The sequence below is a fragment of the Mobula hypostoma genome, chromosome 13 (assembly GCF_963921235.1).
Source record: "Mobula hypostoma chromosome 13, sMobHyp1.1, whole genome shotgun sequence".
Taxonomy (NCBI): domain Eukaryota; kingdom Metazoa; phylum Chordata; class Chondrichthyes; order Myliobatiformes; family Myliobatidae; genus Mobula; species Mobula hypostoma.
Window position 1 is genome coordinate 19,372,105 of NC_086109.1, and position 576,716 is coordinate 19,948,820.

A 576,716-nucleotide genomic window follows, 5' to 3' on the forward strand; every position below is an offset into this window, starting at 1 on the left:
GTTGAACCAGGTTGCTGGTACTATAAAGCGTTGAGCTAGCAAGTAGGCTACTGTGCCGTATCTTTGCAAATTTCCATCGCTAACCTCAATCAGAATTATTTTTTCTCCCTTAAGATAGCCTTTGATGGACTTCTTGTATAGTTCTGGATCACCGTTCTTGAATGCAACAGATCTAGCCTCAGCAGACAACAAAGCACCTGGCGCATCCTTAGTTTTTGGTTTGGGTATGTCAGGTATGTTCTTGAAAGGACACTCTTAACTTCACATGTATTGATTAATTTGGTGACAACTGTGGCACATTCATTCTGATACAAAGATGAATCCCTGAATATTGTCTAGTCCACCAACTCAAAGCAGTCCTGTAAGTGCTCCTCCATCTGCCTTGTCCATACCTTCTTGGTCCTCACCACTGGTGCTGTGGTCTTTAGTCTCTGGCTATACACTGAGAGCAGAAGTACAGCCAGGTGACCAGACTTGGGATGGCACAGTAAGCATTCTTGAAAGTTGTGCAACAGCGGTCAAGAAAGTTGCCTCTTCTCGTTCCACAGGTAATAATTTGGTGCTAGTTGTTAAGCCACTTCTTCACGCTGGAAATCCCCCACAATAATGAAGATGCCATCAGAGTGCACAGTCTCATGACTGATTAAAGGTCTCAGCTCCTCCAGGTCCTGCCTGACATTTATTGAGGTCGAATATACATTGCTACCTGGATGATGGCGGAAAACTCCCTCACTCCCCACTGAACATATAGAACATATAGAATAGTACAGCACAGTACAGGCCCTTCGGCCCACAATGTTGTGCCGATCCTCAAACCCTGCCTCCCATATAAGCCCCCACCTTAGATTCCTCCATATACCTGTCTAGTAGTTTCTTAAACTTCACTAGTGTATCTGCCTCCACCACTGGCTCAGGCAGTGCATTCCACGCACCAACCACTCTCTGAGTAAAAAACCTTCCTCTAATATCCCCCTTGAACTTCCCACCCCTTACCTTAAAGCCATGTCCTCTTGTATTGAGCAGTGGTGCCCTGGGTAAGAGGCGCTGGCTATCCACTCTATCTATTCCTCTTATTATCTTGTACACCTCTATCATGTCTCCTCTCATCCTCCTTCTCTCCAAAGAGTAAAGCCCTAGCTCCCTTAATCTCTGATCATAATGCATACTCTCTAAACCAGGCAGCATCCTGGTAAATCTCCTCTGTACCCTTTCCAATGCTTCCACATCCTTCCTATATGAGGTGACCAGAACTGGACACAGTACTCCAAGTGTGGCCTAACCAGAGTTTTATAGAGCTGCATCATTACATCGCGACTCTTAAACACTATCCCTCGACTTATGAAAGCTAACACCCCATAAGCTTTCTTAACTACCCTATCCACTTGTGAGGCAACTTTCAGGGATCTGTGGACATGTACCCCGAGATCCCTCTGCTCCTCCACACTACCAAGTATCCTGCCATTTACTTTGTACTCTGCCTTGGAGTTTGTCCTTCCAAAGTGTACCACCTCACACTTCTCCGGGTTGAACTCCATCTGCCACTTCTCAGCCCACTTCTGCATCCTATCAATGTCTCTCTGCAATCTTTGACAATCCTCTACACTATCTACAACACCACCAACCTTGGTGTCGTCTGCAAACTTGCCAACCCACCCTTCTACCCCCACATCCAGGTCGTTAATAAAAATCACAAAAAGTAGAGGTCCCAGAACAGATCTTTGTGGGACACGACTAGTCACAATCCTCCAATCTGAATGTACTCCCTCCACCACTACCCTCTGCCTTCTGCAGGCAAGCCAATTCTGAATCCACCTGGCCAAACTTCCCTGGATCCCATGCCTTCTAACTTTCTGAATAAGCCTACCGTGTGGAACCTTGTCAAATGCCTTACTAAAATCCATATAGATCACATCCACTGCACTACCCTCATCTATATGCCTGGTCACCTCCTCAAAGAACTCTATCAGGCTTGTTAGACATGATCTGCCCTTCACAAAGCCATGCTGACTGTCCCTGATCAGACCATGATTCTCTAAATGCCTATAGATCCTATCTCTAAGAATCTTTTCCAACAGCTTTCCCACCACAGACGTAAGGCTCAGTGGTCTATAATTACACGGACTATCCCTACTACCTTTTTTGAACAGGAGAACAACATTCACCTCCCTCCAATCCTCCGGTACCATTTCCGTGGACAACGAGGACATAAAGATCCTAGCCAGAGGCTCAGCAATCTCTTCTCTCGCCTCGTGGAGCAGCCTGGGGAATATTCCGTCAGGCCCTGGGGACTTATCTGTCCTAATGTATTTTAACAGCTCCAACCTCCTTTCCCTTAATATCAGCATGCTCCAGAACATCAACCTCACTCATATTGTCCTCACCATCATCAAGTTCCCTCTCATTGGTGAATACCGAAGAGAAGTATTCAATGAGGACCTCGCTCACTTCCACAGCCTCCAGGCACATCTTCCCACCTTTATCTCTAATCGGTCCTACCTTCACTTCTGTCATCCTTTTGTTCTTCACATAATTGAAGAATGCCTTGGGGTTTTCCTTTACCCTACTCGCCAAGGCCTTCTCATGTCCCCTCTTGCTATTCTCAGCCCCTTCTTAAGCTCCTTTCTTGCTTCCCTATATTCCTCTTTAGACCCATCTGATCCTTGCTTCCTAAACCTCATGTATGCTGCCTTCTTCCTCCTGACTAGATTTTCCACCTCACTTGTCACCCATGGTTCCCTCACTGCACCTCATTATCCATAATTTTCTTGGTTATGGTTGGAAAAGCTAGTTAAATAAAGATTCATTTGTGAGTGCAAACCTTTTTATCGACTGTAATGTCCTGGTTTGTACACAATAGAATCTTGTGATTAGAGTAAAATGCAGGCACAATACTGGCAACTTCATCCTCCCTAAATACGCCCTTTTCACCAGAAAATGATCACTGCATTGACACCACCTGGTGCTTCACAAACTGTAGTGTAGCAGTGACTGTAACATTATTACAGTGCCAGCAACCCCGGTTCAATTCTGATGCTGTCTGTGAGGGGTTTGCATGTTCCCCCATCATCTTGTGGGTTTCCTCCCGTTTCTTCAGTTTCCTCCACATTCTAACGTTGTACGGATAGGGCTGTTCATTCGTCACAGGTGCTTAACTGGACGGTGCCGACTCGTTGGGCCAGAAAGACCTTTTACCCTGCCCGTTTCTCTAAAAAAAAGTAAATAAAGAGTCGGAAAGGTAAAATATGACAAGTGTTAATCTCCATCTCATTTCCTTTGCAGATTACATTAAAGGAATGTAATCTCTTGATACTTCACCACTCCAGTCAACTGAAGTGACACATTATATTTATTTATAGTTATTTCAAGACAACAGATCAGAGAGATTTTTGTGCATTTTCTTGAGAAGCATACTACGTTCACTAACATAAACTCATAGTTTAATCAATGAGGGCACGACACCACCTATCAGCTGCTCGCAATGTAGTCCAAACATCTTTACCCCGGTGTCTCCACAACAGTTCACACCTTCATTCATGCAAAAATAAGACTAATGACCCTCCCATTAACTCTACAACTCCTAATGACCCTCATGTGATTGCTCTCACTTTAAACAACAGAGTTTATAAACCAGAAAACTACCTACCATGGATTAGAACTGAAGAAGCCTCTCAGATGAGTGGTGAAATGCCTTTTAGACAACACAGCAAGTCCAGTTGGCTTGATTTACTAATGCTTGATATACAATGACTGGGATGACTGAGAACCTTCATAGACATATTCCTTCCCTCTTTTCTTTCTTACATCGCCTTCTGTGCTCTCTTATCAGATTCCCCCTTTTCCAGCCCTGTATCTCTTTCACTAATCATCTTCCCAGCTCTTTACTTCTCTCCCCCCCCCCCCACCCCCTGTTCCGGTTTCACCTGCCACCATGTGCTTCTTCCTCCCCTCCCTCACCTTCTTACTCTGACTACTCATCTTCTTTTTCCAGCCCTGGTGAAGGGACTCAGCCTGAAACTTCGACTGTGCTCTTTTCCATAGATGCTGCCTGGCCTACTGAGTTCCTCCAGCATTTTGTATACACATATACAATATATATGTCTTCAAACTCAGGATGGATCCCAGCACAGAGGATTGCTATCACATGTTGAATTGGAAGATGCACCGCAGCAACGTCACCACAGAACTGAGCCAATCGGCAAACATGAATTCAAACCACACTTCCACAACTCACAGATGGTGTAAAGACAATAGCCTCATCTTGTACATGGGCAAATCAAGTTCAAACCTCGCCTCAGGGCATATTGACCCTGGCTGCCACAATCAGAGAGAAAATCATAGCTAAACTGATGACTGTCAATCAACAATCAAGGCTCCCCAGACTTAGTGATAAAATTCCATCAGACTGCATGCTAGAAGCAGCCAGTGAAGTACTAATCACAATTGCAATCTTCAACATAGCTGAGACCGATAACCTGATGTATCCATTGGCAGCAGCAACTCTAGAAATGCTGGGCTACAAAATGAAATTCAGTGGAGAGTACTGTCATAATACCTCCTGGAGACAACGATTGGAAGCCAAGATGAAATCCATAAGGGTGGAGGTCAGCAGACTAACTGAGCTGCGGAAAGGTGTGAAGATCAAAGACTCATCTTGGCTACAAAGGAATTACAGAGGTGTGTCCATAGCCAAACACTGGAAAGTGCCCAGCAACAGTTAACAGCTCTGGCTACCAGACTACAGAGGTACACTAAGGACACAGAGGCCATGCGAATAAATGCCCTCTTCTCCAAAGAACCAGGAAAAGTATTAGCACAGTTCCAGAGTAACAACATGCCAGTACCTGAACCAACCAAAATAGCAACTGAGGCGTACTTGTAGAGTATATGGGAGAAAGAAACATCACATTACACCAGTGCCCAATGGCTGAAAGACCTACAAGCAAGCTGCTGCAACCTCACCATTACATCAGTAGATGTCCAGCAACAGGTAGCAAATATGAAGAACTGGACATCACCAGGGCCTGACATGATTCACACCTATTGATTAAAGAAACTGACAGTATTATATACACAGCTAGCAGCACAAATGAACCAGCTGCTTGAAGAAGGCTCCCATCCTGACTGGCTAACTCAAGGAAGGACAGTACTCATAAAGAAGGATCCCCACAAAAGAGCAACACCATCAAACTACCAGCCTATAACCTGCCAGTCAACAACATGGAAGCTCCTATCAGGCATCATAGCCACCAAGCTGAAGAAACGTGTGTAAATTCCTGAGCCCTGCTCAGAGGGGGATTGGTAATGGAACCAGTGGCTCCAAGCACCAACTACTGATAGACAAACCAGTCATGCGAGACTCCCAAGACCAGGCAAACCAACTGAAACAGAGCCTGGATCGACTACCAGAAAGCATAAGACTCAAAGCCTCACTTATGGATCCTGGAATGCCCGTCTCTGCACAAGGTCAACAAGACACTAAGGACCTTCATCAAGAACTCAGTGGGCTGTCGGAGGACAATGCTAGAAGTTAACTCAAAGCCAATAACACAAGTATCCATCAGATGTGGAACATACCAGGGTGATGCATCATCCCCACTGCTGATCTGCATAGGCGTGAACCTCCTCAGCCATATCATCTCAAAGAGTGGATATGGGTACAGGTTCAAGAGTGGAGTGACCATCAGTCACCTTCTGCACATAGATGACATCAAGCTGTATGCCAGAAATGAAAGAGACTTTGACTCACTAAACCACCTGACAAGGGTATACAGCAGAGACATTGGGATGCCATTTGGACTGGAAAAATCAAGCCAGATGGTAGTGAAAAGAAGCAATCTCATCAAGATTGAAGGAGACGAGTTACCTGAAGGTCAGATACTGGATATCTTGGACAATTACAAATATCTGGGTATCCTGCAGGTGCATGGAAGCCAGGATGAGGACATGGGGGTCTGCAGCATTCAAGTATCTCCAAAGAGTGAGGTAGGTCCTAAAAAGCCAGCTAAATGGGAAGAATAAGTTCAGAGCCATCAACACATTCACACTACCAGTCATCAGATACCCAGCTGCAATAGTGTGCTGGCCAAGAAACAAACAGGAAGCCACTGACATCAAGACCCAGAAGCTCCTAACAATACCTGGAAGATTCCATCCAACGTCCAATATTGAGCGACTCTACACCCACTGGAATAAAGGAGGACAGGGACCTGGAAGTGTCCAGGCCACAGTCCTGGAAGAAATGCAAAACATCCATGAGTATGTCAGGAAGATGGTCCCTAAGGATGACCTGCTAGGAGAATACCACAGGCAGCAGGCAGGAGATATGGAAATGGAAGTGGGTGAACCAGAGGTCATGGCAAGACAAGCCACTGCAGAGGTTGTACCATCACCAGATATCAGGGGCGGCTGACATAAGAAAGTCCCACCAATGGCTGGAAATTGCAGGGCTGAAGGACAGCACAGAGGCATTGCTCATAGATGCATAAGAACCGGAGCTGAGCACAAAAGCAATAGAAGCAGGGTTCTATCACACCAGACAAGACCCAAGATGCAGACTGTGCAAGGAATCCACTGAAACCATCCAGCACGTAGTAGCCGGGTGCAAGATGCAGGCAGGGGTAGCATTCACTGAATGGCACAACCAAGCTGCAGGAATTATGTACAGGAACATCTACGCTGGGTATGGATCGGACACTCCCAAGTCCAAATGGGAAACAGCCGAAACGCTAGTGGAGAATGACAGAGCTGAGATCCTGTGGGACTTCCACATACAGACTGATGATCAGGTACTGGCCAACCAACCAGACATAGTCATACTGAACAATGAATAGAAGAAAGCAATTGTCATAGATGTGGCAACCTCGAATGACAGTAACATCAGGAAGAAAGAATATTAGAAGCTGGAGAAATACCAGTAGTGCAAAAAGAGAAAAAATGTCGTGAGGTAGTGTTCATGGGTTCAAAGTCCATTCAGAAATCTGATGGCAGAGGGGAAGAAGCTATTCCTGAATCACTGAGTCTTCACGCTCCTGTACCTTTTCCCTGATGGTAGCAATGAGAAGAGGGCATGTCCTGGGTGATGGGGGTCCTTAATGATGGAACTGAAATGCGTACTGTCCAAAACAATTCACAGATTCAGCCTTGCCTGCTAAATTCCTCCAGCAGTTTACATCTTAGCCACACCAAAACAATTCACAGATTCAGCCTTGCCTGCTAAATTCCTCCAGCAGTTTACATCTTAGCCACAATCAGGGCAGGTTTACATGGTTGAATGAACTCCCCCATCTTAAATTTCATTACTTATATTAAGATGGATCAAAGCAAACAGCTTAAAATAAGAATCAGTTCTGAATGATTAACACTGATCCTGACATCTATGGTCCATGGTCTGTTTCTGCTCCCGTGGGCTTGAAGTGCAAGTGACAGGCAGGCAGGCAGGTGGAATATTTAATCCAGTCTTGTATGTTCACTTTTTGTTTCACTGCCATCCTCATGAATTAGTCAGCATCCTTCCGAGCTCGCTGCCTTATCAGCACGATTGAACAATAACCACTTGCCATAGCTTTGTAATCTACTGACTGAAATAGATTCACTGTGCTAAAAATAGTTCTTCCAGTTTCTCTTTGTCTGGGCTGAATATAAAAGCTGTTAAGGAGCTTCTAAAGAAACTGGCTTTTCCTTGCAGCAGAAGTCAATGCAAAAGCACAGCATTTCTGATGACCCCCAACATGCCCCTTCACAATGCACACTAAACCTTAATGAGACTCAGGGCATTCACTGAATTGGGCAGGGTCAACTGAAGGGAAACAGGACCCTCAGCATATCCACTCCAATCCAGTGTTTATTCTTCAGTGAATCTCCTTCCTTCTCTCTTTATCTCTCCACCTCAGCGTATCCCTCTGTCGCTTTCTGCCTTGCCTACTTCTCAAATATTCTTAGTGCTTTGCCTTGACAACTCCAGGTCATGGTGACTTCTATATTTACTCCAGTCCATTTCCATAGACTTGCGGCCCGTTAACTTATGGCAGGGAATTCAGATAGTTTTTTAAAGAATGTGGCAAACATTGGGGAAAATGGGAAAACAAGACATTGCAGATGCTGGAATCTGGTGCAATACAGAGCAATGTTCCTGGAAATCAATAGGTTAGAGATCATGTAAAGAGGGAAGAATTTTACATTTAATGACGAGACTGCTCATCTGGACTGAAGAACAGAACAGAGGTAGACCGTATGAAACAGTAGAGGAGCAAAGGCTGGCAGGTGATAGGTGGATCCAGATGAAGGAGGAGGGTGATGGGTTATTGATCATTGCTCAATCGCACTGATAAGGCAGCGAGCTCAGAAGGATGCTGACTGTATCATGAGGATGGCAGTGAAACAAAAAGTGAACATACAAGACTGGATTATATATTTCACCTGCCTGCCTGTCACTGCACTTTAAGCTCACGGGAGCAGAAACAGACCATGGACCATAGATGTCAGGATCAGTGTTAATCATTCAGAACTGGTTGTTATTTTGAGCTTCTCATTGTTACCGTCAAGAAGGAGGTACAGAAACCTGAAAGCACACACTCAGCGATTCAGAAACAGCTTCTTCCCCTCTGCCATCCAATTCCTAAACGGACATTGAACCCATGAACACTACCTTACATATTAAAAAAATATATATTATTCTTGTTTTTGAACTATTTTTAATCTATTCAATATTGTAATTGATTTATTTCTCCATTTATTTTTCTTCTCTTTCTATATTATCTTGTATTGCGTTTTACTGCTGCTGCTAAGTTAATAAATTTCACGATATATTTTGGTGATAATAAACTTGATTCTGATATGGATAGGTGGAGTGCCTAATGACTGAAGATGCACTCCTTTCCTCTCCACTCCCCTCTCCCATCCTCACCTCCCTGGTTTAATTCATTGGCACATGAATGCGGATGGCAGAGGGGAGAGGTGAGGAAAGGGGGCAAGTGGGAGGTAGGTATGGTGATGGAGATGGACGTAGACATTAAGAAAAAAATAGCTTCACACATCTCTGTAGGGAAAAAAATGCAGAGTTAATACTCTCAAATAGAATCCAAATTTATGCTTTAAAAGGGTAATACTGTAGTGCGGAAGAGGACAAGAAAATTGGAACTAATACCCTACCTTTCAAAGAGTTGTCACAGATACCATGGGCTAAAAGCTCTTCTTATGTACGATAAGATTCTGTGATTCTATATTGGGCAGAAGTGATCCGTCGCACAGCCAGAAGAGGAAGACAGAGGAGAATGTAGATCTTTGACTTGATTTTACCCTTCACCTCTTTGAACTTGTTCCTTCGTCTGACTCAATCTTATCCAGCCTCTTGTGAAGTTCGACTACTGTGTTTTTTTTTTGCACTGGGTCAGTGCATGGTACAGAAAATAAATAATTATTCAAATATTGGGATTGAAATTGCTCTTTGTCAGTATTGCAGAATAAATGACAATGATCCAACAGCTCATTTTACACCCAACCCAATGTGTTTTTACAAGTGAAGCTGAATGAACAGGCAGAATGTACAATTGGCTGCTGTTTCTGTATTTGGCTTTTGTGTAAACCAGTCTCATCTGCGTTTGCTTTTGATGGCTTTGTTTGAGTGCAGAACACTGGACAAGACACAGAATAACTCCCTGCTCATCTACCATTAAGTATAAATTGAATCTTATATTTCAATTTATAGCTTTATCTCAAGGACACAAAAGAGAGAAAAGATGTTTTACATTGCATAGAAGCTTATTCTCGGTCCCTTCTGTTTTCCGTCTTGGAACCATACTTCAGAAAGGAGATCACAAACACAATAAATTCTCCAGATGCTGGGAATTGAGCAACACAAAGTGCTACAGCTGCTGAGTTCATCTAGAACTTTGTGCGTTGCTCAAGAGGTTATGTTGCAACTTTATAAAACTTTGGTCAGGCCACATCTGGAGTATTGCAGCCAATTCTGGTTGCCCCACTATAGGAAGGACGTTGAGGCTTTGGAGAGGGTGTAGCACAGATTTACCAGGATGCAGCCCAGTTTAGAAGGCCTGTGCTATCACGAGAGGCTGCATAAACTTGGATTGTTTTCTCTGGAGCGACGGGGGTTTACAAGATTATGAGAGGCATTGATAGGGTGGACAGAGAGAATCTGTTTCGCAGGGTTGAAATGTCTAATACCAGAGGGCATGCATTGAAGGTGAGAGGGTGGTAGGTTCAAGGGTGATATGAGGGGTAAGTTCTTTACTCAGAGAGTGGTGGATGCCTGGGATGCTCTGCCTGGTACGGTGTTAGAGGCAAATGCATTAGAGGCTTTTAAGAGACGTTTGGATAGGCACATGTATGTAAGGGAGATGAAGGGATATGGACATGGTTTAGGTAGAAGGGATTAATGTTTAGATGTTTTTAATTTGGTCTTAAGCTGGTTCAGCACAACATCGTGGGACAAATGGCCTGTTCCTGTGCTGTACTGTGCTATGTCTAAAAAGATGTTGGCCAGTGAAGGAGGACAGCATGATGCTGGGGTTTGGAATATAGGGTCATATATGGAGCAAAGGCAGGTAATTGGAGTTGAGATATGGACGAACTGAGAGTGGAGCAAGGTGGTTGCATGTCTTTGCTAAATCACTGACCCCTCTATACTTTATGACAATGTAAAGCTACTCAATCACCACCATTGATCCACTGGTGAAATTCATTCCATCCTATAGAGTAGGCAAGGAGTATTTACTCTATACATGGTTTGCAGTTGAGGAATTCCTTCTACAGCAACACACTAATATGGCAAGTCATTCCTTGGCCCTCAGGTGGAAACGTATGTCAATTTCTAGACACTATTCTTGTAGGAAGTGTGTCAAAGCTGCAGAGAGTACAGAGGAAGATGATTCAAATGGTTCCGTTAATTATCAGAGAATGTATCCAGTATACAACCTGAAATACTTGTCTTTTCAGACATCCACAAAGAACAGAAGAACCCCAAATAAATGAACAACAAAAAAGTGTTAGAACCACTGAACCTGTTAATAGAGTCCATAACCTCATAATCTTTGAACAGGATAGTGCAAGGGATGTGTTTGGTTGTATGAAGAGTTTGCAACCGCTGAAATTGTTCTCTTTACAACAATAAGGTCACAGAGTTTCCTAACAAAGGTGTTCAAAGTGGTAAGAGATTATATATAATAGTGATATTTCCTCTGACCAGTCGATCAGTTGTTTCTTCTTCAACTTTTCCTATCCATATACTTCTCTGATAGTTGTTATTTCACCTGTCTCAATCACATCCTCTGGCAGCTCATTTTACAAACAGCAGCATATGTGTCACCTTCTGTGTAAAAAAGTTGCTCCTAATGGTCCTATTAAATCTTTCCCTTCTTACCTTAAATTTTTCATTCTTGATCCCCCGACCCTGAGGAAAAGATAGACTGGTGGGCGTGTTCAAGGACATCTTCAATCTCTCAATGCTGCAGTCAGAGTTTCCAACCTGCTTCACATAGGCGGCAATCATACCCATGTCCAAGAAAAGCAGGGTAAGCTGTGTCAACGATCATCACCGAATGGCACTCTACTGTGCTGAAGTGCTTCGAGAGGTTGATCATGGCCTGGATCAACCCGTGCATAAGCAAGGGTCTGGGCCCACTGCAATTTGCCTATCACCACAAGAGGTCTACAGTGGATGCAAACTCACTGGCTCTGCACTCGCCCTTGGATCACCAGAACGATAATAATACCTATATCAGGCTGCTATTTATTGATTACAACTCAGCATTCAACACCATCATACTCTCAGTTGTAATCAATTAGCTCCAGAATCTGGCCCTCTGTACTTCCCTTTGCAACTAGATCCTTGATTTCCTCTCTGGGAGACCACAGTCTATACAGATCAGAAATAACATCCGCTCCTCCCTGTCAAACAACAGTGACATATCTCAAAGATGTGTCCGTAGCTCACTACACTAAGCTCTCAACACCCACAACTGTATAGCTTGGCATGGCTCAAATGTCTTCTATAAATTTGCCGATGACACAACTATTGTTTGCAGAATTTCAGATGGTGGCAAGGAGGCATACGGGAGCAAGACAGATCAGCTGGTTGAGTGGTGTCGCAGCAATTCAATGTCAGTAAAGTCAAGAAATTAACTGTGGACTTCAAGAAGGGTAAGATGAGGAAACATTCACTAGATCTCATTGAGGAACCAGAAGTGGAAAGTGTGAGCAGTTTCATGTTGCTGCGTGTCAACATCTCTGAGAATCTATCCTGGACCCAAACTATTGATGCAATTACCAAGAAGGCACAACAGTGACTATAGTTCATTAGGAGTTTGAGGAGGCTTGATATGCAATGGGAAGCATTTAAAGATCGCATGGATGAACTACAACAATTGTTCATCCCAGTTTGGCAAAAGAATAAACCAGGGAAGGTAGTACATCCATGGCTGACAAGGGAAATTAAGGATAGTATCAATTCCAAAGAAGAAACATACAAATTAGCCAGAAAAAGTGGCACACCTGAGGACTGGGAGAAATTCAGAGTCCAGCAGAGGAGGACAAAGGGCTTAATTAGAAAAGGGAAAAAAGATACTTTATACTTTATTGTCGCCAGACAATTGGTACTACAATGTACAATCATCACAGTGATATTTGATTCTGCGCTTCACACTCCCTGGATTACAAATATTAAATATTAAAGATATTTAAAATAGTTAAAATTAGTAAATATTAAAAATTTAAATTATAAATCATAAATAGAAAATAGAAAAATGGGAAGTAAGGTAGTGCAAAAAAACCAAGAGGCAGGTCCGGATATTTGGGGGGTATGGCCCAGATCCAGGTCAGGATCCGTTCAGCAGTCTTATCAGAGTTGGAAAGAAGCTGTTCCCAAAACTGGCCGTACTAGTCTTCAAGCTCCTGAACCTTCTCCCGGAGGGAAGAGGGACAAATAGTGTGTTGGTTGGGTGGGTCATGTCCTTGATTATCCCGGCAGCACTGCTCCGACAGCGTGCAGTGTAAAGTGAGTCCACAGACGGAAGATTGGTTTGTGTGATGTGCTGCACCGTGTTCACTATCTTCTGCAGCTTCTTTCGGTCTTGGACAGGACAACTTCCATACCAGGTTGTGATGCACCCTAGAAGAATGCTTTCTACGGTGCATCTATAAAAATTAGTGAGGGTTTTAGGGGACAGGCCAAATTTCTTTAGTTTTCTCAGGAAGTAAAGGCGCTGGTGGGCCTTCTTGGCAGTGAACTCTGCTTGGTTGGACTAAGGCAGGTCATTTGTGATATTGACCATGAGGAACATAAAGCTTTTGACCTGTTCCACTTGAGCACCACCGATGTAAATTGTGTCGTGTGGTCCGCTACTCCTTCTGAATTCAACCACCAATTCCTTCGTCTTGCTGACGTTGAGGGATAGGTTATTGTCTTCGCACCATGCCACCAGGTTCTTAATTTCCTCTCTGTACTCAAACTCACCATTACCTGAGATACGGCCTACAATTGTTGTATTATGAGAGAAAACTGGCAGGGAATATAAAAACTGACTGTAAAAGCTTTTATAGATATGTGAAAAGAAAAAGACTGGTGAAGCCAAATGTAGGTCCCTTACATTCAGAAACAGGTGAATTGATCATGGGGAACAAGGACATAGCAGACCAATTGAATAACTACAACTGTTCTGTCTTCACTAAGGAGGACATAAATAATCTTCCGGAAATAGTAGGGGACCGAGGGTCTAGTGAGATGGAGGAACTGAGGGAAATATATGCCAGTAGGGAAATGGTGTTAGGTAAATTGAAGGGATTAAAGGCAGATAAATCTCCAGGGCCAGATGGTCTGCATCCCAGAGTGCTTAAGGAAGTAGCCCAAGAAATAGTGGATGTATTAGTGATAAATTTTCAAAACTCTTTAGATTCTGGACTAGTTCCTGAGGATGGGAGGGTGGCTTTAAAAAAGGAGGGAGAGAGAAACCAGGGAATTATAGACTGTCTAGCCTGACATTGGTGGTGGGGAAACTGCTAGAGTCAGTTATCAAAGATGTGATAACAGAACATTTGGAAAGCAGTGAAATCATCGGACAAAGTCAGCATGGATTTGTGAAAGGAAACTCATGTCTGATGAATCTCATAGAATTTTTTGAGGACGTAACTAGTAGAGTGGATAAGGGAGAACCAGTGGATGTGGTATATTTGGATTTTCAAAAGGCTTTTGACAAGGTACCACACAGGAGATTAGTGTGCACACTTAAAGCACACAGTATTGGGGCTATGGTATTGCTGTGGATAGAGAATTGGTTGGCAGACGGGAAGCAAAGAGTGGGAATAAACGGACCTTTTCAGAATGGCAGGCAGTGACTAGTTGGGTACCGCAAGGCTCAGTGCTGGGACCCCAGTTGTTTACAATATATATTAATGACTTAGACAAGGGAATTAAATGCAGCATCTCCAAGTTTGTGGATGATACGAAGCTGGGCGGCAGTATTAGCTGTGAGGAGGATACTAAGAGGACGCAGGGTGACCTGGATAGGTTATGTGAGTGGGCAAATTCATGACAGATGCAATTTAATGTGGATAAATGTGAGGTTATCCACTTTGGTGGCAAGAACAGGAAAATAGATTATTATCTGAATGGTGTCCAATTAGGAAAAGGGGAGGTGCAACGAGACCTGGGTGTCATTATACACCAGTCATTGAAAGTGGGCATGCAGGTACAGCAGGCGGTGAAAAAGGCAAATGGTATGCTGGCATTCATAGCGAGAGGATTCGAGTACAGGAGCAGGGAGGTACTACTGCAGTTGTACAAGGCCTTGGTGAGACCACACCTGGAGTATTGTGTGCAGCTTTGGTCCCCTAATCTGAGGAAAGATATTCTCGCCATAGAGGGAGTACAAAGAAGGTTCACCAGATTGATTCCTGGGATGGCAGGACTTTCATATGATGAAAGACTGGATCGGCTAGGCTTATATTCACTGGAATTTAGAAGACTGAGGAGGGATCTTATTGAAACGTATAAAATTCTAAAAGGATTGGACAGGCTAGATGCAGGAAGATTGTTCCCGATGTTGGGGAAGTCCAGAACGAGGGTCACAGTTTTAGGATAAAGGGGAAACCTTTTAGGACCAAGATGAGGAAAAACTTCTTCACACAGAGAGTGGTGAATCTGTGGAATTCTCTGCCACAGGAAACAGTTGGGGCCAGTTCATTGGCTATATTTAAGAGGGAGTTAGATATGGCCCTTGTGGCTAAAGGGATCGGGGGTATGGAAAGAAAGCAGTTACAGGGTTCTGTCGACGTTTCAGGCCGAGACCCTTCGTCAGGACTAACTGAAGGAAGAGTGAGTAAGGGATTTGAAAGTTGGAGGGGGAGGGGGAGATCCAAAATGATAGGAGAAGACAGGCGGGGGAGGGATAGAGCCGAGAGCTGGACAGGTGATAGGCGAAAGGGGATATGAGAGGATCATGGGACAGGAGGTCCGGGAGGAAAGACAAGGGGGGGGTGACCCAGAGGATGGGCAAGAGGTAAATTCAGAGGGACAGAGGGAGAAAAAGGAGAGTGAGAGAAAGAATGTGTGCATAAAAATGAGTAACAGATGGGGTACGAGGGGGAGGTGGGGCCTTAGCGGAAGTTAGAGAAGTCGATGTTCATGCCATCAAGTTGGAGGCTACCCAGATGGAATATAAGGTGTTGTTCCTCCAACCTGAGTGTGGCTTCATCTCCACAGTAGAGGAGAAACGGGAAGTGCGGGGTGTGGGAACTATAAGGTTGGTAGCAGTGGATGGGAGATCCCCTGAGCGGATAAAGTCGGTGATGGTGTGGGAGACAATGGCCTGGTGCTCCTTAGTGGGGTCACGATCGAGGGGTAAATAAGAGGAGGTATCCGCGAGTTGTCGCTGTGCCTCGGCAAGGTAGAGGTCAGTACGCCAGACTACAACAGCACCCCCCTTATTGGCGGGTTTAATAATAAGGTTAGGATTAGTGCGGAGGGAGTGGAGAGCAGAGCGTTCCGAAGGAGCGAGGTTGGAATCGGGACAAGGTGCGGTGAAGTCGAGACGGTTGATGTCCCGTCGGCAGTTAGCAATAAAGAGATCAGAGCAGGCAGAAGACCAGAGCGGGGTGTCCATGAAGAAGAGGAGGGTTGAAGACGGGAGAAAGGGTCATCGGTGGGGGTGGAAGAGTCCTTGCCGAAGAAGTAGGCTCGGAGACGGAGACGGCCGTGGCGAACACGGAACTCGCTGAGGTGTGGGCGAAGGGGGATAAAGGTGAGGCCCTTACTGAGAACAGAGCGTTCTGCCTCCGACAGTTGAAGGTCGGAAGGGATGGTAAAGACCCGGCACGGATGACAGCTGGGATCAGAGGGGGGAGAGGGGAGGCTGGGGGTGTCAATGGAGAGGGGAGGGTTGCGGTGAGAGGAAGATGGAGCCTCTGAGGGCCCAGGAGTTGAGGGTGGGATCTGAGGAAGACGGGGCTGCGGAGTGGTGGTGGGGGAAGGGGAGACGGGAGTCACAACAGCAGCACATAAAGACCCGGCCTGGAGTTCAAGGCTGGAGACGCAGTTGGTGGTTGCACAATCGCTGTGAAGGTGTCCATGGTCGTTGCTGGAGTCCGGGTTTTGAATATGTCCTGAGGTGTTGGAGCCGCCGAGATCAATGGCAGGGGCCGCAATTTGAAGTTCATGCCTGCTAGCGTCGGGGCCGGCAGGCTCTGGAGTCCGTAGATGTAGGATCTTGCGATCTTTGCCTAACATGACAAAGTCAAAAAAACGGCGATTGCAGGCGTGAATCCGACGGAGGATGAAATAACGGGTAGGACCATTATGGACGGCGAAGAAAGTGTCCCGAAGGTGTGGAAGGGTCTGGGATAGGGACATCAAGTACCTCCTCATGGCGGAGAGAGTCGCCTTCAGAGCTTGACGGGAGAAGCGGCGAGAGGCAGAGTCAGTAAAATGTGAGTACCTGGGATCCTCAGAAGGTCCAAATTGAGAGGCTTGGAAACGAATCCTAAAGCCAACTGGAGTAAGTTGGCGACGGAGGCACGTTCCAAGAAAGGATATATGCTTCTCCCGTCAAGCTCTGAAGGCGACTCTCTCCGCCACGAGGAGGTACTTGGTGTCCCTATCCCAGACCCTTCCACACCTTCGGGACACTTTCTTCGCCGTCTCCATTGACACCCCCAGCCTCCCCCCTCTGATCCCAGCTCTCATCCGTGCCGGGTCTTTACCATCCCTTCCGACCTTCAACTGTCGGAGGCAGAACGCTCTGTTCTCAGTAAGGGCCTCACGTTTGTCCCCCTTAGCCCACACCTCAGCGAGTTCCGTGTTCGCCACGATGCGGAACTTTTCTTCCGCCGTCTCCGTCTCCGAGCCTCCTTCTTCGGCAAGGACTCTTCCACCCCCACCGATGACCCCTTCTCCCGTCTTCAACCCTCCTCTTCTTCATGGACACCCCGCTCTGGTCTTCTGCCTGCTCTGGATCTCTTTATTGCTAACTGCCGACGGGACATCAACCGTCTCGACTTCACCGCACCTTGTGCCCATTCCAACCTCACTCCTTCGGAACGCTCTGCTCTCCACTCCCTCCGCACTAATCCTAACCTTATTATTAAACCCGCCGATAAGGGGGGTGCTGTTGTAGTCTGGCGTGCTGACCTCTACCTTGCCGAGGCACAGCGACAACTCGCGGATACCTCCTCTTATTTACCCCTCGATCGTGACCCCACTAAGAGCACCAGGCCATTGTCTCCCACACCATCACCGACTTTATCCGCTCAGGGGATCTCCCATCCACTGCTACCAACCTTATAGTTCCCACACCCCGCACTTCCCGTTTCTCCTCTACTGTGGAGATGAAGCCACACTCAGGTTGGAGGAACAACACCTTATATTCCGTCTGGGTAGCCTCCAACCTGATGGCATGAACATCGACTTCTCTAACTTCCGCTAAGGCCCCACCTCCCCCTCGTACCCCATCTGTTACTCATTTTTATGCACATATTCTTTCTCTCACTCTCCTTTTTCTCCCTCTGTCCCTCTGAATATACCTCTTGCCCATCCTTTGGGTCACCCCCCCCTTGTCTTTCTTCCCGGACCTCCTGTCCCATGATCCTCTCGTATCCCCTTTTGCCTATCACCTGTCCAGCTCTCGGCTCTATCCCTCCCCCTCCTGTCTTCTCCTATCATTTTGGATCTCCCCCTCCCCCTCCAACTTTCAAATCCCTTACTCACTCTTCCTTCAGTTAGCCCTGACGAAGGGTGTCGGCCTGAAACGTCGACTGCACCTCTTCCTATAGATGCTGCTTGGCCTGCTGCGTTCACCAGCAACTTTGATGTGTGTTGCTTGAATTTCCAGCATCTGCAGAATTCCTGTTGTTTACAGGGTTCTGAGTTGGATGAACAGCCATGATCATACCGAATGGCGGTGCAGACTTGAAGGGCCGAATGGCCTACTCCTGCACCTATTTTCTATGTTTCTATGTTTCTATATGTCAGCAAGGATCTTGCAAATTTGTACAGATGTACTATGTAGACTCTATATACATCTGGTATGGACGGGCCATTACACAGGAATGGGAAAATCTGCAGACAGTTGTAGACTCAGACAGCTCCATCATGGGCACTAGCATCCCCAGCATCCAGGACATCTTCAAAAGGTCATGTCTCAAAAAGGTGGCATCTATCATTAAGGACACTCAGATTTCCAGGACATGCCCCCTTCTCATTGTTACCATCAAGGAAGGTGTACCAGAGCCTAAAGATGCACATAACATTTCAGGTACAACTTCTTCTCCTCCACCATCAGATTCTGAATGGACAATGAACCCATGAACACTTACTCCATATGTTTCCCTCTCTTTTTGCACTTCTTGCTTATTTTATTATTTTACCTGCATATACAGTGCCTCTCATGTTTTATTATTTTACAACATTGAATCACAGTCAATTTAATTTGGGTTTTTTGACACTGATAAAAAGACTCTTTCATGTCAAAGTGAAAATAGACCTCTACAAAGTGATCTAAATTAATTAAAATATAAAACACAAACTAATTTTTTGCATAAGTACTCCCCCCCCGCCTTTAATACAACACACCAAATCAACACTGATGCAACCAGTTGGTTTTAGAAGTCAGATAATTAGTTAAATAGAGATCTGTTTTTGGAGACCTGTGTGCAATCAAGGTGTTTCAATTGATTGTAATAGAAATACGTCTGCTCTGGAAGGTCCAACTGCTGGTGAGTCAGTATCCTGGCAAAAACTACACCATAAAGACAAAAGAACGCTCCAAGCAACTTCACAAAAAGGTAATTGAAAAGCACAAATCAGGAGATGGATACAAGAAAATTTCCAAGTCACTGAATATCCCTTGGAGACAGATAAGTCAATCATCAAGAAATGAAAAGCTGTAAATCTGCCCAGAGCAGGCCACCTTCAAAAACTGAGTGATCTTGCAAGAAGGGGTCTAGTGAGGAAGGCCACCAAGTGACCTATGACAACCCTGGAGGTGTTACTAGCTTCAGTGGCTGAGATGGGAGAGATTGTGCATACAACAACTGTTGCCTGGGTGCTTCATCAGTTGTAGCTTTATGGGAGAATGGAAAAGAGAAAGCCACTGTTGAAAAGAAAAACTCACCTGAACTCTCAGCTAGAGTTTGCCAGAAAGCATGAAGTCAGCTGGAAGAGAGTTCTGTGGTCTGATGAAACCAAAATTGAGCTTTTTGGCCATCAGACTAAATTCAATGCACATCATCAAAAACACACCATCCCTACCGTGAAGCATGGTGGTGGCTGATCACACTATGGGGATGCTGCAGCAGGTCCTGGCGTGCTTGTGAAGGCAGAGGGTAAAATGAATGCAGCAAAATACAGTGAAATCCTAGAGGAAAATCTAATGTAGTCTGCAAGACAACTGTGACTTAGGAGATTTGTTTTCCAGCAAGACAATCACTCCAAAGATAAAGCCAAAGCTACACGGGAATGACATAAAAACAACAAAGTTCATGAGAATTTGTGGCTGGAAATGAATCGCACTGTTCACTCACAATCCTCATGCAATCTGACAGAGCTTGAACAGTTTTGTAAAGAAGAATGGGGAATAATTGCAGTGTCCAGATGTGCAAAGCTGATAGAGACCTATCCACACAGACTCAAGGCTGTAATTGCTGCTAAAGGTTTGCTTAAATTGCCACTAAGTACTGACTTGAAGGGAGTGAATACTTATGTAATCAATTATGTTGTGTTTTATATTTGTAATTAATTTGGATCACTTTGTAGAGATCTGTTTTCACTTTGACATGAAAGACTTTTTTGTTGATCAGTGTCAAAGAAGCCAAATTAAATCCACTGTGATTTAAGACCGAGACTCCTGACGATTTAATTCCTGACGAAGGGTCTCGGTCTGAAACGTCGACTGTACCTCTTCCTAGAGATGCTGCCTGGCCTGCTGCGTTCACCAGCAACTTTGATGTGTGTTGCTTGAAATTCCAGCATCTGCAGATTTCCTCATGTTTGTGGTTTCACAACGCATGCCATTGATTCTGATACTGGGTGCATTCACCCTTTCTATGCCCATCATGATTTTATGAGATCACCTCTCAGTCTCCTATGCTCTATTGAAAAACATCCTAGCCCGTCCAATCTCTCCCTATTAATCAGCCCCTCAAGTCCTGGCAAAAAACTTGAAAATCTCTTGTGCACTGATTTCAGTTCAGTAACATCTTTCCTAAATCAGGGTGACCAAAACTGTGTGGCTTCACCAGTGCCTTGTACAACTGCACCATACCTCCCAACCTCTCTATTCAGTGCCCTCACTGATGGAAGCCAACCTTCTTCAACGCCCTTCTTCAGCATATTGAATGCTGAAACATGTCAAGTGGCCTATGCTTACTCCTACTTTCTATGCTTCTATATTTCTCCTTATGGTTGATATTGGTCTAGAGGACAAATATAATTTTCAGGTGATTCATATCAAGATTAGTAGAGTTGGTCCTGCAAATTGTGAATTAGGCACTTTGCCAAATGTCTGTCCAAGATTACCTTAGCATGTATAAGGTGATTGCATTTTTACATCCATGTGTCAAACATCTGTCATGGACTAAGTGGTCTTTTCCTTCCTCTCCACCCAACTTTTTAGTCTGGCTTCTTCCCCTTCCTTTTCCATCCTGATGAAGGGTTGTGGCCCAAAACATCAACTGTTTATTCCCCTTCATACACGTTGTCTGACCTGCTGAGTTCCTCCAGTATTGTGTGTGTTTTGCATTGGACTTCAGTGCTGCCAACAAACCACAGGAGAGTAAGGATTTGTCATGGACTTAAAATAATAGCTGATAAAAAAGCAGAAAAAAAGTGAAGGAGATTTTTCTTCTCATGGGGAATGGAGTTTTTGAAAAGTGAGAAACTCAAGCAAAAGCAATTTAGCATGGCCTTGTGAGGGACTGGTTTGCAAAAGTATGGGGAAGGGCCAAAGCTTGAGAGTAAATAAGATGATTTTTTTCCCCAAAAGAAAACTCAGTGCAAATATGATGGGCTGAATGGCCTCCTACCAAACTGGAAAGTTTTGTGGGGCAGATACTCTCACAGCCGAATATTGGGAGATGTCAACTGATACTGTCAAGCTGCTTAGGGTCAGTGAGCCCAAGGTAAATTTCTCCTACCATTCTTCTATATAAAGATAGAGTTGCACCCGTAAGATCCAATTACACAAAGGTAGACCATCAGTGAGTTATTGCAAATTGATTGTCTGCTTTGATTTACAGAAGGATATTCTGCCTGTTGCACCCGCACAAAGGAAATGTTTATTACTTATTCTTTGTCCTGTGCTGATGTCTAATTGTTAATTTGACCTTCACCACATAAAAGTGACAATGATTTGCTTCCAAAGTGCTGACGTTTAAAATAATTGCATGCATATTAAGCACGGAGAACGGAGATTCCCAAGGTATCCTGCAAACCATCTGTAATCAGCAGTCTCTTTACAACATTTGAAATCCCTGGAGGACCAAAAATTAAGGCTGATCAGTCACAAATTGTTTAGTTATAGTTTACATGGTGTACTAAAACTCTCTACTAATTTGACACAGTCACAATCTGAAGGGCTGAATATTTTTGGTTTCAATGGTTTTGAAAAGTGAGCAAACATTCCAGAGACGCAATTAGTCTTTCACCAATAAGCCACTGTGTTAGCAATAAATTTGAATTATTCAAAACTTCCACCTCCAAATGTTTTGCATTAGTGTTGCATGTGGCCATCAAGATGCACACATGGATGACCAAGCAATCCTTCGCGATTGTTTGATGTGCTGGTCTGCGTCCTGGTTATGGTGACCAGGTGGATGGTTGTTACCCTTACCAATTTCAGATTAGTTATCCATTATGAAAACTGAAAGGCAATGTATTTTCTGGTTGTGGGTGCGTTTTCTCTGTAATTATTTCTTCTAAGCCAATAAAATTTGAAAATAAAATTCACCTCAACATGAAGCAAGATTGAGAATGTGAATTTAAGTTCTACACATGTGGCAGGGTGGAGACTTAGGTGGTGGGTGATTTGGAATGAGCTTCATTTGAGAGGTAGGTTAGAGGAAAATTTCGTGTCACATTTTCCATCCAGATCCCAGATTTTTCTTTGAGTTCTTACTACACAAGCCATTCAGTTCCATGGGGTTGTGAGGATGTTCTTATTATACACAAGTCTTCTTCTTGATTGACTGCCACCGAGGACACGTTACGAGTTGCCCAGTGGGTGAAGCTATTGGTACATACTACAACTTCCTTCTCTTAATGCAACTCCAAGCAACATATTGTTCATTAAACCTTCACAATAAATAGAGTTTGGAAGGGGGTTATCACCCATCTCTTGTTGGATTGAGAAAGTGGCAGTGGGCCTTTCTGAGGAGCCAATAGCAATGCAATGCAACTGATTGGCTTGTTACGCCATTTAAAGGGTAGCTGAGAATCAACCACTTTGGAAAGTAAGTCACTGGAGTCACATGTAGGCAAGACCAGATAAAGACCAAAGGCCCCCTTCCTTGCACGAGTGAACCAGTTTGGTTTGCTGATGATGTTAGTTACTGAAACCACCTCTTATTTCCAGACTTCAACATTGCAAATCATTTTGAAAGGATTAAAATAAAAACAGAAAATGCTGGAAACACTCAGGTAAGTTGAACATTCTGACAAAAGGTCACAGTTTGAAAGCATTAAGTGTTTCTCTTCCTCCAGGTGCTGTCTGAGCTATATTTACAACATTTTCTGTGTTTGTATTATCACTTTCCAGCTTCTGATGTTTTGTTTTTGATGGTACGTGGAAAGATCTGAGTTTGCACTTCTCGATTACTAGTCATGAACATTACATTACATGAGCATAAATCTGCATTCATGTACTGCAGTGATAAAGGAAAGTTAGGTTTAAAAGTAACAAAGGGGCTGCAGAGAGGCTCAAGCTGGTGGTACATCAGCATCATTGAAAAGACAATCTCCAGGATTTGTTCACCATCCACTTTGCAAACACATAATTTATCAAAAACTTCTGCCAATGAAAAAGACGAATGAGCAAGGTGCAAGGTGGTTGCAGGGAGATTACTTGAGCTTGGTTACCTTTTCCTAAATTCTCTGAAGCTTTAAGTTCTACAAGATCAGAAAAAAAAGCTGCAGAAAGTTGTAAGCTCAGCCAGCTCCATCAAGAGCACTAGTCTCCCCAACATCCAGGACACCTTCAGAAGGTGATGCCTCAAAAAGTTGACATCCATCATGAAGAACCCCCATCACACAAAACATGCCCTCTGCTCATTGCTGCCACCAAGAAGGAGATACAGGAGGCTGAAGACACCATTTTAGCCTTTCAGGAACAGCTTCTTCCCGTTTGCCATCAGATTTCTGAATAGGCACGGAACACATTTACACTTTTTCAGGATTTTTTTCCCTCTCTTTTTGCACTACATCTTCAATTTTATATACATATATCTTATTGTAAGTTATAACTTTTATCACTTTGTGTTGCAATGTTTTGCTATTGCCAAAGAATAAATTTCATGATATATGCTAGAGATATTAAACTTGATTCTAATTCTGATTCTGTAACTATTTCACAAGTCTGACCATGAGCTGGTTCATTTTGGCATGGGAATACAGTTCGCTAGAAGTCTAGATCTTTTATCTGTGCCTCTAGAAACCAAATGTTGTCTACCAGCCTTAGGCAGAATTCCACCACAGAAACAAGCCACTCAGTCCCACAAGCTTGTGCTGACGTCCATATTCTAAACGAGCCAACTCTCATCCAAAACCATCTCATCGTATCAATATATCATTCTAATACTCTCATACAGTCCTATCACTAATTCATTAATCCGTTGATAAATTTATACACTTTTTCTTACACATCTGTTTTCCAACCTCTAACTTTATTTTTTATATAATGATTTATTCTTTACAATAAGACCATAAGACATAGGAGTAGAATTTATACATTTGGCCCATTGAGTCCTGGCAGATTTATTATCTCTCTCAACCCCATTCTCCTGCCTTCTCCCTGTAACTTTCCTATGCCCTGACTGATCAAGAACCTATCAACCTCTGCTTAAAATATACTCAATGACGTAACCTCCACAGCCATCTGTGGCAATCAATTCCACAGATTCACTACTTTTTGGCTAAAGAAAGTTCTCCTCATCTCTGTTCTAAAGGGATGTCTTTCTGTTCTACAGTTGTGCCCTTTGGTTCTAGATTCACCCACTATAGCAAACATCCTTTCCACTTCCACTCTATGTAGACCTTTCAATATTCGACGTTTCAATGAGATCCCTCCCTCATTCTTCTAAACTCCATTGGGTGCAGGCCTAGAGCCATCAAACACTGCTCTTATGTTAACCCTTTTATTCCCAGATACATTCATGTGGACATTCTCTGAACCTTCCCCAATGCCTGCACATCTTTTCTTGGATAAGGATCCCAAAACTGCTCACAATACTCCAAGTGCAGTCTGTCCAATGCCTTAATAAGCCTCAGCACTACATCCTTGCTTTTATATTTTAGTCCTCTCGAAATGAGTGCTGAAATTGCATTTGCCTTTCTTACCACCTGAAAGTTAACCATTAAGGACTCCTGAACAAGGATTCCCAAGTCCCTACGCACTACTAATTTCTGTATTTTCTCCCCATTTTCAAAATAGTCTATGTCTTTATTCCTTCTACCGAAGTACATAACCATACAGTTCACTACACTAAAATCTTCGAAGGGTTCCGGCCTGAAACGTCGACCGATCTTTTCCACTGCTGCTGCCCAACCTGTTGAGTTCCTCCAGCGTGTTGTGAGTGTTGCTTTGACCCCAGCATCTGCAGATTATTTTGTGTCCTACTTTATCATTTGCCTGCAAGTACCCCAAAACTTCATCCTTAATAACGGACTCCAAAATCTTCCCAACCACTGAAGTCAGCCTAACTGATGTATAATTTCCTTCCTTCTGCCTCCCTCCATTCTCAAAGAGTGGAGTGACATTTGCAGTTTTCCAGGTCTCTGGAACCATTCCAGAACCTAGTGACTTGTGATAAATCATTACTATCACAAGTGTCACAGTCTTAAATCCTTGGAGACGAAGATTTAAGACCAGCCTCCTCAGTGTCTTCAGCTACCTCTTTCAGAACCCTGGGGTGTAGTCCATCTGGTCCAGGTGACTTTCCTACCTTCAGACTTTTCAGTTTTCCAAGTATATTCTCCTTAGTAATTGAAACTACACTCACTTCTGCCTCTGACATTCTCGAATTTCTGGCATACAGCTAGTATCTTCCACAGTGAGGACTGACAAAAAATATTTATTGAGTTCATCTGCCATTTCTTTGCAATCTATTATTACCTCTCCAGTGTCATTTTCCAGTGGTCCGATATCCACTCATGCCTTTCTTGTACCTATTCTTTATATATCAGAAAATTCTTTTGGATATCCTTTTTTATACTGTTGGATAGCTTACCATCGTATTTAATTTTTTTCACTCCTTATGGCTTTTTAGTTGCTTTCTGTTGGTATTTAAAAGCTTCCCAATCCACTAACTTCCTACTCATTTTTGCTATATTATGTGCCTTATCTTTTGATTTTATGCTGTCTTTGACTTCGCTTGTCAGGCACTGTTGCCTCATTCGCCCTTAGATATACTTCTTCATCTTGAGCTGTATCTATCCTGCATCCTCTGAATTGTCTCAGAAAATCCAGCCACTGCTGCTCTGCTGTAATCCGTGATGATGCCCCTTTCCAATCACCTTTGGTCAGCCTCTCTCATGTCTCTGTAATTCCCTTTTATCCACTGTAATACTGATACATCTGACTTCATCTTCTCCCTCCTACACTGCAGGATGAATTCTGTCACATTATGACCACAGCCTCCCAAGGGTTTCTTTTCCCTTAGCTCCCTAATCAAATTTGGTGTATTACACAACACCTAATCCAGAATTGTCTTTCCACTCGTGGCCTCAACCACAAGCTGTTCTAAATAGCCATCTCATAGTCATTCTACAAAGTCTCTCTCGAGATCCAGCACCAACATGATTTTCACAACCTACCTGCAAATTGATATTCCCCATGACTATCATAACATTGCCCTTTTTATATGTCTTTCTATTTCTTGTTGTAATTTGTGTCCCACTTTCTAGCTGCTCTTTGGAGGGCTGTACATAACTCACATAAGGGTCTTTTTACCCTTACAATTCCGTAACTCTACATATAAGGATACTACATCTTCTGATCCTTTGTCATCTCGTTCTAAGGAGTTGATTTAATCTTTTTTTACCAACAGAGCCACCCTACCCCCTTTGCCTACCCACCTGTCCTGTTAATACAATGTGTGTACATGGGTGTTAAGCACCCAATTACGATCTTCTGTCAGCCACAACTCAGTCATGCCCACAATGTCATACCTCCCAATCTCTAACTATGCTATCATCTACCTTATTCTGTATACTGCGTGCATTCAAATATAACACCTTTAGGACTGTATTGTCACCCTTTTTGATTTCCTCCCCTTGTTACACATCAACTCATCCCACTGACTGCAATTTTGCCCCATCATCTGCATACCCTTCCTAACTACATATTGTATTATCTTCAGTTCCCATTCCCCTGCCACATTTAGTTTAAACCCTCCCCAACAGCTCTAGCAAACCTGCCCACAATGATTTTGCCCCCTACCACCACCTCAGAGTCAGGTGTAACCCATCCTTTTTGAATAGATCATACCTTCCCCAGAAGAGAATCCTATACAGTAATCCGGAAATCTGAAATCCTGCCCCCTGCACCACTTCCTCAGACACTCGTTCATCTATACTATCATCCTATTCCTGCTCTGTCCAGCACATGGGAATATTCCAGAGGTTAATACCTTGGGGGTGGGGGTATCCAGAACTAGAGGGCATAGCCACAAAATTGAGGGGCGACCCTATAGGACAGAAGTAAGGAGGAATTTCTTTTAGCTGGAAATAAGAAAACCTGTGGAATGCTTAGCTACAGACTGTGGTGGAAGCCAAGTTCATGTGTATATTTTGGCGAGAGGAGAGAGAAGCAGCCCTCCGCGCGTGCGCAGCCTTCCGGTGAAAAATGATATCGTATCCGTTAAATAGGGGCCATGGACAATTCTGATTTGATGGAGATGGACATGAAAGCACGGAGGAACATCTGGAAAAATTTCTGAAACGCTCATTCGCTGCTGTCGTTACTGCGCGGTCAGGAATCTTTCGGAGGGTAGGCTTCAAAATCCCCGGCTTTACCTGCTGTTGGCGACCGAGGCGGAGGTCAAATCGTTCAGATAGAGATGGCGCTCAGTACTTGGTGTCGGAGAGCTGATCAGAGCTCGAAGTTTTCGGATGACTCAGAGTCGGACCGTGGTCAGGTATGGCAGGGAGAGTTTTTCTTCCTTCTCCTGTCTACGTGAGATGTGGGACATTTGAGAGACTTTGAACTTTTACTGTGCTCACGGACTTCTTCATCAAGTTATGGTATTGTTGCACTGTTGTAACTATATGTTATAATTATGTGGTTTTGTTAGTTTTTTTCAGTCTTGGTCTGTCCTGTGTTTTGTGATATCACACCAGAGGAAATATCGTATCATTTCTTAATGCATGCATTACTAAATGACAATAAAAGAGGACTGTGTGTCTTCATAATCTAATCTAATATCTAAGGCGGAAGGTGGTCATTTCCTGATTGGTCAGGGCATCAAAAGATATGGTGAGAAGGCAGGTGTATGGGGTTGAGTGGGTTCTGGGATCAGCCATGATGGAATGGCAGAGCAAACTCAATGGGCTGAATGGCCTAATCCTGCTCCTATATCTTGTGGTTCCCAAATCCTTACACTGACTGTGTAGGACCTCTTCCCCTTTCCTACCTACATCATTACATCATTGGTTCCTCTGGCTGTTCACCTGTCCTCTTGAGAATATTCTGCAGCCACTCTGAGACTTCCTGGCCCCTAGCACCTGGGAGGCAACACGCCACCTTTTTTGCAGCATCAGAATCTCTTGTCTATCCCCCTAACTATCGAGCTTCCTATCACTATCACTCTGCTAGACTTTACCCTCCTCAGCTGAGCCTCACAGCATCCACAGAGTCACAGACCTGGCTGCAGCTGCTGTACCTTCAAAGGCCATTCCTTCCAGCAGTATCCAAACGGGTATACTTTTTGCTGAGAGGATTGGCACAGGGCAACTCTGCACTGACTGCTTACTCTCTTTACTTCTCCTGGTGGTCACCCATCTACTATCTGAAGCTTGCATTCTGGGTATGACAACCTCAGTAAAGAATCATCTACGAAGTTTTCAACCTCCCAGATGGTCCAGAGTACATCTAACTCCAGCTCCTTGATCTTTTTACTCAGGAGCTGCAGTCGGATGCACTTGCTGCAGAGAGATTGTCAAGAATTCTGAAATCCCACAACTCATAGAAGTAACATTCTACTCCCTGAACTGCCATCCTGCCTACGTTTGTTATATCTCAAGCACCTCAAGCTCAACTTCTAAGCTGCGCCTGTTCTCGCCCAAGCTTGTTGAGCCAAAGCCCGACTACTCTAATACTGGCCCACTCCAACAATGGCCACTCCCACAGTGGCTACTCTGCTTACACTGTTCGAATTAAGTTTTGAATGTTGCTGTTTTTTGTTGACCAACACACCATAACAAATTCCTAATACATGTGAATGTAAATGGAGAACTAAGTTCCTTCTTGATCCTTAGTGTTATTCACGACATCCGCACTTTGTGATAGTCAGTTCCAGATTCTAACCTCTCATAGAAGTTCCTCTTGAAATGCTTCCTAGTCACTACATTATGGATTAGTACTAGAAATCAGCTTGCGCAGGAATTAATGTTAGATTACAAAACATGTACACATTGAAGCAGTCAAAATTGTAATCTTTGGATGTTCAGTTTAAGGCATCTGATAGACTACAGTTAGGGAAGCATTATTTTCTGCCTGTCCATGAAATGAGTTGCTTGGGCATGTTTGTGGCTGAGTGTTGATGCAAAAAGCAGGGAGGTTAGTTTTCAGTGTTATCATACCTCACATTTGTCCTCACAAAAGATTACAAGGTATCTTCCTATAACTAAAAATTAGCTTTTCTACCTCGACCAACAAATATTTTTTTCCTTTATGGATGATCACTCATCAAAGCAATAGGATAGACAAAACAGATTTGGATCAATATAGATTCTCGCTGCGTCTGCTCAGTAGTTTGTAAATTATAAGGGAATAATTTAAACAAGAATCAACAAATATAAACATGAAATGCATTCCAGCAAAGGATTTTTATTTATTTATTTATCTATTTACTGAGATACAGTGTGGAATAGGCCCTTGCAGTCCTTCGAGCCATGTAGCCCAGCAACTCAGATTTAACGCTAGCCTAATCACAGGACAATTTACAATGACCAAGCGGTACACCTTTGGACTGTGGGAGGAAACCACAGCACCTGGAGGAAACCCACCTGGTCACAAGGAGAACGTACAAACTCCTTACAGACAGCTGCGGGAAATGAATCCGGGTCACTTTTTGGCACTTCAGCCTGAAATTAGCATTGTTGGAAGTGATTATAGATAGCTAAATAATTTCTATCTAAGAATATACTTCGATGAAATTCTTCCCCCTTCAGAGGATATTGGCTAAGAACACATCTAGATAGAAAGGAGAAAATGTCTATGGTAATAATTCAAACTGGGTCTGGAGAATTGAACCAGAAGATGATTTTTGGTAAGGCGAATGATGAACTGTTTAACCTAGAAGGCAGCAAAATTTATTTATTATTCCAAATATTTCATGCTTCATTTTCTTTGTAGCTCCTTGGTGTGTGATGTGCATTCATTCCAAAGTGATTCCATTCACCCTAATAGAAGTGACACTTTCTACTGGTCTGACAAGCAGCCAGAATAAAACTGCAGAAGGTTTTCAGGTGATTGAGCTTAAAATTGCTCCCCAGACAAGGGGTTATATCTGGCTACTGTTTCTTACTAAATAGTATCATATTTTCTTCAGTAGAACAAATATAAATACAGCCTTTTTTCCCTAAAGATTTCCTTTCCTCTACCCTTCATTCTCCAACAGTAGCCTTTGCTGTTCCAGCTTCAGTGGGACCTGGAACAGTGGCCAAAAAAATGCTTCACGGCCTCTTTTTTTTTGGAGGTTGAACAGCAGACAATCAGAGTTCAGGATGCTTTAGCAGGGTCAAATAAAAATAAGGCGGGGCAAGCAAAGTGGCCACTGTTGGAGTGGGACAGTGTTAGAGTGGGGAGACTTTTAGCTTTGGCTCACAGTCTTGGGTGATAACAGGCGTGGGTAATGTAAGTACCTGGTAAGCATTTTCTTGCTCATATTCATCTGTAAGTGTATAGTTAGGGCAGTAAGAATGGTTCCAGAGGCTGTGTTTTGTTCTATGTGTGAGATGTGGGAATTCTGGGAGGTCTCCAGCCTCCCAGATAACCACACCTGTACCAGGGGTACCAAGCTGCAGCTTCTCGGAGAGCATGCTAAAGAACTGGTGCTGCAACTTGATGACCTTCAGCTCCTAAAAGAAACTGAGGTGGTAGGTGAACTGAAATAGAGAGAACCTACAGGGAGGCGGTCACTCCTAGGCTGCAGGAGGCAGATAACTGGATGACTGTCAGGGGAGGGAATGGAAATAAGTAGCTGATACAGAGTACCCCTGCGACCGTTCCGCTCAATAACAAGTACACTGTTTTGGATACTGTTGCGGGGGGCGGGGGCGGAGGGGGTTGGTGGCAGCACATGCCAGGGAGAGCTACAGCAACCAGTTCTCCGATGCTGAGTTTGGCACTGTGGCTCAGAAGGGAAGGGAGCAGAGGAGGAATGCAGTGTTGATCGGCGATCCCATCACTAGAGGAGTAGACAGGAGGGTCTGTAGACATGACAGAACGTGATGTGTTGGTATGTTGCCTCTCAGGTGCCAAGGACATGGATGTTTCGGATTGTGTCCACAGCATTCTAAAAGGGGAGGGTGAGCAGCCAGATGTTTTGGTATATATTGGTACCAATGACATAGAAAGGAAAAGAGGAGATCCTACAGAGAGAGTTCAGAGAGCTAGGTAGAAAGCTGAGAAGCAGGACTTCCAGGGTAACAAGCTCTGGAGTGTGCTGCCTGTGCTGTGTGCCTCTGGGGGCAAGAGAGGGATGATTTGCCAGTTGAATGCCTGGCTTAGGGAACTGGTTCAGGGGCCAGGGTTTCAGATTTATGGATCATTGAGATCTCTTCTGGGGAAAAGGGATGGGCTGCACCTGAACCTGAGGGTGACCAGTATCTTTGTGGGCAGGTTTGCTAGAGCTTTTGGGAAGTGTTTAAACTAATTTGGCAGGAGGATGGGAACCAGAGTGATGGAGATGTTGGTTTGCAAGCAGAGGTAGGGTGCTGTGAGACTGCCAGGAAGGACAGGCAGATGATAGGACAAAATTTTAGTCAGTGGGATGGGTTGCAATGTAAAAGGGGAACAAAGTTGAAAAGGATTACAAATACAAGTCTGAAGGTGTTTTATTCGGATTCATGCAGTGTACAGAACAAGGCTGGTGATCCTGCAGCGCAGTTAAAGATTGGCAGGTATGATGTTGTGGGTATCACTGAGTCATCTGAAAGCTGTTTGTAGCTGGAAGTTCAATATCCAAGGAAACACAACCTATTGAGAGGACAGGCAGATAGATAGAAGAGAAGTGGTTCTGCTGGTAAAACATGAAATCAAATCTTTAGAAAGAGGTGACATAGGATTGGAAGATATAGAATCCTTGTGGGTAGAGTTAAAAAAAACTACAGGGGTAAGAAGACCCTAATGGAAGTTATCTACACGCCTCCGAACAGAAGCCAGGATGTGGTCTACAAATTACAGAGGGAGACAGAAAAAGCATGTCAAAATGCAATCTACATTAGTCATGGGGGATTTCAATATGCAGATAGATTGGAAAAATCAAATTGATCCTGGATCTCAAGAGAGAGAAATTGTGGAATGCCTTCTGGATGTCTTTTTGGAGCAGTCTGTGGCTGATCCTACTAGACGATCAGCTATTCTGGACTGGGTATTACCTAATGAACTGGATATGATTAGGGAGCTTAAGGTTATGGAACCCTTAGGTAACAGTGATCATAATATGATGGACTTCACCCTGCAATTTGAGAGGGAGAAGCTAAAGTCAGATGTATCAGTATTATAGTGGAGTAAAGGAAATTACAGAGACATGATGGTGGAGCTGGCCAAAGCTGACTGGGAGGGGACGCCAGCAGGGATGACAGCAGAGCCGCTGTCATCATCATGGCTGGAGTTTCTGGGAGCAAACTGGAAGGCATAGGATAGATACAACTCAAAGAAGAAAAACTATTCTAAAGGCAGGACGATGCAACTGTGGCTGACAAGGGAAGTCAAAATCAACATGAAGGGAAAAGAGAGGGCATATAATAGAGTGAAATTAATGAGAAGTTAGAGGATTGGGAATGTTTTTGAAACCAACAAAAGGCAACTGAAAAAAAAGCCATAAGGGAGGAAAAGATGAAATATGAAGGTAAGCTAACCAGTAATATCAAAAATGATATCAAAAGTTTTTTCAGTTATATAAAAAGTAAAAGAGAGGCGAGAGTAAATATTGGACCACAGGAGAATGACGATGGAAAGATAATAATCAGGGACAAGGAAATGACAAATGAACTGAATAAGTATTTTGCATCTGTCTTCACTATAGAAGATACTAGCATGCAGGAAGTTTGAGAATGTCAAGGGGCAGAAGTGAGTGCAGCTGCTATTATTAGTAGAGACATGCTTGGGAAAGATCTGAAGGTAGGTAAGTCATCTGGACCTGATAGACTACACCCCAGGTTTCTGAAAGATGTAGCTGAAGAGATCGTGGAGTCATTAGTAATGATCCTGCAAGAATCAATAGGGTCTGGCATAGTTCCAGACAACTGGAAGATTGCAAATGTCACTTCACTCTTCAAGAAGGGATGGAGGCAGAAAAAGAAAATTATAGGTCAGTTAGCCTGACCTCAGTGATTGGGACAATGTGGAGGCGATTGTTAAGGATGTGGTTTTGGGGTACTTGGAGGCACATAACAAAATATGCCAAAGTCAGCATGGTTGTCTTAAAGGAAAATCTTGCCTGACCAATCTGTTGGAATTCTTTGAAGAAATAACAAGCAGAATAGACAAAAGAGAGTTGGTGGCTGTTGTGTACTTGGATTTTCAGAAGGTTGCACATGAGGCTGCAAAACAGACCCTAGGGAATTACAGAATAGATACTAGCATGGGTAAAGTATTGGCTGATTGGTGGGAGGCAAAGAGTGGGATTAAAGGGATTTTTTTTCGGATTAGCTGCTGGTGACTATTCGTGTTCCACAAGGGCCTGTGTTGGAACCACTTCTTTTTCCCAGTGATTTGGATGATGAAATTGATGGTTTACAGATGGATTTGTAGATAGGTGGAAGGGTAGAGTGTTGAAGAAACAGACAGGCTGCAAAATGACTTAGACTGATTAGGGGAATGGGCAAACAGGTAGCACATAGAATACAGTGTCTAGAAGTGTATGATCATGCACTTTCGTGGAAGGAATAGAAGTATAGACTATTTTGTAAATGGGGAGAAAATTCAAAATTTTAAGGTGCAAAGGGCTTTGGGAGTCCTTGTGCAGGATTCCCTAAAGATTAATTTGCAGGTTGAATTGGTGTTGAGGAAGGCGAATGCAATGTTAGCATTCATTTTGAGAGGATTAGAATATAAAAGCAAGGATGTAATGCTGAAACTGTAAAAGGCACGTGTGAGGCTTCACTTGCTGTATTGTGAACAGTTTTGGGCCCCTTATTTCAGAAGGGATGTGCTATAATTGGAAAGGGTTCAGAGGAGGTTCACGAGAAACTTTCTGGGAATGAAACGGTGAACAGCTCTCGGCCTGTACATGCTGGAATTTAGAAGAATGAAGGGGGGATCTCATTGAAACCTGTCGAATGTAGCATGGCCTAGAAGCACTCGATGTGAAGTGGATGCTTCCTTTGATGGCGGAATCTTGGACTAGGGGACACAGCCTCAAAATAGAGGGACGTCCATTTAGAACAGAGACGAGGAGGAATTTCTTTAGCCAGAGGGTGGTAAATTTGTGGAATTTATTGCCACAGGTGGCTGTGGAGGCCAGGTCATTGGGTGGATTTAAGGCAAGAGGTTGATAGGTTTTGATTAGTCAGAGTGTGAAAGGTTATGGGGAGAAAGCAGGAGATTGGTGTTCAAAGGAAAATGGATCAGCCATGATGAAACGGTAGAGTAGACGGGATGGGCCAAATAGCCCAATTCTGCTCCTATGTTGGAATCTGAAAGGAAAACAGAAATGCTGGGAAAAGAGGCCAGTTAACATTTCAGATCAAGGACTCTTCATTAGCCCTGGTTTGCCTTCTATAGACGCTGCTTGACTGGCTGATTTCCTAGAGCATTTCTGTTTTAACAATTTTTTTCTGTGTCTCAATCTGTTTCAGTTCCATTGATCTATCTGATGTGGATTTAATGTGATATAGAATGATGGAATATTCAGGCATCCATGCTGACTGCAGCCTTTCAGCTGAATCAGGATGTCAAAGTTCAAAGCTCAAAATAGATTTGTTATCTAAGTATATATACATAAGCAAACTTAAGATTTATTTTCTTGCAGGCACCCACAGAACAGTTGTGCTGAAAGGAAGAGATGAAGAGGGATGGCCCTGGATTCTACGTAAGTCAAAGAATTGCTCTTGTTCTTCTGCTCTGTCACCTGGAAATGGGAGTTCTGATACAGAAACCCTCTGGAATTCAGGTTCCACCGTAAATAACCTTGATTCATTTTCTTGCAGGCACCCACAGGGCAACCAAGAAATGCAATGGAATCCATGAAAACCCAGACATAACAAGGACTGACACAGTGCAAAAGAGGACAAACCGTGAAAATAATTAAAAAGGAAATCAATAATACATAGAAGATGAGCTGCAGATTCCCCAAAGGTGAGTCCACAGGCTACGGAGGCAGCTCGACGATGAGGCAAGTGAAGCCAGTCCAGCAGCCTGATAGCTGCAGGGCAGCAACTGCACTCCCTTGACTCCACTGACCCTTACTCAGTTTCTACCAATGTTGCAGAAAGGGCACAGCTTCCCAGCAGATTTGGATTAAGATTTAGATTTACTTATTCATGAACTTTGAAATGGACAGAGAAATGCGGCGTTCGCACCAACAACCAACACACCAAAAGTCGAGCCGGGGGCAGCCTGCAGGGGTTGCCACGCATTCTGGCGCCAACGTAACACAGGCATAATGCTCAGCAGGGCAACACAGAGCACAACAAAACCCAACAACACTTGCAGAATTGCAGGTATCACTTGTATTTATTGTGTTCTTTATGCTGCATCGGATCCAGGAGTAACAAGCATTTTGTTCTCCTTTACACTCCTGTACTGAAGAATGACAATAAACAATTTTGAATATCTGTCCCTCAAACAGCAAGGTTAAACATGGACAATATCACATTTTTATCCATGGGAGCTTGCTGTGCCTAAATTAGTTTCTACATTTCAAAATGACTCCATTGGCTACACGAGGAATTCTGCAGGTGCCATTGGCTACAAATCATTTGGGACATGCTAAGGTCATGAAGGGAACTATAAAAAAAGATTTTCAGAAGATTTTGACATAGCCTCTATGTTTTTGTGAGGAAATGCTTCATGGACTAGCAAGGATTAGTTTTGCCCAGTTGAGACTCCTATATTAGAAATGGATCTTAGTGATTTGCTGTCCCTCAGTGATCCAGCAGTCGGCAGGAGGATAAGTGCCCTCCGAATTCAACACTCCTTTAGACAGTGGGTGATCTTGGTATTGTGATGCCCATGCAAGTTAGAAGTGGCAGTGTGCTGGGCATCATGATTTCAGATTTCATATCTATTTATCACATGTACATCAAATCCTACAGTGAAAAGCATCATTTGTATTAATTACCAACACACCCAAGTACGTGCTGGGGGCAGCCCACATGTGTCGCCCTCATTCTGCTGCCAATACACCACAATATTCAGCAGAACAGCAAAACAGCACAGAACAACAAGGCGAAAACAGGAAAACAAGCCCCTTTCCCACCACACATACACACACATACACACACACGCACACGCACACGCGCGACAGGACAGCCCACCTCTGGGCCTCCAGTCCTTGGCCCCAGATTCTCAGACTGCAGACGTCAGGCCTAGCAAACTCAACTTTCGGGCCCCTACGTCTAGATGTGTCAACTTCAGTCTTTGAACTTTGGGCTTTCTACCTCCGCACTTTTTGACTTATGGACTTTGAATCTCAGCTTTGCACTCCAGACTTCACTGACCTCCGGGTATCAACCCCAAGCCCGACAGTTACGAGTTTGATCTTGAGGCCTCAACCCCAGGATTTGCTGATCACCCAGGTTTGATCTTCAGGTCTCGACTTCCAGACTTGCCCTCATATCAATAATTAGAATATCTCTCTGTCTGAAAATCCATTGTGTCTGCCAATGAGTTGCCTTGTGAGACAAAACTGAGGCAGCACTAACAAGACTTACTGCATATTTAAGCTGCTTAGAAAACAGTCACTATTTAAACAGTGCATTACTTTCTGTGTAGTTTCTTAATAAGCAATAAAACTAAGACATTGAAGTTAATCAGTATGTCAGACATCACCTGTGAAAACAAAAAATCAATCAATGTTTCAGAGTTATAGCTGGTTGTGGACTGCAGAAGGAATGGAGACAGGCTAGCTCCTATTGCTATCAGTGGATCTGGGGTTGAGAGGGTGAACAGCTTTATGTTCCTGGGCATAAACATCACCAAGGATCTCACATGGTCTCTACATACCGGCTGTGTGGTGAAAAAGGCACAACAGCGCCTCTTTCACCTCAGGCGATTGAAGAAGTTTGGTATGGGCCCCAAATCACAAGAACCTTCTATAGGGGCACAACTGAGAGCATCCTGACTGGCTGCATCACTGCCTGTTATGGGAACTGTACTTCCCTCAATTGCTGGACTCTGCAGAGAGTGGTGCGGACAGCCCAGCGCATCTGTAGATGTGAACTTCCCACTATTCAGGACATCTACAAAGACAGGTGCGTAAAAAGTGCCCAAAGCATTACTGGGGACCCGAGTCACCCCAACCACAAACTGTTCCAGCTGCTACCATCCGGGAAACGGTACCGCAGCATAAAAGCCAGGACCAACAGGCTCTGGGACAGCTTCTTCTACCAGGCCATCAGACTGATTAACTCATGCTGACACAACTGTATTTCTATGTTATATTGACTGTCCTGTTGTACATACTGTTATTATAAATTACTATAAATTGCACATTGCACATTTAAATGGAGATGTAACTTGAAGATTTTTACCTCTCATGTGTATGCAGGATGTAAGAAATAAAGTCTATTCAATTCAATGTCGGGTGCTGGTGAGACCACACCCGGAATATAGTGTATGGTTCTGGTAACCATTATATAGGAAGGATGAGATTAAGCTGGAGAGGATGCCATGAAGATTCACAAGGATGTTGCAGGGATTGGAGAGTATAATTTATAAGGAAAGTCTAGATAAACTCGGTTTTTCCTAGAGAGAGGGAGGCTAAGCAGTCACTTGTACACACTGGACATTCAGCAGTTGTTGGAAATTTTAAGCAACATGCCTAAAATGCTGGAGGAACTCAGCAAGCCAGGCAACATCGATGGAGGGGAAGAAACTGCTGAGTTCCTCCAGCATTTTGTGTGTGTTGATTGAGGGGTAACTTATTGAGATTTATAAATTCATGAGTGACATGGATGAGGTAGATGGTCATAGACAGTTTCCCTCAAGAACTCTAAAACTTGGTTTAAGGGAGGGAGGAGATATTTAAATGGTAAATGATAGACAGGTTTTTGATGCAGAGGGGGTGGGTATATCAAACAAGCTGAAGGAGGAAATAGTAAAGATGGGTACAACAAATTTCTAAAAGACAGGTTTGTGGATAGAAAGGATATGGATTAAACACAGTAAATAGGAACTGCCTTGGTAAGCTTGGACTTAGGCCGAAAAGCCTGCTTCTGTGCTATACAACTCGATAACTCAGTAAGATTGAAACAGCAGTTTCCACTAGAGATTCTTTATCCAAACTTGGAAACAGAGTGTGCAGTGAGCATTTCCACCACTTTCTGTCTGCATTTTATATTTCCAGCACCCGCAATTATTGGGTTTTCATTTATTTGAAAAGAATGTCTGTGAACTAAAGCAAACTAGCTTCATGAATAAAGTGCAGCAGCATTTCGCAATGAAAACAGAGCAAATTCGCCAGCAAAGTGCCTTGTCCGTAGATTATTTAAGTAATACAAATCATGCTTACAAAATCAATTTCTTTCATTCACAACAGTAGTCAATAGGAGTGATTGGCAGAAGAATTGTCCAATTATCTACAATAGCAATGTCATTATATAACCCTGAATCTCTGCCTGTACAACATTTACATCCTTTCAAATAGACAAAGCATTGTGTGCCTTTGTGAAAAGCAGGTTTTTAAGTATCCTCTATAAATCCATACATTGAATCTTTGAACTAAATGAATGTAGGATGAAAGGATGCTATTTTTAGCTCTGTGCTGCTATTTTTACATCCAGTGCAGTCCACAGTATGTTACATCTAGGAGATTTTCTGTGAAGCAAGAACACATGAGATGTGAAGAGCTCAAGGGGACTTTGGTCGTCACAGAAAAAAATTGCTTTAAAAAATCAATCTGCATACTAAAATACAATCTGCCATTTGTGTAGGGATTATGGAAAGCATAACAGAGGTATAATTTGAAATATTTCTTTCCCTCCTCTGACAAAAGACAACCTTTAATGCTCTAGAGAGGGAGCATCAATTTTATAAAACCTAAAATTATAGGTTTTGTACGGCACCAGTTTTAACCCTTGTCACAAAAGCTTCCTCCGTTCCCACCACGGATGATGAATATGGACAAGGAGTAGTGGGGAGGGGAGGGGCAAGGGACGTTAGCTAGTGGGATGGGGAGAATGCTTACTTCAGCCAGGTCACCTGATGCAACGTTTGTAAAGGTCAGCATACTTCACAGGCTTCATTAAACTTACAAAGTTGGAAGGAGTCATTTAGATGCAGCATGGCTGAGGAGCAGTTAATATTGCTCCTGAGACCTATGTTTGATCATGCATTTGGTTACAATCTATATGGAGTCTGGATGTTCTTTCCTTGATCATATGGATTTCACTGGTGCTCTGGGTTCTGCCTACATCTTTGAGATTTGCTGCTGGGTTACTTGGATACTGTAAATTACCCCTTCGTCTAGGAATAGTACCTGGCAGAAAAAACGAAGAGGTGCTAATGGGTCTGTTGGAAAACAGGTATTTCAGGTCTAGAAGGAATGATAGAACTGGTCTATAGGGAGCTGGTATGGGGCCAATTAGCTTTATTGCCCCTTTCTGTACTGTAAATGTAAGGCCAACATTACCATAGTTTAATGGTCATTTTATTTTTATTTAATGATACAGAGTGCAACAAGCCCTTCCTTTGAGCAGTGTTGACCAGCAACCCACTAATTTAGTCCTAGCCTAATCACAGGAATAATTTACAATGACAATTAACCTATTAACCAGTATGTCTTTGGACTGTGGGAGGAAACCAAAGCACCCGGAGTAAACCCACATGCTCACAGGAAGGAACAAACTTGCCTGCAGTATTGAACTCCGAACTCTGACACCCCGAGCTGCAATAATAGCATGGAGCTAACCGCTATGCTACTGTGGCGCCCAGATAGAGAATTAGTTTTTAAAGTTACAGATGCGAAAATTTTAAATAGAAGTCTGCTGAAAATATTCAGCAGTCAGGCCACACATGGGGGAAGAAACTGAGCCAAGGTTTCGGGTCTGAGAGCCTTCATCCGAACTGGGAAGGAGAGTGAAAAAGCTTATTCAGCTGTGAGGAGGATGGGGAAGGAGGATGTATTTTGCACTACCTTACTTCCCCTTTTCTATTTTCTATTTATGATTTATAATTTAAATTTTTAATATTTACTATCGATTTGTACTCCAGGGAGTGTGAAGCGCAGAATCAAATATCACTGTGATGATTATATACTCTAGTATCAATTGTTTGGCAACAATTAAGTAAAGTATTTGATTGGGTAAAACAAGACTGAAATATCAGAACATCTCCCTTATGATGCTTCCTGCAAATAAACATTTTTTTATTCCTTTCCAGTTCTACAAGGGGTCCTCAAACTAAAAGTTTTGCTCTGTTTCTTTTCCTATAGATGCAGCCTGAACTGACCTGCTGAGTATTCTCAGGATTTTCAGTTTATTTTTTTAATAGTGAATAGTTTTACCATATTGCTTTGACATCCTGCCAAGCAATTTGCTCCTCTTATCTCTAACAGGATTCGTGCACTACCAGTGGGTGAGAATTCATGCCAGGGTCTCTGCCCTCTATCACATCACAATTGCATTGGCAAATCCACATCTTACTACCCAAAAAGATTGCCTATAATTGGGAAGACCTGCTAATGAGGGAAGAGGAAAGGGCCACAGCATAAAGACAGCAAAGCAACCCCAAACATTTGAGTTTAGATTCCCGATGTGATCAAATAACAGATTGTGCAGATTAGGCTACACTTCAAATTATTTGCATAACCATGTGTGAAGCTTCGCATGAACCAGCACAAATGGCCAGTGAAAAGAATGTAACTACCTCTTTGTTTAATCCTATTATTAAAATTCATTCCATTAGGTTATTAGGAATGGTCATCTGGTAATTTTTTATTATGACAGCTGAAACCAGCAAAAATAATCAAGTTTCCACCTGTGAATAACAATTTAATATCACTGAAAATTATTTTAAAATCTACACTGAACTTTTGAATGGGTTCATTATTTAGTTCTGCGGCAAATTAAATATTCAAAAATATGATTTTTTAATGGTCATTCAATCAAATTAGTCCCAATCCCAAGCTCTTAACCCACAGCTGTGCAAACATTTTCCTTTCAAGCCCTATATCCAGCTCCTTTGTGAAAGTTGTTATTAAATCTGTTGCCCACTTTACGTCAATGTGTAGTGGGATACAGCAACTTGCTGTGAAATATTCCTCTTGTATCTGTTCTGGTTTCTTTTTTACTTACTTTTTTTTTCCCTGCTGCAGGCACCTTTATGGGATGTAAAACTAAAATAGTCAGGAACTTCAGCTATTCCACAGATGGAGTTGGCTCCTGTAGGCTCTAAATAATGAATTACATGACACTTTCATACAGGTTGGATTATTATTAAATCTTTCATCATATTCTTTCAAATCTTCATTTCTCTGAATCATAATCATCTTTACCTGTCAGTTATATAAAGCTCTGCGCAGATCTCCACTTAAAATATTGTGATCTTTTCCAGGTTACCCAACTCAAAAAGGGAATTTTAAGCTTGGAGCAAAGGCAGTGAGCAATAATATTGGGAATAAAACTTAATAATATGTCTCCTTTACTTTCCAACTCAGCTGGCTTCACTTATCACCTTCTAGCTATTGTCCTTCCCCTCCCCCCATGTTTTTATTCTGACATCTTGCTCCTTCCTTTCCAGTCCTAAAGAAGGATCTCGGCCTGAAACGTTGACTGTTTATTTATTTCTATAGATGCTGCCTGACCGATTGAGTTCCTCCAGCATTTTGTGTGTGTTGCTTTGGACTTCCAGGTCTGCAGAATTTCTCGTGTTTGGATGGATTGGGATAAACCAGGATGGGAAATCAGTTCGAGAGCTGTTCAATGTTTCTTCCTGACTGAAGGATTTTGCTACCCATTTTTTTCTCAGTGTTGAAAAGCCTATTGTAGAGAAATTAAACAAATGCCAGTACTTTGTTTATGGTTTCGTTAGGGATGCTCCAATAAGTCATGTTTATGATATCAATGACCCCAGATGTCTTAATTCATTAAGTCATTTGAACAAATAAAAGTGATGATCTAAATGAAATATAGTCAGTGTCACTTTTTAGATACACTTGTAATCTGCTCATTTATGCAAATATTTAAACAGCCAATCATGTGACAGAAATTCAACGCCTAAAATCATGCAGACATGGTCAAGAGGTTCAGTGTTGTTCAGATCAAACAGCAGCATGAGTAATAAAAGTGATCTATGTGACTTAGGCAATGGAATGATTGCTGGTGCCAGATGGGGTGGTTTGAATATTTCAGCAAATGTTGATCTCCTGGGATTTTCTCACAAGACATTCTCTAGAGTTTAGGAATGGTGCGGAAAACCAAAAAAACATGCAGTCAGCGCGGTTCGGTATGCAAAAGCACCTTGTTAATGAAGGCAATCAGAGGAGAGTGGCCAGACTGGTTCAGGCTGACACGAAAGAAACAGTAATTTAAATAACCCCATGTTACAACAGCGGTGTGCAGAAGAGCATCTCTGAACACACAAGTCATTGAACCTTGAAATAGATGGGCTACGGCAGCAGAAGACCATGAACTTACGCTCAGTGGCCACTTTGTTAGATACAGAAGATACCAGATAAAGTGGTAAATGATCGTATGCAGGATCATTAAAGGATCATTGATGAGGTGAACTGAGAGAATGCACTTTTAGTATTGAGAGACAGCAGAAGAAGGGGATTAAATAGCCTTAGAACAGTATGCCATGAAGCATTTTTCCTTTTAAATAATGGCAAAATGTAATGAAGAGAATTTAAGTTAAAAGTTTATTTAGAGATTGAAGAGTTTTTGCGAACCAAAAGTGTTCAGTGTTGAAAAGAACCAGCTGTGGGAAAAGTTAAGTACAAGGCAAATAAAGTGAAAATTTTATTTGAATATTGGTACATGAGGGGTCCGGAGTCTTATATCACTGCAACCTAGGAGGCTAACAGTCACAGAGTAGACAACTTGTCTCAATTGTTCCCAGCTATTCCATTAGCATTAGATCAGGAAGTAAACACATTGGCTGATGTAAACTTCATTCTGGAGCCAGCACCTGGAATTGTAATAAGGCATATTAATCAGGGATCTGAGGTGTGCAAAGAGGATTTATAAGCAAGCTTCCCATCATCAGTTCCATCATGATTCATGTATAGTTTCTGTTGAACACTGAAAGTTAAATAAGCAAATGCTTGAGGTTCTGGTTGGGATGTCCTGGTTGCTAACAATGTATTTTGTCAGTTATTCATCATCTCAGTGGCAGGCACATTGATGGCATTGCTTCATCATTATCCTTAAACATAATACCACTACCGATAATCTTCTTGAATCAGAATCTAATTTATTTTCACTGACATGTCATAAAATTTGTTTTACAAATCTGCTGTACAGTACAATGCAAGACATAAAAAAATCTACTATAAGTTATAATAAAAATAGTGTAAATGAGGAATAGTGAGAGAGTGGTCATGGGTTCCTGTACCATTCTGAAATCTGATGGTAGAGAGGTAGAAGCTTTTCCTAAAACATTAAGCTTGCATCTTCAGGCTCCTGTACCTCCTCCTTGATGGTAGTACTAAGAAGAGGGCATGTCCCAGATGATGAGGTTTCTTAATGATTTAGCCTTCTTGAGCCACTACCTTTTGAAGATATTCTCGATAGTGGGGAGGTTTGTGATTGTGATGGAGCTGATTGGGTCTACAACCCATTGCAACTTCTTGTGATCCTGTCCATTGGAAACTCTGTGTTGGGCAGTGATGCAACCAATCAGAATACTCTCCTTTGAACATCTGTAGAAATTTGCTAGAGCCGTCAGTGACATACCAAAACCTTATCTACAATTTCCTACAGCTTCAATATCCCAATTTGATAATATGAAGATCAGATTAGTCAAAAAAAAACTTTTGAATTAAACCCTTGTATTTTGTTTGTAGTTAGTTAGGGCTGTTCCACTGAGTCCTTTTTAAATCTGTATTCCAAGATCATTTTATGCTTCTACCCCACTCAGGACCATACCTTCCAAGGGATGTGAATTCTTTCCCTATCATATTAAAATCAAACAACCTGTTTTATTAAAAATTAATTTGCCCTTTCACCGCTCGTTCTGCAAGTCCTGTTCATTATCTTCTGCAGTCCGGTATAGTCCACGTTATTTGCTACCCTCCAGTCCTTCGTTTCGCCAAAGGAACCGGATATTGTCAGAGTATTTTGCCACCATCTCTCCAGTCTTTCAGCCCAAATCATTTTTCATTTCAATTAACAGTGATCTTTTTATGGATCACTGTAGATATTACTTTCCACTCTCTATCAGCCTGATAAATTCCCCTTAAAAGCTCTTCTCAAATTGACAGATATATTTAACTTCATTCTGAATAAAACAACTGGAAAATTTTGGAAACAGTCAACAGGTTAGGCAACATCTGAGAAAAGAGAGAACAGTTAATGCTTCAATTCTGAGGCCCTTCATCATTTCTCTTTTGACAGATGTTGTGCCTGCTGAGTGTTTCCAGATTTTTGTTTTTCAGATTGGCAGCATCTGTAGTTTTGATGTTTTATTTAATTTTATTCTACTGCCTGACCATTGATTTGTTACACCCATCTCTCCATGGGGATACATTCTCAGCCTTTCCATTATACACTACCATATTCCTAATCTACTCCATTCCCCTCTCCTTTCCCTCACCAAACCTCCACATCCTTCCCTTCCTCTCCCCCTTCTACCTGTATATCTCCCTTTCATTCCCATCTTTCTCGATCCTGTCCTTTCTTCGATATTCTTCTTCTGGTTCCACAAGCTAATATCCTCTGCCCCCACTTGCTTCATTTTTTTCACTTCCTTTTACCCCTCTGCTCTTCCCTAACCCCTCCCCTTCTTCCCTCTCCCTTATCTTCCCCATTATTCTACCCCCTTCTCTTTTCTCCTGTTTTTGTTTCTCTTTCTCTCTCTTCTCCCTCTCCTTTCCTCCCCTCCACCTTTCCCCTCTCTCCTCATGCCACTTACTACCCCCCCACACACACACACCATCTCTCCCTTCAGTCTCTGAAAATTGAACACCAGAACGCCAGATATCTTATTAATGCAGACTGCCTCCAGTCTAGTCTGGAAGTCTGGTTTTATTAGTTTGCTAAACAGAGCAGCACAGGGTCCTTTAGGTAAGATTAGTTCAGGGCAGTGTGATTGCCCGGGGTTACCTGTTACACAGCCAATGTGGCACCTTGACCAGCCAGTGCCCAGTTTGAAAATTCATGACATGTTCTTGATCAGTTATTCTGTCCCATTCGCAGACATCTATCATTGTGCACAATGTTACTGTTTTATTCTCAGACATTTTACCAGGCAGCTCACAGTGAGGAAAGCCTTTAACACATCCTGTACGATTCACACACCTGTTCAGATTTAACTCTGTTATTAGATTAATGCGAATCACATTATTTTTTAAAGATATGTAAAACGGAGAAATGTGGCACTCATGCAAGCTGAAAGAATTCCTTACCGCTAACAACAAACGAACCGAGTTCAGTTTGACTCAATTGTGGTCAGACAAAAACGGCTTTATCAAAGCAACTCTGATTGAAATATCATTTGTTCAGTGAAAGTAGAACTGCAGACCATTCTCCAGTGAGTTGTAAGACTTGCCCCATTCCCCCAGCCTCGTTTTGTCTAGAAGGTGCAGTTTGTGTTCAGTATGGGTTACTAACAATCACCGGCCTTTCAGATTCCCTCCGCACTTGACAATGCGAAATCACCCCTCTTGATTATCATTTGCCTTGCCATCGCGTTTGTAATGAATTGCTTATTAACGAGTTTGGTAACCATTGAAGAGCTTTGCAAAAAGAGAAGAGGGGAGAAGGGAACGGAAGATATAACTGCATCACGGTGTAAAGACTGTCGCGTTAATCCACCCGTACCCGGGGCTGACATTTAGAAAAGGAATTTATTGACAGAGAGGGTTTGACTCCACCGAATGCAAACTGCGCCATCTGGCTTTGTTCAAGATATTGCGCAAAGTTTATCCCTTTCAATATAAAGTCAATCATTCAATCCGCATCAAAATCCCTTTTTAAAAAAAGCGCGCACAATCTGTGTTTCCAAAGTACTTTTTAATGATGCATCGACCTTGCGCCTATAGAATCAAGTTTAAATTCGGGAAAGATCAGGAAATACGTGTCTATGAGGAATCCATCCCAAACTTTCGCAAATCCCTTCCATTCCAAGATCCCGGATAACCTGCCCATTTCTACCCTTTTGCCTCAGATTTACAACATGAATAATTTTCACACCTGTAGTTTCTTATTTTAAAAGCGATGTGCCTGTTTTAGCTATCCTCTCCTATACATCTGCTGCAATATCCGGAGATATTATCCGAAACAAACGTAAAACACCCGGGACGGTAGAAATCTGAACTAGTTGTTTGAGACAGTGTTCGAAGGTTTCTGCTGTAACATCGCACCGGGCCGGATTACCTACTAATTGATTGCAAGCACCTTTCTCCTGATGCACACAGATAGCCGTCTAATATTGACAGCTCCACAAACACTAATAAACGAGGAGAAAGAAATCAGTGTAACAATTTGCCGTCTAACTCTGGACCCAGCTTGAGAGATAGAACCAGGGAGCTCTCTGCACACAGGAGTAGAAGTCTTGTAATGAAACAGGGACCGGGAGAGCGATTCCAATTAAAAGACATTATGAGTTATTAGAACTGTAGAGGGCACCGCTAACATTAGTATGGAATAAGTTGGACATTACTGCATTTATTCAAGGATTTTTCATGGCATGTACAGCGTTTAATATAAAGTAAAAGACTTATGCCAGACATTCATTAGTAATATCAGTCATTTACGCGCATGCATTTATTTCTTAACCTAGTGATAAAAGTATAGGTGAGTTAGAGTATAAACAACCCCTCCCCTCCTTTTAATTTTACAACTAATGGTACATTACCCCAGAAACCCCGTCATGAAGGGAACGATGATCCTTGGCGCAGAGGGATGTCTCCACTGCTTTGCAAGGTCCTGCGAAGGTGAGTTCAGAGTCGCGCTCTCAGAAACCCCACCCTCCTGTGCGTCCGAGGGGATGTGTTCCCTTAGGGACTTTGGTTGGTATTTATTGATTAGAGTCTATTGATGTACGCAGGAGAGGGGTGGTTTGGATCGATAAATGATAATCATAGCTCAGTGTCTATGATCCAAGCCTCGCTTATACTCAAGCTTATACTCAAACAGGTTGAGCACTTCTAGCTCTGTGCCACACGCCTCTCTCTCTCTCTCTTTCTCTCTGCTTTTTCTCGCTTCCTTCCCCCTTCCCTCTTCTCTGTCTGCTGCGCGTCTCTATGGGAGGGTACTGTGGCTAACAGGCACTACCAGAGCCGGGGGGGTGGGGGAAGAGAGAGCACTGTCTATCAACCCAGGCTAGACATGCCATCACAACGCTGACCCGCCTATCGCATCCGTGCCATTTAAAGTAGAGAACGCCAGAGAGCGAACGAGCGGCAGAGCGAGGTAATAAGTCAAACATCAAGAAATAACTATAAAACACAAGCCTATTACGTTACCCTGCAAGCAAACTGAGGGAAAACGACCCGTGACGGGCAAGTACAAATAGGCAAAGTCACGTCGGTGCTGTCGGAGAGACTGAGTCCGTGCTCTCCCACTTCGCGCTCCACTGACTGTATCTACGCTGAGTACCTCGCTGCAGCGGGATTTACCTTTCTATTTAAGAGTTTCTGATTTTGTTTGCTTACGGTTCCTTTGCCCTTTGGAATAGAGAAAGGATTGTCCTTGTCAGACCAGACTTGGTTTCCTTCCCTCCGAAGGTAAGCTCCATCAGGATGTTTCTTTTTGTATCCAACCTACTTTCCTCCGAAGTTTCCTGCTCACCTTTTGCAGAGATCTTGTTGTTGATTGACTTTAACCCTGATGTTTCTTTCTCTTTGTACGAGAAACAACATGTATAAACAAGATGATAGGTCGGTTGAGTCATTTATTATACAAACTTACCGAATCACCACATTTTATTTTGGGGAGGGTAAGGTTCTGGGATGGAGATATTTCAGTTTGGCTTTGGCGTTGGGGGTGGGGGAGTTAATGGGAGTCATATCGCCTGGGTCATCTCCCATTAGATTCTCTCCTCGTTTTCCCATCGGCAAGATGACTGCCCTTCACCGTAGCGAGCCAGATTCAATAACAGGACATCAACGAGTTGGGAATAGAAAGGATTGTCTCAAAATATCCCGTGCATGAGTTAAAAAAAAGGTTGAGAATATTTAATTAACTGGAAACCTGTTTGAAATGCAAATCTAAAGTCCAAATCAATGATTCAGGGTTGAGTTATTCGCAGTGTTATCGTCTTATACTTCGGTTGCATGGAAAATTGTCAGCTAAAGCAGTGACCGAATGTCATTACATTGTGATAACTTTGTCGCGCCAACGTTGATGAAGACTGATCTTGAGAAGGAAATTGGTTTCTGCTCTCATTCCCAGATGATGCCTGATCGTCCTCGGAGGAGGCTGTCGCTGTAGCCGCTCTGTTGCCTTCTAATAAGTTGGGTGTCGCGATGGCGGCCGGAGTAGCAGCGTGGCTACCCTTCGCCCGGGCAGCTGCCATAGGATGGATGCCCGTGGCTAACTGCCCCATGCCTCTTGCCCCAGGCGACAAGAACAAGAAGCAAGACGAGCTTGTCATCCTCAACGTGAGTGGCAGGCGCTTCCAAACTTGGAAGAACACCTTGGAGCGATTCCCGGATACGTTACTGGGCAGCACCGAGAAGGAGTTCTTCTTTCACGAAGAAAGCAAGGAGTATTTCTTTGACCGGGATCCTGACATCTTCAGAAATGTGCTGAATTTTTACAGGACGGGCAAGTTGCACTATCCACGGCACGAGTGCATATCTGCCTACGACGAAGAGTTGGCTTTCTTTGGCATCATCCCGGAGATCATCGGGGACTGTTGTTACGAAGAATACAAAGACAGAAAGAGGGAGAACGCAGAGAGGTTGATGGATGACAGTGACTCTGAAAACAAGGTGGAAGGTAACCTGCCATCGCGCACCTGCCGCCAGACTATGTGGAGGGCCTTTGAGAACCCGCACACCAGCACCTTGGCCTTAGTCTTTTACTATGTCACTGGCTTCTTCATAGCAGTGTCAGTCATCACCAATGTGGTCGAGACGGTGCCCTGCGGAATTGGCCCGAGCGACGTCAAGGACTTGCCATGCGGAGAAAGATACGTGGTGGCTTTCTTCTGCTTGGACACCGCGTGTGTCATGATCTTCACTATCGAATACCTTCTGCGGCTTTTTGCAGCCCCGAGCCGCTACAGGTTCATGAGAAGTGTGATGAGCATCATCGATGTAGTGGCCATCATGCCTTATTACATTGGCCTGGTTATGACCAACAACGAGGACGTGAGTGGAGCCTTTGTGACTCTTCGTGTCTTCAGAGTCTTCCGGATTTTCAAGTTTTCTCGCCATTCCCAAGGACTGAGGATCCTCGGTTACACCCTGAAGAGCTGCGCGTCTGAACTGGGATTCCTCCTGTTTTCCCTCACCATGGCCATCATAATCTTTGCCACAGTGATGTTCTATGCTGAGAAGGGCTCGACGCATAGCAAGTTTACAAGCATTCCCGCGTCCTTTTGGTACACAATCGTCACCATGACAACTCTGGGGTAAGTCCTAGGTTTTTTTTCTATTTATTTCCACTTAGTTCTTTTTGTGTTAAATGTGTTTCACACCTTACCTGTTTGCACGTACTCCGTACGTTGAGTCACTCGGCTCCTGCAACAGGTGCCTAGAAAGTTCCGATGGCACGATAAAGAAAATAATGTTATCTTCATTTTACAAGGAGTTATTTGCATCTAAAAATTACTGTTTATAAAAAGATAAGAAATGTTGGTTTTTTATTTGATCACCTAAGGCATTGAAAGTACAAGAAAAAAAGGTTATTGTTTACCGCCTCGGCTACGCGCGGTGTAATATCTTAATTGATGAATTGTCTGGGCATTCTGTCATTACGTTTCCAGCAATAACGTTGACTAATCTCCTTTTCTAAGAAGTACCAGACGTTAACAATAGCTGTTGGATATTCTTCTGAGAATTAAAAGGCAGTACTAAACATTAATCTTTGTCAGGCTGGAGATTTGAAAGTTTACCTAAGGATGGGGATGAGGGTTGGGACGAGGGTGGGAATGAGTTAAAATTGGCAGCTAACTGTCACTATATCGAGCCCTTGGTTAAATCGTTCCCTTGGTTACTATACTCTTCCAGCACATGTTAAAGCAACACATTTTCTAACTTTTATTGATTTTAACCCGACTATTGCAACTACTTCAATCAAGAGGAATTACAGGAAATGCGGCATTGTGTAGCCTCTATTCTTCATATGACTGCACATTGCAACATAACGCGAGGTTTTCTTACAAAACGGCTGATTCGGTTTCAAAAAGCAATGGGCTGTCTATTAAATTCATAAACGGTTCATCGATAAATAATGTCATATTCGCACACATACAAAAAAGAAATGCTTTGTTAGGCGTCTCGAACTAATAACCTTGAGGTTTATTTGAAACCTTGTGACAACAGTAATTAAAGTTTTCACAATAGAACTTGGCCCGGCGCTGAATGTTGATTAAGATTGCTGTCCGTGGTCCTGAACCTCATTTCATTTACTTCGGATAGTGAGTGTGGCTATTTCAGATTCTTCCCTATTGACTTAATCCTATAGATTGCGGTCTTTTGTTTGTCAATAAATTACCTGGAGTCAATAAATTTCCGCTCTTGTAAATGGTTTCTAACCTTATCGCTTTGTTAAACATGAATCACAAGGTAGCAAACACTCAGCGTTGAATCCATAAGACCATAAGGCATAGGAGTAGAATAAGGCCATTTGTCCCATTCATTCTGCTCCTTCATTCCATCGTTACTGATTTACTTTCCCTCCACTCTCAACACTCCTCAAAATTCCTCCTCATCTCTGTTCTAAAGTGATGTTCCTCCATTCTGAGGATGTGTCCTTCAGGTCTAGACTTTCCCACTATAAGAAGCATTTTCTCTACATCAACCCTATCTAGGCCTTTCAATATTCAGTAAATTTCAATAAGATCCCCACCCCCTCCCCAACCCCCTTATTCTTCTAAACTACATTGAGTAATTCTCAGAGCCAGCAAAAACTCCTCATGCATCCACCTTTTCATTCCTGGGATAATTCGCATGGGCTTCCTCAGGACCCTCTCCATTGCCAGCCCATCCATTCTTAGAGGTTTGGCTGAAAACTGCTCACTATACTCCAAGTGTTTTCTGGCCAATGCCTTATAAAGCCTCAGCATTCCTTTCTTGTCCCCTTGAAATGAATGCCAACATTGATTTACCTTCCTCACCACCAACTCAACCTGCTAATTAACCTTTGGGGAATCTTGCACTAGGGCTTCCAAGTCCCTTGGCACTTCTGATTTTTGAAGTAGCTCACCATTTAGAAAATAATCTACACCTTTATTTTTTCTACCAAGCTACAAGAGCATCCACCTATCATTGAACAGTCTGCAAACTTGGCCACAAAGCCATCAATTCCATCCTCCTGATAATTAATATAAAACATGAAAAGTAGCAGTCCCAACTCCAACCCCTACAGATAACCACTAGATACCAGCAGCCAATCAGAAAAGGCCCCGTTATTCCACTCTTTGCTTTCTGCCAGTCATCCAATATTCTATCCATGCTAGTATCTTTCCTGGGTTCTTATCTCATGTAGCAGTCTCATATACAGTACCTTTTCAAAACCCTTCTGAAAATCTAAATAAACAACATCCACTGACTCTTATTTGTCTATCCTGCCTGTTATTACATTAAAGGAGTCAGAAATATGTGGATTTGAATCTCACTTGCTGGGTTCCAATGCTTCCCTAATCCAGTCCAAAAAACATGCTACTGAGTACAGTACTTGCAGCATTTTCTACTTATATTTCAGTTTCCAGAATCTGCTTTCTTCTGTATTGTTTGACAATCCTCTTGAAGTTGTAATATACTAGAAGATAAAGATCCAAACAATTGGTTTTAGAATATGGAATATTACAGCACAATACAGACTCTTCAGTTCATAATGTTATGTTGACCAAGGTTTTGTTTCTTGACATCTGATCATCAACCATAAAGTACATTTGAACAAGAGTATGTCATTCGGCTCCCCGACTCTGCTTTGACCTTTAAGGCAAATGATACTCCATTTCTATAGGAACTTGTTGTGTGCAATTTGGTGATCGTGTTTATGGTATTACAGTGACTACTTCAAAGGTGCTTCATGGGATATGGTGCTTTAAGACAAAGAACAAGTTGAAATGGAGTTCTTCCTTTGAAAACCTCTGTACAGCACCTGACTGTATAATCAGTAACATGCACACACAAAATGCTTTAGGAACTCAACATGTCAAGCGGCATTTATGAAGGGGAATAAACCATAGATGCTGCCTGACTTGCTGAGTTCCTTCATTTTGTGGGTGTTAACTCAAGATACCCAGCATCTGCAGAATCTCTTGTATTAAATAACATGTCTTTGTTGGTGGCAAACAAATATGATGACTATGACAATTCTCTTTTCTGAAACTATCTTTTGTGTTAGAGTCACATGGGACTAACCTTCTGGAACTGGAGATGTTTACTGTTGCATTTTAATGCAAGGTATAATGGGTTGTTACATATTACATTTAAATGGTTAGAAATTTATAAGAAAATAAGGAAAAAAGACATCAGTTAGGTTCTTAAGAAGATAAACTTCTGCTTGATAAGTCTGTTATACATGGGAATCTATTTCATTTACCTATTAAGATTCTTTTGAGTACCAATAATCTCTGTAGATTAGACATAATGATGAATGTCTTGCATGCATCACTGAAAATGGTGTATTACTTTTGATAACCATCTGAATTCCGAGGAAAACACTGAAAATTATGTTCTCATTTAAATACATATGACATTACTTAAAAAAACATTTTTGCTCAAGTGGAGCCATTTAATATTCTTCTTCCTTTGTCTAAATAGGACTTGTTACAAAAGGCATATGAATATAGAAACAAGAAAAACATTATGCCAAACCACTATTGATACATCTGTCCCAACACTGTAACTTGTCGCCATAATTTTTCATCTTTTCTTTCTCCAGAAATCTTGCCTTATTTACATTACTTCAATAATTTTCACAGGTAGCTTATTTCATGCTGCCATTAGTTACCTTTTTGCTGTGAAATCCCACACAATTGGAGAGGTCCTCTTGCTACTTAAGACAAAATACCAAGGAAAAAAATACATGATGGTGAATTTACTTGCATCATGTTTGAAAATGATTTGTGATATTCTAGTAAATAATGAATACAGTTCACAGTAAAGGTAATGAAGTAGAAAGGTTCCAAAGCCTAGTCCCACCATTTATCATTTGAAATCTAGTAGAATTTTCTTTTTACATCATCTTCTAAACTCCTGGATGCAGACTTACCTTTCAGCTAAGAGACAGTCTGCTGCCTGACATTTACTTTTCAGAACACATGGCAAGTGATATAGAGAAGGTCCAAGCAACTGGCTTGTCTCTTTGTCTGTCTCTTTGGCATACGTTCCTCAGTTGTTTGGCACAATTGGACAGGAGAAGGTCATTCAGTTTCACAATCTCAATCTGATCTTCAACTGCATCAGGCTGATATGTATCTGAAACTCATTTACCTGTCTTTGCTCCATTCTCATCGATAACCTTGCCCAACTAAATATATCTCCCTCAGACTCAAAACAATTTTCATAACCTAGGATCCACACAGCCTATTGAGAAAGAGAGAGAGAGATTTCCTGATTGTGTCTACTTTTTTTGTGAAGAGGTATCTTGGATTAAAGTTCTGTATACATTTGCTTTAATTTTAAAATTATCACCTATAAACTCCCCATTCTGTTTTGTCTAGCAGACAAACCCATTGGTTATCCATCACCAATTGTATCTGTTCCATTAAACCCCTTTATAAATTTTAAACACTTAAATTGCATTGCTTCTCAATTTTCTGTCCTTAAGAGATCAAATAATCCATCCTCATAACTTAACCTTTTAACCGATAGTACCATTTCTTTAATTCCGCATTTCACTTTCTCCAAGGCAAATTTATCCTTCCTTAATGCAGTAACGGACAGTGACATAACCAAGCTAAGATTTTATAATATGGAAAGTGACATGTATAAACGTGAACATTATTGCACCACTATGAACTAACATATTGTGCCGCGATTGTGATTCACGACTTAAAAACTGTTTGTTAACACAAATTTACACATGCTCTACCGAAGCTGTTCTTTCCAAGTGCACTGGTAGCTGCTTCTTATTTAACAGCAATCAGATGTAAGGATACAAGGCTGTAAATGGATGCTTGACAAAAAAATGTGCATAATAGCTAAGCAATAATGCCAAGAGTTTGAATAATAAGCAGCCACTCATGGTTAGAGTATAGAAGCTGAGGAATGAATGGTTAAACCTACATACTCAAGTGGACTGCTTTTTAGATCTATTCATTGAAGTCTGAAATTTCAATTGAAATAAGCGAGTTCTGACATTTCACTTTGACTTTGAGCTTAGTGCGACCTTTTATCATTTTAATTCCCTACTGACCATTAAGTTGGTGAATGTTAATAATTGTTACAATTAGTAATAGCTAGATTCTAGTTTCAAAACTGGGATCCTGAAAGTCCTGCAAAATTCACATTTAATTGGATGTCATTACTTTTTAAATTAAAATTGCACCATTTCACAGTATTATCCCCAATTTCCAATTTTAAAGCACATGACAGGATTCTTATTTTTTGAGGCTTGGCACTTGATGGCTGAGTGGTTAAGATGTAGGACTTAAGATCCAATGAATGAATGTTCATGTGGGTTCAAACCCCACTCCTACTAATTGATTGCTGGTTTTGCGCCAAGCTTTTTGGCACAAATGCTCAGCGTGTCCTTTCTAGGTATGCATTTGGTCTTATTAGTAAAGGTATCAAATGTTTCAGGGAGAATACAGGAGTATTGGGTTGAGAGGGATTATAAATTAGCCATGATGAAATGGTGGAGCAGATGCAATGGGCAGAATGACCTAACTCTGTTGAAATGTCTTTTGGTCTTCTGATGAAATACGTAAAATCATTTCAACTCATCAGGCATGATTGATTATTTTTTGGCCTAAGGTAGAAGGAGATGAGTTATTAACTTCAAACTTTCTGCATAATCACTCAAAGAGTTGAACTGCATGTGCACGTAACGAGAGCTGTATAACTCGTCTCCTTCTACCTTAGGCCACGAACTTATCAATCACCTCTGCTGTGGACACTTTCTGGAGGTCCAAGATCCGTATGCTCCACGACCGCTGGACTAAGTGTGTAAACGTAGGAGGGGACTATGTTGAAAAATAAATGTGCTAGGTTTTCTAAAATTGACTCCTTCTACCTTAGGCCATGAACTTATCAATCACCCCTCGTATTAACAAGGCTTTTTCATCCACAGAACAGCCACTCACTGGATTTTTTCTTTTGTTTTTTCTGCACCATTCTCTGCAGACTCTAGAGACTGCTGTGTGTGAAAATCCCAAGAAAGCAGCAAGTCCTGTTTGGCACCGACAATTGATTCACAGTCAAAGTCACTCAGATTACATTTCTTCCCCATTCTGATGTTTGGTCTGAACAACAAGTGAATATTTTGAGAATGTCTGCATGTTATAATGCATTGAGTTGCTGTCACATGTAGACCTAATAAAATGGCCACTGAGTGTATTTCCAAATAAAAGTAAGAATTGGTGTTCAACTATTCACCTTGAAAAAAGTATTTTGAGATTTACAATTTCCTCAAAGTCATTGAATCAAATCTTAAATTTTGCATAAACTTGCAATCATCTCACTGGAAAATATTAATGCTTTGAAATGGAACATATTGCCACATTTTAGAAGCAATAATAACAAATCCTAGGCTGATCATTAACATCAGATAATGGAGGAGTGAGATCTATCTCTGAGCTTGCAATGTACTTAATTTCCACCCCCGAAAGGCTGCTGACTACCAACAAAAGTAGCAATCCTGAATGGAGCTGACAATTTAGTACCAATTAGTGCCAAGTTAGAGACACTTTTGTGCTATGACTTAAATTGTCCAGAAACAGAGTCAAGAATGCCCAATACAACATTTGCTTTAATGAAAATTCTCATGTGGCATAAAATCCCACAGGTAGCAGATTCAAGGTAGTAAAGAGATGATTTATGTTAGTTCAGAAGTTCAAAGTTCAGAGTAAGTTACTATCAAAGTACGTATATTTCACCATATACAACCCTGAGATTTATTTACTTGTGGGCATGCACAGTAGGATCAAAGAGAAACAGCAGGCAACAGGATGGACAACCAACCAATATGCAAAGGACATCAAACTGCAAACACTAAAGAGAAAGAAAGAAGAAAAGAAAGGGAAAAAGAAAAGAAAGAAAGAGATTGACAAATAAGTAAATAAATAAATATTGAGAACCTGAGATGAAGAGTCCTTGAAAGTGGCACTGCTGTGCTTTCTTCATAATTGCACTTATGTGCTGGGCCCAGGACATTTCCTCGGAAATGATAACACTCAGCAGTTTAAAGTTGCTGCCCTTCTCCACCTCTGATTCCCCTAATTAGGACTGGTTCATGAACTTCCAGTTTCCTCCTCCTGAAGTCAATAATCAGCTCATTCATCTTGCTGACATTGAGTGAAAGGTCCGTGTTGTGCCACCACTCGGCCAGATTTTCAACCTCCCTTCTATATGCTGATTCATCACCACCATTGATTCAGCCAACAACAGTGATGTCACTGGCAAACTTGCATGTGGAATTGGAGCTGTGCTTAGGCTCACAGTCATAAGTATAAAGCAAGTAGATTGGGGGCTAAGCACACAGTCTTGTGGTGCACCTGTGTGGGTGGAGATTGTAGAGGAGGTACTGTTGCCAATCTGAACTGACTGGGGACTATAAGCAAGAAAATCAAGGATCCATTTGCACAAGGAGCAATTGAGGCCAAGATCTTAAAACCTATTGATTAGATTTGAGGGATTGATAGTATTGAATGCTGAGCAATAGTCAATAAAGAGCATCCTGATCTATGCATCTTTGCTGTCCAGATGTTCCAGGGTTGAGCAAAGAGCTGATGAAATGGTATCTGTTGTGGACATGTTGTGTCGGTAGGCAAATTAGAGTGGATCCAAGTAATTTCTAGGTCAGGAGTTGATGTGTTTCATCACCAACTTCTCAAAGCACTTAATTACAGTGGATCTAAGTGCTACTGGACAACGCTCATTGAGGCAAGTTACCAAATTTTTCTTAGGCACTGGTATAATTGAATCCTTTTTGAAGAAGGTAGCAGGTGGGTACCTCACACTGCTGAAGTGAGGGGGTAGAGATATCGCTGAACACTCCAGCCAGTTGATTACGACAGGTCTTTAGTACTTAGGCAGGTACCCCATATGGTTCAAATGCTTTCCCCCTGAATGCATTCATCCTCCTGAAGGATGCTCTCATGTCGGCCTCAGAGACTGAAATCACAGAGTCATTGGGAGCTGTGAGAGTTTCTGATATTTCCTCCATGTTTTGATGGTCAAAGTGAGCATAGAATGTATTAAGCTCCTCTGGGAGTGAAGCATTGTTGTTGCCTATGTCACTTGGCTTCATGTTGTAAGAGGTAATAGCATTTAAGCGCTACTGCAACTGCTGAGAAACCTTCAGTGACTCAGGTTTGGTCCAGAATTACCACTTTGCACTGAGATGGCTTTTCAGAGATCGTACCTGGATTTCTTGTATTTTACTTGGTCGCCAGACCTGAATGCCATTGATCTGGCCCTCAGCAGATAGTGGATCTCATGATTTATCTAGAGCTTCTGGTTTGGGAAGTTTCCGCATGATTTTCTGGGGACACATTCATTTAAGACTGTTAGTATAAAGACCGTGCAACTGTGGTGTAGTCATTCAGATCCTCTGATAAGGCCTTGAACACAGCCAAGTCCACCAACTCAGAGCAATCCCATAGCCACTCCTGCAATCATCTTGTTGTTGTCCTTATGTGTGGAGCCTTGTTCTTTAACCCCTGATTGTATACAGGTAGGAGAAGGACAGCCAAGTGATCAGAATTCCCAAGATGCAGCCTAGGCATGGATTGGTAGGCATTCTTATTCATAGTATAGTAGTGACTGAGTGTGTTGAGACCCCTGGTGCTGCAGGTTATATGCTGATGATAATTAGGCAGCTATTTCTTCAAAGAAGCCTGACTGTAGTCTCTGACTATGATTTGAAATGCGTTGGGTTGGGCAGTTTCTTATTTGCTGATGGCAGGAATTAATATCTGCTTAGTGCCTGATTAACGCTGACTTTTTGGGTAATGTAACCTGTGGTCTGGATCATGGACGAGAGCACTCTTGGTAAGTAGAAAGCTCAGCACTTAATCATTAGAAGTTAGATGTTATCTACCACTTTTAGTGAAGTCAAAACATAACCTCACAGAATTGTATTATGAGTTTGCTGGGAAAATCATATTAATAAAATTTTCACTGCTATGTGGTTCATACACAACTGTCAATCACTTCAACCTCCAAAATCACAATTCATCATCTCTTATACAATCATAAAAGCACCTTTATCTCTCCATTAGTCAATCTGTATTCACATTTTGGACAACCTGGAGGGTAAAGGAGAAGCATTCCGACTACTGGCCTTCTCAAAATCTAATTACCTTATAGCCATCAGTACTCCAGACTGCTACAGAATTCAATTAAAACAGCTTTCAAAGAGGAAGTATTTTAACAGAAAACAAAAAAAAACAGAATTCACTGTACATTGAAAAGACTGTGAGTGAATATCACAAGCAAGTGGATGATAAGTATTTATAGAGAATAACAGAGAATGCAAATCACGAGGAACACACACAAAATGCTGGATAATCTCAGCAAGCCAGGCAGCGTCTGTGGAGAGGAATAAACCGTTGACGTTCCAAGCCGAGACCCTTCATGAAGAATCAGCACAGATTGTGATGGACCGTTCAGTCTCAATTTGTTGGGTAAATTTCTGTGTGGTGCACATGAAAATAACTTGACTCTATTACATTCTTCAGGTGCGCATCGCTGTTCTGAAACTAGTGTTTTAATATGTAGAGTTGGTACAAATTGGGATTGAATGAGGAATGCCACCAGCTTCTTGTAGTTAACTGACTGACAATGCATTTGGGGAATTTGAACTTAGTGAGAAACAGTTTGTTGATGAACAAAGACTTTGTGCAACATTTCCTTGGTCCTGAATTTTAGTCTGCAATTCCAGCTGTTTCTTGTTTCCCAGCCAAAATGGTGGAATGGGGAAGACGGCATGGGTTAGAGGTGGGGGAAGGTGCTGAAGGTTGGGGTTGAAGGAGAGATGGTGTGGGTTAGGTGCGGGGATGTGGTGTGGGTTGGAGTTCAAGGGAGAGGTGTCTTGGGTTGAGCTGATAGCAAGGAAGGCAATTCATTTCAAGAGGACTGGAATGTAAAAGCAATGATGTAGTGCTGAGTCTTATAAGCCATTTGTCAAAGCACATTAGGAGTATTGCGACAAGTCTGGGGCTTCATATGTAAGAAAGGATATGCTGATATTGGAAAGGGTCCAAAGGAGGTTTACAAGAATGATTCCAGAATAGAAAGGGTTAATGTATGTGGAGCATTTAGTGGCTGTGGGACTGTACTTACTGGAATTTAGAAGGAGAAAGTGGACCTTATTGAAATCTATCAAATATTGAAAAACCTAGGTACAGTGGACGTGGCGAGTACGTTTCAAAAAGTGCGATTTTATAGCACTGAAGGGCACAGCTTCGGAAAGACCTTTGTTTAGAACAGAGACCTGGAGGATTTTCTTAGCCAGAGGGTGGTACGTCTGAGTAATTTATTGCCACAGACAGCTGTGGAGGCCGTGTCGCTGGGTATATTTAAAGCAGAGGTTGAAATGTTCTTGATTAATAAGGGTGACAAAGGTTACTGCAGGAGAATGGGATTGAGAGGGAAAATAAGTCAGCCAAAATCGAACGCTGGAGCAGACTCAAAAGGCTGAATGGCCTCATTGTTATCCTGCGTCCTTTGAACTGGAGGTGGGCAGGACATGGTAGAGGTCAGAGGGGAGGGGCAGGTGATGTGTGTTGGAGGTTGGAGGGTGTGACGTGCTTTCAGGTTGGGGGAAGCACTGTGAAGTGCACTTGAAAATAAAATCACTCTTCCCTCCACTTCCTCGAATTCCATTCAGATATTTTGCCTTTTATATCCAATAGAAAACCAAGAGAAACATGGAATCACAGAGCAGTTAGAGCAAGGAAGGAGACCGTTCAGCCCATTTGATCCATTTCAGCCCTTGGGAAGAGCATTTCAGCTAGTTATGCTCCTCTGCCCACATGGTAAAGCAAAGAAAGATTAAAGATTAGCTTTATCTGTCGAAACATACAGTGAAATGTATCAGTGAGGATTGTGCCAGGTAGCCCGTGAATATCATCATGATTTTGGCGCCAATGTAGCATGACCGCAACTCAATAACACTAACTCTTTGGTATGTGGGAGAAAACCCACATGGTCACAGGGAAAATGTATCAACTCCTTATAGGGACTGTCGGGAATTGAATCCTAATCAGTAATTCCTGGCACTGCAGTAGTGTTACACCAACTGCTCTGAAATACAAAGGAGGCTATTTGGTCCCTCCATACATAAAATTAGAAGCTGTCAAGTATAGATGTGGCCATTTTGAACCACCTCACCCTTGCCAACCATAATACCGATCTGCACTAATCCCATTTCCCACATTAGGCGCAGATCCCTCAACAACTTTCTTCATGATACACCTGTCCAGGTACCTTTAAAGCATTGCAACTATAACTGCCTCCCCCACCTCCCGTGGCACTTGTTACAGATACTCATCATCCTCCCTATGAAGACAAAAATTAGGAGATAAAGATTAGCTTTATCTGTTACATGTTCATCAACACTTGAAGTGAAATACGTTGTTTTTGATCAATAGACAACATAGTCTGAGGATTAGACAGGGTCAGCAATGCTTCCGGCACTAACATACATTACCCACAGCTCACTAACCCTAACCATACATCTTTGGAATGTGGGAGGAAACCAGATCACCCAGAGGAAACCCACAGGGTCATGGGGAGAATGTACAAACTCCATGCAGGCAGCAGTGGGAATTGAATCCCAGTTGGTGATCACTGGCATTGCAATAGTGTTATGCAAAATACTGCAAACTACATAATGTCATTGAGCTATACAGTATAGAAGTGGCACTTTTGACCTATGCCAACCATAATACCTATGGATCTGTACTAATCCCATTCCCAATGTTAGACCCTGATCCCTCAAAATCTTTCCTATTGAAGCACCTTCCAAATAGTTTTTAAGCATTGCAACTATAAATGCCTCCCCCATCTCCAGCAGCAGCATGTTCCAGATATCCATTGCCCTCTCTGTGAAAAGCATACCGATCCCACCTTAGTTCTAGACTCCCATGCCCTGGGTAAAATTCCTTATTCATGCCCATCATAACTTTATGAACCTCCATAAGTTCATCCCTCTTGCATTCCAATGAGAATAAACTCAGTCCATGCAATCTCTCTCTTTTTTAACTGCAGCCACCAACACTGGGCAAAGTTCTTGTGAATTGTTTCTGCATTCTCTCTTTGCTACCACGTCCTTTCTGCAGTAAGGCAACGGGAACAATGCACAACACTCCTAATGTAGTCATGCTGCAGTTCTGTACAACAAAACTTTTAAGAGACTCCTGGATAGGTACATGGAGCTTAGAAAAATAGAGGGCTATGGGTAAGCCTAGGTAGTTCTAAGGTAAGGATATGTTTGGCACAGCTCTGTGGGCTGAAGGGCCTGTATTGTGCTGTAGGTTTTCTGTGTTTCTATGTTTCTAACAGCAACTCATTCCCGTTGTCTCAGCCTCTAAAGGAAGCACACCACATGCCTTTTCACTACCTTAGCCACTTTCAGAGAGCTATGGATTTGCAGCCCGAGTTCCTTTCCCTCCATCAGCACTCCTAAGGTCCCTTATTCTGTATGTCCTACCGGAATCTGATCTCCCCAAGTGCATTAACTCAAATATGTTAGGAATAATTTCCATCTGCCGCTGCCCTTTCCAAGATCCCAACTGAGCTATGCTCTGTTATCCTTAAATAACTTCTTCATAGTCTACAACTCCATCATTTTTTATATTATTTGAAAACATGAATCATACCACCTACATTCTTAATCAATTCACTTATGTATATTAGAGACAGTAAAGGTTCCAGCACTGATTCTTGCAGTACTTCGTCAGTTACAGATTCCCAGTCAATTAGACACCCATTCACTGTTACTTTGTCTCCTATCATTATACCAGTTTTCAATTCAGTTTGCTTTTATACCTCGAGTCTCTTGTACCTTAACCTTCTGGACCAGCCTACTGTGTTGGACCTCGTCAACATTTACTGCAATCTATGTGTGCTATACAAACTCACTGTGTCTTCATCGATTTACTTAATTACCTCCTCAAAAATGTCAATCAGATTTGATCTCTCATGTCCAAAACCATAAGGACTTCTTCTAATCAGCCCCTATTTTTCCAAGTGGACATAAATCCTGTCCCTCATAATTTTTTAACTTCCCTACCACCGATGAATGATGCACTGGCTGGTAGTTTCCAGGCTTATTCCTACTGTTCTTTTCGAAGGAGGGGACGACATTACTTCTGATAATGCTCCCTTGTCTAATAAAGATGCAGAACCCTCTGTAATAGCATCTTTATTATTCCATTGAAGTGACAAGTCCTCTGGGCTCTACTGACAATCATCCACCCACTTCTCCAATACTACCCAAGCCATTCCCCAACAAAGCTCTGTGAAAATAAGTGTCTGTGCAAACAAGCCTGGAGCTGTTCCTGTTATTTACATTCAGTGTGCCTGCTTTAGAGCATCAAACTGACTGTGGCAATTCTGTTTTGGAAGCCCTCCAACGCTAAGTCAACACAGGAGAATATCTAGGTCATGTTTATATTACCATTCTGGCTTCCACGTAACGTCTTGATGAGAAGACCTTGGCTTTAGAGAAATTAAGTCTTGGCAAAGTGTAGAAATTATGCGATGTTCTGGATAACTTCTGGTAGTCTACAGGCTTGCCAGAGGAACAGTTTCTTCTTTGCATCAATGACCCGCTGGGTTCCGTTAGCAGATTATTTGTTTCTCCAGATTCCAGCATCTGCGAAGTCTTCTGTCAACAGTCTCAGTGATATTGGAGGCTGAAGTCACCAAAGGGGAGGGTCATGTCACCTTTGGGAAGCTGGAGGATACCTCTTTCATTAAATAATCATGTCGCGCTTGACATTAATAATAGCCACTCACATTTATGGAACTCTGCCAATGTAGCAGGAACACTATCTGACAAAAATAATTGATGGACAGCAATTCAAGAGTTATTAGAGCAGATGAAAAAATGTTTGCAAGGAGGAAAGAGCAGCAGAGATGCTAGGAAGAGAATTCCAAATTCAAGGATAGGATCATTCAAAATGTAGTAATGGAGAACTGCACTGAACAAACACTGGAGCCACTGCAGTATGCCAGCACTGCATTGGAGCAGTTAGACTACAGTGAAATAGTTTTGCGAATTAATTCAATGGGACTGCACTCTTACGACAGCACTCAATATTCAAAAGATTAGCCTTATTGTCGCAGGTACATCAAAACATAGAGTGAAATAAGCCAATTCCATCAAATCAAATTAGCAAGGATTTTGACGCGGGTAGCCTGCAAGTGTCGCCATGCTCCTGGTGCCAACATAGCGTGCCCACAAATCATGAACCCTAAACCTAACTGTAATCAGTTGGAATATGCCAGGAAACTGTAGCACTGGGTGGAAACCCACATCATGAGATTAGAGAAAGAAGCTATCAAAACAAAGTCAATAAGTTAAAGTCTCAAATGGTGCTTGCTCTTGCAAAAAGTTCCATAAAGTTCTACTAGTCACTGTCCTGGTCACCTCTTTATAGAAAGGAGGGAGAAGTTTTAGAGAGGATGCGGGAGAGATTTACTGGGATGCCGCCTGGATTAGAAAGCATGATTTATGAGGATAGTTTGAGTGGGCTAGGTCTTTTCTCTTTAGATCTAAGGAGTATGAGAGTTGATTTGATAGAGGTGAACAAAACAGTAAGAGGCATAAATTGAATGGATAACCAGAGACTTTTTCCTAGGGCAGAAATGGCTACGACCAGGGACATAATTTTAAGGTGATTGGACGAAAGTATAGAGGGAATGTCAGAGGTAAGTTTTTCACACAGAGAACGGAGAGTGCATTGAACACCCTGCCAATAATAGTGGTAAAGGGGCATTTAAGAATCCCTTGGATGGGCACATTGTTGTTCTTTTCTCTGCCTTGTGGTGCACTGGTCAGCAGGCTTGCCACTTCTTCAGCATTTTTGTCTGTCATTACGAGGCCGAGTTGCTAGATTGACATTGTGGATGGAAAGTACGCAAAGAGCTGGCCGGGTTTGAACCCGGAACAACTCGCCCCAAAGTCCGGTGTGGATGCCACGACACCACCAGCTGGCAAGATAGATAGGCGTGTGTGTGATAAAAAAAATGGAGGGCTAAGTAGGAGGGCAGGTCTCGACTGAGCTCAGAGTGGGCTAAAAGGTCAGCACAGCATTGTGGGGTGAAGAGCCTGTACCGTGCACAATGTTCTATGTTCTATTTTCTCTGTTCACCTTCAAAGTGGTAGTCGGAACATCCCAGTACGGGACTGGCATCACTGCTCTGTGCTGGCATTACTGCAGCCACCTTTAGTACCGCTCCCCTGCATGGCTATGGTGAAAAAATATCTTCGCTGTTAGATCCACTCTTTGTCAGCCACTGTCAGAAAAGGCAGTGAACTCTTCCGTAGCAATGAGAAAAAGTATGTTGCACAGTCGTGGGCACGCAGCGATCTGCAGCTGTGTGCAGGCATGCGGACTAGCATGAATGTGCATGCCTGGTCCCAGCGTGGTGCAGAGGCAGCAGTACATTCTGTGGCACCAGTGCTTCATCACCTCTCAACAGGAACCAGTCTCAAACCAACAGTACCATTAATGAATTATGCTAATTGGATGTGACATGCTTTTGCAAATTAAGATAATGAGAAATTGTTATTGTTATCTGGTGACTTTATATAATTACTTCTCCAGCAGCCAAGATTTGTGCACACAATACATGTTGGAAAATTGGGTATGGAGTCAAGAATTCCCAATTTTTTCTCATTTTTAGTGGAGGAGACAAGTGGCTGGCTCCCCGAAGAACTGAAGTCTCACACTGACATGAGTCAGTTGAAAATTTCCCAATAAGAGCCATCCCATGTTATCAGCCAGTGAGCCTGAATAGATATGCTCCTTCTTCATAGACTCAATCATCACAGCATCTGCTGTCTATTCTCTCACTCATGTCTTCTGATTCTGTCTTCTTTTGCTCACTTCCCCTCTCAATCCCTCCTCTCCCCTGTTATTGGTGCACAATCAGTTCATGGTTGAGCCTTTTTGTATTTCAGTGTCAGATTTTCTCAAACCTTTTTTACCCCCCCCCGCCCCCGATTCTATCTTCTGATTCTCATCTTTTAACAAAAGTCTTCCGTACCCCATGAACTCCAATTACTGTCTGAGTAAAATAGCTCCTTTCTTTCCTTCAACCTTCATTGATAATCTATGGCCTCTTGTTTTAGATTCTCCAGGTGGTGACCCTGTCCCAGTATCTGCTGTGTGCAATGAATCTTAAATTTCCGAGATCTCCCACAGCTCTTTTTCTGCCAAGAAGAAAAGACTTGAGCAATTTCATTGTTTCCAATAGCTGTTATCCCTCAGTATTAGCACTGTGTTTGCAGTCTACCTCCATGAATTTTCTATGGTGTTTTCTCTATCTCTTGTTATAGTACAGATGCCACAACTGTGCCCACTTCTCCAAGCACAGACTGGAAAAGGTCCTGTGCAAGTCAGAATCAGAATCAGATTTAGTATCACTGACATATGAAATTAAACTTTGCTGTTTCACAGAAACAGTACAGCGCAAAACATAAAAACTATAAAGTAAAATATAACTAAATAGTGTAAATAAGGAGGATTCAGATTCACATTGAAACATACAGTCAAATGTGCTGTTTTCTTGAACAACCAACACAACTGAAAGGATGCGCTGGGGGTAGACTGCGAGTGTCATCACACATTCCAGCACCTGCATAGCTTGACCATAATGTTCATAAGGGCAACACACCAGGAACAGTAAAACAAGGCCCTCCCCCACCCCCCCCACGCATCAACCCCAGGGCAGGCCTCGTCCAAACTTCCAGACTCCAGGCTCGTGGACAAGCAGGTATCAGGACTCTGACTTCCTCACTGGACTCACAGACTCTCAGAATCTGAATCAGGCTTAGTATCACCAGTATATGTCATGAAATTTGATGTCTTTGTGGCAGCAGTACAATGCAATACAAAATAATATAAAAAATGTCAATTACAGTAAGTGTATGCGTATATAAAATAGATAAATTAAATAAGTAGTGCAAATATAAAAATAAAGAAAAGTACTGAGGGAGTGTTCGTGGGCTCAATGTCCATTCAGAAATTGGATGGTAGAGGGGAAAAAGCTGTTCCTGAATCGATCCAGGGCTTTGGCAATCAGACCTCAACTTCAGGACTCGCTGACTTCTTTCTGCAACGTTTGAGCTTCAGTCATTGGTACCGGCTCCTGGACTTGCCAATGATGGGATCCCAAACTCCAAACCTTGAACTCCAGACTTGCTGACGTCCCCATACTAAGGGCTCCTGGCCATCATGCCTCCTGCTCACATGGATCTCTGATGCCAGGACCCACCGAAAGAAAAAGGAAGTCGCGTTCATGCGTTCATGAACCATTCAGAAATCTAATGGTCAAAGGGGAAAAAAAGTTCCTAAATCATTGAGTGTGGTTTGACAGGTTCCTGTGCTGAATAGTAATGAAAAGAAAGCACGTTCCGATGGTGACGGTGCTTAGTGATGGATGCTGCCTTCTTGAGCCACAGCCTCTTGAAGATGTCCTATAACCTTGTTAGTTTTGAACTCTGTACCCTTAGAAATAAATCCTGATGCTTGGTTAGGATTTTCAGTTCCTTCGCTGGACTGTGATACCGTTTATCATGATTTGCTCTTTGTGTCCAGAGATCTCTCTGTTCTTGCAGCCATACAAATTCTTCTTGTCTAGAGTGCTGTCTGGAAAGTCACAATAAAATACAATTTACTGAATCCTGACCATTTTCTCAACATAATACAGTGTTCAAATAATTCTTACTGCTGGTCCAATGTGAGATATTACAACTTGATTACTTTAAATATATTGCCTGTGAAAGTCATCCTTGGGCACCGACAATAAGCATTTGCAAATGTATTGCCCATTTGTTGTGGTCATCTCCACATTCAGTCCTCCTTACTTGCTACAATACAGGAGGCCACTTAGTCTATCAGAACTATTCTAGCTCCCAGCAGAGGAACCCCATCAGGCCCATTTCTCCATTCTTTGTAACCCATGCCCACCAACTGCATGATTCTTGTTGTCAGGGGATTCTCTCGCTAGGGGATCTTTTACATTAGCAGTAACTAACTGACCTTTGGTAGATTGGAGGAAAGCAGGGCAAACTAAAGAAACCCATACAATATATCAGCACATAAGCTCCACACAGACAGTTACCATGTTCAACCTTGAACTCAGATTCCTTGAGTTGAGAGGCAAAGGTTCAAAGCCTCATTTTATTATCAAAGTACATATGCAAACTACAACTCTGAGATTTGTCTTCTCCAGACAGCCATAAAGTACAGAAAACCACAGTAGTTTAGAGAAAAACATCAATCCCCCCACCCATACAAAAAAAAGAGAAAGAAACAAAAACTCACATACCCCAAACCCCTAACCCCTCCTTTCAACCCCTCCCAAAACTAACAGATTACCCACATGGAGAAACAACAACAGGAGCATCAAACTCCAAACCCGGCGGTAGGAGAGAGAGCAGTGCGCCATGTGTGCGCAGCCCTCTGGTGAAAAGTGATATCATATCCGTTAAATAGGGGCCGTGGACAATTATGATTTGATGGAGACGGACGTGAAAGCACAGAGGAACATCTGGAGAAATTTCTGAAACATTCGTTCGCTGCTTTCGTTACTGCGCAGTCAGTAATCTTCAGGAGGGTAGGCCTCAAAATCCCCAGCTTTGCCTGCTGTTGGCGACCAAGATTGAGGTCGAATCGTTCGGACAGAGATGGCGCTCAGTACTTAGTGTCGGAGAGCTGATTCGGAGGCTCGAAGTTTTCGGATGACTCAGAGACGGATTATGGTCGGGCATGGCAGGGAGAGTTTTTCTTCCTTCTCCTGTCTGTGTAAGATGTGGGACATTTGAGAGACTTTGAACTTTTTACTGTGCTCATGGACTCCTTCATCAAGTTATGGTATTGTTGCACTCTTGTAACTATATGTTATAATTATGTGGTTTTGTCAGTTTTTTCAGTCTTTGTCTGTCCTGTGTTTTGTGATATCACACCGGAGGAAATATTGTATCATTTCTTAATGCATGCATTACTAAATGACAATAAAAGAGGACTGTATGTCTTCATAATCTAAAAAAAATCCATCCCGCCAATGAGCAACAAGGAAGAATGAGCGAGAACTCAAAAAGAAACATAGAACTGAAGGAAGCCAATATGAACTACAGTCCAATCCATTAATCTCAGAGTTTTGATAACATCTCCAAGAGCACCGGGACCTCTTGGCCTCTGAGAGAGCAGTGACTTGAACCAGCACATTACTAGCTCCCCCACCATGCAGCCATTATTCTCCCTCAATAAACTGTTATCTTTCAGAAATATCCCTGAGGAAATCATCTCCCTGAACCAGCTAGGTCTGTCCTCATTGCTACAATGCTGGTTTATTTGGCATTGTATGGTTTTGTAAGAGGACAAGATTTACAGCTCTCTATTTAGAATAACGAATATCTATTATCGCAATGCTACAATGGCTGTGTTGACAGAATTCTTCCTGCCAGATTTGAATATTTTGGGTCGAAGCTCCACCTTCAGTTTAAATGTAGCACAGATTAATACCTATGCGGAAGTGTGGTCCATAAATTACTTGTCCAGAAATTACATCTTTCAGGTCAGATAATAAATTAGCATTTTTTTTATATTTAAGGAAGAGCAGTACATTTTCTGTTGGTCCTTGCCAACAGTGAAATGTAGGTTGTGAATTGCCTTTCATAAATGTAAGAGATTCCATTAAGTGCTGGAAATCTAGAGTAACACACACAAAATGCTGGAAGAACTCAGCAGACTAGGCAGCATCAATGGAGGGAATAACCAGTAAACTGATGAAGGGTCTTAGTGCGAATTTCCTTTCCATAGATGCTGCCTGACCTGCTGAGTTCCTGCAGCACTTTGTGTGTGTTAACCTAGAACAGGGGTTCCCAGCCTAGGGTCTATGGACCCCTTGATTAATGGCATAGAAGAGGTTGGAGCCCATGCTCTCGGGAATTGCCTTTGTTGTCCTAGTCAGAACATCAGTGTACCCTATGTGAGCATATGAGCAAGAAATGGAAAAGAGAGAGGGATGGAAGTGAAGTGTTTTGTATTTTTATTTTTTTGGATAAGTGAAATAACTTGCATTTGCATTGTACAATTATAACTTGTGTCCCATTATCGTTCTCAACTACCTGTTCATCAGAAGTGAACTGAATTGCAGTAAATACAAAATAAAGCAAAGAAATGCAAGAAATGTTCAACAGGTCAGTCAGCGCATGTGGAAAGAGTAACAAAATAGTTAACATTGTAATTTGATTCCTTTCTTTAGAACTCATAAAAATATAGTTTCATTGTGACAATCTTTAAGCAAAGATCACCGGAGGATGGCCAGACATTTCTTTAGAACTAAGGCTTGAGGAGGGAGGTGTTGTGGACAAGGTTGGTATTCATTGTTGACTGTGAAGGAGTTGCTGGTAAACTTTTTTTTTAACTGCTGTTATCCATGTATTGACAACCATCTTATAATGTTATTAAGTGATGAAGTCCAGGATATTGACAAAGCAATTATGAAAGAGGAGCTTATATTTGTCTAAATCAGGTTAAGTTGTGTTATCCTAAGGCCACCTGGAGATGATTATGTGTGTCCCTGAACACCCACTGTTCTTATCCTTCTGGGTGTCAGAGGAAGTGCTGAAGGAGATTTTGTGTATTTCTATCGAGCCACCGCTACTAATGAACAGACAACCTACAAAATGTCGGTGACAGAGAGGATTGTGCTTGTGTCTAGGGGTATTGTTTAACTCTGGACGGTATCATGTGATAGAAACAGAAAAGCACTCGGCTCCCCCAGTACTGGTGTGGCACTGTCACGGGTATTAACAGCAGTGCAGGCTGTCAACTCACGTGACATGAGATGAACCTTGACCTCCAGCGCTGTCTGTGTGGGGTATGCATGTTGAACTATGGGATGCAGAGGCAAATGTTTCTCACCTTTCCATATCAATAAGGTCGACATGGAATTATCCTTTTAATAGTTCTGCCTCATTTCCCATGAGTTTGTGCATAGATGTCATTGAAACCCCTACACCCCTACAAGGGAGAGGAAGTGTTGGAGTTGTTAAAATACATTAGGACGGATAAGTCCCCGGGGCCTGACGGAATATTCCCCAGGCTGCTCCATGAGGCGAGGGAAGAGATTGCTGAGCCTCTGGCTAGGATCTTTATGTCCTCGTTGTCCACGGGAATGGTACTGGAGGATTGGAGGGAGGCGAATGTTGTCCCCTTGTTCAAAAAAGGTAGTAGGGATAGTCCGGGTAATTATAGACCAGTGAGCCTTATGTCTGTGGTGGGAAAGCCGTTGGAAAAGATTCTTAGAGATAGGATCCCTGAGCATTTAGAGAATCATAGTCTGATCAGGGACAGTCAGAATGGCTTTGTGAAGGGCAGATCATGTCTAACAAGCCTGATAGAGTTCTTTGAGGAGGTGACCAGGCATATAGATGAGGGTAGTGCAGTGGATGTAATCTATATGGATTTTAGTAAGGCATTTGACAAGGTTCCACATGGTAGGTTTATTCAGAAAGTCAGAAGGCATGGGATCCAGTGAAGTTTGGCCAGGTGGATTCAGAATTGGCTTGCCTGCAGAAGGCAGAGGGTCGTAGTGGAGGAAGTACATTCAGATTGGAGGATTGTGACTACTAGTATCCCACAAGGGTTGTTCTGGGACCTCTACTTTTTGTGATTTTTATTAACGACCTGGATGTGAGGGTAGAAGGGTGGGTTGGCAAGTTTGCAGACGACACAAATGTTGGTGCTGTTGTAGATAGTGTAGAGAATTGTCAAAGATTGCAGAGAGACATTGATAGGATGCAGAAGTGGGCTGAGAAGTGGCAGATGGAGTGCAACCCGGAGAAGTGTGAGATGGTATACTTTGGAAGGACAAACTCCAAGGCAGAGTACAAAGTAAATGGCAGGATACTTGGTAGTGTGGAGGAGCAGAGGGATCTGGGGGTACATGTCCACAGATCCCTGAAAGTTGCCTCACAGGTGGATAGGGTAGTTAAGAAAGCTTATAGGGTGTTAGCTTTCATAAGTCGAGGGATAGAGTTTAAGAGTCGCGATGTAATGATGCAGCTCTATAAAACTCTGGTTAGGCCACACTTGGAGTACTGTGTCCAGTTCTGGTCGCCTCACTATAGGAAGGATGTGGAAGCATTGGAAAGGGTACAGAGGAGATTTACCAGGATGCTGCCTGGTTTAGAGAGTATGCTTTATGATCAGAGATTAAGGGAGCTAGGGCTTTACTCTTTGGAGAGAAGGAGGATGAGAGGAGACATGATAGAGCTATACAAGATAATAAGAGGAATAGATAGAGTGGACAGCCAGCGGCTCTTCCCCAGGGCACCACTGCTCAATACAAGAGGGCATGGCTTTAAGATAAGGGGTGGGAAGTTCAAGGGGGATATTAGAGGAAGGTTTTTTACTCAGAGAGTGGTTGGTGCATGGAATGCACTGCCTGAGTCTGTGGTGGAGGCAGATACACTAGTGAAGTTTAAGAGACTACTAGACAGGTATATGGAGGAATTTAAGGTGGGGGCTTATTTGGGAGGCAGGGTTTGAGGGTCGGCACAACATTGTGGGCCGAAAGGCCTGTACTGTGCTGTACTATTCTATGTTCTATGTTCTATATATTTATTGCTGAGAGCGAAAGTGAAGCTCCCTACAATGTTACAATATTGGAACCATTCAGGATCTTGAGAAGACCATAAGACTATAAGACTTAGGAGCATGATTAGGCCATTCAGCTCATTGAGTCTGATCTGTCATTTGATCATAGTTGATTTAATTTTCCTCTCAACTCCATTTTCCTGCCTTATTCCCAAAACCTATAACACCTTTACTAATCAAGAACTTATCAAACTCCGGTTTAAATATACCCAATGACTTGGCCTCCACAGCCATCTGTGGCAGTGAATTCTCTCCGGAAAAAGAAATTCTCTGTCACCTCCATTCTGAAGAGATATCCTTCTGTTCAGAGACTGTGCCCTCTAATCCTAAACTCTCCCACTGTTAGAATGATGCTCTCCACATCCACTCCATCTAGGCCTTTCAATATGGGGTGCAGTTCAGTGAGGTCCCACCTCATTTTTCTAAACTCCAGTGGTCCAGAGCCATCAAATGCTCCTCATACATTAACCCTTTCATTCCAGGGATCATTTTTGGAAACCGCCTCTTAGATCCTCTCTGATCACATCACATCCTTTCTTGGATATGGGGCCCAAAACTGCTCACAGTATTGCAAATATGGTTGACCAATGCCTTATAACTCAGCATTAACCTTAAGGAATCCTGTATTTGGACTGCCAAATCCCTTTGCAACTCCAATTTCTGAATTCGCTCCACATCCAGAAGATAGACCATGCCTTTATTTCTTCTAACAAAGTGCATGTGTCTCCCTCTGGATTTTCCTTGGAGGAAGCAGTTCTCTCCTGCATCCCAGACAGGTGTAGGTCTCCATGTTAACTGGCCACTGTAAATTGTTCGAAGTCTATAGATTAAAACTGGGAGGCATTGATGGGAATGTGGGGAGTATAAGTTACCTGGAAAGTTGGTGGGATGGTAGTGTTCTTTGAATTGGCATATCCTCAATGGTCTGAAATGACCTCTGTTCATATCATGTGGTAAATTTGTATGTAGTGTCATAGAGTAATACAGCACAGCAAGAGACCTTTGGGCCTATCATGCACACGCTGCCCTTTCTATCTACTTATATTAATCCTTAAGTGTAGCCTTCTATGCTTTGGCGTTTTAGGTACCTGGCTATATGTTTCTTAAATGTCTAGAGGGTCCAATTACTTATTATGAAAAAATGCCCCCTCTAAAGCTCCTACCTCTAACTGTAAGTCTGTGACTTTGACGTCTACCATGGGAAATAGATTCTTACTGTGTCCCCTGTCTATCTCCTCATAAGCTTATATATCTTTATCATATCACCCTTCAGCCTTCTCCACTCCAGGGGAAACCGAACCCAGCTTATCCAGTGTCTCTCTATAACAGTAATACTCCAATTGAGGAAATCTCCTCTGCACCCTCTCCAAATACTTCCTAGGGGGTGGCAACCAGAATTGCACATAATATTCCAAGTAAGCCCTGCTCCCATCAATATCAGCCCACTACAATCTACATGAAGAAGCAAGTAATCTGTGATTAAGTTGGGAGTAAAAAACGTGGTCTAATGTTCTTTCCATCTGGCTCACTTGAGGGACCTCTGTCATTTATCTAACTGGCTTCAGCCCAATTGGCACTGGCCTGATTTCATTCTGGGGAAAACGATGTATAGCTCAGCTCAACTACGATGTGTTTTTCCTTTAGACGACATAAAATTAAAAGAGTATAGAGAAAATTTAAAAGGATGTTGCTAGGACTAGAGGATCTGAGTTGTAGGCAAAGGTTCACTAGGTTAGGACTTTTTTCCCTGGAGCACAGGGAAATAAGGAGAGATTATATAAAGGAATACTGTACAAATTATGAGTGGTGTAGAAAAGGAGGTGGGTGGAGATATATCTCTACCAAGGGAGGTGTGAGGTGCTCCTTCCATCCGCCAGCCTGCAGATCACCCTTGGGAAAGGTGTAGCACCTGCTTAGCCTCCCTGATCAGGGTGACTTGAAGCCATGGGAGCAGATGGTGGATGGGAATATGAGCAGCTGGTGTATATCACAAGTTTAGGTTATGCATCCACTGATGACCAGCAGACAATCTCTGAAGAGTATTGATAATGACTGGGGTCAACCCGTCTTGTAAAGAAACTGCCCAGAAGAAGGTAAGGGGAAACCACTTCTGGAGAAAAATTCACCAAAAACAATCATAGTCATGTAACGGCCATGATCGCGCATGCCATACAACACAGCACATAACGAACAATAGGGTTAATGCAAGCAAGCTTTTTCTTCTGAGTTTGGGAGAAACTAGAACTAGAGGTCATAGTTTAAGGGTGAAAGGTGAAATAGTTAAGGGGGAACTGAGGGGGAAATTCTTCACTCGGAGAGTGGTGCGAGTGTGGAATAAGCTGCAGATGAAGTGTTGGATGTGGGTTTGATAGCAACACTTAAGAGAAGTTTGGATAAGTACATGGGCAGGTGGCATATACAAAGTTCAAGATTATTTAATGTCATTGCCTCTACATAATGGTAAGGAGAATGAAATGCAGATCCAATGCAGCACAAAAAAATCACAAAAAGATGAAGAGCACAATAATTATAACAAAACAAACACAATAAATATAAGTACATAAGATAGCTTCTATGCATGCATTGATTGTATGTGCATGAAGTGACACTAGGCTGTACATCCGCTGACTGAAGGGAAATAACAAAGTAGTGGTGGAGTTAGTGGGCGGAGCTGATGGTCAACCTTAATGCTTGGGGAAAAGTGACTGATTTTAACTCTGGTGGTCCTAGCATGGATACCACGTACCTTCCTCCCTGACGGGATCGGGGCAAACAGTCCATGAGCAGGGAGTGTTGGCTCCGTCATGATGTTAATGGACCTTCTCCGGCACCTTTCTGTATTTATGTCTTTGATGGCAGTATGCTGTTGCCAGTGATGTGTTGGGCAGTTTTGATTTGCAGAGCCTTCCTGTCGGCTGCAGTACACTTACCATACCAAGCGGTTATGCAGTATGTTAGTACGCTCTCTACTGCACAACTGTAGAACGATGTGAGTATCAAAGGTTATGGTGAGAAGACAGGTGTATGGGATTGAGTGGGATTGGGAATCAGCCATGATGGAATGGTGGAGCAGAACTGATAGGCTGAATGGCCCGATTCTGCTCCTATTTCTAATGGTCTAATGGTCTTATAGAAGTATAAAGTCCAGCTCTCTTCAGCCTCTTTAGAAAGTAGAGGTATTGGTGAGTATTCTTGACTGTGTTGGATGTGTTATGGGACCATGAGAGGTTGAGTGTGGTGTGCTCACCCAGGAGCATGAAACTGCTTGCAGTTTACACTGCTGTGTCACTGACGTAAAGCAGGATGTGAGTGCTACAAGTTCTCCTGAAGTTTTAACCATCCCCTTTGCCTTGTTGAGATTAAGGAAGAGATCATTTGCCTGGCACCAGTCCTCATAAACTTCCTATCTGTAGGCCATCTCATCATCATTGGCGATGAGCCCCACCACTGTTGTGTCTTCGGTGAACTTGACAATGTGATTGCTTGGTCTCTGGCCATGCAATCATGTATGAGTAACATGGGCTCAGCATACAGCATGGGGGGTGGGGGGCAAGCGTATTGAGGATGATGGGGAGGGAGGAGCAGTTGTGTATCCTGACTACCTGAGTTTTGTTAGGAAACCAAGTTGCACAGTGGTGTACTTAGACTGAGGAGTAGGAGTTTGTTCACCAGGGTCTGTGGAACAATAATATTGAATGCCAAACTGAAATCCAGAAAGAGCATTCTGATATGAGTGCCCTTGTTTTCTAGCTCTGTCAAGGCCAGGTGCATGACAGATGCTATGGCATCTGTCGTGGAGCAGTTCAAGTTGGTAAGCATATTGATGAGTGTCTAATGTGGCAGGAATGAAGATTTTAATATATGCCATTATCAGCCATTCAAAGCAATTAATAATGTTTTGCGTCAGTGCCATTTGGCGGTTGTCAGATGCTTTTGAAGGTGTAGAGTTCTTTGGTACAAGGATGATGGTGGCTGATTTGAAGGCTGTGGGGACAGCAGCCTGGATGAGTGAAGTGTTGAAGATGTCCGTGAAGACATGAGTGAGCTGGTATGCGCAGTCCCTGTGCATTTCGCCTGGGATGTTGTCAGGCCCGGCTACGTTACAGGGTTTGACTCGTACAGCTGGAACTGCTTTTCCTTGCATAGTCATTAATGCCCTTGATGTGCAATCACAGATACTGGTGATTGGCTATCAGATAGGTGTTCCTAATTTTTTTATTGTGCATAGGTGATCGCTGCCCTCTTGATGCTTCTCCTGACTGTTCCGCGAGTTGTTCCATCACCAGATTTGAAGGCAGTTTGCTGGGATTTTAGTGGGTAGTCCACCTCTGTGTTCAGCCGGGGTATCTGGTTGTGCCGTAAGATAACCATTCTTGAGGTACCAGCATTGTCTACTCATGTACTGCTGAAGCCAGTGACAGACGAGACATATTCCTTGAGATTTGTATCTACATCGTTTGTGGCAGCCTTCTTCAATATCTGCCAGTTGGTCCATTCAGAACAGTCCTGAAGCATAGATACTGCTTCTTTACGCCATACAGTGGTCTTCACTGGTTTCTCTATTTTCAGCAGTAGTTAGTATACTGCGATTAACCTTATGGAGATGTGGTCAGAGATTTGAGGACAAGTGTGTGGGATGACTTTGTAAGTATCATGTCTGTTTGTATAAACATGGTCCAGGCTGTCTGTTTCCCTAGAAGCCATGGTGATGTGTTGGTTGAATTTGGGTAAAATGTCCTGCAGGTTAACACGGTTGAAGTCTCCTACAATTATGTAGAGGCCGTCCAGGTGCTTGTTTTGTAGAAAGTAATAAAACTGCAAAGCTCTCCCAGTTCATTCTCAATGTTCATACTCAGGTGATATAGACAGCAGTGATGAGCAAAACAGTAAGCTCCCTTAATAGTTAATTCCAGCATTTAATTGTAAAATGCTCAATTTCCTCAGATCAGTGACTGCTAACTACAGATAAGCTTGTGCACCAACCATTATTAATGAATATTCAGATTCCATCTCCTTTGGATTTCCCTGACAGAGAGTCCCTATCTGTGTGGAACAAAGTCTAGTTGAGATACTGAAACAGGCATGTTGCTGCTCAGCCATGTTTCAGTAAAAACTAGAATGCAGCAATTTCTCATCTCTTTCTGTGCGTTCATTCTCAGGCTGTGGTTAAGTTGCGGGTTGATGGGACTAGGCAGAATAACAGTCCGCACAGACTAGATGGGCCGAAGGATGTCAGTTACTGCACTGTCGTGCTCCGTCACACTTTATCCATGTGGTTTTGTACAAACCTGCATGTTTCAGCAACAAGACCATGTCAATCTCTATGCATAGTCACGTAAAGTTTTGGAGAGATTGTTTAGTTCATTTGCACTGTTCTACAGGGTTAAATTATTGTTAATATTATTACTGCCTGTTACACCGCTGGCACTTAGGGTAGCAATGAAGGTCCTCCATCCTTGGTAGTGTTCAGGGCTTCCTTCATTGTGTCAATAGCTTCTGCTCAGTTTTCACTACTGTCAGTCATGCAAGTCCTGGGTAGAGACTCAGGAATACTGTCACACTCAGATGTAGAAGGATTCTTCATTGCTGTTTCTGTAACAATTGTTTTTTGACTAGTCAGCATTGTTATCCCTGAGCAAAATCCCTAAACCCTGAGGATCAGTGGACCATTCTTAGTCTATCCTCTACCCATTGACCTGTTTGGCATGGGTAACCCTACCATAAGCCAAAGCATAAAACCCCGACTTCAGTAAACATTGCTCTCCGGGTCATTCAGGCATGCAAACCTCCAAACCCTATCACAAAGTTGTGGTCCTGTTGGAGGACACAGTTAAATAGTATAGGCAAGCTTTCTTTTCCAATTTAACTGTGTTACATTTAAATGATGATAATTCTTTTAGAGGTATAATCAAGTACTAAATCTGCTTTGTGGAGTGTTTAACAAGATTCCTGTACAGGTACCCACTCATATGCATTTCATTCATTTACTCTGTTATGTTATTATGTTATGTTGTTGTCTTGTGTGTGGTTGTTAATTAATTCTATTGTGTTTCTTTGTATTTAATACTCAACCATCAGGCTCTTGAATTAAAGGGGATGACTTCATTCAACTTCATTTGCCCCATCATTGAAATGTTCCCTCAACTTATGGACTCGCTTTCAAGGATGCTTCATCTCATGTTCTCAATATTTATTGATTATTTATTTATTGTTATTATTACTTCTTTCTTTTTGTATTTGCACATTTCGTTGTCTTTTGCACACTGGTTGGCGTGGTCTTCCGTTGATTCGATTATTGTTATTATTCTATTTTGGATTTATTGATCATGCCCACAAGAAAATGAACCTCGGGGTTGTGTATGGTACCATATATGTGCATAGATCATTAATTTACTTTGATCTTTGAACTTTGATGTTCTGCTTCTACACTGATGCTCAGCAGAGAGATTTTTGCCTTTGTTATTAACCCAGAGCACATATAAACTTTAAAATGGATTTAACAACCCATTAGCAGTGCAGGCTAGCTGAAAATAATCCACATCAGCTCCCTGGCTGATTTGTGCCATGGCATTATTTGAAAGCTTGACTTAAAAAGCTTTTGCTTGGAATTCAGCAAACTAGTAAACCGTAAAGACGTTGCCCAGAATGGAAGGATAATGATCAGGGTGGATTTGTTGCTGTGCTCTCAACATGCAGGTTCTGAAATGAAAACAGAAAGAGAGAGAGCCTCTGCCCAAGTGCAAGCATAAGGACATAGAGAGACCACTCAATGAAATTGCATTTAATTACTACCATAATTGCACTTATCCGCCTTACTGGCACAATACATAATGCCCCGATCTATAAAGCCCTTTCACCCTTATCTTTCTTTGTGACTCTCAAATGAGCCCCAAACCCAATGGCTTTAGTGAGAGAAAGAATTCCAGATTTTCACCAGCACAGTATTCCAGAAATTAACCCTAAATGGCCAGGATCGATTTTCAAGCCTATGATATCTGGACACGCCTACAAAATCCAATGGTTTCACTTTCTACTGAATGAAATTAATTCATCATTATTAACGTGTATTAATTAACTTAACTCATGATGTCCTATAGTTCTATACCAACAGACAGGAAAGATATTAGCGGATTTCCCCTACTAGATCACTAAGAAAGTAAGAAGATGGAGGGAAAAGCCATACACCTTGAGCCTACTTCACTATCCAATAAGGTTATGGCATCTCTGTCAAGTCCTCACTTCCACTTTCCTGCCTAATCTCTTTAATCCCTGATTCCTCTGTAGTCCATAGTCTGTCTGGCTCTGACTTGAATATAGATCAGTGACCCAGCTTCTGCAGCTCTGCAGGTTAGAGCTTCCAAAGATTTGTAATCTACTGAGAGAAGAACTTCGTCCTCATCTTCACCTGAAAGAACCAATGACTCATACTGAAGATTGCCTGACCTAGGGTTGAAGGACTGTGTATGTGAGTGGTTGGGTGAAAGGAACAGGACATGCTGTGCTGTTGTTCTTTATTTTTCTTGTTGGGTTCTATGCTGTTCTGCTGAGCATTGTGTTTATGCTATGTTAGTGTCAACACTTGCAGGCTGCTCCCCAGCGCAATCAGGGGGGTGCATTGGTTGTTAAAGCAAATGATGCATTTCACTGTATGTTTCGATATACACGTGGTAAATAAACTTGAATCTTGAATCTTGAGACAATGCACCCTGCTTCCTGATTGCTCACGAGGACAAATATCAGCTCACCACCTATCCTCGGAAGCTTGTATATTTCAGAGCACACGCTCCAGCAGTGATGCAGAGGCTCGCAGGCTGAGAAAGTGATTGATCTAGTCTTTTGTAGTGTTATCTGATCTCAGCCAAGGCAATGGGTGCTGGTTGTTCATCAATGTCATCAATGCCTCAAGTCTTTCATTTCTCTTCACCGTACAATAGCATCAACTGGAAAGTGAGTCTTGTGTAACAATAACCCGTCATCCCTCAAAGAGCCAAACTTGCATTCAACATGCACAATCTAGGGTACAATTGGGATATTGGTCCAGGATATAGGATAGACGATCACAATTTGCAATGCTGTGCCTAATTCGTAAATTTTGGACCTGCGGTAATTTTTGAAAGAGAAAATATACAAGGAAGTATACAGTGAAAAGCGTCACTTGTGTCAAATCAAATAAATAAGGATTATGCTAGGAAGCCCACATTTGTGGTGATGTTTCCTGCATCAATATAACATGCCACAACTTACTAAGTAAGCTATAAGACATACTGACTACATCATATGTTAGTAAGATGTACTAACCCTCACCCGTATATCTTTGGAATGTGGGAGGAAACTGGAGCACCTGGAGAAAACCTTCATGGTCACAGGGAGAAACCTCTTACAGGAAGAGGTGGGGATTGAACCGCAATCTTACCACTCGCATGCTGTAAAACATTGCCTTAACTGTTACACTACTATGCTGAACACTTGCTACTGTTCAGTGGCAAGTACAAATCTACAGCTTGTCCTCAAGATCATGCGAGGAAGGTTTGATGGCTCTGGGTCTGTACTCGCTGGAATTCAGAAGGATGAAGGGGTATCTCATTGAAATCTTTCGAATGTTGAAAGGCCTTTCCTTTACAGAAGGGATTAATAGCAATAATTTATGGTATAATTATGAAATTACAGCCAGATATATCTGATGAAATCAAAAATGAATGGGAAAGGGAACTTCAACTTTCCCTACCTATAGAGAAATGGGAAAAAAAATTTCAATTAGTTAGTATTTCTTCTATATGTGCTAAACATACATTAATATAATTTAAAGTAGTACACAGAGCTCATCTGTCCAAAGATAAACTAGCCCGTTTTTATTCCCATATAAACCCTACTTGTGATAGATGTCACTCTGAAGTGGCTTCTTTAACTCATATGTTTTGGTCCTGTCCTCTTTTGGAAGAATATTGGAAAGACCTTTTTGATATTATTTCAACAGTTCTATGCTTTGATTTAAAACCCCATCCTATTACGGCAATCTTTGGATTGCCAATGGTAGAACATAGATCTTTGTCTTCTTCAGCCTGTCGAATAATAGCTTTTGTTACTTTAATGGCGAGAAGATCTATTTTGTTGAACTGGAAGGAAACTAATCCTCCAACAACATTCCAATGGTTTTCTCAAACCATATTAAGTTTAAATTTAGAAAAAATTAGAAGTGATATTTCTGACCCTTCGGTTAAATTTGAAGAAACTTGGAAACCTTTTATGCAGCGTTTTCATATGATGTAATCTGACCTTTCCGAATTTTTTTTCTAAACTTAAAATATATGATGAGAGGAGCGGAGTTAACAACATTATTGAACATGTCTGATACAAGCTGTTGGTCTAGCCTTGTTTTGCTTTTTTTGGTTTTTTTTTCTCTTTTTCTTTTGGGGTTTTTTTAATATATTTTTTTTCTTTTTATTTCTTTTTTTAATGATTAATCTCATTATGAGTTTGGAAGTCTTTTATATCTATGTTACTTAAAATTCATTTTATATATGCTGATGAACATTTTTCCAATCTCTTTGTACCAACTTTGTTATTGAGTTTATAATTTTGAAAAATTAATATAAAGATTTAAAAAAGAAAAAGAAAAAAGAAAGGCCTAGACAGAGTAGATGTAGAAAGGATGCTTCCCATGGTGGGAGAGTCTAGGACAAGAGGACGTAGCCTCAGTATAGAGAGGCGCCCTTTCAAAACAGAGATGCAGAGAAATTTCTTTAGCCAAAGGGTGGTGAATTTGTGGAATTTGTTGCCACATGCATCTGTAGAGACCAGGTCGTATTTAAGGCAGTGATTGGTAGGTTCTTGATTGGACATGGCATCAAAGGTTATGGGGAGAAGGCCAAGACCTGGGGTTAAGGAGGAGAAAAAAAAGGATCAGCCATGATTGAATGGCGGAGCAGACTCGATGGGCCAGGTGGCCTAATTCTGCTCCTATGTTTTATGGTCCTATGGTCTAAGATTTGGTCCAAATAGTTGAAGCCAGAATTATCTGAAGCAAAACAAGGTGAAGAGCCACTAAAATGTAACAAGGGGAAGAGTGAGCCATACAAACCATTCCCTTTAGGTCCACAGTGCGGGTTAGAGAGAATTATCATAATTTCTAAACCATAGACTGTTTCCCCCTTAGAAGTCCATCAATGCTCGTTTAAGTGCATTTAGGTTTCACCCACCATAGCTGGTTATGAAAGGACATTATCATCGCATTGGATCAGATTGGCATTGAGACTGCTTTGGAGATAGCTCTGGTCCTGTGCTATCTATCCCCTCTCCCAAGGAAAAAATAGCAGATAAACAAGATAGAGTCCTTGCCTGGTGTACCAGGCCAATAGATAACCCTCAATCAACATCACTAAGATGGATTATCTGATTAATATCACACTGCTGTTTCCAGGTACTTTCTGGATGCAAGTTATTTGACTTGCTTTCTTCATTACAGTAAGTGACTATGCTTCAAAGAGTACTTAATTGACTATGGAACACTTTTGGGGACATTATAAATTCATGAAAGTTACCAGCTCTCTGTATTTCACTCTTTCTCCTTCTGATCCTCTCACCAACGATTCAGATTCAGAAACCCAAATACAAAGGCTTTTAGTAACTGATGGACACAGTTCAACGAAATAAAGTAGCCCTTAATCACTAATTGACAGCATGGTTTCCATTGCCCCATAAAAGATGAAGGCCTCAGACAGCATTTTGGAAATGAGAAAGAGGAAGTTTTCTTTAATGGGCATGTGAACGTAAATATCTTTACAACATGCACTTAATTTGCTGACAGCTGTTGGTTCTAACAGCATTTATTTTGAAACAGGCCAGAATCACTAAATGGTTGAAAATCCCAGGCTCCTCATGTCTATGTGCTGCACTGCTCTTTACTTCATCCACTTTAACCTGGCAGACAGCTCTTCAAAACCTGCAGGGAGGTCTTTCACTATTTCCAATCTGTCATAGTTCTTGTCATACATAGGCGGAAAAATAGGCTTCACTGGGACTGCAACATTCAGTTTTCAGGAGACAATTGCAATCAGTGGAAAATATGAAGAACTCCCTCCCTCCCATTATCTCATTCTGGATTCTGTCCCTTTCCTTTCCAGTCCTGATAGAGGGTCTCATGAACTGTTTATTTCCCTCCACAGATGCTGCCTGACCAGCTGAGTTCCACCAACTTTTTGTGTGTGTTGCTCAAGATTCCAGCATCTGCACAATCTCTTGTGTATTGACATCTCAACTGCTTTGTACTTCAATTTGGCCCAAGCCTACAGGACAAAGTAGACCATTTGGTCCAACTGATCTATATTGGTGTTGATGCTCCACAACCAGCCCCCTATCCTTTCTTATTAAATTCATTTAAGTATATCCTGATATCCCTTCTTCCTTACAAACCTCTAGCTTCACCTTATTTGCTAGTGTGTCATTTCTCTAACCTACATGTGGAGCGAGTTTCACTCACCAGTGGGTCTCTGGGAAAGACATTCTTTGTGAATCTATCATTAGACTCATTATGGAGTAAGCTACCAAAAGGCATGATTAAAGCAGGTACGTTAACAACTTGGAGAGGTACATGCATATGAAAGGTTTCAAAGGGATGTCACGTATGCACGGAGAAAGAGCGACAGCGGAGTAGCACAAACGTATCGGAACGATGGTGGTAATGTGACAAGTGTGCATGCAGCTGATTAATCCAATATGTTTCAAGGGACACAGGCCAAGTGTGGGAAAATAGAATCAGCTTGGCCGGTATGGGTCAGTTGGGCTAAGGGCATGTTTCTCTGCAGTATGACTCTGAGCATCCGTGAACTTTAGTTCTGGTTTCCTCACAAAGAGAAATATTTTCTGTCGGCTTATTAAACATTCCTTATTTTCCAAAACATTATTGACTTCCTTGTTAATCATTTATTTCCAGATTTAAAAAACCCAGCCATTACATTCCCTCGATTTTACTTGAGAATATTTCCTTTTTGTTTCATTCTCGTAGACCTGTAAACTCAGTCAGAGCCATCATGGGCATTAGTCGATGTAGTATCCAGGGCATCTTCAAGGAGCGGTGCCTCTGAAAGGTTGCATCCATCATCAAGGACCCCAGTCACCCAGATCACTCCATCTTCTCATTGCTACCATCAGGGAGGAGGTACAGAAGCCTGAAGGCACACACTCAATGATTCAAGAACAGCTTTTTCCTCTCTTCCATCCAACTTCTGAATGGACATTGAACCCATGAACACTACCTCACTACATTTTTTTAAAATTTTTGCTACTTATTTAAATGAACTATTTAAATAATTACAGTATATACAGATATACAGTATATACTTACTGTAACTCAGTTTTTTTTCTCTATCATTACATACTGCTGCCACAAAGACAACAAATTTCACTACATATGCCTATGATATTAAACTCGATTGTGATTCTAATTCTTAGGGAAACAGAAATATAGTGGTTGAATTTCTAGACTATTGATTTGAGGATGCGTGTTGGATCCCACCACAATAGCTGCCTGAGGGTCTTAGCTCCAAATAGTTGAATGAACGTGGGATGGAAACAGTCTAGTCTTGGTAAAGATGACTGGGCCTCACTGGATTTATACTAGCAATGCATGGAAATGATGGGAGCTGCAGGGACTGTGGGGTGAACTTCAGGTCACTGAGGGTGAAAAACTGATTTGGCATAATGTAATTTTGGAGCTCTCTGTGCACCTAATCCCAGCTCACAGTCTGCCACAAGTTTCTGTCTGCTATTTTACCGAGGAATTAGGGAAACGAGTGTGCAGGAGCTCAGAGTGACAGAGAGCTCCAGGGAAATACTGTATCAAATTGATACAATGCTGTATTCTTGTCATATAGCTTTTGATGCTGATTATTTTAAAAGCTTTAGCTCTTCGCACTAAATACGGCCAAGTACTTCAGAAACATACGCTCTGGGCACCTGAACACCTCCTCATTAATGCAAAGATCTAATCAGCCAATCCTATTGGCAGCAACTCAATGCACAAAAGCATGCGGACACGGTCAAGAGGTTCAGTTGTTGTTCAGACCAAACATCAGAATGTGGAAGAAATATGATCCAAGTGACTTTGACCATGGAGTAATTGCTGGTGCCAGACAGGGTGCTTTGAGTATCTCCGAAACTGCTGATCTCTTGGGATTTTCAAGTCTCTAGAGTTTACAAAGAACAGTGCGAAAAACCAAAGGAAGAGATCCAATGAGCAGCCGTTCTGTTGGTGAAAATGTCTTGTTGATGAGAGAGGTCAGCGGAGAATGGCCAGACTGGCTCAAGCTGACAGGGAGGTGACAGTAACTCAGCTAGCCATGCCTTACAACAGTTGTGTGCAGAAGAGCATCTCTGAATGCATAACATGTCGAACCTTAAAATGGATGGGTTACAGCTGCAGAAGAGCACGAACATACACTCAGTGGCCACTTTATTAGGAATAGGAGGTATCTAATAAGGTATTCTCTGAGTGTATACAGAAGATGTGAACTCCAAGCAAGAAATCGGTGAGCAGAAGGAGTCTCACTGAACACAAGACCTCACTAACATGACAGTGACAGTGGAAATCCAAAAGTGACAGCCTACCCTCAGAACAATACAATTCTCCTGATAAGGAGGGGTGAAAGTAACCATGGCAACATCCTACATTATTATGGTAAATCACAGAAGAGGAGTCTAGCTCTTCAAGCCAATGAAAACAATGGTTTACTTAAAACTACTGTTTTTTTATCTCTCTTTTTTAGTTCTGATGAAGATTCATTAACCTGAAGTATTAATCCTTTTTGTGTCTCCATAGATGCTGCCTGACCTTCTGAGTGTTGCTGTCATTTTCTGTTTTTTTTTTCATTTCAGATTTCTAGCATCTGAAGCTTTGTTTTGATTTTCAAAATGATTCACTTACAGTTTTTGGTGGCTGGAATCAGGAGCTATTCATCTGGACTACATCAAACAAGCACTGCTTGGCTTTTTGAACTTCGCGAATTATTAAAAATTTGAAGTAGATTAATTGATGTACAAATTCGCTTGGTAGTTGGACCACAGAGTACCCAGATCTAGTAATACTTCAGTGCAAAGGCTATGAAGATTTCAGACCCAACCTGTTGTTAACAGTCACCTCAAGGAATATTCCAATCCTGTTCTATATGCTGGAAGTAACGACTTAACTCTCTGTTAGGCACAGAATAAAAATTCCATTTCATCAAAGGTCACTTTGAACAGCTAGACAGAGTTAAGTCCATTTGGATTTATTTGGAAGTCTGAATTAATTCTGATAGATTCTTGGATTCAGTGACTTGGGCATAAGTTTAGTTCACTGCAGTATGCCTCATTTGGACTAATTAGAGATAAGACTTCACTGAAAGGCTTGGACTGTTGTGATCCCACAATGCAAGAATGTGGTTGTCAGTGAGACAATGAGAGCAAGAAGTTGACCAATGCATATTAAGCAAGGGGTCCATGGACCCTAGATTGGGAGCCCCTGCTCTAGAGTTTACAGAAATGGTGCAAAAACCAAACAAAAAAATCCAGTGAGCAGCTGTTTGCTGGAAATGGCTTGTTATGAGAGAGGTCAGAGGAGAATGCCCAGACTGGTGACTGACTCCTTATGGTTGTCCACTGCGCCCTGAAGTATGTGTATGCTCCTGATTGCATGAGTGTATGTGTATTGGTATTGGTATTAATTTATTACTTGCATATGCACCAAGATACAGGAGTGTATAGCTTGTCTTGCACACCACTTATACAGACCAAATCGTTACACAGTGCATTGAGCTGGGAAAAGGTAGAACAATAACAATGAATAAAATACAAAAGTAGCCCAAAAAAATGCAATACAAGTCAACGATGAAGAACAAGGTCACAGCAAGATAGATTGTAAGGCCAAGAATCCATCTTAACACACAAGATGTCTGTTCAAGAGTCTGAGATCAGTGGAATAGAAGCTGTCCTTGAGTCTGGTGGTATCTGTATACGTAAGAGTGCTCATAAGTGTGAGAATGGATGCATGAAGAAATGCGTATTTGATGGTGTCAGGAAATAAACTCTGATGGTTTTGGGTTTTCTGACCATGAAGTTCTAAACTCAAACGAAGATCTTAAGTGCTATGTGATTATAGATAGCTCCTGGTACCCTCAGTAAAGGGAGGTTATACTGTAGCTACCTACTCTTCAAAGACTAGTTCATTTCCCTGTTTATCCTCCACAGTGAGTTTAGCTGCCAATGCCCACTATTCCTCCCTACCAAGGAAGAAATACTTCCAGCTAACAAAATAGATTAAAGTTAATTTAATTTAGTGATAAAGTCAAAATTCTTAAAACACATTTAAAACTCACAGAAGTTTTCAATCTTATAAAAGATTTCCAAATTATAAATGATTTCTACAACACAAAGGATTTCCAAAACACAAGTACAATTCCTATAAGCTAAAAAGACCTATCAATGAGTTGCAAGTGAACAAATCATCCATTGCAGAAAGTGAAGGCAGAAGAATGGATTTAGCTGCCTGTCTTTTTGTCATTCTTCTTGCTGTTCTGTGAGTACTCCTAAAAAGCCTGACTGCTCTCTAACATTTACACTGTTTTTTTTTGCCACATGGGTGACTTCACATATACATGAAATCTCTCAAGAATCCTGATGAAGGGTCTCAGCCCAAAACATTGACTGTTTATTCATATCCATAGATGCTGCCTGACCTGCTGAGTTCCTCCAGCATTTTGTGTGTGCTGCTTCACATGCATGTGATATTTTTTCAGATACCCTTTTACACAAATAGTCTAAAAGCTTCTGGCGACAGTGCTCCCAGATGCCCACAATTAATGCTGTGAATCTGATTGTCTGAGCACACAAATCTTCCAACTATTGATAGATCAGGTATTTGGTGTGCAAGCTTCCTTGAATTAAATAATTTAGCCAGCATTATCTGGTTTGAAACAAGCCAATTAACATAACCCCATAGTCTTACACTGCATCTCTTGAACAGTTAGCCCAGGTGATGTGATGTCTGTGTTCTATAGATAGTGCTGTTTGTTTGAAAAGCTCTCCATTTAACTTCAGACTGATTATTGCTTGGCATTTACAATAGGAATTGAAGACTGGCTACCATTTATGACAAGGAGTTGAACAAAGAATATTGCTTGGAAGTTTAACTTACTCAGAAATAACTCTTTGATCTCTACAAGTGTCAGCTGCTATGTTAGAAAGCTGAGCTTGGCAAAAAAACAAAAGCTCCATGGACCTGGACAGTGAATATCCATCACAAAACTTGGGAGGGCAGTTTACTAGAATGTGCTGCTGGTGAGCTGGAGGCAAGGTTTGCACTAATGGACCAATTAACCACCCCTTTTCAACATCTTTCTCTTTGTCAGTTTTCCTTATAGGAGTGGTCATTTCCAAGACAGTTCCTGACCATTTCTGCCCCAACCCTGTCTGGGGCTATTCTGTAGGTGGCAAGTACTGGAGTCAGTTCTGTTGACAGGAACCTAAGTGCAGTCAGAATATTGCGACATTAAGTTCCAGCTGAGAATCCTGGACTCATATATTATCTCGCACTCTACATTCCAGCACGTATCTTCTGAAATTTTCCCTTCCCCCATCCCTGCCACATTCTCTATTCTGCCACCAGACTGTAAGTACCAGAACTGTTCATTGCTACTGTAAGAGACCTTCCATCATGTGGACGATGATCTGTAAGTACAGAATATGTCACTGAGTTGTGCTGACACTCAAGTGAATGCAGAGGTGACTACTCCTTACACTCATAATAATTTACTTATTTATTGAGATATAGCATGGAATAGGTTCTCTTGGCCCTTCAAGCCACACTGCTCAGCAATTCCCCAATTTAATCCTAGCCTAATCACAGAACAGTTTACAATGACCCATTTAACTTACCAACCAGTATGTCTTTGGACTGTTGGAGGAAACCGGAGCACCCAGAGGAAATCCACGCGGTCACGTGGAGAACTTACAAACTCCAATATTCAATTCACTCAATATCTATTTGCTGTATTACTCAGAGAACCATCATGGAGATAGTTCCTACATTCGACTTGCCTGAAGCTTCATTTGTAAGGATTTTAAAAAATGTTCTCTTGATTTTGACGGGTCATGTTTATTTGGCCTGCAATCCTACTGGATGATGTTTCATCTCTGACATTCTCCTACCACACAGATCATTTATAAGCTATGGTGATTTGGACTATGAGACAATTCTGTTGAAAAGCACACTTGGTTTCAAGATTCACACACTCGCTGAATTACCCAGTCAACCCTTTCTACTGAAGGTACTGCCTAGGGTCTGATCATAATCTAAATTAGAGGAAATAGGTTTAGGATAAGGGGTAAGAGGTTTTAGATAGGACTTTTCTAGAAGGCCGTTGGAAATTGGAATGTACCTCTTGAGTAGGTGGTAAAGGTAGGTACTCTCCCTCTGTTCAATTAGATGAGCACCTGAGTTGCCAAGGTTTGGACCAAGTGCTGAAAAATGGGATTAGTATAAGATAAAATAAGATCAGTTTCATTTGTCACGTGCTCATTGAAACGCTGAAGCACCCAGTGGAATGCATCATTTGGATCATTGACCAAAACAGAATGAATATGTGTGTGGGGAGGGGGGGTAGCCAGCAAGTGTCGTCATGCTTCTGGTGCCAACGTAGCAATGTAACTTACTAATCATAACCCGTACTTCTTTAGAATGTGGGAGGAAGCCAGAGCACCCGGAGGAAACCCACGTGGTCGCAGGGAGAGCACGTAAGCCCTTTGGATGCAGCAGTGGGTATTGAACGCCAGTCGCTGGCACTGTTAAACATGACACTAACCACTGTGCCACCCTAAATGGAGATACAAGAGTTCCATGGGCATATTGGACTGAAGGGAATATATCTCTGCTCTCTGATCCAATGACTTGGACTCTATACCTTCCTACTGTTATACAGAGCCTTGGAGAATCCAGACCCGGAGGGTTGGTCTTGCTAACTACTTGCCATAGTATGGGTGCAGCTCACCAGACTAATTCCTGGATAGCAAGACCACTGTAAGTGAAGACGATGAGATGACTAGACTTGTTCAGAAGTAAAGGCATCCATTAGTCTTGCGAGACCATGGATCTGCACCTGGAAAGTCTTCACAGGGCGCAGGCCTGGGCAAGGTTGTATGGAAGACCAGCAGTTGCCCATGCTGCAAGTCTCCCCTCTCCACGACACCGATGTTGTCCAAGGGAAGGGCATTAGGACCCATACAGCTTGGCACCAGTGTCGTCGCAGAGCAATGTGTGATTAAGTACCTTGCTCAAGAACACAATACGTTGCCTCGGCTGGGGCTTGAATTCACAACCTTCGGGTCGCTAGTCCAATGTCTTAACCACGTGCCCACAGAAGAATGAAAGGGAATCCCATTGAGGTGTGCATAATTCTGACAGACTGGATATGAGGAGAATGTTTCTGATGGCTGGAGTGTCTAGAATGAGGGATCACAACATTAGGTTACAAGGGCAAGAGATACAAGACTTTGATGAGGAGAAATTTCCTTTCAAAGAAAATGGTAATCCTATGGAATTTGGTACCACAGACCCAAGCTGCTGAATCCACACCTCTGCAAATGGAGACCGAAACAAAATAACCTTGAAAATAAAAGTAAGAGCTGGAATCACAAACCTACTTTATAAACCAGCGCCAAAAACTCAGTCCAGATGAAACAACTCAAGCTGAAATGTCAATCCATTTCCCTTCACAAATGCAGCTTGATTTGTGAGCTCCTCCAGTTTCTTGATTTGTCGATCCAGGTTCCAGCGTTTGTATTCTCTCGTGACTCTGCTTTGAAAACATATTTTGCTCATTCTTGCCCTTTTAAGGAAGGAATCCTGAGAAGCCCACCCATCCCAGGCTGATGTGTAACTATGGCTGAGTCATACCTGGTTCCCAAAGTGGAACTGAGTTGTACCAGTGTATTGAGTAGGAGCAGTAGAGCATGAGTAACTTCACCACACAGCCTGCAGTGGTTCAAGAAGGCAGCACACTACCACCTTCCCAAAGCACATTTAGAGACAGATATAATTGCTAGCTTGCCACCAAAGCCCACATCCCGGGAGAGAATAAAAAGAAAGTCACAAGCTTCTAGCTTGCGAGACGCTGCCCATTCATTCAGGCTTCAGCAATGAAAAGCACTTTTAATGCCGGCAGAGTCTGGACAGTTAAATAACTGCCTTCTGCTCCCGCGATGAGAAGACAATCAGTGCAGGGCGCAGAGACAGGCAGTTTAGAGATACACAATTAACCTGCATGGCGCGTTGAAAGTACTAAACTAGGACAAACCTCTATGCAGCTCAGCCTGACCTTCCTGAATCATTGATTCACCATTTTCATGAAAAATTCTGATGCTTAGAGCCCTCTTGTGATTTCCTGTCACAGGCTGAAAGGAATTGTAATGCTGCCAAGGCAATAAGAAACGTGGGGTTGGCTAGATTCCACTTTCAATTACTTCTCCTTCCCCGGTTATACTTTCTCATGATTGCTGTTTTGGTTCTTCTCTCACAAGTTTAACAGTTTGGAGATCTGGTCCCACTCTCTGCTTAGAGCAGGGGTTCCCAATGTTCTTTAATGCCATGGACCAATACCACTGAGCAAGGGTTCCATGGACCTCCAGGTTGGGGACCCCTAGTTTAAAGTGACTGGGTAGCCCTTCCTTCTATCTATTCTGTGCAAACCATTTACTGCTTTATCCCATGGACCTACACCCAGACCATATCCATTAACACCCCTACTATCCATGTACCTATCCAGATTCTTATGTTTTATTTATTTGTCTATCTATCTAACGATTGGTTAAAATACGGGGTGGAATAGGCCTTTGCAGCCTAATCACAGGACAACTTACCAACCGGCAGGTTTTTGGACTTTTGGACTGCAGGAGGAAACGGGAACGCCCAGAGGAAACCCGCACGGTCACGGGGAGAACGTACAAACTCCTGACAGTAGCGGGAATTGAACGTGGGTCACCGGCACTGTAAAGGGTTGTGCTAATCACTATATTACCATACCACCCCTGGGAACCCCTGCTCTAATTTGAACATGGGTGGAGGATAACGGTATGACGGACAGCAGTAGATGAGAAAAGGGTATTTTGGTGGAAGGTTGCACCAAATGATAACAAGAATGGAGGACAATTGGAAACAGCAGAAGTGCAAACAGCAATATTTGAAATTCTTACCACGTGTTCTTGGGACGGAAGCAAAATGAGCATTTTAGTTCAATCATCAGTGAGAAGGAGCTGAGAAAGGGAGCGTTCTTTAGACTTGACAGGAGAAATGACAGTGTCAGATGGTAATATTTCCTTTGCGCTGTGTACTGTAAATATGCTTGATATGCAATAGACATATCAGACAGAAATATGTCACATTGTGAACTTAGAAGCTGATATTTACATTGTCAGACTGAATCGTCTCTAACTGTACATTGCACTTATCTGTGGACTGACGCAAATATACAATGTCAGGCTGTAACATCTCTCAATGTATATTGTACAGGTATGAACTGATATAGAGAGGCAGCATCAGACCCTGATGAATATACCATGTGTGAATAGCTGCCACAACATTATATCAGACGGCAAAGTTTCCCCTTGTGTTCTGGATGTGCATAAGAGTTAATGCAGAGAAATAACCATGGATTACAATCTTTTCCTTTACGTGGTGTACATGCCCAAGAGCTAACACAGACTCTCAGCAATACTTCCTATTGTGGCTGACTGTCACACAATATCTTGACAGCAATGTTCCCCCATTGCGTTGTGTACATGTCAAGGAGCTAGTACAGGGGACCAGTATCAGACAACTGTGTTTTCTATTATGTACTGTACACAGCCAGGAGTTGACACAGAGACACCACATTATTAGATTGCACTATCTCCAAATGTGTACTACAGATGTGCAAGAGCCAACACAGAAATACACAAGATCAAACAACACTGTTTCCCACTGTGTACTGTACATGCGGAGGAGCTGATACAGAGAAACACAATACCATATGGGTATGTTTTCAATCCATACTGTGCACGTACATGAGCTGATACAGAGACTCACAATACCATGTGGGAGTGTTTCCCATTGTGTACTGAAGATCATCTCTGCTTGAATAGCAGTCATGATGCATTTGCTTTCTCTGCAGAAGAACACAGCTCCCTAGCCACCCAAAACAAAACGTGAAAAATCTCTCTAAACTGGATTGAGATGAAAATACAGCAAGAGTCTTTTCCAAAATAAATACCCGATATGACAGGAATATGAGAGCTTTTGGGTGTTATCACAGTAAAGGAATCAGAGGAGTCAGATTTAAGAAGATATTCTTTCACTTTTTTTCTTATGACTTGAGCAACATTGCAGCCAGCACACATGGCTTTTAAATGTTAGATCTAGCGCTATAATTTCAAAGGACATGCAGCGATAGCTTTTTTTTTAATTTTTGGAGATTTTTACACAGACGATCATTAATTCCAAACACTGAATCCTTGTGAGAAGCCGGGTGGCATTTTCATTTCAGAATTAAAGAACTCAATGTGTTAGTATGAATCTGTGGGAGTGAGCTATTAATATTTGTGTTTATTCCTTTTTATCTTTGACAAGGATTGATTCCTGAAATGAAAGTAATGTCCCATTAGTGGAAGAGAGTAAAGGGAGATTGATTAGAATGGCTGTTTGTTTTCTGGCGTTCAGAAGAATGCTAGGAGATCTCATTGAAACATACAAAATACTTTGGCAGGGAGGATGCTGACAAACTATACCCCCTGAACGGAGAGTGCAGAACCAAAGGTCACAGACATCTGGTAAGCATCAGCTACTTACGATTATTTTTTCCATAAGAGACGGACAGCTCCACCTCAGAGGGCCTTGGCTGTTCAGTCATATTATATTCAAGCCTGAGAGTGACAGACATTTGGGCAAAGTAGGAGATTGGATTAGGGGAGTGAGGTGCTATTTCACAGAGATACTAATCATACTGGAAGTTGAAGCTTGATAAAGGAATTATACAATCACACTTAATAACTTCTCTTTTGGCTCTTCCCACTTTCTTCAGACCGAGGGTGTAGCTATGGGCACTCGCATGGGCCTCAGCTATGCCTGCCTCTTTGTTGGTTATGTGGAACAGTCTATGCTCCAAACTTATACTGGTACTGCTCCCCAACTTTTCCTTCGCTACATTGACGACTACATTGGTGCTGCTTCCTACACCCATGCTGAGCTCGTCAATTTCATCAACTTTACTTCAAACTTCCACCCAGCCCTCAAATTCACTTGGTCCATCTCGGACATTTCTCTCTCCTTTCTCGATCTCTTGGTCTCCATCTCTGGAGACAGACTGTCCACTGACATCTTTTATAAGCCCACTGACTCTCATAACTACCTCAACTATACCTCTTCCCACCCTGCAACATGCAAAAATGCCATTCCCTATTCCCTGTTCCTCCGTCTCCGCCGCATCTGCTCCCAGGATGAGGCTTTCCGTTTCAGGACATCTCAAATGTCCTCTTTCTTTAAGGATCATTGTTTCCCTTCTGCTGTCATCAATGATGCCCTCACCCGCATCTCCTCCATTTCCTGCATTTCAGCCCTCACCCCATCCTCCCGCCACCCCGAAAGGGACAGAGTTCCCCTTGTCCTCACCTACCACCCCACCAGCCTCCGGATCCAGCACATTATCCTCCTTCAACAGGACCCCACCACTAAACACATATTTCCCTCTCCAATTTCCGCAGGGATCGTTCCCTCCGCGAGTCCCTGGTCCACATGTCCCTCCCCATGGATCTCCCACCTGGCACTTATCCCTGTAAGGGTAAGTGTTACACCTGTCCCTACACCTCCTCTCTTGCCACCATTCAGGGCCCCAAACAGTCCTTCCAGGTGAGGCAACACTTCACTTGTGAGTCTGTTGGGGTCATCTATGCATCCGGTGCTCGCAGTGCAGCCTCCTCTACATCGGTGAAACCCGACGCAGATTGGGGGACCGCTTCGTCGAGCACCTCCGCTCCGTCCACCACAACAGACAGGATCTCCCGGTTGCCACTCACTTCAACTCTGCTTCACATTCCGCTTCGGATATGTCCATACATGGCCTCCTCTACTGCCATGATGAGGCTAAACTCAGGTTGGAGGAGCAACACTTCATATGCCATCTGGGTAGTCTCCAGCCCCTTGGTATGAACACTGAATTCTCCAACTTCCAGTAATTCCCTCCACCTCCCTTCCCCCATCCGTGTTTCACACTGCCTCCTCCCCCAGCTGCCTACCACCTCCCTCATGGTTCCGCCTCCTTCTACTACCCATTGTGTTTTCCCCTATTCCTTCTTCACTTTTCCTGCCTATCCCCTCCCTGCTTCCCCTCCCCCACCCCTTGATCTTTCCCCTTACTGGTTTTTCACCTGGCACCTACCAGCCTTCTTCCCACCCTCCCCCTACCTTTTTTATAGGGCCTCTGCTCCTTCCCTCTTCAGTCCTGACGAAGGGTTCCAGCCTGAAATGTTGACTGTTCTTTTCCACGGATGCCGCCCGACCTGCTGAGCTCCTCCAGTGTGCTGCGAGTGTTGCATTATGCAACCTCCTCTTGACCCTTCTCCTTGTACTCCAACGTGCTGATCTTGTTCTTTGAGTTCTGCTCTATTACAATATCCACTTTCTTTCCCGACTTTCAAACCATAAGCAATCACCTGGCCAATACTCAGATTTATCAAGGCAAATTTTGCTATCGATACGTGGTCAAGTCAAATGACACTCCCCTGTGAACTTGGGCTAAAAAGTGTTGTGATAGTATGTAACCATCCAAAGTTACTGTCCGAGTTTCATTGCTCAAAGTTTCAAATAAAGTTTATGATCGAAGTATGTACACTGTATGTCACTATATACCACCTTGAGATTCATTTTCTTGTGGGCATACTCACCAAATCTAAAGAATAGTAATGAATGATCAACCAGAATGCAGAAGACTACAAACTGTGCAAATGCAGATATAAATAAATAGCAATAAATAACGAGAACATGGGATAATGAAACAGAGTCCTTGAAAGTGGGGACATTTCAATGAAGGGGCAAGTGAAATTGAGTGTAGTTATCCCCTTTTATTCAAGAGCCTGATGGTTGAAGAGTAGTAACTGTCCTTGAACCTGGTTTTGTGAATTCTGAGGCTCCTATACTTTCAACCTAATGGCAACAGTGAGAAAAGAGCATGACCTGGGTGGTGGGGAAGGCTTCATCAGTGATGTACTGAGCCAAATCCACTAACTTTTGTAGGATTTTCCATTCAAGGCATTAGTGTTTCCATATCAGGCTGTGATGCAGCCAATGAATTTCCTCTGCACTTCATATCTATAGAAGTTTTTTAAAGTTTTGGATGTCATGCTAAATCTCAGCAACTCCTGAGGAAGTAGAGGAACTGCTGTGCTTTCTTTGCAATTGGACTTACATGATTGGTCTAAGACAGGTCATCTGAAACAGTAACACTCAGGAATTTAAAGTTGCTAGTCCTCTCCTCCTGTGATCCTCCATTGAGGACTGGGTCATGGACCTCTGGATTCCCTCTCCTCAAGTCTATAATCAATTCCTTGGCCTTGCTGACATTAAGTGAGAGGTTGTTCTTATGACACCACTCAGCCAGATTTTTCAAACTTTCACCTATATGCTGACTCATCACCATCTATGATTTGGCCTTCAACAGTGGCGTCATCAGTAAACTTGAATATGGCATTGGAGCTTTGCTTCACCACACGGGCATAAGTGTAAAGCAGGTAGAACATGGGCTTACCACACAGCCTTGTGATGCACCAGTACTGATGGAGATCATGGATGAGATGTTGTTGCCAATGAGGAATCCAGGATTGATTGCACAAGGAGGTATTGAGGCCTAGATCTTGGAGCTTATAGATTAGTTTTGAGAAGTTGGTGGTATTGAATGCTAAGCTGTAGTCAATAAGGAGTATCCTGATATATGCATCTTTGCTGTCCAGATCTTCCAGGATTGAGTGAAGGGCCAATAAGAGAGCATCAACTGTGGACCTGGTGGGGCAACGTGGAGAGGATCCAAGTCACCTCTCCGTCAGGAGTTAATATGTTTCATTACTAACCTCTCAAAGCACTTCATCACTGTGGATGTAAGTGCACCTTGGTGATAGTCATCGAGGCAGGTCACCACGCTCTTCTTGGGCTCCGCTATAATTGAAGCCTGCTTGAAGCAGGTGGGTACCACACACTCCCAAACTGAGAGGTTAAAGAATTCAGTAAACACACCAGCCAGCTGGTCAGCACAGGTCTTTAGTACGTGGCCAGTTACTCATCCAGTCCAGGTGCTTTCCATGAATTCTCCTTCCTGAAGGCAGCACACGCATCATCTTCAGAGACTGAGATCAGAGGATCATCAGGGCATGTGGGGGTTTGTGATGGTTTCTCCATTTTATGACGGCCAAAGGAGCATACGAGGCATTGAGCTCATCTGGAAGTGAAGCTCTGCTGTCTCACATGTCATTTCATCTAATTTTATCAGAGGTGAAAGAATTCAAGCCCTAGCACAGCAGCCAAGCATCCTTTGTTGATTCAAGTTTGGTCCAAAATTTCCACCTCATCCGTGAAATTGCTTTCCGGAAATCATACCTGCAACTCTTGTAGCTTTCTTGATCTCCAGACTTGAATGGCTCTATCATTCACTTTGTGAAAACCTTCTTTCACCCTGAGCTTTCCAATTTGTTTAGGCAGTGCTGCAGATATCCATTGGCCATTAGTTATTGTAATTGAGTAATGGCATAATAAGTGCTTATTACCCTCAATCTATATCTTTGGCAACAAAAAAAATCAAATTCAGCAGTTCATGTCATCAGGTTTAAACTCACTTCAAAATATAATTTTTTTTGTTATTTTCCTTTATTTCTGTCTTTCTCACCCTCTTAGTTAATATAATTTTTCTTTTCTATTTTTATTTCTATTTCAATTCTGATTTGGTATTGAATTTGGTATTAAATGAGTAAGAATTCAGTCTTACTCCCACATTTCCCTGCAGCAAATTACAACTCCAGAAAACTGGTGATTTATAGAATTTCCTTGTTGCATCTATCACCAATGTGCTTCAATCCTACAGACCCCTCCTTTGTACTGTTATATATTGGCAAACTTTCTGTCCCTCTCAACCCTGAGGCAGAGTCTTGATTCAAAATGTTGATTTACATCTTTTGCCTCCACAGATGCTGCTTGACCCACTGAGTTCTTCCATTGTTCTGTTTTGTTTCGTTCTACCCTCTGTTTCCCTGCCTCTTGGTACTAGCTTATACTTCCTTTGTAGAAGCCAAGAATCAATAAATAGGAGACCCAAGCTAGTATCAGAATCATTGTGGAAAATGACATTAATTATCTAAAAGTAAGATTCCATTCATTGCATTGGTCTGGGAGTGCTACGTACTGTACGCCAGCCAGGTATAGAGTCTTCACTATGGTTCACTACATGCTAACAACTTAGTCAATCAAAGACAGCACCAGCCTGTGATGAAGGGAGTGTAGTGGAGGGACTTAGAGCCTGTGAACAATTGACAGAATTTGAACAGAAGCAAGAGCAGGAGGAACAGTGTGGTTTCCTAGCAGAAGAGACATGCATTATCCACATCAGATATATTGGGCTTCTTATGACAAGCCTACGTTGTCATGGTTCCCAAAGCAAAATAAGTGATCCTCTTCATGGCCCAATAGTTACTAGCAGCATAGTGCAGATGATCCTTTCATTATGGCCATTCATTATGGCAGATGTTCACCCACACAGAAGTTATAAATTACTTCCCGTAAGTTTGAGATATGGAATAAGATCCATTCAAATGGAAATTAAATGATTCAATGAAAATAAATAAACAGAAAATTTATATGTTTGAATTCACATTACTTGTTGTAGGTGCAGATGATGGGGGTTCCTATAATGAAAAATGGGAATATATACCATTTATTAGTAATGCAAACCTCCCCATTACAAGGGCCCACCTGTACAACAGTAACGTGGCAGGGAGCTTAAGTGGCATCAGAACTATCGCACAATGACAAATGAATCCTTTATCCAATTGTTGAAATGGTTTATCACAGCTTTTCCATGAGCTATGGCTCACCATGATTTTTTTTTGTAAGGAAGTAGGATTTATTTATAAATTGCTTCGTTGAGCGGAGTTTCTTGAACAGTCACTTCCCATCACACACTGTGTTCCTGATAGCCCTCATCTGTCCCATACCAATGCAAAGCATACAGGACCGCCCTCCTGGTACTCTTCTCACTGATGACGATGTTGTTTCACTAAACGTGGGAGCTTTGTCCCTGTAGCTTCTTTCTCCTCTGTGACAGGCACAGTATGGAAATGATCAGACTCGCTTGGGAAAATATCCCTCTAATGAAGGGGTTCCCAACCTTCTTTATGCCATGGAGCCCTACCATTCACTAAAACATCTGTGGACCCCAGGTTGGGAACCCCTGCTCTAAGGGCTGACTTTCATCTGAGACTGGTGTGAATTAAGGTGTCTAAAAGTACACTGAACTGAACGTAATCCCATTAGGAACTGTACAGTCCCATTTTGGAGCACATTTCTCAGGGTAAGATACCCTAATGTTCTTTAATGAGCCCTGGTGAGAGGAGGCAGTCTGAAGCACTTACTGTTTATTCCTTTCCATAGATGCTGCCTGACCTGCTGAGTTCCTCCAGCATTTCATGTGTGTTCCTCAAGATTTCCAGCATTTCCAGAATCCCTTGTGTTTTTGGACAACTCATTGATATTTTTTGCCACATGATATGGCATTAGTGCACATGCTATGATGAATTGTTTTAATGAAAAATGGGTAACAACAAAGTACTTGGCCAATTGCCTCAGATGGTATCTATCTGTTTTCTCCAGAAGTTCATGCTTTTGAGAACTTTGTGTGCAACATTTTTTTCTTTGATTCGGCGGGTGTGATGATATCTATCTAATAATTGTCTAATATCCTGCCACAGCAGACACTTGGCCGGCATATTCTCTCCTTCAAACCCTATCCTGTCATTTCTTCTGCCCTTTATCTTGGGGTTTATCTCACATAAACGTTGAGAAGAAGGAACTAGGTCCCTTTTGCAATTAATATATGTGATGTATATAGAGATCATGGAGTCTCAACAGCACAAAAGGATCTTGTTTGGCCCAGCAAGATGCCGCTGGTTGTCTGTCGAGCAATCCAGTCAGTCCCTTTGCCCACTCTGTCCCCGTCACCCTGCAGGTATAACTCCTTCAGAGTTTATTAAACATCTCTACTTCCAATGCAATTGTAGATCCAGATCAGATCCAGATTAAGCAAATACATCAGGATGCAATGAAATTCCTCGCTTGCTATTCCTCGCTGTCCCCAAGTACAAAATCTCTTGCCAAACACTGAAATCTGTGTTCTCTTACATTTGTACTATCACCTAATGTAGACAATCTTTTCTTTCTCTACCTGATCTCAGCCAGTCATGATATTGAAGTTCCTCAATCAAATTTCCATTCATGGCCCTTAGGAGACCAATTTCACATTCTCCAACTTAATATTACAACTAACATCTCTCATTGCTGGAACTATTCTCTGAAGTATTTCATAAATACTTCATAGAATAATACGAGAGTCAGAATCAGAAATCAGGTTTAATATCTTCAGTATATGTCATGAAATCTGTTAACTTAGCGGTTGTAGTACAATGCAATGCATGATAATATAGAAAAATAATAAGTAAGTAAATCAATTACAGTAAGTGCACTGTATATGTATATTAAACAATTAAATTGAAAATAGTACAAAAACAGAAATAATATATATTTAAAAAGTGAGGCAGTGTTCATGGGTTCAATGTCCATTTAGGAATCGGATGGCAGAAGGGAAAAAGCTGTTTCTGATTCACTAAGTGTGTGCCTTCAGGCTTCTGTACCTCCTTCCAGAAGGTAACAATGAGAAGAGGGCATGTTCTGGGTATAAACGTTGGATATAATGTTTCTCAAGTAGCCACATAAATCTTGCTGCAGTCACCTGCACAACAGTGTCCAGATTCAAGCCAATTAATTAAATTTGTAACACACAAAGAAGGTGATAGAGAGAAACAAACGGCTCTTTCTTTACTCGTGTATTGGTTCTTTCTGTGTCATTATCTACCCGCTTACATTGCCACCTCTACCCCTTCCTTTTTCATTATCTCTCTCCTCTTTGACAATGTCTCCTTCCCTTTCAGTAATCTCTACTGCCTAATGAAAATATCATGAAGAGAACAAGAGTTTGATTATGGATTTTCCTGCAGAGTAAAGTGCTTGAGAGGGTTAGATAGATAGATAGTTAGACAGACAGGCAGAAAGAGAAATAGGGTGGGAGCAAGGAAGAAAAAGTGAGAGAGCCCTCTTACCTTTCTATCCTTTATCATGAATGAGTATTGAAGAAATCTGCTCTGCCAGAGAACAAGCTATAGTCATTCAGCCGATGAGTTGTATATATGTTTACAAGAGAGTGCTTAAAATCATTAATGTGTCAAGGAAATGTGAACAAATAAGAAATAAAAGGGAAACAAGAAACAAATATAAATCTTATTGTGGACTGATAAAACTCAAGAGATTACCCATAATTATTGTCTAAAGATCAGCATTGAGCTAATGTCTATTTTTAGACAGAAACCATGGAAACGCTGTAGTTAAACATCAAAGTCTGTTAGCTATCTTTTCATTATAGCAAAAAAAGCATCTGCTTATGCAAATGTTTTGTTTTGTTTGGATGCAAATAGCAAGCAAACGGACGAGCTGTAAAAACGCTGAATACAACAGCAAAACAACGAGGATGCTGGAAATCTGAAATAAAACTGAAAATGTTGAAAACTCTCAGCAAGTCAGGCAGTAACTATTGAAAGAGAAAAAATGGTTAATGCTTCAGGTTGCTGACCTTCCATTATAAAAGGTCATTGACCTGCTAAGTTAATTCATGGTGTGGGCAAGTGTCTCAGTAGAAAGTGTAGAGATTGTTGTCTCTACATACTGAACCCAGTTATTATGTCCAGAGTAGTTATTGGCAATACTGAGTCACTAGTGAATTGCAGGTGGGCGGGGCATATGACTCACAGCAAAGAGTTTTAAGGTTCACAAAGAAAGTCAATTCACTTGGTGAACAAAGAGTACTTAAATCACAGAAGAAGTAAACTACAGCAACTTCTCCCAGTAAAATTGAAGCACTTTCTCCAGGAAGCTGCATCGAGTTTAGAATGATTGCATTTAATTATGTGCACGAAGCTACAGTATTATCAATCAGTTATGGCAGAGGAATTACCGAATTACAGAGTCATGAACACTATGCTTTCCAATTAATCTGGTTCCCTCACATCTTTCCCATAGCTCTGTAGTTATTTACTCCTTTTCAAATGTTTATCCAGTTCCCCTTTCCATGTATGTTGGTTATTAAGTTGCTATCAACTGCAATCTATTAGTGAATTCTATCTTTTTAAATATCTATCTCTCCTTTTGCTTTGATGTTCTTTCTTGTGTGAAGGCTCCTTCTTACCTGTCTCCAGTTTCAAGATTTCAAAGTTCCAGCAACTGCTGTGTTCTCGTGTCTCAGAGTGCCGGCATGCTTTTCTTGTACTCTGTCGCTCTACTCCTCTCGTTCATCTGCCCCTATTTACATTTCTCCAGCCACCTCAGCTTCCTCTCCGAGAAGGCACCATTAACCCAGCCTTGGTTGAGACACTAAGGTTGCCAGCTGTGTTTTTATTCAATCCAAAGATGACCTCTGTCATGGTTCACCCACGGATCCTGAAGTAACTCAGTAACCCTATCCCTGAACCAAGTAACCAGCCGACACAAGACAGGGCGTGGATGCTGAAAGGTCTGCTTCCACAGGTGTTATAAAGCCTACAGTCACTTTCATGAGGAAGGATTGTCCAATTGACTTGGATTTCCACCCCATCCCACAGCCATCCCCATTCCTCTCAACATCCTAACCTTTCTAACTTCTACAGGTGCACAAGGGAGAATATCATGGCTTGGTTTGGGAAGACCAAGAACTGAAAAGCCTACAGAAAATAGTGGACACAGCCCAGTACATCACACAAGAAGACCTCCCCATTGTTGAGCACTTCCTTACCGAGTGCTGTCATAAGAAAGCAGCCTCATCGTCAAGGACATTCACCATCCAGGCCATGCTGTCTTCTCATTGGCATGGAGGTACTTAGGTCCCACACCCCAGGCTCAGGAACATACAACCATCAGGCTCCTCAAACAATGTGCAACTTCATTCACCTCAACTCTGAAATGATTCCGCAACCTATGGAATCAATTTCAAGGACTTACACTCATTATTTATTATTCATTATTATTTATTTACTTGTTTTTATTTTTTCTCAGATCAAGCTGGTAAAACCTGAGGTACAGGCATAGCAACATAAGCACACTCATTTCTCAATTGCTAGAAACTTCTGGACTATTCTAGTGGTGTTTAGTATTGTGGCTTTCTGGAGATTTACACAGATATTGCTGTGTAGGCCTAATTGTTTAATGCTATTGTGTAATTGACTTTGGGATGATACCAGTTGTAGATATTACTATTGGGAAAATACATACCCTGTTCATGTTCCAAAGTCTTTCAATTTCCTCTTTTAATTCAGCATATTTCTGGTGTTTTTCACCTAATGATTTCTATATGTTATGTGTGTTTGGAATAGCTAAATCTATTAAGTAAGTTGTTCTTCCTTGCTTTTCCTGTAATATTATATCAGGACGGTTATTATGGATTGTTCTATCTGTAATAACGGTTCAGTCATGATAAAATTTGTAGGACTCTGACTCTAAAACTGGATCAGGCTTGTATCTAAATATCTTGTGTGTAAGACCAGAGGACACAGCCTCGGAATAGACAGCCGTCCTTTTAGAAAGGAGATGAAGAGGAATTTCTTTAGTCAGAAAGTGGTGAATCTATGGAATTCATTGCCACAGACAGCTGTGGAGGTCAAGTCTGTATGAATATTTAAGGCAGGGGTTGATAGATTCTTGATTGTTAGGGCATGAAGGGAATGGAGGAGAAGGCAGGGGATTGAGGCTGAGAAGAAAATTGGATCAGCCATGATGAAATGGTGGAGCAGACTCAATGGGCCAGATGGCCTAATTCTGCCTCTATATCTTTTGGTCTTATGGGCTTATGGTATGGTGCTTTTTATGAGTTTATATTTTAAAGCAAGATTTTGATGAATAATGTTTGCCACTTGATTGTGCCTGTGGAAGTAATCAGATTGAATTAAACTGCTGCAAGATCCTGTAATGTGTTTGGATTGTTTCTTGGCATTTTCTGCATTTATCATCTTGGATTTCCTATTATGTATTTTTGATCATTTTTTGTATTAACCACTTGGTCCTGTGTTGCCACGAGAAACCCCCTTTTTTTCTGGAAAGATCTCCAACGTTGAGCCAGGTGTCCAACACTTCCTTGTCCACATCTAGTCTGCTCAGATTGTGGGGATGTCTTCCAAGGAGGGCCATGCTCTTCCATTGGTTAACTTTTTCTTCATTTTTCTTGGTTGTGCTTTAATTTAATTTAGTACTGAGTTCTTACCAGAATTGCATATGCACATGTGGAGTGCTGAACTCTGTTTTCATCGATGAAAATATATCTTCAGAAGTTTTATCTGACTCTTGTGAAAGTGTTTTATGTCTGTTATTCCTCTTCCTTGGTCTGTCCTAGGTAATGTTAATCTGTGCGTTTGAGTGTACATAGTGCTTTCTAATATTTGTTATTTCAGTTCTTATTTTTCTTTGTAAAATTTTCCGATCAGTTTCAGACTAAAATATTACACAAAGAGAATATGTTAATATGGATATGGCAAACATGTTTATTGCCCTTGTTAAAGTTTTACTATTGAACTCTATTTGGCAGATTTTCTTAAGCACTTATTCTACATAAGAACATAGAAAACCTACAGCACAATACAGGCCCTTCGGCCCTCAAAGCTGTGCCGAACATATCCTTACCTTAGAAATTATCTAGGGTTACCCATAGCCCTCTATTTTTCTGAGCTCCATGTCTCTTAAAAGACCCTATCGTATCTGCCTTCACCACCGTCATCGGCAGCCCATTCCACGCACTCACCACTCTGCGTAAAAAACTTACCCCTGACATCTCCTCTGTACCTACTTCTAAACACCTTAAAACTGTACCCTTTCATGTGTTAGCCATTTCAGCCCTGGGGGAAAGCCTCTGACTATCCACACGATCAATGCCTCTCATCATCGTATACACATCTATCAGGTCACCTCTCATCCTCCATCGCTCCAAGGAAAAAAGGCCAAGTTCACTCAACCTATTCTCATAAGGCATGCTCCCCAATCCAGGCAAAATCCTTGTAAATGTCCTCTGCACCCTTTCTATAGTTTCCACACCCTTCCTGTAGTGAGGCGACCAGAACTGAGCACAGTACTCCGAGTGGGGTCTGACCAGGGTCCTGTATAGCTGTAACATTACCTCTCCGCTCTTGAACTCAGTCCCAAGGTTGATGAAGGCCAATGCACCATATGCTTTCTTAACCACACAGTCAACCTGCACAGCAACTTTGAGTGCTATATTATTCTGATGAAAGTTTTCTCTTTATCACATTATGATCTATTTTCTTTCCTTGTTGCTGTCCAAATACTTATAGGTTTCATATTCATCCTTTGGTTGTTTTGTATCCTGCTGCTCTGTTTTATATTCTACTAGCTCTATTGCACCATTCTTTATGTTTAATGTTCTGCACTTATCTAATCCAAAGTTCATGCTTATATCTTTAGAAAATAGTTCTGCTATTTGAATTAATTGCTTTAGCTTTACTGATGAAGGAATATATAACTTCAAGTTGTCCGTTTATAGAAGGTATATCAAGATAGAATTTGCTTGTTTCTAATTTGATACCCTATTTTCATCTGATATAGTAAATTAGAGAGTGAGTTTAAATCTAGACAAAACCATAGTGGGCTAAGAGAGTCGTCCTGGAAAATACTTCAGTTTATTTTGATAATGGTGGTTGTTCTTTTTTGGTTGTTAATAGATAAGGTGATAAAAGTTTACCAATCCTTCAACAGATGTTGTAGGAATTTCACAATTTTGGGTGTAGGTTTAAGAACTACATTAATTAGAATCTTTTATTAATCATAAGTGTGAGACAGAATGAAATGCTTTTTGGTAGTCAGTGTAACAACATGAAAGACTTCTGCTTTTCTACTGGGCTTGATGTAGAATTACAGAATCTATTATAACTTGTTCGTTACATCCTTTCATATCCTTCCAGCATCCTTTCTGCTCTTCTGTAAGTATATTGTGGTTATCTAAGTGAGCAGTGATTTGTTGCGAGATACATGATGTTACAATTTTATATGTAGTTTGTAAACAAGTAATAGGACAATATTTTGATGGGTCATTTATGATTCTTCCTTTAGGTGAGAGATATGTCTTACTTTCTATCAAAAATTTGGGTACATTTTCAGGATTTTTAAAAAAAAATTGTTGCTATGTATTGATAGGTATGGATGAACGCAAATAAATATTTTACACCATAATTCTGAATATTATCACTGCCAATACTTTTCTAGTTGTAGGCATTTTTTATGACTGCTTTTAGTATATCCATTGTAACTTCAGGTGCTTGCATGTCTTCAATTGTGCGAGTGTGTTTATTTTCCTCTGTAATCCAGCTTGCTTCTTGATTGTGTGTGGCCCTGTTTGACCAGATATTAGACCAAAAGTTCATTATGTCTGTGTTTGTTGCTAATTCTGTACTTGGGTTGGTGACATTTTGGTGCATTGAATTTAGTTTTAATGTCCTGTATAAACCTTTTTCATTGTTCCTGTAGTGATAATTCTGTTTTCTTTGTCTAGCACATTTCACTTACCTATTTAGTCTGGCTTTATACTCACCAAGCTCTTGTTTTAGTGTGCCCATAAATTCTACAATGCTTTTGCTAGGCTAATTCTATCTTGTATTATTATTATTAATATTATTATTAGTAGTAGTTTTTTTGTATTTTCACAGCTTGCCTTATTTTGCACATTGTTTTTTTTGTCACTCTGTGTGTAGTTTTTCATTGATTCCATTGTATTTTTTTTGTTCCACTATGAATACCAGCAAGAAAATGATTCTCAGAGTCGTATATGGTGACATATACGTACTATGATAATAAATTTATCTTTAGTTTTGAACTTCAAGGACTTAGCATTTCTCTTCAAAGCAGCTCCCAGTTCTGGCATGGCTAAGATCGGTTCCAGTCATAACTAGTTCTACCTGATACTAAAAAATATCATCTGTGTCCTTAAAGCATTGCCCTTGACACCTCAGAGGTGGGGTCGTAAAGCAGCAAAACAGGCCTTTCGGCGCAGCAAATCCTTGGTGAATATCAAGCACCCATTTACATTAGCTTCATTAATCCAATTTTGTTTCCCCTTATTCAGTACCCACTAGATTCTACCACTCACCTACACACTAAGGGAAACTTATAGTGGTTAAATAGCTTACCAACTGGCACATTGGTAAATAGTAAATGGTTTATTATTGTCACATGTGCTGGGATTCAGTGACAAATAAAAAAATAGAGGGCTATGCTGTAGGGTAATTCTAGGCAGTTTACAGAGCAGGTTACATGGTCGGCACAACATTGTGGGCCGAAGGGCCTGTAATGTGCTGTAGGCTTCTATGAAACTTAGTTCTGCATGCCATCTATAAGATCATTTAATTAAGATAGTACAACGGGTAAAGCAACAGCAGAGTTGTAGTGAGAATGTAGTGTCTTCATTCCAGAGGAAGTGCAGTGCAGGTAGATAATCATTTGCAAGGGCCTTAATCAGGTCGGAACTGAGGGAAATACATGTTAGTAGGGAAGTGGTGTTAGGTAAATTGAAGGGATTAAAGGCAGATAAATCCCCAGGGCCAGATGGTCTGCATCCCAGAGTGCTTAAGGAAGTAGTCCAAGAAATGGTGGATGCATTAGTGATAATTTTTCAAAACTATTTAGATTCTGGACTGGTTCCTGAGGGTTGGAGGGTGGCTAATGTAACCCCACTTTTTAAAAAAGGAGGGAGAGAGAAACCAGGGAATTATAGACTGGTTAGCCTAACATCGGTGGTAGGGAAACTGCTGGAGTCAGTTATCAAGGATGTGATAACAACACATTTGGAAAGTGGTGAAATCATCGGACAAAGTCAGCATGGATTTGTGAAAGGAATGTCATGTCTGATGAATCTCATAGAATTTTTTGAGGATGTAACTAGTAGAATGAATAGGGGAGAACCAGTGGATATGGTACATTTGGATTTTCGAAAGGCTTTTGACAAGGTCCCACCCAGGAGATTAGTGTGCAAATTAAAGCACACGGTATTGGGGGTAAGGTATTGATGTGGATAGAGAATTGGTTGGCAGACAGGAAGCAAAGAGTGGGAATAAACGGGACCTTTTCAGAATGGCAGGCGGTGACTAGTGGGGTACCGCAAGGCTCAGTGCTGGGACCCCAGTTGTTTACAATATATATTAATGACTTGGTTGAGGGAATTAACTGCAGCATCTCCAAGTTTGCGGAAGACACGAAGCTGGGCGGCAGTGTTAGCTGTGAGGAGGATGCTAAGAGGATGCAGGGTGATTTGGATAGGTTAGGTGAGTGGGCAAATTCATGGCAGATGCAATTTAATGTGGATAAATGTGAGGTTATCCACTTTGGTGGCAAAAATAGGAAAACAGATTATTATCTGAATGGTGGCTGATTAGGAAAAGGGGAGGTGCAACGAGACCTAGGTGTCATTATACACCAGTCATTGAAAGTGGGCATGCAGGTACAGCTGGCGGTGAAAAAGGCGAATGGTATGCTGGCATTTATAGCAAGAGGATTCAAGTACAGGAGCAGGGAGGTACTACTGCAGTTGTACAAGTCCTTGGTGAGACCATACCTGGAGTATTGTATGCAGTTTTGGTCCCCTAATCTGAGCAAAGACATTCTTGCCATAGAGAGAGTACAAAGAAGGTTCACCAGATTGATTCCTGGGATGGCAGGACTTTCATATGCTGAAAGACTGGATGAACTAGGCTTATACTCGTTGGAATTTAGAAGATTGAGGGGGGATCTGATTGAAATGTATAAAATCCTGAAGGGATTGGACAGGCTGGATGCAGGAAGATTGTTCCCGATGTTGGGGAAGTCCAGAACGAGGGGTCACGGTTTGAGGATAAAGGGGAAGCCTTTTAGGACCGGGATTAGGAAAAACTTCTTCACACAGAGAGTGGTGAATCTGTGGAATTCTCTGCCACAGGAAACAGTTGAGGCCAGTTCATTGGCTATATTTAAGAGGGAGTTAGATATGGCCCTTGTGGCTAAAGGGATCAGGGGGTATGGAGGGAAGGCCGGTACAAGGTTCTGAGTTGGATGATCAGCCATGATCATACTGAATGGCGGTGCAGGCTCGAAGGGCCAAATGGCCTACTCCTGCACCTATTTTCTATGTTTTCTATGTTGAATGGAAGGTCAAGAGTTCACCTTTACCTTACAAGAGTTTTGATCAAGAGTCTTATAACAGCGGGATGTGGGATGAAACAGCAGCGTCCCGAGGAAAGGGACACGGTGACAGGAAGAACATGCATACAGCAACAGAGGTCAAGATTGAACCCCAGTCTAAAGAACGATGAGGGAGCAGTTGTATTAGATGTGCCACTGCATGCCACAAAGGTCTCTTGCCATGGCCTAAAAGGACATTTGGAGAGTTGAGCATCTGACGCCTTCTGTTGGTCAGGGTTGACCATGGACATTACTTCTTTCACGTCAAATTTTACGTCACATGCCGGTGATAATAAACCTGATTCTGATTCAGATTCCTAACTGTCTGCTTGTTGCATAAGCCAGGGCAGTATGATATGGAGAACAAGTAGTTGCCCATGAGGCAGGGCACTTCCTTTTCATGCAGCTGAAGAATCCGAAGTAACGGCAGATACCAATACAGTGTGGCACCAGCGGCATCGCAAGAAGTGCCAGTCAGCGTTGAACTCAGAGTAGAATTGCCTAGGGTTTCCAGCTCTGGATTTTTCCTTGGGGGTTACCTCTGAAGCCTGCCCCATGAGTGGGTTTAGCTGCAAAGTAGCGGAGGTTTGAGATCAGAGTTTTCCTTCCCCTAGATGAGCTGCCAACCATGTCTAATGAGTTCCACCTACCTGCTGGCACCAGTAACCCTTCTTTTCCCCTCCTCTTGCCAGTAGAAATGGTTCCACCAGGCCTAGTAACTAAGCCTCACGTGAAGACCAGGAGTTGGAACTATTTGAGATGCATGCCATTGAGAGCATTTAATAGGTGGAGGGAGCTTATCCCCACTATCTCCTCCCGCTACAACAGCCTTAAGGAACCAGAGAGTTAAGCATTAATCATCAATATGCAACAAATATTAGTATCGCTTTGTTGTTGTTACATGTACCGAGATAGAGAGAAAAACTTCATTACTCCTCTAGTGTAAGGAGATACCTGTGAGCGATTGCATGTTCCAGGATGTAAGGTCAAAGTCAAAGTTGGGTTTATTGTTGTACACACAAGTACATAAGCAGAGTTGCAATGAAAACCTTTTCTGTAGCAGAATCGCAGGCATATTACATCATATAAGCAGCATTCACAAGAAAAACAAAAATTATACTTAAATTATACCTAATTTTTGCAAGAAAGAACACAATTAGATCAGAAAAGGTTAATTTTAATGGAAATTAGTCACAGTGTTGCTAAACTTTGGTGACTATGGTTATGCCTGCTGGTTCAAGAGTTGATGTTGAAGGGGAGTAGCTATTCTTGAACCTGGTGGTGGGACTTCCTGATGGTAGCAACAAGAAGATGGCATGGCCCAGATGGTGAGGATATTTGATGATGGACGTTGCTTTCTTGAGACACCGCCTCACATAAATATTACCAATGGGGAGGGATTATTGGGTTGAATCCCTGACTATCCGCAGGTTTTACATTCCTGTGCTTTCAATTTGCAGAGCCATCTGCATTTGAATTGCCTTGAATTGCTGAGGGCTACAATGAACCACAGTGCAACTTTGTGGGGAAGGACAACAGTCTAGGAACCTGTCATCACGGGCCACTGTTGAGCTGGGTCCTATGATACAGCCACACCAGCATTTGATGGGTGTATTTTTTGAGGACCAAACACAAAAGATAATGCACTGATTATAGTTCCTGTATATATTACAAATAAAGTATATCAGAAGTATAAAATAAATCCCTGTAATACTTGGCCGACGTCACAAGCACACAGACCTGAGGATTGTCGGCCCGTGGTTAACAACATGCACTAATGAGTGATCCACGCTCCAGAGCATCGGGATATTGGAACAATCATAAACAGGATTATCTGTGTGTGTTACTGTGGTACTTTGAGGTGTCGCGATGTCAGAGGCAACGAAGCAGATTTAAACATCACAGGATCCTATGCATAAGATTTAGATGAAAGACATTAGAAAGACCCAAAATCAAAAAAAAACTGCAAATGTTCACCATCCGAGATAGAAGCAGAAAATGCTGGCAATACTCAAAAGGGCAGTCAGTAAACGAGAGAAATAAGTTCATATTTCAGGTTGATGAAGATCTGGCTCTCACCTTTCCACCTCAGAAAAACGTTAGTTCCATTGCTCTCTGCTACATGTTGAACAGCTAATTGAAAATATAGAGCATTCTCACTTTTATTTCCATTCTAGCGATATCGTGAAGGGATAAGGCAGGCTCAACATTCTTCCTCGAAGCAATGCCATGGGACATTTAATCGGTACCAAAGAAGACAGATGGTATAGCATATTATCCACAAGACAATGTCTCCAATAGTGCATTGCTTATTCACTGCTACACTGAAGTGTCAAAATAGATCCACAGATAATGTATTGACGTCACTGGTGTGGGAATCCAGCATACAGCCTACTGATTCGGAGCATAGAGGAGTCACCACTGAGGCAACACAGCTGATACCTAGGGTCCAACCCTATTCCAAACAGCTTCCCACAGGAGCAAGGAGCTACTCGCCAGGAACTGAGTATCTTTTCCTTCTATTAAACCAAGGATGAAGGGACTATGCATTTGGCTTTAGCAGAATGTAGGGTGGAACTAAATAACTTAGCTGAAGGTGGGCTTTGAACATTCTTATCTACTTAACAGAGACCATTCTTTCATATTTCTACTAGGCTTCCGTCTAACTAGGAATCTTTTCCCTGAACCCTGTCATCTAAACCTTATCAGGGACCTCCACCACACAGGCCATGCTCTCTTCTCACTGCTGCCTTCAGGAGGAAGGTATAGGAGCCTTAGTATTCACACTGCCAGGTTCAGGAACAGTTACTACCCCTCAACCATCAAACTTCATTTGCTTCATCACTGAACTGTTCCCACAACCAATGGACTCACTTTTAAGGACTATTCATCTCATTTCTCAATATTTACTGCTTATTTATTTATTATTATTATTTCTTTTTTTTCTTTTGTATTTGCAGTTTGTTGTCTTTTACGCATTGGTTGTTACTCTGCCCTGTTGGGTGTGGTCTTTCATTGATTCTATTATGATTCCTGGATTTACTGAGTATGCCTGCAAGAAAATGAATCTCAGTGTTCTATATGGTGACATATACTTATACTTCATACCTTATTGACGCCAAACAATTGGTACTAGAACGTACAATCATCACAGTGATATTTGATTCTGCGCTTCCCGCTCCCTGGATTACAAATATTAATTATTAAAAATAGTAAAAATTAGTAAATATTAAAAATTTAAATTATACATCATAAATAGAAAAATGGAAAGTAAGGCAGTGCAAAAAAGCCGAGAGGCAGGTCCGGATATTTGGAGGGTACGGCCCAGATCCGGGTCAAGATCCGTTCAGCAGTCTTATCACAGTTGGAAAGAAGCTGTTCCCAAATCTGGCCGTACGAGTCTTCAAGCTCCTGAGCCTTCTCCTGGAGGGAAGAAGGACGAAAAGTGTGTTGGCTGGGTGGGTCGTGTCCTATGTACTTTGATAATAAACTTCCTCAACCTTTGAACTTACCTCTATAATTTCCTCCTGTCCACCAATCCTCAATAGTCTGTATTTCTCCAATTCTAACCTTATGCCCATTACCAGTTTCCACTGGTCTGTGTTGTTGGGTGTTCCTTAGTTGCCAAGACCTCAAGTTCTTGAATTTCCTACCTAAACTTATTCCCATTCTTTCTACTGCCCTGACTTCAGATTCAGATGTATTTATCTCATGTACATAGAAACTTACAGTGAAATGTGTCAGTTGTGCTAACGACAAGCACAACCAAGGATGCGCTGGGGGTAGCCCGCAAATATCGCCGCACATTCCAGTACCAACATTGCATGCCCACAAAGTTCAGCAGAGAAATACAAACAGCAACAACAACAGAACAAAAGGCAAAAGGTAAACAAGCCACTTTTTCAACACAGACAGGCCTTCCGCTCCAGGACAGATCACCTAGAGGCCACCAGTCCTTAACCCTTGACTCTCAGACTCTCACTAAGCCTATTGTCCAACTCTCTTAGAATTTCCACATATGGCTAACATAATTTTCTTATTGGTATCCAGTTCAGCTGTGATCGTGCATTACTTAAGTGGCGTTCTACGACTGACTAAGGCCGGGATAATGATAGCACACAGTGATGAGGGTAAAGCGTAAAGTGCGAGGACAAAGCTCAGGCAGATTGTGCACGTCATCGTGCTGAGATCAGATTGCAGCTTTGCTTCACTGTCACCATCCATAATCTTACAGACCATGTGTTGTAGTGAACAAAAAAAAACATTGGTAATAATGGTTAAAAATAGAGCTGAGATGACATTGATTAAAGACCCCAAGGCTATTAAAGTGTCCTCGCTGCAAAATGAGATTCAGATGAGTCACAAGAGAGTGTAATAAAGGAATTATTTTTGCAGGAACTTACTTCTCCATCTCTTCGGCATCTCCCAATCCCACCCCACCCCACCCCACAAGTACATCACCCACTTCCTAATGTTGGGGTTCCCAACCTGGGGTTCATGGACCCCTTGCTTAATGGTATTGGTCGATGGCATAAAAAAGTTTGGGGACCTCTGTCCTAATGTAAAGACTATGGTTTTTGGCTGAGGTAAAAGCTCATCCTTTCTGATAGCAGCTGTTTGCCTTACAATGAGCCTGACCCAAGATGCAGGAGATAGATTCTCCACTATCGCACTCGTGAATGTACGGATCACTCTTCACCTCATCACTCGTTCCTCATTGTCCAGTCTCTGGTTGTTGCTGGGAAAGAAATTTCTCGTTCAAGCATCACAGTTTGTTAAACAGTAATTCATCTGCTGGGAATTATTGATTTGGTGGTTTGGGATGACCTGACATTGGGATCAGCATAATAAGATATTTCCCTTCCATTCATTAGATATCCTATAATCAACTCAAAATATTCACAAAACTTATTTCCTCAGAGAGTAGACCACCTAACATCTGGATTATTAATTCTATTCCATGATACACTAAATATCGGCCTTGTAAGTGTGCACCTCATCCAGGTGAAGGAAACAGCATTTCAGGAAAAGCTGGTAAATGAAACTGAGGAAGAAATACACTCAATAGCCTCATGTACCTAATAAAGTAACCACTGAGTGTGTGTTTGTGGTCCTCTGCTGTTGTAGGCTAACAAGTTGAGCATTCAAAGATGCTCTCCTGCACACCTCTCATGTATATGTGGTCATTTGAGTTACTGTTGCCTCCCTGTCAGCTTGAACCAGTCTGGCCATTCTCCCCTGACCTCTCTCATTAACGAAGCACCTTACCACAGAACTGCCACTCACTGGATTTTTTTTTTGTAATTCACACCATTCGCTGTAACCTCTCAAGCAAGGGTTCCCAACTTTCTTTATGCCTTGAACCAATACCATTAAGCAAGGGGTCCTTCGACCCCAGGTTAGAAACCCCTGCTCCAGAGACTGTTTTGTATGAAAATCCCAGAAGAAGCTTCCGTGATACTCAATCCACCTTGTCTGGCACCAACTATCACTCCACTGACAAAATCACTTAGATCACATTTCTTCCCCATTCTGATGTTTGGTCTGAACAACAACTGAACCTCTTGACCATGACGCATACTTTTGCGCATTGAGTTGCTGCCACATGATTGGCTGAGTAGATATTTGCATGAACAAGTAGGTGTACAGGTGTCCCTAATAAAGTGGCCACAGAATGTAAACTTACCATGATTTGATAGAAATGATGAAAATCTGTGTGCAACATAAAGTTTAGCATTCTTTATTTAGATCATATTGTAAGTTTCTGTGCTGTAATTCCTTTGTAAGTGTATGAAGGCCCTTCCTGGAATAATTTCCCTCTTGGCACTGGGGCAGAATCCCATGCTGTAATTACCCTCTACCACCATCAAGTAAATTTTTCCCCAGCATGGAAATAACTCACAGGGAACAGTAGCTCAGCTAGGTGAGACCCTGCCTCCCAGTGTCAGAGGCTAGCTTCAGTTAAGTCCTTCGGTGTTGTCTGTATGGAGTTTGTGATTGTGTGGGCTCCCTCCAAGTGCACTGGTTTCCTCCAACATCCCACAGATGAGAGGGTTTGTATGTTAGTTGGCCACCAGAAATTTTCACCTGGTTTGTAGAAGGGAGGTGGAATCTGGGGGGAAGTTGACGAGAACATGAGGAGAATAAATCATAGGTTTAGATTAGATTAGATCCAACTTTAACACGAGGAATTCTGCAGATGCTGGAAATTCAAGCAACACACATAAAAGTTGCTGGTGAATGCAGCAGGCCAGGCAGCATCTCTAGGAAGAGGTGCAGTCGACGTTTTGGGCCGAGACCCTTCGTCAGGACTAACTGAAATAAGAGCTGGTAAGAGATTTGAAAGTGGGAGAGGGAGGGGGAGATCCGAAATGATAGGAGAAGACAGAGGGGGGAGGGATGGAGCCAAGAGCTGGACAGGTGATTGGCAAAAGGGATATGAGAGGATCATGGGAGAGGAGGCCCAGGGAGAAGGAAGAGGGGGAGGGGGGGAAACCCAGAGGAAAGGGGTATAGTGAGAGGGACAGAGGGAGAAAAGGGAGAGAGAGAGAGAAAGAATGTGTGTATGTAAATAAATAACGGATAGGGTACAAGGGGGAGGTGGGGCATTAGCGGAAGTTTGAGAAGTCAATGTTCATGCCATCAGGTTGGAGGCTACCCAGACGGAATATAAGGTGTTGTTCCTCCAACCTGAGTGTGGCTTCATCTTTACAGTAGAGGAGGCCATGGATAGACATATCAGAATGGGAATGGGAGGTGGAATTAAAATGTGTGGCCACTGGGAGATCCTGCTTTCTCTGGCAGACAGAGCATAGGTGTTCAGCAAAACGATCTCCCAGTCTGCGTCAGGTCTTGCCAATATATAGAAGGCCACATCGGGAGCACCGGATGCAGTATATCACCCCAGCCGACTCACAGGTGAAGTGTCGCCTCACCTGAAAGGACTGTCTGGGGCCCTGATTCAACTTTATTGTCATTGTGCCGAGTACAGGTACAAAGCCAATGAAGTGAAAATAGCATCTAACTAGAAGATGCAAAAAAAGAGTATTATTTACAAAATAACTGCGAATAAAAAGTAAGTGCTACAGCACACAAATCTAAAAGTACTGAGACAGTCCAATATGGGTGCAATACTGCTTAGCGCTGTGATGTGAGGTTCAGCAGTGTCACAGCTTCAGGGAAGAAGCTCTTCCTGAGCCTGCTGGTGCGGGAGCGGAGGCTCCTGTAGCGCCTGCCAGATGGGAGGAGAGTAAAAAGTCCATGGTTAGGGTGAGATGCATCCTTGATAATGCTTTTCGCCCTGCCCAGGCAGCGTTTATGGTAGATGTTCTCAATGGTGGGCAATTGGGTGCCAATAATCCGCTGGGCAGTTTTCACCACCCGCTGGAGTGCTTTGCAGTCCGATAGGGGACAATTACCATACCACACTGAGATACAGTTGGTGATTATGCTCTCAATGGTACAGTGGTAAAAGTCCGTCAGTATCTTACAACAGAGGTGAGCTTCCTTGATGCTGTGCAGGAAATAAAGGCACTGTTGTGCCTTTTTGATCAAGATGGAGGAGTTCAGGGACCAGGTGAGATCCTTGGAAATGTGGACACCAAGGAATTTGAAGCTTGACACACGCTCCACTACAGCTCCGTTGATGTAGATGGGGATGTGAGTGGGGCTCCTAGCATGCCTGAAGTCCACAATGATCTCCTTGGTCTTCTGGGTGTTAAGGGCCAGGTTGTTATCAGCACACCACATGGCCAGGTGCTGGACCTCGTCTCTGTAGGCCGTCTCGTCATCCCCTCTGATCAGGCCAACCACCGTGGTGTCATCTGCGAACTTGATTATGGAATTAGAACCGTGTACAGGAACGCAGTCATAGGTGAAAAGGGTGTACAGAAGAGGGCTCAGCACACAACCTTGAGGCACGCCTCAAAATAGGACTAATATAAATGGTCTCTCTCCCTCGATGCTGTCGGAGGATGGTGCCACAGTTCTGGGTCTTGGGCAAGGTTTAATCGACGTTATTTTGGGCAACGTTGAATCTGGGCAGCCAGCAGATAATGAACACTGACCTGAACTGAACATGCCTGGACCCTTTCGGTTTTGTGTTTTACATTCTGTGTTTTCTCGCTCATTTCTTTTGTTGCTGGTTGCGAGAACTGTTTTTATGCATGTGGGGGAGGGGGGCGGTTGATGTTTTTTTTTGAATGGGTTCCATGGTTTTCTTTGTTTCATGTCTGTCTGCAGGGAAGGTGAATCAGGGTTGTATACTGCATACATACATTTATTATAAAATCTTATTTGAATTTTATTTCCCACTCTGACTTTCTACTTCTCGCTTCCCTATAATTCACCCCCCACCCCCCCACTCCTTCCCTTCCTCCTATCATCCACACTTCGCTCCTATCAGATCTCTTCTTCTCCAGCCCTTGACCTTTCACACCCACCTGACTTCACCTATCACTTTCTAGCTAGCCTCTTTTCACTCCCTCCCCCCACCATTTTATTGCAGCATCATCATCCCCCTCCCTTCTCAATCCTGAAGAAGGGTCTTGGCCCGAAACATCCACTGTTCATCTCCATAGATGCAGCCTGACCTGCCGAGTTCCCGCCAGCATTTTGTGTGTTTCGCTTTGAATCTTTGGATGATTGTTGATGTGGACCTGTTGGGTTGAAGGTCTTGCTTCTGTGCTGCACCTCTATGACTCTCGGAATAATACAGTATCAAGTTCAATTCAATGATAAAACATTCTCTGCTCTTCTGCCGCTGACTTGCCCCTGAGAAGGACCTACCCCGGACTGGATTGATGTTTTGACAGGGCACTGTGGGGAGTAAATGAGCTATTGTATTAACATTTAGTGTTGATTATTTGGAGTCTTCGGCAAATAGGCTTGAGCCTCATTTGTTTGTTCTTTTAGCTTAAATGACTTGAATTAAACTGTGTGTCAGACACCAGGGATAAAGTTCTCCCTGTCAGAGTGTAACGAGACCTTGGTGCATTGCTCAGACAATCTTGTCTACGGCTCCCAGTAGGCTCTGACATACAGCTCTAAACTGGCCTCAAAGGTAGCACTAATTGGCATTGCTTCAGTGATGCTGAGACAGGAGATGAAAGGTACGGCGAATATTTCTGCCACAAGCAACAGTCCCCTAAGGATGCTGGAGAGTTCGTTAAAGGCATATTCGCAGAGCAAAGCTGAGCACATTCATCAAATCACCCTGACCTCTCCATAATATCGCTCGATTGAAACAAAGATGACAAATTCCTAACTGTCTGTTCCACTGGTGCTTCACACATGCTTTCATATAAAATGCAATGTGAACACTGTCCAATATGAGGAATGAAAGAGTTTCTGTTTTCCAGGCCCTCTCCAGTGACCCCAACGTGCTCTCATTTATTGATGCGATGGGAATATTTTTTCCATATTTTTTGTTTTATGCTCCTATTTCCCTCTTACCCACAGGGGGCTTTTGTTCAGATTGCCTCTGGACAGACAGGTACCCTGGGATCAATAAGCACAGGTTCTCTCAGTGATGTAGAGCCCTTTGTTTGGTGCGATGCAAATGTGAATGATCAGCTACTTCAATTATAACCAGTAACAGTAAAATATATGGCACTGCTGTTTGTTACCCAGTGGGACTGGATTGAATCTTTCAAAACTTTAGACTGAGGAGTGATGGCAGTAGTGAGAACTTGGAACGAATAAGACAGACGATCTTGAATTTATACCATGATTTTATGACCCTGGAGTGCCCCATAGCCCTCAACTGTAAAAAAGTTAATCTGTACCATAGTAACTGTTAGAGCCTAGAGAACATGCATCAATGGGATAATGATCAGTTTATCTGGTTAGCTTTGTTGAGAGATGCCCCTCAGCCCGAGGACTCCTCTCCCATGTCTGGAAGTGCATAAGACTGCAGGTAATATCTACTTCCCCGCACAGATACTGCTTGACCTCCAGGTGCTTGTTTGCTGCTCCTCTCCCATATCTTGTGGATCTTCCAAGCTTACAAGGAACTGGGTTAGAAATTTATCTGTAAAGAAAACTAGATGACTGCAGAGCGCCATCTACCCCAGCTGCTCGCCAATCAACGTTGAGTTCCACTGAAGTCGGTGCAACCAAATGTCAAGAGGTGAATAAGCTCAATGGAAAATGCTCTGCCGTCCGCTTACCACGGACAGCCAAAGCGCTTGGCTTCTCTGACTACAGAGCAACCTGTCAGAACTGACCAATGCTCAAATCTCAGGGGCATAACCTGAAACCTTCTAATGCCTTCTAATTCAGTGATCAGAAGGTAGCCCAGCCATTTGTGTAGACCACTATTAGCCAACTACTTGACAGTGCTTAATTAATCCACAGGTCCAGGTCCTCATGACCAACCTCAGTATAGCATCATAATAGCGAACTCACTGGCTTACACTGTACTACTGCTGATAAACATCAGATTTCACAGCCTCCAGTATGAATGTGACAATAAGCCTGATTCTGATTCTAATTTATGCTTCAAACTGCATGAACGCTTTCCATCACATTACTGGAGCCCGACGGTGGATAATATCACTTTGTCTCTGAAGCTATGGTTCTTTTAACATTACAGCAGGTGCTTTGTGCTCTTCCAGCTCTCCATCCACGGGTTCAGACCGATAAAGGGGAATTTTATGGCTAAAAACTTGCAGCTGTGAGTAGTCTGGATAGATTTTAGGACAGAGGTGACTGAGGGCAGGCCTCATTGGCATGTATAACGTGATGAAGGACTTAGAGGAAGTAAATAAGAGGGATTTATTTCTGTCTGCAACAAGCAGAATTTCCCAGTGGCCAACCATTTGAATTCCAATCCCATTACCATTCCAACATGTTGGTCCGTGGCTTTTGCTAGTGCCACGGTGGCGTCCCCCTCCGGTTGGAAGAGTAACTTCATATTTCATCTAGACATCCTCCAACCTGATGGCATGAACACTGATTTCTCTCATATCTAGTATTTTCCCCTCCCCCTTCTCTCTCTTCCATTCCCCCTCTGGCTCCATTTTCACCTTTCCTCTGCTCACCTGCCTGTTACCTCCACCTGGTCCTCCTCCTCCTTCCCTTTCTCCCATTGTCCACTCTCCACTCCTATCTAATTCCTCCTTCTTCAGCCCTTTAACTTTTCCACCTATCGCCTCCCAGTTTCATTTCCCCCTCTCCCACCCACCTACCTTCCCCCTCATCTTGCTTCATGCAACATCTTCTAGTTTATGATCCCTCCCTGCTCCAACCTTCTTATTCTGGTTTCTTTTCCCTTCCTTTTCCGTCCCAATGAAGGGTCTCAGCCTGAAACATCAACTGTTTATTTCTTTCCACAGATGCTGTCTGATCTGCTGAGACCCTCCAGTATTTTGTACGTGTTACTAGGGATTTATTTCTGTTAGCAGAGGGATCCAAAGCTAGCAAGTGCTGATGAAATGATTTATTTGAAGGATTAGAGAGAGGACGAGGGAAATCCCTTTCACCAAAACTTGGAGCAAGAAACAAGCTTCTGGAGAAACTCAGTGGGTTAGCATACTCCAGATGAATGGTCTCAATCTGAAACATTAACTGTACATTTCTTTCCGCAGTTGCTGCCTAACTCACTGGGTTTCTCCAGTAAACTTGTTCTTTGCTCCAGATAGCAACATATTCAGACTCCTGTGTCACCCAAAGCTTGGCAGGGATTTAGAACTAAGTACAGGAGAAGGCAGTGGAAACAGAAATCCTCCTTACCTTTACTGTGCACACGAGATTCCCTCACAAGAAAAAACCTGCAGATGCTGGAAATCAAAGTAATACACACAAAATACTGGAGAAACTCAGCAGGCCAGGCAGCATCTATAGAAAAGAGTAAACAGTCAACGTTTTGGGCCATGTTGAACAGCAGGAAGTCGGGAAGTCCCATCTGAAACTCAAAGTTATAATGACACACCTGAAGCTGGATGGCTGGCAGGTGTTGCAGGAGTTCTCTGGGAGACTTTGATCATGATTGCCTGAAGCCAGCTGGGGGGTTCTATACCAATCCAAAGTTTGCGTTCGCTGGTTTGGCCTTGTCCCCTATTATCCCATTGAGAGAGTTTCATTTAAAGGCATGTTCTGAATTTTTCTCTTCAACACCATTATTATTAGGCATCCATTAGTCTCGTGAGACCATGGATTTGCGTTTTGGAAGGTTTCCAGGGCGCAGGCCTGGGCAAGGTTGTATGGAAGACCAGCAGTTGCTCATGCTGCAAGTCTCCCCTCTCCACGACACCAGTGTTGTCCAAGGGAAGGGCACTAGGGCCGATACAGCTTGGCACCAGTGTCGTCGCAGAGCACTGTGTGGTTAAGTGCCTTGCTCAAGGACACAACACGTTGCCCCAGCTGAGGCTCGAACTAGCGACCTTCAGATCACTAGACCAACGCCTTAACCACTTGGCCATGAGCCAACACTCAACACCAGTACCTATCGTTTAATAAGGCCATAGACCATAAAACATAGGAGCAGAAATGAGGCCATTTGGCCCATTGAGTCTGCTCTGCCATTTCATCATTGCTGATCCATTTCCCTCTCAGCCCTAATTTCCTGCCTTCTCCCCATATCCCTTCATGCTCTGACTAAGCAAGAAATGTAGCACAAAATTCATGCTCCCCCTTCCCATCAGATAGAAGATTCAAAAGCCTGAAAGCAGATACTGGAGGCTCAAAGGCACTTTCTAACCCACTGTTAAAAGACTATTATATTGCCCCCAGTACGATAAGATGGACTCTTGACCTCTCAATCTCCCTCTGTCTGCACTGCACATTCTTTGTAACACTTTATTCTGCATTTGATTAGTGTTTTCTCTTGTACTATCTCAATACACTGTTGTAATAAAATGATCTGTACAGATGGCATGCAAAATTTTTCACTTCAGCACATGTAAAAATAATAGTCTAATTTACCAATTTAATGTTGGCCGAGCCGATTTAGAAACATTGAGTACAGCTGCAGCTATGGGACTGGCAGTGAGGTCTAGGCCCAGAGCGTATTGCTGCGGTGGCACCCCGGTCCTAGTGCAAGGGATGACAATTTAAACGGCAGCCCAGACGGACTAAAAAGGTAGCATGTCAGAACCGGAGGCGAGGGTCAGGGTGACTCTGCTCACTCTTCCGAGACGCTTACTCCTCTCTCCGTGGCGCTGAGGCTGTGAGACTGCTCTGACTGCTCTGTACTTCGTGTCTGCGAGTTTGGCAGCGATTAGCCCAACTGTGTGATGAACTGAGGCCTGGGCTATGGGCCTACTCTGGCTGCTCTGGCCTCAGGGTCTAGAGACTCAATTTGGTTTAGAATGTTTGCTTTTATTGTTTGCATGATTTGTTTCTCTCTCTCTCTCTCTCTCTCTCTCTCTCTCTCTCTCTCTGTGCATTGGGTGTGGTCTTTTCTTTAATTGGGTTCTTTTAGGTTTCTTGCTTTGTAGCTGCCTGTAAGCAGGTGAATCTCAAGGTTGTATAATTTACACATACTTTGATAATAAACGTGGTTTGAAGTCTTTGGAGTCATAATCGAGATGCATAAGTTTTCAAGTCCTTTGAAGTAACTCGTTGACATTATTAACCTAGCCACACCTCCATAAATGAGAGTTGAGCATTGTTCCTGAGGTCAGAGCCAATACACTTTGAACTCAACTACTTCTGGCTTATTCTATGTTTATCAAGCAGTTATTTCCGGTTTTCTTCTGGCCTTCTATCATATGCATTCTGAACTAAATTCCATTCAGCATTTAGACAAGAACTGTTAATGTACCTTTCAAAATCTATGGGTTCTAGCTCTGAATCCACGTTAACTCATACAGCAGTGATTTGAAAGAACAAGAGAGTACGTTTCAGATCTTGAAACTGTCAGCATTCAATAAGCCACTTACTAATACATATGTTATATCTATCTATCCACCTTAGTTCACAGAGCTTGACAAAAAGCAATTTGAGTTTTAAAATATTCCATTGAATCTCAGACTGAAGGAATTGTAGTGGAGAAAGAATTCCAAATCCCATTAATTCCATCCTAATAGCCCTTACAAGCTAGTCTTTGTATGAAAAAGTCATATAATCATAGGAAACGTATAATGTAAAAAGAATCCATTCAGTCCATTGTGTTAGAGCTGACTGAAATAAGAACTATCCGGCCGAATTCCACCTGTATTGGTTTAAGACGCAATGCATCCCAGAGCCCTTTTCAGATTGGCTGCCCTCACGCTGTCAAATAAGTACAAAGTTTATAATTACCACATGATGACTAAGTTCTTTACACTCGGCACCATTTCGCGCCCCCCCACCCCCCGGCCCGGAAATTCTTTTCACTGTCCCTAATAGAAATATCAGCACCATAAACCTTGCCTTTTGAATTCATCCGATTGACAACAGGGTCCACACCTTGAAATATTTGCCTGAATTATTATGCTGCTTCTCATATAAGTCTTAATGAGTGCAACAAATCACTTCAGCTCATGTGAAACATTAATGTATGTGTTCTGCTATAAAAAGCTACAAAAATTGATCTGAGAGTTTCATATATTTTTAATAAATTGACCAGAACTAATTATAACTTCAGGCAGTGCATCAGGCCTTTCGATCAATTAAGTTGAAAGTCGGTCTGAGCAGTACTTTCAGAAACAGTCCTCCCTACCAACAGAACCAAGATGATCTCTGTGTTCTACTCAAAGTCTTTCACTGGGGATGGTAGAGTTAGTGAGGGATGTCCAGTGTCATAAGTGCCCATGGTATTACAGGATAGGTACTAGCATAGGTAGAAGGTTGGCTGACGGACAGGAGGCCAGGAGTGGGAATGAAGGGGGCTTTTTCTGGTTGGCCGTTGGTAACCAGTGGTGTTCAACAGGTGTCAGTGTTGGCAGCACTTCTTATCACGTTATATGTCAATGATTTGGATAACGAAATGGATGGCTTTGTGGCCAAGTTTGTGGATGATACAAAGATAGGTGGAAGGGGAGGTAATGTTGAGGAGGCGTGGGGTCTGCTGAAGGACTTAGACAGATTGAGGGAACGGGCAAAGGAGTGGCAGATGGAATATACTGTAGAGATGTATATGTCCGTGCACCTTGGTAGAAGGAACAAAGATGTAGACTATTTTCTAATCGGGGATCAAATTAGGAAATCAGAGGTGCAGGATTCCCTAAAGTTTAGCATGCAGGTTGAATCAGTATTAAGGAAGGAAAATGAAATGTTAGCTTTGATCTCGAGGCGACTAGAATATAAAAACAAAGATGTGATGCTGGGGCATAATATGGCATTGGTCTGACTGCACTTGGCGTATTGTGAGTAGATTTCAGCCCTTTATCTAAGAAAAGATGTGCTGGCCTTGGCGTGGGTCCAGAGGAGGTTCATGAGAGTGATCCCAGGAATGAAAAGGCTAACATGAGAGGAGCATTTGATGGCTCTGGCCCTGTACTCTCTGGAGTTTAGAGGGATTGGGTGGGGGGGGGGGAGGAAATCTCATTGAAAACTATTAAATATTCCAATGAGGAGAGGAGAAGATGGCGGCACGATGCAGCACGTAGCGGCCACTCCGGTGATGAATATCTGTTATCTGCCAAGTAGGGTGCCGTGCACAATCCCGATTTGATGGAGGCAGATGTGAGAGCATGGAGGAACATCTGGTGAAACTTCTGAAATGCCTGTTTCGCTGCCGCTGCCACTGTGTGATCCAGAATCTCCGGAGGGGAAGGCCCCGAGTCCTCGGCTTTGCTTGTTGCTCGGCGGCCGGGGTGGGATCGAAGTTCTCGGCAGAGATGGTGCTCGGTGCTCGGTGTCAGAGGGCTGGTCGGAGGCTCGAAGTTTTCGGACGGACTCAGAGTCGGCTGTGGTCGGGTGCTTCCAGGGTGCTGCATCGGCAAGTTTGCGGCGCTGGAAGCTCATGGCAGGGAGAGTTTCCCCCTTCTACCGTCTGTGTGAGATGATGAACTATCGGGATTTTGAGACTTTTTTTTTACCGTGCCCATGGTCTGTTCTTTATCAAATTACGGTATTGCTTTGCACTGTTGTAACTATATGTTATAATTATATGGTTTTTATCAGTTTTAGTCTCGGTCTGTCCTGTGTTTCTGTGATATCATACTGGAGGAACATTGTATCATTTCTTAATGCATGCATCTCTGAGTGACAATAAACGAGGACTGAGTGTCCTCATAATCTAATCTAATCTAATATTGAAACACCTACGTAGAGTTGTGCCTTGTAAGGCATGAAAATGCTCGACGCAGGCCTCTCATAGTCTGAGTCGACGTTCCCCTACATACAGTGGACATGAAGAGGATGATTCCTATAGTGGGGGGGGGGGGGGTCTTGGACCAGAGGGCACAGCCTCTGAATATAAAAACATCCTATTAGAAAAGAGGCCAGAATGAATTTATTTAACCAAACAGTGGTGAATCTGTAGAATTCTTTGTCACAGATGGCGGTGAAGGCTAAGTTATTGGGTATATTTAAAATGGAGGTTGATAGCTTTTGATTAGTAAGGGCATCAAAGGTTATGGGGAGAAGCAGGAAAATGGGATTGAGATTGGCCATCATGGAAAGGCGGAGCTGTCTCAACGTGCTAAATGACCTAATTCTGCTCCTATATCTTATTGTCTCATGGTCTAAAACTGGGAGGCCTCAAGTTTAACAAGTATAAGAGGGAAAGAAGCCAAAGACAAGAAACAACAACTTGGGTCTTAAACTTACAGGATGTTGGAGGATAGAGAGGTGAGGATACACACATTTCCAACTGCAGCCTTCTGAAGAGTGATTAGAGCAGGTACTGTCACACTATTTCACATACAACTTCATACATTAGAGGATTAGCTGTTACTCTTCTTTACACACTGTCGACCACCATGCACACACAGCAAGATCTCAGAAAGAACAATGACTATTTTGCTCTGTCGTCTGTTTTGATGCTGTGAGTTCCTCTGGCTAGTCACCAGGAAAGCTTACCTGCTCCTCTTTGAAATGGTGCTGTGCGATTTTGTTTTTTGCATCCCAGACAGGGCCTTGATGTAATCCCCTGGCTGACAGATGGTCCCTCCTGGAGCAGTGCTACTCTCTCATGTTACATAACAAGACAGGATTGATTTGGTGCCAAGTATCTGAGTGGTACCAGCACAACCACATTGCACATTTCCACCAATTTTGGAAGCTCTCCATTTCAGCTTCTTGATGGGTTGCAGTGCTGTTGAGCTGAGAAAAGTTCTCCTTTTCTATCTTTAGCTCCCAGCCCCACCGCTTGTCATCACTCCCACCTGCAAGTATTCCTGCCCCAACTTCAGCGTGACTGACAGCTCAATGCCATCTTAGGCTGAATGATGGTGCTTTTAATTTAGATGGTGACTCACTGTCGTGAGTTGGATCACACCTATCCAAACACATATCATTTAACAAGTGTCATCATATGCCAGCAGGTGCCACAATAGCCTCTGAATCAAGAAATTGTGGGCTTTGTCCCCGCTGGAGTACATAATCTAGGCTAACACATCAGTGCAATGTTAAGGAAGGTTTTTTTTAAGTTTTGTTTAGAGATACAACACAGCAGCAGGCCCTTCTGCCCCCAATGAACCTGCGTCATCCAATTACATCCATGTGATGAATTGGCCTACTAACCTGCACATCTTTGGAATGTGGGAAGAAACCAAGGTACCCAGAGGTCAATGGTTCAATGGTTCCATTTAATATCAGAGAATGTATACAATAAACCTGAAATTCTTACTTTCTGCAGACATCCTCAAAACAGAAGAAAAACCCAAATAATAAATGATAGAAAAAGAAACGTAAGAACCCCAAAGCCACCTGCCCCTCCCACACACAATCAGCATTAACCCTTCCCTACGCATTCTAGCAGAAAGCATTGGCACTCACACCACCCTCCACGCAAGCAACAGCAAAGCCCCAACGATCATGGGGAGAAAGTAAAAGGTCCTTCCAGACAGCAGCAGAATGGAACCCTGGTCACTGGCACTGTTATACAATCAGCTACTGTGTTTTTAGTTCAACCTGAATGCAAAGGCTCTGTTGTGCTATCAGATCTTATAATACCACTTGGACAAGACTAGCGATGTTCTCCTGGGAAGCATTCATGTCTTATGAAGCCTTTTTCCCGACATGTCTGGAGTTCTGTGAACAGTATTGTAACTTTAGTCAAATATATTTATCTTGCAGTAAATGGAACACAGATTAACTTGAATGATACTTGGTCTCCAAGGGTAAATTATAGAAAGATTACACAAGCTTTAAAAGGCTCAGAGGTGATGTGACTGAAGTCTTCAACTCACTGAAGAAGCTGATGGGCTTCGTAGAGAGAAACACCTCTGCTGAGCTGGAAGTTTTGGAGCTGACAGCCCAGTGTTGAAATTAGCAACAAGTCTTTCAGAAGTATAAAGAGAATAGAAATTCAGAAGTGTCCGGATGATTCATGGTCAACTATTACTTCTAAATTTGGGATTGATGAGTTTTTGCTGACCAAAATGAGATGGAGCAAAGGTGAGCTGGTGTAGTTAGTCCACAGATCAACCACAGTCTCACGGAATGGTGGAATGTCAGAGGTTAAAATGACCTCCATTTACCTATGTTCCAATCTCTCAAATTAGATTTTTTTAAAAAATCTCTTTCTTCAGCTAGTTCCACCTTGTACTCCTTCCACCGAGGTTGGCTGAGACAAAAACTAGATATCATGGGTTAAGGGTGAAAGGTGAAATGTTTAAGGGAAACATGAGTGGGAGCTTCTTCATTCAGAGGGTGGAAAGTGTGTGGAGCGAGCTGCCAGTGGAAGTGATGGATGTGGGTTCAATTTCTACATTTAAGAGAACCATATAACTATATAACAATTACAGCATGGAAACAGGCCACCTCGGCCCTTCTAGTCCATGCCGAATTCTTACTCTCACCTAGTCCCACCGACCTGCACTCAGCCCATAACCCTCCATTCCTTTCCTGTCCATATAGCTATCCAATTTAACGTTAAATGACAACATCGAACCTGCCTCAACCACTTCTGCTGGAAGCTCGTTCCACACAGCCACCACTCTCTGAGTAAAGAAGTTCTCCCTCATGTTACCCCTAAACTTTTGCCCTTTAACTCTCAACTCACGTCCTCTTGGTTGAATCTCCCCCAATCTCAATGGAAAAAGCCTATCCACGTCAACTCTGTCTACCCCCCTCATAATTTTAAACACCTCTATCAAGTCCCCCCCTCAACCTTCTACGCTCCAAAGAATAAAGACCCAACTTGTTCAACCTAAAAGAAGTTTGGATAAGTTTTTGAATAGGATGGGTATGGAGGATACAGGTCGACGGGACTAAGCAGAATGATAGTCCAGTACAGACCAGTGGGCCAAAGGGTGTGCGTATTTGCTGTAGTGCTTTATGAGTCTATGATTCATATTACTTGCACTTCTCTGCAAAGTACAGTGAATGCACTTCAACAGCAAATAACTGAACAGAAAGCATTTTGGATATTAAGAGGACATGAAAGCGTGCAATACAGATAACAGTTATTTTTTCTCCTTTGACAACATTTTGACATGTTCACAGTCAGTGGAAAACGAAAGCTATCCTCCTGCTTCAGAATCAGAATTAGGTTTATCACTGAGATGTTGTGAAATTTGCAGTTTTCAATACATAAGACAAATTAAATCTCGTTAAGAATTAGATTTTTCTGATAAGTGAACTTTAGAGCGTAAAACCTTAAGACAAGGGAGCAGAATTAGGCCATTCAGCCCATTAAGTTGGCACTGTCATTCCATCATGGCTGATTTATTTTTATAATCATTTATTCTCAGGATTTAGTTATTAGTCATAGTCATACTTTATTGATCCCGGGGGAAATTGGTTTTCGTCACAGTTGCCCCATAAATAATAAATAGTAATAGAACCATAAATAGTTAAATAGTAATATGTAAATTATGCCAGTAAATTATGAAAATGTCCAGGACCAGCCTATTGGCTCAGGGTGTTTGACCCTCCAAGGGAGGAGTTGTAAAGTTTGATGGCCACAGGCAGGAATGACTTCCTATGACGCTCAGTGTTGCATCTCGGTGGAATGAGTCTCTGGCTGAATGTACTCCTGTGCCCAAGCAGTACATTATGTAGTGGATGGGAGACATTGTCCAAGATGGCATGCAACTTAGACAGCATCCTCTTTTCAGACACCACCGCCAGAGAGTCCAGTTCCATCCCCACAACATCACTGGCCTTACGAATTATTACTGGTAAGGCTAACATTTTAAAGTTCATTACTAATGCACCTTGAGCAAGACATTGATAGGTGAGGGATGGGGAAGTCACTTTAAACTGCGACGGTCTATGTTGTAAAGTTTTTGATGTTAGATGGAGGTTCCCGGAGTTTTCATCCGGTCATAACGTAGCATGTTTCCAGGACAAGATGATGCCTGACTACGATGAAAACATTAAGCTCAGTGTTCCCTTGCACCTTCTGCTTTTCCTTCCCAAGTGCAGCGTGGGAGGTCCTACCACGTGGACGGCACCGCAGCCTAGCACTTAGCACAACACTTTACAGTGCCAGCTGTAAGACTGGGGTTCGATTCCGGCCACTGTCTGTAGGAAATTTGTACGCTCTCCTTGTGTCTCTAAAAGTTTCCTCCCACATTTCAAAGGTAAGCTAAAGTTCCTCCCCACACCTTGTTTGGTGCATTGGGCAGCAACCTTGCTGTATCTTTAGGGTTTGTCAATTTTACAAGGCCGAATTGCTAGCTCGAAGCTCAACCCAGCACGGAGGGAAGGCTTGTGAGGAGCCGGTCGGATTCGAACCAGGGACCACTCACCTTGAAGTCCGGTGTGGATGCCACTACACTGCTGGTAACAGACTATTCCAAAGGTGTACTGTATAATTAGGTTTAGAGGGTTGTGGGCTTGCTATGTTATTGGTAAAAGTATAGTGATACTTGAGGGCTGCTTGGCACAACCCTCATTAATTTGATTTGATGTTAACTACACATTTCACTACATGTTTCAATGCTTTAATGTATACGTTACAAATAAAATTAACCTTTATCTTTACCAATGAACTGTTGATAAGCTGCTGCAATGCATCTGATGACATCAGTGATCCTAGCGTAAAGGAAAGACTTAGATATATGACTTTCGTATTCTCAGGATGTGTAAGTGCCTATACTTTGCAACCAGCGAGGTACTTTAGATATGTAGCCTCTGTTGTTACAGGGCAGGCAGTTGCACACACAGCAAGTTCCAACAACAGCTGATGTGTTTTAATGATTTTTTTTTTGTGATGATCACTGGGGTCTACTCTTCTTCCAAACACTGTCCTACTTGTCTTGCAAATGGTGACATCTGAGAACACAGATAGGGCTTTGGTTTAATTGCAGATCTGCGAGTTGGCATCTGCAAAAGTGCAGAATCCCGTTACCACTGAGGTGAACGTTAGTTCTTATTAAGGCTCTGTAATTAAACCAGCATGCTCTGACATCTAAACTTGGGATAAAAGATTTATTGGTATGAAGGATCTGATCCACCCATCCCTTAAGTAGCAGATACTTAATGACAATTAGGATACATCAGGTTCTTAAGTAATTTCAGAAATGAAGGAACATTTTGATCATGAAATAAATTTAAAATTGACTTTGAAGTTCTTTCTTAACACCTCTATGTGATTTATCAATAATATTTGTGTTTGAAACTTAAGTAAAAGTTTGAAGCCTTCGTAAAAAATGTATTAATTTAAGAAATAATGAGGTTCTGAAACACTCTGTGCTCTGAATAGGAACATGTAACCCAACCAGAACAGGATCATGGAAACGTAGAATGTATTTTTTACTAAATTCCACAACAGCTTTTAATTTAATGATTAAGTCAGAGTGATGCTCCTTCTAGTCATTAACTTGGGCAGAATCAGGGGCCAAGTGTGACCTCACCATTTTAACTGTACTTGTTAAGCCCACCATTTTATTTGGTTACACTCAGAAATCTCATCACTGCCCTCCTGCCATTTCCAATTATACCTACCATTCACAATGTAAACAAAAACTTCCATGGGATCAAAGTAGACAAACTGAGAAAGGCTGATTAAGTAAATAATCTCACCTGCTTTAAGTTCTGATGGCATTTATAATGTTCTTCAGTTATATCACTTTTTCTTGTAGTAGAGTACAAAATCCATGTATCCTAAAAATTAGACCTTGGTAATGAGGCATTTCATCACACAAAAACAAATAGCAGCCAGAAACCTCTTTCCCCAACCCACCCCCCCCACCAAAAAAGCCATTGAATCTGAGATAGGGGTGGGAGGGAGGTCATTTCTAAAAGTTAAAACCAAAATTGAGCAGGGTGAGAATGAGAGGGAAATCGATGAGTTTTGGCTATGAGAGAAAAGGTTATGTGTGTGAGAATGAGAGAGGAATTGGTGAGTATTGGTTATGAGTGAAAAGGTTACGTGTGTTGAGAATGAGAGAGGAATTGAATGAGAGGGGAATTGGTGAGTATTGGTTATGAGGTTGTGTGGGGTGAGAATGAGAGGGGAATTGGTGAGTATTGGTTATGACAGAAAAGGTTGTGTGGGGTGAGAATAAGAGGGGAATTTGGTGAGTATTGGTTATGAAAGGAAAGGCTGCAAGGGTAAAATTGGTGAAATGGAATGGACGGGATTGTTCTGAGGGCCAGCATGGGCTTCATAGTATGATTGGCCTCCTTCATTGTTGCAAGAAAATAAAGAATGCCACAATGTCAGTGTCACAGTGCTGTAGATAATTTCACCCTTGGTTTCCAGTTGCACACAGGCTTGAGTATAAGCAACTGATTGCATGCTCTTCTACACACATTCAAAGAAATTAGATTTTAGATAATTTTGATGCTCTAAATCTGTAAAGCAGTTTTCACACTACTTATTTTATTTCATTTAGATTACTCTTATATATAATTCACTGTGTGAGAATTTCTAATTTCTCGACAGATGTCAGTTATTTATTTAGTTGCAGTGTTTATTCAGCAATATAGCACAGAGTAGGTCTTACCAGCTATTAGAGCCTCGCCACTCCAGTACCCCCGCCGACAACCCTGAGTTAACCCTAACGAAGGGTCTCGGCCTGAAACGTCGACTGCACCTCTTCCTAGAGATGCTGCCTGGCCTGCTGCATTCACCAGCAACTTTTATGTGTGTTGTTTAACCCTAACCTAATCACAGGACAATATACAATAACCAGTTAACCTAACCGATACGTTTTTGGACTGTGGGAGGACGGCATCGGAATTGAACTCCGAACTCTGATGCCCTGAGATGTAATAGCATCACGCTATCTGCATCACCAGCATGTTTCCCAAATATTAAACCTGATTCTGATTCTAACTGTTTGTTATGTAGAGTGCAAATCCAAATTCACCAATAGATTACAAATTTCGAACCTCCTTGCTTTAAGGGATCATTATCAGAGTTTACTTCTTTTTAGGAATGTTAAAACCAGACTCATGATGATTCCTGGTGAGGTTCACATTTGCAATGGGAGCCACTACCATGCATGGCCTGTGGGAATTGGATAAGAGATGTACCATTGCCATGAAAGGAGACCATGGATGGGAGATGGGAAATGGGTTGAGAAAGCAATTGGGAAGCTGGGATCATAATGAGGAATAAAAATAGAATGGGGACAAAATCAAGATGAGCGTCCCCTTGAGCCATGGAACAGCTTGAAGACCCTGGGAGGAAATGCCATGATCAGGCCAGGATGAGTCACGCAAGGCAGACAATAGCATACACAGGGGAAGCAATGAATAATCTATGAAATATACAAGCTTTCTCACAGTTTGGTCTCTCTACATCAGGGATTCCCAATCTTTTTATGCCACGGAACAATACCATTAAGCAATCGGGCCATGGACCTCAGGTTGGGAACCTCTGCTCTAAATCCTACAGAACTGTGTTTTCAGTGAGGTGGACCTTGTTTTATGAAGAGCAAATTCTGAAGCTTGTACGTCACAAACTTTTGATCCACTTTCTGTTACTGACTTTTGAAAATGAGTTGAACTCAATGATGGCATCTTTACTTGCCAGAAGCATGACTGGAGGAGGAGTTGAGACAAATTTCCTCCTCCTCAGGTGTCATGAGTAGAAAGTGTCTATAACAAATGGATCCAGTTACTGAAGTTAAAAAAAAAATCTGTGGGTGTTATTTATGTGGGCCTTGAGAAAGCATTCAATGTCCTTCACAAGAAAGTGTTAGTTAACTTGAAGGCCCTCTGAATGGAAGGCAATTTATTGAATTGGCTGGGAATCAGAATTAGTTTTATTATCACTGGCAAATGCAATGAAGCGTGTTATGTTGTGGCTGACGTACAGTGCAATACTTAAAATATATTACAAATTATAATAAGAAATATATACGTATACGCAACTCCTTCACTGGGCTCGTGTGGAAACTTGGCCGGTTGCCGGCCCTGCTGACAGCCACGGTACTCAGCTGTGAGAAGGGTCAGTGTGATTTGGGTTTCAACCAAACAGGAACATCGCAATGTTCCGATTTGAGCGAATTCTGTGTAAATACTGCCTTTACACAATTGGCCGCTGGCAAGAAATAATAAATCGCACACCGCATAAACTTATAAAGAAAGTATATTTATGGATTTCAGTTGTATTTTACAGTAGTAAAAAGAAAAGGTTAAAAAGAGGCCCATTACTGTTAAACCAGTCTAAATGTGCACACTGTTGGAGTTCACCTTGAAGATGTCCCTTTACTCACAAGCTCGTGAACGCACACACCACATTCCAAACTTCACTTGGAATCCACCTCAGACAAACAGGTGCTCTCTCTGGAGAAATGGCCCTTCCACCTTGGAGCCATTTATCTGCACAAAGCACCTTGTGCAACAGAGGCCCTCCTTCCCACGGCATCCTCGGCCATCTTCCTACCTGTCCTCTCCGTATCTCCCACCCAAAACAAAAAACAGCAAACCACAAGTCTCTCGCCGCCCTGCTCACTTGAACTTTCTCCAGATTCTGCCATTCTGACTGGCTGACAGAGCATTCCAAAGTTGAACATCATAGCCCTTATCTTTTAGCCAAAACCAAACATTCTGAAAACAGAACACACTGCTTTTACAGAACTGCTAGAACGAAATACCCACAGCTTAGCAGTAAGAATCTTAACCAGGGCGTCACCTGTATAAAATTAGAAGTAGTGCAAAAAGAGAGCGAAATTAGAGAAGTAGTGTTTATATGTTCATTGTCCATTCATAAATCTGATGGCGGAGGGGAAGAAGCTGTACCTAAATCATTGAGTGTGTGTCTTCAGGCTCCCATACCACCTCCCTGATGATATTAATGAGAAATGGCATGCCCTGAGAGGTGAGCGTCCTCCATCTTGAGGCACTGCCTTGTGAAGATGTCATTGATCGTGAGGGAGCTGGTCTCCATAATGGAACTGGTTGAGCCCACAACCCTCTGCAGCTTCTTCCTACCCTGCTCATGACCCCTCCATAACAAACCTGTTAGAATGTTTTCCACAGTAAATCTGTAGAAATTTGCTAGTCTTTGGTGACATACCAAATCTTCTCCAACTCCTAATGAAATACAGCCACCGTGTGCTTGCTTCATAATTACATCAATATATTGGGCCCAGGATGGAGCTTCAGAGATGTTGACACCAAGAAGCTTGAAACCACTCATCCTTGTTGTGATCCCACAACAAGGAGACTGACTGACTGCCAAGAACAGAGCTGAAAGGAAACGGGCAGATGTTCATATTGGTAAGATATGACAAGAGAGGTCCAGTTGGGATTTTTGTTGGGACATTATTCACCATATTTATAATTGACTGAGATGATATGATGAAAGGCAGTATGTTCAAGCGCTGAAGGCAGAAAGATGGATGGACCTGCAAACATTATAGATAGCAGCAATAAATTGCAAAAAGATAGACCGCAAATCAGTAGCAAAAGCAGGCAAAACTGCAGCAAATCAATTTCAAAGTCGATGAATGTGAGGTCAATATTTTGGATAGAAAGTTTAGAATAGTGTACTTTCTGAATTTAGTAAAAAGATATAGGAGCAGTAGATATCTGAAATAATGTATTGGGCTGGGTACAAAGATCATTAAAGTATTTGCAGGCAAAAACAAAAGAATCATTGAACAGTTCAGCACAGGAGCCGGCCCTTTGGATTGGGAAGGCTAACAAAATACTGATCTTGGCATCGAGTGGACTGGAGTACAAGGAATTTAAAGTTGCGTTACAGATGTAAATAGCTCTGATTAGATTACATCTAGAGCACTGAGGGCTGTTCGGATATCAAAGCTTTGGAGTGATATGTTTGCCTCGAAAGGAGAGGTGCACGAATAACATCAAAGATTAAATTGCAAAGAGAAATTATACAGAGCAGGTTCAGATTTCCTGGAATTTAGAAGTTAAGTGATGATTTGACTGAGCTTTGGAAAAAAAAACAAATCTGATAAGAATTTCTTTAGCCAGAGGGTGGTGAATCTCAAGAATTCATTACTACAGATAGTGTGGAGGCCAAGTCATTTGGGGATATTTAAAGTGGAGGTTGATAGATTCTTGATTAATAAGGGTGTTAAAGGTTACAGGGAGAAGGCAGGAGAATGGGATTGAGAGGGAAAATAAATCAGCCATGATCAAATGATGGAGCAGACTTGATGGGCCGAATGGCCTAACTTATGGTATTATGTTATAAGTTACTAATGTAGTCCCTAGTCTGAGTTATTCCTCGGAGGGAAGGATAAGCAAAGCAAGACACACACACACAAAACACTGGAGGAAATCAGCAGGTCAGGCAGTATCTCTGAAAATAAATAAAAGAGTCAATGTTTTGGCCCGAGACCCTTCTTCAGGAATGGCATAAACAAATGGCAATGAATATGTTTAACATGAAGTCAAGGGCTTTATAGAGAGCTCCAAACACCCTGAAAAGGTGACAAGTTGCTTGTTAAAAAAGTGGTTTTGATGACTGAAAATAGGTCAGTGTCTGTTTGTGTCCTATCAGTTCAAACTAAGTAATTAAAATCTGTATATTGCTATCTGCCCACAAATCAATAACCTGCTGTCAACATTGCAAGTATCACCAAATACAGTGTACATTACATTTACTGTATTGCTTTTCCATGCTGCTGGCTAACTATTAAATGGTGCCGCAGAGACACAGTATGAGGCTGCAACATTAGCGTCAGGAAGCCTGGAGGCAACAGGAGAAGTACTTGATCCCTCAGTGCTCATATATTTAGCAGTGGACTGTGGTTAATTATAAAGGGATGGCTTCCCAAATGATTATTTTCCTCAATGCTACGGTGGAATTGCATCTGCAAGACTAATTTTGACTTATTTATGTGATCTATTTTTTAATGAGAATGAAGATATTATATAGAATGGAAAATCATACACCGATCAATAAGGCATTGGCCAGACCGCACTTCGAGTATTGTGAACAGTTTTGGGCCCTTTGTCTGAGAAAAGATGTACAGGCATTGGAGAGGGCCCAGAGCAGGTTCTCGAGAATGATTCCAGGAATGAAAGGGAGCATTTGATGGCTCTGAAGCTGTACTTACTAGAGTTCTTGAAGAATGAGGGGGAATCTCACTCAACCCTATCAACTATTGAAAGGCCTAGATAGAGTGTAGGTGGAGAGGATATCTCCAACAGTGGGAAAGTCTAGGGCTAGAGAATGCAGCCTCAGAATAGAGGGACGTCCATTTAGAACAGAGATGAGGAGGAATTTCTTTAGTCATAACATAGTGAGTCTCTGGACTTCATTACTACAGACAGCTGTGGAGGCCAAGTCATTGAGTATATTTAAAGCGAAGGTTGATAGGTTCCTGATTAGTCAGGATATCAAATGTTACAGGGAAAAGACAGGAGAATGGGATTGAGAGGGATAATAAATCAGTCATGATCAAATGGTGGAGCAGACTTGACGGTCCAAATGGCCTAATTCTGCTCCAATGCCTTACAGTCTTATAAACATCTCTGAAGATGAATAATTTGTTGTTTATCCCTTGAATTTTTCTTTTATTTTGCCTTGCTGTGGGGCAATGGAATGGTACTACAAATACATCCTCCAAGTAGTCAGTTGTCATGCAGATGTCCAACTGGAGAGAGTTTTCTTCATGTACACTGTTGTAACACATAGTCATTTGAGTTACTGACATCTTCTTGTCAGCTTAAACCAATCTGGCCAATTCTCCTATGACCTCGCTCATTAACAAGGTATTTTTGCCCACAGAACTGCCGCTCATTGGGTGCCTTTATCTTTGTTTTATCATGTTATTCCCTGTGAACTCTAGAGGCTGTTGAGCATGAAAATCCCAAGAGAACTGCAGTATCCAAGATACTCAAACCACCCCATCTGGCACCAACAATCATTCCTTGATCAAAATCTCTCAGATCACATTTCTTTCCCATTCTGACGTTTGGTCTGAACAATATCTGAATCTCTTGACCATGTCTGCGTGCGTTTATGCATGGAGTTGTTACCACATAAATGGCTGATTAGATATTTGCATTAATGAGCAGGTGTACATGCGAACCATATAAAGTGGCCACTGAGTACACATTTACCAAACATATTTCCACACAGTAAAACAGCTCAGGACTTATCGTGAGTGATGAGCAACCAACCTGTCACCAAGGCACAAGACGAGACACTGAGACAAGTTAACCAAAAATGAGTCTTAATTTGAAAGTCTGGGAAAAAAAAATACCAATTCCCCAAGTCAATACACTTTAGCTGTTCCTGTTGGTACCGTCCCAGATTCCTGCCTTGTTTCGGTTTAACCCATCTGCTTTTCCCATATGTAAACAAACACTTTTTTCCTAGACAGATATTATGTAAAAATAAATTGTTCTCCTTTGAAACACATATAACACAGTGGAAAACAGTGTTGACTGTTAGCTCCCTTTGGGATTGAATTACTGGTAGTACTGTGAAATAATGATGGTTCCTGTTTGAAGATTATTTCTCTGCACTTAACAGAAGCCACCACCAGGAATAATGCAATTGATCAACAAATTTGCTTAATTCTGGTATGCCTGCCTAATGATAAACACCAGATCAAAATGATATTGTCAGTGGCTACATCCTGAGAGACAATGGGAAGCTTAATTGGATGAGACAAAGCCAATGGACGAGCCTGTAAGTGAGTTATATATGCAAAAGGTTAGAAGAACTCAGCAGGTCAGGCAGCATCTATGGAAATGAAAAAAGCAGAGTGCATTTTGGACTGAGACCCTTCTTCAAGACTGGAGGGGAAGGAGAATAATCCAGAATATGAAAATCGTGGGAGGGGAAGGAGTGCAAGCTAGAAGGTGATAGGTCAAGGCAGGTGAGGGGGAAGGTAGGTGGGTGGGGAGGGGGAATGAAGTAAGAAACAAGGAGATAACAGGTTAAAAAGTAAAGGGGCTAGAGAAGAAGAAACCTAATAAGCGAGTGGATCATGAGAAAAAGGGAAGGAGGAGGGGCACCAGGGAGGTGAGGAGAAGAGAAGAGGTAAAAGGAGAGCTAGAGTAGGGAATGGAAGAAGGAGAAAGGGGGCATGCGAAAGGTTACCTGAAGTCAGAGAAATCGGTGCCCATGCCATCAGGTTGGAGGCTAGCCAGATAGAATATGAGGTGTTGCTCCTTCAACCTGAGAGTGGACTCATCGTGGCAGTAGAGGAGGCCATGGACTGAGATGTTGGAATGGAAATGGGGATTGCAATGAAAGTGGTTGGCCACCAGGAAATCCTGTTAGTTGCAGACAGTGTTTAAGTGCTCGACAAAGCAGTCTCCCAGTATACGTCGGGTCTCACCGATGTAGAAGAAGCCACACCGGGAGCACCGGATACGGTAGATGGCCCCTACAATCATGCAGGGGAAGTGTTGCCTCAACAGAAAAGACTTTCTGGGGCCCTGAATGGAGATCGGCTACAGAGTCTACACACTCACATGGAACTGGTTATCATAGTAATGAAAACCAGGAGTGAGTAGGAGGTAAGTAATGGCAGATTAATGAGAAAAGACAGACATTTGCCCAGTCAAGCTCACCCCATGCATAATTCACATGTGGAGCACATGATTCAAAGTGCTCAACTGAATATGATACCAATCCTGAAGCAGTTTTCAAGGAGCAATAGATTGTCTTCACTCTTGTTTAATCATGTCAGGGTTTCTGGGGCAGGGTCTTCATACCCCTCCCACCCCAGTCACTCTTTCGTCTCCTTTCTCCCATGAAGCAGAAGGTACAAATCTCACAAGGACGTACAGTAGACTCAAGGAGAGCTTCAGACTCCTGAAAAGTCCTCTCAAATGCTAAGAGATTAATTCCAGATCTCCGGAACTCACAACTTTCCTCAATGCAGCCTGTGCACTTTATTTATCGACCTGCACTGCACTTTCTCTGTAACTACAACACAAAATTCTGCATTCTGTTTCTGTTTCAACTACCTCGATGAAATTATGAGAGGCATTGTCTGTCTGGATGCCATGCAAAACTAAACCTTTTCACTGCATCTCAGTACCTGTGGCAGGAGTACGATCACTTGGGTCAAGTATAGTGTTCTCCTAAGGGGTTGTCTATAACTGGGTCTTCAGGTGGCTGTACAGACTGATCCAGGAACCACATATTCTGAGATGTTAGGCAAGATTCCCTTAACAGAGAGCGCCTGTGTGTGACTTTGTTTAACGTGGGAAGGCAGAGGCATGGGCAGCCATCGCATGGTCAAAGTTCAAAGTTCAAAGTGCATATATGTCACCATATACAATCCCGAGATTCATTTTCTTGTGGGCATACTCAATAAATCAATAATAGAATTATAATCAAAAGAGAATCAATGAAACCAATAATAAAATCAATGACAGAATGGGATCAGGGTCCAGTGGCAAGAAATACAAGATGACTGGGGATCCTTCACTGCTGCAGCTGTCTTCTGCCTTCACAACTGTTGCGATGTGCCATCTTCCGCTAGTTCCCCATTGAGGTCTTGATTGGGTTGCTCTTTGTCCACCCCCTTTGACTTACCCCCATGGATGATCCAACCAGGAGCTAAGCACCAGATGGCTAAACCCCAGATGGCATTGGTCTTGAGATCACAGGAACGCACAAGCCTCTCCACCCCGTCAAGGTGACGATCCAGTCCAATCAATCCAATACCTCAGTGCCCAAGGCCAGCTCCTGGGTGCAAGGGCCAAAAATGTGGACTGGTTAGATGTGAGCTTAGGTATGCCCAAAAACACAAGGGCAGGACACTGCAACTTTGAGTTGTGGACTGGTAAGTGAGGAGGGCTGGCGTTGGAGGAGAGAGATTTCAATAGTAGGACAGGAGAACAAAACCTTGGATAGGTTAAAGAAAAATCTCATAAAAAAGTGAAAAAGCCACAAAGAATTTCAGGGAAAGGATTCCTGATACCTGATAAAATGAACTCAAACCTAAAGCTTTGTAACATACACACAACTCTGTCCTGTCCCAGAATCAGTGCAAATTCATAATCTGGGCTAATTTGCAGTCAAATTTAATCTGTTGATTTTTTTCTCTGGCTGCAAGTAATCAATATATTAATCACTGTAGCTTCCAAGGCAATAGAAACATGAGTCATCAATTGACCAGTTTACTGTGGGAGACTGATTAACCTGTAGCATGTCTTCTTATACATGAGGCAGTCGCAAATTTAATTAAGTCTTCCTTCCCTTGCTACCTTAATTAATAGAAATGATTCTTGTCTGCAGCACAAAGCTAAATAAAGTTTCAATCTCCTTTCATGCATTTAACATTGATAAGCATATCTCTCTTAAGAAGAGATTGTGGATAAGTCTGTTCATGGCACAGTCTGGAGGAGGGAAGGACTGATTGGTGAACCAATAGCACAGGATCCGAATACTCCTTCCATGCCAGTAACTGACTCCATATCAGACAACTGGGTGATTTTTTTTATATGGTAAGAGGGTTTTATGATCTAGCATTAGCTGAACGAAGAAGGAGAAGCCATACTAATTAGAATAGAAATATCTATGCTGGATTCAAAGCTGCGACCCATGGCCATGACACACCTCAGCTGTAATTCCTCTTAAGAAAGGATTGTCCTATAGATAGATAGATATACTTTATTGATCCCGAGGGAAATTGGGTTTTGTTACAGCTGCACCAACCGAGAATAGAGCATAAATATAGCAATACAAAAACCACAAACAATCAAACAACAATATGCAAACTATGCCAGATGGAAATAAGTCCAGGACCAGCCTATTGGCTCAAGGTGTCTGACCCTCCACGGGAGGAGCTGCAAAGTTCGATGGGCACAGGCAGGAACAGCCTCCCATGACGCCCAGTGTTGTATCTCGGTGGAATATGGCCGGAGTCCAACAGCAAAAAGTTCAATATCCAGGCTACAAACACGTTCCTCGATCGTAATATGACCAGGATTGCACCATCCGTTGTTAACCAGAACAGCAAGCCCCCAACTCCTTTACGCTTACCGCTCTCAGTGCACTTCTGGTCAGCCCGAACGGTTTGGAAGCCCTCCATGGAAAAGTTTTGGTCGGGTATGTCCTTGTGCAGCCCCGTTTCAGTAAAACACATAACATTGCACTCAAGAAACAGGTTGGGTCTGTGTTCTTTGGAACTTAGAAGAATGAGGAATGATCTTATTGAAACATGAAGGATGCTAAGGGGGCATGAAAGGATAGATGTTTTAACTAGGGGGGAGTCTCAACCAAGGGGACATAATTTCAAGTTAAAGGACCAGCCATTTAAACCAAGAGGCATAGAAGTTTCTTTTAGCAGACAATGGTGAATCTTTGGTATTCTGAGAGTTGTGGAGGCTAGTTTTTAAAGTGGAGGTAGATGCATTTGTAAAAGACCATGAAATTGAGGGATTTGGTTGGGCAAAGGAGATGCACCCTGGGGTAGATCAATTGATATCATATTGAATGGCAGGACAGGTTTGAGAGGTTAGGTTGCATACTCATCCCTCTCTTTTCTTGTGTTCCTGATTTCTTGAGTTTTCTTTCACCCCACGTCAAATGCTGAAGACTCTCTTCAGGCTTGAGCATAAAAAGCAAGGACTGCACGCCAAAGTTCAAGTTCAAAGTACATTTTATTATCAAATTATGCATACTTTATGCAACCTTGAAATTCATCTCCTTACAGGAAGCCACGAAACAAAGAACCTCAATAGAACACATTGAAAACAAAAGAACTCTGTCATGCTTGAAAGTGGGCAGAAAGAGAAAAAAAATCATGCAAACAATAAAAACGAGCAAACTGATTTCAGAACTGAAGTTCACAACACCAGGCATCACTGCAGCTAGCCCAATCGTTCACTACTTACAGGCCACAGCCTCAGTCCAGCACAGATTTGAGCAAAAAATACGGAATTGAGGCAAGATAACAAAACGCTTTGATGTGTTGTCAAAGCAAGACCTGTGCTAGAGGTGAAAGATTCCACAATATTCACCGAAGAGCAACAGATTCTCACAGTTTCCTTGCTAAGACTTATTTCTCACCCACCTTCACCTCAAAGGTAATGATCAAGTCAATCTATCTTATCAATGTCAGTGGGATATCACTGAGTGCATTGCATCTGCACTTCACAGAATTTGCCATGTTGAATTTTAATTATACTTCTTTGTTGTGAAGCATTTTGGGATGTTACGAAAGATTTTATATACGTACAACCTATTTGTGTAAGAGCAGTTTGCATGACACTTTACAGCCAATGATCTGAGTTCAATTCCCGCCACTGCCCGTAAGGAGTTTGTACATTCTCCCTGTGACCGCATGGGTTTCTTCTGGTTCTCCAGTTTCCTCCCACCTTTCAAAGATGTACCGTGTTACTAAGTTCTGAGCAGCACTTGCAGTCAGCCCCCAGTGCATCCTCAGGCTGTGCTACTTGTTTACACAAACAATGCATTTCACTGCATATTTCGATATCACAATGTACCTGTGACAAATAAAGCAAATCTTCATAAAATTCTTTCTACATAAGGGCGCCATGGTTGCATAGCAGATAGCTCAATTCTATTACAGCTCAGGGCATCGGTGTTTGGAGTTCAGTCCCTCTGTCCCTTTGTAAGGGATTTGTATGCTCACCCCATGGGGTTTGTGGGTTTTCCCTGGGTGCTTCAGTTTCTTCCCACAGCCCAACGATTTAGCAGGTGGCCAAGTGGTTAAGGCATTTGTCTAGTGATCTGAAGGTCGCTAGTTCGAGCCTCAGCTGTGGCAGCATGTTTTTGTCCTTGAGCAAGGCACTTAACCACACAATGCTCTAGTGTCTGTGCGATGAGCGGGGCCCCACACAGACTTCCAGTCTGCGCCTTGTAAGGCATGAAAATGCCCGACGCAGGCCTCTCATGGTCTGAATCGGCATTCCCCTACCAGGTAGGTTACTAAGTCATTGTAAATTGTCCTGTGATTAGGTTAGGGTTTAGGGGGGGTTGTGGGTTTGCTGGGGCAGCATGGCTTGAAAGGCCAGAAAGGTCTACTCTACACTATATCACTAAATAAATACATAAATATAAATGATACCAATATATGGCAGATAAATGACTATCTTTATCACAATATAGCCACGATGATGATCAGTAGTCAAAAATTTTCTCTAGTCAATGTTTCTAGCATGTTTGTTTATTGTGTTGTTATATTTAGAAACTAGAGGGACAGATCGCCACAGGTTATGAAAGCATGGGCCATAACAGCACTCTATTTATTTTAACAGGCTGTGCACTGACTGACAACTCTGGGAGTTTGCTAGAAAGCATTATGTGTTGCTTTCCAAAGGAGTTGTGAAGCATTGATATCACAGCTTTATAATTAGATCCATTGGTGAGAGCTTGCTAATGTGGGCTTTTTATTTGATTTTTTTCCCACTCTCTTCTTTAAGGCAATTCCCTTTCACTGGTATAAAACTCCACTTGCACGCACCCCCCCACTCAACACCATCATCCTCCCGTGCAACTTTCCACTTTTAAACTGCTGCTAGAAATGATCATTTTTAACCGACCCACCTAATATTTCATCAGTTAAACTTCTAATAACGTCTCCTGAGAAGAGCTTTGGGATGCTTTTTTATATAAAAGCTATATTCAAGTGTAGGATATTTTGTTCTTTTGCATTATCTTATTCCAGTTGTATATCAGGGCAACTGTGTATGGAATCCAAGAGTAATGTATGTCTATGTAGCTTCCAGGGTGTCCCAAAGGAATTCTTATTATACAATAGACAACTCACCAAGGAAGAGCTCACAACAGCGAAGAAGAACTCTGCTTGATGAGGAAGGTTTTTATAAGCATGTTTTCAGGGTGTACCAACGAATTTATAGAGATCACAAAACCTGCCTGTTCTGCTTTCTGATTGGATCACAACTGCTCTGTACCTCAGTTGCATTTATCTCCCTGTAGTTCCTACCCATGTCAGCTTCACTGAATATCACCTTCTCAAACTAATAAGTTTGGCTTGATCTCCCGCACCATCACCAACAACCCCCCCACCCCACCTTCCAACACCATCTCCTCCCTATGTTCATACAAAGCTTTTGAAGGAGGAAGAGATTTTTAGATATTCTCTACCGGAAGCATGGCGACTTTCACGGTTTACCCCCTGCGCGTCCTCGGACTGTGTTGGCTGTTACACGTTTCACTGTATGTTTCGATGTTTTGATGTACTGTGCATGTGACAAAGAAAGCTAATCCCTTTAATCTATAAATCTTTACAGGTGACCTTCTCTTTTTCCAATTTCTTCTGTTCCATAGAGAGAATTATTGGTAGAATATGAATAGGAACCCTGGATTTCTTCTATAACGTTGCCTTCATTACCGTTCCACCTCAAGTCAACCTCTAACTATCCCTGAAACGTCATTATCTGTACAGGTGAAATAAAGGGAGGAAGAACCGAATGAAATGAAAATATTCCATCCCAGGACCAACGTCTATTACCTGGACAAGAACTTGGTACTTGTCAGTGTATCAGTAACTCACAAATGTCACAAAGGCTGTTAATGGCATCAGAAGCTTTTACTGCACAGTTGTGGATCCCTTACAGATGATTAATGAGGCAGGTTAAAGGACAAGGGGAGGCAAGGTTATCTTAGATCACTGGGGAAATGCTGCAGCTAAAAAAAGATCACTCTTGTGTCCTATTTGACAAAGATGTAGCAATGCCGGCTGCTGCAAGGAAAGAGGAGAGAAAAAAAGAGTAAAAAGACAGCACCCTGTATGTTATGGAGGCTGTTGTGCAAAGAAACCTTGCATCTCCTCCATGGGTTACAAAGGTCCAACTTATGGTTTTGTGGCCAAGTTTGCAGACAATACATTATGAGGAATACATTTTGAGGAATCAGTGAGTCTGATTGGTAAGGAAAGCAAATGCCATGTTAACATTCATTTCGAGGGACTAGAATGTAAAACCAATGATGTAATGATGAGGATTTATAAGGCGTTGTTCAGACTGCACTTGGAGTACTGTGAGCAGTTTTGGGATCCATAACTAAGAAAGGATGTACTGACATTGGAGAGGTCCCAGAGGCGGCATATGAGACTGATCCCAGGAGTGAAAGGGTTAACACATGCAGAACATTTGTTTGCTTTGGGCCTGTACTCACTGGAATTTAGAAGAAAGGGGGGAATCTCATTGAAACCTACTGATTATTGAACGTCCTAGATAGAGTGGACATGCAGAGGATGTCTCCAATATTGGGAGAGTCTAGGACTAGAGGGCACAGCCTCATAATAGGACATTCATTTCGAACAGATATGAGAAAAATTTCTTTAGCTGGAGGAGGGAGAATCTGTGGAATTTATTGCTACATATGGCAATGGAAGCCAAACCATTGGGAATATTTAAAGCAGAGATTCATAGGTTCTTGTCCAGTAAAGGTATCAAAGGTTATGGGGAGAAGACAAAAGAATAGGATTGAGAGAGGAAATAAATCAGCCATGATCAAATGTTGGAGCGGACTTAACGGCCAAATGGCCAGTTCTTTTCCTTTGTCTAATGGTCTTATGTACAACTTGTATATACAATGGAGCATGTGAGTGATCTGCAGGGTGGATTTGCCGATGGCTGTAGGTCAAAAGCCTGGGAACTCCATTCATGGCCCCCTTTCCGACCTGTGAACTGACTGGGTTAGGAATAGTTCACAGGAACCTGCCCTAAACTGGGGAGGAGATGTAGAAATGTACAGATAGATGCATACATTTAGCATCTGCAACATGCAATAATACAGTGGCTTATATTTCATAAAAGATTGCAAACTGCTTCAGAGGAGCATTAGCAAAGACGTTGCCACTCCATTTGAAGCTCTTCTGTAGTAGTAGATGACCCAGCAGACAAGCTGGGAAAAGGATCCAAAGGTGTGCTCAGTAGTTCCTTGAAGAAGTGTCCCAACTCCATTAACTCTTGGGAATCCCTCACAGGCCGGGACATGCCCTCTTCTCATTACTACCATCAAGGGGAGGGTACAGGAGCCTGAGGACTCACACTCAGCTTTTTAGGAGCAGCTTCTTCCCCTCCGCCATCAGATTTCTCAACTGTACATGAAACATGAACACTGCCCCATTATTTTCCTTTCTCTTTGTTTTGTTAATTTGTTTATTTTTATATATTTCTTATTGTTACTTACAGTAGTTTTTATATATATATATATAATGTGTTTTACTGTCCTTTTGGACCAAAACAAGAAATTTGGCCCCCAGCCCTTTCCTTTACCATTCCCTTCTCTCACTTTATCTCCTTACCTGCCCATCGCCTTCCTCTGATGCTGCTCCCCCCTTTCTTTCTTGCATGGCCTTCTATCCTCACCTATCAGACTCCCCCTTCTCCAGCCCTGGTACCTCTCTCACCAATCAACTTCACAACTCTTTATTTCACATTCCCCCCCCTCCCCAAGGTTTCACCCATCACCTTGTGTTTGTCTCTCCCCTCCCCCACCTTTTAAATCTACTCCTTATCTTTTTTTCTCTACAGTCCTGTTCAGGGGTCTCAGCCCGAAACATCAACTGTTCTTTTTTTTTCCATAGATGCTGCCTAGCCTGATGAACTCCACCAGCATTTTGTGTGTGTTGTTTGGATTTCCAGCATCTGCAGATTTTCTCTTGTTTGAAAATTCAGGACATATGTCTGTGATAATAATGCTGGTTCTGATTCTGATTCATTGACCTTTGACCTGCTAAATATTCTGGATAGCATTGATAACCTTGTGCCTATGCATGGGGACTGAACACAAGTCCTGATGTTAGCGGCAATAGAAGCTCACCTGGCCAGCTATATCCCTCTATAGTTCCCATATTCACCTCATTAGCCACTATAGACCCCAGAAAACTGAGGTGGAAGCAAGTTATGTCACCCTCAAGGGTCTGCCTAAGAAGAAAATCAAATAAAATCTGAGGAAAGCAGATAGGGAGACACTAATTTAAGGAAGTCAGATAATAAAGATATCAGAAAGTTGAAGATATTAGGAAAGTCAGAATAGGAAAATCAGGGATGCCTGAAAGGCTTCACGTGGGGGCTTTGGGTTATTGGACTTGAACCTGGACTGATCAGGAGACCAGGTAGTGATTGATGGAAGGGTGGTGTGTAGAACCTGAGTGAATTGAGGGCTACCAGAAGGGAGGCTAGTCGAAGGGGTAGGATGGGGCCCAGCCAAAGGGATTCAGAGGGGATCCTGATCTGCAGGGCATTTAGTGAGCTGGGTGAGGTTAGAGTCATAGAGCACTACAACACAGAAACAGGCCCTTCAGCCCATCTAGTCAGTGCCAAACTATTGTTCTGCCTAGTCCCATTGACCCACAGCGGACTCAACCCCTCTCATCCAGGTACTTACCCAAACTGCTCTTAACTGTTGAAATTGAACCCGCATCCACCACTTTTGCTGCAGCTCGTTCCACACGCTCAACACCCGCTGAGTGAGGAAGTTCCCCTCAGGTTCCCCTTAAGAACTTATTTCACTTTCAACCTTAACTGATGATACCTAGTTCTATCTCACCCGACCTCAGTGGGAAAAAGCCTACTTGCATTTACCCTGTCTGTCCCCCCCATAGTTCTATCAAATGTCTCCCATTCTCCTACACTCCTGGAATAAAGTCTTAGTCTATTCAATCTTTCCTTGCAACTCAGGTCCTCAAGTCCTGGCAATATCCTCATAAATTTTCTCTGTACGTTTTCAATCTTATTGATATGTTTCCGGTAGGTAGCTTACCTGGTGGGCACGTGGCCAAGTGGTTGAGGCATTGGACTGGCAACCTGACGGTTGTGAGTTCGAGCCCCAGCCGAGGGAACATGTTGTGTCCTTGAGCAAGGCACTTAATCACACATTGCTCTGCGACGACACTGGTGTCAAGCTGTATGGGTCCTAATGCCCTTCCCTTGGACAACATCGGTGTCTTGGAGAGGGGAGACTTGCAGCATGGGCAACTGCTGGTCTTCCATACAACCTTGCCCAGGGCTGCGCCCTGGAGAGTGAAGACTTTCCAGGTGCAAGACTAACGGATGCCTTAATATAATATAATATAGGTAGCAGACCAGAACTGCACACAATATTCCAAATAAGGCCTCAGCAACATTATATACAACTTCAACATAGCATCCTGATTCCTGCGATCAATGTGTTGATTTATGAAGTCCAATGTGCCAAAAGCTTTCTTTTTGACCTTATCTACCTGTGACACCACTTTCAAGGAATCCAGTGCTGTGCAGGATCAAATATGAGTTACAGTATGATTCTGTGTCCTCAATATTTGAATAGTTAGATGCCCCAGTAGCGTAGCGGTTAGTGCGACACTATTACAGCTCAGGGCGTCAGAGTTCGGCATTCAATCCCAACATCCTCTGTAAAGAGTTTGTATGTCTTCCCTGTGGAATGCCTGGTTTTTCTCAGGGTGCTGCAGTTTCCTCCCACAGTCCAAAGACATAACAGTTAGTAGGTTGATTAGTCATTGTGAATTGTCCCATGGTTAGGTTAGGGTTAAATCAGAAGTTGCTGGGTGGTATAGTTCGAAGGGCTGCAAGGGCTTATTCCACAAGGCATCTCTACGTAAAATAGAATTAAAAAATAGTTTTGGGAAAGACCAACAATGGCCACAGCTGGGACAATGCAGTCCAAGGTTCCACATAATATTCCCGGAGGAATGTGGCATGGAGAATAACTTCATTCTGTGTGCAACATGACATGGAAATTCTGACACATTTCGGGAACTTCTCAGCTGAATTTCTAGAATCTATGTCTAGACAGACATGCAACAATCCAGTAGTGGGCGTTATTGTGTTTCGCAAGTCACAGGTACATTTTCAGATGTATAGCCCCTAAAGAGGGTGACACAGTGGCAGACCAGAGACACGATTTCAATCCTGACTTTGGGTATTCACTGTGTGGAGCTTGCATGTTCTCCTGGGATCATTTATAATTCCCCTGGATTGAAGTTACCTCCTACACCCCAAAGACTTACTGATTGGTCACTGTAAATTAGCTGCAAATTTTTCTTAGTGCGTAGGTGAGTGACAGCACGTTGGTGGAGTTGATGAGAGTGTAGGAAGAATAAAAAAGTAGGATTAACATGAACTTGGTTCGCTAAAGAGCCTGTTTCCATGAATCATGAGTCTATAGTATGACTCTAAACCATGCCACATGATCTAATTATTACAACACTGTGTGAAGCTCTGATTTCAGTGACCCACAAGCATTGCTGATTCCACTCTGCATTGGCAACCCCACTGGAACTAGAGTTCATGGGTTAAGGGTGAAAGGTCAAATGTTTGAAGGGAACATGAGGGGGAACTTCTTCACTGAGAGGCTTGCGCTACAGCATAAGTGGTGAGTGTGAGTTCAATTTCAATATTTAAGAGAAATTTGAAAAAGTACATGGATGGGAGGAGTATGGAGGGATAACAATAAGGAACAGGTTGATGGGACTAGGCGGAATAATAGTTTAGCATGGACTAGATGGGCTGAAGGGCCTTTTCTGTGCTATTGTGTTCTATAACTCAATGACTCTGATGACTAGAGGGGAGAGACTTGCATTGGGTCATTGCAGATGAGAGTATCATCCGACAGTTGAACTCATTCCTGCAAACTCAGTTTCACTGAAGTCAATACACTTCCCATTCTAAGTACAGTATTTTTAGCTAGCTTGTGTCTTAAACCTAATGTAACACTTAGTATAATTATTACATTTTAAGTATAATTATAGTTTAAGTATAGCTGTCTAAACTGGGAATTATAAATATAATGCATTAACTATCAAACAAAAACACTTAAATACAATGTTCTAGCACTTACAAAATACTTGCGATTGGCACGTGGGAGATCACTTTGCCACCTGTTTTCCACATGTTTTGGGTCCTCATAGAGCAGGACGGCGGGCTTCCTGTTTATAAGCAAGCAGAGTATCACCCAATATTCACTCTTTCTGCAGCCTTGTGCCGATGTTGACGGGGAAGTGTTACAAGGCAAGAGGGACTCCAAGTCGTAATGCTTGCTCTTGGGACTGATGTGACAAGCTATGAGTGGCTCGTACCTCCAGTGGCCTGGTTTGATCCTGACCTCTTACAAAGCTTACACATTTTCTCCTTGTGACCGGAGGGGTTTCTCCCAGATGCTACTTTTCCCTCCCATATCCCATACATGTGCTGATTAGGAGGTTAATTGATCACTCTGAATTACCCCCAGCTGCCTGGGTGTTAGGAGAATGAAAGTGTGGTTGATGGACATGTGAGAGAGCAATGTTACAAGGGAATAGTTGGAAGAATGGCCCTGAAAGGATTGTTCCGCAAGATGGCATAGACTCGGTGGGCTGAATGGCATCCTCCTATGCCATCCAGAATATGAAACAAACACGTATTAATATCTCTTATGAGCTAGGTAAATTATTAATTCCTGCACTATCAACCAAATCAAACCTTAGTCATGTAAAACATCTGAATTAGATCATTCTTTGCTGAAGGGATCTTGACAAAGAACAAGTGAGGGACAGGAAGAGAGAGGAGCTAGAAGAAAAAGAAACTTTAAAAAGCATTCTCCAAAGCAACTCAAATTACAGTGTGTCAATCACAGACACCGAGAACCCACAAATATGGACGAGGTGAAATGTCAATGCGACTAATTGGTTTTCTATAGCAGAGCTGGTCTGGAAGATCTCCGATATATTCTAAATAATGTTATAGGGACATTTAGTCTGACCTTCCAACTGTTTTCTGCACAGTGTTGAATTCTATAACTTCAAGTCACTGGATTTCTCTGTTTGCATCTGTCATCCCACCAGTGATATTTTGGGGCAACTTAATTGTCTTTCTTTCTTTTCTCTCTTTTTTTTTCTCCCTACAAGTAGAGGATGTTCTCACCCTAACCTGCCAGGCATGTTTTCATGCTCTGCCTTTCCCAATTCCTACATTTCTTTGTCTATGTTTTTTGGTATGTTCTCACTTCCTATCTGCTCTCATTCCCTCACTCACAAGATAACTGCTTAGAGCGTATCCCCATGGCCATCCTGGTCCTATTCTCTTAGAGTCTTCTCCTTCCCTCCCCTCCCCTCCCTGCATGCTAACAAGCTTCTTTTCTCTACTTCCCACTTCTGGGGCAGGATCGTCAACCTGAAACATTAATTCTCACCCACAAACCTTCCTTATGGAGAGTTCTAAAAGACCATTAAAACAAAAACTACACGCCATCTTAAGCGTTTCTTCCCCCGGCAGTTCATCCAATCAACCACCCTAGTTGTCCCACCCTCACCCCCACTATCTATCACCCCTGTCACAGAACTGCACTGTAAACCACTTTTTATAATGTTGTTTACATTGTAAATACTTACTGGTAGAATTCAACACCCATGCAGAAAGATGGAAGGTCACACTAAATGCCTCTATAACATTATTTAGAATATATTGGAGATCTTCCTGACTAACTATGCCATATAAAACCAATTAGTCACATTGACATTTCAAATCATCCACATTTGTGGGTTCTTGGTGTCTGTGACTAACACACTGTAACTTGAACAACAGGAATTCTGCAGATGCTGGAAATTCAAGCAACATACATCAAAGTTGCTGGTGAACGCAGCAGGCCAAGCAGCATCTATAGGAAGAGGTGCAGTCGATGTTTCAGACCGAGACCCTTCGTCAGGACTAAATGAAGGAAGAGTGAGTAAGGGATTTGAAAGTTGGAGGGGGAGGGGGAGATCCAAAATGATAGGAGAAGACAGGAGGGGGAGGGATAGAGCCGAGAGCTGGACAGGTGATAGGCAAAAGGGGATACGAGAGGATCATGGGACAGGAGGTCCGGGAAGAAAGACGGGGGGGGGGGTTGACCCAGAGGATGGGCAAGAGGTATATTCAGAGGGACAGAGGGAGAAAAAGGAGAGTGAGAGAAAGAATGTGTGCATAAAAATGAGTAACAGATGGGGTACGAGGGGGAGGTGGGGCCTTAGCGGAAGTTAGAGAAGTCGATGTTCATGCCATCAGGTTGGAGGCTACCCAGACGGAATATAAGGTGTTGTTCCTCCAACCTGAGTGTGGCTTCATCTCCACAGTAGAGGAGGCCGTGGACAGACATGTCAGAATGGGAATGGGATGCGGAATTAAAATGTGTGGCCACTGGGAGATCCTGCTTTCTCTGGCGGACAGAGCGTAGATGTTCAGCAAAGCGGTCTCCCAGTCTGCGTCGGGTCTCACCAATATATAAAAGGCCACATCGGGAGCACCGGATGCAGTATATCACCCCAGCCGACTCACAGGTGAAGTGATGCCTCACCTGGAAGGACTGTTTGGGGCCCTGAATGGTGGTAAGGGAGGAAGTGTAAGGGCATGTGTAGCACTTGTTCCGCTTACACGGATAAGTGCCAGGAGGGAGATCAGTGGGGAGGGATGGGGGGGACGAATGGACAAGGGAGTTCTCTCTATCTTTATAATTAACATTATAGCTCTCTCTCTATCTTTCTCACTCTCACTTGCTCTTCCTCTCTTTCTCTTCCGTTTGTTCTTGCTCTCTCTCTTTCTCTTGCACTTTCTCTCTCACACACACATCCACTTGCTCTTTCTTGCTCTCTCTCTCTCTCTTTCTCATTCTCTTCCTCTCTCTGGCTCTTATTATCTCTCTTACTCTCTGTCTCTCTCCCACACACACACTTCTATTTGCTCTCTCTCTTGCTTTCTCACTAGCTAGTAACCTACACATTACAAGTTCCACACATCAAAGTTGCTGGTGAACGCAGCAGGCCAGGCAGCATCTCTAGGAAGAGGTGCAGTCGACGTTTCAAGCCGAGACCCTTCGTCAGGACTAACTGAAGGAAGAGTGAGTAAGGGATTTGAAAGTGGGAGGGGGAGGGGGAGATCCAAAATGATAGGAGAAGACAGGAGGGGGAGGGATGGAGCCAAGAGCTGGACAGGTGATAGGCAAAAGGGGATACGAGAGGATCATAGGACAGGAGGCCCAGGGAGAAAGAAAAGGGGGAGGGGGGGAAAACCCAGAGGATGGTCAAGGGGTATATTCAGAGGGACAGAGGGAGAAAAAGGAGAGTGAGAGAAAGAATGTGTGTATAAAAATAAGTAACAGATGGGGTACGAGGGGGAGGTGGGGCATTAGCGGAAGTTAGAGAAGTCGATGTTCATGCCATCAGGTTGGAGGCTACCCAGACGGAATATAAGGTGTTGTTCCTCCAACCTGAGTGTGGCTTCATCTTTACAGTAGAGGAGCTGTGGATAGACATGTCAGAATGGGAATGGGATGTGGAATTAAAATGTGTGGCCACTGGGAGATCCTGCTTTCTCTGGTGGACAGAGCGTAGGTGTTCAGCAAAGCGGTCTCCCAGTCTGCGTCGGGTCTCGCCAATATATAAAATGCCACATCGGGAGCACCAGACGCAGTATATCACCCCAGCCGACTCACAGGTGAAGTGTTGCCTCACCTGGAAGGACTGTTTGGGGCCCTGAATAGTGGTAAGGGAGGAAGTGTAAGGGCATGTGTAGCACTTGTTCCGCTTACACGGATAAGTGCCAGGAGGGAAATCAGTGGGGAGGGATGGGGGGGACGAATGGACAAGGGAGTCGCGTAGGGAGCGATCCCTGCGGAATGCAAAGAGAGGCGGGGAGGGAAAGATGTGCTTAGTGGTGGGATCCCGTTGGAGGTGGCGGAAGTTACGGAGAATAATATGTTGGACCCAGAGGCTGGTGGGGTGGTAGGTGAGGACTAGGGGAACCCTATTCCTAGTGGGGTGGCGGGAGGATGGAGTGAGAGCAGATGTACGTGAAATGGGGGAGATGCGTTTAAGAGCAGAGTTGATAGTGGAGGAAGGGAAGCCCCTTTCTTTAAAAAATGAAGACATCTCCCTCGTCCTAGAATGAAAAGCCTCATCCTGAGAGCAGATGCGGCGGAGACGGAGGAATTGCGAGAAGGGGATGGCATTTTTGCAAGAGACAGGGTGAGAAGAGGAATAGTCCAGATAGCTGTGAGAGTCAGTAGGCTTATAGTAGACATCAGTGGATAAGCTGTCTCCAGAGACAGAGACAGAAAGATCTAGAAAGGGGAGGGAGGTGTCGGAAATGGACCAGGTAAACTTGAGGGCAGGGTGAAAGTTGGAGGCAAAGTTAATAAAGTCAACGAGCTCTGCATGCGTGCAGGAAGCAGCGCCAATGCAGTTGTCGATGTAGCGAAGGGAAAGTGGGGAACAGATACCAGAATAGGCACGGAACATAGATTGTTCCACAAAGCCAACAAAAAGGCAGGCATAGCTAGGACCCATACGGGTGCCCATAGCTACACCTTTAGTTTGGAGAAAGTGGGAGGAGCCAAAGGAGAAATTATTAAGAGTAAGGACTAATTCCACTAGACGGAGCAGAGTGGTGGTAGAGGGGAACTGATTAGGTCTGGAAGCTTCTTAAAGGTACTTTTTCTCTAGTTCTTCTCTCTTCCTCTTCCTCTCTAGTTTTTTGTCAAGACCTGATTTTTACAGTATACTGTTTACATTGTAAATACAGTACTTGCTGGTATTTATTTATTTATGTGTATTTTATTCCATATCAGTCCTTTAACCCCTACCTGTATTAGATTTTTTAACTTGTATATAATTCTTAGTTCTTATATAGTTCTTATTCTTTACAATTGTTGAATATTGTTTTCTTTTTCTTGTATGTCATGCCCTGAGCAGCACACCACAGCAAATTACTAATACATGTCAAAGTATATGGCAGATAAAATTGATGCTTGATCCTTCCCCTCAGACTTGCTAAATGTATTGCTGTTTTCTGTTTTCTTTCAGATTTCCAGCATCTTTTTTTAATATATTTTATGAAAGGGTTGGGTTCAGTGTGACTTGTCATCAAAAAGATGCAAGTGAACTAAGACCTTGAGATCTAAGGTTGAATGTGAGGGCTTAAACCTGCAATCATCTTTCCAACTAGCGATTAAACCAGCATTCCATTCTCCTCTCTGGTGGGCATATTTCCAAGGAAAAGGGGGGGAAATATCCATAATATCCTAGCCAATATTTACCTCTCACCCAATACCAATAAACCAGATGATCTGGATAGTATCACATAGCTGATATTGCAAGATGTCGATACACAAGTTGGCTGTTGCATTTCCTATTTTTTTAGAAGTACATCTGTTAGATCTCGAATGGAATGTGAAAAACAGAGTTACAATAAAGGTAAATGTAAGGTCAATTCAGCTAAGCTAGCACCTTGTAGACAAAACAAAACTCAAATGAAATGCAGCTAGGTGGATGGAGAGAGGAAGGGATATGAAAAAGAAGAAAATCGGGACATAAAAATTGCACTTTAGGAGGTCAAGTGAAAGGAGAAGGTTTGTATTTACTGGTAGATCCATTAACGGCATTGACATGCAGAGGGATTTTGGGGTCCAGGTTTGTATTTCACTGTAAATGGCTATGCAAACACACTCCGTGGCACTTTATTAGGTACACCTGTACATCTGCTCATTAATGCAAATATCGAATCAGCCAGTGATGTGGAAGCAACTGAATGCATAATGGCATGCAGACATGGTCAACAGGTTCAGCTTATGTTCTCACCAAACATCAGACTGACGAAGAAAAGTAATCTGACCACGGAATGATTGTTGGGGCCAGCCGGGTGGTTTGAGTATCTTAGAAGCTGCTGATCTTGTGGGTTTTTGCACCCAGCCACTAATCTCTGGAGATTACAGAGAATGGTGCAAGAAACACAAAACATCCTGAGAGCAGCTGTTCTGTGAGCAAAAATACTTTATTAATGACAGAGGTCAGAGGAGAATGGCCAGAGTGGTTCAAGTCGACAGGGAGATGACAGTAACTCAAATAACCACACATTACAACAATGGAATGCATAAGAGCATCTCTGAATGTACAACACATCGGACTTCGAACTGCATGGGCTACAGCAGCAGAAGACCACAGATAGGCACTCAGTAGTCACTTTATTAAGTACATGAGGTACCTAACAAGGTGGCAACTGAGTGTAGCTAAGATTATAGGCATAGGGCAAGCTTGCCTTCATTAGTAGGGGTGTTGAGTATAAGAATAAGGAAGTCCCACCGCAGCTGTATAAAACTTCAGTCAGATTCCAATGGAGCATTGTGTGCTCTCTTGATCACCGTCTTGTAGGAAGGATGTGGAGACTGTGGAGAAGTGGAGATGAGGTTTACCAGGTTGCTGCCAGGATTAGAGGATATGAGCTATAAGGAACGTTTGGACAAACTTGATCTGATCTCCCTAGAGTGCTAGAGGCTGAGAGGAAACATGAAGAGGATTTTTTTTAAATGATGAGAGGTATGGATAGGGTAGAGAGTCGAAATTCTTTTCCCATGGTCAAACACCAGCTTTTACAGTTAGAAGGGGGAAGGTCGAAGGTGACATGAGAGCATGTTTTTTAACACAGAGAGTGGTAGGTTCCTGGAGCGGGTTACTAGAATAGAAGTGGAAGCAGTTTGGTGGACTTCAAGAGTCTTTTAGATAGACACATGAACATGAAGGAGATGGTGAGGTGTAAGGAAGATACACAGGAGGACGACATTTAGCATAAATTAACATCAAGATCAGTACAACATGAAGGGCCAAATGGCCTGTACTATTTCATGTTCTGTTTTATCAATTAGTTTTAAATTGAAGAAGAATTTTTAACTTGTTTCTCCCATGGTTTCTGGAAGGTCGGGAGTTGAGTAATCTGGATGCTTCAGGTATCTGGCTGAGTGGAACAGGGTTGATAGACCAGATAGTCTTCTTCGACACTTAAACGTTGTGGGCACGTCGATCAAAAGAGAGGATGCACACTGAATGTGCAGAAGGTGAAACGAAGCCTGAGAAGGGAAAGTGGTCTGGTTTGTGTTATGAGTCCCTCATGGTGTGAGAAATGAATGAATGAATCTTGTGTTTGTTACTTGCTTGGGATTGAAATAGACCTTATGCTCAGAACAAAACAGTGCCGACACATCAGAACACTGACTTGGGTTAATATATCCTAATCTGGATGATAATGCTTCCTTCAGCAAAGAGCTGCACGTTGTGACATGAGGGGAAAATAAAACAATTCTTGGATGAAGTCCAGTAAAGCAAGAGTCAGAATGTAAACTATTTCATGTCACAACTACATTGTGTTTTTAAGGCAGACCGGATTAACTCAGTGGTGATCGTTCTGAAACTTTTCTTTAGCCAATTGATGCTGTGACATGTGTAGCATTTGTGATAATAGTTTTTATCACTTTGAAAACTGAATCAGGTGATTAGTTGTTTTTTTTTGCCTGTGTTTCTGAAAAAAAAATCACAGTCAACAAAATGATATCTTGATAATGTAAGCTTCTTTTAGCTTCGTTTCATAAAATGCCCTTTTTAGCTTCAGTTAGCAACTATTTCAAAGGGTCAAAGTACTTTTATTATCAATGCATGAATGCAGTATACAACCCTGAGATTCATCTTCCCACAGACAGCCACGAATCAAAGAAAAGCCATGGAACCCATTCAAAGAAAATACCAAACACCCATTGCGCAAAAAAAAGAACAAATCGCGCCACAGCAAAAAAAACCCAAGTGAAAAATACAGAATGTATTCCCAGTTCACACTTCCCAGTATGTTTTAGAGAGAAAGAGAACCAGATGTGATAGTGCAGGCAGACATAAAATTATCAATTAAGATTACCCTGCGGCTCCCAGCCCCTCCCCCCACCTACATTACCCCTTCAATCTGTTTCTCTGACGCAATACACTCCAATTCTACTTGCAGGCAGAACCATGCTTCTCCTAGAGCGAATCTGGACAGCCCTTGATATCAAACTCAAACAGATTCAACTGTAAATCAGAGAGAATTTGATCTGACATAGATGCCACACATACTGAACACAATGCAGAGATGTACGTACACAGACAGAACATATTCCCATGCACCTGTCAGGTACTTTCCAAGCTAGTCTTTACCCCTGACAGGAATTTTCACAAGGCTACTCTCAGGGCAAACTCCAATCCTCATTCTTAGTAAAACTCCAACCTGACCTTGACTCCACAGTGGTCACATTCCGAGAGAGCCCAAACTTGCTTGATTCTCGAAACAAATCTGTTTCGGGGTTACCCAGCATAAGAGTGAGAAGATCATTTGTTCCAACACCAGCTCTCATTTGCAAACCTCTAACTTAAGCTTGTGTGTTGTCTCTCATCCTGTAATGAGGCATGAGGCAATTGGTGACCAGCCTTGCACTTGTGAAGAAAGAGATCAAGTGAAAATCAGACCCTGACACCCAGAATACTGAAAATACAGAAATTGCTTGGGCATCTTTGAAAACTGCATTCTGAAAAATAAATTTGCTATGTGCAAACTTCTAAATTTGAGGATAGAGATAATCTATATATCAATCTGCTTATGGGATTTTAAAACAATAAATTCTAGGAAACCTCATCAGGTCATGCAGCTGCTATTGAGAGAAAAACAGAAACAGGAAGTTCTCTTTTGTTTCAAGGGTGACAATGTACTCAAAGGACGAAAACCTGATGATGGTTCATCGAGGTTTTCTAACTACAGACACTGCCAAAGCAGCTAAGTATTTTCATCTTTCTCCATTTTTATTTCAGGTTTCCAGCATCTGCAGTTATGTTTTTTTGAAATACATTTTGGCTTTCTCCGTTTTTATTTCGGGTTTGCAGCATCTGAAGTTATGTTTTTTAAAATATATTTTAGCTTTCTCCATTTTTATTTCAGGTTTCCAACATGTGCAGTTAAGCTTCTTTTTTATTTTAGCTTTATGGTGGCACTGTGCTTAAACTACTATTTAATCCAGAGGCCTTGACTAGTGACACAGAGATGTGTTTAAATCTAATCACAGTAGCTGGGGAATTTAAATTGTTAATTAATAAATGTGGAATAATATATTAATATCAATGATAGTGATCCAGCAGCTGAGACTTCTCATCCCTTAAGGAATGAAATTTAATCTTGTCTGGTCTATATATGATTCAAAATGCATAGCAATGTAGTTGTCTTATAACTGATAATGAATTGTTCAACAAGCTCATCAGTTAGAGATGAATATTATATATGTTGGTCTTGACAGTGATGCCCACTTCCTGTAAATGAATAATAAAAGATCAGCCACATGACCATAAGACATTGGAGCAGATTTAGTTCATTCAGCCCATCTGCTATTCCATTATGGCCCATTTATTATCCCTCTCAACTCCATGCTCCTGCCTTCTCACTGTAACCTTTGACACCCTTACTCATCAAGGACGAATCAACCTCAACTTTAAACATACCCAAAGACTTGGCCTCCACAGACATCGGTGGCAATGAATTCCATAGATTCATCACCCTCTGGCTAAGGAAATTCCTCATCTCTGTTCTAAAAGGCCACCCTCCTATTCTGAGGTTGTGCCCTCTGGTCATGGACACCCCCACGATAGGAAGCACCCTCTCCACGTCTACTGCAGACCTTTTAATATTCCATAGGTTTCAATAAAATCCTCCCCCAGCCCCATTCTTCTAACTGCTCTAATCCGAGCAGTTAATGCACATGGGATCAATTGGCACTTGCATTTTTTTGGAAGCTGTACTATTATAGATGCAACATGGAGATTAGTTGAGTCCAAGCTTGTGAAGGATCTGAATGAGAACAGTGCTGTTTGTAATCTCCAGTTTTGTTTAGAGCACAGCTGGGGTATCTTCCAGGATCAATCGCTCCAACACAATCAAATGGCTTTCTAGGTCAACAGAGCCAAAGGCAATTCTGTGAATGAAAGGAGCCTGTCCTCAGTGGGCACTCCAGGAGGGGCAGTTGGGCTGTTAAGATCACCAGACTTCAGTACTGTAGCATTAGCTTTTGTTAATAACAAAAGCTCGAGGTTTTTGTCACAATGAATTGTTCCACCTCTGAGCCAGAGAGTGAAAGGTTCAAACCCAACCTCGAAAAATATCCAGTTGAGTAGAAAGTAGAATAAAGCCTCACTGTATACCAGGTAAAGGTCCTTTGAAAACCCGGTGCTTGGTTGGTTCAATGATAAAACTTGGTCAGATCAGTTGAGTTCAAGACCATCTCCAAGGCAGCCCTGTGAGAGAGATTAGAATGAAAGCTCCGACAAGTGGGTTGACACTCAGCTGAACTGGAGCTTTATTGGTGTTGCAGACTGGTGTTAAATGGGTGGCTCCTTCCCTTCATCATTAAGGATCTCCACCACCCAGGAGATGCTCTCTTCACACTGTTACCGTTGGGAAGGAGGTACAGAAGCCTGAGGGCACACACCCAGCGATTCAAAAGCAGTTTCTTCCCCTCTGCCATCCAATTCTTAAATGGACATTGAATCCATGAACACTACCTCACTACTTTTTTATTTCCATTTTTTGCACTGCTTATTTTAATTTACTATTTGATAGACATGTTTATATACTTATTCTAATTCAGTTTTTCCTTCTATATTTATTTATCATGCATTTCATTGTACTGTTGCCGTAAAGTTAACAAATTTCACAACATATGCCGGTGATATAAACCAGATTCAGATTGCTCTTCTCCCTGCCCTTGCTCCCAGGAGGTACACTTTAGGATTAACTTCATTTACCGTATATACAGTATTTACATGGATTAGGAAATTGTTGTGCTGTGTTGACACCATATGTGATGAAAAAATGACAGTTTTCAACAATTAAACAAAATTATATAAAAATAAAGTTAGCAGTACAGATATAGAATAAATTGTGAATGAATACATAAATAGCACCATGTACTTACAATGTAAACAGCATTATAAAACTTGGTTTAAAATGTTTACAGTGCAGTGCATGACTGAGGTAATAGATGGGGGGTTGTGGAGGGCTAAATTGAATGGCTGATCAGATTAACTGCCTGAGGGAAGAAACTTTGGTGTTGTGAAGTTTTTGTTTTAATAGCCCTATACCTCTTTCCATAAGGGAGCTTTTGGGAAAGTCATTTTGCTGGGCGGGTAATATCCTCAATGATTTTTCCTGCTTCCTTCTTTGTCCTGGACGTGTACAAGTCCTGTAGTAATGGTAGACTGCTACCAAAGACCTTTGACCAATGGCACAGTCACATTAGCACATTCTGAACCAAAAATATCTATTTGCCACCCTGTTCAGCTTCCCCTTTGGCAACAGGATCACATACCAGATACTTAAAAGAGCAAGTAATACATTCAGTGACCATTTTATTAGGCGCCTGCTGGACTTAATACTGTGGCCACTGAATGTATGATCATGGTCGTCTGCTGCTGTAGCCCATCCACTTCAAGATTCAACATGTTGTGCATTCAGAGATGTTCTGCACAGCACTGTTGTAACACAAGGTTATTTGTGTTATTGTCGCCTTCCTGTCAGCTTCAGCAGTCCGACCATTCTCCTCTGATCTCTCTCATTAACAAAGCACTCTCGCCCACTGAATTGTCATTCACTGAATTGTTTTTGGTTTTCTGCACCATTCTCTGTAAACTCTAGAGACGGTTGTACGTCAAAAATGTCCCGGGAGATCAGCAGTTTCTGAGATACTGAAAACACCCCATCTGGTGCCAACAATCATTCCACGGTCAAAGTCACTAAGATCACAGTTCTTCCCCATTCTGATGTTTGGTCAGAACAACAACTGAAACTCTTGACCATGTCTATATGCGTTAATGCATTGAGTTGCTGCCACATGATTGGCTGATTAGATATTTGCATTAATGAGCAGGTGTACAGCTGTAACTAATAAAGCAGCGTGAGTGAATGCTTACCTTATTTTTCATTCTCCTGCTGATATTCTGAACCCTTCTAAAATGTTATGCCTGTTCTGTGTAACGGATTTGAGCATTATAAGAAGTAATGAAATTATTTTCGATAGCTTTCAACCAGAAAGCTACAGAAAGACTTGAGTCCTGTTTCTTTGTACTGAGTTCAAATTCAAGTGCTTGAGTTGAAAGGATGACGTTTCACAGGATCTTTCCTTTTCCCTATATAGTTATTTATTTATTTATTTATTTGGCGATACAGCACAGAACAGACCCCTTTGACCCAACAGCCCAGTAACTCGCCTATTCAAAACCAGTCTGATAACAGGACAGTTTAAATAACCAATTAACCGACTAACCAGTAAATCTTAGGACAGTGGCAGGAAACTGGAGCATTCAGAAGAAGCCCTCATGGTCATGGGGAGAATATGCAAACTCCTTACAGACAGTGCCAGAATTGAACTCTGAATTCGGACGCCTTGATCTGTAATAGCGTCACACTGACTGCTACGCTACTGTGGTGTCCTGTCACAGAGCTTTCTAGATTAAGACGCATAATCACAAAATCAGATCAGAGCCTGTGCTTGGAAGGGTTTTAATTTCTCCATCTTTGCTCGTGATTCATTGAGTATTAACAGTGAAGTTGTCAATGAACAGCTCCATTACTCTTCGATTGCTTCATGATGATGACACCACATTACCCATGATACTCTGTGGTGATAATCTGTCCAACTCTGTACTATCTCACACTGCCTGCTTTAAACCAGATTCAGTCACATGAGCAGTAGAACTTTCTGTAGAGTCCTGTGGGCTCACCTTCAAGGGCTCTACAACTCATGTTCTCAGTATTATTTATTTACTTGTTTATTATTATTATTATTATTATTATTATATTTTTGCATTTGCACAATTTGTCTTTTTTCTTGCACATTACTTGTTTGCCAGTATAGCCTTTCACTTGTACTATCATACTTCTTTGTTCTACTGTGAATGCCTGCAAGAAAATTAATCCCAGAGCAGTACAGTATATGGTGACATATATGTACTTTGAAAGTAAATTTACTTTCATTTACTTTTGAGACTCTTCTGGAAGAAATTAGAATTACTTTTGTCCTTCAAACTTCCCCTAGAGTTGGCATAAAAAAAGGAATATTGACATTTCAAATAATAAAACTATGTTTCCCTTGATGACTAGAATCAATACAGCTGTAGTTATTTTCATGTGTCATAACACTGCAAACATTTGCAGTGTAATTAAAAGGCTCTCTAACTGTGGTATAAATACTTGACCAGTCTCATCTTTATATCACCCTAAGGTGAAAGTTTGTCCTATAAAGGGGTTGTTAAATTCCATCCATAAACTGGTAGCTTGTGCTCAGATTGTGACCTACCATCTATATGTCAATCCATATTCGGAGATAAAGACTTATCATGGGACTTGTGCATTTCCCTTCTCATTCAGATGCCCAAGTGCTATCATTGAGCCAAAACCTTCTTCAATCAATATGATGAATGCAACCAAGGAAGCAGCAGTCAGAATATTGCTTCTTTCCGATGACTAACAGACTCCTAATGAGAAAAACTTGTCAAAAGTTTGGAGATAATGAATAGAATAAAAGGAATAAATCACTTTGACCTCATTTCATTTGGCTCCCTACTTGGAGGCTGGTTTAAACTTATCCTCAAAATATATCCACTATGTTTAAGCCCTCTGAAATTTTAACCCTAATCTAAAGAATCTGGAACAGCTAAAGGACATGTGCTCCTTTGAATCTATTCCTCCCCTCACCACCAAGACTGATGTGCCTCATCATTATTTACCTGCCCAATCATCATATCCTTTTAACGCTTAATCAGCATTTGATTTTAAGGTATTCAAGGATAGAACATCTACCAGACTCTTCAGTAAAGAATTACAAAGATTTGCAGCCTATTGAATAAAATGTTCTCATCTCAATCCTATTTATCAGATCTCATGTCTTAAGACTATGTCTGCTAGATCTAGACTCTTAGCCACAGAGAAAAAGAGTCCATCAGAATCTACCTCAGTCAAAAACATATGCTTCCATGACGTCACTTCTCATTCTTCAGATTGCAGACACTAAAATCCCATCCTTCTCAATCCTTCTTGATAAGGTCACTGTTTTTCGATGAGCCAACATAATGATTCTTCACAACCTGTCATGTCACGAAATGTAAGTTTATCAAGCTGGAATTTATTGCAACAGTGATGGCGAGTTCATTGCATACATTATATTGACTTGTGTAAAACCCCAGCAGTTTGCAGTGAGGAAAGGATAAGCCATCGATCGCAAATTGCCAAAGGTTTCGAGATGATTAGTGCTGCTCAGCTATTAGCTTTGAGAAGGTGAACGCTTGCTCTTAACCTTCCTGTGAGTATCAAGATATTGCAGCATTAGTGTTGTTAAGTATAAATTAAACTCACTGCAAAAGGTTAAGGGATGGTACTTAATGACAAAAGGACAGATCTAATGCTGAGATTTATGTTCCTGCAGTGCTACTCGAATCTCTGACCCAGTGAAGGAATAGTTGACACCTTGGAGGTTATAAGTTATATCTACAGGAGGTTTTTAAAACCAAAAAATAGAAATTCTTTGAATAGAAACATAGAAAACCTCCAGCACAATACAGGCCCTTCAGACCACAATGCTGTGCCAAATATGTACTTACTTTAGAAAATACCTTGGATTACCCGTAGCCCTCTATTTTTCTAAGCTCCATGTACCTATTCAGGAGTCTCATAAAAGACCTTATTGTATCCGTCTCCACCACAGTCGCCGACAGCCCATTCTATGCACTCACCACTCTCTGCATAAAAAACTTACCCCTGATATCCTCTCTGTACCTACTTTCAAGCACCTTAAAACTGTGCCCTCTTGTGTTAGCCACTTCACCCTGGAAAAAAGCCTCTGACTATCCACATGATCAATGCCTCTCATCATCTTATACACCTCTAACAGGTCACCTCTCATCCTCCATCATTCTAAGGAGAAAAGGCCAAGTTCACTCAACCTATTATCATAAGGCATGCTCCCCAATCTGGGCAATATCCTTGTAAATCTCCTCTGCACCCTTTCCATAGCTTCCTCATCTTTCCTGTAGTGAGGTGACCAGAACTGAGCACAGTACTCCGAGTGGGGTCTGACCAGGGTCCTATATAGCTGTAACATTACCTCTCGGCTCTTGAACTCAATCCCATGGTTGATGAAGGCTAATGCACCATATGCCTTCTTAATCATACAGTCAACCTATGTAGCAGTTTTGATTGTCCTATGGACTCGGACGCCAAGATCACTCTGATCCTCCACACTGCCAAGAGACTTACCATTAATGCTATATTCTGCCATCATATTTGACCTACCAAAATGAACCACCTCACACTTATCTGGGTTGAACTCCATCTGCCACTTCTCAGCCCAGTTTTGCATCTTATCAATGTCCCGCTGTAACCTTTAACAGCCGTCCACCACTATCCACAACACCTTCAACCTTTGTGTCATCAGCAAACTTACTAACCCATCCCCCCACTTCCTCATCCAGGTCATTTATAAAGCTCAGAAAGAGGAGGGGTCCCAGAACAGAATCCTGAGCAGGCATGCCACTGGTTACCAGCCTCCATGCAGAATATAACCCATCTACAACCACACTTTGCCTTCTGTGGACAAGCCAATTCTGGATCCACAAAGTAATGTCCCCTTGAATTCTATGCCTCCTTACTTTCTCAATAAGCCTTGCATGGGGTACCTTATCAAATGCCTTTCTGAAATCCATATACACTACATCTACTGCTCTGCCTTCATCTATGTGTTTAGTCATATCCTCAAAAAATTCAATCAGGCTCGTAAGGCATGACTTTCCTTTGACAAGCCGTGCTGACTATTCCTAATCATATTATGCCTCTCCAAATGTTCATAAATCCTGCCTCTTAAGATCTTCTCCATCAACTTACAAACCACTGAAGTAAGACTCACTAATCTATAATATCCTGGACCATCTCTACTCCCTTTCGTGAATAAGGGAACAATATCTGCAATCCTCCAATCCTCCAGAATCCCTCCTGTCCGCATTGATGATGCAAAAATCATCACCAGAGGCTCAGCAATCTCCTCCCTTGCCTCCCACAGTAGCCTGGAGTTTATCTCGTCTGGTCTCAGTGACTTATCCAACTTGATGCTTTCAGAAAGCTCCAGCACATCCTCTTTCTTAATATCTACATGCTCAAGCTTTTCGGTTCACTGTAAGTCATCCCTACAATCACCAAGGTCCTTTTCCGTGGCGAATACTGAAGCAAAGTACTCATTAAGTATCTCCACTATCTCCTCCTGTTCCATACATACTTTTCCACTGTCACACTTGATTGCTCCTATTCTCTCACACCTTATCTTCTTGCTCTTCACATACTTGTGGAATGCCTTGGGGTTTTCCTTAATCCTTTCCTCCAAGGCCTTCTCATGGCCCCTTCTGGCTCTCCTAATTTCATTAATAAGCTCCTTACTGCTAGCCTTATAATTTTCTAGATCTCTATCATTACCTAGTATTTGAATCTTCCGTAAGCTTTTCTATTTTTCTTGACTAGATTTTCAACAACCTTTGTACACCATACTTCCTGTACCCTACCATCTTTTCCCTGTCTCATTGGAATGTACCTATGCAGAACCCCATGCAAATAACCCCTGAACATTTGACAAATTTCTGCCGTACATTTCCCTGAGAACATCTGTTCCCAATTTATGCTTCCAAGTTCATATTTCCCCTTACTCCAATTAAATGCTTTCCTAACCTGTCTGTTCCTATCCCTCTCCATTGCTATGGTAAAAAGGAGATAGAACGTTGTTCTTTTTTTTCCTCACTAATTATATTTTCCCTAACAATCCAGTCTCTCTTTGCCTCTTTTTATTCTCCTCCTATAATGGATTCATGCTGTTTTATTTATTTTTATTCAATTATTTATATTTTTATTCAATTATTTATTATCCTTAATTTTATTGATTGAGGGGAAAGGCAGCAGAAACCATGAAACTGAATTTGCTGCCAGAAAGTGTGGTAGAATTAGATGTCACCACCCCTACCACCAAGGATAAACCTGCTTTTCAATATTACCATCAGAGAGAAGATACAGGAGCCTGAATACACACACTTATTGTTTTAGGAACAGCTTCTTTTCCTCTGCCATCAAAGATTCAATGATTTAAAGTATATTGATTATCAAAGTATGTGTGCATTATACAACCCTGAAATTCGTCTTCCCCACAAAAAGTCACAAAACAAAGAAGAACCAAGGAGCCAAACTGTTCAAAGAAAAACATCAAACATCAAACCCCACCCCCTCCCCACAAACACAAAAAACAAATCACGCAAATGGTAACAAAAAAAAGAGCAAAAATACAGAATATAAAACACCAAATAGAAAGGCATATTTCAGTTCAGTTCAGCGCAGTGTTCATTAACTGCAGTCCGCTGCGATTCAAATATCACCCAAAAGTAGTAACAAAAAAGGAGCTACCAGAACTAGAACTTATCCTAAAACTGAATTAGAGTCTAATTCTAACATCTGCATAGATTAAACCACCACCCACCAACAGCATCAAGGGAGCGAGAGGGATCACTCAAACGCAAGGACCTTGTCTCGCAAGCCGCGACCGAGAGGGAGAGAGAGGCCACCTCATGCAGACGCCTGCTCTGGCAGCAGCGAGCGAGAGGCTGGCCGACAGGGCTGAGCACCCGCTTGAGTTCCGCACCCCACCTCAATGCCTTCAATCTGCTTCGGCGCTTTAACCGGTGGGAGATGGAGTCACCCATGGACCTGCGCCCCATTTCCTGGCTTCCTGGCCTTCCTGCCGCACACTTTTGACGCAGCCTCGTGGAGCACTGTCAGAGACAGCAAAGCACCAGTTCAGCACGAAATCAGATTTCTGAACGGACAATGAACCATGAACATTACCTCACTACTTTCGCTTCCTTTTTACACTACTTATTTTTTATATACTCAGTAGCCACCTTATTAGATAAACCTGTACATTAGCAAGTTAATAGAAATAAAGTGACCTGTCTGTGTATTTTTCTTATTGTAATTCATAGTATAATTTAAAGTATTGCACTGTACTGCTGCTGGAAAACGACAAACTTCATAACATATGTCAGTGGTAATAAACCTGATTCTGATTCTGCTATCATAATTTTGAAAGGGAACTCTATAAATACTTGAGCAGAAAAAGTAAATGCATGATACAGAAGAAGAAGACAGGGAATTGCATTCACTCGGTAGTCCTTACAAAAACCAAGCATGGACACAATAGGCTGATAGGTTCCTCCTATGTATGAGTCACCAGTGTTTAGATACCAATTGCAAGTACATTTGTGCTTCTCAGATTCAGGAGGGAAAAGTGCTGGTTTGCATGATGAAACTATTCTTTGAAAATCAGATACCCTTTGGAGAAGTCCAAACACCTTTATTAGGTTTTCTTTATACTGTATCTGTCTCGTTCCAATTTATTCAAACTTTCCCAATAACTGCAATCTCTCTGAAGACAACCTTCTTTGTAGTTTTTGCAATATTTTCATGCTCTTTTTATAACACGGGGAGCAGAATTGTGCCTTGCATCCCTAAAGTGGTCTGACCAGAGTTTAACATCAAATCAAAGAGTTATTCAGTGTGGAAACAGGCCCTTCGATCCATTTCTGTTGTCTTCCTGTGCTGGTCCCATTTGGCCCATATTCTTCTGATTTCATCCTGTATGGTACTCAGACATAACGTTTCTTAGTGCATAATCCGTGATAAGCAACCCAGCCAGAGGTAACCAGAAGGACTTTAGATTCATGTTTTTTTTTCCTGATATTTGAATGTGATGAAATTTCTACTAATGCATTGGATCTAGAGGCACGCATTAACAAATCAGTATGTAGACCACGGAAAATGAACAAGTGAGAACATAAAGGATCAATCTGTCTAACATTTCAAGAGCACCAGGAAATAACTATATAGCAATTATTAGAAAAAGCAGTATACAGTAGCCTTTTACTTGTAATCATTAGTATTCACCTGTTGTCCCACAAAAGACTACAAAAGGTAGTGGATTTGGACCAGGACATTATGGATAAAGCAGTCCCAACCACTGAGCACATCTACATGAGATGCTGTTATAGGAAAGCAGCATCCATCATCAGAGATCTCCATCGCCCAAGACATGTTCTCTTCTCACTGCTGCCATCAAATAGAAGGTACAAGAGCTTCAGGACTCGCACCACGAGGTTCAAGAACAGTTACATCCCTTCAACCATCAGGCTCTTAAATAAAGAGGGATAACTACACTCACTTGCCCCATGATTGAAATGTTTCTACAACCAATGAACTTCCCTTTAAGGACTCACTATATCATTATCTCATATTCTCATTATTTCTGGCTATTTATTTATATTTGCAGTTTGTTGTCTTCTGCACTCTGGTTGATCTTTCATTGATCCTATTATAGTTACTATTCTATAGTTTTGCTGAGTATGCCCACAAGAAAATGAATCTCAGGGTTGTGTATATGACATATATGGACTTTGATAATAAAATTTACTTGTGACCTTTGAACTTGGTCTAGTAAGTTCACAGTTAATAATGGTAGAGTTGTATAGTACAGAAACAAATGCGTTGGTCCAACTCGTCCCAATGCTGACTCAGGTGCCCGCCCTAAGCTAACCCTATTTGCCTATGTTTAGCCAATTCCTGCCCATTTACTTAGTCTTTTATACGTTGCTATTGTACCAGCCCCAGCGACTTGCTCTAACAGCTCATTCCATGTAAAGAAGTTGCCCCACATATTCCTTTTAAATCTTTCTATTCTTACTTTACCTATGCCTTTTAGTTTTTGGTTTCCTTTCTCTGAGAAATTCTGTGTGCATTCAGCGTTGCTATGTCCTGTCCCTCGTGATCTTAGACACCTCTACAAGGTCACCCTTCAGTCTCCTACACCCCATGGTATAATGTATTGTTATCACTATAGTAGATGTTTGAATGTATATGAGAAGGACATATCAGTACAGGAGAGATCCAATTGTAATCTGAGCCTTGGTGATCATATAAGAATCAGTGTACGGCTCTTTAAGTTCCAAAACTCCAGGACTTACCATTTACAAAAGTACATGCAGAAGCATAATCTGGAGGAACTCAGTGGGTTTGATGGCGCTGGCTCTGTATTTGCTAGAATTTAGAAGAGTGAGGGGGATCTCATTGAAACCAGTTGAATATTCAAAGACCTAGAAGGAGTGAATGTGAGTAGGATGTTTCCTGTAATGCAGGAGTCTGGAACCAGAGAACACGTTCTTGGACATCCCTTTAGAACATCCTCTTAGAACAGAGATGAGCAAGAACTTCTTTAGCCAGTGGGTGATGAATCTATGAAATTCATTGCTGTAGATGAATGGGGGGTGGGGTTAAGTCATTGGGCATATTTAAAGCAGAAGTTGATAGGAACTTGATTAGTAAGTGAGTCAAAGGTTATGGGGAGAGGACAAGAGAATGAGTTTGAGAGGGATAATAAATCAGCCATGACGAAATGGTAGAGCAGACTAGATGGACCAAATGGCCCCATTCTGTTCCTGTGTCTTATGGTCTTATGGCCTTATGGGTCAGACAACATTTATGGAGGGAAATAGAACGACCCTTCATCAGCCTCTTCCGAAAACATCAACTGTCAATTTCCCTCCATAGATGCTTCCTGACCCACCAAATTCCTGCAGTCCTTTAAGCATTGCTCCAAATTTCCAATATGTGCAGTCTCTTGTGTCTGCAGAAGCAGAAAGGCAATTTCATGTTAAAATTCACATTTGCATTCAAAATTGTGAAAGGTTTTGACACAATAAGTCAGGAGTAGGTGCTTTCTGTGCCAGAAGAGCTGGTAACCACACAATATTGATTTGAAGTAATTGGCAAAAGACCCAGAAGGAAGATGAAGGGAAATTTATTTATGCAGAGTTATTACAGTCTGGCACACTCTGCCTGAAAGGGTGCTAGAAGCAGAATTTTTTAAAAACTTCAAAAATATCATTGAATACGAACTTGAAGAGGAAGAAAATGCAGCACTGTGGAGTAAGCAGGCAGCTCTTTCAAAGGCAGATCAGTACATGGATAGAAAAGATTTAGGGGGTTATGGGCCTAAAGAAGGCAAATGGGTCAGGCTCACATAGGTATATTAGGTCAAAGGACCTTTTTCCATGCTGTGTAACTTAGTGCAACTTGGTTACTGTACCATCTCAACTTGTGGACTATTCTGGCTAGCCCACTCTTGACCCTCTACCTGCCTGGCAGCTTAAATTTTAGGATAATACTCTTGCCTGTGAGTCACGGTGATACTAGTTCAAACCTCATGAGCATAACAGGCAGAAACATCGGGGGGGAACAGCTGGAGGTCAACAGTCAGAGATGATAGACACAAGATGGCCAATAGTTTACAGTCACTGGGGAAAGAGTGAGCAAGTGGGACTAGTAGGTTAGCTATTGTGATGAGATGATCCAGTACCTCTGTCAGAGTCTTTTGGAATTGCATGATTCTTTAATTCCTGCCTGTATCTTCTTAAGCCCATCCCCCTACTAGGGCGAAGACTGCCAACAGCAGCTCACCAGAATTCCCTGCCCTTGGTCAGTTTTGTCCCCAGGTGTAGCCCATCGACTTGGTGTTTCCTTCCTCTCCCAGGTCTGAAGTTTTTGGAGCTTCTGTTGGCATTTCTGTAGCTCTGTGTTTTTAGGGGATGGGTTTGCTAGCCCTATGCCCAATCCCCCTCCTTTCGCACCTGGACTTGGGACCATCAGTGGCAGAGTTTACTGATAGCTTTCCCACGTTATATTCTGGCATAAACACGAAAGATACTGCAAATGCTGGAAATCTGGAGCAACCCAAAATGCTGGAGAGATTCAGCAAGTTAGACAGAGGTCGAGAGAGTGGACCTGCCCCAGTGCAGTGGCTTTTCCACTTTGAGAGCTCTCCCGCATTGGTTTTCTGTCTTCGTTGGACACGATGGACCGCCAGCCAATTAATAAACAATAAATTATATTCCTGAGGATGGATATTTAGCATGAAGTGCATTTACAATGCAAGTTAAAAACTAAACAGTATAACACTACTGGCACTTTGTAAGTGAAGAGACATGGGTTGTGGCAGAGAGTTCAGTAGTCTCACAGACTGGGAGAAGAAGCTGTTTTTCATCCTATCAGTCCTTGTCCTAATGCTATGGTGCTTCCTGAATGACGGTGATGGGGTGGGTGTCAAAGAGATAGTGGGACGGATGGGAGGGATCCTTAACAATGCATATGCAGCACTCCTATTAAATATCTCGGATGAGTGGAAGAGAGACCCCCTATGATTCTCTCAGCAGTCCGTGCAATACTTTGTAGGGTTTTGCATTTAGATGCCTTGCAGATCCTGTACCAGATGGCTTTGCAGCTGGTCAAGACACTCTCACTGGTGTTCCTGTAAAAATTGATTAGAATGGAGGGGATACCATATGAGTTCATTGGCAATATGTATCTTGAAAGTGGTTGTGAGAAGACAAAAGGGGGAAATATCATTAAGTCTGACCATAATGCCATGACAGTATCAAAGCTTATACATGAAGAAAGCTTGAGTGAAGTATCAAAGGATACTTGGTAGAATTAATAATCCCCTAATTTAAGGAGGTAATTGAAGAGAGTCAAAAGAAAAGAACTGAGGTGGGTGCTGATGTGAATGATATTCTGTCTGATAATGTACAGTGCATGTACAACAGCTGGAAACAAATGAATTGTCAAATTTCAACTGCTCATAAATCTATCTCGAGGCCAAAAACCCAAAGGCAAAAGAAACCAAACTCTAATAGGGGAAGACTAACAGTGCTGAGGATATTGAAATAGAACAATGTCAAATATAATTGATCATACCTTCTCTAAATGATGAAACAGAAACTAAAATAGCTGCACTCAACTCTGGGGAACGTTGATAGACGAGTGAGAGTGTCATATGTATAACAGATGAAATCCAAAGCAGGGAGGTGTGAAGTCGTACATTTTGATGCAAAGAGTGACAAAAGGAAATGTAAACAAGCTTGTATTCCTCTACAATGGTGAGCTCAGAGCTTCCGATGAGACCTCCTTACTTTGGTGAGACCCATTGTAGATTGAGGGACTGCTTCATTAAGCACTTCCACACCATCCGCCACAAGCAGGACTTCCCGGTTCCCATTCCAACATGTAGGTCCATGGCCTCCTCTTGTGCGAAGATGAGGCCACCCTCAGGGTGGAGGAGTAACACTTTATATTCTGTCTGGGTAGCCTCCAACCTGCTAGCATGAATCTCAATTTCCCCTTCTGGTGCACGATTTCCCTCCTCCCACGCCCCCCCCCCACCTCCCCATTCCCTAATCTGACCTTTAACTTCCTCTCAGCTGTATATTACTCTACCCCGCCCCCCCCCCCGCACCCGGTCCTCTCCTCCTCCCCTTCCTCTCATTGTCCTCTCTCTTCTTCCAAAAGCCCTTGACTTTCCCCACCCACCTGGCTTCACCTGTCACCTTCCAGCTAGCCTCTTTACCATCCCCCCATATTTTTATTCTGGCATCTTCCCCCTTCCTTCTCAGTCCTGATGAAGGGTCAACTGTTCACTCTTTTCCATAGATGCTGCCTGACCTGTTGAGTTCCTCCAGCATTTTGTGTGTGTTGCTTTGGATTTCCAGCATCTGCGGACTTCCTCATGTTTGTGGTATACTTGTGTATTTTATTTTTATTGTTAATTTTTATTGGAACACACTGCCCAGGAACCCCTGATTTAACCCTAATAATGGGACAATGACAATGGCCAATTAACCTATCAATGGTTACATCTTTGGACAGTGGCAGAGTGGGAGGAAACTGGAGCACTTGGGAGGAAACTCACGCGGTCATGGGGAGAAAGTACAAACTCCTTATAGACAGTGGCTGGAACTGAACCCAGGTCGTTGGTGCTGTAAATTGCCATGCACGTATTTTTTGACAGGGAATGGACAAGTTAATCCAAGCAGGAATAAGATCAAAAAGAAAATCTGCTCTGGAGAAGGGAATGTTAGAGCAGCATGCTGCTTTTTGGAAGTGTAAGTGGATGAATACAAAGAGTAATCTGTTTTAGTGCACTCTTTTCAATCTTACAGTGGTAATAAATAGAGATATTAGTAGAGATAACAGCTCGGAAAAAGAACTGTTTTGTAAGAGGGTGCTAATAGCAGAGTTGGAGAGACATAGAGGAATAAAAGAATTAGATTGAGACTGTCCACCCAAATTATTAAGAGAAACAGTTCAGCTCTTCTAAAGAATAAGTGGTCTAACAACCCATCTCCCCCTTAAACTCCCCCTTACATTCTCTTGCTTGCTGTATTTTAGAAAAACTCACTCTAGTTTTCAAATCCCCATCTGTTTTGTTCATAATCTCCTATTTAAGCCTTATAATTCTGCCAGAAGTCAACACTCCTTTAAATCCAGCCTTTGCATCATCCCAGGTTTTAATCCCTTTGACTTTGTTTAATGTGCCTTCAGCCTCTTTTACCCTCAGATTAATTCAAGTGGGTCAGTGTCAGTCTTTGTCTAACAGTGCAGCTGTAAAATACTCTGAAGATATTGGGGGTGATAAACACGCAGTGGCTACTTTATTAGGTACCTCCTGCACCCAATAATCTGGCCACTGAGTGCATGTTCATAGTCTTCTCTGCTGTAGACCATCCACTTCAAGGTTCGATGTGTTGTGTGTTCAGAAATGCTCTTCTGCACACCACTGTTGTAACGTAAGACCATAAGATATAGGAGCAGAATTAGGCCATTTGACCCTTTGAGTCTGCTCTGCCATTTCATCACAGCTGATCCAATTTTTCTCTCAACTCCAATCTCCTGCCTTCTCCCTGTATCCTTTCATGCCCTGACCAACCAAGAATTTATCGACCTCTGCCTTAAATATACATAAAGACATGGCCTCCACAGCTGTCTGCGACAAAGAATTCCACAGATTCACCACCCTCTCACCAAAGAAATTCCTCCTCATCTCTGTTCTAAAAGGACATCCCTCTATTCTGAGGACGTATCCTCTGGTCTTCGACTTTCTCAGCATAGGAAACATCCTCTCCACGTCCACCCTATTGATGGCTTTCACCATTCGATAGGTTTCAAAGAGGTCAGCACTCATTCTTCTAAATTCTAGTGAATACAGGACCAGAGCTATCAGGCGCTCTTCATAAAATAAGCCATTCAATCCTGGAAATATTTTCATAAACTTCCTTTGAACCCTCTCCAGTTTAGCACATCTAAATAAGATAAGGAGCCCAAACCTGCTCACAGTAGGGGAATTAAAGGTTATGGAGATAAGGCAGGTAGGTGGATCTTATTGAATGGCAGAGCAGGCTCAATGGGCCAGATGGCCTACTCTTGCTCCTATTTCTTATGTTCTTATCACAACCCTGGAAGTCCTGCCCTTTAACTTAGCACCTAACTCCCTGAACTCCCTATGCAGAGTCTCGTCACTCGTCCTACCCATGTCATTAGTACCTACATGGACCACGACTTCTGGCTCTTCACCTTCCACTTAAGAATGCTGAGGACTTGACCTGGGATATCCTGGACCCTGGCACCCAGGAGGCAACATATCATCTGGGAATCTCGTTCACACCCACAGAACTTCCTGTCCATTCCCCTAACTAACGAATTCCCTATCACCATAGCATGCCTCTTCTTCCCATCGGAGTCACAGAGGCAGACTCAATGTCAGAGAGCCAACCATTATGATTTCCCTCTGTTAGATCACCACGCCGCCCCCCCCCCCACCTGATGGTATCCAGAATGATATACCTGTTGTTGAGGGGGATAGCCACAGGAGTACTCTGCACTGGCTCCTTAACCCCGTTCCCCTTCCTGACTATCACCCATTTGCCTGTGTCCTGCACCTTGGGTGTAACTATCTCTCTATATGTCCTATCTATCATCCCTTCAGCCTCTCAAATGATCTGGAGCTCATCCAGTTCCAGCTCCAACTCATTAACATGGCTTGTTAGAAGCTGCAGCTGGATGCACCTCTCACAGACAGATGTAGTGGTCGAGGACACTGGAGGTCTCCTTGCCTTCCCACATCCCGCAAGAGGAGCATTGCACTATCCTGCCTGCCATCCCTGCCTAGCTGTGAAGAAGGAAAAAAACTTGTGCTTTTCTTCTTCTAAGTGAAGCCTCTCTTAGCTGAAGACCCAAAGAGCTAAAGCCTTAAGATCACCACTGTATGTCCACTCAGACAATGGCCACTATGCTTCCCCGCCTCCTTTTAATTTGTTCCTAATAATTAGTCCCAAACGCTAATGGGCCGCTGGTCAAAGCTCTGTGAACCGCTCCTGCCTTTTATCCTTGGGTGGAGGAGCTTCTTGAAGTCCCCTCCTTTCCAAAGTTCCAAAGTCCGAATTGGCTGCTGGTCAAAGCTCTAACCACACACATGTGGTTACTTGAGTTACTGTCACCCTCATGTCATCTTGAACCAGTCTAACCATTCTCCTCTGACCTCTGTCATTAACAAAGCATTTTCGCCCACAGAACTGCCACTCACTGGATGTTTTTTTCACACTGTTCTCTGCAAATTCTGTAGACTATTGTGCATGAAAATCCCAGAGTTCAGCAGTTACTCAAACCACCCTGTCTGGCACCAAAATATTTCCACAGTTAAGTCAATCAGATCCCATTTCTTCCTTGCTCTGAGGTTTTGCCTGAGCAACAACTAAACCTTTTGACTGTGTCTGCATGCTTTTATGCATTGAATTGCTGCCACATGATTGGCTGATTAGATATTTGCATTAACGAACAAGTGTGCAGTGTACTTAATAAGGTGGCCACTGAGTGTAATAAAATTAATTAAGTTGTGCAAACAGAGAGCAAAAATAGTGAGGTAGTATTCAAGGGTTCATTGTCTGTTCAGAAATCTGATGGCAGAGGGGAAGAGGCTGTTCCTAAATTATTGAGTACATGTCTTCAGGCTCACTCGGATAGTGTTGTTATGCTGAATAATACTTTATCAACAGCTCAGTGGGACATTTAGCCAGTCACAGCTACCGATCCATCTATGTGCATCAAAGACCCAGCAATATACCATACATTCCAATTCAACGAAGTTTCATAGGTAAAATCCAAAAGATTCACAGAGGAAAATACTGAGGGATGCTTTCATATCCACCTTGAAAAGTCAAGGTCAAATTCATTGTCATATGAACAAATACCTTTACACACAGGGGCAGCACAGGCACATAGCTTCAGATACAAAACATTCACAAATTCTACAAAATCCTCAATTATATCTTATTATATTAAATTATGCAACATCCCACTGACTCTTGGGAGTCACTAACCCATGACTACCCAAAGGTGGGAATGACCACTCAGGATTTAGAACGTCGAGGCATACAGAAACCCTGGATAAGCAGTGGAAGGAGTGCACTGCCTCACCAGTCACCTACAGTACCTAACTGCTGGATCCAGTCCTATTGATCCAGGGTTCTTTGGAAGTCGAGAATGAGGCATAATTGGTGGTTACGGCCGTTTTATTAAGTGTTACAAGAACCAAGAACAAGTGAAAGAATGCAAAGATAAAGAACTTGTGACTGTCTCATACTCAGACTAGAGAAAACAGCACAGTCCATTGATAAGATTTAATCTATGAAAGAGCCAGATGAAAGTGGCATAACACCTGCTGCAGGAAAACTGAGAAGCTTTTGGAAAGTAGAGAATCGGCTCTATTACAATTATTAGGAAACTGATATTGGTGATAATATATAAATTGTAAGCCAGAGGGGGCTGAACGTCATAATACTACCTCTATACCTTTTGTTCTTGACTAAGATAAAGAAGACTGCTACGAGTCCATGTACATGCACAAAATGGATTCATGTCAACATTAAAATATATTAGGGAAAGCTGATGTCCATTCAATACACATGATGCTGGTGAATAAAGTTCCCATAGAGAAAAACAGAGGGTGACACCTTTCCTGGCACATCAAATAAACATCATTAACAGGTCTTGACTGCTGGGGAAAATTCCATTCCCATTACACTACCCATCCCACTACCTTCTAGGGCTGCACATCAGGGGTGCAGTTTCAGACGATTTGTCTGATCTTTCCCCAATACAATTAAGGAATGCAAGGAAGAAACTACATTTATACTGTGTCTTCCAAGGCCACCCAATGGCCTGAGGTTCGTGCTCCATTTCATTGGGAAAACATACATCACGCGTATTCACAGTAAAAACATCAGTGCTAAAGTGTTGAATATAATTACAACCTAATCAGCCATTTATAACAGGAAAATGAAAATAAAAAAGATGAAGACATTGGAAATATGAAATAAAAATTGAAACTCCTGGAAACACTCAGTTGGTCAGGCAGCATCTACAGAAAGAGAAACAGAGCCAATGTTTTAGCTTGAAGACCTGTTGTAAGAATTCAAACAAAGATTCCTTAGCATAGGGTCTTCAAATTGAAAGATTAATTTTGTTTCATTTGTGCTGCCCAAGCTGTTGAGTGTTTCAAGCTTTCTATTTTTTTTATTTTTGCTAAGGCTTTCTCTATGCTTAATCACAATTTTCTTTTCAATATTGCATGGAATGCTATCCAATCAAATCTAATGATGGGATCTGAGACATTGAGGCAAGAGAGAATCAGCAGTATCATCTTGTGTGATTGCATCAAGCAAACTCATCAATACTTGCCCCATCTTCCCACGTTAACAACAGACGTAAGTGTTCAACAACACAGGAACATTGACTGCAGATGTTTCTCTGTATTGGAGTTCATTACTCTGAGGAATGAATTGATTACATTTCACTTTGTAACCACCAGGATCTATCAATTTTGTAATCAATGTGACAAAGGCAAAATAGAATGATATTTGATATAATAGCTTTCCCTCCCTTTATCAGCTTTGGTTTCTTTATGTTGAGCACGATTCAGTTGAACTGGTGTTCAGGAGGCCTGTGTGGCACTGAAGGAGTGCTACACCTCCAACGAAACCTGTTTCACTGAGTTCAGCTAAAGATCTCACAGCCACAATGTAACCATATCAAGGCTACTGAGGAATATCAGTGACTGAAGAACCTTGGGCATTGTGTGGCCTTGGAAGGCGCCATATAAATGCAAGTTCTTCTGTGCTTTCTTTAAGCTGTATTGGCAATAAATCGTCTGAAACAGAATTCTTAATATGCAGCCCTAGCAGGTGTCCCACCTTTATGCAAATAGTCTCTCTATCTCACCCAAGATTTAAGATTTAAGATTCAAAATTGTTACTCGTCATTCTTCGATCCACAAGTGTAAAGGAAAACACAATGATTGTTACATCTTCAAAAAGTGATACCTCCAAAAGATGGCACCCTACATAATGGACCCCTTTCACCCAGGATATGCCCTCTTCACATTGCTACCATCAGAGGTGGGTTTTGAAGCCTGAAGACACTCTCAACATTTTAGAACCAGCTTTTGCCCCTCCACCATCAGATTTCTGAATGGATAATAAACCAACAAATGAACAACATCTCACTATTTTTGGCTCTATTTTTGCAGTACGTATTTAATTTAATTTTATATGCTTTATATACAGTATAGATTTCCTATTTTAATTTATAGCTTTTTTTATTGTGCTGCTGCTGCAAAACAAGTTTCATGACATATGCCAGTGATAGTAAACCTGCTTCTAACTCTGATTCTAATTATTTCAGATCCAATGCAGCATCAAAAAACACGATAGGCATAAATAATACAATAACTTTAAATATACAACCAATCTGATAAAACAAAATCTACAAGTAACTGTTGTGAGTGTGGCCATATATATGTAAGATTACCTTATATACATAGACAGATCGTATGTACTGTACATAAAGTGATACTGGGTGCAATAGTATCTGAACATAAAGTATTTTTGGGTAGTAGCATGGCATATGAAAACTAAATTGACTTCCAGCCCTATTAAGTATATATAAGGAACTTGTTTTTCTATTTGGAGAATAGCAAAGGAGAGCTCTCTTTAAATTCAGCAACTTTAAATTCCTCACTGTTATCCTTTCAATGGATCTATCCTGGGTCTAGCGTGTAAGTGCCATTACAAAGAAACACCCTTACTTTCTTAGAAGTTTGTGTAGATTTGGCATATCCCCTAAAACTTTGACCCACTTCTACAGTTGTGTGGTAGGGAGTATATTGACTGGTTGCATCACAGCCTGATATGAAACACCAATGCCCCTGAGAGGAAAAGCCTACAGAAGGTAATGGATACAGCCCAGTCCATCATGGGTAAAGCCCTCACCATCACTGAGCATATCTACGTGGAGTGCTGTTGCAGGAAATCAGCTTCTATCATCAGGGACCACCTTAATCTTGGCCGTGGTCTCTTCTCGCTTCTGCCATCAGGAAGGAGGTACAGGAGCACAGGAACCACACACCAGGTTCAGAAACAATTACTACCCCTCAACAATCAGGCCAGATAGGATAAGTTGCTCAATTTTACTCACCTCAACACTGAACTAAACACAACTTATGTACTCACTTTCAATAATTCTTCATCTCACGTTCTTGATATTTATTGCTTATTTATTTAATTTTCTTTCTTTTTGTATTTCCACAGTTTGTTGTCTTTCGTACATTTGCTGTTTGTTTGCCTTATGTGCAGCCTTTTATTGACTCTATTGTGTTTCTTTGTATTTACTGCGAATTCCCACAAGAAAATGAATCTCAGGGCTCTATATGGTGACATACTGTATATGCACTTTGTTAGTAATAAATTTACTTTGAACTTCATTTTCCAGACCAATGCAAACCAGACATCTATTTCACTATTGAAGGAGCTGCTTATGTAACTGAGAAAGAGCAAAGCCCTAATCAGAGTCCAAATGAAGGAACCATGCCTTCTAGAGTGTGGCTTAAAGAAACATATCTATGCTTTCAATGAAGGGAAAACCAAAGAAAATAATAATGGACCAGAAATATTTTTCTTTTAAAATAAAAACAGAAAGTATTTGAAATACCCAGCAGGTCAAATGCAGCTACGTAGAGACAATGTTTCAGGTCTGAAACCTATCAAATATTGAAAGGCCTCAACAGAGTGGATATGGAGAGGATGTTTCCTAAGGTGGGGAAGTATAGGATCAGAGGGCACAGATTCAGAATAGAGGGACGTCCATTTAGAACGGAATTGAGGAGGAATTTCTTCAGCCAGAGAGCGTAGAATCTGTGGAAGCAAAGTCATTGGGTATATTTAAGGCAGAGATTGATAGATTCGTGATTAGTCAGGGCATGAAAGGATACGGGGAGAAGGCAGGAGATCAGGGCAGAAAGGGAAAGGGATCAGCCATGATGAAATGGCGGAGCAGACTCAATGAGCCAAATGGTGTAATTTTGCTCCTATATCTTATGGTCTTATGTTCTGCTGAGAACTCCCAGACTGAAATGTTAACTGTTTCTCTTTCCCCCTGTATAGCACTATTTAAGTGAGTTTTTCTTTACTTCATGCAATGTCTAGCTCATTGGGGTTGAACTGCCATTTGATTTCTCAGCAGGGTTTGAGACTGAGTGAGAAAAGGAAGCTTCCCTTTATGGCATCGCCATGCCAAACCAGAGCTATTCATCTTCTTCTTCGTCATGTGCCTTGCATGTTACACAATTAGGCGATCCTGGCTTTCCTCATCGAACGATCCCACGCAGTGTCAATGATATCTCGCACACTTAGATCTGTTAGTTCTTTCACAGTGTCCATATATTTTCTTCTTTGCCTTCTTCTTCCACATTTCCCAGGCATACAGCCTTGTAATGCAAGGCATTCTATTTCTCCCTTTCTGATGACATGGCCCAGGAATTTAAGTTTCCTCTCATTTAATGTTCTCATTAAAGATCTTTTTGTATGGGCACGTTGGAGTACTGTCTCATTAGTTGCTCTATCTCTATATGATATTTTCAGCATTCTTCTAAGAAACCACATTTCTGTTGCTTCTAAGTTTCTTTGGAGTTCTGGTGTTATAGTCCATGTTTCGGAAGCATACAGCAAGATTGACCAGAGGTAACATTTTAGTAGCCTAAGCCTTGTTGTTATAGAAATGTGACTGTTGGTAAAAATGGGTTTCATTTTTTGGAAGTTGGTTTTGGCAATGGCAATTCGTCTTTTTATTTCTATCCATAATCTACAGAAATAAGCAAAGAAACATACAGACTCAACACAATAGTCACCAATGTCATTTGTACATCACAGTGATATTTTAATCAATCTGTTTTTTCAATATTATCACTAAGAACTTCCTTCTTTTAGAAGTCACCCCATCAGCATTATTCTGCTTCAATGTATTTGAGTCAAAGCAGTGTTGTCAATATGTATAAAATCTGTCATCTTAATTTACGGGTCCATTAAAACACACTGTAACATTGATGGGTAATTTGTTTCTCTATTGAAATTGCATAGTCAGTTAACAATGCTCTGAAATGCTTTTTTATGCTAGTTTTGTATGTACCAATTGAAGAACAAGACATCCTATTCTGATTACTCCACTTTTTTATGATCTGTTTATACGTGAATGAGTGATGCAATAGGTTGGCAAAATGAAGATAAAGATTTAGCTGTGCATAATGCCTTTCATAATTTCAGTGCAAGTCACCAGGGAGATATAAGGACTTTTAACTGGAGGAGTTTAAAGTCTCCACAAAGAGTTATGTTAACATCTTTTCGCAGGATAGCTACATTTCATTGATTTTATAAATCAGAGGAATGAAATCAACCCCAACATTGAGAGCGAGGTCCGTGCATTTAAATTGTTGAGCCATGAAAAGCTTGTGTCACTAAAGCTGACAATGGAGTTATTAAATTGTTCAGGAATCAGTCGGGTTCTTTGAGGTCCAGCAGGGAAGGATCTCTGCCAGCCTTACCTGATATATAGCTCCAAATGAACAGCAATATGATCAATGTTTGACCCTCTCAAACATTAAATCTAATTGTCGCAGCAAGCTTCACTGCATGGGCTACACTATTTTGTGAGAGAGTTTTGCTTTCTCAGAGGCTGAGGACGAATATCCACTCTAGTAATTTAGAAGCATGGCAGCCGGTTAGTACTGCAGGATCTCATATGGACAGTGATAATGACTGGATTACTTTTTTGTTTTGACATTGGTTGGGACAGTGAGAGACTGTCTCCAGTTTATAAAGAGCAGGAGTCTATAGTATATGTGCTTGGCATGAATCAGTACTGTCCTGCTTTCTTCAGAGACTTCCTTGGATGGGCAACTGCAGTATTGCTTCAGTAGAGTGGAATATTACAGGAGTAGGAATAAACCAATCAGCTTCTCAAGGTTTCTCTTCCATTCAGTAAGACCATGCCTGAACTACTGAACCTCATCTCCACTTTTCACTCTTTCCCTATTCCTTTTGACTCCCTTGTAGTTCAACTGACTGTCAATCTCTGCCTTGAATACTGCCTCTATATCCCTCTGGGGTAGAGGATTCCAAAGGTTTATGATCCTCTGTGAAAATAAGACCCTCCTCATCTTAGTGTTATATAGATGAGGAAGATCTGTTTATTCTGAGATAAATTTGTACACCAGCCCCTTATTCTACATGTGTTCTCATGTCATAGAAGGAGGCCATTCATCTGATTGACTCCAAGCAGACCCATCTTCCACACTACTGAGCTGTGACCAAGTGGTGCTCACATGTCCATCATTTATACCGAGTATCCTCACTGGAGTAGTTTGACAATAGCCAGATAATCCACTAGCTACCATATCTTTGAGATACAGAAGGGAATCACAGCACCCAAGGGTAACCTATGTTGTCATGGGGAGAACATGGCAGACAAGACTCAATGGGCAGAATGGTCTATTTCTATTCCTATATCTTATAGCCTTATGGTATCCTAGGAATCGGCCTGGTGAACTTTCCATGCACTCCATCTGATATATGGATATTATTGTCTCAATATGGAGACCAAAACTGTATATGAATGTAGTCTCACCACTGCTCTCTAAAGATTTCCTAATCTTACCCTTACAACAAAGCTGATCTTTTCTTTAGGATTCCCTGTCACTTGCTATACCCGCAAGATAACGTCTGTGTTATATTTACCAGACCTCCAGATCCCTCTGCATGCAACATTTTGCCATTTCATTTTGAAATAAGAAGTGCTTCATGTTGGATAACACTTTGGCACACCAGTGGTAGTTGGTTTTAACACTGGGTCAGCAAGCTAGACAAATGTCCCATTCATCAGAACTGGAATCTCTCATTCTGGGTCTCATTCTGATATGGAAACACCCATGCCCAAGAACAGGGAGGTCTACAAAAAGTGGTGGGCACAGCCCAGTCCTTCAGAGGAAAAGCCCTCCCTGACACTGAGCACATCTTCAAGAAAGCAGCATCCATCGTTAAGGATCCCCACCATCCAGGCTGTGCTCTCTTCTCACTACTGAATTGAGAATGAGGTACAGGAGCCTCAGGTCCCACACCACCAGGTTCAGGAGCAGTTATTACCCTTCAACCATCAGGCTCCTGAGCCAGCATGGGTAACTCCACTCACCTCAACACTGAACTGATTCCGCAGCCTATTGACTCACTTTCATGTGGACTCTACAACTCATGTTCTCAGTATTTACTTATTTGTTTGTTTGTTTGTTTGTTATTTTTATTTTTCTCAGCTTAACCTGGTAAAACCTGAGGTACAGTACAGGCATAACCAAGCACACTCATTTTTCAATTGCTAGGAACTTTCAGACTACTCTAGTGATGTTTAGTACTATAGCTTTCTGAAGACTTACATAAATATTGCTGTATAGGCCTAATTGCTTAGGGCTATTGTATAGTAACTTTGCGATGATACCAGTTGTAGATATTACAATTGGGACGATGTATATACCCTGTTCATGTTCCATAGTCTTTCAATCTCTCTTTTAATTCAGCATATTTCTGGTTTTTGTCACTTACTGATTTCTGTATATTATGTGTGTTTGGAATAGTAATATCTATTAAGTTGTTCTTGCTTGCTTATCCTGTAATATTATATCCAGATGGTTATTGTGGATTGTCCTAACTGTAATAATGGATCAGTCATAAAATAATTTGTAGGACTCTGGCTATAAAACTGGATCAGGCTTGTATTTATAGTAAGGTATGGTGTCTTTCATGAATTTGTATTTTAAAGCAAGATTTTTACTCCTGATTTGATGCAACATAAAATAAAACAAACTAGCATTAAAAAACACAATAAAAAGCACAATAACATTGAAAATAAAAGCAATCCTTTAAATCACAAAGTACAAGCAACTGTTACAGATGTAGACTGATTGTATTGTAGATAAGGTGGTGCTTGGTAATGTGTCTATAGTGCTGGTGGGGGCAGTAGTGAGGTGGGTTAATGGGTGGAGGTGTTGAATAGCTTGATGGCTTGTGAAAATTATAAACACAAGAAACTCTGCAGATGCTGGAAATCCAAGGCAACACATACAAAATGTGGGAGGAACTCAGCAGGGCAGACAGCACCAATGGAAATGGATAAACAGTCGACGTATTGGACCAGCACTCTACTTCAGAGTTGAAACGGAAAGGGGAAGACGCCAGAGTAAAAAAATGGGGGGAGGGGAAAGAGGCCAGAGGGAAAGTGACAGGTGAAGCCAAGTGGGTGAGAAAGGTCGAGGGCTGGAGAAGAAGGAATCTGATGGACGAGGAGAGTGGACCATCAGAGAAAGGGAAGGAGGAGGGGACCCAGGGTTCAGCGATTGGCAGGTGATAAGAGGTATCTGGTGGAGGATGAAATGCTGGAGAGATTCATGACAGGTGGAGGAGAGAGAGGCCCGAAGCAGTGGCAGAGACTGAAACAGGGACACTGTTGTCTTTGAGTCTAGTGGTCCTGGTGTGGATGCTGCGTAGCCTCCTCCCTGATGGGAGTTGGACAAACAGTCCATGAGCAGGGTGGGTGGGATCATTCATGATATTGTTGGAATTTTTCTGGCATCTTTCTGTGTGTGTATATATATATATCTTTGAAGGCAAGTAGGTTGGTGCCAGTGGAGCATTGGGCAGTATTACACTCCCGTGGTAGAGCCCTGCTGCCCACCGCAGTGCAGTTTTCACACCACGCAGGATTCCGCATGTTAAGATACTCTCCACTGTGCATCAGCAGAAGGTTGTGAGTATTGATGTGCATATGCCAGCCTTCTTCAGCCTTATTTAGGTGCATCAAAGTGTACAGCCGCTGGGGAATGGGTATGTTGAGTTGGGAAGGTATGTGGGTATGGAAAAGAGCTAAGTGCATATGTCTGCACTGAATATTCAAAATTTTTGGTAGGGTAGGGCTGCTTATGTATCTGTGGAAGTGTGGGACGGATGTCTATGCCTATGTTGCATTCGATAGTCTAGAGCAGGGGGTCCCAGACTGGAACCCCTTACTTGATGATACTGGTCCATGGCACAAAGAAATTTTGGCAACCCCTGGTCTAGAGAGTAATGGCCCAAGTGTATTTGTGGAGGAAGAGTTGGGAATTTAGAATATCTGTATGCATTTCTGTTTTCCATATCTGTGTGTGTGCGTGTGTGCGTGTGTGCGTGTGTGCGTGTGTGTGCGTGTGTGCGTGTGTGTGTGTGTGTGTGCGTGTGTGCGTGTGTGTGTGTGTGTGTGTGTGTGTGTGTGTGTGTGTGTGTGTGTGTGTGTGTGTGTGTGTGTGCGTGTGTGTGCGTGTGTGCGTGTGTGCGTGTGTGTGTGTGTGCGTGTGTGTGTGCGTGTGTGTGTGTGTGTGTGTGTGTGCGTGTGTGCGTGTGTGTGTGTGCGTGTGTGCGCGTGTGTGCGTGTGTGCGTGTGTGTGTGTATGTGCGTGTGTGCGTGTGTGTGTGTGTGTGTGTGTGTGTGTGTGTGTGCAGATGTGTGGTACTCTGTAAATGCTCTCACTAATTTAAACAACTCAAACTTGTCGAATCTAAACCAGTTGTAAAGTAGCAATGAAAACAAAGGCAGCAAGTGCTTGATTGTTTAAGTTCTCAGGGGATATAAAAACCTACAATACTGTGAGCGTGCGTGGGTTGTCCCAGTCTTCCTAGGCTTCGAGGTGATGTCTTGCCTTGCTTTGCTGTCAATCTATGGCTAAAGGATTGGACCTAAAATTAAAACTTGCAAAAACAGAAGTTGTGTTTCCAAAGTGGTTTATCACATTTGTCAGATACATTCTCAAATGATTTGCACAATGAACTATTTAACAGGTTAAGGAACTCTAAAACTAACTGCAGAAGGCTGCTAAGGATTACAAAATTAGCTTGGCTCACCTGGGAGGTAGTCAGCCTGGAAACAAAATGTGATCCAGCCAGAAAAGGTTTAGGTTAGTAATAGTGCGATCTCTCGAGCCAGGTATGATTTTCTTCAAAGGGGTTGTCTGTTGGTGGGTGCTCAGGTAGTTGCTGATGGCTGATCCGAGCACAATTCTGCCCCCTTCAAAACTTGCTGATCGCCAGGGGACATAATCCAGGGGTTCGTTAATGAAGAATGCTGTGCATGGCTTTGTTTAATGTGTGGAGGCTGATGCATGGGCAGCCACTACATGGTCCTTGACAATATGGGGTCAGGGTCCAGCGGCGTGGATTGCAAGTGACTGGGTCCTTACACCTTCCTTCTGCTGCCTTCACTGCCACTGTGATGAGTCACCATCTTCCAGCAGCTCCACCACTGAGGTCTTGGTTGGGTCGGTCTTTGTCTGGAACCGCCCCCCCTTGACCTCACTGCCATGGGTGACCCTAAGTGTCAGATAGCTGAACTCCAGACAACCAACTCCAGAAGAAATTTACAAGGATGTTGCCTGGATTGGAGAGCATGACTCATGAGAATTGGAGAGCATGCCTCATGAGAATAGGTTGAGTGAACTCGGCCTTTTCTCCCTGGAGCAACGGAGGATGAGAGGTGACCTGATAGAGGTGTACAAGATAATGGGAGGCATTGATCGTGTGGATAGTCAGAGGCTTTTTCACAGGGCTGAAATGGCTAGCACGAGAGGGCATAGTTTTAAGGTGCTTGGAAGTAGGTACAGAGGAGATGTCAGGGGTAAATTTTTTACTCAGAGAGTGGTGATACGTGGAATGGGCTGCCGGCGGCGGCGGTGGAGGTGGAAATGATAGGGTCTTTGTAGAGACTCCTGGATGGATACATGGAGCGTAGAAAAATGGAGGGCTATGGGTAAGCCTAGGTAGTTCTAAGGTAAGGACATGTTCAGCACAGCTTTGTGGGCTGAAGGGCCTGTATTGTGCTGTAGGTTTTCTATGTTTCTATATTTGTATCACTCTCAGGATCTCACAAGCCTGTCCACCACGACAAGGTGACAATCCTTGGAGAAGTGGATTAAGTGACCCTGTGTGGATTGAGCAAGTTGGAAGGGTTTTTGCTTTCAATCTTCCTTACGTTCTCCGTCTTCTGTTCCTCCTTTGCCGCCCACTTTAGTTAATGTAACAGGTAGTCCCTAACACCGTAAACTGCTCCAAGGCACTTCACAGGGGAGTTATCAAACAAAACTTGATACTGAGCCACAAAGGAGTTATTAAAGCACAATACCGGAAAGGGGGAAAGGAGGCTTAGTGATGCAGTACCAAGGATCAAGGTCATTAGCAGACTTGTGGTGCAAGGATCAAAAACAAGGTAGAGACCAAAACTGGCATGTAGAAACCTGGGAGAGTTGGAGTAAAGTACACAGAGAGGGAGTTGAGTCCATGCAAGCAATTGAAGGAATTTTAACATTAAGGCATTGATAATGGTAAATCTGTGTGGGTCAGCAAGCTGAGTGCTGAAGGTGGATCAAACCTAATGGCAGTGGCTTTGGGCTTTACAGAAAGCAAAATGAAGTGACCAGGAGTGTTTGAGGGACAGTCGATCCAGAGGGTCGGGGTTTCAGCAGTGAGGAATTGGATCATGTTGCATAGAACAACATTCAGTGGCCACTTTATTCGATGCATATGTACACCTGCTCATTAATGCAAATATCTAATCAGCCAATCACGTAGCTGCAACTCAATGCATAAAACCATGCAGACATGGTCAAGAGGGTCAGTTGTTCAGACCAAACATCAGAACGGGGAGAAATGTGAGCTAAGTGACTTTGACCATGGGATGATTACTGGTGACAGACGGGTGGTTTGAGTATCTCAGCAACAGCTGACGCCTCAGGATTTCCGCAGTTTACAGAGAATGGTGCGAAAAACAAAAGAAAACATCCAGTGAGTAGCTGTTCTGAGGGCGAAAATGCCTTGTTAATGAGAGAGTTGTCAATAACGGCCAGTCTGGTTCGAGCTGTCAGGAAGGCAACAGTAACTCAAATAACCACGCGTTAGAACAGCGTGTGCAGGAGAGCACCTCTGAATGCACAGCATGCTGAACCTTCAGGCAGGTGGGCCACAGCAGCAGAAGGCCACGAACATACCTACCTAGTAAAGTGGCCATTGAGTGTATTGGGATGTACACCATCTGTATGTATGTAAAATAATATGGGAGCTCATTCATCCATAGGAGTGACCACAAGTTGGGCGTTCATTGCCCAGGGATGCCCTATAGATAAATATTTAGCTCAGAGTTATATGCAAAGTTACAGGGTAAAAGCAGAGCGAAGAAGAAGTAAACGGGTGATTCTTTCAAAGAGCTGATATAGTTACTGAGTGCTTCCTCTGCTTTAACATCTATTTCAGTCTATTAAGAATCTAACTGCATGTTAAAATGGTGACAGAGTCTGCAAGATCACAGGGCTTGAATTTGAATTTGAATTTGAAGTATATTTGGCATGCCAAATATATTTTAATCTAATACCAAATCAGAGTCACTAAAATAATTGGACAATTGGGATATCCTTGTTTTAAGAAATTCACTGTCTTGGGTTTATTCCTTTAAGGAAGATTAAATTTCAGCCTGTATGATTTAACAGACTGGTGCTGTGTCCTTCATGGACTGACTTATAGGATATTAGCCCATTCTATTAGGTTGTTTGTTCTTGTGGCAGCCACAGGTCACTATGAAGAAGGGAGGAAGTGATTCTGGGTTGGGCATGCATCAGGCAGTTGGGATTTTGGCATGGGGAGCGGAACAGAAGAAGTAATGTTCCTGGACAGCTCCTGATGGAGACCCTTCAACATGGATCATGGGGTGGGGACAGAAGAAGTAATGGTCCACGAGATCTCCTGATGGAGACCCCTCATCCCATGCATCATGCCCTTTGGTGTTGCTGGTCCTGAGATCCCAGAGGCAGTGACAACATTGAGACCACAGAATGAGACATCTGTGGCCTGAAGATATCAGTATATCAATGCTTCCACTTCTGTTCTGCACTGTCATTCATGAGATTGGACCGTAAGGGGCAGAATTTATAAAGTATGAAAACAATATTAAACACTGAATGCTTCATTATTTTCAACACAACATTATCCTTCTTCCAGTGAGACTTCAAAACAAATTATCACAGGCCACAACTTTATGATCTAATGTCTGTTAGACAGAATCAGAATCAGAATCAGGTTTATCTTCACTGATGTATGTTATGAAATATGTTGTTTTGCAGCAGCAACACAGTGCAATACATAAATATTACCATAAGCTATAATAAGAAATACAGTATTAAGGCTTCGGACTGAGTATCAATAATTCTTTACTTCCCCTCTCCTCTAGGCTCCAACAGATGCTGCTCACCCCACTGAATTCCTCCAGCAGATTGTTTGGTATGCCTGAGAGTGCTCGATACTGAAACCAGGCTCATAATCACCCAACAATAAGTAATCAATCCATTTAATCAATAAGCAATCAGAAAGTAGGAAGTTGTGTTAAAGCCAAGGGTTATGTAGATCGACGAAAGGGAAACTGACTGTGTGAGCCATCAAATTCATGTTCCTCATATATGATGCACAACAAAAGCAAAGAATGGTTTGCATTTATGTGGCTCATTTCACCAATTCAGCGTGCTATTGCCAATGAAGTACTTCTGTAGTGTAGTCTCAGTTGTACTGTATAACACGTAGGGGCTAATAGAGGTATTGGCTGAAAGATAGGTATTGACAGAGGAAGAGAAGGAACTCTTCAGTAAAAGATTGGCTGCAGAATCTTCTCTGTTCATCCACAGGATGGAAGGAGTTTAACCAATCATCCCAATGTGGCACCTCTAACAGTCCAGGTATCCCACAGTAATGCTCTCCGGGTATCAATCTTAATTGTTATAGTAATCTCTGAAGAAGACCAAAGACTTCAGACTGTAGTGATATACAAATAGCCGTGTATAGTATTAAATCAGATTGTCTGGTCTCATTCTTTCCTTCTTAAAACAAGAGGAAGTTAACTCCACCCTTATTTCCGATGAAGGCATTGAAATGGTTCTCAGAGAATCTATTGTTTGACAAGTTTTTGTATCTCTGTGCTAAACCAGACACTCACCCTCACTTGAAGTTGTTGCAGCCTTTTCTCTCTGGTATCAGTTATCAATGTGTGGTACTTACCAGTCTTGGCAGGTAGCCATGGTAACAGTCTCCCTAGCAATGTGGCAATGGGTATCACCAGATGATCAGTGATACCACAATTAATATTTCTCTCACAAGAACTGGTTCTTGTTATGTAGTCATGTCAGGAGTTGCATCGATTTTCTCCTGTATTATTATTTACCTTATTTTCATCTCTCTTCCCCCAGGGGTTGGGCCTTTCAGTCTATTTTTAGCCAGCATATATACTACGCAAGAAGTCATGAAAGAGGTCAGAGCTGTCAATAGCCGGCACTGCAGGAATTAGATTCCAAAAGTCATAATGAATGCAGCTCAGATGAAATGGTTCTGAATCCTCATCAACCTCCAGCCAGCTCAATAATCAGGCTTTGAAAGCTTTATTTTTGTTAAACCCAGCGAAGTTAAACCTAACTCAATACACGTATCACTGAAAGTAAAGAGATGTCATTTCTTTGTGCCTTGCTGTGTGCTGTCTAGGTAAATTCATTACATTCTCAGAGTGGGGATAAAGGTCACACCTGACACAGGTACCACTGAGACTTAGTACATTATCTTTCAGCACATCTGTTTGCAGAACAAAATGGACTAAATATGCAAGTACATTTCTTGTTTATTTTGTTCTCTATTCTTCACAACCACTTGTGGTAGTCAGTTCAGACAAAAAACGATGTATAGAAAGAACTTGTAATTATAATTAGAAGGTCTTGGATTCAAACTGCCTTCCATGGAGATTTAAGCAACACTAAGGCATTTAATGAGTGTGTTCCTCAAGTAGATACTAGACAGGATGATTTTTGAATGAATGCAAGACAGGCCAATATTTATTCCTTTTCCACAACCCAAAGCAGATTACCTGCTTGATGTTGGATATAGTACCCTGCTGTGCACTAATTTGACCACAACATTTATTATATCACAACACCGATTACATTTCATAAGTGATTGTAGCATGCAAAAACAGAAAATTTATAAAAAGCGTCACATAAACCCAGACTTTCTTTTTATTTTCGGTTTGAATTGAACAGCAGCTAGCACCATCAGAACACTGTTGCCATAAGTAACAACTCTTTCAAGAAGATAATTCAGGGAAATATACCCACGGAGGAAATCTTTCTGACTGGGTACAATATAGAACTGAGGCACTGAACTGGGGCTTCCTTTTGGGGTGATCAATCAGTACCTCTGATTTTCAATTACAGTCCTGCCTGTTTAGAAAGAATGGAATAGTCAATGCATCAGAAAAATCATGCTCCTTCTATCAAACACTTCTTAATATTGTCAGAATCCGTTATTAAAGCTTTAATCTAGGCTGCAGATGATAGTCAAATATTGTTTAATTTTAATTCTCCTCATTCATAGTCCTCTCCAAATCCTTCAATTATATTCAATTCTTTAAATCTATCTCAAATATTCATTATTCTATATATAAACCACCTCTGGCATGATTAGATTTTTTGCAAAGCAACTCGCTCCCATGTATCCATTATTCTATATATAAACCATCTAAATTCTTTGATTAGATTCCAGCAAGTAATTCACACTTGGATATCTATGTATGTATCTATTAATCTATATATAAATCATTTGACTCCTGCCTGTAGCACATTCTCAGGTATCAATTATTTTATATGTAAACTTCAAATATCCATCACTTGAACACCACCTGTGACTCACTCCTGGATATAGATAAATGTACAGACCATGTAAATCATCATAAATACTTTATTCTTTATACTTTATACTTTATTGTCGCCGAACAATTAGCTAGAATGTACAATCATCACAGCGATATTTGGTTCTGTGCTTCCCACTCCCTGGATTACAAATACTAAGTATTAAAAATAGTAAAAAAATTTTAAATATTAAAAATTTAAATTATAAATAGAAAATAGAAAAATGGAAAGTAAGGTAGTGCAAAAAAACCGAGAGGCAGGTCCGGATATTTGGAGGGTATGGCCCAGATCTGGGTCAGGATCCGTTCAGCAGTCTTATCACAGTTGGAAAGAAGCTGTTCCCAAATCTGGCCATACGAGCCTTCAAGCTCCTGAGCCTTCTCCCTTCTCCTAATTTATTTATTTCCATAACTTGCTCCCAAATATCCATTATTTTCTATTAACACTACCTAAACGTTGCCAATATATTTGAGACCATAACTCTTTTCTGGACATCTGTGATTAATGTATAAGCCTTCGAAACCTTCAGCTAGATTCCGTACCCTGTGAACTAAATTTAGGTATATTTTATCTAACATTGGAAATGACACATTTAATATAACTGGTATATTTGATATACGTTTCATTGATGACAAGCCCATGGTCCTAAAAACACAGAAACCAACACATGGAATAATTGATCAACTATTTCATTATTTTACTATTTCTACCCTTTCGTCTTCAGCCTCAGCATTGATCAGATATCCTAGCAACTCTTTTATCAAAAGAATTATAATATTTTCAGCTTATTTTATTTACAGTATTTTAATATGCTGAATTCATACTGGGATTAGAGTTGACATGGAGAGGATGTCTCCTATAATGAGGGAGTATAGAATCGGAGGACACAGCCTCAGAAAAGAAGTACATCATTTTAGAACAGGGATGAGGAGAAATTTCTTTAGCCAGGGGTTAGTGAACCTGTGGAATTCATTGCCCCCCCCCAAATGTCTGTGGAGGCCAAGTCATTGGGTATATTTAAAGCAGAAGTTGATTGGTTCTTGATCAGTAAGGTTGCCGATGGTGATCAGTAAGGTTGCCGATGGTGCCGATGGAGAAAGCAGGAGAATGGCGTTGGGATAAATTAACCTGCCACGATCAAATGGATGGAATAAATAGTCTAATTCTTCTCCTGTGTTTTCTAGTCCAACAAGAAGTGCTGCAGTTTCAGAGATGCTGTGTTTTGAATGAGATTACCTACTGAAATTTTCCCTATTCTAATGGGTGCAGAAGATAACATAGCACTCTTTTAAAGAAGATTTGGAGAGCTAACTCTGGTATTTCAGAAGAAAGGCTTGAGCCCATACATTTCATAAAGGGTGCAAGGGACTTCACATTGAACCACAGTGAGACAGTGATAAAGGAGGCTTAGTCTGGTAAAAATAACTTAGTGTGATGAATTAATCTTTGTTCTAAGATAGTGAATGGTAGCATACTTAGAAGTGAGTAATATCTGCTAGTCATCTAATTTCTGGACTAAATTCTATAGCTATTTCTGTCCAAATATATCTAATCTTTAAATAGTAAAAACTGAGCAGAATTGGGCTGAAGGCGCTGTTGAAACCATGAAACTAAAACAAGCAAGATAATGACCACATTCTGCTGTTACTTCATTCCCTCTGGACTATGGAGCTGAGTATAATGCTTCAGACCGATCTCCCCCATAATTTCATTTAAGATCTGTGTTAAATTCCTAGAAGTAGGAAATTAGCAGAAGGGCTTTCAAGTTAATGAGACTTTACTGCAAGAGATAGTTAAAGGAATCCTTACAGCAAGACACACTTTTGGCTAATGTGAGCATAAAATTCCCTATGCAATGATTAATTAATCTTTAGCAATAATTATGAATTCTAATGTTAAATTGTCAATGGGAATGGAAATATTGTTCAGCCTCTTTTAAATAAATTTGTCTGTATTTGTTGACTGGATGCGCTCAATTTAATAATTGTTGAAAATTAATATTAATAATAACCTATTTATAGAGCACTCCTCATACAAATAATCTAGTTCAAAGTGCTTTACAATGGGATAAAGTGAAAAAGTAAAAATAAGAGACAAAATGATAAGGTGAACTAAATAGGTTTTGAAGCTGGCATTAAAAGTATCAAATTATTCTGCATCCTTCTATTTTCAGATATTGCGTTCCACAGTTTAGGAGCATAGATGAAAACAAAGTTGCCAATTTTCTTCTGAGGGACATTATTTACATTCAAGAGACCAGTTGAAAAAGATCTGAGAGGTCAAACAGGATTATAAAACTGAAGTGATTCTCTGATGTACTCTGGTCCCCGACCATTGTAACTCTAGCTCACCTTATATTCGAAGGTATGCATTGACAGGTCTTGAATATTTCTAAGGAACACACACAAAAAACTCTGGAGGAACTCAGCAGGCCAGGCAGCATCTATAGAAAAAAGTAGGGGACTGAAGAAAAGGGTCTCGGTCTGAAATGTTGACTGTACTTTTTTCTCAGTATCAAATACCTGGTTTCCACCATCCCTTTTTATATGCAATCTTCCACAAGCTCTGCAGCATTCCAAAACACCCTCACCAATCACAATCATCTTGATATTAATCAAAGTTCAAAGTAAATTTATTATCAAAGTACACATATGTCACCATGTACTAAATTCATTTTTGTGAGCATTCATAGTAAAAAGGAAAAAACACAATAGAATCAATGAAAAACTGCACACAAAGGTGGACAAACAACCAATCTGCAAAAGACAACAAATAGTGCCAACTCAAAAAGATAATAATAATAGATAAATAAGTAATAAATAATATTGAAAGCCTGAGCTGTAGGATTGTTGCCAGAGCATTCAGTTGCTTGCACTGTGGAATTCTCATACTTCAGTTCTGCTAAGCCCTGCCACTGACCAATGTACTAAAGACTCTCATAAAGATCATATTAAACTTGTTTAATAACTTATCTATGGAACGACTCATGATGTAGGTTTCTGGCAAAGTAACATCAGAGTATTGAGGTTACCATAGCAGATTGGTTGTCACGACCTGTCGATACACAGTTTTATTTTCTTTTGTTTAGAAATGAAGCACATTAACGGGCCATTTTGGTCCAACACGCTTGTGATGTCCGGTTGCACCCATGTAGCCAATTAACCTATTAATCCATACGTCTTTGGAAAGTGGGAGGAAACTGGAGCATCTGGAGGACACCCACTTGGTTACGGGGAGAATGTACAAGCCCCTTATTGACAGCAGCAGAACCGAACCAGGGTCACTGATGGTGTTATTCTAACTGCTACAATACTGTGCTGCCCCATGTTGATACCAAGGAGGTTCTTCAGATCAAAATTGTCTTCTGTGTTACCTCTGGCAGGAATATTTTAATGAGGATTTCTTCTTTCTTTGCAGAAGCAGTGAAGAATTGATGAACTGTTCGGTAAATTGTGAGGGACAGTGATTGAGAGAGGACTAGAAGAAGTATGGTAGGGACAAGAGTTGAAGGCAATGTCAAGTAACTGGGATTGGAGAGACAAAATGCTGAGCATCCTTAACTTCAAGGGAAAAGATTTTGAGCATCAAAACATTGAGAGTTCAGCATATAACTAGATATAACTAGAGAATTCTACCTGGCAGAATACTAATGACTTGATCTTCTTGCCATAGTTGAAACATAGAAAAGCTACAGCACAATACAGGCCCTTTGGCTCACAAAGCTGTGCCGAACATGTCCTTACCTTAGGGTTAGCCATAACCCTGTATTTTTCTAAGCTCCATGTACAAAGTTCTAAGTTCAAAGTAAATTTATTATCAAAGTATCTATAGGTCACCATATACTATCCTGAGATTTATTTTCGTCCAGGCATTCACAGTAAAACAAAGAAATGCAACAGTCAAGGAAAAACCTTGCACAAACAGGGACTGAGAGACAACCAATGTGAAGACAAGCTGTGCAAATAATAGATAGATAGATAGACAGATAGATAGAGAGATAGATACTGAGAACATGAGCTGTAGAGTCCTTGAAAGGGAGTGCATAGTTTATGAAATCATATCAGTGATGAGCTGAATGAAGTTATATCTGTGCTGGTTCAGCCAGGAATCTGATGGCTGAAGGGTGATAACTGTCCTGAGCATGGTGGTGTGGGACCTAAGGCTCCTGTACTTCGTTCTCAATAGAAGCAACGAGAAGAGAGCATGGTCTGGATGGACGCTACGTTTCTGTGGCAGCACTCGTAGATGTGCTCAGTGGTGGGGAGGGCTGTTCCTCCGATGGACTGATCTGTATCCACCACTTTTTGTCGACTTTTCTTTTCAGGTAGAGCTAATTATCTTTACCTCATCCAAAGACAGAATTCAGCTTTTCAGTAAATACATGATGGTCGTGCACTTCATGGGACTCAGATGGCTGAATGAGTTTAAGAGTGGACTTCAGGATGTGTATTGAGGGCCTCTTAATATCATTGCATGAACCCAATAGACTCTTTCTACAACACAGAGGAGTTGATACAATTCTATAAAACTACATGACCTATCCCAAAAAGGGCCTGATTATCTGAAGCAATGGGCTTTAGGTTAAATTCCTTTGCCTAGCAGAAAAGAATATTTCCCAAGAAAACAAATGAACCCAAATGGTGATCTCCTTGCAACAGGTCCATAAATATTCACGATCGACAAATTTACCTATATACTGTAACAATATATTTATTTCTGATGTTCGAGTAGATTTATTGAGTGTAATGTTAGGATTTGTTTACCGTACACACAAAAATAATTTAGCCTAGGGAGACTGAATATGCTAAGGGACAAATCACATTGAAAATCAACCAACTGAATGAATTAAGAAATTATTCTATAATCTAGTTGTTCACAACAGGGAGGATATTATAAGTGTGCTGTTTGTTGAATCTCTGCTGCTTAAATATGCAAGTAAACAAAGCTGGGCTATCAACAGAACAATTTTTATTGAAGGCAGTAACTCTCAACAAAATGGTAGTGTCTGCTAATCTAATGAATCAATGTCAGGCTACATTTTTTTCTTAAAGGAACACCTCATTAAGCACTCATTGTTTCTTCACTAAAGAAAGAATCAAACTTATACAAGCCATTGAAACACACACACAAAATGCTGGAGGAGCTCAGCTGGTCAAGCAGCATCTATGGAAAGGAATGAAGAGCTGACACTTCAGGTCAAGATCGTTCATCAGGATTGGAAGGGAAGGGGGAAGAAACGAAATAAGAAGGTGGGGGAGGGGAAGGCATACAAGCAAGAGGGTGATGGGTAAACCTCGGTGAAGCACCTTCGATAACTCCAAAAGACTGAGGTTTGGTAAAATACTGAAAGGCTTTTATTCGCTGTACAATACGACCTCCACGGTGAGTGTCTGCCCCCGGACTGAGGGGGAGGGGCAAGGCGAGACGCCTTTATACAGGACTCTGTGGGAGGAGCCACAGGGGCAGTCAGCAGAGGGGCGTGTCCAGGCAGTTAACCCAGTTACAACATATATACATGGTTTAGCACACTCAGCAAACTAGAAAGTACATGGGTGAGGGAGGGGGGTGATTCGTGGAAAAGATAAAGGGCTGAAGAAGAAAGAATCTGATAGGAGAGAAGAGTGGACCATGGGAGAAAGGGAACGGGGAGGGGAACCAGGGGGAATTGATGGGCAGGTGAGGTAAGTGGGGAGCTAGAGTGGAGAATAGAAGAAGAAGGAAGAGGAGTAGGTAAAATTACTGGAAGTTAGAGTTACCAGAAGAAGCCAGTTAAATATGTTGTTCGGATGAACGAAATCTTCTACTCCCAGCTTAAAGAAGGCAAACATAAAAGAGGCAGACAAGAGAAGAGATTGAAAGATGTCTTAAAAGCCAACATGAAGAAATGTAATATCGACATCAATATTTGGGAAACCAATGCCAAGGACAGGAAACTCTGGCAAGCCATCATCGGAGAAGGAACAGCAACTTTCAAAGCCAACAGATGTGCAGAATTAGAAGAAAATGGAAAGAGAGGCAGCAACAACCAAAGCCCGATCTGCCATCTGGAACCACCTGTCCTGAATGCAGAAGAACTTTCAAAGCCAAGATTGGACTCATAAGCCACTTGAGAGCCCGTAAGTAGATCAACAGAACGAAGACCATCCTCCTCGACCTCGAGGGATAGCCACGATGACGAGTCACGGATCCACGGAATGCACTGTCAGGGGTGGTGATAGAGGTAGATGCATTGGGGACATTTAAGAAACTCTAGATGGATAAAAGAAAAATTGATGGTCATATGGGCAGGAAGAGTTAGATTGATCTGAGAATAGGTTAAAAAGCTGGTACAGCATTTTGGGGTGAAGGGCCAATTCTGTTGTGCTCTATACTGTATGGTACATGCTCTATATTTTATATAACATTAAAAGGTCAGTCATATCTTTCTCTCTCTCTCTCTTTCACTTCCTTGCTCTCCTTCTCTTTTGCTCACTCTCTATAGCTCTCTCTCTATCTTTCTCACTCTCTCTTGCTCTTTCTCTCTTTCTTGCTCTCTTTCTCTTCTGTTTGTCCTTGCTCTCTCTCTTTCTCTTGCACTTTCTCTCACACACACATCCACTTGCTCTTTCTTGCTCTCTCTCTCTTTCTTTCTCATTCTCTTCCTCTCTCTGGCTCTTATTATCTCTCTTACTCTCTGTCTCTCTCCCACACACACACACTTCTATTTGCTCTCTCTCTTGCTTTCTCACTAGCTAGTAACCTACACATTACAAGTTCCACACATCAAAGTTGCTGGTGAACGCAGCAGGCCAGGCAGCATCTGTAGTAAGAGGTGCAGTCGACGTTTCAAGCCGAGACCCTTCGTCAGGACTAACTGAAGGAAGAGTGAGTAAGGGATTTGAAAGTGGGAGGGGGAGGGGGAGATCCAAAATGATAGGAGAAGACAGGAGGGGGAGGGATGGAGCCAAGAGCTGGAGAGGTGATAGGCAAAAGGGATACGAGAGGATCATGGGACAGGAGGTCCGGGGAGAAAGAAAAGGGGGAGGGGGGGAAAACCCAGAGGATGGGCAAGGGGTATAGTCAGAGGGACAGAGGGAGAAAAAGGAGAGTGAGAGAAAGAATGTGTGTATAAAAATAAGTAACAGATGGGGTACGAGGGGGAGGTGGGGCATTAGCGGAAGTTAGAGAAGTCGATGTTCATGCCATCAGGTTGGAGGCTACCCAGACGGAATATAAGGTGTTGTTCCTCCAACCTGAGTGTGGCTTCATCTTTACAGTAGAGGAGGCCGTGGATAGACATGTCAGAATGGGAATGGGATGTGGAATTAAAATGTGTGGCCACTGGGAGATCCTGCTTTCTCTGGCAGACAGAGCGTAGGTGTTCAGCAAAGCGGTCTCCCAGTCTGCGTCGGGTCTCGCCAATATATAAAATGCCACATCGGGAGCACCGGACGCAGTATATCACCCCAGCCGACTCACAGGTGAAGTGTTGCCTCACCTGGAAGGACTGTTTGGGACCCTGAATAGTGGTAAGGGAGGAAGTGTAAGGGCATGTGTAGCACTTGTTCCGCTTACACGGATAAGTGCCAGGAGGGAAATCAGTGGGGAGGGATGGGGGGGACGAATGGACAAGGGAGTCGCGTAGGGAGCGATCCCTGCGGAATGCAGAGAGGGGGAGGGAAAGATGTGCTTAGTGGTGGGATCCCATTGGAGGTGGCGGAAGTTACGGAGAATAATATGTTGGACCCGGAGGCTGGTGGGGTGGTAGGTGAGGACCAGGGGAACCCTATTCCTAGTGGGGTGGCGGGAGGATGGAGTGAGAGCAGGTGTACGTGAAATGGGGGAGATGTGTTTAAGAGCAGAGTTGATAGTGGAGGAAGGGAAGGGAAAAAGGAAGACATCTCCCTCGTCCTAGAATGAAAAGCCTCATCCTGAGAGCAGATGCGGCGGAGACGGAGGAATTGCGAGAAGGGGATGGCATTTTTGCAAGAGACAGGGTGAGAAGAGGAATAGTCGAGATAGCTGTGAGAGTCAGTAGGCTTATAGTAGACATCAGTGGATAAGTTGTCTCCAGAGACAGAGACAGAAAGATCTAGAAAGGGGAGGGAGGTGTCGGAAATGGACCAGGTAAACTTGAGGGCAGGGTGAAAGTTGGAGGCAAAGTTAATAAAGTCAACGAGCTCTGCATGCGTGCAGGAAGCAGCGCCAATGCAGTCGTCGATGTAGCGAAGGGAAAGTGGGGAACAGATACCAGAATAGGCACGGAACATAGATTGTTCCACAAAGCCAACAAAAAGGCAGGCATAGCTAGGACCCATACGGGTGCCCATAGCTACACCTTTAGTTTGGAGAAAGTGGGAGGAGCCAAAGGAGAAATTATTAAGAGTAAGGACTAATTCCGCTAGACGGAGCAGAGTGGTGGTAGAGGGGAACTGATTAGGTCTGGAATCCAAAAAGAAGCGGAGAGCTTTGAGACCTTCCTGATGGGGGATGGAAGTATATAGGGACTGGACATCCATGGTGAAAATAAAGTGGTGGGGGCCAGGGAACTTAAAATCATCGAAAAGTTTAAGAGCATGAGAAGTGTCACGAACATAGGTAGGAAGGGGGGATAAAACCGTGTCGAGGTATGCAGAAACGAGTTCGGTGGGGCAGGAGCAAGCTGAGACAATAGGTCAGCCAGGACAGGCAGGTTTGTGGATCTTGGGTAGGAGGTAGAAACGGGAAGTGCGAGGTGTGGGAACTATAAGGTTGGTAGCAGTGGATGGGAGATCACCTGAGCGGATAAAGTCGGTGATGGTGTGGGAGACAATGGCCTGGTGCTCCTTAATGGGGTCACGATCGAGGGGTAAATAAGAGGAGGTATCCGTGAGTTGTCGCTGTGCCTCGGCAAGGCAGAGGTCAATACACCAGACTACAACAGCACCCCCCTTATCGGCCCCCCCATCCCTCCCCACTGTTCATTCGTCCCCCCCATCCCTCCCCACTGATTTCGCTCCTGGCACTTATTCGTGTAAGCGGAACAAGTGCTACACATGCCCTTACACTTCCTCCCTTACCACTATTCAGGGCCCCAAACAGTCCTTCCAGGTGAGGCAATGCTTCACCTGTGAGTCGGCTGGGGTGATATACTGCATCCGGTGCTCCCGATGTGGCCTTTTATATATTGGCGAGACCCGACGCAGACTGGGAGACCGCTTTATTGAACACCTATGCTCTGTCCGCCAGAGAAAGCAGGATCTCCCAGTGGCCACACATTTTAAATCCACATCCCATTCCCATTCTGACATGTCTATCCACGGCCTCCTCTACTGTAAAGATGAAGCCACACTCAGGTTGGAGGAACAACACCTTATATTCCGTCTGGGTAGCCTCCAACCTGATGGCATGAACATCGACTTCTTTAACTTCCGCTAATGCCCCACCTCCCCCTCGTACCCCATCTGTTACTTACACACATTCTTTCTCTCACTCTCCTTTTTCTCCCTCTGTCCCTCTGAATATACCCCTTGCCCATCCTCTGGGTCACCCCCCCCGCCTTGTCTTTCTTCCCAGACCTCCTGTCCCATGATCCTCTCGTATCCCTTTTGCCAATCACCTGTCCAGCTCTCGGCTCCATCCCTCCCCCTCCTGTCTTCTCCTATCATTTTGGATCTCCCCCTCCCCCTCCAACTTTCAAATCCCTTACTCACTCTTCCTTCAGTTAGTCCTGACGAAGGGTCTCGGCCTGAAACGTCAACTGCACCTCTTCCTAGAGATGCTGCCTGGCCTGCTGCATTCACCAGCAACTTTTATGTGTGTTGCTTGAATTTCCAGCATCTGCAGAATTCCTGTTGTTTGCGTTTTTAACATTACAAGTTCATCATGTCTGGTGATGAGGTACCTAAGGATATACAGGAGTTTCATTATTTGCTTTGGAATCTTAACAAAATTTAAGTGTGGGAAGTTTTATGTGGGATGACCGCCCAAACATTTAACAACACAACATTAGAACAGGCATCCAATAAGAATTCACATTTTGTAAGTGACTCTTCTTTTATGCCAAATGATTTGAATGGGTCAAGTTATAGTAGTCCCTAAAGGTTGCTCAGAGCTGGGACAAGGAGCAGCATTCATAATATCCCAACACAGGAGACTGTAGATGAGGGAATCTGGAATAAAACTCAATCTGATAGTGGAACTCAGTAGGATCTAGATGAGAGCAGCATCTAGATGAGAGGAAACAGTTCCTCTCCTCCCCCACCCATCTCCCCATAGTTGCTGCTCGATCCATTGAGTTTTCCCCAGCAGATGGTTTGCTGTTCAAAATATTCACTGGGCTTAAAGAAAATCTTTCCTAAGGCAGGCACCCTGGAGTAACAGGTGAGTTCAAAAGGGACTGGATAAGTGCAGAGAAAGAATAAAAAATCAATCTTTGTGGAGAGGGTGGTGAAGTAAGACTATCAGGATCATTTTGCTCAGTGATTCTGCGATACTATGAAAGGAGGATGTTCGATTTTCATTGATATCACTAGTAAACACAGAGATTTAAGAATAAATCCTACATCTATCAGAAAGAGAAATAGATTTTTTTTACCGGAAGTCAATACAGTTTAAAATTTGCCTTATGGCTTTCTTTTCTGCAAAAAGAAGTAACAATTGAGCAGGCACTACCATTAAGTATTCCCTTCTTACAGCCATCACGTTGCAGGTCCCTTTCCACTGTGGTCTGAATCTCCTACACATGCCTAAACTGCTCGTAGAACCGACATATTTCTTCTTGGGAAGATGCAGTCTCCTGTTTTTATTAGCATAGATCTCTAACTCTCTCTGAATTGGCACCTGAATGCAGAGGGTAAGCTGTAAAGTAAAATATTTGAAATTAATAAGGTGTATTTACTGAGTAGCAATAAATAAAAGTTTGCAGCGGTGAGCCAAATGTAATCAAAACCTTTTCAACTTCTGAACAAGATTTAAAGTGGTGAGATTGAAAGTGAATCCTTACAGCTGGGTACAAGTGCAAATATGCAGATATGATTTGCAAGCACCCAGTCCATAGAATTTAGTTCAGAACATTGTCCGAACTTATCTTCAAGTTTGATCTGTGAGAACTGAATAGATTTGGTCCAATGGTGATGCATTTATTTCTCATTAATGTTTACATTAAATTAATATGCTTATTTGATATTATGCCATGGTGTAATGTTGGAGGAGCATCTCCTGGGGAATCCATTATAGCGATCTCAGCACAAGTTCAATTTATTCACCAATATTATCACGGAATGCAAATGCCATGATGGAATCTGGCCCCATTATGTTTGTGTGGCAATGTTGCACCCCCTGACTCAAACTTTTCATAGCATCACTGCCCTTGCATTTTAACAAGGAATTGGCTTGGCGGGCTGGTGATGTAGTGGTATGTGCACTGGACTTTGAGGCACGTTGTCCCAGCTTCACATCCGGCCAGCTCCTTGCACTATTTCCTTCCCTGCTGGGTTGAGCGTCTAGTTTGCAACTCGGTCTCATAAAAAGCAGAGAAATTACTGAAGAAACAGCAAGGTTGTCACCCGATGTGCCACGAGGTATGGAGAAGAACAAAAAAAAAAGCATTGGCGTGACATTTTTATATAGTTATAAAATGCTAGACACACCAAGTGAATGATTTAAGGGTCAGAAAAGTAATGAAGCCTTTCTTCCACCATTTAAATTACAAGTTTATTACAACTTTCTATAATGATTTGGCTCTGTTTCTAATTTCATTTCCCCATCATCAGTTTCCCCACCAATGAAGTTTCCTATCCTTTCAGTCAGAAGCCATTCGCATCTCAATTTTGCCAGAAGCAAACTCTAGTCTATCTGCAACTGGACTATCGATACCTTTACTGCCCTCCCACCCACCAATCCACACCACAAGGAGAAAAGTAATTTTCTCATCATTCATAGACGATCTTAAATCTTTCTCCTCTACTACTGGGTTTACCCACCTTGTTTTTGAGTGCTTCAAATGAAAATACAGACTGTGTTTTTAAACAAATATGCTCAGTTCTGTGAGTTACTTTGTCAGTTGATAACCATTACCATCATTTTCTTCATTGTGTGCCATATCGTATCACATGGGTGATCACGGTCTTTGACCATGATTGTTCTTGGCGAATTTTTCTACAGGATTGGTTTACCATTGCCTTCTTCTGGGGAGTGTCTTTACAAGACGGCTGACCCAGCCATTATCAGAGATTGTCTGCCTGGAGTCAGTGGTCACATAACCAGGAGTTGTGATATGCACCAGCTGCTCATACAACCATCCACCACCAGTTCCCATGTCTTCGCATGAACCTGATTGGGGTGGGGGGTGGTGGAGGAGGCTACATTTTGTCCATGGGTGGCCTGCAGGGTAGAAGAGGGAAGGAGCGAATTACACCTCCTTTGGTATAGACGTATCTCCACCCTGCCACCTGAAGTTGATAATACAAGGTCCATTATCAATTATTTATAGCATCCAAGTGGACAATCCAATTTCCAGACACAAGAGGTTCTGCAAATGCTGGAAATCTTGAGCAACACACACAACATGCTGGAGGAACTCACCGTATCTGGGAGCATCTATGGAGGGGAATAAATAGTCAACATTTTGGGCCAAGGCCAAGAATCATGGCTGCTTCCGTCCCTTCCAGTCCTGATGAAGGTTCTTGGCCTGAAACATCAACTATTCATTCCCCTCCCTCCATAGATGTTTCTGACCTGCTGGGCTCCTCAAGCATTTTGTGAGCATTATTAGTCTTGGAGTAAAGCAACCATCTCTTTCTGTCGATCCTGTCTGTCATTTTTCAGCATCACAGATACCCTGACATTAGCACTCTTAGCCGCAAGCAGGAAGCTGCTTCTTCTCGTCCAAGACTTGACTACAGAGGCTAGACAATGTCATACAGTACTGAAAGAGTGTCACACAGTTGGAGGTGGTGAGGCTAAATCAAAGCCTCCTCTGCCCTTTCTGGAGGAGATAATGGATCCCATGAATTCACTGTGAAGAAGAATAATGAAGTGCTCCCTAGCAACCTCGACAGCAGTTATCACTCAACCAGCAACACTAATTAATGGGATGTGGGAGAACCAACAGGGCCAGCATATATTGCACAGTTCAGTCGTTATCATATTGCTAAATGTGGCATCCAGATGTGAGCACATGGGCTGCTATGTTTTTGAAAATCCACCAGTGCTTGCTCTGCAAATGTGCTTTACTGACATCAAGCTGCTTCGGGGCACTCCGAGTATGAATGGTACCATAAATGTTCCTTGCTCCAAGCTACGATCCATGCTTCCATCGGGCTTTCCGTGTGGGTCAACGTGTGGCTGACTGTGGAGCTGAATGAAGTTTTCAGGGAGTCATCGATTTCAGTGCAGTGTCAAAGCCTGCGGAGACATTGCTGCAGGACTGGTGATTGGGCAGAAAACGGTCAAGCAGATTTTCCAGAAATGATTTACATTCCATGGGGGATGGAGGCTGTGGTTAGAAAGCTGAGGACTTTTAATTGTTGGTTCATTTTAAAAAAAAATTTAGACATACAGCCTGGTGACAAATCCTTTTGATCCAATGAGCCCACAGAAGCCAATCACACCTGTATCAGAATCAAAATCAGGTTTAATATCACCAGCATAAGTTGTAAAATTTGTTAACTTTGTAGCAACGGTGCAATGCAATACATGATAATATAAACAAAAAATATTGTGAATTACATAAAATTAAATAAGTAAGGCAAAAAAATTAGAAATAAAAAATAGTGAGGTCGTGTTCATGGGTTCAATGTCCATTCAGAAATTGGATGGGAGAGGGGAAGAAGCTCTTCCTGAATCGCTGAGTGTGTGCCTTCAGGCTTCTATACCTCCTTCCTGATGGTAACAATGAGTAGAGGTCATGACCTGGGTGATGGGGGTCCTTAATGATGGACGCCACCTTTTTGAGGCACCGCTCCTTGAAGATGTCCTGGATACTGCGGAAGCTAGTGCCCATGATGGAGCTGACTAATTTTGCAAGTTTCTGCATCTTACTTCGATCCTGTGCAGTAACCCTCAACTACCAACCCCCCACCCTTCCCCCCATACCAGACAGTGATGCAGCCAGTTAGAATTCTCTCCATGGTACATCTGTAGATATTTGACCAATATAACCAATTAAGCTTCTAACCTGTACGTTTTTGGAATGTGAGAAGAAACCAGAGCAACCAGAAAGCATTCCTAGATCTGCCCTTCAGACTGCATTAAATGGCCTGTTATCAGCCAGAATTATTGCTAGAGGTCTATAGGTCATCACAAATAGGACATCCCTAGGAGGAGCTCTACATTATGGTATAACAGTATAGTTGGTTCCCCTACAGCATACTAGAACATTTATCTGGAGATAAGAATTCAAAGCCCACCATACTAGCTGGGAAGTTCAGTTATTTAATAAATCTGCTTTAAAGAATAGGATTTGAATTGGTGACTTTGAAAATGCTGAATTGTTGTTAAAAGCCTTCTGGTTCAGTAATCTTCTTTAGGGACAGAACTGTTCCTGAACCAGCATAAGTAACTGTATGGAGAGAGATCTCTGTAGACGAGTGATTGCACTCTCTCTCTCTTTCTTTCATTGGAGGGGAGAGGTTGCTGCTGATTCTCGAGTCGGAGAATTTCAGAAGAAAAAGTGAAGTGGCAGAATATAACCTCATATCAGCAACTGTTTGTTCATCTTCCCTTTCACTGTGAAGTGTATGGGGTGTCAGGGAGGGGTAGCACCTCTGGTGGGGGAACATGTCGCATCTTTTTCAAGGTGGTTAGTCCACCTTCAGTCCCCACCTGGCACTCAACTCTCACCTGTAGCTGTTTGCATGGGACAGCGGCCACACCTCGGGCAATGGCTTCGACAAGCCGGCTAAACCCTTGGTGAGATAGATAGTTGTCTATCCCAGCATGTGAAGACAGACTCCGGCAGATTAAGCGGGCGAGACTTATGGAAGGTCCAACGGTCAAGAAGGCGGTCTCTGCAAGAGTCGTGGAACGTGTGGAGCACAAGACACAGAAGATGTTCTAGTCATCCACTGCGCCTAGTCTCATCTCCAGCCGTCTCGACTCTGTCTTGCCACTGGTCCCAGATGGGAATTGGGAAGAGAGAGTGAGGCTGACACTGCGCAACTCTCCCTGACTTAAATCTAAATCAAACGCTAGTCTCGACACCATCATGGTGTTTGAGGTCTTCATCAGTGATGACGATGGACGAACAACACAGTGAAATAGGTGATATCTCTCCGTCCCTTGTTAGCGGCGAGAGAGTCTGCAGTACGTCGAACTGTTGGATAAAAAATAGTTTTTGCTAACTGCAGATCATGGTCTGTCTTTGGGGGCTTTGCTATTGCTTGGTGGGTGGTGGGCACTGATGTGTTTTGCTGAAATGGGGAGGGGAAGGGGCGAGGTTGATTCATTGATGTTTGCTGCTGTTTCCACAGGGCAGGCAGGAGAGGAGGCTTTGGGGTTCTAACGTTTTTCAGTCGTTCATTCTTTTGGGGTTCTTCTGTCTTTCATAGATGTCTGTGAAGTCAATTATCTCAGGTTGTACACTAGATACATTCTCTGACAATTAACGGAACTATTTGAGCCATCTCCTCAACACTGAATTGAATCCACAACATATGGAGTCACTTTCAAGGACTCTACAACTCATGTTCTCAATATTATTTATTTACATTTTTAAATTATTATTATTATCAGACTTTTTTGTAATTGCACATTTTGCTTCTTTTGCGTATTGATTGTTAGTCTTTGAAGGTAGTTTTTCATTGATTCTTTTGTATTTCTTTGTTCTACTGTGAATGCCTGCAAGAAAAGGAATCTCAGGGTAGTAGATGGTGATTTTACCCACTTTGATAATACTTTTAAGTTTCAAGGCAACCCATACAATTTCCAGCAACGGCAGATTTTCTCATGTTTGTGTTATTCTCACCTTTTATCTACTCTTCCTGACTCCAGATCTATTGACAAACTGCCTGTTCAGTTCAAGAGTGATTCAGGATAGGCAGCAAGTGTAGGAATTTCCAGGGACACTCACATCTTTTGAAAAAAAATTGAGATTTTTTAAACAAGTGAATAAGTACTAGAGATGCCTAGGATCATTCACTTCTGAGCAGAAGAGGTAAAAGAAGGATTTAATAGTGGTGTGACAAGTTATGAGGGTCTGGATAGAATACTTGGAATGAAACTGATCAGTAGGCTCATTAGCAAGCCAAAGAGAAAATAATGAGAATTTTATAGAATTAATTGTGATGAACTACAATGCCCTGCCAATGGGAAGAGAAGATAGAAGAAGGTTAAATTGTCATTTTCAAATGGGAATGTACAGGGTAAGTTGTAAATCTGCGATCCTATAGGGAAAGAGTTGGGGATGGAGGAGTCTTGATTAGACATGCACTCAGTGGCCTCTGAGTTTCGTACCACACCGTAGCGTAGCAGCGTGACATTATTACAGCTCGGGGCATTGTAGTTCAGAGTTCACGTCTGGCGTCTTCTGTAAAAAAGTTTGTACGTCCTTCCTGTGAAGTGAATGAGTTTCCTCTGGGTGCTATGGTTTCCTCCCATAGTCCAAAGACATACAGATTAGTAAGTTCGTTGCTCAATGAAGATTGTCCTGATATTAGGCTCGGGTTCGGTTGGTGAGTTGCCGGGTGGTGCGTCTCTGTGGGACGTAAGGGCCTGTTCTGTGCTGTGTTGCTCAACAAATAAATAAAATTAGTTTGTTACCTCCTGTACCTAATAAAGTGTCTACAGCCCATCCTCTTCAAGGTTCGATGTGTTGTGTGCTCAGCGTTGCTCTTCTGCACACCATTACTGTAACATGTGGTTAGCTGAGTGACTGTCGCCTTCCTGTCAGCTTGAATCAGACTAGTCATTGTTCCCTGACCTCTTTCACACACAGGACGCTTTCACCCACAGATCTGCTGCTCGCTGGATGTTTTTTTTTGTTCTTCACATCATTCTCCGTAAACTCTAGAGACCGTTGTTTGTGAAAATCCCAGGAGATCAGCAGATTCTGAGATACTCAAACCACCCCATCTGGCACCAACCATCATTCCACAGTCAAAGTCAGTCAGTTCACATTTCCTCCCCATTCTGATATTTAGTCGGAATAACAACAGAACCTCTTGACCATGTCTGTGTGCTCTTATGCATTGAGTTGCTGCCACATGATTGGCTGATTAGATATTTGCATTAACGAGCAGGTGTACAGCTGTACCTAATAAAGTGGCCACTGATGCATTTCTGCAGAAAGTTAGTATGCGCTGAATGGTCTCCTTCTTTGTTTCAGGATTCCGAATCAATCACCTTTTTTCACATTCCCTTCCCCATAGCGTTGACAGGTCCTCAGACTGCTAACTCTACCCCTCTCGGTTACTCTATAATTTAGCACCTCGTTTTGCACTGCTAGGGCTTTTCTCTTTGGAGCAATGGAGGATGAGAGGTAACTTTACAAAGGTGTACAAGATAATATGAGGCATTGATTAAGTGGACCTTTCCTCAGAGCAGCAATGGTTAATATCGAAGTACATCCTTTTAAGGAAAATGTCAGAGATAGGTATTTTACACAGACAGTGGTAAGTTCATGGGACATACTGTGGGAGCGATAGGAAAGGCTGGTTTATTAGGTACATTTAACATACTCTCAGACTGGATGAAAGAAAAATGGAATTTTTTCTTTGCTTCCCCCTCTCCTGGATTCACCTGCCACCTGCCACCTCATACTTCTTCCAATCCTTCCCCCACCTTCTTCTCCCTTCCTTTCCAGAACCGATGAAGGGCCTCGGCCCAAAACGTCGACTATTTATTCCCACCCATAGGGGCTGCCTGACATGCTGAGCTCCTCTGGCATGTTATGTGTCTTGCTTGAGATTTCTAGCATCTGCAGTACCTCTTTTGTAAATAATTATCTGAGCACTAGTCTGTTGTTTTGTGTTTATCGCTGTATTCGTTGTATTTATTACTACCATGTAGACTTTACTTTGTGAGCTCCCTACGGGCAAGGAATTTCATTGCACCCTGGTGTATATCACAATAAGCTAATCTGAATCTGAGGATTCTTTGATCATGTGAAAAAGGAACAGATAAATTGGGAGAGACTTTGAGAAGTGAATTGTGCAGAACAAGCTTCATTTAAATTGGCCCATCAAAAAACTGACAGAAAGAGAAAGAGCAAATTCCTCCTTCTGCACTGCAGAGGGTATGACACATTTGCCATACCTGCCTGACTTTTAGACCAATAATCCAGACAGAAAGTTTGTATCTGTCACCGAGGGAAGAAATTTACATGGGAGGATTTGATAATATTGCTATTGACACAATGAATACACCCTGTACAATCATTGCAGTAAATTGGTGGTAGAACAAACAGTAAAATTAAACCTTAGCCCCAAGTATTTCATATTTCAGTCAGATTTCAAAAAAAATATTTGAGCTTTCCACTGGCAAGAGATGATGAGCTATTTTATCTTTAATTGTCCCCAATTTGCAGTCTATTCACAAAAACTATAAATATATTTTAATCTGAAAATAGCTTGACATTATTTTGTAATGATAGAAACTTATATTACATTGCATTTCAAACTGCCAGCGAGACCCATTAGAATGTGTATTTGGATTGCCTAAGTAATTGCTAGCTGTCATTTACCTTAATGAACGCCTGTTAACACACTTACTGCTTTCTAACAGCATTCAAAATAAAAACAAAGGAGGTTTATTAATTCACTCTATTGTATTTTAGGGTTTAATTTCCAGTCCCATTGTACCCCTATTATTCCCAATCTGGTGAAGAATCTCTGCCCAAAACATCGACTCTTTGTTTCTTTCCATAGATGCTACCTGACTTGCTGAGTTCCTCCAGCATTTTGTGTGTGTTATTCCCACTCTCCCGCCCTAATAATTTTGTTTGGTGTTCTTTATACACATTGAGAAGAGGAAATGGGTTAAGGTTTTGGGGGAAATTTTAATTTTCGATGATATTCAAAAACAAGTTTACTCTGATATGGCACCCTTGTTGTGGCAACTGCTGTTATTCATCAGCTCAGAAGATGGGAACTGCAGGATACTAATTGTCCTCCTGTTGCTTTATTACTTATTTATTTATTATTGTTATTATTTTATTTATTCTTAGCTCAAGCTGGTAAAACCTGAGGTATGGGCATGGTCAAGCACATTCAATTGCCAGGGACCTTTGGAACATCCTAGTGATGTTTCACATTGTGGCCTTCTGGCGATTAACATAAATATTGTTTTGTAGGGCGAATTGTTTAATGCTGTTGTGTTGTGACTTTGGGATAATATCAGTTGTAGATATTACTATGGGACAATGTATACCATCATACAAAATTCTGGAGGAACTCAGCAGGCCAGGCAGCATCTATGGAAAAGAGTAAACAGTCAACAGTTCAGGCTAAGACCCTTCATCAGGACTGGAAAGGAAGGAGAGAAGTCAAAGGAAGAAGGTTTAGGGAGGAGAAGAAGAAGTACAAGGTGGCAGGTGATAGGTGAAACTGGGAGAGGGGCAGGGGTGAAGTAAAGAGCTGGGAAGTTGATTGGTGCAAGGGATAAAGGGCTGGAGAAGGGAGAATTTGATAAGAGAAGACAGAAGACCATGGAACAATGAGAAGGGAGAGGAGCACCAGTGGGAGGTGATGGGTAGGTAAGGAATTAAGGTGAGAGAAGGAAACAGGAATGGGGAATGGTGAAGGAGAGGAGGATGGAGGTCATTACTGTAAGTTCGAGAAATCAATGTTCGTGCCAGTAGGTTGAAGGCTACCCAGTTGGAATAAGAGGTGTTGTTCCTTTGACTTGTGTGACCTCATCCTGGCAGTAGAACATGCCACAGACAGACATTCGGAATGGGAATGGGAAGTAGAATTGAAATTAATGGCCACCGGGAGATCCCGCTTTTTGTGGTGGATGGAGAGAAGGTGCTCAGCGAAGTGGTCTCAGACGTAGATTGGGAGACCACTTGCCAGTCCTCAACCTACTTACATAGCTGATCAAAATCCTCCTGTAATTTTTGATAACCTTCTTCACTGCCTATGATGTCACCTGTTTTAGTATCAGGCACGAACCATCCAAATTTCTTATGTAAATAATGAACAACAAAGGTCCCAGCACCAACCCCTCAAGCACAGTTCTAGTTGCTGCCCTCCAGTCCGAGAAGCAACTTTTGACCATCACCCTCTACTAGCCATCATTGAGTCAATTATAAATCCAATTATCTATCTCTCAGTGAATCCATCCATGCTATTAGCCAATCTACTGTCTACCTTCAACTTGCCCTGTTCTCAGCATCCACCATTCTGTTCCTCAGTAATTTACACATTCACCAGCAAGGTCAACGTTTTCAGCTCAAGTTCTTTCACAATATCAGTGCATTTTTTAAAATAATTTTCACAACGTTTCTATCTACCTGATAGACTATTCTCCTTCAACTAGGCAAATTCATCTCAGCTCATTTTCTAATTAGATTGTGTTCATCAGGGTGTGAGGTGTCTCCTAAGTTTCATCCCCACTCAATAACGCTTTATACAGTTGCGTGACTGCACATATTCCAAAGTCAAAATTAAAGTTTATTATCAAAATGCATACACTGTATGTCGCCATATACTAACTTGAGATTCATTTTATTGCAGGAATTTACAGGAAAATAATGAAATACAATAGAATTTATGAAAAATTATACATAAACAAAGACTGACAAGCAACCAATGTGCAAAAGAAGATAAATTGAGCAAATTAAAGAAATAATACAGAGAACATGAGTTATAGTGTCCTTGAAAGTGAGTCTTGCAGGCTGAAGAATCAGTTCAGAGCTGAGGTGAGTTAAGTTATGCACACTGGTTCAGGAGCCTGATGGTTGTTGGACCTGAGGCTCCTGTACCTTCTTCCCAATCGCAGCAGTGAGAAGGGAGCATGGCCTGGGTGGTAGGGATCCTTGATGATGGATTCGACTTTCCTGCGGCAGCGATCCTTGTAAATGAGCTCCATGGTGGTGGGGGTGGGGGGTGGACTTTACCTGTGATGGACTGGGCAGTGTCCTCCACTTTCTGTAGACTTCTCCATTCCTGGGCATTGGTGGCTCCATAACCAGGATTCATGATTCTTCCCATGAATGATGCTTTGCACAGCATGAATTCTAGTTCATGCACCTCCACCTGAAATTCCACCTCAACCAGACTGTGGTCTGTACAATCTTAGTGCAGGTGTAAAGGACAGCCAAATTTCTAGGTAAAATTTTTCCAAAATTTGACTGGACTGTACATGTTGAGAAAGGATGGTAAGAGGTGAGAAGAGCTGAGTCACTCTATGGCATACATAGAGTCCGGATGATTGAAAGTTTCTCTGTTCTCTAGCAGAAACAAGTACTGATCTTAGCTGTCCCTGGGAGCAGTTACTATAGCTAAGTTGAAATAGATCTGTTTCAGGATCTTGCTAAGACATAGTCATGATAGAAGCAAATGGATTAAGAGTGACAACATTAACATGAATTTTTTTTGGTCAGGCCAATCATTAAATAATATCCACAGTGTTAAAATAGTGCAAGGCAGCAACATCCCAAAATGCCAGTGGTACAAATGTGGTCCATTCTCCAGGTGTAGAAGAAGTGGATGTGATCCAATTGAGCCAGCAAACAAAGAATGGTCAGAGAAAGAGCAGTCTCCAAGTTGCTGTGAAGTAATGTCGGAGGCACATTTCTCCCTGCAATGGCTGGGAATATTGGAGCTGTTGGAGGATATCGTTTTGCATGAGAGATCCTGACAGGGTGGAGCTGGACACTGAGTTAGACAATGCATTTTCTCAACCGAATCTTGTACTTCAAAGTCAAACAGATCGAGATATTTATGAAGTGATAACTGAACAAACTGTGATACCCAGCAGTGTGAAGGGGTGTTTTGTATCCAAAGTATTGTCGAAGAGGTCAATCTTAAAGGAGGCATTTGAATGGCCAGCTGAAGGTACAAATGCTAAAGACTGCACAATTAAAGCTGGGGATATCAAACAGTCAGGACTGGTGATACGCGGAGATAACAATGGATGTGGAGCATTGGGATGTGATAGAGATAGGAGCATTAAAACGGAGACACTGTTGGACCAGGAGGCAATGGAGATCAGAGAACACAATGGTGTGAATCTGTAGCAAAGTTATTGTCCTTTGATGTTCCTTTGAATCATTCAAATGTTCTTAAATCCGCCTTATGACTTCCTCATTTGAGTCAAATCATGGGTTTTAATTCAAAGTTGAGAGTCTTGTACACACAGCTGACCATCGTACATGGTACAAACTGAGTGTTAAGAAGCTGTGTTTGGGTTGAGAGAAGTCTCATCTGTTCTCTCAGGTGGATCTAGACGATCCTCGGTCCTGTCTAATATAGCCAATATCCTCAGCAAAGCAAATTATCTGGTCTATTGCATTGCTGCTCCTGGGATCTCAATGTGCAGAGATTGGCTGCTGTATGGCTTGCATTATAACACTGGCAGTATTTCAAACATACTCCACTGGCATTAAGCACTTTGAGATGTCCTGGGTGGTAAAAGGTGCTATATAAAGGAAGGTTAATTATTCCTTGTGATGCCGCCTTCAGCCGTGCACCCTACAGAGCTCCATTCTGTCTCCAGAAGGCTTCCTAATCACTCTAACAGATGTACAGGCTGGATGTGCTTGTTTAATGAATGCTCTAGTAAAAATGTGCGACCTTGTTTGTGCCATGGTTTCTCTGTGCTGACTATATTCCAGAAATGATAATTTTAAACCAAAGCAACAGTTACACAGATTTTATACTATTCTATGCTATTGTTTATCCTCCAGACATGCAAAAGTCCTTAATGCTGCTTTCCAACATCCTTTCCGTCACATTCTCTTAAGCGAGCTTTTCAACTTATTAAGCATTGCCATAATCTCTGCTTCAATTGTTCTATTGAGTCCATACACGGTATTATCTGTTTAAATGGGGTGGCCTGTGATTCAGCAAAAACTTCAACCTCTGAGTCAGAGGTTATGCATTCCACATTTAATCTTATATCTATGTCTTTCCATCCTGGACCCCTCAGTCACTGGAAGCAAGCTGCTTCTCTCCACAGCATCCCTTAACTATTAGTATCTCTGACAAATCTGCCCTCACAAAGCCTGCCCTAATTTTCCTCACTTGTAATATGTCCCCAAACAACTAAGGCCTATTCTCAATCATGACCTTAAGATGCTACACTCCCTGAGGACTTCATACAAACATTACCAAACAACATTTGACACTGAACCACAAAAAGAAATTTTGGTCAGCATTTTGGATATGAAGCAACATGTTGGTCCAATTAAGCGGCTGTCCCAGTTATCCGAACTTTCGTGGAAATAGTAAGTTATCAGAAACCACCATTTAACTGAGAAACAAGTTATGTATTTAAATAAAATACAGAATAAATTAGAACACTACCAAAACTGTGTATTAGTTCCTAAACGTTATTGTTGGAGGAACTACCATGTTCTTATGATTGACTGTAAATGAACAAAATCAGCACAGACACCTAGTACAGATAATAGACTGCCTTTCAACAGTGCTTTAGATGGTTGCATTTGCCAAATCCCCATTGTAACCTTCAAGATGGTTGCCAATCCCTTTAAATTCTTCGTAGTTCCCAACTTATTGAAGCAGCAAAATCATTTCATTTTCACTCTCCGCTGTTTCTAGCATCTCCAAATCTGAATGCTTTAAAGTGCAGTGAGCAAAGCAATTCTGAATTGTATTACTGCTTGTTACTTGCCAACTATCAGTAACAAAAATCACTGCTTTTTGAACACAGACACGCAAGTAATGTTATTTAAAAACTGTTCATTCTAAGCACAGTATTGTGTCCAACAGCCACGCAAGTGCACATGACTGACACTAGTTAGAAACTGTTCGATAACAGTCTCTGTCTCCTGTGCCAATTAAGTGGCATAATATCCGAAGTAAAGAAAGGGAATCCCAGCTAATTTTTGAATAATTTTTGTACTTTAAGAGTTGTCCCAAATAAGTGGCAGCCCTGATTAACCAATGGCCCAGTTAACTGGCATCCTGTGTGTCTGTGTGTGGGTGTGTAGTGTATACTCTATACACACACACACACACACACAGACGCACAGGATTATACAGTATATACAGGTATATACAGCACACGGGTATATACAGTACCTATGTATATATAATTTCTTATTGTAATTTATAGTATTTCTTATGTATTATGATAAATTAATGAATCTGCATCTGACATACTGGTGCTGGACGGGTCAATTTTCAATTGTTCTGTCCAGTCCATACACTGCATTATCTGTTTATGTAGGTTTTGCCAATAATTCAGCAAAAACTCCTTTCTCTGAGTGAATACAGAAAAATAGGAATTGATAGTGAAAGGTTGAAATGCATACAGAAGTAATGTTTTTGCTACTTAAATCGAATGATTAAAAATCAACACATGCTTTGCAGTGTTTAGAAAAGTAACAGGGAAAGGAGTCTTAAGATAAATGCCAGGTCAATAACGCAACAAAGGGTTGTTCACGAGAGAATTCAAAGTGACAGAAAGAACACAAGAAAAATCAGCACGTATGGCCAAGTACTAAAGACCTGCCTGAGGTGTTCACCGATATCTTTAACCTCTCATTTCGGCAGTCTGAGGTACCCACCGGCTTCAAACAGGTTTCAATTATATTGGTGCCTAAGAAGAATGTGGTGACTTGTCTCAATGTCTATCATCCACTGTGATGAAGTGTTTTGAGAGTTTTGCAATGAAACATATCAACTTCTGCCTGAGGAGCAACTTGGATCTGGTCCAATTTGTCTACCTGCACAACAGGTCCACAGCAGATGCCATTTCAATGGCTTTTCACTCAACCCTGGAACATCTGGACAGCAAAGATGCATACATCAGGATACTCTTTATTGACTACAGTTCGGCATTCAATATGATCATCCCCTCAAAACTAATCAATAAGCTTCAAGGGCTTGGCGTCAATACCTCTTTGTGCAACTGGATCCTCAATTTCCAACATTGCAGACCCCAGTCAGTTCGGATTGGCAACAACATCTCCACCATCAGCACAGGTGTACCACAAGACCGTATGCTTAGACCCCTGATTTACTCACTTTATACTTACTGTATGAGTGTGAGCCTAGGTACAGCTCCAAAGCTATATTAAGTTTGTTGATAACACCACAGTCGTTGGCTGAATCAAAGGTGATGACAAATCATTATATTTACGGGAGATGTAAAATCTGGCTGAGTGGTGCTACATCAACAACCTGTCACTTAATGTCAGCAAAACCGGAGCTGATTATTGATTTCAGGAGGAGGAAACCAGAGGTCCATGAGCCAGTCCACATTGGGGAATCAGAGGTAGAGAGGGTCAGTAACATAAATGCCTCAGTGTTATCATTTCAAAGAACCTGTCCTGGGCCCAGCACATAAGTGTAATTACGGAGAAAGCACGGCAGCACTTCTACTTCCTTAGGAGACTGTGAACATTCAGAATGTCGCCTAAAAGTTTGACAAACTGCAATGGATGTGTCTTGGAGAGTGTATTGACTGGATGCGTCACAGCCTGGTATGGAAACACCACTGCCCTTGAACGGAACATCCTACAAAAAGTTTTAGATATGGCCCAGTCCATCAACAGTAAAGCCCTCTCCACCGATGAGTACTTCTACATGTCGCAGGAAAGCAGTATCCATCATCAGGGACCCCCACCACCCAGGCCATGCTCTCTTCTCACTGCTGCCAGCAGGATGAGGGTACAGGAGCCTCGGGGCTCACCATCAGAAACAGTTACTACCCCTCAAGCATCAAGCTCTTGAAATACTGGGGATAATTTCACTGAACTTCACTTGCCCCATCACTGAACTGTTCTCACAACCCATGGACTGACTTTCAAGGATTCTTCAACTCATGCTCTCAATACTTACTAAGTATTTATTTATTATTATTGTTTCTTTTTTTATATTTGCACATCAGCTGTTTGCCCGTCCTGTTGGGTGTGGTCTTTCATTGATCCTATTGTGCTGCTTGTATTTACTGAGTATGCCCGCAAGAAAAAGAATCTCAGGGTTGTATATGGTAACATATATGTACTTTGACAATAAGTTTACTTTGAATTTTGAACAATGAAGAAACATAGACAGTTTATTGTAAAATAATAAATATAACATATTGAGAAACTAGAACGTATTTAAAACCTAAAAGGATTGCTTTCTTGTTGGAGTAGTGGGCATGGAAGTTCTATATTTACTATATGCTTAATAAGGAGAACTTAGAGGGCTTTTAGGAAAAATGGTGGGGTTATGTCTGAGGGAGCTAGATGGGAGTAATGGATGGTGGTGGATTAGATTGAGTGTTTTACCATTTCAAAGATCCACTATGGTTTCAGTGGCTTCCTTCTAACTTTTAAAACTGTGAGCAGATCTCCAAAAAGTGCTCCTCAGTTGTTAAGCAACAGGACAGAAACAACAAAAAGCAGGAACTTGTTTTTATGTAGCACCTAGTCATGACACTCAGGAAACCCCAAATTACTTGGTCTCCCTTTAAAATACAGACTCTGTTACAATATAGCTCAAAATAATATGAGAATCCCTCCTGCAAAGCAAATTTAATCCACCCTAAAGGAAAACCAGTTAGACCTTTGACACTAATTTCATTATCACCGGAGAGGGTTTGCTGTGATTCTACGAGGGAGGCAGCCCCTACACACTCCCATGACATTCCTCCATCATCCTTAGCATTTATATCAAGGTTTGATTTTGAAAGCCTGGTAATTTCATAATCCTCAGTAACCTCCAGGGTGATTATCAGAATCACCAACATAACTAAATGTGACTTAAAATATACTTTAATTAAATAATTAAGCACTGTCTAATTAAACCATTCAAATATAACGTAATAGTTGAGTTATTTTCTGCTATCTAATTTCACTATAAATATTCCAAAGTTCAATTACCATAAGGGTTTTCTCAAAAATACACAGTCACAGAAGCAGCTCGCTCAAAAGGAGACCATTTGGCCCATTGTGTCTCTGTTGTATATATGAAAGACCCGCCCAATTTGTCCCAAGTACTTTCTCTACCCCACACCGCCTCCAGCACCTCTCCCCTGGGCGACTGCAACAGGCAACCCCGCGGCATGAAGCCCTAACCTGCGCCATAACAGAGGACAAGCAGCTCCTTTGTCCAACTAACAAATTGGACTTGCAGTATTCTACATTGCCAATATCCAACAGGGTCTTGCAATCAAAAGAAAAATATCCAAGACAATATCTTGCTCCATTTGTTAGATGCACCTCGTCTCTGCGCAATGACTCTGACACTTTCCTGTTGGAGGAAGTCCAGCTCCTCCATTATCAAGTAACTCATTAGTGGGGAAGACCTGCAGTATTTGATGTTCTTGATAACCAGCAATGTCTTGTGATTGTAAAAAAAACATTAAAAAATTTTGAATTATTGTCACGTGTACCAAGATAGAGTTTCTTGCAAAATGTGCTTACAAATCAAACCATTACACGTTGCATTGAGCTACAATAAGGTAAGCAAAAAAAAACAATGCACATAAAGTGCAAAAGCTAAGAGAAAGTACATTACAGGTAAGCTGTAATGTACAAGACCATAACTATGTAGATTGTGAGGACAAGCCTCCATCTTATCATATAAGAGATCTGTTCACGTGTCTGATTAACAGTGAGATAGAAGCTGTCCTTGAGCCTGGTGCCTAACAGGAGAAGGGAAAAGGGAGAATATCCAGTGTGCATGGGGTTTTTAATTATGTTGGTTGCTTTACTGGTTCAGTGAGAAGTGTAGACAGGGTCTATAAAGAAAGGCTGGTTCCTCTGATGTGCTGAGCCGTACCTACAACGCTCTGCAGTTTTTTGCAGCCGCATGCAAAGCAGTTGCCATACCAAGCCATTATGTTTCCAAGCAGACTGCTTTCTATGTGGAATGATAAAAAATGGTAAGCGTACATGGCAAATTTCTTTAGCCTCCTGAGGCAGTAGAGGTGTTGGTGAGCCAGGACCAATTGTGATTGTGATTGTGATTGTGATTGTGACCAGGACCGGCTGTTTGTGGTTGGACTAAGATAGACTGGCAATGTTCACATAGTTATTCATCTTCAAATTCTGTTATTTTGATGAAACAAGACCTACTCCCAATTAGCACTGGAACCAAAAGCAATTTTCTACGTCCTACACCCATTTCCAACCTCCCCCCATGTTCTTCATCTGTCTGTTATTAGTCTGATACATGGAAATATTACTATCTCAAGCGGTCTGTATTGTTTTCAACTCATGCACTGTATTCCTTTCAGCTGTCAAGAATATGATTAATGTTCTAATGTTCATCCTGGATTATTAGAAATGAAAATGAAAATTGCCTTGAAAACTCTATTCTCCTCTCTATTCTGTCCCTGCCCTGATTTTAATCCTTCAATTTGACTTTTCTGAAATTTCCAGTATTGATTTGACACTCAGTGGCCACTTTATTTGGTACAGGAGGTATCTACTAAAATGGCACGTGATTGTACCTTTCTTTGTATGTTCATGGTCCGCTGCTGCTACTGTAGGCCATCCACTTCAAGGTTCGACATGTTGTGTGTCCAGAGATGCCCTTCTGCACACAACTGTTGTTTATTTATTTTATTTTATTGAGAGGTAAAATAACATATATCTAATCAGCCAATCATGTGGTAGCAGCTCAATGCATAAAAGCATGCAGACATGGTCAAGAGGTTTGGTTGTTGTTCAGACCAAATGTCAGAATGAGAAAGAAACGTGATCTAAGTGACTTTTACTGTGGAGTGATTGTTGGTGCCAGATGGGGCAAATTGAGTATCTAGGAAACAGAGGATCTCCTAGGATTTTCGCACTCCACAGTCTAGAGTTTACAGTGAATGGTGTGAAAAGCAAAAAACATCCAGTGAGCAGCATTTCTGTGGATGAAAATGTTTTGTCAATGAGAGAGGTCAGAGGAGAATAGCCAGACTGGTTCAAGCTGACAGGAAGGTGACAGTAACTCAAATAACCACACATTACAACAGTGGTGTGCAGAAAAACATCTCTGAACACACAATGCGTTAAATCTTAAGTGGATGGGCTACAGCAGCAGAAGATCACAAACATACAGAAAACTACCTGCACCTAATAAAGTAGCCACTGAATGAATACTTTAATCAGTACTCTGCTCCAAGGTAATTTTTTTAAAAAACAGTGTATCCAGTTCCTTCTTAACAGTGAAGTGCTCTGTCCTGATGAATATTCTTTATAACCTCTCCACTGCAATCACATGCTTCCTCTAATGGGGTGAATTGAACAGTATTCAAGCTATGGTCCAACCAATATTAAAATTGTAATAGAAACACTCTGCTATTACATTGCCTGCCCTAGCTAATCAAGGCAAGTATCCTGAATGCCTTCTTCATTACCTTATTAGCTCTGCAGCCATCTTCAAGGGACATATACACCAAGGTCCCTCTGTTCTTCAATACCCCAGGGCCCAACCACACATTGTCCTATCCTTATTAGTCCTTCTAAGGTGCATCACCTTCTACACATCCGGATTAAATTCCATCTGCCATTACCCTGCTCATTTAATCAACTGATCAATATCTTCCTGTAACCAAAGACTATCATAATAACTATAAACACCACTCCTTCTTATGTCATCTGTAAGCTTAGAAATCAGACTTCCTATATTCATATCCAATTCATTATATAACAAGCAGCATAGGACTCAGCATTGATTCCGGTGGTAAACTACAGTCCACAGGCTTTCAGTCTCAAAACCTCCAACATTATCCTCTACCCTCTATTACTAAGGCAATTTTGGATCGAATTTGCCCAACTGCCCTGGATCCTGTGAGCTTCAGTCTTTCAAACAATTTCTCATGTGTGACTTTGTCAATATCTTACTGAAGTCCTTGAACTGCTATGTTCTCATTGATACCTTTCATCATCATCATTATGTGCTGTGTTGTATGACGTAGGTGATCATGGCCTATGGCCATGGTTGTTCTTGTCAAATTTTTCTGCAGAAGTGGTTTGCCATTGCCTTCTTCTGGGTAGTGCCTTTATAAGACAGGTGACCCCAGCTATTATCAATACTCTTCAGAGATTGTCTGCCTGGTGTCAGTGGTCGCATAACCAGCACTAGTGATATGCACCAGGTGCTCATACGATCGTCCACCACCTGCTCCCATGACTTCACATGACCCTGATCAGGGGGCTAAGCAGGTTTGACGCCTTGCCCCAGGGTGACTTTCAGGCTAGCAGAGGGAAGGAGCGCCTTACAACTCCTTTGGCAGAGAGGTACCTCCACCCCATCACTCAGTGGATGCATATACTCCTTCAAAAAATCCAAATTGTTCAGACAGGATCTTCTCCTAACAAAGCCAAGATAACTATCTTTAATTCTGCCTTTCCAAGTTCAGATTAATTCTGTCCCTCGGACTTCTTTGCCCAGGCTTTTCCCTGTCATGGACTTTAGAATGACAAGTTTGCAGTTATCAGCCTTACCTTGCAGAGGCATCACACCTGCTGTAGGCACATGAATACGCAGAAAATATGGGAATATGTGTCATTAGTTCAGTTGGTTGGACACAACATTGCGGGCTGAAGGGCCTGTTCCCATGTTGTATTGTTCTACATTTTATTTTCCATCTGGTTAATGTTTCAGGTCAAAGATCCTTCATCAAAACTCAGTAAGAGAGCAAACAAGTTGGACTAAGTAGGAGAGAAGTTGAATAGAACAAAGAGAATGTCAGTAATAGACAGAAATGAAGGTACCAGAGGAGGTACAGATGCAGACACAATTAAAATTTTGAACAGGTAGGACATAAAGATAGGAAAGGCAATACAGGCCTAAAGCTACACACATGAAATGCTGGAGAACTCAGCACGTCAGGCAGCATCTCTGGAAATGAATGAACAATCGACATATCAGGCCGAGGCCCTACTTCAGGACCAGAAAAGAAGTGGGACGATGTCAGAATAAAAAGGTGGGTGTTGGGGAGGGGAAGGAGGATAGCTGGAAGGTGATAGGTGAAGCCAGATGGATGGGAAAGGTAAAGGGGTGGAGAGGATGGGAGAGGAGAGTGGACCAAAGGAGAATGAGAAGGGGGAGAGAACCCAGGGGGAGCTGACAGACAGGTGAGAGAGGTAAGAGGCCAGAGTAGGCAATAGAAGAAGAGAAAACGGGAAGGGATTTTTTTTTACCAGAAGGAGAAACTGATCTTCATACCATCAGATTGGAGGCTACCCAGACGGAATATAAAGTGTTGCTCTCCATCTCATTTTATCTTGAGAGATTATACAGGCCTAATACAGGTAAATGGGACTAGAGTGTATCGGTATTATGGTCAACATGGTTGAAGTGGGTAAGAACCCAGTTTTGTGCTGTACTTTTCTATGGTCCTGTGGTTCCATGAATGGACAGTTAGGACCCTTTATCTGTGCAATGTGGTGCTAACCTGGTGATGACTAGGTAATGTTGTATAGTCTGGTCTACTGGGACATGATATATAAATAAAAGAAAAAATAGAGAGAATAAAGGGGTGAAAGGAATATCAAGCACAAATGGCTGGTCCAAAGATAACTTGCTCTCTTTCTGTTTTGTAATCGGGTATATTATTAAAGTCTTATATGACAAATATGTGTGGGCATGTGGCCAAGTGGTTAAGACATTGGACTAGCAACCTGAAGGTCGAGAGTTCAAGCCCCAACCGAGGCAACATGTGTTGTGTCCGTGAGCAAGGCACTTAATCACACATTGCTCTGCGATGACACTGGTGCCAAGCTGTATGGGTCCTAATGCCCTTCCCTTGGACAACATTGGTGTCATGGAGAGGGGAGACTTGCAACATGGGCAACTGCTGGTCTTCCATACAACCTTGCCCAGGCCTGTGCCCTGGAGAGTGAAAACTTTCCAGGCACAGATCCATGGTCTCGCAAGACTAATGGATGCCTTTATGACAAATATTGAATACCTGATTCCAAAACAGAAAGAGAACAAGTTATCTGAAGTTGGAGAATTCAATAATGACTTCTGCAGGCTGCAATGTGACCAGATAAAAGAAAAATGAAGTATTGTTCCTCAAGTACTGTACATATTGGGCCTTGTTATAACAGTGTAGAGGTGGAGTGACATTCATGCCCCTTCTTTGCTATCCTAGTTCATTTAACTTCCCCACCCTACTCATCATATACTTCATATAAGTGCCTTTCTTTACCTGACATACGCTTCCTTTTTTTTCTCCTTTATCCATGCTCTGTATCCCTTGACCTCAATGGTTCCATGGACATTCTGCCATTTATTTTCACTCTCACCAGATTACATTGGCTCGCAATTCTTACCATTACACATTTATAATCTTCCCATTTGATGGTTATAGATCACCTTGCACATAACTGTTCTTGGTTTAGTTTGGTCAAGTCCTATGTCATGCCTTCCCCAATCCAGGAGTTTAACTTCCGCACTATCCTTATCGCTTTCTCTTGCTGCCTTGAAACTTAACGGATTTATGGCCAGTATCTCCAAAGAGCTCTTCCACAGATACTCTAACTATTTGGCCGGCTACATTCCCTAAGATTAGGTCCACAACTGCCCCTCCTCTAGTAAAGCTATGTATCTACAGACTGGTTCAACAAGCTCTTCAGAACGCACTGTAAAAATACCACACCCTCTGAGCCTTCACACAAAAATGGTCCCAGATGATGTTGGGAAGGCAATTCCCTACCACATAACACTATGATTCTTAATCTCCCTATGATTTGTTTATATATCTGCTCCTCTCTCTCTCTCTCAGGATGATTGTGAAGGGGCCTGTGACACTCTCCTGGCAAAGTAATTGCCCCATCTGTAGGACATCACTGCTTCAAGCTTCTATGATGTACAGTGTTGTTAGTTTATATCAAAGGCTCAGGGATGAACCTTCAGTTGCTGGAGATTCCAATACCATTCAGATTCCCTAAAGGTTAACTTGCAGGCTGAGTTGGTGATAGGAAGTCAAAAGCAATGATAGCATTCATTTCAACAGGATGAGAATATAAAAGCAAGGATTTAATGCTGAGGCTTTATAAGGCATTGATTAGCCTATGCTTTGAGTATTGTGAGCTGTTTTGGGCCCCTTATCTAAGGGACAGTGTGTTGGCATCGGGGAGGGTCCAGAAGCAGTTCACAGGAATGAAAGGGTTAACTTATGAGGAATGTTTAGTGGCTCTGAGTCTGTATTCACTGGAGTTTAGAAGAATGATTTCATTGAAACCTATTGAATATTGAAATGTCTAGATAGAGTGAACATGAAGGGGATGCTTACTAAATTGGGAGACTCTGGAACAAAAAGGCCCAGCCTCAAAATGCAATGCCATCCCTTTGGAACAAAGATAAGGAGGAATTTCTTTAGCAAGAGAGTGATGAATCTGTGGAATTCATTACTGCAAACAGCTGTGGAGGCCAAGTCATTGGATCTATTTAAAGTGGAGATTGATACGTTCTTGATTAGTAAGGGCATCAAAGGTTACAGGAAGAAGGCATGAGAATGGGATTGAGAAGGATAACAAATCAGCCATAATGGAATGGGCTGAATGGCCTATTCTGCTCCTATATCTTATGGTCTAAGATGGTTAGTAACACAAACTGGATCTTGTGTAAGTTTGGACCATAGAGCTTATTTTCCAGTGGAGTGATTGGAAAATTCTTTTACAAATCAGCAATAATCTGGAGACCCAGGCGATGATATTCAAACTCAACAGACAGTGTTCATTTTGTGTATGCTGCCAATGCTTTTTGGAATCACAGCAATGGTGATGCTCAGAATAGACAGACAGTGATGATAGCAATATGCTAATAATGATGTTCTGGGAGTATGGAGAGAGTAACTTTTGGCACAATTTTCAGACTGTGCTTTTTTGTTGTCTGTGGAGCCAAAGGTTCATGAAGGCTGTGACTTCCATTGGGAGAGTTATTTTCAGCATGCGTGGACCGCTTTTCAGAGTATACTGACTGTGAGTTTCTGCCATTCGGACAGCAACTCCAGTTATATATCCAAGGAAGCAAAATTTGCCTGCCTTCATCACATTTTGGCAAACAGAAGAAACATATTGGCCAACTTCCATTACATAGAACGTAGAACAGCAATAGGCCATTCAGCCCACAATGTTATGCTCAACTAATTAAGCTAATGTTATCTAATTAACCTAATCTTTTCTGCCTGTGTATGGTCTATTTTCCTCCGTTCTTTGCATACTCATGTGCGTAAGACCATCCGAAAAGCCTCTGTCATATCCACCTCTACCACCACCCTGACAGCACTTTCAAGGCACCTACTGCTCAGTGAATAAACAAGACTTGCCCTGCATATTGCCTTTGAATTTACCCACCACTCTCACCTTAAATGCATGCCCTCTAGTATTGTACATTTCAAGCCAGGGAAAATTATACCATCTGCCTATTCTATCCGTATCTCGTGTGATTTTATAAACTTCAATCAATCCGGACCCTCCTCAGCCTCCAGCACTCCAGAGAAAACAATCATAGTTTGTCCAACCTTTCCTTATAGCGGAATTCCTCACTAATTTTTATAGATGCACTGTGGAAAGCATTCTTCTAGGGTGCATCACAACCTGGTATGGAAGTTGTCCTGTCCAAGACCAGAAGAAGCTGCAGAAGATCTTGAACACGGTGCAGCACATCACACAAACCAATCTTCAGTCCTTGGACTCACTTTACACCACACGCTGTCGGAGCAGTGCTGCCAGGATAATCAAGGACGTGACCCACCCAGCCAACACACTTTTCGTCCCTCTTCCCTCCAGGAGAAGGCTCAGGAGCTTGAAGACTCATATGGCCAGATTTGGGAACAGCTTATTTCCAACTGTGATAAGACTGCTGAACGGATCCTGACCCAGATCTGGGCCGTACCCTTCAAATATCCGGACCTGCCTCTCGGAATTTTTGCACTACCTTACTTTCCCTTTTCTATTTTCTATTTATGATTATAATTTAAATTTTTATTATATTTACTATCAATTTGTAGTCCAGGGGGCGCAAAGCACAGAATTAAATATTGTTGTGATGATTGTACGCTCTAGTATCATTGTTTGGCGACAATAAAGTAAAGTAAAGTAAACTAGCACATGCCTTCTAATCCTGATAAACCTCTTCTGCAGCCTCCCCAAAGTCTGCTTTTCTTTTCCTGGCAAAGTTGTGTGCTTAGCACAACAACTCTAAAGTAATCTCAATCCTGCACCTGCACCTGGGAGAAGATGATGGTCAAGCACACAGGTCTGTGATTTCCCTTGAGGAACAAACTGAAGACCACTTGAGAAAGTTTAAAGTGCATGATAAAGGAAGTCCTTTCTCCCAACTGGCCAGTTACATGGAACAGAAATAATAGTTGGTTAATCACGGATTGTAATTCTGACAATCAGTTAATGAAAGACTGACCTTAGGAAAGAAAACTCCAGTGATTCAGAGGTTTGGAAAACATCGTTCCTATTTCTCTAACCATGTTATACTCCCAAATGACAAATTTCAGACCATCCCAATGCATCCCAAAATATTGCTATCTGATAAAAATCTACCCAATTTGAATTTAAATGAATCCATATTCACTGCTTCTACCAGCTCCCGAGAGAAGCCGTTCCATACACTGGCCACTCGCTCGCTTGAATGATGTTTATGCAAATTGGTTTTGAATTTGAACTTCAAAATGGAATCTGACATACTCAGCCAGCAGTCCTCCCTATTCATCATTTCGATGACCGAAGAGTAGCTCATGAATTTTCATTGAACATTAAAGGGGAAAGGTCAAATCATCTCAGCGGAGGCCAACCCTGGATAAACCACAGGTCAGAGAGAAAGTTACAGCTTTCATCTGATAAACATAGGTCCCCAATAGGAGACTTTTAATTGTGGAATCAAAGTCCAATCGCAATTGCATTCTGTATCTTAGATTGGATTAAGCAAAGAATTGACCAATAAGTAATTTATAGTTTTAAAATAGTTCTTTAATCCCATTGCATTATGAGAACCTGAATGTCATTTCCTGATTTCAATCCAAGTATTCCTAATAAACATTAGCATCCGTTCTAGGGCAGTAAAAATAAATGAAAGGAATTGGAGGTTGATATCCCTGCCCGTTATCCCATTGTGTAAACACTGAGCAATGGGTTCATGGATAACTCCCAATTAGACTATAAGACCATAAGACATAGCAGAATTAGGCCATTCAGCCCATCGTCCACTCCAGCATTCCATCATGGCTGATCTTGGATCCTACTCAACCCCATACACCCACCTTTTCACCATATTCTTCGATGCCCTGACCAATCCAGAAACAATCAAACTCCACCTTAAATATACCCACGGACTTGGCCTTCTCCGCAGTCTGTGGCACAGTGTTCCACAGATTCACGACCCTCTGGCTCAAAAAAATTCCTCCTTACCTCTGTCCTAATGGGCCGCCCCTCAATTTTTGAGGCTGTGCCCTCTAGTTCTGGATGGTCCCACCATAGGAAACATCCTCTCCACATCCACAATTAATGTTGTAACTTCAATAGACGATCCTCCAAAACTCCAGAGGAGAGCTCTCCATGCAATGTCTTTAGATTTTCCAAGCACATAAGACGGAAAGCCATTGAAGAATTCAAACATTCGCCATACCCACCTCTGTAATCTTTCCCAGTATACAACACTCCTAGGTCACTGAACCCCTCCAATTCTGGTGCCTTGATAACTTTGTACTTTAAACACTCCAAGACTGGTGACCATCTCTTGAGGCACCTGTCTCCTTAGCTCTAGAAGACTCTTGCTATTCTGTATTAGTCTTCTCCTGCTGGCTGCTTCCTGAAATCTATTCATTTGCACCAGCTTCTTGACCATCATTCCCAATTCCTCCTTCTATACTCTGATGCTGAAGTTTGTTTGATGACCTCTACATGGTTGGTGCTATGTTTGAATGAGAATGACCATCCGGGTGGCCTGTAAAATGAGACTCGATAGGCTAGGCCTTTTCCTTGGAGCCTAGGAAGCCAAGCGGTGACCTTATAGCAGTTTATAAAATCATGGATAAGGTGAACGTTCACAGTCATTTCCCCAGTGCAGGGGCCTTGGCAACTAGAGGGCATCGGTTTAAAGTGAGAGGCAAAAGATTTCAATAGGACCTGAGAATCAAATTTTTCACACAGAGGGTGGAGAGTATATGGAATAAGCTAAGTGGTAGACAGCAGGTAAAATTACAATGTTTAAATGGTACTTGGACAGTTACAGGTACTTAAATAGGAACGGTTTAGATAGATATGGGCCATATGCAGGCAAGTGTGACTAGCAATTATAGTTGGCACAGACGAGTTGAATCGACGCACTGTAAAAGTCCATGACTCTATTACTGTATGACCACAGGAACTTATTTTTTTAATATACTGTAATTACATGAGATTTTTCCCATCCTGCTGAAGTTAAGCAAGAGAGGAAACCTTCACACTCAACCTCCTTCGTTGTCAGTTAAGTTGAAAACAGGACTTCTGACCAACAAGTGCTCATTCTCGTTAGTGTGCCCTTGATTAGAAAGGCTAAGTCTCCATTGTGCATCTCCATTGTGGCTAACACCCAAATACTTCACAAGGACACCGGGTGAGAATGGGTGACAGTGTTGCCTCAGGAATATTTGCCAGTCAATGCCGACGGTCTAGGTAGGCAGGATAACAATGTGCACATGGGATAGCTGCACAAGGGCTACCAGCATGACACCCGCCAGGAATAATTGTCAGCTTCTGGGAAATAAGATCGGGAAAGGAAAAAGAGAAACAATCACATCGCAAAGCTCTCATATTGTAATAGCAGAGTGCTCAATGCCCACGTGATTTCTTCTACCAAGTAGCAAATTTATTCCAACAGAATGACCTTCACTTGTTTGTGCAATTACAGCACAAATAAACAAAAACAAACAAAATGTTAAAGTTGTTCTGAGGCAATGCATTAACCAGATTATCATTAACAAAAACACCAGGGCCAAAAACTGTTGAATCTTGTGAGATAAAGCAAAGGTCAAATTTAGTTGATTTATGTAAATATAATAAGCAAAGTAACAGCTCAGCCTTAAGTGAGTCACTCACTTCTGTATTTGTTCGAGTATGAATCACCTCTTAGGGCATTGCACGGGGACAAGGCAGAAATGGAAACGACACTGACTCCCACACTGGGAGGAAGAGAAACCCATGGCAGCTCTGTCACACTATTCAACGCTACCTGTTGTTGAGATACAGGGGAAACCCTGCTATCATTTGTCACTTCCTTCTCCAGTGCTGTATCTCATCTTCCTACAAGACCATCCTCCTCCCTGCACCTTCCCTGTGAGATGTTTGGTATCCCTTTCAGAGAACTTCATGATTTAAACTTCTATCTACCTCCAGGTGAGTTTAAATATTCCATAGATCATACTCTGTAGAAGAAAAAGGGAGTTCTCTTCAGTATCGTCTCCAACTTTTACCCCTTTATCCCTGACTGATCACGAAACTATCAATTTCACTTTAAATATACCCACAGCTTTGGCCTCCACTGCAGTCTGTGGCAGAGGGTTCTACAGCTTCACTACACCCTGGCTAAAAAAAAAAATTACTCCTTACCTCTGTTCTAAAGGGTCACCCCCCCTAATTTTGAGGCTGTGCCCTCTAGTTCTGGATACCGCCACCATAGGACACATCCTCTCCACATCCACCTTATCTAGTCCTTTAAACATTTGGTACGCTTCAATGAGACTCCCCCCTCATTCTTCTAAATTCCAGTGGGTACAGGCCCAAAGCTACAACGCTCCTCATATGTTAACCCCTTCATTCGTGGAATAATCCTCATGAACCTCCTCTGGACTCTCTCCAATGACAGCACATCCAATATGGGTGGAAGTCAGGAACAGGAAGGGAGCAGTTACTCTACTGGGGGTATTCTATAGGCCCCCTTGTAGCAGCAGAGATACCGAGGAGCAGATTAGGAGGCAGATTTTGGAAAGGCGCAAAAATAACAGGGTTGTTATCATGGGTGACTTAAACTTCCCTAATATTGATTGGCACCTAATTAGTTCCAAGGGTTTAGATGGGGCAGAGTTTGTTAAGTGTGTCCAGGATGGATTCCTGTCACAGTATGTGGACAGGCTGACTAGGGGGAATGCCATACTAGATCTAGTACTAGGTAATGAACCAGGTCAGGTCACAGATCTCTCAGTGGGTGAGCATCTGGGGGACAGTGACCACCACTCCCTGGTCTTTAGCATTATCATGGAAAAGGATAGAATCAGAGAGGACAGGAAAATTTTTAATTGGGAAAAGGCAAATTATGAGCCTATAACGCTAGAACTTGCGGGTGTGAATTGGGATGATGTTTTTACAGGGAAGTGTACTATGGACATGTGGTTGATGTTTAGAGATCTCTTGCAGGATGTTAGGGATAAATTTGTCCCGGTGAGGAAGATAAAGAATGGTAGGGTGAAGGAACCATGGGTGACAAGTGAGGTGGAAAATTTAGTCAGGTGGAATAAGGCAGCATACATGAGGTTTAGGAAGCAAGGATCAGATGGGTCTATTGAGGAATATAGGGAAGCAAGAAAGGAGCTTAAGAAGGGGCTGAGAAGAGCAAGAAGGGAGCATGAAAAGGCCTTGGCGAGTAAGGTAAAGGAAAACCCCAAGGCATTCTTCAATAATGTGAAGAAAAAAAGGATGACAGGAGTGAAGGTAGGACGGATTAGAGATAAAGGTGGGAAGATGTGCCTGGAGGCTGTGGAAGTGAGTGAGGTCCACAATGAGTACTTCTCTTCGGTATTCACCAATGAGAGGTAACTTGATTATGGTGAGGTAGAGGTAAAGATGAAGCCGCACTCAGGGTGGAGGAAACAACACCTCATATTCAGTCTGGGTAGCCTCCAACCTGATGGCAAGAACATTGACTTCTCTAATTTCCGCTGATGCCCCACCTCCCCCTTGTATCCCATCTGTAATTTATTTTTACACACACATACACACATTCTTTCTCTCACTCTCCTTTTTCTCTCTCTGTCCCTCTGACTATACCCCTTGCCCATCCTCTAAGTTCCCCCCCCCCTTGTCTTTCTCCCCGGGCCTCCTGTCCCATGATCCTCTCATATCTCCTTTGCCAATCACCTGTCCAGCTCTTGGCTCCATCCCTACCCCTCCTGTCTTCTCCTATCATTTTGGATCTCCTCCTCCCCCTCCCACTTTCATATCTCTTAATAATTCTTCCTTCAGTTAGTCCTGATGAAGGGTCTCGGCCTGAAACGTCGACTGTACCTCTTCCTAGAGATGCTGCCTGGCCTGCTGCATTCACCAGCAACTTTGATGTGTGTTGCTTGAATTTTCAGCATCTGCAGAATTCCTGTTGTTGGCCTATAATTTCCTTTCTTTTGCCTTCCTCCCTTCTTAAAGAGTGGAGTAACATTTGCAATCTTCCAGTCCTCTGGAACCATGCTAGAATCAAGTTATTCTTGAAAGACCATGACCAATGCATCTGCTGTCTCTTCAGCAACCTCTTTTAGAACTCATAAATGTAGTCCATCTGGTCCAGGTGACTTATCCACCTTAAGACCTTTCAGTTTGCCTTGCACTTTTTCCTTTATAATAACAGTAGCACTCACTCCTGCTCCCTGACACTCATGGACTTCTGGCACACTGCTGGTGTCTTCCACAGTGAAGACTGATGCAAAGTACCCAATAAGTTCATAAACTATTTCCTTGTCCTCCATTACTACCTCACCAGCATCATTTTCCAGTGGTCCAATACCAACTCTCACCTCCCTTTTACTCTTCATATAACTGAAAAAAAATTAATATTCTGCTTTATGTTATTAGTTAGTTTGTCATATTTCATCTTTTCCCTTCTTATGGTTTTTAGTTACTTTTTGTTGGATTCTAAAAAATTCCCAATCATCCAACTTCCCACTCACTTTTGTTACATTATATGCCCTTTCCTTTGCTTTTAAGCAGCCCTTAACTTCCCTCATCAGCCATGGCTGCTTACCCCTGCCCCTTGAGAACTTCTTACATGGGACATATCTATCCTGCACCTTGTGAACTATTTCCAAAAACTTTAGCCATCTCTGCTCTGCTGTCATCCCTGCCAGTATCCCCCTCCAATCCACCTGGACAAGCTCCCCTCTCATACCTCTGTAATTCCATTTATTCTATTGTGATACTGATACATCTGACTTACTCTTCTCCCTCTCAAGTTGCAGTATAAATTCAATCATAATATGATCACTGCCTCTTAAGGGTTCTTTTAGCTTAAACTCCCTAATAAAATCTGGATTATTACACAATACCCTATTTAAGATAGTCTTTCCCCAAATAGGCTCAAGTACAAATTGCTCTCAAAAGCCATCTTGCAGGAATTCAACAGATTCCCTCTCTTGCAATCCAACACCAACCTAATTTTCCCAATTTCCCTGAATATTGATGTCCCCCATTACAATTGTGACATTACCCTTATTACATGCTCTTTCCAGCTCCCTTCATACTCAACCTTCACTATCTTGGCTACTATTTGGAGACCTATATATGATTCCCATAATGGTTTTTTACCTGTGCAATTTCATAACTCCACCCACAAAGATTCAACATTCTCTGGCCTTATGTCACCTCTTTCTAAGGATGTAATCCATCTCTTACCAACAGAGCCACACCACCCCCTATGCCTTCCTGCCTCTCCTTTTGATAGAAAGTATATCCTTTGATGTTAAGCTCTCAACTATGGCCTTCTTTCAGTCACGACTTTGTAATGCCCACAATGCCATACTGACCAATCTCTAATTGTGCCATGGGTCCGTCCACCTTATTCTGAATGCTGTACACATTTAAATACAGCACCTTCAGTCCTGCATTCTTCACCCTTTTGAATTTTTCCCCTGTGGTACAATTTAACTCTTTGCTGTGTCTGCATTTGTACCCAATCATTGGCTTGTGCTTCCTTGCATTCACGTTACACCCATCATCTACATGTAAACCTGCTGGCTCTACCATACTGGTTCCCATCTCCCTGCCATATTAGTTTAAACCACTCCCAACAGCTCTAGTAAACCTGTTCACAAGGATATCTGTCTCCCTCAGATTCAAGTGCAACCTGTCTCTTTTGTACAGGTCACACCTGACCCAGAAAAGGTCCCAATGACTCTGAAATCTGAATCCCTGACCCCTGCTCCAATTCTTCAGCCACACATTTATCTGCTACCTCATTCTATTCCTATCCTCACTGTAGTGTGGCACAGGTAGCAATCCCAAGATTACTACCCTTGAGGTCCTGCTTCTCAACTTCCTTCTTAACTCCCTGTATTCTGTTTTCAGGACTTCCTCCCTTTTTCTACCTATGCTGTTGCTACCAATTTGTAACCATGACTTCTGGCTGCTCACCCTCCCTTTTCAGGATACTGTGGACGCGTTCAGAAACATCTTGTACCCTGGCACCTGGGAGGCAAACAACCATCTGTGTTTCTTTTTTGTATCCACAGAATAGCCTATCTGTCCCTCTAACTATAGTGCCCCCTATTACTGCTGCCATCCTTTTCAGTTCCCTACCCTCTGAGCCACAGGGCCACTCCGTGCCAGAGGCATGGCCACTATTGTTTTCCGCCAACAGTAATCAAAATGGAGTACTTATTGTTGATAATCATTGTGGGCTAGATGTTCCACAATGCCTGTTTCCATGTTGTGTGACTCTGTGACTCCCAATCTCCTTAAAACAATGTGGGGTTTTCAACTCTGTTTGGATGAATTCCCGAAGGCTGCAATAAAAAGATTTAAAAAGAAAGAAAGAATTCCCGAAGGCTGCATCATTTACATCCAACTCCTACTGGTCGTGTGGCATGTCCATCCTTACTGTGTCTAACATTTCCAAACCCTGCTGAGCATTAACCAATTAACATTTGTCAAACATGCCTTTGTTTCCTATTTCGAATAACTTCTAAAACAGAGGTCTTCAGAGCGAATTCAAGACACAGTTTCCTTTTTAAATGCCCCTATCATTTCCCTCCAGGATTTTAATCACTGAATAATTTTACAAATACTTGAGGCACTAGAGAGGACTGGAAAAAAAACCAAAAAAAAATAACACAACAGCCATGCATTAACTTTCAATGAAGCTGCTTGATATCCAGATGGCCTTCTACATGGACAAACAACAATTGAGCTGTTAACTAAGTTCCTTTGAAGAGGGAGAGCTTCCTGTGTCAGTGCCTCCTGCTTAAAACAGAAACAGGGCATTAGACAGGTTGACGTGTAAATAAATTGCTAATTGGAACAGTGCATGACACAATGTCAACCTGGTAGTGGAGGGGAATTAAAAGAAAAATAAATGCACCTTTTATCTATTTTTGGACTCAACTGGCAGGCCACAGTTTCCATGACAACAGATAATCACAGCAAGGCCCACTGGTCATCGTCATAGTAACTGTGACAAGCTGTCCAGCTGTCATAAATAAGGCAGAACCACTAACCAGAAAGGTACACGCGTCTGTATTTCCAATTGACCTCCCCTGCTTGCTCCCTCAACCCATATAATCCTGGTACCAGGGCAACAAGTCCTAATCTCCCCAGAAATATCTCCAGATTGGTTGCAACTATTTAATCTCTTCCAAGGATGTCTTAATCCCAAACCTCAAACCTCATAAAATGGCTCACAAAACATGAAAAGGTTTTCTTTTCATCTCCTTTTTTAGCCAAAGGCCCAGACTTGCGGATAATGCAGTGAACTTTTCAACACGCCAGCAATGCATCTGCCCTGTCTGATCAGAGAAGAGACCTGCATTCCTTTATCACACACATGAGCAGTTTAAACCCAAAATAGAAACCAGGTTATCATTTACATAAATCACGGTCAGGATATGAGACGGACCAGATTCTCTTCTCCACAGAACTACATATTTGGTCTTCCTGACTGGTATCTACACTAAAGCCTTTAAAATACAAACACAGATCCCTATGAACAATCTCTTAACTCTCTACAGAGGTCTGGTGGATTTTAGAGGCCCATATCTGGAAGATTATTTTACTTGGTAAATAAAGTATAATTTATCGTGTGATAAGATTTGAACGGGTTGACTCAGAGGAAAAAGTGTATTTGTGAAGAAGAGCAGAATCAGAGACCATGATAAAAAGGGTGTCATTGCCAAATCTATTGGAGACACTATTTTATCCAGAGAGTAGTTAGAACTGGAAGAAAATGTTATCCCAAGAAGTCGTTGAAATGAATAGCCAAGCTGCACTTTGTAAAAAGGTTATAACAAGAAAGGCTTGTATGGAGCATAAGATAAAGAATAGGTTAGAATCTGTTACTGAAGATATCACAGCATTACAATTATAAAATCATGTAATTTGACTGAGTTAACACAATTTATTAAAGGGAAATCACATTTGACAATCCAGTTAACATTTTTTGAGCTTTTATTAGATAAGGGGAACTAATGTATGCAGTTCATTTTGATTTTCATAAAGTATTTGATCAGTTGCTACACAAGAGGTTATTCAAACACATAGGATTAAGGAGAATGCATTACTGAAGATTGAGGAATAGTTAGTGGACAGTGTAAAGGAATAAATGGATCGATTTGAGTTGGAAGTTGAGTTCCACTGGGTCTCAGTTACTTACAGACAAAATCATAGTTAAACTTCCCCTTGTTTGTTGCTGATCTAAGTTGGGTTGGAATGCAAACCATGAGAAGGCTGCAAAAAGCCTTCAGTGAGATACAGAGAGGGTAAAATAATTGGGCAGAAGAGATGACACAAGGGAAAGAATGTGGATAAATGATATTTTTCCATTTCAGAAGGCAATTATATAAAAGCAGGGTATTGTTGACAAAACAAAAGAGACTGCAATTGCTGGAATCTGGAGCAACAAACATTCAACTCTGTTCACTATATTAAAGTTCAAAGTTAAAAGTAAATTTTATTAGCAAAGTACATATATGTCACCATATAAAGCCCTAGGATTCATTTTCTTGCCAGCTTACTCAATAAATCTTTAGAATAGTAACCATAACAGGATTGTCAAAAGACTGCCCAATGAGGCGGTCAATCAGATTACAGACGACAGTAAACTGTGCAAATACAAAAAGAGGAAATAAAAATAATAAATAAATAAGCAATAAATATTGAGAACATGAGATGAAGAGGCTTTGCAAGTGTGTCCATTGGTTGTGGGAACTTTTCCATGATGGGGCAAATATAGTTGAGTGAAGTTATCCCCTTTGGTTCAAGAGCCTGATGGTTGAGAGGTAGTAACTGTTCCTGAACCTGGTGGTGTGAGTCCTGAGGCTCTTAAGTTTTCTTCCTGATTGTAACAGAGAGACGGGAGCATGTCCAGGGTGGTGAGGGTCCCTGGTAATGGATGCTGCTTTCCTATGACACAGTTTCATGTAGATGTGCTCAATATTTGGGAGGGCTTTACCAATGATGGCTTGGGCTGTACCCACTACTTTTTGCAAGATATTCCGTTCAAGCGCATTGGTGTTGCCCTACCAGGCTGTGATACAGTCAATATACTCTCCACTACACATCTGCAGAAGTTTGTCTAAGTCTTAAATGTCATGGCAAATCTCCGTAAACACCTAAGGAAGTAGAGGTGCTTGGATAGAGAGTAGAGAAATATGGTTAAGAGAAAAAGGAATAATGTCTCTTCAAGTTCTCAACTTACTTTATGTCAATTATTCATAGACTAACTGACAGAAATTGCAATCTGTGATTAATCAACAACTACTCTTGTACCATGGGACTGCTCCGGTGGGAGAACTGGATCTCCTTTACCATGCACTGGGCATTTTTGAAGTGCTATGCTGTGTGTTCTTTGAGGAAAGTACAGACATGCATTTGACCATCACCTTCACCCAGGTGGTGGTGAAAGGATCTGTTTTACTTTAAGGGCGACTCTGAAATCATACAACAGTGTCAAGGAAACTAAAGCAGGTTTTGAGGAGGGTGTAGAAAAGGTATTCCAGGATGGGGCCTGGATTAGAGGGCATGTGTACAGCAGTATGAAGAGGGATGGAATACATTCTGATAGGTGACAGGTAAAACCAGATGGGGAAGGGGATGATGGGAAGATGGAGCCTAATGAGGGATGGGGAGTGGACAGGATTTGTCTCATCCAGCCCCTTTTAACGCTTTATACTCCCACCCAACTTTGTATGCAGATTTACAGAAGGTCTACATACTCCCAAGACCAATTTGCAGCTGATCAGCTAAAGTATTGGTTGCAAACAACAGGAATTCTGCAGATGCTGGAAATTCAAGCAACACACATCAAAGTTGCTGGTGAATGCAGCAGGCCAGGCAGCATCTCTAGGAAGAGGTACAGTCGACGTTTCAGGCCGAGACCCTTCGTCAGGACTCACTGAAGGAAGAGATAGTAAGAGATTTGAAAGTGGGAGGGGGAGGGGGAGATCCAAAATGATAGGAGAAGACAGGAGGGGGAGGGATGGAGCCAAGAACTGGACAGGTGATAGGCAAAGGGGATATGAGAGGATCATGGGACAGGAGGTCCAGGGAGAAAGACAAGGTGGGGGGGGGAGAAACCGGAGGATGGGCAAGGGGTATAGTCAGAGGGACAAAGGAGAGTGAGAGAAAGAATGTGTGTATAAAAATAAATAACGGATGGGGTATGAGGGGGAGGTGGGGCATTAGCGGAAGTTAGAGAAGTCGATGTTCATGCCATCAGGTTAGAGGCTACCCAGACGGAATATAAGATGGTTGTTCCTCCAACCTGAGTGTGGCTTCATCTTTACAGTAGAGGAGGCCGTGAATATACATGTCAGAATGGGAATGGGATGTGGAATTAAAATGTGTGGCCACTGGGAGATCCTGCTTTCTCTGGCGGACAGAGCGTAGGTGTTCAGCAAAGCGGTCTCCCAGTCTGCGTCGGGTCTCGCCAATATATAGAAGGCCACATCGGGAGCACCGGGCGCAGTATATCACCCCAGCCAACTCACAGGTGAAATGTCGCCTCACCTGGAAGGACTGTTTGGGGCCCTGAATGGTGGTAAGGGAGGAAGTGTAAGGGCATGTGTAGCACTTGTTCCGCTTACAAGGATAAGTGCCAGGAGGGAGATCAGTGGGGAGGGATGGGGGGGACGAATAGACAAAGAAGTCGTGTAGGGAGCGATCCCTGCGGAAAGCAGAGGTGGGGGGAGGGAAAGATGTGCTTAGTGGTGGGATCCCGTTGGAGGTGGCAGAAGTTACGGAGAATAATATGTTGGACCCGGAGGCTGGTGGGGTGGTAGGTGAGGACCAGGGGAACCCTATTCCTAGTGGGGTGGCGGGAGGATGGAGTGAGAGCAGATGTGCATGAAATGGAGGAGATGCGTTTGAGAGCAGAGTTGATAGTGGAGGAAGGGAAGCCCCTTTCTTTAAAAAGGAGGACATCTCCCTCGTCCTGAAATGAAAAGCCTCATCCTGAGAGCAGATGCAGCAGAGATGGAGGAATTGCAAGAAGGGGATGGCATTTTTGCAAGAGACAGGGTGAGAAGAGGAATAGTCCATTTAGCTGTGAGAGTCAGTAGGCTTATAGTAGACATCAGTGGATAAGCTGTCTCCAGAGACAGAGACAGAAAGATCTAGAAAGGGGAGGGAGGTGTCGGAAATGGACCAGGTAAACTTGAGGGCATGGTGAAAGTTGGAGGCAAAGTTAATAAAGTCAACGAGCTCAGCATGCGTGCAGGAAGCAGCGCCAATGCAGTCGTCGATGTAGCGAAGGAAAAGTGGGGGACAGATACCAAAATAGGCACGGAACATAGATTGTTCCACAAAGCCAACAAAAAGGCAGGCATAGCTAGGACCCATACGGGTGCCCATAGCTACACCTTTAGTTTGGAGGAAGTGGGAGGAGCCAAAGGAGAAATTATTAAGAGTAAGGACTAATTCCGCTAGACGGAGCAGAGTGGTGGTAGAGGGGAACTGATTAGGTCAATACAAAGTATTGGTTGATTTGATTCCTGAAATACTTGGGAATTTTCGCTCATTAGATACTGTGGGACTTTTATTATATTAAACCAGGGAGTCTATAAATAGCTAGCAGAACCTCAGAATTTAGTGCTGTAAGGAATAATAATTTCCACACTCAAGTAGGTGCACTGTTGCTGAGGACACTTATCGATGATGTGGACAACCAGGGTTCAATCCTGCCCTCCGTTGTTCTCCATGTGGAGTTTATACATTCTCCCTGAGATGGTATGATTTGCCTGCAAGTAATTTAGGTTTCTCTGACAAAGTTGTGCAAGTTTGGAGGTAACCTGGCCAATGTATTTTTTTCTGTGTGTACAGTATGTTTGGTGGTAGAATTGATGAGCATTTGCAGAGAATAGTTCATATGGAAAATTAGTGAAGGGATGGGATTTCTGTGAGTCATCATGGACTCAATGGACTGAACTGCCTGTGTTGTAAGGAATTGGAATTGGAATTGGTTTTTTACTGTCACATGTACCAAGCTACAGTGAAAAATTCATCTTGCCTACTGTTCATATGGATCAACTCATTACAGTAGTGCATTGAGGTAGTACAAAGTGAAGCAATAACAAAATGAGGTAGATTGTGAGGTCAAGGGTCCATTTTATCATACTAGGGGGACTGTTTGGTAACCTCACCACAGCAGGGTAGAAGCTGTCCTTGATTCTGGAGGTACAAACGTTTATACGTGCTTTCCGGCTTATGTATCTTCTGCCTGATAGGAGAGCGCCAGAAAAGAGAATGTCTGGACTGAATGAGGTCTTTAAAAATTGAAATCAATAGCGACACAAGAGATTGCAAATGGTAGGATCTGCAGCAAACAAAAAGCACTCTAAATATCTCTATGCTGCCATAGATGCTGCCTGACTTGCCGAGTCTCCCCTGCAGCTTGTTCTTTGCTCAGAAATCAATAGAATACAAAAGCAATTTAAAATATGAAAACAAAGTAGGAAAGTGGAATTGGGGTGGAATAGAACATAGAACATAGAATCATACAACGAGGTATCAGGCCCTTTGGAACATGATGTTTTGCTGAACTGATCAAATTAATAATCATAAACACGAAATAATCTGCAGATGCTGTGATCAAAGCAACACTTTCAGTACGTTGGATGAAATCCGCGAGAAAATCATGAGAACAGGGACAGAGTTCCCCTTGTCCTCACCTACCACCCCACCAGCCTCCGGATCCAGCACATTATCCTCCGCAACTTCCGCTACCTTCAACAGGACCCCACCACTAAACACATCTTTCCCTTTCCACCCCTCTCCACTTTCCGCAGGGATCGGTCCCTCCGTGACTCCCTTATCCACACGTCCATCCCCACGGATCTCCCACCCAGCACTTATCCCTGTAAGCATAAGTGCTACACCTGTCCCTACACCTCATCTCTTGCAACCATTCAGGGCCCGAAACAGTCCTTCCAGGTGAGACACTTCACTTGTGAGTCTGTTGGGGTCACCTATTGCATCCGGTGCTCCCGGTGCGGCCTCCTCTACATCGGTGAAACCCGACGCAGATTGGGGGACCGCTTCGTCGAGCACCTCCACTCCATCTGCCACAACAGACAGGATCTCCCGGTAGCCACCCACTTCAACTCTGCTTCCCATTCCCATTCAGATATGTCCATACATGACCTTCTCTACTGCCATAATGAGGCTAAACGCAGGTTGGAGGAGCAACACCTCATATACCGTCTAAGTAGTCTCCAGCCCCTTGGTATGAACATAGAATTCTCCAACTTCCGGTAATTCCCTCCCCCTCCCTTCTTCTATCCCTATGTCACTCTACCCCCTCCCCCAGCTCCCTCACGGTTCTGCCTCCTTCTTCGACTACCCATTGTTTTCAGGGCTATGACGTCAATGCTTCCCCTCCCCCACCCCTTTGTCTTTCAAATTACTGGTCTTTCAACTGAAGCTACAAGCATTCTTCAAATCCTTCCCCATCTTTCATTCTTCAGTCTTGACGAAGGGTTCCGGCCCAAAACGTCGACTCATCGTTTCTGACTGATGCTGCCCAACCTGCTGAGTTCATCCAAATTAATAATCAAATGGCCCTCTAAACTAATCCTTTATGCCAATATATTTCCACTTCCTAATATTCATGTACCTATCTAAGATCTTCTTGAATGCCCCTCTCATACATCAGGCACTCACCACTCTGTGTAAAACAACTTGCCCCACACATCCCATTTGAACTTACTCCCTCTTCCTCTAAATGCCTGCCCTCTAGTGTGAAACGATGCAACCCTGGGAAAAGGTGCTGGCTGACTACTCTATCTATGCCTCTCATAATCTTATAAGCTTCTAACAAATCTTCCCTCGGCATCTGTCGCTCTGGAGAAAACAACCCAGATTTGTCAAAAAAAAAATTATAGTACATGCCTTCTAATCCAGGCAACACCCTGGAAAACCTCTTCTGTACCCTCTTCAAAGTCTTAACATCCTTCCTATCAAGTGAATGCAATGCTCCAGATGCAGACTAACTAGAGATTTATAAAGCTGCAACATAACTTCCCGACTCCTGAATGCAATTCCTTGACTAATAATAAGCCACAAACAGTAGAAGTCCCAGTACAGATCCCTACGAAACAGTAAGAGTCACAGACCTCCAGCCAGAATAAGTCCTATTGACCACTATTTTCTGTTCTCCGTGGCAAACAAATTCTGAATCTAAATAGTCAATGAACTGAAGTCCCATACATCTTAATCTTCTGTGTGAGTTTCCCCATGAGGGACTTTGTCAAATGCCTTACTAAAATCCAAATAGACAACATTCACATCTGTACCTTCATCAATCACCTCATCACCTCCTTGAAAATCTCAATTAAGCTAATAAGACACAACCTGCCCCACACTAAGCCATTATGATCATTACTAATTAGGCCACGGTTTTCTAAATGTTCACAAATCCTACCCCGAAAATCATCTCCAGTAATTTCCCTGTCACTGACATAAGGCTCACTGGTCTTATAGTTCTATGATTATCCTTATTTCCCTTATTGAATAATAAAACAATATTAATCACTTGTCAGTCCTCAGGGTCATCACTTCTGGCTAGAGAGAACACAAAGATATTATCAAAGCTCCAGAAATCTCATCTTTTGTCTCTCTCAGTAACCTAGTGTATATCCCAACAGACTCTGGGGACTTATCCACCTTAATATTTTTTTGAGAAATCCAATATTACCTCCTTCTTTATCTCAAAAGGTCTTAACAAAGAGATCTATAAAACTGCGACAGAACAATGTTTGTCTGCTTGGGAGATACTGATGTGAAGTACTCATTTAGGACTTCCGCCACATCCTCCAACTTCAAGCACATGTTCCCCTCTTTATCCTTGAGTGATCCTACCCTCTTCCAAATTGGTAATCCTACTTGCCAAGGGCTTCTCATGGATACTCACGGCTTTCCTAGTTCGCTTCTTGAATTCTTTGCTGGTTTCTTAATAATCCTCAAAGGCTCTGATTTCTTTTAATTTCCTAAATCTTACATATATTTCCTTCAACACACACAAAATGCGGTTGGAACGCAGCAGGCCAGGCAGTATCTATAGGAAGAAGTACAGTCGACATTTCGGGCCGAGACCCTTCATCAGGACTAACTGAAAGAAGAGATAGTAAGAGATTTGAAAGTGGGAGTGAGAGGGGGAGATCCAAAATTATTAAGAGAAGACAGGAGGGGGAGGGATAAAAGCTAAGAGCTGGAAAGTTGATTGGGAAAAGGGATAGAAGACTGGAGAAGGGAGAGGATCTTGGGACGGGAGGCCTAGGGAGAAAGAAAGGGGGAGGGGATCACCAAAGGAAGATGGAGAGCAGGCAAGGAGTTATTGTGAGCGGGACAGAGAGAAAAAAAGGGAAAAATAATTGATCGATAGATAGATAAATAAATAAATAAATGGATGGGGTAAGAAGGGGAGGAGGGGCATTAACAGAAGTTAGAGAAATCAATGTTCATGCCATCAGGTTGGAGGCTACCCAGATGGAATATAAGGTGTTGTTCCTCCAACCTGAGTGTGGCTTCATCTTTACAGTAGAGGAAGCCATGGATTGACATATCAGAATGGGAATGGGACTCATCGCTTCTCTTGACATCCAAGGTTCCATTACCTTGCCATCCTTCTTTCTTTATGGTCCTGCACTCTTCGTAGTTAGTCTTTAAATGCCCTCCAAAAACAGACACACCCAATTAACTCTCCTTACTTCCTGCCTAACACTCTCAGGATTTGCCATGCTCCAATTGAATATTTTCCCACAAGGTCTATATTTTTATCTAATATCAACATCATCAGGTGCCATGCCCAGTTTGAGCTTTGACTGCCATGGCCCACACACTCCTGTTTCGGGTCAAGTGGATCAATTCATTGGTATTCATTTCCAGTTCTCTGGCTGCTGTCTCCATCATCATTTGTCTTTGCCTTCCTTTTGCTTTCTTCCCTTCAATCTTTCCCATAATTACCGTGCATTCTAACTCCTCTTTCCTAATCACATGTCCAATGAAGCTATGTTGCCTTTTCATGATCTCATACATTTTTTCTCTTTTTGTGCTTGCTCTGTTCATGACATCCTCTTTAGAAATTTGTTTTGTCAATGATATTCTTTGCATCCTCCTCAGAAACCACATCTCTGCTGCTTCAATTCCTTTCCTCCTGTTACTAGATATTGTCAACATTCTGATCCATATAACATAACTGGATAAACGTAACATTTCAATACTCTGAGGTGGGTTGTCATGCCTAGTTTAGTGTTGGTCTTTATCTATAGTTATCTTATAACTTGAGGAGTTGTGATCACTGTTCCCTAACTGTTTTTCTGCTGTAAGACTACTTACTTCCAAGGCTCATTACCCAACACCAGGTCCAACAGACCCTCCTCCTGTTGAACTATCTACGTATCGATTTTTGGAACCCTGCTGGATGCTCCTAATAAATTCTACCTTGTTGCTCTGTCTAAACCTCTTACCCTAAAGACCTCCCAGTCTATACTTGGGAAGTTGAAATCCCCCACTACAACAACCCTGTTGTTTTCCCTAATATGCCTTCATATCTGCTCCTCAATGTCTCAATGGGTGTCTAGTATAATCCCATCAGAGTGATTGCACCTTTCTTGCTTTTGAGCACTACCCATATAGTCTCAGTGGATGAGCTTCCATTATGTCCCCTCTGAGCGTAGCTATGATATTGTCCCTGATTAATACTGCCACACTTCTCCTCCAACTTTTACCTCCATCTCCATATGTTTGAAAACTTTGAAAACACTGGAACATTAAGCATTCATCTCTGTCCCTTTCTCAGCCAAGTCTTTGTTATGGCCGTAGTTCCAGGTACTAAACTGTGCTTTAAATTCATCACTGTTACCCATAATTAGCTTTAAAATACACACACTTCAACCCATCCTTTCCATTATGTTGATTACCTTATTCCCGCCGGTTCCTGCCTACCCCTCAATCCCTCCACTTTCTGGCGTGATGTTCTGGTTTCCATCCCCTTGCCAAACTGGTTTAAACCTGCTGCGAGTAGCAGTAGCTAACCTCTCACTTAGGATGTTGGTTCCTTTCCAGTTAAGGCACAACCTGTCATGGTCAGTCGTGGTCATAACTTTCCGAGCAACCTTATAGCATTGACAAATATCAGTTTGGAGATCTTCTATAAACAATTCCTCAGTTGCGTGCACACGCGTGGCCATTAGACATGACACTGTGCTTAAAGTGAACTGTTTTTAGATAGCATCAGTTGCGTGTGCTTGTTTTAAAAAAGCAGTGACTTTTATCACTGATAATTGGTGAGAAATAAGTAGCAAGACAATTCAAAACTATTTTACTCAACTGTGGTTTCTGTGCTGAATTTGTATATTTCCAGTACATGAAAAGAACACGGCAGTGTACACTGGATGAATTCCTCTGTCAATAACTATTAAGAACGAATACATAGTTTTATAGTACTGAATTAGTATTAATAGTGTTCTAACTTGTTCTGTATTTCATTTAAATACATAATCTGTTGCTCAGTTAAAGTGTAGTTTGTCTTTTCTCAGAACTTTTTAACTATTTTCATGAAACTTGGCTGCTAGTTTGGGCAGCTATTTAATTGAGCCAAAAATACGCGTGCGTGTGTGTGTGTGTGTGTGTGTGTGTGTGTGTGTGTGTGTGTGTGTGTGTGTGTGAGAGAGAGAGAGAGAGAGAGAGAGTGTGTGTGTGTGTGTGAGGGAGAGAGAGAGAGTGTGTGTGTGTGTGTGTGTGAGGAGAGAGTGTGTGTGTGTGTGTGTGTGAGGGAGAGTGTGTGTGTGTGTGTGTGTGTGTGTGTGTGAGGGGGAGAAAGAGAGAGAGAGAGAGAGAGTGTGTGTGTGTGTGTGTGTGTGTGAGAGGGAGAGAGTGTGTGTGTGTGTGTGTGTGTGCGCTCCCATTTGCCTAATGCAAACATGTTTAAGCAACTCTAGGTACCAAATATCCCATGTTTAACATAAAACTCTGACAAAACTGTTTTAAAATATGCATGTATTCCAGCATAGTTGTTCCAGGCAGCCATCTGTTGTCTCAAGTAGAAACCACTCATGGGAAGCTGAACTTTTCCAAATTTAGGGGTATAAACATATGACAGATTAGAATAAATCTAATAAAGAATTCAATTCTAATAAGAAGCCAATTTTGTAACAGAATCAGAAAAATGCAAAGCAGGTTTGCAATCAGAAGTAGGTAAAGTGATAAGGAGTGAGGGGAAGCTGGAGGTTGAAAGGATGCACCAATGGCATGAGATAAAGTACAAATGAGGGTGCTAGCATGGGGTATAATGAGACTAGTTGGGATGGACGGCTGTACACTCACTCAACTAAGCTATCATTGGACATGGAGGAGCCTTTGACTTCATCTCATCCATTTCCCACCCTAATGCTCTGAGCCCCGCTCCTCCTGGACAAAGTAAAAGTGAAGCTCCCCCTTCCTTATATTACAGCCACCACCCCCTACATCAACAGTCCATTTGCAGATTCTGCCAACTCCAACAAGATTCCACCACTGGGCACACACTTCCTTCTGCTTTCAAAATTTTGAGAAGATCACACCCTTCAGAACTCCCTAGTCTGCTCTTTCATCCCCATCAACCTTTCACCATCTTAGGGGAGTTTCCCTTCCCACTATCCAGAGACCCAACCAGTCCTTCCAAATGAATTAATAATTCTCTTGCACTACTCCCACGTTATTGGATTTGATGTTTCCAAAGTGGCCTCCTCCTCAATTCACTTTGCAGAGCATCTGCATTCGGTCTTTAGGAGCAACCCTGAGCTTCTGGTTGCCTGAATTTAATTCACCACCGCACTGCTACTCAGACCTCTCCACCTCCGGCCTCCTGTGACGTTATACACAACACAAGCTCCAAGAATAATACATCATCTTTCATTTGGGTGAGTTGCAGCCTGCAATACTCAATATTGAACTCTGTATGGACAAAACTGCCCAAAAACTTTTCAGATGCAAGCGTTTTGCATTTGCTTCAGGGCTGACCATTTTTGCCTGACCTCTTTTTCCTTTTATCCATAAGGCCTGGCTTGTTTGGCATGTCCCATAAAGTCAGCCTGTACAATTTTGCACAGACTTTACAATATGAGACAAATGGAGTCAATTCTCAATTACAGAATGCAACGGAGCTGAACAGTTCACAACAGTTGTAATATTTCATCTTCACAACGAAGTTCCATTTTCTACCTCCTTTATCCTCCCCCTCTTTCTTTACATATGTTTCTCACTTCCTGGTTTCTGATGAAGGGCCCCAGAACTGTTTCTTTTTCCATAGCTGCTAACCGACCGGCTGAGTTTTCCAAGTATTTTCTATTTCCTCTCTATTTCAAAGCAACCTGGATGCCAACACAACCTGATCTGACCAACAATCTGCACAAGATTTGATTCAGATCTGATATATAAAAAAACAGGTGAAGGCTAGGTCACACGGTGGCAACCTTGCTCGTTATTTTATCTAGCTCAGGGTGGTGGCTTAGTATAACCAGATGTGACCTCAGCCCTTGATCAATATTTGGTTTTCCATCAAACAGATCAATAACCTATTTGAGTTATGGTTGAGCTATAATTATGGCTGATGTTTGGGTCAGATCAAGTATGAAAAATATTTGCTGAGGTCGGGTTAGATTTTAGTTTTATTCACAGGAGTCCCATAGGATAACAGGATGCAAGGTGTGCAGTGATGATGGCTAAATTGGCTTGGCATCGATTATAGTTGAGAGACAAATATTGGCTTAGAGATAGAGAATTTCTCTGAATTGATGCAATGACACCTCTATCTACCTGAATGGGCAGACAGACCCATGACTTATGGTAAGTCTGCAGCTTGGCACCTCTGATCGTGCAGAATTCCCTCAGGAGTGCCAAACTCACAAGGATTTAACCAAAAGGCAAGAATTCTGAAGTAAGGCTGACATTCAATTTATTATTAAATTAAAAAGCGTCATCTGTTAACCTTATACTAATACAGGAGGGAAAACAACAAGTTTTCTCATCTCTCAATAATTTAATAAAGTCTGTGTTGCATGACTAAATCTGTATGCATTATTTAGGAGCTAAACCTGAGAGCGGAATAATCTTCTGTTGATTCAAATGAATGTAACATGCACAGAAATAGAAGTGTTCAGGCTAGATTTTACAGCTCTTCAATCAGACTGAATAACTCAGGTGACCAAGGACAAATCCCCACCCTATTTTTAACTGTGCATGCTAGAAGGCCATCTGTCCCTATTCTGAGTGAAATTACTTATCGATTGTGCAATAATGGACTGTGATAAGGCATTAAGTCACAACGCCAGAGGCTAGTCCAGTGGGCAAAAACAAATCCTCCTCTACTGTTAGTAAAACAAACCATTTCTACCAATCTCTTGGCCAATATTTAACCCCCTCCCCCTCAACAAATGTCACTAAACTGAATTAGCAGTTCAACTGTCTCCTTTCCTAAACGTGATCATTTGCTGTTACAAAACTGTCGGTAAAATAACTACAACACTTTGAACATTATTCCTTGTGTGTGAAATGCTTTTAAATGCCTAGAACTGTAAATTCAAAATCAGGTTTCATATGGCCGGCATATGTTATGAAATTTGTGAACTTTACCACAGCAGTACAATGAAATGCATGGTCAATAAATATAGAGGGATAAACTGAATTACAGTAAGTATATATCTGTCTATTAAATAGTAAGGTTAAAATAAGTAGTGCAAAAAAAACAGAAATAAAAAAGTAGTGAGATAGTGTTCAGGGGTTTCAATGTCCATTCAGAAATCAGACGGCAGAGGAAGGGAAGAAGCTGTTCCTGAATTGTTGAGTGTGTGCCTTTGGACTTCTGCACCTCGTTCCCAATGGCAACAGTGTGACGAGGGCATGCTATTCCCTTCCTTCCAAATAGTTCAACCTAAAGAAGCTAATTTTCCAACCTTGAAGTACTTATTGCTTTCTGGGAGCATATATTGGAAATTTGGTCACTGTATGTAATTTTCTGAACAAGTAATTGAAAACGATTAGATTAGGGCAGTTGGTAGCGTGGCGGTTAATGTAATGCTATTATCACGTCAGCAATCAGGGTTCAGTCACTCTCTGCAAGGAGTCTGCATGTTCTCCCTATCACCACGTGGGTTTCCTGGGTTTCCTCCCACAATCCAAAGATTTGCAGGTCAGAGTTAAGAAGTTGTGGGTACACTATGTTCACGCCAGTAGCATGGTGACACTCGTGGGCTACCCCCAGTACATATTCAGGCTGTGTTGGTTTTTGACGCAATTGATTCATTTTGATGTGCATGGGACAAATAAAGCTAATAATTAGCTCAGTAATTACAATGTTTATTAATTTCAATGATAGGATCTGAATATAATCTGAAAGCTGCCACTGCCCACTCTTTTCTTGAGTAGACCCCTTGGGAATGAGACTGATTTGCTTCCACAGAGACAAAGGATGTCTGGCTATGAATACTTCAAGACAAAATGGCCAGAAGTCTGAAAAATGGTGTGCGCGCTCTCTCTCTCTCTCTCTCTCTCTCTCATTCTCTCTCTCTCACACACACACACACACTCTCCCTCTCTTCCTTCTTGCCTAGTTCCTCCTTCACAGCTCCGTCACTTGATCTCCCTCCATCCATCGTCTTATACACTCCCGTATTTCAAACTCCACCCTCCTCAATGCTCTCCCTCTCCCAGTGGTCTTCTGAGGCAATTGCATCAGTGAAGAAAATGAGTGTCAGTGTCCACGTAGTTTATATGGATCTATTTCTCCAGCTAGTGAAAATGAGACCGAGGGAATCTAGTCTTAATTTAAATGTGAAGAAAACTGGGAAGCAGTTTTTTTTCCATTGAGGGTACTTACAGCCTGTTATGCCACTGGGGTTTAGGGCAGCAATGAAGGTCCTCCATCTCATTCTGTCCTTGGTCATCTTCCCTATTGTTCCCCAGGTGTGGATCAGGGCCCTCATTTCTGCCTCTACAATATGGCGCCAAGTTGTCCTTGGTCTCCCATGTTTCATTCAGGAGTCCAATGAACTACTGTCTAGATGATAGAGTTGCCCTCTCTTATCACCACATTCTCAGTCCATCTCCAATGCTTCCTTGTGATGATTGTGGCCATATCCTCTCAATGACACTGAAGGAGTAGGGCGTGGTTGGAGATCTTTCTTGGCCAGGAAATATGGAGGATCTTCTGGAGGTTCATGTTGTGGAATGATGACAGCTTGTCAAGGTCACTCTTTGTCCCATACAAGAGTGTGGACAGAACACAGTTCTGGTACTGCTTCACCTTGACGTGGACACAACACTTAAAAGACAAATATATGCCACGATGATCATCAGTTGAAATACAAAGGTGTTTTTTTTTAATTAGTTAAGACAGAAAAGAAATATGAAGCAATGTTAAACACAAGAGATTCTGCAGGTGCTGGAAATCCAGGAACACATACAAAATGCTGAAGGAGATCCACAGTCAGGCAGCATCTGTGGAGAGGAATAAACAGCTGACATTTCAGACCGAGACCCTTCATCAGGGTCTTGTTCTGAAACGTTGACTGTTTATTCCTCTCCATAGATGCTGCCTGACCTGATGAGTTCCTCCACTATTCTGTGAAGGAATGTTATGTATTTCAAAGTCAATAGTTCGATAGTTCCATTAATATCAGAGAATACACATAAAATTAAGATGTTTGCTGGCCTGGGCTAGCATCAGTGGCATCAGCAGTTGGTCTGCCACCTGCCCTCAGGGGAAGGAGAGATAAGGAACAATGGAGCAGCGTCTGGAGAGGTGTAATGGAGGGACGTGGGAGAGGGAGCTGTCTGGAGCGGCTCCCCCTTTGAACCCTGAACTGTTTGAAGTGATGAACAGGTGATACCCCAGCAGGGGGATAAAAAGGGGACAGGTTCGCTAAGACAGGAACACACGCCACCCGAGGTAACGAGACCCTGGAAGCGGTGCGCCTCTCACGAGTGGGTGAGAAGCACCAGACAACGACAAGGGTGGAAAGGTACGATCAGCAGGAACCCGGTGTGTGTCCGCCTTTGCCTGGGTGCCGGGTTCACTGCAGAGGATCGACCGCATCTGGAGGAGGGGTCACAGTCGGTGACCTCAGGTGACATCACCAAGGACCCGCCCAAAAGCTGTTTGTGAGCCATCTCGCTGGTCTGTGAGTGAAGCAGTGTTCTGAATGATCAGTTGTTCCTATTCTATCTCTCTCTCCCCCCACGTTGTCCCTCGCCATGGCAACGATTACTGCGAACTGAACTGGACTGAACTTTGAGTCATTTTGAAATTTGGTCATTTACCCCCCTAGACAACGATAGAGCTTGATTGATGCTGTTATCTTAATTCTGTGCACATGTGTGGTTATCATTGTTGAATTGTTGCATTTATTATCCTTTCGATTACTGTGTTGCTTGTTTCTTTAATAAAACTTTCTTAGTTCTAGTACTCCAGACTCCAACTGAGTGATCCCTTTCTGCTGGTTTGGCAACCCAGTTATGGGGTACGTAACAGTATACAATATACAACCTAAAATTCTTGCTCTTCACTGACATCCACGAAAACAGAAGAGTACCCCAAAGAATGAGTGGCAGTAAAAAGGGTTAAAACCCCAATCTCCCCCTCCCATGCACATGTATCAACCCTTCCCCCTCCCCCTCCCCTCTTATTTCAGCAAGCAGCATCAGCACCCACCAACCCACCAAGCAAGCAATAGCAAAGCCCCCAAGAGAGGCCATGATCTGCAGTACAACAGAAACTAATCGTTCACCTGACAATTTGACGGGTCACAGGCTTTCTCTCTCTCTCTCTCTCACCCTAATAAAGGCCATTCATTTGGGATTCATTTTCTTGCAGGCATTTACAGGAAAATTTAAAAAAACAGTAGATTTTATGAAGAATTATACGTAAAAGAGTACCGAAGCCAATCAAATTGCAAAGAAAGATAAATTGCGGAAATGATGATAATAATACTGAGAACGAGCTGTAAAAAGTCCTTAAATATGAGTCTGTAAGTTATGGAACCAACTCAGAGTTGTGGTGAGTGAAGTTATCCATTCCAGGAGCCTGATGGCTGGGTTTGAATTAGAGATTAACATGATCTGATTGCAATAGAGATGGAGGAACTGAGAAAGAAAGGCGTTTCAAGGCAGGAAAGGGGATTAGAAGAGGAGAGAAAACCTGGTGATGTGCATAATGCTGATCTCTTAATCAATATTAGAAATTGCGTACCTGGTCTGAATCCTATTTCTACTGGCTTTGCTTACCTCACTTAGTAAAGTACTGGGATATAACATGATAACCATCCATCAAATAATGGGCATACTTTAGATAGCCACAGAAATCTTGTTTTCAGTAACTAGAAGGGGCATTTTTTGCTCAGCTTCCTTAACTCAGAGTAGACACAGGAAAAGTAATTGTTCCATTGGTCATATCAGATCTCGAACCCCAAACCAGGATGGCCTTTTGAATTTATTTGGGAAGAAATGAGATGGATTGTTGTGAGGATACTAACAATATATAATCAAATCCAATGTACCTTTAAAATAACTTGAGTACTTTCCTGATAAAGTCACAAAACTTTTTTTCTGAAATAAACCAGATGAAATTCCACAGCTTTTTCTCGTAACATTTCAGATCACAGATTGCCTTAGGATAGAGATGAATAATTCTGTCAGGTTCAAGCAGTGTGGATCTTTGAGCTGGAACAACAAGGGGATGCTTATCTGAAGGCATCTCAGTCACATTTTTAGATGTTGTGATTTTCTAGTTTAAGCTTTTGCAAAATCAAATGTTAATTAAGAAAATCAAGGCGCTTTCCCTAAGGTTCATGAGCAGTTACTGTTGTAACGTGGGAAACACAAAAGCCAATTTGATGCCGTAAACTTCCACGGATAGTTCAATGACTGAAAGATGCTAGAGGGACTCAACAAGCCATATTTCTGTTGAATACCTGTCCGGATGAAGGATCATGACCTCAATCGTCAACTGTCCATTTCCCTCCATAAATGTGGCCTAACCCAGCATCTAGATTGCTCTTCCAGATTCCAGCACTTGTAGCCTCCTGTGCCTCCCTTCTACAGTGAAGAGGAGATGTCCAGATAACTTACTCTTCATTGTAAGGGTAAAGATAAGAACAAGCTAGGTCACTGTGACGAACTCCTCAGCTCTGTCAAAACCACATTCCCCAAGTGCTGCTTTGGGTGTGCCAGCTTAGAGTTTCACAGTTGCCTCTCTTGGGCGAGACTTAAACCCACAACCTCCAGTTACATACAGAAGTGTGACCCGTTCACCCATGGCGTGAGTGACACCAGTGAACTGACAGAGCTGGTCGTGGAATAAAAATAGTGAGCATAATTTTCAAAAAATTCGGTGATAAAGAAAGGACAATAATAGAACAATAATTACTGTACAGTGCACTAACCCTGTCAGAAGGTTAAGTTTAGTGCAGTCTATGGAGGGGGTGTGCTGAGATTGTAGCAATGATTTTGTTAATGGTGCCAACAATGATTTGTTACTCCATAAGTAATCCTGTAAATTAACCTGCTTCATTTCTCTCAGTCATGTGACTGGTATTCATCCAGCAGTGATGTCACTTGAGGATTAATGCCCTTGAATTCCATTCAACCAATGTGAGGATTATGGAGTATGCCAACTTCTTTCATATTTATCAGCAGTCCAATCTAGCTACTGCAGAACATAACCCTGGTGTGAACATTTGCGGCAAGTCAGGTGTACAGAAACACAAGAGATTCTGCAGATGCTGGAAATCCGGAGTAACAACAGACATAATGCTGGAGGATCTCAGCAGGTCAGGCAGTCTGTGTGGAAAGGAATAAACAGTTGACATCTCGTGACAAGACCTGATGAAGGCCGTGTGTTACTCATGTATACATAATGTCTTCTGGTAGTTTATCCAGAATTATTCTAAGGTACAGCAAAGAATGAGACTATTTAGACCATCACCTTGGAGAAAAAAAACTGTTTAATCAATACCAAATGCCCTGCTGATTTTTCTCCACGAAGCAATTATCTTATTTCTTTTTGAGAAGTATTCTTGAATGCACTCCTCCAATTTTTCAAATGCCAGATTTAAAGAGTGTATAAAGTTCCTACTTATCCTCTAAGGTTCTCAAGATTTTAACTCTGCTTCCTACAGTTTCCATTTTCTGTGGCTTCTCTTTTTATAACGATAATGATTAGTTTTATTTGTCACATGTATATTGAAACATGCAGTGAAATGTATTGTTTGCATCAAATCAAATCAGTGAGGACTGTGCTAGGGCAGCCTGCAAGTGTTGTCACTCTTCCGCCACTAAAATGTTAATATAATGCTGCTGTGAAACTGTAATTTCCTTTGGGATCAATAAAATATCTATCTGTCTAACATAGCATGCCAATAACATACTAGCACAGACCCCTACATCTTTGCAATGTGGGAGGGAACCCAAGCACCCCGAAGAAAACCAAACTGTCACAAGGAGAATGAACAAGCACCTTAGGGGCAGGGGCAGGAACTGAACCCCAATCTTACAGCTCCTGCTGTGTTTTACTCAGTTGCTACACAGTTGTAGGTCCTAAAGCTATTTCACAGGAGAATTATCAAGGCAAAGCTTGATTCCGACCCTTACAGCTGCTACTGAAATAGCACAAGGTGTGAAGGGGAAGATTTTAAGGAGTGTTTTATGAAAGCAGTGGGGCGCACGAAGTTCAGAGAGTAGATCTGAGAATCTTGGTACTAGGCAGCTAAAGGCCATGAGTGGGGGAAATTTACTATCACAGGTTTATGAGCACAGTAATGTCTTCCATGGCATAAGAGAAAAGAGAAAAAATATTGAAGTAGATAGGAGATCGCAAATCAGTGTGAATTTATCAATCCTGCATTCTGAATGCAAGTCCAAAGCAATATCATTTGGAGAATCAACCCTATATTTCCATCTCCCACAGCTGCTCCCAATGAGACTAAACAACTGATCTGTAAGAGATAGCCCGCAAGGCACTAGAAAATGAGTCACTCTCAGTGGAATAGAACCAGGTGGATCACTAAGCACTGGTTACGGGAAAATGATGGATAATATTTGGGCTGTGTGGATGGAGGAAGGGAGGGCTGGAAAAAGAGCAGATTATTACTGAAAGCACCCACACCTCTGAAACTCTCCCTCTTCCTTACTAGCAACCCACTGACAAGTTCTCAGCTCCAGTGCTACAAATAACCAGTCTTGTTCTTCCACATGGCGTGACTTGCTGTGCAGGGAAAGGCCAAATCATGGCAGGGGACAGACTTTTGTTGGAGACACTGGAGGGCAGATGCAACGCTTGTCTCTTGCTGCAAATGTCACACCAAAGGAGAACCATTAATCACTGGTCTTTAAAAATATTAGCAATTCATCCCAGATAGCTATCTTATAACAGAGGCCATGGAGCTGAGAGCCCAATGACAGTCTTATGGAACTGGTATTTGTTTTGTTTCTGAATGGATTAACATCTTCTTAATAATAATCTGCAAAATTACAGTTGAACTCCCTATTGAGGATGAATATATCATACTGTACAAAGTTATGGTGAAGCAGACTTCTTAAAGTATGACATATAAATTACTATACATCATTTTCAATATCCAAGACAATGTGTAAACGACAATATGTGCTCACTACAGCAACACATATCCTAAAATTGAAATGATGCAGAGAAGATTATGCAAATGCAAATATGTGCATGGTAATATGAGAAGTGTTCTATATATTTTGGGTTCAATTCCCACCAGTGTTTGTGAGAAATTTGTACGTTCTCCCCATAACCGCGTGGGTTCCTCTGGGTGCTCTGGTTTCCTCCCATATTCCAAGTATGTGCAGTATAGTAGGTTAATTGGTCAAATAGGTGTAATTGGACTTGTGGGCCAGAAGGGCTTGTTACTGAAATGTATCTCTAAATAAAATTAAAAGCATATGCCATTTACTCAGTTAGTATCTAACCTCACATGTTATTTTAGGAACGTGGAACATGGGAGAAATTTAAGATTAGATTAAGTGAAGCCATTGCTTGCATAATTACGAGCACACAAAATGTAGGAGGAACTCAGCAGGTGGGGCAGCATCTAAAGAAATTAATAAAGAATCAATGTTTTGGACCGAGACACTTCATCAGGACTTGCATGATTATCTGAGTCACCTGCTGGTGGGGAGTTAACATGGGGCAAAGTGTGAGTTAGACAGAGTTTGCAGAGGGTGGAATTGGAGGCAGGATAGATGTATATAAAGATGCTGTTTGATTTCTCATGAGGAGTTGACACCATGTTAAACATCTCTTTGAAAGGATTGAACAATTAGTAGAAGGAATGATCTGTAACTTTAAGCATTGTTTGTCCTGTGCAAAAGAATCAATGAATGAACTTCCAAAAAATAGTAGGTGATTCTGGATTGATTTAGTATACTTTAAAAAGAGTGAGATATCTGTTGAGATAACCTTGTCATGAGGTTTGGAGGCTTGTGGCTAGAGTCAGGGTTTTAAGCTTTGGCTCTTGGTGGGGTCACTCATACCAAATGGGCCAAAGGGTAGAGGCCAGACTAAGAGTGGTCCACTGGTCCTCCAAGCTTGGGGTTCAGCTCAGGGCTAACAACCCTGGCAGATCAAAGACAAATTGTTGTGGAAACAGCAATAAGGAACCCTTTTATATCTGTGTGCAATGGTATAGGCAGTCAGTAAGGAGCTCTTTACTGGCGTAATGAGCAATAAGTAATTAAGTAATGTATTTTATGTCCGCATAGCAATTAAAAATACTTTACAGCTGTTGAAGTACTTTGAAAGTGCAAAATAAGTCATGTGCCAATCAATATTTGCACAATAAGCCCCCACAAACAATATTATTATGATGACCAGATCTCCCAAAGAAAATATTGTTGAGGATCATTAAACACAGGTTATGAATGCTTTAGTTAGATTAGGCTGTTACAGAATTAAAATGAGTAAATGGGGATGAGCTAAAATCCAATTGAATGGTAGAATGTTTAAAAGGCTGAAAGGACTCATCTTGTTTCTATTTCATCTTCTGTTCCATTCAATTGAAAGTGTTACAATTTTACAAAACTGAGCTATTACTGACCTCTAAGTGTAGCTGGTAAAGCAAAGAATGTATTAGCGCAGTGCATGGCTCAGAAACACGAATAATGGTTACTTACTAATCCCAGTTTATAAATTGTTTATGTGCAGCTATTAATGATGTATAATTATGCTGCTTTTTGTCCAAGTCAAAATGGTTGTTGGCGAAAGTAATTTGTACATTATAAGTACTAGTGACTGGATAGATGTTAGAAAATGAGCTTGACGTTTTTAAATCCTCGCGCATGAACTCAACACTGCGAAGCAGCACAACCTGTATTAGAATAATTTATTTTGATTCTATGTGTTTTATTGTTTTTGGTACATAAGCTACATGCTTGGTATATAACCATAACAGCTTTTATTTAAATGGTGTCTTTTAGAATCCCAAGATACTTCCTTGGAGTTTTAACAAGCAAAAATCAGACCTTGAACTACACAAGGAGGCAAAAGAACAGATGACAAAAAGGTTGGAGGAAGAACTGTGTTTTGAAGGTAGCGAGGAAGAGAGGTGGGAATCCGTGGAGAGGGAATCCCAGTGCTGTTGGGCTCTGCAGTACCAGGAGCCAGACAGCTGTTATGTATAATACAAGAAAAAGAGTTATTTCTAAAGAGCAGATTGAAGGTGATTGGCAGAAGAACTGGAGACAGTTGTGAGGATGTGGAGCAGATCCAATAATAATTTTCATAAGGGAATAATTTGAAAATGAAAATATTCAGAATTGTTAGAACAGAGTGGGGAAGTAAGATGAATTGAATAGCTCAGTCAGATCTATCCTTGTCACAATGGGCTGAATGGCCTCATTCCGTACTGCGTCATCTAGTAAATCCAACAGAAATGTGATTAATGTTACCAAGTATGTATTATAGTTTCTTTTCAATCGTACCTCTAGTGCAATATTGGGCTATCACCCACCCAAGCAGTAATGTTTAATTAATTTATGGACCAGTAACTCAAGGTTAAATATAAATTGCAATTAAAAAGTCAGGGCAGTAAGAGGACAGAACTAACGGAAGAGAAGGTCAATAAGGTAAAATCTGATCCACCTTGTACTGAGGTGTAGGACAAGGCAGAGAGGAAAAGCATCACAAAATGTCTAGTTTTATTCTGCAAATGAATGTGATATGATGGAGACTTGGAAGTGAGTTGCAGAAAGAAATCAAAAGCTTTATATATTTGGAAATAGATATACAAGAGTGAATTAGAGAATGGAATCTAATCAAAGACCTTAGTTGATTTATTTTTAGCATATAAGACACCTGGAGATGAATTGTTGGTTGATTAATCGAAATGAGGAAAATAAAAGCTTAGATACTGATACCAAGTATATTCCCTCTTTTTTATTCAGGCCTCCTTGACCTTCTCACCTACTGAAAACTAATTTGTTTTCTCCCTCCCAGTTCTGACAAAGATCTGAACTAACTGCTTCTCTTTCTACACCTGCTGTGCGTTTCCACTATCTTTCATCTTCACTTCAGACTCTCAGCATCTGCACTTTTTTTTATTGATTCACAGATACCAAGGGGTTCTGAGCTAGAAGCTAATTGAGGAATTCAGGAGGTTTGTGTGCTGAGTAACTTGGGAGTTAGTTACAGGTTGGAATCTAACTGAAGCTGGGCTTAACAAATGTAATATTGCAAACTCACAAATAAATTACAGAATGGAATCTAACCAAAAGATTTGCTTGATTTTATATGGAAGAATAAATACCCAGAAGCAAGGTTCTAATCAAAAACAAAAGAATGAGAAGACTATACCGCTCTTCAAACCTCCTCTGCCGTTTGGTAAGCTCGTGGGAGATGTTGTGCCAGTATACAATTTGCCAGCAATCCCCATACTCTCTCCTTCCTGTCATGTCAAAAAAAATGTATCCTTCAGCCTTCAATGTACTTGATATGACAGATACAATAGCAGCATTTAAGAGGCCAATGACACGAAGATGTTGTGGATAGTATAGAAGGTTGCTGGTTGCTGTAGGCTACAACAGAACATTGACAGGATACAGAGCTGAGCAGAGAAGTGGCAGATGGAGTTCAGCCTGGTAAAGTGTGAAGTGATTGATTCACTTTGGAAGGTTGAGTTTGAGGGCAGAATGCAGGGTTGATAGCGGTGTAGAGGAACAGAGGGATCTTGGGTCCATGCACACAGACCCTTCAAACTTGCCATGCAAATTGATAGGGGTGTTAAGATAGGGTTGATAAGAAGGTGCATGATTTGTTTGTCCTTCACTGGTCAGGGGTTGAGTTCATGAGCCGTGAGGTAATGTTGCAGCTCTATAAAACCCAGGTTAGACCACACTTGAAATATTGTGTTCAGTTCTGGTTGCCTTATTATAGGAAGAATATGGAAGCTTAAAAAGGTTCTGAGAAGATTTACCAGAATGTTACCCTTCCCCTCTTCTTCTATTCCCTACTCTGGTCTCTTAACTCTGCTCACCTGTCAATCACTTCCTCCTGGGTCCTCCCTCCTTCCCTTTCTCCTATGGTCCACTCTCCTCTCCTACCAGATTCCTTTCTCTCCAGCTTTTTACCTTTCCCACCCCACCTGGCTTCACCTATCACCTTCTAACTATCCTCCTTCTCCTCTCCCCACCTTTTTATTCTTCCCCCTTCCTTTCCAGCTCTGATGCAGGGTCTCAGCCTAAAACGGCAACTTGTTTTTTCATTTCCAAAGATGCTGTTTGCCCTGCTGAGTACCTCCAGCACTCTGTGTGTATTGCAAAAATATTGCCTGGACTTATGAGGGCAGGTTGAATGAGCTAGGGCTTTTCTCTTTGGAGTGAAAAAGGATGAGAATCAACTTGTACAAGATGATAAGAGGCATAGATCGGGTAGACAGCTAGAGACTATTTGCCAGGACTGAGATCATTAATACTAGGAGGCGTAATTTTAAGGTTATTAGAGGAATATATAGGGGGAATGTCAAAGGTAATTTTTTTTACAAAGAGTGGCAGGTCCATGCAATATGCTGACCAGGATGCTGGGAGAGGCAAATACATTAGGAACGATTTAAGAGACTCTTAGATAGGCACATGGATGATAGAAAAATGGAGAACTCTGTGGGGGCGAGGGGTTAGATTGATCTTAGACTAGGGTGAATATTCGTCATGATATTGAGGATTGAGCAGCCTGTACTGTGCTATAATGTTCTATATTCTATGCTTTTAGATAAACACATGGATATGCAAGGGATGGTGGGATATGAATCGTGTACTGAGAGAAAAGGTTTAATTTAATTTGACATTGTGTTCAGCAGAGACATGATGGGCCAAAGAGCCTGTTCCTGTGTTGTGCTGTTCCACATTTTATACTTGGCAAATGAGCATGTACAGTTCTTAGAGGTGGAGATACTTATGTATACAATGGTGATTACTCAGGGGTTCCCAACCTGTGGTCCGTGGACCCCTCGGTTAATGGTAGGGATGTATGGGGTGTCAGGGAGGGGTAGCACCTCTGGTGGGGGAACATGTCGCGTCCTTTTCAAGGCAGTTAGTCCACCTTTGGTCCCCAGCTGGCACTCAGCTCTCACCTGTGGCTCCCCGTAGCTGTTTGCATGCGACAGCGGCCACACCCCGGGCAACAGCTTCAACAAGCTGGCTAAACCAGGTGAGGGTAGCCGATGGGTCTCAAACCCTCGGTGAGATAGGGAGTTGTCTATCCCAGCATGTGAAGACAGACTCCGGCAGATTGAGCGGACAAGACCAATGGAAGGTCCAACGGTCAAGAAGGCGGTCTCTGCAAGCGTCATGGAACGTGTAGAGCAGGACAAGACACAGAAGACGTCCTGGTCATCCACTGCGCCTAGTCCCATCTCTAGCTGTCTCGACTCTGTCTTGCCACTGGATCCAGATGGGAATTGGGAAGAGAGAGTGAGGCTGACGCTGCGCAACTCTCCCTCACTTAAATCCAAATCACGCGCTAGTCTCAACACCATCATAATGGTGTCGAGGTCCTCATCGACGTCAACGATGGACGAACACAAAGGGTCCATGGCATAAAAAAGGTTGGGAACCCCTGGTCTAGAGTGAGTTCCAGGCTAAAATCTATAGGAAAAGTTTGTTCCTTTATTATGATGTGGTAAAGCTACCAGCAATTGAGTTAATAGTTAATAGTGTGGGAGATGGAAAGTGGAGAGAAATTGTGCAGACTGGCAGAAAATCTGAAGAGCAAACAAGTGTGGGAGACAAGTTGGAGATTAATATGAGACAAAAAGAACATGTAATACCATTATGGATACCATTAAAGAAGAGAAGGGACCAACGTTATAGAATATGTCGGTAATTTGGAAAACATGCATGGAAATGAAAGAACACTAGAATATGAAAGAGGAATGCCTGTAGTAGCGGGAGTGATGCAAGTACAGATTAATATTACTAACACATACAAAATGCTGGAGAAACCCAGCAGGTCAGACAGCATCCATGGAGAGGAATAAACAGTGAACATTTTGGGCCAAGACCATTCATCAAGGCTTATGAAGGGTCTCAGCCCAAAATGTTGATGGTTTATTCCTCTCTATATATGCTGCCTAACCTGCTGAGTTCCCACAGCATTTTATGTGTGTTACTCTGGATTTCCAGCACCTGCAGAATCTCTTGTGTTTATGTTTCAAATATCATTGACACCTTGAAACTGCATGATCACAATGTAGTGTCACTGAAACACCAGTTTAGTTCATTCAAAGAACGACAAAATTTGCGGACCATTTTGTTATGTTGCTATTCACTACAGCTTCTCTGCAATACCAGAATTTGTCAAGCAAAATTCAGGTGGATGAGCAATTTGTCTTGATCGTTTTGGTTAAGGGAATGACCAAGACATTGCATTGGATTTAAGTCCATTTACCCGGATGATTGATGCTGACTTTCAATTCTGTACAAGCCTCTGTTCACTTTTCCAATTTTACCCGGCTGGTGTATTCTTCTCTTTATCTCTTTCTCATATGTATCCTTTACTTGTGGTACAAAAACCAAAAGTACCAGAAATGTTCAACAGGCCAGGAGAGAGAAGGTAAGTTAACATTTCAGGCCAATATGGTCATCAGTTTGACTTTCTAACCACACTCTGGGTGAAAAGATTTCTCCCAATTTCCTTGATTTTCTTATTGACTCTTTCATGGGCATTGTGAGATTTTATTGCCAACCGCTAATTGCCTCTGAACTGACAAGGAAGTTAAAAATCACCCACACTGGGGGAGGGGAGCTGTATTCAGTCAAGACCTGTCACAAGTAAACCACCTGGGTTTAGTAATGAAGACATAGGAGATTGCAGATGCTGGAATCTGGAGATTGAGAATAATTTTGTTGTTTCATAGTTAACATTACTGAGAAGAGCTACAATTCTAACTTCACTTAGTCAGTTGAACTTAAATGCCTTGACTGCCATTGTGAGATTGAAACTTGTGTTTCTGGATCACTGGTCCAGAACTCTATTTGCTAATCTCAATTGAATTCATTATTAACTAGTCCAAAGTTTGGTTCCCCAACTTTGCACTCCCATTAAATACTCTCTATATGCACCCCAATGTATTGCTGCAAGTTCTAACAGCCTCATTCTCAAATAAGCCGCCCCTTAGCCTGATCTTCGATAGGATCCTCAGCTCATCCCATCTTTCCAGTTATAGGTCTCATTGTATTTCTATTATCATTCTAAACTTCACTCACCTGAACACTGAACAGATTTCATAACCTGTGGACTCCTTTTCAAGGACTCTACAACTCATGTTCTCAATGTTATTTACTTATTAATTATTAGCTTTCTTTTGTATTTGCACACTTTGTTTTCTATTGCACCTCGGTAATTTGTCAGTCTTTGTGTGTAGTTTTTCATTGATTCTATTATACTTCTATTTCTTGCAAGCATTCAGATGACAACAACAAATCTCAGGGTAGTATATGGTGACATATACTTTGATAAATTTACTTTGAACTTTGAAAAAAAATCATGAGGTGTGGAAGATCAACAGATCCTGCACTTATGAAGTGGCACGTTAGCAAAGTGGTTATTACTGTGCCGGCAGCCACCGACCGGGGTTCAATTCCCACCACTGCCTGTGAGTAGTTTGTACATCCATCGGGATTTCCTCCGGGTGCTCTGGTTTCCTCCCATATTCCTGAGCCGTATGGTTAGGGTTACTGAGTTGTACAGTTCTCTGTTGTCTCTTGGTCCTTATCATAAAACCATAAGACACAGAAGTGGAATTAGGCCATTCAGCCCATCAAGTTTTCTCTGTCATTCCATCATGGCTGATTTATTATTCCTCTCAACTTCATTATCCTGTCTTCTCTCCGTAACCTTTGACACACTGACTATTCAAGAACATATCAACCTCCAATTAAATATACTCAATGACTTGGCCTCCAGAGCCGCCTGTGGCAATAAATTCCACAGATCCACTATCCTTGGTCTGAAGAAATTTCTCCTCATCTCTGTTCTAAATAGACGTCCCTCTATTCTGAGGCTGTGCCCTCCGGTACTTAATTCACCCACTACAGGAAACATCTTCCCTACATCCACTGTATCCAGCCCTTTCAATATCTGATAGGTTTCATTCTTATAAACTCCAGAGAGTACAGGCCCAAAGCCATCCAACGCTCCTTATACATTAACCCTTTCCTTCCTGGAATCATGTAGCATTGAGGAAGATAGCATTAGATGGTTAAATTCCACATTGCTGCTTTTTAAAGTTACAGATAACTAAATTAATTGAACTGTTAATTGAACTAACGTGTACTCCTGTTACCGGCTGGTGTTGTGCAGAGCACTCTACATATGAAAATGAAAAATAATCCAACACCAGGAACATCAGGATAGCACAGAATACCAAAAGAAAAATCCACAGTGTTTTCTGGCGCACTAGACATTTGCCCACTTTGGTTTCATGTGCTGCCAAATCATCCCATCCAGATAATCAAGGCAAGCTGACACTTCACATAGGATCAGACTCAGTGAGTTGAATTAATTCCCCTTCAAACAGGCCAGAGTGAGCAGAGGGCACCGAGAGAAGTGTTTTGTTTTTGCAAGCATTAACAACATGATCCAGGCTAATTTGATCAAATGCAGTTTAGGTGACTCATAATCAACAAAAGCACTCTGTGTGGTCAACAGCAGATTATTCACAGAGTTTCGCACTCTCACAAGATCCAGGGATTTGAATGGAGGTGACATAAAGTACATGAGACACAAAATCCAGTTTATTTGATGAGCTGTTGATCCATTAAGCTTAATATTGTCATTTACAGGATGCCTTAAAAAGCTGTGTTCAATTATCCATTGTCGATGAACCAATGCTTTAATTGCTTTCTGTACTGGTGTTTATTTTCAGATAGCTGGAATTGCAACATAAGAGTTCTGATAGCTGACTTGAACAGAATTAGACCCGTCCAGGGTATTGTAAACAGTTTTGGTCTCCATAATTAAAGAATTTTAACACTACTGAACACACAGGAGCAGGTATACTCAAGGAAGAGGGTATACCTATCTCAATGAATTAAAGGGACTGGAACAGTCGTACTGAACAGGAAAGATGTCTTTATGGTGCAGAGGGGACAGAAAAATGGGAAAGATTATATCACATCTTTCAACGTCAGCAAGACGAAAAAGGGCTGATTGTTGACTTCAAAAAGGGTAAGACGAGGGAACACAAACCAATCCTCATAGAGAGATCAAAGGTGGAGAGAGTGAGCAATTTCATGTTCCTGGGTGTCACCAGCTCTGAGGACCTATCCTAGCCGCAACATATTGACGCAGCTGTAAAGAAGGCAAGACAGCGACTATATTTCATTAGGAATTTGAGATTTGGTTCATCAACTAAAACACTCGAAAACTTCTACAGATGTACCATGGAGAGCATTCTGACTGGCTGCATCACTGTCTGGCGTGGGGGGTGGGGGCAACTGCACAAGTTCGAAGTAAGTTGCAGAAAGTTGTAAGATTAGTCAGCTCCATTATGGGTACTAGCCTACGTAGTATCCAAGTCACCTTAAAGCAGCAGTACCTTAGGAAGGTGGAGTCCATTAGTAGATACCCCCACCACCCAGGACACACACTTTATTTAATTAAATAGGTTAAATTATTTGGAAAGAAGGGAATAACATGGCCTCTTTACACTGAAGGACATACCCTCTTCACACTGTTATCATTGGGAAGGAGATACAGAATCCTGAAGGCAGTCACTCAGTGATTCAGGAACAGCTTCTTCCCCTCTGCCATCTGATTTCTAAATGGACATTGAACCCATGAACACTACCTCACTACTTTTATTTGGTTTTTTGGTACTACTTATTTTAACTTATTCATATATATATATATTTACTTACTCTAATTCAGTTTTTTTCTCTCTATATTTATTTATCATGTATTTCATTGTACTCTTGCTGTAAAGTTAACAAATTTCATGATATATGCCAGTGACATTAAAACTGATTCTGATTCTTGGCCCTTTTATTTATCCCAAATTGCTCTGCAATCAAAGTATTCTACAGTAAATGTTATAACACCAATATCGACCTAAGGGTCAAACATGCACAGCAAACCCACCTCCATCGATGCGATAAAGGCTGTTTGTAGGAATGTTGACCGAGAGATAGTAGTGGTGCCTAGACTGAAGGGTTAACTCCCTATTTCACATTGGAATAATGGTAAGCAAGAGCAAATGGGATCTCAGTTTCACAGATATCTGACAGTGAGTATGCCATCAGTGGAGGGAACAGAATGGGCTGTTCTGACCTAAATGCTCTATGGCAGGGGTTCCCAACCAGGGGTCCACAGACCCTTTGGTTAATGGTTGGGGTCCGTGACAGAAAAAAGGTTGGGAACCGATGCTCGATAACATTTTTTGAGGAGAGCAGGGGAAGGGGCTAGAAGGCATTGCATTCTGACAAAGTGCAGCCCACAACTTCATTATTGCAGCACTCTCAGAATAGCGTCAACACCTTCCGTTTACAGTGGATGTGCAAACCCACAATCAGAACAAATCAGAAGGCTTTGTTTTATTGATTCTTCATTTCCAAACACAGTATGTGAGGCAAAGCACACACTCCTGCATGTATCAATGGTGTTAAGATGGAGATAGTTGAGAGCTCCAAATTCCCAGGTATAAATATCTCCAATAGTTTGTCCTTGTACAAACAGGTGGAAGCTATGATGAAGAAAGCACACCAGCACCTCTTCTTCCTCAGAAGGCCAAGGAAATTCAGCATGTCCCTGTTGATCCTCACCAATTTTTATAAAGGGTTGTAAACTCTGCCAGCACCATCATGGGCACTTGCTTCCTCATCTTCGAAAGACAATGCCTCAGAAAGGCCTCTTCCATCATTAAGGGCTCTCGCCACCCAGGACATACCCTCTTCTCATTACTACCATCAGAGAGGAGATACAGGAGCGTGAAAACACACACTCAATGTTTTAGGAGCAGCATCTTCCCTTAAAAATATATAAGTAGTGCAAAAAAAGGGAGCAAAAATCATGAGGGAATGTTCACAGGTTCATTGTCTGACATCAGATTTCTGACGTGGACAATGAACCCATGAACGTCACCTCACTATTTTTGCTCTCTTTTTGCGCAGTACTGTATTTGTCAATGAGGAGCAGAGAGTGGGGTGGTAAATCTTGCCAGAGCAAAGACTGTTGGAAGTGGCAAGGGATGGAGCACCACAGGGGTGAGTGGGTGGGACAGGTGGCAGGGAAGGAGTGTTGGTGTGGGGGTGGCTCAGGTGCAGACACACCCATCCCTGAGACACCAGGCAAGGTCGTTTGATTACAAACAATTGGTTTATTGATCACTGCAGAATGTCTCTCTGGTGCTTCCCACTGCCACCCCTCTCTCTTGCCTTTTTCCCAATCATATTTTTTCCTCTCCCTTCCCTTCCTACTCTCAGTCCACAATAGAGACCTATGTCAGAATCAGGTTTATCATCACTCATATATGTCATGATTTTTTTTGGTGGCAGCAGCACAGTGCAATACATAAAATTACTACAGTACTGTGCAAAAGTCTTAGGCATCCTTGCTATATATGTGTGTTGAAGACTTTTGCACAGTACTCTATATTGTACTGTATTTCACTGTACTGTTGCCATAAAACAAACAATTTCATGACAAATGTCGGTGAGAAAAAACCTGATTTTAATTCTGGTTCTGAGACGCACATAGAAAACAGCGTATCTGGATACATTGCAGTTTGGTATGATAACCACTCCGCCCAAGACATCAAGAAATTGCAGTGAATTGTGAACAAAGCCCAGTCTATCATGAAAACCATCCTCCCTTCCATTGACTCTTTCTACACTTCCCACTGCTTTAGAAAAACAGCTAACATAATCAAAGACTCCCTCCCGCATATTCATTCTCTCTTGTACTCCCTCCCCCAATGGGCAGAAGATACAAAAGCTTAAGAGCATGTACAACCAAACCAAACCACCAAGCACCAAGCAGCTTCTTTCCTGCTGTTATAAGACTCTTTAATAGACCTTCTGTATAATAAAAGTCAACTTTTGATCTTTCAACCTTGGTCATTATGGACCTTGCAAATTATTTGACTATCTTTACTGTACTTTTTCTGTAACTGTAATACTATATTCTATATTTGGTTACTGATTTCTCCTCTGTATTACCTCAATACACTGTTTTGAGGAATGATCTGTTTGGATGGAAGGCATGGAAAATGAAGTTTTTCCCTGTATCTCAAATCTGGGGCAATAACAGGCACATTACCAACACCATGATTGTATTGTAAGGAAGTTTCCCAGAGCCATTTGTCCTTAAAATTTTCCACTATGACTGAGTTGTTAATCATCTCTCCTGACATCAATAGAAGTTACTTGATGTCAAACCTAGTCTGCTAATGTTCCTGTGATGCTCCTCAGTATGTTTGTAATGTATATCAATTCAAGTTGTAGGCAAACAAGATCTTGCATTTATGAAGTGTTTTCCTCAATGGCGGCTTTTTCCAAAGTACTCCCCAGACTTTGGAGTGTTTCCAAAGTACTCATATGGTAGCATTTTGGTAGGGCTGCCCTCATGAGAATGAATCGTGTGGTTCATTGACTTTGCCAAACTTGGGAGGCTGTCCACTGGTTAACCAGCAGGGGGAGATAGAGCAGGAAAGTAAAGATGGCCACAACCAGATGAACCAGCACATCTCTGTCTTCCTCCCTTACTATAGGAAAGATTATCACAAAAGTCAACCAACTTACATGCAACGAACTTCCACAAACAGCAAAGGCTGACAAGGTGGCCTTTTCTTTTAATAAAGTTATTTTGGAGTTAAAAACTGGGCAGAGAACTGCTCAGAAATTCCACTGTTCTTCTTCTAAAGCAATAGAGCAATAAGGCAATGCAAGTTTGTATTCTTCATGGAGATTTCCCCTTTGCTGTTCCTCCTGCTTCAGAATGAATATTTATCAATAATAATAGATGACAAGCAAATCTCATCTGGCATGATTCATTGGTACATATTACTATTGATGAATACATATTCATAGGTAATAGAAGCCACAAATGGGAATAACTAGGCCATTCTATGAGATTTCTGATCCATAAGTACAAACCAATTTTGTCACACATGACAGATCAAGATGAAATAAACCAGACAAGTAATATAAAAAAAATTATATCCTCCCCTAAACCATACGTCAAACACACTAAGTCCCAGTTAGATTACCACGTTCTGGCTATTGAAAGCTGGAAAGCGATTTGCGTTTCTGATCTTTCATAACCTTTTACTATGATTCCTGCATTTCAAAAGTAAGTCATTTACTACAGAGTGATTTGCAAAAGGTACAATGGAAATCCAGGCTCTTTCTTTTTATACTCAGATGGATAATCACCTCTTTCATACCCCTTTCCCAGCAGTGCAGGACATTACTCAGAATTCTGTTCCTCTCAGTTATTCCATTATTGTCATTTTAATCATTCTTTTTGTACTGCAGATGACACTAGAATCTTTGCTCCATTCTGTTTGTTTTTGCACTTCTTGTATTTATTGTATTTATTATTACCATGTATACTAATTACTCTGTGAGCTTCATGTGAGCGAGGAACTTCATTACAGCCTGGTGGACAGTAAATTTCGTCAGGATCATTCTGGAATCATTCTTGTAAATCTTCTCTGGGCCCTCTCCAATGCCAGTACATCTTTTCTTAGATAAACTAGGTTTGCAGGGGCAATGGGAACCAGAGCACCAGAACAGATAGTGGAGTGGTTATAGAAAAAGATGTTGTTAAGCCTACATATAGAAACATAGAAACATAGAAAATAGATGCAGGAGTAGGCCATTCAGCCCTTCGAGCCTGCACCGCCATTTATTATGATCATGGCTGATCATCCAACTCAGAACCCCGCCCCAGCCTTCCCTCCATACCCCCTGATCCCCGTAGCCGCAAGGGCCATATCTAACTCCCTCTTAAGTATAGCCAATGAACTGGCCTCAACTGCTTCCTGTGGCAGAGAATTCCACAGATTCACCACTCTCTGTGTGAAGAAGTTTTTCCTAATCTCGGTCCTAAAAGGCTTCCCCTTTATCCTCAAACTGTGACCCCTTGTTCTGGACTTCCCCAACATCGGGAACAATCTTCCTGTATCTAGCCTGTCCAATCCCTTTAGGATTTTATACGTTTCAATCAGATCCCCCCTCAAACTTCTAAATTTCAATGAGTACAAGCCCAGTTCATCCAGTCTTTCTTCATATGAAAGTCCTGCCATCCCAGGAATCAATCTGGTGAACCTTCTTTGTACTCCCTCTATGGCAAGGATGTCTTTCCTCAGATTAGGGGACCAAAACTGCGCACAATACTCCAGGTGTGGTCTCACCAAGGCCTTGTACAACTGCAGTAGTACCTCCCTGCTCCTGTACTCGAATCCTCTCGCTATAAATGCCAGCATACCATTCGCCTTTTTCACGGCCTGCTGTACCTGCATGCCCACTTTTAATGACTGGTGTATAATGACACCCAGGTCTCGTTGCACCTCCCCTTTTCCTAATCGGCCACCATTCTGATAATAATCTGTTTTCCTATTTTTGCCACCAAAGTGGATAACTTCACATTTATCCACATTAAATTGCATCTGCCATGAATTTGCCCACTCACCCAACCTATCCAAGTCACTCTGCATCCTCTTAGCATCCTCCTCACAGCTAACACTGCCACCCAGCTTCGTGTCATCCTCAAACTTGGAGATGCTGCATTTAATTCCCTCACCCAAGTCATTAATATATATTGTAAACAACTGGGGTCCCAGCACTGAGCCTTGCAGTACCCCACTAGTCACCGCCTGCCATTCTGAAAAGGTCCTGTTTATTCCCACTCTTTGCTTCCTGTCTGATAACCAATTCTCCATCCACATCAATACCTTACCCCCCAATACTGTGTGCTTTAAGTTTGCACACTAATCTCCTATGTGGGACCTTGTCAAAAGCCTTTTGAAAATCCAAATATACCACATCCACTGGTTCTCCCCTATCCACTCTACTAGTTACATCCTCAAAAAATTCTATGAGATTCGTCAGACATGATTTTCCTTTCACAAATCCATGCTGACTTTGTCTGATGATTTCACCGCTTTCCAAATGTGCTGTTATCACATCTTTGATAACTGACTCCAGCAGTTTCCCCACCACCGACTTTAGGCTAACCGGTCTATAATTCCCCAGTTTCTCTCTCCCTCCTTTTTTAAAAAGTGGGGTTACATTAGCCACCCTCCAATCCTCAGGAACTAGTCCAGAATCTAACGAATTTTGAAAAATTATCACTAATGCATCCACTATTTCTTGGGCTACTTCCTTAAGCACTCTAGGATGCAGACCATCTGGCCCTGGGGATTTATCTGCCTTCAATCCCTTCAATTTACCTAACACCTCTTCCCTACTAACATGTATTTCACTTAGTTCCTCCATCTTACTGGACCCTTTGTCCCTTACTATTTCTGGAAGATTATTTATGTCCTCCTTAGTGAAGACAGAACCAAAGTAATTATTCAATTGGTCTGCCATGTCCTTGCTCCCCATAATCAATTCACCTGTTTCTGTCTGTAGGGGACCTACATTTGTCTTTACCAGTCTTTTCCTTTTTACATACCTATAAAAGCTTTTACAGTCAGTTTTTATGTTCCCTGCCAGTTTTCTCTCATAATCTTTTTTCCTCTTCCTAATTAAGCCCTTTGTCCTCCTCTGCTGAACTCTGAATCTCTCCCAGTCCTCAGGTGAGCCACTTTCTCTGGCTAATTTGTATGCTTCTTCTTTGGAATTGATACTATCCCTAATTTCTCTTGTCAGCCACGGGTGCACTACCTTCCTTGATTTATTCTTTTGCCAAACTGGATGAACAATTGTTGTAGTTCATCCATGCAACCTTTAAATGCTTGCCATTGCATATCCACCGTCAATCCTTTAAGTGTCATTTGCCAGTCTATCTTAGCTAATTCAATATGTACAATGTCGGGAATCAAAAGATTGAGCATGGTGGGACTAGTGTTCTGAGCTGCCTATATTTCAATGTTGTAGTATTGTAAAAAAGACAGATGAGTTTAGGGCATGGATTAGCATGTGGAATTATGACATTGCAGCCATTAGTGGCACTCGGTTGCGGGACGGCAGGACTGGCAGCTCAATGTTCCAGGGTTCCATTGCTTTAGATGTGATAGCACAGGAGGGATTAAAGAGGGAAGGGTGACATTTCTAGTCAGGGAAAATGTCCCGGCGGTGGTCTGTCAGGACAGACTGGGGAACTCATCTAGTGAAGCTTTATTGGTAGAACTGAACAATAACAAAGGTATGACCACATTAATGGGATTATATTATGGACTGCGGGCTTCAGAGGAGCAAATTTGTAGAGAGGTTGCAGACTCTTAAGAAACATAAGGTTGTGATAATAGATGATTTTAACTTTCCACATATTGGCTGGGACTTTCATACCATAAAGGGGTTCGATGGGAAAGAGTTTGTCAAATGTGTTCAAGAGAGTTTTCTTATCAGTACATTGAAGTCCCGCTAGAGAGAGTGCAATACCAGATCTTCAAATAGTGAATGAGACAGGGTAGCTGACAAAAGTTTGTGTAGGGGAACATGTTGCATCTAATGATCATAAAGTCATTAGTTTCAAAGTTATCATGGAAAAGGATAGGTCTGGTCCTCGGGTTGAAATTGTAAATTGCAGAGAGGCCAATTTTGATGCTAGCAGAAAGGATCTGGCAAGTGTGGACTGGGACAGGCTGTCTTCTGGCAAAGGTGTACTTGGTAAATGGGAGTCCTCCAAAACTCAAATTTTGAGAATACAGATGTTATTAAGTTCCAGTCTGAATAAGAGGCAAGGATAACAGGTTTAGGGAGGGAATCTTGGTTTTCAAGAGAGATATTGAAGCCCAAGTTAAGGAAAAGGAGGAAGTGCACAGCTGGTATAGGCAAGCAGAAACAAGTGAGGTACTTGAGGGGTATAAGAAATACAAGAAAACACTTAAGTAGGAAATCAGAAGGGATAAAGAAAGACATGAGGTTGCTCGAGCAGTCAAGGTGAAGGAGAATCCCAAGGGTTTCTATGGTCCTCTGGAAGATCAGAAAGATAATCTATGCATGGAGCTGAACATGATGGGAAATATCTTAAATGGAGTTTTCGTGCCTGTATTTATTCTGAAGATGGACATAGCATCTATAGAAGAGAGGCAACACAGCAGCAGGGCCATGGACCCTGTACAGGTTACAGAGGAGGTGTTTGCTGTCTTGCAGAAAATTAGGGTGGATAAACTCCCATGGCCTGACATGCAGGAAACCTAGCAGAGATATTTAAAACATCCTTAGCAATGGGTGTGGTGCCAGAGAATTGGAGGATACCTGATGCTGTTCCACTATTTAAGAAAAGCTCTAACAATAAACCGGGAAATTAGAGATTGATGAGCCTGGCATCAGGAATGAGAAAGTTTCGGCCGTTGATCGGGACAGGACTGCGCAAGCACGTGGAAGTCAGTCTGAGAGTCAGTGGGAGTATTTAAAAAGGAGCAGTTTGACGGAGCGGGCGACGTTGTAGCGGGCGACGGAGTAGAGGGAGACAGAGTAGGGAGGCTTTGGCTTGAGAGGTTTCGGCAAGCAGAGGCTAAGGACGAGCTTCACTCCAAGTGCGGACTCCTCCAGAGTCTTCGGCAAGGAGGCTGAGAGATGCAACTACGCCACAGTTGGAGAGGGTGAGAAGTGGTGAAGAGATGACCGCTAGGCTGTTTCAGTGTGCTGCGTGCATGATGTGGGTGGTTAGGGACACTGATAGTGCCTCTGGCTCCTACACCTGTGGAAAATGTGTCCAGTTTCAGCTTCTGAAGGACCGTGTTGCAGCACTGGAGAGGCAACTGGAAGATTTTAGGTTCATCCGGGAAAACGAGAGTTTTCTGGACAGGACCTACAGTGAGGTCGTTACACCGAGGATACCGGAAGAGAGAAGAGGGGCGACGATGAGCAAGGAAAGGATGCTTGAAGTACAGGAGACCCCGGGGGATGCGCCTCTCGTAAACAGGTTCACCCTCTTGGAAGCTGTCGGGACAGAAGATGATGCCAGCCTGAGAGGCGGTCAGGTCTGCGGGCCAACAATCGGCGCTGAAGCAAAGCCGAAGAGACAGACGTCAGGCAGAGCCGTGGTAGTAGGGGACACAATAGTGAGAGGTACAGAAAGGAGTTTCTGTGGCAACAGGCGAGATTTAAGGATGGTGTGTTGCCTCCCTGGTGCCGGGATCCAGGATGTCACGGATCGATTGCAGGGCATCCTCAAGGGTGAAGGTGAACATCCAGAAGTGGTGGTGCATGTCGGCACAAATGACGTGGGGAAGAAGAGGAAAGACATTCTACAGCGTCACTTCAGAGAACTCGGAAGAAGGCTGAAAAGCAGGACTTCCAGGGTGGTTATCTCTGGTTTGCTTCCAGTTCCTCGTGCTGGAGTGGGTAAGGACAGGGAGATAATGGATCTGAATGTGTGGCTGAGGAACTGGTGCAGGAAGCAAGGATTTACATTCTTCGACCATTGGGGTATGTTTCAGGGTAAGGATGAATTGTACAAAAGGGACGGGTTGCACCTTAATAAGTGGGGCACCAGCATTCTGGCAGGCAGGTTTGCCTCTGCAACACGGGTGTGTTTAAACTAAGTAGTGGGGGAGGGGACAAACTGGAAACATAAGGATGGAGATAAAGGGAAAGTGAGAATAAGAAAAGTTAAGAAAAACAGCAGAATCAACAGAGCAGAAAGCTCAAGAAGGGATCGTACAGTGTGGCCAAGTGAAGTAGGAATTGATAGAAACCATAGAAACCATAGAAACTACAGCACAGAAACAGGCCTTTTGGCCCTTCTTGGCTGTGCCGAACCATTTTCTGCCTAGTCCCACTGACCTGTATACGGACCATATCCCTCCATACACCTCCCATCCATGTATCTGTCCAATTTATTCTTAAATGTTAAAAAAGAACCCGCATTTACCACCTCATCTGGCAGCTCATTCCACACTTCCACCACTCTCTGTGTGAAGAAGCCCCCCCTAATGTTCCCTTTAAACTTTTCCCCCCTCACCCTTAACCCATGTCCTCTGGTTTCTTTCTCCCCTAGCCTCAGTGGAAAAAGTCTGCTTGCATTCACTCTGTCTATACCTATCATAATTTTATATACCTCTATTAAATCTCCCCTCATTCTTCTACGCTCCAGGGAATAAAGTCCTAACCTATTCAACCTTTCTCTGTAACTGAGTTTCTCAAGTCCCGGCAACATCCTTGTAAACCTTCTCTGCACTCTTTCAACCTTATTTATATCCTGGCTGTAAGTTGGTGACCAAACCTGAACACAATACTCCATAACATTTCAGCTCTTATACTCAATACTTTGATTAATAAAGGCCAATGTACCAAAAGCTCTCTTTACAACCCTATCCACTTGTGACGCCACTTTTAGGGAATTTTGTATCTGTATTTCCAGATCCCTCTGTTCCACTGCATCCCTCAGTGCCTTACCATTAACCCTGTATGTTCTACCTTGGTTTGTCCTTCCAACGTGCAATACCTCACACTTGTCTGTATTAAACTCCATCTGCCATTTTTCAGCCCATTTTTCCAGCTGGTCCAAGTTCCTCTGCAGGCTCTGAAAACCTTCCTCACTGTCTACTACACCTCCAATCTTTGTATCATCAGCAAATTTGCTGATCCAATTTACCACATTATCATCCAGATCATTGATATAGATGACAAATAACAATGGACCCAGCACTGATCCCTGTGGCACACCACTAGTCACAGGCCTCCACTCAGAGAAACAATTCTCTACCACCACTCTCTGGCTTCTTCCATTGAGCCAATGTCTAATCCAATTTACCACCTCTCCATGTATACCTAGCAACTGAATTTTCCTAACTAATCTCCCATGCGGGACCTTGTCAAAGGCCTTACTGAAATCCATGTAGACAATATCCACTGCCTTCCCTTCATCCACTTTCCTGGTAACCTCCTCAAAAAACTCCAACAGATTGGTCAAACATGACCTACCATGTTGACTCTCCCTAATAAGTCCCTGTCTATCCAAATGCTTGTAGATTCTGTCTCTTAGTACTCCCTCCAATAACTTACCTACTACCGACGTTAAACTCACCGGCCTATAATTTCCCGGATTACTTTTCGATCTTTTTTTAAACAACGGAACAACATGAGCCACTCTCCAATCCTCCTCCGGCACCTCACCCGTAGACAGCGACATTTTAAATATTTCTGCCAGGGCCCCCGCATATGATATGGGAGGTGAGGGGAGTAATAAATTAAAAATATTATATATGAATGCACGGAGTATAAGAAATAAAGTGGATGAGTTTGAGGCACAGTTGGAAATTGCTAAGTGTGATGTTGTGGGAACAACAGAGACATGGCTTCAAGTGGACAGGGCCTGCGAAATGAATATTCAAGGGTATACGTCCTATCGAAAGGACAGGCTGATGGGCAGAGGGGGTGGGGTGGCTCTGTTGGTGAGGAAGGATATTCAGTCCCTTGCGAGGGGGGACATAGAATCAGGAGACATAGAGTCAGTATGGATAGAACTGAGAAATTCTAAGGGTAGAAAGGCCCTAATGGGAGTTATCTACAGGCTCCCAAACAGTAGTCTGGATGTAGGGTGTAAGTTGAATCAAGAGTTAAAATTGGCATGTCGCAAAAGTAATGCTACAGTTGTTATGGGGGATTGAAACATGCAGGTAGACTGGAGGAATCAAGTTGGTACTGGACCCCAAGAAAGGGAGTTTGTGGAGTGCCTCCGAGATGGATTCTTAGAACAGCTTGTACTGGAGCCTACCAGAGAGATCGCAATTCTAGATTTAGTGTTGTGCAGTGAACCAGATTTGATCAGGGACCTTGAGGTAAGGGAGCCATTAGGAGGTAGTGACCATAATATGATAAGTTTTAATCTACAATTTGAGAGGGGGAAGGGAAACTCGGAAGTGTCAGTATTACAGTTGAACAAAGGGAACTATGGTGCTATGAGGGAGGAGCTGGCCAAAGTTCAATGGAACAATACCCTAGCAGGGATGACAGTGGAACAGCAATGGCAAGTGTTTCTGGGAATAATGCGGAAGGTGCAGGATCAGTTTTTTCCAAAGAGGAAAAAAGATCCCAAGGGAAGTAAGGGGAGGCCGTGGTTGACAAGAGAAGTAATGGACAGTATAAAAATAAAAGAGAAGAAGTATAACATAGCAAAGATGAGTGGGAAGCCGGAGGATTGGGAAACTTTTAAAGAGCAACAGAAGGTAACTAAAAAGGCAATACACAGAGAAAAAATGAGGTACAAAGGTAAACTAGCCAAGAATATAAAGGAGGATAGTAAAAGCTTCTTTAGGTATGTGAAAAGGAAAAAAATAGTTAAGACCAAAATTGGGCCCTTGAAGACAGAAACGGGTGAATTTATTATGGGGAACAAAGAAATGGCAGACGAGTTGAACAGGTACTTTGGATCTGTCTTCACTAGGGAAGACACAAACCATCTCCCAGATATAAAGGTGGCCAAAGGACCTAGGGTAATGGATGAACTGAAGGAAATTTATATTAGGCAGGAAATGGTGTTGGATGGACTGTTGGGTCTGAAGGCTGATAAGTCCCCGGGACCTGATGGTCTGCATCCCAGGGTACTTAAGGAGGTGGCTTTAGAAATCGTGGAGACATTGGTAATCATTTTCCAATGTTCTATAGATTCAGGATCAGTTCCTGTGGATTGGAGGGTGGCTAGTGTTGTCCCTCTCTTCATAAAGGGAGGAAGAGAGAAAACAGGGAATTATAGACCGCTTAGCCTGACGTTGGTGGTGGGAAAGACGCTGGAGTCAATTATAAAAGATGAAATTACGACACATCTGGATAGCAGTAACAGGATCAGTTTGAGTCAGCATGGATTTACGAAGGGGAAATCGTGCTTGACTAATCTTCTGGAATTTTTTGAGGATGTAGCTATGAAAATGGACAAGGGAGAGCCAGTGGATGTAATGTGCCTGGACTTTCAGAAAGCCTTTGATAAAGTCCCACATATGAGATTAGTGGGCAAAATTAGGGCACATGGTATTGGGGGCAAAGTACTGACATGGATTGAAAATTGGCTGGCTGACAGAAAACAAAGAGTAGCCATTAATGGGTCCCTTTCGGAATGGCAGGCGGTGACCAGTGGGGTACCACAGGGTTCAGTGCTGGGACCGCAGCTGTTTACAAAATATATTAATGATTTAAATGAGGGAATTAAAAGTAACATTAGCAAATTTGCCGATGACACAAAGCTGGGTGGCAGTGTGAACTGTGAGGAGGATGTTATGAGAATGCAGGGTGACTTGGACAGGCTGGGTGAGTGGGCAGATGCATGGCAGATGCAGTTTAATGTGGATAAATGTGAGGTTATCCACTTTGGTGGTGAGAACAGGAAGGCAGATTATTATCTAAATGGAGTCAAGTTAGGAAAAGGGGAAGTACAACGAGATCTAGGTGTTCTTGTACATCAGTCACTGAAAGCAAGCATGCAAGTTCAGCAGGCTATGAAGAAAGCTAATGGCATGCTGGCCTTCATAACAAGGCAAATTGAGGATAAGAGCAAAGAGGTCCTTCTGCAGCTGTACAGGGCCCTGATGAGACCATACCTGGAGTACTGTGTGCAGTTTTGGTCTCCAAATTTGAGGAAGGACATTCTTGCTATTGAGGGAGTGCAGTGTAGGTTCACGAGGTTAATTCCCGGGATGGCGGGACTGTCATATGTCGAAAGATTGGAGCGATTGGGCTTGTATACTCTGGAATTTAGAAGGCTGAGAGGGGATCTTATTGAAACATATAAGATTATTAAGGGATTGGACACGCTGGAGGCAGGAAGCATGTTCCCGCTGATGGGTGAGTCCAGAACCAAAGGCCACAGTTTAAGAATAAGGGGTAGGCCATTTAGAACGGAGTTGAGGAAAATTTTTTTCACCCAGAGAGTGGTGGATATATGGAATGCTCTGCCCCAGAAGGCTGTGGAGGTCAAGTCTCTGGATGCTTTCAAAAAAGAGATGGATAGAGCTCTTCAAGATAGCGGAATCAAAGGTTATGGGAATAAGGCAGGAACTGGATACTGATTGTGGATGATCAGCCATGATCACAGTGAATGGCGATGCTGGCTCGAAGGGCCGAATGGCCTACTCCTGCACCTATTGTCTATTGTCTATTGTAATTGGAAGGTATTCTAATGGACCAGATATATAAGTATTTGGATAGACAGGGACTGATTACAGATAGTTAACATGGCTTTTTGAGTGGTAAGTCTTGTCTAACCAATCTTATAGAATTTTTTGAGGAAGTTATCAAGAAAGCTGATGAAGGCAAGCCAGTAGATATTTTTTACAAGGACTTTAGCAAGCCCTTTGAAAAGGTCCCACATGGGAGGTTGGTCAAGAAGATTCAGTCACTTGGATTCAAGATGAGGCAGTAAATTAGATTAGACATTGGCTTCGCAGAAGAAGCAGAGAGTTATTGCAGATGTTTGCCTCTCTGACTGGAGGCCTGTGTCAAGTGGTGTGCCGTGGGGATCGGTACTGGGTCTGTCACTGTTTGTCATCTATGTCAACGAGAAGTGAACATTGCATTTGCTTTCCTTACCACTGACTCAACCTGCAAGTTAAGTTTTAGGGAATCCTTCCCAAGGACTCCATTTGTACTATAATTTTGAATTTTCTCCCTGTTTAGAAAATAGTCTACGCCTTTGTTTCTGCTACCAAAGTGCATGACCATATACTTCCCTACATTATATCCTATCTACCATTTCTTTGCCCATTCTCCCAATCTGTCTAAATCCTTCTACAGACTTCTTCTTCCTTAACACTGCCCCTCAACTTACCTTTGTCTTGTCTACAAATTTGGCCACAAAGCCATCAATCCCATCATCCAAATCATTCGCATACAACTTGAAAAAAATCAATCCTGCACCTACCCCTCTGAAACACACTAGTCACCAGCATCCAACCAGAAAAAGCCCCCTTCATTCCCTCTCTGCCTCCTGCCAGTCAGCCAAACTTCTATCCATGCTAGTATCTTCCTTGTAGTAACATGGACTTTTATTTTATTAAGCAGTCTCGTGTATGGCACCTTGTCAAAGGCCTTCTGAAAACCCAACTAAACAACATCAGCTGATCCTCCACTTTCTAACTTGCCTATTAATTTCTCAAAGAATTCCAACAGATTTGTCAGGCAAGATTTCCTCTTAAGGAAACTATGCTGACTTTGGCCTGTTTTATTAAATACCTACAAGTACGCCAAAACCTCATCCTTAGTAATGGTCTCCAACATCTTCCCAACCACTGAAGTCAGTCTAACTGGTCTATGATATTATTTCTTCTGCCTCTTTCCCTATTTAAAGAGTAGAGTGACATTTGCAATTTTCCAGTTCTCTAGAACCATTCCAGAATCTAGTGATTCTTGAAAGATCATTACTAATGCCTCCACCATCTTTTTAGTTACCTCTTTCAGAGCCTTATTGTATAGTGCATCTGGTCCAGGTGATTTATCTACCTTCAGACCTTTCATCTTCCCAAGCACCTTCCCCTTAGTAATAACAACAGCACTCACTTCTGCCTCCTGACACCCTCGAATTTCTGGCTTACATGTGTCTTCCATGTCTTCCATGGTGAAAACTGATGCAAAGTACTTATAAAGTTCCTCCGTCATTTATTTGTCTCCCATTACTGCTTCTCCAGCGTCATTTTCCAGCAGGCCAATATTCATTCTCGCCTCTTAATTACTCTTTATTTATTTGAAAAAACCTTTTATATCATTGACTTGCTTCCCCTTATATTTCATCTTTTCTCTCCTTCTAGCTCTTTTAGTTGCCTTCTGTTGGTTTTCAAAAGCTTTCCAATCCTCTAACTTCCCACTATTTTTTTTCTATATTGTATATCCTCTCTTTGGTTTGGAAAGTATGGGGGGGGGTGCACGGGGGTGCAGATTTCAGTGTGTTTTTTTACCACCACAGAGAGTGGAGGGTTGCTGTAACGTATTGCCAGGGTAGTGGAAGAGACGGATGCAGCAGGAACATTTAACAGACTCTTAAATAGGCACATGGATGAAAGAAAATTGGAGGAGTTTGCAGAAGGGAAATATTAGGTTGATCTTGGGGTAGTTTAAAAAGGGCTGCATGGTAGTGTAGCAGTTAGCAAAATGTTATTACAGCTCGAGTGGCCTGGTTCAACTCCCACTGCTGTCTATAAAGAGTCTGTATGTTCTTCCTGAGATTGTGTGGGTTTCCTCCGGAGGCTCTGGTTTTCTCCTTCATTTCAAAGATGTACGGGTTAGTAGGTTAATTGGGAAAACAAAGATCTTTGTAAAGATTAGCTTTGTTTGTCACATGGTACATCAAAACATGTGGTGTTGTTGGCATCAAGTCAAATCAGCAAAGATTGTACTGGGCATCATGCAAGTGTTCAGAGAACCATAATGGATTATAAGTCCACCGAGTACAATAATGATAGTGATACCTCTCTTCCTGATAGGCTGAATGCCTTCGATGCATGTTTTGGTGTGTCAGCCAGGAAGGCCCCTCATCCCGAGGAGCAGGTACTCTGTCTGATCACTGCTGATGTGAGGAAGACCCTAGCCAGGATCAACACATGTCAAGCTGCTGGACCTGATAATGTGCCTGACTTAATCATTCCCACATTTTCCCTGGAGTAACGCAACCTGCCAGCAGGGAGATGGGCCATGGTCCACATTGCCTGGAGCTATGACGTGGCTGCAGTCTGATGCAAGCACAGGCATAATCACACAAGTCAGAAGGTGGTTAGATAGCACTGGACCCAGCCAGTTCAGGGTGGTCATCCTCCACCTAGTCCTCCACCTAGTTACTCTGGCTCCCAATGGCTTGAATCCTTGTCTCCTCAACTGGTCTATGAGATTGACTGGGCCACAAAGAGTCAGCAAGCCTCCAGCACACACACAGTTGTGGAGATCCCTTCATCAGTAATCAAAGGGAAGTGGAAAGAGTTGAAAAATTTTAAGTAACTCTAATAAGATTTAATATATTCATTAACTATGTAAAATAAGTATTAAGCCATTGTTAATTATTAAGCAAATAAATACACAATAAAATTAAAAACAAAATCTAAAACTTACATTTTAAATGATGCTCGATGATCCTATTCAAATCAAGTTCAACTTCAAGTTTATTGTCTTCAGATGTATATGTATACTGCCAAATGAAGTAATGTTCCTCCGGATCAAATCAGTACCACTGGACAGCAGTCATTAAGGCAGGTTACTGTCGCCTTCTTTGTCACCATGAAGATAGTGGCTGCCTTGAATCCTACAGGGACAGTAGGCTGTTCCAGAGAGACGTTGATGATGTGTGTAGAACCTCTGTTAACTGGTTTGCACAGCCTCTCCTTCTCAGCACCTGACCAGGTGTGTTATCAGGTCCCACAACTTTACATGTGTTGACCCTGGCTAAGATACTTCCTCACATCAGCTGCAGCCAGACAGAGTGCCTGCTCGTCGAGAGGAGGTGGAGGAGGGGGGCCTTCCTCACTGGCAATTTATATCAAGCATAAAAGACAGTCAGCCTATCAGGAGCAGAGGTGTCACTATCGTTAACATGCTCGATGGACTTGAAATACATTATGGTCTATGTGCCTTGCCACGTGCATCTAGTGTAGCAGAAACTTGATGTAACAGAAACGGCTGTATTTTCTCTGTGAATAATCCAGTTTTGATCATGTTCATGCCAAGCACCTGGTACGAAGGTTAAAAAAAAAATCTGGATATTTTAAGATACAAAAAAAAAGTCTGGAAACTGTTCAGCAACCTGCACAGTGCTGAGTCCAGGGCACATCTCAGTAATAGACAGGGGTATATCCAACCTCCAGTGCGCTCCCAGCTTTACACTTCAGTGTGCAGCTACAGAGGTACTGCATGAGTCCACTGCCATAACTGGTTATATAGTTGCTGGCCTGCCAGCTTTTGTCCAGTCTTAACCTGTTGAACCTATTCCATGTCACGCTGTGGTGGGTGCCACACAACACAATGGAAGACATTGTCAGCGTGAAGACCAGAAATGAGTGATAGCCTCTCCCATCAAGACTGTTATGGGCAGATGAATCTGCAGCCATTAGAGGGGCAGGTAGATGCACCTGAATTGATCATTTTATTTCCTACTTGAAGAGAAGTAACTATGTACTGCAAACTCTATAGAGCTTAACTTACCTGAACAATTTGTGTCTCTTGAATTGTCTATGAATACTTTTTAAATTTCTTTTATGGTGGTTCAAGCTTCGTTTGCTTCCATCTAGAATGACATTGATGACATTTTATTATAACCAATGGCTATTTTGATCGATGGTCTGCTTCTGTTTAACATTCTGTGTTCTTTCATGCAGCTAGTCCCTGCTACAGTGAAGTTCTACTGAAGGCAAGTTAACCAATATAATGTTTTTGAGATGAGAGGATTACCCCAGGACACCTTCATCATATTTTTATAGTGGACAGAGCACTCGTATTTGATGCAACACACACAAAATACAGGAGGAACTCAGCAGTTCGGCAGCATCTATGGCAAGCAATAAATTTCGAGCCAAGACCCTTCATCAGAACTGAAATGTCATCTCTTTATTCCTCGCTGTAGATGCTGCCTAACCTGCTGAATCCCTGCAGTATTTTATGTGTGCTTCTGATTTAGAGCATCTGTAGAATTTCTTGCATCTACTATTATTTAATATTTTGTTGAGTCAGCATTGACACAGTTTTACTGTGAGAAGTCATTTGTATTTCGTAAAATGCTGAGGCGTAGATAAAATGGACAGCCAGTGCCTTTGTCCCAGGGCGGAGATGATTAATATGAGTGGGAACAATTTTAAGGTTATTAGAGGAAAGTATAAGGGGCGATGTTAGAGGTTATTGTCTTTTTCACAGGGAGTGGAGGGTGCATATTACACATTGCCAGGGGTGACGTTAGAGACAGATGCATTAGGAACATTTAAGAGGCTCTTAAGGAGGCACATGGATGAAAGAAAAATGGAGGGCTTTGCAGAGGGGAAGTATTAGATTGATCTTGGGGTCAGTTAAAAGGGGTTGCATGGCAGTGCCAGCGAACTGGGTTCAATTTCCACTGCTGTCTATGTCCTTCTTCAGATGGTGTGGGTTTCCACTGTACTCCTCCTTCATTTCAAAGATGTAGGTCACATGGGTGTAATTGGGTGGTGCAGGCTCACTGGGCTGGTAGGCCTGTTACCATACTGTACCTCTAAATTAATCAAATAAATAAATAAGATCAGCACAGCAGTTTGGGCCAAACCATAGTGTGGTGTACTGTTCTATGTTCACCTGGATACTGCAACCATACTGAGATCAAATCCAGTTACAATTCTTCCACATTTTCCTCATCTGGTAAAAACCATGAAAGTTGACCATTCACCCAGAAATAGAATTACAATGTTTAATTTCACCGACAATGATGATACATAAGTGTGGTGATGCAGACTGCGCCATGATAGGGCAGCTTCTCTCCTCTTCTTCCCCACCCCCCCCCCGTCTTCTCCCTCACCCCCTCACTTTTCTGTCCTCTTCCCACACATCTGCCCTCTCTCCTCAGTCCCCTGCAGTCTCCTCCACTCTATCATCCCCACACATCCATCCTCTCCCATGAAAGCTGCGAGACTTTAGAAATGTTGAAAGGCTGGGTCCACTTGGATAATTCTGTCATTGAGCCAGCACTGGTGTTGTGGGCCCAATCGCCTCCTGCTCTGTGCCACAGCCAGTCAAAGTTGTTCATTAGGTATGAAGAGATTTTAATTGATTCAGGGAGAAGTTATGTAAATCCTTTTTTTTCTTATAAGTCTGCAGTGCATGAAGTGAAAAATCTCAGAATGTGAATGTCAATCATTTTACTGGACAGGGACAAGCAATTTAAAGCTCTGGGCAATTTTTTCTTAAGTCATTCTAACTCATTGCTTCCTCCATTACATCGGTGATTACATTTCCAAAGCACTTAATTGGCTTTAAAGCATATTTATACATCCAAAGATCTTGAAAACACAGTACGATTTGAGTAAAGTGAAATTTGGTCACATGTTTCACACATCAGGAATAGTTTCCCCTCATTTTCCATGAGGATTTGACAGGTGCTACTCATTTTTTAAACATCTGTTGCCCTTAAGAGCACTCAAGTTATGCGCCAATACATTAATAACTGAAGCGCAATTAGAATATAATTTTGCATGTTGACATAATGCCAAGTGATAGAGAGGAGTAATATTCAAGACAGACCCATAGGCATTAGTTTGACTGTGAAACATTTGCATCCATTATATATACAAAGATTATGATTTATACTCATTTGATTTTTCGATATCCTGTGCTCAAAATGTAAACAACATCTGTGCTCACAAATTAGCCATAATAAAAGTCCTCAATGCCATGCTAGATGGCAGTTAATGACTGATAGAAGCCACACAACAGAAACTTAAGGAATAATTTGTAGACAATTAAAAAGTCACCAATTGTTTCTAGTCCGTTAAGTTCCAAATACACTGCCGTAGTCACTCATTCCTGAGTCGGGTTTCCTGCTTCACTTGAGAACAGGGTAATTTGTAACTCAGACTCACTCCTTCTCAAGACTTTAAACAGTTGAGATCTCACCTCCCATTTCCATTTTTCACCCTCATCCTCAGAATTAGAATCAGAATCACGGATATATGTCATGAAGTTTATCATTTTGCGGCAGCAGTACAGTACAATATATAAAATACTATAAATTACAATAAGAAACATAAAGCTAGTGCAAAATTGTGAGTTAATGAGTTCATGGATTGTTCAGAAATCTGATGACAGAGGAGAAGAAGCTGGGGCAGCACAATGGTGTAGTGGTTAGCACACTTTACAGATCCAGCGGCCCAGGTTCGATTCCCACCAGTGCCCATAACGAGTTTGTACGTTCTCCCCCATGTCTGTCCAGGTTTCCTCCGGGTGCTCTGGTTTCCTCCCACAGTCCATTGGTAGGTTAATTGGTCATTGTAAATTGATCAGGCTAGGATTAAATCGGGTGGTGGGGCTCAAAGTGCCGGAAGAACCTATTTCAAGCTGTATCTCAATCAATCAACAAACAAACTGTTCCTAAAATGTTAGGTGTGTGTCTCCAGGCTCCCGTACCTCCTCTCTGTTGGTAACAATAAAGAGAGGACATGTCCTGGGTGATGAGGACCTTAATGACGGAAGCCGCCTTTCTGACGCATGGCCATTTGTGTGCATGATGGAGATGGCTGAGAATCCTCTGCATTGGTGCCCCCATACCAGATGGTGATGCACACAGTCAGAATGCTCACCACCATACATCTGTACAGTCTTCCTTGAATTCATACGATTTTAGCATCGTCGCACGGTATCACCTACCTTTCAATCACAGAACACTTCACTGAATTCTAATCACACAGGGTTCCAGTTGTAAAATTCTCACCTTTCATTCCTTTCTCCCTCCCCACGGTTCCTTCTTTCAGGAAGTCTTTGCAACCCCCTCTAATCCTACAACTTTCCTCAGATCGCTGCATTCCTCGGATTCATGGTCCCTTTCCCATCAATAACTTTAGTTGCTACATTATTAATGTCCCTGCCTTTCAGTGGGCTGAAGCTTCCTGAAACTTCCTCTCCATCTACTTCTTTAGTTATTCCCTATAGACCAAGCTGATGATCATACTTTTGCCTTAAAACACATCACATTTGGCTTGTTAACAATCCTGAGAAGCATTGTGGGAACTTTATTCCACATTAAAAGGGTTACAGTATATGAAAGCGATTTGTTTTTGTTTGAAGGTATTTTTTTTAATGAGCTTTCCAAGGTCAGTGCTGCATTTACCAATGAGTCTATAGAACAGTTTATAAGGCCACACTTGGAGTACTGTGAGCAGTTCTGAGTCCCTGATGCGCTGGCCTTGGAGAGGGTCCAGTGGAGGTTCAGTAGAATGATCTGGGAATGAAACGGTTAATGTATGAGGAGTGTTTGATGGCTCTGGACCTGTCCTCACTGCAGTTTAGAAGAATGAGGGAGGCTCTCATTGAAACCTATCGAATATTGAAAGGCCTAGATAGAGTGGATGTTGAGAGGATGTTTCCGATAGTGGGGGGAGTTTAGGACCAGAGGACGCAGCCTCAAAATAGAGGGATGTCCCTTTTAAACAGAAATATAGAGGAATTTCTTTAGCGAGAGGGTGATGAAATAATATAATCCATTGTCGCAGACAGCTGTGGAGACCATGATGGGGTATATTTAAAGAAGAGATGATAGGGTCTTGATTCGTCAGGGTGTCAAAGGTTATGGGTAGAAGGCAGAAGAATGGGGCTGAGAGGGAAAATAAATCAGCCGTGATGGAATGGCAGAGCGGACTTGATAGGCTAATAGGCTAATTCTGCTCCTGTGTCTTATGTCTTGTTGGCGGTACTTTACCAAAAGTTCTCACCCGTCTAAAATAAACACAAGAGCTTGCCTATAAGTTAACTGGTACATTCAAACATTATGAGATGAAATAGAAAGTACTGAATACCGTCTGCATGTCAGGCAGCATCTATTAAGAGGAAAATGGAGCTTTGATAAAAGGTCATTGACCTAAAACATCTGCCCAAGGAACAGACTGGACACCTTTTACAAAGAGTTAGTACTTGTAGAGGAGCTGAATGGTCTCATTCTGTTGTGTTTCATTCTGTGTGCCCAGCAATGGTAGGGACATTGTTTATTGAACTGAATCAGTATAGTAATTGATAATCAGGCATCAGGAAATATAAGAAAGTTGCCCGATTGTTGTAAAAGGCCTCACAGTCAAATGGGACTAACTTACATGGGCATCTTGGTCAGCATGGACAAATTGGACCAAAGAGCCTGCTTGTGTGCTGAATTACTGTATGACTCTATCTGATTCATTAATGCTAAGTGTGACATGTCAGCACTGCAGTGAGTGCCATCGCTGTACAGCACTAGCGATCACTGGTCGGGGTTCGATACCTGCTGCTGCCTGTAAGGAGTTTGTATGTTATTCTCATAAGCGGCTGGGTTTCTTCTGGGTGCTCCAGTTTCTTCCCACATCCCAAAGATGTAGGGTGCAGGAAAGTGAGTTGTGGGTGTGCTATGCTGGTGCCAGAAACATGGCGGCACTTGCCGGCTGCCCAGTACAATCCTCGCTGATTTGATTCAACACAAACGACGCACTTCATTATATATGTCTTGACGTTTCAATGTATATGTGACTAGTACATAGTCCATAAGCAGCGCCCATCCTGTGTACTGCCCACCCTCATCGGGGAAAAGGCTACACAGCATCTATGCTAGAAACACTAGACTCGGAAATAGTTACATTTCCCTAGCCGTCAGGCTGATCAATGCCTCCACACATTAGCCCACCCCACCACATCAGCTACTCCTCTCCGCAGCTCCTCAACACCCTTCATCCCCCCCGCCTCCCTGACCTGCCACTTCACAATTACACTCCACACCTCATACCTACACCAGCACAGTCACTGTCCTACTGCGTTTGCATAGGCCCTGCTGCTACCTCGAAGATTTCCTCTTGCCGAGAGTTACATTGTCACCTTATCATTTCCTGTCAGAGTCGCAAATACTCCTGCAACATGTCATTAATGTACATAAGATCAGTCTGTCTGTATACAGTCACACTCAAGCATTTATTTGTACATTATGTTTTATAGGGTTGCTTTTATATTTGTGTCTATTGAGTTCTTTATACTTATTCAAGTTCAGTTTCAAGTTCAAGTTTATAGTCATCTGCCTGTATATATATATACAACCAAACAAAACAACATCCCTCTGGACCCACAAGCATATATCACACACAGCACATAAAGCGAGATATTCCATAAATAAATTAATAAAAAATAATTCCAAAATACATGTAATGCACAGCACTGGTAAGCAGTAAACAGCTTGCTGTTCTAGTGACCAGACCTCGGTGTTGATAGAATATTCATTACTCTTGCAGCCTGACGGGAGAAGCCGTTACCAAGTCTGGAAGATCTATCCTCCATCGGGTCTTGCAGTCTGATGCTTTGCAGCTTCTGTACCACTCAATGATGCAGCAAGACAGGGCAGTCTCAATGGTGCTCCTGTAGAAAGTTGTAAGAATGGGGCAGAGAGACTTGCATGATTCAGTCGCCTCAGAACGAGTAGACACTACTGTGCCTTCTTGACTAATGAGGAGGTATTGTGGGTCCAGGGTAGATAGTCCATTTTTTGCACACTAGGGAACTTCGTGCTCTTAATTCTCTACACAGCAGAACCATTGATGTGCAATGGAGAGTGGTCTACCTGTGCCTTCCTGAAGCCCACAGTTATCTTTATTTCTCTTGTCCATGTTGCAACTCAGTTTGCTGTTCTCACATTATTTGACAATCCTCGCGACCTCCTCTCTATGCTGACTCATCATTGTTGCTGATAAAGCCAATTACTGTTGTATCGTTAGTGAACAACTGATGTGGCTTGTGCTGGATCGAGCAGTGCAGTCCTGTCAGCAGCATGAACAGTAGTGGGCTAAGCACACAGCCCTGAGAAGGCACCAGTGGTCAGCATAACAACGCTTGAGATGTTGCTGCCAACTCGGACTGACTGTGGGCTTTCCATAAAGAAGTCCAAGATTCAATTTTATAGAGTGCTGTTGAGTCCTAATCAGGACGGTTTACCCACCAGCCTCTGAGGGACAACTGAGTTAAATGCTGATCTGAAGTCAATGAGCATCCTGGCGTATGAAGCATCATTTTCAGGTGGGACAGGACAGAGTGGGGACCCGAGTCTATGGCATCATTAGTGGACTCATATGAGTGGCAGCTGAACTGGTGCTCCTGTTTTTTTAATGCTGCATCAGATCGGGAGTAACAATCATTTTGCTTACCTTTATACTCATGTACTGAAGAATGACAATAAATATTCTTGAATCTTAAAGTGAATCTATTCTTTCAGAGAAGGAAATCAATCGTCATACTTAGCCCGGCACTTGTATAATGTTAGTGCCATTTTAGACGGCTGACTTAATATCTCAAGAGCAGTAGGATTTGGCAGGAAATGTTACTTTGCTAGGTGCCAGCCACAAGGACTAAAATAAAGCAAACTGAATTTAGCCAATGCTCCATCGTATAACTTCATAAAATATGAGTTTAACCTAGGAGCCGTGAAGGTCAATGACAATGCATCAGCAGTGTCATCACCTGTCTTTTGACTCCACCAGTATTTTCTCCTTCTTTTTCAAGAGAGTCTTAATTTATGTCAGGACCTTTCATGGCCTTGGTTCATCCCAGAGTGAATTTGAGCTCACCAAATTCATTTTGAAGCTGCAGCCAATTTTATCAAAATGGGATCCAACAGTGTGTTTGAGTCCAGATTTTCCATGACGTTGATCAAGAAATAATTATTGGCAAGATCAGAATCAGAAGCAGGTTTACCATCACTCATATTTGTCATGAACTTTTTTGTTGTTTTGTGTTAGTAGTACAGTGTAATGTATAAAATATTACTGTAAGTTAAAATAAGAGATATATATATAATTTAAAAAGTTGTGCGAAAAGAGAGGAAAAGGTAGTGTTCCTGGGTTCATGGTCCATTCAGAAATCTGATGGTGGAGAGGAAGAAGTTGTTCCTAAAATGTCGAGCATGTCTCTTCAGCTTCTGAAGAGCGAAGATCATTGGGAGATATCTGTGTTCAGTGTCACGGATCAAAGAGAAGAACGCCATCACTAGTTAGGAGTACATTGTGAATGCTCTATTGTTCTGCTGGGTACAGATTCCACAATGGCTCTGGCACTTTTCCCAGGAGCGGAGGAGAAGATGGCGGCACGACGCAGTGCACATGGCCGCTCTGGAATGATATCGTATTTGTAAGTAGATACCGTGCACAATCCTGATTTGATGGAGACAGACGTGAGAAGCACGGAGGAACATCTGGAGAAACTTCTGAAATGCCCGGTTCGATGCCGCTGCTACTGTGCGATCGAGAATCTCCGGAGGGGAAGGCCCCAAATCCTCGGCTTTGCCTACTGCCTGTTGCCGGAGCCGGGGTCAAAGTGCTCGGCGGAGATGGTGCTTGGTGCTTGGTGCATCGGCAAGTTTGCAGCACTGGAAGCTCATGGCAAGGAGAGTTTTTCTTCCTTCTACCGTCTACATGAGATGATGGGACTTTTGAGAGACTTTGAGACTTTTTTTTACCATGCCTATGGTCTGTTCTTTATCAAATTACGGTATTGCTTTGCACTGTTGTAACTATATGTTATAATTATGTGGTTTTTGTCAGTTTTTTTAGTCTTGGTTTGTGTTGTGTTTCTGTGATATCACTCTGGAGGAACATTGTATCATTTCTCAGTGCATGCATTACTAAGTGACAATAAAGAGGACTGTGTGTCCTCTTAATCCAATCTAATCTAATTATTCTTAACTGAAAAGGAACAATCACCATGTGGAATGAGAGAATTCAGAACCAGGATCATGTTTAGCATCACTGACATGTCATGAAAAATCTTGTTTCAAGGCAGCAATACATAAAAATATGATAAATTATAACAAGATGTATATGTGTGTGTGTGTGTGTGTGTGTGTGTGTGTGAGTGTGTGTGCATCTGTCCATATGCTAAATAAGTAGTTCAGAAAGAGAGCAAAATTAGTGAGGTAATGTTCATGGGATGGGTTCATTGTCCTTTCAGAAATCTGATGGTGGAGGGGAAAAAGCTATTCCTAAAACATTGAGTGCGTGTCTTCAGGCTCTTGTACCTCCGCCCCGATGGTAGTAATGAGAACAAGGCAAATCCCGGATGGCGGGAATCATTAATAATTAACCTTCTAACTTTGATTGGTTAAATCTTTAAACTCTCTTTTTCACACTGCTCCCTTCCTCCACCCACACCGCTTTCTCCCTCTAAGGTAGACTCCTGCCTATTTTTATCCACATTGCACAAGCATTCTTTGTCTCAGTTGGGAAATCTCATATCCAAGTACACACTGACTCCATTCATCCATTGATCTAGTGTTATTGAAGTCACCCATATTATTCTCCCATTCATCTCTCAACGTAAATTTCCAATGAACAGGAGAATCATGCAGTTGTGACAAATCTTAATAGAGAAAAGGAAGGCCATCATTCATCAGAAACGAGTCCCACTAGAACCATCATTTCACGTTTCCCTTTCAGAGGCTGGATGATCTGCTCTACATTTCCAGAGCCCTTTGGTTTTAATTACTCTAACATAATTCACTTGAGAATCTGCAAAATAGGTTGTACTATATTTAAAAATCTAGCAGTAATTAGGTGAATCATTGTGCATTTGTAGTACTGACCCAATTATTAAGGTGTTAAAAACAGAAAATGCCAAAACAATGAGCTGTTCAAGTAATGCCTATGAAATTAAAAGAAACACAGTCAAGGTTTCAGGTTGCTTTTTTTTATATAGAACAGGTAGAAGTTTATTATGTGGTAGGTTTTACCCAAGTCTAAAGGCTGAGACAGAGAAGAGAAAGAGGGGCTTGTGATAAAGTGGAAGACAGAAGGACTAAATCACAAGGAGGGGTGATGGGCGGAAGCTGGCAGAGTTGGTAGTCAGGTAAATCAAGGGGTTGGTGGGTCAAACAGGCCCTTTGACAAAAACCACTAATCCTGCATTCGTTCCATATTTGTATCCACCCCACATTCTCAGCGACCTCCACACTGTATCACTAAATAAATACATACTGTAAATAACAACCTGGGCCACTGCAAGACTAGATGGGTCACATTAGCAATTTTTCATAGTTTTGACCTACTAGATTTAGTAATAGAAACACAAAGTAAAAGATTGCTGAAGCTGTTCAGGTCAAAAAGTGAGGAGAGAGAAATGTTTCATGTCCGTGGATTTTCATCGGAATTGAGAAGAATCAGAGATCAGGAGATGCAGAGGGACAGTGGGAGGGAAGTGAGGACAGAAGGGAACATCTATGATAGGGTAAACGTAAGAGATTCTGCAGATGCTGGAAATCCAGAGCAACACACACAAAATACTGGAGGAACTCAGCAGGTCTGGCACATCTATAGAAGTGAATAAATAATGGATGTTTTGGGCCGAGATCCTTCTTCAGGACCCTAACCCTACGATAGGAAAACCTGGAGCGATTAGATACAAAAATGGGAATGGAGCAAAAGTGAAAGTGGATGGTACTAGGAAAGGTAAGGGAAATAAAGGAGGAGGTATAAATAAAGTGGGAAGAACCTGCCAACCCAAGTCAGTTCCCATGCATGAAGAGGATTATCAATCTCAGTGAGCTGGTTGGTCATACACTTGCCCAGCCACCTTGATACATCCAGACCCACATTTATCTGGTTCAGATGTGGAGGGCCAATTTCACGGGTCCCCTACATCCTCAGATGAGATGATAAACTCCTGATGGTGACCAAGCGTCGAGCTGTGTCCTGTGGAGATCTGTTCCCGAAGTGCCTCTGGCAAAATACTAAACTGGAGGGATCAGAACTTTGTCTTCTGCCAAAACTGAAAACACTTCTTAAAAGTATCTGATGCTAGTGGATATTGAAAACCTATAAAATTTGGTGCTTTTAACCATTTTTTAAATTAGTTTAAAGTAATTTAAAAATTAAAAATGTAATTTGAAACACAATCCATTACAAGCATTGAACAAAATGATTTCTTTTACCATCCATTTTTCTTCCTAATCAGCAGCCTGAAAATGTCCATCAACGGAGATTGTGCAAGAACGAAAGATGCAAACTTTGGAACCCATGACCAGAGCTGGCAGGGTTGGCTGACGTACAGAGCATTTGATAACCGTAAGATTTGCCAGAGTGCCTTGCAGTCACTCTGGTTAAACAAGCGATTCTGTAGAAAATCTTGAGCAGCACACACAGAACGCTAGAGGAGCTCAGCAGCTCATGGAGGGAAATGAACAGTCAATGTTTCAGGCTGAGAATCTTCATCAGGGCTAGAAAGGGAGAGGGCAGGAGCCTGAATACAAAGGTATGTGTGAGAGAGGGAGCACAAGATACTAGGTGATAGGTGAGTCCAGGTGAGGGGCAAGGTAAGTGTGTGGGGGAGGCCTGATGAAAGGGATGCTGTGAGAAAATTGGAAGTGATAGATGGTATGGTAGCATAGTGGTTACAACAATGCTTTACAGTACCAGCAACCCGGGTTCGATTCCTGCCACTGCCTATAAGGTGCTCCAGTTTCCTCCCACAGTCCAAAGATGTACCAGTTGGCAGGTTAATTGGTCATTGTAGATTGTCCTGTGGTTAGGCTGGGATTAAACCAGCGGTTACTGAGTGGTGTGGCTGGAAGGGCTGGAAGGGCTGGAAGGGCCTATTCCACACTGAATAATAAATCAATAATAAGGTTGAAGAAGCAAAAGCTTAAAAAAGGAGAAAGCTGATAGGAAGTGACAGTTGACCATGGTGTAAATGGAAGTAGACTGGAAAACAGGCTGAGGTGATGGGCATGTCCTTACGGTGGGGAAGGGGAAGAGAAGGGGTAAGAGGACTACCATAATGATGAAGAACAAAGGGCGAGAGACTGAAAATTAGGGAAGCAGTTGCCAGAAATTAGAGAAATTGATGCTGATGCTGTCGAGTTGGAACTACCGAGGCAGAATATGAGGCGTTTCTCCTCCAACATGTGTCTGGCCTCATTGTAGCAGTAGTGCGTCACTTCATCGAACTCTTTTGCTGACCTTCCACCCCACCAGGGATAGGGTTCCTCTTGTCCTCACCTACCATCCCACTAGCCTCCGCGTCCAGCACATAATCCTCTGCAAATTCCGCCATCTCCAACGGATCCCACCACCAAGCACATCTTTCCCTCCGCCCCTCCCCCACTTGCTGCTTTCCGCACGGATTGCTCTCTACGCGATTCCCTTGTCCATTCGTCCCTCCCCACTGATCTCCCTCCTGCAAGTGGAACAAGAGTCATACCTGCCCCTACACCTCCTCCCTCACTACCATTCAGAGCCTCAAAGTGTCCTTACAGGTGAGTCGACATTTAACCTGTGAGTCATTTGGGGTCATCTACAGGGACCCCCCTGTATATCGATGAGACCCAAAAGTAGATTGGGAGACCGCTTTGCTAGGCACCTACGCTCCATCCGCCAGAAAAAGCAGGATCTCCCGGTGGCCACCCACTGAAGTCTACTTCCCATTCTCATTCACACATGTCGCAACAAGGCCATACTCACCTTATATTCTGTTTGAGTAGTCTCCAACCTGGTGGCATGAACATAAATTTTTCAAACTTCTGGTAATTGCACCCCTCCCACTTTCATCATTTCTATTCCCATTTCTCTCTCTCACCTCATCTCCTTACCTGCCCATCACCTCCCTCTGGTGCTCCTTCCCCTTCCCTTTCTTCCACGGTCATCTACCCTCTCCTGTCAGATTCCCCTTTATCTCTTTCACCTATCAGCTTCCCAGCCCTTTACTGCAACCCTCCCTCTCTCCCATTTCAACCTATCAGCTGCCACACTGTACTTCTTCCTCTCCTCCCCCACCTTCTGGCTCTAACTTCTCATTTTCCTTTCCAGTCCTGATAAAAAGTCTCGGCCTGAAACATCAACTCTTAACTCTTTTCCATAGATGCTACCTGGCCTGCTGAGTTCCTCTCGCGTGTTGCGTGTGTTGCTTGGATTTCCCGCATCTGAAGATTTTCTCTCGACTTTTGCTCAGTTTATTGCAACAGCCAGAATCTCCCGGTGGCCACCCATTTCAAATTCCACTTCCATTCCCACACTGACATCTCTGTCCATGGCCCCCTCTATTGCCACAATGCAGACAAATGCAGACTTGAGGTGTAACACCTCATTTTCCGTTTTGGTGATCTCCAACTTGATGGCATGAACATTGATTTCTCTAACATTCGGTAACCTCTCCCGTCTGTTTCCATGCCTCTGCCTGTTTGTTTTCCCTCATTCTGATGTCCTCTAACCTCTTCCCTTTTTCTCCCCTGCCCTCACAACCTGTCGGACACCTCCCTCTGACTCCTCATCTCCTTCCCTTTATTCCATTGTCTACCATCCTCTCCTCTCAAAGTTCTTCTTCAGCCCTTTACCTCTTCAACCCATCACCACCCAGCTTCTCACGTCATTCCCTTTCACCTCCCCTCCCCCATCCACCCACCTAGACTGCCCTACCACATTTCAGCTTGAACTCCTTCATCTCCTCGCACCTTTTTAGCCTGCCTTCTGCCGCCTTCCTTTCCAGTCCTGATGCGGTGTCCCGGCCTGAAATGTCAACTGTTCAGTTCCCTCAAAAGATGCTACCTGATCTGCTGAGTTCAAAATCAGAATCAAATTTAATATCACTGGCATATGTTGTGAAATTTGTTAATTTTCTCTAGTTCCTCTCGTATTGTGTGAGTGTGTGTATGTGTACGTGTGTGTGTGAGTGTGTGTGTGTGTGTGTGTGTATGTGTGTGTATGTGTGTGTGTGTGTGAGTGTGTGTATGTGTATGTGTGTGTATGTGTGTGAGAGTGTGTATGTGTGAGTGTGTGTGTGTATGTGTGTGAGTGTGTGTGTGTGTGTGTGTGTATTATAAAAATAGTCAGAACATCTGCTTCAAGACCCTCTGACTGAGTGATAAATAAAGGCCAAAGATCCCTGCTTCTTCTTCATAAAGTCATTTACATTCACCGCGGAATGAAAGGATTCCGCAGATGCCGTAAATCCAGAGTAACCCACACAAAATGCTGGAGGAACTCAGCAGGTCAGGCAGTATCTATGGAAAGGACTAAGCAGTCGACATTTTGGGCCGGTGCTGCTGAAGGGTCTCGGTGTGACACATTGACTCTTTATTCCTTTCCATAGATAGTACTGAGTTCTTACAGCGTTTTGTATGTATTACTCTGGTTTGATGTACCAACCAAAATAATGAGGTTTCCAACTAGTGCAGTTGATTGCATTGAGATTGTCAGCAATGTGGTGATATATCTGTATGGAACCATGATCTCTTGGCTCAGAGGCAACCCGCCTGACCTCTTTGTCACATCTGTATGTGATAAAACTTGAAAGTAATGAAGTAGAAAGAAGAGATTACTGAAATTAGTGAAATTAAAGTTAATCTGATAGGCAGTGAGAACTTGAGGCTATTGCTGTCATATTAATTGGCTTTCATATTAAGCAATGTAAAGATAAAATTGTCAGGATTAATTATGTCCGACTTTCATGGTAAGTTTCAACGACTGGACAAGAAGAAAGGCCTCCAATTGGCTTGTTAAGGATGCACAGCATTAGTAGTACTTTAATGATATTTCTCTATAACGTGATGCAAAGCCTATTAGTTTAGCCGCTATTTTCAATCTGACCTTTCACAAGATTCTGTAAAGGTTTTCCAGTTTGCTTGTTTTGAATTAGCTGTAATTTTGTTTTGTCAGTTTAGTTGCAGGCAAGAGGTAAGGTGTTGTCAACTGACTGTTAGTTGAGCACCAGTGGGTCTCCAAGCCCCTGGGATCTGAAGGGGAAACAGCAGTGAGATTCCACACAACATTGGTGCCTTGTGTCTCCTACAGAGAAGAAGCACCTGTGTATGTAATGACATTAGTAACTAATATAGGGTGGAGTTCCTCTTTGGACCAGCTTGCAGCTGCTCCAATATATTAATATCCTGACTGATTTTTCACCTCAAATTCACCCTCCTGTACTAATTCCTTACCCGTGTTTCCCTTATTAGAACATAGAACGTGGACATCTACAGCCCACAATGTTGTGCTGACTATGTAACCTACTCTAGAAACTGCCTAGAATTTCCCTACCACATAGCCCTCTATTTTACTAATCCCTCTATTTTTCTAAGCTCCAGGTACCTATCTATGAGTCTCTTAAAAGACCCTATTGTGTCCACCACCACCACCTTCACCGGCAGTGCATTCCATGTACCCACCATTCTCTGTATGAAAAACTTACCCCTGAAATCCCCTCTGTCCCTGCTTCCAAGCACCTTAAAATTATACCCCCTCGTGTTAGCTATTTCAGCCCTGGCAAAAAGCCTCTGGCTATCCACATGATCAATGCCTCTAAGCATCTTATACACCTCTATCAGGTTACTTCTCATCCTCCATCACTCCAAGAAGAAAAGGCCAAGTTCACTCAACTTATTCTCATAAGGCATGATCTCCAACAAAAAATATATAATAAAAATAAAAGAATAAAATGCTAAAATATTTATTATTGAAATCGTTTATTAATTTTTTCTTGAATTTCCTCAGTGACTGTGAGGCAAACAGTGGTGTAGCCAGTCAAGTCATTGCCTTACAGTTCAAGTGAATCCGGTTCAATCCTGACCTCAGTTGCTGTCCATGTGGAGTTTGCACGTTCTCTCTGTGACTGTGTGGTTTTCCTCCAGGTACCTGGTGTTTTCCCATGGCCTGAAAGTTAATAGGTTAATTGGTCACTGTAAGTTGCCTCTAGTGTGTACATGTGTGGTAGAATCTATGGGGAGTTGATTGAAGGAGGATGAGAGGTGTTTTGATAGAGGTATACAATGTGATAGGAGACATAGATAGAGTGAACAGAAGAAAAAAGAATTTTTCCCAGGGTGGAAATGACTAATATGAGAGGACATATCTTTAAGATAATTAGAGAAATGTGTAGGGGGGATGTCAAAGATAAGCTTTTTCATATAGAGAATGGTCAGTGCATAGAATATGTGGCCAGAAATGATGGTCGAGCAGATGTATTATGGGCACATCAGAAACCCTTAGATAGGCACTTAGATAATAGAAAAATAGAGGGCTATGTGGGAGGGTTGTTCTTAGAGTTGGTTAAAAGCTCAGCACAACATTATAGGCCAAATCGCCTACACTGTACTGCAATGTTTTGTGTTCTATATTCTAAGAACTGCAAGATGAATTAATAGTGTTAATGTAAAATGGCAATTTAATGGTCAATATAGTGAAGGGTATGCTTTTTCACCATCTGAACCTATGACTCTTTCTCTACTCATCTCCATAGCACCTTAAGTAGAGAACTTCAAAGATTTCCCATCCTCCAGGAAAAGAAATTTCTTCTCATCTCAGTCCTGAAAGTCCTGAAAACTTAAAGACTACGACTCCCAGTTCTAATCATCCTAGCCAAGGGAATCGTTATCATTCTACCCATTCTGTCAAGCCTGAGCATAATTTTTTGCATTTTTCATTAAACCACGATCAAGTTTTCTAAATTTAAGAGAATATAACTTAAAGGGTGCTCCATTTGCTTAATCTCTCCTCACAAGATAAACTACCATCCCTAGAATCAGTCTGGAGTATAAATGTTGCACTCCCACAGTCGTACGCATATCTTGCTTTGGTAAGGAGACCAGAGCTCTACACATTATTTAGGTGGGTTCTCACAGGGTCATATAAATGGAGAAAGGTAACTCTACGCTTGTACTTGAATCTTTTGCAATAAAGGCCTACATACCAGTTGCCTTCCTAATTGCAGAAGGTAGTGTTTATATGAAATGAGCTGCCAGAGGAAGTGCTAGATGCCTAAGGGATTTTGGGACAAATAGTTTTTAAGGAAGGCGCAGAGGAATGCAAGCCTAAGGCAGGCAAACCAGGATTAGTGTAGATGGGCATCAGTACAGATGAAGATTAAAGTTAAAGGTTGGCTTTATTTGTCACATGTACTTCAAAACATACAGTGAAATGTGTCATATCTATCAAATCAAATCAGTGAGGACTGTGATGTCCAGCCCACAAGTGTCACCATACGTCTGTTGCCAATATAACATGCCCCAATCACCAACCCTAACCTGCAAGTCTTTGGAATGTGGGAGGAAACTGGAGCACCCAGAGGAAACTGGCACAGTCACAGGGAGAATGTACAAATTACTTTCAGGCAGTGGTGGGAATCGAACCTCAATCTTACAACCGGTATTATAAATTGTTGCACTAACCTGCTGCACTACCATGCTGCCTTGAATGAACAGAGTTGAGTCGAAGAACCTTCTCCCTTCTGTACAATTCCATGACTCTATGACATCCTCATGTTAACTTTCAGTGATACATGTCAAGGACATCTTTCAAATTGTCACCATTTAAAAAGTACTTTGTCTGTCTTTTTCCTTCACTGTAAAAGTTGTCCGCACTTTATATTCCAAGCCCTTGTTTAATTTATTTAACCTTTCTGAAGGCTCTCTGCATTCTCCCTTCATCTCCTGTCCTGAGGAAGGGTCTCGGCTAGAAATATCAACTGTTCACTTATTTCCAGGCCTGCTGAGTTCCTCCAGCATTTTCTGTGCGTTGCTCGCTGTATTCTTCTCATTCCCTACACCACCACCCAGCTTAATGTCATACATACAATAATTTGTTTTCAGACATGATTCCTTCCACAGATCAATTATTCTGGACAAAAATCATCAGAAATTAATGCTTGAGTCTTTTTTATTCTGCCTGTAGAAACTTGTACACGTTACAGCACATACTACTTCACAGAAGTGAACACAACAATAAAGCATTTCATTGCCTATAAATAGCCTTAAGGTTATGAAAGGTGCAAGTTTTTTTTTAAATATGAAGTGGCCACCATTACTTAGTTTCAAATAAGAAAATGGGTAAGTTGCAGGAAGGAGATTTAGCATGATACAGCTAATGTCAAAAGGAATAATAGACTGGGCATGAGGGGCAAAATGGCCTACTCCAGCTGCCATTTTCTTATGTTCCTATGTTCTACTAATGGCAAATGGAGCCCATATCCCCTCAGCGGTTGATCTCATCAGGAGAGGAACAAGTAAATATATTTAATTGGCTGGCTCCTAAGAAAAGCAAATGAGTTACAATGGGCAAATTAGCTTACTACAATGCAAGATTCACTGACTGTCTCCTTCCTTCCCAGTTCAAACATCGTAAATCCCTTGACAGAATTAATTTCTTTTTGAAGGGGCAGTGCTGTTTTAGGTCAGGGAACGGAAGAGTAACATCAGCAGCATTTCCTAAAGAAAACTGGATGCACTCCAGAACAAAAAAAATAGAAAAAAGTGAGTTTGGATCCCAGCAAGGTGCATTGAGAATTTCAGTTCAGTTTTTATTATTAGAAGATAAAGTCAGAGGACCTAGATTTAGGGTAAGGGGAAATAGATTTAGACAGGATCTGAGGTATTGGGGTTGGTTTTACGCCATGGAAGTGGTGAGTACCTGGAATTCTCTGCCGGAGAGAGTGGTGGAAGCTAAGTTGATGGCAGCATTCAAGTAGTCCCGAGATGAGCACTTGAATCACCTAGACAAGGAGGGCTATGGGGCAAGTGCTGGAAGATGGGATTAATATGGATGGGGGCCTACTGGTCAGCAGGGAATGGTGGGCCAAATGACCCATTACCATGGTGCATGGTCATATTCATTAACTCTAGAAACATAGGAACATAGAAACATTAAAGGCATCCGTTAGTCTTGCTAGACCATGGATCTGCGCCTGGAAAGTCTTCACTCTCCAGGGCGCAGGCCTGGACAAGGTTGTATGGAAGACCAGCAGTTGCCCATGCCGCAAGTCTCTCCTCTCCACAACACCGATGTTGTCCAAGGGAAGGGCATTAGGACCCATACAGCTTGGCACCAGTGTCATCGCAGAGCAATGTGTGATTAAGTGCCTTGCTCAAGGACACAACACGTTGCCTCGGCTGGGGCTTGAACTCACGACCTTCAGGTCGCTAGTCCAGTGCTTTAACCACTTGGCCACGTGCCCACACATAGAAAACAATACAGGCCCTTGGCCCACAAAGCTGTGCCGAACATGTCCCTACCACAGAACTACCTAGGCTTACCCATTGTCCTCTATTTTACTAAGCTCCATATAGCCATCCAGCAGTCTCTTAAAAGACCCTATCGTTTCCGCCTCCACCACCACCACCGGCAGCCCATTCCACGCACTCACTACACTCTGCATAGAAAAAACTTACCCCTGACATCTTCTCTGTACCTAGTTCCAAGCACCTTAAAACTATGCCCTCTTGTGCTAGTCACTTCAGCCCTGGGGAAAAGTCTCTGACTATCCACACGATCAATGCCTCTCATTATCTTGTACACCTCTATCAAGTCACCTCTCATCCTCCATCACTCCAAGGAGAAAAGGCCAAGTTCACTCAGCCTATTCTTATAAGCCAATCCAGGCAACATCCTTGTAAATCTCATCTGCACCCTTTCTATGGTTTCCACGTCCTTCCTGTAGTGAGGCAACCAGAACGCACAGTTTTTCAAGTGGGGTCCGACCAGGGTCCTATATAGCTGCACATTACCTCTCGGCTCTTAAACTCAATCCCACGATTGATGAAGGCCAATGCACCGTATGCCTTCTTAACCACAGAGTCAACCTGCATAGCAGCTTTGAGTGTCCTATGAACTCGGACCCCCAAGATCCCTCTGATCCTCCACACTGCCAAGAGTCTTACCATTAATACTAAATTCTGCCATCATATTTGACCTACCAAAATGAACCACCTCAGACTTACCTGGGTTGAACTCCATCTGCCACTTCTTAGCCCAGTTTTGCATCCTATCAATGTCCTTTGTAACCTCGACAGCCCTACAAGTAATAAAACTGACCACAATCCTGTGTACAAAGAAAGCCCAGTTAGTTTGATTATTAGTAATGAGGAAAGAAAATTTAACCATTTCATTTCACACCAAAGTAGTTGTTCTTAACAAGCCCTTGAAATGATTGTGGAAGCCCTGCCATAGGTTCAAGAAAATAGCCATCACCACCACCTACTGAATGAATCCCAACAATGCCCACAGCTCTGCAAAAATAAACAATGCGATCAGACCTTAACTACTCTGTTTAATTATTGATGTAAACTTCATTTTGTTTGTTTACTTCTCGAGTTGTCTCTGCTGTAGGTGCTATTAAGGACACAGGTATCTGCTAGCATGAGATACTGTCATTTCTAAATTAGGAATGGATCTAGTCAATCTTCCAAACAGTTTATGCGATAGGCCAGAAGACTGATGACACATTATCATACTTTTCGGCTTCGCTGAACACTTTAATAAGGTCTCTATCCTCTGATGCAGTATCAAACCTGCCGAACTGTTCTCCAAGAGTAATTTATAGGGTGTAGCGAAACAGAATTGTTTGTCTTTTCCTTTGTTCCTTCTCAGGAAGTGGGAGTAGGCTAGTTATGTTTGTACAACCAGTTGACAGCTTTGCCATTGCTTTTATTGATCACAGCTTTTTACTTCATAATTTTTTTTTAAAAGTCGACTCCGAATTCGCAAATTTCCCTGGCAGGATTTGAACTAATAATTTCTCTAAATTATTAGACCAGTAGCTTCACTAGTGCATAACCACATCTGGTTTATGAGACAAATAGAGGAGGCCTTGAAGATTAAAGGGGAATCTTAGTGTTGGCACAAGGAGTTTTGTTATTATGTACATAAATACTAAAACTCATCACCCCTACTGAGGCTTTAGCTGCCAACAGCAGCTCACCAGGTTCCTCTGTCCTGGGCCACTCTTTCCACTCTTTCAAGTTGTCACCAGTTGTAACAAATCAAAGATCCGTCCTCTCCCGGGGATGAGGTCTTTGGAGCTTCTGTGGCCATTTCTGTAGCACTGGGCTTTAATGGGATGAGCTTCTTAGCCCCATGCCCAACCTTTCTCCTTTCACAGCTGGGCTTCCACGGCAGAGTTGGGTTTGTTGAGCAAAGTCTTACCAAGAAAAATAAAACCATCCTATTTCACTGGAGGTCCATCAAGGTGTCATGTTGTTTGATAAAGAATTCTATGCATGAGTTCATACCTAATCACTCCCAATGACCTAAGCAGGAGCACCTTTGATTTTCCTAATGGATCTTGGTCCACCTATCTCCCGATCATGTCCTTTCTCATAAAACACTGTAGAACTGATGGAGATCTTCGTTCCATTCAACCTATTCCATCTTCTTCAAAGGGCTATCTATCTATTCCATATTAACAATGAAAGACACAAATGTACGTTGGGATCCAATAGTTATTCAAAGTAAAGCCACTGATATATTTGGACATTAGGTGCCATAAATCAGAAGGATTCTTTCCAGCCATTATCATATCCCTACCTCCCCTTGGACAATATCTAGTTCAGTACTGATTCAGAAACAAAACAGGGAGGTTGTAAATCATCGTCGTGGCTATCCCTCGAGGTCGAGGATGATGGTCTTTGTTCTGTTGATCTACTTATGGGCTCTCAAGTGGCTTATGAGTCCAATCTTGGATTTGAAAGTTCTTCCGTATTCAGGACAGGTAGTTCCAGATGGAAGATCAGGCTTTGGTTGTTGCTGCCTCTCTTTCCATTTTCTTCTCTTTTCTTCTAATTCTGCACATCCGTTGGCTTCGAAAGTTGCTGTTCCTTCTCGGATGATGGCTTGCCAGAGTTTCCTGTCCTTGGCCTTGGTTTCCTAATTGTTGATGTCGATGTTACATTTCTTCACGTTGGCTTTTAAGACGTCTTTGAATCTCTTCTGTTGTCCGCCTCTTTTACGTTTTCCTTCCTTAAGCTGGGAGTATAAGATTTGTTTCCGCAGACGTTCGTATTGCTTATCTGTACAGGTTAACTTATTTCAGTGAAGGGAAAGGATGATATGCTGTGTAACAGATCTGTCTTCATTGTTTGGGGATTTTCTTTTGTTTCATGGATGTTTGTGAAGAGCAAGAATTTCAGGTTGTATATTGTATACATTCTCTGATATTAAATGGAATTATTGAACCATTGAAAGGGGAGGGGGGAGATAGAAAGAAATGGGGAGTGAAAGAGAGAGAAAGGGATTATGAATAAAGTCAAGAGATTCTGCAGATGCTGGATATCTTGAGTAACAAACACAAAATGCTGGAGGAGCTCACCGCATCAGGCAGCATTTATGGAGAGGAATAAACAGTCAATGCTTCAGGGTGAGACCCTTCAGCAGGGCTTGAAAGGAAGGGGGAAGAAGCCAGAACAAAGAGATTACAAATATCTATATTACTGCTGCTTGCGACCTCAAGATTCCCCAAGATCAGTATAAGTGGAAAAGGGTTGGAAGCTCAGCTGCCAATCTGTACACAGTAAGCTCCCACAAAACCAAAGTTTCAATGACCGGTGTTTTATTGGCATTGGTGGAGGGATAAATATCTTACAAACACCAAGGCGATTATCTCACCCCTGTTTGAAGAACTGCCATGGGATTATTCTGCCCATCTGAGGGGGCAAAGGGAGGCTGCACCACCTTTCACCTGATAGCCCACGCACCTGAAAGCCTGCACTACAATTTTGTGTGGGGAAAGATTCGAAGAAGCTGTGCGTGATGGTTGACTGAAGCTTTGCTCCACTTCGGTTCATTCTTCCGCTCGACCAGCAGATGTTTCTTCAGCCTGAAACCTAATATTTGATTAAGCTGCTCTCTCTGGACCGCTGATTGGAATCTGCCCACTTTTACAGAGCGACTTAGTTCTGTAACACAAGCACATCATTACTTTCAGTAGCCATCCAGCTAATGGTTGCTATGGTTTTATTCCTGCTGCAATACTACGTTGTAAAGAAACTTTATTAACCTGGTTGTTTTGGTCTACAAATAAGGTGGCAGTTTATGATTGCAGTGTAGGTCATTCAGCCTCTTTAATCTAGCACTCTACTAGCAATAACAGCAGGAAATTATGGACCTAACAAGGTAACCATTACAAGGAAGACAAGCAGGCCTATTGTCGGAGATTGGATGCACTCAATGGCCAGTTTATTAGATACCTCCTGTACCTTGTACCACAAAGTGTATGTTTGTGGCCTAGCTTCCAGTAAGATGGTGGCATACTCAGATGCAGCACCAACGAAAGGTGCTATTGTCTTTATTAAACATGTTTGTTATGATTGCCAGACCCTGCTGGACGTTAAGAACTTTAAAGTACAACAGCTCTAACCCATCAGCGAGATGCTCATCGGTGGAGAAACTGAAGGAGCTGATGATGATGATGATGACATCGACTCAGGCCTGAGAGGCAGTGTCGGGCATTTTCATGCCATACCTCGCAGTATTTTTCCTTATTTTACGAGGTCGAGTTGCGAGCTCAACACTCAACCCGGCACGAATGGAAAGCATACGCGGCAGCGGCCCGACTGGATTCGAACCCGGGAACCTCCGGAGTCCGGCGCTGATATCACTGCGCCACCCGCCGACCTTGGTGTGAATTGCGTTGCTGCCTGCATCAAAGAGGCGCTGGTGCGTGAAGGCAGTGTGCAATCTAACAGCAAGAGATTGTCTTGGTCGTAAGACCCTGATAGACATCGGTAATGTGGAATACTGCAAGTCCAATTCACTGTTTTATTAGTGAATGGTCGAGGAGCTGCATGGCCTTGGTCTTAGCGAGACAAGGTCTCAAGCTGCAGTGTCACCTGTATGCCCAGAAGGGAGCTGTCAGAGTCGCTCTCCTCCATTGGAGTGCCAGAGGCAGTGTGGCGTGGTGTCGATGCTGGAGTCAATGCTGCTCTCCAGTGTTCACTCAGCAGAAGACAAGGTGTATTGTGTTCAACTGCAGACTGCTGCAACATTATGGACTCAGGGACCTGGACTATTTATTTTGTGTGACATATTTTACTGCTGTCTTATATGTGCGATGCGTGCATTTGCTGTAAATGACTGCTGATACTGTATTTAGCACCTTGGCCCCATTGTAATACAGTTTTGTTTCACTGTATTCATGGGTACTCATGTATGGTTGAATGACAATTACACTTGAACTTGAGCTACTGCTGCTGTAACCCATCCACTTCAAGGTTGGATGGGTTGTGTGTTCAGAAATGCTGTTCTGCTCACCACTGTTGTAACACTTGGTGACAACACCTGGTCGTAATCTTTGACTTATAAATCTTGTGGATCTTATTTTTAAGGTAACTGATTCTCTTCTTTCTTCTCTTCTAATATTTGTATATCTGCGCACTTGTAATGCTGCTGTGACACTGTAATTTCCTTTGGGATCAATAAAGTATCTGTTTATCTATCTGTCACTGCCCTGTCAGCTTGAACCAGTCTGGCTATTCTCCTTTGACCTCTCTCATTACAAGGCATTTTTCTCCAGAGGACTGTTTTCTGTTTATTACACTATTCCCTGTAAACTCTAGAGACCCTTGTGTATGAAAATCCCAGGAGATAATAGTTTCTGAAATACTCAAACCACACTGCCAGGCACCAACAATCATTCAACGGTCAAAGTCACTTAGATCACATTTCTTCCCCATTCTGATGTTTGATCTGAACAACGACTGAACCCCTTAACTGTGTCTGCATGCTTTTATGCTTTGAGTTGCTGCCACACGATTAGCTGATTAGATATTTGCACTAATGACCAGGTGTACTGATGCACCGAATAAAGGGGCCACTGAGTGTATATTTCTTCAGAATAGGAAAAAGTTAATGAAATAACGTTTAATGTGTAGAGAAAGGAGAAGGAAAGAGAATGTATCTCTGTATTAGAGTCAAAGGCTGATGAGAATAAATGTTTAAAAAGGTGGAGGAAATTCTGGGAATTAGAAATTGTGAAAGCTCTCTTGTGGCTGAAAGGCTGTCATTGAACCAGCTGGAAGAGGGGTTGCTGCTCCTCCTGCATCTTAATGCATTTGGTTCCATTTCACATGACACCCTTAGCTATTATGACTCTCCTGAACTCACTCTTACAAATTTCTATCATCTCAGCACTCATGGCTTTCAGGGAAAGTAGTTCCCGATTTTCACTACATTTAGGTGGGAAATATTCACAGACATCATACCATCAATAATTTTACCATTATTTCCCTGGTTGTGAATGTGCCCAGAAAGGAAATGTTTTTACCTTATCAAGTCTTTATTCTTACATGCCTCAATTAGCTCACTTTTTAATCCCCGGTACTTGGGAAATAAGCCTCATTTATTCAACCTGTCCTCATAACCTAATCCTTTTAATCCTATGATCATTCTGTGAAACATTCAATCTTGGAAACTTTAATTAACTCCGAGCATCACAGCCATTTTGGCAGAGAAAGAATATTACCCTTTGATTGAAGTGCTTCCTAATTTCGCTCCTAAACATATGGCCAGGGTCCAACTTTAATGTGATCTCCACTGCACCCAGATGAAACAGACACACAATTTATTGTTGATGTACCTGTGTTCTAGGCTCTTGCACTGGAGGAAATAATTTCCATCCACCTATCAAATTATTTTTATCATCTTAAAGGCCTCAGTTATGTCATACTTCAACTTTCTAATCTCAAGGGAATACAGGCTAAACTGACTTTACCCTTCTGGCCCTGATACTAAAGTTCAAAGTAAATTTATTTTCAAATCACATATACATCCATCAATCTACAGGCCATGCCACTCAGGACTTGGACTATATTACTTCTTTGTGACTGTATGTACTTCTGCCATTGTAACTATATGGTCAATCTGCCTTGTGCTGTGTGCTGTTGGTACAGCATTTTACACCTTGGCCCTGGAAGAATGTTATTTCCTTTGGCCGTATACAGTACATGTATGGTTGAATGACAATTGAACCTGAATTTGAACTGATGTCACCAGATACTACCATGAGATTCATTTTCCTGTGGATATCCACAGTAAATACAAAGAAACATAAAAGAATCAATGAAAAACTGCACACAGCAATATGGACAAACAACTAGTGTGCAAGAGACAACAAACTGTGCAAATACACAAAGAAAAATAATAATAATAATAATAATAAATAAATAAATATAAGCAATAAATGTCAAGAACATGAGATGAAGAGCCCTTGAAAGTGTGTCCATTGGTTGTGGGAGAAGATCAGTGATGGAGCAAGTGAAGTTGACTGAAGCTATCCCTTCTGGTTCAAGAGCCTGATGGTTGAGAGGTAATAACTGTTTCTGAATCTATTGGTGTGGGTTCTAAGGTTTCTATACCTCCTTTATGATGGCAGCAGCGAGACGAGAGCAGAGCCTGGGTGGTGGGTGTCCTTAATGATGGACGCTGCTTTCCTGGGACAGTGCTCCTTGTAGATGTGCTCAGTAGTGAGGAGAGCTTTACCAGTGATGGACTGGGCTGTATCCATTACTTTGCCATTCAAGGGCTTTGATATTTCCATACCAAGCCATGATACAACCATTTGGTAAACTCTCCACTGTCCATCTATAGAAGTTTGTCAAAGTTTTAGATGATGTGCCAAATCTTCACAAACTTCTAAGAAGGTAGAGGAGCTGCCATGTTTTCTTTTTAATGGCACTTGCATGCTGAACCCAGGACCGATCCTCTGACATGATGATGCCAAGAAGCTTAAAGCTGCTGACCCTCTCCAGCTCTGATTCCCTGAAGAGCTCTGGCTTATGGACTCCAGTTTCCTCTTCCTGTAGTCATGATCAACTTTAATTAAAGTGATGGTGTAAAACTTCAGATGCTAGAAATAGAACATAGAACATAGAACAGTACAGCACATAAAAGCCCCTTTTGGCCCACAATGTTGTGCCAACCTTTTAACCTACTCTAAGATCAATCTCACCTTCCGCTCCTACGAAGTCCTCCATTTTTCTATCATCCATGTGCCTTTCTAAGAGTTCTTTATGTGCCTCTAATATAGCTACCTTTACTATCATCCTTGACAGTGTGTTCCACACACTCACACTCTCTGTGTAAAGAAGTTACCTCTGACATCTCCCGGAAGCTTCCCTCCAATCACCTTAGACTTATGCCCCCAGTATCAGCCATTTCTGTCCTGGGGAAAGCCTTGGGCTGTCCACTCAATCTATGCCCCTTATCACCTTGCACCCCTCAATCAAGTCACCTCTCATCCTCCTTCACTGCAGAGAGAAAAGCCCTAGCTCACTCAACCTATCCTTATAAAACATGCTCTCTAGTCCAGCCAACATGCTGGTAAACCTCCTCTGTACCCTCTCTACATCTGGAATAAAAAAACACAAAATGCAGGAGATACTCAGAAGGTGAGGCAGTTTCTGTGAAAAGAGAAAAACAGAAATAATGTTTTAGTTTAATAACCTCTCATCAATCTAGAAAGTTAATTTTATTTCCCTTTCCATAGATGCTGCTCTATGTATTGAGTACTTCTAGCAATTCTCTTTTTAATTTATTCATATAGATCTGTCCAGTAAGGCCAGTACAGTTTTCCTGATGTTCAGTACTTTATACCTGGAGCCACTTATCATATTTTGTTCACTTTGCAACTGGAATTGATTGAATTTCTTGCTTATCTACCTAGGCACCAACGAAGCAGAGCAAAGCTGAAGTACATTATGGCTAAGACAGCTCTGTGGAGGTAATGGAGAGCCTACTAATAAGAATGTTATAGAGAAACAAGAGTAAGCGAACACTGTTCTGTCATACTGCAGAACATGACTGACCTGTATCTCACCTGCTTTTCTGTCCAGTCCCCACATCTATGCTTTCTTGGTGCCCACAAATATATCAGCTATAAATATGCCAAACTCTCAGGTAAAGGAGTCCTTGGATTTACCAGCATCTAAGGAAAGGAATTGCTTATCCCATCCCTGACCTGGCTTATCTCCCTTCTCTCCCACCCACTTCAATTCCAGACTCTCCAGCCTAGCAATTAACTACAGCATTCACCCCGTCAACTCCCTCTCTTCTATGTCACAGTGAGATGATCGTTCATTCTCCTAAACCCTGCTGAATTTAAATATACTGTATACTCTGTTCAGTATCGGAATCAAAATCAGGTTTAATATCACCGGCATATGCCGTGAAATTTGTTAACTTTGTGGCGGCATTTCCATACAATACATGATAATAATAGAAAAAATATGAATTTCTGTAACTATATATTTATATAAAATAGTTAAATTAAATAAGTAGTGCAAAAGATAGGAAATAAAAAAGTAGTGAGGTAATGTTCATGGGTTCAAGGTCCATTCAGAAATCAGATGGCAGAGGGGAAGAAGCTGTTCCTGAATCACTGTGTGTGTGCCTTCAGGCTTCTGTACCTCCTTCCTGATGATGGCAATGAGAAGAGGGCACGTCCTGGGTATTGGAGGTCCTTAATGATGGGCGCTGCCTTTCTGAGGCACCGCTCCTTGATGGTGTCCTGGATAGTACCCAGACTAGTGCCCGTGATGGAGCTGACTAATTTTCCATCTCTCTGCAGGTTACTTCGATCCTTTGCAGTAGCCCCCCATGCCACCCCCCATATGAGACAGTGATGCTGCTAGTTAGAATGGTCTCCACAGTACATCTGTAGAAATTTGTGAGTGTTTTTGGTAACATACCAAATCTAACCGAACCCCTAATGAAATATAGCCGCTGTCTTTCTTTCTTTATAGCTGCATCGATATGTTGGGTCCAGGTCAGGTCCTCAGAGATACCGACACCCAGAAATTTGAAATTTCTCACTCTCTCCACTCCTGATCCCTCTATGAGGACTGATGTGTGTTCCCTTGTCCTTCCCTTTCTGAAGTCTACAATCAGCTCCTTGGTCTTACCTCATCCTCCTCACCTCATAAGATGACACCCAAACCCCAGGAATCAGTTTAGCAAACTCCGACCATCCAGACTTCAAGTCATACACATTCCTTCAAATGAGGCTTCACAGAAATCTACATTTCTAAATTGCAATCCCCTCCAGAATCAGGTTTATTATCACTGACATACCGTGTGTCCTGAATGCGCTATTTTGTGGCAGCAGTACAGTGAAATACAAACAGTTACAATAAGTTACAACAAGAAATAGATAATAACAAATAAATAAACAGTGCAAAAGAAAATAGCAAACTTCTGAGGTTGTGTTCATGTAAGAAGTATGACAGTCAATTTGTGTACTAAATGCTGGAAATAAGAGTGAGATTAAAAGCTGGAGATCCATTTTAGTCACAGTGTCAGTCAATGACCATAGAACTAACCCACATGGACCATTCAGGAATATAATGGCAGAGGAGAAGAGAATGTTCCTAAAATGTTGAGTCTGCATCTTCAGGCTCCTGTTCCTCCACCCTGATAGCAGTAATGTTGCCATAAGGACCAACACACCATTGTTTTCCAAATTATATTCATCTATTTATTTTCTGTCGCAAAAGGAACAGAATGCAGGAGGAACTCAGAAGGTCAGGCAGCATGTATGGAAATGGATAAACAGTCGATGTTTTGGGCCAAGACCCTAATTCAAAACTGAGAAGGCAGAGAGAAGATGACAGAATAAAAAAAGGTGGGACGGGAGGGGGAGGAGGCTAGCTGGAAGGTGACAGGAGAAGCCAGCTGGGTGGGAAAGGTAAAGGAGAAGATGGAATCTAATAGGAGAGGAGAATGGACCATGGGAGAAAGGGAAGGATAAGGGGACCCAGGGGCAAGTCATAGGCAGCTGAGAAGAGGTAAAAGGTCAGAGTAGGGAATAGAGGAAAAGGGGAATTTTTTTTACCAGAAGGAGAAATCTATATTCATGTCATCAGGTTGGAGGCAAGGCACATGGAATATAAAGTGTTGCTTCTCTATTCCGAGGGTGGCCTCACCTTGGCACAAGAGGAGCCCACAGGCCAAAATGTCGGAACGGGAATTAAAATGTTTGGCCACCAGGAAGTCCCGCTTTTGGCAGATGGAGCAGGGGTATTCAATGAAGATTCTCATGAACCAGGACATCTGATACAGCAACATTTAAACATTTAAAAATCATTGTGTACTTTTAATCTGACTACCAGTAATAATCTCACATTTTCTCATGTGTTACAACTTCTGCACCTATTCACTCAATTTATCCATATCCACTTGCAGTCTCATCGCACCCTTATCCTGGTACACTTTCCCATTAAGCTTTGTGTCATCAGTATACTTGGACATTACTCTGCCTTTTTATCTAAGTCATTAACATTAATTGCAAACATCCAGGAGCTCAGTACTTTCACTGATAAACGACACAGAAACCTTGAAAATTAGACAGCACTTCTTAAAATGAAGTAAATACTTTACTTAGATGAGAATGTTGGCCACTAACTGTATTTGGTTCTCAGTAGCTACAGTCTTCAGTGGTACCACGTGTGTAACAGTCAGCCGATAATCTTGCATGCATTCAGCAATAGTAACCAAAGACAAATTCCTCCCCCAGAATATTAACGCCCTTCACAGTCTCCGGGCATACCTTTACGACCTATAATAGTGAAGTTCTGTTGAAGTTTAACTGCAGTAATACATAAGAAATATGACAGTCAATTTGTGTAGTTCAAGATTCTGAAAACAGCAGTCAGATTAAAACCTAGTTATCCATTTTAGTCATTGTGTCAGTCAATGAAAATACAACCAACCTTTATAGTTGTAAAGGAGATGAAAATAAGCCCTGACAGAATTCACAAATTGCTACATAAAATTTTGTAATATAGAATAATATTTGCTCTCACAGAATTTATCTGAATTCTTGCCATTCTCTATAAAGAGTTTGTACTTTCTCCCAGTTACTGCGTGGGTTTCCTCCAGATGCTCTGGTTTCCTCCCACAGTCCAAAGACGTACTGGTTGATAGGTTAATTGGTCATTGTAAACTGTCCTGTGATTAGGCTAGGATTAAATTGGTGGATTGCTGGGCAGCATGGCTCAAAGGGCTGGAAAAGCCGATTCCACACTGTATCGCAATAAATAAGAAGTTTTTAAAAAAGAAACATGGCCCTGATAAAGGGTCTCAGCCCAAAAAGTCGAATATTTATTCATTTCCATAGATGCTGCCTGACCTGCTCAGATTTTCCAGCATTTTGTGTGTGTTGCTCCGAATTCCTGCATTTGCAGAATCTCTTGTGTTTAAAGTAAACATGATATTTGTTTTTCAACTTGTATTTCTTCATGCATATGCAAATGACATCACTTTGTGTTAGAGAAAATTGCCTTACGGGCCACTTACAGGAAATGCGACTGTATTCCTGTAGCACAGGGTTTTCCTATGGATAATCTCTCTGCTGCATTAAAATGAACCTCAAGGTAGTGGTGGCATAAACATACTTTGAGCTTTCAACATTACAGCTTGGGTTACCGGGGTGGGATTCACAAATATGACTTTCCATCTTTGAAAAAAAAGTGCGCTGCTCACATGCCAAGTCGTGGCTGAACATTTTCATGGTCGTCAATCTGAACCATTAAATTTAACAATTTAAAGTCGCACCCTGCAAAAATGGGATTAGACCAGGCAAGCAGAACTATTGCAATATAATAATTAAAACAATGAGCCCTAGTTTAAATTATTTTTGTCAGTCAGAAGTTTTCTTTTCTGTAGGATGGAAAAAAACAAATTGGTTGCTGGCTAAGTAGTCCATTTAAATGAATGTCCCCATTAGCTGCTCGTTGCCGTAGTGGATTATCTACTGACTCTACTTCATTCCCCCATAGTAATAGATTGCCACTGATGTGTAGTGCAGAAAGTGACAAACCAGCCAAGAATTTTAAAGTGCGAGCTGTTGCCATGGTTACCTGCTCCACAAGATGCACTCTCATATTTATATGGCAAAGGGAGTGAAATAAGACGGTCGTTGGTGCGATAGTATTATCACCTCCTGGCTCGATCCTGATTATATCTGTTACTAAATATGGATTATAATGTGGACATGATCTGTGAATGTGCAATTCTTGCTGCACCTGCGTTCCCATCTGTTCCCACACTGCAAAGTTTATGTACAGGAGAGCTACCCAAACTTATTTCAATCGGGCAACTCTAATATTTAAAAAAGTTCATTTGATGACATTTGTCCTCAAGGATGAGAGTTATTGTTAAAACTGCAAAATATAAGTAAACTTCAAGTTAAGTTATAACATCACTATAGGTGTCTTGGATAACATTTAGTGTCCAACAACCATCAAGTTCTTGAGCTGACCTGGGTGAATCTAACCCTACAAAAACAGCAGAATACTATGAAACACCTCTTGCATTACCATGGACTTGCCCATGACTGTCACTAAGAACTTGTTTTTACACAGTTTTTTTCCTCTTTGTCTTCAGCTATATTGTATAATTTATGGATAATTTATATTCAGTGTATCATAGAGAAGCTTTTGGATGGGATAATTAGGGAAGGGATTTATACGCATTTGGAAAGACATGGTCAGATTAGAGGGAGTCAGTGTGACTTTGTGTGGGGCAGCTCATACCTTACAAACATGATGGAGTGTGTTGAGAAGGTAAAAAATGTGGTAGATGAGATTAAGGCAGCGGATGTTATCTACGTGGACCATAGTAAAGTATTTGATAAGGTCCCTCATGGATTATAAGATAAAAATACATGAGATCCAGGGTGAATTGCAAGTTTGGATTCAGAACTGGTTTCCCCTAGAAGACAAAGGGTATTGGTGGAAGGCAGTTATTCTGGATAGAGGTTAATGACCACGGGCGTTCCTCAAGGATCAGTGTGTTAGGGCCTTTGTTGCCTGTGATTTAATGTCCTCCTCTTGTGCCAAGTTGAGGCCACTTTCAAGGTGTTGGAGCAATACTAAAGAACTTGACTAGTGAGGTGTAATGGTGGAACAGAGAAATAAGAAAGTTATGACTGCATTAATGGGGATATATTACAGACCACCCATCAGTCCTAGGGATTTTGAGGAACAAATTTGTATAGAGGTCGCAGACTGTTGGAAGAAACATAAGGTTGTTACAGTAGGTGATTTTAACTTCCCATATATTCACTGGGAATCCCACATGGTAAAAGGACTAGATGAGATAAAGTTTATCAAATGTATTTGGGAGAATTTCCTTTATCAGTACGTAGAAGTCCCAATGACAGCGCGTGTGATACTGGATCTGCTGTTAGGGAATGAGAGAGGGCAAGTGACAGAGGTTTGTGTCAGGGAAGACTTGCATCCAATGATCACAATGCCATTAGTGATTATATTAATTTTGATGATATCAGAAATGATCTGGAAAGTGTAGATTAGAATAGGTTGTTTTCTGGCAAAGATGTACTTGGAAAGGGGGAGGTCTTCAAAAGTGGAATTTTGAGAGTACGAAGATTGTATGTGCCCGAAAGAATAAAAGGTAACGATAACAAGTGTAGGGAACCTTGGTTTTCAAGAGATAATGAGGCCCTGGTTAAGAGAAAAAAGGAGGTGCATAGCAGGTCTAGACAAGCAGGAACAAATGAGGTGCTCATGGAGTACAAGAAATGCAAGAGAACATTTAAGAAAGAAATCAGGAAGACTAAAAGAAGGCGAGAAATTATTCTAGCAGATAAGGCAAAAGAGAATCCTAAGGGATTCTACAGATATGTTAAGAGCAAAAGGATTGCAAGGGACAAAACTGGTCCTCTGGAAGATCAGAACAGTAATCCATGTGTGCAGCCAAAATAGATGGGGAAGATCTGAAACGAATTCTTTGCATCTGTATTTACTCAGGAGATACAAAGCCCACAGAAGTGAGGCGAAGCAGTATCAACTTCATGGACCCTGTACAGATTACAGAGGAGGAGGTGTTTGCTACCCCTAAGTCCAAATCAGGATGGATAATTCCCCAGGGCCTGACAAGTTGTTCCCTCAGACCCTACAGAAGGCAAGTGCAGAAATTGCTGGGGCCCTAGCAGAGATATTTAAAACATCCTTGGTGACGGGAGAGATGCCAGAAGATTGAAGGACAGCCAATGTTCCACCATTTAAAAAAGGTTATAAACTGAAGCCAGGAAATTATAGCCAGTTGGTCTGACATCAGTTGTGGGCAAGTTATTAGAAGGTATTCTAAGGGACCAGATATATAAATATTTGGATAGACATGGACTGATCAAAATAGTCAACAGGGCTTCGTGCATGGTAGGTCACGTCTAACCAATCTTATAGAGCTTTTCAAGGAAGTTTCCAAGAAAGTGGATGAAGGCAAGGCAATGGATGTTGTCTACATGGACTCTATTAAAGCACTTGACAGGGTCCTGCATAGGAGGCTGGTCAAGAAGGATCAGTCTCTCGGCATTCAGGATGAGGTAGAAAATTGGATTAGGCATTGGCTTTGTGGGAGAAGCCACAGAGTGGTAGTAGAGGGTTGCCTTTCTGACTGGAGGCCCCTGACTAATGGTGTACCATAGCGATCAGTGCTGGGTCCTTTGCTGTTTGTCATCTATATTAATGATCTAGATGATCAGCAAACTTGCAGATAACACCAAGATTTGGGATGCAGTGGAAGTACTGTTATTATGACTTGCAGAGGGATCTGAATCAGCTAGAAAAGTGGGCTGAAAAATAACAGAACTTAATGCAGACCAGTGCGAGGTTTTGCACTTCGGTAGGACCAACCGGTGTAGGTCTTACACGGTGAACAGTAGGGCTCTGAGGAGTGTGGTAGAACAAAGGGATCTGGGAATATAGGTCCATAATTCATTGAAAGTGGCGTCACAGGTAGATACAGTTGTAAAGAAAGCTTTTGGCACATTGGCCTTCATAAATTAATGTATTGAATACAGAAGATGGTATGTCAAGTTGAAGTTGTACAAGACATAGGTGAGGCTTAATTTGGAGTATTGTGTGCAGTTTTGGTCACCTACCAACAGGATAGATGTAAACAAGATTGAAAGAATTCAGAGAAAATTTACAAGGATGTCACCTGGTCTGGAGAACTTGAGTCATAAGGAACGATTGAATAGGTTAGGACTTTTTTCTTTACAACTTAGAAGAAAGAGAAGACATTTGATAGAGGTATGCAAAATTATGAAGGGTGTAGATAGGGTAAATGTAAGCAGGCTTTTTCCACTGAGGTGGGGTGGGACTACAACTGGAGGTCATGGGTTAAGGGTGAAAGGTGAGAAGTTTAGGGGTAACATGAGGGGAAACTTCTTCACTCAGAGGGTCGTGAGAGTGTGGAATCAGCTGCCAGCTCAGGTGATGCATCCAAGCTTGATTTCAACATTTAAGAGAAGTTCGGATAGGTACATGGATTGTAAGGAAATGGAGGACTATGGTCCCTGTGCAGGTTGATGGGAGTAGGTAATTTAAATAGTTTCACCATGAACTAGATGGGTCGAAGGGCCTATTTCTGTGCCGTATTTCTCTGACTCTATCACTTCTGCAGCTCCTGCCTAACAGCAGCATTGAGAAGAGGGTATGGCTAGGGTGATAGAGACCCAGAATGATGGATGCCACATTCCTGGGACATCGCCTCTTAAAGCTGTTCTTGATCATATGGAAAGTTGTATCCATGATGGAACTGGCTGAGTCAACAATTATTTTTTTATTTTATTGATATACAGCACGGAGTGGCCCTTTTAAATCCCCCAATTTAATCCTAGCCAAATCACGGGACATTTTACAATGACCAATTAACCTACCAACCAGTACATCTTTAGACTGTCGGAGGAAACCAGAGAAGCTGGAGGAAACCCACACGGTCATGAGGAGAATGTACAACCGCCTTACAGAACCCAGGTCGCCCGTACGGTAAAGCATTCTGCTAATGACTGCACTTCCTTGTCACACTCTCTCTGCAGTCTCTTACATTCCTGTGCATTGGAGTTATCAAACTAGTCTGTAATGCAACCAATCAAAATGATTTGCACTGTACACCTATCAAAGACTTTGATGACATGCCGAATCTTCTAAGTTATTATTACTAGTGAATGAAGTCTCTAATGATAATAATAGATTGATCAGCAACTCTAAATGATTTTAATACGGACAAGAGATTAATCATGGAACCAAAAATCAGAAATCTCTTTTTTAGAGCTAGCTCTTAGATCAAAATATTAGTCATACCTTTGACTTGCCAAATCTCCTAAGTCATTATTACTAGTGGGTATAACAGATTTGGCAGCATCTGTGGAGAGGTACACAGAGTTACTGTTTCAAGTGTAAGGTCTCTGTGTAACTGGCAGGAGGTGAATTAGATTTTAAATAAGTACGGAGTCAGGGAAATTAAGAAAAAAGAGCCAAAAGGAGGTCTGTGATCAAGATAAAATGGAGAAGATAATAGTAAAGGGCAAAAGTATGAGCTAATGGGACTTAAAGAAACAGAAGATAGGTCTAGCTGACACCAGAGATTCTGCAGATACTGGAAATCTTGAGCAACATACACAAAATGCTGGAGGAACTCAACACAACAGTGCAGGCCAAGACCTGATGATTTCACTTTACGCCTTGGTACCAAATTTTTACAATAAAGCTTCTGTGAAGCAACACACAGAAAAAGTTGAAGGAACGCAGAAGGTCAAGCAACATCTATGGAGGACAATAAAATACAGGGGTTCTAATGAAAAGATTCTGCCGAAATTACAACTGTTTATTTCCCTCTATAGATGCTGCCTAATCTGTCAAGTTCCTCTAGCATTTTGTGTGTGGTGCTTAAGATTTCCAGCATCTACAGAATTTGTTGCATCTCTGTGAAGCTCCTTTGGATGCACATACTGTATACTGAAGATTATATGGGCAAGCTCTAGGAGATCTTTTGACTCTCAGTTGAGAATACTTGCAAAATTCAGATGAATGTCAATCAATTTTTCACAAGTAAAGATCACACCTGAAATGATAAATTCTTTCAGGAATTCATGGGCAGATGCCAGTATTAATTTAACATATTGAGCTAAGGAGAAGTGTGACAGAACTAGCAGTGACTACTAAAGTTAGCAGTACAGATTGGCGCTGTGATTTCACAGGATTGCTTTTATTATGTTAATCTTTTTTTTTTTGTTCATTCTTGGACATAGGTGTCTGAAATGAAGAAATTTGTTATCCAACCAAGTGCTTTATTGAGCAATTTAGAGGGTGTTGAGAAGTTAACCATATTACTGCAAGTAGGCCAAAAGCAAGTAAGAATGGCAGAAAGCTTGGAATAAGAAAAGTTGATTTCCTTTATTAAAGGCTTTTTAACAAATAGCCAATGTTAATTGTCACCATTACTGATGTAAACTTACCAAATCACGCTGCGGGAGATGAAGTGGATCATTAGTTCTGGCCTTAAATTTGTTAACCCAATGTAATTTCTATTTTCTATTTATGATTTATAATTTAAATTTTTAATATTTACTATCGATTTGTGCTCCAGGGAGCGCGAAGCGCAGAATCAAATATCGCTGTGATGATTGTACGCTCTAGTATCAATTGTTTGGTGACAATAGAGTATAAAGTATAACATAAGCAACTTGCTATCATTTCCAGTCTGCTCACAGTGCTCACATCTTCCAGTGTTGCATGATTAATACTCAGTGGCCACTTTATTAGGTACAATGGTACACCTGCTCATTAATGCGAATATCTAATCAGCCAATCATGTGTCAGCAACTCGATGCATAAAAGCATGCGGACATGGTCAAGAGGTTCAGTTGTTGTTCAGACCAAACATCAGAATGAGGTAGAAATGTGATCTATGTGACTTTGACTGTGAAATGATTGTTGGTGCCAGATGGGGTGGTTTGAGTATCTCAGAATCTGCTGATCTCCTGGGATTTTTACACACAACAGTCTCTAGAATTTACAGAGAATAGAGCAAAAATTGAAAAATGTCCAGTGAGTGTCAGTTCTGTGGGTGGAAATGCGTTATTAATGAGGGATTTCAGAGGATAATGGCCAGACTGGTTCCAGCTGACAGGAAGGTGACAGTAACTCAAATAACTATGCATTACAATGGTGTATGGAACAGCAACTCTGAATGCACAACACATTGAACCATGAAGTGGATGGGCTGCCGCAGCAGAGGATCACAAACATACACTTAGTGGCTATTTTACTAGGCACAGGAGCTACTTAGCAAAGTAGCCACTGAGTGTTTTTCAAACCATATTTTAACAAAGAGAATTTTCTGTGTTGATATTCATTTAATTTCAGTGGAGAGAAAGGTATCACCCAAATCAGAAAACTTAACGCATTTCTCAAACTGGAACATGGTGATTAACAAATGATTAAAGCTTTGATCAGCTTCGCAAACATTCTCTGTAACTTTGGCTCTTACTGTGTATAGGTACTGTGTTCACAATATGGACATTCAGAAAGACTGGCAGGAGATTCTATGACCTCCAAAAGGAGAGTGAGCTTCCTCCCTCTATGCCTTTATGACTTAGGGGCCCTGAGTTACAAGGAGCAGTTGTGAAGTCCAGTACTTTATTCCTTGGAATGTAGGAGATTGAGGGGTGCCCTGAAAGAGGTATATAATATCAGGAGGAACGCAGATAGGGTGAAAGCTCATAAACATGAGAAAGTCTTCTGATGCTGGAAATCCGAAGCAACACAGACAAAATGCTAGGGGAACTCAGCAGGTCAGACAGCATCTGTGGAAATGAATAAACAGACAGCGCTTCGGGCTGAGACTCTTCTTCAGGACTGGGAAGGAAGGGGGAAGACACCAGAATAAAAAGTGGAGGGGGGTAGTGGTAGGAGGACAGCTAGAGGGTGATAGGTGAAGCCAGATAAAGAGACGAGAGTGGACCAAAGGAGAAAGGGAAGGAGGGGGAGAGAACCCAGGGGGAGGTGATAGGCAGGTGAAGAGAGGTAATACGCCAGAGTGGAGATTAGAGGAAGAGAGGAAGGAGAGAGAATTTTTTGTACCGGAAGGAGAAATTGATATTTTTGCCTTTGGGTTGGAGGTTACTCGTTGTCCTTTTCCCAAGAAGGGGTTGCTGTAAATAAGGGGGTATAGGTATAAGATCAGAGGCGAGAGATTTAAAAGACATCAGGGGCAATTTGTTCTTGCAAATGGTGGTGCGTATTTGGAATAAGCTGTCAGAATTAGTGATTAGGGTGGGCGTATTCATCATCCGGGTAGTGGGTTTTGGCTCCATATGTCACCACTACAGGGCGTGACGATCCTGCCTTACGCGAGTCGCAGGCTCAGCTGGTTCCGGCTAACAGTACCCGGTATGGGCCCTTATCCAGGGTTACCTATCCCACTGCCTTGTGGGTATCTTCGGGAGAAGAGAAGGCTAAGGAGTAAACCCTACACAAATCTGGAGTGGAGCCCCAAAGGCGGTTGGATGATGTATCACGTCACCTCCCAGCAGCTCCTGCAGCCAAGATGATGCCAAATGTACTGCTTCACATTCCTTTGGACCACATCCGCGAGGCCGAGAGGGGGATATTGACATCTGGGAGCCATTATTATTATTATTCATATGCTATGCACATATTAACAACATTTATAAACAATCTAGTTAAATACATGGGTAAGAGTCCATGTAAAGAGGCAATGGGCCAAACACAGGAAGATCCGACTAGCTTGCTGGATAATACATTCTGCATCGATGAGAAGGGCCAAAGGGCTTGTTTCAATTCTGCATTATTCTACGACTCCCAGCACGGTGTTTCGAGTTGGAAGTTTTCCTGAGACAAAATCTATGAAAACAAGGCACGACAAAGGTCTCATAACAAATCACTTCTGAAGACGGTGAAGGAAGTAGGACATCACCCCAATCATTGAAGAACCATTCAGTGATTTGTGCTTTCCACTGCACACTAGCCTACTTTCTTAAATATATTTGACAGTAATAGGAAATTCTAAGGCAGGAAAGGAAATTGTTGCAGCAGCTTTATGCAATTGCTGAGGCTTTGACAGTTCAGCAGCGATAAATAAAAATCATTAGGTTGGAAAACGTACTGGCAAGTGCCGGCAAATCCACTCTGAACTGCTGGCATTTTCCCTCCTGAGTGCCCAGATGTTCGGGATACCAGGATGACTAAGAAGGCAAATAGTACACTGACCTTCATACCAAGAGGGTATAAAGAAACATGCTATTGTACAGTAAAGCAGTCCTTACATAATGAGTGCAGTTTTGATCCCCTTATCTTGCTATGAAAGGAGTTCGCCCGACTGATTTCTGGGAAGGTGGGACTGACATATAAAGAAAGATTGCAACAATTAGGCTTGTATTCTCTAGAGTTCCGAAGAATGAGACGAGATATCATCGAAAATTTGAGCAGACTGAACATATTAGATGCAGAAGGATATTCCCAGTGGAAGGGAAGCCCAAGTCCAGCGTTGACAGTCTACGGGTAAGGAATAAGCCATTCAAGATTGAGACAAGGAGAAATTTCTTCTCTCAGAAAGCAGCTGAAGCTAAATTATTCAATATATTAATGAAATAATTAGATTTTTAGATCTAGGTAGATCCAGAGGAACATTCTGGAAAGGAACTGAATTGAATAAAGCTGCAGAAGACTGTAGACAGCCAACTCCATCACGGGCACCAGCCTCCCCATCTTCAAAGCACTTTGCTTCATAAAGGTGGCATCTCTCACAGAGGACCCTCACCACCCAGTACATGCCCTCTTCTCGGTACTGCCATCTGGGGGGAGGTACAGAGCCTGAAGATGCACACTCAATGCTTTATGAACAGGAATTGACCATCAGATTTCTGAAGGGGCCATGAACTCATGAACGCTGCCTTACTATGAACACAAGAGATTCTGCAGGTGCTGGCAATCCAGAGTAACACACCCAAAATGCTGGAAGAAATCCTCGGCCTGAAATGGCGACTCTTTATTCTCTTCCATAGGTGCTGCCTGACCTGCTGAGCTCTTCCAGCATTTTGTATGTATAACACTTTCTCACAGTTCTGCTGTCCTTTTCAAACATTTAGTTACTTTTAATGTTTTATTTATTCATTTATTGAGATACAATGTGGAATAGGCCATTCTGGCCTTTCAAGCCTCACCGCCCAGCAATCCCCCAGATTTAATCCTATCCTAATCACAGGACAAGTTACAAAGACCAATCAATCTACAAACTGATACGTCTTTGGACTGTCAGAGGAAACTGGAGAACCTGGAGTAAACACGCGTGGTCATGGGGAGAACGTACAAACTCCTTACAGGCAGAGGTGGGAATTGAACCCAGTTTGCCTGTACTGTAAAGCATTGTACTAACCACTACACTACTGTGCCACCCCAAAAATATTTCTTATTGTAACTTATAGTTTCTTTTCCATGTTTTGCAATGTACAGCTGATGCAAAACAACAAATTTCATGACAGATGTCTGTGATAATAAATCTGATTCTGATTCTGAAAGATAAATAGTGGATCACAAAAAGTAGCCTTCACCGGCTGTGATCCTATGGAAGTCCTGAACTTGGTGGCCTCTGGGGTGATTCCGACAGGAATCCAGCACTGAACCCCTTGCAGAGGTATCGTGGGGAACTTATCACTAAAACTGCAACAAGATGACTGGACCTTTCATTTCAGGAAGATGACTACGTATGAGTTAATTTATTCAAAGAAATGTAAATTGAGTTTAGTTAACTATTTTCAAAAGCTTCTCTTCCGTTTACATTGTATTAAACATTTATTAACTTTTCAAAAACATTAATTATGTCGTTCATTTTATTTGTTTTTGAAGGGCCAAGCAATCAAATTTCTTGGTAGTTTAGCTGGTGTTCAAAGATGTTTCTTCAGCCATATCATCGGCACAGCCTGCTCTGTCTCATCCAAGTTAAGGCACTGCATCTTGTGGGAACTTGTCACTAATGGTAAGGTGGTTTAAGGCAACAAGCCAACATCAGTAGAGCTGGAAAAGACAAATATGTCTTTACCTCTTAGGTCAGCAGTGTGAATGGGCAGCTCGCCATTGGCAGCAGATTCAGATGCACAGAGTGTTTAAACAAATCAGCAGCTCCAATAACTTCTAATTTCATCACAATTAACATCTTTCCCTGTGCCAGCTAACAGCTATGGCTTAGTAAGGGCATCTACAGTGTCCGAGACAGAGGGTATGGGTTCATGCCACACCCCTGAGACTTCAGCACAAAAAGGTACACTTGTACTCCCAGTACTGTGTTACTACAGGCAGTCCTCAAAGTTCAAAGTAAATTTATTATCAAAATAAGTATATGTCTCTATATACTACTCTGAGATTCATTTTCTTGCAGGCATTCACAGTGCAATTAAAAAATACAACAGAATCAATGAAAGACTGAAAAAACTTCACAAAAAGACTGGCAAGCAATCAATGTGCTTGGAGGATCAGAGGGATCTTGGAGTCTGAGTCCATAAGACACTCAAAGCTGCTATGCAGGTTGACTCTGTGGTTAAGAAAGCATACGGTGCATTGGCCTTCATCAATCGTGGGATTGAGTTTAGGAGCCAATAGGTAATGTTACAGCTATATAGGACCCCGGACTGACCCAACTTGGAATACTGTGCTCAGCTCTGGTCACCTCAGTATAGGAAAGATGTGGAAACCATAGAAAGGGTACAGAGGAGATTTACAAGGATGTTGCCTGGATTGGGGAGCATGCCTTATGAGAATAGGTTGAGTGAACTCGGCCTTTTTTCCTTGGAGTGATGGAGGGTGAGAGGTGACCTGATAGAGGTGTATAAGATGATGAGAGGCATTGATCGTGTAGATAGTCAGAGGCTTTTGTCCAGGGCTGAAATGGCAAGCACGAGAAGGCACAGCTTTAAGGTGCTTGGAAGTTGATACAGAGGAGATGTCAGGGGTACGTTTTTTACGCAGAATGGTGAGTGCATGGAATGGGCTGCTGGCGACAGTGGTGGAGGCGGATATGATAGGGTCTTTCAAGACACTCCTGGACAGGTACATGGAGCTCAGAAAAATAGAGGGCTATGGGTATCCCTAGGTAATTTCTAAGGTAAGGACATGTTCGGCACAGCTTTGTGGGCCGAAGGGCCTGTATTGTGCTGTAGTTTTTTTATGTTACTATGTGCAAAAGACAAACTGTGCAAATACCAAAAAGAACAAATAATAGTCATGTCTCCAATGGAAAAAAAATTGTGCTCTTATTTAGAGTTCCACCAAAGTGCAGTCCATACTTTACCCTCAAAAAATACAGGATTAGAGGCAAGACTCTTGACAGTGTGAAGAAATAGAGGGATCTTGGGTTCACACATTTTGAAAGGGTGGTTAAGAAGGCATATGGTATATCTGCATTAATTGGTGGATTGAGTTCAAGTGCCGTGACGTAATGTTGCAACTGTATAAAACCCTAGTTAGACCACACGTGGAATATTGCGCTCATTTCTGGTTGCCTCATTATTTGAAGGACATAGAAGCTCTAGAGAGGGTGCAGAGCAGATCTGCCAGGATGCTGCTTGGACTAGAGGACATCTTGAGAATAGGTTGAGCAAGCTAGCACGTTTTCTCTCTGGAACAAAAGAGGATGAGAGGCGACTTGATACAGATGTACAAGAAGAAGAGGCATAGATTAAGTGGTTAGCCAAACTTTTTCCCAAGGCACAATTTAGATTATGAGGACACTCAGTCCTTGTTTATTGTCATTTAGAAATGCATGCATTAAAAAATGATACAATGTTCCTCCGGTATGATATCACAAAAACACAAGACAGACCAAGACTAAAACTGACAAAAAAACACATAATTATAACGTATAGTTACAACAGTACAAAGCAATACCGTAATTTGATAAGAGCAGACCATGGGCACGGTAAAAAAAAGTGTCAAAGTCCCGATAGCCCCAGCATCTCACATAGACGGTAGAAGGAAGAAACTCTCCCTGCCGTGAGCTTCCAGCGCAGCAAACTTGCCCATGTAGCATCCTCAAAGCACCCAACCACAGTCCGACTCTGAGTCCGTCCAAAAACTTCAAGCCTCCGACCAGCCCTCCAACACCGAGCACTGAGCACCATCTCCGCCAAGCGCTTCAATCCTGGCCCCAGCCGCCAAGTAACAGGCAAAGCCGAGGATTCAGGCCTTCCCCTCTGGAGATTCTCGATCGCACAGTAGCAGTAGCAGTGAAGCAGGCATTTCAGAAGTTTCTCCAGATGTTCCTCCGTGCTCTCACGTCTGCCTCCATCAAATCAGAATAGTGCACGGCCTCCTACTTGACAGATTACAGATAGTCATCACCAGAGAGGCCGCGCAAGCTGCGTCACGCCGCCATCTTCTCCTCCTCCAATTTGCTAATACATGAGAGAATAATTTTAAGGAGATTGGAAGAAAATATAGGAGGGATGTCAGAGGTAAGTTGTTTACACAGAGAGTGATGGGGCATGGAACATCTTGCCAGGGGTGGTGCTGGAGGCAGATACATCAGCGACATCTAAGAAACCCTTAAATAAGCACATGGATGATAGAAAAATGGAGGACTATGTCGGAGGGAAGGGTTAGATTGATCTTAGAGTAGGTTAAAAGATAGGCACGACATCGTGGCCAAAGTGTCTGTACCGTGCTGTAATGTTCTATGTTCTATATTCTAAGTTTTTCACCATTTGCAGTTAGTGTTAGCAACAAACAATCTGCTGGAGGAACATCAATGGGTCCAGCAGCACCTGTGGGAGGAAAGAATTGTCAGCATTACGAGTTAAACCCTACATCAGGACAGGGTTTCAACCCAAAATGTCGACATTTCTTTCCTCCCACAGATGCTGCTCAAACCACTGAGATCTTTAGGTAGATTGTTTCCAGTATCTGCAGTCTCATGTCTATCATGTCAGAGTTTGTCGGACCACACTGTGCATTTGTGTTTCCTCCATGACGCATGCGGTGATGTCTCATTGCCTGTCAATCCACTGCAAGTCCTTAGGTCATTGGAGGTTTTTACATGCACATCCTGCTTCCTCGTTCCAGTGGGCTTGGCTAGGGGTAGTTTGTAATCTGTCTTGCAAATCTCCTTGGCCTTGTCAGCCTTTGCACTTGTTTGCCATTACTACCTGCTCTCTGTGCTTCTCATTTACCAGACAGCTGTGAGTAATGAGGAAGTGAAAGGAAATAACGGGATGATGGACGTTGTTCATAGATGCTATTCAATTGTCTTCTTTTGGAGGGAGATTTGACCTTGAAGCAAGAATGTTTCTCTTACAGAAACAGCTTGTCAGAAAGTACATCCTGGGAAACAGGACAAGAACATCTCATGGTGCCTGTAATTTCAAGGAATTGATAGGAACAATACCATAGACTGAGTAACATGACATTAGGGCAGACAATGAAAATATCATCAATAAACTAAACTTTTAGAACATTAAAAAACTTAAGAAGCAGGAAAAATAATGTATCAGGGTTTTAAGAATTTGAAGGAGCTTAGTAGGGAGATGTTCTAAATGGGAAGGGAAGATCAAAATATAGGGCAAAATCTCAGGATTAGTGGGTGGGGACCCATTTAAGACAGAAACTGGTAAGAACCTTGTTCCTCACAGAGTGTTGAGTAATGCTGAACAGGTTCGAGGCCACAGTAGAAAGATTTGTGGACTAAGGGGGAATGGTGTTAGGATATTCAGGAAGAAAGGTGGAGTTGAGGCCAACTATCAATTAGATGTCTATCTAATCATGTGGAACCTAATTTTATGGAATGGTGGACATGCTAGAGGAGCCATTAGGTCTATTCCTGCTTCTATCTCATCTATCCATAACAGACTAGGAATGAAGGAGAGTAGCGACATAGGATAGTTGCTGGTGGACTTTACAGAGAGAGAGAGAGAGAGAGAGAGGGCAGTATCATGAACGGATATGAAAATAAAAAAGATAAGCGTTTTAAATTCGTGCCTTTGCCTTGCGAAGTATGTTTCTTAAATTTAGATGCCAGCAAACTAGGAGATAAAAAGTGACCATATTGTAAAGAGGCACCTTTCGCATTTTCAGGACATCATCAAGGAGATGTGCCTCAAAAAGGCGGCATTCATGATTAAGGACCCCATCACCCAAGACATGCCCTCTTCTCATTGCTACCATGAGGGACGAGGTACAGGAGCCTGAAGGCACACACTCAATAAATGATTCAGGAAAAGCTTCTACCCCTCTGATTGCTGATTAAACATTGAACACTACCTCACTACCTTTTTTTCTCACTATTTGAACTACTTATTTAATTTAATTTATAAACAGTATCTATTGACTTCTTTTGGAGTGAGATTTGACCTAGAAGCAAGAATGTTTCTTTTACAGAAACAGCTTGTTAAGCACATCCTGGAAAACAGGACAAGAGCAACTTGTGGTGCCTGTGTGTATGTGTATATATATATAAACTTCTTACTGTAATTTACAGTTTTTGTTATTATGTACTGCTGCTAAACGAATTTCATGACATATGCTAGTGATATTAAAACTGATCCCAATTTTGATTCCTAAAGCAAACATAATCTATACATTAACTTTTGAGGGTATAGTTCCTGATGTCAATATATAAGATTGTAATTGGGAGGATGTGGACAACATAAAGGACATGGATTGTATTGGAGAAGTGACCCTTACATAATAATCTATGCAAAGATAAAAATGATGCTGCCAGTCTCCAATCCTGACATGTTGAGGTGTTTGTCCTACTATCAATGGTTCAGAAATTATGTAAACTCTTAGGTTGCAGGATTTGATTCCAAGGTTCCAGGCTGTTTGCAGTTTGATTATAATTATTAAGCTTGTAGCTAGCCCTTGGTTTGAAGGCTTCTAGTACAGTTCCCTGTCGCATTATAGTTGCTTGAAATTCATCCAGTGGATGGACAGCCAGAAGCTACGAGACCTTGTGAATACAAAGGAAAGAGAATGGAAGGAGTTTCAGTCTCAAATAGAGTTTACCTTCACTTTTCTAGTTTGTTCCTCTCAATCTTCTCTTTCCGCTTTTGCCCCAGTATTCACAACAGAGGTACAACTCAGTGTGTCATATTTGACAATGTTACTATTTCATCTCAGCTATCACCAGACTGTTGAGCACATAATCCAGGCTAATACACATTGGTGAAGCACTGAGAGAGAGTCACACAGTTGAATGTGGTGCCTTTTTGAGGAGATGTCCCCATCTGCTGTCTCAGGTGGTTATAGAAACATAGAAACATAGAAAATAGGTGCAGGAGTAGGCCATTCGGCCCTTCGAGCCTACACCGCCATTTATTATGATCATGACTGATCATCCAACTCAGAACCCTGCACCAACCTTCCTCACTCAAATTCCACACTCAAATTACTGAAGTAGTTTATCTGCTTATTCATTTCATTGCTGTTCATAGCCAGTTCCTCTTTTACAACAGTGATAGTTCAGAATCAGAATCAGGTTTAATATTACTGGCATGTGCCATGAAATTTGTTGTTTTGCAGCAGCCTAACATTGCAATACATAATAATAAAAGCTATAAGTTACAGTAAGAATTATATACATATACATATATATCACTGAAGGATGCTCCACAGCTATGGTAGGTCTTGAACACTATCACCTCTTACAAAGTGGTACCAAGGAACATAGGTGATAACAAGGCTTCGCATCCATGAGCTCAATGCCTCTTATGCTCGCTTTGACTGTCAAAACACAGAGGAAGCTTTACAAAGCTTTGCCCTGTGATTTCAGTCTCTAAGGCCAATATGAGAGTGTCCTTTGAGAGGGTGAACCCATGGAAACCATCCGGCCGAGATGGGGCACCTGGCCAAGTACTAAAGACCTGCACTGATCAACTGGCTGGAGAGTTCACCGATACCTTTAACTCGCACTTCAGCAGTCTGAGGTGCCCACCTGCTTCAAACAGGCTTCAGTTACACAGGTACCTAAGAAGAACGTGGTAACCTGCCTCAAAGACTATCTTCCAGTAGCACTTTTGTCCACATGGTGAAGTGCTTTGAGAGGTTGGTGATGAAACGAATCAACTTCTGCCTGAGGAGCGACTTGGATCCACTCCAATTTGTCTACAAGTCCAATAGGCCCACAACAGATGCCATTTCATAGAATGTTCACTCAACCCTGAAACATCTGGACAGCAAAGCCTCATACATCTGGATGCTCTTTAACAACTACAGCTTGGCATTAAATACTATCAACCCCACAAAACTAATCAATAAGCTTCAAGACCTTGGCCTCAATACCTTCTTGTGCAATTGGATCCTCGATTTCCCCACTTGCAGACCCCAGTCAGTTTGGATTCCTTCACAATCTCCGTAGCTAATTACAGCTCCAATGTCATATTTATGTTTACGGATGACAGCACTGTCGTTGGTCAAATCAAAGGTGGTGGCGAATCAGCATATAGGAGGGAGATAGAAAATCTGGCTGACTGGTGCCATAGCAACAGCCTCTCACTCAATGTCAGCAAGACCAAGAAACTGATTATTGACTTCAGGAGGAGGAAATCGGAGGTCCATGAGCCAGCGCTTATCAGGGGATCAGAGGTGGAGAGCATCGGTATCTTTAAATTACTCAGTGTTATCATTTCAGGGGATCTGAACTGGGCCCAGCACATAAGTACAATTCTGCAGAAAGCATAGTAGTGCATCTACTTTCTTAGAAGTTTGCAAAGATTCACCATAACATCTAAAACTTTGACAAACTTCTATAGATGTGTGATGGCAAGTGTATTGACTGGTGGCATCACATTCTGGTATGGAAATACCAATGACCTTGGACAGAAAAATCTTCAAAAAGAAGTAGATATAGGCCAGTCCATCACTTATAAAACCCTCCCCACCATCGAGCACATCTACATGGAATGCTGTCCCGGAAAACCAGCATCCATCATCAAAAGCCCCCACCACTTTGGCTCTCTTCTCACTGCTGCCATCAGGAAGAAGGTACAGGAGCCTTAGAACCTACATAACCAGGTTCAGGAGCTATTACCCCCTCAACCATCAGGCTCTTGAACCGGTGGGGATAACTTCAACTAACTTCACTTGCCCCATCACTGAACTGTTCTGACAACTTATGGACTCACTTTCAAGGACTCTTCATCTCATGTTCTCAATATTTATTGCTTATTCATTTATTATTTTTTTCTTTTGTAATTGCACAGTTTGTTGTCTTTTCAACATTGGTTGTTTGTCCGTCCTGTTGGCTGCGGCCTTTCATTGATTCTGTTGTGTTTTTCAGATTTTCAAAGTATGCCCGCGAGAAAACGAATCGCAGGATTGTATATGATGACATAATGTTATATAATGTATATGATGACATATGTTAATGAATTTACTTTGTACTTACTGTGGTACTTTGTATGTATAGATGTGTGGCCAAGTGGTTAAGGCGTCGGTCTAGTGATCTGAAGGTCGCTAGTTCGAGCCTCAGCTGAAGCAGCGTCCTGTATCCTTGAGCAAGGCACTTAACCACATATTGCTCTGTGATGACACTGGTGCCAAGCTGTATTGGCCCTAGTGCCCTTCCCTTGGACAACATCGGAGTTGTGAAGAGGAGAGACTTGCAGCATGGGCAACTGGCGGTCTTCCATACAACCTTGCCCAGGCTGCGCCCTGGAAACCTTCCTAGGCACAAATACATGGTCTCATGAGACTAACAGATGCTTATACGTATATGTGTGAAGAAAGAAAGGGAAAAGTACTAGTCATAGTCATAGTCGTACTTTATTGATCCTGAGGGAAATTGGTTTTCGTTACAGTTGCATCATAAATAATAAATAGTAATAAAACCATAAATAGTTAAATAGTAATATGTAAATTATGCCAGGAAATAAGTCCAGGAACAGCCTATTGGCTCAGGGTGTCTGACCCTCCAAGGGAGGAGTTGTAAAGTTTGATGGCCACAGGCAGGAAAGACTTCCTAAGACACTCTGTGTTGCATCTCGGTGGAATGAGTCTCTGGCTGAATGTACTCCTGTGCCTAACCAGTACATTATGTAGTGGATGCGAGACATTGTCCAAGATGGCATGCAACTTGGACAGCATCCTCTTTTCAGACACCACCGTCAGAGAGTCCAGTTCCATCCCCACAACATCACTGGCCTTACAAATGAGTTTGTTGATTCTGTTGGTGTCTGCTACCCTCAGCCTGCTGCCCCAGCACACAACAGCAAACATGATTGCACTGGCCACCACAGACTCGTAGAACATCCTCAGCATCGTCCGGCAGATGTTAAAGGACCTCAGTCTCCTCAGGAAATAGAAACGGCTCTGACCCTTCTTGTAGATAACCTCAATGTTCTTTGACCAGTCCAGTTTATTGTCAATTCGTATCCCCAGGTATTTGTAATCCCCCACCATGTCCACACTGACCCCCTGGATGGAAACATGGGTCACTGGTGCCTTAGCCCTCCTCAGGTCTACCACCAGCTCCTTAGTCTTTTTCACATTAAGCTGCAGATAATTCTGCTCACACCATGTGACAAAGTTTCCTACCATAGTCCTGTACTCAGCCTCATCTCCCTTGCTGAAGCATCCAACTATGGCAGAGTCATCCAAAAACTTCTGAAGATGACAAGACTCTGTGCAGTAGTTGAAGGTAGTGTTCATGAGTTCATTGTCCATCTGATGGCTGTAGGGAAGAAGCTGTTCCTAAAACATCAGTGTGCATCTTCAGGCTCCTGTATCTCCTTCCTGAGAAGATGGCATGTCACAGATGGTGAAGGTCCTTAACGATGGATGCCGCCTTCTTGAGACATCACCTTTTGAAGATGTCCTTGATGGTGGGGAGGAGCGTCCCACATGATAGAGCCGGTTGAGTCTACAATACTCTGCATCTTCCTTTGATTCTGCATATTGGAGCCTCCATAGCAACCGGTGAAGCAACCAATCTGAATAATCTCCACAGTACATCTGCAGGAATTTGCTAGAGTTTTTGGTGACATACCAAATCTCTTCAAGCTGCTAAAGTATGGCCACAGATGTACCTTCAGTGTGATTGCATTAATATGTTTGGGTCAAGATAGAGCCTCTGAGATATTGTCATCCAGGAGCTTGTAGTCACTCACTCTTTCAACTGCTGACCCTTCAATGAGGACTCATATGGGTTCTCTTAACTTCCCCTTCCTGAAGTTCGCAATCAATTCCTTTGACATGCTGGCCTTAAGTGGTTGCAGTAACAATTCACCTCAGAGTAGAAGACGTTGAGTCCCACCGACATGTGAGGCTGTGGTTTTCACTTTTACATTGTAAAAGGAGTGATTATATCAAGGATTGATTAGAAAGTGATGAGAAGTGGTTAGTGGGATTGGAGAACGGGAAATTGTTCACATGGGTTTTGACACAAATCCATGGCCAAATCCTTCTCTGACTGCTGATGAAGGATCTTTGGCCTGAAATGGTCAATATCTCTCTCTCTCTCACAAAAACAAAAAAAAAATCTGCTGGAAGAATTCAACAGGTTGAGCAGCATCTACGAGGGGTGATTGATAAGTTTGTGGCCTAAGGTAGAAGGAGGTATGGGGGGATTAATCCAGATACAGGGTTTTAACCCAAAGCATTGACAATTCCTTTCCATTCACAGATGCCGTTTAACCTGCTGAGTTCCTCCAGCAGTTTGTTTCTTGTTCAAGATTTGAGCATCCACAGTCTCATGTGCCTCTACTCTCACTCGCTCTCCCCATCTGCTGCCAGTCATACTGAATGCTTCCAGCATTCTGATTTCATTCAAGAATTCTGTCATCTGCAGTATTTTGCTTTTGTACTTAGTAGAAATAACAAATTGAATGAATATGTTTCACAAAAATACGGTCCTGATTTCCTCCCCAAGGCCTTCTCAAATGCGATATTCACCCAGTGCTTGCTAACAAAGCTGAACAGGAATCGTGCCACAACCACCCCCCCAACCCCATAAAAGGGCATTGAGACAATTGTTGAAAGTCTGACCCCTCCAAGATGGTGATACTTAGAAATTGCACCATGGAAACAGAGTACATGGCCCAAATGGTCTCTGTTGGTTGGTAATTTTTTTTAAGTTTTTATTTGTTTTAATTAAGATATACGGCATGGTAACTGGCCTATCGAGGCCATCCCACCCAATTACACCCATGTGACCAATTAACCTATTAACCCATACATCTTTGGAATGTGGGAAGAAACTGGAGCACCTTCAGGAAATCAATGTGCTCATTGTACAAACTCCTTACAGACATGAGTGGTAATTGAACCCAGGTCACTAGTGTTCCGCTAACCTCTGTACTACTGTGCTGCCACTTGTAGGATCATAGAGTAATGCAATATGGAAACAGGCTTTAAAGACCATTGAATTCACACTGGTTGGTAAGCACCATTTTATGATCATCCAATTATATTCTTCCCATATTCCCATCAAATCCATCATTATCCTGCCACTCACCTGCACAATGGAAATAACTTACAGTGGCCAATTAACTTGCCAATTCACACTTCTTCAGGAGGTGGGAGGGAACTGGAGAACCCAGGGGAAACCCACCGATTCACAGGGGGAACGTGCAAACTCCACAGAGTCAGCACCAGAGGTCAGGATTGAACCCTGGTCACTGGAACTGAGAGGCAGCAGCTCTGTTACCTGCCATTATGTCCAAAATGGTGGGCAGGAAATAAGCCACTTTTGTTTTTGATAGCCTGTGGAACACTCTGTCAGAGAGTTGGAAAGATTACAGGAGAAGCCCTTTGTAATTGTTGAAATGTGCTATCTCCCATCAGGAGGCTGCCAAGGGTTGAATTAGCCTTTTGTTAGGTCCACAAGTATCAGCATTCATGAAAAACCAAAGCTGATAATCGCACATCACTCACCCTAACCCTAATGCGTGAATCTTTTACAAGATGGCACTGGAGCTCAGTAACTCATTGCAAGCTTCTCCGAACAAATCTCCTCATTATCTCTAGTATAATCATTTTCTACCTCAATGCACTGCGTAATGAATTGATCTGTATGCAAGACAAGCTTTTCACTGGATCAGTACATGTGACAATAATAATAAACCAATATAGCAACACATCAATAAACCTTCCCCCACATCTCTTCAACCTTTTACCTTTCTTTCTTTCCAATGAAACCATCAGTCTTTACATTTTTGATTCTCAAGCGTTAACCCTGGAAATGAAATCCACCAAGCAAATGCATTGAACAAGCTCACAAGTCACAAGGAAATCTGAAAAATAACTGCAGAATCTGGAAATCTGAAATAAAAACCAATAAAGATGGAAACACTCAGCAGGTCGGGGAGCATCTGTAGAGAGAGGAACTGTTAGCTTTTTAGATCCATGACCCTTTATCACAACATGGAAGTCTTATGTTTCATCTTGTGGTCATGACCCCTCAACTACTGCACCTTACTTGTCCTTTCATTGATCTAAGAACATGTTCCCCCAGGTATTATCTGCCAAGTTCCAAAGACTGATCAGATCTCTGAGAATTGAAGAACAATTTCAAAATGACAATGGGAAAATAACACTAATTACACTGGACAACAATTGTTTTTGAAAATGTTGCTTCCTCAGAAGTCTCTTTTGTTTATGATAGACCACTTGAAACACTACTTGTATCACTTAGGAATTTGGAGAAACACAAGTTGACTTTTATTGAATATAATGTGCTTAATTGCTATAAGACCATAAGACGGTGCTAATGCTTTGCAATAGTTCAACAAAGCTAAAAATGTTTTGTTGATGATTTTCATTTGTGCTCAGTGTCTGAGGCTTCTCGCTTAAATGTCCAGCATTGCTGGATTCCAGTTGCCCTGATACCACTTTTCCATGACCGCAATGTCCTGATGAAACCTTTCACCATGCTCGTCACTGACAGTGCCAGGATTTGCAGGGAAGAAGTCTAAATGGGAATGCAGAAAATGAATCTTTAGTGGCACGTTGCACTGCATGGTTTAGAGTATTTGAAGCATGTTGTCAACCAGCTGCAAATAGTTCTGTGCTTTGTAGTTGCCAAGAAAATCTCAGCAACATCTTTGAATGCCTTCCATGCAATTTTCTCTGGTCCCAGTAGAAGTTCTTTGAATTGCCTGTCATTGATGACTTGTTTGACTTGTGAACCAACAAAAACTCCTTCTTTAATCTTATCATCTGTTATTCTGACTTGAATTATGAATTGAAATAACAAATACGTGATTTTTAAAAATGGTTCATGATAGGAAAATTTCATGGCGATTTTCATGATCAGCAGCCCAAAATCCATAAGCTGCAATCAAATGTATTCAGCGAGCAAAATGTTTGTTGTCCAGTGCTATGTTTGGTTAAAAAAAATTGGCCCTGAGCCACATGAGGATATGTATGCATGGCTGACCATCAGTTTGACCAAAAATCAAAATTTACTGTCAGTTTGGAAAAAGAGCCAAACCACTGAGGATGAGAACTGGTGCTCCCAACCTCCAAGGTCAGTGAGATCTCGCGGGATCAACAGGATCGGAAATCCACGCAGGGCAGGAGGTATGAGGCCAGTAACACCCCAGTCAGTGAGTCAATGAGCCTGGAGTTTGGGATCCCATCGTCGGCAAGGACTGGAGTCGACACCGAAGATCAAAGTCTAAAGTTGGATCAGGAGTCTAAAAGTTAAGGACCGATGGCAGAAGTCTTGGGTCGGCGAGTCTGCAAGTCCACCGGGGAAGTCGTAATCCAATGTCTGCAAGCCCGCAAGCCTAATGGAGGCTGATGGCCCACCCTGTCCTGCACTTGGAGGACAGTCTGGGTGTGTGAGTGGGTGGGTGGGTGGGTGGATAGGAGGGAAGAAAGTGAGAGGACTGTATTGCTCTTACAATTTTGTTGTTGCTGCTCTGATGAGTATTGTGGGCCTGCTATGTTAGAGAGGAATGTATGGCAACACTTGTAGGCTGCCACCCACCCCCACCCCAGCACATCCTTACGTTGTGTTGGTTGTTATTGCAAACAATGCATTTCACCGTATGTTTTGATGGATCATACACATGATAAATAAATGAATCTAAGCTAGCATCTTAAAAGAGAAGAGAGATGGAGGGGGAAGAAAGGCTTAAAAATGAATAATCGATCTTAGGATGTAGAAGGATGAATGCGTCTGACAGACTCGGAATGTGCAAAACTCCACAGAGGGGAATTGGCAGGGGCCTGTGAAGGCTGGAGAGGTTACAAAAATGGGAATGATAAATGACTGTGGAGAGATTTTCAGTATATGATGACAGTTTTAAAATTGTGTTGTTGCAATGAGAGCCAATATAGGTCAGCAAGCGCAACGCAGTGTGACCACTGCATGGCACAGGGTCCACTGCCCAATGTCCTCATCATAGCAATGATCACAAATACTTTTACTCTTCGGAATTTTAAAAACACTCTTCCACTCTGTGCTCCCTGGAATTGCAATGATGTGCACACGCCCTCTACTGTAGAGAGAGCTACAGTCAGTTCACACCACAGACACTTTAAGTATTAGAGTCAGAGTGTCATAAATTAATACAGCACAGGCCCTTTGGCCAAACTAGTCCACGCTGAACACAGTATCTTCCACCTTTTATGCTATCATCATTATTTTGTCCCTGTCTAATTAGCTGTGAGTCACTTCCATTAGTATTAAGACCTTGTGTTCAGAAGCATACATGCCAGCAAAGCTAACATTATAGGAGCATCACCTCTAGAGTGGAAACTGGTGGGTGTGTATCATTTAACATGGGAATGGACACAACATCTACATACATATTTGCCAGACATCCTTGCCATCTGAATCAGAGAGCTGTTGTTTCCAGTTCCACTCCAGACATCTGAACACCAAACCCTGGACTGATTGTCCAGCTCTGCTGGCTCTCTGTACATCTGGCCTCAGATGAGATGTTAAATTAAGGACATCTTGTTCTGCTGGACCTCTTCATTGTTGAACAAAAGAGGTGAGGGAGGGAAAGAGGGAGGTGGAAATGACCAAGACTCAATGATAGTGAGACATCTAAAATCATTGGTACCTTGCTTGACATAGGATCAGAAGATGTAGAATCCCTGTGAGTAAAGTTAAGAAACTACAAAAGTAAAAAGACCCTGATAGGAGTTACATACAAGCCTCCAAATAATAGCCAGGATGTGGGATACAAATTACAGCAAGAAACAGAAAAGGCATGTAAAAAGGGCAACGTTATGATAGTCACTGGAGATTTCAATTTACAGGTAAATTGGGAAAACCAGGTTGGTGCTAGTTCCCAAGAGAGGGAATTTGTAGAATGCCTGTGAGGTGGCTTTCTAGAGCAACTTGTCATTGAGCCCACTGGGGGAAAGGCAATTCTGGATTGGATGCCGTGTAATGAATCAGAGTTGATAAGCGACCTTAAGGTAAAGAAATCCTTAGGAGGCAGTGGTCATACTATGATTGAATTCACCCTGCAGTCTGAGGGTGAGAAGGTAAAGTTAGATGTATTAGCATTACAGTGGAGTAAAGGGAATTACAGAAGCATGAGTGAGGAGCTGGCCAAAGTTGACTGGAAGGCGGCAGTAGCAGGGATGACAGCAGAACAGCAATGGCTGCAGTTTCTGGGGGCTATGCAGAAGGTGCAGGATACATACATCCCAAAGATGAAGTATCCTAAAGGGAGGATAAGGAAACTTTGGTGGACAAGGCAAGTCAAAGACAGCATAAAAGCAAAAGAGATGGCACATAATATAGCAAAAATTAGTGGGAGGTTAGAGGATTAGGAAGCTTTGAAAAACCAACAGAAGTGAACTAAAAAAAAAGCCAAAAGGAGAGAAAAGATTAAATATGAAGGTAAGTTAGCCAATAATATAAAAGAGGATACCATATGCTTTTCAAATATAGAGAGTAAAAGAATGATAAGAGTGGATATTGGACCGGTGGAAAATGATGCCGGAGAGGTAGTAATGGAGCACAAAGAGATGACGGCCAAGCTGAATAAGTATTTTGCATCAGTTCCACTATGGAACACATTAACAGTTTGCCTGAAATGCGAGAGAGTCAAGGAGCAGAAGTGAGTGTTGTTCCTATTACTAAGGAGAAGATGCTTGGGGAGATGAAAGGTCTGAAGGTAGATCAGTCACCTGGACCAGATAGATACACCACAGGGTTCTAAAGAGGTGGCTAAAGAGATTATGGAGGCATTAGTAATGATCTCAAGAATGCCTAGATTTTGGAAGGTTCCAAAGGACCAGAAAATTGTGAATGTCACTGCACTCTTTAAGAAGAGAAGGAGGCAGAAGAGAGGAAATTATAGCCAGTTGCCTGACTTCAGTGGTTGAGACGATGTTGCAGTCTGTTACTGAGGATGAGATTTCGGGGTATTTGGAGGCACATGATAAAATAAGCCAAAGTCTGCATAGTTTCCTTAAGTGGAAATCTTGTCTGGCAAATCTGTTGGAATTCTTTGAGGAAATAACAGAGTGAATAGACAAAGGAAAGTCAGTGGATGGTTGTGTACTTGGATTTTCAGAAGGCCTTTGACAAGGTGCTGCTCACGAGGCTGCTTAATAAGAAAAGAGTCCATGGTTTTACAGGGGAGATACTAACAAGGACAGAAAAATGCTGACTGGTAGGAGGCGAAGGGTGGGAATAAAAGGAGCCTTTTCTGGTTGGCTGCCGGTGACTAGTGGTGTTCTGCAGGATTTGGTGTTGCAATGAATTCCTTTTACATTATATGTCAATGATTTGAATGATAGAATTAATGGCTTCTTAGCTAAGGTAGCGATAACTCAAAGATAGGTGAAGGGCAAGTAGCACTGAGGAAGCAGAGAGTTTATAGAGGACTTAAGCAGATTGGGAGAATGGTCAAAGAAGTAGCAGATGGAATATGGTGTCAGGAAGTGGTCGAAAGAATAAAGGCATAGACTATTTTCCAAATGAAGAGAAAATTCAAAAATCAGATATGCAAAGGGACTTGGGAGTTTTTGTGTTAATTTGTAGGTTGAGTCAGTGTAGAGGAAAGCAGATGCAATGTTAGCATTCATTTTGATAGGACTAGAATATAAGAGCAAAGATGTAATGCTGAAGCTTTATAAGGCATTAGTCAGACTGCACTTGGAGTACTGTGAGTAGTTTTGGGCCTCATATCTAAAAAAAAAATGTGCTTGCATTAGAGAGGGTCCAGAGGAGCTTCACAGAATGACTCTGGGAATGATAGATATCATATGAGGACTGTTTGGTGGTTCTAGCCAGTACTTGCTGGAGCTTAGAAGAATGGGGGGAGGGGGATCTCATTGAAACCTATTAATTATTGAAAGGTCTGGACAGAGTGAAAGTGGAGAGGATGTTTCCTATAGGTTGGTGAATCTAGGACCAACTGGCAGAACCCCAGAATGGAGATGAGGAGGAATTTCTTTTGCCAGACGGTAGTGAATCTGTGGAATTCATTGCCACAGCTGTCACTGGAGGCCATGTCATTGAGTAAAATGGAGGCTGATAGGTGCTTAGGTTCTTAATTAGTCAGAGCTTCAAAGGTTATAGGGATAGGCAGGAGAAAGGAGTTGAGAGGGATAATAAGTCACCCATGATGGAATGGAGGAGTAGATTTGATAGGTTAAGTGGCCTAATTCTGTTCCAAATGTATGTCTTATGGTCTTTATGGTCTTATTTTAGTACTCAGTTTTCTGGAGTGGAGCACAAAATCACCACTTTCTTAGCGAGTGCTGACACAGAATTTACCACCATTTCATATTCTATGTCAATTCTTAAAACCATTTGGTGTGTTGCTGACCTGTTTGCACTTTGCTGTGGAACCTTCCATAGTTTCAGGCTAGCTTTTGGATATTTCTTCAATAGCAGCTTGTTTTTTTTTGTTTGTTTTTGAAAATATCAGCTTACATGATAGAGTGTAAGATGATAAGAGGCATGGATGAGAGTGGACAACCAAAGGCTTTTTTTCCCAGGGCAGTAATGGCTTAAACAAGGGGCATAAATTTAAAGTGATTGGAAGATAGTATTGGTGGAATGTCAGATGTAGGTTTTTCACACAGAGAGCGATGGGTGTGTGGAGCAAGCTACCGGGTTGGAGGTAAAGACAAATACTTTAGAGTCATTTAAGAGACTTCTAAGGACATGGATGAAAGAAAAATGGAGGATTACATGGGAAGGAAGGATTTGACTGATCTTAGAGTAGGTTAGAAGGTTGGCACATTGTCGGCTGAATAGCCCGTACTGTGCTGTATGTATAAACGTTCTATGTACATGAATTTAACCGTCTGACAAATATTGCTTACTCAGAGGACGCACTTTAAACTTTTATTTTCTTACTTAATTGAGATAGAATCACTGAATTTTATAAATAAATAACAACAACTTGGGAAAGTGTCTGAAACCCTTAGTGCCTAAACATCCAAGTACTGAACACGGCCTCGATGACAGATTGGCTGCTGAACCTCACTGAACAGAAGATCCCAAGTTAATTCTCTGCTCTGTAATAAATTAATTGTTTTTAGTATGCTTGGACTTTTTGCTGTCAGGGAAGAGAGAAGGAAGGAGGGGAGTGGAAATGAGCAAGAATTTGTAATCCTGGCACCCATTCATTGACTCAACTTATATATAAGTTGTACAGATCACAGAAACAGGCTACTCTATCCTGCAGGTGTGTGTGCTGGTGCTCACATTCCACACAAGCATTCTCCTACCATTCTTCACCTAGCCCCGTCAACAAACCTGACTGTTCATTCTCCTCCATGGATGCTGCCTGACCTGCTGAGTTGCTCCAGCATTTTGTGTGTGTGCCTCAAGATTTCCAGCATCTGCAGAACAGCTTGTGTCCGCCATGCCCCACTGCTCCTTTTCTGCCCCATATCCATACCGTCCGCCACGACCATTTCCTCGAGCAACAAATCCACAACCTAACTCTGCTCAGTATGAAGACAAGGGGCAGAATATACAGGCACATGACCAAATGGTAAAAAAGTAAAGATGACTGAGTGGAAAATCATGAGTTGGTTGAAGGGCAGGAGTGACATCTGTAGTGTATTTAATATTTCAGTAATATTGGAAAGATATTGTTTGATTAAGCATTTTTTGTTCGGATAATTCATTATGGGTTATATGTAAGAAGTACATGAATGGTATACATCTTTACGCCAGCACATCATAGGTGAGCGCCTTACTAAAGAGAAAATATACAAACTCCTTACAGACAGTGGAGGGAATTGAAGTCCAATCTTACAGCCCGTGTTGTAAAGTGCTGTGCTAACCACTACACTACCATGCTGCTGTGATATATGGACCACTTCACAAACTTGTGTGGAGTCCTTGCCCACAGGGACGTTGCTAATCTTCTCCTTATCATTCCAATTTTAGCATATGTGCCGCCGAAGTCTCATTCAATAACCCGAATACTATAATACCCTTACTAGACCAGTGGCCACAATTATGTTGGATCTGGCACTCGCCATAATTTGCATCGTTTGGCAACCTAAACACGCTGTTCCTTTCCCCTACTGGCCTCCACAGTACTTTGAGATAGAGTGAGGTGTCCTCACACATGGGAATGACTGTCCTCTCCGAACTCGGCCCTATGCAGGCTCAACTTCTGTAGCTCAGTAGGTAACTACTGCTGCCTCTGAGTCAGAGAGACGGGAGTTCAAGTTCAATTGTAGAGACCAATATGGAGAAAAATAGGCTGTTGCTCCCAGGGAGTGCTGCGTGTCAGCGGGTCCAGCTTTCAGATGACATGACAAACTGAGGTCCTATCAATCACTTTGGGCTTAAACGATCTCATGGCACCACTTGAAAGTGAGAAAGGCACGCTCTCCAAGGTCCTGTGTGAGACTTTCCGACAATACCACTTAAAGAGAAAACCTGGTTATAGAAGATCATCCTCTCTGTTTAAAAAAAGTACAGTACAGGATAAGAAAAAACATTTTCTAAAATATCACCCCAGGAAAGGGCTAGAGTTTTGAAGGCTGTTTGATAGAGCTTATAATACCAGTTAGTATTCTAATACAACGTAAGAGCTGGTACTAATCTGGGGATGCAAAATGAAAAAGTGTGCCCTATGGGGGTGCCAATCACTACAGTATTAATTACAGCACTGAACCTAACAAGCAGAGAGTGGTGTCTTGCCAGGAATGCAGCAGCTGAGAGACTGGACTTCAATTTTCTTTGCTCTTGCACGTCTCACACTATCCAGATGATCAATTGGACTTGAATTGGTTAGCACATTATCAGGAGGTAATTTGAGATCCGGCAGCTAATTAGAAGTTGATGACAACTGCAGAGGAGACTTGCTAAGAAAAATGGTCATATAGCCCATTCAGTCGGCTAAATATTACAACTAGACCTGAGTGGTTCAAGGGCATAGTTTATGCCCTTATTTAAATGTCTTTTTTAAGCGCTGACAAGGCCAGAATCTCTAAAACCCCTGAGGAGGAAGTGGTGAGTTACCTTCTTGAACTTCTGTGGTCTTTCTTGAGGTGTTCCTTCAGGGCTGTTGGGGGTAAGATCCTAGAATTTTATCTCAGGAACTCTGAACGGACATCAATACATTCCATAAAGCTGATGCACAGCTTGAAGGGCCCCTGCAGCCTTGGTTCAGCTTGGTGGTAGATGATTCAGAATTGGAGGTTGGTGTCAGAGCAGCCTGCAGCCTGGGTGAGTGATTGCCGAGTGTTTTGTAGATGGTACACACTACAGCCACTTTGCATGAGTAAGAAAAGAAATGAATGTTTTGGGTGGTGGATGGGCTATTCTGCTTTGTCCTTGATGGTGCCAAGATTCCCAACAGTGTTAAAGCTCCATTCGTTCAGGTACCTGCAGCAAATTCCATCTCACTCACTCCTGACTTGGCACTTTGGCCAAAGTATGAACCACTAGAAGAAAGACTCGGTTTTGAGAGGTCCATAATCCAAAGGTCAAAGATGATCAATTTTCTATTTATATATCCAAAGGTGGATATATAAATTATACCTGTGTACACATTCAGTGCCCACTTTATTAGTTACCTCCTGTACTTAAAGTAGCCACTGAGGGCATGTTCATGGTCTTCTGCTGCTGTTTTGATGTGCTGTGCGTTCAGAGACGCTCTTCTGCACACAACTGTTGTGAGGTGAGGTCCTCCATCGGTCAGAGTTGACCGTGGATATTGCGTCCTAGCTGTTCAGATACACAAGCCTGGTCAGTATGATATGGAGAGCAAGCTGCTACCCATGTAATAAGCTCCCCCTCTCCACGCATCTGATGAACCCAAAGGAACTGCAGACACCGATGCAGTTTGGTACCAGCAGCGTTGCAGGAGTTGCCAGTCAGCATTGAACTCAACTTAGGACTGCCTTAGGGACCCCAGCTCCGGATTTTTCCCTTGGGATTTACTCCTGAAGCCTTCCCCATGAGTGGATGTAGCCACAAGGCAGCAGATGTTTGAGATCAGTTTTCCTTCTCCTAGATGAACTGCCAACCATGGCTGTCGAGCCCCACCTTACCAAAGCGACAGGTCTTATGGCACCGGTAACCCACCTTTGCCCCTTCTCCAGTCAGTAGAAATGGTTCTGCCAGGCTTAGTAGCGAAGCCACACAAGAAAGCCAGGAGCTGGGCTTGATTGTCAGAGGCTATTTGAGGCATACGCCATTGGGAGCATTTAATAGTGGTGGCAGTTTGTCCCCATTACCACCCCCCCCCCGGCTATAACAACCTTAAGAAACCACAACTGTTGTAACATGTGGTTATTTGAGTTACAAGTGCCTTCTTGTCAGCTCGAACCAGCCTGACCAAGCTCCTCTGACCTCTCTCATTAACAAGGCACTTTCACTCACAGAAATGCCTCTCACTGGATGTTTTTATTTTTTGTTTTTCATACCTGTCAACTCTGGAGAATGTTGTGAGTGAAGATCCCAGGAGACCAGCAATTTCTGAGATAATCAAACCACCCCATATGGCATCAACAATCATTCCACGGTCAAAGTCACTTAGATCACATTTCTTCCCCATTCTGATGTTTGGTCTGAACAGCAACTGAACCTCTTGACCATGTCCAGATGCTTTTATGCATTGAGTTACTGACACATGATTGGCTGAGTAGATATTTGCATTAATGAACAGGAGTACAGGTGTACCTCATAAAGTGGCCATTGAGTGTGATAATACATACTGTACATTTTGCTCTGTAATTTATAACTAATTTGATATATTTTAAGTATTTTACTGTACAGCTGCCACAAAACAACAAATTTCATGACCAATGCCAGTAATAATAAACCTGATTCTGATTCAGAATTTAATACTTAAATCCAGGTATGTTTGTGACATGGATGTCACTTGCCACTTATCAGCCAATATCTAAGTATTGTCTAGTCATGTTGAATACAAGTACCTCTCTTGACTTGTTCAGCACCACATCAGACATGCTATCAGTGTAATCTATAAGCACTTGGCAAAGCAGTCTAACTTGGACAAGTAAAAACCTGGTTATACCTCTTCCATTTCCAACAAAATCTTTCAAGAATAGCTCTGGAGGTCTGAGATCAATAAAGGAAGAAAAGAATACATCTTTATCTTTTGAGGTGAAGGACAAATAATTTTAGTTTTTTTTTCATCCTCTAGTCTGGCTCTGAGTGACCTTTTGGGGCCCAGGTCTAGTATTGTGCAGGTCTTTCATTAGCAATTTCAGTGGGGTACAATGATCTGCAAGATGTTTTGAATTTCCAACATATCCTCAACCTCCATCCTAGATTTGCCTCTTGTTACAGATAGGCAGATGTTCATGAACTTGTGGAACAACCAGGTAAAGTTGACACTGTGAAGGATGGTTGGGTTTTGGGGTTTTCCATAGAGGAAATATGGCCCACTTTAGGGAAAGAGGGAAATTTTGTCACTGTGCAATGAAAGCATGAACAGATAATTATTTAAGAATGAATACATCGTACTCTTCTTCTGAGTAGCCTGCTGTGATGGCTTTAGAGTTCAATGGACAGATTTCAGGATGAGTTATCTACAGAGATCCTGCACTTTGTCCTCTTTCATGCATGTATTGTTTTATGATGTCCACAATGCAAAAGACACCTTGTGTATTGAGCCTATGCTGTTCCTATGATCTTCTATCCAACAGAACCCCCACTCACACTCCACCCAAAAAAAGCCCCATTCACAGCTTTAGCATCCCTACTGCTGACTGATCTCTCTCTATGACTTCTGATCCTCGACTGTCCTATAGGAGGATATAGCTCTCCTCTATTTATCATATCAAACTCACTTCAACTATTAGATCAATGTTTGTTCATCTATGCTTAAGAGAACTTAGAGTTTGTCTATGAAACCTTGTATTATCATTTAACCTTTAAGCTGTGTAGGTATGCTAGCCAAATTGGGCACCAATGTACTACTCATAGTGTAACTAATCACCACTAGTACATGTGATTAATATTGATGCAAATTAAGACATTAATTTACATATCTGGAAGAGCTAATAACGAAAAGAGTTTGAATAGACAAGTGTTGGACACCAGGGATAATATCCCTGCTGTTTTTCATAATACTACCAAAATGGTTACTCCCACCTTAGATAAGCTTCTATAGATGCACAGTGGAGAGAATCCTAACTAGTTGCATCACAGTCTGGTATGGAAACACTAACGCCCAGGAACTGAAAAGGCTACAGAAAGTGATATATATAATCCAGTCCATTACATGCAAAGCCTTCCCCACTATTGGGTACAGTATGTGGACCACTGCCACAAAAAAAGCCAATAACCATCAGCAAACATCACCACCCCACCATCCAAGCCTTGCCCTCTTCCTACCATCAGGCAGGAGGTACAGAAACATTAAGTCGCTCACCACCAGGTTCAGGAACAGTTATCACCCTTCAATCAACCAGTGTGAATAATTTCATTTTCCACTTTTCTGAACTGGTTCTACAAACTGAAGAGGCCTTTAAAGGGCTCTTTATAACTCCTATTCTCAGTGTTTTTTATTTGCAGTTTGTCTTCATCTACTGCACAGTGCTTTCACTGCTACCCATTAAGAATCAATGTAAAAATTTCTACTCAAACCTTTGGAGAGGAACTTGAATCAACAACAATGTGATGCAAAAATAACTGTGCTACTTAATTATACAGCTATCATACATGAAGGAGCTATATACATCACAGTGGTTTCACTGGGATAAGGAGTGAAAGGCTGGAGGAAAAATATAACCTTAACCTTCTCCTTCCAAAGCTCCTACCCCATTATAGCCTGTACTTCAGGCATTTAATCTAAGGAAGTGTTCTATTTAAACAGTTCATAAGACCCAGAGGTATTTATGAAAACTACAAAAAAAAAGTGTCAGTTGTCAGTTTTTACAATTCAACCCTGAATTTAAACATCCTTCAGAACCAAGCTATCAGGGGAGTATGGCATCCACACCATCTTTGATTGATTCGTTTAATGACTGTTTATAATCTGCTCAGTAACTCTCTCTCTTAATTTAATTCTTTTTTCTCTTTAATGTCCTCCCTGCCTTTCTATCATTGCAAGCACCTGACATAATCTCAGACACTCTGACCCTCTATCACTCTCTCTCTCGTTCTAATCTCCCCTTGCAAAATTTCCTCTTTCTACCTCTCCATAATCCACTCCCTATGTCGCTCTCTTTTTTAACCTATTTGCTCTCTTTGTGTTTCCGTCTTCCTCTCTGCATAATTTGAAGATTATCCAACTCTTTTTCTGTCTGATAGTCTGGCATTCTACTTTTCTATCTATACTATCAATCTCACTTTCTCTACAATCTACCTGTCTTCTTCGTTCACATTACCACACACCTTACCTTTCGCACTCTGTTGGCTTAACAGGAAAGGGTTTGGTGCGGTTTCTACCTCATTTCCAGTGATAATATGTATTCATTTTTTAACTGCCTGTTATGCCACTGGTGTTTAGGGTAGCAATGAAGGTCCTCCATCTCGGGTGGTGTTCAGGGCTTCCTTCATCATGTCAGTAGCTTCCTCTCGGTTTCCACTACCATCAGAATGCAAGTCCTGGGAGGAGACCCTGGAAAACCATCACGCTCAGATGCAGAAAAAGTCTTCATTGCTGTTTCCATTGCAATTTTGTTTTACCAGTCAGGATTGTTAGCCCTGGGCTGAATCTACAAACTTGGAGGACCAGTGGACCACCCTTAGTCTGCCTCTAGTCTTTGACCTGTTTGGCTTGGGTGACCTTACCATGGGTGACCATACCAAGACCCTGTCTTGACTCCAGCCAACATAGCTCTCTGGGTCATTGAGGTACACAAGCCTCCAAACCCAATGACAAGTTTGTGGTCTTCTTGGAGGGATGATAACGTGTGAACAATACTAATTGAGGCACAGAGAATCCACAAATGTCCAGCAAGGGAGTTGACAAATAGTATTTTGATGCAGAAATGATTGAGTCTGAGGTTAACCCACACCATTCAAACAGTGCACAGTGAGTTTGAGTGGTACATCAAAGCTGCTTTAAAATTGAAATGCAATTGCTTATTGCCTGTGTGAAGTCAGCTGTACTCTGCATCATTCATGTTCAATTTGACCTACAAGTCCTCAATGAAGCAGTGTAAAAGAGATTTTCTCACCAAGACAGACTGTGATTTGTCACAATGTTTGCTTCAGATGACCAAATTGAAGAAATAGAAAGCATTCCATCAACCAGTAATACCTTCTGGGACAACATACAGCTCTTGGTCCAACAGATCTCTGTAAACATTACCTGCAATGTTTTAGTGAACATTAAAATGCAATCACAAATAAATGCGGAATTACTATTCATGAAATGCATGGAGGTCCTGGCAACAGGACCTCATTTGTGTTTTTAAGACACTTAATTCTGAATAAATGGCTGATTTTAGCATAAAGAGGATCTGGAATCTATTCATCTCTGATGAGGCAGCAGATTATTTAGAGGCAGGATTTATGAATAACATTGGGTTTACCCCTGACACTTAAGGGTAAAAAATGGTTTGTGATGCAATCAGGGTAGTTGTATAGATCAAGATCACACATAAAATTTGGCACTCTCATTATCAAAAGCAAAGAGTTGAAGAATTCTGTCCATTGAGCAGTGCCTCAAAGTCTAGGCAACAAATCAGATTTGTTTTTCAGCGTCTATGTTAGACTCACATTAACTGCTGTCACATTCCTAAAAGCCAGATGATGTAAAATGTACAGAACTAGCAATCAATATCAGAAGTCTGAAAGACAGGTTCAGTGTCACAAAATGCCCCTTTCTCTGTAGCTGTTTCTCTTTATTCTACATTGTTATTGTTTTACCTTGCTCTTCCCAACCTTTTTTATGCCGTGGACCCTTACTATTAACCGAGAGGTCCGTGGATCCTAGGTTGGAAACCCCTGCTGTCAATGCATTGTGAATGATATCATCTGTATGAACATAGAACGTAGTATACAAGACAAGGTTTTCGCTGTATGCTGGTACAGATGACAATAATATACAATTACATAGTCCAAACTTACTGCCCTTTTCACTGCTGGTGTTTAAGGCAGTAATGAAGTTCCTGCATCTCTGTCTGTCCATTCAGTCGCACACAGATATAGACGGATTCTTTTTTGCCGTGTATGTAGCAATTTTGTTTTATTAGTCAGGGTTGTTAGCCCCTGAGCTGAACCCCCGACCCTGGCGGAACATAGACAGAAGAAAGGAAAGATACGTCGCATCCGGAGTTTCTCCGGTTAGCGATTTCCCTCCACGTCTCTCTGACGTAGTGGGGAACCGCGTATGAGGCAAGTTACAGCAGTGGTTTGCCATTGCCTTCTGCCGGGTGAGTTTCCAAAGAGATCACCAGCTCGTAACTCAGCACGGATGGAAAGCATGCAGGGGAGCCGGCTGGATTCGAACTCGGGACCTTTCGTCCCGAAGTCCGGCACTGATGCCACTACGCCACCAGCCGGGTCAGACAGAAGAAAGTTATTTAATATATCAGGCCTCATAATAATAATAATCTGTATGCTGATCCACTCCCCTAAAGTCCAACGTTGTAGAGATATAGAGCATGGAAACATGTCTTTTGGCCCATTATGTTCATGCCAACCTTTTGCCCCATCTACACTAATCCCATTTGCCTGTATCAGGACCATATCCTTCTCTATACCTTGCCAACTGAGGGTCTACTTCAATGTTTCTTAAATGTGGTAATTATATTTGATTCCGACACCTCCCCCGCAGTGCACTCTCAACCGCTTTCTGAGAGGAGTTCTTTCTCTTTGTTCTTTTTTCCATTATTTGGAAAATCTCACCTTGTTTCCATATTTTTCTTGCTCTGTCAAAATCCATGTCTGCTGGTTAATGCCCTGCTCACTCAAATCGGTCCACGGATGATGCCATAGACCCTGCACTTCACTCAGGGCTGTCCCACTTGGAAAAGTGTGCCTCATATGCCAGGATACCACTCCAGCTCAACACTTAGTACAATCATCCCTCAGCAGCTGGTAGGTAAACTGTCCTCACTGGGTCTCAGCACCCCTCTCTGTAACTTGATCCTGGACCTCTTGACAGAAATTGCCACAGTCAGTCTGTGTTGGCAAAATCATCTTTAGCTCTATCACACTGAGCACCAGTTCTCCTCAGGGCTGCCTGCTTAGCCTACTGCTGTTCACACTGCTGACAAGTGATTGCGTTGCTAGGTCCAGTTCAAATTGAGTCAGCAAGTTCGCTGATGACAGAACAATCAGCAATGAGGGTGAGACAGCATAGAGAGATGAGGAAGAGCAGCTGTCAGAATAGTGCAATAACAACAACTTAAATATCAATGTGGACAAGACCAGAGAGGTGACTGGGGACTTTAGGAAGGTGGAGGCTGACCACTCCTCACGAAACATACACTGTTCCTCTGTGGAGGGAGTTAGGAACACCAAGTTTCTGAGAGTGCTCATAACAGACAATTTCATTTGGTCCCTCAACATGACCTCGATAGGTAGGGATAAAGTCAAAAAGCTATCGTTGGAAAATGTTACAGCAGAGAAGACTAAAGTATTTAAAATTATGAACAAAGAGAATGAATAAACTGTTTCCATTTTCTGGAGAGATGATAGTTAGAAGATAGAATTAAGACAAATGGCAAAACCACCAAATTATATTCTTTTGCATGCAAATTGCAAGGGCTTGAGTGCCTAATAAGTTGGTGTATACAGGTTCAAATTTATCTTTCAAAGAATTAATTGGGCAAAGACTTGGAGGACAAACAAATTGTAAAGATAATGGAAAGAATAGGTGGGTCAGACTAACTGGAGTTCACTCCAAGGTGCTGCCAAAAACTCAACAAGCTGAATAATTTGTTATAGACATAGAACAGTACAGTACATTACAGGCCCCTCGGCCCACAATGTTGTGCCGCCCCTCAAACCCTGCCTCCCATATAATCCCCCACCTTAGATTCCTCCATATACCTGTCTAGTAGTCTCTTAAACTTCACGAGTGTATCTGCCTCCACCACTGACTCAGGCAGTGCATTCCACGCACCAACCACTCTCTGAGTAAAAAACCTTCCTCTAATATCCTCCTTGAACTTCCCACCCCTTACCTTAAAGCCATGGCCTCTTGTATTGAGCAGTGGTGCCCTGGGGAAGAGGCGCTGGCTATCCACTCTATCTATTCCTCTTATTATCTTGTACACCACTATCATATTACCCAATACTTCACAGATTCCGATTCATTTATTTATTACATGTATATCGAAATATATAGAAAAGTTGGGTTGTTTGCATTAACAAAATTCGAGAAGGAGTTCGAGAAGGGAGGGTTTGTTTCTGGGCTGTGCTTCATCCACAGCTCTCTTGTGGTCTCAGGCAGAGCAGTTTCTGTACCAAGCGATGATATTTTGGCCGCTGCACTGCTGTGAGTGACTGAAGTTAATTCTTTCATACAATTAAATGTAACTGTTTTCCTATGCAGTATTAAAAGTGTGCTTCAGTCTTTTGGATGAAGCATAAAACTCCCAGGTGGATATAATTGAACCAATTTGGCATAACGTTATTGGAATAGCAACACACACTGCACAAAATGGCATTAGATTACCTGAATATTATTATACACTGCACAAAATTTGACTGCTGCATTTCCTTTGTTATGAAAATTTGGTCAGAAAACTTTGCTTGTTTGGGTGATTAGGCATTTGGCAAGAGGCAATAAAAAGAAGTGAGATTTAAGTGGAGCGGCCACTGTTTGAGTGGGCTGGGGTTAGAATGAGCAGCTGAGGCATTAGCTCAAGAGGCCTCAGTGAGAAGAATCAGAGGCTCAGTTGTATTTTATTTTATTTTATTTAGAGATACACCACAGAACGCACTCTTCCAGTCCAATGAGCTGCACTGCCCAGCTCTATTTAACCATTGGCTAGTCACAAGACAGTTTACAATGACCAATTAACCTACTAACCGGTACGTCTTGGGACTGTGAGAGGAAACCCATGAATTCACAGGGAGAACGTACAAACTGCCTACTGATGGCACTGGAATTGAACTCCAAACTCCAATGTCCCACGCTGTAATAGCATCTTGCTAATGGCTATGCTTCCGTGGCAAATTTGTAATGTTTATTGTGTGCAGTTCTGGTCAACTATCTACAGGAAAGATATCAATAAGACTGAAAGAGTACAGAGAAAACTTACAAAGATGTTGCCAGGGCTTGAGGATTTGAGTTATAAGGAAATGGTGAATGGGCTCGGACTTTATTCACCAGAGCAAAGGAGACTGAGGACAGACTTGATAGAGGTATACAAAATTATGAGGGGAATAGGTAGCGTACATGCAAGCAGGCTTTTTCCGCTGAAGTTGGACGAGACTAGAACTAAAGTTGATAGGTTAAGGATGAAAACTGAAATGTTTAAGGAGAACTTTCTTCACTCAGAGTGAGTGTGGAACAAGCTGACTGTGGAAGTGATGGACGTGCGTTCAATTACGACATATCAGAGAAGTATGGATGGGAGGGTATAAAGGGTTATGGTCCAGGTGCGAGTCGATAGGACTAGACAGATTAATGGTTCAGCATGGACTAGAGGCAAAGGCAGAAAAAAACCAGAGGACCTGGGTTAAGGGTGAGGGGGGGAAAGTTTAAAGGGAACATTAGGGGGGGCTTCTTCACACAGAGAGTGGTGGGAGTATGGAATGAGCTGCCAGACAAGGTGGTAAATGCGGGTTCTTTTTTAACATTTAAGAATAAATTGGACAGATACATGGATGGGAGGTGTATGGAGGGATATGGTCCGTGTGCAGGTCAGTGGGACTAGGCAGAAAATGGTTCGGCACAGCCAAGAAGGGCCAAAAGGCCTGTTTCTGTGCTGTAGTTTCTATGGTTCTATGGTTCTATGGTTCTATGGTTCTAGATGGACTGAAGGGCCTGTTTTTATGATGCAGTGTTTTATGACTCTAACCAAAGCACCATATACAAGTTTGCTGACAGCACCACTGTTGTGGGCTATAGCAAAGGGGGTGATGAATCAGCATACACGAGGGAGATTGAAAATTTATTTGAGTGGTGGAACAACAACAACCTTTCACTCAATGTCAACAAGACCAAGGAACTGATTGTAGACTTTAGGAGAGGCAACCCAGAGGTCCATGAGCTAGTACTCAGCAGAGGATTGGAGGTGGAGATGGTGAGTAACTTTAAATTCCTGAGTGTCACTATCTCAGAGGACCTGTCCTGCACTCATCATATCAATGTCATTGCAAAGAAAGCACAAGAGCACCTCTATTTCCGCAGGAGTCTGCGGAGGTTCACACATCATCGAAAACCTTGGCAAACTTCTATAGATATGTGATAGAAAGTGTGCTGACTGGCTGCAAGGCCTTTGAGTAGAAAATGCTACCAAAGGTAGTGGATTCAGCCCAGTACATCACAGGTAAAACCTTCCCAACCATTGAGCACATCGACATGAAATGTCGAAAGTCCTGACGAAGGGTCTCGGCCTGAAACATCGGCTGTACCTCTTCCTAGAGATGCTGCCTGGCCTGCTGCGTTCACCAGCAACTTCGATGTGTGTTGCTTGAACTTCCAGCATCTGCAGAATTCCTCGTGTTGACATGAAATGTTGCCATAGCAAAGCAACTTCCATGATTAAAGATACCCTCTACCCAGGCCAGGCTCTTTTCTTGTTGGAGCCATCAGGTAGAAGGTCCAAGTGGGTTTAAGGACAGTTAATACGCCTCAACCATCAGGCTCGTGAAAAAAAGGGATAACTACACTAATTTAAAGACACTGTTATATTGTTATTTCATGCTCATTATTTATTGTTATTTATTTATATCTGCATTTACACATTTTGTTTACTGTTTACAGTTCCTGATGTTGACAGTTTACAACTACTGTTCAATAGATGTGTGAAGTATGGTCTGCAGAAAAAGAATCTTAAGGTTGAATTTGTTGACATGTGTGTTCTTTGATAATAAATTTTACTTTGAACTTTGAACAATGTAAGGGGATGTTTGGGGCAGTCTGTAAGTATCACCAGACTTTCCAGTGCCAACGTAGCATACCCACAATGTTTAGTAGAACATCAGCAAAGCAATAGAAAAACAGCAATGAAACTATAGCAGCAGAACAACAACCTTTCCACCCACTCACACACACAGAGGGGTCTGCAAGTCTAGGGTTGCCACCTCCTGGCCTGGACTTGCAGATTCACAGATATCGGGCCTCCATCTTCTCAACGCACCAACACAGGGGCTTCGACCAATGAGCCTCAACTTCCAGACTCACCGACTCCAATCCTCAACCTTCGGACTTTGACCTTCAATATTGACCCCAGGACTCGACAATCACGTGTCCTTGAACTTGAGCTGACTATGGACGGACAACTTAGGGTGCAATAGGGAACCTACAGACTTTCTCATGCATGTGCACCCCTTCACGACTGGTTGTAAATGCCAAGGGCGTTACTAAAATCACATCTACGCATGATACTTCTCCAATTCCACAGTGGTGGCCAATGAACAAGATATAAAGGAGTACGAAACGAGAATGCTAATTGAATCAGACTGAAACATTGGCAGGAACTGCGGGGGAAGGGGGAGGGTGTATCAACAGAGCAAGGCCATAATATCTTCAGAGAACTATGACTTGCTTCTGAAAACAATATAACAGATTACTTTGCACTTCCTCCAACTCATTATCAGCTTGTCTCAGTGGTGGTCCTTTCTGCTCCAAGTCAGGAGGTTAAGGGTTCAAACACAGTTCTCAGGAATGAGTGTCTATTCCAAACTGACTCTCAAGCACAGAACTGAAGCAGTTCTGTCATAACAGGTAACAGTCTCCAGCTGACCGCTAAACCAAGATCCTCTGCAGATCTGAGAGTATTGAGGATCCAAATTCAAGAAACAATGTTATTTGCTGTACACAGTTACATGTATTTGGCATTTGCTGTGATGTGTTGGCCCAACATGCAACAAAAAAACAGCATTCAACAATGGTAGTCAGCGCAGCACCATTATAGCTTGGGGCATCGGAGTTTGGAGTTCAATTCCAGCGCCACCTGAAAGGAGATTGTACATTCTCCCCACCCGTGACCATGTGGGTTTCCTCCAGGTGTCCTGGTTTCCTCCCACAGTCCAGCTAGATGGTTAATTGGTCTTTGTAAATTGTGCTGTAATTAGGCTAATTTTAAATAGTTGGGTTGCTGGGCCAGCGAGGCTTAATGGGCTGGAAGGGCATGTTCTACAACGTATCTCTAAATATGTAAATCTATAAACTTAGAGGTTAAAGTATGAATATGGAGATATGAAATAAAATGGGTGGAAATCCATAAATACCAGCATGCATTTACAATGTAAACAGCATTATGAAAAGTGTTTACAGCGCAGTGCGGAGGCTGAGGTAATAGATTGAAGGGGGTGGCGGTGGCTAACTAAAATGGTTGATCAGATTAATTACCTGGGGAAGAAACTTTTAAGATGGTGTGTGTGTGTGTGTTTGTCTTGATACTCCTATAATACTTTCCACAAGGGAGCTTTTGGAGAAGGCATACAATCATTTTTCCTGCCGGCTTCTCTTGCCTGTCCTGCAGTGATGGTAGACTGCAGCCAATGGCTTGAAATTCCGCTGGAGTTTTCGTGTATTGCTGCACCAAACTGAAGAGTAATGCCTGACGTGAGGATGTGCTCTATGATGGCAGTGCAGAATGGCACCCAGTTCCATGAGCATTCATGGAAGGTTGGGGAAGGCTATTAATGTGATAGTTTACCACCATTCACCTGGAAGCAAGGTGTGAGGCAGCTACCCCTCAACTAACAAACCATTCGTACACTTTCTATTAACAGGTCTCCCTCTATATTATATACAACAGTTTTCATGATCTCCAAGCAATTCACAGCCAATGTAGTACCTTTGAACTGTAGGTTATAGTACCTTCATAATCTAGGAAAGCAAATATTGGTCTAAGAACCAGATGAATAGGCAAGACTTAGAAATATACAGACCTAGTGTGGGCAATGGAATTCGAGTAGGCCGGCAAAAAGGTGGGTGGGCCTGTTCCCGTGATGCTATTACTGTATCATATATATTCTATGGGATCACTTTCAAGGATTCTACAACCAAGATTCTCAGAATTATTTATTTACTTACTTATTATTATTATTATTATGTTGTTGTATTTGCACGGTTTGTCTTCTTTTGCACATTGGTCGCTTGAAGTCTATGTTTGCGTGTAGTTTTTTTCATTCTTTAAAGAAATAACAAGCAGGATGGACAAAGGAGAATCAGTGGATGTTGTGTACTTGGATTTTCAGAAGGCCTTTGACAAGGTGCCACACAGGAGGCTGCTTAACAAGTTATGAGCCCATGGTATCACAGGGAAGATCCTAGCATAGGCATATCAGTGGCTGATTGGCAGGAGGCAAAGAGAGGGCATAAAGGGAGCCTTTTCTGACTGACTGCCAGTGACTAGTGGTGTTTCACAGGGGTGTGCGTTGGGACTGATTCTTTTTACATTATTGTCAATGATTTGGATGATGGAATTGATGGCTTTGTTGCAAAGTTTGCAAACGATCTGAACATAGGTGGAGGGGCAGGTAGTTTTGAGGAAGTAGAGAGGCTATAGAAGGACTTAGATGGAATAGAAGAATGGGCAAAGAAATGGCAGATGGAATATAGTGTCGGGAAGCATATTGTCATGAGCTTTGGTAGAAGAAATGAAAGGTTTGATTATTTTTTAATGGAAAGAAAATATAAAAATCTGAGATGCAAAGGGACAAAGTGTTACTGTATGAGGAATGTCTGGAAGCTCTTGGGCTGTATTCCCTGGCATTCAGGAGAATGAGGGAGGATCTCATAGAAACATTCTAAATGTTAAAAGGCCTGAACAGATTAGATATGGCAAAGTTATTTCCCATGGTAGGGTGGTAAATCTGTGGAATTTGTTGCCATGAGTGGCTGTGGAGGCCAAGTCATTAGGTGCATTTAAGACAGAGATAGATAGGTTCTTGATTAGCCAGGGTATCAAGGGTATAGGGAGAAGGCAGGGGAGTGGGGATGACTGGAAGAATTGGATCATCCCATGATTGAATGGCAGAGCAGACTCGATGGGCTGAATGGCCTACTTCTGCTCCTATATCTTATGGTCTTATGGACTTGGGAGTACATGCGCAAGATTCCCTAAAACTTACTTTGCATGTTGTGTCTGTGGTAAGGAAGGCAAATGCAATGTTAGCATTCATTTCAAGAGGACAAGAACATAAAAGCAAGGCTGTAATGTTGAAACTTTCTAAGGCACTGGTAAGGTCTCACTTGGAATATTGTGAGCAGTTTTGGGCTCCTTATCTTAGAAAGGATGTGCTGAAACTGGAGGGGTTTCAAAAACTGTTCACAAAAATGATTCCAGGATTGAATGGTTTGTTAAAAAAAAGTGTTTGATGGTTCTGGGCCGGTATTCACTAGAATTCAGAAGAATGAGGGGTGACCTCACCAGAACATATTCAATGGTGAAAGGCGATAGAGTAGGTGTGAAGAGGATGCTTCCTAAGGTGAGAGAGTCTAAGATCAGAGGGCACAGCCTCTGAATAGAGAGGCAACCTTTTAGAAAGGAGATGAGGTGGAATTTCTTTGGCCAGACAGTGGTGAATCTGTGGAATTTGTGTGAAGACCAAGATTTTATGCATATTTAAGGTAGAAACTGATAGATTCTTGATTGGTCAGGGCATGAAGGAATATGGGGAGAAGGCAGGAGATTGGGGCTGAGAGAAAAATTGAATCAGCCATGATGAAATGGCAGAACAGACTGGATGGACCAAATGGCTTAATTGAGCTTCTCTATCTTATGGTCTTATAGTCTTATTCTATTGTAATTCTTTGTTGTACTGTGAATGCCTATAAAAAAAATGAGTCTCAGGGTAGTACATGGTGACATTTACATACTTCAAAACTAAATTTACCTTGAACTTTGACGTTTTGATGATTTTATAATTTGATGTACTCATCTACTTTCCCTCTCAAGTAATGCTGAAAATTTAATATCAATTTAATAGCTCATTCGAAAGGGTGAAAGGTGAAATGTTAACCTAAGGATGAATTTCTTCACTCAGTGGATGGTGAGGATGTGGAATGAGCTGCCAGCAGAAGTGGCGAATGCCAGTTTGATTACAACATTTAAGAGAAGTTTGAATAGGAGCATGGATGGGAGGGGTCCAGGGGCAAGTCAATGGGACTAAGCAGAATAATAGTTTGGCACGTACTGAGGGCTTGCTTCTGTGCTGCATTGCTCTATGGCAGTGCAGCACTCCTTCAGTCCTGCAAAGAGTGTGTTAGGTTATTCGATGCCCTTCTGTCTCTGGAGCAGGAATTAAATACTTGGATCAGAGGTGGGAGTTCTGCCAGCCTGGACACAGCTGACTTGTTCAGGTTCCTGCTCACCAAGATGAAATATTGCACTGTCAAATATACCAGATTCAATGCCAGTCCAGTACTAGATGACTGGACCCCCACCACTTAGGTCATAGAACAATACAGTCCAGCAACAGGCCCTTCTGCTCACAATACTGTGCCAGATCAATCCAATCAGAATCAGAATCAAATTTAATATCACTGGCATACCGTATGTCATGAAATGTATTGAGTTTGTGGCAGCAATACAATGCAATGCATAATAATAGAGGGGAAACTGTGAATTATAGTAAGTTTATATATATATATAATAGTTAAATTAAATAAGAGGTCCAAAAATAGAAATCAACAAGTAGTGAGGTGCTGTTCATGGGTTCAATGTCCATTCAGAAATCAGATGGCAGAGATAAAGAAGCTGTTTCTTAATTGTTGAGTATGTGGTTTCAGGCTTCAGTACCTCCTTCCTGATGGTAGCAATGAAAATAAGGCACGACCTAGGTGATGGGGGTCCTTAATGATGGACGCCGAATTTTTGAGGCATCGATCCTTGAAATTGTCCTGGATACTTTTGAGGCTAGTGCCCATGATAGAGCTGACTAAGTTTACAATTCTCTGCAGCTTACTTTGATCCTGTGAAGTAGCCAGCACCCACCCCCACCCCCACCACCATACCAGGCAGTGAAGCAGCCAGTTAGAATGCTCTCCACAGCACCTCTTTAGAATTTTTTGAGTGTTTTCAGAGACATACCAAATCTCCTCAAGTTCCTAATGAAATATAGCTGCTTATTACATGCTGTTTCCTCATAACACATTATTTGAGGGTGCATGACTTTTGGCCATATCAGACTGATGGCGTAGAAAACATCAGCATGGTACGGTGAATTGCACACAGAAGTGTATGAGTCAACCCTCCAATGACAGTAATTTACCCAAAAATGATTGTCAGTGTGATTTAACCTGGGTAAAGCCACATTTAATCATGATTCCTAAAAAAAAATGCTCTCCAACATGGAACAGCACAGGCTCTATGGCCCACAATGTTGTGCTGGCCTTTTAACCTACTCCAAGATCAATCTAGTGCTTCCTTCCCAAATACTCCTCCATTTTTCTATCATCCATGTGCCTATCTAATAGTCTTAAATGTCCCTAATGTATCTGTCCCTACCACCATCCCTCTCAGTGCATTCCACTCTCTGTGTAAAAAATCTACTTCAGACATCCCACATCTAAACTATCCTCCAATCACCTTAAAAGTATGTCCTCTACTATCAGCCATCATCATCCTGGGAGAAAAGCAGAGGCTATCCACTCTCTGGTATGTAGTATATTCAATATCACAGAGAGGAGATGAATTTCTAGGTGCCAGCATCCATCCCTTGGTCAACCTCTTTTGGGCTCAAATTTACCAACAAAGCTAACAGTCAAAATTTCATTTGACGTCCTACGGAAATGCATATAGTTACAGTCCAATCATCCATGTCATTCCATCTAGAGAAAAATCAAACAATCAAATTGCCCAAATAGAATTGACCTCTAACAAATCTTATTGACTCTCCTTTATTAGCTCTGCATATACACGTGACTGTTTTCCCAATAGATTCTTCCTACCACTACCGCACAAGTTAGCAGTCTTGATTTTGATCAAGGGTGTAATGTGTGTAATCATCCAGCTCTTCGCCATTATCTCTGAATCAAAGGAGGATTGAAGATTGAACATAGAACATAGAAATCTACAGCACATTACAGGCCCTTCGGCCCACAAATTTGTGCCGAACATGTAACCTACTCTAGAAACTGGCTTGAATTTTTCTACTGCATAGCCCTTTATTTTTCTAAATTCCATGTACCTATCTGAGAGGCTCTTAAAAGACCCTATTGTATCTGCTTTCACCACTGCCACCCACCAGTCTCTGTGTGAAAAACTTACCCCTGACATTCCCTCAGTACCTATTTCCAAGCACCTTAAAACTATGCCCCCTCATGTTAGCCATTTCAGCCCTGGGGAAAAGCCTCTGGCTATCCACAAGATCAATGCCCCTCATCATCTTATACACCTCTATCAGGTCACCTCTCATCCTCCGTCACTCCAAGGAGAAAAGGCCAAGTTCACTCAACCTATTCTCATAAGATACGCTCTCCGATCCAGGCAACATCCTTGTAAATCTTGTCCTTGTTTCTGTCCTATTTGGGCCCCTCCCCCATCTCTCTATGTTCCCCAGTGTACAACTTCGTGATTTGGGCAATTCGCCTCCTTTTATTTACTTTAGTTAGAGATACAGTGCGGTTATGATCTCTTCCAGCCCAGTGACACGCACTGTCCAATTACACCCATGTGTCAGATTAATCAACCAACCCGTACGTCTTTGGAATGTGGGAGAAAGCCAGAGCACCCGGAGGAAAACGGCAGTCATGGAGAGAACATATAAACTCCTTACAGATAGTGGTGGGAATTGAACCCAGGTCGTTGGCTCTATTATACTGTTACGCTAACTACCCAGCTACAAGTGCCACTACACTACTATAATTCCTGTCAGTCCTTCTAGTTCTTTATTTTTCTTTCATCCAATATCCAAATAGCCTTATGGTTTCACAGAAGCTTCAAAGTCTGAAGTAAATTTTATTATCAATGTACATACATGTCACCATATACAACCCTGAGATTCATTTTCTTGTGGGCATACTCTATAAATCTATAGAGTAATAACCATACCAGAATCAGTGAAAGACCACGCAACTGGGGCATTCAACCAGAGTGCAAGAAGACAACAATGTGCAAATAAAAAAAGAAGAAATAATAATAATAAATTAATAAGCAATAAATATTGAGAACATGAGATGATGAGTCCTTGAAAATGAGTCCATTGGTTGTGGGAACATTCCAATGGGGCAAGCGAAGTTGAATGAAGTTACCCGCTTTGTTCAAGAGCCTGTTGGTTCAAGCTTAGAACACAGATTAAAGACATTTTTTTAGCATTGAACCAATGACAGCTTCCAGGTAGAGCTACCTTCACAATCCCATAGTCTCATAGCTTCCTCCGTCGGCATCGTCGTTAGGTCGCATCTGGAATTTCCAGTTGGCGGACAATTTCCCTCCACGCCACTGTGACATTTTGGGAAATCATATTTGTGGCAGGTTACAGCAGTGGTTTGCCTTTGCCTTCTGCCGGGTGAGCTTAAAGAGATCACCACCTCTTGCAGTGGATGACCAGGACGTCTAAATGCCTTGTCGTGCTCTTAGCACTCCACCACGCCTGCTGGCCTGCCTTCTTGACCGTTGGACTATTAATTGGTCTCTTCCGCTCAGTCTGCCATGGCCAGATTTCACACGCTGGGACAGGCAGATCCCCTACCTCACCAAGGGTCAAAGACCCATCGGCTACCCTCACCTGGTTTGGCCCATCTGCCGAGACGGTTTACCGGGGTGTGGCCGCTGCACGTGCTACAGCTACTTGGAGCCACAGGTGAGAGCTGAGCATCAGGTGAGGACCAAAGGTGGACGAGCTGCCCTGCAAAAGGGCACAGCAGGCCCCCCCAGTCACCTCATAAACCCCATAGCTTCCTTACAATCATATAAATTATTCTCTCAGCTGCCGATACAATTCGCTTTATAATTCACCAGCTAAAACGAGCTTCCCCAGTGTAAGTGTCATCTAATATGGCTGACTCTGAAATGACCTATGAAAAGGCCCACTATATTTGGGGAATAACCGAGGATAGATAGTAAAAACTGGCCTTGCTAGCCACCGCCACATCCTGTGCTCAATCAGCTAAAACGCTAGCTATGCAAATATTTTGATTGATTTATTGATATGATGTGGGTACCACTGACACCCTAATTGACCATGAGGAGGTGGTGATGACCTGCCTTCCACAACCACCCCATTAGTGCGACTCCATTACAGCTTGGTGTGGCAGAGTTTGGAGTTCAATTCTCACACCATCTGTAAGGAGTTTGTATGTTCTCCCATGATCATGTGGGTTTCCTCCAGGTATTCCTGGTTCCTCCCATTGTCCAAAGACATACCGGTTAGTAGGTTAATTGGTCATTGTAAATTGTCCTGTGATGAGGATAGGGTTAAATAGCTGGGTTGCTGGGCAGCATCCAGAGAAGGGCCTGTTCCACAATCTCTAAATAAATAAATGTTTACATGTATTTATCCAATTTATTAATGTAACAATTTTAACCACTATTCTGTCAGATTCGATTGCAGCAGTGTAATGTGTAAAATGCTTTTATTTCCCTTCCCTTTTTCCTTGGCAGTAGGTGCCCTCTAGTTACTCACCCTGATGTCGTTGGAAATAGATTCTCCCTATCTAACAAAACACTTCATGTTGTAAATTATCTTTATGCTAATAATTGCAAAGGTGATTCAGACCTCAGGTAACCAGAATGTGGAATGTATAACAAAAGATATTACTTCATGACTCAAATGTTTCTGTGAAGATACCACATTCTAACTACCCTGCAGCTGTTGTTGCCTGGAGAATTTCATTTTGCAAGAACTCAAAAGCCTGATCTCCAGTCAAGTTTCAAACTACTTTCCTCTGTTTGTCCTTTCCTTGTCCATCCCTGGGCTTATGTGAGTTTCTGTGTTGCCGTGATAATGTTAGCTTCTGTTCATCCAGGGCCACCTCACCAAACAATGGCTGACTCAAATTGGGCAGCTAATGAATCTGAAGATACTGCACACTGTGTCTTACTTTTACACTCAAGAAAGAATAAAGCCCTGAGCCAGCTGGGGTCTTGTTGCTCGAGAATACTGAATAGCTCCCTGATTCAGTTCCTTCAGTAGTAGTCTTGTGAGTTGAATCAAGATTTGTGAACTGACAAAGTTTGTTGCGATGACAGACCCCTCGCATGGTGATGCATTACTCAATTAAAGCTGGTTACGGTTCTGTTGAAGATGAATGAGACAACCTTTCCTCCTTCTCTCATTCCTTATTCAATGGGCCAAAAACGTAATCTGGAGGAGCGTCTAAACTGCTCTCAAACCTCTACTAGTATCCTTCTGAAATGGTTACTAGAGAAAGAAAGTGGACTATGCTTGAATTTAATGTGGAGAAGGAGCCTGGTGTTGGCTTAGATTTTACCATTAACACTGGAGAAAACGAGTTGGAACTGTATCACATTCTACCACAAAGACACAGAGTCTCGCACTGTGCTTAAAATCAAATCAAACTGCTCTTTTATATTCTAGTGGAACCAACAAACCACAGTTGCTGCATTTTACAAGCTGAACCATGTACACAAACTATTAGCTATTAGGTAGAGTGAAATGGTGAACTAGAAATACAGAGAACTGGGCACAGACAACTTGCATCCAAATTCCATCATGATGGTTAGCAAAAGTATATCAGCTTAAAAAGACCAGACATGTTGGAAATGAGCCCGAGCATGGCCTCCTCTGCTGTCACGATGAGGCCAGACACAGGCTGAAGGTCTTGGTAGACTCCAACTTGTCAGTGTCAGTATTGATTTCTCTAATTCCAGTAGCCACTCCCCTCTGTGTTCCTCCTCCCCACTTTCCTTCCCCTCACTACTGTGGCCCCTTTACCCCTTCTCTTCTCCTTCACCACCCTCACAACTAACCTATCACTTCCTTCTTGTTCTTTATCTCCTTCCATATATTCCATGGTCTACTGTGCTCTCCTATCAAGATTCCTTCTTCTTCAACTCTTCCCACATATCCCTACACAACTTCTTATATCAAGCAGGATAAACAAAGGAGAATCAGTTGATGTTGTGTACTTGGATTTTCAGAAGGGCTTTGACAAGGTGCCACACATGAGGCTGCTTAACAAGATAAGAGCCCATGATATTATGGGAGAGATACTTGCATGGAAGGAGGATAGACTGATTAGCAGTAGTCAAGGAGTGAGAATAAAGGGTGCCTTTTTTTGGCTGTCAGTGACTAGTGGTGTTCTGCAGGGGTCGATGTACTTCTTTACATGTTATATATCAATAATTTGGCTATGAAATTGATAGCTTTATGACCGGGTTTGCAAACAATACCAAGTTACATAAAGGGACAGAGAACATTGAAGAGCCAGGGAGTTTGCAGAAGGACTAGGACAGATTAGAAGAATGGTCAGAGAAGTGGCAGATAGAATACAGTGATGGGAAATATATGGTCATGCACTTTGGTAGAAGGAACGAAACCTCAGACTATTTTCTAAACAGGCAAGAAATTCAAAAATACAAGGTACAAAGGGACTTGTCAGTCCTCATGCTGGATTCCCTAAAGATTAACTTGAAGGTTGAGTCAGTGGTGGGTCAGGCACTATCAATTACTCCAAAAGACTGGAAGTAGAGTAAATACTGAAAGGCTTTTATTAACAGTAAAATGGATCCACGTCCATGCTGTATGTCTGTCCTGGACTGTGGGAGGAGCAGTGACACAATCGGCTTTATTCAGGGGTCTGTAGGAGGAGCCACAGGAGCAGTCAGCAGAGGGGCGTGTCCAGGCATGTCCAGACAGTTAATCCAGTTACAACCTATATACGTAGTTTACCACAGTGGGGAAGGCAAATGCAATGATAGCATTCATTTCAAGATGACTATGATATAAATGCAAGGATGTAAATTGAGGCTTTATAAGGCACTGGCGAGGCCTCACTTAGAGTATTGTGAGCATTTCTGGGTCCTCTATCTAAAAAAGGATGTGCTGACATTGAAGAGATTTCAGAGGAGGTTCATCAGAATGATTCTGAGAATGGAAGGGTAATTGTATGAGAAACATTTGATGGCTCCGGACCTGTACTCACTGGAATTAAGAAAAATGAGGGGAGAGATTTCATTGAAATCTATTGAATATTGAAAGCCCTAGCTAGTGGATGTGGAAAGGATGTTTCCTATAGTGGGAGAGTCTAGATCCAGAGGGTACAGCCTCAAATAGAGGGATGTCCATTTAGAACAGAAATGAGGAATTTCTTTAGGCAGAAGGTGGTGAATCTGTGAAATTTGTTGCCACGGGTAGCTGTGGAGACCAGGTCACTGAGTGTATTTAAGCTGGAGGTTGATAGGTTCTTGTTTAGTCGGGGCGTGAAAGGTTACAGGGAATGGGTTTGAGAGGGAAAAATCAGCCATAATGAAATGGTGGAGCAGATTCAATGGACCGAAGTAATCATTCTACTCCTATCTCATGTATCCTCCCAGCCACCTATCTTCCCCCTCTCACCGGAATTCACCTATTACCTGCCAGCTTGTGCTACTCCCTCCCCCACCTTTTTATTCTGGCTTCTGCCCTCTTCCTTTCCAGTCCTAATGAAGGGTTTCGGCCCAAAACATCAACTATTCATTTCCCTCCACAGATTCTTGCCTGATCTGCTGAGATCCTCCAGCGTTTTGTGTACATTACCAATGTATCTTTAGGGAAATAAACCAAGTCAATGCGTGACTCAGCCTCCTGAAGTGGTTTAGCGAGCTATTCTGTTACAGCAGTCAGTTAGGTCTACAAATACTTCACAGAACAACCAATGCATGTTAGTGACAATAACCTGTAAGATATTTTAAGGGAGATTCCTTAGGACCCAAGCAGTAAGGGTCAATGATGAGAAAGAAGATCCAGTGTCTGTGAAATATTTGGGGAATTTGAGGTTAAGAAGGGGTTATCCCATTCCAAGTTTGTTCTTTCTTGCCTGGTTTGGAGAAGGACATTGTTTTGAGAGCTGCATACCTGTGACAGTCAATGCAAAAAGTAACCTTGATGATCTGGTTTCCTCGCACTTTTCAAGGATATACGGATAATTAGGTTAATTGGTCATGGGTATAAATGGGCGGTGTGGGCTCGCTGGGGTAGAAGGGCCTGGTACTGTGCTGTATCACTAAATAAATAAGATACTGGCTCTTGTCTTACTCTTTTTATGCCTTTCATAATTTGGCTGCCACAGCAGCGTAGCGGTTAGCGCAAAGCTATTACAGCTCAGGGGTGTTCTGGAGTTCGAAGTTCAGTTCCACTGCCGCTCCATAAGAAGTCTTTGTACGTCCCCCCCAGTGGAATGTGTGGGTTTTCTCCGGGTCTTCTGGGTTCCAAGATACACTGGGTAGTTTGATAGGTCATGGAGAATTGTCCTGTGACAGATACTCCGCGCTGTATTGCTAAATAAAATAAAATAAAGTAGAAATAAATACCAACACAACTAGAAAGCTGGAGGAATGCGGCAGGTCAGGCAGCAACAATGGAGAGGAGTAAACATTCAACATTTTGGGCTGAGACCCTTTGTCCTTCACTATGCTGCCTCCTTGCTGAGATCCGTAATTGATTCGGAATTATCTTCTGTTCGGCCAAAGATGAAGCTTTGATTTCTGATCTGTTAAAAAAATAAATTTACATTCTGAATATGGTAGAAGAAGCTGAATTGTGGACAGCTAGTGGATATCTTTCTTCCTTGAAATGAGGTACATTGAGTATTTGTCTTCAGGCTCCTTCACCTTCTCTCTGATGGTAGTATTGAGAAGAGGGCATGTTGTTGGTAATGAGGGTTCAACTTTCTGAGGCATCGCCTTTCGAAGATATCCTCAGTGAAGTAGAGGCTAGACTACCTGTATGCATCTCTCCATCCTATACTGAGTATCACATTGATATAATGACAGGGACAATAACCCTTCACAGGAACTTGGTGGATTGTGAAATGCTTTTTGAAATCTTGAGAGTGTTGAAAGGTTTGTACAAATGCAGGCTTTCACTTTTCATTCAGCTCAACAAAACAAAGATAGAATTTGATGAATTCAGTAGAATTAAGTCCCAGATTAAAAGGTTGATGGGGGGGGGGGTAAATTTTCACCATTTATTGGCTGTGTTCTAGCAGAGTGAATTGCCCAACTGTAATTGAAGTACCTGAATTTTATTCCCTTGAAATCTGTGCCTGAGAGATTAGATAGGTTAGCTATGTATGTGGGCCAGCTGTACCTCAAGCCTTACATCTCAGCAGCATGTAAGTAAGATACTTGTTTCATTTGCTGTGTAGAGTACAACAAAGAGTCTCCTCATGCCTACCCTGCAATATAACACAGATCATCCTCAGGGTGATTTTGTGGTGAGAAAGGTGAAGTCAGATGTCAACTTAAATCAGCCCATTAAGACAAAGCAGTGAAAGATCTGGAAAGTAGCATCACATTTCTCAGGGAAGTTGCAGAGAGCACAGACCTGGTGGACAGCTGTAATACTTCTGAACTCCTGTGTGGAGAAGAATATTTAAGCTCACATTCTGTGGACGATCTGTACCCAAACCAAACCAATTTCAAGAATCTGCAATGCATTATAGCATGATTATTAAGAAGACATGTCCAATCTATTTATCATTTAACAGAGAGGAATGGGACATAGCCAGAATTCAAAATTGCATGGCTTCAGAATAATTTTCATTGTATGCATATTTTCTCTCATGAAGTTCATCAGCTTCATATGCCCTCAATCCGGTCCTCCTAATATAGTGCCTCCTCCACACATCCTCCCTCGTCATCACGTCCCTATCTGGCCCCTCACCCCCATCTTTATGCTTCCTTCTCTGACCCCCTCCAACCCACAATCATTTCTACCCTTCCTGCCCAATGTTCTCCCTCTGGCCCTTCACCTTCCTACCCATTCCTTCTTCCTCCAATCCTTCACCCTGGCCCCTCCAATTCACCATCACTCCTAGCTCTTCTCCATCTTGCCTGACCCCTCTCCATCTTGCCTGACCCCTCTCCATCACTGACCCCTCACCCCACGCCCTTCTGCTCAATGTTTCACCCACACCTCCTCCCCTAGTTTACCTCACATTACCTCCTGACCATCCTGCCTGATGCTGATAAAATAACAAATGAAAGTTATTCCTTGGTGTAGGTAACGTGCAGCATTACAATCATAGAGCACTACAGCATAGAAAATGTCCCTTCAGCCTATCTATTCCTTGCCAGCCTGGTCTTTTGTCTAGTCAATAATTCACCCTCATCACCTCCCATGTTATTCTAAATTTCATATTTATATGATTAATATATTAATATCTACATGGACTAGTTACACCTCCTGGACTATAGATCTCCAGTAAATTCCCTGTGAAATAGTTGCCTCATCTGTTGTATGGGATGGTATACAAATCCTTTCTTGGTAGGTCCTTTATTTTGTTGGACTGTTGAACACAGACAAGCTGAATTTGGAATACCACCTGACAATGGGCAGAGCCAGAAGAACTGCAAGGCCAAGACTGTGATTGAGAAAGTCTGTAGATACCCTGAAATACAAGTATGTAAAGGATTAGTGTTAGGCTTCAATACCTTTGAATGATTTCAGTTGCAATTAAATGAGAGTTTATGGGCCAGAGAAAATTAAACCTGGGCTGAATCATAAGTATCAGCACTGTAGACACTGCAGAATGGATAGACACAAGAGATTTGACAGGTGCTGGAAATCCAGAGTAAAACACACAAGGAGCTGGAGGACCTCAGCAGGTCAATGGAAAGGAATAAAGGAAGGACGGAATAATAACTTTTACTCCTTTCCATAGATGCTGCCTGACCTGCTGAGTTCCTCCAGCATTGTGTGTGTGTTACACAGGATTGATAGAAATGTCTCCGCTAATTGGAAAGCAATGCAATAAAAGGTGACTGAACGGGCTGGATGTTTGGGAAAGGTGCTGCCAGGCATGACCTAGGATGAAGCTCAAAGTCTTATTGTATTAATATTGCAATACAATTGCAGATTAACAAATAAAATACCCCAGGATTTCTATGAGTGGGAGAAAAGTAAAAACTAGGTGTTTTGAAAACTACACTGAGCATGATAGATATTTCTTGGATTTATATTATATTTTATGCTACTGATATTCAACTTTTCATTGCTCCACATCCAGTCTGCAGCATTAACTTTATACGTACTAGCTATCTTTGAAACCATCAGGTCTCAAGTTCCCATTGGATCACAGGAAGGATCTTCAACCCCTGTGTGCTTAAACTGACGGAATAGGTGGGATAGGCAAGAATTTGGACTGAGGGTCCCACCAAGAAATACCCCATGCCCAAACTGATGTAAAATTCTAGTATTGATCATGAGGGTGGAGTCATCCTCCTCATGTGTCCCAGATGAAAGAGATAAAGAGAGAGAAATGTAATTAAAGCAGTTGTTAAATGATGGTAAGATAGTGAGTGGATCGTTGTTGATTTGAGGGAAGAACATTGACCAGGACACCAACGGCTCCAGGATTCAGATTTACTTATCACATGTACAATGAAGCATACAGTATTAACAGCCAATGTGTCAAGGATGTACTGGGGACGCCACACGTTCTGGTGCCAACATAGCGTGCCCGTAATGCTCAGCAGAACAACACAGAACATACGAAGCAATAACAGTGAAACAAGCCCTGTTTCTCTCTTCCCCCCACCCCAATTCACCCATCCACGCACATATGCGGTCCTCTAACCTCAGGCCAGGTCAACTTCGTTGGCCTCCAGCCTCCAGTGGACTTGTGGATTTGCAAACACTGCGTCCTGACCAGACCCACAGAGATCTGCAGACTCAGTCATGTCGCAGTTTCAGCCCTTGGGCTTCAATCCAGACTTCTGTTCGACCTTGGGGCTTTGATCTGGATCTCTGAACAACCTTCGGGCTTCAATCTTGACCTATTCTTCTGTATAGTGGTGCTGTTTGTATGTATTAGTGTGACCTGACCAATAAAATATCTGACAACGCCACACTCACTTGATACTTGTGTAACTCTCGCTTCAGCTAGCAGCTTAATATAAGTCCATAAGACATAAGACAAAGGAGCAGAAGTCGGCCATTCCGCCCATCGAGTCTGCTCCGCCATTTTACCATGAGCTGATCCATTCTCCCATTTAGCCCCACTCGCCTGCCCTCTCACCACAACCCTTGATGCCCCGGCCACTCAGATACCTATCAATCTCTGCCTTAAATACACCCAATGACTTGGCCTCCACTGCTGCCCGTGGCAACAAATTCCATAGATTCGCCACCCTCTGGCTAAAAAAATTTCTTCACATCTCTGTTCTGAATGGGCGCCATTCAATCCTTAAGTCACCCCCTCTCGTACTAGACTCCCCCATCATGGGAAACAATTTTGCCACATCCACTCTGTCCATGCCTTTCAACATTCGAAATGTTTCTATGAGGTCGCCCCTCATTCTTCTAAACTCCAAGAAATACAGTCCAAGAGCGGACAAACATTGCTCATATGTTAACTCTCTCATTCCCGGAATCATTCTCGTGAATCTTCTCTGAACCCTCTCCAATGTCAGCACAAATTTTCTTAAATAAGGAGCCCAAAACTGCCTACAGCACTCCAAGTGAGGTCTTACCAGTGCATTATAGAGCCTCAACATCACATCCCTGCTCCTATACTCTATTCCTCTATAAATGAATGCCAACATTGCATTCGCCTTCTTCATCACCAACTCAACCTGGAGGTTAACCTTAAGGGTATCCTGCACGAGGACTCCCAAGTCCCATTGCATCTCAGAACTTTGAATTCTCTCCCCATTTAAATAATAGTCTGCCTGTTTATTTCTTCTGCCAAAGTGCATAACTATACACTTTTCAACATTGTAATTCATTTGCCATTTCTTTGCCCATTCTCCCAATCTATCCAAGTCTCTCCGCAGACTCTCTGCTTCCTCAGCACTACCAGCCCCTCCACCTATCATTATATCATCATCAAACTCAGCCATAAAGCCATCTATTCCATAATCCAAATCGTTGATGTACAATGTAAAAAGAAGCAGCCCTAACACGGATACCTGTGGAACACCACTGGTAACCGGCAACCAACCAGAGTATAAGGGGTGATAGCCCCTGGCCTGGCCAAACTTAAGAAATCTCATTTGGGTAGATGCTGCGCGATGCATCCCCTGTTACAAATCAGTACCCCAAAATAATAAACAATTATTTTGAAGGGGCTGAGGAGGGCAAGAAGGGGGCATAAGAAGGCTTTGGCAAGTAGGGTAAAGGAAAACTCCAAGGCATTCTTCAATTATGTGAAGAACAAAACGATGACAGGAGTGAAGGTAGAACCGATTAGAGATAATGATGGGAAGATGTACCTGGAGGCTATGGAAGTGAGCAAGGTCCTCAATGAAAACTTCTCTTCTGTATTCACCAATGAGAGGGAACTTGATGATGGTGAGGACAATATGAGTATGGTTGATGTTCTGGAGCATGTTGATATTAAGGGAGAGGAGGTGTTGGAGTTGTTAAAATACATTAGGACGGATAATCCCCAGGGCCTGACGGAATATTCCCCAGGCTGCTCCACGAAGCAAGGGAAAAGATTGCTGAGCCTCTGGCTAGGATCCTTATGTCCTCGTTGTCCAAGGGAATGGTACCGGAGGATTGGAGAGAGACTAATGTTGTGCTCTTGTTCAAAAAAGGTAATAGGGATAGTCCAGGTAATTATAGACCAGTGAGCCTTACGTCTGTGGTGGGAAAGCTGTTGGAAAAGATTCTTAGAGATAGGATCTATGGGCATTTAGAGGATCATGGTCTGATCAGGGACAGTCAGCATGGCTTTGTGAAGGGTAGATCATGTCTAACAAGCCTGATAGAGTTCTTTGAGATGTCTAGGCATATAGATGAGGGTAGTGTAGTGGATGTGATCTACATGGATTTTAGTAAGGCATTTCACAAGGTTCCACACGGTAGGCTTATTCAGAAAGTCAGAACGCATGGGATCCAGGGAAGTTTGGCCAGGTGGATTCAGAATTGGCTTGCCTGCAGAAAGCAGAGGGTCGTGGTGGAGGGAGTACATTCAGATTGGAGGGTTGTGACTAGTGGTGTCCCACAAGGATCGGTTCTGGGACCTCTACTTTCCGTGATTTTTATTAACGACCTGGTTGTGGGGGTAGAAGGGTGGGTTGGCAAGTCTGCAGATGACACAAAGATTGGTGGTGTTGTGAATAGTGTAGAGGATTGTCAAAGATTGCAGAGAGACATTGATAGGATGCAGAAGAGGGCTGAAGAGTGGCAGATGGAGTTCAACCCAGAGAAGTGTGAGGTGGTATACTTTGGAAGGACAAACTCCAAGGCAGAGTACAAAGTAAGTGGCAGGATACTTGGAAGTGTGGAGGAGCAGAGGGATCTGGGGGTACATGTCCACAGATCCCTGAAAGTTGCCTCACAGGTAGATAGGGTAGTTAAGAAAGCTTACGAAGTGTGAGCTTTCATATGTCGAGGGATAGAGTTTAAGAGTCGCGATGTAATGATGCAGCTCTATAAAACTCTGGTTAGGCCACACTTGGAGTACTGTGTCCAGTTCTGGTTGCCTCACTATAGGAAGGATGTGGAAGCTTTGGAAAGGGTACAGAGGAGATTTACCAGGATGCTGCCTGGTTTAGAGAGTATGCATTATGATCAGAGATTAAGGGAGCTAGGGCTTTACTCTTTGGAGAGAAGGAGGATGAGAGGAGACATGATAGAGGTGTACAAGATATTAAGAGGAATAGATAGAGTGGACAGCAAGTGCCTCTTCCCCAGGGCACCACTGCTCAATACAAGAGGACATGGCTTTAAGGTAAGGGGTGGGAAGTTCAAGGGGGATATTAGAGGAAAGTTTTTTACTCAGAGAGTGATTGGTGCGTGGAATGCACTGCCTGAGTCAGTGGTGGAGGTAGATACACTAGTGAAGTTTAAGAGACTACTAGACAGGTATATGGAGGAATTTAAGGTGGGGGGGTTATATGGGAGGCAGGATTTAAGGGTCGGCACAACATTGTGGGCTGAAGGGCCTGTACTGTGCTGTAGTGTTCTATGTTCTATGTTCTAGTACACAATATGGGATTAAACGATTGAGCTTTATAATTCTTAATTTGACTATATGGTTAGTAAAGAAAACAAAAAAAAGATAAAGGGCCCATTCTCATGAAATTGCCTAATGTGCAACGTTGGAGCTCACGTCCACTATTGACCTCCTCAGACCCTTGCTCCAAGTTACTCTGTCTGGCGGTCTACTAACTTTCTCTATTCTCGTCTTCTCTCCTCATCTCTCCCTGGCAAAAGACCGCGAAAATCTTTCTCCCAGACTCACAAGAAAGAACAATATTTCTCTCATTGATTAGCCCCCGCATTCCAAAGCGCCGTTATCTCTAGTCGTAACCCAAACATTGCTGCTACACAGAAACCATTACATTAGCAGTGAAACCTTACAGCATGTTACACTTGAAGATGACAGGTTCAGATGTCTGGAGTGGGTTTCTAATTCATCATCCGACTCCGGGAACCCCCTAAGTTCAAAGTTCAAAGCAAATTTATTATCAAAATGCATATATGTCATCACATACAAACCTGAGGTTCATTTTCCCTAACCAGAAAATTGAATTATCTCTAGTCCAGGAAGAGCCTTCATGTTCCTATATGACTTAATTGTGATTGGTGGAGATATTGCTCAAAACTCCTCCTTTGACCTTACCAATCCTAACCTATCCTCTCCAAATGGTGCTGCTTATTCCTTCAGCTCCCTGGACCCAGGAAATCTGTAGCACTTCACTCGAGTGCTTGTTCTTTATCTTCAAGTCTAGGAAGAGTCAAATCTTTTGCAGTTGTGCAATAGTGGACCAGTGGGTTAGCATAGTAACCTTGTCTTATTCTTTCCTATCTTGACCAGCAAACATTGAGGGTGGTAAGTATATTTAATCTTGGCTTAACATTCAGATTCAGATTTATTTATCACAAGTGCAGAGAAACTTACTGTGTGAAAGGCGTTGTTTGTGTTAGCAACCAGCTAACAAACAACCTTGTGATATGCTGGGAGCAGCCCGCAAGTGTCACTACACATTCCGGCTCCGGCATAGCATGCCCACAATGCTCGGCAGAGCCACACAGAACAGGACACAACAAGCAACAAAGCGACAAAGCAACAACAGCAAAAAGCAAGCCCCTTGCCTCCCTCCCATCCACACACACAGGGACAGTCCTCCAACTCCAAGACAGGCCTCCATCACCTCAGTCTCCAGGCTTCAGCCATTAGGCTTCAACTTGCGATCAGCCTTTGGGCTCTGATCTTTGGTATCGACCGAAGATAGATGTGTGGCTTAAGTCAACAACTCTGCCAGGCAAAGGACAGAACCCACTTTTATTACGTTTTAATCCAAAAGCAAGATGCATTCAATAGTAGAAAACAAGAGTTGGAGGAAATATTCAGCAGGCTGATGCTGCCTGACCTGCTAAGTATTTTCAGCACCTTGCTATCTTTCATCACTAGACTGAGCTATTTGTGGATTTGCTCCCTTCTGTTTCAGTTAGATCTCATTCAAGGATGAGATAAAGAGACAGATGACACAAAATGGATCAATATTTGCCTTTTGCATCTCTCTTCAAACAAAATGTCTGGTGAGTCTGTGAGAAGACACAAGCAAACTAACTGTTGCAATGCGTTCTGCATCTATTTCCCATTGAGACAAAAATCATAGTTTAGCTATAAACATTGATTGCTCATTTCCATCCGTAGCTGCTGCCTGGCCTGAAGAGTTCCTCCCAGCAGTTTGTTTTTTTTCTTTTTGCTCAGGTTCCCAAGCATCTGCGGTCTCTTGTGTCTCGAGTTGTCAATAATTGGAAATTGCAGTCACACAGGACACAGGATGGCTAATGCTGGATTTGTCAAGGTGAATCTCTCTTTCCTGGGGCTGATTTGAGGCACAAGGTTGAGGCGAAGTACCAGGAACTTCAAAATAGAAAAAAATGAGAGACTGCAGGTACTGGAAATTTGAATTAACAGAGGAGCTAGAGGAACACAGTGAAAAAGGCAGCATCTGTGGAGAGAATCTATGTTTTGGGTCAAGACCCTTATCAGTACTATATAATAGACTTGCTCTGTACACAAGGTCTCCTCAATGAATGTGCTTAAGATGATGATACCAGGTTCTCATAGCAGAGAAAAATCCGCACTCTCTGACTTGACAATTCTACTCAGAAAATAGAAGTTTCAAAGAAATGATTAAGTCTGATGGCACATCCGTCAGATACTGTATCTGTCTACTGACAGGGAAAGCTTACCAAAATGGCCTGTAAATTGCAAGTATTCACAAATACAAAAAGGCAGTAATACCCGCTCATCACGTAATGGATAAGGTTTCACAAATCACAAACACGCGAAAATCTGCAGATGCTGAAAACCCAAAGCAACGCACACAAAATGCTGGAGGAACTCAGCAGGCCAGGCAACATCAGTGGAAATGAGTAAACAGTCAATGTTTCGAGCCTGGACCTGAAGAAGGGACTCAGTCCAAAACGTCGACCGGGGTGTTTACTCCTTTCCATAGATGCTGCCTGGCCTGCTGAGTTCCTCCAACATTTTGTGTGTGTTACTAAGTTTTTCACAAATACACTGTTTCACAAATTCTATTTGGAGCTGAGAAGAGGTGACTTGTTAGAGATGCAAAAGATGATAAGAAACATGTAGTGGATAGAGTGGACAGCCAGTGCCCTTTTTCCAGGGTGGAATGAGCAGGCATAATTTTAAGGTGATTGGAGGAAAGTATAGAGGGGATCTCAGAGATAGACTTTTTAGACATGGAATGCACTGCCAGGAGAGATGGAGCTAGATACGTCAGGGACATTTAAGAGACTCTTTGAAAGATACATGGATAAAAGAAACATTTTGGGCTATGCGGCAAGGGAAGATTAAGTTGACCTTGGATTAGATCCAAATGTCAGCACAACATTATGGGCCAAAGATCCTGTATTGAAGTGAACTGTTCTCTGTTCTATGTTCTAAAGTGAATAAGGTTAACTAAACACCCATAAAGGATGAAGTTACCAAATCAACCATGAAAACTGAGATTTAGAATAATCAATCAGGACAATTCCTCAAACCCAGGTCAGGAATTAGATGTTACTTCCAGGATTATTTAGTCCAGGGCTACTGGACCAACTTTCCTCATCATGAGGTCCAATGAAGAGTGACCCCCCACCCCCATCACCACTGCCCCATTCTCAAGTTATCTTCAGTTGCAAATCCATTGAGTCTGAGTTAAAAGTAGAACGGGAGCTCCTGATACCGTGTGACACCACACTTCACCTGTGTGACTGATGGGAAAAATCATTTCAACAGAAGTTTAATTTGGTACATTTTTTTTAGACATGATGTCAACTGTGCGCTGTGTAAACATTAATTAAATTGTAAAAGGGATCAAAGCAGAGGGAAAGTATTACTGGCTGATCAGTATTCAACAGCTGTAAGTGTTTAGGGATGAGCAGAGCCAGCAGATGGTGGTTTATCTATCGTAGCTCTCACCAGTGAGAACTCACAGCCAATCTATAGAACTCCATCATTCTCTGTGCACAGAGGCAGGAAAACATAAAAATAACACATTTTGGAGGGGAAAAAATTGAAAAAGGGGAAGAGAATGGGAAAAGGAACATGTCATTATCCTGCAGAAAACAGTATTTTGGGCTGCAAAAGAACAATATACACACAGTGACCACTTTATTATGTACCTCCTGTACCTAATAAAGTGGTCATTAAGTGTACATTCATGCTCTTCTGCTGCTGTAGCCCATCCACTTCAAGGTTCAATGTGTTGTACATTCAAACATGCTTTTCTGCACACAACTGTTGCAAAGCATGATTATCTGAGTTACTATCACTTCCCTGTCAGCTTGAAGCAGTCTGGCCATTCACATCTGACTTGTCTCATTCGCAAGGCGTTTTCACCCACAGAACTGCCACTCATAGATTTTTTTTGTCTTGTTTTTGACAGTATTTTCTGTAAATTCTAGGCAATTGTGCATGAAAGTTCCTGGCGGCCAAGTTTCTTAAATACTTAAACCAGCCCATCTGGCACCAACAATAATTCCATGGTCAAAGTCACTTAGATCACATTTCTTCCCCATTCTGATGCTTGGTCTGAACAACAACTGAACTTCTCGACCATGTCACTGCACAAGGTTTAAAAAGGTCTCCGGACCCTTTGGAACTTTTCAGCAGGCTGCAATCATCGTGAGAAGTCATTTGTTGGTGAGGCTGTGTGAGATTTAGAAAGAGCCTGAGGCCTTTCGGAACATTTCGAGGGTGGGGGCAAATCTTTTAGACACTCGGGAGGGGTGAATAAAAGGAATCAAAGTATAAATAGATCGACCATTGTGCGAGTGGGCCAGTGTTGAATGGTCAGGCTTTAGCTCAGCAGGCTTGAGTGAATTTAAGCTTGAGAAGTCAGAGGTAGCAGGATGGTAATTCAGGCAGTTGAATCCTCCACCTGAGAGATCTGGGATTTCAGGGTACCTAACACGATGGCTACATCTACAGGAAGTGTACCCAACTTCAGCTCCTGACTGACAAAGTCAAAGAACTGGAGCTGGAGCTGAATGTACACAGGGCCATCTGAGGGACTGAAAACCTCATAGATGAGACTTTTAATGAGGTGGTCCCACCCAGAGTTCAGGCTTCAGATGGTACATTGGTGACCACCCCCTGCCCCCCAGGAGAAGTGAGGAGAGTAAGCAGTCAGTGCAGGTTTCCTCATGGCCATTCCCCTCAGCAACAAGTGTACCCCTTTGGACACTACTGGGGGGAATGACCTATCAGGGCACAACAGCAGCAGCAGCCAGGCCTTCACTCGGCAGGGAAGGGTAAAGTCAGGAAGAATGTTGATGATAGGAGACTCAGTAGTTAGGGAGACAGACAATAGATCCTGTAGCCATGAAACAAAAGCCAGAATTGCCTCCCAGGTTCGAAGGTCCAGGATATCTCAGAGCAGCTGCAGAAGTTTCGCAAGAGGGAGGGTGAGCAACCAGAGGATGTGGCACATCAATGACATAGAAAGAGGGAAGAGGTCCTGCACAGTGAGTATAGGGAGATAAAGAAGAATCCCCCGAAAAGCAGGACCTCCAAGGTGGAAATCTCTGGATTATCCCCAGTAATACATGACAATATGGGCAGAAATAAAATGATAGTGCAGATGAATGAGTAACTGAGGAACTGGTGCAGGGGACAGGGTTTCAGGTTTCTGGTTCATTGGAATCTCTTCTGGGGAAGGTATGACCTGTACAAAAAGGATAGGTTACACCTGAACCCAAGGGGGTGGGGCCAATAATCTTGTGGGCAGGTTCGCAAAGCTGTTTGGAAGAGTTTAAACGCATTTGGCAGGGGAGTGGAAACCAGAGCAACAGAGCTGAGATGGGGCAATTGGTAGACAAATAGATGCAGTGTGCAGTGAGACCGTGATGAAGGACAGGCAGATAATAGGGCAAAATTGCAGTCAGCGGGATGAGCTGAAGTGTAACATGAGGGAAAAATCGAACAAGGTTGATGAATATAGGCGAGCAGGTGTTACATTTGAATGCACATAGTATATGGAATAACGTAGATGATCTTGTAGCACAGTTAGAGATTGGCAGGTATGATGTTGTGGGCATCACAGAGTCGTGGCTGAAAGATTATTGTAGTTGGGAGTCTAATATCCAAGGATGTACCTTGTATTGAAATGACAGGCAGGTAGGCAGAGAGGGTGGTGTGGCTCTGTTGGTATAAAAGGAAATCAACTCTTTAAAATGAGTTGATGTAGGATCGGAAAATGTAGCATCCTTGTGAGTAGAGCTAAGAAACTGCAAAGGTAAAAAGATCCTGATGGGAGTTCTATATTATTCCCCAAACAGTAGCCGGAATGTGGGATGTAAATTACAAATGGAGATAGAAAAGGCATGTTAATAAGGGTAATGTTACAATAATCATGGGGTGTTCCAACAGGAAGGTAGATTGGGAAAAGCAAGTTGGTGCTGAATCCCCCATCTTAAATATTGCATCCACCGACCCTGTCAAAGGTTTGATATGGGGCTGACCCTGAATAATATAGAATTGGGTGAGGAAAAGGGTAATATCATCAAGGATCACTACTTCACGTGGTCAGTACAGGGAAGGCAGCTCTGACATAGAAACAGATTGCTCCAGCAACAATGCAGTTTAGCAAGAATGTGAAAGAGATAACAATGAATCAGATGCAAACATTCCCTGAGTGAGTGATGTGTCTAGTTTGTCTCTCTTAAGAATAATAGCAGTAAAAATTGCAGTGCGAGCCCATGTTATTATTATATACCAATTCAAAGCCACAGTAGAGACAGGCAGCTGATAATAACTGGAGTACTGGCAAAAAATAGAATACTGGATTTGTAGCAACATCATCAGAGGCTCTTTGGTCCACCAAGTCTATTTTAGCTCCTTGTAAACCAATCTGTCAATCCGATTCCCAGCAATGTCCTCATATTACCTTTGGTCAAGTGCCTTTTTAAAGCATAATAGACTAATGCTAACAACAGGAATTCTGCAGATGCTGGAAATTCAAGCAACATACATCAAAGTTGCTGGTGAACGCAGCAGGCCAGGCAGCATCTGTAGGAAGAGGCGCAGTCGACGTTTCAGGCCGAGACCCTTCGTCAGGACTAACTGAAGGAAGAGTGAGTAAGGGATTTGAAAGCTGGAGGGGGAGGGGGAGATGCAAAATGATAGGAGAAGGCAGGAGGGGGAGGGATAGAGCCGAGAGCTGGACAGGTGATAGGCAAAAGGGGATACGAGAGGATCATGGGACAGGAGGTCCGGGAAGAAAGACAAGGGGGGGGTGACCCAGAGGATGGGCAAGAGGTATATTCAGAGGGACAGAGGGAGAAAAAGGAGAGTGAGAGAAAGAATGTGTGCAAAAAAATGAGTAACAGATGGGGTACGAGGGGGAGGTGGGGCATTAGCAGAAGTTAGAGAAGTCGATGTTCATGCCATCAGGTTGGAGGCTACCCAGACGGAATATAAGGTGTTGTTCCTCCAACCTGAGTGTGGCTTCATCTTTACAGTAGAGGAGGCCGTGGATAGACGTGTCAGAATGGGAATGGGATGTGGAATTAAAATGTGTGGCCACTGGGAGATCCTGCTTTCTCTGGTGGACAGAGCGTAGATGTTCAGCAAAGCGGTTTCCCAGTCTGCGTCGGGTCTCACCAATATATAAAAGGCCATATCGGGAGCACCGGACGCAGTATATCACCCCAGTCGACTCACAGGTGAAGTGATGCCTCACCTGGAAGGACTGTTTGGGGCCCTGAATGGTGGTAAGGGAGGAAGTGTAAGGGCATGTGTAGCACTTGTTCCGCTTACACGGATAAGTGCCAGGAGGGAGATCAGTGGGGAGGGATGGGGGGGACGAATGGACAAGGGAGTTGTGTAGGGAGCGATCCCTGCGGAATGCAGAGAGAGGGGGGGAGGGAAAGATGTGCTTAGTGGTGGGATCCCGTTGGAGGTAGACTAATGCTGATCTTCGTCTATTGTTAAAGGCATGGGTCAATTCGGTCAAGATCATACTGAATAGTGGCACAGGCTTGAAGGGTCAGGTGACTTACTTCTACCCTCCCTGGCCTTCTTACCTTCTTCTGTTGACTGTTTCACTATCCTCATGGACAATGAGTTCCAGATCAAACCATTCACTTCATAGGAGTTTGCCCTCATAATCCCTCGTGACCGCTTTGAATCAGTATCCCCTGGTCCTCAACCTATCCATTAATGACAACATGTCCTCTCTGTTTACCCGGCCTAAACCATAGTATGATCTTGTAAACCTCCAACAAATCTCTTCTCCATTGTTTTTGTTCTTAGCAGAACAGCCCCAGCTCTTCCGACTGCATTTCTTCATCCCAGGAACTTTTCTTCTGAAGAAGCCTCTAATGGCCTCATGATAATCCAGAGTGCTTTACAGCCGCTCAAGAGGAAGTCTGGCCATCATCGTAGGATTGGAAATCTATCTGTGCACAGCAAGATCCCACAAACAACTGTGAGGAAAATAACCTGATAATAGGCAGATCGCACTGACAGCTAGCCAGAAGTTCCATTGTGATCGATATGTGTGTCGGTAGGTTCTGGAATCACACGTATGGACTCCGCAATGTGGGAAGACAGAACATGTTAGATATCAAATGTAGATGCACGTGTCTCTTGCCTCTGAGTCCAGGGGCATTCTGAATGAAGGGGCTTCCAGCTTCAAGTGAGCACTAAGATAATTCGTGAGGGTCATTTATTTTCTTTTATTTTGTAGTAATAAAGAAGAATGTTTCTAATTAATTCTCATGAGCTAGATAATTAATTATATTTTAATGTATCACTAATAATTTTATGTACTGAATTATTTACATGTTGTTCAACAGTTTTTGGACACCATTGATCATCAGAGGCATTTGGAAACATTAGGAAAGGTCTTTGATAGTGTAAACAGTTAGGACATCAGAGCGACCCCCATGGTCTTAGACTTTGCCAGCTGCAGCCCAGATACTACCCAGGGATCACTCTGTCTCACAGAACAGGGAACGCAGCGAGACCCACAGTAGACCCCATAGAGCCACAAAACGTCCACTGTGCATGGGGGCAAGTCTAAACCACAGATCAGGTTCAGCTTACTGTGACTTTTAAATATCAATGGAGAAATTGTTATTTGATATTGAACTCCCCTTTGTTTCTTTCAAATACCTCCTGCGAATCTCTCCTATAGTGCTACACCTATTATTATGAGGACACGCAGTCCCCTTTTATTGTCATTTAGTAATGCATGCATTAACAAATGATAAAATGTTTTTCCAGAATGATATCACGAAAACACATGACAAACCGACTTAAAAACTAACAAAAACCTCATAATTATAACATATAGTTACAGCAGTGCAAAGCAATACCGTAATTTGATAAGAACAGACCATGGCACAGTAAAAGTCTCAAAGTCTCTCGAAAGTCCCATCATCTCACGCAGACGGTAAACTTCCAGCGCCGCCAACTTGCCAGTGCAGCATACCGGAAGCATCCGACCACAGTCCGACTCCGAGTCCGTCTGAAAAACTCCGAGTCTCCAACCCACCTCTTTGACACCGAGCACCGAGCACCATCTCTGCCAAGCGCTTCGACCCTGGCCCCGGCAACAGGCGATACACAAGCCGAGGATTTAGGGCCTTTGTCTCCAGAGATTCTTGATCGCACAGTAGCAGCGGCAGTGAAGCGGGCATTTCAGCAGTTACTCCAGATGTTCCTCTGCGCTTCTCACAGCTGTCTCCATCAAATCCGAATTGTGCACGGCCCCCTAGTTAACGCATATCGATATCAATTCAGAACGGTCGCGTGCGCTGTGTTGCACCACCATCTTCTCCTCCCTCCACCTTAAGAGTAAACCTGGGCTTATTGCTCAGATCCCTAGAAAAACCTATCAAAATGTTCCTTCATAACAAGGGGAATTGAGTATAGGAGCAAAGAGGTCCTTCTGTAGCTGTACAGGGCCCTGGTGAGACCACACCTGGAGTAGTGTGTGCAGTTTTGGTCTCCAAATTTGAGGAAGGACATTCTTGCTATTGAGGGAGTGCAGCGTAGGTTCACGAGGTCAATTCCCAGGGTGGTGGGACTGTCATATATCAAAAGATTGGAGCGACTGGGCTTGTATACTCCGGAATTTAGAAGGCTGAGAGGGGATCTTATTGAAACATATAAGATTATTAAGGGATTGGACACGCTGGAGGCAGGAAGCATGTTCCTGCTGATGGGTGAGTCCAGAACCAGAGGCCACAGTTTAAGAATAAGGGGTAGGCCACTTAGAACGGAGTTGAGGAAAAACTTTTTCACCCAGAGAGTGGTGGATATATGGGATGCTCTGTCCCAGAAGGCTGTGGAGGGCAAGTCTCTGGATGCTTTCAAGAAAGACATGGATAGAGCTCTTAAAGACAGCGGAATCAAGGGTTATGGGGATAAGGCAGGAACTGGATACTGATTGTGGATGATCAGCCATGATCACAGTGAATGGCGGTGCTAGCTCGAAGGACCGAAGGGCCTACTCCTGCACCTATTGTCTATTGTCTATAAAATATCTTGCAGTGCAAGGAGAATTATGTCAGAGGATTGGTCAGATGTGAGGGCAAGGAGAGATCATCTGATTGTCAGTTGATGGTTTCCACTCAAGGGGAAAAAAATCATCATTTTGACAGTTGGTTCTTCTCTGGAAAAGCACAGCCTTTGGTCCATAAACTACATGTATCAAATAGGTCCTACTGCTTGGCAATGAATAATTTTGGATTACAGAGAGAACACTATCTTATTTCACAAAGAAACCTCATCAACCCCCCATGACCCCACACAGCTGCATTCAGAGATGATGTTTATGAGAGCAAATGGATGGCCAGAGAAAATGGGAAATAGAAAAGAGCAAAAAAAAATGCAAGGTAAAGAATATTACCATCTCTTATGATTTTACATACCTGAATTACTTCTCTCTTTAGCTTTCTCCCATTCAAAGAAGGCATAATAAATCTCTGAACCAACACACACAAAATGCTGGAGGAACTTAGCAGATCAGAAGACCTGATGAAGGGTCTTGGCCTGAAACGTCAGCTCTTTATTCCTCTTCATAGATGCCGCCTGACCTGGTGAGATTCTCCAGCACTTTGTGTCTGTACCCCTTTCAGAGTAATTTCATCCTTCCTGTAATGTGGTAACCAGAACTGTAGCTGTGATCTAATTAATGTTTTAAATAGCTCCTTCTTTTCTTTCTTGCTGTTTTAATCTGTGCCTTGGCCAATTAAGGAAAATATCACAAATGCATTCTTAACCAACTGACCTGCTTGTCTGTGGGGTCTAAGGAAATGCTTTCCAATGACTCTTGGTTCCTCTGCATGTATAAGTATCCTATTGCATATTGTGAATTTCCCTGCTTTTTACCTTTATTACAAATTATACAAAATACTTGTCTTGCAAGGTCTGGAGTAGCACTAAAATGTCATTGTCTTGAGCAATGACAAAGTTCTATTCTACTCTAAGTGCTTCCTCATAATTCTCAGGCAAAATTCCATTGCTACTCATGTGCCCATCTAATCATTCATTGACGTTTGTGTTGAGTTGTTCTCCGATCTTGACAATCAATTAATTGTCACCATATGAGGAAACATCATCAGTGCACAGTTCATTTGTGGTGTGTCCTCCGGATGCTTGGCCTTTATATACTTAACAATCAGCTGATTGGTCATCATTACAGAAACTGTGCCATAGGGTCTCGTTGCTGATTGGCTGCGTGGTGAACTCTGTATGATGTCTGGAATGTTGCTCACATTACGTATAAATAGGATCGAAGTCTACATGTCTGTTTACGGAATTGTTTGCAGAAAACCGTGCTTCTAGGAATTCTCTTGCATGCCGCGTGTTTGCTTGCGCCAGGATTTTCATGGATGCCCAGCTGAATTTGTGCCCCTCTCAATCTTCATGGGTGGAGAGTAGGGAGACATTTCCAATGGATTGTCAAGATCAGAGAACAACTCAACCCATCCATGTAAGCTACACATTTTCCGAGTTATTTCCAGTCCACTGATTCCTCTCTATAACCATCAACCCCAGAGCAATTTTTTTATATCATCAGCATTTTTAAAAATATATTGGTTAAAATCATTGAAATATACATAAAAATCATGGGTGTTCAGCCTTGGAAATTCATTGCTTCCTTTCTGCTGTTTAGCAAAAAAAACACCCATTTTACTAAGATCCCAAGATTTTAACTCAGAGAATACTGGGTAAGTAGAGTGCCCTGCCAGGGGTGGTGGTAGAAACAGATACATTAGGGATATTTAAGAGACTCTTAGATAGGCACTCAGAAGAAATAAACGAAGAGCTATGTGAGAAGGAAGCGTTAGATTGAACTTGGAGTAGGTTAAGAGGCTAGCGCAAGGTCGGGGGCTGAAGGGCCTGTACTGGGCTGTACTTTTCTATGTTCTATGTTTAACATGCTGTTAGGAAGGTAAGTGGTATACTGAGTTGACTGCAAGAGCTTATGAGTACAAGAGTAAAGACATCTACTAGAGTGGTGATGAGACTGCACTTGCATTATTGCATACATCTTTGGTCTTACTACCGAAGAAAGGATAGACTTAGGATAAATGATAGATTTGGCCTGTGAGGAGACATTAAGTAGGTTGAGCCTATACTCTCTAGAGTTTAGAAGAATGAGAGATAATTTTCTTGAAGTGCGCAAAATACTTATGGCAAATGAATGGCCAATTTTTCTGGAATTCTTTACCCAAGAGCATAATGAAGGCTTAGTCACTGAGTGCATTCAGGATAGGTGATGACAATCTTTTACTTAGTAAAGGAGTGAATGGATAAGGGGTTAGCCACAATGTGAAAGATAAACTCTGATTATACTTAATGGTGGAACAGTCACAAGGGACCAAACAGCCTTTTCCTGCTTCTGTGTATAGTTTTATATCTTCTCATCAGGACCTTGGTTTTACAGGGAAAGACAAAGTACCCTAAAGCAAAGTGGCTATCTGTTTCTGTGCTCATCTCTTTCATCCTACAAGGACACCACGCTATAATTCAGAGAAAATTCAACACCAAAAGCAATTTTTTTCAAAGTTGTCACCAAAAAGAATTTCAGAAATTGTAAAAGTAGTTGGTGGATTACAGTGGGGAGGGGGGCAGAGAAACGAAAATAAAAGATAGAACATAGAACAATACAGTGCAGGAACGGGTCCTTTGACCCACAATGTTGTGCCAAACCAATTAATAATCAACTAGTCCCTTTTGCTTACACAATGCCCATATTCTTCCATTTTCCTCACATTCTTGTGCCTATCTGACCATCTCTGGAAAGTCCCTGATGTATCTGCCTCTACCAATACTCCAGGCAATGCATTTCAGGCACAAACGGGGGTAATTTCTTTTGTCAGATGCAAATGAAGCGCGTGCATATGGACACAAAGCTTACAGGACACACACAGGGTGTCTCCGCACTGAATTTGATTTTAAATGGCAAATTGTTGCTAATTGGGGGAGGGTCAGAACCCAGTCAACAAGCACCCTGAATCCTGAGCTGGATAAATGCCATCACTCCTGCTGACACTAAATCAAGGAACATCAGAGACTATAAATGAAACCACAGCAGTTGTCACAATTCCAGGTCCAACTTGGTACTCCAGCAAAAAGCTGTGAGAATTTTATCACATCTAAGCAAATCTTGAGGACTAGACAGTAATAAAAATAGCAATCAGAGTTATACATCACACCCTCATCAGGTGTTGAATCACACTGAAGGACTTTGGACGATTTATTTTATTTAAGGAAAGTTTATTTTATTTCAGCATGAAACAGACCCTTCTGGCCACTGAGCCGCAATACCCAGCAATCCCCCGATTTAACCCTCGCCTAATCACAGGACAATCTACAATGTCCAATTCACCTACTAAGCGGTACGCCTTTGGGCTGTGGGGGAAACCAGGGCACTCGGAGGAATCCCACCACTCAGGGAAAGAACATGCAAACTTTGTACAGGGGATGCCAGAACTGAACTCCAAACTCCAGTGCCCCAAGCTGTAATGGTGCAATGCTAACCTCTACACTACCCCATACATATATGTAGGTTGGCATATAAATAGGAAGGACCTGGGAATGTCTTTCAAATTGGAGATTAGTCCTATGTTTTATATGTAGAATAACTAATATTGACCAATGAGTTATAGGATAGCATCCAATTATTAATCGGTTATAAGGTCCATAAGACCATAAACATAGCAGAAGAATTGGGCCATTCAGCCCATCGAGTCTGTTCCGTCATTCCAGCATGTTTGATTTATTACCCCTCTCAACCCTATTCTCATGCCTTTTGCCCATAACTTTTGACACCCTTACTAATCGAGAACTTATCAACCTTGGCTTTAAATATGCCCAATGACTCTGCCTCCATAGCCAGCTGAGGCAATGAATTTCACCAATTCAACACCCTCTGACTAAAGAACTTTCTTCTCATCTCTGTCCTTGCATTCTGATCCTGTGCCATCTGGTCCTGGATTCCCCCACTATGGGAAACAGCCTTTCCATGTCCATTCTATCTAGGCCTTTCAATATTCGATAGGTTTCAAAGAGATTCCCCACCCCACACCACCGGCACGCCACCATTCTTCTAAACTCTAACGAGTACAGGCTCGGAGCCATCAAATGTTCCCCATATGTTAACCATTTTATTCCTAGGATCATTCTTGTGAATTCCTTCTGGATCCTCTCTAATGCCAGCACATCCTCTATCAAAACTGCTCACCATATTCCTAGTGCAGTCTGACCAGCATCTTATAAAGCTGCAGCATTACAACTTCGCTTTTATGTTCTAGTCCTCGAGCAATGAATACTAACACTTCATTTGCCTTCCTGACTGCTGACTCAACCTGCAAGTTAACCCTTAGGGCAAACTGCACTAGGACTCCCAAGTCTCTTTGCACCTCAGATTTCTGCATTTGTTTCCAGTTTAGAAAACTGTCCACACCTTTATTCTGTCTATCAAAAAGCATGACCATATACTTTCCTCACTGAATCCCATCTGTCACTTCTTTGTCCATTCTCCTAATCTGTGCATGCCCTTCTGCAAATTCCCTACTTCCTCAACACCACCTGCCCCCCCAGCTACCTTAGTATCACCATCCCCACGGATCTCCCACCCGGCACTTATCCCTGTAAGTGTAAGTGCTACACCTGTCCCTACACCTCATCGCTTGCAACCATTCAAGGCCCCAAACAGTCCTTCCAGGTGAGACAACACTTCACTTGTGAGTCTGTTGGGGTCATCTATTGCATCCAGTGCTCCCGGTGCGGCCTCCTCTACATCAGTGAAACCCGACGCAGATTGGGGGACTGCTTCATCGAGCACCTCCATTCTGTCTGCCACGACAGACAGGATCTCCCAGTAGCCACCCACTTCAACTCTGCTTCCCATTCCCATTAGGATATGTCCATACATGGCCTCCTCTACTGCCATGATGAGGCTAAACTCAGGTTGGAGGAGCAACACCTCATATACCGTCTAGGTAGTCTCCAGCCCCTTGGTATGAACATAGAATTCTCCAACTTCCGGTAATTCCCTCCCCATCCCTTCCTCTTTCCCTAAGTCACTCTGCCCCCTCCCCCAGCTCCCTCATGGTTCCGCCTCCTTCTTCTACCACCCATTGTTTTCAGGGCTATGACATCAATGCTTCCCCTCCCCTACCCCTTTGTCTTTCAAATTACTGGTCTATCAACTGATGCTACAAGCATTCTTCAAATCCTTCCCCATCTTTCATTCTTCAGTCCTGACGAAGGGTTCCGGCCCGAAACGTCGACTCATCATTTCTGACTGATGCTGCCCGACCTGCTGAGTTCATCCAGTGTACTGAAGGAAGGAGAGAAGATCATGGAGACATATCACCTCAAAGTTTAATGAATTTTGTATTTTTTTTATCATTCTTTGGGTGTGGATGTTATTATTAAAGCCAAACTTTAATTCCCATACTAACTTATCTTATCAATGGTGTGTTGGGTCTTCCTTGAATTAGTGCAGTGAGTATTCTCACTGCACTGTTGAGTGGGGATCCAGGATTCTGACTGGGTGACAATGAGCAACGTTAAAAAAGCATAAGTGTGTGATTTTAAAGGGAATTTGGAGTTGCTGTTATTCACAACCATATGCTGACCTTGCCCTTCAGAATCTCAGAGATTGTGGGTTGGGGAGATGACTCACGGATACCTCAGCAATTCTTATCTTGTAAGCAGTGCACATTCCAGCCGAAGTGCTCTGGTGGTGGATGAAGGTGAAGAGGCCATAGATCAAATGTGCTGCTTTGTGCTGGTTAATGTCGACCTTCATGGTAGGTTGGCAGCTAGCACGATGCTTTACAGCACCACTGTAAATTCTCACTTTTGCCTGTAAGGAGTTTGTATGTTCTCCCCGTGACCATGTGTGTGTCCTCCAGGTGCTCTGGATTCCTCCTATATTCCAAGGACATATGAGTTAGGATAGTAGGTTGTGGCCATGCTAATTTGTCACTGGAAGCATTGTATACCCCTCATAAATTCAGTTTGATTTGACGCAAATGACACATTTCACTGTATGTTTTGATGTACATGTGATAAATAAAGCAAATCCTTAAAAAAGATTTTTATCCCTTCTTGACTGTGGCAATAGCTGACCTCGCTAGCCAAGTGGAGCGTATTCTACTATAGTCACGATGTGTGGTTTTTAAGAGTTAGGAGCTACGGTTTAACCATCTTTAAAAGACAGATACAGTATACACTCAGTGACCAATTTATTAGGAACCTCCTGATAAATGTTGGTGATTTTCTGCTGCTGTAGCCTATCCACTTCAAGGTTTGACGTGTTTGCATTCAGAGATGCTCTTCTGCACACCCCTGTTGTAACGTGTGGTTATTTGAGTTACTGTTGCCTTCCTGTCAGCTTGAACCAGTCTGGCCATTTTCCTCTGACCTCTCTCATTAAAAAGGTATTTTCAACACTCACTGGATGTCTTTTTTTTGGTTTTCACACAATTCTCTATAAAATCCAGAGACTGGTGTGCTTGAAAATCTCTGGGATCAGCGGTTTCTGTGATACTTAAGCCATGGCCTAATAAGCATTGCATGGTCAAAGTCACTTAGATCATCTTTCTTCCCCATTCTGAGGTTTGGTCTGAACAAAAATTGAACCTCTTGACTACATCTGTATGCTTTTATGCATTGAATTGCTGCCACGATTGGCTGACTAGATATTTGCATTAAGAAGCAGGAGTACAGATGTACCTAACAAAATGGCCACCGTGTATTTCTAGATGGAAAAAAGTGAAATATTGAATTTCTCTATTAAAATGACCTTTTCATTGCTCCTGTAGCTATGGCGATATGGTACCGAAGACAATAGCTGGGAAGATCTTTGGCTCCATCTGTTCCTTGAGTGGTGTCCTGGTGATCGCTCTGCCTGTCCCAGTCATCGTTTCCAACTTCAGCAGAATCTACCATCAGAACCAGCGGGCAGACAAGCGGAGAGCACAAAAGGTAAACACAGTCAGTCAGCCTGTTCCCATGGCAATTCACACCTTTCCCTCGCGGCGGGACTTAAAGAATTGAATGGCTGAATTAGAAGTCATGACAGATAAGTTTGTCATCCCACTCCAGACACAAGCTCTAAGATTTGAAATTTAACTCCAATCCTGCTGGCAAGTGTTTTTTTTAGATTTCCCACTTTAGCTCCAATAGAGAGCAGGCACTGAACATTAGTGCCTGTCAGCTGCTCGATAATTCGGTCAGATTGAGTCTGGGGTGATTCGGTGGAGGTCACAGTATGGCAGATGTACTTGTGGGGAGACTAGAACAAAGGCCCATGAATGTAAGATTAATACTGGTAAATTTAATTAGGAGTATCAGAAAAACGCCTGTACACAGAATGTAGTTAGAATATGAGGCTCTCTCATGACAAGAGTTAATTAAAGCAATTACTTAGAAGAATAATGGGAGATCGCATTGAAACATACAACACACATATTAGGCTTGACAAACTGGATGTAGGGAGGAGGTACAGGGAACTTTCTGGCTGAGGAGTCTGGAACGTAGGAAAACACTCAGGATAAGGAGTAGGCTATCAAGAATTTCATTCCCCTCAACCCTGAACTGATTCCACAACTTATGGACTCACTTTCAAGGACTCTACAATTCATTTTTTCAGTGTTAGGCTTTACTAATTTATCCATTTTTTTGTATTTGAAGTTTGTCTTTTGCACATTGCTTGTTGATCAATCTTTGTGTGTAATTTTTTTTCATTGATTCTATTGTATTTCTTTGTTCTGCTGTGAATGCCTGCAGGAAAATGAACCTTAGGTAGTATATGACAGCATATGCTTACTTTGATAATAAATTTATTTTGAACTTTGAGATAAGGAGGGATTTTTTAATTCAAGACAGCTCAAAGGAAGCTCAGCCACTGCATTCAAACAAAGCAAAGATCCGTAGATGTCTGATTATTTATAGAGTTGAGGGATTAAGGACAGGAAAATGGCACTGAGGTAGAAAGTCAGCCATGATCTTGAGGAAAGCCAGAGCAGGAGTAGAGGAACAGATGACGGAGTCCCTGCCCCTAGCTCTTGTGTTCTTACGTAGTTTCCTTCAGTGAGTGGCTATCCACCAAGCCCCAGTGGATCAGACTGTTAAGGCCCGTGACTGGAGAATCACATTTTGAATCCATGTCGACTCTGCCCCACATTGAGTATTGAAGAAGTCCTGCACTACTGGGGGCATTGTCCTTCAAATCAAATACTAAATGGAAGCCTCAGCTTTCCTCCCATGTGAAGTGACATTGTTCTGACAAAGAGCAGGGACGTTCTTCCTGACCTTCTAGCCAATGTTAATCTCTCAACTCAGATTATCTACAATTTTACTTTTTGTGGGATCATTACCCTCAAGGAATCTTCTCTTATTCAAATTCCAAGTGACAATAGATCTGAAATGATTTATTGTTTATAGGTTGTCTTAGCTTTATTATTACTTGTCACATGGGCATTGAAGCATCGAAATATGCAATGAAATCAGTCATTTTGTGTCAATGACCTTCTCAGTCCAAGCATTGTACTGGGAGAAGCCTGCAAGTGTGGTCACACTTCTGGCACCAACGTAGCATGCCCACGACTTGCTAATCCTAACCCTAACTATACGTCTTTGGAATATGAGAAGAAACTAGTGCACCCAGAGGAAACCCACACGGTCACAGGGAGAACATACAAACTCCTTACGGACAGCAGCGGGATTCGAACCCTGATGAGCGATTGCTGGCGCAGTAAAGCGATTGAGCTACCCTACCGTACTGTGTGGTCATGAAAGACTTTATTTAATGTAGACCATCCATCTCATTGAAAAGAAAGTTTAAAATACTCTGCAGGCCGGGCAGCATCTAAGGGGGAAAAGGTTTTCATAATGTGCAACGGAATCTAAAGATCTCTTACCTTGTTGCTGTTTATGACTTTTGTCTCGACTTATGACCTTCACTGAGCACATATTGATTTAGATCACTTGCTGACTGGCTGTGATGGCCTTATTAAAATCGACAGTTCCATTTCCAGTCCCAATCAGAGGAAAGTAAAAACTGGGGTCCTGTGTCCTACTTGGCAACTTTTAACATTCTGTAGCCCAGCATAGGAGACAGCAGTTCGTTTCAGCCTCCAACTCCACTTGCCAATGGACTAGACCATAAGAATCATGGAAAGAGCAATTGAATCAGGATCAGAGTTAATATCATCGGCATATGTTGTGAAATTTGTTGTCTTTGCTGCAGAAGTACAATGCAATACATCATGGTAGAAAACTGTGAATTACAGTAAGTATATATACTGAATGTTAAATAGTTGAATTAATTAAGCAATGCAAAAATAGAATCATAAGAAGTAGTGAGGTAGTGTTCATGGGTTCAATGTCCATTCGGAAATTGGATGGCAGAAGGGAAGATAACATCAAAATTACCGTGGATCTGAAGCAAACATGCAACCACAGGGTCTTTCTGTTTAATTCCAAAGGCCCCACTGTGGAACAGACCTTGCAAACCTGTTCACTATGACAATTGCAATCAGAGTAATTGTCTCTGAAGTATATGCTTCTCATTACGTGCGTAAGTGCTAACGTTTTCATTGCTGATCCATGTGTAGACAGTGGAAATATCACTCTCAGATTTTTAAGTACTTCAGAAATGCCCTACTGTCCTCTACATAACAGAACAATTTTTCCAATTAATTAGGTTCTGCGGTTGAGGATACTTCACAGGTCCTGGGTGATTCATTTTAATAACAGCGTACAATCTTGAATGGAATGACCAAGTGCATTGTACTCCAGGTTTAAAGACTGAATAATAGTGATGGACACAATAGTGCATTAGTACTGTCCAAGTGTTCTTTGCAGCTTCTATTCTTCCAAAGCTTCATATTCACTTTGGGCACCATGGTAGTATCGCGATTAATGGGACGCTATTACAAAGTGGGGCATCAGAGTTCAGAGTTCAATTCTGTGTCATCTGTAAGGAGTCTATACGTTGTCCCCATGGGCCTTCTCTGGGCCCTCCAATTCCTCCCACAGTCCAAAGACGTACTGGTTGGCAGGTTAATTGGTCATTGTAAATTGTCCCATGATTAGACTAGGGATTGCTGACGCAACGCAGCTCCAAGGGCCAGAAGGGCCCACCCTACGTTGTATCTCTAAATAAATAAACATTCACTGTATTCCCTTCCTCATGTCCACTCAGTACAAAGTAAAACACGCAAAATGCTGAAGGATCTCAGCCGGTCAGGCAGCAGCTAAGGAAATGAATAAACTGTCGATGCATCGGGCCAAGACCCTTTTTCAGGACTGGAAAGGAAGGGGGAAAAGGTGGGGGGGGGGGAGAGAAGGATGTCTGGAAGGTGACAGGTGAAGCCAGGTGCGTTGGGGAAGGGTCAAGGGCTGGTGAGAAGAAATCTGATAAGAGAGGAAAGTGGACCATAGGAGAAAGGGAAAGAGGAGGGACACCAAGGAGAGGTGTTAGGCAGGTGAGATGAAGTAAGAGACCTGAACGGGAATAGAAGAAGTGGGGAGGCAGAGGGATTTTAACTAGAAGGAGAAATCCATATTCGTGCCATAAAGTTGGAGGCTACCCAGATGGAATATGGGATTCACACTCAGTATTCACATTCACATTCACATTCCATTATTCCCCTCCAGCCCTTTTCTCTATAGATCCCAAAAGATTTATCCTACAGTCTCCTTTTATCCACAGTCAACACATTTAGACACCTTATCTCAACTAGAATTAAGGAGTGTATTGTGTAAACACTGGAAGAAACACATTATTTTCTATTGCAATACAATTTATTTTGAGTTCATATTGAGCTGGAAGCAGACCATTTATCAAACTGATCAATACCAGAGTTTATGCTTCAAACAAGCCTTCTCACAATCCTTGTCTTCAAACCCAATCAGCTTATTCCTCACCTGTTTATCTACTTTTTACTAAGATATATTAATCCTATTTGCTACAAATGTTCCTCATGGCAGTAAACTCCATGTACTAATTGCTCCTGGATAAAAACAATTCTTCTGAATTACCAAATGGATTTATCAGTTCAGGATTATGTTTAGAAGAACAAAGCGTTCCCTGGATATCTCACAATCTCAGAAATGATCCACAGCCACTGAGTGCCAATTTGTGCATTTGACAAGGAGATAACTGACCACTTGGAGTGCTTTATTAATGCTGATTCTTGAGTAAACACTGGCTAAAATACAATAGAGAACCTAACTTCACTTCATTAAGGACCACCCCCGCCCTCACTAAGGACATACCCTCTTCTCATTGCTACCATCAGGAAGGAAGTATAGGAGCCTGAAGGCACACACTCAATGATCCAGAAGTAGCTTCTTCCTCTCTGATATCAGATTTCTGAATGGACAGAGAGCCCATGAACACTACCTCTTTACTTTGTTTTCTCTTTTCACACTATTTATTTAATCTAACTATATATATATATACACTTCTCACTGTGATCTACAGCTTTTTATTATGTATTGCAATATACTGCTGCCACATAGCAACAAATCTCATGACTTATGTCAGTGATATTAAGCCTGATTCTGAAGGTTAAACGTACACCTGAGATAGCAGGCAAGGTGTAGGTTTAATATCTCATTCAGAAAACCCTCTGGCTGTATATCGTTCCCTCCCTACTGCAGCAGGACTATTAGCTTTTGTGCTCAAATCCTGGAGTAGGATTTGACCCCCTGCTCTTCCGCAAGGCACAAGCAGTGGAAACTGAGAACCAAGAGCCTTGCTGTTTGATGGGATATTGGATGAAGCAAAGGCAAATGAAGAAGCAGAGGAGTCCTGTAAATAAGTAGATAAGGGATAGTGTAATGGATGTTTATTTTCCAAAAGCAAAGATGAACGTGTGGAATAATATTTCAGTATGTGTACTAGAAGATACAAGGGATAATATACCTGAAGGCTAGAAAACAAAGAAATTAAAGTTCAAAGGCTAATTATGGTATTAGTCGCTAATTGAGAAAGATGAGAAAATAGGGATGGATTTTAAAGATAAAGACTAGCTTTATTCGGCACAAGTACATCGAAACATTTGTAAAATGCAATGTTTGCGTCAAGTCAAATTCAGCAAGGATTGTGCTGGGTGGTAGCCCACGAGTGGCACCATGTTTTCAGCACCAACATGGCACACTCACAACTCACTAACCCTAACGTTTGTAAAGTGCGAGGAAACCAGAGCACGCGGAGAAAGATGAGAAACATTGTGAAGTAGTGGTAGATGGTAAAGATAAAGATTAGCTTTAGTTGTCACAAATACATCAAAACATATCGTGAAATGCCTCACTGGCATCAAATCAAATCAGCGAGGTTTGTACTGTGGGCAGCCCACAACTGTTGCCATGCTTCCAATGTCAATGTAGCATGCCCACAACTCACTAACCCTAACCATAAGTCTTTGGAATGTGGGAGGAAACCAGACCACCCAGAGGAAACCCACACAGTCACAGGGAGGACATATAAACCCCTCACAGGCACCAGTGTAAATTGACCCATGATCAGTAATTTCCGGTACTGTAAAGCAATGCACAAACCACTACAATAGCATGCTGAATGTATGCACAGGCCTTTCAATTGGCACCAGGATTATATTAAAACGGTAAAGTGAAATTGCAAGAAGGGAATTCTGCGAGCTACCTTCAGAGCAATTGATTTGGACAATTATTGTTGAGACAAGCTTGTTTCTCTTCACAGAAGGCCAGGCTTGCGAGGATAAAGATAGCGAAGACTGGAAATGCCAATGCCTATCTTCAGATCAAACGTAATGGCTTGATGAATGAGGGACTGGAGATCACAGTAGGTGCAATGTTATATTGTGCAGCAGTTAGATGAATGGGTGAAGAGCTCTAGGAAATGATTGAACTCTTTATATTGAAGGACAATTTTCCAAGTACATAAATTGAGTGTGCTTGTCCTATTCACATCTGTAAATGGGCGGTCCTTGGGTATTCAGACTTGTCTGAGTCTCCCATGCTTTCATTGTTTTATTCTGCCATACACTGCTTGTTATTTGGAATGGTTAGTGTATGGATATATGCACAGAGTGGGTATGTGTGCCCTACACAATAAGTAGTAAAGCACAAACAGCAGACAATTGCCTGGAAATGAGTGTGGCAGTCAACAGAAAGATGGATGCAGCAACAAGGTGGGGAGGGGGAAAAAGCTTACGCAACGAGCTCTTTGCTTATCATTAATAAATTCCCTTATATATTTTAAATATTTCATAGCAATCCTCATCAATATTCACCAATCTGCATTAAACATAAAAACCATACACTCTTCACCCTAACACAAGGCACTATAACTCACACCACTTGCTATAACACACATTAATTTACCATGTCACTCTCTCACTTCTGTTTGAATATACTCCCTCCCCACTCTGCCTGATACACCATACATTTCCCACTGCAATATACTTCTCTCACTGCTCCTTCCTGACCTACATCTCTTCCTATAACACAAACTGAATCACATTACAGACTTCAAAAAAATTTTGCATGATATGTCACACATCCCTGAGAGTGACACTCTGATATATCCCCTCCAGCACTATCACACAAACCACACGTCGCTACCATAACAGTTTAACATACACTACCTCTCTCAACGGGACTTTGACATGCCTCATCATCCCTGCACCTCAGTCTGATCTACCTGGTGTTTCTAATTAGAACTTGGACTCATCCCAGAATTTGGTTTGAACCTGCAAGCTCCAAATTTTGCAGCAAGAGTGATATCAATCGAAATTAGTGTTTGTATGTTTGGTAAATAACTGGTCTCATATGTGAATAAAGTTAATATGTAAAAAAAGAACAAGATGTGGAACCCTGAATCTATACAGGAAAGAGAATAACTTACTTTAATACAGCTCCCTTCATGATATTTTAAGCTTTTTATAGCCAATTAAGCACTGTACTGTGCAAAAGTCTAGGGAACAAATATATCACTAGGGTGCCTAAGACTTTGGTTAGAATAAGAAGGTGGGTGGTAAACAGAAATAAGAGTACTTGCTTTGTATTAGTTCAGTAGTATTAAGCTGTTATTTGGTAAGTTGGAAGATATAATAAACAGTACTCTACAAAAGTCTTAGGCATCCTAGCTATATATATGTGCCTCAGACTTTTACACAGTACAATATATTTTTTGAAATGTAGTCACTATTATAATAGAAAAAATGCATGCTCTCAAGTACAATCTCCCCTAGACAGCAGTGGCACAGTCAACAGATAATCACTTTTATGAGGAACAGATATTAGTCGGAACATTAAAGGTAATTTGGAGACGAAAGAGATGGCATAATCTGGAATCTGGAGCAATCCAATTGGTCAAGCAGTGTCCGGAGGGGAAACTGAATTGTGGACAATTCTTTTCCCACCTCTCCCCCACCCGCACAGATTCTGCACGAACAGCTGAGTTCCTTCAGCAGATTGTTTGTCATGTTTCTCGCTGAAATTTTTCCACAAGGCATTTCACAGCCACCTGCCTGAAAGAGCTTGAAGATTTCTCCTCTAGTCAGAAGAGTCATAGAATTGTACAGCGTACTGTAGAAACAGGATATTTAGCCCAATTCCTTTATACTCTTCTCTACTGATCCTCTCTCCCACCACTTGGTCTGGAGACCTCTAAGCCTAAATTGTAGCAAAATTCGCTACTTGTGTACTTTATGACCCAACTAAAAAAAAAACAATGTCCCATTATGCCTTCCTGACCATTTCATTTACCTCCTTTGCTACATTCAGGATCTATGGACTCTTACTCAGTAGGTCAGGCAGTATCCGTGGAGGGAAATGGACAGTCCACCTTTCATGTCAAAATCCTGGGTCACCTGGATCAGACCCAATTCTCCTCTACTGCCTGACCCATTGACATCCTCCAGCATTATGTTTCTTGTTCTAAACATTCCTCAGTACTCCTTAAGACTTGTCCTTTATGGTATACGTCCTAGCCTCATTAATTCCCCCAAAAATGCATTTTCTCACTTAACTCCATCTATCACTTTCAGCCTGTTTCACCAACACATCACTATCTCTCAGCAGCCGAACACCACCCCCGCCATGCTGTCAACAACTCCTCCGATCTTTGTGTCACTGGCAAACTTACTGATCTTGTCTCCTACATCCATATCCAAGTCATTCATGCATATTACAGACTGCAATGGTCCCAGCAATGATCTTTGTGGGACACCATCGGTTAAATCAACCAACCAGAAAAACAACCCTCTACCATGACCGTCTCTCTCCTATCAAGCCAGTTTTGGATCTAGTTTGCCAACTAGCCCCGATCCCATGGCCTTAACCTCCAAAGAGAGGCACCTTGGCAAAGGCCCTACTAAAGTGCACGTTAATTACACTAACTGCCCTGCCCTCATCAATCCATTTTGTTACCTCCTCAAAAAATACAATTAAGTTGGTCAGGCAGGATTTTGCCCGAGATACAAGAGATGACAGATGCTGCAATTTGGATCAACAAACAAAATGCCGGAAGAACTCAGCTGGTCAGGCAGCATCTGTGGAGAAAAATAGACAGTTGTCAATTTGTGTCAGGAACATTCATCTGGTCCAAAGTCCCATTAAAATGTAAAGTGGCTATTTTGTTCCACAGATGATGCCTGACCCCTTGAGGACCTCCAGCATTTTATTTGTTATTTTAAACAATATCCACAGAGAAGAAGACAGACATCAATAAAAAGATACCCTGTCATATAATCCTCAAAGCATTTTGCTGCATTTTTAAATATGTCACATGCTAAGCTTTTTTTTTAATATTGCTCTTGTTTCAGGAGTCAGGCGATAAGGACCAGCAGCCATGTCCCAACAGACCAGGATCAGCTGTGGCCAGGCAACATCACCATCTGCTGCATTGCTTGGAGCGGACAACTGTGAGTCTGCAGATATATTACCTCTTGGGTCCTGAACCACGGCTGTGGGGGCAGGCCACATGGCACCACGACAGAGTTCTGTCCCTGCCGTTGAGGCCTCGACACAGATTCCACAGGCTCTCAATCAGCAATCCTACCCTTGTTAACACTGCTTCTGTCTCCGCCCTGTAGTGACATCCAATGTAACTTGTGATTATAAACTGCAGCTGGCTGGTACTTTGTGTGCTGGGAGTAATGCAAGGATAGCAAAAAGTGAAGTCCCATTGAAACTTGGAATATTGTGTTCAGATCTGGAGGCCTCATTATAGGAAGAATGTGGAAGCTATAGAGAGGGTGCAGATTTAGCAGGGTGCTGCCTGGATTCAAGAGCATCACCTTTAAGAATAGGCTGAGCAAGCCTGGGCTTTACTCTTCAGAGCGAAGGAGGATGAGAGATGACTTGATAGAGGTGTACAAGATGATAAGAGGCATTGAATGAGTGGACACACACAAAATGCTGCAGGAACTCGGCAGTTCAGTCAGCATCGATGAAATGAATAAGCAATCAATGTTTCGGGCTGAGGCCCTTCATCAGGACTGAAAAGGAAGCGGGGAGATAATAGAATAAAAAGTGGGCGGGGGATGTGGAGGAGGCTGGCTAGAAGGTGATAGGTGAAGCCAGGTGGGTGGGAAAGATAAAGGGCTGCAGAAGCAGGAATCTGATAAGGAAAGAAGGAATCTGAAATCCAGAGACTTTTTCCAGGGCAGAAATGGCTAATAACAGGGGTCATAATTTTAAAGTGATTAGAGGAAATTTTAGGCAGGATGCTAGAGGTAAGTTTTTTGACACAGTGAGTTGTGGCAAGACCATGCCTGGGGTAGAGGTAGAGGCAGTTAAGAAACATCTAGATAGGCACATTATTGATAGACAAATGGAGAGCACTCTAGGAGGGAAGGGTTAAATTGATCCAATATCCACTCCACCTCTCATTTACTCTTTCTATATCTGAAAAAAAAACTTTTTGAATCCTGTTTTATTTTATTGGCAAACTCACCTTCATATTTCATCTTTTCCCTCCTTATGGCTTTTTAGTTGCCTTCAGTTGGTTTTTAAAAGCTTCCCAATCCTCTAACTTTCTACTATTTTTTGTTATATTATATGCCCTCGCTTTTGCTTTTATGCTATCCTTGATTTCCATTGTCAGCCAGTTACTTTATCCTCCAATTTAGAAAACTTCTTCATCTTTGAGATGTAACTTTCCTGCACCTTCCAAATTGCTCCCAGAAACCCCTGCCATTTACCATTCTGCCGTTATCCCTTGCTAGTGTCCCCTTCCAATCAACTTTGGCCAGCTGCTCTCTCAAGTCTCTGTAGTTCCCTTTCCTCCACTGTAATGCTGTTAAATCTTATTTTAGCTTTTTCCCTCTCAAACTGCAGGGTGAATTCTATCTTATTATGATCACTGCTTCCTAAGGGTTACTTTACCTTAAGCTCCGTAATCAAATCTGGTTCATTACCCAGTCGGAGGCCTGTATATTCACCCTTACAGGTTCTTAACTCTACCCTCAAAGATTCTACATCTTCAAAGTTTCAAAAGGTTATTATCACGACCATTCCTCATGTTTTTGAGCACCACAAGCTTTGTCCAGCTACTTGACTATTTTTGGTCACAGAAGACAGGTGAAGCCAACTCATTAAATATTTTCAAGAAAGACACAGATATAGTTCTTGGGTTAATGAGATCAAGAGATCTGGGGAGAGACTGTGAGTAGGATTCTGAGAAATGCTCAAAGTTAAGGATCTCGACCCAAAACGTAAAGTGTCCGTTTCCTCCATAAAGGCTGCCTGACCTGCTGTGTTCCTCCAGCACTTTGTGGTTGCTCCAGATCCCAGTATCTGCAGTCTCCATTTTGCTACTTCAAAAGCATGTCAGCCATAATCATGTACTGAATGGCAGAGCAAGTTCAAAGGGCTACATGGTCTGCCAAATCCCTTTTTCTACATGTCTGTATCAAATATACATACAACTGTAATATGCTTACTGATTCTTGGAAGGAGGCACAGCTAGGGGATGGGATGCAGCTTGGTCTCAAAAAGATTAAGAACTGGATTTCAGAGAACTTTCCAATGCTATCAAGCTCTGCATTCACCCCAAATGTTTCCGAAGTGCACACTTGGAACTTTGAGGTTAGGTATTGGAAACTAGGTGTTTTGTAATCTCTTCCAATTTAACAAAAGTCGAAGTTCTCTTTCATTGAACATCATTAATGGAGATGCACCATCAAATGTGATGACTAAAGATTAGATTCTACAAATGAATGCACTTAGCCCGTTAGCAAAAGAGCAAACCCTTTTGGAATTGTTTGGTATTTAGAAGATCAGCTACTGCTCTGCTGAGAGCTGTAACCATGAAAGGGTAGAATTGGAAATTAATGGAACAGAGGTAAATAAAAATTCCATTAATACCAGTCATGTCCTTGAATCTCCTTCTTTCTAAATTCACTCGATTCAGTCTAGTCTTAATTTAAAGTTATTTAACTTAACCAATTTTCAAGCTTTAGCAATCAATTCTCACTTTGTTCTTATTTACATCTCATTATTCAAATTATTTAATCATGTTTCTCTTGGTAAAATATGCGTATGTGCTCCTGAGTTGGTATATATTTGTGCACATGCCCTCAATGTGTGCACCCATTTGCATGTGCATCTGTGAACATAGAAAATGGAACATTATTCGCAGTATAAGCCCTTTGTCCCATGATGTTGTGCCGAACTTTTAACCTACTCTGAGATCAATCTAACCCTTTCCTCCAACATAACCCTCCCTTTATCAAAGAGTTACTTAAATGGGTGTAATGTATCTGCCTCTACCACCATCCCTGAGAGCACGTTCTACGCACCCACCACTCTGAGTAAAGAATTGTATAAAGAGCATGTGTAGATATATTTCTGTATTTGCATGTAGTTATAGAATTTTGCATGTGCATGCATGTCTGTATGAGTGTGTGTGTTTATACATGTGTGAGCGTGCCTTTAAGTGTGTGCAAAAGGAGAAGGCAGGACAGGTTCATTGTGAGGCTATCTGCTGACAGGCACAAATGAAGAATCTTTCTTTGAGGAAGTCACTGGAAGCTGGGTTAAGCTCATCCAGCCAACAGTAGTGGTGCAATCACTTGAATCAAGTATGATGTTCTCCTGAGGGATTGTCCTCTACTGTGCATATTGTATTGTTTATTATTTATTGTAATGCCTGCACTGTTTTGTGCACTTTATGCAGTCCTGGGTAGGTCTGTAGTCTAGTGTAGTTTTGTGTTGTTTTACGTAGTTCAGCGTAGTTTTTGTATTGTTCATGTAGCACCCACCATGGTCCTGAAAATCGTCGTCTCATTTTTACTGTGTACTGTACCAGCAGTTATGGTCGAAATTACAATAAAAAGTGACTTGACTTGACTTGACTTGACTTATTGGTGGCTGTCAGGCGTCTGTAGAGGCCAGTCCAGGATCCACGTATTCTGGAGCAGTGTGGACAAGAGTAAGTGGAGGCTGTGGTTAGTGCAAACACAAGGAAATCTGTAGATGCTGGAATTTCAAGCAACACACATAAAAGTTGCTGGTGAACGCAGTAGGCCAGGCAGCATCTATAGGAAGAGGTACAATTGACATTTCGGGCCGAGGCCCTTCGTCAGGACTAACTGAAAGAAGAGATAGTAAGAGCAAGCAAGAGCTTACTAGCTCTTCTTTCAGTTAGTCCTGACAAAGGGTCTCGGCCCAAAACGTCGACTGTACCTCTTCCTATAGACGCTGCCTGGCCTGCTGCGTTCACCAGCAACTTTTATGTGCATTGCTGTGGTTAGTGGTTGTGTCTTTTGGTTGTTATGGAGCCAATAACTCACCATGACCCAGGACCTTTTCAGATGCTCTCTTATACTATTTTCACCTACTGAAACCAGAACGAAAAGAAATTGTTCAATAGCAGAATGTCAAGTAGTATCATGCTGTTTCTTCAGCACTGTTTAGAGGTAGGTTTGTTCTGTATAATTTTATTGCCACTTATAAAGGCATTAAAGTCCATTTTCTGTAATTAAAAATGGATTGCCAGGATGAAATGGACTCAACATTACCAGGGGAGACTACAACCTCTACCTAAAGGTCTCCTCAATGCCCTAGCTTTAGTTTTAATAAAATCCACACACGATGCAAATTATCAAGAGCCATCGAGAAGAGAATAACATGGTAATGGCTATTGGCATGAATTACCCGCTATAGCTTCTATGTAGCTATACAATACCCCAACAATTTGCCCACTAGCCCCAATGGGCAATTTAGTATTCAACATATTTGCCTGCCTCAAAACTACTAAACCTAACAAGATTCCATCGTACTTGTAAATGTGTCATTTCATATTTCTAGCTACACTTGAGTGCTCTCCACTTAGAGGTAATTAAGTGTAAAAGGCAATTGCTCCATAATGAGTGTGAACTATCACTGAACACCTGTCACAACCTGAAATAACTGGCATGTCTAGCACACTGAAAACGGTTCCTTCGTAATTAAAAATATCAGTTTTGCAACACAATTTAAGCCACTTGCCCAATTTAAAAACACGGGAGTGTCATTTAATTGCAAAGCCTCCATCAGAGATGCGTAATTGTATCGGCATCAAGACACATCGACACAGACGGCAGTCTATGAAGTAGTCAATTGACGGTCAAAATACGGGCGTGTTTCTCTTAGGAAAGTCACAGGCGCTCAGGAATTATAATATTAAATTATGAACGAACATAAAACAAACTAGCGAAGTATTCAAAGGGCATATAAATAAATAAAAGGAAGCCCCCAAAAAGGGTGAATCCATTAAGGCAACAATTATGTTAAGAAATATTTCACTTTGAGGTTAGATAGTCACAGGGACAGCCTGCTTAGAGAGTGGAGCAAACCAAGAAACCACTAAACTAAGATAACAAATATCTCATAGAGAAATCAAAGGAAAACTACAGAGTTTGGAACCCACCATCACAGAATGTTGAGGCAAATAAAAATGGATGCACTTGAGATGAAGAATTTGAAAAAAAGGTTCAGGTTCGCTCATTCGTTATGTGCCATTTTGTATGATGTGGGCAATCGTGGGCAATCATGCTCCTTTCATGACCATGATTATTCCTGGCTAATTTTCCTACAGAAGTGGCTTGCTATTGCCTTCTTTTGGCCAGTGTCTTTACAAGATGGGTGGCCCCAGCCATTATCAATACTTTTCAGAGGTTGTCTGCCTGGCGTCAGTGGCCGCATAACCAGGACTTGTGATATGCACCAGCTGCTCCTACGACCATCCACCACCTGCTCCCATGGCTTCACATCACCCTGATCGGTGGGGTGGGGATGGCTAGACAGGTGCTACACCTCGCCCAAGGGTGACCTGCTGGCTAGTAGAGGGAAGGAGTGCCTTATACCTCCTTTGGTTGGAAGAAGGATTGCAGGAGATAGAACTGGAGCATAGGCATCAACTGACAGCTAAAGGCATTTTCCTGTGCTTTGTGTCGAAAATTCCACTTAAAATATCTTTTATTTCAACATATTCCATTGATTATTACTTATCCAACATGCACAATTCTGCTGTGGCAAAAACTGATCAGGCAGCACCAGTGAAGAAAGAAACAGATTTAACATTCCAGGTCAAACAGCCATTGTCTGAATAGGGAACAGTTTGAGCTTTAAGCTGCAGAGAAGCCGGTGAGGGAAGGAGAGTGCAAAGGGAATCTAAGGTGAAGGTGAAGAGGTTGATTCATAAAAGTGGTAGTGGGACAAATAAAGAAATATGCGAGGATGTAATCGGGGGAAGGGGGAGGGGTCACTATTGAAATTTACAAAGGGAAGATACTTTAAATGCTATAAAACGTTAAGTTCTTAAAAATACTAGCTACCTGAACCGGTTGATTTCAAGTATTCAAGATGGGAGGCTGTAACATGCCTAGCCAGAATTTGAGGAGCTGTTCATTTAAGCCATGCAGGTGGGACTCATCAACCTTGGATGGCAACCCGCCAAGGAGAAGGGAAATCTGACTTTAAACCTCCGCTGCCTTGCGGCCATATCCACCCATGGGAAAGGCTTTGGGAGAAAACCCCGAAGAAGAAATCCGGAGCCGGGGTCCCTAAGGCAGTTTGATGTTGTTTACAATTTCACTCTGGCAACCTCTGCGACGACACTGGTGCCAAGCTGTATCGGCGCTTGCCCTTCCCTTGAACTACATCAGTGACGTGGAGAGAGGGAACCCGCTGCATGGGCAACAGCCGGTTCTTCAAATCTTCCCACCCAGGCTTGCACCCTGGAGAGAACACAGTCCACCAGAGGCACAACGCCATGATCCCCTGGGATCGACGGCTGCCTACCAGTATCATTTAAGCCTTGTAGGAAGGCTGAGGAAAGAAAGGTTAGAGAGGGTGGGACAGAAGATTCACTGAAACACTGGACAGGGATATTGCACAAGGTAATAATCCACGTTATGTAAAAGTTTTAAGTATAATGTATGTTAAGTTTATGTTAACTTATGTTTGTCCTTGTAATGTTCTGTCCTGCATACCCTGTGTATGTATACTTATAACAATAACATGCTTAAATTTGAATCAGAATTAGATTATTATTACCGACATGTGTCGTAAAATTTGTTGTTTTGCAGCAGCGGTACAGTGTAATAGATAAGTAGACTACAAATTACACTAGGAAATATATATATAATTAGTAGTGAAAAAGGAGAACAAAAATGGTGTTAAGTGTCATGCATTTCAACTTGAACCTGAACAGCCCGAAACGTCGACTGTACTTTTTACCATAGATGCTGCCTGGCCTGCTGAGTTCCTCCAGCATTTTGTGTTTGTCGCCTGAATTTCCAGCATCTGCAGATTTTCTCTTGTTTGCACTTGTTGGTTGCATATACTATTAATCTCTTTTGACGATTTGTCCAGGTAATGAAAGTCAAAAGCCATCTTTAGGTGAAAATAATGTATACAGGGAAACCTAAGGACTATTGGCCCTATATGCTTCTCAGTTACATTGTGGCTGTTCTATATCTGAACTCCATTTCCCCTCCATTGTCCAAGCCTCCTTTCTTCACAAAGATCATCATTTAAGTTCTCAATTATCTCCCCATCCTCAACAGCACTTTTTGGGATGGGAATTCCAGTTTTCAAGAACAGTTAGCCTGGTCCGGCCGATCAAGGGGCGTGGAGATTGGATAGGGCAGGAAAAAAGGTTAAAAGCTCTTACATTTCTTATTGAAGAGGAATCAGGCTTGGGGAATTGCTGCTCCTTCCTGCAAGGTGCAGAAGAATAAAATCTGTTGTTGGCTGATGTCAATTTTACCACAGTGCATCACAGATAGTAAAAATCTACCTTTAAATCGAGGGGAGGTGCTCTTAGCATTTGGCGATCTGCATTTGTATGCAATCAATCACAAGAGTATATGATTGTAACTGAATCATTACTCCATGAGCTGTGTGTGACTATATGCTCTGTGTTTGCACTTTGGACCCAAAGGAACGATGTTTTGTTTAGTTGTGACAATAAACTTGAACTTGTAGAGTGCAATGAGATCTGTAGACATGCTATGCTGGCAAAATGCAGAGTAAGGGTGAAGTTATTAATGATCGGTTTGGTTTGGTGGCACAGTTAATGACTCTGTAAAGTGTTGGACTCTTTCCATCCCTTTACAGAGATTGAGAGATGCTTTAGAGCTCTCTAATTGTTCACTTTATATCTGCCATGAATTCTTCTGTTTGTAGATTGGGCAATTTTTCACCTTATCAGTTAAGTGCCAGCTTCTCAGCTATAATGGAATCACTTTACTGCGGAGAGTGGATGGTTCTAATCTGCAGGTATTCAGATCGTTGGAGGATACCATTGGCTGAGAAAGGAAGAATAGAACAGAAAACGAACTGTACAGGACAGGACCAAACTGCTTCACCCAAAAGGTTTATAAACTCCAAACTTTAAACTGGCTTCAAGGTTCGCATTTAAAGAATATTAAAAAAAAAGTGAGGTGCTCTCGCAGAGATTGCAGGCATTCCACTGTATCACTGGGATGAAGATTTGGGTCATTGAATATAGAATACATAACATTGTAAATAGAGCAGTATAGTCCAGGAACACACAGTGTCAGAAGCAGGTTTAATATCACCGGCATATGTCATGAAATTCATTAACTTTATGGCAGCAGTACAATGAAATACGTGATAAACAAATACAGAGAAAAAATACTGAATTACAGTAAGTGTGTATATATATATATATATGTCTATTAAATATTTAAGTTAAACATAAGTGCTGCAAAAAAAAGAAAAAATGTAGTGAGTAGCGTACAGGGGTTGAATGACACTTTAGAAATCGGATGGTAGAGGGGAAGAAGCTGTTCCTGAATCGCTGAGTGTGTGCCTTCAGGCTTCTGTACCTCTTTCCCAATGGTAACAATGAGAACAATCAGGTGCATTATCACTGACATATGTCATGAATCTTGATGTTTTGTGGCAGCAGTACCGTGCAATGCATTAAAGATTACAATAAGGATCTACTAAAAATTAATAAATAGTGCAAAAAGAGAGCAAAATAATGTCGAGTTCATTGTCTGTGCTAAACATGATTCCAATTGAAACAAGTCCCACCTGCCTGCATTTGGTCCATATCCGTCCATTCCCTACCTCTTCATGTCATATATAATAGCTAAATACACCACTCCTTACTTTTCTTACAAGTGTGTCTGAATCACAATGCTAAGATTATTACACAGAATTCAAAACTGCATATCTGACACATTCCTTTTCTCTTCTGTTGATCTTGCAGGGACTGTCCTACCTGTTGGATGACCCTCTCTTATCGGTACGGACATCAACTTCCACCAAGGTACTTCTTATCTTCCCTCAGTTGATCTTCAGTACATGAATTGCTATGTATTGGGTCCTGCCTGGTCCTCTGATGCAGTTGTCATCCTCTGTGCTTTTGGTTGCTAGGCTACATGTGGAATTATCAGACTCCATTAGAACAAGAGCTTTTGCTTGTTGCTTCTAGAGAAAAAAAAATGTCTTTGTTCTCTCCTGCTCATGCAGGAGAATCTGCTGCCATCTGTACTCATCTCTGCTCGTGCAATCCAGTGAAGTACAATGGAACTGAATTTGCAAGAGGCCAGGAATAATGGCAGACACAGATTGCACATTTGCATTGGTGGCAGAAGACAACAGTAATTTAAAAAATAATTTGTGTAGCTTTAGAAAACATTCTATTCTATTTACTAGCAATAGCTTACTTTTACACTCAGTGGCCTCTTTATTAAGTGCAGGAACCTGGTGTGATTTTCTGTTCCTCTAGCCCATTCACTTCAAGGCTCAACATATTGTGTGTTCAGAGACGGTCTTCTGCACACCACCATTGTAACGCGTAGTTATTTGGGTTACTATCACCCTGCTGTCATCCTGAAGTAGTCTGGCCATTTTCCTCTGACCTCATTCATTAACAAGGCATTTTCGCCCACAGACCCACCACTCACTTGATTTTTTTCTGTTGTTGTTTTTCACACCATTCTCTGTAAACTCTAAAGACTGCTGTGCGTGAAAATCCCAAGAGATCAGCAGTTTCTGATATACTCAAACCACCCCTTCTGGCACCAACAATCAGTCCACGGGCAAAGACATTTGGATCACTTTTCTTTCCCATTCTGATATTTGATCTGAACACGTGAACCTCTCAACCATGTCTGTATGCCTTTTATGCAGCGGTCCCCAACCACCGGGCCGCGGACCAGTACCAGTCCGCAAAGCATGTGCTGCCGGGCCGTGAGGAAACAATATGAGTCAGCTGCACCTTTCCTCATTCCCTGTCACGCACTGTTGAACTTGAACATAGGGTTGCCAACTGTCCCGTATTTGCCGGGACATCCCGTATATTGGACTAAATTGGTTTGTCCCATACGGGACCGCCCTTGTCCTATATTTCTCCTGCTAAGGTAGAGCGTTCCTATGAAACCTTTCATGCCAAAATGGCATAAAGCAAAGAAGTAATTACCGTTAATTTATATGGGAAAAATTTTTGAGCATTCCCAGACCCAAAAAATAACCTAACAAACCATACCAAATAACACATAAAACCAAAAATAAATAACACTATCATATAGTAAAAGCAGGAATGATATGATAAATACACAGCCTATATAAAATAGAAATAATGTATGTACAGTATAGTCGGGAAGATGAAGGCAAAACTGATTTGTGGGGAAAAAATCGGTACGTAGGCGCATGCGCACATCACATGCGCACGTCACACATGCGCACACAGGTGCCCGCGCAAAACTTCAAGGTCATGGTAGTCTTTCCTGAGGTAAAGTGTCCCTGGATTTGACTCCTACTTTTGTCCCTCATTTGGGAGTGAGACAGTTGGCAACCCTAAATGTAAAAGACATGTTGAGGTGAGTTTAACCCTACTTGAATACCCCCACCCCCCCGTCAGCCGGTCCGCAAGAATATTGTCAATATTAAACAGGTCCATGGTGCAAAAAAGGTTGGGGACCCCTGCTTTTATGTACTAAGACGTTGGCACATGATTTGCTGATTAGGTATTTGCATTAAAGAGCAGGTACCTATTAAAGTGCCCACTGAGGGTATATAACACCCTTAATTAAATGGCACAGTTATAGTGTCATCTCTCCAAGGATTCCAAAGAACATAGTGGTCAGTAGAAATGAAGATTGACCTAATTTGCATCCTTAAGAATGCATTTCTGCAGTCTGACTATTTAGAATTTCCCTTGTGGTAGTGAAGCTGAATTGTTAATCTTTTTAGCAACTAGAATAATTTGGAACCCTTTCTCACTCCCACAAATAACTGCCTGTCTGTAAGCGATATTCTTGAGCCGTTGCTTGACCTGTCCTTGAGCTAAGTTTCCAAAACATGGCGGTTCACAGAACCGCTGACACAGAGTCGCGAGTCTCAGGTGCAGGCCCTTCAGCCCACCAACTCCTTGCCAGCCATCAATCACCCAACTTTGTTAATAATACGCTGATCTCGTGTTATGCACCAGGCTAATCCCTGGGGCGAGAGGGTTGTTCAGTCAGGTCTGGCTAAAGAAATGAGATGCCTGTTTGTTGGAGGGGTGATGCATGTGAGTCACACAATGAGCTCTAACACCAGAACACTGTGTTGCCAATAGATCGCTGATTTAATTCAAGTTCAAGTTCATGTTTATTGTTAATTAAACAACCATACATATGTATACAGCTGAACAAGAGATCGTTCCTTTGAAGCCTAACATAGTACATGCAGTCACACACAGCACATATAGTTATGATCCAACACATCCAGTCACAAAATAATAATCAGCACATGTTCCTGAGTGGTGGCCTGATCTGAAGTTTGACAAGTTGGCGTAAAATGCAAGGTTCATGTTTATGTGGGGCAGAATAACGTTAACCAGACTTACAGAATATTGCATTATTAATGTCCAGCGGTGCCTGGCGATCCTAAGAAAAACAGGTAAGACAAACATTTGCACCACTTGGTGGACCCGGAGAGGCCATTACAATGAAGCGTGCCACCATTTAGTCACACATCACTGAGCTATGAAGTCTTCACCTCACATGGGAACAATTTCCTGAAAGAAACCAACCTAGTCCTTAGCATTGTTGGACTACCAAGACACAGTTGGAGTTGGAGAAGTGTGGGGGGCGGGCGAGGCAGAATTCACATACCCACAATAGGGCTGAAAAATGATTGAGGGTGAAGGCAAAACCCTGAGTTAGCTGGATGTCAAAAGCTTTGAACATACCAAATGCTTCTGACATGAAGAAGCATGTTATGTTTCGTAACTTTGGAACATTATAATAATTGCAAGGAAAACACAGGGGTCAGTGAATATGGGTCTAACTTTATGTTTACTTTAAGCAAGGCACGCACGTATCACAAGGTAGTGTGATGCTGTATGCAATTCACATATTTATACGTATAACCCATAATGGATTATTTAAATGAACAAGAATGTTTAATCAAACTATATATGTGTGTGTGTGTGTGTGTGTGTGTGTGTGTGTGTGTGTATATAATGTGTGTGTGTGTGTGTGTGTGTATATGTGTGTGTGTGTGTGTGTGTATGTGTGTGTGTGTGTGTATATGTGTGTGTGTGTGTATATAATGTGTGTAAGATTACTCAGATATAACTGAAATATTAAATACTGAACATAACATGCACAAGGACAGAAACAAACATAAGACAATATGGACAGGAGAAGGCCACCTGCCCCACCATCCAGTATAATCATGATCTCAACTCCTCTTCTGCACCAGTTCCCCATAGCCCTCAGATCCTCAATGCTTCAAAAATGTATCTACCTCCATATTGATCTGACCTCCACCACCCTCTCAGCTTAAATTTTATCTTACTTTCAAACCCTTAAGATCATAGTTATCAAACTATCAAAATCTACTCAAATTGTTAGTTTTTTTTCTATTAAAAGATAAGATGTTTTAAAATATAAACAAATCCAAAACAATAGAATAATGCTAACACTTGCCTTTGCTCCTCACAGCCTATTTAACTTGAAGCAAGTCATTTGATTGGATCACCTATCTCAGTCAGTGGACTTTACACTCCTCTGCTGTTCTCCACAAGAAGCCAATGTCAGAGAATCGGTGGTGAATGGGCAGTCAGCAAGTTAGGGATCACAAGCATAGCAAGACTAAACTTGCTGGCACTCACAAGGGGAAATAAAGACAATCATTTGCAGAACTGTCAACTTTACCCTCCCCTAGCAGGGTCATTAGTGGACAGGGCAATACAGTAGCGTAGTTGTTAGCAAAACGCTTTACAGTACCCGTGACACAGGTTCAATTCCCACATTGTCTGTAAGGAGTTTGTCTGTACTTCCCACGATCGTGTGTGTTTCCTCCAGATGCTCCGGTTTCCTCCCACATTCCAAAGACCTACCAGTTGGTAGGTTAATTGGTCATTGTAAATTGTCCCATGATTGAGTTAGGATTAAATTGGGAGATTACTGGGCGGTGCGGCTCAAAGGCCTACTCCACACGCTATGTCAATAAATAAATAACAACATCTGTAAGAAATTATTCTGTTTGCACGTTCTCCCCGTGACCCCATGGGTTTCCTACGGGTGCTCCAGTTTCCTCCCATATTCCAAAGACACACAAGCTAGTCAATTGTGGGCCTGATAAATTGGTGCCAGAAGCAGGGTGGTTCTTGTGGGCTATCGCCAGCTCATCCTCGGCCTGTGTTGGTCGTTGATGCAAACTGTGCATTTCATTCGATGTTTCCAGGTGCATGTGACAAATAAAGCTAATCTTTAAAGAATAAATCCTTAAGCAACTTTAATAAAAGGGAAGATTTAAACAACAACCTAACATAGGACTGAGAAGTGAAAATACGACGAGGTTTATCAAGGAAACTGCATTATATAGGTCCTTGGTAAATGAAGGTACAGATGCTAATGATAGTGTAAATAAAATGGAGACAAGTAAGAATAGAAGGATTATGACAGTCTGGTGCCTGTGTAACTATACCCTCACAAGGAGTACAGTGAAATAATGAGCACAGAAAATATCTGAGAAGATTAGATACAGAATATTCATTGTATCTACCATCTACTTTCACTTCTGATTGAAAAACATCTTGTTCAATGAGCAATCAGCGAGTATAATCTTTTGTCACCATAGAAATTGTCTTTAATGTTTATTTCAGTGAATTGTTCCCTGAAGTCAATTGAGCCCAAGGTCAAATCGACAATTTGCTGCTGATTAGAAAGCAAAATCATTTATTAATTCAAATCTGCATTTAACATACTTTTGATCTCAAAAGTGTTATGAGTTCAGTTCTTGGTATATTCAATGAGGAGGCAAAATTTGTGAGACAATGCTGCTGGGGGAAATGTCTCAGGCAACAAATGTATGAGGGCAAAGGTCAGAGTGTGCTATTAGTGGACCGTCACAATTAATCACCAGAGGTCAGTGGGGAAGCACCTTTGTCCCAAGCCTTTGAATGAAGTCTCATGTTAGGAACAGCAATTCATCATCTTTAACCTGCATTGCTAAGTGGCTTCATTGTTAATCTTCATTTCAAATCATAGCAGTCAACATTTCAGTCAAAACCTGAAATGTCAACAGCTCTTTTCCTCGCACAGATGATGCTTGACCTGCTGAGATTGCACCAATGTGACTTTGTAAGTTTTTAAATACAGTACCTCAGATACAGAGAAACATTCAAAACCTATTAACATTCCTTTAAATAATTAAAGTAAGAAACAAAGTAAATAAAATGTATTAAAAATGCATTAAGATACCAATAAATAATTAACCTCGTTTCCCTCTGGATGGTTCCCATTCCTCTGCGATTTCTTTCTGTCTTGTCAAGTCCTTTTGAAAAATGGTTGATAGGTTCTTGATTAGTCAGGGTGTCAAAAATTACTGGGGGCAGGCAGGAAGATGGGTGGAGAGTGATAATAAATTAGCCATGATGGAATAGCAGAGCAGACACAATGGGCTGAATGGCCTAATTCTGCTCTTATATCTATGGTCTTATGGTCTAAAGACAGTACATTCCAGGTTGTCCTCAATTTGGTCCTACAATTACATGCACTGCCAAACAGATATGGACGAATAGGTCCAATTTTCCTGGGCCTTGTGATCACCAAGTCAGGTAGTGAGGCATAGTTAGGCTTCAGCAAAGATTCTGTCTCGATGAGATAACATTAATTTCTTGGCCCCAGAACAACTTTACCGAAGGTGAGGCAGGAAGATACGTGGCCTTGGAGACACAAGAGACCACAGATGCTGGAATTCGTAGCAACAAAAAATCAGCTGGAGGAACTCAGCATGCCGAGCAGCATCTGTGGTGGGGAAAGGAACCGTCAACATTCTGGTCAAAATCTTCAATGCTGACAGCTCCTTTCCTCATACAGATGATGCTCAACCTGCTGAGTTCCTCCAGTGGAATGTAGGTATGTGACTTTGTAAGATTTTAAACACAATACCTCAGGTGTAGAGAAACATCCAAAACCTATTAACATTCTTTAAATAATTAAAGTAAAAGATAAATTAAATAAAATATATTAAAATTGCATTAAGATGCCAAAAAATTGAAAACATTAAAATAACACAATTTGTCGTTTTTCTTCCCGAACTTCAGATCATGAATCTCCATTTAAATGAATGGGGATCACGAGCCTTCACCAGGTAATGTGACAAATGCCCCAATATCTCTCCAAGTTTACAGTCAGGCTGTGTAAGCCCCTGATGTACCTGCCAATGAACTGCTGAAACACTGGGTATTGCCCACTCTACTCAGCTCATTATATTTCAAAAATTCTCTCACCACTCTCCTGATTATTTTGCCATTTCTGTTCGGTACCCTTGAAGCAATATATTATAACAAATCATGAAAATGACCGAACAAACAAGTAAAGTAAATAATAAGGAACAAGTTTTCAGGGAGTGATAAATACTTGAACACATTGATAAAAATATGAAGTCTTTTACAATTTTTGACTTTTCTTCAGTTAATAAATAAATAAACGATAAAAACACATTTAGTCCAACGGACTTGCTTTTACATGCTGATTTTAATCCAATTGTGCACTCTATACTTCATTCCCTTCGATCCAGGATCATTTCTGCACAGCCTTGCAAACCTTTCTCTTTACTTCAGCAGTCTTCTCACATTAGTTGTTGCAGCTGTAAGCCAGTGCGAAATAATTTGGTGCAATTCCCTTGTACTTTCATTCTCTTCTTTAGTTGCTTTAAGACAGTGACAGGAGCTTTCTGTTATTCCAGTTCATATGCAACCATAATGAAGGAACCTTGTATTTCTCCTACCTCAGCCATAGGGAAATAAGAAACCTTTCACACCAGCGGCTTTGATCCGGTAGTCCTACCAAGTACCCATATTTTGAAGGGTTGCTTCTCATTTATCACACTCTGAGCCAGAGGTGGCGAACCTTTATAAGAGTGTGTGCCCAAACTGGCAATGATCTAAAAAGTTCTCTCACCTGCCATGGTAATTTTGAGCAAAGATTATCATTGATTAATGAATTAGTAACAATTACGATGGACTTTTTTAAGGAAAGAGATGAGTCCAGATGCTTATTTGCATGTATTCATTGTTCTACTATTAATAAAAGTATAAAAAAAACACGGATTGAAATAAATGAAGCATTTTAGAAAACTTGTTCAAAAATTATTCATATTAATCTTTTAAAAATACAACTGAAATGTAACATTATTACTATATAGTATCGCTACTCTAACTATTTACTATCCACATACTAATGTGTATACCAGGTCTGAGAGCATTTCAAAACCTATTATCCAACGTCATGTGTTCTCACAACCATCCAGCTGGCACCAAGCTGGCATGAGACACTTCCTGTGAAAACACCTCACTGCACTCAGGTTGTGAAAATTAATGTACTGCTTCATTTGGCAGTAAAGATAATCATAATGTATCTTTGTATTATGGGTGGAGTTTAAAGCATTGAGGGGCAGCATCTCATGCCACGTGCCAAATAATCTTTTGCACAAGTTATCTTGGGCACACATGCTATAGGTTCGCCACCCTGCTCTAGGCAATTTTTTTTTAAACTCTGTCCTTCTGTCATCTATCCCTAAGCTATCCCAGCATTTCTCATTCCAGCACGTACAGTTCAGTTCATCTCTCCCAGCCTACGGTAACATATCACATGAATGAGGCTTCCTTCAGTCAGGGTCGACTATGGATGTTGTGTCCTAGCTGCTTAGATACACAAGCCTAGGCAGTACAATATGGAGAGCAAGCTGTTGCCCAGGCGGCAAGCTCCCTCTCTCCACGCATCCGATGAACCCAAAGGAACAGCAGGGACCAGTACAGCTTTGTGGGAGTTGCCAGTCAGCATTGAACTCAACATAGGTCTGCCTTAGGGACTCCAGTTCTGTCCAGTTCTGAATTTTTCCCTCAGGGTTTACTCTGAAGCCTTCTCCTTGAGTGGGTTTAACCGCAATGCAGCAGAGGTTTGAGATCAGAGTTTTTCTTCTGCTGGATGAGCTGCCAAACACAGCTGGCGAGCCCCAGCTGCCCGAAGCGACTGGTTTTAAGGCACCAGTAGCCCGCCTTTGCCTCTTCTCCTGTCAGTGGAAGTGGTTCCACTGCGCTTAGTAGCTAAGCCACATGTGAAGGCCAGGAGCTGAACTTGGTTGTCAGAGGCTATTTGAGATGCACGCCATTGGGTGCATTTTGTAGGTAGTGAGAGCTTGTCCCCACTCCCACTCGTAGCTTTAACATCGTTAAGGAACCAATATCTCTCATATTGCATGTATGTCACCATTACCAAATAGCACTGACCCATTCCATCCTTATCCAAACAACTTGACCAGGCTTATTTTGCCACCTATCTCATCTACTTAAACCCAACCCAATCATTTAAACAGACTCACTCTATCTTCCCAACTTACCTGAACACTTCTCACTTTACCCTACTTCACCTCATTACCTCCTAATGCAAAACACTCACTTTATACTAACTCCTTCCATTCCACTTCTCCCACTTCTGCCTTCAACCTTCACCTCCACCTCAGCCTGCGTTAAGCTGCACCTCATCATGAACAACCCTGATACACCTCGACCCCCCATCATCTATCCCAATGTATCCCACTTGACCAACCCTGATACACCTCGACCCACCATCATCTATCTCAATGTATCCCACTTGTCCAACCCTGATACACCTCGACCCACCATCATCTATCTCAATGTATCCCACCTGAACAACCCTGATACACCTCGACCCACCATCATCTATCTCAATGTATCTCTCTTGACCGACCCTGATACACCTCGACCCACCATCATCTATCTCAATGTATCTCACTTGACCGACCCTGATACACCTCGACCCACCATCATCTATCTCAATGTATCTCACTTGACCGACCCTGATACACCTCGACCCACCATCATCTATCTCAATGTATCTCACTTGACCGACCCTGATACACCTCGACCCACCATCATCTATCTCAATGTATCTCTCTTGACCGACCCTGATACACCTCGACCCACCATCATCTATCTCAATGTATCTCACTTGACCGACCCTGATACACTTCGACCCACCATCATCTATCTCAATGCATCCCGCTTGAACAACCCTGATACACCTCGACCCACCATCATCTGTCCCAATGTATCCCACTTGACCAACCCTGATACACCTCGACCCACCATCATCTATCTCAATGTATCCCACTTGTCCAACCCTGATACACCTCGACCCACCATCATCTATCTCAATGTATCCCACCTGAACAACCCTGATACACCTCGACCCACCATCATCTATCTCAATGTATCTCTCTTGACCGACCCTGATACACCTCGACCCACCATCATCTATCTCAATGTATCTCACTTGACCGACCCTGATACACCTCGACCCACCATCATCTATCTCAATGTATCTCACTTGACCGACCCTGATACACCTCGACCCACCATCATCTATCTCAATGTATCTCACTTGACCGACCCTGATACACCTCGACCCACCATCATCTATCTCAATGTATCTCTCTTGACCGACCCTGATACACCTCGACCCACCATCATCTATCTCAATGTATCTCACTTGACCGACCCTGATACACTTCGACCCACCATCATCTATCTCAATGCATCCCGCTTGAACAACCCTGATACACCTCGACCCACCATCATCTATCTCAATGCATCCCGCTTGAACAACCCTGATACACCTCGACCCACCATCATCTATCTCAATGTATCCCACTTGACCAATCCTGATTCACCTCGACCCACCATCATCTATCTCAATGTATCCCACTTGACCAATCCTGATTCACCTCGACCCACCATCATCTATCTCAATGTATCCCACTTGAACAACCCTGATACACCTCGACCCCCCATCATCTATCTCAATGTATCCCACTTGAACCCTGATACACCTCGACCCACCATCACCTATCTCAATGTATCCCACCTGACCAACCCTGATACACCTCGACCCACCATCATCTATCTCAATGTATCCCACTTGAACCCTGATACACCTCGACCCACCATCACCTATCTCAATGTATCCCACCTGAACAACCCTGATACACCTCGACCCACCATCATCTATCTCAATGTATCCCACTTGAACACATTCCACGCCAGATATGACTGGAAAACATACACCACTCACCTCATTGTAATCCCATCTCTCATAATCTGTAGGTGAGGGTTGACGACTGAAATTCTCCATTGAGATTCCTTACTGCTTTTAATAACAATAATAATATCTTCCTGTGCCTCACTGGCGCATCGGGCAGGAACCTTGCCGTTTCTTCAGTGTTTGTCTGTTTTACACTCAACCCAGAAAGCGTGCAAGGAGCCAGCCGGATTCGAACATGGGACTACTTGTCCCGAAATCCAGTGTGGTTGCCATGGTCCTGCTGGCCGGCCTTACTGCTTTTACTGGGCAATTACTATTTGAAGCAGGGGGAGGAACGACACAGCAGTGTCCATCATTCCCAAAGCAGCCACACTATTGAAATGTTTACATCACACACATTCCTCAGAGTGCTGTACTACCAAAGGAATATTCTGACTACACCAAAGTAACTGTTCTATTTCTTTAATTCTTTAAAATCAAGAGCAGGAGGCATACAACAGACGTTTTTGCTTTGTAGCCACCAGATTGCCTGAAAATAATTGTGAATTTGAAGAGATGCTCTTTGTAGAAATGTGTCTTTGAATCCCTTTCGCACTTGATAGAGCAGTGATAAATTTAACTGCAAGAGTCCCAGAGATTCTTATCAAGGTCACTTAATTCACTGCATATTATATTTGAAAGAGCTGAGAAGGTGCACCAAATTAGTCCAAAGCACCACTCCCTTTGGACCAGAGAGGCTTAAGACAAGATTTGATAAATGGGTCAGAATCAAGAAGCGTTTGTTGGTTAAAAAAATGAAGAAAAAGTTTTACCACTGGCAAAAGGCTTTGAAACAAGGACCAAAAGAGGCACGAGGAAAGTTTTCCTCAATTTGATGTGACCTGAAATGCACGGTCTGAAAGGGCGACAGAAGCAAATCCAAAGAGCAGACTTGCCAGCCCAGTTGCAGATGCCCAAGTCTTATCAAGTTGACCTTCTGCACCTGGGACACCCCCACTCCACCCCACCCTCGCAGCAATCTCGATAAGAAGTAGTCTGAATGATTTCGTGTTAAGTCCCCGACTACCCCACCCCACAGTGCCCCATGAGAACACCCTGACATCCTCTAACACAGGGGTCCCCAACCTTTTTTTTAAATGCCAAGGACCAATACCATTAAGCAAGGGGTCCATGGACCTCATGTTGGGAACTTCTCCTCTAACAGGAAGCAGAACTAGGGTCTTCTGTCAAAAGGAGAATTTGTCAAATGCCTCTGGTCTTTAAAATCTTGTAAATGCTTTAAGAAGTGAAATTGCTAAAACTTTAAAAGAAAATAAATGCACTTTAAGAGATACAAGATATTCTGCAGATGTTGGAAATCCAGAGCAACACACACAAAATGCTGGCGGAACATACTGGAGTTCCTCAGCATTTGACTTGCTGAGTTCTTCCAGTATTTTGTTCAATGTTTTCACAACATTTACAAATCACTTGAACAAAATGAGGTGCAGCCAGCAGGGCTGCTGCCTCAGCACCAGGAAACTATATTCAACCCCAATGTGTACTTTTCCCCTGTGACTGTATGGAGGTGGGGGCTGAAAGAGAAACGGATCATCCATGATGAAATGGCGGAGTGGACTCGATGGGCCAAATGGCCTAATTTTGCTCCTGCATCATATGGTCTTATGGTCTTATTCTCTCCAGATCCTTCAGTTTCCTTCCAAATCCCAAAGGCGTACAGGTTGGAATAATAATTGGCCACTGTAAATTTCCCCTAGTTGCAGAGGTGTGGCACAATAGTATAACAGTTAACACATGGCTTTACAGCACCAGAGCAGGGTTCAATTCCCGCTGCCATCTGTACATTCTCCGAGTGACCGCCTGGGTATCTTCCAGGTGCTCTAACTTTCTCCCACATTTGAAAGACGAACTGGATTCGTGATTAATGATTTGTGGGCGTGCTATAGTGGCCTGGAGCATGGCAACACTCCTGGGCTGCCTGGCAGAACCCGTCACTGATTTGATTTGACGCAAGCAACGCCTTTCACTTGTACATGTGACAACAGAGCTGGTCTTTCAAACGTGGCGCTGCTGTGTCAGAACACCCCAGGGACGTGTTCAAACCAGGCCCCTGAGCAGGTCGCGTTCGCTCCTTTTCTCTGCCACTGCATAAATTTTCTCCAGGTGCCCCAGTTTCCTTCCTGCAGGTTGGTATGATAACTCTGTAAATTGGTAGAATCTGGGAAGAGTTGATGAGAAAGTGGGGAGAATAGAACAGGATTAATGTAAATGGGTTACTGGTGGTCAGAACAGACTCAGTGGGCAGAAGGGCCTGATCTTTCCAAGACTCTATAATGGCCCACCTTTCCCATTCAAATGCCCATTGAATTAGTGTTTCCTCTCATCCTGGTCTGACTCCACTCTTTTGCTGCTCACTAGTTCGCCACCTGAACCTTTAACCTCCTCTTAATTTTACCAGAACCACGAGTTTCTCGATGAGCCGGCTTTCGAACAGAATTGCCTCGAAGGTTCGATGCAGAACTGCCCGTCCACTCATAGCCCCTCACTTTCCTCCGAGTCTGGGACAGCCAGCACCTGTTGTTCCCGCCGGAGTAACAAGAAGTCCACTCACCTGCCCAACTCCAGCGTGTCAGCGGCGAATCTGAGAAGCATGCAGGAACTCAGCACCATTCACATTCAGTGCGGGGAGCAGATATCCTTCAACACCAGGTAAAACCTCAAGGCACAGCACAACTGGCATGTGGAAAGTTGCACCTTACCAATACTGTGCCACTATTCTCGTGTAGGAATTATCCAGGTTAGAGCTAAAGAGAGACAACACTGGAACATAGAAATCAAATTGCCACATAGTTAAATGTCTGAAAATGGCAATATTTATATGTCCAAATGAGAAAAGGTGGCGATGGGGGCACCTTTTTACTTGTATACACAGTGAGTTGTTATGACGTAAAATGACCTGAAAGTCAGAAGAGAATTAGATGAATTTTTGATGAAGAAACTTTTATAGGGTGAATGAGGAAGAGTGAGATTAATGAATGGCTCTTACAAATTGCCAGTGCTAGCAAAATGGGCCAAGTACTCTCTTACTATCCTATAAGAGGCAGGGCAGCACGGTAGCGTAGTGGTTAGCACAACATTCTACAGTAAATTGGTAAATTACCAGGGTTCAATTCCTGCCACTGCCTGTAAGGAATTTGTACGTTCTCCCCATGACCACATGGGTTTCCTCCAGGTGCTCTGGTTTCCTCCCACAGTCCAAAGACCCACTGGTTGATAGGGTTAATTGACATTGTAAATTCTCCTGTGATTAGGCTAGGGTTAAAATTGGGGGTGTGCTCAGCGGCATGGTTTGAAGAGCCAGAAGGGCTTACTGAGTGCAGTAAAGGGAGGTTGCACGTTAGTTCTCCCAGGCACACGGGGCATCTCACCCGAGAGTCCACATAACTTCTGGTAATTATCACCCAGCCTGTACTGTTTTATCGTCAACCTTTCAAACAAAACAAGGAAACAGAGAAGCCAGGTGTCTGCTGCTCATGAATCATTTAAAATAGTTTTCTTAACGAGGAAGTGAATACAATAATGTTCAGTTCCTTAAGTGAAATATTGATCTAAATGCTTTTACCCCCTGTGTTGTTGATTTTGGTATAATGGATAAGTTCATGCATTTTTCAAAATAATTGCAACACCAGGCAGTGAATGACTGATTTAATATTAACAGGAGGACGTAATACATGCTGTGCTGTTTAATTGTTCTGTGAAAACTATCACTGAAGCATCACACAGTGACCTTAAAATTTAAAATTCTTGAAGGTAGTGCAGAAGGGAACCAGTGGAAGCCTGCTCTGGGTTCAGTCAGCGTGAGGAGGAGCATAGAAGCTGTTACTGAACAAACACATTGAAAGCCACCCCAAGGAAGCACCAGTCCTGGATACTGCCAGAGATTAGGGAAGTTTCATAATAGGATAAGTACATTAAGTCTCCCTTTGACTTAGAGGAACAACGTTTTCATCGGGTCAGAACGGGAGCATGGCTGCTAATATAACACTAGCACAGCACCAGAGACCCAGGTTCAATTCTGCCGTAAGAGGTTTGTATGTTTTCCCTGTTGTTGTGTGGGTTTTCTCTGGGTTCTCCCGTTTCCTCCCACATTCTAAAGTTAGTTAGTAGGTTAAATAGTCACACGGGCGTAATTGGGTGGCGCGGGCTCGTTAGGCCAGAAGGGCCTGTTACCGTGCAGCATCTCTAAATAAGAAAATAAAATCAAATTAAATTTTCACAAACCTACGTAGCTTCCTCTCATCGTCTGAGCAGGATCTAACTTCCTTCCTGTATCTAACCACTATCCCATTTAACCTCATACATGACTTGTGTTTTCATGAAACTTCAGACCATGAATGTTTTTTTTTACTGGTAAATGTTTCTTAAATGAAATTAGGTTCCAGAACCGATGGAAATAAGACTCTAATCCAAGGGTTCCCAACCTGAGGTCCACAGACCCCTTGCTTAATAGTATTGGTCCATGGCATGATAAAGGTTGGGAACCCTTGCTCTAACCAGTCTGACTGAATGGCTCAGGGGCTCAAGATGCAGAGCAACCTCCTTCTATCCACTGTTACTGCATGTTGGACCCTTTTTCCACCTTAGCTCTGAAGTTTTGAACCCACCCCAATTCTGCTATCCATTTTTAAAGAGATGCATGTCAATGGGGAGAATAATAAATAGTATAGCATCATCATAAAATCATTCAGCACTAAGAGAGGTCTGTTGCCCCACCATGTCCATGCATGAACCCAGCAAAAATAATCCCATTTTCCAGTAACACCCGCAAAATGCTGGAGGAACTCAGCAGGCCATTTTCCAGCAATTGGCCCAGAGCCCTCTGTATTTGGTAATTCAAGTTCTCATCTACTGTACCCATTCCTTACATGGTGTGAGAGCCTCTGCTTCCCCTAACCTTCAGGCAATGAGTTTCCAATGGAGGTCTTCAGTTTATTAACCCTAGTCAGCTGATGGATGATCTACCTTCCACTTTCTTCCAACTATTCTTACTAACCCACATGGCTTCTGCTTCTCCATTCATTCTCTTGTGCCTCTGAATGTTTGAACACACCTTTGTTGTTCCTTTTCAGTGTTCCCAATCCTTTTCTGCTCCTGACATCTCCAAAATCTGAAGATGTCAACTAAATAAATGAACTCAGTTCATTTTTGGAGCTGGTGAGTGAGGGATAAGACAAGACAAGATGTCAGATACAGATGTCCTTGTTTATCTTTGAATGACTGAATGTAACAGTAAGGCTTACTGAAGTTGGAAAACTATAATTGTTTATACTTTGTCATTGCAAACTAGGTTACTGTTTACTCAGAATGATTACACTATTGGCTACAGTTTTATTGCTCACCCAAGGAAAGTAATAGAATTGAGAATGATTGATTTTAAAAGCTTTCCAAATGTTTGAAACATGCACACACAAAATCCTCAGTTTTCTTCAAATTTTCCCCAGTTTGGAGAGTTATCGCTCATAGCCATAGACATTCGGCTCCAAACCCAATAAACAGGCATCTTCATAAAAACAAGGTTGGACCATTTGAGAAGGAAATCAGGAAGCATTTTCCTCACCTCAAGAGCAACAGAGATTTGGAATGCTCTTTTCCAAAAGGATTCTGAGGACACAAGAGGCTAAGGATGGTGGAATATTGAAGGGGAAAAAAAACAAGATTCTTGAGGAACTCAGTGTCTGTGGAAGGAAATGGACAGTTGACGTTTTGAAACAAGATCCTTTTTCTGAACAGCAGTCCAGTTGAAGGATCTCAACCCATATTATTTCCCTCCATGGATGCTACCTGACCCACTGAGTTCCCCAGCAGTTTTCAACACGCAGACCCTTCTTTAGATGGAGAATGGTGAACCTGTGGAATTTATTGCTACAGGCAGCTGCGGAGGCCAAGTCATTAAGGTGTACTTAATGCAGAGGTTGATAGGTCCTTGATTAGACAGGGCGCCAAAGAGTACAGGGAGAAGGCAGGAGATTCGGGTTGAGTGGGATAATAAATCAACCATGATCAAATGGCAGAGCAGGTTCAATGGACTGAACTGCCTCATTCTGCTCCTGTGTCTTATGGTCTTAAGGTTTTATGGGACTAAGATATTTTGGGGTGGGAAAGAGAAAATAGAAAGAATACTCAGGAGATCGGGCAGGGAGGGAAACAGAGTAAACACTACATTAGAACTGTAGCCAGCTGGAAGCCCGAGAAGAGTTTAATCATCATATACACCGGGAAAAGCACTAGATCCACTTTTATTACATTGCTTTAGCTTTAGAAATCGGCACCAAATTTGTAGGCATTGGTGCAGGTGTGGAAAGATATGAGAACTTTATTTGCTGAGAGTAAAGCAGAATAAAATATGCCTTAAATTAGGAGTGGAAAAGAAAGGGCAGGAACAGGATGCTGGATTATCTCTCAGAAGACTGTTTTTCCTTAATACTCTCTATCAGATCCTGTGGAATTTTGAGTAAAACGTAATTGAAGATCAGTTTAGTCATAATATAATTGAACATACAGCTGTCTCAAGGGCTGAATTGCCACTCAGGTCCAAGGACCAATGCCTCATATTCCATCTGGGTAGCCTCCAACCTGACAACATGAATATTGATTTCTCTAACTTCTTGTAATTTCTCCCCTTCCCCCTTCTCTCTTTACCATTCCTCACTATGGCTGCCCAGTGCCTCCCTCTGCTATCCCTCCTCCTCCCTTTCTTCCATGGTCCACCTTCTTCTCCTATCAAATTCCTTCTTCTTCAGCCTTTTATCTTTTCCACCTATCACCTCCCAACTTATTATTTCATTCCCCCTCCCCCACACACCCACCTTCCTCCTCACCTGGTTTCATCTATCACCTGCTGGCTTGTACTCCTTCTCCTCCCCACCTCTTTATTCCAACTTCTTCCTCCTTCCTTTCCAATCAAAATGAAGAGTCTCAGCTCGAAATGTAGATACTTTATTCCCCACCATAGATGCTGCCTGACCTACTGATTTCCTCCAGCATTTTAGACCATAAGAACATAAGACAAAGGAGCAGAATTAGGCCATTTGGCCCATCGAGTCTGCTCCACCATCCAACCATGGCTGACCCTTTCTTCCTCTCCTCAACCCCATTCCCCAGCTTTCTCCCCGTAACCTTTGATGCCATGTCCAATCAAGAACCTATCAACCTCTACCTTAAATACACCAACAACCTGGCCACCACAGCTGCCTGTGGTAATAAATTGTACAAATTCACCATCCACTGGCTAAAGAAATTTCTCCACATCTCTGTTTTAAAATGATACCCCTCTAACCTGAAGCTGTGCCTTTTTGTCCTAGACTCACCTACCATGAGAAACACCCTTTCCACATCTACTCTGTCTAGGCTTTTCAACATTCGAAAGATTTCAATGAGATCCCCCGTCATCCTTCTGAATTCCAGTGAGTACAGACACAGAGCTATCAAACGTTCCTCGTACGATAACCCTTTCATTCCCGGAATCATTCTTGTGAACCTCCTCTGAACCCTCTCCAATGCCAGCATATCTTTTCTTAGATAAGAAGCCCAAAACCATTTGCAATACTTAAGGTGAGGCCTCACCAGTGCCTTATAAAGCCTCAGCACCACATCCCTGATCTTGTATTCAAGACCTCTTGAAATAAATGCTAATATTGCATTTGCCTTCCTCACCACCGACTCAACTTGCAAGTTAACTTTTAGGGTGCTCTGCATAAGGACTCCCAAGTCCCTTTGCATCTCAGATTTTTGGATTTTCTTCCTGTGTAGAAAATAGTCTGTGCATTTATTTCTACTGCCAAAGTGCATGAGCATGCATTTTCCAACATTGTATTTTGTGTGTTGCTCTGAATGAGCTACTATTGTTCTATGTTGGAATGAATTGATTGAATATTTAAGGACCAAGGAGATAAAGAACCTTCTCCTCTTCCCAATATTCCCATGATAGAGTCAGTGTTTGAACTGTGCAAAGTGACTAAGGATTTTCTTTCTCTCGTTGCAGTCGTTCCAGTCTGAATGATAAATCGGAGGAGGGAATGAGGATCAACTGCAAGAGCTCTCAAATCACCACGGCGATAATCAGCATCCCGACATCACCTAGCATTACACCGGAGGGGGAGAGTCGTCCCCCCATCCCCAGTCAATCCAGCACCAACGTGAATACCACAAGCTGCAATATCGTCAAAGTGTCTGCCTTGTAAAAAAGAACAAAGCTGCCCTAGCTCTCAGTCACCTGACATCCTCAAGATCACATGACACTGACAACCACATGGCAAGGGTCCAAGGAGAAACAGTGGATGAGTCTAATTCCAGTAGTAAGGGTGAGGGTGATCTGACATCACCACGTTTTACATCCTGAAGAACCGGCACCGTGTCAAACAAATATTTATTTCTGTTTCTCTTTTTTTTTTGGTGAGAAGAATATCAGGGAAATCTCCCTGACTCAAGAGGGACCAAGGCTATAACGACTCAATGCGGGGCAACAGGAGAGATTACAGAAGCCAGGTCCGCATTGCTTCATTTTTAAGCACCTATCTTAGGTGGCGTTTAAGACGGATAATATTTATTCACAAACTACGAGTATGACAAGGCAAGCCTGCTGTGAAAAGGGAGACAGGGATCTTTTTTTCGTGTGTGTGTGTGGAAAAGTTACTTTACAAAAAAGAACTGTGTCTCACTGAAGAAGCGATTTAGGCTCCAGATGTCGTTGTAGTCAACTACTTTTTGACACATTTCTAGTGAAAGTCACATTTGGAATAGAAGACCGCTTTTAACTGTTGATGTTGAAGAGCTCATCGGCTATGGTCTTTAGTATCAATAGGAGCTTTCATTTCTGCTATTAAATCCCTGTGACATTTCAGTGTGTGTTGCTTTCAAGAAGCAACCTTGTGTGAACATGGTGTTTGTCGGTTAAGTATAGTCTGTGTGCATAGTTTGAGGAGAATACAATATCCAGCAAATTGGTGCATTCCATGCACTCATTCCTCCCTTTCTCAGTTTCATGCAATTCGCTCTCTCACCTGCGTAGTGTGACTTCATTAGTACTAGTTAGGGGAAAAACCATTTAATGTATTTTGCAAAAAAAAACGTGTGAGTTGAAGACATGGGAACTTGCATTGATCTGAGAATGTGTCGCCCTCTGCTTTTTGCAGAACCGTGAATTTTAGACTTGAATTCGATGGAAGCGTCAGTCAGTATGTTAGTATATTTTGGCTCTGTATAGTTCAATGCCAGTAGGGATCAGATCCTGAGTTCAATGCAGAACAAGGGTAGTTTTTGTTTCGGATTAACGCTCTGGGTGAGTGTGAGTGTGTGTGTGAGTGTGAGTGTGTGTGTGAGTGTGTGTGTGTGTGTGTGTGTGTGTGTGTGTGTGTGTGTGTGTATGCATGCATTTGCGTGCATGTGTGTGTGTGTGTGTATGCATGCATTTGCGTGCATGTGTGTGTGTGTGTGCATGTGTGTGTGTTTGTGTGCATGTGCTTGCGCGTGTGTGTGTGTGTGTGTGTGTGTGTGTGTGCATGTGCGTGTGTGTGTGTGTGTGTGTGTGTGTGTGTGTGCACACGCGCTAAGGTATGGTGGGCCAGAGAATTTATTCCCTTAATCAATGAGATTTCAAGAAAGAAAACTAAAAACAGAGAAAGATAACAGTGGGAACTATAACCGTATAAGACTTAGAAAGAGGAAGAAGGCTTAGATTGCATAAACAAATTCATTCATTATCTCTAGTTTTACCATGATTTTCCACCAGGTAATGCTGAAAATACACAAACCATATCATTGGAGAGGGAAACAAGAGTGATTTTTCCATTATGTCAATGATCTTTTATCGGATGATTGCTTTGAAGTGAGAACCCCTCCCTTCTTGTCGGTTGCAAAGATACAACTAATATGTTGATCCTTTCAGCACTTACTGTGCCATTCTGAGCAGTATGCTGCTTGTGTATGATAGTCTGCCCAGGTGAACTAGTGCGTGAACTTGCAATATTCACGAACTTCAAGGCCAAGTAAGCAGAGACATCCAGTGGGCCATCCTATCTGGGTCTGGTATTGGGCCAAAGCTTGCTAACAGAATATAAATATGATAACAACTACTCACTGTCATGGAGAGCCAAGTTGGATGGAGATTTAAAAGATTAGCAGATACTCTGTGAGTCAAAACTGTCCAAAATCCACTGATTCATTTAACTTGCCCTGCTTGCTGAATTTACATGCTAATTGTCCATCAAAGCTCACTCTAATCGTAAAAAAGCAAATACACTTTCAGCAAAGTGAATAATTATTTTTCACAGTCTCTGTCCGAGTAAGTGAATAATTTAACTATCGATTCACATCCCTTCACATAGTGAATTGTTTGCTGGAAATTTTAAAGATTTTGAACTTATAATTTTGAATTAAGTTTTATTTTTTAATCAGAGATACATCACAGCCATAGATTGGACCAACAAGCCCATACCACCCATTTACACCCATGTGAACAATCGACCTACTAGCATGTCCACCTTTGAAATATGAAAGGATTCTGGAGCACCCAGAGGAAGTTCGTGCGGTCACGAGGACAATGCACAAGCTCCTTAAAGACGGAGGCAGGAATTGAACTGCTGTAATAGCACTACACTAACTGTTACACTACCTGCCACCCTAAAACTTATAATTTCTTTTTTCACTATTCCTTGCATTTGGTTCTCTTTCTCACACTCTCCCAACCAATTCTATCTTCTCCTCAGTTTATTTCCCTCCCTGTTGCTAATTTGACAAATTCATACTACCTTATTCTCCATCTCTCCTCTATTTAGACTTGAAACCTCATTGGTTGAGGGTGTTGAGGAGATCTGACATTGCCCTCCCATTATCTGTTCACACAGTCAGCAAGGTATTGGTGGAGCTGAAAAAAGCGAATTTAGCAACATACCACTGTAAGATGGCCCTCTCCAGTAACTCCAACCTGTTGGTACCCACTGCAGTAGTGAGTCTGTGTCAAACCCTTCCTCTGGAAGGGAAGCCAACAAGAATTGCTTTAAAAAGAAACTTGGTCAAATTAGAAATCATTAGCAAATTGGGGTGGTAACCAATACAGAATGTCTGTCAACACCACACTGGCAGTCAGAGTTATTGAGGAAATTTTCACCAATGCACAACACGGACGTTGGGAAACGTCTGCCCACAAGTCCACTGCATGACACCCTCCAACGCTGACCAGCTAAGCCGGCATTTATTGCCCGTCCCTAGTTGTCCTTGAGAAGGTGGTGATGAGCTGTCTTCCTGAGATGCTGCAGTCCCGGAGGTGTAGGTGCACCCACTGTGCTGTTAGGACTCTGCTACCACATTGTTCCATTATTGTAATCATTCCCAGCTCCTAGCCCAGACTCTGTGCAGCGTTGCTTTCACCCAATCAGGTGACTCCCACTGCAGCTCTTCCCCAACTCTTCACTTGACGCATCAACGTGCAGACGGGGTTCCACTTTTGGACTTGAATCCATATCTAATGGCAGGCTCCCTCCTTGGATCTGAGCAGAAGGCATTAGGTTCAATTGCCCTTGTGTGATAAGATATTGGCCACAGCTATTTTGGGGCATTTTTATTGATTTTTCCACTTAGAGTCATAGAACACTACTGCACAGAAACAGGCCCTTCGGCCCATCTAGTCCATGCCAAACTATTAATTTGCCTAGTCCCATTGACTTCCACCTGGACAATAGTCCTCCCATCCATGTACCTATTCAATTTTCTCTTAAATGCCCAAAACCTCAACTGTTTATTCCCCTCCATAGATGCTGCCTGACTTGCTGAGTTCCTCCAGTATTTTGTGTGTGTTGCTCTGGATTTCCAGCATCTGCAGAATGTCTTGTGTTTAATGTTGATTCCTGTTGGATTTCAGATCATCCCTTTTGGCTGGTCCAACATCCCCTTGGTAATCACCAATTTGTTCCATTGGTTGAGGTACAAAGGACAGGCGGCCCTCTTGAAATGATCCACACTGCGACAAATTCTCCAGTCGGATGGTTTTGCCAAGTCTTAGAGTTGGCAAAGTACTAGATCCATAGAAGATATTGGTTACCTCGACCTGCAGTCCACTTAGCCTCAGACGCCACACTCACTATGACAGAAGAACCAAGGAAAGTCAGCAGTCCATAAAGGAACAGCATTCGCAGAGGAACTCAGCAGGTCAGGCAGCATCTATGGAGGGAAGTGAACATTTCAAGCCAAGACCTTTCATCAGGACTGACAAAGGGATTCCACTCGAAACATTGACTGTTCATTCCTCTCCATAGATGCTGCCTGACCTTCTGAGTTCCTCCAGCATTTTGTGTGTATTATTCAAGACTTCTAGCATCTGCAGAACCTCTTGTGTCTCAGCAACAGAGGAGTGTCTAGCCTGCATTCCCTGATTTGCCATCTGTGAAAACAAGGAATGAAAAAGATAAGCAATTCTCCAGCTAATGGTTAACCAGAGCAAACTGGTGAGCTGGTAGAGGAACTCAGTAGGTCAGGCAGCATCTGTAAAGGGAAGCTGACAGTCGATGTTTTGCATCGAGACCCTTCATCTGGATATTCAATTCAAGTACACAGGGGCTGCCTGACCCGCTGACTTCCTCCAGATGCTTTCTTTTGCTCTATATTCCATTATCTGCAGCCTCATTTGTCTCCGTATCGCTCAAAGGGCCTGATCACCGCAAACACACCTGATCAGCAGCGTCAAGTGCTTGCATTTATTTGACACCTCTAAGGTAGCACGATGTTGCTCAAGGAAGCACTTTATAAGGAGCTTCTGTGCAGAAGACCATAAGGCCATTAGAGATGGGAGCAGAATTAGGCCATGCAGCCCATCAAGTCTGGTCCACCGTTCCATCACGACCGATTTATCATCCTCTCCGACCCATTCTCCTGCCTTCTCCCCATAACTAGTGATGCTCCCACTTATCAAGAAGTGGTTAAGGCGTTCGTCTTGTGATTTGAAGGTCGCTAGTTCGAGCCTCAGCTGTGGCAGCGTGTGTGTCCTTGAGCAAGGCACTTAACCACACATTGCTCTGTAACAACACTGGTGCCAAGCTGTATAGGTCCTAATGCCCTTCCCTTGGACAACATCGGTGACACGTAGAGGGGAGACTTGCAGCACGGGCAACTGCTGGTCTTCCATACAACCTTGTCCAGGCCTGCGCCCTGGAAACCTTCCAAGGCACAAATTCATGGTCTCATGAGACTAACAGATGCCTATTATCAACCCCCACGTTAAATATATCCAATGATTTGGCCTCCACAGCTGTCTGTTGAAATGACTTCCACAGATTCACCACCCTCTGGCTAAAAAAAATCCTCCTCATCAAAGAAGGTGAAAGGAAAATTCTAATGAGTAAGGTGCAACTGGGAGTGGTGAAGTGATGAAATTTGGGAATGCTCAAGTGGTCAAAGTCAATTATTAGAAAGAATAGTCACTGGCTATTAAATGGATTCTGAGGTCCACTTATTCAATCTTCCACTCTGTACACTGTACCCAATCTCCTACATTCCCTCACCAATATGGCAAACTGCCATACTGCCATATTGTACTTACCATGAAGAATTTTCTGTAAGAGGCAACTCGCTTCACAAGATCACAAGACAAAGGAGCAGAAGTAGGCCATTCAGCCCATCAAGTCTGCTCCGCAGCTCCCCCATGAGCTAAGCTATTCATCCACCTAGTTCCAATTTCCGGCTTTTTCCCCATATCCCTTGATACCCTGACTAATTAGATACCTTCTCAGCAGTCAGCCCAGCAGGGTCATGGTGTCAGCTGCCACCGGGAAACATGCGATTTTTACTGGATAATTGTGGGCAAAATCCATCCTTGCAAATTTTTAAACGGGGTTTTCCTCAATTTTGCAGGAATCATCTGCCTGGAAGTTACCACTGCACCCATTCACCACACCAATAAACAGACATCTCTAACCTCTAGTCCAGGGGTTCCCAATCTTTTTTATGCCATGGACTCCTACCATTAACCAAGGGGTGTGCGGACCCCAGGTTGGAAACTCCTACTCTAGATGCTTGTATTTTTATGCCGACATGGTGTTAAAAACACAAGAGATTTTGCAGCTGCTGAAAATCCAGAGCAACGCACAAAAAATTGCTGGAGGAACTCAGCAGGTCTAGCAGCATCTACGGAGTGGAATAAAGAGTCAACATTTCATCCGAGACCTGATGAAGGGTCTCAGCCTACTGTGTCGGCTGTTTATCCCCCTTCATACATGCTGCCTGGCCTACTGAGTTCCCCCAGTATCCTGAGTGTTGCCTATGGTGTTAAAAAAGGCATTAAAAAGAATTAATTCCTCTCAAAGGGTTAATCACTGTTCTGAAAGAGAGAAAAAAACAAGGCAGCCAGTTTGTGAGCAGCAAGTTCCTACAAACAGCGGTCACAAAATCATTGATCTGATTTTACTGATGTTGACTGAAGAAAAAATGTTAACTGTGAGACTGGGAGAAATTGTGCTGTGGAGTCTTTTATTGACTCAAGCAAGCAGACAGGGCCACAAGTTATTATCTCAGCTCTCTCGTTGCTATTGGTTTATGTTCCCACATTCTGAATCAGGTACTAAAGGGCATTGATAGGAGGCCTGGCTGAAAGTTACGCAGTGATATAATTGCCTTCTGCATATTCAGTTTTTCCCATGGAAGGCTGTTACACAGAATGGGAAGAGGAGGAAAACGACAGAACAAAAAAGAAGATAGAATAGATTTATTTTTGAGAGAACTCATTGTTTTACTTCTAGTGCAGCTCTCTTCTATCATTCTGTACAATCAGAATTCAGAATCAGTGGATCAGAAGTAACGCATAAAAGGTGGTGGAGGAACTCAGCAGGTCAGCCAGCATCTATGGAAAGGAATAAACAGTCGATGTTTCGAGCTGAGGCCCTTCACCATGACTGGAAAGGAGGGGAGAAGAAGGCAGAATAAGAATGGGGGAGAGGGAAAGGTGATAGGTGAAGCCACATGAAGTGGAAAGCTAGGAGGTGATTGGTGGAAAAGGTAGAGGGCTGAAAAAGAAGAAATCTAATAGGAGAAGCGAGTGAGCCTTGGGAGAAAGGGAAGGAGGGGAAGGCACCAAGGAGAGGTGATAGGCAAGTGAGGAGAAGAGAAGAGGTAAGAGAGGGACCAGAATGGGGAATGGAAGAAGAGGGAAGGGGGAGGGAAAAATTAGAGAAACCGATGTTCATGCCAGTGGATCAGGTGGCATTTGTGGAAGAGCCTCAGGGGCCCAGGTTGCTGTGCACCAGTGACTAGATTTGAATAACGTGCTTCCTCAACAACACGATCGCAATGCAAGGTCTCAAATTAACAAAGTCAGAATAGGTGATATTATAACAAGTGACCAAAGGTCTAATGAAAGAGATAGTTCTGAAGGCTAGTTTTAAAGGAGGGGTTTTAAAAGGGTGAAGAGAGGCTTGGAGGCATAGGATCTCTATAGCTGAACTGTCCAGAACTAGTCAATTATAAAGTTCTTGGAGACTTGCTGAGTTGCTGGACATCACAGAGAAAGGCCAGCGGAGGTTCCTCTACCTCCCTTTACTCTTTTAAAACGTTGTTTAAAACCTGTCGATCTCCTTCACTCCATCCACAAAAAGCAGGGTTTATCAGTGGCCACCCAGATCAATCAGCCTCCCTGTTCCCATTCTGACGTGTCAGTCCATGGTCGTCTCTACTGCCATGATGGGGCCATTCTCAGGTTGGAGGAGCAATGCCCCATATTCCACCTGGCTAGCCTCTAGGCTGAAGGCATGAACACCGATTTCTCTCTCCAGCCCCACTTGTCTCTTTTTCAATCACCTCACCTCTTTTCTTCTCCTTACTTGCCTCTTACTTCTCTCTCTGACACCCCTTCTCCAATGGTCCGCTGTACTCTCCTATCAGATTCCATTTTCTACAGCTCTTTACCTTTTCCACAAATCACCTCCCAGCTTCTAGCTTGTAGTCCTTCCCCTCTCCCCCCCCCCCACCAACTCCACCTATTCTGACTTCTTCACCCTTCCTTTTCAGCACCGATGAAGGTTCTCGGCCCAAAATGTTGACTCTTTATTCCTTCCCAGAGACACTGCCTGACCTGCTGAGTTCCTCCGGCATTTTATGTGTATAGCTCTGAATTTCCAGCATCTGCAGAATCTCTTGTGTTTCTATTTAAAACCTGACTCTTTTCCCAAGCTTTTACTCATTTGTCTTAATGATGTTAATCTTATGAATTAACTCTTCTTGGGCTTCCAGCCGGGTACAGGTACTGAATTTAATCAACGTTTTGATGACAAACTCTGCCATCTTCATTATGGATGATGCCTGTGCATGTCTAGTCTGGTGATTGTCCATCCCTCTTGATACCTGTACCTGGCTGGAAGCCCGAAAAGAGTCTGTTCATTATATACATCGGGAAGGCACCAGATCCTTGTTAATCTTAGTTTGAGGTGGTCTGGGATGTTGTATTACATTAAAAGGTGTCATGTAAATATTATATGTTCTTATTGCTAATACTCTTTAAGGATAAACTCCTCTGAATGAGCTAGAGAACTATGGGAACATGCACAACCCTGGCCACACACCTCCCCACGTGCAGTTACAGAACTAGCTGGATGGAGCACAGGAAGTGCACCTCCATCACATTTACCTGATGGAGGGGCAAAGTGGGAGTGGCGGGGGTGTAAAAGACAGCACAAGCAACAACAGCAAAAGTAAAAGTCTCTTCAGTAATCAAAATCATTATAGTTCTGGCTGCTACATTTAGATTTCTTGGAGATCCTTTATAAATCAACCCTGAAATAATTAATGTGTGCGGAGCATTTCATGGCACTGGGCCTGTTCTTACTGGAGTTTAGAAAAATGGGTGGGGGAGGGATCTCATTGAAACCTAACGAATATTGAAAGGCCTAGATAGAGTGCCAAGGAGAAGATGTTTCCTATATTAGGAGACTCCAGGACCAGAGGGCACACCCTCAGAATAGGAGGCTCTCCCTTTAGGACAGCGTTGAGGAGGGATTTCTTTAGCCACAGCATGGTGTATCTGTTGAATTCATTGCTAAAGATAGCTGTGGATGCCGAGTGATTGGGTATGTTTAAAGTAGAGATTAATAGGTTCTTGATTAGTAAGGTCATCAAAGTTTATGGGCAGAAGGCAAGAGAATAGGGTTGAGAGGGATAATAAATCAGCCATGACGGATTGGCAGAGCAGACTCAATGGGGCAATTGACCTAAATCTGTTCCTATGTCTTATGCCTTTATGGTCTAATGAAGTCAATGTGGAAGGGCCATTAGAAAACGCCAAGGAAGTGGAACTAGCTGGACTTACATATGACATACTAACATACTAACTTACATATGACCAATATAGATGCAATGGACTGAGTGGCCACCTTCCATGCTTAATCCATTCTGAGCCAAGGTGCAAAGAACAAATTTTCTATCACTGAAGAAGTATTGAGATACATCATGAGCAGATGGTATCAATGTTTTTTCTTTCAGTAAAGTCATTCCTCCCTGATGACAAGAAGTAAAAAATAATCTTCTGCACCCTTCAGTGAGCATTCAGCAAAGAAAACCTGTCTGGGCACAAAATAAATGAGCAAAGGTGGGCTACGGGCTCTCTAACAGAGAGCCAGGAAGCAGGCAATAAGGAAGCAAAGAGACACTTAAGGGGGGCAGGAAGCACAACAAGATTGGACAAATGGATAACCAATGGCAGGGCAGCGGGAGGTGGCTGAAATGACAATAATGCCCAGAATGGAAGTAACTGAATATGACAGTCCTAATCTCATCATAAAAACTCTGGGAGGGAAACAGTACGACACACAGAATATTATGGGGTTTGATCAATAAATTCTTCACAATTCACCTAGTAACAATTTCAAATGGATTTATAAGTAATATGACTCCTGCCACAGTTGCCCAATAGCCCATCTCCTCACTCTAACTCCTACTCATCCAATACCCATATCTCATTCCCATCCTGTCACCCATCTCCAGTCCTTCCCTCTTCTTCCCCCCACCCCCCACGCTCCACTCACTCCCCTCTTCTCTATCTCCCTTCCACCCCCTCCACCACTCCCTTGATTTCAGTAATGCGTGTAAACTTTTTTCAGATGGAAATTTTTGCCCACAGTGAATCGCTCTAGACTTACAATTATGTTGGCTCCAAGAGGAATGGAGGAAGTAAGGGTGGGTTTGCAAGCATTCTCTGTAATACCTTCTCCACAAGGCGAATGCATTAAAATAATAATAAGCACATGCATCAAGACTCTTCATTCACAACTGTGTCTCTCTTCCTGAACATTATGAAGAGTGTGTTGAACTCAATCATGCCCTCCTGATCAGCCCCAATACCCTCTCCACTGACAGTGGTGCATCTTACTCCAATCAGTTGAATATTTTGACACCAGTACAACCCATCTGTAGCATTCCTATGTGATATGTACCTAGACTATTAGTATTGCTTCATGTTCTTGCGTTTTCTGATTTGTATGTATTATTTTAATTAGCTTCATTTTTAATCTTTCTATTGAACCTTCCTTTTGGAAAAATAAGATGAACCATTTTGAAATCTCCATCACAGGAAGACAATGTAGGGAAAGTGCCTATGATCATATATTCTCAACGTCAAATGATCTCTGTATTCATCGTACAGTGGATGAGGTCAATAAACTTGATAGTGATGAGACCTTCTCTCTGTTCTGCCTCTTTAAACCAGACCTGGGTTCCATTTGTGAGGGACTCCACAGCTCTCCTAGCTGGAAGGCAAATGTGGGAGGTTCAAAGGAACATCATCATCATTAACGTCACACACCACCCTGCCTTTGATACACACTCAGTTGGCACTTTATTGAGTACACTTGTACACCAGCTCATTAACACAAATATCTAACCATTTAATCATGTGCTAGTAACTCAATATATAAGAGCATGCAGACATGGTCAAGAGGTTCGGTTGCTGTTCAGATCAAACATCAGTATGGTGAAGAAATGTGATCCAAGTGACTTTGACCATGGAATGATTGTTGGTGTCAAATGGGGTGGTTGATCAGAAACTGCTGATCTCCTGTGATTTTGATGTTTACAAAGAATGGTGCGAGAAACACAAAACATCCAGTGAGTCGCAGTTCTGCAGGTGAAAATGGCCTTGTTAATGAGAGAGGACAGAGGAGAATGGCCAGACTGGTTCAAGCTGACAGGGAGATGACAGTAATTCAAAAAAAAACACGCATTACAACAGTGGTGTGCGGAAGAGCATCTCTTAAAACACAACATGTTGAACCATGAAGTGGATGAGATACAGCAGCAGAAGACCATGAACATACACTGAGTGGTCACCTTATTAGGTACAGAATATACCTAAAAAAGTGACCACTGAGTGTATATTGGCCTCTCTTTCATTATCACTGGATCAAAATTCTGGAATTCCCTTCCAAATGGAATTATGGAATAAAGGTGTCATAGAATCTAGGAGAGACACAGCACAGAAACAGGCTCTTCAGACTAATGTGTCCTTGCCGGTCATAAAACATCGATTTTTGCACTAATTCTACCCTAGCCCATTTTAGTCTCCTATCATTCCCATCAAATCTCCCCTGCCATCCCCAAAGAGTTCTGCCCCTCAATCACAAACCAGAGGTAATAGACGATGGAGAAACAACCTACCAACTTGTCATCTTTGGCGTTATGGAAGGAAACCAGAGCACCTGGTGTAAACCTACATGGTCACTGGGAGAACGTGCAAACTCCGTACAGAAAGCAGTGGAGGTCAGGGTTGAGCCCAAGTTGTTGGAGGTACGAGGTAGTAGCACTGCCACCACAGCTATATCACTGCAGGACCCTTGCATAGGCAGCAATATGCAACAGCAACTTCCAATGGGCAAACAATGATAGGCAATAAATACCAGCAAGGCCTAGGAGGAGATTTGTTAAAGAGGTTTCACATAAGACAAAGGGTAATGTTAAAACTTACACAAAGAAGTAAAAAATAAGCATTGGAAGCTTGCCAGCTATTGGTAAGATGTGTTTGCTCTGACGATAGATTTTTACTAACACTGCTCAGTTTTATGGAAAATAGTTTCAGATCAAGAGTGTATATAGTGAGCTAAAATTAGCACCACACAAGATTAGCACAAGTAAGGTTGATTCAATTTGTAGAAATGATAATTACATTTTAAAAAAGCAATTTCAAAACGTGAATTCTTCCGTCTCACTCTGTCAGAGCTAACAGCTCTCCAGTATGATAACAGGTAATTTTTTTAAACCCATCTCTCCTACTGGGGCATAGACCGCTGAAAGCTCCTCGTCAGAGACCTCTGTCCTGGACCAGTCTTTCTAGTTGTCCCCTGGAATAGCCTATCTTCAAAGATCCCTCCTCTCCCAGGGATGAAGCCTTTGGAGCTTCAGTTGGCGTCTCTGTATCGCTGTGTTTTTACGGGATGGGGTTGTTAGCCCCATGACCAACTCACCTCATTTCATGTCCAGGCTTGGGACCATCCATGGCAGAGTTGAAAATAGGTAATACAGGGGAAATATTCAGCAAGGCAAGCAGCATCCCAGAGAAAAAAAATGAAATAGCCAATAGCCAATCAGACATGCGTTTGCCGATGTTGTTATTATATTTCCTCCCAAATCCCCACTTGCACCAGATGCTGGTCAGGGTTCCCGCTTAGAACCGAATATTCAGCACCCTTGTCCAGCCTTCCAATGGACACTCCTCAAACTTGCGAGTCATCTTTAATGCTTCTTGCTCCATCCTTCGACTTCAAAACTCTGGCTTTTGCATTGTCAATCCAGTTTATATACCCTTGATTTAATATCTCCTCATCTTCACATAAACCTATCGGTCTTTCCACTGGTAATCCCTCAAACTCATCATCTTCCTACAGCAAACTCAAATCCACTGGCACCTTCCAATATGTGGGAGGACAACACACAGACAATATGTTGGCCACTATCACAAAACTATAGGTGTTGTCCATCTACCCATTAACTTAATCTCTATCTCATCCTCTGGAATACCTTGTTGTTTGCGAAACATAGTACCCATTATGCTGAATCCTGCCAACAATGCCAAATTTGAAATGAAAATTAATTTAAAATTCATGATGTGTACTTTTTTGATCAGATCAGGGTATTCGCATATGCATTCACAAACAAAGGAGGCACTGCACATATATTCAAGGCCACAAAAAAACACCTGTTTCTAGTGTTAGAACTAGCACAAATTCAATAGAGAAAGAAAAATAAAATTCTACGGCAGTAGCAGTACAGAAACCCGAATAATACTATCATCCACTAAGAAGACCAATCTGTGCAATGTCAGAGGGAAGCCAGAGATCCAACAATCTGTTTTCTCTTTCTTTCTTTATTTCTTCCTCTCTCTCTCTATCCATCTCTTTCTCTCTTTCCATCTCTCTTTCTCACTTTCTCTATCCATCTCTCTCTTTCTTTCTCAATCCATCTCTCGCTCTTTCTATCCATCACTCTCTCTCCCTCTCCATCTCTATTTCTCTCTCTATCTCTCTCTCTTACTCTGACTCAACATACTTGTCCCTATCTTTTTAGCATTAGCCCCGTGGTGATTTAGCCTAAGACAAAAACTCACCTACATACATAAAGGAAGTGTCCTGTTTTTATACCCTTCAAAACCCCTTACACTGGTACTTTTCCATTCCCTGGTGCTACCAGTTGCAAACTCTTTCCTCCCCCTCCCCCTGCAACACATCTCTTACAACCATCAGCCCAGACAAACATGTTTTTCACCACTTTCCTCCATTATTCCTGCAGACTTGTACTCCCTTGACTTTCTCAAAGCATTGCTGTGGACTGATTCTCTTGTACTTCTTCAAAAACAATTCCACTCCAGGTTAACAATCTTTTGTCTTACAGACTTACATTTTATTTCAGCATATACCAAGGAAGAATCACATTCAGCTCTTTCCATACACAAAATGTCCGATCTGCTGTACACCTTTGTCTGCTTTTATTTCAAACTTCCAGCATCAGATTTTGGATTTATTTTCATGCCCATACATAACAGATAGAACAGAGAAATATTAGTTCAAAAAATAATAGAAAGAAAAACTTCAGTGTGGCATTTTCATTTAACACTATTTTACCCTTGATATGCTTGAGTTTTACAATGCCATCCTTGAACACTGCTGTGGCAACAACCAGTACCTTTCATAATTTGCCTTTAGTTGACTGTATTGCAGGGTACGTGGCATGCAAACTGTGAATGGATCTCCAATCAACTTGCAATTGTCTCAACCATTCTCAGCCCCATATTGCTGACCCTCCTGTTTTTACCATTTACAAGCCCAATCTGACTTGTTAAGTGCTGTATTTCACTGTTATGGATGTCATTCGCACAGGAGTTATCTTTTCTCCAGTATAACGTCTTAGTTGGATATCTGCAGGCTTCAGTTCCATATCTTTGAAATGCTGTTCAAACTCATTTTATGGAATGACTGAAACAGCTGAGCTAATGCCCAATTCCATTTTAATTAATTTGCCTTTCACTTCTGATGGAAACCATATTGCTTGTTGTGTGTTAGTTTTCACAATGTAAGTCTCAAGGCTACACAGTCCTAGTGTCATTCTCGTCATTATCCGATTTAGTGTTCTTTTTGGAACTGCAATTTGACCTTTGATATGTTTATCTTCCCTGTGCAATCTATTTATTCTTCCCTGTCCGACATGCTCTTTGTATGTGCCCTACTTTGTGGCATTTTCTACAACTTTCACCTTTAAATCTGCATCGTTCTGGTGTATGTGAGCCTCTGCTACAATAAGTCATACAATTTGTTCAGCCAGGCAAATTTCTGTTTCGACATTGCAATTTTGTTCATGTTCACCTTCATTCCTAACCCCAACTCCATTGTATCTCCAGCTGCTGTTTCCACTGATACAGCGATTTCAACTGCTCTTTTAACTGTGAGTTGTTCTTCAGTTATGGGCCATTTTTGATTGTGTTCTTGTAAGATTCCACAAACTAAACAACATCTCAGTGCATCATTAAGCCCATCACTAAACTGGCAATGCTTGGACAATCTCTTCAATTCAGCCACATAAGCTGAAATGATTTTTGATTCTGCTTTAGAAACCTAAAGCTTTCTGCAATCACAATGGTTTCAATACTAATGTTCCTGCATTATTTTCACAATATCATCAAAGCTCATTTTGACTGGTTTGGTTGCAGCAGTTAAACTTAAAAGCAAATTGTATGCTTTTCCATTAATTAGACTCAGCAAAACTTGCACTTGTTGCTTATCAGCTATTCCATCTGCTTTAAAATACTGCTCAATTCATTCAGTATGCATCAGCCGGTTATCTGTTGTGCAATCGAATATGTCTATCTATTCAATGTAGCCTGCCATTCCTGCTTCTTTTTATTTATTATTATTATTGACCAGTACTCACTGTTTATGAACCCGTGATTTCGTCCATTGTCTGTCTTTGTTTTTCACTCAAACATCTCTATCCCTTCCTGAATAAACAGATGCTGCACTTTCTTTTTAACTCAAATGTCTCTCTCTCCCCTTCTGAGGAAAAAAACATGATGTGTTTCAACACAATATGTGGTCATCTCAGGTTCATTTAAAAACTTACTTGTCGCCACTCTTATGTTTTGTAACTCCAATAACTAATCGAAAGAAAAAGACAAGAGCCAGAGATAAACATGTCTACTTTGTTTTACTTTAGTGAGGTGCACACGTTTGACATGGTGGCATAATGATGTATGCCATTCACACTCTTCTGACATACAAAATAACCTGTAATGAATTATGTAAGCAAAGAATGCTTAATCAAACAATACATTTACAATAATACTGAAATATTACTGAAATATTAAATACATGATAGAATATAGGGCAGTACTGCACAGGTGCAGGCCCTAAGGCACACGATGTTGTGCCAAACCAATTAAGTTAGTAATCAAATGGCCAACTAAACTAGTCCCTTCTGCATATACAATGGCCATACCCTTCCATTTCCCTAACATTCATGTACCTATCTAAACGTCTCTTAAAAACCCCTAATGTATCTGTCTACCACCACCCAAAGCAATGCATTCCAGACACCCACCACTCTCTATGTAAAAAAAAAGTTACCCCTCACATCTCCTTTGTAATTATCCCCTCTCACCTTAATTGCATGCCCTCTGGTATCAGATATTTCAACCCTGTGAAAATATACTGCCTGCCTACTTTATCTATGCCTCTCATAATCTTATAAGCCTAATAATCATAATAGCCTGTGTGCCATCCACTTGTAAGGCACTGAATATACCTCTCCCTCAGTACTTCAGAGAAAAAAATTCCATTTGGGACTGGAGTCACAATTAGAAGAGAAGAAATAAAGGTGACCTAGAAATTCAACCTGGCCGTACACTTTTGTTTTGAGAATTGCAGCAGAATTTCACCAATAACCTAATTGTTAAATGCATTTGGGTAATTTGCTGCACTGGCAGCAAACTAGCAAACTTCCAGATTTCTGAATTAGGTCCTCCATTTCTTTGTGTACGAAGAACTTGTTCCACTGCATACTCTGTCATCACCGTATGGAACCCTGGCCAATCATGCCATGGACGCCCAGTGCAGTAATTTTTTTTACACTATTATCAGAGAAAATTATTTTTAACTTTGCTTCTAATATCCTTTTAAGAAATTATTTGCAATCAGAGGAAACAGCACTAAGGATAAATATGTCAATTTTACTTTTCACATGCAAAGATCTGGATTTAATTTCCCCTGTATGTCACTGAGGAAGCGCTGTCCAGCATAAAGCACTGTCTATAGAAGCACTGTCTAGACCACAAAGTTTCAATAACTGAACGACATGAATAAGCAACTGAGATTTTTAAGCAACAACTTGATATATTCATAGCAGCTTTTTCAGATTTATTTTTTGATTTTGTCTAATAGATCGAATTTAATTCCTTAAGGGATCTTTCTGACCTGAGGATTATTGGTCCAAAGTTTCAGGGCTAATGAACTAAAGGTTTGTCCACCACTTTACCTATGGGTTTAATTACAGCTGGTGTGCCTGTCATGTTCCACATCTAAGGGCAGTCGAAGGTAGTTAAGACCCCAGCTCTTTTTAGTGGATCTTTTATTGGTTCAAGGAATCAAAGAGAGATACAACATGGAAACAGACATTTCAACCAACTGGGTTCATGCCAACCACGAAACACCCATTTTTACACTAACCATGATAATGACAATAGTATGCTTCAGAGACTAAAACAGGATTGAATCTCCGGCGGTAAGTATGTGTGTACTTGGTGACTGCATTAAAAATTATTGGTCCTGAAACAACTTCCACTTGATATTAAACAAAACAAATACTTAGTGGCTTTCTACAATTGTTCTCTAGATTACATCATACAGTTCAAAATTGCAAGTAAATTTATTATCAAAGTGCATATATGTCACCATACGCAACCCTGAGATTCATTTTCTTGAGGAGATACTCAATAAATCCATAATAGAATAATAGCCATAATCAAGTCAATGCAAGACTGCAGCAGCCTGGGTGTTCAACCAATGTGCAAAGTCACAAACTGTACAAATACAAAAAGAAAGAAATAATAATAAATAAGCAATAACTATTGAGAACATTAGATGAAGACTCTTCAAAGTGTGCCCCTAGCATAGACGGCCTTAGCTATGCTTCACCCGTTTCAACTGAAACAGGCCCCGCCCTCCCAGGGGCCCCCGACTGACATGCAAAAATTTAATGCCCAGCTCCCAGACGCCACAAAATTCTCCTGCTATTGCCAGCCGAACCACCAGTGGGCGCTCGCTGACTGACAACTGAGAAAATACATTAAAATATTTACTTCACTTGTAAACATTGCTCCTAGCAAAGAAGGCTACTTTTCAATGAGAGGAAAATGAAACGCTGCTATCCTAGTGGTGTTGAAAAATGGAAAATATTAGACAACAAAACAAAACCTCTAAATATCTCCCAAAAGTTACATCTTTCTTTGGTCCAGCATCTGTAGAAGGCCCACCGACTGCAGTTGCTGCTGCACCATCGTCACAGCGTGGGGCTGCAGTGCCAAGTGACAGTGTAAGTGGTACAGGAGATGTTGATGATCAGAGCAATGAAAATGAGATGAACAATTCTACTCAGACAGATGGTGATAACGATGACCAAACTTTGTTTGATGAACAAGCACCGCAGCATGATGACAGTCCTACAACTGAGACAGGTGAGGGAGATGTCGCCACCAGCACACCAGACAGAGAGAAAGCCCCACTAACATTCACAGAGACCGATCCGGCACGTTGGCCAACGCATATTACCAGTGACCAACGGATCGACATTGTTTGGAGAGGTCCCGTTCGGTTAGAGGATGTTAACTTTCCACAGAGCCAATCACGCCATCGTTTTACCAAAGACAGATATCTTATGAAGATGAGAAATGGAGAAACCATTCATTGGTCATGGTTAGTGTACTCAGAGTCATCTGATTCAATCTTCTGTCTCTACTGTACCCTATTTGGCAAGCGAAATCACAGTCTCACTTGCGGAGGTTTCAAAGAGTGAGAGCGACTCACTCTCACACTCCAGGATCATGAGAAGTCAAATATGCACCGTGCCAGCATGGATAGATGGCGCGAGCTGGAAATACGCTTAAGAACGCACAGTGCCATTGACAACACGTACCAAGAAATGCAAATGCTGGGAAAAAAAACACTGGAATGATGTCATGAAGAGGTTCATTGCCATAGTCTGTCACCTTGCAGAATGAAACCTTGCTTTCCATGGCCACAGTTCCACCCTACATGAACCAAATAATGGGAACATTCTTGGTCTGGTGGAGCTGCTTGCCGAGTTCGACCCAATGACGAGCGAACATGTCAGACGAGCAGAGTAAAAAGAGATTGCTGACCACTACATAGGGAAAACCATACAAAATGAGTTAATCACACTTATTGGAGACAAGATACTGGAAGCGATAACAGAGAGAGTAAAACAATCACATTACTACTCGGTGATAATGGACTGCACCATAGAGCAGCTCTCTGTGACACTGCGCATTGTCACATGCCAAGCAAATGTCGGAGATACTGTTAGTGAGCATTTTGTCGGTTTCCTACCAGTGCCTGACACAACAGGGACAGGCCTAACCGACATTTTCTTAACGCATATGGAGAAGTTAGGATTAGATATCTCAAAATGCAGGGGGCAGGCATATGATAATGGGAGCAATATACAGGGGAAAAATAGTGGGGTGCAGAAGAGGGTGCTAGATATTAACAAAAAGGCACTGTTCATGCCATGCGCCAGCCACAGCCTAAACCTAGTCATTGTCGATGCTGCAAAATCAACAGTGGGGTCTGTGAGCTTCTTTGGGGTGCTGCAATGTCTATACACACTATTCAGCTCATCGAGACAGAGATGGGAGCTTTTCAAGGAGAACGTGCCACAGATGACCCTCAAGGCCATATCCAACACGCGATGGGAGTGCCGCGTGGAAAGTGTGAAAGTCCTGCGCTACCAGCTTCCCGATGTCGGCAATGCGCTCCTGTCACTGATTGAACAGGCCACATAGAAAGGTGACAGTGAAACCACATCTGCAGCCAGAGGCCTAGAACAGGAGATCATGTCATGGAAATTCCTGCTGACTGTTATCATCTGGTACAACGTTTTACATGAGGTGAATCGTGTCAGCAAGCTGCTCCAGAGCCCACAAGTGGGAATCCATGTGCTACGGCGCGAGGTGGAATATGTTCTGAAATTTCTCAAGGAATACAGAGAGAACGGCCTTTCATCCTCCCAAACGGATGCCAGAGACATAGCTGAAGAGATAGGGATGCCAATGGTCTTTCCTACTGCACGAATCAGAAAACCAAAACGCCAGTTCCAGTACGAGTCCCAAAGTGCAGATCCTTTCCTGACAGTGGCACCCGAGGAACTGTACAAGAGAGAAGTTTTCGTTCCACTAGTCGACTCTGCCATCACAGGCATTAGTGAGCATTTCAAGCTGATGGAATAATTTTACAGTCTGTTTGGCTTCATTTATGGAAGAGAGGAAATGAAAAAAGCCACCCAAAGTCGCACACTGAAAGACAGCTGCGTAAACATGGAGAGGACACTTGGTGATGTGGATGCTGAGGACCTTTTGCGTGAGGTGTCGGCTGCTGTCAGTGCCGTGCCTGCAAAAGAAACCACTGGCCTGCAGATTCTGAGCTACATGTACAGCAACAATCTGGTTGAACTGTATCCTAACCTCACCATTTCTCTAAGACTCATGCTGACAGTGCCTGGGACGGTAGCAAGTGGAGAGCGAAGTTTTTCGAGGCTAAAGCTCATCAAAATGCATCTGAGGACAACCATGCTCCAGGAGCTTCTGTCAGCTCTTGCTCAGATATCAATTGAGCATGAAATAACAAGATCACTGGACAAAGATGAGCTCATTAAAGCATTCTCAGCACTCAAGCACAGGAGGGTGGTGAAGTTCTAGTAGGAAGTCTTTTAATACATTTTTAGCAGAAATAAAGTTTATAATTAAAATAATAAAATAAACCACGTATTTCACTCAAAATGTCTATAGGCGATTCGGCGGCATTTCCGCAAATCGTAATTTCTCCCTCCCGCTTGCGTCCTCTCTCTCTCTCACTCTCCTCCTGTTCGCTCTCCAGGCCTTACGTGAGCTGTCCGTGGTGCTGAAAGAGCGCGAGATGCAGTTTGTTGTAAACTTCCAGTAGTTAACTTTCAGACACTGTTCATTGAATAAATAAAGTGTGAATTTTCATTAAATATGACATTGCTTTTGTTATTAATTTAATTAAAGGGAAATTGTTTAAGCTGTTCTTATGTCAGCTGATACCTAACACATACTGCCATTCAATGCAGACTAGTTGCTGAAAAGGGCGAGGCTTCTCACTCCAAAGCAAAAAATGTCATTGTTTCAGTTTTTAATTAAGAGAATTGTTTGGATTATGTTGAGCTGTCCGTCCATTATGCTGAAAGTGCATATAATGCATCAATGTTTAAGTCCGAAATTATACCATTATTAGAACATAGAACATAGAATAGTACAGCATAGTACAGGCCCTTCGGCCCACAATGTTGTGCCAACCCTCAAACCCTGCCTCCCATATAAGCCCCCACCTTAAATTCCTCCATATACCTGTCTAGTAGTCTCTTAAACTTCACTAGTGTATCTGCCTCCACCACTAATTCAGGCAGTGCATTCCACGCACCATCCACTCTCTGAGTAAAAAACCTTCCTCTAATATCCCCCTTGAACTTCCCACCCCTTACCTTAAAGCCATGTCCTCTTGTATTGAGCAGTGGTGCCCTGGGGAAGAGGCGCTGGCTATCCACTCTATCTATTCCTCTTATTATCTTGTACACCTCTATCATGTCTCCTCTCATCCTCCTTCTCTCCAAAGAGTAAAGCCCTAGCTCCCTTAATCTCTGATCATAATGCACACTCTCTAAACCAGGCAGCATGCAAACCAACTTGAATATTCACTTTTTTTCTTTCTTTTAGGGGTAGGGCCCCACATTAACTCTTGAAACGGGCCCCCAGATGCTTAAGGCCACCTATGGCCCCTGGGTTGTGGGAAAATCTTAATGATGAAGTGAAGTTGAGTGAAGTTATCCCAGAGCCTGATGATTGAGGGGTAATAAATATTCCTGAAGCTGGTGGTGTGAGTCCTGAGGCTCCTGTACCTTCTTCTTGATGACAACAGTAAGAAGAGAGCAAGTCCTGTGTGGTGGAGATACCTGATTATGGATGATGTTTCTCTGCGACGTTTTATGTAGATGTGGTCAATGGTGGGAGGGCTTTACCCATGATGGACTGGGCCATATCCACTACTTTTTGTAAGATTTTCCATCCAAGGGCATTGGTGTTTCCGTACCAGGCTGTGATGCAGCCAGTCAATATACTCTCTACCACATATCAATTAGAAGTTTTTTGAAGTTTTAGATGTCATGCCGAATAAAAACAGCCTGCTTCCTTTGAACTTGTGATTATTTCTGGCCCTCTGGGATACTAGTACCGTGAATGATCATCCAAACTATTGGAGAGACCAAGGCTTTGGCCTCTAACATGAAAATATCATTCTCTACTGCTACCAGTCGTAGATGTCTTTACATCAATTCTAACTGCCTTAGCCTCACACTCTATCCCAGAAGCTTGGTTCATTGTCTTGCTGAAGGTTTTATTATTGTGTACACTGTCTTTTTCTCAGATTTCAGCTCCCAGGAACAGCATAGCTTTTTTTGCCATTGACAAAATTATTTGAACAGTCAGTAACAAATATCTGGGTAATTTGCACCATTTCAATCCTCTAAAGCCTGTATCTATTCTCTCCCCCAGTGGAAAAGAGGAAATTCAAACATCATGCACATTCAAAATGTACAATAACTTTTTTTAAGTGCTGTTGGATCCTGATGACTTTGAGAACCAAAGGATCTTCAGAAGTCAAGAATGAGGGATAAGCCTGTTGATTGTGGCTGTTTATTAAGTAGAATGAAGAATGAAAGAAAGAAAAAACAAAGAACAAAGAAGTCATGGTGGTCTTATACAAAAACTATCTTAAACTAGAAAGATAACAAGACTATCCGTGATTGCGTATAACTTGTGAAGTGGCCAGATTCAAGTGTCATGACACCTGCTGCAGAAAAATAAGACAATACAGAAACGGTTATGCTGGAAAGACTGGAAAATTCACTGAACAATTACACATATATGGGTGATTACTTAAAAATACAAGCATGCATAGGAAAAGTTAAACTATGAAAAAATAACAATTCTACACTCCAATCCAACAGTGTGTTGTCACTTATCCCATCTACTGAACTCATTACCTGCTTTAGCCCACCGACCGTGAGATTTCTACAAAGTGGACATGGCCATGCAACCCAGGACTGCTGAAGTGGACGTAACACCCCACACTTGAAAAGCAGGAGAAACTCAAAGCAGAATCAAGTTGCAATGGTCATGTGAAGGGACGGGGTCCCCAGGGTGATGGTGGAAGTATTTAGTGCTGAATCTCCGAATTGTGTGGGTGGTCCCCAAACTGTACAATGAGATCCAGCAGCAGTTTGAGGCCGAGGTCTTCTCCCCTTTAAGATGCACGTACTTAACATTCGTGAGCACTGATTAATTTCAGTGGATGCACAAGATTCCTAAAATCACTCAAAGTTTACAGAGGATGAACATGATAACTGGTGGCTCCAAGCACACTGCTCCGTGTACAAGACACGCTTATGAAAGAATTTCTAGAATCAAAGGAATCTGGAAACTCACAACCAGTGCATCCTTAACACAGAGGTGAGTAGATGTCTAACATGGGGTGAAGGAGGCACGGGAGACCTGATAGAGGTATATAAAATTTGGGAGGCTTAGATAGGGTAAATAGCTAGAATCTTTTATTCCCTACAGTAGGGGTTAAAAAAAAAACAAGAGGGCAATGATTCAAAGTGACAGAGAGGAGATTTAAATGGGGATCACAGGGGTAATTTTCTCTTTCCAGCACTTGATGTCAGAGGAGGCAGACCAAACCAGGCAGGAACTGTAACTACAGTTAAAGGGCATCTATTCATGTACTTGAATGAGCAAGGCATGGAGGTATATGGATTTAGTGAGCGCAAGTGGAATTAGGTTCATGGTCCACATAAAGGCAGTGGGATGAAGAGCCTGACTATGACTGTGGAGCCGAGGAGGCTAAGGGAGGATTAAAACTATGAGAGGCATAGATGGGGCAGATAGTCGGAATCTATCTTATCCCTGTGGTAAGGGTGTCAGAAACAACAGGACCTGGGTTTAATATGTGAGAGGGTAAGAGATTTAACAGGGATCTGAAGGGAAAGTTTTCAACAGAGAGTCCAGTCTCTGGGATCTGGAACTCACTGCCAGGGAAGGCTGTTGAGACAGATACACTCACTATCATTCAGAGGCATTTGGATAGACTCTTGATCAGGCAAAGTATGGAAGTATGCAGACTTAACGCAGGTAAATGGGCTTAATGTAGACAGACACAACAATCGGACATGGTGGACTGAAGAGTGTTCTTCTGAGATTGACGACTCCAAGCCTCCACTCCATACCCAAAATTAGATGCTCCCAAACCAATCCAAAGTGTGTGCTCCAATAAATCACAATCGAGGGAACATTGCAAGTACTAAATCATTCCATTAATATCATTAACCACCATTTCCAGTCTTTGAACATTAAAGAGCAATTTGATCAATTAATTTGTCAGGCACTTCCACATTCAAAATTATGTTTTAATGGCAAGACATGACCATGACTCTCTCGCACTGAATGGGCCATTAACAGAATTACTGGAGACTGTACTTTTATCACATCTCAGTTCTGAGAATTAGTTTTCAGATTCAGGGGAGGGATCATAGAAGCAAATAAATTTGCCACGCATTGTGTTGCTCGAAGAAGGACGTGCTTGAAGCACCTCACAGTACTAGTCAATGCTCCAGCCCCAGCAGCAATGGGATGTGTACAAGATGGGTGTGACAATATTGCAAACCGGTGAGCGAGGCAAATTTGCGAAAGGCCAGAATAATAGACATTTTAAAATTCTCACTTAGTATTGAGGTATGTATTGGTTCATTATTGTCTCATGTACCAAGATAGAGTGAAACGCTTGTCTTGCCAACTGTTCATACAGATCAAAGTGCATGGAGGAAGAACAAGGTGAAATAACAGCAATGCTGAATAAAGGGCAAAAGCTGGAGGGAAAGCACAGTCCAGGTAAATGATAAATGGAAGATTATAACACGGTAGACTGTGAGACCAAGAGCCCATCTTATCATACAAGAGGTCCATTCAGGACTCTGACAACAGTGGGATAGAAGCTGTCCTTGAGCCTCATAGTGAGAACTTTCAGGCTTTCTTCCACCCAGTGGGAGAGGAGAGAACAGAGAATGTCTGAACATGTTCGCTATGCAAGGACAAATTGGACAGTATATTCAGCTGATTGGACATGCATTATAAATTGCTCATCACCAGAACCTTTACTGCTACTCACACAGGCAGTGTCCCACCCATTCACCTTCCTCCCCCATTCTCTTTGCAAATTGTTAAATCTAATCACAGAAACTTTGTCTGATAATTAATATCATATGAACCTTTTTAATCAGCATGGTGATTGTTAAGGGCTGTTAATTAACCTCTCTGGCATAGAAAGGAACGATTTAACTTGTGGAGACTCAATCCTGCATGTAGTGACTTGTTGTTGGAGATTTTTAAAACATCAAGCTTTCATTTTTTACTTTTTTCTTTTCCTTTTACTTTTTCTTAATCCAATCTTTCTTTCACTCATTCTATTTCTCTTTCTGCCTTGGAGTTGCCTCTAACTTCCCCCTCTGTCCTTTCTGTCCCGTTCCATAGCAGAACCCGTAACACTATAACAGCGCCAGTGACCCAGGTTCAGTTCCACTGTACTCTGTAAAGAGTTTGTACATTCTCCCGATGCTCCCATTTCTTCCCACATTCCAAAGATGTACCAGTTAGTACAGGTTAGGAGGTTAATTGGGCACATGGGTGCAATTGGGTGGTGTGGGTCCTCTAAGCAAATAAAATAAATAAATATTGCTTTCTGATGCATTGTCAGCGACAAAGTTTGAGCTCAGGAGTGGATAGTGAGTTCCGATTGCTGGGATGCACATGTAATGACACACTTGTCAATGTCCAACTCAGTGACAATGAAGGGGACAATGGGAGAATGGGACAAGAGGACAAAGGGAGAATGGGACAAGAGGACAAAGGGAGAATGGGACAAGAGGACAAAGGGAGAATGGGACGAGTGGTCAAAGGGAGAATGGGACAAGGGGTCAATGGGAGAATGGGACAAGAGGACAAAGGGAGAATGGGACGAGTGGTCAATGGGAGAATGGGGCAAGGGGACAATGGGAGAATGGGACGAGTGGTCAATGGGAGAATGGGACAAGGGGTCAATGGGAGAATGGGACAAGTGGACAATGGGAAAATGAGGCAAGAGGACAATGGGAGAATGGGGCAAGAGGACAATGGGAGAATGGGGCAAGGAGACAAAGGGAGAATAGGGCAATGGGAGAATGGGACAAGGGGACAATGAGAGAATGGGGCAAGGGGACAATGGGAGAATGGGACAAGGGGACAAAGGGAGAATAGGGCAAGGGGACAATGAGAAAATGGGACAAGAGGACAATGGGAGAATAAGGCAAGAGGACAATGGGAGAATGGGACAAGAGGACAAAGGGAGAATGGGGCAAGGGAACAATGAGAGAATGGGACAAGGGGACAATGAAAGAATGGGGCAAGGAGACAATGGGAGAATGGGACAAGGGGACAATGGGAGAATGGGACAAGAGGACAATGGGAGAATGGGAGAATGGGGCAAGAGGACAAAGGGAGAATGGGGCAAGGGAACAATGAGAGAATGGGGCAAGGGGACAATGGGAGAATGGGACAAGGGGACAAAGGGAGAATGGGGCAGGGGAACAATGGGAGAAATGGACAAGGGGACAATGGGAGAATGGGGCAAGGGGACAATGAGAGAATGGGACAAGAGGACAAAGCAGTGTCTCTATTTCCTGAAGTAATTCCTTTTCTCTCTTCTGGGAAAAGGATGTGGAGGGTAGAGAGCTAAGGGAGAGGTAGACTGATATTCTGAAACATTTGATAAATGGGAGCATATTAGGCTGGATGGATAAATCCCCATGACCCTGCGGGATCCACCTCATGCTGAGGGAAGCAAAGAAGACATTTGCTGGGGGACTGACAGAAGTTTGTGCATCATGAGTGAGCTAGCAAAGGACTGAAGATAGCTGATGAACATCCTCCTATTTGAAAGAGGGTAGGAATAACCCAGGAAACTATAGAACAGCGATCTTTACAGTGGTAGGGAAATTGTTGGCGAAGGTACTGTGGCAGAAGACTTATGTTCATTTAGACAGGCAGGAATGGATTAGGACAAATCAGCATAGATTTGTGCAGGGGAGATCAAGCCTCACAAATCTAATTGAATTTACATGAACTTCGGTAAAACCTTTGACAATGTCCCAGTGCAGAACGTCCAAGGAATCCAAGGCACATAGACAAACTGGATCCAAAATTGGTTTAGTAATAAGAGGCAGAGGGTAGAGATGTGGGTGTTTCTTTCTGATAAGAAGTGGTGTACCACAGAATTCAGGGCTATATCCTGTGTTTTCCACAATGATTTGGATAAGAAGATAAGTGGTCTGATTAATAAACTTACAAGAAAATGGGTGAAGTCCTAGATGTGGATGAAGAGTACGTAGAGACAGAGAGTTATACAGCACAGAAACAGACCCTTTGGCCCAACTCATCCATACTAACCAGGATATCTACCTGAGCTAGTCTCACTTGCCTGTGTATGAACTATATCCCTCCAAGGATATCAATGTAAGGATAAATGAAATGGAAGGTTGGTCAGAGAGGTGGCAGATGGAATTTAATCCAGAAAACTGTGAGTTAATGCACTCTGGGAAAATAAATTCTGGTCGAATGTATAGAAAAAAAATGGCAGGGACCTCAGTGGTTTCAAGGAGAGGCGAGTTGCAGGCTGCAGGGTTTTGGGAGATATCATAAATTCAGAGGATGACAAGTCAGCTAAGAATATTCATCTTCATTTGGACATGTGGATCCCACTGAGCCCAACCCTTACTGAAGGTTCACTGACCTGAAACGTTGCACTCATCAAAGATCCAGCCATTTATATTTTGAATGTCCAGTATGCACGGCATTTATCACACATTCCCATTTACACTTTAATTAATTGTTTTTTCCCCTCTCTCACATGAGGCGTTGCTGAGATTGTAGTTTCTCAGCTACATTGCCAGTTAAACCGAGTGCCGATCACCCTGAAATGAACCTTCGTCAGTGAAGTTGCCGACACTTTCTCCCAATTGGTAGACTGGACTGCCATCATGTGGCAATTCTGTGTCATTACACACAGTCTGCTGTACACATTCAGAACACGTGGGTACTTAGATCATGTTCTGGCCAGTCTACACGCCTATACTAATCCCAATTACCCGTACTTGGACCATAACTTTTCATGTTTTGATGATTCAACTCTTTATCTAGATATATCCTAAATGCTATCAGCCTGCCCCAGAATCCTCACCCTGTCTTCTCGTTCATGAATGTTACATATTTCAAACAGTCCCTGTTCCTCTTAATTTCTGTATTTTCTATGTTTTTTACAAATCTCATATATTTTTAAGAAATAGAAGCAGGCTCTTGAACCCCTCACACCTGCTCAGCCATTCAGTAAGGTTGTGGCTGACCTCTGACCTCTGACCTCAGTACCCCATGTCCCTTCATTGCTTTAACACCCTGACAACTTGAGTGTACTCAGTGATTGGACTTCCACGGCCTTCTTGGTTAGGGAGTTTCCAAGATTTCCTTAGTGAAGAAATTTCTCAACTCTCACCTCAATGACCGATTCCCAACTTTGAGATCCCTGGTTCTAATCAGTCCAGTTAGTGGGTACAGCCTTCACCCACACCGTGTCGGTCCCTTTATGAACCTGACATGTTTGAATGAGTCCGGCTTTTATTCTTCTAAACTCAGCACGGTCTGCTTATATCCTCATATGACAATCTACCCTGCCCCAGCAATCAATGTAGTGACACCCACAAAATGCTGGAGGAACTCAGCAGGTCAGGCAACATCGATAGAAATGAATTGACAGTCATCGTTCTGAGCTGAGACCTTTCTTCAGGACTGGAAAGGAAGGGGGAAGATGCCAGAATAAAAATGTGGGGAGGAGGGGAAGGAGGACAAGCTGGAAGGTGATAGGTGAAGCCAAGTGGGTGGGAAAGGTAAAGGGTTGGAGAAGAAGGAATCTGATAGGAGAGCAGAGTGGACCACAGGAGAAAGGGAAGGAGGAGAGGAGGAGGGGAGCCAGGGGAAGATGATAGGCAGGTGAGAAGAGGTAAGAGGCCAGAGAGGGGAATAGAAGAGGGGAGATGGAGTGAAAGGAAGGAGAAATCAATATTCATGCCATCAGGTTGAAGGCTGCCTATACAGAACATAAGGTGTTACTCCTCCACCTTGAGGGTGGCCTCATCTTGGCAAAAGCGGAGGCCATGGATCGACGTGTTGGAGCAGGAATGAGAGTTAGAATTAAAATGTCTGATGAACCATTCTTGAACTGTCTACTATAAGTCTATTCTTTCTCAGGCAGGGAAGCTCAACGTATACATAACATTCTGCATTTGGTCTTATAACGACCTTAGATATTTACTGGAAAACATCTCTACCCTTGCATGCAAATGCTTGGAAATAAAAGCCCAGTTATTATTATTATTATTATTCCTAATTACAAGTTGTACTTGTGCATTAATCTTCCATCTATTGTGTTCAGTTCCGGTCGCCTCGTCATAGGAAAGAAGTGGAAGCTTTGGAGAGCATGCAGAAGACATCTAGCAGGATATTTCCTGGATTACAGAATATGTTTTATGTGGAAAGGTTGAACAAGCTAGGGCTTTTCCCTTTGGAGTGACGGAGAATGAGAGGTGACTTGACAGAGGTAGAGGCATAGATCGAGCAGATAGACGGCATCTTTTTACCAGGGTGATCATGGTTAATACCAGAAGATATCGTTTTATGGTGACTGGGGAAAGTTTAGCAGCAAGGACCTGGACCCACTGCAATTTGCCTATTGCCACATAGATCAACGGCAGATGCAATCTCAATGGCATCTTCACACAGCTTTAGACCACCTGGACAATGCAAACACCTATGTCAGGATGCTGTTCATCGACCATAGCTCAGAATTTAACACCATCTTTCCCACAACCCTGATTGAGAAGTTACAGAACCTGGACCTCCCTCTGCAATTGGATCCTAACCAGAAGACCACAATCATCTATGTGGATTGGTGACATCTCCTCCTCCTTGCTGACAACCAACACTGTTGCACCTCAGGGGTGTGTGCTTATCCCACTGCTCTACTCTCTCTATACCCATGATTGTGTGGCTAGTCATAGCTCAAATATTATCTATAAATTTGCTGATAATACAACCATTGTTGGTAGAATCTCAGGTGGTGATGAGAGGGCGTACAGGAGCGAGATATGCCAACTAGTGGAACGGTATCGCAGCAACAACCTGGTACTCAACGTCAGTAAGATGAAAGAGCTGATTGTGGACCTCAGGAAGGGTAAGACGAGGGAACACATACCAATCCTCATAGAGGGATCAGAAGTGGAAAGAGTGAGTAGTTTCAAGTTCCTGGGTGTCAAGATCTCTGAGGACCTAACCTGGTCCCAATATATCGATGCAGTTCTAAAGAAGGTAAGACAGCAACTATACTTCATTAGGAGTTTAAAGAGATTTGGAAAACTTCTATAGATGTACCATGGAGAGCATTCTGACAGGCTACATCACTGTCTGGTATGGGGGTGCGGGGTGCAGCTACTGTTCAAGATCGAAAGAAGCTGCAGAAGGTTGTAAATTTAGTCGGCTCCATCTTGGGTACTAGCCTGCAAAGTACCAAGGACATCTTCAAGGAGCGATGTCTCAGAAAGGTAGTGTCCATTATTAAGGACCTCCAGCACCCAGGGCATACCCTTTTCTCACTGTTACCATCAGGTAGGAGATTCAGAAGCCTAAAGGCACACACTCAGTGTTTCAAGAACAGCCTCTTCCCCTCTGCCATCCGATTCGTAAATGGACATGAATCCATGAACACTAACTCTCTTTTTTAATGTGTATTATTTCTGTTTTTGCATAATTTTTAATCTATTCAATATATAAATATACTGTAATTGATTTCTTATTTACTTATTATTTTTATATTTTTCTTCTATATTATGTACTGCATTGAACTGCTGCTGCTAAGTTAACAAATCTCAGGTCACATGTCAGTGATAATAAACCTGCTTCTGATTCTGATTGTGACATGACTGAGGTCATTTTTTTTTTAAACAGAGAACGGTAGGTAACTAGAAAGCACTGTCGGGGTTAGTAGTTGAGGCTAACACATTAGAGATTCTTAGGTAAGCTTGCGGATATATGAAAAAGGGAGGGTTATGAGCTGTGTAGGAGGGAGGGCTTAGATTGATCATGGGGTAAGTTTATGTAGAGTGACACCACCTTGTGGGCCAAAAGGCCTGTACTGTAACTGTTCTGCATTCTATGACCTGTGTACAATGATACTCAGTTTCCTCTGAACATCAGCACTTTTCAGCCCCTCGCCATTTTAAAAATATTTTACTTTTCTCTCAAAATGGATGGCCTCAGGTTATATTCAATCTGCCTCGACCTTGTTCAAGCATTTATCATGTCTACAGTCCCCTTTCTGCATCCTCCTCACTACTCAAGACACGGTCGAACTGTGCATCATTAGCAGACTTGGATAGGTCTCAAATCTAACAGCAAAGAAATGCAGAAATTTCTCCTGCCACCTTCACCCAAGTGCCTGATATAGACTTTGAACAGCTGAGGCCCCACCATCAATCCCCAGCTGAATCTGACCTGCTTATTCCTGCTCTCTGTTATCTGCCTGTTAACCAATTATTGAGCCACACCAGCATACACTCAGTGGCCACTTTAATAGGTACGCCTGTACGACAGCTCGCCAATGTAAATATCTAAACAGCCGATCACGTGGCAGCAACTGAATGCATAAAAGCATGCAGACATGGTCAAAAGGTTCAGTTGCTGCTCAGACCAAACATCAGAATGGAGAATAAACGTGATCTAAGTGATGTTGACTGTGGAATGATTGTTGGTGCCAGATAGGGTGGTTTGAGTATCTCAGAAACTGCTGATCAGCTGGGATTTTCATGCACAGCACTCTCCAGAGTTTACAGAGAATGGTGCAAAAAAACAAAAAAAAATCCAGTGAGCAGCAGATCTGTGGGTGAAAACACCTTGTTAATGAGAGAGGTCAGGGGAGAATGGCCAGATGGGTTCAAGCTGACAGGAAGGCGACAGTAACTCAAATAACCGCGTGTGACAACAGTGGTGTGCAGAAGAGCATCTCTGAATGCACAGCACATTGAACCTTGAAGTAAATGGGCTACAGCAGCAAAGATTATGAATATACATTTAGAGGCCACTTTATTAGTTACAGGAGATTTGTAGAAACCAATGTAACACACACAAAAAGCTGGAGGAACTCAGCAGGCCAGGAAGCATCCACGGAAAAGAGTACAGTCGATGTTTCGGGCCGAGACCCTTCATCAGGACTGGAGGGAAAAAGATGAGGAGTCAGGGTTAGAAGGTGAGGGGGAGGGGAGGAAGAAACACAAGGTGAAAGGTGAAATCAGGAAGTGGGGGAGGGGTGAAGTAAAGAGCTGGGAAGTTGATTCGTGAAAGAGATACAGGGCTGGAGAAGGGGGAGTGTGATAGGAGAGGACAGAAGGCCATGGAAGAAAGAAAAAGAAGGAGGAATACCAGAGGGAGGCAATGGGCAAGCAAGGAGATAAGATGAGAGAGGGAAAAAGGGATGGGGAATGGAGAAAGGGGGGGCGGGCAGACATTACCAGAAGTTCAAGAAATCAATGTTCGTGCCATCAGGTTGGAGGTTACGCAGACAGAATATAAGGTGTTGTTCCTCCAACTAGTGTGTGGCCTCATCACAGTAGTAGAGGAGGTCATGGGTGGACATATCTGAATGGGAACGGGAAGTGGAATTAAAACAGGTGGCCACGTGAAGATCCCACATTTTCTGGCGTACGGAGTGTAGGTGCTCGATGAAGCAGTCTCCAAATCTATGTCGAGTCTCGCGGATATGCAGGAAGCCACACCCAGGAGAACCAGACACAGTGTATAACCCGAACAAACTCACAGGTGAAGTATCACCTCACCTGGAAGGACTGTCTGGGGCCCTGAATGGCACTGAGGGAGGAGGTGTAGGGGCAGGTGTAACACTTGTTCCGCTTGCAAGAGTAAGTGCCAGGAGGGAGATCAGTGGGGACGGACAAGTGGACCAGGGAGTCGCATAGGGAGTGATCCCTACGCAAAGCAGAAAGTGGGGGGGGGGGTGGAGGGAAAGATGTGCTTGGTGGTGGGATCCCGTTGGAGATAGTGGAAGTTACGGAGAATTATGTGCTGAACAAGGAGGCTGGTAGGGTGGTAGGTGAGGACAAGGGGAACCCTATCCCTAGTGGGGTGGGTAGGGTGGTAGGTGAGGACAAGGGGAACCCTATCCCTGGTGGAGTGGGTAGGGTGGCAGGTGACGACAAGGGGAACCCTATCCCTAGTGGGGTGGTGGGAGGATAGGGTGAAGAAAGATGTGTGTGAAATGGAAGAGATGCAGTTGAGGGCAGCGTTGTTGGTGGAGGAAGGGAATCCCCTTTCTTTGTGGAAAGAGGACATCTCCTTTGTTCTGGAGTGAAAAGCCTCATCCTAAGAGCAGATGAGGCAGAGATGGAGGAATTGAGAGAAGGGGATGGCACTTTTACAAGTAACAGGGTGGGAAGAGGTTTAGTCCAGGTAGCTGCGAGAGTTAGTGGGTTTGTAATAGACATCAGTGAATAAACTTCTCCCAGAGATAGAGACAGATTGAGAAAAGGGAGGGAGGTGTCACCCACCACGTTGTGTTTCTTCCCCACCCCTGACCAACCCCCACCTTCTACCTCCTGACTCCTCATCATTTCTTCTCCAGTCCTGCTGAAGGGTCTCGGTCCAAAACGCCGACTGTGCTCTTTTCCATTGCTGCTGCCCGGCCTGCTGAGTTCCTCCAGCATTTTGTGTGTGTTGCTCAGATTTCCAGCATCTGCAGATTTTCTCTTGCTTGTCGTAGAAATTAATGTCTATGCCGTCGGCTTGGAGGCTGCCCAGACAGAATATGGCATGTTGCTCCTCCAGCCTGAGAGGAGGCCATGGACCAACACGTAAGGACGGGAATGGGAAGTTGAATTGAAATGGGTAGTCACTGGGAGATTCTTCCTTTTGTGGAGAACAGAGCAAAGGTGCTCCCCTTCATCTACTTTACCCTGGGACGCAGTTCATCAAATCTTGGCGATTTATTAGTTTTCAGTCCCATTAATATCTTCAAAATTTCATTCACATCTACATTCACTCCAGAATTTGTTGTTCTTCGCTACTTCTAGGATGTTTTCATGTCTTAATGTCCCAAATCCAACTTTCCTTTTCCTTATCAATGTTTTCTCCTCCTTTGCCAATTCCAAAATGTCCTAATCGTCAGGACTTTTAATAATATTCCCGTGATGTGATCCTCTCCCTATTGTCTTTCATAAAACCCTGGGCTCATCTACTTAAGTGGAATTGCTCATTCAGATCATCCCCATTGACCAGTTTCATGGTCTTAAAGAATTTCTATCAGATCTCCTCAAGAGATTAGAACTCCACAGCTCAGACTAGAATCGAAGTTCCATTGCTTTTCATGTATTCAGATCAAAATCTTATTAAATATACTGAAGAATCTGGTACAAGGACACCAATGAAGCAATTAAATATATTTTGCAAGGTATGTCAAAACAATGTCCTAGATTTTTGTTGATTAATAAACCATGTTTTGCACAGATGGAGGATTAGAAACCCTTGGTAAAATGTTTTATTTTCAATGCATTGATGGATGGATAATAAAACAGTGCCAGATTACCACAGATAAATACAAAAAAGGAATGATTTTTAACGTGTTATCACTTTGTAGGACCCCCACCTTCACGGAAAAGCTTAAACTTATGATTGTACAAGGACTTGCATTTACCCTAACCCCTACACATCCTCCGAATATCCTACTGGAATTTCAGCCAATAAAGAACTTCGCATCTCTTTTTGTAGAATTAGTTTTATTTGTCACATATACATTTACAGTGACGTACTAACGTCCAAAACATACCAACCCTAATCTATACATCTTTGGGGAGTGGGAGCAAACAATCACCCAGAGGAAACCCACATGACCGTGGGGAGAAGATGCAAGCTTCTTACAGGCAGTGATGGGAATTGAACCTGATTGCTGGCACTATAAAGCACTAACCACTATGCTAATGTAGGAACTGTTGCAGCCAATTCACCCACAGAAAACTCCAAGGATAACATTACAATATTGGGAAGATAATCACTCTTACACAAATGTTAGCCAGGATAAACTTCCCTGCTCTTCCTTCAAACAGGAATTTTTATATGAGAGACAAGAACCTTTGTTTAATATCTCATCCAAAGGACAGCTCCTACCATAAAGTTGCAATCCCACAGTCAACGTTTGTACTCTGGTCTCAGGAGCCTTCAACCTGCAATCCTCAAGCTCAAAAGGTACAAAAAAGCATGGGTCAGGCACAAAAAAGAAGCAGATGCTCTGTACTTGCCATGAAACAAGAACAGGCTGCTTGCATAGCAATGAATTTTATCACTTAGTTGCCAGCTCAGTAATTGGCAGATAAATGTCTTTCAGCAGAGCCATGAAGCTAAAGCAATGGCAACCCCAAACAATTTCCCAGTGGGATCTTTAGCCAAAAACATTTATTTATTGTGGGACACTCTGCCACCAGGGCATTGGCACAGAAAGTTATAGCTCTGCAGACATCAGTGCTTCATTGGCACTCAGGGAAGAAACAGGGAAGAAAGTTCCTACTGAAAAAAGTTCGGCTTCCAAAGAGGATGAAATGTACCACCAACCAAATGCCTAGAACAATCAGAATCAGGTTTATTATCCCTGGCATGTGTCATGAAATTTGTTAACTTAGCGGCAGCAGTTCAATACAATACATAATATAGAAAGAAGAAGATAGATAAATAGATAGATAAATAAATAAATAAATAGATAACTTACAAAATGAATGATATAAAAGATAGAACATCAAACAGTACAGCACAGGAACAGCCCTTCAGCCCATAATGCTGTGCTGAATTATTTAAGCTCATGTGGCTTAATTACACTGGATCCCTCTTACAATACTTGGCCCATACCCTTTTGCCCTTTGCATAATCATGTCCCTATCTAAGAGCCTCTTAAACAACTCTGTCGTACCTGTCTCCTCCACCACCCCTGTCACTGCATTCCAGGCACCCACCATTTCCTGTATAAAAAACATGCCCCACACATCTCCTTTGAATTTACCCTCCCTCACCTTAAATGTGTGCCCTCTAGAATTAGAGGGGGAAGAAATATCAGTTGTGTACTTTATCTGTGCTTCTCATAATTTAAAAAAAACACTTCAGGCCTTCCCTCAGCATCCGCCACTCAAGAGTACGATAGTGTCACCTATTCTATTCCATTCGATTCTCGCGTAACGTCATTGACCCAGTTTCGATTCTGTCACTATCTGTAAGGAGTTTGTACGTTCTCCCCGTGACCGAGCGGGCTGCCTCTGGGCGCTCTAGTTTCCTCGCACATTCCAGAGTCGTATGGGTCGGTAGGTTAATTGGTCATATTGGATGGCAGAGTTCATTGGCCAGAAAAGCCTACCGCCGTGCTGTATCGCAAAAAAATAAAACAGTCTGTCCAACTTCATCTTTGGTATCCGGGCGGTATCCTTGCAAACCTCTCCTGCACTCTCTCCAAAACCTCCACGTCCTTCCTATAATGGAGTGACCAGTCTCTTAAAAACTATAACAATGATCGGAAGGTAGCTGCACTTCATTCCCGCAGAACAGTGAGCCCCCTTGTGGCGAACACATGATATTCCTTTTCAATTTTTCTCAAAGCGTTCGGTTACCCAGTGAATGTAAAGTGTCCCAAATCAGAGTTTTGACAACTGATAACAGATTGTGAAACATGCACCTCAGTAGTTTAAAAAGCAGCAATTTTCCAAATGGAGAAAAGAACACTTTGTATTTATATAACAACTTACACATTATGCAGAATGTCCCAATGTACTTCACAGCCAATGAATTAAGTGTGAGGTGCCATCACTGCTGGTAAGCGCAGAAGCACAATTTTCACAAGGTGTGATCCCACAAACAGAAATCCAATGAAAAGGCAGCTATTTGCTTGCTGATAGGAAGAGAGGGAAAAAAATTATTGATCAGGAGTTTAATCTACCCTCCCTGGAATAAAATCTATCCCCCCTTTTGTCAACACCATTCGGAACCCCTGTGCGTTAGACAGCTGCATGGTCAAGTTCTTCTTGCTGAAAGAATTAGGCTGAACACTCAAATATCATGGCGTATAAATGCAAAAAGGAATTGCTGCCCCATCAAATTGAAAAGAGCAGCTCCACAGATGCTGCCTGACCTGCTGATTGTTTCTGGCTTCAGTTTTCCAGTACCTGTAGTACTTCCATTTTGGGGTTTATTTTTGGGGCAGTTTCAGATTTGACGTGAATTAGTAATGTAAAATATTTCATAAATAACTGTTTATGTATCAGTCTAAGCTGCTGTCCTTTGTCTTATTTTCTGCAAATGAAATACAACACATTATCTTAAGCTGCTGAAACTTTGAATACTTCCTAACACTTCCAGTCAGTGCAAAGACCACGGCAAGTATACTGGCAAGGTTGCACCCAGTATAATGCTGGGACATCGGCAGTTAAACCCGGGCGTGTGCATTATGCAAAGGCAGGAAGCAAGAGAGACAGAAGGTTGCAAAAATTGTAACCATCCAATATTCAACAGGAAACGTGAATAGTCAAAGGATAGGAGTTCTTTCAGAAAGAATGTCGGGCAACTGTCGCTCTCTTTAATTTCTCTCTTTTCACTGACTTTGCTTGGTAATATGATAGAAACACAGGCAAGAAATACCCTTTGGATCCTTCCCTTTGATCAGAAATGCCTTGTGAAGATGGAACTTAACAAACACTCAGCTCGTCAAATCATGCCTTTGACCAGGAAACAGCGTCTCACTCCTGATGACGCTTTCCCACCCATGCCTCTCCACCTAGAGAAATAAATGGAAATATGACACTGTCATCATCAAACACAATCCCTGGGAAAATGCGATGCCTAAACTACCTCCTGCGGCTGCATTCAGGGACGCTCAAGATGAAATGTAACTGTGAATCCCGTGTCTTTCAAGGTAGCTACTTTTAATGAACTTGAAGGTGTCGGATCCTAGCGCTTTTGATCCAAGGTTCTTCGGAAGTCGAGAATGACGCATGGACCTTGTTGCTTGCCATCGTTGCAAGAACAAAGGAGACGAAGAGAGAAGAAGCATGGGGGAGAGACGGAGAGAGAGAGAGAGGAGAGAGAGAGATAGAGAGAGAAAGAGATAGAGAGGGGGGAAGGATAGCGAGAAAGAGAGGGGGGAGGAGAGAGAAAAAGGGAGAGAGAGAGGGGGAGAGAGAGGGGGAAGGGAGATAGAGAGAGAGGAGGAGGGAGGGAGAGAGAGAAGGAGAAAGAGTGAGAAAGAGAAAGGGAGGGAGAGAGAGAGAAAAGGAGATAGAGGGAGAGAGAGAGGGGGAGAGAGCGAGGGGGAGAGAGAAAACACATTGAACAATTACATTTATGTAGGTGATTGTATAAGAACACAAACAAGCATAAGAAAGTTAAATACAAGGAAAATCACAATTATGCAGTACAATCCAACAAAGGCTAAACCTACATCAAAGTTGCTGGTGAACGCAGCAGGCCAAGCAGCATCTGTAGGAAGAGGTGCAGTCAACGTTTCAGGCCGAGACCCTTCGTCAGGACTTAAAGGCTAAACCTGATTGCCTGTTTCCATTTGCATATAATCCTTGTGTCTAAACGTTGTCCTGAAAGGAGCTAATCCTTTCCCTGACACAAAGGGGGAGTTGAAAATTTACTTTGGTAGACAAAGGAGGCGCAAGTCAGTGGGTAGGAAGATGGAGACTATGGAGGGTCAACGGGATCAGGTACTGGATGGGCGGCACAACAGCAGAGCAAATAGAGCCCCTGCCTTGCAGCAGCCGAGGTGTGGTGTCAGTGCAGACTGGTGTTTGCACGATCTCCCTGACGTGCAGGTTACTAATCGGCCACTGAAACTTGCCGCTTATGCATGCTTTAGTGATAGTTCCTAAAGATTAACTCTATATGTACATTAAAACATCAAACCGTACAGTGAAATGTATCATTTGCATCAACGACCAACACATGCTTGGGCGGTGGGGGAGGGTGGGGAGGGATTTCAGCTCCCCTCCAGAGAATTAAGCACAAGTTCCAGGTGGTGATCCTAGCTGAGTGCGAATGTTGCACTGTATTCTCAAAATAAGGTTCCAGGTCAGGTGTAGATTCATCAACCTGAAACGTTCATCCTGTTTTGCCGCACATGAAGCTGCTAAACAAGTTAGGAGCCCACGGTATTACAGGAAAGAAACGAGCATGGACGGAAGATTGGCTGACTGAAATGAGGCAAAGGGTGGGAATAAAGGGAGCCTTTTCTGACTGGCTGCCGGTGACAGGGGTTGTTCCACAGGGGTTGGTGTTGGGACTGCTTCTTTTCATGTCATATGTCAATGATTTGGCTGCAGCAACTGATGGCTTTGTGGCCAAGTTTGCGGATGATACAAAGTCGGGTGGAGGGGCAGGTAGTGTTGAGGAGGCGGAGTGTCCACAGAAGGGCTTAAACAGATTAGGAGAATGGGCAAAGAAGTAGTAGATGGAATATAGTGCAGGGAATTACATGTTCATGCACTTTGGTAGATGGAATATAGGCACGGACTAATTTCTGAATGGGGAGAACATTCAAAAATTGGAGGTGCACAGGAGCTTGGGACTCCTTGTTGCAGGATTCCCTAAAGGTTAACTTGCAGGTTGAGTCGGTGGTCAGAAAGAGAAATGCGATGTTAGCATTCATTTCGAGAGGACCAGAATGCAAGAGTAAGGATGTAATGCTGAACCTTTATAAGGCGTTGGTCAGACCGCACTTGGAGTGTTGGAAGCAGGTTTTGCCCCTTACCTAAAAAAAAATGTGCTGGCATTGGAGAGTCCAGAGGAGGTTAATGAGAATGATCCCAGGAATGAAAGGGTTAATTTTTTCAGAAATTTTTGATGGCTCTGTACACCCTGAAGTTTAAAAGAAAGAGGTGGGGGGGAAGCTCATTGAAACGCCCAGACAGAGTGGATATCGAGAGGGTGGTTCCTACTATGGGGGGAATTTAGGACCAGAGGGAACTACCTCAGAATAGAGGGACATCCATTTAGAAATGGCATGAAGGGAAATTTCTTTAGCCGAGGAGTGGTGAATTTGAGGAGTTCATTACCACAGGCGGCTATACAGGCCAAGTCATTTGATGTATTTAGGGCAGAGGTTGATAGGTTCTTGATTGATCAGGACATCAAAGGTTGGAGGAAGAAGGTAGGAGAATGAGATTGAGAGGGATAATAAGGCAGCCATGATGGAATGGCAGAGCAGACTCAATGGGCTGAATGGCCTAATTCTGCTTCTGCATCTTATAGTCTTATGGTTTAATGGTCTTCATGAGTGACTGATGTCCCACAGAGTATTTCAGATTTCCTGCATCCTAGTTATTATAGTTCTGTGCTGTGGGAACTGTTCTCTCAAAGTCAAAATTGATTTTTATTATCATATGTGTAAGTGCATGTTTGAGCAAACGTATTTGCAGAAGCATCCCAGGCATTTAAGATCATGTAAGCAGCATTCACAAGAAAAAAATTAAAAATAAATAATTATATACAACTTTTACAAGAAAGAACACAAGTAAAACAAAAATAAGTCAAGTTCAGTGCAAAGTTGCTATACTGTGATTAGGTTGTGCTGGTTGGTTTAAGAACCAGGCGTTTGAAGGGAAGTAGCTGTTCTTGAACCCGGTGGTGTGGAACTTCAAGTTTCTGTATCTCCTGCCCAATGGCAGCTAGGAAAAGACAGTATGGCCCGGATGGTGGGGATCTTTGATGATGATAGATGTGGCCTGCTTGGAGTCGTGCCTCCTGTAGATACTACCAATGGTTAAGAGGGATGAGCCCGTAATTAGGCTGCATCTGGTTTTCTCTGCAGCCTCGTGTTTCTGATCATTTGAATTGTCATACCAGAACATCGTGCAACTTTTCAGCAGAACATTGGTAGAAGTTTAGGGATGAGTCAAATCTCATTAACCTCCTAAGAAAGTTAAGAGACTGGTATGTCTTCCTTGTGATTGCATCTATGTGCATGTGTTAAGTGGAGGCCCCTTCTGTTAACTTGGGTCAATTTGACCAATTCTAAAACATTTTCCTGAGAGAACAGCTGAGTAGAGTCAATCTGGATACAGGCCACCATAAAATAGTGCCAAAATTTGAAGATCATATCCGAGCTGAAAATGTATTTTTTGTCCATTTAAGCTAATAGGCCTGTAAAAATGTATTGAGGGGAGTTAAGAATGTGTTTAAAAAGTGGGCAATGTTGGTCAGTAAGATGTGATTGATTTGAGTGTGGTGATTAGCACAACACAACGTGTGTGACCAGGGTTCAATTCCACCGCTGTCCGTAAGGACTTTGTACATCCCCCCAAGACCGCATGGGTTTCCTCACACATTTCAAAGGTGTAAGTTAATTTGGCAGATAGATGTAATTGGGCAGTGTGGACTGTTACCGTTTTGTATTTCTAAATAAAATAAAATAAAACATATAAAATAGGAGCATAATTCCACACTGAGTATGTTGAGTATCTTTTTTGGAAAAGCAAATAATTTTATGGCTACAGATCCTCAGAATGTTGAACTAGTGTACTAGCTCATCTCACAGGCAGGAGCAATTACAGGCAAATGTAATGGTATGGTTTGATTTAAAAATTCCTTGGAAGAATGAATTCACCACAGACTGACAAGCATGCTGCCCAGAATAAGGAAAGGGAAATGTAAGCAAGTCATTTATTTGTTCAAACAACATTGGTTTTGTGGCTAAACGACAGGGCTATTTAAAGTGGTGGAAGAGTAGGACAGGATAGATACCAATGGACTAAGAGAGTTGGACCAAAACAAAGAAATGATTTCTTCTCAGTGCTTTAGATAATAGAATTCATTGCCCAGATTAAAGCTGGAACTGGACAAAGGGACATGGAAATTAAATGATTATATGGTGACATTTTCTAATGAACAAGATGGTATAGAACAGATTTTGCAGAAATAGCTGTTTCTGGTTTGTATCTTCCAGCCAGAGGGTTTGCTACCATGGGCAAATTATGAATCCTAATTTTGGTAATATAGAGAAAGTACAAACTTAATCTTTCTCCACATTCCCTCATGACTAGTTGTTACATGCTGAACTTGATCCAAAATGACAAGGTAATTCCATGTTATAATTCCTACACTTGAGAAGACTAGAAACATGAAAGAGCCAAGTAACATATTGACAGCTGGATAGGCCACCACAATATGCTTTGCCAGCTGTTAACGTTAGTTACAACTTGGAATACTCCTGAAATTCATAAGCACTCAAAAACTATTAAAAATCATTTTTAGAAGTTACAATGTATGGTTTAGTAATTAAAAAATCACTTTAAATTACTTCTAAACCATGTAAGGAAACAAATATATTTCACAATGATAATTTATAATTCACCCTTGTGACTGTTCACATACATTCAAAAGAAAGGACTTATTGCTCATTTGCTGGGTCTAACCCAACCACGTTCATTTGGCACATTTCCTAGAGTAACTGCTGACAAATTCAACGAGCAATTCCTTTGTAAAGAGTCCTGTATTTGGAGCTCGGCTAGTTATGTACTTCTTTGACCCTCTGTATTTATCACACCTTTCCAACCAATTCATGGATACCGAGCTAACTGGATAAACCTTCCATTCTGCTCAAACCTCACAGTCTCAATTCCAAGTAACATCAAGTACAGGGACGATAACAAATTTCCACAGATGTACCATCTGGTACAGAGGGGCCAATGCATAGGATTGGAGAATGCTATAGAAGTTTGTAAACTCAGCCAGCTCCATCATGGGTTCTAGCCTCGCCAGCATCAAGGACACCTTCAAAAGGTGGTGATGCCTCAGGAAGGCAGCGTCCATCATTAAGGATCCTCACTATCTAGGACATGCCCTCTTCTCATTACTACCACCAGGGATAAGTTACAGGAGTCTGAATATACACTCTCAACACTTTAGGAACAGCTTCTTCCCCTTTACCAAACACTACTCAATCTTTAGCTCTGTTTTTGTATTAATTTGGTTTTTTTTTAATTTTCTTATTGTGACACAGTATTTTTAAATATATTGCAATGTACTGCTGATGCAAAACAATAAATTTCCTGACACGTCTGTGATAGTAAAGCTGATTCTGATATATTGAACACTTCCATATCACAATCCTTTTTATAGTTTCTATTGACGTTTTGTACCAAATTGAAGGCATTAAGAGATAATTGCAAATCTGTGATATGCAAAAAATCATATGAAAATTATGGATGAGTATGACAGCCTAACATTGAGCTTCCATTTTGGCTCAGAGAGACTCTACCCTGTACTACTTACTGCTTGTAACCAATTTTCTAGACCTAGTTAGCACCAGTGTATCATTTTCATGTCAACGCCAAGGCTTTGCACCATACGCTCAGTGGCCACCCTATTAGGTATCTCCTGTACCTTATAAAGTGGCCATTGAGTGTACGTTCGTGGTTTTCTGCTGCTATAGCCCATCCACTTCAAGACTCAAGATATTGTCCATTCATAGGTTCTCTTCAGCATGCCTCTGTTGTAACATGTGGTTATTTGAGTTACCGACACCTTCCTGTCAACTTGAACTTGTCTAGCCATTTTCCTCTGGCTTCCCTCTTTTACAACCCATTTTCACCCATAAAACTGCCACTCACTAGATTTTTTTGTTTGTTTCTTGCACCATTCTCTGTAAACTCTAGAGATTGTTGTGAAAACCCCAGGAGACTAGATTAGATTAGATTATGAGGACACTCAGTCCTCATTTATTGTCATTTAGAAATGCATGCATTAAAAAATGATACAATGTTCCTCCAGAAAGATATCACAGAAACACAGGACAAACCAAGACTAAAACTGACAAAACCACATAATTATAACATATATTTACAACAGTGCAAAGCAATACTGTAATTTGATAAAGGGCAGACCATGGGCACGGTAAAAAAAAGTCTCAAGTCCCGATAGCTCCATCATCTCACGCAGACGGTAGAAGGGAGAAACTCTCCCTGCCATGAACCTCCAAGTTCCGCAAACTTGCCGATGCAGCACCATTGGAAGCACCCGACTGTAGCGGACCCTGAGTCCGTCCGAAAACTTCGAGCCACCAACCAGCCCTCTGACACCAAGCACCATCCTCTGCCAAGCGCTTCGACCCCGCCCCGGATGCCGAGCACAAGCAAAGCCAAGGACTCGAGGCCTTCCCCTCCGGAGATTCTGGATCACACAGTAGCAGCGGTAGCGAAGCAGGCATTTCAGAAGTTTCACCAGATGTTCCTCCGTGCTCTCATGTCTGTCTCCATTAAATCAGGATTGTGCACGGCACCCTACTTGACAGATAACAAACTCATTCACTAGAGTGGCCACTGCGAGCTGCATCAGCGGTTTCTGAGATACCTAAACTACCCTGATTGGCATCAATACTCATTCCACAGTCCAAGTCACCTCAATCACGTTTCTTCCCCATTCTGAGGTTTGGTCTGAACAACTGAATGTCTTGACCATGTCTGCATGCGTTCATGCACTGCCACACGATTAGCTGATTAGATATTTGCATTAATGAGCTGATGTACAGGTGTACCCAATAAACTGGCCACTGAGTTAGCTGTAATGTGGAATGTTGATGAAGAAACAATGAATGATTCACAGATTACATCAGGTAACAGAAATCAGAAAAACTGCAGATGCCTGAAATCTGAAACAAAAACAGAAAATGGTGGAAAAACTGAGCAGGTGAAAAGAGTTTTCAGGTGTGTTGGAAACCATTGTCTTTTATTAATAATATTTTTTATAAAATTTGTACTTTTTAACAAACTCATGTATTTTTCACTCATTGGCAGAAAGTGGTATAGCATCTAAACTAACGGTTTATCACCTTTCTCATTTTTCATTGGTTAAGTATCAGCACATTACCCACGTGGTGTAATTGCTTTAATTATGTAGCCTATTAATTAATTAATTCTTCTCTCAGGAATTTCTTTTATCTAATCTATAAAAGTGAGAGATTTTTCAGAAACGCCATCATGACTTTCTTTTTTATTCCTTTGTCTTACACCCTTTAAAATTAATTCCCTCTGAACATCACTTCTCAGCTCTTTATTTAGTTTGCTTGGTATTTGTATGTTTGTTTGCACACTAAAATAAACTGAAATTTATTAATACACTGATCCTTAGGGAAGAACTTAAGGATCAGAAATTAAGCAGAGATCCAACAAGTCTGAAAACCTTTGTCAGAACTAGAGAATTGTATAATACAAGTTGATATAATTTCAAAGGAATTCTAATTACTCTTGTATGCAAGTGAGAGAAGATTCAATCCCTTAGCTCTTCCCACATCTAGTAGAGAACAGTTATTGAATGGCAGAGGTTGAATAGTGCAATTAGCTCAGATGTTTAAGGTTCAAAGCCTGTTCCCTGTCAAGTTAGTTGCTCCCAAATGGATGAAAAAAAAATGTTTATTAAAGTGAATTCAGAACATGGGATGCTCCAATGGGCTTTTGAGTCACTGAAGCTACATTAAAGAATACACACTGTGGGGAGTCAAACAGCACACAACATTGGAATTTCACATAACCTGGATTATTTATGGCTAATGTTAACTGGGACAAATATGGTGGGGTAATTTAATTTGTCCTTTAGCTAATGAGAATGAAAATCAGCAATGGTCAGTGTTATGAGTATGTGCACAACCTTTACAGATTTATCTTCACTGATAGTTTTCCAGCTGTATGAAATTAGTTTGAAGGTTAGTTCAGGATATAATGGATCATCAAGGAGTGATGCCTCAAGAAGGTGGCATCCATCATTAAAGATCCCCATCACCCAGGACATGCCCTCTTCTCATTGCTACCATCAGGGAGGAGGTACAGGAGCCTGAAAGCACACACACAGTAATTCATTAATAGCACCTTCCCCTCAGCCAGCAGATTTCTGAATCAATATTGAACTCATAAACACTACCATTTTTTCTCTTTTTGGTCTACTTACTTAATATAACTTTTTAAATGTATATATACTTACTGTAATTTACAGTTTATATTATTATGTATTGCAAGGTACTGCAGCCACATAACAACAGAATTTCATGACATGCCAGTGATATTAAACCTGATTCTGATTCTGAACCGTAGTTTTAAGTTAACAGCCCATTCATACATGAAAACTGGCAGCCTGCAGCGAATTGTGAAGTTTGCAAGTGTCCCTGTGGGGGCAGGGTGAGGAGGAAGAGTCCTGTTACAGTCCAGAATTACTTGCTTGGAAAGATAATAGAAACAAATAAACTAATCGTTTCTGTAAAGAAACAGGATAGTCGCATTGGATCAGGTTAGGACCAATTGGACGGTTCTTTCAAAGATGCAGGATCGTCTGAAAGGTCAAGTGGTCTCCACTAATGCTGTATTATTATGAAGAGAGCTCCAATATATTGGAAGCTAAATAGATTAGATTATGAGAACACTCAGTCCTCTTTTATTGTCATTTAGGAATGCATACATGCATTAAGAAATGATACAATGTTTCTCCAGACTGATATCACAGAAAACAGGACAAACCAAAGACTAACACTGACAGAACCACATAATTATAACATATAGTTACAGCAGTGCAAAACAATACCATAATTTGATGAAGAACAAACCACGGGCACGGTAAAAATAGTCTCAAAGTCCCCGAGTCCCCGATAGCAGGCGGCAAAAGGGAGAAACTCCCTGCTATAAACCTCCAGACACCGTCATCTTGCCAATGCCTTGGAAGCAGCCGACCCCAGCCGACACTGAGTCCATCCATCCGAAAACTTCGAGCCTCCGACCAGCCGCTCCGATACAGCCTCTCGAGCGCCATCGTCTGCTGAGCACGTTCGACCTCACCCCAGCCGCTGAAACACGCAAAGCCGAGGATTTCGGGGCCTCCTGCTCTGGAGATTCCGGTTACCACACAGTAGCAGCGGCAGCGAAGCGGGCATTTCAGAAGTTTTCCAGATATTCCTATGTACTCTCACGTCTGTCTCTATCAAATCAGAACTGTGCACGGTCCTCTACTTGACAGATAACAGATATCATTCATTCACCGGAGAGGCCGCGCGCGCTGCCATCGCGTCGCCATCTTCTCCTCCTGCCTAGATAGGAGGACCCTCCTTCTGATTCATGACAGCCTTCGATCAATATGAACAAAAGAATCATGTTTAGCAAGGGTTAACAAAATCTGTACGATAGCACCTCTGTCACCGCTGCATGTGTTTGGTAAATTATGCAAATAATGACATTTAAGCAAACCTTTCTGGTTGAAGATGCACTTCAATCCATTAATTCCTGATTAGTAACTCTTGTGATCCTTAATGCAGATGTACAGACAATCCTAATCACATCGGTGCTGATGTAATCTTAAAAGCATTGTGCAGCTGATTGACCTCTCCAGTCTGATTATTTGCCACTAAAGTGCATCCTCTGCAGCTGAAGACATGTCAAGCCATGGGACGAGGGGTAACACATTATCAAATCTAGCTCACGCAGCTAGGGTCAAAATCAAGGCAACAAACCCACACGTACATGACGATTTATTGCAAACTGTTCTTTGCTGATCTACTGATGACTTCTATCGTAATAATTCTACTCTTTTACATCTAAATTCTCTGATCCAAAGAGTATTCTATTATTGTTATCATCAATATTGCTATGTATTAGTTTTCTCTTGTATTATCTAAATTCACCATTGAAATGGTCTGTATGAATTGCACACAAAATGTAGTCTTCCATTATACCTCAGTACATGTGACAATAATTAACCAATTTAACTCCCATTGAGTGAAGCTAATTCATCTCTCCTCTTTTTTTGGCAGACAGGGACATGCTAAGATCAAATGGCTTTGATTCTATGACGTGCAATTAGCCACATCTAGCCTCAGTGGCCATTTGTACCTCCTGTACCTAATAAAGCGGCCACTGGGTATATGATTGTGGTTTTCCTGCTGCTGTAGCCCATCCACTTCCAGGTTTAAAGCATTGTGTGTTCAGATGTGCTCTCCTGCACACCACTGCTGCAATGTGTGGTTATTTGAGTTGCTGTCACCTTCCTGTCAGCTTGAACTAGGCCCGCCATTCTCCCCCGGCTTCTCTCATTAACACGGCATTTTCGTCCACAGACCTGACCCTCACTGGATGTTCCTTTTTTTTTGTTTTTCACACCATTCTCTGTAAACTCTAGTAACTGTTGTGTGTGGAAAAAAAAACAGGAGATCCACAGTTTCTGAGATATTCAAACCACCCTGTCTGGCACCAACTATCATTCCATGATCAAAGTCACTTAGATTTCTTCCCCGTTCAGATGTTTGGTCTGAACAACGACTGCACCCTTGAGCAGGTCTGCATGTTTTTACGCACTGAGCTGTTGCCACACGATTGGCTGATTAGATGTTTGCATTAGCGAGCAGATATACAGACATACAGGTGTACTTAATAAAGAGGCTCTGAGTGTAGATTCACTATTTGGCAGATGCAGCTTGAAGCTAAGATAATGGACTACATGACCCAGATAATGTGCTCAGTTCCTGGGTCAAAGCTTAAAGAATATAGATATGACTTCCACTGACTGAACGCTCATTTAAATGTAATGAATTAATAAAATGATTTATTAACTTGGAAATTTAATGAGCTAATTAAGAACGTGTTAAATTAATAATACAATGTATTATGTGTATATAATAAATATATATCTCTATTCAGTAGATTAATGTTTCAGAACAGCAATAACTAAGCAACACTGGTGCACTTTTGACGTCTCCTTTGAAGTGCTGAGGGAAAGCAGAACAAAAGATCCTCGAGCTGGTTAAAAAGTGGTGTAGGGATGAAGGGATTTGACGATGAAGCTCCAGCATCTCAAGAGTAGCATTGCCTATCCACATGCGCTTCTCTTCCATCTGTTCCCAGTCCTCCCTCACACTGTCTCCAGTCTGCTCCTTCTTCTCCAATATGGCTTCTCCCACAAAACCTCCTCTTCCGTCCAGTTTGTTCTCTCTCGCTATGGCTCTCCTCACCCTATCCCTCTCAGCTTCCTTGCCCCGCTCCCCTTCGCACTGCACCTCGTGTTATCGTGACCCCCTTCACCTACTTCTTCTTCCCTTTCCACCTCCATATACTTCTTCAGGCTTTCCTCACATCAGAATCAGGTTTAATATCTCCGGCATAGGTCATGAAATTTGATAACCTTGCAGCAGCAATATAATACATGAAAAATAGAGAGAAAAAACTGAATTACGGTAAATATATATATATATATATATATATATATAATATTTAATTTAAATAAGTAGTGCAAAAACAGAGAAAAAAGTGGTGAGTTAATGTTCATGGGTTTAATGTCCGTTTAGAAGTCAGATGACAGAGGGGAAGAAGCTGTTCCAGAATCACTGAGTGTGTGCCTTCAGACTTCTGTACCTCCTTTCTTAATGGCAGCAATGAGAAGAGGGCATTCCTTTGGGTGGCGGGGTCCTAATGATGGATGCCACTTTTTGGAGGCATCGCTCCTTCCATCCTATGCCTTTCACCTGCCCTTCCACCATCATCTCGCTCATACCCATCACCCTAATCCATTCCCCCTCCAACTCTCATCCCAAACTATTCCTTAGTTTGACCTGCCCTGCCTTTGCACACCTACGACGCGTATTTAATTCAAATACCTAAAGAACAACATGCATTTACATATCAACATTAAAATCCCAAGGAGTTACTATCATCATTTTATGCACAGTCACAAAAGAAAATACTAAGACGTGTTGCCAAAAGCTAGGTCATATTGGAAAGTTTATCACAGAAGTCCCAATACGACAAGTAGAGCTGCTGCCTCGTAGCATCAGAAGCCTGGAGTCAATCCTGACCTTTGTGCTATCTGTACGGAGATGGTAAGGTATCTCCTATGATCTAATAGGTTTCTTCCCGCATCTAAAAGCATTTAATTGACCATTGAAAGTTGTCCACAGTGTGGATATGGGCCGTAAACAGGCAAGTGGGCCAAACTCAAGCACCTTAGTCATTTCAGATGAGCTGGGCCAAAAAGTCTGTTTCCTTGGTGTCCAGCTCTATGACTGTAAGTGAGAGGTAGCATCTAGATCAGGGAATCCCAACCTACAGTCCACAGACCCCTTCGGTCCATGGCATAAAAAACGTTGGGAACCCCTGATCTAGACGGTAGTTGATGGGAATGTGGGGAGAATAAAAGGGGTTAGTGTCAGATTAGAGCAAAACGAAAATGGGTGTTTGCTGTCGGTGTGGATTTGGTGAGCTGGACGGCCTGGTCTCATGCAAGTGGTGGCCCATGGCACTCCATTGATGAGATATGATTAGGTTTGTGCAGGCAGCTGAAGAACGTGTAGGAGCTGGTAGGAAAGTGGCTGTTCCTGAACCTGGTTATTGTGTGACTTCATGTCACAACCAGGGGCCGTTTTGAAAAAAAAGAAAAGATTTTTTTTCCGTTAGCATGTGGATTGTATTTTCCCTGATGTGCAGCATTTCTTGGATTGCTTACCTATAATGTCTAATTGTTTGTCTTTGGACTCGCTCTGTTTTCTCATTTTGTTTTGCAGGTGTCTCATTCGGTATCATGGGGATTATTAAGCTCTCTCTCTATTTATCACTTTTATTCGATTTGGGATAATTAAATTAGCTCAGGATTTTCAATGTCTTGTGTAGTAGTTGTTGCCTTTGGGGTTTATTGCTCTGTCTGGACCCTGGGCCAGTCTGATTGGTTCTGAATTCCTACCTGTTCCAGGGTGTTTTTTTTTGGGGGGGGAGCATGCCAACACCTCTTTGCTCGGTACATCGGGTCTGCTCTGACATTTTATCACGGCTAAATTATGATCCCTCTCAACCTCATTCTCCTGCCTTCTCACCATAACCTTTGTTTCCCTGACTAATCAAGAACCTATCAACTTCCCCTTTAAATATACCCAATGACCTGGTCTCCACAACTATCTGTAGCAATGAATTCCGCAGATGCGCCTCTCTCTGGCTAAAGAGATTCTTCCTCATCTCTGTTCTAAATGGTTGCCCTTCAGCTCTGAGGCTGTGCCCTCTGGTCCTAGATTCCACCGCTAAATGGAAACTTCTTTTCCGCATCCACTCTATCTAGGCCTTTCAATATTCAATATTTCAATGCGATCCGCACCCCACACCCCTTATTTTTCTAGACTCCAGCAAGTTTACACTCTAAACTCCCACTCAAGGTGTGAGAGGCAGTGAATTTTCTGCTTAATTTCAGACCCTTGAACTGACAAACCTCCCCACTTTTTTATTAAAACACTGAGTGTGGAGATGTGAAGAGATTGGAAATAGAGAGGAATCTGCCATGTGGGCTTTAACAAACAACACAATTAGCAGTAAAGAATGCTGAAAAATTTACCATTCACCTACAGTCCTAAATGTTCCTCACACCCTCTGACATGACCCTCTCACACCCTCCACACACTACATCCGTAAAGCAAACAGCATCATGAAGGACCCCACGCACCCCTCATATAAACTCTTCTCCCTCCTGCCATCTGGCAAAAGACACCGAAGTATTCGGGCTCTCACAGCCAGACTATGTAACAGTTTCTTCCCGCAAGTCATCAGACTCCTCAATACCCAGAGCCTGGACTGACACCAACCTACCTCCCTCTACTGTGCCTATTGTCTTGTTTATTATTTATTGTAATGCCTGCACTGTTTTGTGCACTTTATGTAGTCCTGGGTAGGTCTGTAGTCTAGTGTAGTTTTGTGTTGTTTTACATAGTTCAGTGTAGTTTTTGTTTTGTTCATGTAGCACCCACCATGGTCCTGAAAAATGTTGTCTCATTTTTACTGTGTACTGTACTGGCAGTTATAGTCGAAATGACAATAAAAAGTGACTTGACTTGACTAAAGTTGACAGATTCAAGCGGTTCCTCACTTTAATAAAGATCCTCATTTGTTTCCCATTTTCTGTACATTTTGGAGAATTTACCCCACGTTGGGGCAGCACGGTAACAGAGTGGGGAAACACTGTAGCGTAGTGGTTAGCACAATGCATTACAGTTCCAGCTGCTGCCTGTAAGGAGTTTGTACGTTCTCCCCGTGACCGTGTGGGTTTCCTCCAGGTGCTCCGGTTTCCTCCCAAAGTCCAAAGGCGTACCGGTTGGCAGGTTAAATAGTCAATGTAAATTGTCCCGTGATTAGGCTAGGATTAAATCGGGGGTTACTGAGCCGTGCAACTCAAAGGGCCAGAAGGATCTATTCCACACTGTAAGTTAATAATTAAATAAATCCCACTTCTGTTTAAAAATTTCTACCATCTTTTACCATGGACATTCCTAATTCTCGCCAGTATCTGTGTTCCACAGGAACTGACCTATACTGTAACATCTCATCCAGGGCTAAGCACTTCTGAGCTTCATTGAGTGCTGATACCACGTTCTTGTGTGAGGGGCCTCATCAAAGAGTAAAACATTCCTGCAACCTGTGTTCCACATCTCGCTCCCCACTAGCCTGTTTACGCAGTAACTTTATTGCCAGCGCTCACCGAACTTCCACTGTAACACTTTTCTGTATTCTGTCACTGCTTGTCCCTTGTACTATCTCGTTGTACTGATGTGTAGGTGGGGGTATTTGCTCACAGGATGTGTGAAGCATCTAGTGCAGTAGTGTAGTAGTGCTTGTAGTTAGTACATGCTGCATGCCGTATGCCGCATAATGCTCTCTGCTTGCTATTCCCGGCTTACAGCTATTGCTGCTGGCTAGCCTTCTTAATAGAGTTTGAAAAGAGGAGCCAAGTGTGTAAGCCTCCTCCTGCCAGTACAGAACCCCTCCACCACCAAGACTCCTGCAGCGTCTCCTCGGGGCTACACACGGAAACTGGGTATCTTACACTCCCAGGCTAAACTACAGGGGATCTCGGAGCAGCAGTGGGCCCCAGAGATGTGGCGTGCAGGCCCACCACTGTGTGGACACGCCCTGGCGCCCGTCTACCACTGTCCCAGCTTTGGGCAAATAGCCCCACTGCCTTGTGGTAAGTCTGTTGAGACAAGGCTAAAGGAGCACACCCTGACAGAAAAGCAACGGGCTGGCAGCGCACAGTAGGCGGACCTTAATAGACTAAGGATCCGGCAGCCTCCTGCAGCCAAGATGTGGGACCGGTTGTCCTGGGATCACCCTTGCCACTGGGATTTACCTCATCATGGTGAAGGTAGTGCTACTGGGGATGGTGCACCCCCTGTGGCACTTTAAAATCTTTCTTGTGCACCGTGGCCACCATGAACAATACCTGTACTGATGCAAGGAAGTGATCAGTATGAATGCCCTGCAAGACAGCTTTCCTGACGTATATCACTACATGTGATACTGATGCAGAGATTCATCCCAGGATGCGCTGGGACGCATCATCAGTGATGTCACCTGGGGTCGTCAGGTGTTTCAGGCCTTTCACCCTCGCTCAGGTGACCCGGCCAGGGTCATTCAGGCCCTGGCTTGTGTCCCAGCAGCACTGGTCCACGGGTCACGTGGAAGAAGTACAAGGTGGTAGGTGGTGGGTGAAACCGGGAGGAGGGCGAGAGAGGTGAAGTAAGGAGCTGGGAAGTCAACTGGTGAAAGAGATAAAGGGCTGGAGAAGGGGGAAACTGATAGAGGACAAAAAGCCATGGAAGAAAGGAAAGGGGGAGGAGCACCAGAGGGAGGTGATGGGCAGGTAAAGAGAGAGGGAAACGGGAATGGGAATGGTGAAGGATAGGTGATGGGGCAATTACCAGATGTTCAAGAAATCGATGTTCATGCCATCAGGTTGGAGGCTACCCAGACGGAATAGAAGGTTTTTCTCCTCCAACCTGAGTGTGGCCTCATTGCAGCAGTAGAGGAGGCCACAGACTGACATATCTGAAATGTCAGTGAATACTTGTGTATGGTTGAATGACAAAAAAATCCAACTTGAATGACTCTGACCTGATTAATTCTGGTCACATTTTAATTTGAACCCAAGCAGATCTCCAAGTCAGAGGACTGGTAAGTAAGGTACACTGACAGGGTTAACAATGTCACTAGCTGTAGTTTGACAGAAGGAAATTGGCTGAGTTAGAATGATCTTGCTTTTATGACCAGGACATTCCTGGACAATTTTCCACTCTATTGGGTGGATGCCCATCTTCTATCTAAGCAGCAACCTGTTGGTTAAATGGTGTCAGTGGTTGCCAAGCAACAGCTCTGTTACGCTACAGCACAGAGGCATGTCCTCAGGTATTCTTAGTGCATCTGTCCCATGTCGGTTTCTTTCTCTGAAGGTTCTGGGTTCAGATCTGATGCCACAGACTTGGTGGCAAAAGCCAGGATGACACTCCAATGTAGGGCTTAAGGGATGTGGCATTGACTTTGAATGCAAAATTGAACCGAATTTGTCTTCTGGCTGAATGTAATACAACCCATAGGTAATATTTGAAAAAGACCAGAGTTTGACAAGAGTCCAACTGACTGACATTAATTTCTCATTCACATATTAAAGAGATCTTCTAGTTATTATCACATTGTCTGTGGGGGCCCTTTTCACAAATTTTTTGTCACTATTAACATCAATTATTTCAGCTGAACAGGAAATAATCTTTAATATTCTCTGCATTGCCAACGTGTGAATCATGTGTGGGAACATCACGTAGTCCATGGATGAGAATGTCACCTAGTCTGTGTATGAGAACATCACCTAGTCCTGATCATCACCTAGTCCACGTATGAGATCATCATCTAGTCCATGTATGAGGACATCACCTAGTCCATGTATGAGAATATCACCTAGTCCATGCATGAGAACATCACTTAGTCTTGAACTTCACCTTGTCCATGCATGAGAACATCACCTGGTCTTGAATATCACCTAGTCCACAAATGAGAATATCACCTAGTCCATGTATGAAAACATCACCTAGTCCATGTGTGAGAACATCACCTTGTCTTGAACATCATCTAGTCCCTGTATGAGAACATCATCTAGTCCATGTATGAGAACATCACCTAATCTTAAGCATCACCTAGTCCATGCAAGAGAACATCACCTAGTCTTGAACATCACTTACTCTATGTATGAGAATGTCACCTAGTCTGTGTATGAGACTAGGTGATGTTTAAGATTAGGTGATGTTCTCATACATGGACTAGATGATGTTTTCATACACAGACTAGGTGATGTTCAAGACTAGGTGACGCTCTCATACACGGACTAGGTGATGTTCAAGACTAGGTGATGTTCTCATATATGGACTAGGTGACGACCTGGTCTATGTTTGAGAAATCATCAAGTCCTGACTTGGGAGCATTGGTAATTGTTTTATTATCTTTTACATGTATTGATACACAGTGAAGTTTTTTTCTTTGTGTGGCATCCAGACAGATCATTCATATACATAAACCCCCATTCATTCCCTCATTCTCATTGGACTTAAATCTTGAAACACTCTCCCCAATCATATTGTAGTAGCACCTTCATTAGAAGAACTACAGAGATTAGGCACCACCAGCAACACATTTCACTGCTTGTTTCGATGTATATGGGATAAGTAAATCTGAATCTGAATCAAATGCCTTCCTTGCCGGTGATCCCTGATACCAAAAATTAAGTGTGCTTGAAGGGTGACTAAGATAAAAGTACTCCTTCTTACGATGAGGTCACCCATGATCCAGACACTGCAGGAACAGTTCCATATTAACTCAGGAACTAAAGAAGCACTTCCAAACCAGCCTCTCCTCCTCCAAGAACAAGGTCAGCAGCTGCATAGGAACACCACCTTCTACAGGCTCCCCTACAAATCATCGACTATCCTGACTTAGAAGTGCATTGCTAGTCCTTCATTACTGAGTCTAAGTGCCAAAGAACATTGTGGGAGTACCCCCACCATAAGGAATTTAGTGGTTCAAGAAGGCAATTTGCCATCGTCTCAAGGGTAATTAGAGAGGAGCGATGAATGTGGCAGGTCCCAAACTTGACTATAAGTAGACCGATGGTTTGACCCAAATCTACATGGTAGATGTGACCCAGATTACCTACATGGTTAACCACATTTTGGAAACATAAGCAAGGCGAGGTACACCTCAGAATCCTGAATCCACTGTCTGTGTTCAGACCAAAAACAGATGGTGATGAGAGGCATGTGGGCTCACTAGAGACTTGAACTGTTTATTGATACCAATTTATTCTGATACTTCCTGCATTGTCACTCAAATGGCCCCCTGCTGCTATGCAGGGTCTGCAGATGACAGTCACGTCAGTCCTCCCAAGATGGCATTAATGTATAATTCAACACAATGCTGAATGTTCCTTGAAGAAAAGAGGTAATTTAGTCACAAAACACTCCGATATTTAAAGTGCCCTTTTAATCTCCATCCAAAATGGCAAATCTGATACATTTTGACAAGAATTATTATAACTATCACTGAACATGGCTAGACAGTGTTCAGGGTTCATACAGACCGCCCATTCTATATGGCACCTCACAATCACATCATTTCCACTGTTGTAAATTATATTGGGGAGGGGGGGAATGTGTCTCCATGTATTATCAGCAACTTAAATTTGCTTAGAATCATACAATCATGAAATAGTACAGGAGATAAGAAAGCTACACTTTCAGTACGCTGAATGAGCTCAGCAGGTCGGGCAGCATCAGTTAGAAACGATCAGTCGACGTTTCTAACTGATGCTGCCCGACCTGCTGAGTTCATCCAGCGTACTGAAAGTGTTGCTTTGATCACAGCATCTGCAGATTATTTTGTGTTTAAGATGAGAAAGCTGTTTGCTCCACTGCAAATACACCAATTCTTTCAAAGAACAACCCTGTTGTTCCCAAGCCAGACCTTCACAGTCCATTAATACCTTTTCCCTTTCAGGTATTTAACTGTTTTGATGGACACCCGTGGACTTCTAGGGTGAAACTAAAAAATCTCATCAACACAAGAGATTCTACAGATACTGCAAGTCCAGAGTAACACTGACAAAACGCTGGAGGAACTTAGCAGGTCAGGCAGCGTCTATGGAGAGGAATAAACAGCTGATGTTTCAGGCTGAGAACCTAACGGAACTACCCAACATGCCAAGTTCCTCCAGCACTTTGTGCGTGCTACTCTAAAAATCCCATGGCAATTTCTGAAGGTAAATGAGACGAATTGCAGTTGCTCTTACAGCAGTGTGTTGTGAAGCTTGATTGACAGTTGATTGACAATATCAGTACTATTGATATTGACCCTATCTGTACCCTGTGAAATTCGGACCACTGACCCTATCTGTACCCCGTGAAACTCTGAATTTCTGGCAATTGATCAGAATTTCACAGGGTACAGATATTGTCAGCATTCAGAGTTTCACAGGGTACAGATAGGGTCAGTGGTCAGAATTTCACATGGTGCAGATAGGGTCAGTTGTCAGAATTTCACAGGTACGGATAGGGTCAGTGGTCAGAATTCCACAGGGTACAGATAGGGTCAGTTGTCAGAATTTCACAGGGTACAGATAGGGTCAGTGGTCAGAATTCCACAGGGTACAGATAGGGTCAGTGGTCATAATTTCAAAGGTACAGATATTGTCAGCATTCAGAGTTTCACAGGGTACAGATAGGGTCAGTTGTCAGAATTTCACAGGGTACAGATAGGGTCAGTGGTCAGAATTCCACAGGGTACAGATAGGGTCAGTGGTCATAATTTCACAGGGTACAGATATTGTCAGCATTCAGAGTTTCACAGGGTACAGATAGGGTCTGCATTCAGAATTTCACAGGGTACTGATAGGGTCAGTGGTCATAATTTCACAGGGTACAGATAGGGTCAGTGGTCAGAGTTTCACCGGGTACAGATAGGGTCTGCATTCAGAATTTCACAGAGTACAGATAGGGTCAGTGGTCAGAATTTCACGAATTTCAGAATGAAACGTATAAGTTTATTAAGGGATTGGACACGCTGGAGGCAAGAAGCATGCTCCCGCTGATGGGTGAGTCCAGAACCAGAGGCCACAGTTTAAGAATAAGGGGTAGGCCATTTAGAATGGAGTCGAGAAAAAACTTTTTCACCCAGAGAGTGGTGGATATATGGAATGCTCTGCCCCAGAAGGCTGTGGAGGCCAAGTCTCTGGATGCTTTCAAGAAAGAGATGGATAGAGCTTTTAAAGATAGCGGAATCAAAGGTTATGGGGATAAGGCAGGAACTGGGTACTGATTGTGGATGATCAGCCATGATCACAGTGAATGGCGGTGCTGGCTCGAAGGGCCGAATGGCCTACTCCTGCACCTATTGTCTATTGTCTATTGTCTATTGACAGGACAATTGTCCAATCATCCTCAATCTGGCTGGCTGTAGCACTGTCACCATATTTGGCCTTTGACCAACTTTCGTTTCTTTATTGTCACTTGGTCTAGGCAGGTACCAGCATGAGGGAGATAGAAATGGATATGGAATTAAGACAGACAGGAGGCATTAGTATAGACAGGTGTTGTAGTCAGTACAGACACCATGGGCCAAAGAACCTCTTTCTATGCTGTATGACTCCAACAAGGTCAGAAAAATAATGTGCCTGGACTGATCTTTTACCTCCTTACTTCTGCATGTTTTCTGTATGCTAATTTGCTGGGGCATTTCCTAGCTTACAACAGAGATTGTACTTCAAAAGGTAATTGATTGTAAAGTATGTTAAGGTGCCCTGATATTCTGTAAAATACTACCTTGATGCATCATAGAAACAGTATATATACTATCTACTGCATAAGTTTTAAACATTTGTCTTATTTTACCAATGTTTATGTGTCTTTAAAGATTGCATGATACACTTGCTGATATCAGAATCAAAATCAGGTTTATTATCACCGGCATGTGATGTGAAATGTGTTAACTTAGCAGTGGCAGTTCAATGCAATACATAATCTAGCAGAGAGAATAAAAATAATAATAAATCAAATAAAACATAAGAATAATAAATAAACAAGTATATCAATTACATATATTGAAAAGATTTTTTTTAAAACCTGCAAAAACAGAAATACTGCATATTTAAAAAAAAGTGAGGTAGTGTCCAAAACTTCAACATCCATTTACAAATCGGATGGCAGAGGGGAAGAAGCTGTTCCTGAATCGCTGAGTGTGTGCCTTCAGGCTTCTGTACCTCCTACCTGATGGTAACAGTGAAAAAAGGACATGCCTTGGGTGCTGGATGTCCTTAATAATGAACGCTGCCTTTCTGAGACACTGCTCCCTAAAGCTGTCCTGGGTACTTTGTAAGCTAGTGCCCAAGATGGAGCTGACTAGATTTACAACCTTCTGCAGCTTCTTTCGGTCCTGTGCAGTAGCACCTCCATACCAGACAGTGATGCAGCCTGTCAGAATGCTCTCCACGAGTGTATTTGTTGACGTGCCAATTCTCTTCAAACTCCTAATAAGGTGTAGCCGGTGTCTTGCCTTCTATATATAACTACATTGATATGTTAGGACCAGGTTAGATTCTCAGAGATCTTGACATTCAGGAACTTGAAGCTGCTCACTCTCTCCACTTCTGATCCGTCTATGAGGATTGGTATGTGTTCCTTCGTCTTACCCTTCCTGAAGTCCACAATCAGCTCTTTCGTCTTACTGACGTTAAATGCCAGACTCCTGTACGCCCTCTCATCACCGCCTGAGATTCTACCAACAGTGGTTAAGTCTTCAGTAAATTTATAGATGGTATTTGAGCTATACCTAGCCACACAGTCATGTATAGAGAAAGTAGAGCAGTGGGCTAAGCACACACCCCTGAAGTGCACCAGTGTTGATCGTCAGCGAGGAGGATATGTTATCACCAATCCGCACAGACTGTGGTCGTCCGGTTAGGAAGTCAAGGTTCCAACTGCATAGGAAGGTACAGAGTCCCAAGTTCTGCAACTTCTCAATCAGGATTGTGAGAATAATGGTATTAAATGCTGAGCTAATGTCGATGAACAGCATCCTGACATAGCCTTTTGTGTTGTCTAGGTGGTCTAAAGCCGTGTGGAGAGCCATTGAGATTGCATCTGCCATTGACCTATTGTGGTGATGGGCAAATTGCAATGGGTCCAGGTCCTTGCTGTGGCAGGAGTATCTGTCTTTATGCATTGAAGAGTACTAACGGGCAAAGTTCTCATCCCAGGGAACTAGACCTGAGTCAGACCAGCATACCTGGTGCCAGATCTGAGCGGCTGTGGCACTGTTAGAAGTGCTAAAGGTTGAGATTGCCATTCAGTTTGAGTCCATTTCAACACAGTCATAAAATGACACATCCTTCAAGCTAGTTAACAACATAGAGGGCTGTCTTTGAAGTTAAAGCATTTCCTTAATAATAACATATTATTTAGGATTTATAGTAAACATCAATGCTTCCCTTTCCTTTCCACCAAACATTCAAGAAAATAGAAAATCGAGCTTTTAATTTATTTACCTTAAAAGTACTTTTTTTTTATTTACTCTGTAGATGTTTAGCGATGGACCAGATCAGAGTCCACAACCCAAAGACTGACCAATGTCTTGTTGAACATGAAGGAGGCCAGACCAACATTGCTCAGATTGGTGTGGTTCCCTTTCAGAAACTTTTTTTTAAAAAACAGATTAATAAAAGGAATACAGAAATGGCTTGTCCTGCTTAGACAAATTACAGAGAAACTCAGATGAAGGGGAAAGCACAGGCTGTTAAGTTCTGGGACAACACACACACACAAAATGCTGGAGGAACTCTGCAGGTTGGGCAGCATATATGGAGGGGAATTAGCAGTTGACGTCTCAGGTTGAGCCCCTTCATTAGGACTGGAAAGGGAGGAGGAAGAAGCCAGAATAAGATGGTGGGAATAGGGGAAGGAATACAGGCTGTCAGCTGATAGGAGAAGTGAGGGGGGAGGGGTGGCGAATGAAGTGAGAAGCCGGGAGGTGATAGGTGGAAAAGGTAAAGGGATGAAGAAGGAGGAATCTGATAGGAGAGGAGAAAGAGAAGGAGGAGAGGCGCCACAGTGAGGTGATGGCAGGTGAGGAGAAGAGAAGAGATAAGAAGGAAACCAGAAGGGAAATGGGGAATGGAGAAAGAGTGAAGGGTGAGGAAGGAGAAAGAGGGGAGGGGGTGGGAGGGATGTTTTTATGTTCTAACAGCCAGACACTTGCGTCTACCCCTAAATCTGGTGACTGCTCGCTGGATTTCAGAGCGAAAATGTTGATTCAACTTGGTGTAAATGAAGGGGTTCACAGCAGCAGGAATGCAGGACAAAGCCATGGCAGGTGTCTGGATCTCCAGCAGCAATGGCATCTGTAAAGAAATAGTAGAGCGAACGTGGTTAGATTCACAGCTACTTGTCATTGCTTTCCCCCATACCAGCTTCTGGAAGCATTTGCCTCTTTTCAAAGACCACATGTGGTGACGGATGCTACCGCCAGCCAGAGTGGGGATAATTGGACAATCCTCCAGTCAATCAAGCCTCATGACTAAGATGAATCATATACATATCTTATGGAAATATGCTACCATTTGCATCATCTGTATGTTGGCTTTTAGCGGCACCCATGTCCTTTCAACGCAGACTGGGAAACTGTTTCGCTGAACACCTACGCTCTGTCCGCCAGAGAAAGCAAGATCTCCCAGCGGCCATACATTTTAATTCCACATCTCATTCCCATTCTGATATGTCTATCCATGCCTCCTCTACAGTCAAGATGAAGCCACACTGCTCCCCTCCCCCTTTCTTTCTCCCTAGGCCTCCCATCCCATGATCCCCTCTCTTCTCCAGTCTCGTATCCCTTTTGCCAATCAACTTTCCAGCTCTTAGCTTCATCACCCACCACCCCCACCCCCCTGTCTTCTCCTATCATTTCGGATCTCCCCTTCCCCCTCCCACTTTCAAATCTCTTACCATCTCTTCTTTCAGTTAGTCCTGACGAAGGGTCTCAGCCCAAAACGTCAACTGTACTTCTTCCTATAGAGGCTGCCTGGCCTGCTGCGTTCCACCAGCATTTTGTGTGTGTTGCTTGTCCTTTTGACTCACCACTTCAAAAATAGTGAATACTTCTGTTCCTAGCAAAGTCGATGATGTCACATTATTCTACGTTTTCCTCCATTCTCCAGGTTATCATCCCTTCATTCAGCTTGCATATACCTTCCTGAAGTTTCTTTGCATCCTCATACCAACTCGCGTTCTCACATTGTTCTGTATTATCAGAGGACTACACATAAAAGAAATGATGTGATGCTGAGGCTTTATAAAGCATTGGTCAGACCACACTTGGACTATTGTGAGCAGTTTTGGGTCCCCTTATCTATGAAAATATATGCTGGCATTGGAGAGGCTCCAGAAGAGGTTCACGAGAATAATTCCAGAAATCAAAGGGTTAACGTACGAGGAGCATTTGATGGCTCTGTGCCTGTACTCGCTGGAGTTTAGAAGTATGAGGAGAGATCTCATTAAAACCTATTGAATAATGAAGAGTGGATGGAAAAAGGATATTTCCTGTAGTGGGGGGGGAGTCTGGGACCAGAGGGCATAACCTCAGAATAGAGGGACATCCCTTTAAAACAGAGAAGAGGAGGAGGAATTTCTTTATCCAGAGGGTGGTGAACCTGTAGAATTCATTGTCACAGGCAGCTATGGAGGATAAGTCATTGGGTATCTGTAAAGCGGAGGTTGATAGAACATAGAACATAGAATAGTACAGCACAGTACAGGCCCTTCGGCCCACAATGTTGTGCCGACCCTCAAACCCTGCCTCCCATATAAGCCCCTACCTTAAATTCCTCCATATACCTGTCTAGTAGTCTCTTAAACTTCACTAGTGTATCTGCCTCCACCACTGATTCAGGCAGTGCATTCCACGCACCAACCACTCTCTGAGTAAAAAACCTTCCTCAATTAGAACTTTCCTTGAACTTCCCACCCCTTACCTTAAAGCCATGTCCTCTTGTATTGAGCAGTGGTGCCCTGGGGAAGAGGTGCTGGCTATCCACTCTATCTATTCCTCTTATTATCTTGTACACCTCTATCGTGTCTCCTCTCATTCTCCTTCTCTCCAAAGAGTAAAGCCCTAGCTCCCTTAATCTCTGATCATAATGCATACTCTCTAAACCAGGCAGCATCCTGGTAAATCTCCTCTGTACCCTTTCCAATGCTTCCACATCCTTCCTATAGTGAGACGACCAGAACTGGACACAGTACTCCAAGTGTGGCCTAACCAGAGTTTTGTAGAGCTGCATCATTACATCGCGAATCTTAAACTCTATCCCTCAACTTATGAAAGCTAACACCCCATAAGCTTTCTTAACTACCCTATCCACCTGTGAGGCAACTTTCAGGGATCTGTGGACATGTACCCCCAGATCCCTCTGCTCCTCCACACTACCAAGTATCCTGCCATTTACTTTGTACTCTGCCTTGGAGTTTGTCCTTCCAAAGTGTACCACCTCATACTTCTCCGGGTTGAACTCCATCTGCCACTTCTCAGCCCACTTCTGCATCCTATCAATGTCTCTCTGCAATCTTTGACAATCCTCTACACTATCTACAACACCACCAACCTTTGTGTCGTCTGCAAACTTGCCAACCCATCCTTCTACCCCCACATCCATGTCGTTAATAAAAATCACAAAAAGTAGAGGTCCCAGGACAGATCCTTGTGGGACACCACAGTCACAATTCTCCAATCTGAATGTACTCCATCCACCACGACCCTCTGCCTTCTGCAGGCAAGCCAATTCTGAATCCACCTGGCCAAACTTCCCTGGATCCCATGCCTTCTGACTTTCTGAATAAGCCTACCATGTGGAACCTTGTCAAATGCCTTACTAAAATCCATATAGATCACATCCACTGCACTACCCTCATCTATATGCCTGGTCACCTCCTCAATAAACTCTATCAGGCTTGTTAGACACGATCTGCCCTAGGTTCTTGATTAGTAAGGGTGTCAAACGTTACTGGGAGAAAACAGAAGAATAGGGGTGAGAAGGTTGATAAATCAGGCATTATGGAATCGCAGACTAGACTTGATGGGCCAAATGGCCTAATTCTGCTCCTATGTCTATGGCCTCATGGTCAAACTTGAAAATATTATATTCAGTCTCCTAGACAAATAATCATTAGAGATTATGAATAAATGTAGCCCAAGCATTAACCCCTATGGTAACTCATTGGTCACTGTCTGATAACCAAACAGCTATTTATTTATACTTCAATTTTTATCTGTTAACCATCTCCCAACTTACACTATGTATAAAGCTCAGTTCATTTTCTCTAACTTGTTCAGAAATTTCTATGAGAGACCTCATTGAAGATCTTCTGAAAATCTAAATCCATCACGTCTACTGGAGCACACTCATAAATCCTCAGAAAGACCCCAATGGGTTAATCAAAGATGATTTATCTTTCATAAGTCCACGTTGGTTCTGCTCAATTATATCATTATTTTCTAAATGTCTTGATATCACTTTCTTTATTATGGATTCTACATTTCCCCAAAATCTAAAGTCAGTTTCAAAGTAATACATGAAACTAACCACGAGGTCAGTTAGTATCTTTGAAGTTATGGGTAAGCAAATTCTGGTCACAAGTGTAACAAGTAAGGTGACTATAAGCAAAGGAAAAAGGGAGGGAGGGAGGGAGTGGGGATTTGAAAACAATCATTAAACACGCTAAGAAATTAGGAGTAATAACTTTAGTTAGATTGTATTTAGAGATTGTGGAACTTAAAATCAAGTTTGGACCATTTAAGATAAAAGTTAGAGTAACATGGTGGAAAACGAATTTGATGCATTAATAGGCTGAGATTAGGGAAGGCGGCACGTGGTTGAAAATGGCCGGTGCATTAGGCAGTGACTGTAGTGAGAAGAAACTGAGTTAATATTAGAGCAACACACATACACAGAATGCTAGAGGAACTCAACAGGCCAGGCAGCATCTGCGGAAAAGGGTAAACAGTTGACATTTCAGGATCCTCATTCCCTCTGATCCCAACTCTTAGCAACTTAAAACTAAATTGCTTCCTCACTTGCCTGCTATTGACAAGGAATCTTGGATTTGAAATATTAACTCCGATTATAATAACCTTTAATTATAATTACCTTTCATTGCCTAACTTGCTGATGTTTCTAGCAGCTGATTTTGTTTTTATTTCAGATTTCCAGTATGCTTTTAATAAGTGTAGCTTGGTTCAACTAAGTCTCAGTATGTGCTTGTATGCTTCATTATTTGGAGTCTTAAATTATGAGTCTTCATCCTTAATTGATATGAATTTAAATTGCATAAAATGTCTAGGTATGTGTTTACAATCAAACCACAATGATTTGGTGGAAACTGGAACTCAGGTATTGAGTTGGTTAAGCTAATTAATTGAAGTGTGAACAAATATGTATCTGCTATTTATTTAAATTATGTATGGTGTGAAATGTCTGGATGTCATAAATTTGACAGCCTAGATATTGAAGGAAAGAACATAATTGGAGCCTGTTGAGTAGATACTGTATACCCCCAATATAGCAGTCTAATCTTCCCAAAAATCAACTGCATTAACTCCATTTTAACACCAGAAATTTCACATGATTACCAAAGCAAGCCAAACAAAAACAGCAATCACACACCACTGTAAAGAGGGCAGAGCCAGATTTTACAAATAATGTCTTTATTATCGTAGCTGTTAGCTGCATTTCTTTACACCTGAGCTAATGACTTCAGAGTTCTGGTCATCACACTGCTGGAAGGCCCTGGGGAGGGTCCAGGAAAGGTTGACCAGGATATTGCCAGGATTGGAGAGTATTGACTATAAGGAGAGGCTGGACAAACTTAAAAACAAGAGAAAATCTACAGATGCTGGAAATCCAAGCAACACAAACAAAATGCTGGAGGAACTCGGCAGGCCAGGCAGCACCTATGGAAAAGATTCCAGCTGGACAAACTTAGATCATTTCCACTGAAGTGTCAGAAGTTGAGGAGCAACTTGATATAAGTACTGTATAGAAAATTATGGGAAGCATAGGCAGGGCAGACAGATATTTTCCCCTGTGATAAAGGTTGTCAAAAACAAGAGGGCATGGGCTTAATGTGAGAGGGGGATTTTTTTTTATTTTACACAGAGGGTGGTGTGCGTTTCCAGGAGAGGTGGTGAAAGCAGAATTGATACCAACGTTTCAGGCATTTAGAAACATGCAAATATTATTGATTTGTCACGTATACATTGAATCATTCAGTGTAATACATCATTTTGTATCAAATCAAATCAGTGAGGATTGTGCTGGGCAGCCCAGCAAGTGTCACCACGTTTCTGGCACCAACAATTCACCAAACTTAACCAGGAATGTGGGAGGACCTGAGAGAAACCTGCACGGTCATGGGAGAACGTATAAACTCCTTACAGGCAGTGGCGGGAATTGAACCCCAAACTTGCAGCCTCTATGCTACTATGCCACCCCAGACAGGGAAAGAAGGGAGTTACAATACAGTGCAAAAGTCTTAGGTGTATATAGCTAGGGTGCCTAAGACTTTTGCACAGTACTGTTGTAGTTTTATGTATTGCATTATACTGCTGCTGCTGCTGCAAAAAAAGACAATTTTCATAACATATGTGATTGATGATAACCCTGATTCTGATATGGGTCTCTATTGTGGACTGAGAGTGGGAAGGGGGCAGGGAGAGGGGAATCATGGTTGGGACAAGGGGAAGGGAGAGGAGAGGGAGCGGGAAGCATCAGCGAGACATTCTGTAATGATCAATAAACCAACTGTTTGGAATCAAATGACCTTGCTTGGTGACTCTGCACCAGTGCCTCCTCCCCACGACCACCCCCTCCCCGCACGTCCCAGGCACTCCTTCTCTGCCACCTGTCTCACAGCGCTCCACCCATGCCATTCCCATCTTTTGCTCCCACCAGATTTACAAACTCGCTCTCGTTCCACATTGTCGAATACAGTCATGTGCAAAAGCTCAGCTTATATATGTGTGCCTAAGACTTTTGCACAGTACTGTAGACCATAGTCAGGCAGATGGGACTAGTTAGATTGGCATCATGGTTGGCACAGACATGATGGGTTGAAGGGCCTGCACCAGTTCTGTACTATAATGTTCTGATCATACATGACTGAAGGGCATCATTGACCCAATACACACACACAAGCTCTCTGAAAGAGCTTGCCCAATCATCCCACCTCCCTACCTTTTCCCCATGCCTTTGCCATTGTTTAAAGTCTATAATCACTTACCGAACTTCGCAAAAACATGCTCAGCAGCAAAACAGTAACTAAAGGCATCCAGCACACCAGAAAGGTTAACATGATATAACCAAAGCGCTTGGCAAGTTTGCCTTCCATCTTTTTCTTGGCAGGCTCCCTGGATTTGCCGGTGAAGAGGCACACTGCTCCCATTATGTTGGGGGCATCAGCGTTGAGGGATGAGGATACACAATCATTCATCGAAATAGCTTGGCACTGATTGGCACAGGACACCGTCGCCAACTGAAGACCGGGGCTGAGCTTAGCTTGTGAACATGGGGCTTCCACTGTTGTTGGCACCTTGATGGTTGTCTTCCGTTGCATGCTCTGCCCTTCTATTCCTGGCAGGTGTTGGTCATGCCCTTTTGAAGAGGTGGGCATCAACCCCCTGTCAAAGACCCGTTTATTGTGCTGCCTCACCAGCACAAATATTCTCAGGTAGTGGCTGATTATCACGGACAAGCTGACAGTCCACCAAGGAACCAGGATATAGGTACCAAAAGGGTCCAAGTATTTCTGGGGGTCTATAAGTTGATGCCTGCATCTCACATACACAGGGGTGTCCTTGAACAAGGTGATGGTGAAAACTGATACAATAAGGCCCATGGACCAAATGATTGGGACCCACAGCTGGATCCTAACCTTCCTCTTGGCTATCTGCAATGGATTGGCGATGGCCCGGTAGCGTTCAACGCTGATGACCACGAGAGTAGCCAGCTGCACACAGCCGCTCAGGGAGTAGGTGAAAGGCTGCAGGAGACACGGCGTCTCGCCCAGGTCGGCGCGGCTGTTGCCCCAGACAGTGACCGCCAGGAGCGCAGGGATGTCCAGCACGCACTTCACGAAGTCGTTGGCCGCTAAATTGAACAGAAGCGCGTTGGTCGGTGTGCGCAGAGACCTGTCGGTGTAAACGAGGCGACAGGCTAGCCCGTTCCCCAGCACCCCGATAATGCACGTACAGCCCAGGATGAAAGAGCTGGCCACCAGGGGAACGGAGTGGAGTGGAATATAAACGCCACAGCTGGTCTCGTTGCATCTTGCAGACAGAGCAACCGGCATCACTCCTATAAAGTCCACAACTTCCCGACGAGTTTGCTTTCAAAGCCAGTGTCCAGATATTACCCACTAATGGCTATACGTAAACTAAACACTCACTCCCGCGCTGCAAGAAGCCAACCATACACGCCGCAGTTTCTCTTCAATTCTGTAGGACGGCAATTACTATAATAGTATCTTTCGGGATCAACTCCAATTCGTTATCGTTATATCTTTCCCGGTAATCTCCAATTCGCTCCTGTCCGAGCCCACGCCAACATCTGCCCTTTATTTTACAATAACCCGAGCAAGAAAGGCCGCTGGGATTCTCCAGCAGTAGTTAAAAGTCGAAGTCTTTTAGACGAGTGGCGGAGAGTGAGATGTTCTTACTCGAGATAGTCCAGTTTTCATCTCCCAAACTAACTTTTCTCCAAAAGCGGTTAGATCCCGTGTGTTTTTTTTTTGCGAGCAGTCTAAAATCATCGCAGCAGCGTTAGTTCGTCGGTAATCTTACCGAGACGACCAGAATGACAGCATAAGGACTGAGCCTGTACTGTGAGCTGCACAATCAGTCCCTTTTCCCTCCCACCGTGCAAGTACATATTATATGTCCCTTCGGCTAATCAGAAGTTGTTCTTCTCGCTTCCTTCCTGAAACTAGTGCAAAAGCTAAGACCCTGGCTTTGGCTGAACAGTTATTGTTGTGCATGCCCCTCTGCAGAGCCTGAGAACAAACTGGGTCGACATTCCGAAGCGGTGCACACTGCACCGAGGGGAGAGCCAGATTTCAGGGAGTTGTTCTAAATTAGTCTCCCGCTGCATGTTAAGGTGGATGTATTGATTCACGTGCAACCAACGATCTGCTGCAGGGGCTCAGCATCTTCAAGGGGGAAGGAATAGTTCATTGATGCAGGGTTGCCAATTCCTTTGCCTCCCCCCTCCTCCCCCCCCCCCCCCACAGATGCTGCTCGATCCATTTATTTCTTCAGCAGATTGTTGAACCAGATTTCATCACGGCCATCTCTTGTGTCGACCGGGTGGAATATGTGTTCACTTCCATTGGGAAATTATAGCCAGAATTCTAAGGAAGAGTGAATAGAGTAAAAATACAGCATTAAAACAAAGCAAACCACACGTTAGGTAGTAAACAAAATTGAGAACAATAGATGGTTTTACTTCTCTGCACTTCCAGGAAAAGCAAAGACTGGATGTGAAAGCTGGCAAGGAGAAGGTCAAAATACACCACAAACATTTGCATTTACTTTTCCGTTAAATAAAGTACTGGGCTGGATGGCGGTGATTCAGAATGTGCCTTAAAAATTGAGGTACTGTACATATAAAGTTAGTTGCACTTGTTCTGATGGGATGTATCCTAGGTTGCTGCAGAAAGGGGGAAATTACATTAAACCCGGCAATAATCTTCCGGGCATCCATAGATTCGGGAATGTTGGCTGTCCAATAGAAAATTTGCACCATTGTTCAAAAAAGATGGGCGCATTCCCATAAACAGTATCAGAACCAGCCATGGCCAGTCACTTGAACAAATGTTGCAGCTGTAGTAGGCTGCCGTCGATCCTGGGGGATCATGGGTTTGCGCCTCTGGTGGACTACGTCCTATCCAGGGCACAAGCCTGGGCGGGAAGGTTTGAAGAACCGGCTGTTGCCCATGCAGCGGGTCACCCCTCTCCGCGTCACTGATGTAGTCCAAGGGAAGGGCAAGCGCTGATAGAGCTTGGCACCAGTGTCGTCTCAGAGGCTGCCAGAGTGAAGTTGCAGACATCAAACTGCCTTAGGGAACCCGGCTCCGGATTTCTTCCTCGGGGTTTACTTCCGAAGCCTTTCCTGCCGGTGGGTCTGGCCGCAAGGCAGCGGAGGTTTAAAATCAGAGTTTTCCCTGGCTAAATGCAACTCTTTGTAGATATTTTTGTAGTAACTAAGAGTTAATGAAGAAAATTTATTTTCTGTATATTTCGACTTCCAAAACATATTAAATAGGTGCCACATGATATGTTTGCCATTAGGACTGACGCCCATGGTATATACAAGGATCTCTCTCTGTATAGTTAGAATATACGCCGTGGATGAGGAATCAATAGTAGTGAAACATTGTTTCTCTGGAGTAATTTAAAGTGGAATTCTTCAGGAGTTGGTAGAAGGACCATTGATTTTTTTAAATAAATAATGATTATTTTGACTGGTGCATACAAGCCACAATTTTCATATTTCCAAATACGGTCATGAGACATGGGAGCAGAATTAGGTCCTTTATTCCAACGCTCTGTCGCCTGCCAATCTTCAGCTAAAACTTTGAACTGTGAGAATAGTAATAAATGGTGGAATTGGTGGATAGCTGGCAGGTGATTCCGAATTCTAAAAAAAAATGTTAATTACAATTAACAAATTACATTTTGGCAGAAAAAGATAACACAAGATAGCAGGCACAATGCAAAAAGAAAACAGAAAACAGATCTGAGGCTATAAACACATAGTTCATTTACAGTGGCAGGACAGGTTGAGAATGTAGTTAAACAGTGCAAATATTATGCCAGTCTTTATAGTGTGAAATATGAAGATTAACACTTCATTAAAACAACTGGAGTAATGTGTCAAGTGCTCAGCATCACACTTTAGAAAAGTTGTGAAGGTTTTGGTGCAGAGGAGCAGAAAGATTTTCTAATTTTAGGGACAAAGGAATTTGGTTTTGTGGATAGATGGCAGCATCAGCTTTAACATCACTGCCATGTCATGAATTTTTTTGTTTTGCAGCAACAGTACATTGCAATAATAAAACTATAAATTACAATAATATTTAAAGGTTGTCATAACCTCAGGAAATGGGGATAAGCTCCCACTCCCTACTAAATGCTCCCACTGCTGTATGTCTCAAATAGCATTGACAACCGTGTCCAGCTCTTGGCCCTCATGTGTGGCTTAGCTCTGTACCAAACCCAGCGAAATCACCTTCCATGGTTGGCAGCTCATCTAGGAGGAAAACTGATCACAAACTTCCACTGCCTCATGGGGAAGACTTAAGGAGTAAACCTCGAGAAACTGTCGCTGTTCTTTTCTATCAGTGAGGGGGTCGGGGATTGTTACATGTAGAAGATCTTTGATTGTTTTTGTGGATTTTTTCTGCTGTGGGTGGGGGAATTTGGTGTCTAAATTTTGTTTTGTTTTTTCATGCCAGTTGAAGGAGAGTTGGTGTCTTTTCTTTCATCAACACCCATGGTCTTTCTGTATTTAATAGCTATCTGGAGTAGACAAATGTTGTATTATACATGCATACTTTGATAACAAAATGAACCCTTGAATCCTTGAGGACATTTCTAGAACTGGAGTCCCTTACAGAAGTCCAATATTGACTTCAACACTGACTGGTAATTCCTACAACACCAGTGCTACCAAACTGTCACTAGTTGGTTGGCACAGGTTTTCAGAACCCTGCCAGGTACACCATAAGGCCTGGCCCCTTGCGAGGGTTCACCCTCATGAAAGATGGTCTGATGTCAGCCTTCAAGATATTTCACGGAGATTCGCACAGATATAGTTATATTCTCCCGTTCACAGTGTGCATCAGAATTGAGCTCATCTGGGACTGAAGCATCACAGCCATTCATTCATTCAGAAACAAGAGGACATCTGCAGATGCTGGAAATCCAAACAATACACAACAAAATGCTGGAGGAATTCAGCAGGCCAGGCAGCACCTATGGAAAAGAGTACAGTCAATGTTTTGAGTCAAACCCCTTCAGCAGGACTGAAGAGAAAAGGGTGAGAAGCAGAATTAAAAGGAAGGGGGAGGGAGAAACACAAGGTGATAGGTGAAACTGGGAGCGGGAGGGGTGAAGTAAGCAGCTGGGAAGTTGACTGTGAAAGAGATACAGGGCTGGAGAGGGAGAGTCTAATAGGAGAGGACAGAAGGCCATGAAAGAAAGAGGGGGAGGAGCACCAGAGGGTGGCAATGGGCAGGCAAGGATTTAAGGTGAGAGAAGGAAAAGGGGAGGGGAATGGTGGAGGCGAGGGGAGCCGCAGCCATTACTAAAATTTCGAGAAATCGATGTTCGTGCCATCAGGTTGGAAGCTACCCAGGTGTTGGTCCTCTAACCTGAGTATGGCCTCATCAATGACAGTGGAGAAGGCCATGGATGGACATATTGGAATGGGAATGGGAAGTGGAATTAAAACAGGTGGCCACTGGGAGATGCCACTTTTTCTGGTGGATGGGGCGTACGTGCTCAGCGAAATGGTCTCCTAATCTATGTCAGGTCTCACTGATATTCAGGAGGCCACACTGGGAGCACTGGACACAGTGTATGACCCCAACAGACTCTAGGTGAAGTGTCACCTCACCTGGAAGGACAGTTTGGAGCCATTCATGTTTGGTTTCGCTTTGTAGGAAGTAATGGCCTACAAACCCTGCCAGAGCCATCATGCATTGGATTCCATCTCTAGCCTCGATCGGAAATTTTGTTTGCCCTTAAAATAGCCAAATTAAAAAGTTGGTTCCGTACTTCAAACAGAGGAGGTTGTGGAGATCTGATAGAAGTCTCTATCACAAGCATTTAAACACAAAGAAGCTGGTCCCATTGGAGGGGGTCAAGAACGAGAAATACATAGAACAAAGGTGATAGGCACAGAAACCACAAGAAAGAATTTTTTTTAAATAATCTCGGCAAATAGATCCAGAATGGCATTCACTATCAGAGATGGAAATTAGAGGAAGATTCGATTTTAGGGAGCTTGGTAGAAAGCTGAAAAGCAGGACCTCCAGGGCAGTAATCTCTGGATTGCTGCCTGTGTCCACATGTCAATGAGGGCAAGAACAGGATGATTTTTCAGATGAATATGTGGCTGAGGAACTGGTGCAGGGCTTCAGAATTCTGGATAATTGGAACCTCCTCTGAGGAAGGTACTACTTGTACAAAAGGGTCGGGTTGCACCTGAACCTGGGTGGGACCAATATCCTTGCAAGCAGATTGGTTTGAGTTGTTCAGGAGCATTTAATGTGACAGGGAGATGGGTACCAGAGTGATAGGGCTGAGGATGGCATGGCTGCTTTACAAACAGAAGCAATGTGTAGTGAGACTGCTAGCAAGGAGAGGCTGATGACAGGGCAAAATTGCAGTCAACAGGGTGAGTTACAATGTAAAAAGGGGGACAAAGTCAACATGGGTGAATACAAGACAGAAGGTGTTATACTTGAATGCATGCAGTATCAGGAATAAGACATGAATTTGTAGCATTTGGTAGAGTGGCATGTGTGATGTTGTGAGCATCACTGAAACATGGCTGAAAGATTACAGCTGGGAGCTTAACATCTAAGGATACACATTGTATCAAAAGGACACACAGGTAGGGCCAAGGGGATGGGGTAGCTCTGTTGGTAAAAAAATGAAATCAAATCATTAGATGACATAGGATCAGAAGGTGTAAAATTGTTTTAGGTAAAGCTAGGAAACTGCGAGGGTATAAAGACCCTGATGGGAGTAATAAACAGACCTCCAAACAGTGGTAAATATGAGGTCTACAAACTACAATGGGAGATTTTAAATACATTAAATTCATAAGGACATGTTATGATAGTTATGGAGGATTTCAATGTGGAGGTAGATTGGGAAAATCATGTTGATACTGAATCCCAAGAATTTGTAGAATGCCTACGAGATGGCTTTTTGCCTCCTACCAATCAGCCAATGCTCTATCCTAGCACCTTTACTGTAATAACATGGTCTTTTAACTTGTTAAACAACCTCGTGTGGCAGTGGCACCTTGTCAAAGGCCTTCTGAAAATCAAAGTACCCAACATCCACCAATTCTCCTTTGTCTGTCCTGCTTATTATTTCTTCAAAGAATTCCAATAGATTTGTCAGGCAAGATTTTCCCCTCAAGGAAACCATGCTGACCATGGCCTATTTTATGATGTGCTCCTGAAACCATATCTGTAACAATCGACTCCAACACCTTTCCTACCACTGAGGACAGACTAACTAGCCTACAATTTCCTTCCTTCTGCTTCTTGTGGATCTGAATGACATTAGAAATTTTCCTGTTCTCCAGAACCATGCCAGAATCCAGTGATTCTTGAACGATTACTACTAATGCAGTCAGATAATTCTTAGATAAAGCTGATGTGGATTCAATAGGCCAACAGCCTGTGTTGTAAATATTAAGTGCCTTCATGATTAATGTAGCATGTGGTGGTAGTGCTAACAAACCCTCTCACTGCAAACAATCACAGTGAGGAAATCTCTCAAAATATGCTTCAAGACAACATGAGAACCCATTGTTAACCCAGAGAACACACACCCCTAACCATCCACATAACCATGCCACACAATGGTTACACACTAATAGGACTTGATCAATATACTTCCAGTATTTTGCAAGAAGCAGATTTTCAACATGAACAGGGCCTAGATGTTAATTCATTGGTGTGGTCAGAATTGTAGTAGGTCTCATGCCCCTCAAATTGATATTATGATCCTGACACAAACCATTTCATGAAAGATTTAAACTTCCTATATTTGACTGATCCATGGTACATTTTCTGGATGACGATTACCTGAACAAGTTCAACTTATCTGATAGGATCATAGAGTTATAGAAAAGTACAGCACAAAAACAGGCTCTTTGGCCCATCTCGTCCATGACATATCATTTAAACTGCCTTCTGCCATCAACCTGCACTGGGACCATTGCCCTCCATACCCCTACCATCCATTTACCTATCCAAACTTCTTAAACGTTGAACTCTCAGACCCTCTGGAGTGAAAAAAGTTCCAGTCAGGTCCCCCTTGAACTTTTCACCTTTCACCTATAACCCATGACTTCTGGTTGTAGTCCCACCCAACCTCAGTGGAAAAATGACTGCTTGCATTTACCCCGCTCTCTCTACTCCTCAATTTTGTATACCTCTGTAAAATCTCCTCTCAATCTTCTGTGTTCCAAGGAATAAAATTCTTATAATTTTCTCTGTACTCTTTCAACCTTATTTACATCTTTCCTGCAGGTGGGTGACCAAAACTGTTCACTGTACTCCAAATTAGACTTGAGGCAAGTCTTATACAAACTCAACATAACATCCCATCTTCTGAATAGGGATTTAAATAAGTGACAAAAGCTTTATTTATGATCCTATCTACTTATGACATCACTTTCAATGAATTATGGACCTGTATTCCCAGATGCCTTCGTTCTACCCTACTCCTCAGTGCCCTACCGTTCACTGTGCAAGACCTACCACGGTTGGTCCTACTTCACGCTTGTCTGCACTAAATTCAATCTGCCATTTATCAGCTCATTTTCCAGCTGGTCCAGATCCTGCTGCAAGCCATAATAGGCTTCCTCCCCGTCCACTACACCCCCAACTTGGTGTCATCTACAAATTTTCTGACCTAGTTAATCACATGTATCATCTGGAGGATATAGATGACAAACAACGGACCCAGCACCAATCCCTGCGGCACTCCACTAGTCACAGGCCTCCAGTCAGACAGGCAACCATCTACTGCTACTTTCAGGCTTCACCCACAAAGTCAATGTCTAATCCAATTTACTACCTCATCTTGAAAGCCAAGTGACTGAACCTTCCTGAACAATCTCCCATGCGAGACCTTGTCAAATGCCTTGCAAAAGTGCACGTAGACAACATCCACTGCCTTGTCTTCATCCACTTTCCTGGTAACTTAATCAAAAAAATTGATTAAACATGAACTACCACGCATGAAACCATGCTGACTAGCCTCAATCAGTCCATGTCTATCTAAAGGTGAAGCTGGGTGGCAGTGTTAGCTGTGAGGAGGATGCTAAGGGGATGCAGGGTGACTTGGATAGGTTGGGTGAGTGGGCAAATTCATGGCAGATGCAATTTAATGTGGATAAATGTGAAGTTATCCACTTTGGTGGCAAAAATAGGAAAACAGATTATTATTTGAATGGTGGCCGATTAGGAAAAGGGGAGGTGCAACGAGACCTGGGTGTCATTATACACCAGTCATTGAAAGTGGGCATGCAGGTACAGCAGGCAGTGAAAAAGGCGAATGGTATGCTGGCATTTATAGCGAGAGGATTCGAGTACAGGAGCAGGGAGGTACTACTGCAGTTGTACAAGGCCTTGGTGAGACCACACCTGGAGTATTGTGTGCAGTTTTGGTCCCCTAATCTGAGGAAAGACATCCTTGCCATAGAGGGAGTACAAAGGAGGTTCACCAGATTGATTCCTGGGATGGCAGGACTTTCATATGAAGAAAGACTGGATGAACTGGGCTTGTACTCGTTGGAATTTAGAAAATTGAGGGGGGATCTGATTGAAACGTATAAAATCCTAAAGGGATTGGACAGGCTAGATGCAGGAAGATTGTTCCCGATGTTGGGGAAGTCCAGAACAAGGGGCCACAGTTTGAGGATAGAGGGGAAGCCTTTTAGGACCGAGATTAGGAAAAACTTCTTCACACAGAGAGTGGTGAATCTGTGGAATTCTCTGCCACAGGAAACAGTTGAGGCCAGTTCATTGGCTATATTTAAGAGGGAGTTAGATATGGCCCTTGTGGCTACGGGGGTCAGGGGGTATGGAGGGAAGGCTGGGGCAGGGTTCTGAGTTGGATGATCAGCCTTGATCATAATAAATGGCGGTGCAGGCTCGAAGGGCCGAATGGCCTACTCCTGCGCCTATTTTCTATGTTTCTAAATATATATCCAATGCCTTAGAATACCTTCCAACAACTTTCACTCTACTGATGTCAGGCTCATCGGTCTGGTTTATTTTTAAGAGCTTTTCTTAAACAGTGGAACAACATTGACTTATCTTTCAATCCTCTGGTACCACACATGTCATGTAGAAATTCTACTTTCTCCAAATGCTGAGGTTTGTTGAACCCTAGAAGTTTGTTTGTTTTTTCTTCTAAAAACTGCCCACCAACTTTATATTTTCTTACTGAAAGGTAAGACAGATACCAAAACAGATGAAGGCAAAACCTTTATTGCAGTAGTTTAGCTGCAGTACAAAAAAAGTTTTGCAAACAAAACTTAAAATTTATGGTTTGAACAGTTCCTTAAGATACACAGAGTTCATCTGGTAAGCTTTCAGCCAATCAGAATTTCTCTCCGAGCTTCCATAGTAAGGATAGCCAATTGCAGCATAGTAGCTCTGCCAGGAATGGTAATAAGCCTTCCAGTAATCATATGAATGTTCAGAATCAGCAGACCACAAGTGTCCACTTTCACTGTAAGGGAATGATGTGTCCTTGGTACTCGCCTCTGTGACATTAGGCACTTTGGCTGTTCTGGTTGGTCCAAACTCGGATTCACCTTTCGATTTTTTCATATCACCCTTCAGGGACCAACCTTCAGGGCTGGTGCCTTTATGTCCCAACCCTCTATCACATTTAAGCTGCTTCTTGGAAGGTATGTTGGAGAATGAATCAGAACATACACGATCTGGAAACCCATCTTGCCCACCATATGGTTGGAAGGATGGAACACTCTTCTGGTTTGGGTGGAGTGACTTCAGTGTCATGGGACTCCGGTCTTCCTGGGAGACTTGTGCAACCATGGGCACCTCAGCCTCAGTGGACAATTCCCTGCTGCTGGTCCTGCTTCTTGTGGAGGGGCTTCGACTGGAACTGGAATCACTGAGCTCGTGCCTATCCAACACAGATGACTCAGTCCATTTTTGAGAGTTATGCAAATTTAACATATCCTTCTTACTTAAAAACAGCTTACTGTTCTGCTCACGAGACATCTGTTCCGTGGACAACAGCTCAGGGCCTCCCAACTCTTCACCTTCGTTGAGCGATTTCTCCTTCAGAACACCAGGGAAACCCATCCACTGTCGTACTATTTCTACCGGGTTCTCATTCCGCTCAGTGAGAAAGCTCTCATAGCCTTTCACAATTTCTAAGAAACTCAACAACCTCTTCTCACGCTTCACTCTTCTTTTAAACAACGTTAAGGGTGCGATTTTTGGAAGTGATTCTTGTAAAACCTTCTTTTCTTGAAGTGTGATGCTGGGCGTTTTAGTTAATGACTGGAGCCCCTCACAGGACAGAGTGTCACAGAGATTTGACTGCACTTTCGCTTTGATGTCCTTGTCAGGTACATAACCACTGCTGACTTCTGGAGTCCTGAGTAGACGCTGATGTTCTTTCTCAGTTGGAATCTTTTTTGATTTCTGAACCTTTCTGCTTGCAAGCTTCTTTCCAGTAAGTTCAACTGTGGACAGTGGCGAGGGATCTGGGTCCATGGCCTGATGCTCTGCAGTGACTGAAGGCTCTACTTTTAAAGATGGTGTTGTGGTTTCAAGGGTTGAATTCTCAGCCTCTTGCGCACTATCATTCATGTCCCAGTCAATCGGCTCTTCCAGTAATCCTGATGGAATCGGATCTGTTTAAAAAAAAAACAAAAAATTGTCAAGATTTTGCACTGCCCTGGTAAATACCCAAGGCTTGTGTTCCGGAAGCTTCATCATGGGGAGCAGAGTGCTCAGCAAATATGGTAGTGGAGTCCAATTATACAACGTCCACACAATCATCAAAAGGAAATAATAGAATATTAATATGCATGATATCCCAGGTGAACTGGTGGAAATGGATTAATTTCAGTTAACTCAATTCCACCAATTAACATGGGATGGAATTCTATTTACATAAGGTTAACTTTGGGATAAATTCTATTCACATATATTGGTCGGGAGTTGGACGATGCAACCCAATGGTGATAAAATAAAAAAGGTAACAAATACCCATACAAGGTATCAAGGTACGGTACAAATAGAAGAAAACTGGGGAAGCAATGCAATGTTTTCTTTGGGAAAGAAAGCCTCACAGCACACGGGAGGATGGTGGTGGTGGGGGGTGATGAAATGGGGCAAAGGGAGCAGACCAATTAGTCAAGATAAAGTGCATTGTCCTCATCTGTAAAGTACAACTGAAAAGCAGATGTTAAATTTGTAGAAAATTGCGATTGAATCAGAATGCCAGAAACTCACACAACTAGGATGGTAGTGTGGACTGTAGAAGGTGTGCAATGGGAATGTGGAGAATAGATTATAGGGAAAAAAAATTCAGTGGGAGAATGAGATTTGCATAGTCTCTGAGTTGAATGGACTACTTCTGTGCCATAAATTATGGAAAAATTCATATTCTAGGGCCCTCACCTAGAAACCCAAGAGTGATCAGACAGAGCCCTTTATATAATGAAAGGGGTTTTAAAGTATTGACTGTAGAAGGTGGTAGCCTTATCTACACATTTCCAGAGAAGGCTTCCAGGCTACTCAAAAGGACTGGAAGCATAACTAAGTGATACTGGTCACGAGGAGCCATAAATTCAGGTGTGCGCAAGGGACCATAAATGGATTTCACCTACATTAGTATATTAATATCTAATTAATAGAAGTTATTACTTAAAAGTAGCTTTCAGAACCGCACAAGGTATCAATTCTTGGTATTTGCAAAACAAAATTAAGTTACTCTGAGTAATATTCTAAGAGATCAGTTTATAAACTTTGGTTTATCCCTTATTTATGCATCCAGAAATCTCATGCAACTGGCAAGCATTTCTAAGAATATTAAGCAATTTCATAAGAATTTTTCAAACTCAAATGTATTTGCTGTGGTGGAGTCCAATGCAATTTTATTCATAGGTTGTCTCCCATCAGCCTTCAGCAAGGCAGCCCCCCCTCAGTCCCTTGTGTTTTTAAGCGGTGACTGGGTCCAAATGTATTCCATAAGATGTACTATATTTTTCCCATCAATCCACACTGTCATAAAATATTCTGTAGATCTTATTTCACTTCTGCAAAGTAACTGAAAAGATGCTCATTTACATTTATATACAAGCGTAGTGAAGTTGTCTGATTTGCAGCAAAATTCTCTGAAGATTTGGCGCTATAGTTTTTGCAGCATTTTATATTATTTTAAGGTGAAACAGTACTAAAGCATTGCGATGTAAAACGTTATTTAAAGTGGCAAGATGACAAAAATTCACAATTTAAGGTTCATGTATAGAATAATAGCGTGTGAACGTACAGTAGTTTTTTTGAGCAATTCTCATGCAACTGAAATCAGAAGCACAGTCTGCTTAACAGAAAATGTTAGTACAGGTGTCCCCCGCTTTTCGAACGTTTGCTTTACGACACCTCGCTGTTACGAAAGACCTACATTAGTTGCCTGTTTTCACCAACAGATTGCATCACCTCTGATCTGGGCCGCCATTTACGTGCTGGGCGGCACCTAATTAATTAGCTTGTTTATTTCGGCTTTTTTCTTAAAGGTGTGCTGGGTGCGTCCCAGCTACCGCTGCACCACTGTATGCTTCGCGGATCAGTATCGGTCCACGGCCCAGAGGTCAGGGACCAATGCACTACCCCAACCTCCGACAACTCAGCCTAACACACCATCATCAGTGTGTTCGGCGCTGTCTTCCTGATTCCGGAAAGTGATACTACACTGTACATACATTATTTCCACTTTATACAGGCTGTGTATTTTTATGCGTTATTTGGTATGGTTTGGCAGCTTCATAGCTTAAAGGTTACTGGAGAGAGTGTTTCTGCCGAGAGCATTTGCGTGAGATTTTCACTACAGTGGACAGTGCGGCAATGATTGTAGAAAAGTATTTCTACTTTATATAGACTGTGTATTTATCATATCATTACTGCTTTTACTATATGTTACTGTTATTTTAGGTTTTATGTGTTATTTGGCATGATTTGGTAGGTTATTTTTTGGGTTGCGAACACTCACAAATTTTTCCCATATAAATAAATGGTAATTGCTTCTTCACTTTACAACATTCCGACTTACGAACCATTTCACAGGAACGCTCTACCTTCGGATGGCAGGGGAAACCTGTACAGACATGAATAATCAAATGGACATCAAAACAGGATCTTCACTTACCAGGAAGAGGCAAAAGCTGAAGATTACAACGCTGTGCTATCAATCCCAACTCATTCTCCTCTTCACCACGACAACAGTATGTCACAGCTATACCCTGAGTGCCTGAATAAACATCAAAAGAAAATTAAAATTGAAGAGTTTCTCCTGGTGTTTTCATTAAATGCAATTTCGCCTCATAATTTTTGCTTCCATTTTTCAAAAGGAATAGATAAGGATACATGATAAAATTAACTGGTGTCAAGTAGCCTGTTTGTAATCATAGCGCCATTTGTAAACGTGAAGTACAAGATCATGCAAATAGAAAGGCTTCAAATTTTAGTTCAATACCTAGAGCACACACTCGCCACCAGGCACTTCCCTGCAGAGCATGGTTACCTGACTCAAGTCTGAGAGGACCCAACGATGTGACAGGTTCAGTTCAGGTATGAAGAAAATGCATATCTTTTGTGCGCAAGTCAGACTGGTTCCATACAGTATTTTCACAGGCATGATTCATATACCTGAAGTACAGTAAGTTAGCACCTGCATATCATAAAATGTAGTAAGTTTTTATGATGAAAACCAATCTCCAGGTGCAGAAAGTCAGGTAAAAAACCTAAAGCTCCATTTTCTATTTAGGGATTTGCCTCAGGTTCTCTCCTCCGGTTACTGTTCTTTTACATACAGGGAAACCATAATCCAACACCACCTGTGATATTTGAGCAAGATAGCTATTGAGATAGCTTAAAATGTTACTTCTCAACGTGCCCCCAAGTCAGCAGTATTTTAATGACTACAATTTACTCAATATTTATGACTACTTGACTAACCCCACGCCAGCTTCCAGCAAAGTCATCGCACTCGCATTCCTCCTTCCTCATTTCTCTGCAATCCTGCAACTATCACATATATATTAATCCTTTTGGTTCTTTGGCCACATATCTTCACTAGTGTGCAGTTGTGGTTGTACAGCTATTGGGAGGATTTCAATAAAGTGAAAAGGGTGCAAAAAAGATTCACGAGTGTGTCACCAGAGGGCTGGAGTTAGAAGAGGTTCGATGGGTTGGGATTTTGTTTTCCACCTCAAGGGTAGGAATTTAAGGAGTGATTTTATAGATATATAAAATCATGAGGAATGGTTCAGAAGGGATACAAGACAAAGGGTCCATTTCTGTGCCATAAACTTCTATAACTAAGCTATACTGGACAGTAGGCAATTCATCTATTAACACACCCTTATATATGGGAGGAACTTGAAAAGCATACAGTAGAAGGGGCAATGCACTAATCATGCTGCCCATTCCCCAAACCCTATTTTCTTTATTTTAAATAAAATGTTTTCAACTTTTTTGCTTGCTTATCTGTACTAGACACCTTTGAGTATAAACTACAGCAAGGGAGATACCAGTAGGAGCACAGACTTTTTTCAAACAAGAGAAAATCTATAAATGCTGGAAATCCAAGCAACACATACACAAAATGCTGGAAGAACTCAGCAAACCAGGCAGCATCTACAAAAAAAGAGCACAGTCGACATTTTGGACTAAGACCCTTCAGCAGGTGACCCTTCCATAGATGCTGCCTGGCCTACTGAGCTCAACCAGCATTTTGTGTTTGCAGACTTTTTTTTTTGGCTTTAAAACTAGTAATCAGAATGTCCCCTTAATTCATCATTTCAGAAGACCCTAAACCAGTTTACAGCTAGATTTTCATGATCCACCCCAATTTTGCAATTTCAGAAAGTTACAGCTAATCTACGTGAAGAAGTGAAAAATACAAGCAAACATCAATAGAAAGGCATGCAGACAGTTCTACTACTTGCATTAAAACTAGTGTATAACCCAACTGGGGTAAATCATACCAAACCGGCCAGCTCTTCCAATTCGATGCATATATGTCTCCCAGTCTTGAGGAATATCAAGGTTAACAACTAAATTTACTTTTTCTGCATCAATTCCTCTGGATGTCTGGAAAAAGTACAATAAGGAAACATTAATACATTTGTAAAATACTGTTTGGTGCTATAAAATTAAAAAACCCATACTGAGCAAGTCAGATGACATTCATATGACAAGGGCATTTCCAGAAAGGATGGTGTTTATAATCCCCCCGGCATCCTTACAGTTCATGTTCAGTATTATCTTTTTTTACTTAATTGAACAATTTGGAGTTTTTTTTTGCACATTGGTTATTAGTCAGTCTATGTATAGATTTATTGTAAATTCTGTTCTATTTCTTTATTTTCCTCGAAATGCCTGCAAGAAAGTGAACCTTAATGATCTATGTGATAACATACATGTACTTTGATAATAAATCTTACATTATTAAGAACCTTACAGCCTCTAAAAAAGACAAGAAACAGCATGCAAATGCTGGAAATCTGGAGCAACATAGAAAAATCTTCCTCACATTCATGGTCCTATCTAAAACTCGCTTAATGTATTTGCCTCTACCACAGCATATTTCAGGCATCCACCACTCGAGTAATAAACTTCCTCTTCACATCTCCTTTGAACCTACCCCCTCTTACCTTCAGCGCATGCCCTCTGGTATCAGGCATTTCAACCCTGGGAAAAAGATACTCCCTGTCTACTTTACATATAAACAACTATCAGATCTCCCCTCAGCCTCTGCTGCTCCAAAGAAAACAGCCAAAGTTTGTCCAGCCTCTCAGGATAGCACATGCCCTCAAAAATCAAGCAGCATCCTGGTAAACCTCTTCTGCACCCTCTCCAAAGCCTTAACATCCTTCCTATAGCCAGTATGAAATACTCCAAATGTGACCTAACCAGAGTTTTGCAACATAACCTCTTGACTTTTAAACTCAATGCCTCAACTAAAAGCAAGCATTCCACAGGTCTTCTTAACCACCCTATTGACCTGTGTAGCTACTTTAATGGAGCTATGAACTTAGATCCCAAGATCTGTCTGCTCAGCAACATTGTTAAGGGTCTTACCCTCAACAGTGTACTTACTCCTTGTATTTGCTCTAGCAAGGTGCAACACCTCACATTTATCTGGATTAAATTCCACTTGCCATTTGTCTGCCCATATCTGAAACTGATCTATATCGTTCTGTATTCTTTGTCAGTCTTCTACACTATTCACAACTCTACCAATCTTGGTATCATCCACAAATTTACTAACCCACCCATCTACATTTTCATCCAGGTCATTTATATACAACCCAAACAGTAGAGGTCCCAGCACAGATTCCTGTCGAACACCACTAATTACAGACCTCAAGCATAAATAATCCCTTCAACCACTACCCTGTCTCCTATGCACATACCAGTTCTGAACCTTCTGCAGCATTTTGTGCAACTTCTGAGAAGGGACTGAGTACTTTAAAGGCAGACTTTTGGAGAGAAAAAAAATCAAGGGACATTAGGATCAAGTAGGAGAGTGAATTTCAGAATTAGATAAAAAAAACTTTACAAAATGGAGGAGGTCATTTTTGTTTCTTATGCATTTTAATCTCTGGTATCCAGGATATGAAGGCACTCTTTCAAGGATTACTATGGGTAGGAACTTCCAGGATTTTAACCCACCAACAATAAATGAACAAACATCTAACAAGGATCAGATGCATCTTGGTAGTGCTGTTCACATACACCCCCGACCTTGATCTTGAAGGCTTTGTTGTACCAGTGCTGGAACAAATGAGCATTTAAAGATGGTAGTACTAGGATCCAGGGGGCAGGGAGGAGAGTTAGACAAGGTCAACTTTCTGAAATAGTAGTTTATTTAAAGCCAGCTGTGCCCAAAATGTCATAAGTAAAGTTCCATGGAGCAGTTCTCTCACATAAGCTTCTTCCCTTCCACCCACAAAATTCTTCTGCCGAAACAGCCGAAAAGAATAAAATGATTTTTAGTGCAATAAATACTAGTGTAACCACTAGCCACCACTAGAGGATGTTCATGAGCTTTGTAAACATGGTTCAATGAGAGAAGCCAGTTTGTGTTCCACAACTAATGAACAGTTTGACCTGCTGAGTCCTGCTACCAAGTTCATATTCAAAGTTCACCCTTGACCAAAATACCTGCAGGCCTCAACAATCAGCGTATTGTTTTTGTTTGGAGTGCAAATCATTTTCTGATGTTCAACATAGAACAATGTAAAGAATTCTCTGCCAAGATGGACATTTAAAAAAATTAATTACAGTAATTCCAGAGGAACTGGGAAATCACCAATATCTGTCCTTCAGTCAACAATAATATGGCCACTACAAAAATTTGAGACCTCTCTGAACAGAAATTGACTGCCATATTTCTTAATAGAGAACTGACTATACATCATAAAAGAACTCCCCAAGACAGTAAAATGCACAGTACAGAGAGCATTTTCAGTCCTAAGTTGTGTGGCAACAAGTGATAAATCTAGGAGTAATACTTGATACATGCAGAGAAAGAATAATACTTCTAATACAAGTTAACAAAGTTCTGGTTAACATTCCAACAGGTAGCCAAGACAATGCATTTGTAGGATTAATACCTAAAGAAAGCAGAATGACCAACAATGATATGTAAATGGATATCAGATTCAGAATATGCCTCAGTGCAAAAACAGGCACAAAGAGGTTTATTCTTAATTATATCTACGCCAGTGAGAACTTTATACTAGTTTTGGCTTTGCAAGTGTGCACTATTTCCTGAAAGAAATAGCAGAAAAAGCTCCTGAGAATTCAAGCAGGCTAGGACTTCTTGGAGAATAGGAGACTGATGGGTCACCTCAGAGGTTTTTAAAATCATAAGGGGCATAGATAGTATGAAGGCAGTCTTTTTCCCAAGAAAAGGGAACCAAAAATGAGAGGGCATTGGTTTAAGGTGAGAGCAGATTTAAAAAGAACCAGAGGAACAAGTTTGATGCTGAAAGTGGTGTATATATGGAACAGATTACCAGAAGCAGGTACAATGATAGCATTTAAAAGACACTTCAACAGGTACGTGGGATAAGGGATATGGATGAAAAGCAAATGCAATAGTTCAGATTGACATCTAAGTCAAGTTGGGCAGAAGGCCCATTTTTGTGCTATATCACTCTAGAGAGGATTATGAGAAACAGTACTTATTCACTCTGGTTCGAACTTCCACATTCAACCTAACTCCCCAGTACCTTGGGACTGTAACAGAGTGAACACAGCAGCTACTAAGCAGACCACAGCCGAGATGCTCATAGTTTAATCAGTTAAATTAATCTAATAGCTTTTAGAATAATAAGTGCCAATTTAGTGAGACTCAGTCACTGGTAGTAGGACGTGTCCCTGTCACAAGCCTAGCTTCTTGATAATCTAGAAAACTCACCAGGTCAGTTGAAATGAGGACCCGACACTTAAACTGCTTTAGTTTAGACATTGCTTCAAGGCGCTGGTTCTGGTTCATACTACCTAATAAAAGCAAAATAAAAACTGGATGAATGCAAAGTAGCATTGAGCTGTGGATCAATGAATTGTATTTATCAATACATTTACTGCATTACAACTTACCTGCATTCTTATTATGCCCTTCCAATAAATGCATGTCAATCAGATTAACTAAAATTCAATAATTCAACCAAGCTATACACAGTATTAACTTACATTAGTCTGAACAGCACATACAGAGCAGGTGACATCTTATTTCAGTATCAATGAAGAATATCCCATCCTGGATATTAACTCCCTGGTGAAAAACACATGGGCACAGGGCAAGGACGTGCCCCAATTCAAACTATGATTTTACCCACCAATGAACATAGCTTTAAACAGTTAATGATCCTTAACATAATTTTCCATTGTACCAGAATACTCCCTCCTTTCCTCTTGAAGTTGCCAAAATTTCAGGAACAGCAAATCAGATGGGGGCTTTGAATTTTGATTCATTTTCCAACTGGCAAATTTTGGAATAAACTAATTACATATACTTACACCACAGCTCACCCACCTGAAATACAGACTGCAGGAAGCCCTCTTAAGGTGAGAATGTCTGCAAGACGCTGGGCTCTATTCAAACATGAAAACAAAAAAAAAAAATCATTAACATGTTTAAAAAGATCTTGTAGTAATATCTGAATTAAGGCACAGAAGTACTATTAGACTGATTGTACAAATAGTTTTAATTTTGAAAGCACAATGAAAACTAAGGCAAAACTGCGAATTACATCAAAAATAAAGTATATATAAACACATTGGATGGGGTATGAAAAGCAACAAGACAGAATAAAACTTAATATAGACCCCACAGAGCATGGATGTTCCCATTCAAATATGGCTACAGATTCCTCTCCCACAAAACATTCTCCCTTAAAGCACAATCTGCAATATCCTTTCATATAACCTACTTCTCAGCTACATACCAAGCCTTGAATGTTAGCCAAACATCCAAATCTGGCCACAGCAAAACTCCAATGATCTGCAATCCAACAATTCATAAATCTGTTGGTTCTACACCAAGCTCATGAAGTAATGTTTGCTGTAGTCCTACTCAGCAGGGCCTTGGCTCTAACACTCCCTTCCCCCTTTCACTCACCTCAGCACCTGCTCCCATACTGCTCTTCCCTTTCATCAGGGTCTCTGGTTTCGTTTTTTTTCTTTCAATCACTCAGACTACAGCTTCCATGTTTACTTGCAACACAGCAAACCCCACTTCCTCACGCACCTTGTAAAACGGTAAGAGCTCTGTATCTTGTGATACCTTTAAAACTTACCTAATCCAATGTGAAATTTAAACAAATTTAAAAATGCGTGGAGTCTAGAATAGTCTAGAAAATCTCCTAGTTCAGCATTAATAAAGTGTTAAATTTTGGATTACTGAGGTTTTATTATACCAAAAGTTATTTTAATTCAAACTTAAGTAAAAAAAAATTATCAAAGAACATCTGACTTACTTAAATAACCTGACACAAATTTGTATCTCCCACTCAGTAATGTGGGAGGAGAAAAAAGGGTTATAGAGTCTGCTCCGCCATTCAGTAGGATCACACAGAAGAATGAATAATGAAGGAATAGTCCATTTGTATACATGACAGTACCACACAAAGAGGATGATCAAACACATTCACTTACCTACTGTGAAGATTCGAGAAGACAAGGGCCTGATTGAAGGGGACCTTGCTAAACAAATCTAGTAAATGTTGTACTTTTTCCTCAAATATCTTGTGTGGAAGCGGGTAGAAGTTTACAACCTTATAAAACTGCTTCAACCCTGTTGGGATAGAAATGTTAATCAGGATTAAAGCAAATGCCATCTTACTTCAATGTGGCCACATAAAAAAAGTGACTGGATCCAGAGCATTAGCAAAAATACAAGTTAAACTTAAATAAACAAGAATGATTGATGTACAATTGTCTGAAGTATTCTTAATTCATCGCTTCAATGTGCTCTGCTCACTTATCTCTAAGCACCAGCACTGACCCCAGTGTTTTACAGCTCCAGATGCTTTGCTCAGCCAAAACCCAATCTCAGAAGGCAAAATATTAAGAGACTGAAAAAGACTTCAGATAAGACTAAACTACATCAGTACGCAAGTAATTTTCTTCCAGTGTGCTCTTGAGTTACAGAGTGAAATACAAAAGAAATGACAAATGCTTAGAGCCACTCCTTTAACATTGTGCCCAAAGTAGGTATCACTTAGTTAACCTATGAATGAAATAACATGGCATTATAAATGGAGTAATTATTTAATGGCTGGAATAATAATTTAATAGCATCATATACAAACACTGCAGGAGACCTTGGTGCTGGGTAATTGGCACTTACAGAAAGAAGTGGATCAATTATTTCAGTTTTGGAATTTAGCAGCATGCGGCACCTTCCAGAAACCCTGCCAAAGGGCAACTAAAGTTGAGAAAAACAATTTTGTGAATTAACTATTGGCAACTAGAGGGACTCGTAGAACTATTTCAGGACACAAACCTGTCATCAGACTATAGGAAAACAATGGGTGAGAGATTAAGAAACACACTTGCAATGCTTTTGTCATACAAGTGGAAAATCCAACAACTTGACTTGTGACAAATCACATTTAAATGTTACCCATGAAATGAGGGACTGTTATGCAAAAGGCTCTTTAATCTGCTTCATCTGGTCTCCTATCCCCTTCCACAAAAACCACACTCAAAGTAGGCAACTTCCGGTAACATAGACAAGAGTACAAGGCTAAAGAATATGAAAATGAAAAATGTAACTTTTCCATCACTTCCAAGTGGGCTGATATTTTGGTGCGGTGTTGGACTGATTACTGCATTCTCAGAAGAGAGACATTAAAGACATGTCCTTCTTATCTGCTGCAGTTGCTGCTAATAATCTCATGGCATTAATCAGAGCAGAGGTGGGAGTTTGTTCCCTATCACAGCCTACATTCCACCACGACAACTAAAATAGGAACGGCAATTAACACTACATTCCTTTTGTGGAAAGTCTGTTATATACACTAAATTAGAGGCATTCACGAAATTCACAAAATAATTCATTAGGCAGCGAAATGTCAATTCAGCGATATGGTAATGTGATGAATAAATTCAATTTGGAAAGGTTCATTTTCCACCAACTCAGTAACATGGGACTTAAAAATCATCACCCCATATGTCAAATGCTAAGAATCTGTTAGGTCCTTTAAGCACCCTAACACTCTGGCTTTCAGACCTAATACATCATTGACAGATAGCCAATGAAAGTCTTTGGATACTCCCCTGCAGTTATGGCTTCTCTCCATTCATGGTCCCTGATGAAACCAAACCAGATAAATGGAATTTTGAAAAAACAGATGAAATGATTCGATGGAACTGGCTCAAAGGTTAACAGTCTGAGCATATACACACTTCAGATGAGCAGTGATTTCTCTGCTGCTCAGCTTGTGCATCAACATCCCCCCACCCCAAGAATTAATGCTAAGGGCAATCAGCGTGAAAGATGCTGAGTAAAGTTACACTGGTTCAACACCCTTTAAACATTATTTTAATATTTGTATGATGTCTCAATTCATTCTGTAGCCAAGAAAATTTGCTGGCATGAATTTGCCATTTCAGAAACTGTTGAGTTGAATCTAAACTGCCACCCAGGACTGGAGTAAGTAAAAGGCAGAAGTGCTGTATTCATTCCAACAACAGGGAGCTGGAGAGAACAAGAAGAAATGCCACAGTAGGATGCTGATCCATCACTGAGCTATTTTCCCTTGTATTAAGCTTGGAATTCCAAACTTCACACCGGTTGCTTTCTACTGAATTCATTACACCTCAAGCCATTTAAAAAAACAAAGAAAACTCACCGATGAGAGCTGGATCTGTGGGATTCAGTCTGACGAAACTGGGATCCCTCATGTACCTCATCAAGTGTTTGGCCAGTGACTCTGGGTAAGTTGCAGACAATGCCAACATCTGTTTGTTTGGTGGCAGTGAGGAATAAATCCAACTGCACAGAAACAGAAACAAAATGCTCAACGACCTTTCTGATGCAGAGCCATAACTCAATGCACTCCATCCTCCACCCCCAGCCCAGAATAATACTATGATGGGTATGGCTTGCAACTTAGGCACATTGACAGTTATCTCAATAAAATTAAACCTTAACTGAGAAGTGAATAACATTTAAACTTATGCTGTAGGAGTGTACTGGCAGTCAAGAAGTAATTCAAATTATATTTCATTATGCATATTAAAAGGAGTTTAATATTATTTTATCAAGAAAATCTGCAGAAGGTGGAATCTAAGCAACACACAAAATGCTAGAGGAGCTCAGCAGGCCAGGCAGCATCTATGGAAAAGAGTAAACAGTCGACATTTCAGGCCAAGACCCTTCATCATGAAACCTGCAGACATTGCAAGTGCATACCTGGCAGGTGATCTAAATCCCAAGGTGAGGATGCCTCACCAATGAAAAAGATAAAAATTTAGCTTAGTCAAACTTGCCCTGATATGCATGCCTCCTCCCTCTCCCAACCTGTTCCCACCATTCTCTTCATCGGCCCCAATTGCCCAGGCAAGTGGATGATCCCGAGGCTTCTATCAGCAGTCCTAGAGTTGGCCTCTGGCTGGTAATTTTGAAGCACGTCTAAAACTAGCTTCCTGAAGTGGCAGTGGTGATCAGGAAACCATAATGTAGGAATGCCTGGGGCAAAGACCAGACTTTACACATCCAGTAGACAAATACAACTGTCACCTGTACAAATCCCAGGCTGTTCATCAGCATGCATGCTCAAATATTTGAATTAATATTAGAGCTAAAAACACAGCAATGCTCCAGTGGCAGTTGATGTAGAACCACTTAATCAGGTTATAAGCCTTCAGAAATGTCATCACCAGCACTGTCACTCTTCAGTAAAGTAAAGCATGTGTGCTTAGGACATATGGCTTCATTTGTAGAGGATCTCCACTGTTGAAGTTAAACAGCTTTTTTTCAAACATTCACTTAAGTCTAATCAAGCAGCAACCAACCTGTGTAAACAAGTATGTGTGTGTAAAAAGAGACGTGTAGTTTCTGTGGCTTCGAGACAACACAGCTGATAACAGTAGCAACCCCAATAAGCCAATGCTGGAGGCAGAAGCTGGGAATAGTCTGGAGAACTGTAATTAATGGATTTGATGGAGCACCAGGGCATGACTGAAACAGAACAGCTGGTCTGACTAGTTGAATGTGAAAATCTGCTAGATTTTAATCCAATTAATTCAGACTACTTTCTAGCTAAGAACTGACAAATGTATTGGCGCTCAAACTAAAGGCATTAGCTTCTATAAGAGGACAGAAACCAAGTCTTGCAGACACAAGAGAATGCACTCATTAATGGCTGGCACAGAACCCAACAGGTCCGCGGCCAATTCCTGAACTGAACCATGAAAGAGTTGTCCAATTAGTCCTTCCACATTCCTCTTTACCCATGCTATGTTTCACATGCTCATGAGATCTTTTGAAAATTATTTTTGAATAAATCTTTAGGACAGAGCATCATAAACACAATGACTGATAGTGCAAGACGAAGAAATAGTCACACAGGAATTGTTTGTGAAATCCAAGCAGACCTGACATTCATTGGTACAGTACGAGTGTTTAAAAATCAGGGCAGCATTCCAGCAGGTAAAAAAATTTAAAGGAAAGTATCTTAGAAAAGATTTGAAAGAGTAACACACATGGCATTTTCTGTCAGATAAAAAGAACATCAGTATAAAATTAGAAAAATTACTTTGGAGTTAGGAAAACAGGTTATCTTTTCTTCCCCTTCCCACCACACAAAAAAAATTAGAACCTGGACCTCCAGGATACTTTAGAGCAGAGGTTCCCAACCTTTTTTTATGCCCTGGACCAATACCATTAAACAAGGTGTCCATGGATCCTGGGTTAGGACCCCTTCTCTCAAGGCTAGAAACAAATATTTTAATTAAGAGGTCAAAGGATTTCTGTTGGATAATGGCATTGAAGGATACAATAGAAAAATGGAGGCAAGCTACAAAATACTGGTCTGTCAATAGTCCTGATGAAGGGTTTCGGTCAGAAACATCGACTGTTTACTCTTTTCCGCAGATGCTGTCTGGCCTGTGGAGTTCCTCCAACATTTTGTGTGTGTTGCTCTGTCAACAGTAGTATAGGTACAACAGATTGGATGGCCAGACCTAGTGCATAGGTATCACTGTTGTACATCCTGCATATGAAGTCCACAATCACCATGGTCATTTGGTCAAGGCACAAGGGGGAGAAATAATTTCTGCAGAGTTCTTACTCCTGAATTACAAGACCAGGGGTACAATTCCCATCCCAGGAAAATAAGCACAAGAGCCTGGGCTGATGCTCATAGAACAGAACTGGTCAAATGGTGAATTGCTGGAGGAGAAAATCTTTCATGGGAGGTTTGTGGTGCCTTGTTTGTAGCATTCTTGCCTCAAAGGTAGAGCTTCTGGGTTTGAATCCCACTAAAAAGATACCAGTACAGAACTCTGCACAACAATCAGCTAGTGGTAGTTGAATTTGTCTGCAATGCCGCTTAAATGGGTTGCAAGCTGTTAGCCACTGGGATGGGTACAAGATGCCATGGCACACATTTGAAGAAGGCTGTGTCCAGTGCTCACGATAGGGCCTCCTCTACATTGGTGAGAGCCATCATAAATTGGGGGATGCTACATTGAACGTCTCCACTCCATCTGCCAAAAGCAGAACTTCCCAGTGGCCAAACACTTTAATTCCGATTTACAATCCTGTTCCAGTTAAAAAAAATCTCCTCCCCCCCCCCTTCTATTCCCCACTCTGGCCTCATCCCTTCTTACCCTTCTATCCATCACCTTCTAGCTATCCTCCTACCCCTCCCCACATCTTTTTATTCCGTCATCATCTTCTTCCTTTCCAGTCCTAACCGGCCCAAAATGTCGACTGCTTGTTCATTTCCATAGATGCTGCCTGATCTGCTGAGCTCCTCCAGCATTTTGTGTATTGCTTTAGATTTCCAGCATCTGCAGAATCCCTCTTGTTAATGAAGAGGATTGCTAGTTTGTGGGAACTGGTCATCTGATTCAGCAGAATGCTCAGCTGCCATGCTAACTTTCTGAACGATGTGCTCTACATTGTGATTTCAATGTTTGTCCCTCAATTCTGACTTTATTTTTGATAAATTCCCAATTTACTTGCCGAAAACAATGCAGTTGATTTAGGTAAATTGGAGGGAGGATGAAGTCTCCCCTAAGACACCTCTCCCACCTGAAAGAGTGGGAAAGTAGACCCACTCGCAACATTCAAGTACCATGATGAGTAGCTGAATCACTAAGGTACAGAAGCTATGGACTGAATGCTGATAAATGGGACCGGTACAAATATGTACTTGTGGACAAAATGGGCCAAAAGGGTCTGTTTAGAGTCAGAATAGCACAGCACAGAAACAGACCCTTCGAGTTCATGCTGAAACCTTAAACCACCTAGTCCCATCGAATCACACAGAAACCAGAGCCCTCCATATCCCTACTATCCATGTACCTATCCAAACTTCTCTTAAATGTTGAAATCGAGCTTGCATGCACTACTTGTGCTGACAGCTCATTCCACACTCTCACAGCCTCTGAGTGAACAAGTTTCCCCTCATGTTCCCCTTAAACTCCTGACCTTTCACCCTTAACGCATGACCTCTGATCGTAGTCACACCCAATCTCAGTGGAAAAAGCCTGTATTAACCCTATCTACACCCCTCAATTTTGTATACCACAATGCAACATGACAAACTTAAAGGGGGAGAATTACCTCGAAGATAGAAGGTGACCGGAATTCCCTGAGGAGACAGAACCTAAGCAATGTTAAATTGGTAGCATTTTAAATTGTCCGATGTGTGCAGTAAGAATTGTGATTTGCTGCAGGTCTACAAGCTGAAAGGTGGAATTAGCATCTTTTTGAAACACAATGTGTTGAATTATTCCCTTCTGTCAATGACTCTACCCGATTCACGCCATGTCCTTATTTTCCTCTCCCATTTTTTTTTAAAGCTATGGACATACAAGTTCCATTTGCTACTAAGAAAAGTTCTTTTGCACCATTTTTATTCAGTTATGTGTGCTTAAAAGCAAAACACTTCTAAAAAACACAAAAGATTCTGCAGATGCTAGAAGTTCAGATGAACACAAAATGCTGAGGAACTCAGCAGATCAGGCAGCATTTACGGAAATGAATAAACACTTGACGTTTCGGGTGGAAACCCTCCATCAGGACCGGAAAGGAAGGGGGAAGATGCCAGAATAAAAGATGGGCGGGGAGGGGGAGTTGGGGAGAGAGGAAGGAGGACAAGCTAGGGAGTGATAGATGAAGCCTGGTGGGTAGGAAAGAAAGATAAGAAGGAATCTGATAGGAAAGGAAAGTGGAGAAAGGAAAAGAGCGGCACCTGAGGGAGGTGATAGCAGGCAAGGAGAAGAGTGGGAAATAAGAGGCCAGAGTGGGGAATAGAAGAAGAAGGAAAGGTGAGGGAATAAAACTCACCAAAAGAAATCAATATCCATGCCATCAGGTTAGAGGTTACCTATACGGTATATAAGGTGATGCTCCTCCGACCTGAGGGTGGCGTCATCATAGCAGAGAAGGCCATAGAATGACAGCTGGGAACAGGGATAGGAATTGGAATTAAAATAGTTGGCCCCCGGGAAATGCTGCAATTCGGCTTTTGGGGGACAAAGCGGACGTTCCAACAAAGGGTCTCGGCCTGAAACGTCGACTGCGCCTCTTCCTATAGATGCTGCCTGGCCTGCTGCGTTCACCAGCAACTTTGATGTATGTTGCCCCAATTTATAATGTGTTTCTCCAATACAGAGGACACTGCACAGGAGCACTGGATACAACAGACAAGCCCAAAAGATTCACAGGTAAAGTGTTGCCTCACCTGGAAGGCTTGTTTGTGGTCCTGAATGGAGGTGAATGGGCAGGTGTAGCATTTCTGTCGCTTGCAGGGATACATACTAAGGGGGAGATCAGTGGGGAGGGACAAATGGAAAGGGAATCATGGAGGGAGAGATCCCTGTGGAAAGTGGAGAGTGGAGGAGGGGTGGAAAGATGTGTTTGGTGGTAGGATCCCACTGAAGACAACAGAAGCTGTAGAGAATGATGCATTGGATATGAAGGCTCTTGGGGTGGTAGATGAGGACAAGAGAAACGCTGTCCAGGAAATGGAGATACAGGCAAAGGCAGCATCAAAGGTGGTGTAAGGTTGTTTTTGGTGTTGTGACCAAAGGTGACCAATCATCTACAGGATGAACTGCCAACTTCATCAGTATCAATTAAACCACTAACTTCAAAAGCAAAAACTTTAAGAATATTTGTAACCTCAGAGAGGCAGTACCAACTCACTTGATTTGTTCCTGGAAGCTGCCCTCCTCTAACAACTTATCTGCTTCATCCAGCACAAACAGGCGTATACTGGCTGTTGGCAGAAAGCCGATCTCAATCAGCTGCTTAATGCGACCTGCATCAAGGAAAGTAATTCACCTGTAAATATGGGGATCACTCCAAATTGGAAGCTGCTTGCAAGTGTTAAAACATGTTAGCAACAAAACCCACTTCCCACCTTCCCATTAGGAAATAACTGAGTCAAGTAAAAGTAGTGAAAACAGAGCATTCATAATCTGAGTGAATCGATGAGGTAGTTCAAGTAACCTTCTGCTGCTACTCCCTTAGACACTAGAGCATCCAAATATTCAGACTGAGCTGCTATCACACATCAGCTGTTCCAATTATCTTCAAGGGCACAGTGCACATTCCACTGTAAAGATTTTAGCATCACAGGCTGACACTCCCAGTGCAGTACTGAGGGTACTGTCAGAGTGCCACCTTTGGGGATAAAAATGTTAAACTGAGGCCAGAACTACCCTCTAAGATGAGGGACTTTTCCTACGGTCATGAACACAGAATGCTTCAATAATATTGCAACCATCATACTCTGTTGAATGCAAAATGACATATAAACAGGCAACACAAAAAGTGACAATAAAATTCTTCAATGTCACAAAGCTTTCTTTTAAAAAAGGTAATGAGTCATGAGTTCATAAAGGGCACTATTACTCTAATATTGCACAATGACTTGACTTGGCCTACAAGGCTCAGAACCCACACTTTGTGGAAAAATCAAATAAGCTTTTACTTGATTTTTAAATAAGCTTTTTAAAAACGCAAACACGAGGAAATCTGCCGTTGCTGGAATTTCAAGCAACACAAAAGTTGCTGGTGAATGCAGCAGGCCAGGCAGCATCTCTAGGAAGAGGTACAGTTGACGTTTCGGGCCGAGACCCTTCGTCTGGACTAACTGAAGAGTTAGTAAGAGATTTGGAAGTGGGAGGGGGAGGGGGAGATCCAAAATGATAGGAGAAGACAGGAGGGGGAGGGATGGAACCAAGAGCTGGACAGTTGATTGGCAAAAGGGATACGAGAGGATCATGGGACAGGAGGCCTAGGGAGAAAGGGGGAGGGGAGAAGCCCAGAGGATGGGCAAGGAGTATAGTGAGAGGGACAGAGGGAGAAAAAGGAGAGAGAGAGAGAGAGAGAAATATATATATAATAAATAAATAACGGATGGGGTACAAGGAGGAGGTGGGGCATTAACGGAAGTCAGAGAAGTCAATGTTCATGCCATCAGGTTGGAGGTTAGAGAAGTCAATTCCCATTCTGATATGTCTATCCACGGCCTCCTCTACTGTCAAGATGAAGCCACACTCAGGTTGGAGGAACTACACCTTATATTCCGTCCGGGTAGCCTCCAACCTGATGGCATGAACATTGACTTCTCTAACTTCCGTTAATGCCCCACCTCCCCCTCGTAGCCCATCCGTTATTTATTTATTATATATATATTTCTCTCTCTCTCCTTTTTCTCCCTCTGTCCCTCTCACTATACTCCTTGCCCATCCTCTGGGCTTCTCTGCTCCCCCTTTCTTTCTCCCTAGGCCTCCCGTCCCATGATCCTCTCATATCCCTTTTGCCAATCACCTGTCCAGTTCTTGGCTCCATCCCTCCCCCTCCTGTCTTCTCCTACCATTTTGGCTTTCCCCCTCCCCCTCTCAAATCTCTTACTTGCTCTTTTTTCAGTTAGTCCTGACAAAGGGTCTCAGACCGAAACGCCGACTGTACCTCTTCCAGAGATGCTGCCTGGCCTGCTGCATGGCTTGCTGCGTTCACCAGCATTTTTATGTGTGAAACTTTTACTTTTCCTCATTTTAAAGTATCCTTGCTGATCTGTTCTCAGTTCTGCAAGGTTCCGCTCACCTGGAGATCCAACTGCAATGTGGCATTTTTTAAGACGAACTTTGTCTAGGTTCAGTGGAGTCCCTCCGATGAAAACGTGGCATTCTAGACCCTCCATTTTAATGCCAATAGCTGTAATGACTGAATGGATCTGCACAGCAATTTCCCTTGTGGGTGCCAGAACAAGGACCTGCAAGCAACAGAAAATGGGAAAGAAATTAAACTACCAAGAATCAAAAAGGCTAAAAGAAAGTAAATACAAATATGTAGATCCAGAATCCAGAAAAGCAGGAAAGCAATTCACGCCTTGCTTATTAAAGCTTCCGGCATTTAGATGACTCCTTAAACCCATGACCCCCATCACTCTTAGGTGAACTAAAAGATATCCCAAAAGCGATATAATTATTTTTAAACCTAATACAAGCACAAGAGATTCTACAGATGTTGGAAATCCAGAGCAACACACACAAAATGCTGAAGGAACTCAGCTGGTCCAGAAGCATCTATGGAAATTAATAAACAGTCAACATTTCGTGCCAAGACCCTTCATCAGGATTGCAAAGGAGAGGGCAAGAAGCCAGAATAAAAAGGCCTAATAGAATTTGTACGGACAGGTCAATAATCAGAAAGTAGAGACTTGAGTTAACTGATTGAGGACCAGAAAGAGGAAAAATGTTTTCACCCTGAGGGAAAGATCTGGAACTCGCTACGTGAGAAGGTAATGAAGGCGAAAACGCTTAAAAGTTACCCAAGACCCATTTGAAGAGTCATAAGCTGAAATGTTCTGTATAGGAAGCTGGGAATAACCAAAATAGCTCTTTCTGGGCAAGATACCTTCTAACTGTAAATTTCTATCTATGATTATCACATTACTCCATAGAAAATGGTTTTGCCTACTGCCCAACTCCCAATACCAAGCAAACCTTTGAGGCAATATTGCAGTTACTTTCGTGGTAATTTTGTAGTCACACAATCCTTATTATTCTCACCATTGTCTGAAATATACAAATGTTAATCTCTGCACATTTTCGGCAAACACCAACCTGTGTTGCTGGATTCTCCAGGATTAGGGAGTCTAGTGCAATAGTGGAAAATACACAGGTTTTCCCTGTTCCAGACTTGGCTTGCACAATCAGATCTGAAAGAGATAAAGCACAAATAACAGAACTGCCTTGCTCAGAATTGCCCCAAAGTATAAACCACTACACACTCACTCAAAAAGTTCAACAGCAGGTACATTTGATCTCACAACCCTTTCAAAATATCGGTATCAAATCAAATTTCATTGATTGCAATATGACTGAATGCTCTACAATACTCAATATCCTATGGCTCCCACTACTGTCAACAAGCCCAAACCAGCAATATCCAGGACATCATTGTTAGAGTCATAGAAAAGTACAGCACAGAAATAAGCCCTTCAGCCCATCTAGTCCATGCCAAACCATTTAAACTTCATATTCCCATGCACCCAACCATACCCCCACCATCCACGTACCTATCAAAACTTCTGTTAAACGTTGAAATCAAGCTCGCATGCACTACTTGCGCTGGCAGCTCATTCCACACACTCACTACTCTGGGTGAAAAAGTTTCCCCTCATGTTCCCTGTAAACTTTTCACCTTTCACTGTTAACCTATGACCTCTAGTTGTAGTCCCACCTAACCTCAGTGGAAAAAGCCCACTTACATTTACCCTATCATACCCCTCATAATTTTGTATATCTTTATCAAATTTCACCTCAGTCTTCTATGTTCCAAAGAATAAAGTCCTAATCTATTTAATCTTTCCTTACAAGTCAGGTCCTCCAGACCCAACAATATCCTTGTAATTTTTTTCTGTACTACTTCAACCTTATTTACATCTTTTCTGTGGGTAGGTGACCAAAACTGTATACAGTACTCCAAATGAGGCCTCAGCAGTGTCTTACACGTAGCTTATCAGCGGTGTAGTGGCATCAGCACCGGACTTTGAGGCAAATAGGCCCGGGTTAGAATCCGGCTGGCCCCTGCACGCTTTCCATCCGTGCTAGGTTGAGCGTTGAGCTAGCAACTCGGCCTCCGTTTAAAAAAGCCAAATGCTAAGGAAGCGGCAAAAAGTGTCGCCCAATGCATGAAAAAAGGAACATCTTATACAATTTCAACATAACATCCCAAGGACTCCTTTCACAAGCCAGAAAATGACAAAAATTATCCTGTGCAAATTTAAATCCCCCCCCCCACCCAAGTGAGGATGTACCACCCATGCTATTCACTTTTAGTCAGTTATTCAGATAGTCTGAACACAGGTCCTCAGCATTGAGTCCTTGCTGATCAGCCAGTACAGAACTTTAATACCAGTTAACCTCTAGCCTATTTTATTCTCCCCCATTTCCCATCAACTCTTCTCCCCCAACGGGTCAAGGGGTTATCTGCACACCCAGGGTAAATTACAGTGTAACCTATACAACTGTAACCGACCAACACACACATCTTAAAGCAAATGGAGCACAGAGTCACAGAGAATGCACAAACTCCATACAGGTAGATTTAGAGGAGAGGATCAAACCCACATCACCCAAGCTGCGAGCCACAGTACCAGCGACCAATGCTTGATCCTGACCTCCAGCAGTGTCTGTGCAGTTTGTGCATTCTCCCCGTGACACCTTGGATCTCCCCTTCATGCTCTGGTTCCTTGTCTCATGATGTAGTAGTATTGGTGGTAGTATTGTGGGAAGAGTACTTTGCAGGGAAATTTAGTGGGGAGATGGGACTGTCCTGTGAACCAGTACAAATACAGACAAATGGGCTCCTTCTAAGTCATAAGATGAAACATGGGCCCCTCATAAAAGCCATTCCTCTTTTCTACAATCAGAAAGACCCTTCAAAACTACTGATTTCCTTTAATCAATACTCCCTCCATGCTGCTACACCAGTTTAAAAATGTTAATTACGTCCATATTTGTAATCTACTTTGCAAATAAACACCTTTACCAATCTTGCTGCAGCATAAACCCAAATCATCTGTACTCTCTCACCTCCTGCTTTCTCTCCCTAATCATAACCTCACCACCCAGTCCCTTCACACAACCACCCCAGGCATTATTTCCTCCCTCCCACCAACAACCTTTTCTTCAAACATCCACTCCCAGAGCATCCATTCTCTCAACTACCCCCTCCCCACCACATCAACTCTTCAACCACAACAAGCCAACCTCTTAACTCCACCACTGAACATACCCCCTAAGATCACAGTCCCCACCTCCCCGCCCCACACGACAGTCCTCCATCCAACCCCCCCTCCTCAGCCCACGATCCAGTTCCCAGTCTGCCTCTTCCATCCTATATCTCCTCCTTCCTTTCCTCCCCCCACCACACACAACCCTTCTCCTCAACCCCACCCTCCCCCAATTATCTCTCTCTCCCGATTCCAGCCCTCAGCCCCACACCTCCAGGTCCTCCCACCACCCTGGTTCCCCTAACCCCACTTTATCTTCCCCAATCCCAGTTCCCCTATGCACCTTCTCTCCCTCCCCCAGCTTCCTAGTACCACAGCCCACCTTCACCCAGTTCCCCTCCCATCTCTCTCACCGAGCCCACATCGCCCCAGCGGGATGGCTTTCAGCTGGATGGGAGAAGGCCGCTCGAAGCCGGCTTCCTTCAGCCCCTCCAGCACGGGCTGCGTCAAGAGCAGAGCTTCAAAGTCCACCCGCTCGCCCTCGGCCAACAAGACGTCCCCGGTGCGCGACCGCTGATCGATGCGATGAGCCGCACGGCCCCCGGCCAGCGCCATGTCAGCTCAGAACCGGGCACCGCCGCGCTCACAGCTAAATCTCGCGAGATCCTCGCCCTCCCGGAGCTGAAATCACGAGAAATCTCACGATAGTCTCAAGGCCCGCCTGCTCCAAGTGTCAATCACCTCCGTCCCCATTCATTCAGAATTTGGGTAAATGCTGGGTGGTTGGTGTTGTGCTTGATATTGATGTAGTTCACAATAAAAAGCAATGCATTTAACAGGGCTGGTGTTTTGGGAATTGTCACGTGTACAGTAAAAAGCGTGTCTTGCGTACTGTTCATACAGATCAGATTTACACAAGGTAAAACTAACAAGAATGCGGAATAAAGTGTGACAGCTGCAGAGAAAATGCAGTGTAGGTAGACAATAAGACACAAGATCATAACGATGTCAGGTCAAACGTACTCAGTGAAGATTCCATTCTAATATCCAGCTTGAGCTTAAAAATAAAAAACAGAAAATGCTGGAAAGACTTAACAGGTCTATGAAAGACGAACAACAAACATTTCACTGCCTCTGGTTTGTGACGGGAAAACTAACGTGGAAAACAGAGTAGAAAAGCACAGAATCCACCATTAATGTCTTCAGCCGCACATTCGGTGTTTTAGAAACAGCACCTTCCCCTCCGACATCAGCTTTCTGAACGGACTATGAACCCATTGTAATTTATAGTCTATTTTCTGTACTGCGCTGTACTACTGTCACAAAGCAACACATTTCATGACATAGGTCAGTGATAATAATTCTGATTCTGATCGCCCGTGGCCTTTTCTCTCCAATATGGTTAGCCAAAGGCCGTGTCCTTGTGCTGCCCTGCAGCAACTCTTGACATGTCTGACCCTGCACCCAAAGAGGCAACCCTCCCATCCTGCAGTCTCATTGGTAGCACCATAAATTGAATGCCCTACTACTACAAACTGCCCAACCCTTCTCCCCTTCATTGACTATACTTCTCATTGCATCAGTAAAGCAGCCAGAATAATCAAAGACCCCACCCCCACCCCCACCCCCACCATGGTCATTCTCTCTTCTCTCCTCTCCCATCAGGCTGAAGGTACAAAAGCCTGAAAACATTTATCACCAGACTCAAAGACAGCCTCTATTCGTTATAAAATAATTCCCTAGTGTGATAAATTGGACTCTAGACCTCAAAATCTATCTCATTATGATCTTGCACCTACCCGCATGCAATTTCTCTGCAGCTGTTACACTTTATTCTGCATTGTTAATGTTTTACCTTGTCCTACCTCAATGCACTGTTTAATGATCTGGTCCATATGAACAATATGCAAGACAAGCTTTTCATTGCACCTTGGTACATGTGGTAATACTAAACCAAAACTATCTCCAATTCCTCTTCTCCTCCACTGCGAGTCACCATAAACTTGGCTCTTGTGGTCTTCTGCTGGGAAGTTTCTCCCCTTTGGAATCTAGGGTTGAACATCAGTCAGAAAGCAGTAATAACACCACTTATCTTCTCTCCTAGGCAGTCGTTCATTCCCTCATGTCTGTCCATTCATTACCCACAGTGTAAAACCCCTCAATAAATGTGTTGTCCATGTATATTTCAGCATCATGGTTGCTTCACAGTAGTTCAGCCCACAGCTCCAGCTCTGTAATGCGATTGGCCAGTAACTTCTTCATTGCATTCTCAACATTGCTACCCATTATTTCAGGAACTCTCTATTTCCTCCTTCCGCTAATCCCCTCCACTCTTCTCTCTCTCTTTCCATCCCTCCACTGCTCTTTCCAGTCTCATTTCTCTCTCTCCAATTGTTTACATCTCTCCCACCCCATCCCACTTTCTGTGACTGTACATTGGAAGTAGTCCAAAGGACATTTGCCAGGCTAATTCCTGGGATGGAAGGGTTAACCTCTCAGGAGAAGTGTGACACTTTAGGTCTGCTTTCCCTGAGCTTTAGAAGAATGAAGAGAGACTTTATTCAAACATATAAAATCCTAAGGCGCCTTAATGGGGTAGAACTCAAGATATTCTCACCAATGGAAAAATCACAAACAAGGAGACTTTGATACAAAAAAAGAGAGTGGTCATTAAAAGCTAAGGTGCATAGCAATTTCTACCCTCAGATGGTAGTGAATCTCTGAAATTCTCTGCGCCTAAGAGTGTTGGAGGCTGGATTGTTAGAAATAATCACCTATCACCCAGGTCATGCCTTATTCTCATTGCTACCATTAGGAAGGGGGTACAGAACCCTGAAGGCATACACTCAATGATTCACAAACTGCTTTTTCTCCTCTACCATCTGATTTCAGACTGGTTATTGAACCCATGAACACTACCTCATTACCTTACTATTTCTGTTTTTGCACAACTTATTTGATTTAACTGTTATAGATATATATATAAAGGCATCCGTTAGTCTTGCGACACCATGGATCTGCGCCTGGAAAGTCTTCACTCTCCAGGGCGCAGGCCTGGGCAAGGTTGTATGGAAGACTGGCAGTTGCCCATGCTGCAAGTCTTGCAAGTCTCCCCTCTCCACTACACCGATGTTGTCCAAGGGAAGGGCAAGGGCCAATACAGCTTGGCACCGGTGTCGTCGCAGGGCAATGTGTGGTTAAGTACCTTGCTCAAGGACACAACACGCTGCCTCATAGTTAATAACTTATCTCCTTCTAACTTGGGCCACAAACTTATCAATCACCCCTGCTGTGGGCACTTTCTGGAGGTCCAAGATCCGTATGCTCCACGACCGCTGGACTAAGTGTGTACATGTAGGAGGGGACTATGTTGAAAAATAAATGAGCTAGGTTTTCTAAAATTGACTCCTTCTGCCTTAGGCCACGAACTTATCAATCACTGTGTGTGTGTGTGTGTGTGTGTGTGTGTGTGTGTGTGTGTGTGTGTGTCTGTGTCTGTGTAAAATTATATAATTGCATTGTACTGCTGCCGTAAAGATAATGAATTTCCCAACATATGCCAGAGATATTAAACCTGATTCTGATTCTGATCATCAATGAGGTAGATAAATATCTCAAGTATCTAGGAATTGAAGACTGTGGGGAGTTGACATTGTGGAGCCAAGGCCAGCATCGATCAGCCATGATCATACTCGTGAGGCAGGCTTGAAAGGTCTAAAGGCCTTTTCATTCCCCTTTTCTTTGTGTTCTTATTTTCTCCTGCACATATACTCTCCCTCACACACACAAATCTCTTTTTCACCACCAACTTCTTTCTGTCTCATCCACCTCATAACATTGTAAGGAACTGAAGTGTTAAACATACCAAGACACTGCCCAGTATTTCTGGTTACAGAACACAGGAATTCCAGGCAGTTCGTCTTGTCAAACCCTCTCGTGTGCTCAACATCGATTACAATGCAGGTCAAAGGTCAATGAGAGGTGATGAGTGAAATAACAGGGTGCCTAAGCGATGCCACAATATCATTAGCTCATGATTGGGATGATTTATTGTACAATTTTCCGGTTCACATCACTTCATCTTTGAACAAAGAATTCATCCATAAGCTGGCAACTTGTCTGTTATTATGCAAACAACGCAATCAATTACCATCCTATCTGACATACAATTCATTACTAAATAGTCTTTCTGTGGCGTAGGTTTTTTTCTAATTTATTAATGATAGAATTAGATGGCATTTTAATCACGTAAATTAAAGACAAGGCTCACTATGTCTTTATGAGGAATCAAATTGTGCTTGGTTGTTATCTGCATCCTGCTGAGTTCTCACTGATTTTCTACTTCAAACACACCTTCAGAGCTTTAAGTCTCAAATTCATGTCTCATGATTACTGGACAGCATTCTCACCTCTGTGGCAGTCATTTCTGGGTTCTAGTCCCAGTTCAGGGACTTTTTACAAAATTCTGCTTGCAGAATCAGAATCAGGTTTACTATCTCCGGCATATGTCATGAAATTTGTTAACTTTGTGGCAGCAGTACAATATAATACATAAATATAGAAAAAATGAATTACAATAAATATATATGTATATTAAATAGTTAATAAAGATAAGTAGTGCAAAAACAGAAATTTTTAAAAAAGTAGTGAGGTAGCGTTCATGGGTTCAATGTCTATATAGGAATCGGATGGCAGAGGGGAAGAAGCTGTTCCTGAATCGCTGAGTGTGTGCCTTCTACCTTCTGTATTTCCTTTCTGATGGTAACAATGAGAAGGGCAATGTCTTAGGTAGTGGGGATCCTTGATGGTGGAAGTAGCTTTTCTGAGACACTGCTCCTTCAAGATTTCATGGATACTACGGAGGCTAGTACCCATGATGGAGCTGACTAATTTTACAACTCTCTGCAGCTTACCTCGTCCCTGTGCAGTGCCCCCCCCTTACCAGACGGTGATACACTGTGCTGCAAGGTCAGAGGTACCGTCTCTTTGATGAGCCCCTCATCTGTCTCCCTCTGAAGCAGATGTCCATGAGCGTGTGATATTACACCGAAGAAGAGCAGGGTTGCTGCAGTATGCTCTCCTCAATCATTTTGTTGTTCACAGTGTCCTGCCTTGTGTAACTATGGTGCCAGATTTATGACAGCAGTGACTATACATCATTGGCTGAAAAGTCTTTCGGTGACGTTTAGATGTTGTTAATGGAATTATGTAACTTAATCCTTTTTGCTTTTGACTTCCTAATAGTTTTACAATATTAACTCTTTGAGGGTGATAACCAGCAGAATGAGCTGTGGGGGGGGGGAGTGTGGGGGGGATTGGTGGAAGCAGATATGAGTGGCATTCACTATGAGGATATGAATACACAGGGAACAGAGGGATGTGGATCGTGTACAGGCAGAAGAAAATTTGTTTAATTCAGCATTATGTTTATCTCAAGCATCATGAGCTTGTTCCTATATTGTATTGTTCTACGTTCTACGTTCTAAGTTCTTTAACTCGGTGTTCTATAATTTTTTGTATGCCAGTACTGTTACGTACCCCGTAACTGGGTTGCCAAACCAGCAGAAATGGATCACTCAGTTGGAGTCTGGATTACTAGAACTAAGGAAGTTTTATTAAAGAAACAAGCAACACAGTAATCGAAAGGATAATAAATGCAACAGTTCAGCAATGATAAACACACATGTGCACAGAATTAAGATAACAGCATCAATCAAGTTCTATCGTTGTCTAGGGGTAAATGACCAATTTCAAAGTGACACAAAGTTCAGTCCAATTTAGTTCAGTTCTCAGTAATCGTTGCCATGGCGATGGACAATGTGGGGGGAGGGAGAGAGAGAACGAGAACGACTGATCATTCTGAACGGCTTCCACTCACAGACCGGCGATATTGCTCACAAGCAGCTTTCGGGCGGGTCCTTTGTGATGTCACCTGAGGTCACCGACTGTGACCCCTCTTCCAGATGTGGTCGATCCTCTGCAGTGAACCCAGCACCCAAGCAAGGGCGGACACACACCGGGTTCCCGCTGATCGTACCTTTCCACCCTGTGCGTTTAAGGCTGATCACCCGATCAGCCGTCCAAGAGCTTCCCACCGACTCGTGAGAGGCGCACCGCTTCCAGGGTCTCGTTACCTCGAGTGTCATGTGTGTCCTGCCTTAGCGAACCTGTCCCTTTTTATCCCCCTGCTGGGGTATCGCCTGTCCATCACTTCAAACAGTTCAGGGTTCAAAGGGGGAGCCGCTCTGGACAGCTCTCTCTCCCGTCCCTTCATTACACATCTCCAGATGCTGCTTCATTGTTCCTTATCTCTCCTTCCCCTGAGGACAGGTGGCAGACCAACTGCTGATGCCACTGATGCTAGCCCAGGCCAGCAAACATCTTAATTTTTGCGTATTCTCATCACAGTACATAGACGTAGAACAGTACAACACTGTATGGGCTCTTTTGCCCATGATGTTATATTGACCTATAAAAACCTACTCCACCATCAATCTACCCCTCCCCCCCTACACAGCCCATAACCCTCCATCTTTTTTACATCCGTGTGCCTGGTAAAGATTTTCTTAAATGTCCCTATTGTATCAGCCTCTACCACCACCCCTAGAAGTGCATTCCAGCCACCTACCACACCCTTTGTTAAAAATCTGCCTCTGACATCTTCCCCACTCTTTGGTATGGGAGGTGGAACTCTGCACCGGTTTGAAATAAGCTGCAGAAAGTTATGAACTCAGTCAACTCCATTACAGGCATCAGTTTTCACAGCATCCAGGACATCTTCTGGGAGTGATACCTCAAAAAGGCCACACCCCCGTAACCCAGGTCATGCCTTGCCCCCATTGCTGCCATCAGGAAGGAGGTAGAGAAGTCTGAAGGCCCACACTCAACGATTCAGGAACAGCTTCTTCCTCTCCACCGTCTGATTTCTGAATGGACATTGAACCCATGAGCACCAATTCACTAGTTTTTGTTCCCTCTTATAATTATGTGGTTTTTGTCAGTTTTAGTCGGTCTGTTTTGTGTTTCTGTAATATCATACTGGAGGAACATTGTATCATTTCTTAATGCGTGCATTACTAAATGACAATAAACAAGGACTGTGTGTCCTCATAATCTAAACGAGGGTTGAGTGTCCTCATAATCTTTTTGCACTACTTCTTTAATTTAACTTCATCATATCGCTCTCTCTCTCTCTCTCTCTCTCTCTCTCTCTCTCTCTATATATATATATATATACTGTAACTTACCATCATTATTATTATGTATTGCATTGTACTGCTGCTGCATAACAACAAATTTCACCACATATGCCAGTGATATTAAACCTCATTCCCTAAACTTCCACTGAGTTTAAACGGATGATCCCTAGTATTGGCAATTGCCATCCTGGGAACAAGGTGCTGGCTGCCCACTGTATCTATGCCTCACATATTCCTGTACACATCTAACAAACCTCTCACACTCCAAAGGGAAAAGCCCGAACTCGCTCCACTTTTCCTCACAAATTTATACAGCAACAAGAAGATAAAGATAAAAGATTCGCTTTGTCACATGTACATTGCACAATACAGCAAAGTACTTCAGTATGAGGATTGTGTGGGGACAGCCCACAAGCACAGCCACATTTCTGGCACCAACGTAGCACGCCCATAACTCACCAGCCCTAACTCTAACCGTACTTGCGGCGTGTTTGGGGAAACCAGAGCACCCTGAGAAACCCCCCTGTGGTCACAGGGAGAACATCCAAACTCCTTACAAACAGCGGCAAGAATCAAATCCGGATGGTGATTGCCAGCTCTGCAAAGTGATGGCACTAACCTCTATGCTACTGTGCTGCCCCTCAAAAAACATAGTTAGATGCCACTATATAGATGATGAAGTTTTAAACATTTGAGTATCGTAAGACCACTAGGGACCCTTCCATACTTATCAAGGGGAGTGCTAACCTCCTCTCCTTTCATACAAAATTCACTCCTTTCATACAACACAAGACAACTATTCATCCCATCCTTCCTGTGCCAGCTCACTGACAGAACTAACATTATCCCATTCCCACAGCTTCAAAATTGCCTAACGTCTTTACCAGCACAAAAGTGTAAAAGAGAACAAATTAATGTCACTCCAGATCCGATGCAGCACAAATAAGAAATATGAGATAAAGAACACAATAATTTTAACAAAACAATAAATAGCTTACATAAACATGTGAAATTCTGTAGATGCTGGAAATTCAAAGCAACACGTACAAAATGCTGGAGGAATTCAGCAAATCAGGCAGCTGAAATCATGGAAATGGATAAACAGTCGATGTTTTGGACCAAGACCCTGCATCAGAATAGCTTATATACTTAGAATGATTGTGTGTCCATTAGGTGCTGCTGGGCACAGGAGTGTCTGTACATAAGGTGACCGGCAGGAAATAATGAAGTGGTGGTCGAGGGGTGGGTTCGTGTGGGAGGTGTTGATCTGAAACTTCACTGCATTAAGCGATGCAATTTATTTGGTGGTAACAGATTCAAAGTGATTGACAAAAGACTTGTATGCCTAAACAATTTTTTTTATTATTATGGTTCGTCACATACTGGCTGATAGGTCAAAGATGTGTATTCAATGGAATAAGTTATAATTTCTTTTTTATGTATTGAGGTACCGCACAGAATCGGCCCTTTGAGCCATGCCGCCCAGTAGTCCCCCAATTTAACCCTAGCCTAATCACAGGTCAATTTACAATGACTAATTAACCTACCAACCAGTACATCTTTGGACTGTACGAGGAAACCAGAGCACCCGGAGGAAACTCACGCGGTCACGGGGAAAACACACAAATTCCTTACAGGCAGTGTAAAGAATTGAACCCCGGTCGTTGGAGCTGTAAAGCGTTGTGCTAACCACTCTGCTACCATGCTTGAAGATGAGATAATTGCAGAGACGTGAGAAAAGGAGGGGAGGGAGAATAGGACTAATTGCATTGACCTTTGAAAGAACTGGAACTGACTGGGGTTGAATATCCTCATTCTGTGGTTATCTGTGACTCTGTACACACAGATCTTTATAATAATTGTGTACTTTATTTATTATAAAAACACTTAACATAATAGAACAGTCTACAGACATTTATTATCCAGAGGAGAATCAGTTTTTCATGTCCTTCCCTATTTCCTAATGGTAATTGCATCTCAGCAGGATATCATATGGTCACTACCTCCTTGAATCTGCCCTGCAAGTGTCAGCTGTATATTCACCACAGGGATCTTCAAAGCTCTGTCTCATGTTGTGTTGACAACAGAGGGTGTTAACTGAGGCTAGCTGAATTTCAGGAGGCTTCATCACCTGACACTACAACCCCTGAGCTTTTCTCCTCACTCCAACTATTAGGTATCAGGCAGGTCTGTCCTCACCGAGTTCTGCATTCTCCTCACTCCAACCATTCTCCTCACTCCATCCATTCTCTTCACTCCAACCACGGGGCATCAAGCTGGTCTGCCCACACAGAGCACTGCATTCCCTTGCTTGTATGTAAGCCGATAAACTCTGTTCTCCATCTAAAAAAATGCCTCTTTCTCCAATATTTATTCAAATGGACACAATTCCAATTTTATTGTCATCATAGGCATAGACACGTAGGTTATAAATGGCATGAAAATTGGCTTTTTGCGACAGCATGACAGGAAAGAAAAGCAAATTTTCAGTTATGCAATTGTGTAAAAGAGACGGGAGTAACCTGGATTGTTGTCCTAATAGCAGAAAAGGTTAAGTGGAGATTCACTAGAATTGATCAAAATTGTGACAGGTGAAATGGTTTCCACTGGCAGGTCAGTAATCAGAAGGCAGAAATATAATTTAATGGACAAAAATGCCAGGGAGAAATCTGGCACATCATTTTTACCAATGATTGGAAGTCACAGCCTGAGGAGCTGGTGGAAGCACATTCAATGGTTCCTTTCATAAGATGATGGATAAATGGATGAAGGAGATTTTTTTATGGCTGTGGGCAATGAATGGGAGAGAGGGAATAACTGGGATGCACTTGAATGGCAGCACAAAAATGATAAGCCAAATGGCCTCATTCTGTCTAGTGTGAATCTTCTTACTGCTTAAAATGAAAACAAAAAACTATTATCTATTTTTTAAAGCAATTTTTTTTACATAGGTTGTTTGTTAGAAGTTTGTTTCTTTTTAATTGCTCAAGGGCATGCATAGAGAGCTGGCAACTTATCCACACACACACAGGCAAAGTTTTGACTGGAAAAGTGCTAGGCCAAGATTAATATTTAGCACCAAAACAATCAATGCCTCTCTCAATGAGCTGATAGCAGCAAAACACAAAAAGACGTTAGAATGAAAGTCAAAAACCAGATGTAAGTTGAAGCAAAACCATTCATTAAATTGTTGGAATTCATAACTTGTTTCTGATGCATGCACAGGCCGCTTAAGGATTATCAGGCAGTATTTTGTAAAAGTATGAAGACTGTAATGTAAACAGAAAATATAGGCTAATGTTGCTCCTGCCCCAGTGGCCAGATTGTTTAAACTTAATGCACAAGTAAAAAGTTTAACCCTTACAGAACTAGAGTGATAAATACAAAAATGGCTTGCCTTTCAATCTCAGGATATTAAATTGGACGTGGAGAGGATGTTTCCAATAATGGGGGAGCCTGGGACCAGAGGGCACGAACTCATAAATGAAGGACGTCCCTTTACAACAGAGGTGAGAGGAATTTATTTAGCCAGAGGGTGATGAATTTGTGGAATTCATTGCCACGGATGGCTGTGGAGGTCAAGTCATTGAGTACATTTAAAAGAAAGGTTGATAGGTTCTTGATTATTTAGGGTGTTAAAGGTTATAGGGAGAAGGCAGGAGAACTGGGTTGAGAGAGATACTAAACAGTTATGATTGAATAGTGTAGACACAATGGGCCGAATGGCCTAATTCTGCTTCTATCTCTTATGGTCTTATAATATCTAAGTGAGCAATTACTGTTATAATGCAAGGAGAGCAGCACACGATCTGTGCACAGTAAGCTCCCACCAGCATAGAATATGATAGAACAGTATAGGAACAAGCCCTTCGGCCCACAATGTTGTGTCAAACAAATTAAATTAGCAATCACAAGGGATTCTGCAGATGCTGAAAATCCAGAAAAACACACACAAAATGCTGGAGGAACTCAGCAGGTCAGGTAGCATCTTGAGTCTCAGCCTGAAACATCGACTGTTTATTCCTCTCCAGTGCAATATGTGAAAGAGCCTATAAATTACAATAAGAATAGGGAGCGAGTGTCCATGGGTTCATGGTCCGTTCAGAAATCTGATGGCAGAGCGGAAGAAGCTGTTCCTGAAACATTGAGTGTGTGTCTGTCTTCAGGCTCCTGTACCTCCTCCCCCTGATGATAGCAATGAGAAGAGGGCATGTCCCTGGGTAGTGGGGGTCCTTAGCGGTAGATACTGCCTTTCTGAGGCATCCCCTTTTGACGCTGGGGACGCTAGTACCCATGATCGAGCCGCTTGAGTTTGCAACCCTCTGCAGCTTTTTCCGATCCTGTGCATTGGCACTTCCATACCAGACAATGATGCAACCAGTCAGAATGCTCTGCAGGGTACATTCGTAGAAATTTGCTAGAATCTTTGGTGACATATTAAATCTCCTCAAACTCCTAATGAAATTAGCCACTGGAGTTCCTTCTTCATAATTGCATCTAATTGTTGAGCTGAGGATAGATCTTCAGAGGCATTGACACTCTGGCCCATGCCATGTTAAGAGAGCACAGCAAGAGACATGAGCTGAGCTACCTGTCACAGAATACCTGCTCCAGCAACTGCAGTGCTTCTGTTACAGTCTGGCTAAGCACTTGCTCAAGTGCGACTGGCAAAATATTGATTGGAGTTCAGCAAGGGTCAAGGGGAGGTGTTTAATTTCAGGCACATTCAGAGATTATTGTAGCTGGTAGCCGTTGGGCACCAATGTTATTTGAAGACATGTCCAGGTCCTGATTTAATATGAAGCCATGGGCAATGGCCTTAATACTGCCTCAGATCAGGAAGTCTGGACTTGCAAAGCTGTGGTTCAGAGTTACAGACAAGAGGAGCTGCTTGTGAAGAGATTATCATAAGAAGTCACCGTGCTAACAGGGCTCATTCATTATTAAAATACATTCGGTTACACTGACAGCAGTTGTCAAAAATTAATGTTCCATTCACTGTGAAATGAAATGTGAAATGTACAGCCCCCATGCAATTTGCAAGGATGGTTTGAAGCAAAATAATGATTGTATCACCTCTGATCCTAGTGACACAGTTTCCCATAATTGCAGAGTAAGGAGTATAGTATTTCTTTACCCCAGATAATTTTGTCCCTGACTACAAAGGAGCAAAATGACCATTCAGCTCCTCAACCATATTCATTATGTGATCCCTTTGCAGCTCTTCAGATAAAGAAAGATCCTATTCCTGTAAACAGCAAGTCCTGGACAGCTTTCCAAGTTAGGATGACGTGATGAAAACTGTTGATGTCACACACAGGGAATGACCATTTCCAACAAGAGATGGGCAAAATACTTCCCTGTGGAATTTAGTTTCTTGTTAAGTTTATTATTGTCACATGTACCAAAGTACAGTGAAAATCTTGTCTTGCATACTCTTCATACAGATCAAATCACTACATGGTGCATTGAGGTAGCAGAAGTTAAAACAATAACAGAATGCATAATAAAATGCACAAACACAAGAAAATCTGCAGATACTGGAAATACAAGCGACACACACAAAATGCTGGAGAAACTCAACAGGCCAGGCGGTATTTATGGAAAAGAGCAAACAGTCAAAGTTTTGGCCCAACCCCTTCATCAGGACTGGAAAGAAAAAGAGGATGTCAGAATAAGAAGGTGGGGGGAGGGGAGGAAGAAGTACAAGGTGGTAGGTGAAAGGTGAAACTGGGAGCGGGGGATGGGGTGAAGTAAAGAGCTGGGACGTTGATTGGGCTGAAGAAGGGGGAATCTGATTGGAGAGGATAGAAGACTATGGAAGAAAGGGAAAGGGGAGGAGCACCAGAGGGAGGTGATGGGCATATGAGAGAGGGAGATGGGAATGGGGAATGATGAAGGGTTGGGCAATTACCAGAAGACTTAGAAATCAATGTTCATGCCATCAGATTGGATGCAACCCAAACCGAATATAAGATGTTGCTCCTCCAACCTGAGTGTGGCTTCACTGCGGCAGAAGAGGAGGCCATGGACTGACATGTCAGAATGGGAATGGGAAATAGAAGTGAAATAGCTTCCATCTCCAGCCCTTTATCTCTTTCACCAATCAACTTCCCAGCATTTTCCTTCACCCCCTCCCCTGCTCCCGATCTCACCTATCACCTACCACCTTGTACTTCTTCCTTCCCTGCCCCCATCATCTTAATCTGACTTCTCATCTCTTTCTTTCAGTCCTGATGAAGGGTCTTGGCCTAAGGCATCAACTGTTTACTCTTTTCCATAGATACTGTCTGTTGAGTTCCTCCAACATCTTGTGCATGCTGCAGAAGGAAGTGCAGTGTAGATAGATGATAAAGTGCAAGATTATAATGAAGTAGACTGTGAGGTCAAGAATCCATCTTATCATGCTAGGGAACCATTCAATAGTCTTAATCCAATGGAGAAGTTGAGGCTGTCGGTACGTGCTTTCACAATGGAAGAGTAGGTGGAGTCTTTGATTATGCTGGCTGCTTTACTGAGGCAATGGGAAATATAGGCAGGATCCATGGAGGGGAGGCTGGATTTCATGATATGCTGAGCAATGTCCACAACTCTCTGAAGTTTCTGTCAGTCATGAGCAGAGCAGTCAGCATACCAAGCTGTGATGCACCCAGAAAAGATGTTTCCTATCATGCATCAACAAAAGTTGTTAAGCATTGACAGGAATGTGCCAAATTTCTTTACCTCCTGGGGAAGTTGAGGTGTTGGTGAACTGTTGTAGCTGTGGCATCTGCATGTTTGGACCAGGATGCTATTGGTGATTGTTCACTCCGAGGAACGTGAAGCTCTCAATCCTCTCAACCTCAGCACCATTGGTTAAATCAGGAGCGTGTGTATCACCCTTTTTCCTGAAGGTAATGACCAGCACTTCCATTTTGTTGACATTGAGGGAAAGGTTGTTGTCATGGCACCATGTTACTATGCACCCTACCTTTTTCCTGTACTCCAACACATCGTTATTGACCGCTATGGTGGTATCATCATGAAACTCACAGAAGGAGTTGGAGCAGAATTTGGCCATACAGTTATAAGTGTACAGGGAGCAGAGTAGAGGATTGAGGATGCAACTTCGTGAAGCATCCAACTTCAGAATAATGGTGGAGGAGGTTTTAATGCCTATCCTTACTAATTATGGTCTATTGGTCAGGATGTTGAGGATCCAGTTACAAAGGGAGCTGTTGATTCCCAACAGAGTCTGGTGATGAGTTTACTTTGAATTATAATTTAGATTAGATTATGAAGACACGCAGTCCTCTTTTATTGTCAATTAGTAATGCATGCATTAAGAAATGATACAATATTTCCTCCGGTGTGATATCACAAAACACAGGACAGACCAAGACTGAAACAACTAACAAAACCACATAATTATAACATATAGTTACAACAATGCAACAATACCATTACTTGATGAAGAAGTCCATGAGCACAGTAAAAGTTCAAAGTCTCTCAAATGTCCCACATCTCACGCAGATGGGAGAAGCAAGAAAAACTCTTCCTGCTATGCCGACCACAGTCCGACTCTGAGTCATCTGAAAGCTTCGAGCCTCCAATCAGCTCTCCAACACTGAGTACTGAGCGCCATCTCTGTCCAAACGATTCGACCTCAATCTCGGTCGCCAGCAGCGGGCAAAGCCGGGAATTTTGAGGCCTTCCCTCCAGAAGATTCCCAACCGCGCAGTAACAACAGCCGCGAAATGGCATTTCAGAAATTTCTCCAGATGTTCCTGTGTGCTTTCACGTCCGTCTCCATCAAATCAGAATTGTCCACAGCCCCTATTTCACAGATACGATATCATTTTTCACTGGAGGGCTGCGCACGCACGGCGCGCTGCTCTCTCTCCTCCCGCTTTGAAGGCAGAGCTGTAGTCAATAAGCAATAGTGCTTAATAATGTCCAGATGCTCCAGAGATCAGTGTAGTGACAGGGCAATGATGTCTCCCATAGACCTACTCCAGCAGTAGGTGAACTGCAGTCATGCATTTTATCTGGGAAGCTGGAGTTGATGCAGCCTATGAGTGCTTCTCGAAGCACTTGGTTATGGTGAATGTCAGAGCAATTGGCAGTACTGGGTTGACAGTGACCTTCTTAAAGCAAGTGGGAACCACAGCTTAAAGCAGGGAAAGGTTAAAATTACCTGAAAATTCTGCCACTAGCAGATTTGTGCAGAAACTAAGGGCGCAGTCAGACACAGCAGCTGGACCAGCTCCTTTCCAGAGGCTCACCCTCGGAACGATTCTGCAACAGTGACAGTGGGTTCCAGTGCATTGGAGGTTGAGTGGTGGATGTTGACATAGCAATCCTCTTCTGTTCAAACCTTGCATAGAATGGATTAAATTCCTTAGCAAATTATTGTTGATGATGCCTGACTTTGTTTTGTAGTCTGTTACAGCATGCAAGTCCTGCCTTAACTGATGGCTGGTCTGGGACTCAATTTTCCCTTAGTATTTTTACATTTAATGAAATCCCCAAAAAGGTATCCACCATCGATACCCTGAGGGCTTGGTGGAGTGGGGTCAGGCAAGGGGGTTACTGCTGATCAGAGATTTAGTCAATCAGACATATCATTACTAAAGAACTGATGGACTATCCTGCTCTGAGAGACTCGAATATAAAAGCAAGGATGTAATGCTGAGGCTTCATAAGGCACTGGTAAGGCCTCACTTGGAGGTCTGTGTGCAGATTTGGGGCCCTTACATGAGAAAGGATGAGCTGACATTGGAGAGGGTTCAAAGGAGGTTCACAAAAATTATTCCAGGAATAAAAAGCTATCTTATCAAGAACAACTCTGGGCCTTTACTCACTGGAATTTAGAAGAATGAAGGGGGGGATCTCATTGAAACCTATCAACTGTTGAAAGGCCTAGATAGAGTGGATGTGGAGAGGATGCTTTCTATTGTTGGGGAGTCTAGTATTAGAGGGCACAGCCTCAGAATGGAAGGACGTCCATTTGAGATGAAGGTTAGGAGGAATTTCTTTAACCAGAGGTTGGTGGATCTGTGGAATTCATTGCCACAGGTGACTGTGGAGGCCTAGTCATTGGGTGTACTTAAGGCAGAAGGAGATAGGTTCTTGATTGGTCAAGGAATGAAAGATTACAGGGAGAAAACAGGAGAATGGGGTTGAGAGGGAAATGGATCTGCCATGATGAAATGGAGGAGCAGACTGGGCGGGCTGAATGGCTTATGGACTTCATACCCAGACTCCAAGGCCATTTCACCATCTAAAAGATGCATTTGGATTGTAAGGAAGTTTTGTCCCCATGCCTATCTGTGAAATATTGTAACCGCACACGTGAAGCTTAATAGCATTCAGAACAAAATGATCCTCTGTCACACTGGGGTGCTGGGAACAGACCCAAATGCGGGACACAGACACTGAAGTACAAGGAACAGGACTTGACTAGAGTAGGGACGTGACAGGATTCAGGCAGGGAGCAGGGACAAGAACGCAGACTTGGGCTAGGGGAAGCAGGACCAGGACTAGAAACCATGGACTAGGAGACAAGGCTTCGACTCTGAGCCCGTGACTGGACAAGGACCCAGAACCTGGGTCTTGCCTCAGGCTTGGACCCCAGAACCAGGCAAGGACATGACATGGCTTCAGGACAGGACATGGCTGGGATCTAGAGACCTGAGCTTGGCTGCGGGATCTTCGAGGTGTGGGTTCTTAGGGCTTGGTTGCAGGATCTTCGAGGCTTGTGTTCTTGCAGGAACTCCTGGGCAGGACGCAGAACTCCACCCCACAGAAGCAAGGTCAGGGAGGGACAGACCCAACCACAGGGTAACAGCAAACAGCCTACTTACCCAACAGAGGCAAGGGGCAGGAAGGGACAGAACCAACCACAGAATAACAGCGATCAGCCTGGCTTACTCAACAGAGGCAAGGACAGGAAAGGAGCTCAATCCAGGGTGGCTCTGAGTCTCAGGGCAGCCTGCAACCTTGGCTGGCTACAGAAACAGCCAAATCCATACCACAATGACTGCTCCAACAAGTGGCAACAAGGCTCCATGATGTTGGGGAGTTCCAGAACGAGGGGTCACAGTTTGAGGATAGAGGGGAAGCCTTTTAGGACCGAGATTAGGAAAAACTTCTTCACACAGAGAGTGGTGAATCTATGGAATTCTCTGCCACAGCAAACTGTTGAGGCCAGTTCATTGGCTATGTTTAAGAGGGAGTTAGATATGGCCCTTGTGGCTACAGGGGTCAGGGGGTATGAAGGGAAGGCTGGGTTCTGAGTTGGATGATCAGCCATGATCATAATAAATGGCGGTGCAGGCTCGAAGGGCCGAATGGCCTACTCCTGCACCTATTTTCCATGTTTCTATGTTTCTATGAAGCAGTGGTCCTCCAACCAGGCCTAGAGATCACAAATGGTTTCCCTAGCCTTCCATCAGCAGGTTGCTCCAAAGGGAACTGACAATACAAACCAGCAGCCCACACACACACAACCCCAAGGCTACTTATATTCCAAGCCACAAGATGGGAATCAGGTGCCTATGATTAACTCAACCAAACGAGGGACAGCTGGAAGACCCGGAGTCCTGAGTCCACGGACCAGACTGTGAACCGGAATGCAGATTTCACGGACCGGACCATAACATCCTCTTAATTGTCATCCTAACCTTAACCACACCTCTAACCTTTGACTATAGTGTGTCCCAGAAGATGCGCTACAATAACTTCTCATTATATATTTGACAACTACACTAAACACATGATATCTGAAGGAACAAGGATAGCAGACACATGAGCACTGAGAGAAGGATGGATCTGGTGACCTTCAATCTTTCTGAGTAGGAACTCAGGAAGGAACCAGTATAACTCAAATCTGATGCCAAAATCAGGTCATCAAAGATGCCTGGATTATAGAGTGATGACAGTGTAAACAACAAACATCCATTTTAGTCCCCAAGCTAAGTTGGAATATCACCCTCTGGTAACCACCCCCTGATGTGAATTGCAACTCTGTGGGTGGGTGAGTTATTAATGTTCAGGCTCACAACAGCTATCTACAAGTCTTAGCTTAACATTGGCTTCCACAGTAGCAACATTTTTTTTCCCTGGTTGATAAATATACAATAACCTTTGTGTGACTGAGTGTCCTTCAGCAAAGGAAAGGTGAAACAGGACTACCAAAAGATTATAACTTCCTCTGGAACAAGAGGTGGGTTGAATGGGGTGGCAGGAGGTTGTTATGGAGGTGGAACGGGGGACTGATTCTGCATTATGAAATAATTAGAAACTAAAATGCTTGCCAAGTCAGAAGGATAAAATAATAGCGGGAAAGGCTGAGGAAGTGATCAATAGGTCAGTGCTAAGGGTAATTTGTGGCTTCAAGTCTCAGCACATTGATCTGGGCAATATCTAAATGGGCACTTGCACAATAATGATGAGTGACTGCCGTCATGCCAGAGACTGAGAAGTCCCTTGTGACATTGTGAGAAAGGGCCCTTCCACTGTTACAGTAGTGTGGTGGTTATCGCAATAACAGCCTGGGGCATTCCAGAGTTCGGGATTCATTTCCAACGCCATCCTGTAAGGAGTTTGTACGTTCTTCACATAGGTTTCCACCTGATGCTCTGATTCCCTCCCACAGTCCAAAGACACACCAGTTCGTAGGTTAGCTGCCCACTGTAAATTGTCCTGTGATTAAGCTAATGTTAAATGGGTGGGTTGATGGCAGTGTGGCTCATCAGGCCAGAATAGTCCATTCCAAGCTGTATCTCTGAATAAATGAATAATAAAATTAGTGGTGATGATACTTGAGTGAACCCAACCCAATTTTAGCTACGTTTGACGCAGATGCTTGGAATTCCATAGCGAAGAGGTTTAGGGGGTTAATGGATGAGGAAAAATCTTCTGCTCAGAATACTGCATGTTTCCCAATGTGAACCAGTAATACAAGGATGAGTCAAAAAAATGTCTAGCTCCTGTCAGTATGAAGCTGCCCACTTGACACGCAAGGTGCTGCCCACAAATGACGCTGCACACGTTGGGAATTCGCCAGCAATAGACGACGGCAGAGGTGCTGGCCTCTTTTTCCACTTTCACCACCATGGTACGTCTCTGCCACATAATATTTTGAGCATTTACGCACTTGGTTCATGCCTCTAAGGCAGAGGTTTCCAACCACCTCCTTTAATGGCATAAAAAAAAAGCTGGGAACACCCACTCTAAGGGGAACCTCGCATCAATTAATTTGTAAACCTCATTGCCTCGGCTTCATAAACACAAGAGAATCTGCAGGTGCTGGAAATCCAGAGTAACACACACAAAATGCTGGAGGAACACAGCAGGTCAGGGAGCACTTATGGAGAGGAATTTAAGAGCCGATGTTTCGGCCAGAACTGCCTGCTCTTTCATCCCGCTCCAGAGCTGCTGAAAAGCCTGCTGAGTTCCTCCAGCATTGTCTGTGTGTGTTGCCCAGGCTTCCACTTGGCTGACAAGGATTCACCTGTGATGCTGCGATAGCTGTCGGAACAGAAAGAAGACAATTTCCCTTCAGGTTTATTTTGTTAGTCTATCAGACCCTGCGTAATCTGTACTTTGAGTATTAATGTTCTGGCAAACGACAAACATGTACCAGTCTTAGCTTAACATTGACTCCCATAGCATCAACATCTTTTTTTTCTCACTGTGTTATAGATGTACAAATATTCTTTGTGTGACTGAGTGACTTTTAGCTAGGGAGGGGAGAAACAGGACGAGAACGTAGTAGAGCTTCTATTGGGACAAGAGGTGCGTTGAATGGGGGCGGGGGTTTTTATGGGGGTTCAACTGGGGACTGATTCTGCATAACTAAATAATTAGAAACTAAAATTCTTGCCAAGTCAGAGGGAGAAAATAATAGAGGGAAAAGCTAAGGAAGTGATCAATAGGTCAGTGCTGAGAGTAGGTTACTGTAATGTGACACCAAACACTTACAGTGTACAGATTCGACGGAACATAACACAAGACAACCTCTCAGTTCCACAGCAGCCGTCCCTCCTATTTTGTCTTACCCAGCCTCGCTGGCAGACAGTACAGTACAGACTGCACTCTCTTCCTAATGGACACGTGGAGCATATTAAATTCTTTCGGGCGCTGATTTTTAACAGTTTTTTTTTAAAAAACTTCCTTTCCCTCACTGTTAACCGTCAGCCTCCTACCGTAAAGGGGAATATGGACAACAGTCTGCATCGTTTGAAGCAAGAATTGGTAAGGTGGATTACTGTCTTTAAAAGAGTTTTGTTTTTGTTTTGTAACGTGGATGGTTGCTGTGAAGTTATTCACCGTGTGCAGTGGCGAGAATAAAATGAGTGCCTATTTATAATCAAACATTGACTCCCCGTCTCCTTCAGTTAATTACTTTCGGGATAATAGATTGTGAGGAGAGGTGTTAAAACCATTCCATCTGTCCCCGGATTAAACTGCAAATGAACATGAATTCTAATGCGGCTCTGCAAGCGTAAGTCATTTTCAGAATTATTGAGTTAAAATGGAAATCAATGCACTTAGCTCGTTAACACTTGTCCTTTTTGAGGGAAGGCGTGATTTCTATCATGTATAAATTAACACTATAGGATTCCGTGTTAATTTTGTTGTGTGCGTTGTGCTTTATTAGTTTGAAGGGTGGGATTTACGGTAAACTCCCCACCCCTCTACTAAAGCAAGACTCCCCCCCCCCAGCTGTGCCCCCCTCTCCCTCCACGTCTGCCCACTCTCGCCGGTGTCCCCATTTACAAGGTCAAAGGAGGTGACGTGTCGGCAGCTAAAAGACCATCCAAAAAGCAGGAGCTGAATGTTAGGGACCCAAGCGACAATAATTAACCCTTCTGAGTGGGGAGATGTGGAAGGGCCGGGGCGGGGGGGGGGGGGATGTAGTTTGGGGGTGGCTGCAGCTGAATTCTAAGCGAACCTCTTTGCAAATTTGGGAGACTGGACATTGATCAAACTCCTCGGAACAGCTTCAAGCGAGAAATCCAATTTCCTCTCTGTTGTCCGGGATTCCGCGTACTCACCAACGGGCTCCTTTGAAAAAAAAACATCGTATTCTTCAAAAAAAAAAGATGCAGTCCCATTTAAAACAGATTCTAATTTTCACTTTCCGTGGCTCACTTTCTACGGAATGTGCACTGGCAACGAGAGTGTGTGAACATTTCAATATTCCGACACCTCCCCCCACCACCCCGTCTTTGCTCTGTTTGCATGGTCTTTTGTGATTATTACTACGTTCAAATCACACTTACATTGGCACGCATAGAAACTCATCCCGACTCAATTTTTTAAAGAAGATTCATTTCTAATCCTCCCAATATTGCTCCCGTTTTAATTTGACAGTGCGGAGAAATTTCAGCTGTTTAGACAATGTAGAAAACTTTCAAACTTTCTCACTGAAACCTATCGAAATTTGAAAAGCTTAGAGTGGATGTGGAGAGTATGTTTCTAATAGTGGGTGGAGTCTAGGACCAGAAGGCACGGCTTCAGAATAGAGGGGCATCCATTTAGAACAGAGATGAGGAGAAATTTCTTCAACAAGAGGGTGGGGAAACTGTGGAATTCATTGCCACGGATGTCTGTGGAGGCTAAGTCAAAGCGGAGGTTAATAGGTTCTTGATTAGTAAGGGCGTCAGTTTACGGGGAGAAGGCGGGAGACTGGGGTTGAGAGGGATAATATGATGAAATGAAAGAACAGACTCGATGGGCCGAATGGTCTAATTCTGCTCCTATGACTTACGGTCTTGTGGTCTAAATAACGTGTTCGGTCAATGTATCCCAGGATTTATAGTGCAAGGTTCAATATGTTGGGTTGTTATTCCTTGGAGCGTAGGAGAATGAGGGATGATTTGATGGAGGTATTGGATGACGGGGTGGAGATACGTCCCTACCAAAGGAAGTAATAAGGCCTGTAGCTCACCCCGGGCAAGGTGTAGCACTTGCTTACCCCCTCACCTCCCCCCCCCACCGCGATCAGGGTCACGTGAAGCCATGGGGGCAGGTGGTGAATTGTCGTGGTCCTGGTTATGCGACCATTGGCGCCTGACAGACAATCTCTGAAGAGCAGCGGTCACCCGCCTTATAAAGACACTGCCTAGAAGAAAGCAATGGCAAACCACTTCGGTAGAAAAAAAATGCCAAGAACAATCATGGCCGTGGAGATAACATGACCACGACAATGTACAGAACGAATGATACAAGATTATGAGGGGTAAAGTGCACGCAGTCTTCTTCCACTGAAGTTGGGTGAGACTAGAAGTCATGGGCTAAGAGCGAAAGGTGAAATGTTTAAAGGGAACCCGAGGGGGCAACTTCTTCCTTCACAGAGTGTTGATAGTGTGGATTGAGTTGCCGGAAGAAGTGGTGGATGCTGGTTCGATTTCAGCATTTAAGAGAATTTGGATAGGTCCATGGATGAGAGAGGTAAGGAAGGCTATGGATCGGGTGCAGGTCGATGAGACTAGAAAGATTAATATTTCGGTACGGACTAGATGGGCCGAAGAACTTGTTTCTGTGCTGTAGTACTCTATGACTATGGCACATCAGCAGCTCCCTCAAGTTTAACGTGGAGGCACAGTCTTTTACGGGGAATTCAATAAACAAAACAAAAATATATAGTTTATTTGAGATGGAGGCGAGCGAGTCTGTGGAATATGAACGTTGGATAATGCTTTGTTAGTAGACGTGTTAAGTTCCTTTTTAAAAAGCGATCACGCCTTGAGGTGCTGAATAGCTGGATTAACCAAGCGACACCCATCCAACACATGGCCCCCCTTTGATGGGCTTGTCTTTGTGGCCGGGCTCCTTGTCAATCAACATTCTCTTATTAATAAAACACGGTTCTTTTGAAAGGGTCTTTGCTCGTCCCACTGAGTAGCGGATCTGTGCCTGTGCGGGGAAAGGTAGTGTATTAAACTGGGCACCCTATGTTCAATTAAATAAGGGGCAGGGTAATGAAAGAGTGCGGCTTTGTTCTGGGGCTGTTTAAGCCTGTTCAATAGACAGAATGAGTCTATGTGCAAGATAATACCGTTCCCAGTGCTGTGCGTTGTATGTAAGAATGTATTAGTGACAGTCAAATGGACGGCAAGTGCTGTAATACGTTATATATAGACGGGCATGTGTTTCAGCGAGAGGGTCATTTGAAATATTCCCCCTTTGGGGGAAGGGTCTCGATAGTACTTTTTTATATAGCTCTCAATTGGGGGGGGGGGAGGGTGCATTTGTATTTCTAACGATGGAGGGGTTGTACCGAAATGCTTTGTTTACAGGTCCGGAGGGCAGATTACACCCATCAACTCCGAATTACGTTTCAAAGCAATTTATTGAAACGAGTTTGGTGACACTCATCCTGTAGGGAACTCGCGTGAGGTCTGATGCTGCAGTCAAAACAGAACACGAGCCCACTTCTCCCCCACAAAAAAAACCCTAAAAGTGCGATCTCTCTATTTATTTCCTTTTGCTTTTGGGAAATTGCGCCTGGCCGGGGAACAGTTTTGCCCTGCATTGCAAATGGTAAGCGCACAATGTTTGAGAGAGCCCTGCGTAGGTTGAATAAAAAATGAGCACGTTCTTCCTGTAAGCGCGTGAGAAGGAAGAGGGAGTTGGAGCGTAAGGAAGTGGATTCCTCTTGCGGTTCATGAGTTAATGGGGATGATGATATTGATTATATTGATGCTCTTGGTGTCTCCGATGATATAATAGTGCGGTGCTAATGGTGTGAATGTGCTTTGACAGCAGTCCATGAAGGAGGCCGGAGATGGGCTCCAGGATCAGATGAATTGTATGATGGGCGCTCTTCAGGAACTGAAAATTCTCCAAGTGCAGACAGCTCTGGAACAGCTGGAGATTTCGGGACTGCGGAGCCAACCGCCATCCATCATCCCCCGCCAGCCACGGCCGAGGAATGGGAGAGAGGACGCCAAGATCAGGCAGTGCCTGCAGGGCACCAGGCTGGAGGAGAAACCCGGCAAGCCCGGCGGCAGTGGTGCCGTCCCTCCAGCGAGCGACGTCTCCTTATCCAGGCCGGCCGATAAGCCTGTGAGCGGCTGGTCAGGGGGTTACCTGAAGGAGGCATCCCGTCGAGAGGTGCCGACGTCGGCGACGTCCTCCGGGGCTTTAGACTGTTTGAGGGACGGACCGGCATCGCCCAGAGTTGACCTCGGTCAACAAGCGGTTCCATCAACAGAGAAACGCCGGCTTTCAGCGGCCAGCAAGACGGTCGGTGAGACAACCCAAGCCAGCGAGGGCTCCAACGATTGGACCTCATCTCTGCTCTCTCAGAGCAGGAACAGGCAGCCCCTCATTCTAGGGGACAATGTCTTCGCAGACTTGGTGGGCAACTGGTTGGACTTGCCCGAGCTGGAGAAGATATCGCAGGCCGCCCCTGTGGAGGGTAGGGGTCGACAAGATCACGTCCCCATTATCAGCAAGTCTCAGGAATTCCAGAAGAAGTTAACGCTCACGGCCAATATCTTCAAGAAGCTGCTGAGGAGCGTGCGGCCAGACAAGGGCAAGCGAGCCCAGGCGATGGCCGCGAACCCATCGGAATCCATCACTAAGCGATCCAGCAAGGCGTCTAAGCAAAAGGTGACATTTTACTTTGCATTGCGAGGCAATGGCACGCCAGCCAGTCGGCCCCTGGACGGCGCTGGGAGTGGCACCACCATACCAGAGGAACACAATCACCGAGCCCACACTTGCACCAGGAAGCTGGTCCAGCCTGTGACGGGCAAACACTCTCAATTTGACTACAACACAGTGGTTTGGGTCTGAATCCAGTTCCTGGCGACACAAATGAACGAATTTGCACTTAATTTCTCTGCCACGTTTCACAGCTCCCTCTCCCAACTGTTTACAGTACATTTTTATCAAAATTTTTTTTGTTGTTTGAATGGTTGAGTGTCCAGATTGAATTGTATCAAGACTATTTAATGGGTCATTGGTGGATGAAATATGTTCACACTTGATACTTTTTACGTTTGTTGGAAGATTTATACCTGAACTGTGATATCTCATCTGGTAACTCAGCCTTAAGGTTATGGAACCTTCCATCACATCATCCACAGGGACATCGGGTGCACTATCATGTAATTGGTCCTTTAGAACATAGAACATAGAGTAGTACAGCACACTACAGGCCCTTCGGCCCACATTGTTGTGCCGACCCTTAAACCCTGCCTCCTATATAACCCTGCACCTTAAATTCCTCCACATACCTGTCTAGTAGTCTCTTAGATTTCACTAGTGTATCTGCCTCCACCACTGACTCAGGCATTGTATTCCACGCACCAACTACTCTCCGAGTAAAAAACCTTCCTCTAATATCCCCCTTGAACTTACCACCCCTTACCTTAAAGCCATGTCCCCTTGTATTGAGCAGTGGTGCCCTGCGGAAGAGGCGCTGGCTATCCACTCTATCTATTCTTCTTAATATCTTGTATACCTCTATCATGTCTCCTCTCATCCTCCTTCTCTCCAAAGAGTAAAGCCCCAGCTCCCTTAATCTCTGATCATAATCCATATTCTCTAAACCAGGCAGCATCCTGGTAAATCTCCTTTGTACCCTTTCCAATGCTTCCACATCCTTCCTATAGTGAGGCGACCAGAACTGGACACAGTACTCCAATTGTGGCCTAACCAGAGTTTTATAGAGCTTCATCATTACCTCACAACTCTTAAATTCTATCCCTCGACTTATGAAGGCTAACACCCCATAAGCTTTCTTAACTACCCTATCTACCTGTGAGGCAACTTTCAGGGATCTGTGACCATGTACCCCCAGATCCCTCTGCTCCTCCACGTTACCAAGTATCCTCCCATTTACTTTGTACTCTACCTTGGAGTTTGTCCTTCCAAAGTGTACCACCTCACACTTCTCCAGGTTGAACTCCATCTGCCACTTCTCAGCCCACCTCTGCAACCTTTATGTCCTTCTGAGTCAGATACTATTCACCAGTTAGCAGCAGACAGGTGCACAGGCTGATTGGGCTCACAGAGACCCAAGGGCTTGTGAGTGTCCCATGTTTTGATCCATTCCATCTGATGAGAGGCCCTGAGCTTGCAGCATTGGGTTGAACTTGAGTCCTCCCTTAGTCGCCCATCTCAGGGTTGCTGAATCCAGAGCAGAAATGGGACCACAAAATCTCTATGGTGCCAATGAGGGAATAACCCAGTAACACATGGGATTTTCGACCGCCACACTTTGTCTGCAACAAAGCTTTCATGGAACATTACAGCACAGTATAGGCCCTTCGGCCCATGATATTGTGACAACCTTTTATCCTACTGTAAGATCAATCTAACCCTTCCCTCCTACATAGTGCTCCATTTTTCTATCATCCATGTGCCTATCTAAGAGTTTCTTAAATATTCCTAATGTATCTGCCTCTATCAGCACCCCTGGTAGAGCGTTCCAAGAACCCACCACTCTTTGTGTAAAGAACTTACCTCTGACTTTCCTGAAATCACCTTAAAATTATGCCCCCTTCCATCAGCCATTTCTACCCTGGGAAAAGTCTCGGGCTATTCCCTTGATCTATGTCTCTTATCTTCTCATATACATCTATCAAGTCACCTCTCTTCCTCCTTCGGTAGAAAGAAAAGAGCCCTAGCTCGCTCAGCCTATCTTTATAAGATATGCTCTTTAGTGGAGGCAACATCCTGGTAAATCTCTGCTCTCTCTAAAGCTTCCATTTCCTCCCTATAATGAGGCAACCAGAACTGAACACAAGTGTGTTCTGCTACACTACCTCGCAGTTCTCGAAGCGAGTCCCCTTACTAATGAATGTCAACACACCATACACCTTCTTAACAACCTTCTCAACCTGCGTGGTGACTTTAAGGCTCTCCTCTTGCTATTCCTGCCAATTCCCATTTGACGGCTTAGTCCTGTTTAACAAAACCAGTGGACATGTTCTCAATGTCACATGGTGGTGTGACTGCTTCATCCGACGAGTGTGAGTATTCTGTAACCCGTGAACAAGTGAGATGAAGCATTAGATTTTGGCTTTTACTTAGAACTAATTTGACTGTTTATATCTGGATGTAGTGTGTAATGTGAGGTGTTATGCCAAGTAATATCCTGGCCTTTGGTTGAGTGTGTTCTCCATGGGGGACACAGAGCTAGATGATCTAATAAATGTTGATTGTGCCCCCATGTTTAAACAAGGCTGATTGATCTTTTAAGTGCTATTGAGAATCAGTTACAGAGGGTAATATGCCTTGCCTATTCTTGTTCTTTTTTTTGAAGCTTATTCACTCTTGTTCCTTAAGGCTGTTATAGCTGGTGGGGCTGGGGGTACTGAAGATAAGCTCCTACTACCTATTAAATGTTCACAGTGGTGTGTGTCTCGCATAGCCTCTGACAACCAAGTCCATCTCCTGGTCTTCACGTATGGCTCAGCCACTAAGCCCAGTGGAACCATACTACAGAACGGAGAATGGGCAAAGGTGGGTTACTTGCGTCTTAAAATCAGGCTCATCAGCTATAGTTGGCAGCTCATCCAGGAGAAGGAAATCTCTGATCTGCCTTGCAGCTATACCAACTTTGGTAGTAAACCCTAAGGAAAAATCCAGAGCTAGAGTCCCTAAGGCAATCCCACATTCAGTTCAAAGCTGTCTGGCAATTCCTGTGGCACCTCTGATGCCAAACTGTAATGGTCTCTGCCGTTCCTTTGGATTCATCAGCTGCGTAAAGTCCCCCCCACCACTGCATGGGCAATAGCTCACTCTCCATCTCGTACTGCCATGGCTTGCGTTACTGTATTGCGTTTCAATTTTGACAGCTATGACACAATGCCCATGGTCAACCCTAACCTACAGAGGGCCATCAGTCAATGAATCCCTTTGGCCTCTGATTCAGTATTCTCTGACTATAAAAATGTATTTCTCATGTTGGAATGCCTCCATGGCCTTCTCAATCCCTTCCTCTGAAACCCCCTTCAACTTGCACTCTCCTAATTCTTACACACATTTAGTTTTATTTTATTTAGAGATACAGCAGGGTAATAGGCCCTTCCAGTCCAACAAGCCCACACCGCCCAATTTCACCCATGTGAGCAATTAACCTTCTAACCCATATTTCTTTGGAATGTGGGAGGAAACGGGAGAAGTTGGAGGAAACCCACGCAGTTGTGGGTAAAACATACAACTCCTTATAGAGAGCAGAGGGAAATGAACGTGTGCTGCTGGCACCGTAATAGTGTTACGCTAACTTCTAAACTACCGTGCCATCCCTATGCTACCGGGACACTTTCATCCAGATCTCCCCACTGACAGCCTCAACCCTAGCTTAAAGATTATCTGCAGCTTTTAAAAAATCAGCTTTATTTGTAGCACGTGCATTTGTAACGCATACAGTTAAATGTGCCATTTTGCATCAATGACCATCACAGGATTTTGCAGCGCGCAACCTGCAAACGTCGCCATGCTTCGGGCACTAAAATAGCATGCCCACCACACACTAACGCTAACCCTAACCTGTACGCCTTTGGACTGTGGGAGGAAACTGGAGCACCCGGAGAGAACCCAGGTGGTCACAGGGAGAACGTACAAACTTACAGACAGCAGCAGGGATTGAAGCCCGAATTAGTTTCTCGAATTTCCTCCTAAACCATATTGCCTCTCCCTCTTTACTAATTTGGCATTGTGTTCAGCACGGGGACTATGTGAGCCATAGGGCCTGTTTTGTGCTGTACTGTTCTACGTTCTATGTACAATGCTTCTTAAAAAATCTCCAGCCACTGCATTACTAACATATCCTAATGATTCCTCTGATGTTTTAGGCTGGAAATGCTCTTGAGACATTTTGAAGTGTTGAAGACATTAAGTAAATATAAGAGATAGTTATACTGGAAATCTGACAGTGCTCACTGATCCTTTTGTTCTGCTGGTTCTAACCCACTCGACACTGGAAATGACAGGAAATGAAAATCCACCCGTACTTCACTTAAAGCCTGTAAATAAATAATTCATATATCTCATTGAGCAAGAGATGAGTTTGATTCTGAAGTTATTTCTAGGATTATTGGTCACACAGGAGTCAGTGCAGTGGGAGATTTTTGTATACCCACAAACCAAATCTGTGCATGGTGGAAAGATTGAAAAACTCGGATTATTTTTGGAGCACAGTGGAGATATAACGTAGGTGCTGAGAACTGAAGGGTATTGAGAGATAGGAATAAACTGTTTTTGGAGAGGTTAATAATTATTTTTCTGCAAGGAATTAGTCACATACTTGGATAGGGTGATACGGTAGCCAAGCAGTTACTGCAATGCTTTAAATCACCAGATGTAAGAATAGGATTCTGGAATTCACTGAACACCTACGCTCTGGCCGCCAGAGAATGCAGGATCTCCCAGTGGCCACACATTTTATTCCCACGTCCCATTCCCATTCTGATATGTCCATCCATGGCCTCCTCTACTGTCAAGATGAAGCCACACTCAGGCTGGAGGAACAACACCTTATATTCCAACCTCCAACCTGATGGCATGAACATTGACTTCTCTAACTTCTGTTAATGCCCCACCTCTCCTTCGTACCCCATCCGTTATTTATTTATTTATTTATTCCCCTTTCTTTCTCTCTCTTTTTTCTCCCTCTGTCCCTCTCACTATATATAACAACCATATAACCATATAACAATTAAAGTACGGAAACAGGCCATCTTGGCCCTTCTAGTCTGTGCCGAACTCTTACTCTCACCTAGTTCCACCGACCTGCACTCAGCCCATAACCCTCCATTCCTTTCCTGTCCATATAGCTGTCCAATTTTACTTTAAATGACAACATTAAACCTGGCTCAAACACTTTTGCTGGAAGCTCGTTCCACACAGCTACCACTCTCTGAGTAAAGAAGTTCCCCCTCGTGTTACCCCTAAACTTTTGCCCTTTAACTCTCAACTCATGTCCTCTTGTTCGAATCTTCCCCACTCTCAACGGAAAAAGCCTATCCATGTCAACTCTATCTATCACCCTCATAATTTTAAATACCTCTATCAAGTTCCCCCTCAACCTTCTATGCTCCAAAGAATAAAGACCTAAATCTTCCTCTGCCCTCCCCCTTTCTTTCTCCCTAGGCCTCTTGTCCCATGATCCTCTCCTTTCTCCAGCCTAGTATCCCTTTTGCCAATCAACTTTCCAGCTTTTAGCTCCAACCCTCCCCCTCCTGTCTTCTCCTATCATTTCGGATCTCCCCCTCCCCCTCCTACTTTCAAATCCCTTACTACCTCTTCTTGCAGTTAGTCCTGACGAAGGGTCTTGGCCCGAAACGTCAACTGTACTTCTTCTGGTAGATGCTGCCTGGCCTGCTGCATTCCACCAGCATTTTGTGTGAGATCATAATGAAATTAGTAGGGGCTTTTAGGAATACTCTGCCAGCTGGCATTGACTCGATGGGCCGAAATACCTCTCTCTCCTTCATGAGAAATAAATTGAGAAATATAAACATGGTTCAAAATAGGCCATTAAAACCTATTGTAGTTGTAAAACTCAGATCCTAGCAGTCTGTTTCTAGGTTAGTCTCTGGGGCACAGCTGTTGACATAATTCAAGTTTCTGATGAGCCCAGTCTTTCACACAGTCACCATCTGGTTCATCTCTTCACCACGCTGTGAAAACTTGCAGCTAAGTCTGAACCTGTTCAGCAGAGAGTGGGAAGGCTGTGCCAAGGGGGGCCAATTCTGGACTAACACATTCCTGGAGAATTCTTTTAAGGTTCTTCCCATCCAGTCTACAGGTCCATTCAAGAGCCTTTCCCGTCTGCCACTGCTTGCATAAAATTGTAGGAGCAGGATTCCGAGGCAAGAGTCCAATACAATAAACCATAACACACATGCAAACATTATCTATTCAATGTTGATGGGCAAGTTATAGAGCAACTGCACATGATATACTTGACAGTAAGTGTATTGAATGGACTGGCTGGCGGACTCGAAGGTTTAGAGTTTATCAATCTGATCCTTTAGGTCCCAGCTGTTCACCTCATGGCTCACTTCCCAGTTTTAGTAACACTTGAGTTGGGAAACAAACCAGGTCCTTTCCTTGGAAACCTAATCTTGGAAGTAAGAATGCTACCAGCTGGCTGACATCGCTGCTTTGCTCCACATTTCACACAGTATCCATCCCACACCCAGCCCCATATTTATCCTGTACCTAACTGCAACAGGAACCAGACTATCTGTTCAGGATCACATTGCGGCCCCGGGAGCTTTCTGTGCACAAAATGACAGCCTTAGTTCCTGCATTACAACAGTGACTACATCTTAAAAAAATACTAGTTCGGCTGTGAAGCACTCTGGGATATCTGAGTTGTCAAAGAAACTTTATAACTTAAAGTTTTCCTTTCTCACGTTCCAAGTAAATAAGTAAAAAATCATGTTTATAAGGGTCTCCTTCACAATCCTAGAGACCTGCTGAAGGGGGCATGTGAGTGCACAAGCATTGACGAAGCATGAGACTGGCCCTTCAGCTGGAATTTATTTTACTTTATTTTTATTATTTGGAGATACAGCACGGTAACAGGCTCTTCTGGCCCAATGAACCCAAGCCCACTCAGTTCATGTGACCAATTAACCTAGTAACCTGCACATCTTTAGAATGAAACTGGAGCACCCGGATGAAACCTATACGGACATGGAGATGGTGTACAAACTCCTTACAGACAGCAGTGGGAATTGGCCTTCATTATCCAATAACCTGATGACTCTAGAAGTCCCTGAGCTGATCCGATTGTGAACGAACACACAGACTTTTAAACCTTACAAAACCAACAGGCTGGAAGAAACTATCCGGACCATAAGCTTGTCCAAAATTGCTCTGTACCCAGTACACCATGACAAAGCCTGATGCGGGGTCTCCTCCCGTCATTCATGGGGGGTGCACAGTGTGGGAGGGGAATCGAAAAGTAAGGCTATAACAAATTTGGAGATTGTTGTGAGGCAAGAGGCGGTAAAACTTGATTAAAATTAAATTGATATATTCTGGTATAAAAGCAGGGAGCACAAATAGCTCAATATCTGGTCTCAGTTCAGAACAAATGCATTCATCAATTCTGAGAATTCATAACTTCTCAATATATTTATATTCCTTCGTTCCAATGACTAGATCATCCCTTCATGCACCCATGCTGAGGTTGGAAATTTCATCAACTTTGCCTCCAATTTCCACCCTACCCTTAAATTCACTTGGTCCATTTCTGGCACCTCTTTCCCTTTCTCAACCTTCCTGCCTCCATCGCTGGAGACAAACTGTCGACCGATTTTATAAACCTACCGATTCCCACGCCTATCTTGACTATACCTCTTACCACTCTGTCTCCTGTAAAAATGCTATTCCCTTTTCTCAGTTCCTTTATCTGTTCCAAGGATGAGGCTTTCCTTTCCAGGACACCAGAGGTGCCTTCCTTCTTCAAAGGATGGGTTTTCCTTTCCTCCGCCATTGATGCTACCCTCACCCGCATCTCCTCCATTTCCCAGACATCTACACTCACCCCATCATGCATTAACAGGGATAGAGTTCTTCTTGTCCTCATCGACCACCCCATGAGCCTCCACATCCAACACGTCATTACCCGCAATTTCTGTCATCTTCAATGAGATCCTACTACAAAACACATCCTTACCTCCCCGCTCACCCCCCACTCTCTGATTTCCACATCCGTGCCTCCCCACTAATCTCCCTCTTGGCACATAGCGCTGTAAGCAACAGAAATGCTACACTTGCCCATTCACCTCCTCCTTTACTTCCAATCAGACACCCAGAAGTCCTTCCAGGTGAGGCAACACTTCACTTCACGAGTCTGTTGGGGTCATCTACTGTCTCCAGTGCTTTCGATGCAGCCTCTTCTATATTAGTTAGACCTGACATAAATTGGGGACCGTTTTGTTGAGCACCACCTCACCATCAATCAAGAGCAAAATTTCCCAGTAGCCAACCATTTTAATTCCTATTCCCATTCCTGTTCAGACATGTCGGTCCATGGCCTCCTCTTTTGCCATGATGAGGCCACTCTCAGAGTGGGGGAGCAACACCTATATTCTGTCCAAATAGACTCCAACCTGATGGCATGAACATTGATTTCTCCTTCCAATAACCTTCTTTTTTCTGTTTTTTTTCTCTCTCTCTTTACTTTCTCCCACCTTTTCCATTCCCCACTCCAGCCTCTTACCTCTTCTCTTCACCTGCCTATAACTTCCTCTGGTGCCCCTCCTTCTTCCCTTTCTCCCTTGGTCCATTCTCCTATCCTATCAGATTCCTTTTTTCTCCAGCCCTTTACCTTTCCTACCCACCTGGTTTCTCTTAGGGCTTTCTTACTTGCCCTCCTTCCCCTCCCCCTACCACCTTTTTATTCTAGCACCTTCCTCTTTCCTTTCTAGTCCCAGTGAAAGGCTGCGGCCCGAAACGTCGACTGTTTATTCATTTCTGTAGATGCTGCCTGACCTGTTGGGTTGTGTCCATTGCTCTGGGTAATCCCTAATATAGAATAATGTGACATGATCAGGACTTGGCCCGTCCATTGCTTTAGGTCCTTTGTCCAAAAGCTAAGGGCAGTTTAAAAGCCATGGTACTGTCGTTTGAACCTAGTGTAAGCAGACGTTCCTCTCTTCTGAAGGGTCCCTTGCTCTCGATGTAACATGATGTGTATTTATTAGTAAAAAATGTAATGTGAGCCTTTGTCATCTGTTCAGGGAGATCTCCTGAGTTTCTGCTTGAGTAACTGCAGGAGGTTAATATAATCAACTGTGCATTTGTTACAAAGGAGAGACAGAGCTCCTTAGATCGTGCAGCCTGATATTTCTGAGCTGCCAAAGCCCAGACATTAACCACCCAATTAATATTACAGTGACACCATGGTAATTACTGGCTTTTAATGGAATGAGTGGCAGAATCAGAAGGGGGTTTCCCCAAAGGGCAGTAACCTGGGCAATGTGAAGGCAAGCAAGGGGACACAAAGGCTGCTGATTAAAATAATGCTATGTCAACCCTTATTAAAGCACTAACCTTTGAACTTGTATTTCTCAAAATTATTGAAGCAAAAGCATTCATGATGGTTCTCAGCTCTTAGCGCTCGGATGCATACACCCAAGTATATTCATAGGGCATAGTTCGGAATATCAGTCCTAATTACCTGTAGCGAAATTCTATTTTTTATTGTTTGGGATTCTGGAGATGTCACCAGTGATTTAACAATTACATGTTGCCATTACTGTGTTCCCCCCCCAACCCCCCCCCCCGTGATAACTAGAAGCTGGTCGAGCTTGTGTTATTCCACTGCACTGTAAATCGTTTCTAATCTCCAATATCGTATTTTCAAATGTCAGCACAAAGATTGGGTTTAGTCAACTGCCATACCCAATGGGAAATCAAGAGGTCAATTCTGTCATAGACTGCTATTGATATTCTATAGTAGACATTGATCTGCCAGTGCTGTTTTAAGAATTTGGGCAGTCACTGACCCAGAGATGATTGTTTGATATAGGTAGTAACAGAAGCATGTTACCATGCAATTTTCATCTTATGGTGTTTGCAGAGCTTCACACACAATCCCGTATCTTTGTACAATGTCATACCCTTCGTTTCAGTCTTGTCATACATTTAGTTACTGAGACCATTCTGGAAGCACTGCTGTTGCTTTGCAAGCAGCAGGCTTCCACAAGCAGCACTGTGAAGATTGCTGAATTTTTGTTAAAGAGAAATAGTTAAAAAGCAGAAACACTCAGCAGGCCAGGCAGCATCTACAGAGAGAGGGGCAGAGTTAACTTTTCAAGTCAATGTGAAGTTGTCAGATTAACGATGAGCTCCTGAAGTATGCCTAATCACAAGAAATCTGCAGGTGCTGGAAATCCAAAGCATTACACACTAAATTCTGGAGGAACTCAGTAGGTCAGACAGAACCTATGGAAATGATTAAGCAATCGACATTTTGGGCTGAAACCCTTCTTCAGGACTGAAAAAGGGAGCGGGCAGATGCCCCACCTTTTTTATTTTGGTGTCCTTTCCCTTCCTTTTCAGTCCTGAAGGAGGGTGTTGGCCCAAAACGTCGCCTGTTTATTCATTTCCATAGATGTTGCCTGACCCGCTGAGAACCACCAGCACTTTACAAGTCCTGAAACATTTAATCTGTTCTCACCCCACTGACGCTACGTGAACTGCTGAATGCTTCTAGCTTTTTCTTCCTTGTCTCAGATTTCCAATATCTTTGTTGATGCTGGAAATCTGAGATAAAGAAGAAAAAGAACGAACGTTTCTGTGATATTGGTTATAGAACACATATTGGACTGTTCCCCTGTTCTGCTTCTCCGTAATTGTAATATGATCTTTAGCTCCATCAGTGAGAAAGTACAAGATTTAATCTCTTCAAAAGACAACACTCTCAAGCGTCCAGTTCACATATGGTATGGTCCTGGTGTTCTGTGCTTAAGTTTCTAGCGAGGGCCTTGAACAATAATCTGGTTCTGAAGGAAAAAGCACTAAAGATTAAAGATCTGTTAAAGATGAAAGATTAGCCATTTGTCACATGTACATCAAAAAATACCGTGCAATGTGTCATTTGTACTAGCAACCAAACCAGTGCAACGATGTGCTGGGGGAAAGCCTGCAAGTGTTTCTGGCATCCACATAGTACACCACAACTTACTAACCCTAACCCGTACGTTTCTTTGGAACATGAGTGGAAACCCAGAGGAAAGCCACATGGTCATGGGGAGAACGTACAAATTTCTTGCAGACAGCAGCAGGAATCTCTGATCGACGGCACTGTAGAGTGTTACGCTAACCACCATGCTACCATGCCACCTCCCTACTACCATTACCATACCGTACATCGACAGTATTATCACTATCATTGATGGTCTCAGAAGGAGACTACCTTCATGTAGACCCATCTACGCCCGCTGGATACCTTTAATCAATAAAGCATTTTTAAAGCATAGTCAGTGTTAAGAGGCAGCCAACCTGTACAGACAAGATCCTATTGTCACAACCACCGTGGAGCACTGTTCCCTTTGAGCTGCGTGGGTGTGTGGCCGCGCAGTATCTGAAATGCTCCCGTGCACATAGCCTTTGTTGCCACGCAGCTGGAATAAATCCAGACGAGAAAAGTTTACGCAAGGTAAAATTTTTGTTTATTGTACTATATTTCTTTATACCCTTCAATTAATAAATAAGATCAAAACTACGTGATTTTTCAATTTTCATTCTAAATATTCATGGCATGCACATTATATAAAAAAAAACATTTAATGTGCCATGCAGTTTTCAGGCCATGTAAAAATTTCCTGCTCAGACCAATGGTTGGTCCATGCAGCTGTAAAAAAAAATTATAGGTTCTGTTACACAGAGTCTGGGCACCCTTACAGGCGGACAGCTGCAAGGAGTTGGTAATCACAATTGCAAGAATGCACACTCCAGCCAATTAGGGTTTCTTTGTGGTTGTATTTAACTTCCTTCCTTTCATTTCAGTCTTGTCAAGTCCTGACTGAAGCACAACGACGAGAAGGCTCCCTGCTTAACTTAGTTCACATTCTGGGAACGAAGACTACAATTTAGATTGACACTGTAAAGAAGCGGTCTTAACTTAGAATTAGGTTACTGCTTCCGAGCCGCCGTGTCAGCGTCAGATTTTGTTCTTATTAATATTCAGAGAATTGTTCATTCTGCTTCAGTGTCTCTCCCTCTGTACTTGGCCCATCACTGCACACCATGTCACCCATGATAAAATAAATGGGATTTGGATATAAAAGGGGAAAATGTCGAGGCCTCATTCATAATCTTTCAAATATTTATAGAGTCAGAGCGGTGAGGGCTAAATACTGCAAAATATACACTCTTGTTCAAAAAAGGCTGAAGGAATAAATTCTCAAATGCAGTGCATTTATATATAGATAAGCTGGTGGAATGGGCAGATAACTGGGCGATGAACTTTAATATGGGACTTGTGGAGTTTTACATTTTAGTAGGAAGACAAGAAAATTGGCAACATAAGCTAGAAAGATAAAGAGCAGAGGTATGTAGACTGCGAAAATAATTTTTAAAAATACGAGATCCTGCGCTTTGTAAGCATATAGTTTATAGTTTATAAGGGAATAGGAAGGATGTAATGACTTCAGATTGAGTGTCTGAGGGACTTATTAAAGTGATTCCAGGCATAAGAGAGTTCAGTTGTATGGACAAAATGGAGAAGCCAAGTTTGTTTCTCTTGGAACAAAGCAGGCTGCAAGGAATATTATAGAGATGTTTACAAGTAAGAAAGTCTTAGACACACTAAATAGAAAGAAACAGTTCTCTTAGACAAGGGGTTCAAGGAGGGATCAGAATCATATTTGCTATCATTAACACATTATGACAATTGTTGTTTGGTGGCAGCAGTACAGTGCAAAGACATACACATTACGATAAGTTATGAAAATAAATAAATAGATTTTGATTTAGATTTAGGTTCCTTTCGTATCAGAGAATGTATACGGTATACAACCTGCAATTCATACTCTTCACAGACACCCACTAACCAGGAGACCCCTTAGAGTGAATGATAGAACATCGAAGCCCGGAAAATCCTCCTCCCCCCCACCATTTGCAGCAGCAGCAGCAAAAGCTTCAATCCCCCTCCCCCACCGCTCATGTCAGCAAAAGCAACGACCCTCCACATCTCCCCCCCACGTCCTCTCCCCACTATGCAAGCAACAGCAAAAGCCCTCAAAGAGATCTTGATCCAGAGTCCATTGAAACTACAGTCTATAACGCAGCAGGTTGGTATCTCAGACATGCTCTCTCGCTCTACAGCGAGGGAGAAAGAGGTCGCTCCTGCGACCTAAGGAAAACCTGTCTTATGTAAAGAGAGTTAAAGTCTGGGACACAGTGACAGAGGTAGCACCAGAGGCAAATTCATTTATGGGAAAAGCGATAAGAAAAGAATATGAAGCTTGTGGGGAGTGGATTGGAGAGTGACAGCTATTGTCTAAAGCTGCTGTGAACTCGATTAGCCAAATGCTTTCCCTCTTATCTGCAATCATTCTGTGATTCCCATCTGTTTCTGTCAGTGTTAAAGGAAGAAAGCAAATGTATGGAACAAGTGTCACGATAGCTTAGCGGTTAGCACGACACTATTACAGCCCAGAGTGCTCCAGAGTTCGAGTTCAATTCCGGCACCGCCTGTAAGGAATTTGTATGTTCTCCATGTGGGTTTCCTCCAGGTGCTCTGGTTTCCTCCCACAGTCCAAAGACGTAGTAGGTGGTAGGTTAATTGGTCATTGTAAACTGTCCTGTGATTAGGCTAGGGTTAAACAGGTGGGTTGCTGGGTGGTGTGGCTCGTTCGGCTGGAAGAGGTTGTCCGCGCTCTATCTCTAAGTAAGTAAAATACATGATGCCAGTGGGTTTGATTTCAACGTTTAAGAGTAATTTGAATAGGTACATGGATGGGAGAGGCATAGAGGGCTAAGTTCTAAGTGCTGTGTGATGGAACTAGGCCGAATAATAGTTCTGCACAGACTGTATGGGCTGAAGGGCCAGCTTCTCTGTTGTAGTGTTCTATGACTAAAGACTTGCATTTATGTAGTGCCAGGGTGCCCAAGTTCAATGGAGCACTTACAAAGTGTAGCATTGTAAAAAAGGACTGAAGTGTAGATTGAAAGATGAATGATGAAATATCTCTCCAGGGAGAGATTCCCAGGATTTCTTTGGGATGATTGCCATGTATTTGAATACACAGGCAAGACTTTGATTTGATGCTTCATGTCGAGGATTGCATTAGGTGGTTGGGCGAGCTTATCATTCTCCCCCAGGTTAAGTAGACACTATTAATTGAAAAAGAAGTCCTTGTCACACTCAGAATTAATGATCTCTTAGCATGAAACCTTCAATTGTATATTCCCCATTGATTCATCAAAATAATTTATTCAATATTTAGAAGATGTCAGTGGGTGGTAGGCAAAGAGGAACGGGATTAGTTTATTGAGAATGCAGCTTACAGGAAATGAGGAAGATGGAAGGCTTGTTGCTTAAATTATTTATCGAGAATCCAAAATCAGTGACAGTCAAAACAAGTGAGCCACCTCTACAAGACTTAAGTTGAAACGAGGTCTGTACAGGGAGTCAGCTTTTCTACTTTGCTCTGGAATTTCTCTGTTTTTAAAACTTATTTTGCATTTCAGAGGTGATGAAGCTTCCTATGGAATCTTTCCCCCTTTCATTCACCTCTACTTCCCACCTACACCTGTTCGAAACACATTCTTATTTAATTAAACCCATCACTCCTTCTAGGGCATAAGCCGCTAACAGCAGCTCACCATAGTCCCCTGTCCTGGGCCAGTCTTTCAAGTTCGTCCCAAATGTAGCCCATTGTCTTGGTATTCTTCCTATCCCAGGGATGGAGTGTTTGGTGCTTCTGTTGGCATTTCTGTAGCTCTGGATTTTGATGGAATGAGGTTGCTAGCGTCATGTCCAACCCTTCTCTTTTCGCAGCTGGGCTTGAGACCAAACATAGTGGAGTTTCTATACATGTTCCCAACCTTTTATACCCCCAACCCCCCAAGCTAAAAATTAGGAGCTGACCTGTAGGACATGGCTGACACAGCTTAATATCTCGACAACAGTGGCAAGAAAGCTGCCTAAACAAGCTCATTGTCCAGGAGGGTGGCTAGCATATCAACACTTTTTAATTGTGTGGACAAGTGCAGTCGATGCACACTAATTGAGTCAATTGGTTGCCATTACTGCTGATCTGGTCAGTCGACTCTCCCAGAAGGAAGGCATATGATGAATTATCATCATAATGTTTTGAGCCTGGAAAGTGACCAAGATACTTCTCTGGCTCCTGTTGCCTTTGTTGTCTGCTTCAACATAGAGTTGGGCTACAGTGGACAGCCGGTGATCTTAAATTCTGGTGACATCTTTACTTTCTCATTGTCAGTTAGTGCTCCCATCTATTCCTGTTCTTTGGGAATTAGAATTCCTGCTCCATCTCAACCATGAACAGTAGTGAACTTTCCACATACTGACTGAGACCCATACTGTAAAAGGACTAGATGGGATAGAGCCCTTTCAGGAAAGTTTCCTTAATTAGTACATGGAAGTCCCAGTGAGGGAGAGTGCGATACTTGATCTGCTATTAGGGAATGGGACAGGGCGGGTGACAGAAGTTTGTGTAGGGAAACTCTTTGCATCTAGAGATCACAATGCCATTAGTTTCAAAGTAAATATGGAAAAAGATAGAGCTGGTCCGTAGGTTGAAATATTAAATTGGAGAAAGACCGACTTTAATGGTATCAGAAAGGGGATTGGGACGGGTTGTTTCCTGGCAAAGGTGTACTTGCACAAAACAGCTCCCTGCATCTCTCCACCCCACAACCTCTCCAACCTTTAAGGTGCTTCTGTCAAACTGACATGGACCAAGCCTGTGAGGTGTGTAGATAGAGCTAATGCAAACAGGTTTTTACCTCTGAGGTTGGGTGAGACTAAACCATTGAGGTTAAGATTTGGTGGTTAAGGGTGAAAGTTGAAATGTTTAAGGTGAACCTGAGGGAAAACTTCATCACTCAGAGGGTAGTGAGTGTGGTATGAGCTGCCAGCACAAGTAATGGATGCAGCTTTGTTTGGAACACTTATGAGAAGGTTGAGTAGATACAGAGATGGAGGGGCATGGAGGGCTATGGTGAAAGTGTAAGTCAATGAGACTAGGCAGAATAACAGTTCAACACTGAATAGATGGGTTAAAGGGCCTATGAATCAGGAGGTTACAGGGGGAATTTGTTTTCAGCAGCAAGTCTTTATAATCCAGAAGATATAGTTCTGGATTGCACTCTCTGAAAGGGAAGTGTAAGAAAATTCAGCAGTAAATTTAGGAAAGAATTAGAGATACACTTCAACAGGCTTAGTATTTCCATGGGGAAAGTAAAGAAGCCAGAGTAATTGGATAGCTCTTTCTAAAAGTCAATATTGTCTCAACGTGTTGTAAATTCCTGAGACCACTTGCACTTGACTATTCCACACAGAGCGCCCAAGACATCCCCAATTCCCAGTGATCCATTAAGTTTTCTGTGGAATGGTATATACATTTGAGTGCAGACTATATGAAATAATTAATATGTTCCTTTGACCTTTGCGTAATCAAAGGGAGATTGATAATCTTACACCACAGTGAAGAATAGCATGTTGAATGAATCCTTTAAAATGATGTATTAAAAGACATTAGCAGGCAATGATTTATTCATAGGTTATATGAACAGTGATGTCATATAACGTAGTTCCCTCATCAATAAATAGGTTCATTGCCATCAATATGCACAAAATGCTGGAGGATCTCGATAGGTTAGGAGGCAGCTATAGAAGGAAATGAACAGTTGATGTTTCGGAATGATACTCTTCATCATTGGCATTTTAATATCATCACAAAAAATACCTTACTTATTTTTCAAATACCCTCAGAACATGTCCATTGAGGATTAAAGGGTTACCGAAAGAAACAGTACACTGCAGGAGGCAATTTTGTTCAATGTGCCTGTGACAGCTCTTTGGTGGACCCATCAATTAATCCCACATCCATGCCCTATCTCCAGAGTCCATTCATCAAAAGACAAAGCACGGGAGTTCTGGTCAACATTTGTCTTTCAACTTTCAACACGAAGAACAGATCGATAGAGCACTATAACAATGTGGGAGCTCGCTGTGCGTGCACTTTGACTAACATTGTGAGTGTCTTCAAGGAATCTGCGTATCATGTTCTTGTAATTTCTTTTATTATTTACACGACTTGTCTTCTTTTGCACATTGGCTGTTCGTCAGTGTTTGTTTTTTTTTTGTAAATTCTATTGTATTTCTCTTCTTTCCTGTAAATACCTGCAAGAAAATGAACCTCAAGGAAGTATATGGTGACGTATAAAGTATTGTACTTTGATAAAAAATTTACTTTGAACTTTTCTACTCAAAAGAGCTGAAAACGCTCAATTACTAAGTAAATTCAAGGCAAAAATATTAAGGGAATCAGTGGATATAGAATAATGTAGGAAAATGGAGCATAGGTAGAAGCCGTGATCTTGAGAACTGGCACTTTGGGCTTGGAGGGCTGTATGACTTTTTCCTGCCCCAATGAGGTTAAGGTGGGTTCCCCACAGCCAACCACAGGTCAGACAGAGGGTGCTGATGGATCTGACTGTTTGCTAGTTGAGGTAGTGGTAAGTTCCTTCTGCCATTTTTGTTGGGTTTCTGAGCAATCCAATTGAATAGACGTTGGATTTTCAGTCATCTCAAATATTCCTTTTCCCTTTTTGAATGCCCTTTGGCCAGGGATTTCCCAATGGCTGCTGGGAATGTTGGACATTCTCCTGCCATGGCAGTGCGTCAGTTTGAGGAGTCTGGTGTCCAGAGTCAGAACAATTTGGCTCGCCCATTAGAGCAGACTGAGTAGATTTCTCAGTGGTGGGAATGTTTTCTTGGAAAAGCTGGTTTACTTCACCCAACAGCAGACTTGGAAGATTTTGTGCAGCCAGAGTTGAGTGTACTTCCCCAGCACGTTGAGATGCTGGTTCTAGTTGAAGTGTACAGGAAGACAGGAACCACAGCTGCTCATTTGATCCATGAATGTTAGTGCAGGATTTGATCTTCAACATCACATTCAAAGTTAAGATTATTGTCCTAAGCACAAGTATATGTATGTGCAGATGCATTGAAAAATTTACTTGTTTTATGCTTCTATGAGTATATGAAGACCAATTCAAGCTGACAGGAAGATACCAGTAACTCAAGTAGCCTTGCATTACAACATTGGAGTGCAGATAAACGTCTCGGAATGCACAGCATGTCAAACCTTGAAGTGGATGGGCTCCACAGCAGCAGGAGACCAGACCGGGTTCCACTCCTGTACCTAATAAAGTGGCCACTGAGTGTATATTGTTCCTTTAAAGTAGTGAAACACAGCAAGGGACACAACAGGGGTAATACAACAGTGGAGTGGCAATGAGCTGCAGAACGGAGCTTCTGTCCTTATTGCTAATGAGCTGAGAGTTATTGGGCAATGCTGTCAGTCAAGGATTTTTTTAAAAACTGCAAATACTTTGCAGGACAAGCAGTATCTGTAGAAAGAGAAAAAATAGTTAATGCTCTGATCAACAGTCCTTTATCATACAGTATCTGACCAAGTGTGCTCAACTTGAATTAATCAGAGTCTTAAAAGCCATTCATCCCAATTCCTCAGGATGCCCACCGAAACACGTCCCACTGTCAGTTATTGGCCCATATCCCTCCGAAGGTAAAGAGATTAGCATTGTTTGTCACCCGTACATCCAAACGTAGAGGGGAACGTGCCATTCGCAGCGCGGCCCAGGTGCCACCACGTTTCTGGCACCCCACATAGCACATCCACAACTTGTGAACCATAACTTTCGAATGTGGGAGGGAGCCTGAGCACGCGGAAGAGACCCACGCGGCCAAGGGGGAAACGTACAAAATCCTTACAGCCGGCAGTGGAGATTGAACCCCCATCTTACAGCTGGTGCTGTGATAGCATTACAGTAACCAGTACGTTACAGTGCTTCCCAACCTTTCCTATCCATGCGCCTGTCCAAGTATCTTTTAAGTGTTGTTATCTTGTAGCGAGAAAGTGATAAAATTACTTTAAACTTTGTACCTGCCACAACCACCTCCTCCAAATTGTTATGTCATTTTTACCTCAGGTTCAAGTCAGCAACTACCCCTCAACCATCAGGTTCTTGAACAAAAGGGATGACTACACTCATTTAAGGACTCCTTTATCTTGTTATTTCATGCTCATTAATTATTGCTATTTATTTATTATCTGCATTTGCTTGTTTCCAGCTTATAGTTCCCAATGTTTACAGTTTACAGTTACTGTTCTATAAATTTGCTAAGTATGCCCGCAGAAAAATAATCTCACGGTTGTATGTGGTGACATGTATGTACTCAGATAGTAACTTTTACTTTGAACTTCTGAACTTAATCTTCCTACAGCCACTGCCTGACCTGCTGTGTGTTTTTTGCACCTTCAGATTTTATTTCAGATTTTCAGCATCTGCAGTGTTTTGGGTATCAATTGCAGCACCGATTAAGGACTTGACTGTGATGCCACTGCAGTGGAATATCTTCATGCCTCTCACTGCCTAAGAGGAACAAAGCACCCGAATGAAGAGCTGTTAACATCTAGTGGCGGGGGGGTGGGCCTGTGAGAGAAATTGTGCAGGAAATTGAAGTGGCAGGAAGTTGGGAGCAACACATAGGGGAACCCCTTGAGGAGTAAGAGAGGAAGGTGTCTTGGGTGAGGCAGGCTGCCAGCAGCAGGGGGTGTGCTTGAAGTCTCCGCAGGGGATGGGTGCTGCAGCTGCTCCTCTTTGGCTTCTGTTGATACCGAGTGCTTTCCCGGCAGAATCAGCCTTTCGAAAGAGCAGCTGCAAAGTAATTGACTCTTTCAAATCACCCAGGGCGCTGTGCCAAGCCTTTTCCTGCATGCAGACTGCTCAAGAATCATTTGTCCATTAACACAAGAGCTGAAAATGACTCGTTTCCCACAATCACACTCACTTCAGTCTCCACTCCCGACTCTGTTAACCCTATCAATCCCTAATGCTCGCTGAACATGCCGCTTGTTCAGTGAACTTTCTGTTCATTCAGTGGACTTTATGTTCGTACGTTCTCCCTGTGACTGTGTGGGTGCTTCGGTTTTTAGTTAATTGTTATTTATTGGGATTTAGCGCAGAATAGGCCCTCCCAGCCCTTCGAGCCACACCGCCCAGCAATCCCCAATTTAATCTGAGCCCAATCACGGGACGATTTACAAAGTCCAATTAACCTACCAGCCAGTATGTCTTTGGACTGTGGAAGGAAACCCACACGGTCACAGGGAGAATGTACAGACTCCTCCCGCATTGCAAAGACATACAGGTTAGTAGGTTAATTGGGCACATGTTTGTAATTGGACAGCACGGGCTCATTGTGCTAAAAGGGCCCTATCTCGCAATTAATGAATGAATTAATTAAAGTTATCTATCTGGAATTCACAAAACTACGGAATGCTTACAGCATGAAAGGGGTCTATTCAGCTCATGAATCCATACCCATCTATTTATAGGAATCCTGCCAGACTCACGCCCAACCCGCTCTCCATAGCCCTGCAAATTCTTTCCTTTCTGATCTGAATTTTACACAGATTGTAGAGCAGTACTGCAAGAGAAAGGCTCTTTGGCCCACGGCGTCTATGTCAAGCACAATGCCAAATTGAACTAAATCTCATCTGCCTGCACAGATCCAGTTTCCTTCATTCCTTGTACGTTCATGTGACTGTCTAAAAGGCTCTTAAACTCAACTATTGCATCTGCATCACGGCTTGGTATGGAAACACCAATGCCTTTGAATGGAAAATCCTACAAAAAGTAGTGGATTCAGCCTAGTACATCACAGGTAAATCCCTCCCCACCATAGAGCACAGTTACATGAACCGTTGCCATAGGAAAGCAGCATCCATCATCTGAGATCTCCACCACTCAGTTCATGCTCCTTTCTCACTGCTGCCATCAGGACTCTCACCACCGGGTTCGAGAAAAGTTACCACCCCTCAACCATCAGGCTCTTGAACAAACAGGGATAACTACACTCACTTGCCCATCCAGTGAGATGCTCTCACAACCAATGATCTCACTTAAAGGAATCTTTATCTCATTATCTCATGTTCTCATTATTTATTGCTATTTATTTATATTTGTGTTTGCACAATTTGGTGTCTTCTGCACTCTGAAACAGGATCTTTCATTGATCCTGTTATAGTTACTATTCTATAGATTTGCTGAATATGCCTGCAGGAAAATGAATCTCAGGGTTGTATATGGTGACATATATGTACTTTGATATAATATTTTGCTTTAAATTTTGCATCCTCCAGTACCCTGGCAATCCATTCTGGGCATCTAAAAAAAATTGCCCCCCCCCCACCCCATCCCAAATCCCCCTTAATCTTTCTCCCTCTCAACTTAAGTACATGTCCTCTAAAGTCTAACATTTCTACACTGGGAAAATGATTCTGACAGTCTTCCTTACCTATGTCCCTCATAATCTTATAAACTTTGATCAGGTCTCCCGTCAGCCTCTGATGCTCCACAGAAAACAATCCAAATTAGTCCAGGTTCCGCT

At 42.5% G+C, this 576,716-nt stretch overlaps 4 protein-coding genes, 1 long non-coding RNA gene and 2 other non-coding genes across 12 annotated transcripts; 2 read left to right on the top strand and 5 right to left on the bottom strand.

Annotated features, from left to right (window-relative positions):
- Window positions 1-47,310: 47,310 nt before the first annotated feature.
- kcnd3 (potassium voltage-gated channel, Shal-related subfamily, member 3) lies at window positions 47,311-440,155 on the top strand. 3 transcript variants are annotated; one of them, XM_063065400.1, is made up of 8 exons: window positions 47,311-48,204; window positions 48,845-50,057; window positions 393,197-393,359; window positions 399,106-399,207; window positions 402,194-402,292; window positions 411,100-411,159; window positions 423,915-424,165; window positions 429,498-440,155. In XM_063065400.1, the coding sequence occupies exons 2-8, from the start codon at window positions 48,946-48,948 to the stop codon at window positions 429,694-429,696; spliced, it is 1,986 nt and encodes a 661-aa protein (XP_062921470.1). In that variant the 5' UTR covers window positions 47,311-48,204; window positions 48,845-48,945; the 3' UTR covers window positions 429,697-440,155. The 3 variants fall into 3 exon arrangements, with proteins under 3 accessions (XP_062921470.1, XP_062921469.1, XP_062921471.1); XM_063065399.1 differs by having other exon boundaries at window positions 48,872-50,057; XM_063065401.1 differs by lacking the exon at window positions 423,915-424,165 and having other exon boundaries at window positions 48,872-50,057; window positions 429,498-429,639.
- Window positions 207,985-285,020, bottom strand: LOC134355470 (uncharacterized). Its single transcript, XR_010020092.1, has 3 exons — window positions 284,649-285,020; window positions 271,245-271,433; window positions 207,985-208,053 (listed from the first exon to the last, which is right to left on the bottom strand). It is a non-coding gene; the product is annotated as an uncharacterized LOC134355470 (long non-coding RNA).
- On the bottom strand, window positions 345,049-345,154 carry LOC134356029 (U6 spliceosomal RNA). Its single transcript, XR_010020268.1, has one exon. It is a non-coding gene; the product is annotated as a U6 spliceosomal RNA (small nuclear RNA).
- A 50,380-nt stretch (window positions 440,156-490,535) lies between the features above and the next one.
- Window positions 490,536-497,700, bottom strand: LOC134355911 (cholecystokinin receptor-like). Its single transcript, XM_063066443.1, has 2 exons — window positions 496,633-497,700; window positions 490,536-490,703 (listed from the first exon to the last, which is right to left on the bottom strand). The coding sequence occupies exons 1-2, from the start codon at window positions 497,698-497,700 to the stop codon at window positions 490,536-490,538; spliced, it is 1,236 nt and encodes a 411-aa protein (XP_062922513.1).
- Window positions 497,701-506,663: 8,963 nt separating this feature from the next.
- On the bottom strand, window positions 506,664-531,023 carry ddx20 (DEAD (Asp-Glu-Ala-Asp) box polypeptide 20). Its single transcript, XM_063066444.1, has 11 exons — window positions 530,783-531,023; window positions 528,256-528,350; window positions 527,234-527,402; window positions 525,326-525,440; window positions 519,795-519,937; window positions 517,594-517,732; window positions 516,473-516,531; window positions 515,855-515,937; window positions 512,412-512,517; window positions 510,572-510,673; window positions 506,664-508,055 (listed from the first exon to the last, which is right to left on the bottom strand). The coding sequence occupies exons 1-11, from the start codon at window positions 530,982-530,984 to the stop codon at window positions 506,707-506,709; spliced, it is 2,562 nt and encodes an 853-aa protein (XP_062922514.1). The 5' UTR covers window positions 530,985-531,023; the 3' UTR covers window positions 506,664-506,706.
- Window positions 531,024-538,211: 7,188 nt separating this feature from the next.
- Window positions 538,212-538,337, bottom strand: LOC134356035 (U6atac minor spliceosomal RNA). The gene has a single exon (XR_010020273.1). It is a non-coding gene; the product is annotated as a U6atac minor spliceosomal RNA (small nuclear RNA).
- A 12,272-nt stretch (window positions 538,338-550,609) lies between these two features.
- inka2 (inka box actin regulator 2) lies at window positions 550,610-559,559 on the top strand. 4 transcript variants are annotated; one of them, XM_063066445.1, is made up of 2 exons: window positions 550,610-550,807; window positions 554,324-559,559. In XM_063066445.1, exons 1-2 carry the CDS (start codon window positions 550,772-550,774, stop codon window positions 555,359-555,361), a joined length of 1,074 nt encoding a protein of 357 aa, XP_062922515.1. In that variant the 5' UTR covers window positions 550,610-550,771; the 3' UTR covers window positions 555,362-559,559. The 4 variants fall into 4 exon arrangements, with proteins under 4 accessions (XP_062922515.1, XP_062922518.1, XP_062922519.1 ...); XM_063066448.1 differs by lacking the exon at window positions 550,610-550,807 and adding an exon at window positions 550,980-551,057; XM_063066449.1 differs by lacking the exon at window positions 550,610-550,807 and adding an exon at window positions 553,469-553,488.
- Window positions 559,560-576,716: the final 17,157 nt, after the last annotated feature.

Coding starts and splice junctions, on each gene's coding strand:
- ddx20 (XM_063066444.1), bottom strand. CDS start 530,984: ATGGCGCTGGCCGGGGGCCGTGCGGCTCATCGCATCGATCAGCGGTCG. Junction 516,532..517,593: donor TTCTCGAATCTTCACAGTAG/GTAAGTGAATGT, acceptor ATGTTTGAATAG/AGCCCAGCGTCTTGCAGACA. Junction 512,518..515,854: donor TCCTCATTTCAACTGACCTG/GTGAGTTTTCTA, acceptor TACTTTTTCCAG/ACATCCAGAGGAATTGATGC.
- kcnd3 (XM_063065400.1), top strand. CDS start 48,946: ATGGCGGCCGGAGTAGCAGCGTGGCTACCCTTCGCCCGGGCAGCTGCC. Junction 50,058..393,196: donor GTCACCATGACAACTCTGGG/GTAAGTCCTAGG, acceptor TTGCTCCTGTAG/CTATGGCGATATGGTACCGA. Junction 411,160..423,914: donor GGACATCAACTTCCACCAAG/GTACTTCTTATC, acceptor TAATTTTACCAG/AACCACGAGTTTCTCGATGA.
- inka2 (XM_063066445.1), top strand. CDS start 550,772: ATGGACAACAGTCTGCATCGTTTGAAGCAAGAATTG. Junction 550,808..554,323: donor ATCGTTTGAAGCAAGAATTG/GTAAGGTGGATT, acceptor GTGCTTTGACAG/CAGTCCATGAAGGAGGCCGG.
- LOC134355911 (XM_063066443.1), bottom strand. CDS start 497,700: ATGCCGGTTGCTCTGTCTGCAAGATGCAACGAGACCAGCTGTGGCGTT. Junction 490,704..496,632: donor GCATGTTTTTGCGAAGTTCG/GTAAGTGATTAT, acceptor ATTTCTTTACAG/ATGCCATTGCTGCTGGAGAT.